General features: G+C 41.9%; 12 protein-coding genes, 2 long non-coding RNA genes, 1 other non-coding gene and 3 pseudogenes across 74 annotated transcripts; 10 read left to right on the top strand and 8 right to left on the bottom strand.

Moving 5' to 3' along the window:
* Nucleotides 1–9,617: 9,617 nt before the first annotated feature.
* Nucleotides 9,618–32,023, bottom strand: DYDC2 (DPY30 domain containing 2). 7 transcript variants are annotated; one of them, XM_054659743.2, is made up of 5 exons: nt 18,730–19,215; nt 17,952–18,052; nt 14,183–14,338; nt 13,700–13,822; nt 9,618–10,087 (listed from the first exon to the last, which is right to left on the bottom strand). In XM_054659743.2, exons 2-5 carry the CDS (start codon nt 17,970–17,972, stop codon nt 9,824–9,826), a joined length of 564 nt encoding a protein of 187 aa, XP_054515718.2. In that variant the 5' UTR covers nt 17,973–18,052; nt 18,730–19,215; the 3' UTR covers nt 9,618–9,823. The 7 variants fall into 7 exon arrangements, with proteins under 7 accessions (XP_054515718.2, XP_003951746.3, XP_016774245.3 ...); XM_003951697.5 differs by lacking the exons at nt 17,952–18,052; nt 18,730–19,215 and adding an exon at nt 31,928–32,021; XM_016918756.4 differs by lacking the exons at nt 17,952–18,052; nt 18,730–19,215 and adding an exon at nt 20,142–20,222.
* Nucleotides 19,540–56,309, top strand: DYDC1 (DPY30 domain containing 1). Of its 13 annotated transcripts, none has more exons than XM_063781935.1 (9): nt 19,954–20,026; nt 22,291–22,388; nt 24,137–24,292; nt 24,745–24,846; nt 34,381–34,473; nt 37,588–37,644; nt 38,168–38,272; nt 42,152–42,225; nt 42,451–43,766. In XM_063781935.1, the coding sequence occupies exons 3-9, from the start codon at nt 24,146–24,148 to the stop codon at nt 42,623–42,625; spliced, it is 753 nt and encodes a 250-aa protein (XP_063638005.1). In that variant the 5' UTR covers nt 19,954–20,026; nt 22,291–22,388; nt 24,137–24,145; the 3' UTR covers nt 42,626–43,766. The 13 variants fall into 13 exon arrangements, with proteins under 13 accessions (XP_003951749.1, XP_054515725.1, XP_063638005.1 ...); XM_063781933.1 differs by having other exon boundaries at nt 19,993–20,388; nt 22,266–22,388; XM_063781938.1 differs by lacking the exon at nt 42,451–43,766 and adding an exon at nt 55,407–56,309 and having other exon boundaries at nt 20,023–20,388.
* On the bottom strand, nt 43,493–53,853 carry LOC129136127 (uncharacterized). Its single transcript, XR_008537441.1, has 3 exons — nt 53,751–53,853; nt 48,440–48,740; nt 43,493–46,229 (listed from the first exon to the last, which is right to left on the bottom strand). It is a non-coding gene; the product is annotated as an uncharacterized LOC129136127 (long non-coding RNA).
* A 25,102-nt stretch (nt 56,310–81,411) lies between the features above and the next one.
* MAT1A (methionine adenosyltransferase 1A) lies at nt 81,412–103,595 on the top strand. Of its 2 annotated transcripts, XM_063781932.1 has the most exons (11): nt 81,412–81,551; nt 82,953–83,061; nt 85,466–85,624; nt 85,708–86,074; nt 89,825–89,902; nt 94,611–94,723; nt 95,087–95,230; nt 98,822–99,040; nt 100,217–100,399; nt 100,763–100,896; nt 101,533–103,595. In XM_063781932.1, exons 4-11 carry the CDS (start codon nt 85,984–85,986, stop codon nt 101,633–101,635), a joined length of 1,065 nt encoding a protein of 354 aa, XP_063638002.1. In that variant the 5' UTR covers nt 81,412–81,551; nt 82,953–83,061; nt 85,466–85,624; nt 85,708–85,983; the 3' UTR covers nt 101,636–103,595. The 2 variants fall into 2 exon arrangements, with proteins under 2 accessions (XP_063638002.1, XP_009457083.1); XM_009458808.5 differs by lacking the exons at nt 81,412–81,551; nt 82,953–83,061 and adding an exon at nt 91,376–91,498 and having other exon boundaries at nt 83,297–85,624.
* An 18,247-nt stretch (nt 103,596–121,842) lies between these two features.
* LOC100615716 (serine-rich adhesin for platelets-like) lies at nt 121,843–124,359 on the bottom strand. The gene is given in 5 exon segments (XM_063780505.1): nt 121,843–122,196; nt 122,198–122,870; nt 123,088–123,191; nt 123,599–123,755; nt 124,355–124,359. Coding segments are annotated over 5 exon segments (1,293 nt in total).
* Nucleotides 124,360–127,105: 2,746 nt separating this feature from the next.
* Nucleotides 127,106–130,829, top strand: LOC742986 (eukaryotic translation initiation factor 5A-1). The gene has a single exon (XM_054659742.2). The coding sequence runs from the start codon at nt 127,621–127,623 to the stop codon at nt 128,083–128,085; it is 465 nt and encodes a 154-aa protein (XP_054515717.2). The 5' UTR covers nt 127,106–127,620; the 3' UTR covers nt 128,086–130,829.
* Nucleotides 130,830–170,784: 39,955 nt separating this feature from the next.
* On the bottom strand, nt 170,785–175,399 carry SFTPA2 (surfactant protein A2). 3 transcript variants are annotated; one of them, XM_009458802.4, is made up of 6 exons: nt 175,300–175,376; nt 174,905–174,934; nt 174,218–174,442; nt 173,791–173,910; nt 172,956–173,033; nt 170,785–172,489 (listed from the first exon to the last, which is right to left on the bottom strand). In XM_009458802.4, the coding sequence occupies exons 3-6, from the start codon at nt 174,417–174,419 to the stop codon at nt 172,113–172,115; spliced, it is 777 nt and encodes a 258-aa protein (XP_009457077.1). In that variant the 5' UTR covers nt 174,420–174,442; nt 174,905–174,934; nt 175,300–175,376; the 3' UTR covers nt 170,785–172,112. The 3 variants fall into 3 exon arrangements, with proteins under 3 accessions (XP_009457077.1, XP_009457079.1, XP_009457080.1); XM_009458804.5 differs by lacking the exon at nt 174,905–174,934 and having other exon boundaries at nt 175,300–175,399; XM_009458805.4 differs by lacking the exon at nt 175,300–175,376 and having other exon boundaries at nt 174,865–174,934.
* A 48,423-nt stretch (nt 175,400–223,822) lies between these two features.
* On the bottom strand, nt 223,823–453,064 carry LOC112204612 (uncharacterized). Of its 30 annotated transcripts, none has more exons than XR_010146957.1 (11): nt 452,925–453,064; nt 441,300–441,403; nt 432,687–432,773; nt 431,126–431,168; nt 392,998–393,051; nt 272,814–272,872; nt 252,708–252,915; nt 251,562–251,660; nt 224,932–225,006; nt 224,697–224,841; nt 223,823–224,463 (listed from the first exon to the last, which is right to left on the bottom strand). It is a non-coding gene; the product is annotated as an uncharacterized LOC112204612 (transcript). The 30 variants fall into 30 exon arrangements; XR_010146954.1 differs by having other exon boundaries at nt 223,823–224,077; XR_010146955.1 differs by lacking the exon at nt 252,708–252,915 and having other exon boundaries at nt 223,823–224,077.
* Nucleotides 231,648–236,207, top strand: SFTPA1 (surfactant protein A1). Of its 6 annotated transcripts, none has more exons than XM_001152394.6 (6): nt 231,712–231,756; nt 232,356–232,415; nt 232,577–232,771; nt 233,078–233,197; nt 233,955–234,032; nt 234,503–236,207. In XM_001152394.6, exons 2-6 carry the CDS (start codon nt 232,394–232,396, stop codon nt 234,877–234,879), a joined length of 792 nt encoding a protein of 263 aa, XP_001152394.2. In that variant the 5' UTR covers nt 231,712–231,756; nt 232,356–232,393; the 3' UTR covers nt 234,880–236,207. The 6 variants fall into 6 exon arrangements, with proteins under 6 accessions (XP_009457074.1, XP_001152660.2, XP_003312705.2 ...); XM_001152530.5 differs by lacking the exon at nt 232,356–232,415 and adding an exon at nt 232,093–232,163 and having other exon boundaries at nt 231,713–231,756; XM_009458799.4 differs by lacking the exon at nt 232,356–232,415 and having other exon boundaries at nt 231,648–231,756; nt 233,078–233,179.
* Nucleotides 273,039–350,781, top strand: LOC744093 (NUT family member 2A). The gene is given in 16 exon segments (XM_063781928.1): nt 273,039–275,115; nt 275,428–276,020; nt 279,640–279,698; nt 286,628–286,731; nt 296,377–296,463; nt 297,977–298,018; nt 326,933–327,210; nt 327,404–327,776; nt 328,289–330,649; nt 330,652–330,789; nt 332,834–333,533; nt 335,491–335,619; nt 336,588–336,727; nt 337,170–337,552; nt 338,038–338,154; nt 338,488–350,781. Coding segments are annotated over 8 exon segments (2,634 nt in total). The 5' UTR covers nt 273,039–275,115; nt 275,428–276,020; nt 279,640–279,698; nt 286,628–286,731; nt 296,377–296,463; nt 297,977–298,018; nt 326,933–327,210; nt 327,404–327,776; nt 328,289–330,408; the 3' UTR covers nt 339,274–350,781.
* Nucleotides 297,982–313,049, top strand: LOC104008226 (BEN domain-containing protein 3-like; annotated as a pseudogene).
* Nucleotides 433,479–441,301, top strand: LOC134807185 (uncharacterized). Its single transcript, XR_010146972.1, has 3 exons — nt 433,479–433,922; nt 436,713–436,810; nt 439,068–441,301. It is a non-coding gene; the product is annotated as an uncharacterized LOC134807185 (long non-coding RNA).
* Nucleotides 453,065–453,111: 47 nt separating the features above from the next.
* Nucleotides 453,112–482,014, top strand: LOC738010 (NUT family member 2D). The gene is given in 12 exon segments (XM_063781929.1): nt 453,112–453,224; nt 455,132–455,190; nt 465,051–465,328; nt 465,522–465,894; nt 466,407–468,762; nt 468,765–468,902; nt 470,944–471,643; nt 473,600–473,728; nt 474,697–474,836; nt 475,279–475,661; nt 476,147–476,263; nt 476,597–482,014. Coding segments are annotated over 8 exon segments (2,418 nt in total). The 5' UTR covers nt 453,112–453,224; nt 455,132–455,190; nt 465,051–465,328; nt 465,522–465,894; nt 466,407–468,737; the 3' UTR covers nt 477,383–482,014.
* A 14,932-nt stretch (nt 482,015–496,946) lies between these two features.
* LOC747824 (procathepsin L-like) lies at nt 496,947–499,671 on the bottom strand. The gene is made up of 5 exons (XM_054660601.2): nt 499,544–499,671; nt 499,115–499,339; nt 498,472–498,634; nt 497,753–497,879; nt 496,947–497,247 (listed from the first exon to the last, which is right to left on the bottom strand). Exons 1-5 carry the CDS (start codon nt 499,664–499,666, stop codon nt 497,148–497,150), a joined length of 738 nt encoding a protein of 245 aa, XP_054516576.2. The 5' UTR covers nt 499,667–499,671; the 3' UTR covers nt 496,947–497,147.
* A 19,042-nt stretch (nt 499,672–518,713) lies between these two features.
* On the bottom strand, nt 518,714–519,933 carry LOC100613580 (geranylgeranyl transferase type-1 subunit beta-like; annotated as a pseudogene).
* Nucleotides 519,934–531,313: 11,380 nt separating this feature from the next.
* On the top strand, nt 531,314–538,619 carry LOC107966512 (ribosome biogenesis protein BMS1 homolog; annotated as a pseudogene).
* A 221-nt stretch (nt 538,620–538,840) lies between these two features.
* MBL1 (mannose binding lectin 1) lies at nt 538,841–562,376 on the top strand. Of its 4 annotated transcripts, XM_063781927.1 has the most exons (5): nt 538,846–539,839; nt 539,918–547,074; nt 547,710–547,826; nt 548,680–548,754; nt 549,505–562,376. In XM_063781927.1, the coding sequence occupies exons 3-5, from the start codon at nt 547,748–547,750 to the stop codon at nt 549,798–549,800; spliced, it is 450 nt and encodes a 149-aa protein (XP_063637997.1). In that variant the 5' UTR covers nt 538,846–539,839; nt 539,918–547,074; nt 547,710–547,747; the 3' UTR covers nt 549,801–562,376. The 4 variants fall into 4 exon arrangements, with proteins under 4 accessions (XP_016774239.1, XP_063637997.1, XP_063637996.1 ...); XM_016918750.4 differs by having other exon boundaries at nt 538,841–547,267; nt 549,427–562,376; XM_063781926.1 differs by having other exon boundaries at nt 538,846–547,074.
* Nucleotides 562,377–564,441: 2,065 nt separating this feature from the next.
* On the bottom strand, nt 564,442–576,066 carry SFTPD (surfactant protein D). Of its 2 annotated transcripts, XM_016918746.3 has the most exons (8): nt 575,768–576,066; nt 573,160–573,361; nt 569,452–569,568; nt 569,077–569,193; nt 568,643–568,759; nt 568,087–568,203; nt 567,393–567,476; nt 564,442–564,919 (listed from the first exon to the last, which is right to left on the bottom strand). In XM_016918746.3, the coding sequence occupies exons 2-8, from the start codon at nt 573,356–573,358 to the stop codon at nt 564,543–564,545; spliced, it is 1,128 nt and encodes a 375-aa protein (XP_016774235.1). In that variant the 5' UTR covers nt 573,359–573,361; nt 575,768–576,066; the 3' UTR covers nt 564,442–564,542. The 2 variants fall into 2 exon arrangements, with proteins under 2 accessions (XP_016774235.1, XP_054515712.1); XM_054659737.2 differs by lacking the exons at nt 573,160–573,361; nt 575,768–576,066 and adding an exon at nt 569,870–571,982.
* Between the last annotated feature and the right edge of the window lie 650 nt (nt 576,067–576,716).

Genomic DNA, 576,716 nt, shown 5'->3' with positions numbered 1-576,716 from the left:
ACTCAATATTATTAAAATATTAATTATTCCCAACTTGAACTATAGATTCAATGCAATCCCAATCAGAATCCCAGAAAGCTATTTTGTAGATATCAACAAATAGATTCTAAAGTTTATATGAAAGGAAAAGACTTCAAATAACCAACACAACACTGAAGAAGAAAAAAGTTGAAGTAGTAATACCACCAATTTCTTTTTTCTTTTTTTTTTTTGTTTTGAGGCAGAGTCTTGCTCTGTAGCCCAGGCTGGAGTGCAGTGGCGTGATCTCAGCTCACTGCAAGCTCCGCCTCCCAGGTTGACGCCATTCTCCTGCCTCAGCCTCCCATAATACCACCAATTTCAAGGATTACATGAAGCTATAGTAATCAAGACAGTGTGGTATTGGTTAAATATATAGGTCACAAAAATATGGTCGATTGATCCTTGACAAATGCACAAAGGCCATTCACTGCAGAAAGGATGATCTTTTCTTTTCTTTCTTTCTTTTTTTTTTTTTTTGAGATGGAGTCTTGCTCTGTCACCCAGGCTGGAGTGCGGTGGCACGATCTCGGCTCACTGCAAACTCCGCCTCCCAGGTTGATGCCATTCTCCTGCCTCAGCCTCCTGAGTAGCTGGGACTACAGGCGCCTGCCACCACGCCCGGCTAATTTTTTGTATTTTTAGTAGAGATGGGGTTTCACGTGTTAACCAGGATGGTCTCGATCTCCTGACCTCATGATCCGCCCGCCTTGGCCTCCCAAAGTACTGGGATTACAGGTGTGAGCCACTGCGCCTGGCCGCCCAATCATCTTTTTAAAAATGAGCTTTAAGGCCTGGCACGAGGGCTCACGCCTATAATCCCAGCACTTTAAGAGGCCTAGGTGGGCAGATCATTTGAGGTCAGGAGTTCGAGACCAGACTGACTAACATGGTGAAACCCTGTCTCTACTAAAAATACAAAAAAAATTAGCTGGGCATGGTGGCGGATGCCTGTAGTCCAAGCTACTCAGGAGGCTGAGGCAGGAGAATCACTTGAACCCGGGAGATGGAGGTTGCAGTGAGCTGAGATCATGCCACTGCACTCCAGCCTGGGCAACAGAGCGAGACTCCATCTCGAAATAAATAAATAAAATAAAATAAAATAAAAATGAGCTATATTTAAAAAAGCATTTCTTTTTGAAGAGCCTTGTCTTCAATACCTTTGTCCAAGGATCTCAGACTTCCGAGAGACCCTCCTGGGATAATTATTTTGTGGCCAATTTCATTCATGAAATCTCTTTCTTTAGCAATTTCTTTATTTACATTTGGAGACAGAGTCTGGCTCTGTTGGGTGTGATCTTGGCTCACTGCAACCTCCGCCTCCTGGGTTCAAGAGATTCTTGTGCCTCAGCCTCCTGAGTAGCTGGGATTACAAGTGTGCGCTAGCATGCCCAGCTAATTTTTTGTATTTTAGTAGAGACAGGGTTTCACCTTGTTGCCCAGGCTGGTCTCCTGAGCTCAGGCAATCTGCCCACCTTGGCTTCTCAAAGTGCCAGGATTATAGGCATGAGCCACCACGCCCAGCCAGCAATTTATTTTTGAGGGAATTTTATAAACACTGATTTTATGCACTGATGGTGACACTTAGGAATATAGAGGAATTTTTCCCTAGCTAACATATCTTATGAAATTGATTTCTATTCTCTAGTAAGAAGTAACTTGGCAAATTAAAAAGAAGCAAACAAAAAGAAACCTTAATTTCTTTTCTTTTTTTTTTTTTTTGAGACAGGGTCTCGCTCTGTCACCCAGGCTGGAGTGCAGTGGTGCAATCTCAGTTCACTGCAGCCTCCACTTCACGGGTTCAAGCCATTCTCTGCCTCAGCCTCCCAAGTAGCTGGAACTACAGGGGCATGCTATCACGCCCAGCTAATTTTTGCATTTTTTTGTAGAGACAGGGTTTCACCACGTTGGCCAGGCTGGTCTCTTGACCTCAAGTGATCCACCTGCCTCAGCCTCCCAAAGTGCTGGATTACAGGTGTAAGCCACCATGACTGGCCAAAGAACTTAATTTCTATTGGCCATTGCTACGGTCCCCTAAAAATTCATATGTTGAAACTAAATCCCCAACGCAATAGTATTAAGAGGTGGGGCCTTTGGGAGGGGATTAGGTTAGGAGGCCTCTGCCCTCATGAATGGGATTAGTGCCCCTATTAAAGAGGTTTGAGGGAGCCTGTTTGCCCCTTTCACCATGTGAGAACACACTGAAGGCACCATCCGTGAGGAAGGCCCTCATCAGACACTGAATCTGCTAGCACCTTGATCTTAGACCTCTCAGTCTCCAGAACTGTGAGACATAAATTTCTGTTTAAAGATTACCCAGTCTAAGGTATTCTGTTATAGTGCTCTGATTGGACTAAGATAGCACTCATTATAAGGTTTTTATCTTGGCCAGGCTCACCCATGGAATTTATGTCTCCTGGAGATAACTTTTGCAAAGTCTCTCTTCAGCTAGTCGCATCCATGTAGTTAGTTTCTTCAAACATATGATCTGAAAGTGTTTCATCCTGGCCCACTGAGGCCTTGGAATATGTCCCTAATGGTGACTTGTTGTTGTTGATTGCAGTCTGGCTGATAATAGCCATGGGTTGCATCACTGGTGGCAATGACTCCTCATCAATTTATCCCTTCCTGGCATTATAGGTGAACTCTTTCTTTTCTGGTGCCTCTTGTGGAACAATTTTTTTTTTTTTTTTGCCTCAACAACCCTTGCCTGTGAACTATATTTCTGCTGATATTTTTGATTGTTTCATTTCACTTTGGATAAACTTATCTACAAGTGAGCCTTTTTTAGACAATGCTACCTCTGCATCCTGTCATTTTATTCCTGGAGATTCTTTTTTGACAGTGGTAACTGAGAAATTTTTTCCTTTCTAATGATACTTTGGAATCAGTATCTTTTTACCATGAGTCTAGAGGACAGCAGACCCAAGAAATCTATGCAGTGCCAGCCCAACTTCTGACCACGGCTCCCAAAGTTCTGTTTTCTGGAAACCTTACTGGAACTCTCTTCCCTCTGTGACCTTTGGACTTGCCTTTTGTTGAAAGACATTGAGTTAGTTTCTTCTTGACAAACGGAACTCAAACATGAAAGCAGAAAGACCCAAAGAGCCTTCCCTTTGCCAATGTGACATGCAGTATGCCTCAGCAGTAAGCCACCCTTGAAGAACTGTCAGCTGAGCACACAGCTGTCTTCATACAAATCACAAATTTTAATCCTTCCAGGAAAATTCATCATCAGTTTTTCTTTGCTGACAAACATCTTCTTATAGACACATTTTTAGTTGATTTAAGCTATTTCATTCTCTCTTATATTCTGAAAATATGTTTGTAATATCATAGCTTTTGTATTTGTTCCCCTAAAGTTGTTCTTTTTAATTCCTTTACTAAAGGTAGAAAGGGGTATTTATTTTTCCCATAGGATATTATTCCATCATTTGAAAATAGATTTGTAATCTGCACAAAAATATAAGAATGATATCACTCAGTACTAATTGGTCAAAAGGACATTTTTACTGGGAGATATATTCTGTCACTGGGAAGAACTTTATAAATTTTATCACTTGTATTGTTATAACAGTGTGTCTAAAGTATCTAATACGAATTTTTGAAATATCTTGTTTGGGGCCATAAATGCTTAGAGAATTGTTAATTCTGGCTGGTAATCGAGACAAATAAAATATGCATGAGTAAGCTTAAATGCTTCTGTATAACAATGGTTATTTGAAAGCTCTGTGAATATTTCATATCATCTAAGAGGCAAGAAAAAGACTGTAATCAACTTGCAGCAAAATGTCCCTGAACAGGGAAAAAAGACTTTCTTTGTTAGATTGTATTAATCAGGACAGCCCAGCAGCCAAGCGTGTGGGCCCGTAACAGGCAGACGTCAGTGCCACCTCCTGGTGTCTGCCCTTGGCCCAGCCATTAATTTCTCTGAACCTTAAGTGTTTTCTCATCCATAACATGGGGATTATGAAAGTGTCCAACTCATGCGGTGCTGTGAGAATGAAATGAGATAATGCAATTAAGCACTTAGCACAGTGCTTGGTACACGTTAAACAGCCAAATATGTCAGTTACCTTTATTGAAAACTAACATAAACTTTTTCTTTTTTTCTGTTGAGAGACAGGGGCTTCCTCTGTTGCCCAGAGTGGAGCAGTGGTGCAGTCATGGCTCACTGCAGCCTCTACCTCCTGGGCTCAAGCCATCATCCCACTTCAGCCTCCTAAGTAGCTGGGACCACAGGTGCATGTCACCATGCCCAGCTAATTTTTAAATTTTTTGTAGAGACAGTTTCGCTATGTTGCCAAGGCTGGTCTTGAACTCCTGGCCTCAAGTGATGCTCTCGCCTTGGCCTCTTGAAGTGTTGGGATTACGGGCGTGAGCCACCTCCTGGCTTAAAATAATACTTTTTAATAATGTATTTCTTTCTTTTTTCTCTTTTTCTTTTCTTTTCTTTCTTTTTTTTTTTTGAGACAGTCTCACTCTGTTGCCCCATCTGGAATGCAGTGGCTGATCTCAGCCCACTGCAACCTCCGCCTCCCGGGTTCAAGCAATTCTTCTGCCTCAGCCTCCTGAGTAGCTGGGACAACAGGTGCGTGCCATCACACCCAGCTAATTTTTGTATTTTTGGTAGAGACAGGGTTTCACCATGTTGGCCAGGCTGGTCTTGAACTCTTGACCTTAGGTGATCTGCCCACCTTGGCCTCCCAAAGTGCTGGGATTACAGGGATGAGCCACCACGCCCAGCTAATGTCTGTCTCTTTTCTAAAGCATTTGTAGAGGAATCAACTTGTGTGGTAAGAAGGAGAATTTTCATAATCCCTTTAGAAAAGTGTGGAACATCTGATGAACATGTGCCCTTTGGGGGAAGATGCATTCCAACCAAGACCCTAGCTCTTTGAGAATGGCCTTGATGTTAAACTCACTTCAAAAGCAGCGGTAATTTGGGGGCTAAATTTACTTGGTTCTTCAATTTGCCCCTAAACAAGTGAAAGCTGGGAGCCATTCTAGACTTCTCCCTCCCCTCACTGTGGATTCTGTGTCTCTAGCACCTCTCAGATCCAGCCCTCCCGCTGCACGCAGCGCCTCCAGGGCAGTTTCTTCACACACATCCTGCTTACCCTGCAGTGGGACTTGCTCCTGCCTCTGTGCCTCTGCACATGCCCTCCTCCCTCTCTGAGACGTTCTCTGTGGTGTGTCACCTGCCTTCTTTTAGGTCATCATCTGTCCCTGCACAGGGCTCGTGTGTGGCCATTGAGCATCTCCCACATGCTCAGCATTGGGTCTTACTTCTCCTGCCCATCACAGCTGCCCTGAAAGGTAGACAGGATTGGTGAAGAGAGTTGCCAACCACAGGAATTAGGAAGTGAGGAAAATAAGACAGTGTCTCTTCAGTTTACCTGGGAGAGCAGGGTAAGCTTGGCCAGAGCTGAGACTCATAATGGCACCTTACCAAGAGAGGGGAGAAAGGCTATACCCTGAGTGAAGGCACTCATCTCCCTTTAGAAAGAATGTGTCCTTCAGAAAGGGGCAGCCCAGGCATTGCCAGTGAACTCTAAGCATTTCCCTGAGGGGATAGGGGAACTGGGCCATTTTTCTTTGCAATTTTCAGTCCCCTGGGAACACTATCCCTCAGTAGAGCTCTGTTGTTACCATCTTGAAATTCTTTATAGGTTCTGTATTTCCACACTGCTTTGGGCCCTACAAATTATGCAGCTGTCCTTCTCAGGACACACAAATGCTTAAAAAATGGTTGCTAACAAAAATGATAGCATATGTCCAATAGAACTAAAAGAAGGGCCGGGCGCAGTGGCTCATGCCTGTAATCTCAGCACTTTGGGAGGCTGAGGCAGGCGGATTATCTGAGGTCAGGAGTTCAAGACCAGCCTGGCCAATATGATGAGCCCTGTCTCTACTAAAAATACAAAAATTAGCCGGGCATGGTGGTGTACACCTGTAATCCCAGCTACTCAGAAGGCCGAGACAGGAGAATCGCTTGAATCCAGGAGGTGAAGGTTGCAGTGAGCCGAGATTGTGCCACAGCACTCCAGCCTGGGTGACAGAGCGAGACTCCATCTCAAAAAAAAGAACTGAAGGAGGTACTAACTAAGAAACTAAGGAATATAAATACTTGGCCTCTGGCTTTTAGTTGAAAGACACTGAGACAGCCACAAGACTCAACCTTTTGATGTCTCTAAGAGGAAACATTCTAAAATCCAGTCTTTACTGAAGGTATGTCTTCCTTTTTTCTTACAGAAGTAATTCATACTCATTGGAAAGATTGAATTATCAGAAAAATTTATAACTGAAAGTCATTGTCTCCCATAATTCCTGCTACTGAGACATCACTATTTTTTTTTTAACTTTTAAGCTCAGGGGCACATGTGCAGGATGTGCAGGTTTGTTACATAGGTAAACATGTGTCATGGGATTTACCATATAGATTATTTCATCACTCATGTATTAAGCCTATTATCCACTAATTATTTTTCGTGATCCTCTCCCTCCTCCCACCCTCCACTCTCCAAAAGGCCCCCGTGTGTGTTGTTCCCCACTATGTGTCCATGTGTTCTCATCATTTAGCTCTCACTTATAAGTGACAACATGTGCTATTTGGTTTTCTGTTCCTGCGTTAGTCTGCTAAGGATAATGGCCCGCAGTTCCATCCACGTCCCTGTAAAGGACATGATCTCATTTTTTTTATGGCTGCATAGTATTCCATGGTGTATATATATCACATTTTCTTTATCCAGTCTATCATTGATGGGTATTTAGGTTGATTCCATGACCTTGCTATTGTGAATAGTGCTGCATTGAACATATGCGTGCATGTGTCTTTATGGTAGAAAAATTTATATTCCTTTTGATATATACCCAGTAATGGGATTGCTGGGTCGAATAGTTTAATATTTCTGTCTTTAGGTCTCTGAGGAATTGCCATACTGTCTTCCACAATGATCAAACTAATTTAAACTCCCGTCAACAGTGTATAAATGTTCCTTTTTCTCCATAACCTCGCCAGCATCTGTTATTTTTTGACTTTTTAATAATAGCCATTTTGACTAGTGTGAGATTGTATCTCACTGTGGTTTATATTTGCATTTCTCTAATGGTCAGTGACAAGCTTTTTTCATATGATTGTTGGCTGCATGTATGTCTTCTTTTGAGAAGTGTCTGTTAACGTCCTTTGTCCACTTTTTAATGGGGTTGAGTTTTTCTTGTAAATTTGTTTAAGTTCCTTATAGATACTGGAGATTAGACCTGATGCATAGTTTGCAAAAATTTTCTCCCATTCTTTAGGTTGTCCGTTTACTCTGTTGATAGTTACTTTTGTTGGAGACAACACTATTAACAGTCTGGTGTTTATTCCCCCAGGAACTTTTCATAGCTTATACTAATACATTATAAATAGTATTTAGTATTAATATTTCTATTATTTTAGAAAATTGGCTACTGCTATGTGTGTTCTGTAACTAGTATTGAGGACAGACTACAGCAGGTCAAGGATGGGTCTAGTTAACAGGCTACTGCGATCACCTAGAGAAAGATGAGTGTGGTTTGGGCATTCAAGTTGTTGAATTCTGACTTTATTTAGATGGAAAGCCAACAAACCAGATGTAGGGTGACAAAAAAAAAGTGCAGTCAAAGGTGACTCCAAGAGTTTTGGCCTGAGCAAGTGGAATTATGGAGAGAAACTGCTTCAGAGAAACTATCAGGGAAAGTCCACTGAGACGAGTTAAGTTTGAGGTGTCCATTGGTCATCCAAGTAGAGACGTCAAGCAGTCAAGTTCAGGGAATTTTGATTAAAGATATAAATCTAAAGTCCTAGTATATAGATGATATTTGAATGAATGTAGATAGAATGTAATTAATAACATTTTTTTCAAACCTTTAAGGTTTACTGCCATTTAAGCTGTTTCAAAATACCTGTCATCATTATCAACACAGTGAAAAGGCAACATTTCATTTGTTCACAGCATGGGAGAAAATATTTGCAAATCATATATTTGATAAGGGATTAACATCTAGAATATATGTAGAACTCCTAAAACTCAACAGCAAAAAAAAAAAATGCAATTAAAAAATGGGCAAAGGACTTGAATAGACATTTTTCCAAAAAAGATATACAAATGGCCAATAAGTACAGACTTAACATCACTCATTATAAGGGAAATGCAAATCAAAACTACAATGAGATACCACCTCACATCCATTAGGATGGTTACTATCAAAACAACAACAACAACAATGACAAAATAACGAGTGTTGGTGAGGATGTGGAGAAATTGGAACCCTGTGCACTGTTGGTGGGAATGTAAAATGGTACAGCTGCTGGAAAAAGAATGGTGGCTTCCCAAAAAATTAAAAACAGAATTACCATATGATCCAGCAATTCTACTTCGGGGCATATACTCAAAAGACCTGAAAGCAGGATCTTGAAGAGATATTTGTAGAGTCATGTTCACAGCAGCATTATTCACAGTCGCTATAATGTGAACATATCCTTTGATGGATGAATGCCCACTGATGGACAATGAAATAAATGGATATGCAAAACGTGGTATAAACATACAACAGAATATTATTCCACCTTAAAAAGGAAGGAAATTCTGATACATGCTACAACATGAATGAACCTGGAGGACATTATGCTAAATGAAATAAGCCAGTCACAAAAAAGACAAACATTGTATGAGTCTATTTATACAACATACTTACAGAGTAATCTAAATCACAGAGACAGAAAGAATGGTGGTTGCCAGGGGCTGGGGAGAGAGAGAAATGGCGAGTTATTTTTTAATGGGTGTAGAGTTTCAGTTTTGCAAGATGAAAGAGTTTTGCAGCTGGATAGTGATGATGGTTGCACAAGAATATGAATCTACTTAATACAACTGATATGTACACTTAAAAATGGTTAAGATGGTACATCTTACATGTATTTTACCAGTTACTAAAATTGAAAAAAAGTATTAAAACATTGATAATATATGTTGAAGAAAAATATCTGCTATCAGTAACATAGGTAGACTCCAGGATATGTGTAAAAAATACTCGGAGAGGCCTGACTGTGAAGTGAAGCAAAAGTTAAGACATGAACACATGAGATGGATGTGTGTTGGGAGGAAAGCTTAGTGTTGGGAGAAAAGTTGAGGCAGGGCTTGGAACATGTCTGGGGTCCAGGATAAAACCCCTTGTGGCCTTTGTAATGTGTCCAGACTTGCTGGCTCCTTGCTTCTAGCACTCCCATTATCTCAAGTAGCCATATGTTTCAAAGAAAATGCTAAACCCTCACAGCTGTAGTTCATTCGCTTGATACACCACTTTCTTTCAACCCCCACATCCTCACCACCTGTTTCTTTGTTTGATCACCAACAAATAGTGTGGGCTTCCAGAGCTTGGGGCCTTCACAGCCTCCATACTAGTATTGGCCCCCTGGTCCCACTTTCTCTCTTGACTTGTCTTTTCTCTTTCCTTTGACTCGGCTGGACTTTGTAGCCCCCATGGCCGGGTGTTGGGTCTGATCACCCCAACAGATGTGTTTTCATTGTGTAGTCTCCAAAACGTTGATAAAACAAGAGGAAAAAGTCACAGCCACTTGGTTACTTATTTTAAATCCTTATTCTGAGTTTATTTTATCCTATAACTAGTTCAAATGTTCACATGATTAAGGGTTTTTCAGAAAAGAAGTAGGCTGGAGAGTCCCTGAACTTGCCTTTTACAGCCCCTTAAATCTTGGTTCTAGCTGGCCATTTTCTTGGCTTCTAGCTTTGAGAGAAGTAAATCAGAAGCATCTACCTTCTGTAACCTAAAAAGGAGATTTGGAGCCAGGAGGCATTTCATGAGCAACTTCATGCTGAAAAGCCTCCTTGTAATTTATTTCTTGTGGCATTGTGAAGTTCTGGTCAATCTGGCCAGCAGACTCTGAAGGAGGAACCTGTTGAGGCATTCCTGGAATCAGACCGGAAGTACCTGGCAGGAATTCCTGCTTCAAGGCCTCCTTCTCAAGGGGGTTTGTGTCCTCCTGCATGAATATGGTCTTCTTCGTGGAAACAGTTTCAGAAGTCAGTTCCTAAATAGAAAACAAAAAAGCCGAAAACTTATTATTAGAGACTAAAGCACACAAGATGTATGGCAAAAACACAGTATTGCTATTTTCATGCCAGAGACTAAGAACCAAACTGAAATAGCCCTGCTTTAACAAAGCATAAAACCAAACCTATAGGATCAAGTTGATTCACCAATAATTTAACTGCCTGCCAGAACAAAACCCATCATCTTTTCATGGAAAACAACACAATCTAGACTCCCTATAAAACGTCCTCTACAATGTCCAGAACACAAGTAATAATTACCAGAAGTAAAAAAGTAGGAAAATGTGAACCATAATCTAGAGGAAAAGTATTCAACAGAAAAAGGCCCCAGAATAGGCTGGGCGTGGTGGCTTATGCCTGTAATCCCAGCACTTTGGGAGGCTGAGGTGGGTGGATCATGAGGTCAGGAGTTTGAGACCAGCCTGGCCAACATGCTGAAACCCCGTCTCTACTAAAAATAAAAAATTTAGCTGGGTGTGGTGGCGGGCGCCTGTAATCCCAGCTACTTGGGAGGCTGAGGCAGGAGAATCACTTGAACCGGGGAGGCAGAGGTTGCAGTGAGCCAAGATCTTGCCACTGCACTCCAGCTTGGGTGACAAAGTGAGACTCCGTCTCAAAAAAAAAAAAAAAAAAAAGAAAGAAAGAAAAAGGTCCCAAAATGACAAAGATGGTGGAATTAACAGACAAGGACAGCTATTATAAATATTTTCAAAAATCCAAGGTAGAAAATGGACATAATGTAAGAGTTAAGATGTATCAGCAGAGAAAATGGAAATTATATTTAAAAAACTAAATAGAAATTCTAGAAATTAAAAGTACAATATCTGAAGTGAAAAAATCCACAGAATCCCCAGATAGGATATAGGGCATTGCAGAAGAAATGGTCAGTAAACATGAAGGTTTATCAGTAGAAATTATCCAAACTGAACCACACAGGAAAAAAACAAACAAGCTTCAGTGACCTATGAGACAATATTGAGCAGTCTAACATCCATGTCCCTGGCTGAGGTAGGAATCCTTGGAGCTTAGGCTCTACTGATCCCCTCCACTTCAATCTTTGCCTGGAAGTTGTACAGGTCCATTCTACAATGAGCCCTGTGGAGCTCATCCTTGTCCACATGGTCTCTGAGACCCTTCTACACTTCAAACTATTGAGTCTATGCAGCAAATATCTATTCATTCTATAAAAATGCATTTCTAAAACATTTGTATAGTTTAGATCTTTATAAACAATAGGTTTCTTCTGACTCAGAAACAAAATTATGGTTTACTTAAAGCTGCATCTGCTTAATGAAGAGACATCAATACCAAGGATAACCTCTGCCTGACTCAAATTCTACCTCCTCTATGGATACTTTTTGGTTCAGATAATTGGGTATGATCCCTACCATACATAGCATTCTGTTTCTGTTCCTCTTTTGATACATCCACTAGATAAGCAGTATTCAATCTGGGGTACTTAAAGACTTGCTAACCTGTATCCAAGTCATGATGTTTTTTTGTTTTTTTTTAAAGCGATCAAGGAAAAAACTGCAAAGCTTTGAGTATATGCATATCAGTTCATCAGGTAAACTAGCAGCCCTGCTGAAATTTCATGCAACCCATCCTGGGCCAGTTTGAAATTGGTTTTCCCAGCATTAGTCACACAAAAGGTGAAGGTGACCAATAGCAAGGAGCAGTTTGTAATCCACCTTGAATCAATCAGAAACCAGAACTTGGAATCTTGTCTTTTTGATACATCTGTGCCTCTTTGTCCTTTATTTAGCCTTGTCAAAGTTTGCTTGGAGAGTAACTCACATCTTAATGTTGTGGCTCTCTCTTGCCAGGTAAACTATAAATTTGCTTCACTTTAGATCACTCTTGGGTTCTCTTTATTTCCTTCTAACATAGGGAATCAATTTCCATAATCATAACCTACACATGAACTCTTTTCTAAAACTGAGAACTTGCACATAGTCTAGACATTGTGCTTGTTGTCATTTCCCATCTTCCCTTACAACTGCCTACATCACACACTTGGCAAAAGAATGACATACCATTTACTTATCTAAATCTTGTTAAAAAATATTGCTGCAGGATGCAAAACCTCAGTGAAACACAAAAAGACAATTCAAAATATTGATGTGAACCAAGAAATTTTCCTTAATAAAGCTACCATAAAACTAGGGTGGAGTTTTGGGAGTCTTCTTTATATATTTCTTATTGCCTTATATATTTCTATTTCTATTAACAGTAAAGCATGGTGTTAGAAATGGATTAGAGGTGCGCAGCAAGGTGATGACAAATTTTGCTGAATGATCCTCACCTCTCCCATCTCCGAACAATTGCTTAAAGAAGGAATTCTTCCTGAGGGAGAGTTCCTTTAGACTATTGTCAAACAATAGAATGAAACTATCTTTTGATTTAATTTGTTTACAAGACATCCAGGCTTAAAAAAGCAAATCTATTCTTTATGAGGACATTGAGTATATTAGTATAAATGTAAATAAGCTTAATATTTTCATGTCTTCAAATTGGCTTGGAAGCTAACAAATGCTGGTGAATTGTAATGGACTGCATTAAAGACTTTAATGCACAGAGTATAGTCATAGCTAAAAAGATGTCATATATCAAACCCAACATTGCAATTGAGACGACTCTCTATCCAGGTATCTACCACTTTGTAGAAAGCATAGAATAGCATAAGGCGTTTTTCAGGAGATTGTGAAAAAAACTGTGGGAGGTAAAAGATAGGCTTGTCAGACTGACGAATGCAGAGTTGTCTTCGGCTATTCCAGCTTAATAACTTACATCTAATATTATAACATCACAGAGGAGGCATCTGAAGTTTCACAGAAAAGTAAATAGAATATAATAAACCAAATACTAAATACTAAGTTAAATATCTGAAGTATGCACTGATAACAACCATATTTGGTTTCTGAAAAATATTGAATACTACTTGAAAAGGGCTCAAAGGATCTTATATGAAAAAATATTTGTTCCAAGTGAATAGATTTTTTAAAAATCAGATTTTTTGGCTGGGCGTGGTGGCTCACGCCTGTAATCCCAGCACTTTGGGAGGCCAAGGTGGGCGGATCACGAGGTCAGGAGATCAAGACCATCCTGATTAACATGGTAAAACCCTGTCTCTACTAAAAAAAAAAAAAAAAAATTAGCCGGGCGTGGTGGCATGTGCCTGTAGTCCCAGATACTCGGGAGGCTGAGACAGGAGAATCACTTGAACCCAGGAGGCAGAGGCTGTAGTGAGACGAGATCGCTCCACTGTGCTCCAGCCTGGGCAACAGAGCGAGACTCCATCTCAAAAAAAAAAAAAAAAAAAAAAAAACAGATTTTTTTAAAACCAGTAACACCAGAGTATTTCCTAAAATCTAAGACAAATTTGTCTTTTAACATCTCCTTTTTTCATTAACAAAGATTGTCAATAACATTGGTTTATATGCAAATATGGGAATACTTGCATATATATTGAAAATCAAGCTAAAGGGACCCTTAATGTGCCTTGGATTGGGACTGGGCTGACTTGTGGCTTTCCTGGAGTCCATCACTGGGATGTGTGTGGCAACCCAAAGCTGAGTCCTTCTCCCTACCTTGTGACACTTTTCACAGTTCTGTTGAATCTGATACTCTTCCTGTTTCAGCATTTCTGTCATTTCCATTTCCTTGAGGCTACTGTCATATTCCTCCTGCAGCTGGATCTTCTTTTCCCTATTCTGGGGTGAGGTGACAGAGTCAAATCAGGTCAGCAACCAGGGAAGCCTTATAAACGGGGCCCCCTCACTGGGGACTGATATGGGCTGTGGGCTCTTTGGGCCTGTTGAGTTTCCTCTTGTAACTAGCTTTAGCCTGCTAGTAGTTACAAACCCTTCAACTCCACAGCTCGTCTGAGTTGAAGCCCCACTCCTCTGAGTTAGCCCCCAGGATCCCCATGCTTCAGGGATATCTGGCTCTAAGAGCAAGTCAAATAAACCAAGAAATTCCCCAGGCCAGCTCCAGAATCCTGCCTTGTGTCTTGGCTTTCAAATTACTCTGGGAAAGCTGGGCTCTCCCTAAGTCCCAGTGCACATACACACCTCTTCTTTTGCTTTTGCTGTTTTCCCGTAATGATAAAGCCAGTGAGCCAGGTATTCTATTGGGTCACTGGGCCGAACCTTCACCACCTCTGCCAGTGCCTGGGCCAGGCAATTTCCAAAGCACCTCTTCAGGTAGTTAGTTTCCATCCTGGCAGCCTGGAAAACATCAAAACAAAGTCACACTATTTTACAAACTTAATCTGATATTAAAAATAGACACATTCTAACCAATTCAGATTTATTTCAGGATAAATATGAGATGCTTCTGGATCACACCCTTCCCAAAAGAACCAACAAACACTTACTTGCTGTTATATTCAGTGGAGGATTGTGCCATGAAACGACCTAGGACCTGGCCTCCTCCTGACAGAGTCCATATTCCTGAAGTTGACACATTTTAATTCCAAAAGAGCCCAGCAAATAATAAAAGCTCAGATCTAGTCTTAACATTTTCTGGAGGCATTTTTCAATTTGTCCCCCTACTTCTCATATTTTAGCTTAAGGAAGGAAAAACAAGTAGACAGATATCCATATCTATCTTATACATATCTATCTTATGGACATAGGAAAAAATATTTCCTAGCTCTCTCCACTGCAAGGGCCTTGAAACCAAAACACTTCAGTAGCAATGAGCACGCTAAGCATATAAACCTTGCTTGTAAATAGCCTTCGTCACTTAAGAGGAATCAGGGCTCCTTGGAGAAATGGCTGATTCCAAGGCTGGGGCAGGACAAGCCTAACGAGCCTGGAACATTTTGTTGTGCCAGAAAGTAAGAAAATTCTAAAAAATACAATCGTTGGGGACAGAGAAGCCAGCTTGAAGGGGCTCCTACTAGTCAAATCTGGGGCAGTTTGACCATTAAAATAGTGACTGTAATGGATTATAACTTACAGAATAAAATAAGAATCCATGAGTCCATATGAGAATATATAAGTAGATTAAGAAGGGAGAAGGCAAAGTTCTTTGTTAAAGTAGAATGCCAACTAATAAATGTGGGGAAAATAATGGAGTTTTAAAAAACTGCCATTTCCTCACCACCATAGTATAACTGAATCAAAGCAGGATCATCAATGAGTCAATGAGTGCTAAACCTGGGTGATCATTTGACAAGGAATAAGATATATGCATAGTCTCAAAGTTTCTTCTCACAAATTAAGTATTAATTCCAAAGGAAATACAGAAATTTTACAGTGGCAAAACCTGGCCAACAAAACCTTAACCAAGTAATCAAAGTAAACATCACCAACAAAGGAACAAAGTGACATCAACTGCCTCCTGATATGATGCACTTCTTATGGTACATAAAACATTTCCATGGATTCCTGCCTAAAATGCAATATTTGAATGTAATTGAAGAAACATCAAATAAATCCAAAGCAACTACCTTGTACTCTTAAAAATGTTGAGGTTATGAAAAAAAAAAAAGAGTAACTGTTATAGATCAAAGGAGATTGAACAGCTATAATAACTACATGTAACACATGATCCTAGATTGGGCCTGGACAAGAAAAAATAATTCAGCTGGGCATGGTGGTGCACGCCTATAAACCCAGCACTTTGGGAGGCTGAGGCAGGAGGATCACTTGAGCTCAGGGGTTTGATACCAGCCTGGGCAACAAGGCAAAACCCTGTCTCCACAAAAAATACAAAAATTAGCCAGGTGTGATGGCACACACCTGCAGTCCCAGCTACTTGGAGGGGTTGGGGGCGGGGCTGAGGTGGGAGGATCACTTGAGCCCAGGAGGTTGTGGCTGCAATGCGTTGAGATCTCACCACTGCACTCCAACCTGGGTGACAGAGCGAGACCCTGTCTAAAAAAAAAAAAGAAAGAAAGAAAGAAAAGAAGAAGAAAGAATTCTATAAAGGGCATTGTTGGGAAAATTGGTTGAACTGAATGTGAAATGTAGATTATGTGACATAATTTATCCAAGTTAAATTTCTTAATTTTGAATAATGGAAATATGAGTAAGAGAATGTCCTTGTTCTAGGGCTGAATAATGGCTCCCAAATGTGTCTATGTCTGAATACCTGGAACCTATGAATATGTCACCTTAAATGGCAAAAGAGACTTTGTAACTGTGATTAAATTAAGGATCTTGAGATAGGGGGATTATCCTGGATTATCTGAGTAGGAACAATGTAATCACAGGTGTCACTATAAGAGGGACACAGTACGGTCAGACAGGGAAGGTGATGACAGAGCCAGGGGAGAAAAAGCGATGTGATTCAGGGCCTTGAGCCAAGGGTATCCTCTAGAAGCTGGAAAAGACAAGAAAATGGATTCTCCCCAGAGCCTCCTGAGGAACCTGCCCTGCTGACACTTTGGTTTTAGCTCTATAAGATTCATTTTGGACTTCTGACCCCAAGACCTGTAAGGGAATTAAAAAAAATTGAGTGGGGTAGTGATGGAGGGTGGGGACAGACGTGGGTGGTGTCTCCTGCCAATCTGTGTGGCCCACTTGAACCAATGCATTTGGATAAACAAACTTCTACACCCCTCTTACTCAAAGCTGGTCTGATGACAGATGACCAGCAGCATTCCATCACCTCCCTCTCAGCCCTCACTTGCTCTTGGCACCTCCTCGGCCTTGGTGCCCACTCTGGCCACGCTTGAGGAGCCCTTCAGCCCGCCGCTGCACTGTGGGAGCCCCTCTGGGCTGGCCAAGGCTGGAGCCGGCTCCCTCTGCTTGCAGGGAGGTGTGGAGGGAGAGGCGCGGGCGGGAAATGGGGCCACGTGTGGCACTCGCAGGCCAGTGCAAATTTCGGGTGGGCGCGGGCTTGGTGGGCCCCGCACTCGGATCAGCCGGCCAGCACTGCAGGCCCCAGGCAGTGAGGAGCTTAGCACCCGGGCCAGCAGCTGCAGAGGGTGCGCTGGGTCCCCCAGCAGTGCCGGCCTGCCAGCACTTTGCTCGAATTCTTGCCGGGCCTCAACTGCCTCCCCATGGGGCAGGGCTCGGGACATGCAGCCGGCCATGCCCGAGCCTCCCCCGCACCGTGGGCTCCTGTGCTGTCGGAGCCTCCCTGATGAGCACCACCCACTGCTCCGTGGTGCCCGGTCCCATCGACCACCCAAGGGCTGAGGAGTGCGGGCACACTAGGTGGGACTGGCAGGCAGCTCCGCCTGCAGCCCCGATGCGGGATCCACTAGGTGAAGCCATTTGGGCTCCTGAGTCTAGTGGAGACTTGGAGAAGCTTTATGTCTAGCTAAGGGATTGTAAATACACCAATCAGCATTCTGTGTCTAGCTCAAGGTTTGTAAATGTACCAATCAGCACCCTGTGTCTAGCTCAAGGTTTGTAAATACACCAATCAGTGCTCTGTGTCTAGCTAATCTAGTGGGGACTTGGAGAACTTTTGTGTCTAGCTCAAGGATTGTAAACACACCAATCATCACCCTGTCAAAATGGACCAATCAGCTCTCTGTAAAACAGAGCAATCAGCTCTCTGTAAAATGAACCAATCAGCAGGATGTGGGTAGGGCCAGATAAGGGAATAAAAGCAGGCTGCCTGAGCCAGCAGCTGCAACCTGCTCTGGGTTCCCTTCCACACTGGAAGCTTTGTTCTTTTGCTCTTTGTAGTAAATCTTGCTGCTGCTCATTCTTTGGGTCTGCACTGCTTTTATGAGCTGTTAACACTCACCGCAAAGGTCTGCAGCTTCACTTCTGAGGCGAGACCAGCAACCCACCAGAAGGAAGAAACTCTGAACCCATCCGAACATCAAAAGGAACGAACTCTGGACACGCCGCCTTTAAGAACTGTAATACTCACCGTGAGGGTCCACGGCTTCATTCTTGAACTCAGTGAGACCAAGAACCCACCAATTCTGGACACATTGGGACTTGTTGAGATGCAGAATCTCAGGTCCCACCCTATCCCACAGATTCAGAACTTGCATGTTAATAAAATCTCCAAGAGACCTGTAGTTACCAATCTACTTTGCCTGGATCACTGTAGAACTGTCCTTCCCCGAAGGCAGAATCACCAACTCTGCATTCTCTGGTCAGTGGGTGGCTGCCACACTGGTTACATGTGGCAAGCCGTATTGGCATACCTCCACCTACTCTAAATTGCCCATTTTCAACAATGATCTGAAGGAAATGTGTTTGCCCAACAGTCACTAAAATATGGTACAAAGACAGTAGAGCCAGCATAGAGCCATAATCTGAGGGCTGGAGGGGAAGGAGTCAAGGGGATGCCTTTTATTTTTTATTTTTAAGAGAGAGCCTTGCTCTGTCACCCAGGCTGGAGTGCAGTGGCGCAATCTCGTCTTACTGCAATCTATGCCTCCTTGGTTCAAGCAATTCCGCTGTCTCAGCCTCCTGAGGAGCTGGGATTACAGGTGTGCGCCACCACACCTGGCTAATTTTTGTATTTTTAGTAGAGATGGGGTTTCTCCATGTTGGCCAGGCTGGTCTTGAATTCCTCACCTCAGGTGATCCGCCCACCTCCGCCTCCCAAAGTGCTAGGATTACAGGCGGTGAGCCACCGCGCCTGGCCAAGGGGATGCCTTTTAAAGCCCACTCAGACCAACTTAGGGTACACTCACCAATGGGGGGAGAGGCTATTTTTCAGTGTTTCCCAGAGCTCCTCTGAGGGTCTGCTTACACAGTTCCTGGCCTTGCACTCAGTAGGCAAGGTAATAAGAATAGGGGTTGTCTTTGTTTACTCTATACCGTCCACGCCTGGCACACTGGGAGCTCAGTAAATATTTCTTGACTTATTCATTGAGAGAGTTCTGCCACCTGCGCTCATGCTTCCCTTTGATTTTTCCGCGCCCAATCTGGCATTTACTATCTCAACTAACATCTATTAAGGCCTCTCTTGCCTGGCACTGCCCCGCCCATAAGCTGAAAGAGAGCACAGGAAAGGCTAGCACATGCACAGACGACTAGGCCAGGGAAGACTGCAAGGGCTTGGGCCTGGTGGAGACTGGACGGCTTCCCAGTGGTGGGGCACCCGAATTGGTTCTGAAAGGAACCAAGCAGAGGTCACCAGCAAGAGCAAAGGTGCAGAGTTGTGAAACTGCCAAGCTATTAGCAGCTTGCAGTGACGGTCTTCCAGGGACTCTGGAAGGTCTTCCACCCTTTTCCGATTGGCTGCCCTTCCTGGTTCCTCCTCAAAGCCCGCCACCTCTTTGTCTCTCCCGGAGCATGCAGGGCTGCCAGTCAGGGTCCCTTGCTCTTTTGTGTGCCCCTACTCCTCCAGGTTTCTGTGTAGCAAGTCTCCTCGGCTCACCCACCCCGCGCGCCTCCACATACGCCTTTCCTCGACCTCTCACGCGCACACCCCCGTCCCGCGTGCCCGCTCCTCTCTGCCTCCCGCCCCGCTCCTACGCGCCCCCTCCTCCCTGGACCCCGCCCCCTGGAGCGCGCCCGCTTCTCTCTGCCGCGCTCCCCTTCTTTCATTCCCTCTCCTCTCTGTCCGTTGCCCCCTAGTGCGCGCTCTCCCTCCTGCACACCGCCTCATCTCTGCCGCAGGCCCGACTCCTGAACGCCCCCTCCTCTCTGGCCCCCTCCCCTGGCGCGCGCCCCCTTCTGCACGACCCCTTCTCTCTGCCGGGCGCCCCGCTCCTGCACGCCCCCTCCTCTCTGCCGCGCCCCCTCTACTCTGCCGCGCCCCCTCTACTCTGCCGCGCCCCCTCTACTCTGCCGCCTGCTCCTACTCCTGCACGCCCTCTCCTCTCTGCTGCGCGTTCCCCCTTCGCTGCCCACCGCGTGCCCTCTGCTCACCTATCCGCGCGCCCCTTCCGCTTTGCGGCGCCTACACTGGCTCCTGAGGCGCGAGCTCTCGTTGCCTGGCAACGGGACGCGGCTTCCGGGTGGCGAGCAGGCGCGTGTGTAGGGGTGAGCGCAACGGAAAGGCCCGAACTGTTTTTGGGATTTGTTCCCCTAGCTTCGTTGGGTCCGGCGGGCAGAGGCGGTTCTGACCGTTGGGCCTTGGGCGTCGAGCAGGACTCACCTGAGGCGGAGAGAGGCCGCTTCGCGCCTGGGGCTCCCGAAAGCGGCCAGCTGTCCTCCTCCTGCTCCCCCTGAGCGGGGAGCGCTGGCTCTCCTGCGGTTTGCGGGAGACCCTTCCAGACTCCCGGGTGGGAAAACCACACTGAGCGCCCCGGGAGGTTGCCAGAGACAATACTGTATCTGGCACCCCTGCCCGGGTGCCCCCGCCCAGTTGGCTGGCTGGCTGGCTAGCTGTCTCCCAGGTGTGGGTAAGGAATCTCCTTCCATCTCTGTGGCACCTTCTTCAGGCTGGAGGCAGCTGTTTCTGTGGGAAAGGGCTTTCTTATGTTGAGCCAAGATGCCTATTGGTGTATGTGAAAAATAACATTGCTTACCACAGGAGAGATGGGTATTATCCTCGTTTCACAGACAGGAACATGCTAAGGGAGTTGGCAGGCCTTGCCTGGGTCCCACTGATATGCCCAGAAATCCGAGACAGAGCCTCCCCTGACCTGGCCCCGCTGGTAGGCCAGAAGTTTTCTCTTTAGGGATAATGGTCCCCTTCCTCCCTTCCCACATTTTATCTTTCTGGAGCAGCAACAGGAGTCTGTGCACCTTTTTTTTTTTTTTTTTTTTTTTTTTTAACTTCACTTCAAATGACTTTGAGATGTCTGTGTAGCGTTTTGGTCTTTCAGGTATATCCTACTGAAGAAATACAGTGAAGATACTGTGTTCCAAAGTCAGTTGTAATAATTCTTTTCTCTGTGTGGTTGAGACACCAATATCAACCTCATTTGGAATTAGGTTCATTTGTGCCAGTTTGTTTTCCGTTTTTAGAGTTTTTATGACTATGTTTACATATACACACATACACATTCCTTTCCCCACTGCTGTTGCTAATACAAAAGATGACAGACCATATACAATTTCAGCACCTCGTTTTCTTTATTCTGTGTCTTAGAGATCACTCTCTAGTTTCTTCATTCTCTTGTACATCTGCATAATAATCCATTGTGTTGCTCTTATTAATCCCCAATTTGATGAACATTTAGATGGTGCTTCAGTGTGACTATTGTAAATAATGCTGCAAATAACTGTGTGCATATGCCATTTCATATTTTTGCAACTATATCTTTGAGATAGGATCCAAGAAGCAAGATTGATGAGTCAAAGGGTGAATGCATATGTGATTTTCTAGATGTTGTCAAATTCTCCTCCATAGGAGTTATACCATTTTGCCCTCCCACCACTGTCATATGGCATATGCACATGGTTATGGCATAAAATTTCAGAGACACTGACATCCTGGGGTTCATCCATAGAATAAAAATTGGGGGTTATGGACGGACCCCAGGATGTCACTGTCTCTGAAATTTTATGCAAAATGCTAGATGCATTTGTCCAGGGACAAGTTTAGACACAGTGGCATTCTATCCCCTGTAATTGCCATGCTCATTCCTATATCAGGGCCTTTCCTCATACCTAGAAGACTCTTCTCTTCTTTGTCGTGTTAATTTTACTGTTTTTTTTTTCAGTAAATGTAAGCTTAGCTCAAATGTCACCCCCAGAGAAGCTTTTTTTTTTTTTACTTTCCTGACTTGATCAGCTACTCCTCTTGTCTGGTCTCATAGTACTTATTTTAACTGCAATTTCATATTTATTGATTTAAATATTTATCTTCCTTTCTCATCTATAAGCTCCATGAAGGCAGAGACTGTTTTTGTTTTAGTTTGCGCTGCTGTAGCAAATTACCAACACTGGGTGGCTTAAAAACAATACACATTTATTTCTCACCATTCTGGAGGCTGAGAAGTCTAAAATCAAGGCATTGGCATTTCTGGTGTCTGGTGAGGACCCTCTGGCTGGTGTGCAGGTGGCTGTCTTCTAGTTTTATTCTCAGATGGCAGAGAGTGAGAGCACGCTCTCCCGTCTCTTTTTATAAGGGCATTAATCCCATGCATGACGGCTCCACACTAATGATCTAATCACTTCCCAAAGGCTCCTAATACCATCACATTGGGAGTTAGGATTTCAACATATGGATTTTTGGGGGACATGGATATTCAATTCACAATAGTTTTGTATTCCCAGTACCTATCATGGTGCCTGACCTATAATAGGTATTCTTTTTTTTTTTTTTTTTGAGACGAAGTTTCACTCTTGTTGCCCAGGCTGGAGTGCAATGGCACAATCTCAGCTCACTGCAACCTCTGCCTCCCGGGTTCAAGTGATTCTCCTGCCTCAGCCTTCCAAGTAGCTGGGATTACAGGTATGTGCCACCACGCCCAGATAATTTTGTATTTTTAGTAGAGACAGCATTTCACCATTATGGCCAGGCTGGTCTCGAACTCCTGACCTCAGGTGGTCCACCCACCTCAGCCTCCCAAAGTGCTAGGATTACAGGTGTGAGCCACTGTGCCCGGCAAATATTCATTATACATTTGTTTAACAATTGATTACATTTCATCAGATTCTCAGGAAAAAAAAAATATATATATATATTTTATATATGAGACAGAGTCTCACTCTGTCGCCCAGGCTGGAGTGCAGTGGCACGATCTTGGCTCACTGCAAGCTCCGCCTCCCAGGTTCACCCCATTCTCCTGCCTCAGCCTCCCAAGTAGCTGGGACTACAGGCACCTGCCACCACGCCCAGCTAATTTGTTTGTATTTTCAGTAGAGACTGGGTTTCACATAGTTTCCAAAAGGGCTCCAAGGAAGTCACTACAACTAACATGGTTTCAAAATCCTGAAGGACTCTCAAGTCCAAGAGTCAGAAAAGAGATATTATCATTATTGATTTCAAGTTTACTTGATGCCAAGTAATGTGGGTCTCATGTAATCCTCACAACATACCTGAAAAATGGGTATCATCATCCCAGTGGGAAGATGAGCAAGCCCAGGCACAGACAGCTAAGTGCACAGTTCAGGATCACACAGCTGGCAGATGAAGGAGATCCGTTAGCCAGGATGGTCTCGATCTCCTGACCTTGTGATCCGCCCGCCTCGGCCTCCCAAAGTGCTGTGATTACAGGCGTGAGCCACTGTGTCCAGCCGATTTCTTAAAATATTAAGGGTAATCTGAGGGTGATCAATTTTTCCAAAGCATCTGAAAGAGATTGGTTGCTCCATTTTTCCTTTTCTGTTTTAAAAACAATCTGGTCGGCCAGGCGCGGTGGCTCACGCCTGTAATCCCAGCACTTTGGGAGGCCGAGGTGGGCGGATCACGAGGTCAGGAGATCGAGACCATCCTAGCTAACACAGTGAAACCCCGTCTCTACTAAAAATACAAAAAAAATTAGCCAGACATGTCCATGGAATTAGAGCCCAGGGTGTGCTGGGGCCAGGAGAGATGATGTCTGGAGGTGAACTTGAAAAGAAAATTGGGGCCAGATTGTGAGGAGCTTCATACGTTATTATTTGGAGGCTGAGTTTTTATTCTTTGGCCTTGGAAATTTATGGATTTTTTTTTTTTTCAAAAGGTGGACTATTGTGATGCTTTGTAAAAACGGCTCTCATGGCTTAGGAGGAACATTTTAGTGTAGTCTTTAGGGTTAGGGTTTTGGAATCAAGAGGTGCGTACAAACCCTGTCTCCTTCATCTGCCAGCTGTGTGATCCTGAACTGTGCACTTACGCTGTCTGTGCCTGGGCTTGCTCATCTTCCCACTGGGATGATGATACCCATTTTTCAGGTATGTTGTGAGGATTACATGAGACCCACATTACTTGGCATCAAGTAAACTTGAAATCAATAATGATAATATCTCTTTTCTGACTCTTGGACTTGAGAGTCCTTCAGGATTTTGAAACCATGTTAGTTGTAGTGACTTCCTTGGAGCCCTTTTGGAAACTATTAGAAGTTTCCTGGGGCCAGCTTGCTTGTGACACCCCCAACGGGAGGTGTCCATGACTGAGGGCAGGGTGTATGTAAGGCTTTGTTCACCTCACTGGACTTTAGTTTTATAGTGACTTTATTGAAAATATCCTGCAGTAATGCAAAAACACTTACTTTTTAGAAGTTAGAAATGGAGTCAATATATCTTCAAAAGCACCTTGGGGCCTGTTTAACTCAAGGTCTTGCAGAAGTGGCAAGAGTTCGCCCAGTGGATCCGATAGAATATTTAGCATTGTGGATTTACAAGTATAAGGAAAATGTGACCATGGAACAACTGGTAAGTAGGAATCTCCTTCTAGGAAATTAGAAGAAAAAAAACTGGTCCAACTTGTCTGCTTTTAAAAAAGTTTAACATTATTATTTTTCTGTTATAAAAATAATGTTTATTATACAAAAACTTGAACAACATGAAAAGCAGGAAGGAGAAAACATTACCCAAAGAAGACTTCTATTTAGATTTTTAGGTAATTCCTTTCATGGGAAGTCTTTTTTCTATAGATTTATAGATTTACGTTTATGTACTTGTGATCATACACAATGTATAACTTTAATATTGTGCTCCTTATTCAGATAAAATATCTTCCCAAATTATTATATCATTTCCAAAGGGATGGGCTATAATTTGCTTAACACTTTCCCTAATTGTCCCTATTAAGTGCTTTCAAGATTGCTTTTACAAATTGCTTTCTCACTAAGAAGTCGTGTGCTGTTGTTTTTAAACAATGCTAGAGACAAAAGGAAATGGCCAAGCTGGAGCGTGAAAGAGAATTAGCTCTGATGGAGCAGGAAATGATGGAGAGGCTCAAAGCAGAGGAGCTCTTACTTCAGCAGGTGAGGCAAGTAGGAGAGTTCAGAGGGGACTGGAATTAACGATGCCAACCTCAGCATGGCACAGCCTAAATGTTGATAAACTTCCCAGCTCCAGTTATTTAGATATGGCTTCCTAATATCTTCATCTTTATGGATGTGTGTGTCTTCTTTGCTGGAGAAGCAGCAGCCATGAGTTTTCCTGAGTACATTCTTGTATACACATATACACATTCCTTTCCACACTGTTGTTGCTGATACAAAAGATGCCATACCTCCAGGTAAGAGGAAAATACAGAGTGTGCTGTCACAGAAGGCAAAGGGAAAGACTGTTTTGGTGAGATCTGAGTGGTCAACCATATCTATTGCTTAATGGAAAAGTGTTCATCAGAGGCCACCGTAATTTGGCGGGAACAGTGTGGATGGAGTGGTGGGGGTGGGTGGACTTAGGCAGGGGAGGTGGAAAATGTAGGCAATGCTTTCAAGGAGATTTTGAGAGCAAGGAGAGATGTTTTTGTGTTTGTTTTGATTTAAGAGCACAGTAGTGGAGGAGTGAGTGGGTGACATTAGGAAATAGAGTGGATGATTCGTAGGGTCAGCTCACCATGGAGATGAGAGGAAATGGGCCTGGATCATAGGTTGGGCAGGGAGAAGGCACTTCTTTGATTATAATCAAGGGAAAGAGGAGAGAATGGTGTTGGTGGAAGCACCTTCTGCGTACAACTGTTTCTGTCTTCTTTATGAAGTAGGCACCATGTTCACTTGCTGAGAACAAGGTTGTAAGGTAGGAGGTGTGGGCAGAGCGGTGAAGTTAGAAATGGCAGCTTTGGAGAATGGAAGAGAGAGTTGAGGGATATAATTTAGCATTACTTGGTAGCAGTTGAAGATCAAGTACTGATAATCGTGCCATTTGGTTTGGTTATGTGATGATGTGATTCTCTTCACTTGGGCCCAGATGTCTGAGTGAAGAAGTGGAGCAGGCAGACCTTTTAATTGAAGCAGGATTGGGGTAGCATGATTAGGGAGCTGAAGATATGGGTAAGGGAATTGTTGAAGGGATGGTCATGGAGTACAAGCTGGAGAGAGGAAAGTTCCAGAATGGCTTCTGGACTGATTTAATTTATAGAGAGCTTCTAAGCTAAATTTAAGCCACTTCTATAGTTCTACCAGATAATACTTAACCCCAGAGTCTTGACTCAAATTTACATATTTAAAAAGGGGAAAGAAGCCTATTATTTGAGTATGTGGATAGAAAGAAAAATATAGACCTGGCAAATAGCTTCTCTGACTAACCTCCTATCCCTGATATTGAGGTAGAAAACTGCAGGCCCCTTAGAAGGATAGGGCTGTTGAAAACTCTACTGCTTCTGAGTCTTCATTTTCAGTCATTGGCTTATTCTTGAGGGGAGGTTAAAAAGTGTTGAGTTGGGTGTCAACTGTCATCCAAACAGGCCAGGTGCTTCCTGCAGCAGCCACAACTGTGGATGAGGAGCCATCCTTCCTCTTACAGCTCCTATAGCTGGTATCTGTTCCTGTCTATCAAAAATAAGAGAATTCCCAGCGGTTCTCCTTCCCCTAGGCAATTACATCGTAAGTGGGAGATACATAACTCTCTTCGGCTCGACTACTTTATCCTACTTATGCATAATTTGGCAATACTAGCAATAACAAGTTTCTCTAGCCATATTATGTTGACCGGTATGAACTAATCCACTGTGCATTGAATCCTAAGTATTGTAGTAGGGCGGAAGAGAAAATAATATTATACAGGAGATGTTATGGCCAGTTAGCGGAGTGGATTGGTGTGCAGAAATAGATAGGAGAGATCGATCAACAGAGAAAGGCTTGAGAGAGTGTGGCTGAGATGAAGAAAAACAGAGAGGCCTCTGGGTGCCTTCTGAGTCATGTAAGCTGGAGGTTGGGAACTCTGGTTATTTCCTTGCTGGTTGCAAAAGCAGTTGTCCTCATAGTCAGTACCACTGACTTGAAATTCCTTGACATTTTAGGCACTCTCCGCAAGCCTAGTTTTTTGTGAACAGGGTAGTATTTTTATTGCCATTTTCTATGTAAGAGCTTAGTTTTGAAGTAAGAGCTTTTTTGTTTTTTATTTGTTTTGAATGGCTTTCAGTGGTTTTGCTCATGTGTGAGGAAGGGGATTAGGTTTTGGAAGTTTCTTGAAAATGTCAAGAAGCTGGTTGTTTTGATCAATCTGATTGTTATTTAACAAATACACTTTGCATTATTGTTGAGAGATTGGAGTTATTTAACTTCCTCTACCAATGTCTGAAAGTTGATTGAAACTGTTTCTGCGTTTCAGCTACCTACCCCATCACTTTTATCTTAGTAGTGATAATATAGTAATACCAAGAAATTACCTTTAAAAGCTTTTGCAAATAAAATATCAAGCACTTTATTATATCTTTACTTGTAAAAATTTATTATTTTAGAATGCATTGTCAGATAGTAGACATTTTATGCTTTACAGGCCAAGAGGCAAATTTGATGATATTATGAAGGCATTATGGCATATTATGTAGGAATAACAGGAGAGAAAATGAATTTTTGCAAATGTTTTATTGATGAAATTCAAATAATAATCACTGAATATAAATTTTTTATTAGACAGGTTTACTATTGAGAATTTAAAAAAGTTTTTAAAAGATAACATTTCACTTGGTTGAAGTTCAGCGTTAGTGTGGTCTATCATCAAAATCTATTTTAAAATATTTATCTACAGGCAGGGCGCGGTGGCTCACGCCTGTAATCCCAGCACTTTGGGAGGCCGAGGCGGGCGGATCACAGGGTCAGGAGATCGAGACCATCCTGGCGAACGCGGTGAAACCCCGTCTCTACTAAAAATACAAAAAATTAGCCGGGTGTGGTGGTGGGCTCCTGTAGTCCCAGCTACTCAGGAGACTGAGGCGGAAGAATGGCGCGAACCCAGGAGGCGGAGCTTGCAGTGAGCTGAGATCGCGCCACTGCAGTCCAGCCTGGGCGACAGAGGGAGACTCCGCCTCAAAAAAAAAAGTTTATCTGCTAATGCTGATCTGTAATGAGGTTTTATGTATTTCATCCTTGAAAATGTCTTTTTACATAGTTACTGTCAAAAGTTGCTATCAGTCTATGTGTGTATAATTTAAATTAAGCATATTCATTCCTTAGAAGGTATTTCTAGAATTTTGTTTTTCTCTTGCTGTTTGCCTTTTAGCATGCATTACTTTGTAGAATAGCCACTTCCAACTGAAGGTTGATGGAAGCTTCTTAATTGCATAGTTAAATGGATTTCAGAATATGAAAATTTCCTTTGCACTTACGTTGAGGCCTTACAAACACTCTGGAATTGTAGTTCGAGGTTGGAAAATACATCCACTGACAATTTGTTTGGGAACGGAGATCTAATATCCTGTTCTAGTTTTGACAGCACTGGAAGTGTATAAAGCAGCTTTACGTTACTTGTGATTCAAACAACATGAGTTGTTGTTGAAGTGAGTTTACTGCAGTGTAAGTTTTACATATGAGTGATGTTTTGCCATGTAATTTTAAAATGAATTAAGAAACATTATCAAGTCTGCAGCCAAAGCTAATTTCCAAAGCCATTTAATGTTTGATAATAGTGGTTGGGAGTATTTCTTCTCATTAAGAAAAATTTAAATCCTGTTTACCAATAACTTACTCGAAAAAGAAACCAAGAAAACAATCTTATTTATAATAGCTTCAAAAAGAATAATATACGTAGGAATAAATGTAACCAAGGAGGTGAAACATCTATACCTTGAAAACTGTAAAACACTAATGCAAAAAATTGAGGAAGACACAAATAAATGGAAAGATATCTTGTGTTCATATATCAGAAGAGTTAGTATTGTTAAAATGTCTATACTACCTAAAGTAATCTGCAGATTCATCTCAATCCCTATCAAAATTCCAATGGCATTCTTCACAGAAACAGAAAAACCCAATTCTAAAATTTGTATGGAAGTACAAAAGACCCTGAATAGCCAAAGCAATCGTAAGAAAGAAAAACGAAGTTGGAACTATCAAATTACTTGATCCAGAATTACATTACAAAGCCATAGTAATTACAACAGTATGGTATTGGCATAAAAACAGACACATAGACCAGTGGAACAGAATAGAGAACCCAGGAATAAGCCCAAGTATATACGGTCAACTAATTTTTGACAAGCCCTGCAAGAAAACACAAAGGGAAAAGGATAGTCTTCAATGAACTGTGTTGGGACAACTGGATATCCACATGCAAAAGAATGAAACTGGATCCTTGTCTTCCACCATACACAAAAATCAGTTCAAAATAGATTAAAGACCTAAATGGAAGACCTGAAACTGTAAAACTCCCGGAAGAAAACATAATGTAGAAAAAGCTCCTTGACATTGGTCTTGGCAATGATTTTTTGGGTATGACACCAAAAGCACAGGCAATAAAAGCAAACCTAAACAAATGGGACTAGGTCAAACTAAAATGCTCTTGCACAGCAAACAATCAGCAAAACAAAAAGGCAGCCTATGGATTGGGAGAAGATATTTGTGAACCATATATCTGATAAGGTCTGATAAGGAGTTAATCTCCAAAATATATAAGGAATGCAAACTCAATAGCAAAAAAAAAAAAAAAAAAAAAAAAAAGGAACCCAATTAAAAAATGGGCAAAGGACCTAAATAGACATTTCTCCAAGGAAGATACAAAAGTGGCCAACAGGTATATTATCAAAAGTGACAAGTAATGTTCAACACCGCTAGTCATCAGGGAAGTGCAAATCAAAACCACTATGAGATACCACCTCGCCCCTATTAGGATGGCTGCTTTTTTTTTTTTTCTTTTTCGGACACAGAGTTTCGCTCTTTCACCCAGGCTGGAGTGAAGTGGCGTGATCTTAGCTCACTCCAACCTCTGCTCCCTGGGTTCAAGCGATTCTCCTGCCTCAGCCTCCTGAGTAGCTGGGATTACAGGCACCCGCCACCATGCCTGGCTAATTTTTTTTTTGTATTTTTAGTAGAGACGGGATTTCGCCATGTTGGCCAGGCTGGTCTTGAACTCCTGACCTCAGGTGATCCACCCACCTCGGCCTCCCAAAGTGTTAGGATTACAGGCATGAGCCACCGTGACCAGCCTAAGATGGCTGTTATCAGAAAGGGAAGAGACATGGCCGGGCGCAGTGGCTCACACCTGTAATCCCAGCACTTCGGGAGGCTGAGGCGGGCAGATCACAAAGTCAGGAGATTGAGACCATCCTAGCTAACATGGTGAAACCCCGTCTCTACTAAAAATACAAAAAATTAGCCGGGCGTGGTGGCGGGCGCCTGTAGTCCCAGCTACTCAGAAGGCTGAGACAGGAGAATGGTGTGAACCCAGGAGGTAGAGCTTGCAGTGAGCTGAGATCGCGCCACTGCACTCCAGCCTGGGTGAGAGAGTGAGACTCCGTCTCAAAAAAGAAAAAAAAAAAAAAAAAAAAAAGAAAGGGAAGAGACACACATTGGTGAGGGTGTGGAGAAAAGTGAACTCTTCTACACTGTTGATGGGAATACAAATTGGCGCAGCCATTATGCAAAATGGTATGGGTGTATTTCAAAAAATTAAAAGCTACCATATGACCCAGTAATTCCTCTTCTCAGTATATATTCAAAGGAAATGAAACCAGCACCTCATAGAGACTACTTGCACTCCCATGTCCATTGCAGCATTATTTACAATAGCCAAGATTTGGAAACAACATAAATGTCTGTCAGTGGATGACTGGATAAAGAAATTGTGAGCTGATCACAGTGGCTCACACCTGTAATCCCAGTAATTTGGGAGGCCGAGGCCTGAGGATCACTTGAGGTCCAGAGTTCGAGACCAGCTTGGGCAACATAGGGAGACCTCATCTCTAGAAAAAATGTATAAATTATCCAGGCATGATGATGATGGCATGCACCTGTGGTCCCAGCTACTCAGGAAGCTGAGGTGGGAGGATTGATTGAGCCCTGGAGGTTGAGGCCGTGCCACTGCACTCCCACCTGGGTGACAGAGCAAGACCCTGTCTTGAAAAAACGTAAGATGTATTTCTCATGTATGTCTTGTATATATATATCTCACATATATGTATCACATATATGTATATATAAAAGAATATTATTCAGCTTTAAGAAAGAAGTAGGTCCTGCCATTTGTGATGACATGGATGAAACTGAAGGACATGATGTTAAGTGAAATAAACCAGACATCAAAAGAAAAATAGCACATGCTGTCTATGTAGAAATCTTAAAAAAAAAAATGTTGAATACATAAAAAGAGAGAATAGAACAGTAGTTACCAAGAGGTGGAGTGGGGGTAGGCCTGGAAGAAGAATGAGCAGATGTAGGTCAAAATGTACAAAATTGCAATTGTGTAGTATGAATAAATGTAGAGATCTAAAGTACAGCATGAGGATGATAGCCAATAAGATTGTATTGTGTACTGGAAAATTTTTAAGAGAGTAGATTTTAGGTGCTCTTACCATACAAAAGTAACTGTCTAAGATGATGGATATTGTAATTGCTTACCTGTGGTAAGCATTCACTATATATATCAAAACATTATATGCATCTTCAATTTACACAATAAAAAGTTAAATCTTGACCCTGAGCTCAAAAATTCATAATATAACTGTTAAGCCATGGAACTGCTGTGTGGTAGGACATCAGGATATATTCAGCTTCTGTTTCTGACAAAAATTCACAGAATTGATGGTCCAGTTTACAAGAGTGAATGAAGGTCACTGTTGACACTGCTGGATCAATAACACATCATAGATTCAAATACTTTCACAGAGTAGCTGCTGTTGAGTAATATGATGAACACTTCCCGGCTTTAAACACTCTATTTTCTCATGAGCTTTGTAAATTTGTTCAGCTCAGCCTTTTTCTATTCCACATGTATTTTTATCACTGTCAGCTATGACACATCTTAGCAGATTTCACTGCAGGTTGTATTGAATCAGTGTTTCTACATGACTTTGAAAATGCTCTTGTCTGTAATTGTTCCATGAAGACTGTATTAGTCCATTTTCAAGCAGCTGATAAAGACATACCCAACACTGGGAAGAAAAAGAGGTTTAATTGGACTTACAGTTCCACATTGCTGGGGAGGTCTCAGAATCATGGTGGGAGGCGAACGGCACTTCTTACATGGTGGCAGCAAGAGAAAATGAGGAAGAAGCAAAAGTGGAAACCCCTGATAAACCCATCAGATCTCGTGAGACTTATTCACTATCTCGAGAATAGCACAGGGAAGACCAGCTCCCATGATTCAGTTAACTCCTTCTGGGTCCCACCCACAACACTTGGGAATTCTGGGAGATACAATTCAAGTTGAGAATTGAATGGGGACATAGCCAAACCATATCAAAGACTATTCATAGAGGTTTGGTTTTTCAGTCACTTCAAACTCAGCATTGACCCTTTCCATAAACAACAACTGAGCAGTGTTGGGAACATCTGTCTGCTTATCAGGAGCCAAGGAAAGCCACTCAGAATCATGTGCCTTGTTATTAGTTGACTACTGATGTTGCTCCCAGTGTCAACTCTGAGCAGCTGCTCTCACCAAAAGGCTAAAATCTTAGACAAGTTTGTTTTTTCCTGGACACATTTTTTTTGGCCACTGAAATAAAACATGTTTTAATTCACTCACCATTGGTAAATATCTTTCCTTGCTTTCATAACAAATGAGCCTCTTGGAACCCTACTTTTGTTGCAGACTTATTTTCATTTTTAATTTTTGTAAATAAATTCTGCTGTGATAATTCTGTTTTTGTTATTTTTATTTTTTTAAGACAGAGTCTCGCTCTGTCACCCAGGCTGGAGTGCAGTGGCGCGATCTCAGCTCACTGCAACCTCTACCTCCCAGATTCAAGCAATTCTCTTGCTTCAGCCTCCCAAGTGGCTGAGACTACAGGCACCTGCTACCATGCCTAATTTTTTTTGGTATTTTTAGTAGAGACAGGGTTTCACCATGTTGGCCAGGCTGGTCTTGAACTCCTGACCTCAGGCCTTCCAAGTGCTGGGATTACAGGTGTGAGCCACCATGCCCAGCCAATTCTGTTTTAAATTTTCTAATTTTTTTTGGCCTTTGTGCTCTGTGAGCTGGGACTATTGTGATGAGTGCTTAGTCTGGTAATGTTGATATTTATTATATTCTTTTGGTACAGTGGCACTGTATAGCAAGAAACATGTTTTGCCATTTAATTTGATGACAAAATAATACACACTCTAGTGTGCCTTAAAAGTGCGACATTCAAAATTCACTATTTTTCTTTTTTTTTCCTCAAAATTTTGTTTAGAGATGGGGGTCTCGCTATGCTGCCCAGGCTGGTCTTGAACTCCTGGCTTCAAGTAATCCTCCTGCCTCACTCCTGAGTAGCTGGGATTACAGGAATAAGCCACCCATCCCTGGCTTTCTTGTTTTGACATAATGGATTTCATTTTTTTAAATGTCACAGTATAGTGATACCATGGCACTCCAAACACTGCTGTTACAATGATGTTACTGCGGTTTGTAGTGTGCTGGGCAGCCAGGCAAAGTGGTGAGTGCACCACATGTGGTCTCTGTTATAACTACTACACTCTGCTATGGCAGCACAAAAGCGCTCGTAGACAATGCGTAAACAAATTAGCATGGCTGTGTTTCAATAAAGCTTTAAGGATGCTGAAATTTACATTTCATACCGTTTTCCTATGTCATGAAATATTATTTCTTTTAAATTTTTTCTATTTAAAAATGTAAAAGCCATTCTTTCTTTGTAAGCTATAAAAAACAGGAGGTGGGTTGGCTTTGGCCCACAGGCTTTATTGCTGAACCCTATTCTAGTGTGACAGACATGCGGAGTTGGGAGCAAATATATTGTTGGTTAGTAATGATTTCAGATGATATTCTTTTTTCTTCTTTTCTTTTCTTTTTTTTTTTTGAGAGGGAGTCTTACTCTGTTGCCTAGGCTGGAATGCAATGGCACAATCTCGGCTCACTACCACCTCCACCTCCCAGGTTCAAGCGATTCTCCTGCCTCAGCCTCCCGAGTAGCTGAGATTACAGGCATGTGCCACCCTGCCCAGCTAATTTTTGTATTTTTAGTAGAGACAGGGTTTCACCATGTTGGCCAGTCTGGTCTCAAACTCCTGACCTCAGATGATCTGCCTACCTTGGCTTCTCAAAGTGCTGGGATTACAGGCATGAGCCATCAGATGATATTCTGAAGAGTTTCTCACCCACTCTTCCACAACCAATGTGTGGCTATTTGAAGACCCATCTATGCTTAAAGAAATTTATCTGGAAAATTGTTGCAATCTCATTTGTTACTTTAAGAAGAAAAGGGAAAATAATTTTGTACAAATTGTGCTTTCTATAATTTGCAATTAAGGAAGATTAAAATCTTTTTTAAAAATTTTATGCTTCAGGAAGCATTTGTAGAAACTAAAGTATTAGTTGGATGTGACCATGTATTGTAAGTTTCTGAAATGAAGGTGGGTATAAACTTAATTATCTTGCAATTAATCTAGCTGTAATATGACATATTTCTGAATATTCAGCAACAGCTGGCATTGCAGCTAGAGTTGGAAATGCAAGAAAAGGAGAGGCAGAGAATACAAGAACTACAGAGAGCTCAAGAACAATTAGACAAGGTAATTTGAAGTTTTATAAATGTCAGTTTTATTTAAAACTCTCTAGAATCTTCAAACTGTTTATTTCAGCTGTTAGCAGAAGGACCATGGGATTTGTAGTCTGAAGACATGCCACATACAAGCTGTGTAAGCTAAACAAGTCTCATAACCTTTTTCAGTCTCAGTTTACCTGTTTCAAAACTAGAGCTAGCAGTATAATACTATTAGCAATGTCTCACTGGTTCCTTTTTTTTTTTTTTTTTTTGAGACAGAGTCTCATTCTTGTTGCCCAGGCTGAAGTGCAATGGCACAATCTCGGCTCACTGCAACCTCGGCCTCCCAGGTTCAAGTGATTCTCCTGCCTCAGCCTCCCGAATAGCTGGAATTACAGGCACGCACCACCACGCCCGGCTGATTTTGTATTTTTGGTAGAGACAGGGTTTCTCCATGTTGGTCAGGTTGGTCTCGAACTCCTGACCTCAGGTGATCCACCCTCCTCGGCCTCCCAAAGTGCTGGGATTACAGGCATGAGCCACCGCCCCTGGCCGTCTCACTGGATTCTTATACAATCAAATACAATCATGTTTGTGAAACTTCTCTGTGAGCAGTAGGGTTCTCTAATAGTGATACCCTCAACATTTTAGTCAGGAGTTAGCTGTTCCTAGTTACAGTAGCTGATGTTGAATATTGAGGGTATTCCAATCTCAGAGGCAGTAGTATATGTCTTTATGTTAATGTATTAACAACAAGAATTTACATTTTAAAATATGTTCATACATGGACTTTCATTAAAATAAACTATGCAGTAATTTTTTCTTTCTTTCTTTCTTTTTTTTTTTTTTTTTTGAGACAGAGTCTCGCTCTGTCACCCAGGCTGGAGTGCAGTGGTGTGATCTCGGCTCACTGCAACCTCCACCTCCCGGGTTCAAGCAGTTCTCGAGCCTCAGCCTCCCGAGTAGCTGGGATTACAGGCACGCACAACCATGCTTGGCTAATTTTTTGTATTTTTAGTAGAGATGGGGTTTTGCCATGTTGTCCAAGCTGACATGATACAATCATGTCAGGTCTCTAGTTTGACCCATATTTCCTGCATCCAAAAGCTATGAGTCATATAGACCAATATTCTAGATGACTGAGTTTATAGCTACTATCTCTTAATCAAATGTTGCTCCCCCTTTTTATTCCATAATTAAAGCTGAAAAAAGAAGCAGGTTTTATAGACAATGTTCATTATGTTTATTGATGCTTAGATGAGAGAATCATTTATTAAAGCAATATTTAAAAAGTGTGAATGGTGAATTAAATCAAAAAGTGAGATTTTTTTTGAAAGGATAAAAGCCCTATACATAGTTTTAAAAAATACAGATGCTGATGCGGTCTTAGTCTGAGTGTAGTGCGAGCACAGGGATATGCCTGTATGCACACATACACAAGCATCCCCTTTCTCTTTAAGATTCACAAAGAAATAATGTTTAAGGTGATGAATATCTCAAATATCCTGTTTTGATCATTACATATTGTATGCTTGTATCAAAATATCACATGTGCATCGTAAATATGTACAGCTATTATATATCAGTAAAAATTAAAAATTAAAGAAATTTTGAAAAAGATTCATGGATCTAAACTGAAAGAGAAAATATAGGAACATATCAAGAAGGCAGTGATCAAAATAAAGGAATTTAAAGTATTTTTAATCAAAGTGACCTGATAGCTACATTAAAGTGCTTCAAAGTCCATAGGAAGGATTGGTCTCTATTTTATGGCTCCAGAGAGCCACACTCATGTTATTTTACTATCTCCAGGCATCATCAGCTTGTGTGACCACTGCCAGAATAACTTTAGTAATTCCTATTTCTATAGGCTTATCATCCCTCACCATAGCATAGGTAGTCCCCTGCAAAGTACCACTCCCTCGCCCATTGCTCAGAGATGAGTCCACTCATGTGCTTTCCCTTGGCCTTCTTATGGCTGCAGACTCACAATGTAAACTATCGTGTGCAAAGGGAAGTTTGCTAGAAGGATTCTGGGTTGAAGGAAGGGTTTAACACATAAACTGTGAAGGACTCTGGTATCACTGGGCCTTTCAGACTATGGGAGCAAGAGAATCAGATGCTACCGGGGCTCTCCCCTCTGCTGCTCCCTGGTTATTAGTTTCGCTCTTTCACTATGGGCTGCTTTGCTGCACATGGGTAGGGAACATGGGCCTTAACGGCTTCTGAGGCTTAGAATGTTGTGGCTTCTACCATCTAACAGGAATGGATGCCTTGTTTTAGTTTTAGTTAAGAAAAGAATCTTGGAGAAGGATTCTGACTGGCTTAGTTTGTGTCAAATATCCATCTCTGTGGCAGGGGAGCATAGTCCTATAAGAATATGGATGTTCCCCATATAGCCTTGTGGATGCTGGATAAGAAGTTACCAGGAAAATGGAGTGGTCTTGGGAAAACAGTGCTGTTTATGTCCCTATCATTAGGGTGACCATATGTATGATCAAGAAATCACTGGTCTTCTAGCAGCCAAAACGAATCAGCTCGGGGTCAGTTAGGCCACCCTGCTGCTTTAGAATGAAAAGGTAGATGGCATAGCAAGGTTTGGCTGACTAGAAGAATGTTTCACATTCAGAAAGAGGCCTCCCTTATTGGGCAGTATATTCCTACTGCAGTGCTCAGAGTATTAAAGAGGGCATTGCTCAGGTCCTGTGGGAGGACTTGTGCATTGGGCCAGATTAGTTCCTGTAGAAGTGTTTACTTCTTTCTCGGTATGTGCAAAACTCTACTTAAGTGTGGTTTTCTCCTTAAAATCTCTTGTTCTAAGGTTCTATTAGAATTTTTATTTTGTCACTTTTTATATTGGCAGATAATTTGGCTTCAGTTTGACTGTTTCAGTCCATTTCATTTTTAAAAAACTTTTATTTAATTATATATAAAACATGGTTGCCTTCTATTAGTATAGAGTATTAAATAAGACTGTGATCTGCAGTTTTGTAATGTGTAATCAGATCATTCTCTTTCAGAGTGACAGCATTTTTGCTTTAAATTGATCATAGCATTGTGTAAAAGTAAAAATGCCAAAAATTAAACATGAAATCAAAATGGAGTATATTCAAAGTATTTTCTTAATTTTTATATATTATAGGAGATGAGAATGAATATGGAAAATCTAGTTAGGAATGAAGATACTCTACATTCAGAGGTGAGAAGAAAAAGTCATTCTATGTTATGTGAAACGAATTGAGTATCTTAGAATGTAAAGCTTAATTTTGATGCATAAGTAGCTAAATTTTTAGCAAGTATATTATCAAAACTGATAGTCCATGTATATTTTCCGGTGATAACAAGTCACAAATAATGTGCTTTGAAGCAAAATCTCACAGTAGGTAAAAATTGGACTTTCACTTTGTGTTTGGATTTTTAAAAACTAGGCTCTCTTGAGATATTGAAGCTATTACCACATAATTACTTACAATTATTTTAAATTTCTGCAGGTATTTTTAAAAAAAGTTTTAGTATTTATTACCAGAATTGTAGCTTTACATTCTAGGATACTCAATTCATTACCAGAATTCTCTTGTCATTAACAGAAATTGGTTAATTCCACTAATTAATAATGTTGAATTTTAATGTTATAAATCAGAAAATTTTAATCAAAATTGAAAGAAAAGTAATGTATTAATTTTGAAATCATTTAAAAGTAAAAATCAATTTTTTGATTGTAGGAAGCAACACTAGACTCAGGCAAAACACTAGCTGAAATCAGCGATCGTTATGGAGCACCTAACTTGAGCAGAGTGGAAGAACTTGATGAACCAATGTTTTCTGATGTCAGTATCAGTGTGTTTTGTAAAAAAACTCGTTTTTGTTTTTGTTTTTGATTTTTTTTTACTTAGGTAAAGCCTAGGGAAAATGAGGCTAGGCCAGGATTGGTTGGCAAATGGGCCTTTTGCTTCAGAGAAAGAAAATCAGTTCCCTGGTTGCGGATTATATTCCTAATTGGCATTCTGCCCTTTTGTGAAGTGTGTCACTGGCTTATCTATATCTCCATATCTGTGACCTCAAAACCTCTTCAAAATATGTTTTAAAATCATTTTGTGAAATATATAATTTTAAATTTGGTGTGGGGGGCACGATTTTTGTTCTCAGTAGCAAACCCTGGAACCAAATTAATGCCTTAATGAGAATGCATGCTTCTCCAGTATGTAAGTACATTTGTTTATTTAAGAAACATGCCACATCTTCCATATGCCAGGCACTGTGCCTGATGCTGTGGTGAATAAGGCAGATGGCTTTGACCTTATGGAGTTTATTGTCAGGGGAGAAACAGACAATTAGATGAGCATTTAATAGTCATGGTTAGTGGGACCACATAATTTATTGTCCAAACCAGTATGCTTTTGAGAATGGGAGCCGGATGAGCAGATGTAAGCCAGGACTGTCCTGGAAGAAGGGTACATTTTGGTCACTTTAATTGGTGTACACTGACAAGGGGGGACAGCCAGCACAGTTGAGGAACCTCAGTCAGGGAAGGAAGCTAATGATTTGCTACTCACTGGTGGCATGGGAGGCTGAGGATAGTGCTCCAGGCAGAAAGCACGGAAGGTGTGAAGACCCAGATAGGAGAGCGTGTAGAGGGAGTGAGGCAGGGAGGGGTGAGAGCTGAGGCCAGGGAGAAAGCAGGGGCCAGACCATGAAAGCACTTGTCATTTCTGTTCAGAGGCTTAGATTTTATCCTGAAGGCAGTGGAGACTCATATGATGAGAGCTACATTTTGCAAAGACCATCTGGTAACAGTGTGGGGAAGAAAATGGAGAAGTAGGTGTCAGGAGACGGCTTAGGAGGTAGTAATCTAGGGGACAAGATGTCGATGGCCTGAAGTAAATGTTGTTTTCAAGAGCTGTTCAGAAAGTGGAGCTGCACAGACTCAGTGCTAATTGTTTAAAGTTTTATTAAAGGTCAGCTATGATTTGGCACTATGCAGGGAGCTAGAAAATGCCAATGAACAAAATGGATTGGGCTTATGCCCTTGGGGGCCGTGGGCCAATGGGGAAGGTTCTTTGAGGGACAGAGTAGGGAGAGACCTGACCTGGGCTGGACAAGTCTTCCTCAGGAGGTGAAGTTCAAGGAATTAGCCTGAGATGAGCCCAGAGGAAAGAGACAACAAAATGCTTTCAAGGGACTGCAGTCATCCAGTATTAATGGCTAACGTCCATGGAGCTAGGAAAATGGTGTGATTTTAAGCTGGAGAGGTGGATAAAGGCAGAGCACACTGGGTCTTGTATGTTGCCTTAGGGATTTTGGACTTAAGTGCAGTAGGAGTTATTGAAAGGACTTAAAGATTCAATCTGTGTTTTTATAAGGTGGAGAGAGGATTGGTATGGAGCAGGAGTGGAAAAAGGGAGACCACTTAGGAAGTTATTGCACTGATCCAGATGTAAGATGACTAGGGTTAGACAGCAGAGATGGAGGGAACTGAGTGGATTTAAGATTGGCTTACAGGATCAGTGTGGGGCAGGGTCAGGATGAAGCCTAAATGTCTTCCTTGGGCTACTGAGTTAAGAGTGTTAACATTTGATGAGTTGATGAACATAAGAGGAAGCAGGTTTTTAAAAAATGATGGCTTCAGTTGCAGAGATGTTGACTCTCAGGTGGCTCTGAGATATGCAGGTGAAAACAGCCAAGAACAGTTGATGTTAGGAAGGGGCCCAGGCCGGAGATATAAATTCAGCAGTCATGGGCATATGTGCTGAATGAAGCAAGGGGATTGAGTAAGGTACCTAGGAGAGAGTGCAGTGTGTGAAGGCCTGGGGGCTCAGGGAGGGACCATTAGCAATTCCAACATTGAAGGGATGGCCACAGGAAGCGGAGCCTACAAGAAGGATGAGAATGCATAGTAAGAGAAGTAGAAGAAAGGATGGAACAATAACTACTTTGAGAACATAATTTATGGTTATATTCAATTTGAGTATCATTTGAAATCATCTGAAACTCCCAAAAAGTTTCATTCATGTAGTCACATAGAAGTTACCTAAAGTTTATTTCTTTGGCTTGTGCCTTTTCACAGTTCTAATTGTATTAAGGCATATTTACTTTTTGTTTTGCTTTTAGATTGCATTAAACATTGATCAAGATTTGTAGGACCAACCAACCTAAGAGCAATAAATGTTTTTGTTTGTTTCAAATTTCAAACCATGAGGTTCCCAATTTGTATTTTTTTCCTTCAAACTTGAACTCTCCTTTTTTTTCCCTCTAAGGACTGCTTATGAATGGGCTTCAAGAGTAGCCTCAAATTATTATTTTGGATCCTTCAGTTCAACTGGTTATTTATACATTTCCATTGGGAAAATAGGAGAGTTTGCTGAAGCAAACAAAAGAGGCAAATGGGAGGTGAGCTGAACTAATATGTGCGTCTATGCAAGAGCAAGACTGCCTGAGAGGACAGTTGCTGGCCGGGTGCAGTGGCTCACACCTGTAATCCAGCGATTTGGGAGGCCAAGGCAGGTGGATCACTTGAGGTCAGGAGTTTGAGACCAGTGTGGCCAACATGGTGAAACCCCGTCTCTACTAAAAATACAAAAGAAAATTAGCCGGGCGTGGTGGTGGGCATCCGTAATCCCAGCTACTTAGGAGGCTGAGGCAGTAGAATCACTGGAACCCAGGAGGCAGAGGTTGCAGTGAGCCAAGATCATACCACTGCACTGCAGCCTGGGTGACAAGAGTGAGACTCTGTCTCAAAAAAAAAAAAAAAAAAAAAGAAAAAAAGAAAAGAAAGTTGCTGGTCTGTGAGAAGTGAGTGAGGTGGCCATTGTGCAGGGCTCAGGAGGGTGTGCAACATGCTCTAGATGTGGTGTCTCCTCCTGGGTGTGAACTGCAGAGCTCTCCCCAGTTTGCTGGGAGCTGATGCTTCATAGAACCACTTAAGCCACACTTATATGATGGTGTTGGGAAGGGGGAAGAAGTGTTTCATCACTGTCCTGGTGGGGGAGTTTCCTCCAGCTTAGCTTGTTCCTCCACAGCCAGGAACAGATATGAGGACTTTCCCTTCCTCACCTTTCTGCCCAGCTGGGCGTCCGGATTCCTGTCTTCCTCTTTGGGGTTTATAAAGTCTAGGGATATTGCAGGATGTGTTCACATAGAGTGAATTGAATGGGATGAAACAAAGGTCTGGGGTGCAAAGAAGTATCATGTCTTCTGGCTCAATCAGTGGGCTCAAATATTGGGGCAACTGTTGGTGAGAAGATCTGACTGAATACAGGCCACACACTCCTGGCCCCTTTGAAGTTTCAGTTCTATCCTTAGACTCTGCGGAGAACCTTACTTCCTTTACAAAATTCTTCCAAGTCTGTGATGTGAGTCCTTTCTATTCTTAAGGACATAGGTGTGAAAACGCAAATACCAAGAGAGGCTCCTTTAAAAAAAAAATTCTATTTTGGCTTATAATGTACTTTTCCTGAGGCAATGAGTACAGAGTGGTCCATTTGCCTAAATGGTGCTGTCGTTTGAATGTGTCCCCCTCCCTTCCCAAATACAACTGTGTTGAGAGGTAAGACCTTTAAGAGGTGATTAGGTCATGAGGGCTCTGCCCTCATACATGGATGAATGCCATTGTCACAGAAGTGGGTTAGTTATGGTAAGAGTGGGCTTGTTATAAAAGTGAGTTCGGCCCCCTCTTGCTCTCTTGCACTTTCTTGTCCTTCCACCTTCAGCCATGGGATGACACAGCAAGAAGGCCCTCACCAGCTGCAGGCCCCTTGACCTGGACCTCCCAACCTCCAAAACTGTAAGAAATAAATGTATTTTCTTTATTACCATTCTGTAATATTCTGTTATAGAAATACAAAATGGACTAAGACAAATAGGAAGAGATAAAAAGATAAATTATAGTTTCATTAAAAATGTTTAATTAAGAATGTTATCCTGTCATACCAGTTATGTACATTTTTGAGGAAAAAACTTCCAGGTACCCTGGAGCGATGTATGATTTCTGTGTGAATTCAATTTCCAGGCACTGTGTCCCCAGCATGGATGACCTGCATTCACATCTACCCAGGCAAGAGTGTCCAAGGGAGACAAGGAGCAGAGTGTACTTCCAGACCCTGACTCAGCCCAAAGGGCACCATCATAGAGGCCTGTGGGTAAAAGACAGGCTCAGAGAACTTTGGGCTCAGCACGGCCTGTGACAGTTTCCAGAGGGTGTGGCTTGGAGGCAGATTTGGCAGCAAAAGTCCCTCTGTGTCAGCTAGTCACAGCATGAAGCACTGTGGTTCTGGAAGGGTATAGTCTTATTAAGTACCCTTAGCCAGAGCTAGGCACAAGAAAGAGGAGCAAGTAAGAGAGGCTCCTGTCCTTGCAGGGAGATGACTCTCAGATAAAGCTGCTACCCTGAGCTGTATCTCAGAGTCTTAGAGGGTCTTGCTGATAGCAGTGGTACTCATTTTAGACTCACCCAGTGGTAGGGATGGAAATGGTTCCTATTTTGACAAGCTTTCTGTTGCTGGATGACATCCTAGGCTCAATTGACCTACTCTAGATTTTACTGATGAACTGGTCTTGAGGAAGGTAAAGATTCCAGAAGAAGGAATGGATAAAAGCATGGGAGATATCAAGCTTGTTAACATAGGTAATTAAGTTTTCTCCTCATGCAAAATAAGACCATTTAAATACATGTGCACCAAACACACATTTTCCTTGAATCTTTTTTAAAATTAATTTTTAATTTTTGTGGGTACAAAGTAGGTGTATGTATTTGTGGGTTACATGAGATGTTTTGATACAGGTATGCAATGCATAATAATCACATCAAGGTAAATGGGATATTCATCACCTCAAGCATTTATCCTTTGTGTTACAAACAATCCAGTTATACTCTTTTAGTTCTTTTAAAATGTATAATTAAATTATTTTTTACTCTACTCACCCTGTTGTGCTATCAAATACTAGGTCTTATTCATTCCTTCTATTTTTTTGTACCCATTAACCATCCCTAGTTTCCCACCCCCTACTATCCCTCCCAGCCTCCAGTAACCATCCATCCTCCTACTCTGTAGTTGCATATGTTTGTTTTCATTTTTAATTCCCACAAATAAGTAAGAACATGTGAACTTTTGTTTTTCTGTGTCTAGCTTATTTCACTTAACATATTGACCTCAGTTCCATCCATGTTGTTGTAAATGACAGAATCTTATTCTTTTTATGGCTGAATAGTACTCCATTGTGTATATGTACCACATTTTCTTCATCCATTCATTTGTTGATGGACATTTAGGTTGCTTCCAAATCTTGGCTATTGTGAATAGTGCTCCAATAAACATGGGAGTGCAGATATCTCTTCAACATACTGATTTCTTTCCTTTTAGGTATATACATAAGGAGTGCGATTGCTGGATTGTATGGTAGCTCTCTTTTTAGTTTTTTTAGGAACATCCAAACTGTTCTCCATAGTGGTTGTACTAATTTACATTCCCACCAAAGGGAATGTAATATGGGGGGTTCCCTTTTCTTCACATTCTCGGTAGCATTTGTTATTGCCTGTCTTTTGGACAAAAGCCATTTTAATTAGGGTGAGATAGCTCATTATAGTTTTGATTTGCATTTCTCTGATGATCAATAATGTTGAACACCTTTTTATATACTTGTTTGCCATTTGTATATCTTCTCTTGAGAAATGACTATTCAGATCTTTGTCCATTTTTTAACTGAATAATTAGTTCTCCTCTAAAGTTGTTTGGGGTCTTTATATATTGTGCTTATTAATCCTTTGTCAAATGGGCAGTTTGAAATATTTTCTCCCATTCTGTGTGTTGTCTCTTCACCTTATTAATTGTTTCCTTTGCTGTGCAGAAGCTTTTTAACTTGATTTGATCCCATTTGTCCATTTTTGTTTTGGTGCCTGTGCTTGTGGGGTATTGCTCAAGAAATCTTTGCCCACTCCAATGTCCTAGAGAGTTTCCCCAATGTTTTCTTTTAGTTGTTTTGTAGTTTGAGGCTTTAGATTTAAGCCTTTAATCCATTTTGATTTGGTTTTTGTATATGGCAAGAAATAGGGGACTAGTTTAATTCTTCTACATATGGATATCCAGTTTCTCCAGCACCATTTATTGAAGAGAATGTATGTATGATCTTGGCACCTTTGTCAAAAGTGAATTCACTGTAGATATATGGATTTATTTATGGGTTCTCTATTTTGTTTCACTGGTCTATGTGTCTGCTTTTATGCCAGTACCATGCCATTTTGGTTACTATAGCTCTGTAGTATAATTTGAAACCAGGTAATGTAATTCCTCCACATTTTATTTTTGCTGGGTCTTTTGTGATTCCATATAAATTTTAAGATTGTTTTTCTATTTCTGTGAAGAATGTCCTTGGTATTTTGATAGGTGTTGCATTGAATCTATAGATTGCTTTGGGTAGTATGGAGATTTTAACAATATTGATTTTTTCAATCCATGAAATTGGAATAGTTTTCCATTTTTTCGTGTCCTCTTCAATTTCTTGCATCAATGTTTTACAGTTTTCATTGTAGAGATCTTCTACTTCTTTGGTTAATTCCTAGGTATTTTATTTGTAGCTATTGTAAATGGCATTACTTTCTTGATTACTTTTTCAGTTTGTTCACTGTTGGCATATAGAAATGCTACTGATTTTTGTATGCTGATTTTGTATTCTGCAAGTCTACTGAATTTATGAGTTCTAATAGTTTTTTTTTTGTCGTCTTTAAGTTTTTCCAAATATAAGATTACATTTTCCCATTCAATTTTGAAGAATAGTTTTACTGGGTATAGCATTATTGATTGTCATTTTTTTCACCATCTTGAATATGTCATCCCACTGCCTTTTGTCCTCCAAGGTTTTTGATAAGGAATTAGCTATTAATTTTATTGAAGATCCCTTGTATGTGATGAGCCACTTTTCTCTTGCTGCTCTGAAAATTCACTCTTTTTGTTCTTATCTTTTGACAGACTAATTATGATTTGTCTCATTGTACATCTCTTTGGGTTTATCCTGCTTGGAGTTAATTAAACTTCTTAGATGTGTAGATTAGTATTTTTCATCAGATTTAGGATATTTAGTTTTCTCAATATTCTTTTTGCTCCTTTCTTTCTCCTACAACTTTGTTATGCATATGTTGGTACACTTGGTGTCCCACTGGTCTCTGATACATTCTTCTGCCAGCTCATATCTGCTGTTGAGTCTCTCTTGTAAAATTTTCATTCCAGCTGTTGTACTTTTCAGTTCTAGATTGTCTACTTGTTTCCTTTTTAGGATTTATGTCTATTAACTTTTTTAAGGAAAACATCATTCATATACTTTCCTTTACTTCTTTAGACATGGTTTCACATTTTTTGCATGTGAGATCTATGGAGATGTGAAGGATTCTGGCAAAACAGAGGAGTAGAGAGGCTGTTAGGAGCCAGATCATGAAGGATCTGGACACCAGCTTCAAAGGTTTGGACTTGAGTTAAGGCATGTTGGGTGGCACTGAAGGCTTTTGATCACGGGATCAAATTGATTTTGTAGGAAGACCCAATCTCAGGAAGTGAATAGATGGGTCAAAGACTTAGAAATAGGTTAAAGAGTCTTTTTGTTTTGTTTTGTTTTGTTTTTTGCCTGAAAAAGGACTTTTGAAGTGGCAGTGCAAATGGAAAGCAACGGTCAAATGCCATGGTCTTATAAAGGATGGATAGTCAGGATTTGGTGACTCAATGAGGAGGCCAAGGAAAGCAATGACTGCTGATGTTTAGGCTTGGAAACATGGTGACTTCAAGAAGAGCAATTTGAGAAGAGCTAGAAGAACAAAGACATATTGAGTAAACAAAAAATGTATGGAGTGGTTGCTCCATACCAGACACTGTGCTTGTCATGGTGAACAAGACAGACATAGTTCCTAAACATATGGCGCATATAGTCCAAAGGAAGCAAGTGAACAAAGTAAATTGCAATGGGGCAGTGAGGGAAATTAAGCAGTGTGCTGAGACAGAGAGCGGTCAGAAGGACTCATTTTAGATTAAGGATGTCAGTAAAAAATGGGAAGTGGCCATATTTGGGACTAAAGCTTCAGTTGTAGACTTACTATTTGATAAAGCAGGCTGATATATGTGTAAAATTATTTCATAGACTGTTGGAAAGGCAGAATGAAACCCAGGAGAAAAGTTGAGAATGGATGCAAAGGTTTGGGAGTTACTGGCAGGGATCTCTGAGGGAGGTTATGTCCATTTGAATTGGGGGTGGGGTGAGGCAGCAACAGGATAAAGAGTAGTTAGTGGGACCAGAGAAGGCTCAAATGGATGGACAGAGGCAGAAGCTCATCCTCACCATCCAGGGTGAGTTTCCAGGAGAATGGCAAATGTTGTGGAGGGAAGGAGATGGGAGTGATGTGTAGAAGGACCTGTAATGGCCTTTGAGGATTTTTCCCTGTTTTTATTAAGGATATGGGGGTGAAATTCAGCTCCGGTGGTTAAGGGTGTGAATTTTGGTAGACAGGAAAGGGGCTGGTGAAGCCACTCTTTGGAGAAGTTTGGTGATGAAGAGAGAGTGACTTGAAGATGTAACAGGGCTGCTGAAGGATTCTCCTTGTAGAGAGAAATGAAGTTTCATTTGTGTTTTGGCAATAGGAAAGTGGCAAGTTGACTGAAGGTGTAGCTCAAAGCATTAGAGCAGGGTTCCAGAAGAATTGGGGGTGGGACAAATCAGAGGAAGACAAGTACTTCATAAATCACCTTTTCCTCCACTCCAGGAGGGGAAAATATAGAGACAGACATTTTGAGGTATGGAGGATGAATACTTGGAAGGAGTTAGGGGTACACTGCAGAATTTGCATTATATACCTCTGAGCCACTTGGTAAAGAAGGAAAGAAAGGCAGAGGTTGGTCAAGTACTTGAGTGAGGATGAATTTTACAATGTCTTCTGGGGCAATGGATGAATAAAGTGATTGATGGACAACTCTGTGAACCCACTTGAAGTTTATCCATTAAAAAATGTACGAATGCCTGCTCTGCCTCAACTTCCTCATTTGTATACTAAGTAAAGTAATAGTGCTGACCTCTTTAGGGTTGTGAGAAGGATTAAATGAGTTAATTCATGGAAAGCTTTTACAACAGTGCCTGGCACTTAGTAAGCACTCAACAAGTAGTTACTACTGCTATTACATGCTAGGTGCTGTGTGAGGTAAATAGAGATCTCATCAGAGTTATTATATTCTCCAGTAGCTCATAACAAACACAGACGTAGAGCAGAGTCAGTGGGTAATGGAGGTGCCCTGGAACTGAGGATTGGGAGACTGTCACGGGACCATAGGGGTTTAGAGTCAGGTAGGAGCAGCCCTGGAGTGCGTGGCTCCCATGCTTACTCTCAGGTAGGTGTCAGTACTGTGGCTGGAGGGAAGGAGGTGGTGACCTTGTTCAAAGCAGGTTCCTGGCCAGGAACTGAGCAGTGGTGGGAGAAGGGGGAGGTCAAGGTAGCAGAGGAGACAGTGAGGGGTACAGCTCATGGGAAAGGATTTTGCAAGGATCTGGTCCAGCCAAGTGGTTGAGGAAGGACTATGGCCCCACCAGGAAGCTTGCCTATAAATTAGAACCAGGGTTGATGCTCATTGTCTAGCTTAGACACATACTGTGAGGACTGGGGCAAGACAGGCGGGGACTGTGTCTCGGTGGGAAGGGGTCAGGCATGAAGTTGGTGAAGAAGAGAGAATAGAGACTAGCATGGAGTACTTACTAATGCCAACAGCTCCCCTGGGAGTTTATAGAGTTGGTATGAGCTTGTGTTTGAAAGTGTAGGGAAATGAAGTCTCAAAGAGTAGCATTCAGCATTGTACCACTAAATGTTGAAACTGGTCCTGTCACCCAGTTATGTTAGAAATATAACTACTGAATACATTTGCAGATTCCAACAGCATTAAAAAGTGCCTATCTCTAAAACAGAGTTTATTTCACTTTTCCTAGAAGCTTTTTTATCCTCTTCACTTTTTTTTTTTTTTTAAGAGATGGGGTCTTACCATGTTGCCCAGGCTGGTCTTGAACTCCTGGGCTCCAGCCGTCCTCCTGAAGTTCTGGTATTACAAATATGATCCATGATACCTGGCCTCCTCTTCACTTCTTTAGTATAATAAAGTGGCTTCATTGTTGTCCAAATGCTCCAATTTATAGTGTGGGAGTCATCCTTAACTCTTCTGTGGTTGCCATGCTTCTAGACCAATACAGTGAGCCTAATACTCACTCCTCTTTCTCTCATGTTCTGAAGCCGCAAGTGATTGGTTTCTTAACTAGTCATTTTCCTGCTGTCACTGTCTTCAGTTCCTTGTCAAAATATAAAAGATCAGCTTAATACATTATTTAGAATCATGTGGGGCCTTCACAGCTACTTTCCACATGAAATGCTTTAAAAGGGGTTATACCGATTGCAATCAATGGCCATCCACTCTTTACCTAGTTTTTCTCATTTCGACACATCTCTTTTAGTTGTCCCCCTTCTGAGCACTTAGCTAGATTCTGAGTGCATAAACTGGTGTGAGAGGTGGTCCCCTACCACTGAGGTGCACGCATCCTGATGGTGAGCAAGGGCATAGGAAAGAAGATGAATAATGATGCAAGGTTCAACAGACCCCTTTGGTAGCTACTGTGATTAACTCTACATAGAGAGAAGTCACATCGAGCTTCATGGAAGTAAGAGGCTAAACCCAACGAAACCCAGCAAAACACAAAGGCACATAACTGATCGTGGGTGGGCAGGAGGAAAAATGTGAGCAGAGAAATAAATAATGCTGGGAATGCCTGTAGGATGCTTGAAGGTTAACTGATTTGTACAGGGATGTCGTGAGGGAGAAGTTCATAAAGTCGATCTGGACTAGTTTTTGAAGCCTATTAAATAGCAGGCTAAGATATTTAGATGGCATCTGCTGACAATGGGAATAGAGATGGGAATTATACAGTGAAAATCCCTTTGGGGAGTGGTGGATGAGAAAGTGGTGTTATGTTACAGAGATGTTTTAAGATGCTTCATTGGTGGTACTTAGGATTTTTTAGGATAAGGTTGCTGTTAAGATAGTCTAGGCTTAAGGTAATGAAGGTGGTACCTAGGTTGTAGCAGTGGAAATTAATTTAGTGAACACTTACAGTGTGCCTACTATGTATCAAGCATTGTACTGGGTTCTCATGGGAAGCATATACGCAAAACATGGTCTCTGCTCGCACATCATTCACAATTTGTAGGACCTCTACAGGAAACAAGTGATGGGTGTGACGCTTTTCATAGGTGGGCTTGGGAGTTGATCGAATGGGGGTGGAGGACAAGCAAGGACAAGGAAGAACCTGAATCTTGAACAATGGTGGGTCCTTGAGCGCTCAGGTCAGGCAGAGGTGCCGGTCTGGCTTCGAGGGACACTTGCCTGGCTGGTGTCTAACATGGTGTAAAGGAGACACTAAGAACTTCCTTCATGGCTCTCACTGAGCCAGGGAGGGGGATGGCAGGGGTGCCACCTGTTTTGGGGACACTAGAATTAACATAATTGATACATATTTCAGGAGGCCATCAGCTGAGCCACAGAAATAACGTATACAAGATAATAATAACCTTGCTCAGGAATAGGGCCGGGCGCGGTGGCTCACGCCTGTAATCCCAGCACTTTGGGAGGCCGAGGCAGGCAGATCACAAGGTCGGGAGATCAAGACTATCTTGGCTAACATGGTGAAACCCCGTCTCTACTAAAAATACAAAAAATTAGCTGGGCGTGGTGGCGGGCACCTGCAGTCCCAGGTACTCGGGAGGCTGAGGCAGGAGAATGGTGTGAACCCAGAAGGCGGAGCTTGCAGTGAGCCGAGATTGTGCCACTGCACTCCAGCCTGGGTGACAGAGCAAGACTCCGTCTCAAAAAAAAAAAAAAAAATATATATATATATATATATATATATTCAGGAATAGAACACTGAAAACAGCAAATAAATGCACAAGCTTTTGAAAATTGAATTAATTTTTGTGAAAGTCAAATTAAACCAACTGTTCTGAGATCAATACTACATTGAATCAAGCTTATTTATAATTGTATATTAAATTGTAACTATTTATGTTACCACTAGATGTCACAAAGATTCAATTTTAAAAGCCTTTTGAGGTAGTCATTTTGAAATATATTTTTCTTAAACAGAAATAAGCCTTTCTAGTATTTGCAAATATAAGGAATAACTTTTAAATTTTTAAATTGTAAAATAGTCCAAATATGCAGAAGAGTACACAGAATAATATAAGCAATGTCTTTTATCCCAATCCAGATTTAACAAATATTACCATTTTACCATATATTGGCGGCTTTTTTAAAAAACAAAATCTTACAGTTGATGTTTTTGTACCCCTCCTTCATGCCATTCCTCTTATTTCTTGCCCACATATAACCATTGTCTTAAAATCAGTGGATGTAATTCCCACTTATACGTATTTGATGTCTTAATACAAATGTATATTTATCCATAAATAAGACAGTTTTTTGGGTGAGATTTTAACTTAATGCTTTTTTCACTCAGCATTATATTTTCAAGATTTATTCCTGCTGATACATTTATATCTACTTCATTTATTTTAACTGCTGTGTAACATAACCATTGCACCAGTTCTTCTATTGGTGGGTGTTTGGAGTGTTTTAAATGCTTTACTTTTATACATATACCTATGTATGTATCTCTGTGTATTTGAGGGAATCCCATTGTTTGCACATTTTCTCTTGACTCGCAAGTGACACTGTACTAGTAAAGAAGGTCTGTCAGACTCTCCTCCTTAAAAAATGTATCAAGGACCACATTCCTAGTACCCTTCTGACACAATCTCCTGTTGGAAGATGGGAGAACTAATGTATGAAGTTTCTCTCTTGGTTCTGAAACTTGAGCATGTACCTAAATCTGCTGGAGGGCTTCTTAAAAGGCACTCCCAGGTGAGTCTTTAAGTGTGGGATAGGCTGGAGAATTTGCATTTCTAACAAGCACCCAGATGCTGCTGCTACTGCTGGTCAGCAATCTCACTTAAGAAAATGCTACTCTTGGCTGGGTATACAAGGCACACTTGTGCGATTCCCGGGGCTCAGGTTGTGGCCATTCTCAAGCTACTAGATATTGCTAGATTGTGTTCCAAAGTGGTCATGTTCGTTTACACTCCTACCCGGAGGACAGAGTTCCTGTTATGTCAAATCCTTTCAGATACTTGGTAATCTTACACGTCAACATTTTTTACCCATGGCGGGAGTGCAATGTGGTAGCTTTTTTGTTGTTTAATTAGCATTTCTCTGATTATTAGTGAGGTTACATATCTTTTTATGTTTATTGGACAATGGATTTGCTCTTCTGGGAATTGCATGTTCATATTATTTGCTAATACTTGCTATTGATTTGTTTATCTTACTGAATATCTTTGCTGGTTATATGTGTTGGGAAATGTCTCAGGTCGTTGGTTGCCTTTTAACTTGGTTTATGGTCTTTATTGTTTGGCAAAAGTAAGGTTTATTTACATGTCTCTTTTTTAATATTTTGTGCTTTTTGATCTTTTGTTTAATAAAGTAATGAACCATTATTAGTTCTGAAAAACTTATGTAGTTTAAGGATTATCTTTAAAAATTATTTCATGTATTTTCGTTTAGATTTTTCAATTAAATTGTCTTCAAGTACAGTCAATAATCAAATTGACAATTTCAAAATCAGGGAAAGCACTCTCTTACCAGTTTTAATGAATAATAAGCATTCTAGCTCATTGCATGTACATTGGTGATATTGCTGAAATGAAATTTTAAGTGCTAAAAACGAGCCTGTCACAGTTTAAACATCTCAACTCACCTACACCCTTGCCATTATTTTTGTTTCTTCAATTTGGGGATTAAACTCTTCAAGGAGAAAGGGAAGCAGCTTTTGAATCAGAGGACTCTAAAGTATAAGTTAGTAGAGGAGAATTTTCCAGGTGGGGGGTGTGCAGTGAGTGACTTCCAGTGTAGCTAAGGCTGATGGTAGTTGGCAGATGGGATTTTATGACTCACAGGAAATGCTTACATGCCCCAGAGTGTCTCCCATGTGGCCGCACTGGCTGGAGGGACACCAACTAGATATTTATTTGTGTCAGTACTATTTTGAAATTCAGTTACCTCTGATGTTATGGTTCATTCATTAAAGAAAGAGAACACCTACTATGTGCCAGTCCTGGTACACAAGATACTTTATTTCAACTTCTTATATAGGATAGATAACAGCTTAAATTTTTACAGGCAAAAATGGAATTTCAGAGAGTTATTTAAGCTTCTGAGATTCTCACAGCAGATCGTTGAGCGAATGGAGATACAAACCCAAATTTTTTTGACTTTAAAACTTTCTCATTATTTTTCAGTAACATTCCATCAGAACCCACTGTGTTCGTAGGCACTTAGCTATTCATACTTTAGTGTAAAGTAGCCAAGCTATTTTACTAAACTATAAAACCAAGCTGGACTGGATATACTAGGGGAATGGATGAGCAGGTGGGCTGGTGCTGAAGGGTTTGAATGTGGCCATAATACCTTCTGAGAGCCTAAAGAACCAGTAGCCAAGGATGGATGGTGTGACAGAGAGGATGGATTTCAGTTGCTCTGTCCTTTTTTATAGGGTATTGCTTCTCATATTGCAATTTCTTATAAATTCCTGGAGCGTTTTCTTAAACTGTAGATTCTAATTTCCGAGCCTAGGGTGGGGCCCCAGAGCCTGCATTCCTAACAAGCTCCCAGGTGATGCTGAGGCTGCTAGTCAAGGAACCACACTGAATAACAAGGGCCTGGGGTATACTCAGAAGAGGAGAGGAGAGGAAACGTGTTTGATCGGCCCTGGGGTTGCTGGAGGAGGTTAGGGCAGAGCAGCAGTTCTAAGGAAGGTAGTAGAGGGCTGCTTTGCGTGGGGAGGTGGGTGGTGGCACAATGCCTCTGGCCCATGCTGCAGGTTCTGAGCCTTTATGATGTCTGATGATTCACTGCACTCAGTACTTCAGTACAAGTGATTCTTGTGAGAGCAGATAATACTGAGCAGTGGAATTAGAGATGTGTGTTTGCTTCATTGTTCAAGGATTCTTTGGGTATAACTTTGGAACAGTCAGTGTTAAGCTTTCTGCAAATGAGGGTGTAAAAGGCTTTTTTCTAAGCTATGGCGCAGAAGGCATTAGAGTAGCTGGCAGCAGATAAATAGGCAGCCACAATTTGTAGGTAATTACTTATCTTGAATTGGTAAAAATTAAAATAACTTTAGTAGGCAGTTCAGCGTAGGAAAAGGGGACTACTTGGAGTCAGAAGGGCTGAGTTTAGGTGTTGTGCCACTTACCAGTTGTAGAAGCCAAAATAAATCACCTAATCTCTTTGGGCCTCAGCTTCCTCCTCTGTTAAATGAGGTCAGCACTCCCCACATCAGAGTCATTGTGACACTCAAATGAGCTGACACCTGTAAGAATGCTTTGTCAACTGCAAGACTCTCCCAGAAAACTGGTCTCAGGGAAAGAGTAGGGATGGAGAGGCTGCCTTCCACATAAAGGTTTTTAAAATCTGCTGTCAAATCCCCAGATGAAATAATTAGGTAGACATTTGAGAATATGAAACACTTGTGACCAAATCGTATGTATTTTCAGAATGAAAGCTTGTGTGAGAGGATCAGTTTGGCCTAAGTTATCTAAGTAATAGTTTCTCCTTTCACTTAAAATACTCAGACTCAAACTGTACTAATCATTTATATCAAAATATTTTTTAGAGCAAATAAGGGAAAGACAAAAATATCAAGAGAAAACTAAAGCCAGAGTACTTCATGGCTGAATTTTCTTTCTGCACAATTTTCCCCTCAAGTGCTCTAACTCCCTATTTCATTGTTTGGGATAGGAATTTGTATAGTGAAGACATTGTATTCTGGGAAAAAGGTGACTTGCTTGTGTCTCTCCCATAGCCTTTGGCTATATTGTGCAACCTTCAGTCAATTATTTAACCCCACGAGGAAAGTGTGGACTGAGAGCCTGTAAATATCCTAGATTTACCACCCAAGGTGTTGAGTTTAGGGTGAGTTGACTTAGAGGGAAGGAGGTGATATTTTAAATTTCTACACATTTAAACATTTCAGATGACACAATCTTCAGTTTTTAAAAATAAAAGGGATTTACACTGACTGGCTATGGCCATTTTGTTTTTATTTCAACAAAATAAGGGCATGATGCTTCCTCTTCACATTTTGGGCGGGGCGGGGCTGGGCTGGGCGGGGCGGGGCGGGGCGGGGCCGGGCGGGGCGGGGCGGGGCGGGGCGGGGCCGGGCGGGGCGGGGCGGGGCGGGGCCGGGCGGGGCCGGGCCGGGCCGGGCCGGGCCGGGCCGGGCTGGGCTACTACATGCTGCCCCCTACAGATTTCATTATTTGGTTCCACAACTGCCTTTTGCTCCTCTTTGAAAATCCTGCTCCTTGATTTTCAATTGTCAGATTGCATGATATTCAACCCAGACCTTTAATGTCTTGACTCTTTTATAATGAAGATTCAAGAAAATAATTTTTAATTTTGAAAATAGAGACTTATTGCTTCTATGACTTAACAATCACTTAGTGTTCTTTGTTTCTTTTCCAGTGGACTTAAGCGCCTTGATAGCAGGAACCATGTTTGGTTTTATGTGCTGTTTGTATCTCTAGAGACTAGAGCAGTATCTGGGACGTAGCAGCTGTTTAAGTGAATAAGTAAAATCAATGAGTTAATGAATGCAAGGGCGAATGAGCCAAGATAAATATTTAATTTTAAAAATTCAGGACAATTTTAGATTTATAGAATTATTGCGAAGATAGTATAGAGAGTTGCTGTGTAACCTAAACCCAGTTTATCCTATTAATATTTTATATTAGTATGATACATTTGTCACAATTAATGAAGCACAATATTCGTATATTATTATTGTCTAAAGTTAATACTTTATTCAGATTTCATCTGTTTTCCCCTAATGTGTTTTTTTCTGTTCCAGAATCCTACATTGAGAAGTTATGCCCCTTCAGGCTCCTCTTGGTTGTGACAATGTTTCAGATTTTTCTTGTTTTGATGAGTTTGATAGTTCTGGGAAGTATTAGTCAGCTATTTTAAAGAATGTTTTTCAGTTGGGATTTGCCTGATTATTTCATCATTATTAAAGTGAGGTGATGTGTTTTTGGGAGGAAGGACACAAAAGTAAACTGCAATTTTCGTCACATAATATCAACAGTACAAACTATCATCAGGATGACTCATCACTGTTGATGTTGGTCACCTTGGTCACTTGGCTGAGGTAATGTTTTGTCAGTTTTCTGCTGTGTTAAGTTACTTTTTTCCTCCTTTCCCATGCTGTGCTTTTTGGAAGAAAGTTACTATGTGCAGCATAGACTTAAGGAGTGGGAGTTATATTCTACTTTTTTTTTTTTTTGAGACTGAGTTTTGCTTTTGTCACCCAGGCTGGAGTGCAATGGTGCAATCTGGGCTCAATGCAACCTCTGCCTCCCAGGTTCAAGTGATTCTCCTGCCTCAGCCTCCCAAGTAGCTGGAATGAAGCACAATATTCATATATTATTATTGTCTAAAGTTAATACTTTATTTAGATTTCATCGGTTTTCCCCTAATGTCTTTTTTTCTGTTCCACCACAAATCCTGACTAATTTTTGTATTTTTAGTAGAGACAGGGTTTCACCATATTGACCAGGCTGGTCTTGAACTCCTGACCTTAGGTGATCCACCCACCTTGGCCTCCCAAAGTATTGGGATTACAGGCGTGAGCCACCACACCCACCTATACTCTAGTAAGGATGAAATATCAAAATAAATAACCTGAAATTCTTCTGCATGGGAGATTGGTCTATTCGTCCAGATTTATTTATGTATTAAATAACTTCTTTATATCAGGATGGATATATCGAGTTTTATTTTATATTTCAGGTTATAAATTCTACTTTATTACTCAAATTATTTCAGCTTTGGTCACTGGGAGCTCTTTTAGCTGGTTCCTATATCACTTTGATATACCCACATCTTTTTCTTTTTTTTAGTTTTTCCTTGCTTTCTTATACTATGAAGATTCTACAGGTTGATCTTGTACATTTTCTACCCCAGTGCTAAGATCAGCTATTTTTCCAAGAGTTTCTTCTTTAATTGGAGAATGATTATAGAAGCCAAGATCTGGTTGCTAGTTGCTACTGAGGTCTGCTGCTTTATTTAACCCTTCTCAGCTGATTTATGTGTCTATACTAACCCATGTGTATATAAATCTATAAATATTTCTCTATGAATCTGTATCTATTTAAGCTAAGCATGAATTCATACTGATGTCTCTCTGAACATTTAATTTTAAAAGTTATATTGAAAACAGCAGACATAAATCCAGCCATATCAATAATTGCATTAAATGTAAATGGGATAAAACACTTCAGCAGAGTTCATCAGACTGGATAAGAAACCAAAATGTAACTATACATTGTCTACAAGAGACATGGAAAAGTGATATCATGTAAATAAAGCCAAAAATATTAAAATCAAAGAGTAACATAATAAAAGTCATCAGGAAGACATATAACAATTATAAACATGTATGTGCTTAACAGAGTCCTAAAATGCATAAACCAAAATGATCAAATTGAAAGGAGGAATATGCAATTCAACAGTGGTTGGGAGACTCTAATACCTGACTGTTAGTAATTTACAGAACAACTAGACATAAACTCAGCAAGGATATAGAACTTGAACAACTCTGTCAACTCACTTGATCTAACTGACATTTATAGACTACTCCACCCGACAATAGTAGTACATATCAAATATTTTCAGGAAAGATCATTTATGCTAGGACATAAAACAAGTCTTAATAAATTAAAAAAATTTGAAATTAAACAAAACGTGTTCTCCAACTACAGTTGAATTGAATTAACACAGAAATAAATGTGGGACCTGAGCAGTGAGCTCTCCTTTGGTTCACTTTATCAGTGGCTTTGGCATACTGTTCAGCATGAGTTCCATGCACTTACAACTTGATGGTGGTGCATTCCTGAGCAATTTCCTCTCTCATTTCTCAGATTCCCCTTTCTTGGTGGGTTTTAGTTCCCCCACTCCACTGTGCACTTTCCATGACTGTGCTGCATCTGAAGCCAAATGGTGGTGGACACACGGACAAAAAAAGCAACAGGGGGTTTGCTCTACTTACTTGGGGACACAGCTGCTCCAGTCATAAAGTTTCTCCTCAGAGTTTCAGGTTCCTGCAGGCCTCCACTAATCATTTTGCTTTTGTGGAACTATCCTGGGGCTGGGGCTTGGGAAAACAGAACAAAGAAAAACAACTACAGGCAGTTTCCCCTTACTGTCTCAAAGAGAGGAATTCCCTTTCCTGCTTCTGAGTTAGAATTAGAGAACTTCTGGAGTTTTCTATATGTGGGCCCTCGTAGCCACTTCTGGGTTTTGTGATTCTGTGAGTACAAACTGGAGATACAAGAAGGAGAAAAAATGTGAACCTTATTGCCATTTCAGTGGTACTTTGAATTCCAGTTTTCTTTCCCTATCTGCCTAATACTGTGTCCGGAATTGGTGGGTTCTTGGTCTCACTGACTTCAAGAATCAAGCCACCGACCCTCGTGGTGAGTGTTACAGTTCTTAAAGTCAGCATGTCCGGAGTTTGTTCCTTCTGATGTTCGGATGTGTTCGGAGTTTCTTCCTTCTGGTGGGTTCATGGTCTCGCTGGCTCAGGAGTGAAGCTGCAGACCTTCGTGGGGAGTGTTACAGCTCTTAAGGCGGCATGTCTGGAGTTGTTTGCTCCTCCCAGTGGGTTCATGGTCTCGCTGGCTTCAGGAGTGAAGCTGCAAACCTTCGCAGTGAGTGTTACAGCTCATAAAAGCAGTGTGGACCCAAAGAGTGAGCAGCAACAAGATTTATTGCAAAGAGCGAAAGAACAAACCTTCCACACCGTAGTAAGGGACCGGGGTTGCCACTGCTTGCCCGGGCAGCCTGCTTTTATTTTCTTATCTGGCCCCACCCACATCCTGCTGATTGGTCCATTTTACAGAGAGCCCATTGGTCTGCTTTACAGAGAGCAGATTGATCCGTTTTGACAGGGTGCTGATTAGTGCGTTTACAATCCCTGAGCTAGACAAAAAAGTTCTCCATGTCCCCACTACATTAGCTAGATACAGAGTGCCGATTGGTGCATTCACAAACCCTGAGCTAGACACAGGGTGCTGATTGGTGTGTTCACAAACCTTGGGCTAGATACAGTGTTGATTGGTGTATTTACAATCCCTTAGCTAGACATAAAGATTCTCCAAGTCCCCACCAGACTCAGGAGCCCAGCTGGCTTCACCCAGTGGATCCCGCACTGGGGCCACAGGTGGAGATGCCTGCCATTCTGCGCCTTGGGACTGCACTCCTCAGCCCTTGGGCAGTTGATGGGACTGGGCGCCCTGGGGCAGGGAGCAGCCCTCGTTGGGGAGGCTCGGGCTGCGCAGGAGCCCACCTGGGGTGGAAACGGGATGGAGGCAGTGGGAGGCTTAGGCATGGTGGGCTGCAGGTCCCAAGCCCTGCCCAGTGGGGAGGCAGCTAAGGCCCAGCGAGAAATCGAGCACAGCAGCTGCTGGCCTAGGTGCTAAGCCCCTCATTGCCCCGGGCTTGCCGGCCTGCCGCTCCGAGTGCAGGGCTGGCGAGCCTATGCCCACCTGGAACTCGCGCTGGCCCGCAAGCACCTCGGGCCCCTGTTCCCGCCTGCGCCCCTCCCTCCACACCTCCCAGCAAGCTGAGGAAGCCGGCTCTGGCCTTGGCCAGCTCAGAAAGGGGATCCCACAGTGCAGCGGTGGGCTGAAGATCTCAAGCGTGGGCAGAGTGGGCGCCAAGGCTGAGGAGGTGCCCAGAGCGAGGAAGGCTGCGAGGGCTGCCAGCACGCTGTCACCTCTCAATACTATTTACTTACCAGAGTACTCAAATAGCTGCTCCATGCAGTCTGTCCAGGTTTTACAGCTGCATTCAGTAGGAGAGACAGGGTGGAGTCTGCCTATGCCATCTTATCTGAAACTGTAACTCTCTATGTTTGTTATTGATTGATTGATTGAGATGGAGTCTCGCTCTGTTTCCCAGGTTGGAGTGTAGTGGCGCCATCTTGGCTCACTGCAACCTCTGCCTCCCAGGTTCCAGTAATTCTCCTGCCTCAGCCTCCTAAATAGCTGGGATTACAGGCGCCTGCCACCACACCCAGCTATTTTTTTGTATTTTTAGTAGAGACAGGATTTCACCATGTTGGCCAGGCTGCTCGCAAACTCCTGACCTCAGGTAATCCGCCCGCCTCAGCCTTCCAAAGTGCTCAGATTACAGGCATGAGCCACTGCGCCTGGCTGTTTAAGTTTTAAATCTAAGTAATACATACAGGGGACTATATCTGTATAGATATGTGGATATGTTTCCTTCAAGAGGAAATAAACTAATATATTAATTATACTTATTTATGAGTGGAAAGATGATAGTGTTTTTCTTTTTTTGTATTTTCTAAATTGTCTCACAGTTACCATACATTATACTAAAAACCCAATACATGTTATTTTTTTAAAAAAGAACTCTAATACAATGAAACAGTTTTAGTAATTGGAAGTCCACAGCACCATTTGGTACAAAAAGTATGAAACATTTGGTTTCTATTTCCATATGAGAACCAGACTTTAAAAGCCCAGAGGAGCTTGAGACGTCCTGTTGCTTTCTAGTTTTGGAAGATTACTTTTGACTCCGCAAACTGATTCACCTCTACTGGATAACGATCCTGAAGCGTGAACCCCTTCTTGTACCCTCTCCCTTTCTTTTTTCTGCTTCTCTTTCAGTGGATGAGGCCTCTAGGTAGCACTGTGGTTACAAAGTCAAACGCAGGCTGGGCCCGGTGGCTCACGCCTGTAATCCTAGCACTTTGGGAGGCCGAGGCAGGCAGATCACGAGGTCAGGAGATCGAGACCATCCTTGCTAGCACAGTGAAACCCCATGGCCCGATCTTGGCTTACTGCAACCTCCGCCTCCCAGGTTCAAGCGATTCTCTTGCCTCAACCTCCCAAGCAGCTGGGACTACAGGTGCTGCCACCACGGCCGGCTAATTTTTTGTATTTTTAGTAGAGATGGGGTTTCACTGTGTTAGCCAGGATGGTCTCAATCTCCTGACCTCATGATCCACCCTGCTTGGCCTCCCAAAGTGCTGGGATTACAGGCGTGAGCCCCACCCCTGCCCCCAGGTGATTTTAAATAGTTTTGATTTGGACCTTAATTACATTAAAATTGACTAATCATTGATATAATTTGGATCAAAAATCTCATGTTGAGAGGCAATACCTAGTGTTGGAGGTGGGGACTGGTGGGAAGTGTTTTGGTCAGGGGGGCAGAACCCTCATGGCTTGGTGCTGTTATCACCATAGTGAGTGAAGTCTCGCGAGATCTGGTGGTTTAAAAGCGTGTGTGGCACTTCCCCCACCTCTTGCTGCAGCTCTCACCGCTTGCTGTCCCTACCCCCGCTGCCTGCTCTGGCTGTGCCTCTGCCATGAGTAAATAAATGCCCCCTGAAGCCTCCCCAGAAGCCAAGTAGGTGCCAGTACCAAGCTTCCTGTGCAGCCTGCAGAACTGTGAGTCAATCAAACCTCTTTTCTTTATAAATTACCCAGCCTCAGGTATTTTTTATAACAATGCAAGGACGGCCTAACACAACCATAATTCTTGTCTCATGATATGTGCTGTTCCTTAGTCCTTTCGTGACTCACTTTATTTTTCCATCTGGAAAAATCTATAATAACAATGTAATAAGCGCTAACTATGGAATAATGGTGATAGAATCTCATGTCCACTACCACCAACATAAATTGATTCTCGACAATAACCTGTATATAACCGTAGCCTCCTTCCTAATCCACCCACCAATGTGCTTCCACCCATGCCATCATCATCCTCAGTCCTGTTTTCATCAGTCTTTTCCTTTCCTTTTTTTAAATTGAGGTAAAATTTACACAAAAACTTAACCATTTTAAAGTGTATGTTTCAGAGTCATTTGGCACATTCACCATGTTGTGCAACCATTCATTACCTCTATTTATTTATTTATTATTACTATTATTGAGACAGACTCTCCCTCTGTCACCCAGGCTGGAGTGTAGTGGCGCAATTTTGGCTCACTGCAACCTCTACCTCACCAGTTTAAGCAATTCTCATGCCTCAGCCTCCCAAGTAGCTGGGATCACAGGTGCGCACCACCATGCCTGGGTAATTTTTGTATTTTTAGTAGAGATGGGGTTTTGCCACATTGGCCAGGCTGGTCTCAAACTCCTGGCTTCAAGTTATCAGCCCACCTCAGCCTTCCAAAGTACTGGAATTACAGACATGAGAGCCATGGCACCGGGCCCATGACCTCTATATAATTCCGTGATATTTTCATCACTCTTCCCCACAAAGAACCCCATATCCATTAAGCAGTCACTCCCATGTCTCCTTCCCCCAGCACCTGGCAACCATTAATCTGATTTTTGTCTCTATGGATTTTCCTGCTCTAAATATTTCAAATAAATGGAATCATATAATGTATGACCTTTTGTGCCTGGTTACTTTTACTGTGCATAATGTTTTTGCGGTTCAAGCGTGCTGTAGCATTTATCAATATTTACTTCTTTTTGTGATTGAGTAATATTCCATTGTATGCATATACCACATTCATTCATTAGTTCATGGATATGTGTGTTGTTTCTACCTTTTGGTCCTTGAGAATAGTGCTGCTATGAACATTCATGTGCAAAGTTTTGTTTGAATACATGTTTTCATTTCTCTTAGGTGTATGCATAGGAGTAAAATTGCTGGGTCATATGGTAATTCTATGTTTATCTTATTGAGGGACTACTAAATTATTTTCCACAGTGCTTGCACCATTTTATATTTCTAGCAATGCATGAAGGTACCAATTTCTCCACATCCTTGCCAATCTTTTTATTTTTAAAAAAAATTATAGCCATCGTTGTGAGTGGGAAGTGATTCTCCTTGTGGTTTTGATTTGCATTTCCCTAATGACTAATGATGTTGAGAATCTTTTCATGTGCTTGTATCTTCCTTGGAGAAAGTCTTATTCAAGCCCTTTGCCCATTCTTGTGTGTGTGTGTGTGTTGGGGGGAGGGGGGCCCTGTGTCTGTGTGCTTGTTTGTTGTTGAAGTATAAGAGAGTTTTTAAAAATACAATCTGGGTACTACACCCTTATCAGATAAATGATTTGAGAATACTTTTCTCCCATTCTGTAGGTTGTCTTTTCACTTTCTTGATCATGTCCTGTGATGCACAGATGTTTTAAATTTTGATGAAGTCTAATTTATCCTTTGATTGGTCTAATTTTTTCTTTGATTTCTTATGATTTTGGTATTATATCTAAGAATTCATTGACAAATGCAAGGTCATAAATATTTACCCCATGTTTTCTTCTAAGAGTTTAATAGTTTTAGCTCTTATGTGGAGATCTTTGATTTGAGTTAATGTTTGTATATGCTGTGAGGTAGGGTTCCAATTTCATTTGGATATCCAGTTGTCTCAGCATTGTTTGTGAAAGAGACTATGCTTTCCCTATTGAATGTTCTTGGCACCCTTGTCAAAAAATCACATCTGTATGAGTTTATTTCTGGAATCTCAATACTGTCTCATTGTGTGTCTGTACGTGTGTGTATGCTTATGGCAATGCCACACTATTTTGATTACCATAGCATTGTAGTACGTTTTTAAATTGGAAAGTGTGAGTTCTCCAACTTTTTCTTCTTCAAGACTTTCTTTGGTGATTTGGGGTCCCTTCAATTTCATGTGACTTTTAGGGATCAGCTTTTTCTTTTCTGCAAAAGAAGCCACTGAGATGTTGCTAGAGATTGCATTGACTCTGTAGATTATTTTTAGAGTATTGACATGTTAACAGTATTAAGTCTACCAATCCATAAGCACTGATGTTCTTCCATCTACTTAGCTTTTCTTTAATTTTATTTAGCAATATTTTTGTAGTTTTCAGTGTGTTAAGTCTTGAACTTTTTGGTTAAATGTATTCCTAAATATTTTATCCTTTTTGATGCTATTATAAATGGCTTCTTAAAATTTTCTTCTCAGAAACACAACTTTTTTTTTTGAGTGTTGATCTTGTGTACTGCAATTTGGCTGAATTAGTTTATTAGCTCTACTAAGTGTGTATGTGTGTATGTATATTCCTTGTAATTTTCTATAAACAAGATCATGTTATCTGCTAATAAAGATAGGTTAACTTCTCCCTTCATTTCTTTTATTCTTCATTTTCTTTTATTTCTAGGTGTCTTTTACTTCTTTTTCTTCTCTAATTGTTCTGGGTGGAACTTCTATTGAAATATTAAATGGAGTATGAAGGTAGACGTCTGTATCTTAGGGGGAAAGCTTTTGGTCTTTCACCACTGAATATAATGTAAGTGGTAGGTTTTTCACAAATGCCTTTCATCATGTTGAGGGATTTCACTTCTGTGCTTAGTTTGTTGCATATTTTTATGATGAATGCTGAATATTAGCAAATATTTTTTCTGTGTCAAAATGAGATGATCATGTGTTTTTTCTTTCATTCTATTAATGTATGACATACTGCATTGATTTTTTTTGTATGTTTAGCCATTGTTGCATTACTGCAAGGATAAGTCCCACTTGGTTATAATATATAATTTACTTTTTTATTATTATACTTTAAGTTCTAGGGTACAGGTGCACAATGTGCAGGTTTGTTACTTATGTATACATGTGCTGTGTTGGTTTGCTGCACCCATTAACTTGTCATTTACATTAGGTATTTCTCCTAATGCTATCCCTCCCCCATTCCCCCACCCCACAACAGGCCCCGGTGTGTGATGTTCCCCACCCTGTGTCCAAGTGTTTCCATTGTTCAATTCCCACCTATGAGTGAGGACATATGGTGTTTGTTTTTCTGTCCTTGTGATAGTTTGCTCAGAATGATGGTTTCCAGCTTCATCCGTGTCCCTACAAAGGACATGAACTCATCCTTTTTTATGGCTGCATAGTATTCCATGGTGTATATGTGCCACGTTTTCTTTTCTTTTCTTTTTTTTTTTTTTTTGAGACAGAGTCTCACTCTGTCACCCAGGCTGGAGTGCAGTGGCCAGATCTTGGCTCACTGCAAGCTCCACCTCACGAACTTACGCCATTCTCCTGCCTCAGCCTCCCAAGTAGCTGGGACTATAGGCGTCCACCACCACGCCCGGCTAATTTTTTGTATTTTTAGTTGAGATGGGGTTTCACCATGTTAGCCAGGATGGTCTCGATCTCTCCTGACCTCGTGATCTGCCCACCTCGGCCTCCCAAAGTGCTGGGATTACAGGCGTGAGCCACCGCGCCCACATTTTCTTAATCCAGTCTATCATTGATGGACATTTGGGTTGGTTCCAAGTCTTTGCTATTGTGAATAATGCTGCAATAAACATACGTGTGCATGTGTCTTTATAGTAGCATGATTTATAATCCTTTGGGTGTATACCCAGTAATGGGATCGCTGGGTCAAATGGTATTTCTAGTTCTAGATCCTTGAGGAATTGCCACACTGTCTTCCACAATAGTTGAACTAGTTTACACTCCTACCAACAGTGTAAAAGTGTTCCTATTTCTCCACATCCTCTCCAGCACCTGTTGTTTCATGACTTTTTAATAAGTGTCATTCTAACTGTGTGAGATGGTGTCTCATTGTGGTTTTGATTTGCATTTCTCTGATGACCAGTGATGATGAGCATTTTTTCATGTGTCTGTAGGCTGCATAAATGTCTTCTTTTGAAAAGTGTCTGTTCATATCCTTTGCCCACTTTTTGTTGGGGTTGTTTGATTTCTTCTTGTAAATTTGTTTAAGTTATTTGTAGATTCTGGATATTAGCCTTTTGTCAGATGAGTAGATTGCAAAACTTTTGTCCCATTCTGTGGGATGCCTGTTCACTCTGATGATAGTTTCTTTTGCTGTGCAGAAGCTCTTTACTTTAATTAGATCCCATTTGTCTATTTTGGCTTTTGTTGCCATTGCTTTTGATGTTTTAGTCATGAAGTCCTTGCCCATGTCTATGTCCTGAATCGTTTTGCCTAGGTTTTCTTCTAGGGCTTTTATGGTTTTAGGTCTAACATTTAAGTCTTTAATCCATCTTGAATTAATTTTTGTGTAAGGTGTAAGGAAGGGATCCAGTTTCAGCTTTCTACCTATGGCTAGCCAGTTTTCCCAGCATCATTTATTAAGTAGGGAATCCTATCCCCATTTCTTGTTTTTGTCAGGTTTGTCAAAGATCAGAGGGTTGTAGATGTGTGGTGTTATTTCTGAGGCCTCTGTTCTGTTCCATTGGTCTATATCTCTGTTTTGGTACCAGTACCATGCTGTTTGGGTTACTGTAGCCTTGTAGTATAGTTTGAAGTCAGGTAGCATGATGCCTCCAGCTTTGTTCTTTTGGCTTAGGATTGTCTTGGCAATGCGGGCTCTTTTTTGGCTCCATATGAACTTTAAAGTAGTTTTTTCCAATTCTGTGAAGAACGTCATTGGTAGTTTGATGGTGATGGCACTGAATCTATAAATTACCTTGGGCAGTATGGCCATTTTCATGATATTGATTTTTCCTGTCCATGAGCATGAAATGTTCTTCCATTTGTTTGTGTCCTCTTTTATTTCATTGAACAGTGGTTTGTAGTTCTCCTTGAAGAGGTCTTTCACATCCTTTGTAAGTTGGATTCCTAGGTATTTTATTATCTTTGTAGCAATTGTGAGTGGGAGTTCACTCATGATTTGGCTCTCTGTTTGTCTGTTATTGGTGTCTAAGAATGCTTGTGATTTTTGTACATTGATTTTGTATGCTTAGACTTTGCTGAAGTTGCTTATCAGCTTAAGGAGATTTTGGGCTGAGACGATGGGGTTTTCTAAATACGCAATCATGTCATCTGCAAACAGGGACAATTTGACTTCCTCTTTTCCTAACTGAATACCCTTTATTTCTTTCTCCTGCCTGATTGCCCTGGCCAGAACTTCCAACGTTATGTTGAATAGGAGTGGTGAGAGAGGGCATCCTTGTCTTGTGCCAGATTTCAAAGGGAATGCTTCCAGTTTTTTCCCATTCAGTATGATATTGGCTGTGGGTTTGTCATAAATAGCTCTTATTATTTTGAGATATGTCCCATCAATACCTAGTTTATTGAAAGTTTTTATTATGAAGGGCTGTTGAATTTTGTTGAAGGCCTTTTCTGCATCTATTGAGATAATTATATGGTTTTTGTCTTTGGTTCTGTTTATGTGATGGATTACATTTATTGATTTGCGTATGTTGAACGAGCCTTGCATCCCAGGGATGAAGCCAACTTGATCTTGGTGGATAAGCTTTTTGATATGCTGCTGGATTCAGTTTGCCAGTATTTTATTGAGGATTTTCATATCGATGTTCATCAGGGATATTGGTCTAAAATTCTCTTTTTTTGTTTGTGTCTCTGCCAGGCTTTGGTCTCAGGATGATGCTGGCCTCATAAAATGAGTTAGGGAGGATTCCTTCTTTTTCTATTGATTGGAATAATTTCAGAAGGAATGGTACCAGCTCCTCTCTGTACCTCTGGTAGAATTTGGCTGTGAATCTGTCTGGTTCTGGACTTTTTTTGGTTGGTAGGCTATTAATTATTGCCTCAATTTTAGAGCCTGTTATTGGTCTATTCAGTGATTCAACTTCTTCCTGGTTTAGTCTTGGGAGGGTGTATGTGTCCAGGAAATTATCCATTTCTTCTAGATTTTCTAGTTTATTTGCATAGAAGTGTTTATAGTATTCTCTGATGGTAGTTTGTATGTCTGTGGAATCGGTGATATCCCATTTATCATTTTTTATTGAGTCTATTTGATTCTTGTCTCTTTCCTTCTTTATTTGTCTTGCTAGCAGTCTATCAATTTTGTTGATCTTTTCAGAAAACCAGCTCCTGGATTCATTGAATTTTTTGAAGGGTTTTTTGTGTCTCTATCTCCTTCAGTTCTTCTCTGATCTTAGTTATTTCTTGCCTTCTGCTAGCTTTTGAATTTGTTTGCTCTTGCTTCTCTAGTTCTTTTAATTGTGACATTAGGGTGTCGATTTTAGATCTTTCCTGCTTTCTCTTGTGGGCATTTAGTGCTATAAATTTCCGTCTACACACTGCTTTAAATGTGTCCCAGAGATTCTGGTACGTTGTGTCTTTGTTCTCATTGGTTTCGAAGAACATCTTTATTTCTGCCTTCATTTCATTATTTACCCAGTAGTCATTCAGGAACAGGTTGTTCAGTTTCCATGTAGATATGCGGTTTTGAGTGAGTTTCTTAATGCTGAGTTCTAATTTGATTGCACTGTGGTCTGAGAGACAGTTTGTTGTGATTTCTGTTCTTTTATATTTGCTGAGGAGTGCTTTACTTCCAACTATGTGGTCAATTTTGGAATAAGTGAGATGTGGTGCTGAGAAGAATGTATATTCTGTTGATTTGGGGTGGAGAGTTCTGTAGATGTCTATTAGGTCTGCTTGGTGCAGAGTTGAGCTCAAATCCTGGATATCTTTGTTAACCTTCTGTCTCATTGATCTGTCTAATATTGACAGTGGGGTGTTAAAGTCTCCCATTATTATTGTGTGGGAGTCTAAGTCTCTTTGTAGGTCTCTAAGGACTTGCTTTATGAATCTGGGTGCTCCTATATTGGGTACCTATATATTTAGGATAGTTAGCTCTTCTTGTTGAATTGATCCCTTTACCATTATGTAATGGCCTTCTTTGTCTCTTTTGATCTTTGTTGGTCTGTTTTATCAGAGACGAGGATTGCAACCCCTGCATTTTTTTTGCTTTCCATTTGCTTTGTAGATCTTCCTCCATCCCTTTGTTTTGAGCCTATATGTGTCTCTGCACGTGAGATGGATCTCCTCAATACAGCACACTGATGGGTCTTGACTCTATCCAATTTGCCAGTCTGTGTCTTTTAATTGGAGAATTTAGCCCATTTACATTTAAGGTTAATATTGTTATGTGTGAATTTGATCCTGTCATTATGATGTTCGCTGGTTATTTTGCCCATTGTTTGATGCAGTTTCTTCCTAGCATTGATGGTCTTTAAATTTGGCATGTTTTTGCAGTGGCTGGTACCGGTTGTTCCTTTCCATGTTTAGTGCTTCCTTCAGGAGCTCTTGTAAGGCAGGCCTGGTGGTGACAAAAATCTCTCAGCATTTGCTTGTGTGTAAAGTATTTTATTTCTCCTGCACTTATGAAGCTTAGTTTGGCTGGATATGCAATTCTGGGTTGAAAATTCTTTTCTTTAAGAATGTTGAATACTGGCCCCCACTCTCTTCTGGCTTGTAGGGTTTCTGCTGAGAGATCTGGTGTTAGTCTGATGGGCTTCCCTTTGTGGGTAACCCGACCTTTCTCTCTGGCTGCCCTTAGCATTTTTTCCTTCATTTCAACCTTGGTGAATCTGACAATTATGTATCTTGGGGTTGCTTTTCTCGAGGAGTATCTTTGTGGTGTTCTCTGTATTCCTGAATTTGAATGTTGGCCTGCCTTGCTGGGTTGGGGAAGTTCTCCTGGATAATATCCTGAAGAGTGTTTTCCAGCTTGGTTCCATTCTCCCCGTCACTTTCAGGTACATCAGTCAAACGTAGATTTGATCTTTTCACATAGTCCCATATTTCTTGAAGGCTTTGTTCATTTCTTTTTACTCTTTTTTCTTTAAACTTCTCTTCTTACTTCATTTCATTAATTTGATCTTCAATCACTGATACCCCTTCTTCCACTTGATCAAATCAACTACTGAAGCTTGTGCATGTGTCACGTTGTTCTCGTGCCGTGGTTTTCAGCTACATCAGGTCATTTAAGGTCTTCTCTACACTGTTTATTTTAGTTAGCCATTCATTTAATCTTTTTTCAAAGTTTTTAGCTTCCTTGCGATGGGTTTGAACATCCTCCTTTAGCTCAAAGAAGTTTATTACCAACTTTCTGAAGCCTACTTCTGTCAACTCATCAAAATCATTCTCTGTCCTGCTTTGTTCCATTGCTGGCAAGGAGCTGCGATCCTTTGGAGAAGAAGGGGCACTCTGTTTATTAGAATTTTCAGCTTTTCTGCTCTGGTTTCTCCCCAACTTTGTGGTTTTATCTACCTTTGGTCTTTGATGATGGTGACCTACAGATGGGGTTTTGGTGTGGATGTCTTTTTTGTTGATGTTGATGCTATTCCTTTCTGTTTGTTAGTTTTCCTTCTAACAGTCAGGTCCCTCAGCTGCAGGTCTGTTGGAGTTTACTGGAGGTCCACTCCGGACCTTGTTTGCCTGGGTATCACCAGTGGAGGCTGCAGAACAGCAAATATTGCTGCCTGATCCTTCCTCTGGAAGCTTTGTCTCAGAGGGACACTTGGCTGTATGAGGTGTCAGTCAGCCGCTACTGGGAGGTGTCTCCAAGTTAGGCTACACAGGGGTCAGGGACCCACTTGAGGAGGCAGTCTGTCCCTTTTCAGACCTCAAACACCATGCTGGGAGAACCACTGCTCTCTTCAGAGCTGTCAGACAGGGACATTTAAGTCTGCAGAAGTTTCTGCTGCCTTTTGTTCAGCTATGCCCTGCCCCCAGAGGTGGAGTCTACAGAGGCAGGTGGTCCTCGTTGAGCTGCGGTGGGCTCCACTCAGTTCAAGCTTCCAGGCTGCTTTGTTTACCTACTCAAACCTCAACAATGGCAGACGCCCCTCCCCCAGGCAGGCTTGCCACCTTGCAGTTCCATCTTGGACTAGCAGTGAGCAAGGCTCTGTGGGCATGGGACCCACTGAGCCAGGTGTGGGATATAATCTCCTGGTGTATCATTTGCTAAGACCATTGGAAAAGTGCAGTGTTTAGAATCATAGTCTCCCGATTTTCCTGGTACAGTCTGTCACAGCTTCCATTGGCTAGGAAAGGGAAATCCCCCCACCCCTTGCACTTCCCAGGTGAGGTGATGCCCCATCCTGCTTTGGCTCGCCCTCCGTGGGCTGCACCCACTTTCCGACCAGTCCCAATGAGATGAACCAGTTACCTCAGTTGGAAATGCAGAAATCACCTGTCTTCTGTCTCGATCATGCTGGGAATTGCAGACCGGAGCTGTTCCTACTCGGCCATCTTGGAACGGACCTCCTACTTTTTTTTTTTTTTTTTTTGAGACAGGGTCTCACCCTGTCACCAAGGCTGGAGTGCAGTGGTGCAGTCATGCCTCACTGAGCCTCAATATCCTGGGCATAAGCGATCCTCTTGTATCAGTCCCCCAAGTAGCTGGGACCACATGTGTGTGCCACCATGCCTGGCTATTTTAAAAATTTTTTGCAGAGACCAGGTCTCGCCATGTTACCCAGGCTGGTCTGAAACTCCTGGGCCTAGGCAATCCTCCTGCCTTGGTCTCCCAAAGTACTAGGATTACATGTATGAGCCACCATGCCTGGCCTATAATTTTCTTAATATGCTTCTGGATTTGATTTGCTAGCATTTTACTGAGGATTTCTGTATTTTTTAACAGGTATATTGATCTATAATCTTTTCTTGTGATGTCTTTGTCTGGCTTTGGTATTAATGTAATGTTGGCCTCATAGAATGAGTTAGGCAGTGTTTTTGTCTCATCTTCTATTTTTTTTAGAAGAGTTTGGGAAAATTTGGTGTTAATTCTTCTTTGAATGTTTGGTAGACTTCACCAATGAAGCCATCTGCAGGCTTTTCTTTGTTATATTTTAATCACTGTTTCAATCTCTTACATTGAAATTTTAATAATTTGTAATTGACTTTTAATGACTAATTCTAGTTCTCCTTGAGTCAATTTTGGTAGTTTATATCTTTCTAGGAATTTGACCATTTCATGTTGGTTATCTTATTGGCATGTAATTGTTCAGATTATTCTTTTTTTTGTTTTGAACAGAGTCTCACTGTATCACCCAGGCTGGAGTGCAGTGGTGCGATCTCAGCTCACTGCAACCTCTGCCTCCTGAGCTCAAGCAATTCTTGTGCCTCAGCCTCCTGGGTAGCTGGGATTACAGGTGCATGCCACCACACCTGGCTAATTTTTGTATTTTTATTATAGATAACATTTTGCCATGTTGGCCAGGCCGGTCTCAAACTTTCTGGCCTCAAGTGATCCACCTGCCTTAGCCTCCCAAAGTGCTGGAATTACAGGTGTGAGCCACCATACCCAACCCATAGTATTCTTTTGTGATTGTTTTTATTTCTGCAAGATCTGTAGTAATGTCCCCAGTTTCATTTCTGATTTTATTTGTTTGAACCTTCTGTCCTTTTTCAATCAGTTCAAAAAAAATTTTAGTTTTATTGATCTTTTTCAAAGAATCACTTTTGGCTTTATTAACTTTTCTATGTTTCATTTACCTCTACTCGTTTTTTTAATTAAAAAAATTTTTTTAAATTTTCTGATCTCAGTCTTTGTCCAGGCCGGAATGCAGTGGCATGATCATGGCTCACTGCAACCTCCACCTCCCAGGCTCAAGCAATCTTCCCACCTCAGCCTCCCAAGTAGCTGGGATTACATATGTGCACCACCTCACCCAGCTCATTTTTTGTATTTTTGTAGAGATGGGGTTCTGCCATGTTGTCCAGGCTGGTCTCAAACTACTGGACTCAAGTTATCCACCCTCTTTGGCCTGCCAAAGTGTTAGTATTTAAGGCATGAGACACCTCCTTCAACCCATTTTCCTCCACTCTTAATCTTTATAATTTAATTCCTTGTGCTAACTTTGGATTTAGCTTGATCTTTTGCTAGCTTCCTAAAGTGTAAAGTTAAGTTATTGATTTGGATCTCTTTTCTTTATTTAATAGAAGCATTTATAGCTATACCTATCCATTTGAGTGCTGCTTTCTCTGCATCCCATAGGTTTTGCTATGTTCTGTTTCCATTTTTATTCATCTCTTAAGTATTTTAAAATTTCCCTTGTAATTTCTTCTTGACCCATTGATTGTTTATGAGTGTGTAGCTTAATTTCCATGTATTTGCTTATTTCACATATTTTGCAACAGTGTTCCTCCTGTTAGTGATTTCTAGCCTCATTCCATTGTGGTAAGAGAAGATACTTTGTATGATTTCAGTCCTTTACAATTTACTGAGACTTGTTTTGTAGCCTGTTGTATGGTATGTCCTGGAGAATGTTCCGTGTGTACTTGTGTATTTCTGCTGTTGGTGGGTAGAGTTTTCTATGTGTTGGTTAGGTTTAGTTTATGTCATCTAAGACCTTTATTTCGATAATATTCTTCTGTGTAATTGTTCTATCCATTATTGAAAATGGGCTATTGAAAATTCCAACTATAATTGTAGAACTCTATATTTCTCCCTTCAATCTTGTCAGTGTTTGCCTGATATAGCTTGGTGCTCTGTCATTAAGTGCATGTATGTTTATAATTGTTATAGCTTTGTGATAGATTTCTCCTTTTATCAATGTATAATGTCCTTCTTTGTCTCTTGTAAAAAAAATTTTTGACATAAATTCTATTGTCTGATATTAGTTTTCCCACCCCAACTGTCTTTAGTTACTATTTGTATGGGATACCTTTTTCTATCATTTCACTTTCAACCTATTTGTGTCTTTGAATCTAATGTCTCTTGTAGAAAGTATATAATTGGATTTTTCAACCCATTCTGCCTTATAATTAGACAGTTTAATCTATCTAAAGTAGTAACCGATGAGGAAGAACCTACTTCTGCCATTTTGCTATTTGCTTTCTGTATGTTGTATGTTTTTATTTCTCTGTTTCTCCATTACTGCCTTTTTGTGATTGAGTTGTCCTACTGTACCATTTTGCTTCCCTTCTTATTTCTTTTTCTGTATATTTTAAAGTTTTTTTCTTAGCGGTTATGCTTCAGATTATAATTAACATCTAAGTTCATAAAATCAAGTTTGAATTAATACTAATATAGTTTCAATAGTGTACAAAGATGATATTCCTTTATTTTAATTTAATTTAATTTTTTTAAGGTGGGGTCTTGCTCTGTCACTCAGGCTGGGGTGCAGTGGTGTGATCATAGCTTACTGTAACCTTGAACTCTTGGGCTCAAGCAATCCTCCCACCTCAGCCTTCTGAGTAGCTGGTACTACAGTCACAGACCATCACACCTGGCTAATTTTTTTCTTTTTAATTTTTAGTAGATATGAGGCCTTGCTCTTTTGCCCTTGCTGGTCTCAAACTCCTGGCCTCAAGTGATCCTCCTGCCTCAGCCTCCCAAAGTGGTGCAATTATAGGCATGAGGCACTGTCTGGCTAAAGATAATACTTCTTTAGAGCTTAATTTCCCTCTTTACTTTGTTATTGTTACAAATTACATCTTTCTACATTATATATTCATTAACATGGATTATCGTTTTATGCATTTGTCTTTTAAATAAAATGAGAAAGAGGGATTACAAATGAAAACTGCAGTGATGATATGTTTAAATTTACTTATGTATTTATATAGGTACTGTGATCTTTTCTTCTTTTTTTTTTTTAATTGAGACAGAGTCTTGCTCTGTCACCCAGGCTGGAATGCAGTGGCGCAATCTCCGTTCACTGCAAGCTCCCCCTCCCAGTTCCATGCCATTCTCCTGCCTTAGCCTCCTGAGTAGCTGGGACTACAGGCATCCGCCACCGAGCCAGGCTAATTTTTTTGGATTTTTAGTAGAGACGGGGCTTCATCGTGTTAGCCAGTATGGTCTTGATCTCCCGACCTCATGATCAGCCCACCTCGGCCTCCCAAACTGCTGGGATTACAGGTATGAGCCACCGCACCCAGCCTCTTTTTTCAAAATTAAAAACCATTTTATTTTTATTTTTTTAAAAAACAAATTAAGTTTACACATAGCTGAATAGAGCATTTCAAAATCTACTGTTTTCTTGATGGATAAAATGCAGACTGTAGACATTCAAACATTCTTGTTATTCTGATACCATGATCTCTGTGAAAAAATGTGCTACATTCATTTTTTAAACTGAGGCCAAGCATTTAGAGAGTTGAATTCACAATTAGTCTATGTCTTACCAGAGGGAAGTTATTTACACTGTTCTGTGATATTTGTGAAGATTTGTTTATTGCTATTAATAGTAATATTTCTAAAACTGTCTCATACTGTGTTTCTGTCTCATACTTTAATGCGGAACAATGATATTCTGAACAGCGAACTCATACATGACTTAAAACACTGCTGTAAGTCAAACAAAAAGAGCACCTTTATTTAGATTTAAGATTTAGATTTTAGATTTAAACATACATGCACTTTATCATATGTTGTACATGTCAATGCTCTTCATCTTTTGTGGGAGAGTTAATGTGTATAATGCCTACCTAATATAGAAGGGCCTCTCATAGGTTGGAGGTAGCAACAATTGACCACATGCTTTTACAAAAACAGTTGGAATAAAGAAATAAGAGTAATTTGAATTTAATTACATTAATATTTTTTCATGTAATCTCAAATACTGTCATTATAAAAAAGTGTACATTGATGGATAGGTATAATCATATTCAATGTCTTTACTTTTTTCAAACATACAACTACCTAATTATTTTGAGTTTGGATTATTCTCTGTAATAACCACTCTGATTTAGAGTAATGTCTCAAAGTGTTATTACTTTAGTTCTTTCTAGGGCGATTCTTCTGATTTTAATTTAGACTTTAATTTTTATTAAATACATTCCTACATTTATTGAGCCTGTAATTTCTTCCTAGCATAAACTCTGATGTTTTCTAGGGTATATATTTTGGATAAAGGTCTTTTCACATTTATTACATTTGTATGGGTTCTCTGCTATGGGAACTCTCTGTCAAGTAAGATTTATGCAACAGCTAAAGGCTTTGATAACTGCTTTATATGTGTAAAAATGTTTTTTAGCATAAATAATGTGGTGTTTTCTAAGGTATATATCTTGAGCAAATATTTTTTTCAAAATCATTACATGTATTAGATTTCTATCTAGAATTGATTTTCTAATGTTGAGTAAGGTGTGAGCACTAGTTTTGGGCATTGGCACATTCTTTATACTTGTGGGGTTTTTATCTGGGGTGAATTATCTGATACTAAGTAAGGTTTGAGTGCCTGTTAAAGGCCTTGCCACATTCTTTCCATTTGAAAAGTTTCTCTCCAGTATGGAGTCTCTAATGTTGAGTAAGTTATGAGCCCCAGTTTAAAGCTTTTCCACATTCTTTACATTTAAAAAGTCTCTCTCCAGTGTGAATTCTCTGATGTTGTATAAAGTGTGCATATTGGTTAAAGGCTTTGTGCATTCTTTACATTTGAAGGGTTTCTCTCCAGTATGGATTTTCTGATGTTGTCTAAGATGTGAGTCCCAGGTAAAAGCTTTGCCACATTATTTACATCTGAATGATTTCTCTCCAGTGTTGATTAACTTATGTCTATTTAGATGTGATGACTGACTAAAGACTATTATACATTTATTACATCTTTGTGAGTTCTCTCCAATGTTAATTATTTGATGTTGAGAAAGTTTTAAGGACTGGCTAGAAGTTTTACCATATTCATTACAGTTGTCAGGCTTTTCTGGAATAGGATACTCTGATGAAAAATAAATTTTGAGGATCAATAAAATACTTTCCCACATTCATTACATTTATAATCATTTTCTAGAAAATGAGTACTCTGATGCTTACTAATTTTTGAGTCATGGTTAAAGTTTTTCTGATTTTCATTACAAAAGATGGACTTCAAAAATTGATGTTGATATTTACTTACAGAAACATATGCTTCTGTAGAAGTAGCCAACATAAACTGAGCCTTCTTCTGTAATACTCTGTTTTTGATCTCCTTTCACAGTTAAAATTTTGTTATGAGTAGTTGTCTAATATTGGCTATGTACATTATAACGTTCTTTTTGCCCTCTACCTTCACCCACACTTTCACAGTTTTTCCATAAGTGTACATTTTTAAGGCCACAGCTCCCATATCTTCCCAGTGTCACTTTTTAGAATGAATCGTCTATGCCTTGCTCAGGTGAAAGGCCTTGGTTGTAATAAGAATACATAGCCAGCCCGGTGCAGTGGCACACACCTGTAATCCCAGCACTTTGGGAGGCCGAGGCGGTGGATCACCTGAGGTCAGGAGTTTGTGACCAACCTGACTAACATGGTGAAGCCCTATCTCTACTAAATACGAAAAAATTAGCCGGGTGTGGTGGCACATGTCTGTAATCCAAGCTACTTGGGGGGCTGATACAGGAGAATCGCTTGTACCTGGGAGGTGAAGGTTGCAGTGAGCTGAGATTGTGCCATTGCGTCCCAGCCTGGGCAACAAGAGCGAAACTGCATCTCAAAAAAAAAAAAAAAAGAATACATAGCCAGGAAGGCCAGGTTTCTATAGTTCTCTAACATCATATCTCTATACAAATTCCACTGGGGAGGGGCCAGGCATTTGCACTCTTTGGAGAGAATTCTATGGCCACGTCTCTGAATATTGAGTCCCATGTCTCAGAGTCAGGGATGTCCTGGAGTCTTAGCTATAAATCTTCCAATAACAGCAGGTCACAGAATGATGGAGGCTGTGGCAGAATCACCTAGGCCTCCCGAAACAGAGGACACATGGCAGTGAAGACCTAACCCCAAGCTCTGGCTGGAGCAAGAGGTGTGATCTTTTAAAAAATATGGCTTAAGTTATGGTATAGTGTCCTTTCATCCTGATGGCCTCTCTATTAACATGCCTTGTAGTGCATGTCTACTGGTGAAAGACTTTCTCAGTTTTTATTTATCTGGGAATATCTTAATTTTTTCTTTATTTTGGGGGGATCATTTTGCCAGATACAGAATTCATACTTGACCGTTTCCCGCCCCCCCGGACTTTAAATATTTTATCTTACTGCCTTCTAGCCTGCATGATTTCTGAAGAAAAATTGGCTGTTAATACTTTTGACTGTAATTGTCCTGTTCTTTGACTGTTACTACTGTTACATGTGATTAGATGCTTCTTTCTTTCTGCTTTCGAGATTTTCTCTTTTCTTTGGCTTTCAGCAATTTTACTATAGTGTGTCTTGATGTGTCTTAAAATTCATCCTTCTTAGATTTTGTTGTTATTCTTATATGTAGAGATTCGTGTCTTTCATCAAATTTGGGAAGCTTTTGGCTATTTCTTCAAAAATTCTTTCTGCTTTCTCCCTCTCCTGTCCCTCTTGGAATCTCATTATGCATGTGTTGGTATAGTTGGTATTGTCCTACTGGTCTCATAGGCTCTGCATATCTATCTTTTTCACTTTTTTTGTTTTTACTCCTCAGATGAAATAATCTTAATTTGCCTGTCTTCAGATAATACTGATACTTTCTTCTGTCTGACCAAATCTGTTGGTGAACACCTCTAATGAAATTGCCTTTCTATTATACTTTTTATCTCCAAAATTTCTATTTGGTTCTTTTTAAAAATAATTTTTAATCACTTTATTAATATTTACTATTTGATGAGACATTGTTCCCTGATTTTCATGAGTTCTTTTCCTATGGGTCCTTTTAGACTTTTAGCATATTTAAGATAGTTCATTTAAAGTCTTCTTTTTTTTTTTTTTGAGACAGGCCCTCCTTCAGCCACCCAGGCTGGAATGCAGTGGCGCCATCTTGACTTATCGCAACTCTGCCTCCTGGGCTGAAGTGATTCTCCTGCCTCAGCCTCCTAAGTAGCTGGGACTACAGGTACGAGCCACCATGCCTGGCTAATTAGGTCTTTTTCTAATATATCCAATGCCTAGGCTTTCTCAGGGAGGCTTCTACTAGTTTATTTTTTCCCCGTGAATGGCCAAACTTTCTTCTTTTTTTTTGTTTTTGCATGTCTCATAACTTTTTGTTGTTAACTGGACATTTTTAACATTATAATGTAGTGACACTGGAAATCAGATTCCCCCTGCCCAAGTATTGCTGTAGCTTATTGTGGGTTATTGATATTTGTTTTGTTATTAGTTTTCTGAACTATTTTTATAAAGTCTGTATGTTATATGTGGTCAATAAAGTCTATGTTCCATTAGCTTAGTGGTCAGCTAGTGTTGGAGTTTCATTAAATGACTTAGGCCAATAAAAGAAAAAGATAGGAGCCACCATATCCTCCTAGTCTTTGCAGGTTGCCTCTGGGTTAGGTTACTCTTTGGTGCTTGACTGTAAGGCCATTTACAATTCTGCCTTAGCCTTGTGAAAGGAAAATAAATCTTGGGGCCCCCAAATCACTAAGCTAAAGGGGAAAGTCAAGCTGGGAACTGCTTAGGGCAAATCTGCCTCCCATTCTATTCAAAGTCACCCCTCTGCTCACTGAGATAAATGCATATTTGATTGCCTCATTTGGAGAAGCTAATCAGAAACTCAAAAGAATGCAACAATTTGTCCCTTATCTACCTACGACCTGGAAGCCCCCTCCCCACTTCGAGTTGTCCCACCTTTCCTGACTGAACCAATGTACATCCAACACATATTGATTGATGTCTCATGTCTCCCTAAAATGTGAAAAAAGAAGCTATGCCCCTACCATCTTGGACACATGTTGTCAAGACCTCCTGAGGCCGTATCATGGGCACACGTCCTCAACCTTGGCAAATTAAATTTCTAAATTAACTGAGACCTGTCTCAGATTTTTGGGGTTCACGGCCTTCACTTCCTATTTGCATAAAACCTGAAAATTCACCAGAGGTGAGTGCTTAAGGTCTTCTCAGGCCTTTTCAGAGCATGTGTCCAACCCTGGGTGTGTGCCTCATCTCCTTGATCCCCCAGCATAGATGGTAGCTTTTAAAATCCCTTATTCCCCTAGGCATCTCCTTTCCCAAGCCCTTCTTCCCTAGGTTTGGTCTGTTTATTGCTTGCCCTGAGTGTCATTCATTGCCCTAGTCTGCTGCAGCCAACACTTTTGCCTTCAAATGCTTTCAGCAAGCCACTACTTGGGAAGTTGCTCCAGTCCCAGGAATGCTCTGAGTTGGGCAAAACAAAGGCAAGCCCTTGCACCAATCCTTCGGGGAGCTACCAGACAGGCCGCTTGAAACCTACAACCACAGTTCTTTGAGAATAAGGTTCATGTTTCTCCTTGTGGCATTAGCAACCTGAACTCAGGGTATGGGTTGCCGTCTTCACAGTCATATTGCTCTGGAGAGTGGGATATGGTAGGCGGGCAATTTAAATACCATAGCACTCTTTTATGGCAATTTAGCAGCTTCTTTCTTTATTGAGCTTTTTGTAAGTTCTTGACTGGATTCCAGAGTTCTACAAAAGTTGATTTAGATAATTTTGCTTTATTCATGGATTTTGTGGAGAAATGGAGTCCTGGAATTCTCCACCATTTTCAGTAACATCACTCCTTTCTTTACCTTTTTGTATCTCATTGCATCTTTATATATTCCTAAAATTTTAAAAATTGTTTTTATCTTTATGAATAGGCTATTACATTGCATATTATTATTTGTCCTTTTTCAAAAGCTGAATAATATATAGCCACAGTTTATCCCTGTCTTTGTATGTGATACTGTGCTTCATGTTTTTCCTGATAAAGGATATTCTGGAGTGGAAGTATTTCGGGGAGATTGATTTGGCCTTCACTATGTAAATATTGTTTGCATGCCTTAATTCAGGGTGAGTTAGCCTAAGGGATGCTCATCTTTCTTCTTTCTGTTTTTTTTTTTTTTTTTTGAGATGGAGTCTCACTCTGTTGCTCAGGCTGGAGTGCAGTGGTGTGATCTCGGATCACCGCAACCTCCGCCTCCCCAGTTCAAGTGATTCTCCTGCCTCAGCCTCCCGAGTAGCGGGGATTATAGGTGCCCGCCACCATGCCTGGCTAATTTTTGTATTTTTAGTGGAGACGAGATTTTACCATGTTGGCCAGGCTAGTCTCGAACTCCTGACCTCAGGTAATCAACCTGCCTTGGCCTCCCAAAGTGTTGGAATTATAGGTGTGAGCCACTGTGCCCAGCTGGGATGCTCATCTTTCTAGGTATGAATCAGCAGGTAGTTTTAAAACTCCTGGTATGTGCAACATGGTGCCAACCCCCAAAGGGTATGTTGGTGTGGGAAGTTGGCCCCAGCTGATGCCTGACTCAAATGTGAGATGATAAGGATGGGTGCAGAGGTGACTATCTGTGAACACAGAAATGGAGGGGAGAATTCCAAGGCACTTTTGAAAAAGAATTAACAGGCTATGGAAACTTGGATATGATGATAGACAATCAGGAATTGAAACCGCCTCCCAGGATTTCAAGCCTCTAAAGTCGGGGGACGAAGTGATTCTACTAAGAAAAACAATACAGTTTTGAAAAATGACAATGCACAGCTGGATTTCATTATATTGCATGAACATCTTAGGGTCTGTTCTTCATTAGGTTATTCCTCAATCAAGGCAAGAGTCTTAACTCTTCTCTCTGATTTTGGAGTCTTCCTTCTCAAATCTAACTTGCACTCTACACTGTCAGAATGAAACCCATTTCACTGCTTTTCTAGAGGACTACTTACTGCTTAGAGTGCCTGGCTTCCCAGCCATTACCTCCCTGCCCAGTTATCTGCTCCCACCCTCCCCAGGTGGGGTTGGGGCAATGTTCTTCTGCACTAACTTCACCAGCTGTGGCTGGGGAAGTTTTCCCTTCCAGACCCTCTCTGTCTTCCTGCTGCCTTTCTAAGTTCTATAATTCCTTTGGGCCCTAGCTTGAGTCCTGCTTTTTGCATTAAGTCTTTCAACATGTCTTTCTTCCTTTTCAGAATAGGAGTTGTATATGGGTGTGTAGGGGTGGAAAGGGGTTATGCTTTCCTTACCCATCATAAGGGTCACAGCTGATGCTCTTATAACAAAAGACAGATTAACAAGGGAAAAGCATAATACATTTATTTTATAAAAGTTCTGTTTGTTATTTTGATATCTAAATGCTTTCATGTATTTGCTTCACTTGTCTATGCAGATATATTTTGCACATAAGCAAAATTAAGATCTTTCTGTAAAATTTATTTTGTAACCTGTTTGTGTTTTCCTTTCTGTTGTTTTTTCAACTTTTATTTTAGATTCAGTGGGTACATGTGGAGATGTATTACTAAGATATATTGCAGTGATGCTGAGGTATGGAGGTGTGAATGATCCCATCACCCAGGTTTAATCAAAGTTTCATGTGACACAGGAGCCTTCAGAAATGAAGATCCAAAGATCCAGGGAAAACTGTCTACTTTTATGCTTAGGTATGAAGAATGGATAGTCCTTGTAGGAATGTGATTGGACAATGGGTTTGACCTAATGGTAATAGACTTAGGTGAGGGGTTAGGACCCAGCAAGGCCTGCCTTTTCATATTCTTCTTGGCCTCTCTGTGCAGCATTCCTTCTTCCCAGGTATGAAGCAGGACCCTCTGGACTGAGGGTCTTCAAGGGAGAAGGGAAGAGTGGTCTTTCTACATCTTATGGCTTGCTCTCAGGGAGAGAAGTTTTAGTTTCTTGACGTACCTTGGGGAGAGGAATTCTGGTTTCTATGACTTGCTTCAGGGAAGAAAGAGAGATGGGAGACAGGAGGAGGGGAGAGAAGGTCAGAGCGACCTTGCTTCTGAGGCCCCTTCAGTCCCCTTCAGTTCAAAGTCCTCAGCATGCCAAGGGGACAGACTTTGTGATATTGTTTTCTGAGCCCAACAAGTGCTTATTTGGAATTTTACCCATTGAAGGTCACATATTGTTGAAATTACCAAAATTTCAAAAATGTACAATCTGAATCAATTTCATCTTTCTTTCATAAGTAACTTATTCATGCTCCAGAGTGGCATCTACAGGAAAAGTTTGTGCTTAAATTAATGAGGCAAAAGAAGTATATCCACTTGAAAATATTTCATTATTTAGCCGTTTAAGTCAGAGGAGCTTCTAGCCAAAGTTTAGAAATGTTTGCACTTAGACAACACCTGCACCCCCCACCTCTGCACCTAGGGTCCTCCCTGTGGCCTCCCCATCAGGCATGGCAGTGCAGAGCCAGCAAAGGGTACCATCTGGCAGGGCCTCCCCACCACCCCTGCGGCCCCGTGGTGCTGCCTAGGGTCAGGTGCCCTCGAAGCTCCATCACTAAACTGCTCAGTGGGACTTACAGGCACTGCTTATTGGAAACAGTCTTCCACTGGATGTTTTATATTCAGAGATTCATCGGGGTAAATCTGACTGAAAGAGAGATTTATTTTGAAAGCCAAGTTTCTCCAGAGGCTTGTCAGTGAAGCTTCAGAGTTCAAGGCTGCTGCATGTCAGTGAGATCAACTGTGTGCCTTTGACACATTGGACTTAGGTAATCAGTCCAGTGTGGAGTTTGGGGCTTGGAGTGGCCATTGGGACAATTCAAGCATAAGAGAGATGGGAACAGGCTGTGCGTAAGGGAGGACTTAATTTGTGTTTATGATGGTAAATTAGGGCCATGAAGTCCTTGTAGGTTCAACTCTCAAAGTAATTACATCTTTGCTAAGATCTGCCAATTCTTTCTGAAGGGGGTAGATTGAAACTACAATTTTAACTCTTGGTTGAATTGCTACTTCTTTTATCAGGTAAAATTCATTGCAAAAGTGAAATCTTTTGGCTAGTTCTGCACTGCCAGAGCCTTCCATTATTATCTTTTTCAGAAACATACTGATGAATAAGGACCTTCACTGCAGCATTACAGTGATGTGAAATAACTGGAGAAGTTGAAAATATTTAACCACTGAGGAATGAATGGTTTAATAATTTACGGTACATCCTTATTGTGGGATACTATTCAAGTATTAAAAAATAAGGCCTGCTGGGTGCAGTGGTTCACGCCTGTAATCCCAGCACTTTGGGAAGCTGAGGCAGGCGGATCACGAGGTCAGGAGTTCGAGACCAGCCTGACCAACATGGTGAAACCCTGTCTCTACTAAAAATACAAAAATTAGCTGAGTGTGGTGGCATGCACCTGTAATCCCAGCTACTCAGGAGGCCGAGGCAGGAGAATCACTTGAACCCGGGAGGCGGAGGTTGCAGTGAGCTGAGATCACGCCATTGCACTCCAGCCTGGGTGACAGAGTGAGACTTCATCCCCCCCCAACAAAAAAACATAAGGCCTATCTGTATTTAGAGATGTGAACAGAGGGCCATGATATATTGTGGGGGGGAAAAAGCGAGATGCAAAATTATATGTGTATATGTGTATATACACATATACATACATATGTATACATACCATAATCTATTTTTGTTCAGAGGAAAATCATATGTATGTAAATAGACTGCTTAATAATATTAGCTGATATTTATTAAATTTGTATTGTGTGCTAGCACTTTGTCCAATACTCATCATACCTAAATGACCTCATTTAGTTCTCAAAATAACACTAGGAGGTAGGTAATTATTTAACCCGCTTTACAGCAGAAGAAACAACAGATTAGAAAGGTTAGGAAGCCTTCTCCATGCTGCATGGGAGGTTACAGGCAAAAGTTGGACCCTAGTCCAGAAGCCTGCACTTCCATCCACCATGCTCCGTGTACTGCTTCTTAACATTTACTTGCTAGAAGAATATAAGGCATCCTAGTATTTAGTTGGGGTCTTAAATGAAACTCATACTTGAGATGAGTTTTTAACGAGGTGCCTCTCAGATCCCTCCCTCACACCCTGAATTGGCATCCAGGCTGCCAAAGCCCCCTGCACACATATCTGTGTAACAGATCGTCTCCCCACCCTGACGCCTTCCACCCCATGGTGCTGTTACTTATGGAATTCAGAAGGCAGCTACTGCTTTGTTTTCTGTCTTCCTGATAACTCTAGAAACCTTGAAGAGTACCTGCTACTTACACATCATCTTGTTCTTAAATCAAATTTGGACCATAATTGTTATCATACAATTTTAACTGCTAAGGTCACCTAGTTCTACAGTTCAAATTAAACATTAGCTCATATTGCCTCTAGGTTTAAAACTAATGTACCCAGAAGAAATTTACTAAGGGCCAGCAATGTTGAAATAGCTTAAGTGCAAACAGAGGAGTCCTGTGTGCTGGCAATGACAAGGCGATGTTGTCTAAAGTCCCTATTTGATTCCTCGTTTGTCCATCCCTTCCCAGTGGCCTTTTCCTCTCTGAACTTTCAACAGTCTTGTGCCTAAGCACTTCAGTTCACTCCTTGTTAAATGCCGTTGATTGGCTATGCATATGTAACATCCCTTACTTTATTCCAGAAGAGGTCACCTTAATACTGCTTTAATTCCCTGAAGAGATGATGTTTGGTCATCAGTTAGCAAAACTCAAGCTTTGGAGCACCAGAATGTGTGCCAGAAAAAATTTTTCCAAATGCTTGTATAATAAACTCAGAGGGGGGTTTGGTCACCAGAATTGTTAGGTGATGCTATTGCTTCCTAACTTTTCCTTCCCACAGTCCAAGCTTTGATGCACAAGGTTATGGTTGATTACTTTTTATTGCGTTCTAGTGGGAACTGGTTTCTCCACCCATCCTCATTTTCTGTGGTCTCAATTCCCCATTGTTCCTTGGGTCTGAGGATGCAGCTGGATCTGAGAGTGTGAGACGCTGTCATTTAGTACATGAACTAAAGATATAATCCTGTTTACTACTTTTTTTGGTCAAAGCAAAAATAATGCAAGAGTTATGTGAACACGATGTTTATTACATGTATAGAACTGAATATGTAGATGTTTATAACCCGGAAGCTTTGGGAAACTGGACTTTGATAATTTCCCTGTAATGAATCCATTTCTCAAAAGCATTTTTTTCTAAAACACACACACACACACACACACACACATTGTTCTCTGTAACCTCCCCAGATAAATACTTTTTAAAGATCTTGCTTGTTAAAATGCCTGCCAGCCTTTTAGAGAAGTTGACAGGTTAGGTGGTTTCTGTTAGCAGAAACACGTGGACTCAAAGCTTTTCCTCTAAAATGAATCTGTTGTGTAACATCACAGCTGGCTCAGAATACAGGTGCGTGCTCCTGCTCTCCCTGAGAAGATAGAATGGGAAGAGACCAATCCAGATGAGACGCAGGGGAGGAGGGGACACCCAACAGCAAAGGCACCGTTGCAATCTTAGCCTAAACCATATCTCTGAGAAAGAGTTTCTTGTTGCCTGCTTGTATCTCTGGGTGACCACAGACCCCTGCTCTCCAAGGTGGGTTGTGAACTCTGGAGCACTACCAAGATTGGCTAAGAGCTGAAGGAGAGTCCCAAAGGAGCTTCAATTCTGCAGAACTATACAGCCTTCTTTACCTTACCTTGACCAGGTGCTTAGAGTTTGGAAAGTCAGGGATAAGAATTGAAATTCCTCCAGGTAAGAAGACCCCCCTCTTAGGAAATGGACTCCTCCAATTTTCTCACATGATTTTTCAGGCACTTTCGCTTTTCCATATATAGGAGTCGCTCAGGAGCAAGCTGTGGCAAGCTGGAGGGAGGGACACATCCCGTGTTCCATCCACTCCCTCCCTTCTCAGCAGTCCTCGCCTGTTCTCACGTGCTCACAGGCAGTTAGGCAGAAGTGATCCCCGTGGCTCTGCCAAAGACAAGCCTGTTGGGTTGAAAGAAGAAGAAGAAGAAGAAGAAGAAGAAGAAGAAAAAAAAAAAAAAACTCAGGCAAAGTCACAGCCTCAAAATTGTTCACTGAAAGAAGCGTGAGTGGAGAAGTGTGAGAAGATGAATGGACCGGTGGATGGCTTGTGTGACCACTCTCTAAGTGAAGGAGTCTTCATGTTCACATCGGAGTCTGTGGGAGAGGGACACCCGGGTAAGTAGGCTGTCTTGGACTGACTGGAAAACGATCATTCCAAGCCTATACTGAGGGAGTCACTTACAAATGGTTTTAATTGACACATAATAATTGTGCATATTTATGGGGTACCGTGTGTTGTTTTGATCCATGAATATAACATTTAATGATCAAATTAGGATAATGGGCATACCCATTGCCACAGACATTGACTACTTCTTTGTGGTGAAAACATTCAAAATTCCCTCTTCTAGCCCTTCAGTCACCCTACTGCGCAATGGAATGCCAGAGCTCATTCCTCCTATCTGACTGTAACTTCGTACCTGTAGGAGTCACTTTTACCAGAGCTCTTCAGAGCAATGTGTGTGAGTTACCAGAAGGGATCTCTAGAGAAACAGCATGGAGTAGTTTCATAAAACAGTCCCTCCTGATGAAGCCGTGCTGTGGCCCACCACCAGCACGCCAGCACAGTGGGTCCAAGACAGGGAGTAGCAGCTGGCTGGCTAAGAGTATGACACATGCAAAATATATGATCAGGTCTTAACTTTTTATATGTATTTTTTTTTTAGGAAAGCTTTAATCTATTATCCATGGCCAATTTAAGTGAACAGGGAATGTTCCTGAAACAAGACCATGGGTGACTAAATTTTGCATGTGAAGCATGTGCAACTTAGGCATGAAAGCCTGCACCCTGGTCACTGCTGGGGTAGACCTCTAGGTGCTGGGGACTCCATAACATTCTCTAAGAGCAGAATAGAAGACCTTCTAAACAGGAAGAAAATTTAGGCATTGATTTTGGTCCCTGAAAAGTAGGTAGACTGTGATGTGCGGAAGTGAGAGAAGCTTCCTTGATGACGGTGAGAACTAGGACCAGGACATTCAGAGCCTCAAGTGTAGGACAGTGGTTCTCAAACTTCAGGGAGCTTCAGAATCCCCCAGAGGGCTTGTCAAGACAACAGAGGGCTGGGCCCCACCCTCCAGAGTTTCTGATTCAGTAGGTCTTGGGAGAGGCTCGAGAATTTGCATTTTTGACAAGTTCCCAGGAGATGCTGATGCTCTGGGGTGAGAACCACTGCTCTTGGAGACCCCTGGGGGATAGATGTACAGACTTCTATAGTTAAGTCCCTCTTCAAAATTCATTCGAGTGTTTGCTAACTTATTGCCAAGTCTGCCTTTTTCCATCTTCCTTGCTCTTGTTCTTCCTCAAAGATATTTATCTTTCCTACCTTGTAACTTGGCTTTGGACACCTCAGTGCACTACTCCTTCCATATACTTTAGCCAGTGGTTTTTGACTGGTGGCAGTTTTGCCCCACAACCCCCAAGAGCATTTTGTACTGTCTGGAGACATTTGCAGTTATCACAACTATAGGAGGTGGGGGTAAGGTGCTACTGCCATGTATTGAGTAGAGGTCAGGCACACTGCTAAGCATCCTACAGTGCACAGGACAGCCTCTCAAGAATTATCTGGCCCAAAATGTTAATAGTGCAGCTGTTGAAAAACCTTGAATTGAATTGAGTTTTTTATGTGACTTAGCTCAGTTCAATGTAAATAGCCTCTTTCATTGTGCATAACTGTATAAAGTATCTAGGTTTACTGTATTTTCAATCTCAGATACATTGCTGATTTCTGACACATTCTGATCAGTTCCATGGCTATGAGCCTCATGTATAGGTTAGGAGAAAGATTCACTCCACCCGGAGGAAGTGGGTTTTTTGGCATGCAGCGGCTAGTGGTCCCAAGAATGGTCCATTGTGCGCAGCAGCAATGTGCTCAGAGGACTGAGAATGAACGTGCCAGCCAATCAGTTGATTGTTTTGTATACTTAATGACAGCCAATCAATTTGTCTAATCATCCCTTGTACTTGCCATTGTAATTGTCCAGGTAAGTCAGTTTCCATGGAGGCTAGGTGACTTTCTGCTTGTCATTCCATTGCTGAATTCCTCTCTGCTAGAAAGATAAAGGTTTTCTTCTCTGGTTTTCCAAAAAAACAACTACTGGCTATCTTAAGCCTACTAAGTGATATTGATAAAAATTTTGAAAGCCAAAACAAAAACAAAAACAATTCAGAAACAACCTCCTTGGGCATTGTCTTGTGTGTGGTGCTATCTGGAAGCCCCTGCTGGACTCCAGCTTTGTTCCTTCTCCTGTTGGATTTCCCTAGGCAGAGTGGGAGCCTGTGAGCTGTGTCTGCACAGGCAGAGACATTCACAATCAATGATCAGTCAGCAAGCTTCTAGGAACTCTGATGGGTAAGCCTAAGGTGGCCAGCATGTATTTATTTTAGGATATTTTATCAGCGAGAGGCCTTCAGTGGTAGAAGTGTGTAGAGGCTAAGGGCTCAGACAAACCTAAAGGTACTACCAGAGTCTGCCACTGGCAGGAGGCTAGATTAAACAAACAAACAAACAAACAAACAAACAAAACACAACCTCAAACATATGTTTAGCAGTAGTTTCTAAAGGAAAGATTAAGGAATTAATGAATATCTTTAATTACAGAATTTAACATCTGCTTTTGAGAGCCAAACTGCTTGATTCTGGATCTGGATTCTTAACAAAAACATATTACTCTATTAAGAGCAGACTGTGGGTATTCTTAACACTGAATGAGCTATAATATATGTAGATAGAGATCACTTTTATTTCTTAATTTGTAGGTATTGACAGTTTGCATAACCCCAAAGCAAGAGTAGATTTTCCTACAAGCACCATTTAGTGCTTTACATTTTAGACCCTGCAGAGTCTTTAAGGCAAATAGTGGAAGAATAAAATCAAATTCCAGCTCATGTTGAACCCTTGTCAGTCCTACCGTAATTGAAGAGGTCAAGCCCAGCTCTAAGGACACCTGGCTTTCGGGAGGCTGAGTGACCATGTGGGAGATCTGAGAGCTGCTTGTGGAAGTATTCTGCAAAACAACAGTGATGTATAGGGGTTATCTTGTAGAATTCTTATGGGTGGAGTCATGTACTTGGGTGTGGTGTTTTATATACGGTGCATTGCATCTTGTGGAACCTGCCATGCAATGCAGCTGTTTGAGCTGTCTGATTTTACCTCTTGGCAAAGAGGTAAAATTGACTTCTTAACTATTTTTAAGTTCATTTTCAGGACTTTTGTAGATGTTAGAATTAAAGGGAACATGATAAGGAATGAGAGACTTTTTATTTAGAAGAATGCGTGTGTGTTTGTTTATGTGTGAGTTGCGTTAGACTCCTAGAAGAGCTGATTTTGACCGGGCGCAGTGGCTAACACCTGTAATCCCAGCACTTTCAGAGGCTGAGGTGGGCGGATCACTTGAGACCAGGAGTTCAAGACCAGCCTGGCCAACATGGTGAAACGCCATCTCTACTGAAAATACAAAACAAATTAGCCAGGCGTGGTAGCACAAGCCTGTAATCCTAGCTACCTGGGAGGCTGAGGTGGGAGGATTGCTTGAACCCGGGAGGTGGAGATTGCAGTGAACCGAGATCGCACCACTGCACTCCAGCCTGGGTGATAGACCGACACTCCATCTCAAAAAAAAAAAAAAGGTATTTCTTTTTTAGGGCATTCTATGACTTTATATAATACGTGTCATCCAAAATTAGGCAGGAATGGAAATAAATAAAAATTTCAAAGTATTTCTAATTTCTTATACTTAAAAAAAGTGTTTTCCCTCTGGTAGATAAGTTGATATGTAAACTGAAAAGTCGATATCTAATTATTTTAATATTTCAATTTGTTATCCCGAATATTTTTGTGATTCTGACCCATATTTGCTCTTGTCCAGATAAGATCTGTGACCAGATCAGTGATGCAGTGCTGGATGCCCATCTCAAGCAAGACCCCAATGCCAAGGTGGCCTGTGGTAAGAAACACCCGATCCCTCCCTGCTGGAGACCTAAGTGGGCTAGACTGAGAAATTAATCATGGGTATAAGACAAACGAGCCATACTCCTCAGTTCCAAAATCCATGTCCTCTGCTCTGCAGTAGATTTCTCAATTATGAGACCTCCCCTGTGTAGTAACAGGGAGGAAAAACATTTCTAACCATGAAACAAATAGATAATTATTTTTAGCAAGAATCTAACGTTAAATGTCATAGCAACCATAAATAGCAGAGGGTTGGACCAGCACATGGCCTTTCTGATGCTTGATCTCATTGGGAACAAGGAGGTCTTTCAAAGTTCTTAGGCGAATCTTCCAGACGGGATGAAAGAGCTTGAAACACAGGTAGCTGCCTAGATGGTTATAAGCTGCATCCTCATTGTAGGAGCCTTTGTTGGCTGCACAGATACCTGGCTTCTTCTCTTGTTTTCTTTCCTAGTTTGTGGTATGATTTAGGTTTTAAAATAATTAGTGTCCCCCATTTAATAGCAACAGGAAGGCAACATCTTCACCAATTGTTTTTCAATAAATCAATGGCTTTCCTAAGAGACATTAATGTTAAACTAAAGTACTGAAGCCCTGGCTCCCATCTCCATAATTTATTGTGTCTGAAGACTCATGTAGGCTGAAGATCTTCACCTTTATTTGTGGGATAAGTTGTTTGGCAGGAAAACCTTTGCCTGGCTTGAAGCCTGTGGCACAGTGGCAGAGTCATGGACTCTGGAGCCTGGAGGGGCCCCAGGGTGATCAGGTCCAGCCTGTTCATTTTAGAGACAGGATCACGGTACCCTCTGCATCAGGGCCTGGCCAAGGCCATGGGGTAGGGTGCCCCAGTGTGAAGACCAGAGCCTTGCTCTCCTTACTGTCATTGTCATGTCCTGTCCACTGCACAGACCCATCCTTCCCTCTCTGGTTGCATCCTCAGCCCTGTATTGAATACTACAGGGACTCATGCCCCTCTGAAGGTAGATTCTACCCTTATATCTTTGTAAATATCTGGAGAGAAGGTTGGCCTGCTTTGATTTTTTTTGGTCCAGATCCCACTCCCTAAAGCCTGCAGTGGAGGTTTAGCAATGTGGGGGATGGGGGGTCACATGTGTGGACTACCTTCTTTATGACAGCTACATACAACCATCATCTCCCTTTAATCCACATAGCAGTCTTATAAATAGCTTTATTAAATAGATGAGGGAACAGAGACTTAGAGGGGTTAAATAAGTTGTCCAGGATCACAGCTTATGACTGACTCTTTCCAAGACAGCATTGGAAGATGCTCAGTGCTTGGTGCTGGGATTTTTTCTTTTTATTGGCGTTTCTATTTTCCTTCTGGAATCCATTCCTCGTAAGGCCCCTCCTGTGTCTTTTCTGTCTGCACTGTGAGAGGTCTGGGAATGTGAGCTTCCCTTTGCTGGCACTTGGCTGCTAACTCTCCTCGCTCCCCACTCCCTTTCAGAGACGGTGTGCAAGACCGGCATGGTGCTGCTGTGTGGTGAGATCACCTCAATGGCCATGGTGGACTACCAGCGGGTGGTGAGGGACACCATCAAGCACATCGGCTACGATGACTCAGCCAAGGGTGAGGGCAGGCCTCCGGGTCTGAAATCCCTGTTGCTCTCTGCTGATAGAGACCCCGGTGCTGAGTCAAACCCGTGCCTTTCAGCCTGATGGGAGTATCAATACTACCAGGAGGAAAACACTCCTACACTTGTCTGTCAGGTTCCAGGGGTCAAAGACTCTGGCATAAGGATAGCCAACAGGCGACTATGCCCAGTGGGCCCAGCACATGCCCATCTGTTGTTGACTGGGCTTGTTTTAGGCCTTGCCTTCTTGGCGCTGCCAAAGGCTTTGGAAGAGAAAAATGCACTGAATAAAGGGGGCTGCCCTCCTTTGGGGACATGCTCCCTGCCAGGCACTGGTGATAGTCTCTTGTGTTGTCTTAATCATTTATGTACTTATGCAGACGAGGAAATGGAGGCCTAGAGGGGTGAACAGTCTGTGTGAGATCACAGGGTAAGCAGCCACTAGGCTGAGGACTCCTGTGCTTCCACTAAACCTACTTGCAATCATAGACATGGAGCAAGATGACTCAGTCCAGAACTGGTGCTGACAGCAGGCGAGGCTGGTCCAGGTTAGCACGAGTGCTACATAGTGTGGGGCCACCACCCAGGGAAGGGGCACAGGCCCTAGCAGAGCTTTGAAGCAGATTCCAACATCTGAGACTGAGTAGGCCAGGCAGCGGCACAGCCTGGAGGGCAGCAAAGGACCCAGAGAGCAGACACCAGGTGCGGAGGGCCTGTATGCGATCACATTCTGCAGGAGCTTCAGGGGCCCTTTGTCCATGCTGGCTTCCTGGGCAGGGCTCTGGCCCCAATACTTAGAGTCTCCACGTTGGTCTCTGGCATTAGATGTTCAGGCAATTCTAATTTTTAAAGAAAAATTCATTTTGGGTCTCTGTTAGCTCTTTCCCTAATTCTCTGAAATCACTGTGAGAGATGTGATGACCTCACGCCATGGCAAAAAGACCCACTTCCAGGTCATCCTGCCTAGCTATACACCTGTAATCAAGACGCACAGAGAGAAGCATGACTTTAAAGGTGTTCATTTCTGCCTGTGTCACATAATGGTTGTTTAGGGTGATGTGTGGCATCCTGTGGGTCAGGGTGCTGGACCCCCGTTTGTAAGTGAGAGAGCCCACTCATGGTATGATGGTGCAGATTTGCAGAGGTTCAGTCCAGCCATGGCCTGGTGCAGCCCAAAGCACTCATGAGCAATTAATATTGGTTGAGTGCATGACAGTGATTTTGAGACTCAGTGGGAAGAGAAGCAGTAAGAACCAGTTAATTCTCCTGGTCGGGACATGAGGGTATTCACAGAGGAAACACATTGTCCCAGAGCTGCAGCTTCCTGAGGCGTTACCACACGGAGCCTGTTCTACCAAAAAAAAGCCAATTTGTTTATGTACATTTAGACCTTATTCAAGTGCAAAACTTGTTCTGCATTAGGCAGGAGGGAAATTTTCCAGGAGGCAATGTTCCCTAGAAAGGGAGAAATGAGCGAGAGCCCAGCCGTGGCTGAGTTGAGCTCAGCTGGCTGAGGTTCCCTGTGCCCAAGCTTGTCCATTTACCTGTGCTCAGTGGACAGGAACAGCCTTAGCAGGGTCTCAGGCCAGTGGCTCCTCGTTGCTCCTGGCTGCGGTGTTGCTGGGCTCATTGTCCTTTCCAAGTCCTGTACCTCCCCTCTTGGTCCCCTAAGTTCTGTTTTTCCAAATTCCTTGGAGCCCTTGCTTGATTTTTGAGCCCTGGGGAGATTCATTATTTAGACAGACAGTGATTAGGTAAACTGAAATGTTCAGTGCAGAACAGGACAGCCTTTGGCAGTTCTTTAAAGACTGTTCATTGATTTGTGCATTCAAAAACATTCATTAGGAAACAGGGGGGTGTAAAGGGCAAAGGTGACCTGATACTCCCAGGGTATATGATGCAACATGAGGTGCCCCGGGGTAAGTTCCTGGCATTATGTCTAATGAACTGCAGGCAGGTCCAGGGACATGCACTGAGAGTGGACGTAGGGTTTGGGCATGTGGGGTGTGAGCTGGAGGTAGAACGTTCTAGGCAGGGACCTAGTGGAGATGGAAAAGTATATCATGCTGATGGCTAAACTTGAGTTCATGTCGGCTCAAGGAGTCCCAGGAGCAAGGGCTGTGTCAGACTGAAAAGCTTCAGTTTTATTCCTTGGCAGTAGAAGCTTGTACAGAAACAGCAGCTTGGATCTGTGTGTTTTCTCTGTAAGCCCTTTCAGGCTGTGTGGGTAGGAGAATAGATGGGAAAGAAGATGGCTGTGGGGGTTTGGAGAGTGAGTGTGTCACTATGCTTGACCTTGTGGTGGGGGCGTCCATGTATTCAGTCCCTTATTCTCACAGTCCCTGTGACTGAGCCCAGCACAGCTGTGAGGAGGTGCGCACGGTCTCGGTGCATAGCAGTTTCCTCATGGGACTCCCAGGGCTGAGCTACTGCGAGTCCAGACTTCCCCAAACCAGTGCCTCGCGTGCTAGGGGTAGCAGGCCTGCACCCTGTGCCTCAGCTTTGTAGATGGGAAAGGGCAGGTGGCTTTTCCATTTGCCCCAGACTCTATGTACCTCTCAGGGTCAGAGGACCCTGGCTTGGGGAGTCTGTCTGGATAGTTCATGTACACTGTATTTGTTCAGTATGTTTAATAGTTGTGTCAGGCATACAGCTGGGCTTCTGAGTGACAGTATCAAAAGGGCTCTTGATTTTCTCCTAGTGCAGTGATGCTCAAACTAGATTCTGGGAGGCACCTGTAGGAGAGCCTAAGGGGCAGGGTATGAGTCAGCCACCGTCCTCAGCCAGAGGAGCCTTGGCATCACCTTGTTTTAATCTGCAGGTCTCTGTAGGATGTGTGTGTGTGTGTTAACCAAGGTCTAATTGAGCACAGTAAAATGCACCACGGGAGAATTTTGGTTGGCCAAAGAGTTCTACATGATAGGGTGGGAAGGTGCAGGGCCTCTCCCATCCTGGGCCTCAGCTGTGGGCCTAGACAGACCCTGGCTAGTTAGGGAACCCCCACGCTGACACCAAATGGCATGTCAGGAACCGAGCCATCCATTGGGAAGTTTGTGGCCCCCTCCTTCTGACCTGTTCCCCACTTAGGCTCACTTTGCTTCCGCCTAGGCTTTGACTTCAAGACTTGCAACGTGCTGGTGGCTTTGGAGCAGCAATCCCCAGATATTGCCCAGTGCGTCCATCTGGACAGAAATGAGGAGGATGTGGGAGCAGGAGATCAGGTAGCTCGGCACTGCATGTGGGAGCTGTGTGTTGAGCTGGCTGGGAAAGTTCATGGACAGTGGGTTAATCACACTGAGGGGTGGACTCTCGTCCTAGCACGATAGCCAGGAGCGAGTTGGGAACCCCAGCTTCACGGACGTGCTGTGGATGGCTGTGGTTGCTGACACTGGGTTTGGGCTTGTCTCCCCCTCCTAGAGTGTTGGGGGTCAGGGACGACGTCCTTCCCCTGCACGTGCCAGTGGAAAGCTCTATGGAGGAGGGACCCAATCAGCGTGGACACACCAGGGAGATTTCAGGCTTGGAGAGAGCCGCGGTCCTCTTGGTCTAGGGTGGGCGCCGCTCAGCCTGCTCTCTCGCCACAGGGTTTGATGTTCGGCTACGCCACCGACGAGACAGAGGAGTGCATGCCCCTCACCATCATCCTTGCTCACAAGCTCAACGCCCGGATGGCGGACCTCAGGCGCTCCGGCCTCCTGCCCTGGCTGCGGCCTGACTCTAAGACTCAGGTGAGCAGCTGAATTACCCCAGGAGAGCCCTAGACAGAAGCTTTAATACCCCCAAATCCTCTTGATTCTTGATTGTGTCATTTTTAAGATCAAAATATTCAATCTGGGCATTCAAAGAATGGTCAGTTTTGAAAATAACTATTTATGTGAAAAATCTTCAGCTAGAGATGCTTCCCACCACATTTTATTATAAAAAATTTCAAAAATACAGAGAAATGAAAAGAATAGTTCTGTTTTTTTTGTTTGCTCATTAGTAAACATTGACTAATGAGTCCCCAAATCCTGCCACAAACATACTTAACTGGCTTCCATATTTTCAGGCCTCTTTGTCCTGAACAGGCTGTCTGTGCTGTGTCTGTGCTGTGTCTGTGTTGTCTGTCTGTGCTGTGTCTGTGCTGTCTGTGCTGTGTCTGTGTTGTCTGTCTGTGCTGTCTGTCTGTGCTGTCTGTCTCATCATGGCCCTTTTTCTCATCTTTGTTTCTCATGAAAAGGCTTTACGTCTGTTGTTTCCAGCTCCAACCCCATGGGCCCTGACCTGTCTTCTCCCTGCAGTGTTGAAATCAACCCAAGGCCTATATTTGAAGGCTGAGGTGATTCAAGTGTTAGTGGAGACGCAGGCCTCCTGGCACCTCACTCCTGTATCCCCTCCCTGCTTAACCCCAATGAGCCCTCTCATGATTCCCAAGTTCCCAGCACTTCATACTGCACAACTTCTCTCCCTGTGTCCATGCTCGTGGACCCCATTGTCACCTTCACATACTCCCACCTGTGGGTTTCTCTGATCACCCTCCAAGCAGATGGGCCCTGAGAGCCTGCCGTGTGCAGCACCCTGCCACCTCCCTCCTGCCCTTCCCCAGTCCTGTTCAGCGCCATCTCTCTCCACCTACCCATATCCCCAGTTTACCCCATCAAGCACCCCTCTCGCTCCAGCTCAGCCTTCCCCAGGGCTGCCATCATCCCAGCCAGGCTAGGATCAGTGGCCTATCCTTCCAAAGGTACTCCCTGCTTGGAAATTCCAGCTAATCCCCTTTAGGCCTCATTTTTAATTCCCTAACATCTATTCAGTGTTTTCTACAACTTTGGGCTTCCTACAAGGGGAAGGGGGAAATCCACTTATTATTCTGGCATTCAGAACCTTTTATGGTCTTCCAACTTTACCTGCCTCTGCCTGCCCCACACCATCTTTGCTTAATCGACATCATTTCACTCATTGTCCCCTTGTTTCTTAGGGCTTTGCTTTACCTGAGCTCCCTCTCTGGTCTTTGCCTCTCCTTCAGTGGCCAGCAAAGTTCTACCTCTTCTGGGATGCCATCCCTGGCCACTAGCAGACAGCGCCAGCGCCTTCTCTTGTCCTGCACTTGGAATCTGGCACCCATGATGTTATAGCTCAGCGTGCTGTGTGTGGCTCCATGTACAACTCCAGCTGTACAGAGATGGAGTTCCTTCTTGTGCAAGTGTCAGGCCATGCACAGGGCAGAGGTTGCATACTGGCTGTACTGGGGCAGGGAAGCGTGCTTATGCCCAAAGGGAACCCTTCCTTGGGACTTCCTGTGTTATCCACGTGACCCCCCAAGGTGGGGATGGGAACCATCAGCATTCCTTGGGTATTCTTGGAGGTTGTGGGTTAGGAGAGCTAAAACATGTAGATAGTGATGGCACCCAAAGAAAGGGGCCCATGATGTCGGCCTGCCTGTCCTGTCCTGGACTGGAATGGTGCTGCGATATAGAAGCAGGGTGAAGATTCACAGAAGGGGAAATCTTAGAACAGGGAGGGGAGGCAGCCAGCGGCTCTGACTGTTTTTTCTCTTCCTTGTGCAAGAGAGAGGAACAGAGGGACCACCTACTGGACCTGCTGAAACAGGTTCATTGTGCTTAGATATGAAATAGAAGGTTTCTAGGTTTAGGGGTCAGCAAGGAAGGGAGGGTGGGATGGGCTCTTTTAGGGGTTCCCTTCCTTTGAAGGATTGTCTCGAAAATGCCAATACGGATACCAGAGTCAGCCTCACTTCCCTGCCACAGGCAGGACCGCGGGCCAGCTCCAGTCTCAGGGGGTGCGGGCTTGCTGTGGGGCTCCAGGAGGCCCCTCGCCAGCTGGCCTGCAAACAGCCTGGCTTGCTCTAGATACTCCCTCCATGAGAGAGGCCCTGGGCCAGGCACAGCTTGTCTAGGTCCCCTGCTCCGCACCCTGTTTTTGAAGTAGTGTCTTCATCCAGCCGGACTGCTGGCTGTGAGCAGGATGGGTCTTTCCACCTGAACAAATCCCTGCTGCTGATAGTGAGGCCTGGGTGGCAGTGTGGATGGCTATTTTTGTACCTAGTCAGAGCTGTGTTTTCCATGGTGTGTTTTTCCCCACATCTTGCTGACATGATGAGATAAGCGCCGTGTTCAGGGCCCTTTGCTCTGCTGCCCTATTCTGCAGTTCTGCAAGGCCACTGTGTGGAGTCTGCCGGGTGGGGGTGGAGTCACCCAGGGGAGCAGTGGAGACGGCCTGAGCACCCTCCCCAGCTGTGCACCTTCTCCTGAGGCTCCATGCAGACTAGACCCAGTCCTAGAGTCTGCCACAGACAGTGCCTCTTTTCCTGGGAGTCCCCTACCCCAGATTCCAGCCCCTTTCCCAGGGCCGTGTGTGTGCACAGCCTGGCATTTGAGGGCTTCTCTCAGCTCACGATGTCTGTGTTCATCGGGCCATCTCATGCAGATCTTACATGGCCAGGACTCTTTCTCCTGCTTCTTCTGGACCTTCCTTGTTGCTCCTTAGACCAGGCAGAACACAGAGTAGGAGTTTGATACAGATCCAGGGTTTGATGGATACCTGAGTAGCCTTGGGGAGGTAGAGAGTTTGCTGCAGGCACAGTCCCAGGGAGCCACTGTTTGCTGCCCCGTGGTTCTGTCCAGGCCCTGGGATGGGAGCAGTCCCATACTCACTGGCCAGTGTCCCTCCCAGGGCCATCTGGCAGAGCTGCACCCCTGCGGGCACCACATGTCCCTAAAATCCTCTGAGCCCTGCTCTTATGGGTCCATGCTGCTTTCGGCAGTATTGGGCCTGTGGCCAGCACAGGGTCTTGAGTGGCATCCAACCTTCTTCTTGGAAGAGCCCTGTCTACCAGCCCATGCAGCTCCAGGTCAGATCCCAGCTCTTCCGACTGTGTGATCTTGACCAAGACATTTACATTTTGGATCCTTGGCTTTCTTATCTGCATCATTGGCAGGAGGAGAGATACCTCCTGGGCTATAGAGGGTCAAGAAAGGGCTTTGGCCAGGGGGACATTTGCTGGCACCTGGAAGCCTCTGAGACAGAAGAGGAGACATGTAGTGGGTCATAAGTTGAGAGGAAACTCAAGTCTCCAAGCAGTGCTAATTGTGGCCCCATGTGGGAATAGCTGGGCCTTACACCCAGTCCTCCCACAGCACCAGGCAATTTTTTGAATGTAAGAATGTGTCAGATTAACTCCCCCAACACCCTTTGAAGACAGGAGGCCCCACTTGGCTCCTGGGAGCCCTGCCCACCTCCTGGGTGCCTGTGTCTGGCCACGATGTGCCGTTCGCTCAGCCTCAGCCTCACAGTATCTCCCCCACCCTTCTGATGGACAGGTGACAGTTCAGTACATGCAGGACAATGGCGCAGTCATCCCTGTGCGCATCCACACCATCGTCATCTCTGTGCAGCACAACGAAGACATCACGCTGGAGGAGATGCGCAGGGCCCTGAAGGAGCAAGTCATCAGGGCCGTGGTGCCGGCCAAGTACCTGGACGAAGACACCGTCTACCACCTGCAGCCCAGTGGGCGGTTTGTCATCGGAGGTCCCCAGGTGCATTCTTGTCTCTGAACGAAGCCCTGGTTTGTCTTTGTTACTGGGGTTGCTTATGTCTCAGAGCAGGAAAACCTCAAGAGATAGCTTGGAGGGGGTCAGCTGACTCTGGCCATGGACTAAATGTAAAGTCGGTGAATTTTGGCCTCTGTACATTTAGTGCACTCTCTGGGGAGGTCTGCTATGTGTCTGACAGTGTGCAAGAAATTGGGGATATGTCCCTAGGATTCCTCCACTTAGCGCCACTGGGCCCTCCCACTCCTGCCATCTCAAGTGACCATCGACCTTACCCACGGCTGCTGCACCTCACCCTGCTCTGGTACACATTCCCCACTGCAGCATTTGCATGTGGACAGCTGTTCCCGGGTGGCTGTTTCCAGATCTTCACCACAGGCTGCCTCTGGCTGTTGTGGGCACCAGGGTGGGGCAGGGTGTTTTAGACAGGGCACCACTGCCCCCTCTCTTGTACTGCAAGTGTGAGGAGGTGGAGGTTGAGGGCACTGCTGTGAGGCTGCTGCCCACTGCCTGGGCCCTCAGCCGTGTGTGCTTTGCCAGAGTTGAGCTCCATCCCGGGTTCCAGTAGCAAGTAGAGTGTAGAAACACAGAGTAGAAGGAGGTAACACTTATTGTTTTTCCTTGCAGGACTTCTCAAAGCCTAGACATACTAGTATGAACTGTGGATCTCTAAAAGGGGGAGTAGAGCAGGCAGACTTCCCCAAATCATTTAACATAGAACTCCCACCCTTTTAAAGACATCCCTATTGACTGGTGTTGCCCAGAGGACACTTGGGAAGTGGGCAGCGTGGCATTTGCTAGGTGGCACCAGCCAGGGTTGTATTTATGACAGTGCAGTTCCTGCCTGCAGTTGGATCTCTCCATTGTGATGGACTCAGTAACAAAGGCATTAGGGAGTGGCTGTGACCCCAGAGAACCCCTGGCCCACCTTCTGCACTTTCTAATGAAGCTTTGGCAGGTTACCTGATTTCAGTATGTCGTCAGTGACTGAGCTGGGAGTGGAGTCCAGAGTTCTGGGCTAAGGGGTCTTAGGAAAATGTCTGTGGGCAGCCCCAGGACATCCTTCCTGAGTTGCAGTTCAGCTGCCATCACAGTACTTCAGCCCCCTCCAGCATCTAGGGGCTGGCTCTGCTTCTTATCTTGATTTTTCTCCCTCTGCAGGGGGATGCGGGTGTCACTGGCCGTAAGATTATTGTAGACACCTATGGCGGCTGGGGGGCTCATGGTGGTGGGGCCTTCTCTGGGAAGGACTACACCAAGGTGGACCGCTCAGCCGCATACGCTGCCCGCTGGGTGGCCAAGTCTCTGGTGAAAGCAGGGCTCTGCCGGAGAGTGCTTGTCCAGGTAAGCCCCCTCCACCCACCACCGTCCTGTTGCAGTGGAGGACCCCTGCCCAGTTCTGCCCCGAGTGAGGGGATGTTGGCCCGGTGGGAAAGCTGCACGCTTTGCCAAAGGTTGTGATTGTGTGATTGTGTTGGGCACTGTGGCCAGGGCTCTGAAAACCCAGGGGAGGGAAAACCAGAATCTTCAGGGAGAGGGGCGTGTAGAAGAACTGCCCTTGGTGAAGATAGCAGGAAAATTGCAGGGGAGCATGTGGGGCAAGAGACATGTGGTCCCCGCTGGTCCCTTCAGAAGAAGGGCAAAGCTTCTGAAAGGGGCAGGGCCCACACAGAGGCTTCAGTCCCTGACGCTGCACCTTGCTGGAAGGTTTCCTATGCCATTGGTGTGGCCGAGCCGCTGTCCATTTCCATCTTCACCTACGGAACCTCTCAGAAGACAGAGCGAGAGCTGCTGGATGTGGTGCATAAGAACTTCGACCTCCGGCCGGGCGTCATTGTCAGGTAAAGTGCCATGCGCTGCTATTACACAGGACCTTGCTCCTTCCTTGCCCAGATGCTCACCTCACCTGAAAGGGAGGCAGAAAGGAGGATGTTTCTGCCTCTCAGAAGTGGGAGGGTCTGTGAGCTCTTGGTACAGCACAGTGCATCCCCAGTGCAGAAAGCCTGGTGGTCAGGTTAAAGGAGGCTGCCCCAGGTTCCCGCTGGCCCAGTCAGCACCAACTCCAGTGGGGCCATCTCTGAGCAGCTGGGAGGCAGGCGGGGATCTTAGGAAAATAATTATTAATATAAGGCCAAATAGCTCAAATGGCTGGGAATCGAGTCAGCAAGTCTATTCCGTTTCTAGAGCTTAGTGGTGTCAACATTGGCCTGGGCCAGGTAAGTGGAGTGGGAGGAGAAAAGCACCGGAAGGCTGGAGTTAGATCCTGGTCCCTGAACCGCTAAGCATCCGTGGGGCTATAAAACGAGACCAGGGTATGGCACAGATAGGATGTGTGTGTGCAACTGCGGTGGGGAGGCGTAGTGCCATGCGAGGAGGGCTATGTTACAGTTCGTTGCTCCCTCCTGTCCTTGAAATGGAGAAAGAAACCCTGCTCCTGTTCCATCTTCCAATGCCCTTCCTTTCTGCTGGACATGCAGGGATTTGGACTTGAAGAAGCCCATCTACCAGAAGACAGCATGCTACGGCCATTTCGGAAGAAGCGAGTTCCCATGGGAGGTTCCCAGGAAGCTTGTATTTTAGAGCCAGGAGGAGCTGGGCCTGGTCTCACCCTGGAGGCACCTGGTGGCCATGCTTCTCTTCCCCAGACGCCTGGCTGCTGATTGCCTTCCCCACCCACCAACCCTCGGGGCAAAGCCAGGTCCCTCTCATTTAGCCTGTCCTGTCATCATCATGGCCGGCTGGAGGCAGGGGCTTCCTGGTGCTGGAGGTTGGATCTTGATGTGAGGATGGGCATGGTGTTCTCCTGCTGCTCCCTCAGACTGGGGCAATGTTAATTTAGTGGAAAAGGCACCCCTGTCAAGAGTGAATTCCCTCCCCCAACAGCTGGACCCTGACCAGCTCCCCCTCCCTCCCCTTGCCTGTGCCAGGTGAGGTCAGCACATCTCAACAGGCCTCAGGGCTCCTTGTGGGCCTGGGCTCCTGGGCCCCCCTTTCACAGGCAGCCAGTGCCCTGAGCCAGGGTCTCCAGAAAGCCCCACCCAGGCCAGGCATGTGGCAGGGGTTAGAGCAGGACTGATGTCTCCTAAGCACCTGTAATGTGCGAGGGACCCAGCTAATAACTGATCTCGTTTTTTCTTCACTGCAACATGATGAGGTAGGACCTTTTATATCCCATTTATAGATGGGGGAAAGCAAAGCACAGAGAGTCTGGATAATCCACAGGGTCCCACAGCCACGTGTTTAGACCTAGATGTATAACTAGGAGCTTTGACTCAGGAGCCTGTGACATACCCCCTCCCCCACCGTTGTCTCATGCCAGTAACAGGCTCAAACAATGACAAAGCAGATTCAGAAATGAGGCCATGGACTCTGTCCTGAAGGCCTGAGGTTACTGGAAATTAGGGGATTAACCCACTAGCTCTTGTTGAGCCGTGGGCAATTGTCTGAAAAGTGAAGACAGAACCACAGGGCTATTTTGTTTGCTTCATGTGTCCCAGAAGATGACTGAGGGTGAGTTGGCTTACCTGGCCCATCAGGGTATGCTGGAGTTTGGGACTGACCAGCAGCTTTAGAATCCCAGCCCCCTGACCACTCAGAGACATGCAGAGATTGGGTTTTTGGACTTCTGGGGTAAGTGGTCTAAGTCCAGTCCAGTCCTATCTGGGCTTCCTGGAGCAGAAGCAGCAACTTCTCCTAGCACAGATGGCCAGCCCCTTAGACAGAAGCCCTCAAGTCTTTCTCTTTCCCTGGTACCTTGTATCCCCTGCAGGCTGAGTGCATTTGGAGGGAGTGAGTGGCCCTTTCGGATCCAGGGAGGCTGGTCCTAAGGCCTCATGTTAAATAGGCGGGGCTTGCCTTCTGGTGTTGGACAAGCTGCTGAGATGTCATGAGGAGATTCTGCCTTTGCCAGGTGACTGTCTGGGGAGCAGGTCTGCTCCCAAGGGGCCTGAGCAGTCCTTGGCCTGCTAAGGTCTTGGAACTTGCCTGCCTTTCCATCCATGGCCAGCAGCACCTGCCCTACCTGCCCCACTTGTCCTTAGCCTGGACCTCTGACAGCAGCATCTCTACCTTCTCCCCAGCTCCCAGGACCACAGGCTCAGGCAGGGGCCTCCATGGGCCCCAGGGGAACATTGAGGGCTTGGCCTCTCTCTAGGGTACATGGTGCTGGTTCAGGCTGGGAGAGGCAGCCCAGGAAGTCTCATCTGGGGAGCAGGCAGCCAGCATCTGGGCCTTGGCCTGGAGCACAAAGACCCTGGCTTTCATTTTCTCTCAGATGAAAGGAAATTAAGGCAACAAAAGAAGCCCGGCTCCTGGTCACCTAGGAAGCCTCAAATTCCTTCCCGTGGAGGGAGGGAGTGGTTTGCAGGTGGCCGAGTTCCTCTAATTTGGCTCATACTCGACATGAAAATTCAGAATTTTATACTTTCCCTACCTTCTAGAGAAATAAGATCTTTTTTGTCAGTTTGTTTGTATGAAACTAAAGCCTTTATTTGTTAATAGTTCCTGCTAAAACAGTGAATAAAAACTCAAGGAGCAACTACCCTATGCTTAGTTGTTCTCTGCAAAACCCCAGAGACATGACACCTGCTCTGTATAGCATTCCCTGGTTGCCCACCCCCACCACCGGGGGAAGTTAGTATCCTCCCCTCGGGGTCACCCCATCCTGTCCACGTGGAGCAGATGTCTCATGGACTAGGTTTTTCTTGTTACTAGCAGCTATGTTAAGCCACACCACTGCCATGTTCATTCCTCACCACATCTCACCAAGGTGGATATTCTTAGGAAGCCCATTTTTACATGCGGGGCCCTGAGGCCCCAAAAAGGGTTAGGACCAAAGGCAGTGGCCACCTCTGGCTCCTCCCTGAGTTCTGTGTGCTCTCCTTATGCATTGCTGCCCTTAGGCTGCCTATGCCTTATCCTGTGCCCTTCCTGCATGGTGTCTGCATGAGGCTGGCATGAGGGCATGCTCAGGCCATGTCTGGAGTATAGATAAGTGACTGAACTTGAACAAAGTGAAGGAGTGGAGGGGCTTGGTCTGTGGAGAGAGGAGCCAAACTTTTAAGTGGATGCACATTTCCCTTCACTCGTGTTCAGTTATGAAGAGAATAAGCAAATGGTTCTTTTTCATTGAAGGTCATCCCTGCCATGGCCCCCGGTGATGTGGTTCTTGGGGTTTGATCAGAGCAGGAGGAAAATGGGTCCTGCATGGTTTCCGGCAAGCAGGCTGTGTGGACAGGACTCAGCTCTGGGGAATGTCCTGGTGCAGCCTGAGGCAAAGCCTGTGTGGCCCCCGTGTCTCACGGGTGGACAAAGCTGATCTGGGGTGCCAGGAAGACCCAGAATGTGGCGGGGAGGGGAGGGGAGGATGAGGCCAAAGGGCCTCACAGTCCTGTTTGAGACAGAACCTATACCCTGAGAAGACACTAGGTGGGCAATACAATGAAACATGACACATTACAGAGAAAAGCACGTTTCTCAAGAATGCATACAAATAGACACACTTAAGAAACACACTGGAATACTTGCCTGGGGTAGGGGGAGGACTCTAGGTATAACATGCAAAATAATTAGTGAAAGCAAGATAGAGAACCACCTTCTGAGCCACAAAGCCAAGTGTCACAGTGTTAGGGAAATGTGGACGGAGCAAAGGAGGTTGGCAGGGAGCGGCCAGTGGAGTTTGAGGAAACTCAGGAGCACAGAGTCCCTGGAAGTCAGGTGAAGACTGTTTCTAGAGCAGGGGAGCCACCAACTATGCAAAATGGTTTTGATGGGTTACATGATGGGAGGCCCAGGACTGTCCAGTGAATTCAGCCACATGGAGGTTGATGATGTGGGAAATGGCAGAGTCACATTTAAACGTAAATATGACCCCAACCCTCACCTCAATCATCCTCCCCTGGGCCATCTCATGACATTCAGAGTGCGTGCTGGGCTGCACTGCCCTGCATGTCTGTGCAGTGCCTGGCCCCTACCCTCATCCTGGACTCTGCTCCCCACTCCCCACATTCCGGACTCCTTGGCTCTTTGGCTTCCCCCAGCAGGCCAAGCTCGTTCCTGCTCAGGGTCTTTGCACCTGTCGTTCTGTCATGGGTGTGGGGTGCGCTGCAGGTTTCAGATGAAATTTCTGTATTTCCAAAAAACCCCTTCCTTGATAGCCTCTCTTTCTACTCCATTCCATTTCTAGTTTCTTTTTCAGTGTTTAACATGATGTTCCTTGGAGCCTTTCACTTGAATCCTTCCCTACCCATTCACTCTCCCTTCCTTCTTCACATAGGGGTCCTCCAAATCCCTGCAGTCTCAGCTGACAAGCCACCCTCCATGATGCTCCCAATCTCCCAGGAAGATGCTCCCAAGCACCTTCCATAAATCACACCCAATGCTGTCTCCATCTGGTACCGGGCTCTCAAAGGTTGTAGTTCTTTAAATGACTAAATATTTTCATTAATTATTAATAATAATGTTATGGCAATAATTCTATTGCTCACACTCTGAAGATGATGTATCAACCCAAATAAGAAAGCTTTTTTCCCCAGCTTCATTAAGGTATAATTGACAAATAAAAATTGTATGTATTCAAGGTATATAATGTGATTTGCTATATGTATATACTGTGTAATAATTTCCACAATCAAAATTATGAACACATCATCACACACAGTTACTCTCAAAGGTTGGAATTCTTTATGGATGTCAATGCTTGTTTATTTATACCTGTTGCCCCCATAGGACTTGGGGCTTTCCAAGGTCATCTGGTCTTGTCTGCTGTCTCATACTTGCCTTCAATGCAGGGCTTGGCACAGAGTAGGTGCTTGGTGTAGCACGGGTCATATCAGAGAATGAATTTGAGGTGTGTCCATCTGTTCTGCCGCCTGAGCTCCCCTTAGCAAAGATATTCCGCAAGATATAAGGATCCTGCTTGCCCTTTGGTAGGTCTTGCCAGGCTCAGCTGCTCAGAGATGTAAATGTCAATCATTCCACAGAGCTGTTTTTTTAAAGCACCTGTTAAGAGCATAGCACTGTGACTATAAGGATTTATACCGTTATGGGTCACAGAGGACTAGAGAGACCAGTATGGGTGAATATAGGAGGGTATTTATTTTAAGGTGTGCACTGGCTCAGTGGATTCACATCCAAAAAGCTGAGCCTTGAACAAAGACTGAGCAGGATTTTTATAGGCAATCTACAGAAGCAAAACAAAGGCAGTTAATCATATAATGACAGGTCCCATAATCTATAGCATAACTGATGACTTGGCATAACTTGTGGCCTTGCATAGCTGGTGGCCTTCTAGCTGCATCAAAAGAAAAAACAAGAACTGGCTAAATACAGATATTTGTCCTTTTTTTTTCTTTTCCTTCACCCTTGCTCCTGAGGTGGGGTGTCTGGAGCCTATTCCTTTGCTTTCAACTTCTCGAACAGCGTTATCTTATAACTGTCCTTGAAGTGAGCTTGCTAGGCAGAGGAAAACTTGTTTGTCTTTTCTTTTTAACCCTTGCCTTGCCACATTCTGGGCCTTGGCTTTTACTTTTCTTGGAGTGAATGAATGCAGTACTTATTATTGTTTTTAAATTTCTGCCTCCATACAATTGATCACTCTGCACTTTAGTTGCTTCAACCCTAGAAGTAACCGTGGCATGCCAATGAGGAAGACATCTCATGTCAGAGGTCCCAGAGAAACGTAATATCCAATGAGGGGCAGACACATAGGAGGTATGAATGGGGCTCAGGAGGTGGGAGCTTGGTCTGAAAAGCATAGGAGGTACTTTGGAGTTGGCAGTGGATGGAGGAATAGGGGATGAGAGGAGAGTCTGGGGAAAATAATTAGCTCAGCAGGGGTTAGCTGGGATGAAAGGCATGGGGTGGGAACTTTAGAATAACTTTATGCCTGTGGCAAATTCCCTAGAGTAAGTATGACTCAGGCACAGTGTAAGAGGCAATGTGACAGACATCTGGTCCCTGGCCTGTGAGGTCTTCTTCCTTCCTACCGTAATGCCTCCATGAGGAACGTTTGGAGAAAGAAGGAACAAGGACTGTGTTCTGAGTTTGGTTCATGTCAGCTCAGATGCAGAACAATGTGGGTAGATGAATAATTAAATGGGGAGAAGAAATCAACCCAAGGGAACAGGAGAGTTTACAACCTCAACAGTGGAGTCCCTATAATACAGGAGGTTTGTCAGACCCTTTCATGTGACTCTTATGGGACAGGATGAAAATCAGAAGCCAAATAATTTGCTGTCTTAGTCTTTTCAGGCTGCTATAACAAAATAACAAACGGGGTGGCCTATAAATAACAGAAATTTGTTTCTCACAGTTTTCGTAGCTGGAAGTTTGAGAGCTGGGTGCCAGCATGTTTGGTTCTGGAGAGGTCCCACTTCTGGGTACAAATGGCCAACTTCTCATTGCATCCTCACACGGCAGAAAGAGGGTGAGAGAGCTGGGGTGCGTGTGATAAGGGCACCAATCCCATTTATGAGGGCCCCGCCTCTGAAAGGTCCCACCTCCTGATATCACATTGGAGGTTAGGATTTCAACATCTGAATTTGGGGGGACACAAACATTGACTCCATAACACTTGCCAAATCTGATTTCTTAAAAATGAAATTCTTGTGCATTAGGAAAAAGCCACAAGTAAGGTAAAAGATAAGTGACAGAGTAGAAAATATTTGAATGGAATGAACCGCTGCTCAATAAGAAAGCAATACAAGCCCCAGTAGGAAATGGAAAAAACTAGATGGATAGGAATAAGTAAATATAATCAAAGAAATGGAGACAGTCAAGAGAAACAAAGGTTGCTCAATTGTACTTGTTTCAAAAAATAAATACTTTAAAAAATGCAACATTGTATCTCCGCAAACAGATGGCGAGAAAAAAAAAAGAAAGGAAAGAAAAGAAATAAATAAAAAGATTTGAAGTCAGTGTGGCGATTCCTCAGGGATCTAGAACTAGAAATACCATTTGACCCAGCCATCCCATTACTGGGAATATACCCAAAGGACTATAAATCATGCTGCTATAAAGACACATGCACACGTATGTTTATTGCAGCACTATTCACGATAGCAAAGACTCGGAACCAACCCAAATGTTCAACAATGACAGACTGGATTAAGAAAATGTGGCACATATACACCATGGAATACTATGCAGCCATAAAAAATGATGAGTTCATGTCCTTTGTAGGGACATGGATGAAGCTGGAAACCATCATTCTCAGCAAACTATCACAAGGACAAAAAACCAAACACCTCATGTTCTCACTCATAGGTGGGAATTGAACAATGAGAACACTTGGACACAGGAAGGGGAACATCACACACCGGGGCCTGTTGCGGGGTGGGCGGGGGATAGCATTAGGAGATATACCTAATGTAAATGACGAGTTAATGGGTGCAGCACACCAACATGGCCCATGTATACATATGTAACAAACCTGCACGTTGTGCACATGGACCCTATAACTTAAAGTATAATAAAAAAATTAAAAAAAAAAGAAAAAGAAAAAGGTTTTTAAAATCCAGGGCTGGCAAAGATATAAGGAAATAGACATCCCCAAACACAGCTGACTGGTATAACTTGGTACAAACTTTCTGGATGAAAATATGGTTCTTCTTGAAATGTAAATGTCATGTCTGCCTAGTTTGACCTTGCGGTCAGAGGTGGCATCATGATAGAGACAATCGCTTTGCTCCCAGGCCTAGGGGACAGAACCCCAGGAGGGCAAGGTCAGCGTGTGCTGAATGGACTGGGGGATGGGGTGGGTGGATCTTAGGGAAGCATCCGTTCTGGGCCACCAAAGCAGGGCTTCTCTCCTGCCCCAGGGTTGAGGTGGCTGCCTCTGGGGTGTTTGCAGAAGTGCCCACAGAAAGGCCCTGGGACACAAGGCCTGGCTGGGAGGAGCCCCCTCCTTCACATGCCAAGACTGCAACTGCGGAGCCAGTCACAACAGCCTAAGAGGACAGGAATTCCTTTCCTCGGAGGCTGTCAGAATCCCAAGTGACCAGGAGGAAACAGGCTCTGGCAGGGGAAGACACTTTGGAGGACCACCCACTCAGAGAGCAGATTGTGTCCGTGGGCAGCATGGGAGCTAAGAGTGGGAGCCGGCTGGATCTCCCTCCACTTCCTCGAGATCTGCCCAGGACACTGCCTGGTTCCCGCTGCTCTGGAGGGACTGTTCCCGGGCTGTGAAGTCCTGGGATCCCGCTGTTCCTTTAGTTCTGAACAGTGTATTCTCCAGCAGGAGGGGCAGCCCTGGACTCCCAGGCTCTGTGCAGGCTTCCCAGAAGCCTCTCTGGGAGGAGTGGGGGCCACTGCCTTCCACTTCCCGTGGCAGCCCCTGGCCCTGGCCTCCTCCAGGGCTCTGCAACCCTCTTCAGGCCCCCTGGCATGGTATCCATGCCCTCCTCGGGAGAGTAAGTGGGGTGGGATGAAGTGGAGGCCTCGACCTGTATAGACAACCCAGGGCTGTTCCATCTTCACCCTTGGGCTAAAAGTAGCCCAGCAGCAGCTTCAGGGTCCCACCTCCCAACCCCCACCAGGCCGACCCCACTCCCACTTCCTGGGCTGCCCCGCCCCTCCCAGCAGGCATGGCCAGCTCTCTCCACCTCTAGCACTGAGCTCTACAAAGCAGCTCTGAACTTAGTTCTCTTCTATGTCTTTGGTTTTCTGTTTGCTCTCATCTTTAATTGTATATTTCTGCTCCTCTCTTAAAAGAAAGAAGCCATTTTTTTTTGTTTTTGGATTTTTGCATCAAAGCCTTCACAGTTTCTAAGATATTTTAATTCGTTTTGATCTCATTTCTGTTTCTCTGCTTTCCTTGTGTTTCTTTTCCATTTTTAACTTTCTGAACTGCATGTTGGTTTTGGTGGCTTTTTGATCCAAAATGGCTTATGGGGGAGTCATAAAATTCCTGTGTGGCTGTTTTTCCTCAATTTTTCACTCATTTCTAGTTTCATTGACACGTTATTAATAGAAAATAATCTCTATTATTTGTACTTTCCAAACACATTTTTGAGATTTTCACTGTAGTCCAAAATGGTGAATTTTAGTGTTATATGATCACCTGATGTTATCAGTGTATAGATTTGCATTTATTTCAATTTGTTAAATATTTAAAATTATATATACATGTATATTTTTAATTATATATTTCAGGCATTTTGTGGACAGGGATTTTAAGCTTTCCTTAGGGAAGCAACTGACAAGAGAGAACAAGAAAGTGTGAATTCTGAGGAAGGGCAAGGGATGGTTTTGGGCCTCATCACTCACTTACTCACTCACTCACTCACCTGTTCCTTCCTTCCGCGGCATTCCTTCCCTCCTTCCACTGAGCACCAAGCCGCCCCAAGCCCGCCCCAGGCCCCTGGGGCCTGCAGTAAGGAGTGCAGTTATTTTGTGTGGACATATGTGCTCCACGCCAGCAGCCGGAGGAAGCCTTCCAGGCAGAGAGAACAGGGAGCGCTCAGGATGGGGAGGGTGCTCTGGGGCCACAGGAGTGGGTTCAGCAGAGGGCAGGGTGGAGGGTGTGATTCTATTGTCGCTGTGCCCCCACGCCTCTCCAGTGATAGTCTGCCCTGTTGCCAGGCACGGGTGTGGTTCTGGGCGGACCGTGGTCAGTGGTCTCAGTGTTTCGGCCCAGCGGGCCATGGTGGCCACAAGAGGCTCTGCAGCAGCCTGGGAAATGGGGGAGGACCTTCAGCCTCGCATGAGCTGCTTTATTGGTGAACCCAGCAGACTCCATGGAGCTTGTGGCAGAAGCAGGTGAGCACAAGTTTTGCTCGGCCTGGATCACCCTGGGAGGTGGTGAGGGTGTCATGGTAGGCATGTGGTGAAAGTTCTCTTGTTTTTGACAGACTTGTTTAACCAGGGGATGAAAGACATTCTGTGCAGAGATCAGGGACGTGCCACTGCAGTCCAGCAGTAGTTCAGTGGAATGTAAAACCCTCACCGAGCTTCACCTCAAGACAGAGGAGGTCAAAGCCCAGGAGTGCCTGCTGCCCTGGATGGGTCCAGCTTGTGATCTGGAGTTACAGAAGGTGACTTGAGGCTCTTGAAGAAAAGCTGGAGGGAACTGTTTCTTATTCTCAAAGCCAGATTCTGTGTCTCGAATGGAAACTCATGATCATTGGTGGAGAGCATGGGAGGCTGAAAGAAACCTCATCATCTCCAGACAAGAGGCACAGTCCTGAGGCAAGGAAAACGGACACAGTGATTCCCTGAGTTTCTGGACATGGATCCTCAAGCAGCTGATAACCCAGATGGAGCGTGATTGGGGGCATTTGCCCTCTGACCTCCAGGCGTGGACGCAGCCTCCTCTGTCACTCCCCTCCCTTTATACCCCACCTCAGCTACCAGCCTTTCCTCTGCCCTCTTCCCCTCCATTCCCAGAGCCTATGTTTCCAGTGAACTCAAATGTGGAGTTCATGGGAAGGAGACATCCTCTTCTGTCCCCTTCTCCAGGAAGCCTGGGTGAACTCCTGAGCCAGCTTCCATGAAGGGCTGCTTTCCTCCTTATCCCCACTCAGGGGCTGGAGCCCCCACCCAGAAAATGGGAAAGAGTTGCTTTCTGGCTTCTCATTGAGCCACCACATGACCCTGCCAGTCCAAATGCCCAATTACCACCAGGCCCTACATAATTTCTCAAATTTTCCCAAATGTATTTTTGAATTATTTATGAGGGGGCTTCAAAAAGTTCATGGAAAATGTGTATTATGAAAAAACCGTGCATGGACTTCAAATTTTTTTTACACCAAAATAAACTCACACTAACTTGTTATAATATTTCTGAATAGGGTCTAGTTTGAGGCACTGAGAAGGATCAGAGATTGGCTTGATAAGAGCACCTACCAGAGCAACATGAATTCTGTGAAAATTGAAGTAAAAACAAACATTAAATTCATGGTGAAGCTTGGGTGAAAGAATGGTGAAGTCATGGATGCTTTACCAAAAGTTTATGGGGACAACATCCCCCCCACCTAAAAAAATCAGCAGTTCACAAATGGAAAACACATTTTAAGAAAGGAAGAGATTTGAGACCAGCCTGGCCAACATGGTGAAACCTCATCTCTTCTAAAAATACAACAATTAGCTGGGTGTGGTGGCGTGCACCTGTAATCCCAGCAACTTGGGAGGCTGAGGTAGGAGAATCACTTGAACCCGTGAAGCAGAGGTTGCAGTGAGCTGAGATCATGTCACTGCACTCCAGTCTGGGTGACAGAGCAAGACTCCATCTCAAAACAAAAAACAAACAAAAAAAAAAACACACAAGATTATGTGGAAGATGAAGTCCACAGCGGTAGACCATCCATATCAATTTGTAAGGAAAAAGATTCATCTTCTTCATGCCATAATTGAAGAGGACGAATGATGAACAGCAGAAAAAGACCCAACACCATGGACAGATCAACTGCAGACAGGAGGGGAGATTTAGATGAAAATTTTAAACAAGTGGGATTAAGATCCTGAAGCATTTCTTCAAAGAATTGTAACAGGAGATGGAACTTGGCTTTCCCAGTACAATGCTGAAGACAAAGCACAATCAGAGCAATGGCTACCAAGAAGCAGAGGTGACCTAGTCACAGCAAAAGCAGACAGGTGAAGAGCAAAGGTCAGGGCAACAATTTTCAGTGATGCTCAAGGCATTTTGCTTGTTGACTTTCTGGAAGGCCAAAGAACAGTGACATATGCTTATTACGAGTGTTTTGAGAGAATCACAGCTTTAGGAGAAAAATGCCCAAGAAAGCTCCACCAGAGAGTTCTCTATCATGACAATGATCCTGCTCATTCCTCTCATCAAACAAGGTCAATTTTGCGAGTTTCAATGGGAAATCACTAGGTATCCACCTTACAGTCCTGATTTGGCTCCTTATGACTTCTTTTTGTTTCCTAATCTTAAGAAATTATTTAAAGGAGACCAGTTTTTCTCCATTTAATAATGTAAAAAAGACTGCCTTGAGATGGTTAAATTCCCAGGATCCTCAGTTCTTTGGAGATGGACAAAATGGACGATATCATCACTTACAAAAGTGTCTTGACCTTGATAGAACTTGAGAGAAATAAAGTTTATATTTTTTATTCTTGTCTTTTAATTTCATTTTCCCACAAACTTTTAAAAGTCCCTTATATTTGTTTTTAATTTAAAAGCCTCTTTTATATGTGCTTTACTTTTCCTCAAATGATACATCAATAGTATTATACATATATGAATAAAATTTGGTAAATAATGGTTATTTAAATTATTCTCATTATAAGTTCTAGAAAACAGAAGGAGTTAATTTTAATTTTATGATGTAGTCCATTATTTCCAAAACTATGCTATTATCTGGGAGCATTTTGACCACCAGAAATATTTGAAATATCAGAACACTTCCTCTCTGCCAATGCTTCTGTGTTGCTCAGTGATAAGACAACAGTGGAGGCTAGTTGTCAGTCTCCATAAATGTAAAAGAATGGCTTGACTGTGCTGACATTCTAAAGGGTAGGTGGCTCCTGGTCTGGGCCCAGCAGGGCTGCTGCCCCCTGGCTGTAAGGGTCCTGGCCAGAGCTGGACTGAGCTTAGCTGTTCAAGGCAATGAGAGGTTGGTACAGGCTGGGATTCCTCCTCACCAGCGCATCTGGCTTACTGGGCCCTCAGATTCTTCATTTGGGGTAAAAAGCCTGCCCCAGTGTCATCACCATCTGTACAATGCGTGTGCTAAAGGCCTCAGGGCAGCCTGGGCGAAGCGCTGGGGTGTGTGCAGCTTGAGGACTAGGGGTTGGGATGCCGTGCTGAGCCAGGATCAAGCATGCCCAGGGATAGATATGCACACCTTATAGGTAAAAAGCAAGGCTGGAGCCTCAGGGTGATATAGTGAGCAGTCCTAGGACCTGAGGTTCAGACCAGGTCCACCTTGCAGTGTGAAAGGCCAGGTGAGCCTGACCAGGCTGGGCCTGGTCCGTAACTGTGGTCATTGTGGACCGAACACACTCTGGCATCTTCAGGGAAACCTGAACAGAGATTCTGGGGTCAGGGGGAACAAGGTTTGAAGCAGGCTCTAGAATCTTCAGGCCATGTGACCTCTGAAAAGCTGTGGAACCTCACTGAGCCCCAGTTTCCCTAGCTGTTACAAGGGAATGAAGATGGACCGTGCCTTGCAGTGAGCTTGGGAGGGATATGGTAGACAGAAAGGGTCTAGCTAGTGCCTAGGACCTAGCAAGTGCTCAGCAATGGATAGTGCTTCACATCAGCCTTCTCCAGGGGCACAGAACTGAGCTGGCCTCTGTGGACAAATGAGGATGAGACAGTTAGAACAGCCCTGAAAAAAGATGAAGACTATTCCTGTCAGACCAGGCCATTGGGAAGCAGGGGAAGTACAGGAGAATTCATGCAGATACAGCCTTGGAGACACAGAGAATTAAAATTATGCCTCCCGTCCTATCTTGGCGCCTGATACAAAGCAGCTCTCCGTGAATGAGGAATGAATGAACAGGGAGAGTGATGTGTGACATTTATTTGCCCATCCTTCAATTGGCTGCAGTTTTTAATTCAGCCAGTAGAGGGCAGAGGTGGCTCGCGCATTCCCTGTGGACAGAGGAGGGGGTTCCAGGGAGTTCTGTGTGTTCCCATGGGGAATAATAAGCCTCAGGGCTCAGGGACCCCCATCCCTCACCAGGAGGCCGTTCAGAGCCCCCGAGAGATCAAGACTCTCCCCGGCTTTCCATCTCTCTGAACAGGGCAGGCCAGTTGAGACAGACACTCTGACCAGGTTTCCGGGGGCCTTGGTGTGCCTGCGCCCCATCTTGTCTCAGGGACTGCTCTGCCTTTCTCCTTTGTTCGGGGCGGGGGGACCTTTTTTGTTTTTTTTTTGAAACAGAGTTTCGCTCTGTTGCCCAGGCTGGAGTTCAGTGACGCAATCTCGGTTCACTGCAACCTCCACCTCCCGGGTTCAAGCAATTCTCCTGTCTCAGCCTCCGAGTAGCTGGGATTACAGGCACCCCCCGCCACCTTGCCTGGCTAATTTTTGTATTTTTAGTGGAGATGGGGTTTCGCCATGTTGTCCAGGCTGATTTCGAACTCCTGACTTCAGGTGATCCGCCCGCCTCGGCCTCCCAAAGTGCTGGGATTACAGGCATGAGCCACTGTGCCCAGCCTTTTGGGGAGTACTTTTCTTAGGCGGAAAGGATAATGCACATGAGTGCTTATCCCATGCCGTTCCTGCAACCAGTGTCTGTCAGCTGGGAGCTAGCTGTTTATGCCTGTTTTACAGATGTAACAACTGAGGCCCATTGCAGGGTCACCGTTATCAATAAGGAGCAGAGCCTAGTTAAGCATGGAGTGAAATTTTGTGTGAATATGCATTCTTTGTATTTCCCCTGCCCCTTGGCTTGGATGCTAATGGCTGGTTACCTTGATGAAGGAAGGAAAAGGGTGGCTGGCTCTTCCTCCGGTGGTAGAGAGAGAGATGGCTGGCATCAGGCTCCACTGACCCAGAAACAGTTTTTTGGGGGGCCAAAATGCTCCTCTTTTTGGGAGAGGGTTGTGGGATTGGATGCCAACCTTTGCATGGCACCTTGAAGAGCCTTTCTGCTTGAGGACACTAGCCCATGTCCCGCCTGTGGCAGAGACTCCCACCTCCCAGGGCGCTGTAATGCTCTGTTTAAGACTGACCTGTCTACCTTGACTACAGTGGACCTGTAGGTGGGTGCAGGCCTCATGACAGATGCAGCAAAGCCACATCAAAGTGTAGATCAGCTCTCTGCTGGCCTCTTGCTTCCTTCCAGCTCAGTAGTGGGTTTCTGCGTTAGTGCACTGCTCCCTTCTCTGGTTCATTTTTTTTTTTTTTTTTTTTTTTTTTTTTGAGATGGAGTCTTGCTCTGTCACCCAAGCTGGAATGCAGTGACACAATCTTGGCTCACTGCAACCTCCGCCTCCTGGATTCAAGTGATTCTCCTGCCTCAGCCTCCTGAGTAGCTGAGATTACAGGCACACACTACCATGCCCAGCTAATTTTTGTATTTTTAGTACAGACAGGATTTTGCCATGTTGGCCAGGCTGGTCTTGAACCCCTGACCTCAGGTGATCCACCTGCCTCAGCCTCCCAGAATGCTAAGATTATAGGTGTGAGCCACCGCGCCTGGCCCCCAGGTTCATATTTATCCCTAACATGTGTCCTTGAGTAGCTGTGTGCTACTGGGCCCTATAGGGAAGAGCCAGCTGGCCCTGTCCTATCTTCCACAGGTCATATGAGCTGAGGCTCTTAATCCTCCTCCTTCTACACTCCTGTTGTTCCTGGGACCAGGATAGATGCCGATAGGGATTTCATACAGATTCCTTGTTTGTCCTGTGGATGTTTGCAGGGCCATGGGCAGACAGAGCCAGGGCAGTGGGCACAGCCCCAAGAAGAGTGATGCTGGGTTACCTGGATGAGGCTTTGTGGTGGGAGCAGACATGGCTAGTGGCCAGTGTCTCCGCTGTGGTCACTTGCCATAGTTGCACTCCAGCAGGCCCAAAGGTCCTTTGTGAAGGTCCCTCCAGGCCTGGCTCCTGTCTCATGGCCTTGAGTAGTGTGGGGTCCACAGCACAGTCCATGACCCTTGGGAATATCCATCCCAAGGGTATATGTATAACACAAAAGATGGCAGCAATAAGCCCAAATATTTCTGTTATCCTTATCAATGTGAACTAATTAAACTCACAAATTAGAAGTAGAAACGGGGTTTCACCATGTTGGCCAGGCTGGTCTCAAACTCCTGACCTCAGGTAATCCACCTGCCTCGGCCTCTCCAAGTGCTGGAATTAAAGGTGTGAGTCACTGTGCCCAGCCAATTTTATTCTTTTAGTTTTCAGATGTTTGGCCAGGTGTCTGAGCACCCTGCATTGAGATGCTTCCTTTGTCCCATTCTCTATTTCTGTATGGATTTCTGTCTACATCTGGACTTGCTCTTCTATTATATTTATCTGTCTGTCCATACATACACATTTACTACACTGTTTTAATAAATGAAACTTCATAACTGAATTGCCTTTAATAAATGGTACCAGCTCCAATACCAATTATAGCAGAAAACATGGTCCCCTGTATTAGGTATTTGAGAGCAAGATGGATGATCTGGGTGCTCGAGCTGAGAGAATTTCTTTCCCTATGCCAGGCCTCCTTTTTACTCTTAGAGGCAGGTACCCCATTTTATAGATACAGAAAGTGAGGTGAGGTCAAGGAAGGTCAGTTCCCAACTGTGCCAGCTCTGAATTTTGCAGGGTTTAGGAGCACCCAACCTCATATGCCTATTTGTGGATGAGAAAACTGGTTCTGGGTGGAGATAGAGACATGTGGAAAAGACAGATCTGATGATGCATTATCACTCAACCACTCACTCATTCACCACTTCACCCCAGCACAGACTGACCGTGTGCTAAGGCCAAGCCCTGCACTGGGGCAGAGAAGGGGCTGCTCCGTCCCCTGGGATCTCACGGTGGGCTGGAGGGAAAGGCGAGGAAGCACTGAGGGACAGGAGGATGTGACTGTGGTGGGAATAGAGGGAGGAACGGGGCTGTGGGCGCCCACAGTGGGGCCTCATGGTCTTAGCCTGGGCCCCCCTTCCAATGCTGAAAGTAGGGCAGGTGCCCAGGACTTTGCAGCAGGAGGACTATTTCGAAAAGTGAATCCAGGGAGCAGAGTGAGGGTCTGGGAAAGTAAAGGAGGAGAAAAAAGCTAAGCGTATACTGTAGAGATGACCACATTGAAGGCAACTGAGGCTTAACCCAGTGTGATCTCTAGGACAGCATCTAGAAAGTGCATCACGGCCAGGCGCGGTGGCTCACGCCTGTAATTCCAGCACCTTGGGAGGCTGAGGCAGGCAGATCACCCGAGGTCAGGAGTCTGAGACCAGCCTGACCAATACGGTGAAACCCCGTCTCTACTAAAAATAGAAAAATTAGCTGGGCATGGTAGCGGGTGCCTGTAATCCCAGCTACTCGGGAGGCTGAGGTAGGAGAATTGCTTGAACCCAGGAGGCAGAGGGGGCAGTGAGCTGAGATCACACCACTGCACTCCACCCTGGGTGACAGAGCGAGACACTGTCTTAAGAAAAAAAAAGAAAGAAAGAAGGAAAGAAAGTGCATCAGACTGTGCATGTCTCTCTCTCAGTGAAAAAGGGAGAAGCATTTAACTCCATGTTCCTGTCTCCATTGGTTGAGGGCTGTCCTGTGGGAACAGGGCAGGAATCCACCCGGGGTATGTGGATCTGGTGACAGCCAGCATGTGTGGACTGTTTGCCAGAGCTGTGGCTGGAATCTGGAGCCAGGTGAGAACAGATGAGGCTGGACAAAGGGTCTCAGCCTGGTTCCCAGGTATGGGACTTGACAGCCACCTAGCTGGCCAGGATGGGAAATGCAGCAGGGACCAGGGCAGCGAGGGAGGCTGCTGGGGTCCCCACCCCACAGAGGAGGCAAACCTGAGACAGGGCAGCCCTTTCCCCTGGAAGTCCCTGCTTCAGGGACAGACCCAGAGGCTCCACACAGCAACCCAGCCACAAGGGAGGCCTGCGTGTCCCCATGTGATGGGCTTTCATGGCGCTGGGCCCCAAGGAGGTCACAGCCTTGGAGTGCAAGAACTCCCCTGGCTCCTGAGTCCCAGGACTACCTGCCTTTGCTGTCCCCTCACCCAGGCCATCTGCCCCCCTCCACCTCCTGCAGGCTCACCCTTTTGTTCCCTGCTTTCTCTTTCTCTGCTTCTCTCTGCCTCCCTCTTTGTCCTTCCTTTCTCTCTGTGACCCTGTCCTCAACAACTCTTTCCCTCCCTCTATTGTGCTGTTTCTCTGTGATTCTCTCCAGCCTCCTCTCCCTGTCTCAGTCCTCTCCATCTCTCTTGTTTCCTGTCTTCATTCCTCTCTTCTCTGTCTTTTTTTCTCTGCCTTTCCCTCCGTGTGTGGATCACTGGCCAGCTCTCTGGACATCTCCCTCCCTCCAGCTCCCTTGGTTCTCACTGTGGGTCCTTCTGTCTTTGTCTCTTCCAGCTTTCCTTTTCTCCCCCTGGGCCCAAATCAACTTCTCTCCATGACTCCATCCTCCCATCTCCATCTCTCTCTCTCTCTCCTCACCCTCCACCTTCTCTCTCTCTCCCTTCTCTCTTTCTCTCACTGTTTCAACCCCTCTCTATCCTCCTTGTCTTTCTCCTTCTCTCTGTCCTTCCCCTCCCTCTCTCATCCCTTCTCTCTCATCTTCTCTCTGCCTGTCTCATCCTCTGACTGAACTCACCCCTGCGTTCTTTACTCCTCTCCAGTCCTGCTCAGTGAGCCTCTCACCACCGACCTCTGCCTATCACACAATTTAAAAATTACAGGAAGATGGTGGGGGGCACAGGACTTATGGAGAAATGTCTACACCCAGCTCAGCTTCCCTTAGAGCCGCCTGGAGTTGGTGCTACCGGGGGCAGCTGGCTCAGTGGGGAATGGGCTCTGACAAACCCTGAGTCTCTGCGAGGCTCCTCACAGGCTCCACAGCCGCTGCTGGGCCCCCTTCTATTCCCTGTCAGAAGTTGGCCACCTCATGGGGATGTATTCCTGTCTATCTGCTCACAAGGCACCACTGGCAGTCACTAGGAGCACAGTGACTCTTTCTAGAATGAATGAGCACAACCTCCACCCATGGCTGGATACAGGATATTCCCCCACCCCAGAAGCCCCCCTCGGACCCTTCCCAGTCAACACTACCCAAAGGGTAACCCTGCTTCTGTGTCCAGCAAGGCAGTATCTGCCTGAGTTTGAATAGTGTATGAGGAGTCACACCTGGTATACCCTGGGGTGTGAACTGGTCCTCCAGGAAGCGGACACCCAGAAAGATAGGACTGCAAATGTTTCTAAAGGGAAACACTGGAAATGAGAGAGAGAGGAGGAAGCACAGGACATGGAGCATCAAATATGGTAGAGACTTTTCCAAGATATCATGGCCCAGGAGACTCTTCAAATTTCAAAATTATCCTGTAAGGTAAAAATATTTTGGTTTATTTCCAGGTGACCTTCTTTTGCCCAATATACATTGTGGCTTCAATGAAATATCTGTGCTCCTGCTGAATACTTCTGTGTGTGGCCATATCTGTGTCTGTATGTCATGGAGAATAATTATCCACAGATCGCAGATACAAATCTCGGAGTTTAACTGTGTATGCATTTTTAGGATCTCTTCATCTCGTAAGGATCTGAATTCTAATCTTGGAGACAGGGGCTTTCCCTTATCTTTTGAAAGAGAAACTGGAAATCCCAGAGCCTGAGCTGCTACACCCTAAGGTTTATTAAATGAACTTCAATGAACACCTTTTGCTGATCTTCTGAGTGGAAATATTTGCATTTAACCAGCGGGAGGGGTGAGGCTCTACCATCTACCAGCTATTTTGCAAGATGCCTTCCTTATGAGCTTGGTCTCCCTGTCCTCACCGTGACCTCATAATCACATCATTCCCAGCTCATTTCTGAGAAAGCTGGGGCTCTGAGCTCTACTGAGAGTTGGTGTCTGGGCTTAGGCAGCAAAGACACAGGGAAGGGGAAGCATTTTGCATGCCAAGGTTGGGAGATGCAAAGCTGAGAGTTGTGGGTGGGAAGGAGAGGGTGCAGGAGATCAGAGGAGGTCACAGCAGCTCAGGATTGGCCTTGAGTTTCCGGCCAGAGTCGGCCTCATTCTGAAGGCCAAGGCCGCAGCTCCACTGAACCAGACTCATCCTCACTGTTAGTCTCCTTAGGCCATGAAAACTCAGGGAGACAGGTTCCCCTGACAGAACCAAGTTAAAATTTTCAGACCTCTAGGCATTCATTCACCCTGATCCAGAGCCTTCACGCACCCAGGGAAAGAATCATCTTCCTACCGATAATGGACTAAAGGCTGTAGGGAAACAAGGAAGTGCTGGGGAGAATTATCTGTGCACACTGTGCTATCTGAGCTCCCACGGCGGCTCTGTGTGGCCCTCACGCAGCCTCCATGCTCCTGCTCACGCTGCTTGCCTGGCTAGGAGCAGCCTTCCAACTCTACCTGAGTTCAATAACCCCCGTGTGACACCTCCCTGCTTCAGCTTTCTCTTCCACAGCCTCCTGTTTACTCCCAGGAGATTCTGTCTCCTCCTTCTGCACCCTGTGTCCCTTCACTTGTGCTTCCATTGGCATGGTCAGAAGTCCTGTGCCCTTCAGTGTGGGTCTCTCTGCTGCAGCACACAGGATGCCCTGCCAGTCAGGGATGGGTCTCATCCCTCACAGAGCTGGCCATATGGCCCAGGTACCACACAAGCCTGCAAAAATTGTATTTCTAGCTTCTATAAATAACCTCTGGCTGGGCACAGTGGCTCACACTTGTAATCTCAGCACTTTGGGAGGCCAAAGTGGGCAGATGGCATGGCTCCAGGAGCTTGAGGCCAGCCTGAGCAACATGGTGAAACATGGTCTCTACAAAAAGTTAAAAAATAAAAATAGCCAAGCATGGTGTTGCACACCTGTAGTCCCAGCTACTCTGGAGGCTGAGGTGGAAGGATCACCTGAGCCCTGGAGACGGAGGTTGCAGTGAGCCAGGAGTGCACCCCTGCACCCCAGCCTTGGTGACAGAGCAAGACTCTGCCCCCACCCCTTAAAATGAAAAAAAACTCTTTCCTCATCTACAGAAGATACCTTCTGCCAAGGTCATGATGAGGAAATAATGCAACTGACTTGTACTCTCAGAAACTTGAGCAAAGTGACCACATCCTCAGCCAGTGCAAAGCCCCGCAGTACAATCTGTAACATTTCTATTCATTCAGAAAGGGAAAGATGAATCCATTTTGCAACTCAGTTCATACTGTTCAGATAAATATACCAAGTAGTACATGTGGAGGTGGTGGTCGAGGTCCTACAGGCAACAATGGGTAGGGGAGCTGGTTGAGGTCCTGGAGGAGTTCAGATAGCAGAGGCCAGGCAAGTGGAGGAGGTGGCAGATGTACTAGAGGAGACCCTGGTGGAGGAGGTGGCTGAAGTCCCAGGGACCACAAGTGGAGATTATTGAAGTAACCGAGGAGATTCATGTGAAGGTGGTTGTTGAGGGGCCAGAGGCCACCCAGGTAGAAGGGGTGGCTGAGGATCCAGAGGTTACTAAGTGGAGATGTAGTCGGAGGTCCCAGAGGCCTCACAGAACAAAAAGGTAAATGATGTCCTAGAGGAAAGGCAGCTATAAAAGATGGATGAGGTCCCGGAGGGAAGACACATGCTGGACGTGGATGAGGTCTGGGAGGACCAAGAGCTGTAGGAGGTGGATGAGGTCCCGGAAGACAGACACATGTAGCATGTTGATGAGGTCCCAGAAGACTTACAGCTGCAGGAGGTGGATGAGGTCCCAGAGGACCAACAGCTGCAGGAGGTGGATGAGGTCCCAGAAGACCTACAGCTGCAGGGCGTGGATGAAGTCCCAGAGGACCAACAGCTGCAGGAGGTGAATGGGGTCCCGGAAGACCAACAGCTGCAAAAGGTGGATGAGGTCCCGGAGGACCGACAGCTGCAGGAGGTGGATGAGGTCAGATGCATGCCGCGGGTCAATGAGGTCATGGAGGACCAACAGGTGCAGCAGGTGATTGAGGTCCTGGAGGATTGACAGCCGCAGGTGGTGGATGAGGTCCGGAAAGACAGGCAGCTGCAGTAGGTGGATGAGGTCCTGGAGGACTGACAGCTGCAGGAGCTGGATAAGGCCCCAGAGAATAATCGAGTGGAGGAGGTGGTTGAGTTTTCAGGGGACTCTCTAGTGCAGGAGGTGGCTGAGTTCCCAGAGGACAGTCGAGTGGAGGTGCTTGAGTTCCCAGAGGACTCTCCAGTGGAGGAGTTTGTTGAGGTCCCAGAAAACCTTCAGATGGAGGGAGTGTTTGAGTTCCCTGACAACACCCGGTAGAGGAGGCGGCTGGCAGCCCATCAATGGTCCTGAAGGGCCAGCCATGAGATCGGGCAAGTAGGGCCATTCTGAGAAAGGATGAGGCTTCCCTGTAGCCACATTGACCTACAAGTCAGGAGGAGAAAATGTTTTGAAATATATGAATATGATGGACAAAAACACCAAAACCAACACAAGCTGCACCTTATGCCTCAGGTGATAGTCCCTTGCACCTTTCCCTCCTCCAGGTTTCAAAATGGCAGCATCAATGCCATAAAGTGTCCCTTCAACTGAGTCCTGCCAACAGCAGGGGAGTGAAGAAAAGTCGTGGGGACAAACTGCTATCCCCACACGCCACTCTGTCTGCAAATGTACGCAGGCTGGGGCCTGTCCCTGGGAAGACAGAGTCATAACCCAGTAATAAAGAAGCATGTTTCTGACACAGGGGTGTCTATGTCTATCCTAATTCCTCCCTCACCATCATCACTGGAGCATGTTCCTTGCATCAGATAAACAGAGAGAAAGAGAAGCATGAAAAGCCCATTGTCCACACATGAGTCACAGCTACTCTTAAGAGAATGGCCTCCAGGCTTTTCATGTGCTGTCTCTGATTCTCAGAAATCTGCAAGGTCAGTGTGACCACCCTGCTCCAAATCTAAGAAAATAGAGGCTCCAGAGGAAGGAGAAATTTCACCTAGCATCACACAGCTTGCAAGAAGCAGAGTGGAAGTCGATTCCAGCTCTGCCTGCAAGACCCTCTCGTCCCCCTTCTGCTTCCCTTCTTGACAAACGGTCTTCCCTAATTTGGAGGTGCCATCCGTGGGCACAAAGAGCTCTGGGGAGATGGGGATTCCTGAAGAGCTGCAGGGGAACTGGGAGAGGGTTTTCTGATGGAATAATCTTACATAGAGATAGCAGTTTGGCACGGTTATCATATTTCTTTAACTTCTAGGTAATACCAAATTTTAAGTGCACTATGACATAAAGAATAATTTTGTCCATGGAAAAATGAGGTGGGAATTCTCAACAACAGAAGTTTTAAAAATATGTTTGATTTCAAGTGTACAAGTCCCATCGTGTGTGATCAGAGGATTCAGCAGCTGTCGAAGACACAGAGGCCACACGAGAACCAGCTTAATTGAGCATCATTTAAGGCCTTCATTGAGAATTGTCCCTGTAGGTAATGAGTGACGTTCACTCTCCACTACCTCACAGCCAGGGCACATTTTCTATTAAAATATGGAAACTCTGACACTTAGAATATTAGATCAAGGGCAACACTGGGTGAGGGTGGGGGCGTTTTTGCTCAACACAGTTAACAACAGAGATGGGACTGTGATGAATTATGGAATTGACTTTGCCAAAGAACATTCAAAATTGCACAAAGCACATATTAATGTTGGATCAATGAGTTTTCACTTCTGGGATTACGGCGGATATTCTGAAGGTTAATCACTTACCTCATAGCAGAAAAGAAAATCACAGCAAAAAAAAAAAAAAAGGAAGCCCCACATATTTTGGAAAGGGGATCCCACACCATCTTGAGTAAAAGGGATCGGTCAGGGTCTACTGGGCCATAAGACCTACCTCAGTGGAGTTCAATGGCATCCTCTCATGTTATTTCTGGAAACAGAACAGTGACAGCCCTGCAGCCCTTGGCCCTTAAGCATTTATGGCTTCTGGAGGTGCCACCAAAGATGACCAGCTGGAAATGGAGAAGCCTGAAAGCTCATGGGGAAGATTTTGCTTTCAAAAAAGTCCAGTTAGAAAAGGCACCACAGAACCCAGAGAGCAGAGGAGAGGCCAGGAGAGGGCGCTGTAGGAAAAGACAAAACTGTCCTGAACTAGGCAGAGGGAAAATGACTCCAGCATTTACCTTTGTCTTCTCTGTTTTCTGGCTATGTCTTCTGATTCTTTAAGAAAAGAAGAAATATTGATCCATGAAGACATAGCCAGAAAATTTCTGCTCTCATCAGCACTTATGGCTCCCATTCTAAAATGTTATTAGTGTTACTTTTCTCAAATAATAATAAAAAAAATAAAGCCTTCCCACTGACTCAAGGTTGGAAGGGGAGCTGACCCATTTGCCTTCTAGGCTCATCCCCTCAGTTAAAAGTAACCAAGACATCAGGGTGGAATGATGTCCACAGTCAGTGGAGGGGCCTGTGCTCTGCTATTCACAGGGGACCAGCCAAGAGTCATTCAGCTGTGGCATGTGAGAAAAACGGTCCTGCCACCCAGCGGGATAACTGTTCTCTTTAGTAAGTGCTTGGAACTGTTTCCAGGAAACATAACAATTACCCAACCCAAGCCCTCATCCCAGAAAGGAGAAGCAGGGGTGTGGATTGTGGAGCAGAAGTTAAGCGGGTGCCTTCCCAGAGAGCTCCTACCTCTCCAGAAAGGGTTCTCTAGCCCTAGCTGTCCCTGGGCTGCCTCCTGACTCATGTGTCTCTCCAGCACTCCCTGCTTTTCCATCATTTCCTGTCTTGAAGACAGTGAAAGAGTTGACTTGTAGAAGAATTAAAACACTGTTTTCTTTACTAGACAGTCAAAGCTTCATCTTAAAACAAAAACATCCTTAAAATTTGTCCATCACAATCACCTACCTGTGCTGCTTGCAGGCAGCCTTCCTCTCTGCCATCTCCCTCTGCAAGGCTCGAGCACAGAGCTGTGGGGAGAAAAATACATCCATGTCCCGACTTGGCCGAAAAGCAAGGGAAAAAAGAACAAACTTACCCAGTTGTTGAGGGCCTTTCTTGCAGCAGAAGGGGCGATCTGAAAAAGCCAACACATGAGAAAATGTATGTTGACAGATTCTAGGGGCAGTGGCATCATCTTGATGAGCGCTTAAGGATCCTGCAACTGCAGGAAGGAAGGCTCCTTACCTCTCATCTGTAGGAGTCCTCTACCCACTGCTGCAGCTCTTGTCTGTCTTGAATCGTTTTTCTATGGTTTAGAATCACTTTCATCAGACACAGCATCATCTTTAGTATGATTTTAAATAATCTGCCATGTTCCTGTTGTCCTCACAATTATACCCTTACACAATCTATCTATACATAGAAAATGTATTTCACATGGCTATAAAAGTACAGTATGATCAAAACTGTTGCTGTAATGCTTCCTCCTCTTTTACTTAATGCCTGCTGGGTTCTGAGTTGACAATTTCCTTACCCATTTTCAGTATGTCCCTAATTCATGCTTCATTGGGCATCTTTTATCATAAAGCTCTGTTCTCCTGGAATTAATATCCTTGCCATGTTTCACAGGGCAGAAACAGCTGAGCTTATAAACAGGCACAGTCCTTTTGAAGGATAGGTTGATCCTACAACAACACACTTTCCTAAGGATGATGACAACTCACATCACCCCTAGAACGGCTGGTATGAACCGAGTTTCCACACAGTCTGGCTGGCATTGCAGTCAGGAGATGTTTGGCTACTTCACATGTTTTGAACACTAGTAAATCTTAAGGTACTTGTGTTCTCTTGTGTGAATTGTCTCTCTCTCTAGGTATCGCTTCTGACCATTTGTTTCCATTTCTGTGTTAACTGGGTCTAAACATTGTACAAAGATTTAAAACAAGACACTCCACCAGCGCTTTCCCAAGAAGCTGGTGTCGGTTTCTGAACCCACTTGCAGATGGGTATTTTTTCTAGAGCCAATTTCATGGTTTCTTCCACCTCTGACAGCCGCCTCTCCTTTTCTTCTCGTTCACGTTCTTTCATTCTCAGCTTCCTGAGTCGAGAAGGGAGAGAAATGCATGCACGTGATCCACTGGCCTGTGTGGGATTCCTTGTGGCATCTGAAGGCGGTGATTCAAAGGTCCCCTGACAACCTTCCCATAAATGAACCAACTGATCCTCACAACTGGAGGGAGAATTAACACCTTCCATGGGACAAAGAAAAAGCACATTCTGGCCTGCTGGCAAGTCACCTGTCGTTTCCAGCTCATCTTCATCGCTCTGTATTCCTACTCTTTAGTAAATATGAACTATTAAAAGCTTCTATGAGATGTGCTATGCGTGCTTCTGGGGTCAGTCTTTTGCCTGACATAGCGAAAGCTCATTTTAGTTCAGTGTGGAAAACCAGACCTCATCAGCTCATCACAACTAAACCCATAAGGACGGAGCAGAGGATCACTCCTCGTCTGACTCCTCCCACAGGGAGACCTGATTCTCTGTCAGAGGCTGATGCCAGAACCCAGACAATCAGCCTCAGAGAGATCCTTCCAGGACATGCTGTCATTAGCCCTGAGGTTCACTACTGCACATGTCCATGATTCAGGACTGGAACTCTTCTCATCGACTTTAAAGATCCTGGTTGAGAGAAAAGGCCAATCTGAGTGCTGGGTGCATCTACTGAATTGGAAATGATCCAATGGCTCTTTAGTTAGGGTGTTATGTCCTGAAAATAGGTGACAACTGCAAACCATCCTCTGGTGTCGAGTGACTTTAACAAGGTTTGTTTCACACAGACTGAGGGCAGAAAAAAGGAAATGGCCTAAAAAGGTGGGTTTGCTGTGTTGTCCTCACACTACTTGATTCATGGTTCTGATTCTAAAAATCTCACTTGATACTTGATTTCATATGAAAGACGTGTAAAATGCCTGGGTAGAGGCGGCGGCGGCGGCGGCGGCGGGCTCGGAGGCAGCGGTTGGGCTCGCGGCGAGCGGACGGGGTCGAGTCAGTGCCGTTTGCGCCAGTTGGAATCGAAGTCTCTTAAAATGGCAGATGATTTGGACTTCGAGACAGGAGATGCAGGGGCCTCAGCCACCTTCCCAATGCAGTGCTCAGCATTACCTAAGAATGGCTTTGTGCTGCTCAAAGGCCGGCCATGTAAGATCGTCGAGATGTCTGCTTCGAAGACTGGCAAGCACGGCCACGCCAAGGTCCATCTGGTTGGTATTGACATCTTTACTGGGAAGAAATATGAAGATATCTGCCCGTCAACTCATAATATGGATGTCCCCAACATCAGAAGGAATGACTTCCAGCTGATTGGCATCCAGGATGGGTACCTATCACTGCTCCAGGACAGCGGGGAGGTAACAGAGGACCTTCGTCTCCCTGAGGGAGACCTTGGCAAGGAGATTGAGCAGAAGTACGACTGTGGAGAAGAGATCCTGATCACGGTGCTGTCTGCCATGACAGAGGAGGCAGCTGTTGCAATCAAGGCCATGGCAAAATAACTGGCTCCCAGGGTGGCAGTGGTGGCAGCAGTGATCCTCCGAACCTGCAGAGGCCCCCTCCCCCAGCCTGGCCTGGCTCTGGCCTGGTCCTAGGCTGGACTCCTCCTACACAATTTGTTTGACGTTTTATTTTGGTTTTCCCCACCCCCTCAATCTGTCGGGGAGCCCCTGCCCTTCACCTAGCGCCCTTGGCCAGGAGCGAGCGAAGCCGTGGCCTTGGTGAAGCTGCCCTCCTCTTCTCCCCTCACACTACAGCCCTGGTGGGGGAGAAGGGGGTGGGTGCTGCTTGTGGTTTAGTCTTTTTTTTTTTTTTTTTAAATTCAATCTGGAATCAGAAAGTGGTGGATTCTGGCAAATGGTCCTTGTGCCCTCACCACTCATCCTTGGTCTGGTCCCCTGTTGCCCATAGCCCTTCACCCTGAGCACCACCCAACAGACTGGGGACCAGCCCCCTCGCCTGCCTGTGTCTCTCCCCAAACCCCTTTAGATGGGGAGGGAAGAGGAGGAGAGGGGAGGGGACCTGCCCCCTCCTCAGGCATCTGGGAGGGCCCTGCCCCCATGGGCTTTACCCTTCCCTGCGGGCTCTCTCCCCGACACATTTGTTAAAATCAAACCTGAATAAAACTACAAGTTTAATATGAAAAAAAGAAAGAAAGAAAGAAAGACGTGTAAAATGCCAAGAACTCTAGGAAACGGGGACAAAAACACTTCAAAGAGAAAGTTCATGCACTTGTTTCTGACCACCCAGGGCACCCTTCAGCACACGCTGTCTGGAGTGGCCTGAAGCAAGGAGTGTCTTGTGAGGTGCAGAGGATGCAATGGGAGCAGGGTCCTGTCCCCACCCTAAAGGAGTTCACAGTTTAACGCAAATGAGAAGCCAGTGAGGACATCACTACTCCTGCTGTGAACTTGGGAACTAGAAACACAAAACCTGAGTCTGGAGGGAAGCTAAGGAAGCATTCTGCTCTGGAGTAGACATGAGTGCATGTGAAGCTTCTGATCTCCCATGAGAGCAATGGGGACATGGGGCAGAATCTCAAACCCATGACTGAAAGCACCAAATTGCTAAAATGGCAATAAAGAGACATGAGGCCAAGATGAAGAAGAAGGAACCCAGGACGAAGGTCAGCCTCACATTTGGAGCTCATTTCCCTCAGTTTCATCACTGAATTTCAGAAGGGACTAACTGAGATGCAAAGAAGCAGAGCGGCTTTTGCACCATGTGGAGGATTAGATGGAAAACAAGTAGACTGAGGGTCTGCTAGTGAAGGTGACCCCTACTGAAGTCCACTGGTTTTGGTTGGGACCCAGAAGAGTCACACGCCAGGAATAGAGGTGGACAGGAAACACCCTGACTTTTGTAGGGACTGAACCTCACTGATAACCTCAATTGCTGATGGTATGGAGGGTGTCTAGGTGTGCTAGGACCCCTGCCCATTCCCCAGAAATAGACTCCCATCTTTTCTGCAGCAAGATAACATGCTAGTAGGCCTCAATTCATTGCTAAATATTTTTAACGAGTGTCTTACATTTAGCCAAAAAGACTAGTCATGTGGCAGGAAAAATACAATGTCATATGACCAAAAGCTAAAAGACTGTGAAAATGAATCCCGAGGTGACCCAAGCATTGAATTTAACAATGCCAGTACCTGGACCTCCGCTTGCCCCTAAAACATTACAATCAAGAATGTAGGAAGGGAAAAGAAACACGAAGATTAATCAAGCAGGAAGGACAAGCTCAGTTTTGCACCCACTGAATTTGCCACAAATATTGTGGAAAATATTCTCAGGGACATTGCAGTTGTCTACTTTGGTTGGCACATGGTTCATACAACAGTGTTTGTGTCAGTGAACATCTTACTCTTCCTCGGCAGTCTTTCTTTGCCCAGAGATTTCGCAATGACTGTTGACCTTCATCATCACCTTTTGGACTTTGGCTTGCACTTCAGCTTCCGTAGATCTCCATGATGTAAAGAAGTATTTTAGGTCCATTTTAATTCCTGCAAAGGATAAAATCCTTCTATTTGTGTGCATATAAGTGGACCTGAGCCCTTGGTTAGGGTGTAGAGAGGAGAAGGGGAGAAACCTGAGGGCCAGAAGCTGTTCTTTCCCTTAAAAGGGCAAACTCATTTCCACACTATGGGGACTCTGACAGATAGCATACCTTCCTGTCTATGGCTATTGGACCTGCAGGCTTTCCCCTGTAAATCCATGTTCTGTCATTGACATTTTGTGACTGTAAGACAGACTTGAGATAAGACATCTAGAAAACAATAATTGAACAATGATGTGAATATATTTCACACAACTGAACTGTACATTTCAACAAGGTTAAGATGGTAATTATCACGTTATACATATTTTACCGCAGGTTAAAATGTTTCACAGGTTGAAAGGAAAGCAACTACCTTCAGTTCTCTGAGTTCAAGAATTTGTAACATTTCACCCCCTGCTCCTTCCTGATCTTCTGTGGAGCATCTTTTTTCCATCCATGCTCTACTCAGAGCCCACTTTCCCTTCCCTGACACCAGCTTCACTGAGGCTGGTTGGAACCTAACACAAAACATTCTCAGTAATGACTGAATTCTCACAAAGAATTCCATATAGACCGCATATGAGTTGAATCTTCTAAGACATGAAATATTTGTTCTCTTCTTGGCTAATATGCAATGCAAATCCTGTTGCAGATGTACGTCATATACCTCTGAAATTCCTGATGTATTCAATGAAATAACATCTTTAAAGTTCTGTGTAGAATGTTTTTTTTTCTGATTTCTTCACATACGATAGAAAAAAAACCCAAAAACACATGTACTAGGATTTCAATAGAAGCAATGGGTGATCTAAAAAGATGAAAGAGCAACCGAATGCGCCCCTCAGCTACCGCTAGATTTTATGGGGAAAGCAGCTGGCCCAGTTTGCAGCTAGGAGAAATGTCAAACACATGAAGAAATGAGAAGCAAAGAAAAACCGTGAGGCATGAACATTTCATGGCACTCACGATGTCCTGGTTTGTGAGATAATGGGATAGAGGAGTAGATAACAAGGAGAAAGATGAGAAGGTGCAAAGTGGTTCAAGTCAAACAGCTCAACTGAACTTTTCTTAATGGAATATTTAAAAAGTGGTACATTAAAAAACTTCCCCCAGTTCACATCAAAAATTCTCTCTTCAGGACTAAGTTGAGTAGAGACTGTTCAATGTGCCTAGATATCTTCAGAACTCATATATTTTCTGTTTTCTATGTATGTTGAAGGGCAGTGCCAAATGATGTATAATTATCTAGGTTGTAAAAATAAAACATACTCCCTCTTCCCTTGAGGATAAAAAAGCATTGTGGTATTAGCACTTTTTTCTTGGATCATTGTTCAGAAGATGTTTAAGCCCCTAGACACCCAAACTTTTACTGTCATGAACAGCAAGAGAAAACGTAGAGCTCGATTTACTCAATGGACAAAAATGCTCAAAAGCCAAATTATGGCACAATTTAGCAGCCACATTCTTAACCAGTACAGACTTTTGACATACCGATCCCTCTCCAGTGGCAACCGAGAACATGTACTTTGAATGATGCCATTTGAAATGACCACTCATTACTCTGCCCAGACACACTTTTCACTGATTCTTCGGAGGGCAGTTCCAAGAGATTCTCTGGGGCTTTCTCTGCATCATGAGACACAGTGCAGTTCTGCCCTTGACCTTCCTGCAGTTTGTCGCCTCTTCCTCATGATCTCAGAGGAACTTTGTCTCAGGCCAGCTGTTTGTTCCTTGGGCTCTTTCATTTCCCCTAAAAATCATTTGCTGCCCTGCCTTCATCTCCATCTCCCTTTTCCCTGAGAAGAGGGTGCTCATTAAGTATCAATCATCTGGCCCTTCTTGCAGTCTCATTTTTTGGCTGGCTCCCATGTTTATGCCTGTTAATAAGGTTCTATGTTTTCCTTCTCCTGTTAAGCTGTCTGTTGTTAGTACATTGCTGCAGTGAACCTTTAGAGAGGAGAGTGGAAGCTTTCCTTCCACCCATACAATAGAACTATAAAGCAGAAAAGTTTAGAAAGAATTTCTTATTTAAGTGCTGAAACTTTATACTTCAGTTTTTTATAAAGAGCAGAGGGCTTTAAAAAAACGTATTTTTGACCAAAAGCTCTGTTGACATTCTATTAAACAAACACAAACCTATTTAATTTTTTAATTAAATAGGTTGAATTAAAAATTTAAAAAAAATTTTAAAATCTGCCATAATTTAAATGGCAGATTTTTCATAATTCTTATGCTAGTAAACCATTTCCTGTTTTTTTAAATAAAACCCAATATTCATAATGAAGTCCGGAACCACAAATTGTTTTAAATAATTTCTTATTTGTGATTACAAGTCCACCTCTAGGGAAAGTTAGTGTACTCACACCAAGGCTAGTTTTGCGGAAGAAAATGGCAAGTTTACAAATTCCCAGGGACACAACAATAATGATAAGCATCCAAGGAATTCCAAAAAAGTCAGGCCCGGGATGAAAATGCCCAGGCAGAAAATTGACGATATGGAATAATACTAGTTGACATAATGAGAAGGCTCAATGACATTTACAATATTTCAGTTACAAAGAATCATCCTTAGAAACCCTTAACCTCCTCCAAGAAGTAACCACACCCCTCAGATATCCCCGGGCAATTCCACTGCTTCAGGAAAGATTGGAAATTTCCAGTCTCATGTTTCTTGCATGGATGGTAGTGTATTTAGGCGTGCAAATGTGGGCTGTCTTTTTTCTTGGTCTGAAGCAGGCATGTCCAGTCTTTTGGCTTCCCTGGGCTATATTAGAAGGAGAATTGTCTTGTGCCACACATAAAATACACTAACAATAACTGATGAGAAAAAAAAATCACAAAAAAATCTCAGAATGTTTGAAGAAAGTTTAGAAATTTGTGTTGGGCTGCATTCAGAAAAGCTGTCCTGGGTTGAATACACTCTGCCACCCATGGGTTGGACAAACTAGGTATAAAGTAATTATCTTTAAAGTCATTTACTTATTTTTTAGATTGAAATGTAATATTGAGTGTATTTGTCATGTATCACATGATAAAGGAATCTCTCTGGATCCCACTTCTCTCTTGAATTACATGAATCTTTGCAATTTAAAGAATATAAGTAAAAAAAATACAATTAAGAGATGACTTCATTCAGAAATAAGTATCAAATTTTAGTGCTTAAAAATAACCAAGGTGGAGGGTGGGTGCAGTGGCTCATGCCTGTAATCTCAGCACTTTGGGAGGCTGAGGCAGGTGGATTACCTGAGGTCAAGAGTTTGTGACCAGCCTGGCCAACATGGAGAAACCCCATCTCTACTAAAACATACAAAAATTCTCTGGGTATGGTGGCAGGTGCCTGTAATCCCAGCTAATTGGGAGGCTGAGGAAGCTGAGGCAGAAGAATCGCTTGAACCCAGGAGGCACAGGTTGTGGTGAGCCAAGACCACCCAGCTGCACTCCAGCCTGGGCAACAAGAGGAAACTCCGTCTCAAAACAATAAATAAATAAATATTTAGAAATTTGTGTTACATTATTTGTAATATATAAAAAAAGAGTCCACACTGTATGATGGAAGAATGAGAAAAATATAAGAAAAAAGTCTTAAAGTTATAGATGAAAATATGACATAAAGATATGTTTATATCTATGCAAAACTGAGAGTGGACAGCTGCTATAATAATAATACCTGGGTTATATTCCAACAAAAATAATCACAAATGGTTGTTTAGCCCAAGTTTCTAAAATCAGTGTTCACTTTGCTGCTGACACAGCGCACGTCATGTCAGATTTTCAAAATCAAAAAGAATTTGCATAACGAAGTCTTTTTGGAATTATGATTAAAACTGTGAGAATTGAATTTAGTTAAAAATACAACACCGGCCAGGCACAGTAGCTCACGCCTGTAATCCCAGCACTTTGGGAGGCCGAGGCGGGAGGATCACGAGGTCAATAGATCGAGACCATCCTGGCCAACATGGTGAAACCCCGTCTGTACTAAAAATACAAAAATTAGCTGAGCATGATGGCATACACCTGTAGTCCCAGCTACTAGGGAGACTGAGGCAGGAGAATCACTTGAACCCGGGAGGTGAAAGTTGCAGTGAGCCGAGATGGCTCCACTGCACTCCAGCCTGGCAACAGAGCGAGACTCCATCCTCCCCACCAAAAAAAAAAAACCCACCAAATAACCAGTAACAAGAGTTCACGTTCATATTTTAGAGCATTGCACCTAAAGCAATCAGTAGCAACCTTGGAAATCTGCATGGAAAACAATATAAATGTTCTGGAATGTTTGGCCACCACCACAAAAGGCACACATACTATTTTACAAGCACTAGATTTACAAGTATTGGGGGAGAAAATAAATTCAAAATGTAATTCAGACCAATCCACACACCAAGACTCAGTTTTGTGCAAATAAAACCTCTTTAGAAAGCAGCCTTTGACCTCTGTAGCACTTTTGTCTTCAGCCTCACAGTGGAGGTGAGTACAGCCTGGGCTCCTGGGAGGGATGCACTGTCCCTGAGGAGCCTCTGTCTGAAAAGGAGTAGGAGCTCTGGGCACAATGGTTAAAGATGTGGATCAAATGTACAAGAAGGATAAAGGCCATCTTGTCATTGACCAGGAACTCATCCCCCATCTTGGGCACTCTTGTCACACCTGACAACTATCTGGTTGTAGGTTATCAGTAGTGGGCTCCTACCTAGATTAGGTCCAATGGGGCCAGTAAAAGCTTCGGTTCTGACAGTCGATAGCCATGAGCAAGGGTGAAAGTAGAAAATGCAATGAGGAAAATGTATCCAAGTCTTCAAAGGTGAGGTAGGGAAAGAGAGTTTAACTGATCTATGAAAATGCAGCCAGGTAAAGGGGAAACAATTCCAACAAAGATTCTCAACACATTTCCTCCTTCATGGCCTCAAAAGAAACAATAGATTCTTTGATTGGAGGCATTCATGTGGGGTGATTCTGCCTGGATGCAGTGGTTGGTCCCCATCACTAGACTTCCAAATCCCTTCCTAAGAATCTGGTGCATGCCAGTCAGAACAAATATTCTCACCTCCATAAAGCACCCTCTCCTGAGTGTAGTGGAGCGGTTTTATAATGTGAGGGTGAAAACTTTCAAAGTAGAAACCTGTCATTTCTTTATATTTGGACAATCATAAGCACTTTAAGACCCTTTCTGGTTTGGGTAAATCAGTGATCTGCACAAGACACACTTTACAAAACCCAGCTTCCTGTCCTTGCTTCTGGGCCGCTCCTTCCTTCTTGAGTTCTCAGGATTCCTCATGGTCAATCCTGGCTGCAAAACATGAGAAACAAATGATGGCAGGAAGGCAGGAAGAACCTCATAGACAAGCAGAGTGGGAGGCTCCACAGCCCCCTCCCAGCAATTCATGTACTAAGCAACAAAACACCAGTAGGATGTAGAAGGTCCGAATAGTAAGCCATTTCCATCACTTCCATGTAGCCATCCGTCCATCATCCTTGTATATTGGGAATAAATGTTGGAGATCCATTCATTTTAAGCACACATGGTACATTTACAAAAATTAACCCTACTTATTTTGTTCATCAAGCAAATCTCAATCATTTCAGAGAAATCAAATCACATAGCATGTTTCTGATCATATAATTATGCTAGAAGTCAATGATAAAAAGCTAACCACAAATTCTCATATGCTTGGAAATTCCAATGCCCTTATAAGTAAGACACAAACATAAGAAATAATCCAAAATGAAACAAGACTGCCTTTGCACTCAATGATAAGATCATAATACGGCAATAAAATGTCTCCATCTGGCCTGGGAATTCCACTTTGTGGCACAAGGTTGTGTGGTCTTAAATCATCCCTAATCCACCTAGACACTTTAACATCTGAAACGGGGTAATGATGTCACTTATCTATGTCATCTTACTGCCTGTGAGCATGGACTTTAAGCTTTGAACCCTAATGAGGGAAAGAAAACCAAGTTGACTCTCATGATTGACCTCCCAGGGATGTCCAAGGAATCTGTGTATTTCAAGAGACAAAGTTCATCAGCTTCTCTCCTGGAGGATTTGGCCACAATACACAGAGGGCTTGGCAGCACCAGGAGTGATGGATGGGGAGTGTCAAGCAGGTGGGCAGGACCCAGGGGCCTGGTGACCAGGAGAGACACCCCAACTGGCCATCAGCTTTGCTGGCCTTGTCCTCAGCTAAACTTCCCAAAGGCCTTCTTCTGCCTGATGACACAGAGTGTGCCCAAACTCACTCAGTCCTCTGGCAGCCTAAAACCACTGCTTTAAATCCCTTCAGCATTTATGATGACACAAGGTTATTGTAAACAGGAAATATTCTATCACCGTTGTAAATGGAAAGCCAATGCCTTTACCATAAATAAAAAGAAACCCTAAGAAACAAGCAAAACAAAACAAAAACAGGGACAACAAAACAATGGAATTAAATTCTATTTGTGTGCTGTCACCTGCATAAAGACCCCCAGATTTGAGTTGTCTTGGTTGTAAAAGGAAAGACCAAGTAAGGGGAGTTGAAGTCAGATTAGCCCGAAAGTGAATAGGAGACCTGTGATGTCCATGAAGTGTTGTGGGGTCACCTTGATTATAGCCCAAGCAGAGAGAGGGAAAGGAAGGAGAAGCGAACAGAGTTTGGGCCCTCAGACAAGGAGAAGTCATTCATGTAACCAGGAAACACCTCCCCAAAGCCAGAGTCAACCTCCCTTGCAGGCGGGCCCCTCATGGTCCCTTGGAGGCTTGGCCAGGGGCCCTTGGCAGGACGAGGCACCTTGGGTGGCCAGCTGTGCAACGCTGGGCTGGATTCCTTCTGTACAACTGGAGTGCTAATGGCTGTGTGCAAAGACTATCAGAAGACAGCAGGAAGTGGTTGAGCAGCTGTGTACGTGAGCATTGTAACCTCCCAGGGGCATCTTTCTTCCCAGAACTGGCACCTTGGGAGGTCCTTGGCCACTAAAGGCAGTGATGATGACAACAGCAGCCCCTCTTGTCACCACTGTGCTAAGCATAGCACTTCGCAGGCATCATCTCCTGAGATCCTGAAGTACTATCACTGTTCCTTTGCACAGATGGGGATGTAGGTTCAGCGTGGTTGGGGGAGGGGGTGTATCCAGGCAGAGAAACAGATCTGGGGGAACTTGATTATCGGAGGGGACATTAGGAGAAGGGGAACCTGGGTCTGGAGACTCCCCAGGAAGATGTGGCCACAGAGATGCTTTGCCCAGGACCCAGCGTTGCCCTGGTCAGTCCTGCTCAGATGAGGTCCAACCAGGTGGCTGTGTTCCCAGCCCAGCACCTCCATCTATGAGTGAGGGTCAGTCACAGCTGTGATGATGGGGATATATCATAGCATGTTCCTCATAGCATTATTGTGACGCAGAGAGTGCCAGCCCACTCAGGCACAGGGCATGGTTCTGGGGGCACATCTGTCTTTCTCTCTTGACCTCTAGATCTACTAAGCACCACGCAACACCCCCACTCTAAGCATACCCAGACAGGGTCCTGGGCCCAACCTTGTGCTCCTGTTCCCAGAGTCACCCAACCCTGGCCTCTCTCTGACATCTCCGGGCCCAGGCACAGCCCTTCTATAGGCCCTGGAAGGGGCACATCCCCAGCCCTGGGTTTGAAACCTGGAAAATACTTTCTTCCAAGAGAGCTCAGGAGGTCCAGGTCATGCCTGGGTCTGTTCTCTCCGCTGGCCCCAGGATTGCCCTCTGGAGTGCCACCTCCGGTTGTACTGTGGGCTGGGGTCTGGGAGTGTGTGCATGTTTGGGTGTGTAAATCTGCACATATTCATCTGTGCATCTGAGTGTCTGTGTCTGTGATTATGTCTCTGTGTAGCTGTCTCAGGGTGGCTCTGTGTTTTTCTCTATCTTTGTATGCATTTGGGTGTCCTTTCTTCCTGAATGAGTGTGTGTTGGTTGTGCAAATCTGTGTTTGTGTTTCTGATTGGGTAATGTGTGTGTCTCTGGCATGTGTGCCCCCGGTGGGAGTGTCTGTGTATACCTGGCTTCTGTATCTTTGTGTATGTGTTGAGGTGTGTGCATGTGAATTTGCTTCTCCTTTGGGTGTCACTGACTGTGTTTGTATTTGTGTGTTTATGTTTCGTGTAGTGTGTGTGTTCTATGTCTGATTCTCTGCCTGTGGGTCTGTGCCAGTGTGTGTGTGTGTGTGTGTGTGTGTATGCGAGCATGTGTGCGCACACGTGGGTGTCCACTGTGTGTAGAGTCAGCCCTGTGGGGCTGTGTCTCATGGTTCTGTGTGTGTATCTGTGTCCTCCTGGTGTGTGTGTTTATGTGCCTGTCCGTGGGCCATACTCCTGAGTGCCCAGGTGAAGCTGGGGCGGTTTTGTGCCTCTGTGTCTCTGTGCTTGCGGTATCTGTTTATCTCCCTGTGAGTTTCTGGGTTTGTGCACCTCGGAAGTTGGCAGTCGCAGAGAGGCCTCTCCAATGCTGACCTCCAGGGGTGGGTGAGAAGGGGACAGCATGTGCTTCTCTCATCCCCAGGCAGGGCCTTTTCTGCCCCTGCTTTTCTGAGCCTCTGGTGGCCCCCTGGTGGTCCCTCTTAGGCCCCAAAGAGGGATGGCATGAAGGGTCAGGTCACAGGACTCCAGGCCAGGGTTGTGAGGAGGACTCTGGGTCGCCGGAGAGAGTTATATTGAAAGAAGGAAGATTGTCTGTCGGGGGAGGATTCTGGGCTGGAGGGAGCCTGGGCCCTGGGAGGGTGAATGAGTGAGGTCCTCTAGGAAGGGCTCGGGGACAGAGCTCCTGGGCCACTCGGAAGGTCTGATGTGTAGGTGACTACAGGGGATAGCTAGGGGCAGGGCTAGAGGAGTGCTGGGTGCCCAGAGGCTGAGGCCCTCACTCACACATGCCAGGTTTAGGCTGGGGCACATGTGCACGTGGGCACTATTGGGGGACACAAAGGACCATTGGGTGGGGGAGGCCGAGGTGGTCTGGCAGGCAAATATAGTCCCCAAGCCAAGGCTGACCACCCAGGACATCTGCCCTGCCCCGGCCTTCCTGGGGCCTCACTCCAGGGCACAGGCAGGTGCCTGGTGCCACATGGGGCACACCTCCTGGACCCCTGTGTCTTGGCCATTGAAGGGTGCTTAGGGCTACCCTGAGAAACTGGTGCCAGGAGGGAGAATCTGGTCTCAAGATATTTCAGGTTGTGGATTAGGGAGAACTACAGAAGGAGGGCATTTAACATAGGTTCATTCCCAGAACAAATGCTCCACACAGGGTATTGTCGAAATTAATATTTTATTACCTGGAACTCCAATCTGTGTACTCACCTGGGAAATTCTAAAGACACAGAGAGGACTTGGAGGAAGCAGAGTAACTGAATGTAACTTAAAATAACAAAAACAGTCCGGGTGCGGTGGCTCACGCCTGAAATCCCAGCATTTTGAAATGCTGAGGCGGGTGGATCACCTGAGGACAGCAGTTCAAGACCAGCCTGGCCAACATGGTGAAACTCTATTTCTACTAAAAATACAAAAATTAGCTGGGTGTGGTGGCGGGCACCTGCAGTCCCAGCTACTCAGGAGGCTGAGATGGGAGAAGGGCTTGAACTCGGGAGGCAGAGGTTGCAGTGAGCCAGGATCACACAACTGCACTCCAGCCTGGGCAACAAGAATGAAGTTCTGTCTCAAAAAAAAAAAAAAAAGAAAAGAAAAGAAAGAAAAAGAAAAGAAAAACATTGGAATTGTGGCACTCCTGATGCTTTTCCAAATCAACCCTGTCAATGTCTCATCATCACCCCGCCCTAGTGGGGAGACTGAAGTGGCCAGGGATTTGCCGAAGGTGCCAGTTGGTTCCGAGTTCACTGCTGATTACATCTGACCAAGCTCCTTTTCTCAAGTTCACCTTGTTTAATCTTTCCGGTGACAGTTTTCGGCAGCTCCGGGACAAACTCCATCTGGTTAAGTATAAGGGAAATCCACAGTGACTTACCAATTCCCTACCCTCCTCCTCTGCCCCTCCACAGTCTCCCACACAGGCTGACACCATATGGTCGCCTTAATGGAATCCACCGAGTGTGTCAGGTTCTCCCCTTGACCCTTTGAAGGTGGATGTAGCCATGTGATGTGACTCAGGACCTGTGAGTGGAAGTGAAGCATGTCACTACAAGACAGAAGAGTTGGGAGCCACTGAGACTGGCCACCCTCTCCTCCATCTCTTAGAGAAGCTGACAGGTGGAGGCTGCTCCTTTTATCCTGTTGGTGGATGAGGGGATGTGAAGCACAAGGCCCAGCAGAGCCATGGTGGACGTGCCGCATGAGCAGGATAAGAACCTTCAGTGTTGTAAATTTCCATTGTCTGGGGCTGTCCACTGAACCTACAGTGATATCTGGCCCATCGTAGCAGGCATGCACCATCTATTTCATGCTCTGTGAAGCAGGCTAGCCTACCCTCAGAACATGAACTTGTTGTCAGACACACATAGGTTTCAGTTTCAGCCCTGCCTCTTAATGACTGCAACCTCGGGCATTTGACTTCGAGTCTCCGAGCCTCAGTTTTGTTTTTGTAAAATGGTTTGCTATGCTATCTCAGGTGGAGGAGAGGATTTAATGAAATAAAAATCCATGTGAAGCATTGAGCCTAGGGGCTGGCACACACAGTGAGTACTCAATCAATGTTAGCCATGTAGCTTCATAATGTGTATTGACTGTCAATACTCAGACACTGCAGCAAAGTATTACAAAGAAGGAAGTGTTAACTTTTTGGCATATGTATCTCTTTGCACTTTATTTTCAAATTGGTAGGATAATACCACGTATACTTTTTCATAGTACGCTTTTTTCTCTTAATATGTGTTGAGATATATGTTAAATATATAAAAAACTGAATCATTATTTTAAATTGCAGGGTTATATTCAATTTTATGAAAACCTTATTTCTCTATTGTTTGACTTTTTGTAGGTTGCACAAGGCATTGAATTAAAATAAACATATCAGAATGCATTGCATTTATAAAGATAAATATCATTCTATTAATTTTTGTTTGTTATATGTATGTATATATATTTTGAGTTGCAAAACAGAACATATTTCTTCCTATGAATCATGTTAGAAAAAGTTTGGAAGCTGCTGATTTGGATTTTTTTTTAATTTTTACATGATTATAAATAATCTTTTAAAAAATATCCTTGGGCACTTGACTGATTTTTGTCTTTAGGTTAACATGGCAGCAATGATTCTTTTGGGTTTCTGACACAAGATAGCAATTTCCATCCAAATAAATCAACTATGCCATCCCATCCCTAAACCAAATTCCTTCTTCTGCAGAAGAAAAAGCCAGTACTGTGACTGCCTAAGCTTTCCCCTGCACAGCCACCCTATGAGACATGGGGCAGGAGCACTGGGAGCTATTCAGGGGCACCAGAGCCCTTCCATCTGCCCTCACTCACCTTCCTTGGGGACTTGCATGAGACTGTCACTGACTTTACATGCTTCTGCAGCTCCTTGGTCAGCTGGTCCTTGTCACGGGACAGAAACTGTGGGGTCAGGACAATCAACACCTTCACGACCTGCAGAACAAGGGCAGAGGCTTATGGTGAGTGTCAATCTATTATATAGCTTAAAAAGTCAATATTGGTGGGGTGCAGTGGCTCACACCTGTAATCCCAGCACTTTGGGAGGCTGAGGTGGGCAGATCACTGGAAGTCAGGAGTTTGAGACCAGCTTGGCTAACATGGTAAAACCCGATCTCTACCAAAAATACAAAAATTGACTGGGTGTGGTGGTGCACACCTGTAGTCCCGGCTACTTGGGAGGCTGAGATGGGAGAATTGCTTGAGCCCAAGAGGCAGAGGTTGCATGAGCTGAGATCATACCATTGCACCCCATCCTGGGCTACAAGAGTGAAACTCTGTCTCAAAAAAATAAAATAAAATAACAAGAAAATATAGAGAATTTCACCAAATACCTGGACTTTATTTTTTAATGATTAAAAAGGATATAGAATTGAGAAAATAACAGAAATTGAAAACCCAATAGATGGATTTATCAGCAAATTAGACAAAACAGAAGAGAGGATTAAAGAAGTGGAAGTTAGGTTAGTAGAAAACACTGAAATTGAAGGTTAGAGAGAGAGAAAAAGATGGGAAATATAGGAAAGTTAACAAGAGACGTGGAACATGTCAGACAGGTCTAACTTGTGAGGAATTAGAGTCCCAGAACCAGAAAGGAAGTGGAACAGTACCTCTATTTAAAGAGAAAATGGGGTTGGGTACAGTGGTTCACACCTGTAATCCCAGCACTTTGGGAGGCCGAGGCGGGCAGATCACTTGAGGTCAGGAGTTTGAGACCAGACTGGACCAGACTGAGACCAGTTTCTACCTCCTCCATAACAGGAGGTAGAGAGCACCTCTACTAAAAATACAAAAATTATCCGGGCATGGTGGTGGGTGCCTGTAGTTCCAGCTACTCTGGAGGCTGAGGCAGGAGAATTGCTTGAACCTGGGAGGCGAATGTTGCAGTGAGCCAAGATTGCACCACTGCACTCCAGTCTGGATGACAGAGTGAGACTCTGTCTCAAAAAACATAAATAGGCTGGGCACAGTGGCTCATGCCTGTAATCCCAGCACTGTGGGAGGCCGAGGCAGGTGGATCACAAGGTCAGGAGATCGAACCCTTCCTGGCTAACACGGGGAAACCCCATCTCTACTATAAATACAAAAAATTAGCTGGGTGTGGTGGCGGGTGCCTGTAGTCCCAGCTATTTGGGAGGCTGAGGCAGGAGAATGGCATGAACCCAGAAGGCAATGTTTGCAGTGAGCCAAGATCACACCACTGCACTCCAGCCTGGGTGACAGAGTGAGACTCCGTCTCAACAACAACAACAACAACAAAAATAAATAAATAAATAAAAATAAAAATAAAAGGAAATTTTAAAAAAGAGAAAATATTCCCCCACAAATCTCAAAATGAATAAAAAACATTAATTCACAGACAGGAATGTCTGCAAATCCTAAGCAGGTGAATAGAAAAAAAGTCGTGATTAAATTGCTAAAAAAAAGATAAAAGGAAACATTCAAAAGAAGCCAGAGAAATATTACTTTCAAAGAAACAACAATAAGTAGGAGAAGGACTTTTCATCAGAAACTACAGAAGCCAGAAACCCATGGAATGACATTTTTCATGTTGAAATGAAAAAAATCTGCCAACATAAAATTCTACCCACTGAAATATACTTCAAAAATAAAAGCGTAGGTTTCTAGAAAATGGCAGCAATGACGATGATGTCACTTTTAAATCTCCCCTCATCATCACATACCAACGGAGTAACTAGATGACAAAACCAAAAACTCATGGACAATACAACACAACTACATGATAAAATCCCAGCAGAAACAAAACAAGACTTCCAGCAAGACTCATCAGGAAAAAAGACATAATGTCCAATTTTGAGAACAAAAAGAAGATATCAATTAAATCCTACAGATATTAAAAATAAAAGAATATTATAAACAACTTCATGTCAATAAACTTGACAGCTAGATGAAACTGACAAATTTCCTCAAAAGACACAAATTACAAAATCCAAATTATCCTATATCTATTAAAGAAATTAAGGCAAAGAGAATCCACAGCTAAGTTATTAGAATGGATAAGAATATTTAGGCCTGGTGCAGTGGCTCATGCCTGTAATCCCAGCACTTTGGGAGTCCGAGGTGGGAGGATTGCTTGAGCTTAGGAGTTCGAGACCAGCCTGGGCAACGTGGTGAAAGACCATCTCAAATTTTTTTTTTTTTAAAAGAATGGATAAGAATATTCAGCAAGAATGTGGGATACAAAGTATAAAAATCATTCGCACTTCTAGCAGCCACAAACAGAAAAGACAAATTTTAAAAAGATACCATTTATGGTTACAATAAAGGATACAAAATGCCTAAAAATAAATTTAACAAAAGATGTGTAAGTGGAAAAAATTATATATCTTTATGAAAGCTATTAAAGAGGCCAGGCATGGTGACTCACGCCTATAATCCCAGCACTTTAGGAGGCTGAGGCAGGTGGATCACCTGAGGTCAGGAATTCGAGTCCAGCGTGGCCAACTTGGGGAAACCCCGTATCTACTAAAAATACAAAAGTAGCTGGGCATGGTGGCATGTGCCTGTAATCTTAGCTACTGGGGAGGCTGAGGCAGGAGAACCTCTTAGAACCCGGAAGGCAGAGGTTGCAGTGAGCCGAGGTCGTGCCATTGCACTTTAGCCTGGGCAACAGAATGCGACTGTGTCTCAAAAACAAAACAAAAACAAAAACAACAAGAACAAGAGAAAAACATTAAAGAAGTCTTAGGCAAAAGAGACGCAGGTCATATTCTAGCTTTTATTTGAAGTTCAGGAGTACATGTGCAGGTTTGTTATATAGGTAAACTCTCGTCATGGGAGTTTGCTGCACAGATTATTTCATCACCCAGGTATTAAGCCCAGTACCCACTAGTTATTTTTTCTGCTCCTCTCCCTCTTCCCACCCTCCATCTTCCCATAGGCCCCAGAGTCTGTTGTTCCCCTCTATGCATCCATGTGTGCTCATTATTTGTCTCTCACTTATACATGAGAACATGTAGTATTTGGTTTTCTGTTCCTGCATTAGTTTGAAAAGGATAGGGCCATATTTATAGATTGGGATATTCAGTCTTTTGAAGATGTCAGTCTCCAAACTGATTTATAGCTACAACATGTACTATAATTCAAACAAATCCTAACAGCTTTTTTTTTTTTTTTTTTTGATACGGAGTCTTGCTCTGTGGCCCAGGATATAATGCAAAGGTGTGATCTCAGCTCACTGCAATCTCCGCCTCCCAGGTTCAAGTGATTCTCCTGTCTCCTGCCTCAGTCTCCCTAGTAGCTGGCAGTACAGGCTTACGCCACCACGCCCAGCTAATTTTCGCATTTTTAGTAGAGACAGGATTTCCCCATTTTGGCCAGGCTGGTCTCAAACTCCTGACCTCAGGTGATCCATCCGCCTCAGCCTCCCAAAGTGCTGGGATTACAGGAGTGAGCCTGTAATGAAATTTGATAATCTATTTTAAATCTTATTTGAAAAAGCCAAAAGCCAAGATACTCTTGAAGAATAAGATGAGGAAGTTACTTTAGCAAACATCTAGCAGATAACTAGGAAGCTACAGTAATTAAGGCAGACTGGTTTACACAATTACACCGTGATAGACAAGTTAAATAATGACACAAAATAAAGAGGCCAGAAACCAACTCTCCTTTACATAGAAATTGGATTCATGACTGAATTGTAACTGCAGATCTGTGAAGAAATGATGGGTTCTTCAATAAGTAGTTCCAGGAAAAATTGTTATCATTATGGGGGAAAAGAGAAACCAGAGCTCTACCTCATACCATAGAAAAAATTTGATTTGGAATACTTAAATGTGAAAAATTAAACTGTAAAAATTTTAGAAGAAAATATCACTTATGAGAATGATTTTTTTTTTTTTTGAGACAGAGTCTCCCTCTGTCACCCAGGCTGGGGTGCAGTGGTGTGATCTCGGCTCACTGCAACCTCCGCCTCCTGGATTCAAGTGATTCTCCTGCCTAGGCCTCCCAAGTAGCTGGGATTACAGGCACCCACCACCACACCTGGCCAATTTTTGTATTTTTAGTGGAGATGGGGTTTCACTATGTTGGCCAGGCTGGTCTTGAACTCCTGACTTCAAGTGATCCACCCAGCTCAGCCTCCCAAAGTGCTGGGATTACAGGCATGAGCCACTGCGCCCAGCCTTCCAAGAATGATTTTTTTAAGCTCAGAAGGTGAAATAAATACAGAAAAATGCTGATGAATACAACTACTATGTTTGTTTGCTAGTGCTACACAACCAATCCTCAAATTTAGCAGCTTAAAGCCATCTGTTAGCTTGTGGATCTGTAGGCCAGAGGCCCAGGCATGGTGTGGCTGAGCTTTCCACTTGGGGTCTTGCCAGCTTCAATCAAGGTGCCAGCAGGGCTGTGTTCTCACCTGGAGCCCTGAGTCCTCTTTCACGCTCACATGCTTGTGACAGGTTCATCTCCCTAAAGTTGTAGGATGGAGGTCTTGGGGTCCTTGTCGGCTATCAGGCAGGACCTGCTCTTAGTTCCTGGAGGGCATCTGCACGTAGCCTCCTCCATCTTCAAAGTCAGCCTTGGCCAGGCACAGTGACTCACTCACCACCTGTAATCCCAGCACTTTGGGAGGCCAAGGCATGTGGATCACTTGAGGTCAGGAGTTTGAGACCAGCCTAGCCAACATGGCGAAACTCTGTCTCTACAAAAAAATACAAAAATTAGCTGGGAGTGGTGGTACATGCCTATAGTCCCAGCTACGCAGGAGGCTGAGGCACGAGAATCACTTGAACCTGGGAGGCAGAGGTTGCAGTGAGTGGAGATTGCACCAGTGCACTCCAGCCTGGGCCACAGAGTGAGACCCTGTCTCAAAAACAAACAAACAAACAAACAAACAAAAAACTAAAAACACCAGCCAGATTTGCTTGCCAAGTTTTTCCTGCAATTTGAAACTCTCTGAAGTTTTCTGTCTCTGGTCCCTAGACCCCAGATTGAAGGGATCATGTGATGAGGTTGGGCCCACCTAGATAATCTCCCTCTTGATTAACTCATATGCAACCAATTAGTAATCCTAGTTACACCTGCAAAATTTCTTTTGCCATATATGCAGCATGATCACAGAAGTGACATCCTGCTATATCCACAGGTTCTGTTCACTCTTCGGGGGGCATCTTAAAAGGGTGAGGGTCGTGAGAATTCTGCCTACCACAGTTGTATTATAATTAAAAACTTCTATTCTTCAAATGACACTATAAGAAGGTAAAAGGGCAAGCTACAGAATGGGATGTAAGATTTACAATACACATAATTGACAAGGGAGTTGTTTCTAGGATATATAATTAATTAATTTATTTAGAGATGATGTCTCACTCTGTCACCCATGCTGGACTGTAGTAGTGCAATCGTAGCTCACTGTGGTTTTGACTTCCTAGGCTCAAGTGATCCTCCAACCTCCTTCCGCCTCCCAAGTAGCGGGGACTACAGGCACATGACACACGCTCAGCTAATTTTTCTATTTTTTGTAGAGACGTGGGTCCCACTATGTTGCCCAGGCTAGTGTCGGACTCCTGGGTTCAAATAATCCTCTCGCCTCAGCCTCCCAAAGTGCTGGGATTACAGGTATGAGCCACTGCGTCTGGCAAAGAATATATATTTTAAATCTTACATATTAATAAGAAAAAAGATAATAGAAAAAGAGACAAATGAAATAAACATATTTTCACACAAAAAAACCTCAAAATATCAACACTTGTATGAATACATGTGTATTTTTTTCTTTATTTTACTTATTTATTTTTTTGAGATGGAGTCTTGCTCTGTGGCCAAGGCTGGAGAGTGCAGTGGCGTGATCTCGACTCACTGCAATCTCCGCTTCCTGGGTTCAAGTGACTCTCTTGCCTCAGCCTCCCGAGTAGCTGAGATTACAGGTGTATGCTACCACACTAAGCTAATTTTTGTATTTTTAGTAGAGACAGGGTTTCACTATGTTGGCCAGGCTGGTCTCAAACTCCTTATCTCAGGTGATCCGCCCATCTTAGCCTCCCAAAGTGTTGGGATTACAGCCGTGAACCACCGCACCCGGCCATGTGTATTTTTAATTGTGGAAAAATTTGGTGTCCAGTGCTTGGTCTTCCCTGCTCTGGGAGGCCCAGGTGACTCTGCCACAGTCTGTGTTACTCTGTGACCTGCAGGTACTGGGAGATCCACAGGGAAGACACTGGGACATCCTAGAAGCTGGGAAATGAAAAGAAGAGTGAAGAATGCAACCACACATGGATGGATGGTCTTTTCCATAACATAATGCCTGCGTCTCAGGCTCCAATTCCAAAGAGAATCATTTACAGTTAATTTCTGTCTCCTGGGTTGATCATTCTCCCTAACCATCACTTGCTGCCCCTCGAAGGAATTGTCTACATTCCCTATCTCCACCTTACCCTGTGAAAAAGGGTATGTCAGCTTCTATACCCCATTGGGAGGTTGGGAAATCACTGACTCTCCCCTGCCCCATACATTAATTCATCTGTATGCCTTTTCTTCTATTAAAAATAAGTGAAAACTCAGTAAGACACCATTTTACCCCACTGTATTAGCAAACCTTTAAAAATCTGACAATTTCAAGTCTTTCCAGTGAATCATAGTGTTACTGGTGGCAAATCCCTAGGGGGCTGCAGCAACCTCAATTCTTGCCTCCTCAGCAGAAAGAATTTGACCAACAGCATAATACGGCAGAATGAGAGACCAAGGCAAGTTTTAGAGCAAAAGTGAAAGTTTATTAAAAAACTAGGCCTGGCTCGGTGGCACATGCCTGTAATCCTAGCACTTTGGGAAGCCGAGGCGAGCAGATCACATGAGGTCAGGAGTTTCAGACCAGTCTGGCCAACATGATGAAACCCCATCTCAACTAAAAATACAAAAAAAAAAAAAAAAAAAATTAGCTGGGCATGGTGGCAGGTACCTGCAATCCCAGCTACTCATGAGGCTGAGGCAGGAGAATCACTTGAACACGGGAGGCAGAGTTCGCAGTGAGCTGAAATCGCGCCGCTGCACTCCAGCCTGGGCAACAGAGCAAGACTCCCTCTCAAAACAACAACAACAAACTTTAGAGTGGGACTAAGAGGAAGTAAAGTACACTTGGAAGAGGGCCAGGGGGCGACTTGAGAGATCAAGTGCACTGTTTGACCTTTGACTTGGGGTTTTATCTGTTGACATAGTTCCAGGGTTGTACATCCCTTCTCCCCTGATTCTTCCCTGGGAGTAGGCTGTCTATGTGTGCAGTGGTCTGCTAGCAGTTGGGCGGTGAGCACGCAGTGTGTTTACTGGAGTTGTGTGCATGCTCACTTGAGGCATTCTTCCCCTACCAGGTGAATGTCCCTAGAAGTTAAACTCCACCATTTTGCCTCTTAGTGTGCATGCTTGAGCCCACTCGCCCAACTCCTGAGATCTTATTGGGAAGCTGCTGATCACCAGTTTCAAGTTTGTTCTATCTATTAGGAGACGGCCTTTCCCTGGTGCAGGCTGCGACCCATTATTAGAGACAGTTTAACAATCGCCTGATGGTTGGTGACATTACTGGTGGGGGGGTGGGAGTTGAGCCCTCTCCTGCCCTGCTCATGCCTGACTAGCTACCTGTAACAATAGGAACTCACATACTTTTGACACAAGTTTAAATTAGTGCAACCTCTTTGGATAACAAATCGTGATGATCTATAAAGTTGGAAATGTACACCCTCTACAATCCAAGAGTTTCATCCCTGGGTATGTAATTGTCAGAAATGCATGCATGGCTGGTTATAGTGGCTTATGCCTGTAATCTCAGAACTTTAGGAGGCTGAGGCGGGAGAATTGCTTGATCCGAGGAGTTCGAAACCAGCCTGGGCAACATGGCAAAATCTTGCCTCTACAAAAAGATATGAAAATTAGTCAGGCATGGTGGTACATGCTTGTAGTCTCAGCTACTCAAGAGGCTGAGAGGGGAGGAGCAATTGAACCCAGAAGGTCAAAGCTGCAAGGAGCTGTGATCATGCCACTGCACCCCTGCCTGGGTGACAGTCTCAGGGTCTTTTGAGACAGACCCTGTCTCAAAAACAAAAAAAAAAAAAAAGAAGAAGAAGAAGAAGAAGAGGAAGAAATGCATGCACGTGGATGTCCAAGCCAGAAAAACAAATAAACCTGGAGACAATGGGAAATAATTTAAATGTCCATCAACAGTAGAATGTTGTAAACAAAATATACAATAATGTGTAAATAAATTATAGAATACTTTAAAGGTAATTACATGGTTCCATTTCTTAAAGTTGGTGGATCCTACAACACAGGTGTTTGTTTCACTCTTCCTTCAAGAAGTCTTTCCAACTCCTCTGTCCCTTCCCTTGACCAGAAGTCAGAGGCGGACAGGCACTTAAAGATCAGGAACTTACCCCTCGGCTTCACAAACAAGGGGACGAGGGAAGGAGACACATGTCAGGACTTCCCTTGAAACCCTCCTCTTTGTCTGCATAGGATGCCCTCCTCTTTTCCTTCTCAGTAACTGTCTGTCAACATCCTCTTCATCTTTTAAGGCCCTTCCTTGGGATCCTTAGAGGGCACCCTGGTCCATCTACCTGTTGAGAAAACTGAAGTTCAGAGAGGTTGAAGGGTGGACTTAAGGCATGCAGTCATTGAGAGGCAGCCTTGGCTCTCTGGAATCTGTGCTCTCTTTATCAGCAACATCCAGTGCTAATTTATGTCTGTACCCATGGCACACTTGAAGACAGTTCCTTATAAACAGGAGGTGCTCAGTAAATGCCACCTCCTCCTTCCGGGTCTTTACTGAGTTTAAACAAGAGCTTTCAATGAAATAAAAGATGATACAAACAAATGGAAGAACATTCCATGCTCACGGGTAGGAAGAATCAATATCATGAAAATGGCCATACTGCCCAAGGTAATTTATAGATTCAATGCCATCCCCATCAAGCTACCAATGACTTTCTTCACAGAATTGGAAAAAACTACTTTAAAGTTCATATGGAACCAAAAAAGAGCCCACATCACCAAGTCAATCCTAAGCCAAAAGAACAAAGCTGGAGGCATCATGCTACCTGACTTCAAACTATACTACAAGGCTACAGTAACCAAAACAGCATGGTACTGGTACCAAAACAGAGATATAGATCAATGGAACAGAACAGAGCCCTCAGAAATAATGCCACATATCTACAACTATTTGATCTTTGACAAACCTGAGAAAAACAAGCAATGGGGAAAGGATTCCCTATTTAATAAATGGTGCTGGGAAAACTGGCTAGCCATATGTAGAAAGCTGAAACTGGATCCCTTCCTTACACCTTATACAAAAATTATTTCAAGATGGATTAAAGACTTAAACGTTAGACCTAAAACCATAAAAACCCTGGAAGAAAACTTAGGCATTACCATTCAGGACATAGACATGGGCAAGGACTTCATGTCTAAAACACCAAAAGCAATGGCAACAAAAGCCAAAATTGACAAATGGGATCTAATTAAACTAAAGAGCTTCTGCACAGCAAAACAAACTACCATCAGAGTGAACAGGCAACCTACAAAATGGGAGAAAATTTTCGCAACCTACTCATCTGACAAAGGACTAATATCCAGAATCTACAATGAACTCAAACAAGTTTACAAGAAAAAACAAACAACCCCATCAAAAAGTGGGCGAAGGACATGAACAGACACTTCTCAAAAGAAGACATTTATGCAGCCAAAAAACACATGAAAAAATGCTCACCATCACTGGCCATCAGAGAAATGCAAATCAAAACCACAATGAGATACCATCACACACCAGTTAGAATGGCGATCATTAAAAAGTCAGGAAACAACAGGTGCTGGAGAGGATGTGGAGAAATAGGGACACTTTTACACTGTTGGTGGGACTGTAAACTAGTTCAACCATTGTGGAAGTCAGTGTGGCGATTCCTCAGGGATCTAGAACTAGAAATACCATTTGACCCAGCCATCCCATTACTGGGTATATACCCAAAGGACTATAAATCATGCTGCTATAAAGACACATGCACACGTATGTTTATTGCGGCACTATTCACAACAGCAAAGACTTGGAACCAACCCAAATGTCCAACAATGATAGACTGGATTAAGAAAATGTGGCACATATACACCATGGAATACTATGGAGCCATAAAAAATGATGAGTTCATGTCCTTTGTAGGGACATGGATGAAATTGGAAATCATCATTCTCAGTAAACTATCACAAGGACAAAAAACCAAACACCGCATGTTCTCACTCATAGGTGGGAATTGAACAATGAGAACACATGGACACAGGAAGGGGAACATCACACTCTGGGGACTGTTGTGGGGTCGGGGGAGGGGGAAGAGATAGCATTAGGAGATATACCTAATGCTAAATGACGAGTTAATGGGTGCAGCACACCAGCATGGCACATGTATACATATGTAACTAACCTGCACAATGTGCACATGTACCCTAAAACTTAAAGTATAATAATAATAAAAAAATAAAATAAAAAATAAGAGCTTTATAAAACTGTTTACTTTGATGCTGCTAACCTAGAAAATGACCGGCAGATGGCAGCATTTGGCTTTCCTAGCTCTCAACTTTGCAATTGCCGGTTTAAGGCGAGAAAAGTTGGTTTTTCTTTTCCATTCTCCGAACTCTGCTTGTTGTCAATGCCTGCCAAATGCCCACTGCTCCCATTGGAAGCCTCATCCTACTACCCCCTTGCTGAAAAAGCATCTTGAGCATCTGCAGAAGCTCCAGTTTGAGACCTGGTGGCAGGAGGGGGTACATGGACATGCAATGAGAATATGAACGCTTTTTTTTTTTTTTTTTTTTTGAGATGGAGTCTCACTCTGTCACCCAGGCTGGAGTAGACTGGCGCAATCTCAGCTCACTGCAACCTCTGCCTCGTGAGTTCAAGCGATTCTTCTGCCTCAGCCTCCTGCTTAGCTGAGATTACAGGCGCCTGCCACTGTGCCTGGCTAATTTTTGTATTTTTAGTAGAGATGAGGTTTTACCATCTTGGCCAGGCTGGTCTTGAACTCCTGACGCTCAGGTGATCTGCCCACCTTGGCCTCCCAAAGTGCTGGGATTACAGGCGTGAGCCACTGCGACTGGCCAAACATGAAAGCTTTTCCTCTCCACAGAGCCCAGTGAAATGCTGATTCTCACCACAGCCCTGGGATACCATGGGCTGCAAAGCCATCTTAGGGCTCTGCTTTTCAGCTGGGGAAACAGACTCCAAAAGGCAAAGTGATGAGCTCAAATTCACAACAAGTTCAGATTTTCTGATTTGCAACTCTGTGCACTTTCCTGCGTTAGTTCTCTAAGGTGAGATCTACCCTGAAGGCATGTTCTGCCTATATGTGTGGAAAGGAGGCCAGAAAGATTTTTAAAAACCAAAATGCTACATGGTAAATAATAAAGGAACAGCAGAGAAAAGAGTGTTGGGGCTCAGAGGAGCAGACTGCACCATTCAGGGCTGGGGTGGGTGAGAAATTACCAAGTCAGAAAAGAGCTGTTGAAAACAGGGGAGCTCTCACCCTTAGAAACAGAAGACGTGCACAAGAAAAGGAGCAATGGTGGAAATTCTAGATCAGGATGGCAAACGTATGGCTTGGGGCTGCTACTCTCTTTCACCCTACCCTGTCACCCGGCCCCCATGTCCATGACAGACATCAGTAATCAATCATGGGATTCTTTCCCCTTGAGCTCAGGGCCTGACCAGAATCCATTGTGCACAGTGTGCCAGGCTTCCTCTACCAACTCGTAGGAGATGTCACCAGAGGAAGCCTGTTGCTCCTCCTCATCCTGCCCTATTGCCTCCCTCGTGGCCACAATTTATTGTGCACTTACTGTGTTGGAGGAGTTGTGCTGAGCTCTTTACACACACCTTCCATTTAATTCACTTACCATATTCTCAGGAGTTAGGCATCCTTCTGGTTTTACACATAAGGAAAATGGGGCACAGAGGTGTTAAAAGCCTCATAATGGCAGAGCCAGGATTCAAATCCAAGCCCACCTGTCTCCAAAGCCCAGCCTGGGAAACTGCTAGATAGGTGGGATAAGCCAGTATGGAAGCAGGCCTGTGGTTTGGGCCTTGTTTAGGCCTGAAGATCAAGACTAACTAGGCTGCAGTGGAGCCTGAGGTCCAGAGAACGGAGGACACTAAAGATGCTTTTGTTTGTTCATTCATTCCTCAACCCACGTTTATTAAGTCCCTGCTACATGCCAGACACCTTGTAGATCCTGGGGGTATAGTGGTCAAACAAGAGAGACAGAACACCCCACCCTCAATCAGGGGAGACTAAGAAATAAGTCAGTCAAATGCATTGTATGTCAGGTGATGTATGTGCTAAGGGGAAAAATGAAGGCTAGAGAGTGGTGGAGAGAGCCACATAGAGCTATATGTGGACTCAGGCCTAGGAGATAAGGGAAGGGATGACTTAGGGGCCTGAGCTTCTTGGAGTGACTGATGCATATCGAGATAAAGGCCCTAAGAAGATGGGTCCTGATGCTCTCAGGGAAAATAACGATGTTGGGGGGTGTCTGTGGTGGGGGAGGAAGGAGGGATTGCCAGGAACACATGGAGTTCCAGGGGCCTTCTTCACTCTGACAATGACAATGTGGCCGAGGGAGGGGGAGTCTTACCCAGAATACTCCTAGCTCCTGGACTCTCTCCTTACTCTGGTAGATGTGGGATGGAGGCAGAAAGTCCCACTCATGTGTCATACATTTTTTGAGAACCTAACGAAATAAATTTCGCCAGGTGCAGTGACTCAAGCCTGTAATCCCAGCACTTTGGGAGGCCGAGGCAGGTGGGTCACCTGAGGTCAGGAGTTTGAGACTAGCCTGGCCAACATGGTGAAACCCCATCTCTACTAAAAATACAAAAATTAGCTGGGCATGGCCTGTAGTTCTAGCTACTCGGGAGCCTGAGGCAAGAGAATTGCTTGACTCTGGGAGGCGGAGGTTTCAGTGAGCCAAGATCACTCCACTGCACTCCAGCCTGGGCAACAGAGTGAGACTCTGTTTCAAAATACAATACAATACAATACAATACAATACAATACAATACAGTACAGTACAGTACAGTACAGTACAGTACAATAAAAGCATGACATGTTAAAAAAAAAAAAAAAAGACCGGGCTTGATGGCTCCTGCCTGTAATCCCAGCACTTTGGGAGGCCGAGGCGGGTGGGTCACCTGAGGTCAGGAGTTCAAGACCAGCCTGACCTACATGGTGAAACCTCATCTCTACTAAAAATACAAAAATTAGCTGGGTGTGGTGGCAGGAGCCTGTAATCCCAGCTACTCAGGAGGCTGAGGTAGGAGAATTGCTTGAACCCAGGAGGCGGAGGTTGCAGTGAGCTGAGATGGTGCCACTGTACTTCAGCCTGGGCGACAAGAGCAAAACTCCATCTCAAAAATAAATAAGAAAAATAAATAAATAAATTTCATTCCTCTGCCCACTGCCAGTATCCAGCCCCGCTGATGAGGCTGGGGTGAGGTGGGGGGTAACTTTTTAGCACCTGGGCCCTTACGTCCAGCAGGGCTGTGAACAGGGACTTTTTGTGCCAGTAACAGTAGAAAATATGGCAACTGGTGTTTGCCACTATCAAAGAGGAACTTGGAGTCTCGTTGAAGGAGCAAAACTGTAACCACCCAAGGGGTTCACCTTGCCTGCTGTCTCGACAGAGCTGATTGATCAAGACAGGGGAATTGCAATAGAAGAAGAGTAATTCACGCAGAGCCGGCTGTGCGGGAGACTGGAGTTTTATTATCACTCAAATCAGTCTCCTCAAGAATTCGGGGAGCAGAATTTTTAAGCATAACTTGGTAGGGGGAAGCCAGTGAGCCAGGAGTGCTGATTGGTCAGGGATGAAATCACAGGGAGTCGAAGCTGTCTTCTTGCGCTTAGTCAGTTCCTGGGTGGGGGCCACAAGATCAGACGAGCCAGTTTATCCATCTGTGTGGCGTCAGCTGATCCAGCAAGTGCAGGGTCTGCAAAATGTCTCAAGCACTGATCTTAGAAGCAGTTTAGGGAGGGTCAGAATCTTGTAGCCTCCAGCTGCATGACTCCTAAACCGTAATTTCTAATCCTGTGGCTAATGTTTGTCTAGTCCCCAGACAAGAAGGAGGTCTGCGTTGGGAAAGGGCTGTCACAGTCTTTGTTTAAACTATAACTACAAACTAAGTTTCTCCCAAAGTTAGTTCAGCCTACGCCCAGGAATGAACAAAGACAGCTTGGAGGTTAGAAACAAGATGGAGCTGGTTAAGTTAGCTCTCTTTCACTGTTTCAGTCACAATTTTGCAAAGGTGGTTTCAAAATGACTATCCATGAGTTTGTAAAATAACCCAGGATGCCTGTTGTTCACAGCACATAGCCTGCTGTGTGACTAAGCTGATAATCAGCTAGACTTTGGGGAGAGAAAAATGCCAAAAGAAAATGGCCTTGCCCTGCTAGAGAGTCTTCAGGTCTCCCTTTGGATGCATGAGCAATATGGAAGGGAATGGAGAAGGAGGACAAAGAAAAGTCACCCTCCATAATTGGGACAGGGTTCGGAACTCTTGCGGCCAATTCTTTCATGCTGCCTGGCCCCACCTGCCCCGGAGACTTCTGGTGCTTAACGGAGGCTTTCTTCTGGCTGCCCTGGAACTGTGAATGGGCCTGCCTTGGATAATTTTCCCTCCAGGCGCTCTCTACCTGGGGTCTGTGAACACCCTCGAAGTAGTATCCACCATGAATTGTATGAATAATTACACATATGTGCACACTCATGAATACATGGACCCATGCATATGTGTTCACGGTGTTCTACAATTGCCCCCATGATATCTATACCAGTTACAACTTATTACTTCTCAGCTCCATATTCACCCACTAATACCTGCTCTGTGATAATGGACAGGATTCCCATGAGCATTTCTCCTGTACACTAAGCATAACGTGAAGCTTTCTCAGCGGAGGGTGCTGAGAGAACAGTGCAGGTGAAAGGAGCTTCTCTTCCTGGGTCTGGCTGGTGTGAGGAGATCCAGTGGTACTCTGCTCCAGTCACGTTCCCAGAAGGTCCCAGGCAACTAGTCTTGTCCTGGCGTGGTGATCACCCTCTTAGTATCCTCCCAACACAGGCACCACGCGATCCATGCCTTCTGTCCACACTGGAGACCCAATCATTCTACATGCTCATACACTCAACCCAGCAGTGTGGCTCGCATGGGCTGTGGAGGTTTGTTTCCTGCTTGTCCAATAATTGCAACCAGCTCTAGACCATGCAACCCAGCAAATCTCTCTGCCATGTAGGGGGCTGCAATGATACCTTCTCCGACAATGTCTTATCTCCAGCCTGGGGAGGGGGCCCCATTCCAAGCTTGTCCTTCTTGGGTACTCTTCTCCACCTGTAGGGAGAGTAGCCCTATAAGGTTCTCTTTACATCATATAGTTGCTCTTTTATCATAGCTGAATAATTCTTTATATTAAACTTCCATTGCATAAACCACTTGTGGTTTCTATCTCTTGATTGGAACCAGTCTGATACAGTACTTGTGGCCCCCAAAATATTGAGATCCACCATACCTAGTCCCAGGTAAAACAAAAATATAAAAACTCTCAGCTCATTGCCTAGAACATGGAACACAATCCATTTAAGTAGCTGTTACTACCATGTGTTGGAGATGGAGGTCAGTTGCCGCATAGGGTTGGCAGCTCTGCAGAATCACCTTAGACATTCCCTCTTGCCTGTTTAGCTTGAGCTGCATTCTCTCTGGTATAGCAGTAAAATAACAAGTGGCTAAAGCTATCACTTATGGAACACACAGTTCATCTCAAGCAGTGGGCCATGAGTTTTGTATGCACTATTTTCCCCATTTTGCAGTTGGAAAAGATGAGGATTAATGAAGTTGGAAACTTGCCGAAGTTTTCACAGTTGACCCTGGAAGAGCTGGAATTTGAACCCAGGTGTATCCAATTCCAAAAAACCGAAGTCTTCACCACCACAATACATGTCTTTGTAGCATTTATTTCTGGGTCAAGCTCTGTGCTAAATGGTTCACAGTGGTTATGTAATGTGTTTCCTGTCACAGCTGTGTTTGTAAGCAGTGTTTTGTTCCTGTTTTATAGATAAAGAGACTAAATGTCTCACCCAAGGCCTCTCAGTTAGTGAGAGGTGGAGGCAGGATTTGAAACTGGTTCCCTGACTCCAGAGCCCACACTGCTAATGTCTATTATACTGCTTCCCTGGCTCACATAATAGAAGTGAATTTTGGGGTGTGAATATACCTACCCCTGGGGACTGTGATGGGTGAAACAATGGAAAGCACATGGCATTTGATTCACATGCAGTTCCTGCTGCTCCCAACAATGCCATCCATGTGTGTTAATAAAGGATACAGAGCTGGTGAGGAGAAGGGTGTAGGTATAGGACCAGGTGTGCCATGTCATCACGCTAACGTACCTAACCCTAACCCCAACCCTAACCCTCAGGGGCAGTGATGGCCTACAGGCACCTGCATTAGGGTGGTTTGGAGGATCCATGTTCATCGCCAACCCTCCTCTAGGGAGAGGGTTCCCTGACACTCAACATCTGGATCTGCCCATGGCAGATCGAGCCACTACGGCATCTTGCCTATACCCCAGGCTCTGATGCCACCTCACCAACTGTGCCAACCCGAGTGATTAGCCCTCTTTGTGTGGGCTCATGGTTGTTCACTGATTTGGCTCTAAGACCCTAGCTGCTGATGGGGAGAGGGATATATGACACATTGTGAGATCCAGAATATTTGCAGGTTGCTAAGAAAAAGCACAACTATTCCAGATACTGAGGACCAAAGAGCATATTCTCCTCTAGGTGTTCATAGAGAGGCTTCATAGGGAAGCCACATCCTCAACAATATCCCTGCAACAGATGGGGATCAGTGTTCAAAACCATGCTTTGTATAATGTGTATCATGTCCCTCAACCAAAGCACAAAGCATTAAAAGTCATTCTTCAAGGAGTCAGTGGGAAGCAGTCAAGCTCACAGGTTCATGGCTCTGGCTAAATTGGTAATAGATTTAAGAATATTTGTCCAGAGGATTGAATACAGCATGCACTCTGCAGGCACTTATCCACGAGTAGCATTTCTCTTAGCCAAGCTTTTGAAAAGTATAGTGTGGCTCTGAGGTTGAGATTCTACTTGGAATGCTGGAACTTTCCATTGCCAATTAAGAGACGAGCCATATACCTTAATAACAAACTGAGCCGTGGCTTGACATAGATCCTCTTATGAAAACTCATGCACCAGAAAGAACATTCCTCTCTTTCCCTGCTGCCGCCAAGCGCCAAGCCCACCTTTGTGTGCTTGCATCCAACTGTGATAAGCCTATGTATGTCAAGTTGGTGAAGGCCCATTGTGCTGAACACCAAATCAACCTAATCAAGGGTGATGACAACAAGAAACTAGGGGAATGGGAAGGCCCCTGTACAATTGACAGAGAGGGGAAACCCTGTAAAGTGGTTGGTTGCAGTTGTGCAGTAGTTAAGGACTATGGAAGGAGTCTCAGGCCAAGGATGTCATCGAACAGTACTTCAAATGCAAGAAATGAAGAACTAAATCTTTGCCTCACACATGGAAAGAAAAGAAAAAAGAAAAAGAGAGAGAGAAAGAAGGAAAGAAAGAAAGAAGAAAGAAAGAAAGAAGAAAGAAAGAAAGAAAGAAAGAGAAAGAAAGAAGAAAGTCAACGTGTTTCTGAAGAGAAGGCCAACCCACATCCCCTCCAAAGTGCATCAAGGGAGTCCCTGCAGGCAGAGCCAAGATTCTCTTCAGGAGGAAATTTGAGAGTTCCCTAACAGGGCAATGAACGGGTAACTGATTCCCTACAATTCCACATCATAAAATGCAACTGCAATAAAAATAGCCCAGAAAAAATGTAAAGCAGGCATGTAACTATATATCTTATTTGGCTACACATACACATAAGCATGTGCACACACACACATACCTGCGGCCCATCTAATTTTGAGCAATAAGCCCTGTTAAAACTGGTTGTGAAATGTACACCCAAAGTAACTAAATGATTTATTGTTTATCATTATTTCCTATAAATCTCCCTAAATTTGGGGGATTTCCATTAAAATGATTATTTCAGATACAGATTTGGTAGCCCTTGTTTCTGGATGTCATTAGATAGCAGTATTCATTGTCTACTAAAACTACTCCTAGTCCATGATACCCACATCAGGTTATTTGCATCTGAGAGAATGCTTGACCTTCTGTGTTCCACTGCAGAGCAGGGTGGCGGGGCCCTACCATATGCAACAACCTGCAGGGCACAGATACTGATCCTTTGGAGCTGATGCTGGTCAGTGGCCTGCACTGTGCCTAACAGTTATGTGGGTCAGTAGGAAAGCAAACTCATGGGCTATCTCAATATGGTTTCAAGTTAAAAATAAAAGGATCCAGGGCACATCTTTGTTTTACCCACTGGAAATTACAAGCAGGATAGTTCATATTTTTCCTTATATATTGTGTCAAAGGCTGGAAGAGGATCAAGAAAAGTCACAAGCCATTTAATATGATTTTTGGCAGGTGTTGTCACAAGATTATATAAATTACAGCAGATGACTGTGTTCTCAGCCTGTGAGCTGTGAATATAGGTCAGGCTTGCAAATTATTAAGCAAAGCCATGCAAATGGACATTGCTTGCACATGCTAGAATAGGACGACTAACTCGTTCTGGTTTGGCAGAGATTTTTCTTATTTTAGTACTTGTCTTAGTCCATTAAGTGTTGCTATAGAAGAATACCTGAGGCTGGGGAATTTATAAAGAAAAGAGGTTTATTTGGCTCACAGTTCTGCAGGCTGGGAAGTTCAAAAAGTATGGTGTCAGCATCTGCTCAGATTCTGGTGGGGGCTTTTTGTGCTATGTCATAACATGGTGGAAAATCTCAATGGTGAGTGGACACGTGGGAAGAGAAAAAACCCAAGGGGCATCCTGGCTTTACAACAACCCATTCCTGCAGGAAAATTCCCGCAAGAACTAAATCCAGTCTCATGAGAGAGCTGGAGTGCACCAAGTCATTCATGAGGGCTCTGTCTCTGTGACCCAAACACCTCCCACCAGGCACACCTCCCAACACTGCCACATTGGGGATCAAAGTTCAACATGAGTTTTGGTGGGTACAAACTCAAACCATAGTAGTACTGACTGTCCCAAATCCTGTGAAACCCCTGGGTCCCTGGCAAACCAGGAAGGTTGGTCACCCTTGCTGGAGGCCTTCCTCCCAGGTGATATCCCTTAGCTGTGTATTCACATTTGGGGGTGAGGCACAAAACACTGACTGCAATGTCTGTGGGGGAGCGGGGCTTGTTGACTGACGGCGCTCACCACAGAGTATCTGAGCATCAGGTCAGCTCCTCATTGAGGAAACCAGCACACATCAGCCACTGGAGGCCCTTTGTCTGGGACGTTCCTTTTCTCCACAAATGAATCCTCCGGACTCTGGCCTGTAGATTGTAAATTAGGTTGCTCACTCTCTGGGGACTGGGGTCCCATCATTCAATATGTAGATTGTGGTTTAATCCTTGTGTTTAAGCTTGACCTTTCCTCCTCCTCCCAAACCTGTGTGGCTCAGACCTCCCATTCTGCAGTTTCTTCAGTTCAATTTATATGACAAATAACTCTCCTTTCTCCCCTGGGTGGAGGGGACCCCTGGCTGAAGAGGGTAGAGAAAGTGGCCTAGGTTTTCCACTTATACCTCTGTTTTCCTGTTTACAGCCTCACACTGTACCTCACCTCTTTAAGTGTGTATCCTTTCTTAGACTCTGGGGGTGAAGTAGGGAGAATCTATTGGCTTCTTCTTATTTTCTCCCTCTGGGGCATCCAAGTGAGAACATGCACCATTCTGCCAAATTACCATTCCTTTGTATACTATCTCCAAAATACGTGTCCAAATTCTTGGTTGCTGTTTTCTCCTCTCCTGTCTCTATTGTCCTTGAAGAATTTTACCTGTGCTCTTCCTCTACTGCCATTTTATTAGGATTTGGGGAGGGAGAGGAAATAAATTTGTGTTGCAAATCAACCATGTTTCATTGGACATCCATTTCTCTAGCAGTCTCTCTTTTGGTAACACCCAGTGGGTGGATGTTGGCACTTCTGGAACTATCTTCCATGTCTATTATCTTTTCTTTTCTTTTCTACTTTCTATTTATTTATCCAAGTCTGCTGTTTTCAGGGAGGATTCCAATCTTTCAGTTCACCAATTATCTCTTCAGCTGCATACATTCCACTCCATAGCTCATCCACTCAGGTGGTTTTATCTGTTTAAACTATGAATATATTTTTTGATTTTTATTCCCATGATCAGTAATACAAAATGAACACATTGTTCACCTCTAACATCCCTAATTGATTCTTTTCCATCCTTTCTTATTTGAGAATATTCATTATACTTACTTCAAAGCACATTACTGGTTGTCTATTTGTTCTGTTTAATCTTCAGATCTGGAGCCAGACAGCTGAGGTTAATCTGTGGCTTCTCATGTTAAGCTATGTGACTTTGGATGAAGTTACTTAATCACGTGAAACTTTAGTTTCTTCATTTGTAAAATGGCAATAAAAATAGTCCTACCTTAAACTCTTATAAGGTAGGACTCTTGTAAGGTATTCATGTGTCTATTGCAAACATAAAATAGTCCCACTTTATGTTTGCAATAGCGCCTGACACATAAATGCTCAGTAAATATTAGCTATGGTTATTATGTTTCCTCAGGTGGAAGTCTCCCTTTCATGGTGGTACTTCTCAAATGATATTTTTTGACAGTGAACTCATCTTTACGCATGAGATTTTCTGCAAGAAATCTGCTGGCCTAGCTTGCTTTGAGGGAGGGCTGGAAATCGCTGGATGAGCTTGTGCTCCATGTTGCTTTCAAGGAGAGTGCAGAACAGGCAGAGGCACTATCAGGTGGACCAGCTGTGCTCTCACAGCTGGTCTTTGGGATGTGGCTACTACTTAACTCTTCCTTGGCTTTACCAGCCATATGGGGCCCTGTCGTGTCTTTCATTCCTAACACAGTTCATACCAGGAGACAGACACTGCTGTCCTGGTCATCTTGTCTGCTGGGGTGGGGTTGAGGGAGATATTCAGGGTCAATTCATCTAGCTCCTTCCACGGGGATACTTGTTTAACCCTCTGTCAGTAGTCCTTTGGTCCTGTCTTGTTCCAGGCATTCACCACCTCTGGGCATGGAATGCCTTGTTGCTGCTCCCACTATTGTAATATATACTGTAGTATATACACACAAGGATACATGTAGTATGTCCTTGGCTGCTGCTCATGAGCTGGGCTGAAGTATCAAATCAGATCCTGTCTGCCTTTGGCTTCTCAGAAACGTGTCAGTGCTTCTGATTCTCTGAACATTTCCGGTTAACTTTCTGAGAACACTGATTTTTTTCCTTCTCTGTCATTTCTGGAGGATGGGCCTGGGTGGAGAGATGGCAGCATGCGCTCAGTCCACTATCGTGAAAAGGGAAGTCAGAAAATGTATAGAAAAGATAAGAAGTAAGCAGAATCTTGGGGAATGAGTAGGAGCAGCCAAAGTGAAAAGAGGAGAAAATGCTGTTGTAGGCTGGGGAGACGACTTGAGCGAAGGTGTACAGACGGGAGACCACAGGGTAGGGCGAGGGGACACAAGCAATGCGATGTTTCAAGAGAGGCAAGACTTGTAAGAGAGAAGCAGGGCATGATAGTCTTATGTATCAGGTTAAGGGGCTTCACTTTATTCTGGAGAGCCTCTAATGGTTTAAGAAAGTGACATAGGCTGGGTGCAGTGGCTCATGCCTATAATCTCAGCACTTTGGGAGGCTGAGGTGGGAGAATCGCTTGAGTCCAGGAGTTCAAGACCAGCCTGGGCAACATACTGAGACTCCATCTCTTAAAAAAAACAAAAAAGGAAAGAAAGAAAGTGACAAAGTCAGATATGCATCTTGTCCACTGTGGAAGTTAGATTTGAGGGGTGTGAGACTAGAACCAAGAAAACCAGTTAGAAAGCTCTTGCAGAAGCCCAGGCTGGAAAATACAAGGGCCTGAAAATTACCACAGCAGTATGTAAGGGATGGAGATAAGGAGTCAGATTCAACAAATATTCAGGAAGCAAAATCTATAGATAAGGAGGATTTTCTAATACTGTTTTCTTTAAATATCATAGAAAGGTACTTCAACCTTCTTCCACTGTGACCATATGCTTCTTTCTTTTCTTTTTAATTGCATTTTTTCCTTAAGTCGGCCATATGCTTTTTAAAAATTTGCAGAAGTAAGCTATTTTGACTGCAGATAGTTAATCCCATTGGTACTAGCATGTAAATTTTTATGACTATAGTCAAAGTTGAAAATATTTCTATCAAGTTTCATATATGAGCTGTAAGATTACTGGGCATTTTAAGTTTTCTGCACAGTGTCTAATCTTAGTACTTCTCAAATTGATAGAAGCATTATCCAGTTTATCATGGATGGTCTTGTTGTAATAGTGGATTGAGTTTAATGTTGTCTTTGTAGATGTTAGTATTTCATATCAAGTTATAAAATTTAATCTTTCTTAGTGTGCACATCTAAAACTTGTGGACTTCATTGGGATAAAATACATCAGACAAGCTAAGATGCAATCAGATACAGTGAGATGCATAAGACATCTCATTTCACACAAAAGCATACTTCTATTTGCAATACTCCTCTAGTTCTGCCTTACTACACAGGAGCTCTAACAAAATACATTTACTGAAATTGCTCAAAAAAGACATATTTATATGTGTGTGTTATAAGTATATATATTGCACTATTGAGTATGTTCTCTACAGGAGAGAACTTCCATTTTAAATAGGCATGGATGTGAACAGGCTTACATGCTTAAAACTCTATACATATGATGGGGGAGAGAGTTTTCCATAGACTAGTTTCTGGCTCCATACTTGTTTCTCCTCCACTGCTGACATATTTCTGAAAACAGGTGCTGGGGAAATGTTTATTATTTAGATATCATCTCCGACCCTGCTGGCTGAATCAGAACAATATTCCTGGAAGCCATTCCTACGATGGAAGACTAGCAGTAATGCAACCACACACAGAAGTGACTGTAAACTACATAAAGCTGTCTCATCCCAAGCCAGATCCTAAAAATGCCTATGACCACTCCAACGTGAGGGGCACGAGGAGGAATGAGATGGAGGGGAAATCAGAGTGGAAAGAGCCAGCCATCTTAACTACAGTCAAGTGCTGCACGAGGACATTTCAGTCAATGACAGACCATATGGGACCATGATGGTCAGGCAGGGGCACATGACAGGCAGGCGGCAGGGGCAGGAAGGACTAGTAGCTCTTCCCTGGCTAGCAGCTGGGGTTCTGCCTCCACCTGCCTCCCCAGGACAGAAGCCAGATGAGCTGGACCATGATGGTCCCTTCAGATTATCATACCATATTTTTCCTGTACCTTTTCTGTGGTTAGGTATGTTTAGATAGACAAGTACTTGCCATTGTGTTACAACTGCCTAGCATATTCTGTACTGTAACACACTGCAATGGCTTGTAGCCTAGAAGCAATAGGCTATACCAGGCAGCCTAGGCATATAGTAGGCTCTACCATCTAGTTCTGTGTAAGTACACCTGATGACATTTGCACAACAACAAAGTCACATAAGGATGCATTTCTCAGAACACATCCCTGTCGTTAAGCAATGCATGACTGCATTTGCACTTAAAATCGCTTACTTTTGCAAAGTCTGTAAAAACATATTACCATGTCAAACATTGTTAAAGCCTCTCCCACCACAGCCTTGTAAGGAGCCCATGCAAGCAAGGGGCCCTGCAGTTTCCTGGTGAATCTGTCTCTACTGACAGCATTTGAAAGATGATTCTGGTAGAGAGAAATCCACTTGCTGTCAGATCTCTAGCTGGAATGGCTTGTCAGAATGTGGTACCCCAGTGGGAGACAGAACCCAGGAAAAAAGGTACTAGTAGGCTGGTATTTATTGATACATCTGTAATTCTAGTACCACCCTCCTATTAAAGAAAATTCAAACAATCCAAAGGAATGCAGGGAAAGAGAAAAAAGAAACAACAAGAAAGCATATTGTACATGATATTCAAAATTTCAATGGTGTGACCTGTTTGCTGACTAGTTAGAATCTCGGAAAAGGTCCTAGAGGGTCTCCCTGTCACAAGCATTGACCAATTTTTGCCAGATCAGAAGAAGGTCAGGGGTGGGGGCACTGTGGGGGTCTCAGGGGAGCGGCTATTTACCAAGAAGGATGGAAGAATTCCAACTTGTAATAATTGATAGGGTTTTACCGATGTGTTCTAGAGCCTGCTGCTGGTTGTGTGGCCACATGGCTGGAGTTAGAGTCCCAGCTCTGGCAGAGGAGGCCTGGGTGAGGTTTGCAGGGGCTGAGTTCCTCTAGCTCAGGCCGTATAAGTAGCACAAATTCAACTTTTTATATTTATATTAATACTTACGATTTTTATATTAACGCTGTCCACTATATAACCAAGTGTTTTCAGTCACAGTTCTTTGAGATGAGTGTTTATTTGAAGCTGGAGCCTTTATTTGCTCATAGTCGCTGTTTCCTAACAAATAATACTCCAGCACCCACCTAACAGGTCCTCTGGAATTAGTAGACTTGAAAGCATCAGTAACACACCACGTGGTTTCAGAAGACCCTACCTACAGTTGGGAATCTGACAGGTGCATGATGTGGACTCCCCACAGGGCTCACAGGTCAAGGAACACGTGCTCCCCACCAGCAGAAGGCAGGTACTGGACTGGTGCATGTGGAGTGGAGCCCTGTTGCCTTGTAGGCATGGGACATTTCAGCATGGGTCAAGTGTTCCCCACACCAGTCCCTCTGCCAGGGCCTCATGTGGATCACCCTAATTTATTGCCTTTTCAGCTCAATGAGGTAGATACTGTTGGCATCTCCTGTTTACAGACTGGAATCTGAGGCTCCAAGAGGCTTAGGGACATGCCCAGTGGCCTGCCCATGCTGGAGTCCCTCTGTCTTCTCCAGAGCCTACCCTTGCCCCCTGCACTGCTGCCCAGTGTCCTTGTCCATGTCAGAGTCTGCTGTCCCCTCCTCACTGTGTGCTTCCCGCCTCTAGGCTGGCACAAGGTAGCTACTTGGGAAATACTGGTGAAAGTTGGAACAAATGAATGAAGGAAGGAATGAAGTCTACATGGTCGAGGAAGTTGGGTGGCACAGGCTCAGGCCATATTTTGGAATAGTCGAGCCTTCTTGAAATCTAATGTCTGCCCCCACTTGACTGTTTCACGCAATTCCTTAAATTGTGACTATAGCAAAAAAAAGAGATGATCAATCCTGAGGTGATGATTTCCCTTAATAGCCCCTTGAGATATGACCCCAAAGGCTCAGCTGGAGCTGCAGGGAGATGCCAACCGCATTGTTCACTGCCAGCCTGTAGGCTCAGAAGGGGGTGTTGGCAGAGAAGGAACCTCCCAGCCCAGGAGTCAGACTTTCCACTGGGAGCAGCCTGGGAAGCTTGCAGTCAGCTGAAAGTTCTCTCCCAACACAGCGTATGTGGCAGGTGCGTTCCCTAACTCCCGCAAGGTGACTTCAGAGCAGCTCATCTGGCTTCTGTCCTGGGGAGGCAGCTGGAGGCGGAACTCCAGCTGCTAGCCAGGGAAAAGCTGCTAGCCCTTCCTGTCCCTGCTGCCTGCCTGTCCTATGCCTCTGCCTGAGCACAGCTTTGTCTGGAGAGCCTAAGCCCTGGCAGGGCTTTGTGCGTGTGGTTCTAAAGGTGTCTGAAGCCCACTTCCCCAGAGAAAGAGACAGACACCATGAGAAGCTCCTCTGCCCAAGGCACCATTCCTGCTTTGACAGATACTCACACTCCAGAAGGCTTGTCGGAGGCATGCCAGCCACATTTGGTCCTTTCCTTTGCTCCGGTCCCTTTGTTTTACCTTGCCATCCTCCCTATTTATTCATGGAAACACCGCTGGAAGCCCCCAGGAGAAGACTCATGCTAGGCTGGGTGGATGCAGGGCAGCTGCAGTAGGTGGAAATGAAGCAAACCCAGAAGATTCCTACCCCAGGCTCCTGGATGTCCTGCTGAGGGGAGGGCCGGAGTGTGTTTGAAATACCAGCCTCATTCGTGCTCATACACAACATGCTTCAGTGGCCCTGCTCACCATACACCATACACCACCCACAGAGCTCAGGAAAGACATCACATTCATTCGTGAGCCCAAAGGCATTGGGGTACAAGCCTGATGGGGTACAAGCTAAATATTGTCACATGCCACTAACCACAGGAAGTGTCTCCTGCCTCACCCAAAGACTCTGCTTGTCCAGGCCCCTACAGGTAGAGTTGCCAGGTAAAATGCAGAGCACCCTGTGGAATGTGAACTTCAGATAAACATTGAATAAATTTTTGGAATAAGCGTGTCCCAAATACTGCATACGACTCACTGAATAAACTACCTGTGTATCTGATATTCAAATTAACTGGGCATCCTATATTTTTCTTTTCTTTTCTTTTCTTTCTTTTTTTTTTTTTTTTTGAGACAGAGTCTTGCACTGTCACCCGAGCTGGAGTGCAGTGGCACCATCTCGGCTCATTGCAACCTCTGCCTCCCAGGTTCAAGTGATTCTCCTTGCCTCAGCCTCCCAAGTAGCTGGGATTATAGGCACCTGCCACCATGCCCCGCTAATTTTTTAAATATTTTTAGTGGAGATAGGGTTTCACTATGTTGGTCAGGCTGGTCTCAAACTCCTGACCTCGTGATCCACCTGCCTTGGCCTCCCAAAGTGCTGGGGTTACAGGCGTGAGCCACTGCACCCGGCCTATATTTTTATTTTCTAAACCCAGCAACCTTAAGATTACTGAGCCATCACCGGTGCAGATAATTGAGGAATAACTAATAGCTATTGTCCATGACTCATTCTTTGGTTCCATAGGCTTCTAACTAAAAAAAAAAAAAAAAATCTTACCTGGACTATTACATAATGACAGCTGTTCAGGGAAGTACCCCAGCATCTACTCTTACAGATCTCAGGCACATCTTTGGTGTATCCACCAGAATGATCTTTCTATGAGAAAAATATGACAAGGTCAGGCCTAAATTCAATATTCCTTTACAGTTTCCTATGTCTCTCATGAAAAACAAAAACAAAAGCTTACTGTGTTCACAAAGGCTTTGTCCCTAGAGCCCTCCACAACCCTCCTGCCTCACAATGGTTCACCGTAGGTTTCATGGCAGATGAGAGAGAGCGAACCAGAGAAGGTCAGTGTGCATTCACATCCCAGGCCCAAGATGGGAGGAGGGAAGGGGTGCCCGGCTCAGTCCCTTCTCCTCCCTCCTTAACTGAGCTCCTGGGGTGGAGCTAAGAAATGAGATGGAAAAAATATAAATGTCATAAAAGGACAGATCAAATTTCCATCCTTCATAAATATAACTATTTACCTATAAAATATAAAAGAATCACTGGCTGGGCAAGGTGGCTTACGCCTGTAATCCCCGCACTTTGGGAGGCCAAGGCAGGAGGATCACTTAAGGTCAGTTCAAGACCAGCCAGGCCAACAGGGTGAAACCCTGTCTCTGCTAAAAATACAAAAATTAGCCAGGCGTGGTGGTGCACACCTGTAATCCCAGCTACTTGGGAGGCTGAGGCAAGAAAATCACTTGAACCTGGGAGGCAGAGGTTCCAGTGAGCCAAGATTGTGCCACTGCACTCCAGCCCAGGCAACAAAGAGAGACTCTGTCTCAAAAATAGAAATAAAAAAAATAAAAGAATCAATTATCTTAGAAGTATTAATATTAGGAAAAAAACAAAAATCCAAAAAGATGGTTGGGTGTAAGATGAATAAAAAATAAATCAAGAGTTTTTCTCATAAACCAGCAATAGTTAATTTAAAATATGATAAAATAGTAACAATAGCAAAGAAATGCATAAAGAAAGTAAAAATAATCCTCACAAGAAATAAGAAGACATAAATGTTCAGAGTCTTATTTACTTATGAAGTTCGGAATACACACGGTCCTGGATTTATGGGGGCTTGACTTACAATTTATAGACTTTACATTGGTCCAAAAGCGATGTGAATTCAGAAGAAGCCACACTTCAGGTACACATACAACCATTCATTCACTTCCAGTACAGTAGCCAATAAATTCCATGAGATAGTCAGCACCCTATTATAAAATAGACCTTGTGTTAGATAATTTTGCCTAACTGCAGGCTAACATAGGGTTCCAGGCATGGTTAAAGTAGTCTAGGCTCAGCTATGATGTTTGGTAGGTTAAATGTATTAAATGCATTTTCCATTAAAGATATCATTTTGCAATGTGTTTATCAGGACCTAACCACATCATAAGTCGAGGAACATTTGTACATGCTTCTCCTTGTTTTTCTCTTAATTTAGGGGAAGGCTCAATAATGTGTGTGCTGGGTCCCAAGCACATGTGGAATGGTGACCAGATTAAAAATTATCATTCAGAAAAGAATCAGAAATTATTCCCCTCATTCTCATCTGATTTTGTGGGTCTTGATCCAGAGCTTGTCTCTGCCCAAGAAAAGCAGTAAATCCACGAGAGAGAGTGTTCGCAGGTGTGAGGGTGGGAGGAGTGGGAGCCTTTCTGGAGGTGGGACACATACGTGGCTGCCTCCTCAAGCAATTGGGGACATTGTCTCAATCCTGCACAGCCCTGGGGTATGGGGCAGTGGTCCCATTTCAAGCCGACATGAGACTAGGATGGCTCTCTGAGGCCTGGAACTGAGCCCTGAGTGCCAACATCACTGCTGGGCTGCAGAAATCATTCAGGTGGCTGCGCAGAGGACGGAAGGCATTATATCCCCACCCACAAATGCACCACATGGATTCAAGATGCCCATGTGTTCTTCCAAATGGTGTCTGTAGCTCCCCAACCTCCAGCAGCATCATAGCGAGGAGAGCAGGTTGCCCCTCCCATCAAACAAAGAAAGCACATCCTGAGATTGAATTTTCCAATCTTGAGGAAAGTGGGGGCTCAGAGCCAGAGTTCATTTCATTTACAAAAACAGAAATGTGATGTTTCTTGGAACCAAAGCTATGGAAACTCATGTGAACACACTAACGATTTATTATGCTTAAATCATCTTTATTCAGCTCAGGGGTGGGGTGGCTGGGAGCATGAACTTCAGGTCCAGGAAGATGGGTTTGGATCCAGCCTTTGCCATTTGCTCTCTGAAATAATACTCAAAACATTCCACTCCTCTAAGCTTCAGTGTCCTTATAAAAAATTGGGTAAACAATACTGGTCCCGTGACATTGTGTAAAGATTGAATAGTACATAATAAACTGTATTAAAAGATCTTGTCAAGGTGTGTGGCACATGGTATGTGCTCGGTCAATAGCCTTTGTGTGTAGTAACGGCTCTGGTAGTAATTTTGCTAGCTGGAGAGATGGTAATAATTGTGACAGCAACAAGTATTTTTATCCCCATTTCACAGATGAAGATATAGGCTCAGGGAAAATAAATAAATATCCCCAATAGTCACCAGGTACTGTGCCCACCCCAAGACACATCCTAAGACCTGGCACACGTTAATTTTAATGATTATCTGGGTGAATGTATTAATAAAAGGGGAAAGTGGAGCTGGTGGCATGGGGGGTGGTATGAATGCCCACCGAGGTCTGAAGTGGGGTGCAGATTTGTTCATCAGCAGAAAGTTACTCGGGTCATGTCTGCAGTGGGGGGCTCTTCCCTAGAGGCCTTGGCCGGCTGCCTCCAGGTCAGGGGGCTGAGTTGGCGTCCAAAGACTCAAAGGAGTGAATCGTACATGTCAGTCACAGGGTTGACTTGGGCACCACCGTGCTGGGGCACCACTGGGCCCTCTGAACACCTGGAGAGCCTGACCAGGCCTGCCACAGAGACCTCAGAGTGCCAGAGAATCTATACTGTGTCCTTAGCTCCACACAGTCAGGGCTTCCCTGAAGTCTGCCTCTCTCTGTCATTATGCTTGGCTGGGACTGCTCATCCTGATGGCACTGGGCAGACAGTGAGCTGCAGAGGCAGAACTGAGGGGACCAGGAGGCAGGCACTCTGTGTGACTTTGGAGGATCCTTCTACCCCAAGGCCTCACTGCTGCCATCTGTAAGTGAAGGAACTGGACCAGATGGGGAATAAGGAGGGCTCCATCTCATGCCAAAGGCCAAGGCTAGGAGTGGCTGCCTGGGGTGCAGTGCTGGGATGGTTTGCAAGGGGAGTGTCAAGGCTGGTCAGTGATTATGGGGAACAGTCAGGGCCCATCAGGGGAATGAAGTGGCTAAGGGTGCCTCCAGCTCTAATAGCCACAAGTGAATTCTGTTGAAAGGGAGTTCTAGCATCTCACAGACCAAGTGGATCCTGGGGATGGAAACTGAAGGCCAGACAGGATCCTCCCTGTCCCATGGCCTAAATGCCTCTCAGAACTCACAGATGGTCAGTCGGGAGTACAGGCAGTTCCTGTCATTCCACTGCCCGTCTGTGTACATCTCCACACACTGCTCTTTTCCCCGACCTGCGGGCTCCCCTCGGTACCAGTTGGTGTAGTTTACAGGGGTCCCGTCTGAGTAGCGGAAGTCTCCAGGGCTGGGACCCTCAGTCAGGCCTACATAGGCATATGTGTTGTACTTCTTCACGAAGCTTGCAATGGCCTCATTTTCCTCTGGATTCCTTGGGACAGCAATGCGGCCGCCTGCTCTGGCACATGCCTCCTGAATGGCATCAAAAGTGACGGACTGCCCATTGCTAGAGAAGACCTTCTCTCCTACTGTCATTATGGAGCCCTGCAGACTGAGGGCTGAGAGCAGAGGAGTCCGGGTCAGGCCACTGACCACTTTGTCTCTAAGCCACCTCCCTCACCTGGGGTCTCTGCTACCAGATTCTCCCCAGTCTCTCCATCTCTGCCTCTCTCTGTGTCTTCTCTTCCTCTTCCAATTGCAGTTTTCTAAATTCACCTTTACACTCTCCTCCATTTATTCATTCATCTAAGTAACAATTACTTATTGCCAGAAATGGTGCAATTTCCTAGGATTCAGTGGAAAGCAAGACAGGCAGAGAACTTGCTTTCTTATGAAATGGGGAGTGAATTGTGTCTGCTTGTCTCCTCTGGGCCATTCAAAGACATCAGAAAAGCAAGCATCATTCCTTTCCCCAACACCTGCATGTGCACGCTTGTTTGTCATCTCTATTCTAGAAGCTGGTGCTGAGAATGAGGGGAATTTGTGGGAAACTCCTACCCTGTGAGGCCCAGGGGGTCCCCTTACCTCCCCTTGTCTGCAGGATTTGATGTCTGAAGTCGTGGAGTGTGGCTTGGAGCTCCTCATCTAGATGAGTCGGAAGCCCTGTGGAGAGTGCCCCACACAGAAGGAGGGGCAGGCCAGTGAAGACTCCCACTTGCTGCCACGCAGGTGTTTTGCCATCTGCAATCCTGGAACTCTGCCCTTTCATTGCTGTTAGGCACTGCCTAGGCCCCAGGCTCAGAGGGTCCATGAGATTCCAGTGTGTCTCCACACCCCGTGGTCCCCTATTCTTTAGTGAAGCCTTGCCCCTGCTGAGACCCCCACCCCTTGTCCTATTTTCTGCTCTGTCCCTCGAGGGGCTCTGTCTGCCCGCCTCTGTGGGGCAAGTCCCTCTCCCGCACCCTCCACCAAGGGCAAGCATGATGCTCTCTGCACTGCCCTGATGGACTTGCTTACCGCTCCGAGCTTCAAAGTTCCCCTCTGTCTGTGGGGCTCCTGATCACACCATCTGCCTGGATGCCTCATCTGCATTCACCCTTCAGACTGCCCCCAGGGCCTCCATCCCAGGATGTGCCTCCCCTGCCTCCCAGTGCTGTCCCTTGTCCCACACCTGACTCAGTGTGTCCCCATCAGCAGTCATGAGGCATGGAGGACTTCCCACACCTGCCCTTCCCTGAATTGTGACCACACTCCCCAGACACCTCAGCTTTCTCCCTCAAGCTTATCCTCTCTTACTTAGGTTGAGCCAAATGCCCTTGGGGAACCTGTAGGGTTTGTCTGATCCCCATCATCCCCGTGTAACTGACTTCAGGGTCGCTGTGCCCATGTTCCCACTGCCTACCTGCCCCACCCTGCTCACCTGGAGGGCCTCTCTCACCAGGCTCCCCCTTCACTCCACGCTCTCCAGGGATACCAGGGGCTCCAGGCAGCCCATTATTCCCAGGAGGACATGGCGTTTCTCCAGGCGGACCCATGGGGCCTGCAGAGAAAAGAGAACATGGATGTGTAGGATCTGTCACCCACAACTGGTTGGAGCTAGTGAGACTCGATGCCCATTATCACCGGGGCTGGCTCAGCTATCACTCCGTGGGCACTATGAGGACAGACTCTCCAGGATGCGCCATCATAAGGGCCCCAGGAACCCACCAGCCCTGCAGACTGAAGTCCCACCCAGCTTACTATAGCCCCCAGCTCACTATGGCCCACAGCCTAGGGGCCTGGACAGATGGGCCTCCTGAAAAGGGGTCTGTGTCCCTCAGCTGAGGGTGGGGTCTGCAGCACAGTACCTGGAGGGCCAGGGTCTCCTTTGAGACCATCTCTCCCGTCCCTGCCTGGCAGGCCGTGGGATCCAGGAGTGCCGGGGATACCAGGGCTTCCAACACAAACGTCCTTCACTCCAGGGCTTCCAACACAAACGTCCTTCACTTCGCACGCAGCACCAGAGGCTGCCATCAAGATGAGGGTGAGGGCCAGAGGGCACAGCCACATGGCTCTGGGTCCAGTTGCTGCTCCTGCAGGAGGGATGGCCATGAGCCCATCTGCCACCTCTGCCAACATCTCCCCCACTGTGCTCTGTCAGGACTCAGGAAGCTGGGCAGAGCCCGAGAGGCAGGGCGGGCGAGACCAGAGTGCTGGGAAGACCCGAAGCACCCGGGAAAATTCCAAGCATCATCTGGCACCTGGCATGGCCTCATGCTTCAGGCCTCCGGCTGGAGGTTTTGAGGTCTCCAGGCTGCTGAGGAGGAGGAAGAGTAAGGAGCTCTGGGGAGCCCAGGGACCTGGGCTCCAGTGCAGTCTCCTTTCTGTCAGTGCCTCACTATGTTACCCTGGGAAACTGGCTTCACCTCTCTGACTTCAGCTGAATCTTCCATCCTCTGCAGAAAACCTGCCCTGTCCCTCCCAGGCTGTTAGGAGGAAGGATGAGGTCACTCACTCACTGACTCACTCCATCTGTCCCTTATATGCCCAGTTACCTTCTTTTCAGGCTCCAACAAATCAGCGACCTGAGAATGAAAAGAGATGAATGGGGCCCACAGCCTGGACCCTTCAAGGTGATCATCGGGGGGTGATGACCCTCTCACAGTCAGTGATGAGGTCTTCCTTCCTCTTGGGGTCTGTTCTCCCACTCCCCCTGCTTAGGCCCTGCTGAGTCCCTGGTAGGGATGGATCTGGCCAAGGAAGCTATCAAAGCATGAGGGTCTTTGCAGGTCATCCATGTTGACCATGCTGTGAAACACCTCCCAGTGGAAAATGGGGAGTTGCCCTCCTTCCCAGCCTGGGCCTTGGTCAGGCCTGTGGCTGCTGGGCTGGTCCTCTCTGCCTGCGATCCTCAAGCTGGAGAACACCCAGGGGTTGGGGCTAAACTCACCCACACACAGAGCCTCCAGCTGCTTGGGTCTCTGCCTCCAAGTTAGAGCATAAAGGTGGACAACAGCATTTATAGCGTGTGGGCTGCCAGGCTTCTTCCCCACCCCTGAGAGCTCTACCACAAAACCTGTTCTCCAAGCAGGAAATAGGCATAGTGTTTACACAGCACATTTCCCTGCAGAACACTCAGGCTGGAGGAATACTTAGGACCCTTGAGGGGAGCACAGAACCTGGTAAAGAAAAATACCAGGTCTGTAAGAAGAGAAATGCCTCACTGGCTAAGGTCACCCACTCTGCACTCAGGGAGCTCCACTGGGTTCCTGGTTTAGTTTCAGACAATGAAGAAGTCACTGCTTCAGCTGAGGTTGGTCAGGTTGATCCAGGCCAACCTGTCTGCCCTATAACCTTGCTCAGCTCTGAGCCCCAGGACCCCCAGCCAGTGTCTCTGGAGCCTGCAGCCGAGTTGGTGGGCACATGGGCAGAGTGGCAGGCAAATATGCTGCACGTTCCACTTCCCTCTGCCCTAGCAGGTTCAGCTGGAGGAGTCAGGGCAGCACCTGGAAGGTCATGGGAGAGCTGCAGTTTCTGTCTTTGGTAGAACATCACTTTGGGTGATGTCTGGCAACCTGCAATGGTGATTATGCTAAGTGTCCCCGTGATATATGAAGCCCTAGTTGTTAGGGTCCTGGTTTGAGCATCTGGATTAGGAGGGAATCTCCAACTGTGGAGGTGGTAATGATGGGAACCAAGACAGGAAAATCTCCCCTGGCTTATTTGGAATTGGTTTGAAAAATCCCAAACCATTGAGGAGTCTGGAGCTCTTCCAGGGAGCGGAAGCTCAGACAACAGACCCCACTCCCAGGAGCAGGAAGCTGGGCAGTGCCAATTTGTAGCATGGAGTCTTTCAGCTGCCCCAGTGCTGTCTGCCACACCATGTGGTGGGTGCTGGGCCAGGTGTGGAATGGGGGAGTCAGGCCAGTGCAGGTTGGGGGCAGGTGGGGCGAAGCTCCAGCAACTTGGCTGTGGGGAGGCAGGGCTGTTTTGCAGGTGATGAGCAGGAACAGAGGCCAACTTGGATGTGCAGGGCCTTGTGGTTGGCAGGGCAGGGCATGGCTTTAGGGGAAAGGCACACCTGAGTTTTGACCCAGAGCTGTCACTTATTAACCAGGTGGCCTTGGTCAGTTTCATTTTTCATTTTATCATTCTGAAACAACATCAAAATTACAGAAAAATTGCCAGTATCGTACGACTTTTTTTTCCCCTGAACCTATGAGAGTAGGTTGTCAACATGAAACCCCAACACCCCAATACTTTAATGTGTTTTTCACGCAAAGGCATTTTTGCATTATAACCGTAATCAAGAAATAAACACGGATACAATAACTCCAAAGAGCCTTCAGGCCCTATGCAAAATGTACACAATGCCCCAAAAGTGTCCTTTATAGCAAAGGATCCGTTTCTGAGCCATGTGCCTTATTCGGTTGTCACGCTTCTCCAGGGTCCTGAAACCCACAAAGTCCCTCTGTCTTCCCCTCACCTTCATGACCTGAACACAGTGTGAAGATCACAGGGGAGTTACTGTGTAAAATACCCCTCACTTTGTTTGTTTGTTTGTTTGTTTGTTTGTTTGTTTGTATTGCCTTACAGTTAGATTCAGGTTCTGTAACTTCGGCAGAAATACCATCGACACCCTGCTGCGCTCTTCTCCCATTCTACCCGGCGGCATGTGACTTTAGTTTGCCCCAAGACTGATGATGTTCGTGTTGATCATTTAATTAAGGTGGTGGGTGTCACAATTTGCCACAGCAAATTTATTCTTTTTCTGGTTTTAATCAGTGACTATGTTGTGGGGACGCACTTTGGGACTATTGTAAATATCCCATCCCTCATCACGCTCTTTGTTGCCCATTGATTGATTTGTAGCAATGTGGACTCGTGAGTGAGGCTTGCCACCGACCGCCAGGGGGAGCCATGCACTCGCCTGCGTGCTGCAAGGGACACTATCCGAGTTTGATGTTGAGACAGGTACAGTTTACCAGCACATGGCACCAGCAAATCTAAATAATGTAGTTAAGAAACACAAGCTTGTCATTCTTAGCACTAAGAATTGCTGCAGTCCCTGCTGAGTTCCGAGTGTCCAAGCCAGGCCACTCTGCCGCGTCCACAGCCTCCTCCCCCTGCTCAGGCCCCATTGCCCTGGCCGGTCCGCTCTCCTTCAGTGCCCTTCTCACTCTCCTAGGGGCTTCAACCCCCATGCTGGGCCACCTCCCTCTGCGGGGACATCCTCTTCACACTGCCAGGCCCTGGGTGCCCACGCGAAGCCACCTCAGAGTCCACAGTCTCACTGCACTCCGAGTCCCACTCCCTGTGGCAGGACCCCCTCCTCACCCAGTGTGACTGAAACCAGGAAGACGACGCTTTTTAAGACTGAAGGGGCACAGAGTGGGAGCCATGCACCGCCCTAAGGACAGCCCACGGGGGTCTCTGCAGATTCGAGACCTCTCTCTCAGTGCTCAAGGGACTTTTTCCTTCCCCTTTCTCCAGCTGCACTGGGTGCTAGCAGTGGGAAGAGGCTTTCTGTGGCTGCTAGAGCTTTCCCGTCGTTTTGGATCATCGCAGCACTCTATGAGGCGTACAGAGAGTAAGTAAATCCCCATTCCATACTTCAGTCAACTGAGGCTGACAGGGGTTACATGGATTGCCAAAATTACCCAGAAATCCTCTTTCCAGCTCAGTCCTCTGCTGGAACCTTCCCAGAGTCAGAGGGATGTGCTTAATCTACCTGTACCTGGAGACAAAGAGATGCATAAATAGATTTACTAATTATGGATATATTTCAAGATCACTTCTACTGTCAGAATCTAAGGGGCAGCTCAGCCACATTAAGGGAATGGAAGTTGACGCTTCTTTTCCTTGATGCAGCCAGCATACTAAGCAATTATGTGTGTATGTATTATAAATATATGTACACACATATATTGTGTGCTGTATATTTACACACATATCTATATTACATTGGCACATCTAATAAATGTCACTGCATTCTTAAAAAGCATAACACAATAAATCTTTCTATGACCTAGAAATGACAATTTTAATTTTCATCAACACAGCCCTCTCACCTCACTACCCTGAGCATTTTGAGTCTTCCAAACCCCAGAGAAACACGTCATGTTTTATTAAGGCTTTGAGGTGAGGGAGACAGTTTTTCCCATTCTGCGCCTTGGAGGAATTGAAACTGGCAGATGGCAGCAACTATCTCCAATGAAATAGGCTCAGGAAAACACACGTGCGCATACACACACACACACACACACACACACACACACACACACACTGACTTTGCATCAATAAGACCATACTGCAGATACTCTTCTACAATAACTGTTTTCTCTTACATACCCCAGCCATATATTCAGATTGACACACAGGGATATAATTGTAACTATAGTCTTTTCTTGGGGTTTGCTTGTTTTTAATTTGGGTGACTTATTCTTTACTCTTCTTAATTTTAAAAAATTTCTTATTTTTAATGGACACATAATTTTATATATACATGGGATATAGTGAGCTATTTTGATACATGTATGCAATAATCAATGATCAAATCAGGGTAAGTTGTATACCCATCACCCCAAAAGTGTATCAATATTTAGTGATAAGAACATTCACAGTCTTCTCTTTTACCTCTTTGAATGTATATAATGAGTTATTGTTCACTATGGTCACCCTCCAGTGCTCTAGAAGGCTAGAACTCATTGCTCTTGTCTAGCTATGATCTTTTATCCATTGACCAAGCTCTCCCCATCCTTCATTCTCCTGGTTTTCCCAGCCTCAGTATGCTCTGTTCTACTGTTTACGTCTGTGAGATTAACTTTATTTTTAGCTTCCACATATGTGTGAGAAGATGCTGTGTTTAACTTTCTCTTCCTGGCTTTATTTCACTTAACATAATGGCTCATCCATGTTGCCACGAATGACAGGATTTCATTCTTTCTTAGGGCCGGACAGTATTTCATTGTGTATAGTTATCGCATTTTCTTTATCCATCCATCCATTGGTAGACACTTAATTTGATTCCACATTTGGCTATTGTGAATAGTACTACAATAAACATGGGAGTGCAGATACTTCTTCAACATACTGAGTTCCTTTCCTTTGAATATATTCCTTTGAATACTGAGTAGTGGAATTGTTAGATCATATGGTCGTTCTATTTTTTGTTTTTTGGAGGAATCTCCCCTCTGTTTTCCATAATAACTGTACTGCTTTACATTTCCACCAACAGTGTATAAGAGTTCACTTTTCTCTGCATCCTTGCCAGTATTTATTAGTTATTGTCTTATTAATAAGAGCCAGTCTACCTGGGGTGAGATATCTCATTGTGGTTTGATTGACATTTTCCTTAGGAGTAGTAGTATTGAGAATTCTTATTTTTATATTATATCTATTATTTTATTTTAGACAGGGTCTTGCTCTGTCACCCAGGACAGAGCGCAGTGACACAATCTCAGCTCACTGCAGCCTTCACCTCCTGGACTCAAGCAATCCTCCCAACTCAGCCTCCTGAGTAGCTGACACCATAGGCATAGACCACCATGCCCGGATAATTTTTTATTTTTGTAAGCATGAAATCTCACTATGTTTCCCAGGCTGGTCTCAAACTCCTGGGCTCAAGCCAACTTCCCACTTCAGCCTCCCAAATTACTGGGATTACAGGCAAGAGCCACCGGGCCTGGCCAAGCATTTTTAATATACTTGTTGGCAATTTATATGTCTTCTTTCAAGACGTGTCTGTTCAGATCATTTGCCCATTTTAAAATTGTATTATTTGGATTTTTTTGCTGTGGACTTGTTTGAGTTCCTTGTGTATACAGGATATTAATTCCTTATTGGATTAATATTTGCAAATATTTTCTCCAATTCTGCAGGTTTTCTCTTCACACTGCTGATTGTTTTCTCTGCAGATGCTGTTTAGTTTGATATAATCCCATTTGTTTATTTTCGCTTTTGTTGCCTGTGCTTTGGAGGTCTTTCATAAAATCTTCACCCAAACCAGTGTCCTGAGGCACTTCTCCTTGTTTATTTCTAGTAGTTTCATAGTTTCGGGACTTACATTTAAGTCTTTAGTCCATTTTGTGTTGATTTTTTGTATGTGTGAGAGATAGGAGTCCAGTTGCATTCTTCTGCATATGAATATCCAGTTTCCCCAGCATCATTTATTGAACAGACTGTTCTTTCCCCCAATGTATGTTCTTGATTCCTTTGTCAAAAATCAGTTGACTATAAATATGCGAATTTATTTCTGTGTTCTCTATTGTGTTCCATTGCTCTATGTGTTTATAACAGCACCATGCTGTTTTGGTTATCATAGATTTGTAGTACATGTTGAAGTCAGGTAGTGTGATGCCTCCAGCTTTTCACTTTTTGCTTAGGGTTGCCTTGACTATTTGGTGTCTTTTTATGGTTCCATACAAATTTTATGATTGTTCATTCTCATTTTGTGAAGAATGTCATTAGTATTTTAATAGGCATGGCATTAAATCTGTAGATCACTTTGGGTAGTATGGTTATTTTAACAATACTGATTCTTCCAATCCATGAACATGAGATGTCTTTTCACTTTTTTGTATCCTCTTCAGTTTTTACTTCAGTGTTTTATAGCTTTCATAGTAGAGATCTTTCACTCCCTGGTTACATTTATTCCTAGGTATTTTATACTTTGTAGCCATTGTAAACGGGATTGACTTCTTGATTTCTTTCTCATGTAGTTCTTCTTGATGTATACAAATGCTGTTGATTTTTGTATGTTGATTTTGTATCCTGCAAATTTACTGGATTCATTTATCAGTTCTAAGAGTGTTTTTGTGAAGTCTTTAGGATTTTGTCTTTTTAAGATCATGTTGTCTGTAAATACGGACAATTTGATTTCTTCCTTTCCTATTTGGATACCCTTTATTTTTTTCCCATGATTAATTACTCTGGCTAGGACTTCCTTAACTATCTTGAATAAGAGTAGTGGGCTGGGCGCAGTGGCTCACGCCTGTAATCCCAGGACTTTGGGAGGCCAAGGTGGGAAGATCACCTGAGGTCAGGAGTTGGAGACCAGCTTGGCCAACATGGTAAAACCCCGTCTCTACTAAAAATACAAAAAAATTAGCCAGGCATGGTGGTGGGTGCCTGTAATCCCAGTACTTGGGAGGGTGAGGCAGGAGAATCACTTGAACATGGGAGGCGGAGGTTGCAGTGAGCCAAGATCACGCCACTGCACCACTGCACTCCAGCCTGGGTAACAGAGCGAGACTCTGTCTCAAAAAAAAAAAAAAAAAAAAAGAGTGGTGAAAGTGGGCAACCTTGTCTTGCTCAAATTATTAGCAGAAAACTTTCAAATTTTCTCCATTCAGTATGATGGTAGCTGTCGATTTTTTTGTATATGGCCTTTATTGTGTTGAGGTACTTGGTTTATACACCTAATTTGTTGAGGGTTTTTATGATGAAGGGATGTTAAATTTTGTCAAATATTTTTTCTGCATCTATTGAGATGATCATATGTTTTCTTCTTCATTCCGTTGATGTAATGTATCACACTTATTGATTTATATATGTTGAACCATCCTTGCATCCCTGAGATGAATCCCACTTGATGATGATTGTATTTTGGATGTGCTGCTGGATTCTGTTTGCTAGTATTTTGTTGAGGATTTTTGTATTTCTGTTCATCAGAGATATTAGCTTGTACTGTTCTTGTTGTTGTTGTGTTTATGTCTGGTTTTGCTGTCAGGATATCAGGATAATGCTGGCCCCATAAAATGAGATTGGAAGAATTTCCTCCTCTTCAATTTTTTGGAATAGCTTGAAAAGAATTGGTGTTTTTTGTTCTTTAAAACTTTGGCAGAATTCAGCAGTGAAGGCATCTAGTCATGGACTTTTCTTTGATGGTAGACGTTTTATTATTGATTCAATATTGTTACTAGTAATTGGTATGTTCGGGTTTTCTATTTCTTCCTGGTTCAGTCTTGGTAGGTTGTATGTGTCCAGGAATTCATCCATTTTCCCTAGATTTTCTCATTTGTTGACATAAGTTGTTTATAATAATGTTTAATGATCGTTTGTATTTCTGTGGTATCAATTGTAAGTCTCCTTTTTTGTTTCTCATTTTTACTTATCTCAGTCTTCTCTCTTTTTTTTTAGTTAGTCTACCTAATGGTTTGTCAATTTTGTTTATCTGTTCAAAATACCAACGTTTCAGCTCAGTATAGTGGCTCATGCCTGTAATCCCAGCACTGAGGCCAAGGCAGGAGGATCACTTGAGGCCAGGAGTTTGAGACCATCCTGGGCAATAAAAAAAATACATCTTTTAAAAAAGAAGAAAAAAAATCTTAGCTGGGTGTGGTGGCACATGCCTGTATTCCCAGGTGCTCAGAAGAATGAGGGTCTCTGGCGCTCATGAGCTGGAGGCTGCAGTGAGCCATGACAGAGGCACTGCACTCCATCCTGGGTGACAGAGTAAGATGCTCTCCCCAGAAAAATACAAAAACAAACAAACAAACAAAAACCTCCCCAACTTTTCATTTTATTGATCTCTAGTCTGTTTGTTGTTTATTTCTGCTCTGATTTTTCAAGTTTCTTTCTACTAATTTTGAGTTCGGCTCTTTTTCTTGCTTTTCTAGTTCTTTAAGGTGCATTATTGTTTTTTTTTTTTGAAATCATCTACTTTTTTGATGTAGGCATGCAATGCTATAAATTTCCCTCTTAGTACTGATTTTGGTATATCTCATAGGTTTTGATATGTTGTGTTTGTATTTTTGTTTCTTTCAAGGAAATTTTTAATTTCCGTCTTAATTTGTTTATTCACCCATTGGTCTTTCAGAAGCATATTGTTTAATTTCTATGTATTTGTTCAGTTTCCAAAGCTCCTCTTGTTATTGCTTTCTTGTTTTATTCCATTGTGGTCATAAAAGGTAATTGAAATGATTGTGATGTTTTAAAATTCATTGAGACTTGCCTTGTGGCCTAATATATGGTCTATCCTGGAGAATGTTCTATGTGCTGATGAAAAGAATGAGTATTCTGTAACTGTCAGATGAAATGTTCTTCAAGTGTCTGTTAGGTCCATTTGTTCTGGAGCACAGATTAAATCCAGTGTTTCTTTGTTGATTTTGTGTCTAAGCGATCTATCAATACTGAGAGTGAATTGTTGAAGTCCCCAACAATTATTGTATTGGAGTCTGCCTCTCCCTTTAGCTCTAATAATATTTGATTTCTATAGCTTGGTTTTCTGGTGTTGGGTGAATGTATCTTTACAATTGTCATATCCTTTTACTAAATCAATCCCTTTGTCATTATATGTGACCTTCCTTGACTTTTCTCACAGCTTTTGATTTAAAGTACATTTTATCTGAAATAAGTATAGTGACTTCTGCTCACTTTTTATTTCTATTTGCATGAATTTTTTTTCATTCATTTACATTCAGTCTATGCATGTTTTTACAAGTCATGTAAGTTTCTTATAAGAAGCATATAGTTTGGTCCCTTTTTAAAATCCATTTAGCCAGTCTATATTTTTTAATTGAGTAATTTAGTCTGTTTACATTCAAGGTTATTGTTGATAAGTGAGGATTACTCTTGTGATTTAAACAGTTGTTTTCTGATTATTTTGTCTCTTCTTTGTTACTTCCTCTCTTATTGTTTATCTTCATAGTTTGTTGGTTTTCTGTAGTGATAAATTTTGATTGCTTTCTCTTTCTCATTTGTATGTTTTCTCTACCAATGAGTTTTATACTTTCACATGTTTTCACGAAGGTAGTTATTTTTCCTTCACTTCCAGGTATAGGAGTCCCTTAAGGATTTTTTATAAGGCTAGTCTAGTAGTGATGAATTTTCTCTAGTTTTGTTTGCCTGGGAAAGTCTTTATTTCTCTTTCATCTCTGAATAATAGCTTTGCTGGGTGTAGTATTCTTTTCTGACAGTTTTTTTTCCCAACACTTTGAAAATTATCTTATTCTCTCCTGACTTCTAGGGTTTATTCTAAGAAACCTGCTGTTAGTCTAATAGGGATTCCCTTATTGTGACTTAACACATGTTTCTTACTGCTTTGACTATGTTTGACTTTTGACAGTTTATTTACAATGAGCTTCAGTGAAAACGTTTTTGGATTGAATCTATCCAAACTCCTGGAAAACATTATGCTTTAGGCTTTGAGGAGAGGCAGCCAGCTTTCCTCATTCTGCCACCTTGGAGGAATTGAAATTCTCAGGTGGCAGCAAATGTCTCCAAAGAAATAGACTCAGAAATTCTCTCTCTCTCTTACTTTGCACCAAAAAGATCATACTGCAGATACTCTTCTACAACTAGTGTTACATACCTCAGACATCCAGACATCTATTCAAATTCTGCAATTAGTGATTTCCCTTACATCCCTCGGGCATCTTTTCAGATGAACACATATAGACCTAATTATAACTATACTCTTTTCTTGGGGGTTGCTTGTTTTTAATTTTGGTAATGTATTCTTCACTATCTTTTTAACTTTTTGGAAAAACTTGTGCACCATAATAAACAAAAAAGATAACAGATAAGTTTACATTTCAGTGAGTTGTTACAAATTAAAACCTATAAAACTACCAACCAGTCAAAAAGTAAACTTTGCCAGCACCACAGAGACCTTCTTGTATGGTCAGTTTCTGTGCCCTCTCTCTTACCTATAGGAACTCATTATTCTAACCTCTGTTGCCATTGATTAGGTTCCCTGTTCTTGAAATTTATATAAAGGACATACTTATACACTAGGGAATTTTGGGGTCTGGCTACTTTGGATCGCCATTGTATGTGTGAGATTGATCTATGTTGTTGCACATGGCAATAGTGTGTTCATTGCTGACCAATATTCTACTAGATGAATATATGACAACTGGTTCTTTACTATGGTGTTGACAGACAGTGATTTTTTCAGTTTCGATTTAGTATGTATAATGCTGACGTGAACATTCTTGTACATAAAGCTGTCAGGTTATGAGGTTTTCATATGTTAAAATATTAAAGTATTAAAGTATATTCTGGATGGGATTCCAAGATGGCTGAATAGGAACAGCTCTGGTCTGCAGCTCCCAGCGTGATTGAGACAGAAGATGGGTGATTTCTGCATTTCCAACTGAGGTAAGTGGTTCATCTCACTGGGACTGGTCAGAAAGTGGGTGCAGCCCATGGACGGTGAGCCAAAGCAGGGCGGGGCATTGCCTCACCTAGGAAGTGCAGGAGGTTGGGGGATTTCCCTTTCCTAGCCAAGGGAAGCCGTGACAGATTGTACTGGGAAAATCGGGAAACTGCCACCTAAACACTGTGCTTTTCCAATGGTCTTAGCAAATGGCACACCAGGAGATTATATCCCACACATGGCTCAGTGGGTCCCATGCCCACGGAGCCTTGCCACTGCTAGTCCCAGATAGAACTGCGAGGCGGCAAGCCTAGCTGGGGGAGGGGCGTCTACCATTGCTGAGGCTTGAGTAGGTAAACAAAGCAGCCAGGAAGCTCGAGCTGGGTGGAGCCTACTGCAGCTCAACAGCCTACCTCTGTAGACTCCGCCTCTGGGGGCATGACACAGCTGAACAAAAGGCAGCAGAAACCTCTGCAGACTTAAACATCCCTGTCTGACAGCTCTGAAGGAGCAGTGGTTCTCTCAATGTGGTGTTTGAGCTCTGAAAATGGACAGACAGCCTCCTCAAGTGGGTCCCTGACCCCCACATAGCCTAACTTGGAGACACCTCCCAGTAGGGGCCAACTGACACCTCATACAGCTGGGTGCCCTCTGAGACGAAGCTTCCAGAGGAAGGATCAGGCAGCAATATTTGCTGTTCTGCAATATTTGCTGTTCACCTCTCCTGGTGAAACCCAGGCAAACAGGGTCTGGAGTGGACCTCCAGCAAACTCCAACAGACCTGCAGCTGAGGGACCTGACTGTTAGAAAGAAAACTAATAAACAGAAAGGAATAGCATCAACATCAATAGAAAGGACATCCACGCCAAAATCCCATCTGTAGGTCACCATCATCAAAGGCCAAAGGTAGATAAAACCACAAAGATGGGGAGAAACCAGAGCAGAAAAGCTGAAAATTCTAAAAACCAGAGTGCCCCTTCTTCTCCAAAGGATTGCAGCTCCTCACCAGCAACAGAACAAAGCAGGACAGAGAATGACTTTGATGAGCTGACAGAAGTAGGCTTCAGAAAGTCGGTAATAACAAACTTCTCCAAGCTAAAGGAGGATGTTCAAACCCATCACAAGGCAGCTAAAAACTTGAAAAAAGATTAGACGAATGGCTAAGTAGAATAAACAGTGTAGAGAAGACCTTAAATAACCTGATGGAGCTGAAAACCACAGCATGAGAACTACGTGATGCATGCACAAGCTTCAGTAGCGGATTCAATCAAGTGGAAGAAAGGGTATCAGTGATTGAAGATCAAATTAATGAAATGAGAAGTTTAGAGAAAAAAGAGTAAAAAGAAATGAACAAAGCCCCCAAGAAATATGGGACTATGTGAAAAGACCAAATCTACATCAGATTAGTGTACATGAAAGTGATGGGGAGAATGGAACCAAGCTGGAAAACACTCTTCAGGATATTATCCAGGAGAACTTCCCCAATGTAGCAAGGCAGGCCAACATTCAAATTCAGGAAATACAGAGAACACCACAAAGATACTCCTTGAGAAAAGCAACCCCAAGACACATGTTTGTCAGATTCACCAAGGTTGAAATGAAGGAAAAAATGTAAAGGGCAGCCAGAGAGAAAGGTCAGGTTACCCACAAAGGGAAGCCCATCAGACTAACAGAGGGTCTCTCGGCAGAAACCCTTCAAGCCAGAAGGGAGTGGGGGCCAATATTCAGCATTCTTAAAGAAAAGAATTTTCAACCCAGAATTTCATATCCAGCCAAACTAAGCTTCATAAGTGTAGGAAAAATAAAGTCCTTTACAGACAAGCAAATGCTGAGAGATTTTGTCACCACGAGGCCTGCCCTAAAAGAGCTCCCAAAGGAAGCACTAAAAATGGAAAGGAACAACCAGTACCAGCCACTGCAAAACATGCCAAACTGTAAAGACCATCGATGCTAGGAAGAAACTGCATCAACTAATGGGCAAAATAACCAGCTAACATCATGGCTAAATGCTCCAGTTAAAAGACACAGACTGGCAATTTGGATAAAGAGTCAAGACCCATCAGTGTGCTGTATTCAGGAGACCCATCTCACATGCAGAGATGCACATAGACTCAAAATAAAGGGATGGAGGAAGATCTACCAAGCAAATGGAAAGCAAACAAAAGAAAAAAGAAAAAAAAAAGCAGGGATTGCAATCCTAGTCTCTGATAAAACAGACTTTAAACCAACAAAGATCAAAAGAGACAAAGAGGGCCATTACATAATGGTGAAGGGATCAATTCAACAAGAAGAGCTAACTATCCTAAATATACATGTACCCAACACAGGAGCACCTAGATTCATAAAGCAAGTCCTGAGATACCTACAAAGAGACTTAGACTCCCACACAATAATAATAATAGGAGACTTTAACACCCCACTGTCAATATTAGACAGATCAATGAGACAGAAGGTTAACAAGGATATCCAGGACTTGAACTCAGTTCTACACCAAGCAGACCTAATAGACATCCACAGAACTCTCCACCCCAAATCAACAGAATATACATTCTTCTCAGCACCACATCACACTTATTCCAAAATTGACCACATAGTTGGAAGTAAAGCACTCCTCAGCAAATGTAAAAGAACAGAAATCACAAGAAACTGTCTCTCAGACCACAGTGCAATCAAATTAGAACTCAGGATTAATAAACTCTCTCAAAACTGCACAACTACATGGAAACTGAACAACCTGCTCCTGAATTACTACTGGGTAAATAACAAAATGAAGGCAGAAATAAAGATGTTCTTTGAAACCAATGAGAACAAAGACACAACGTAGCAGAATCTCTGGGACACATTTAAAGCAGTGTGTAGAGGGAAATTTATAGCACTAAATGCCCACAAGAGAAAGCAGGAAAGATCTAAAATTGACACCCTAACATCACAATTAAAAGAACTAGAGAAGCAAGAGCAAACAAATTCAAAAGCTAGCAGAAGGCAAGAAATAACTAAGATCAGAGCAGAACTGAAGGAGATAGAGACAAAAAAACCCTTCAAAAAATCAATGAATCCAGGAGCTGGTTTTTTGAAAAGAAAAGCAAAATTGATAGACTGCTAACAAGACTAATAAAGAGGAAAAGAGAGAAGAATCAAATAGACGCAATAAAAAATGATGAAGGGGATATCACCACCGATCCCACAGAAATGCAAACTACCATCAGAGAATACTATAAACACCTGTACACAAATCAACTAGAAAATATAGAAGAAATGGATAAATTCCCAGACACATACATCCTCCTAGACTAAACCAGGAAGAAGTTGAATCTCTGAATAGACCAATAACAGGTTCTGAAATTAAGGCAATAATTAATAGCCTACCAACCAAAAAAAGTCCAGGACCAGACGGATTCACAGCTGAATTCTGCCAGAGGTACAAAGAGGAGTTGGTACCATTCCTTCTGAAACTATTTCAATCAATAGAAAAAGAGGGAATCCTCCCTAACTCATTTTATGAGGCCAGCATCATCCTGATACCAAAGCCTGGCAGAGACACAAACGAAAAAAGAGAATTTTAGACCAATATCCCTGAAGAACGTTGATGTGAAAATCCTCAATAAAATACTGGCAAACTGAATCCAGCAGCACATCAAAAAGCTTATCCCCCATGATCAAGTCGGCTTCGTCCCTGGGATGCAAGGCTGGTTCAACATATGCAAATCAATAAACGTAATCCATCACATAAACAGAACCAAAGACAAAAACCACGTGATTATCTCAATAGATGCAGAAAAGGCCTCTGACAAAATTCAACAGCGCTTCATGCTAAAAACTCTCAATAAACTAGGTATTGATGGAATGTATCTCAAAATAATAAGAGCTATTTATGACAAATGCACAGCCAATATCATACTGAATGGGCAAAACCTGGAAGCATTCCCTTTGAAAACTGGCACAAGACAGGGATGCCTCCTCTCACCACTCCTTTCAACATAGTGTTGGAAGTTCTGGCTAGGGCAATCAGGCTAGAGAAAGAAATAAAGGGTATTTAATTAGGAAAAAAGGAAGTCAAATTGTCCCTGTTTGCAGATGACATGATTGTATATTTAGAAAACCCCATCATCTCAGCCCAAAATCTTCCTTAAGCTGATAAGCAACTTCAGCAAAGTCTCAGGATCCAAAATCAATGTGCAAAAATCACATTCTTAAACACCAATCCCAGACAAACAGAGAGCCAAATCATGAGTGAACTCCCATTCACAATTGCTTCAAAGAGAATAAAATACCTAGGAATCCAACTTACAAGGGATGTGAAGGACCTCTTCAAGGAGAACTACAAACCACTGCTCAATGAAATAAAAGAGGACATAAACAAATGGAAGAATATTTCATGCTCATGGATAGGAAGAATCAATATTGTGAAAATGGCCATACTGCCCAAGGTAATTTATAGATTCAAGGCCATCCCCATCAAGCTACCAATGACTTTCTTCACAGAATTGGAAAAAACTACTTTAAGTTCATATGGAACCAAAAAAGGGCCCACGTTCCCAAGAAAATCCTAAGCCAAAAGAACAAAGCTGGAGGCATCACGCTACCTGACTTCAAACTATACTACAAGGCTACAGTAATCAAAACAGCACGGTAATGGTACCAAAACAGAGATATTGATGAATGGAGCATAACAGAGGCCTCAGAAATAACACCACACATCTACAACCATCTGATCTTTGACAAATCTGGCAAAAACAAGAAATGGGGAAAGGATTCCCTATTAATAAATGGTGCTGGGAAAACTGGCTAGCCATATGTAGAAAGCTGAAACTGGATCCCTTCCTTACACCTTATACAAAAAATTAATTCAAGATGGATTAAAGACTTAAATGTTAGACCTGAAACCATAAAAACCCTAGAAGAAATCCTAGGCAATAGCATTCAGGACATAGGCATGGGCAAGGACTTCATGTCTAAAACAGCAAAAGCAATGGCAGCAAAAGCAATGGCAACAAAAGCCAAAACTGACAAATGGGATCTAATTAAACTAAAGAGCTTCTGCACAGCAAAAGAAACTACCATCAGAGTGAACAGGCAACCTACAGAATGGGAGAAAATTTTTGCAATCTACCCATCTGACAAAGGGCTAATATCCAGAATCTACAAAGAACTTAAACAAATTTACAAGACAAAAATCAAACAACCTCATCAACAAGTGGGCAAACGATATGAACAGACACTTTTCAAAAGAAGACATTTATGCAGCCAACAGACACATGAAAAAATGCTCATCCTCAATGGTCATCAGAGAAATGCAAATCAAAACCACAATGAGATACCATCTCACACCAGTTAGAATGGCAATCATTAAAAAGTCAGGAAACAACAGGTGCTGGAGAGGATGTGGAGAAATAGGAATGCTTTTACACCGTTGGTTGGAGTGTAAACTAGTTCATTCATTGTGGAAGACAGAGTGGCGATTCCTCAAGGATCTAGAACTAGAAATACCATTTGACCCAGCAATCCATTACTGAGCATATACCCAAAGGATTATAAATCATGCTACTATAAAGATACATGCACACGTATGTTTATTGCGGCACTATTCACAATAGCAAAGACTTGGAACCAACCCAAATGTCAATCAATGATAGACTGGATTAAGAAAATGTGGCACATATACACCATGGAATACTATGCCGCCATAAAAAAGGATGAGCTCATGTCCTTTGTAACAACATGGATGAAGCTGGAAACCATCATTCTGAGCAAGCTATCACAAGGACAGAAAACCAAACACCACATGTTCTCACTCATAGGTGGGAATCGAACAATGAGAACACATGGACACAGGGCGGGGAACATCACTCACTGGGGCCTGTCATGGGGTGGGGGGATGGGGGAGGGATAACATTAGGAGAAATACCTAATGTAAATGACGAGTTAATGGGTGCAGCAAACCAACATGGCACATGTATACCTATGTAACAAACCTGCATGTTGTGCACATGTACCCTAGAACTTATAGTTTAAAAAAAAGAAAAAATAAAATAAAATAAAATAAATTCTGTCAAACTGTTTTTCAAATTCCAACAATTTCTCCTTCTATCAGCAGTATTTGACATTTCCAGTTGCTGTATATTCTCACCAACATTTGTCCATATTTTAAATTTTAGCCAGTCGTTAATCTACACATCCAAAAAACTCAACAAATTTCAAGTAGGATAAACTCAAAGAAATCCACACCTAGATATATCATAATCAAACTTTTGTTCAAATCTTTTACTTTTGTTGAAAGCAAAAGACAATAAGTAAATCTTAAGAATTCTATATGAGGGAAAGAGCATCAGAGTGGCATACTTGTTTATCCAGTAGCACACAGCCTCCAGGGGCCAGACAGGATGAAAGCAGCAATAAAGGGTTGAGGTCAGAAGGCTCAGTGTTTCCCAGTGATATAGCCCTCTTGCATTAATATTGGTCTCAGGCCTGTAAGGCTGTTTCAAAATTGGAAAATAAATTAATGCAACCCATCACGTCAACATGTGAAATAAGGAAAATCACACGATCATATCAGTAGAGACAGAAAAAGCATTTGACAAAACCCAAAACTCTTAGTAAACTATGAATAGGGTTTACTACTTAATAAAAAATATCTATTAAAAGACCTTCAGCTGATAGTTAATAGTGAGAAACCCAAAATTTTACCACTAAGATTATGAAAAAGGCAAGTTTGTCCTTTACTTACAAGTAGTTTTCAACATGTTTCTGAAAGTCTTAGCTAATGCAATAAGACAAAAAATGGAAGTCAGAGGTATATATATTGGGATGGAAGAGAAAACAATGGCTTTGTTCACACATAACATAATGAGTTGTGTAAAAAAATCTTAAACAACCAAGAAAAAACTGGAATTACTAAACAGTTATGGCAAGGTTACAGGATACAAATTTAATACCAAAAATCACTTTTCTATATGCCAGCAATGAATAAGTAAAATTTGAAATTAAAAACACAATACCATTTACATTACCACCCCCAAAATAAAATACTAGGGCATACATCTAACAAAATATGTATAAGACCTATATAAGGAAAACCACAAAACTCTGATAAAAGGAATCAAAGAAGAGCTCAATAAATGGAGAGATATTCCATGTTCAAAGATAGAACGACTTAATATTGTTAAGATGCCAATTATTTCCAGATTGATTTATAGATTTAATAAAATTTCAAGTTAAATCACAGAAAATTATTTCGGAGGTATTGATAAGCTGATTCTAAAGTGTATGTGGAGAGGCAAAAGACACAGAATAGCCAACACAATATTGAAGAAGAGTAAAGTTGGAGGACTGACACTACCTGACTTCAACACTTACTACACAGGTACAGTTATCGAGATAGTGTAGTATTGGTGAAAATACAGACAAAGAGATCAATGGAACAGAATAAAGAGCCTAGAAATAGAACTGCGTTAATATAGTAAACTGACCTCTGAGAAAGAAGCAAAGGCAACAAAAGAACAATAGTCTTTTCAACAAATGTTGCTACAACTGCACATCTATATGCCAAAAAGAGTCAATCTAGACACAAAACTTACACCTTTCACAAAAATTAACTCAAAATGAATCATAGACCTAAATGTAAAACACAAAACTAGCAAATTCCTAGAAGATAACAGAGAAGATGTAAATGACCTTGGGTTTGGCAATGACTTTTTAGAAGCAACTGTGAGGCATGATCTATGAAAGAAAGAATAGATAAGCTGGACTTTGTTAAAATTAAAAAATGTCTGCTTTGCAAAATATATTTCAAGAGAATGAGAACACAAAACCGAGACTCAGAGAAAATATATTTGCAAAATATATATCTGATAAAGAAGTGTTGTATACAAATAACTCTTACAACTCAACAATAAGGACATGACTCGATTAAAATATGGACCAAAGTCCTTAATAGACAACTTACCAAAGAAGATATACAGATGGCATATAAGCATATGAAAAGATGCTCCATATCATGTGTCATCAGGAAAATGCAAACTGAAATAATGAGATACCCCTATATACTTACTAGAACTGCCAAAATTTGGAGCACTGACAATACCAAATGCTAAGGATGTAGAGCAACAGAAACTCATTCATTGATCATGGGAATGTAATATGGCATAGCCACTTTGGAACACGATTTGGTAGTTTCTCATAAAACTAAACACATTCCTGACATATTATCTAGCAATCACATCCCTTGGTATTTATCCAAAGGAGTTGAAAGCTTATGCCCACCTAAAAACCTGCACATAAATTTTTATAGCAGCTTTATTCACACTTGCCAAAACTTGGCAGCAACCAAGATGTCCTTCAGTAGGTACACGGATAAATAAACCATAGTACATCCAGACAATAGGACGTTATTCAGTGCTAAGGATAAATGAGCTATCCAGCCATAAAAATAAATGGAGGAAAACTTAAATGCATATTATCAAATGAAGGAAGCCAATCTGAACAGACTACATACTGTATTATTCAAACTATGACAGTCAGGAAAAGGCAAAACTGTGAAGATAATAGAAAAGATCTGTGGTTGCCAGGCATTATAGGAGAGTGTGGGGGGAACAGGCAGAGCACAGAAGATTTTTAGTGCAGTGAAACTCTTCCGTGTGATACTATAATGGTGGATACTGGTCATTATACAATGGTCAAACACGTAGAAATGTACAACACCAAGAGTGAACACTAATGTAAACTATGGAAGCTGAGTGATAATGATGTGTCCATGCAAGTTCATCAGTTGTACTAAATGTACTAATCTGGTGGGGGATGTTCATAATGAGGGAGGTTAAGCACATGTAGGGCAGAGGATATATGGAAAATCTCTGCACTTCCCGCTTAATTTTGTCATGAACCTATACCTGCTCTAAAAAATAAAGTCTTTTAAAAATAAATAATTAAATAAATAACAAATAAAATAATATCACTTGTATTTCTATTTACTAGTGATGAACACATGAACAACAAAATAAAAATATGATACCATTTACAATCACTTTAAAAATGAAATATCTAGGTGTAACAACAAAACGGGGCATGTATGCTGAAAACTAGAAAGTGCTGATGCAGGAAATCAAAGATCAAAATAAATGGAGAGACATAATATATTCATGGATTGTAAACAAACTCTGTAAATATGTTAATTTCCTAAAGTTGTTATACAGGTTCAATACAATTGCTATCAAAATCCAAACATGATTGTAGATATTGACAAGATTATTCTAAAAAGTATATGGAAAGGCAAGAGAACTACAATAACTAAAACAATTTTCAAAATAATTAATAAAGTAAGGAATTAATCCACCCAATTTTAAGATTTATTATAGAGCTACAGTAATCCAGAGTGTGTTGTATTGTACAACATGGTGACTACAAGAATGAGAATGTATTGTATTCCTAAAAATTGCTAAGAGACTAGATTTTAAGTATGCTCACCAGAAAAGACTGATGAGTATGTAATACCTGTATTAGTTAGCTCCATTTAGCTATTCTACAATGTAGATATATTTCAAAACAACATGTTGTACAAGATAAATACATACAATTTTTGTCAATTAAAATAAAGAATGCTAAAAACCAAATAAAAATACATTACAGATTTCATACAACCACAAAAATGTATCAAAATTATACAAAAGAATACAAAAAGACCAAAAACCATCCATCCCGTGTTTGGTGTGAAAAACAAACTCTCCTCAACCTCCATATCCCCTGTGTGAAGGTACACTGATGAAGATTGAGGAGTATATGTAATATACAATGAGGAAATACACAATGAGGAAATATGTTACATATTTCCTCATACTCCGAATAGGACACCAGTTTCTATTGAGGAGATTGAGGAGTATAGATTAAACAAAGGAAAGGTGCTGAGAACTGAAACATATGTCCTCATACTCTGAATAGGACACCGGTTTCCCTGAAATCAAGTTCTCTACCTCACTGAGAGACAGTTCCAGTAATCCTTTATTAGGGAGATGGGAAAAAAAGACTGTGTGATATTGGCTGCAGGATGGACACTTATATCACTATGACTGAAGGGAGAACCCAGAAACAGACCCACACAAATATGTCCAACATTTTTAACAAAACAGCAAAAGCAATGCAATGGAGGGAAGATAGCCTTTTCAACAAATGGTACTAAAGTGATTGGACATCCATAGGAATAAAAAGAAAGAAAGGAAGGAAAGGAGGATGAAAAGAAGGAAGGGAGGGAAGGAAGGAGGGAGGAAGGAAGTAAGAAAGGAAGGAAGGAAGGAAGGAGGCCCGGTGTGGTGGCTAGTGCCTGTAATCTTAGCACTTTGGGAGGCCAAGGTGGGTGGATCCCTTGAGGCCAGAAGTTTGAGACCAGCCTGGCCAAGAAAACCCCACCTGTACTACAAAATACAAAAATTAGCCAGGTGTGGTGGTGCATGCCTGTAATCCCAGCTACTTGGGAGGCTGAGGCATGAGAATGACTTCAACCCAGGAGGCAGAGGTTGCAATGAGCTAAGATTGTGTCACTGCACTCCAGCCTGGGTGTGGGCAACAGAGTGAGACTGCCAAAAAAAAAAAAAAAGGAAAGAAGGAAAGAAAGAAAAAAGAAAGAAAGCAAGAAAGAAAGAAAGAAAGAAGAAAGAGAAAAAGAGAGGAAGGGAAAGGAAAGAAAAAAGGAAAAGGAAAGGATAAAGGAAAAGAAAGGAGAAAGAGAGAGAGAAAGGAAGGAAGGAAGGAGAAAGAGAAAGAAAGAAAGAAGAAAGAGAAACAGAAAGGGAAAGGAAAGGAAAGAAACAAGGAAAAGGAAAAGATAAAGGAAAGGAAAGGAAAAGAGAAAGAAAGAAAAAGAAAGAAAGGAAGAAAGAGAAAGAAAGAAGTGAAGGAGGGATGGAGGGAGAAAGAAAGGGAGGGAGACAAGGAGAGAGGGGGATGTCAATCTAAGATTCACATCTTGTACAAAAAATAACTCAAAATGGATGATAGACTTGAATTAAAATGTAAAACTATAAAATTTTAGAAAAAATAGAAGAAATGTTTGCAATCTTGGACTAGGCAAAAAGTCCATATACTTGACACCAAAAGCACAATATATTAAAAGAAGATTGATAAACTGGACTTCACCAAAATGGAAAACCTTTGCTCCGTGAAAGACGCTTTTAAGAAGATGAAGAGACAAGCTGCAGACTGTTAAGAAAATATTTACAGATCACATATCCAATGAAGGGCTAGTATCTAGTATGTATAATGAACTCTCAAAACTTAACAGTCAAAAAAACAGACAATCTAATTAGAAAATGGGCAAAAAATCATTTTTAATTAGTGGAGTATAACATAGTATAAAAATTTTGAATAGACCTTATGTGCAGCCATTGCATTGTTAGTATTTTATAATATTGTGTGGTTTTGGTTCTTGGCGCTGTCTTAATCCCTTCAGGCTGCTATAACAAAATACTGCAAACTGAAGGGCTTAAAAACAACAGAAATGTACTTGTTACAGATCTGGAGGCTGGAAAGTCCAAGAGCAAGACACCAACAGATGTGGTGTCTTGTGAGGGTCTGCTCTGTGATTCATAGGTGGCACCTTCTGGCTGTCCTCACAGGGTGTAAGGACTAACTAACTCTATGAATCTCTTCTGGGGCTCTAAGGACACTAATCCCAATCATTAGCCTAGGCCCTCGTGGCCTAATTACCTCCCCAAATCCCCATCTCCTAATATTATCACCTGGAGAGTTAAGATTTCAACATATTAATTTGCAGGGACAGCAGAGAGTTCCGCTGGGAGCCAAGGAGGGGGCCGAGGAACATGCCTCTTCAGGCGGTAAACTCACAGATGGCCAGGAAGCAGGACGTGCAGGAGATGTCATTCCAGAGCCTGTCCTTCAGGAGAATCATGCGGTCCTCCCCTGAGCCGTGGTCATTTGGCTCATCCTTCTTCCAGTTGCTGTAGGTCAGCCTCCCGCCGGTCAAGTACATGAACTGGCCTTCAGTTGCCTCATCTGTGATGCCCAGGAAGGCAGTGTCTTTGGCCACATCCTGGATGGCCTTATTCTCCTCGGCATTCTTGGGGGCAGCCACTGTGGCCTGGAGCCCAGCACACAGAGCCTTCACTTTGGAGAAAGGCATCCGCTCACCGTTGGTCACGAAAAGCTTCTTCCCAGACGTTTTCCCCAAGGAGAAGGCTTGCACTGAAACCACAAATGGTGAGTGAGGCTGGCTGGGTTTGGAGCCCAGCGCAGGACAGTAGGCAAGCAGTCTGAGTTCCCTGGGAAGCCAGACCTCTGAAAAATCACCCTATGCCCAGCAGTTCAGGCCAGAGCCTGGTCAGGATGTAAGCCTCAGCTGCAGAGCCTGGGAAGGGGCATCCAGACTCCTGCAGACAGCCCAGGCTCCCCTGGGTATCCCACCTTGAAAAAGCATCTGCTAAAACCTGCCCCAGCACAGGTGCATATAGGGAGACGGTCTTGGGCCTCACTGCAGGCTTGGGCACCAGGATAAGGAAGAGGCAGGGACAGACATCAGAGCACAGTAGATGACAAGGAAGGAGCACAGACTTTGGAGACAACAGATCTCCATCCAACCCTTCCCCTGCCACTTCCCGGCTGTGTGACCTGAAATGAGTCACTAACACTTCCTGCACCTCGGTTTCCTCACCTGTCAATAAAGCAAGTTCAACAACCACAACTGAGGTTGCTGAGAGGATTGAATGAAACCATCTTATGGGAAAATGCCACCCAGCACAGGCCCTGGTGTAGGACGAGCGCTCATGAATTAGTTCCCCTCCCACCTCCTCCAAATCTAGAGTGCGCTGAAGAAAAGAGTGAGAGCCAAGAACACATTATGGGCAGAGAGAAAGCTCACGCTTCTTCGTGTGGTCCAGTTCTGATCTCAGGCTCTGTAGCTCTCTCTCTAAGTTGGCCAGCTTAGCCTCAGCAACTGCAACGCAATAGGGAGAAGGTATTTATGGAGAAGACCTTAATTTGGAGAGCGGAGCATTTTGAAAAAAACAAAGTGGCTTACTAAGACGAATGCTTATTCCAGGAAAATAAGAATGCAGAAGAAATAAAAAGGGGAAAATGACTACATTCCTCCTTCCCAGCTATACCTCCGCATCCCTTCACAACCTGGAACTTCAGTCCTGGACCCCCGTCTCCACATACGGCTTGCATATTGTCATGTTGTAAGAATTCATAAGAAAATACTCAACTCATTACTCTTCTTTCTGAAAACTTTTCTTTGTCATTCATTTTCATTTCTCATTCCAGATACACTTTTTAATACCTTTATTGTTTTGACAGGCTGGTAGACAAATATGAATAAGTGGGTTGTCATTGTTCTTTTGTTCTTACGGAATTTGCTCTATTTTACTCTGAACTAAGTTGCTGTGATGTTCTCTGTCAGCCAGGGGTCCTAAGAAGCAGACCATTTTCATGCATTCTTGTGACAATGGACATAAACCCAACCCCTAAAGGGTCTATTTCCTCCCGGGCACCCCGGAGGTGCACACTGGACTGTTTCCGCTGAAGAAAAGCCAGGGCCCATCTGCTAAGGGGCCTGATGAGGGAATGGCCCTACGTGGCTTGAATGTCTGTACCTGGGCACCTATGGGAGTCTCCTCAGGCCCCAGGTAAAGCTGAGAGGGCCGGGGGCACTGGGCCAGGAAGCAGAATTGAGCACCTTCCCACGAGGCAGCAGGAGAAGCAGGAGAAGGGGACCTCCCAGCTGGCCCTCCAGCTCCCCAGGCCCTGGGGCTCCCAGGCCACACATGCTGAGGTATGCCTCTTACCTGAATTGTCCCCATGATCTCCTTTTTGGCTTCTTGGTCCTGGAATTCCAGGAGCCCCTGTGTTTCCTGGGGGCCCCAACTTCCCAGGAGGGCCCTGCAAACCTCTGAGCCCTTGATCTGTTGCAAGACAAAGGGAAGATGACCCAGTGGCTGGCACTCATTTTTTTTCCAAAAAGCTCAATACTCCATTCATGTTCACCCCCGGAACAGCCAGCAAGCTAATGGTGACCCAAAGAAGAAAGATGCCCCATCCTGCATCCTAGGGGAGGGCCTGCACCAAGGCCAGCTCTCTAACCAGGTGGGACACCCCTCTGTAGGGACAACCACACATCCCCAATTCCTGTGTGGAAATATGGGATCCCAGAGAGTCAGCGAGCAGCTTTGTTTTGGAGGCAATGGCATTTTACAGGGATTGTTCTGAGTGTAGCATGGGTCCTGATGAAAGGGGAGCCTCCCCAAGTCTGTACTCAAACCCTCATTTGGAGGAGACACCTGCTGGAGGTGGAGATTCAGAAAGACACAGACCAAACCTGGATCTCCCTTTTCCCCACTGGGTCCGTCTCACCCATCTCTGCCTGGGATGCACTGGGTCTCCAGCACAGCGCTAGGCAGCTCTCTACATTAGTGTCCTCACCCCATCCTGCACTGCTCCCTCCCAGGCATTTGTCTCCACAGCTAAGCACCTCTGAGCCTCCAGAGTCACAGGTTCTTAGAGTAGCTTTCTCCAGATATTTATTTCCAGAAAAAGCATGCATAGATCTTCCACCAGACAAACGCATGCACACACACACACACACACACACACACGTACAGGGACACACACAGATGCATGCGCACATACCTTTGTATCAGTTCAATCGACTACTTCCATTTGTGTTTTGTTTATTGCAGGGCCAGGGTGAGAGACTAAAGACCCCCAGCACTGAGTCACCTCCTTCCTCTCCTCTCATTTAGAACCTTTGCAAATGTCTTGTTTGGGCATCTCACCAGGCCAGGCACAAGGAGAAGGGGTATTTGCAGATGACTTCAATCCACAGCTGAATGTGGGCATTGGCACCTGCTGTTCCCTCTGCCTGGACATGTCCCTGCATCTCTGCATGCTTATTTGTTGTCACTCAGCTTTCAGCTTAAATATTATCTCTGGAGAAAGGTCTTTGCTAACCCGGTAATTTTAAGTAGTCACTCTGTCAGTGAGTTGTAATTCTCTGTTCTAATTTTCTGCCGATTGTTGCTTCCATGTGGGACTGTTTTGTTTATTTGGTTGCATATTGATTGATCACCCACCCCACCCCTGTAGAACGAGAAGCTCATGAGAACAGGGGTCTTGTTCCCCAGCTGTTCTTTCTCCACCAAGAAGAGTGCCTGGAAACAGAGTCAATGCTCAATAAACATTTATGGAACAAATGAATCCTCCAGCAGTGTGGCCTCAAATCAGCCCTCTTCTCTCTGGCTGGAGCTACCATCTGTGCCCCCTTTACCAGTGATCTCACTTTTCTATTCTCAGTTCACCTCTCTGTCCCCAGGGTGCAAACCAGGGCTGGGCACACAGGAGGACTGGGTGCGAGGGAGAGGAAAAAGGCAGAGACCTCAAGCAGACACCAGACCATCTGTGCTCGTCCAGGCCTGAGTTTCCAGAAGCGTCCAGTTCTTGTCGCCAGAGCCTAGTCAAGCTGCCCAGGTCCCGGATACGATCTTTGATGCTTGCCTTCCTCCAAACTCACACCCATTCTTTGAAACACTTCATGTCACCAAACAGCTTGAGAAGTTTGTTTTTCCCAGGTGGGGAGTGGGGTGGGTCACTTCCCTGTGACTCTGCCTTGTGATAGGCATTTTGGCTTCTCAAGGGTCCTCACCCTTGTGTACTCATGTCATCAGGCCCTGTCCAGCGGCCCTCCCGGTTCCCATTCAGGGGGCCTGCCAGGCACCAAGAGGTGCTTCCGTGGTAAAGAAGATTCCTCTCAAGGCTGTGTCTCCTGATGCCATTGACACAATGTTGAAGAGCCCATAGGCCCAGAGGACAAAGGACTTTCAATTCGCTCAGCAAATAGGCAGACCTCTGAGGAAGGTGGGAATGTGAAACTGACAGATTTGCGTTGAACCAGGATGCTAACTGTGCTGCAGAGTTAGAGAAAGGGTGGTTTGAGCGGGAAGAGGGTAGACAGGAGGTAAATACACCTAGGAGCAAAGGAACCTGAGAAAGCCTGGATTCTGGAGGGGATAAGATTATCCCCCAAGGATGTGTACCCATAGGTCTGTCCTCTCATAGACCTGGGGATGAATTTATGTTGCTATTACGACTATTACAGAATTCTGCTATTTATGCCAAGATGAAAAATTATGTTTCCAGTGTCTCAGCGTGGCATGATCTCCCACACTGTGGAGACATAAACGCAGTGGAGAATTACACCCGTAGCCCAGGCACCTCAGTGGTGTCTCAGATGGAGGCCAGGCAGATTTGAGTTCACCATGGGACAATTACCAACTATAGTAGGGGACAAACAGAGTGAGAGCTGATAGATATGACAAGCCTCAGAAATAGCCCTACAAGGAGTGTGGACCCTACATGACAGATAAATTAATATGCACTTCAAAAGAGGGTATAATGAAGGAATGAATGAAAATTATATAATTAAATTAATAAACGAATTAAAAATAACTATAGAGCTAATAAAATAGAATACTGGTTCTTTGTAAGAGACATAAACTTAGCAGATATGGCCATGGTAGTTTGGGTTGTTTCCTCCATGTTGTAAAATTACATCTCAGGCCCTTTGCCATAGGACTTCACAAAGGCTCCCACTGGAGTGTGAGGAGTAAACACTCCAGCCTCTTTGCTGTTTGGTGTGGCCATGTGACCCTGAGCTGAAACGAAGGGAGCAGCAGCTTAACGTGTGCTTACAGGTTTGCTATGGCCTTTGTGTTTCTTTCCCAATCATGGGAAGTATGTATCCCTGGAAAGTGATATGGAACAGTCATGAATTCACCTGAAAGTCTGGAGTCCAGCTGACTGCTGCTGAGTCTAGGCCCACTCAGCTGAAATCAGCCAAAGCTCAACAAACTGGAAGATCCAGAGCAGAAAATAAAACGTTTGCTGTTGTAAGCTCTTGAGAGGGAAATTTACTGTTGTGTTAGCTGACTGATACAATATCAATGATTAATAGAAAAGGTATAAGAAATTAACAAATCAGCCCAGGCACAGTGGTTCACGCCTGTAATCCCAGCACTTTGGGAGGCCGAGGCAGGCAGATCACCTGAGGTCAGGAGTTCAAGACCAGCCTGGCAAACATGGTGAAACCCCATCTCTACTAAAAATACAAAAATTAACTGGACGTGGTGGTGCATGCCTGTAATCCCAGCTACTTGGGAGGCTGAGGCAGGAGAATTGCTTGAATCTGGGAGGCAAAGGTCGCAGTGAGCCGAGATCGTGCCACTGTACTCCAGCCTGGGCTACAGAACGAGACTCCATCTCAAACAAACCAACAAACAACAACAACAACAAACAAATCAGGGGGAAAAGGGATTATTATACTAGTACAGATGGTACTGACATTATAAAATCACACTATGTACAGTTAATTTTATAGCAACATATGGAAAATTGGTAAAATCTATATTATAAGAAAGTTTAGAATTATTTAAGTTGGCTCAAGAATAACTGATATATCAGAGTAATTGATATATCACTAATCATAAAATATAGAAGTGGAAGTCAAAAATTAACAACCATACCTCCATCAACAAAATGGTTTTAAGGTGAGTTGTATCAAATCTTCAGAGAAGAAATTACTACTCTCTTATAGAAATGGCTTGTATCCAAAATACTACTTAGCTGAGATGATTAGCTGAACATGTAATTCAGAATGGATAAGGATTGAAGAAAAGAAGGGAACTTTTAGAAAATCTAATTTATAAGCAGAGAGGCAAAAACACAATTTAAAAAATAACTATGAAAAGTGCTGGGATTACAGGCATGAGCCACTGTGCCTGGGCTGATCTGTTAATTTCTTATACCTTTTCTATTAATCATTGATATCGTATCAGTCAGCTAACACAACAGTAAATTTCCCTCTCAAGTGCTTACAACAGTAAAGTCCAGCCCTGTATTCATGGTTAATAGCAGTCTCTGGAATCTGACTTCCTACATTCATTGGCCCAAGAACTAGCTGCATAATATTTGGCAAATCACTTTAACCTCTATATCCCTTGACATTCTTATTTGTAAATAGGGGAGAATAATAACATCTGTAAAATAGGGTTAATAAGTTTAACTAGTATAGTGCCTGGCCCATAGGATGTGTGATGAGCATATATAGCATCAGACCAAGTAGGGTATATCCAAGGGATGCAAGGATGGCACAACATCAAAAAATAAATCAATGCAAATCACAGTTTAATAAATAACAGGTTTTATTAAGAGCCTAATTCAGATCCATGCAATCTTGAAGCTTGAAGCCTGTTCCCAAAACTAATACATGGTCTGAAAATTCTTCATACATTTTTTTCCCAGACTCCTGTAATGCAAACTTTCTAGGGTTGATTTCAAACACAGTCCAAACAGATGACATTGTCCTCCAGTTTTGTCATTTCACCACTCAGGCCATAGAGTTGTGGCTCAGCTTGAAGCTGTTGCTTCTTGAAGTGAAGGGTGTGCAGTGGCCTGCTCTCTTATTTCTTTGCATGTGCAGGGGGTAGAGAGAATGCTGTTGGTGCCAATGTTGGGCAATATCTGCTCACAAGAGGAACCACATGTCAGTAGGTACACTACTGCCTCTCAGCCCACACTGACTGGTTGTTGGGGACCTTTGTGTGACTGATTACAAATGACAGCTCCTTTCAGCAGCTGGTTCTTCAGGAAAGAGACTCAATGATTGCCTCTAGCTGCATGTCCCTTACTCTCACCATTGCACCAGTACACATTTCAGTCCATAATATCTTGTTGCTGGGATCCCTGAGTTCCAGGAAGCAACTTGCTCATGAGTAGGGTGTGAACCCCAGGCAGCTCCCGTGATACTGGCATTCACACAGCCCCCTAGGAGACTCAGTCCACGGTGCTGCAATCCACATTGCCCCAGAACACTCCTGCTCACAGCTTTGTCCTTCCTCCTCTTCTCCCCATGCTCTATAAAATCAGTCCATCTGCTGGGTCCAAATGTCAGAATTTTACAAGAGGGAATGATTCCCCATCCTTGCCTTATATGACTTAATCAGAGATGTTGAGGTAACCTGAGCATCCCTACTCATAAAAATATTAGGAGGGGCTTAGGACAGTCGCCTTCCATACCCCAAAAGGAGAGGAGGGGAAGGGATGATTTCCACTGTGAGAGCACAAATGTCACCCAAGGTGGGTCAGCAACCTTCACTTCTCCTCTCCAGGCCTCCTTTTACTGACAAGGGAATGGGGATTATTAAACCACTTCTGCTGAACAGCCCACTCCTTGCAGGTTCTGTGGTGGAGTCCCTGGGGCATTTCTCCAAACTTAAATAATGAGGCACTTAGAGCCTCTTAAGCTCAGTGGCATGCTCTGGATGCCAGTACCACTTGCTTGACACTCTCTTGCCTTGATGTTAACAGACTAAGGAAAATGCTGAAACTTCATCTGATAAAGTGCAACACACTTTCATAATGAAAACAATCTTAGCTAACTAGAAAAAAGAGGAAACTTCTTTACCTTGACACAAGGTATTTACTAGACACTTAAAGCAGGCAACATTTTTAATGGTGATATATTGGAAGGGTTCCTATTACACAATCAGGGCCAAATTCACATTATACACAAAGAGTCCATTTTCATTGTGTCTCTTCAAAAGCTATAGAAGTTTCTGTCCCCTATATAAAGATAAAAATTGAGATATTAAAATATAAATGTCATATAGGAACAGAAAAAATTTCCATCACTTGTAAATACAAACAGTATTTATAAAATATAACAGAATTGAAGATGGCCGAATAGGAACAGCTCCGGTCTGTGGCTCCAAGCAAGATCAACGCAGAAGACAGGTGATTTCTGCATTTCCAACTGAGGTACCTGGTTCATCTCATTAGGACTTGTTGGACAGTGGGTACAGCCCACAGAGGGAGAGCTGAAGCAGGGCAGGGCATCGTCTCACCCAGGAAGCGCAAGGGGTTGGGGGATTTCCCTTTCCTAGCCAAGGGACGCCATGACAGACTGTATCTGGAGAAACGGTACACTCCTGACCAAATACTGCGCTATTCCCACAGTCTTAGCAACCAACAGACCAGGAGATACCCTTCTATGACTGGCTCAGTGGGTCCCACGCCCACGGAGCCTTGCTCACGGCTAGCGCAGCAGTCTCAGATGGACCTGCGATGCTGCAGCTGGATGAGGGGAGGGGTGTCTGCCATTACTGAGGCTTGAGTAGCTCACAGTGTAAAGAAAGAGGCCTGGAAAAACAAACTGGGCGGAGCCCACCGCAGCTCAGCAAGGCCTACTGCCTCTGTAGATTCCACCTCTTGGGGGCAGGGCATAGTAGAACAAAAGGCAACAGACAGCTTCTGCAGACTTAAATGTCCCTGTCTGACAGCTCTGAAGAGAGCAGTGGTTTTCTCACCACGGTGTTTGAGCTCCAAGAACAGACAGATTGCCCCCTCAAGTGGGTCCCTGACCCCCATGTAGCCTGGCTGGGAAACACCTCCCAGTAGGGGCCAACAGACACCTCAAACAGGTGGGTGCCCCTCTGAGACAAAGCTTCCAGAGGAAGGATCAGGCAGCAATATTTGCTGTTCTGCAGCCTCTGCTGGTGATACCCAGGCAAACAGGGTCTGGAGTGGACCTCCGGCAAACTCCAACAGACCTGCAGCTGAGGGGTCTGTCTGTTAGAAGGAAAACTAACAAACAGAAAGGAATAGCATCAACATCTACAAAAAGGACATCCACACCAAAACCCATCTGTAGGTCACCAACATCAAAGACCAAAGGCAGATAAAACCACAAAGATGGGGAGAAACCAGAGCAGAAGAGCTGAAAATTCCAAAAAACAGAGTGCCTCTTCTCCTCCAAAGGATCACAGCTCCTCACCAGCAAGGGAACAAAACTGGATGAAGAATGAGTTTGATGAGTTGACAGAAGTACCCTTCAGAAGGTCGGTAATAACAAACTTCTTCGAGTGAAAGGAGCCTGCTCTAACCCATCTCAAGGAAGCTAAAAACCTTGAAAAAAGGTTAGACAAATGGCTAACTAGAATAAACAGTGTAGAGAAGACCTTAAATGACCTGATGGAGCTGAAAACCATGGCACGAGAACTTCTGATGCATGCACAAGCTTCATTAGCCAATTCGATCAAGTGGAAGAAAGGATATCAGTGATTGAAGATGAAATTTATGAAATAAAGTGAGAAGACAAGATTAGAGAAAAAAGAGTGAAAAGAAACGAGCAAAGCCTCCAAGAAATATGGGACTATGTGAAAAGACCAAATACATGTTTGATTAGTGTACTGAAAAGTGACAAGGAGAATGGAACCAAGTTAGAAAACACGCTTCAGGATATTATCTAGGAGAACTTCCCTAACATAGCAAGACAGGCCAACATTCAAATTCAGGAAATACAGAGAACACCACAAAGATACTCCCCGAGAAGAGCAACCCCAAGACACATAACTGTCAGATTCACCAAGTTGAAATGAAGGAAAAAATGTTAAGAGCAGGCAGAGAGAAAGGTCAGGTTACCCACAAAGGGAAGCCCATCAGAATAACAGCAGATCTCTCAGCAGAAACCCTACAAGCCAGAAGAGAGTAGGGGCCAATATTCAACATTCTTAAAGAAAAGAATTTTCTACCCAGAATCTCATATGCAGCCAAACTAAGCTTCATAAGTGAAGGATAAATAAAATCCTTTACAGACAAGCAAATGCTGAGATATTTTGTCACCACCAGGCCTGCCTTACAAGAGCTCCTGAAGGAAGCACTAAACATGGAAAGGAACAACTGGTACCAGCCACTGCAAAAACATGCCAAATGGTAAAGACCATCAATGCTATGAAGAAACTGCATCAATTAATGGGCAAAATAACCAGCTAACATCATAATGACAGGATCAAATTCAAACATAACATATTAACCTTAAATGTAAATGTGCTCAATGCCCCAATTAAAAGACACAGATGGGCAAATTGGATAAAGAGTCAAAACTCATCAATGTGCTGTATTCAGGAAACCCATGTGCAAAGACACACATAGGCTCAAAATAAAAAGATGGAGGAAGATCTACCAAGCAAATGGAAAGCAAAAAAAGCAGGGGTTGCAATCCTAGTCTCTGATAAAACAGACTTTAAACCAACAAAGATCAAAAGAGACAAAGAAGGCCACTACATAATGGTAAAGGGATTGATTCACCAAGAAGAGCTAACTATCCTAAATATATATGCACCCAATACAGGAGCACACAGATTTATAAAGCAATTCCTTAGAGACCCACAAAGAGAGTTAGACTCCCACACAATAATAATGGGAGACCATAACATCTCACTGTCAATATTAGACAGATCAACGAGACAGAAGGTTAAAAAGGATATCCAGGATTTGAACTCACTTCTGGACCAAGCAGACCTAATAGACATCTACAGAACTGTACACCCCAAATTAATAGAACATACATACTTCTCAGCACCACATCACACATATTCTAAAATTGATCACATAAATGGTAGTAAAACACTCCTCAGCAGATGTAAAAGAACAGAAATCACAACAAACTGTCTCTCAGACCACAGTGCAATCAAATTAGAACTCAGGATTAATAAACTCACTCAAAACCGCACAACTATATGGAAACTGAACAACTTGCTCCTGAATGACTACTGGGTACATAATGAAATGAAGGCAGAAATAAAGATGTTCTTTGAAACCAATGAGAACAAAGACACAACGTAGCAGAATCTCTGGGACACATTTAAAGCAGTGTGTAGAGGGAAATTTATAACACTAAATGCCCACAAGAGAAAGCAGGAAAGATCTAAAATTGACACCCTAACATTATGCTGGAGGCATCATGCTACCTGACTTCAAACTATACTACAAGGCTACAGTAACCAAAACAGAGATATAGACCAATGGAACAGAACAGAGCCCTCAGAAATAATGCCACATATCTACAACTATCTGATCTTTGACAAACCTGACAAAAACAAGAAATGGGGAAAGGATTCCCTATTTAATAAATGATGCTGGGAAAACTGGCTAGTCATATGTAGAAAGCTGAAACTGGATCCCTTCCTTACAACTTATACAAAAATTAATTCAAGATGGATTAAAGATTCAAATGTTAGACCTAAAACCATAAAAACCCTAGAAGAAAACCTAGGCATTACCATTCAGGACATAGGCATGGGCAAGGACTTCATGTCTAAAACACCAAAAGCAATGGCAACAAAAGCCAACATTGACAAATGGGATCTAATTAAACTAAAGAGCTTCTGCACAGCAAAACAAACTACCATCAGAGTGAACAGGCAACCTACAAAATGGGAGAAAATTTTTGCAATCTACTCATCTGACAAAGGGCTAATATCCAGAATCTACAATGAACTCAAACAAATTTACAAGAAAAAACAAACAACCCCATCAAAAAGTGGGCAAAGGATATGAACAGACACTTCTCAAAAGAAGACATTTATGCAGCCAAAAGACACATGAAAAAATGCTCATCATCACTGGCCATCAGAGAAATGCAAATCAAAACCACAATGAGATACCATCTCACACCGGTTAGAATGGCGATCATTAAAAAGTCAGGAAACAACAGGTGCTGGAGAGGATGTGGAGAAATAGGAACACTTTTACACTGTTGGTGGGACTGTAAACTAGTTCAACCATTGTGGAAGTCAGTGTGGCAATTCCTCAGGGATCTAGAACTAGAAATACCATTTGACCCAGCCATCCCATTACTGGGTATATACCCAAAGGATTATAAATCATGCTGCTATAAAGACACATGCACACGTATGTTTATAGCAGCACTATTCACAATAGCAAAGACTTGGAACCAACACAAATGTCCAACAATGATAGACTGGATTAAGAAAATGTGGCACATATACACCATGGAATACTATGCAGCCATAAAAAATGATGAGTTCATGTCCTTTGTAGGGACATAGATGAAGCTGGAAACCATCATTCTCAGCCAACTATCACAAGGACAAAAAACCAAACACCGCATGTTCTCACTCATAGGTGGGAATTGAACAATGAGAACACATGGACACAAGAAGGGGAACATCACACACTGGGGCCTGTTGTGGGGTGGGGGGAGGGGGGAGGGATAGCATTAGGAGATATACCTAATGTTAATTGATGAGTTAATGGGTGCAGCACACCAACATGGCACATGTATACATATGTAATAAACCTGCACATTGTGCACATGTACTCTAAAACTTAAAGTATAATAATAAAAAAAAAGAAAATGTGGCACATATACACCATGGAATACTATGCAGCCATAAAAAATGATGAGTTCATGTCCTTTGTGGGGACATGGATGAAGCTGGAAACCATCATTCTCAGCAAACTATCGCAAGGACAAAAAACCAAACACCGCACATTCTCACTCGTAGGTAGGAATTGAACAGTGAGAACACATGGACACAGGAAGGGGAACATCACACACCGGGGCCTGTTGTGGGGTGAGGGGAGTGGGGAGGGATAGCATTAGGAGATATACCTAATGTTAAATGACGAGTTAATGGGTGCAGCACACCAATATGGCATATGTATACATATGTAACAAACCTGCATGTTGTGCACATGTACCCTAAAACTTAAAGCATAATAATAATAAAAAAAAGAACTAGAGAAGCAAGAGCAAACACATTCAAAAGCTAGCAGAAGTCAAGAAACAACTAAGATCAGAGCAGAAGTGAAGGAGATAGAGACACAAAAAACCCTTCAAAAAGTCAATGAATCCAGGAGATGGTTTTTTGAAAAGATCAACAAAATAGATAGACCACTAGCAAGACTAATAAAGAAGAAAAGAGAGAAGAATCAAATAAATGCAATAAAAAATTATAAAAGGGATATCACCACCGATCTCACAGAAATACAAACTACCATCAGAGAATACTATAAACACCTCTACGCAAATAAACTAGAAAATCTAAAAGAAATAGATAAATTCCTGGACACATACACCCTCCCAAGACTAAACCAGTAAGAAGTTGAATCTCTGAATAGACCAATAACAGGCTCTGAAATTGAGGCAATAATTAATAGCCTACCAACCAAAAAAGTCCAGGACCAGATAGATTCACAGCCGAATTCTACCACAGGTACAAAGGGGAGCTGGTACCATTCCTTCTGAAACTATTTCAATCAATAGAAAAAGAAGGAATCCTCCCTAACTCATTTTATGAGGCCAGCATCATCCTGATACCAAAGCCTGGTAGAGACACACACACACAAAAGAGAATTTTAGGCCAATATCCCTGATGAACATTGATGCAAAAATCCTCAATAAAATCCTGGAAAACCAAATCCAGCAGCACATCAAAAAGCTTATCCACTATGATCAAGTCGGCTTCATCCCTGGGATGCAAGGCTGGTTCAACATATGCAAATCAATAAACATAATCCATCACATAAACAGAACCAATGACAAAAATCACATGTTTATCTCAATAGATTCAGAAAAAGCCTTCAACAAAAACAGCCCTTCATGCTAAAAACTCTCAGTAAACTAGGTATTGATGGAATGTATCTCAAAAAGAGTTATTTATGACAAACCCACAGCCAATATCATACTGAATGGGCAAAAACTGGAAGCATTCCCTTTGAAAACTGGCACAAGACAAGCTTGCCCTCTCTCAGTACTCCTATTCAACATAGTGTTGGAAATTCTGGCCAGGGCAATCAGGCAAGAGGAAGAAATAAAGGGTATTCAATTAGGAAAAGACGAAGTCAAATTGTCTCTGTTTGCAGATGACATGATTGCATATTTAGAAAACCCCATTGTCTCAGCCCAAAATCTCCTTAAGCTGATGAGCAACTTCAGCAAAGTCTCAGGATACAAAATCAATGTGCAAAAATCACAAGCATTCCTATACATCAATAATAGAGAGGCAAATCATGAGTGAATTCCCATTCACAATTATTACAAAGAGAACAAAATACCTAGGAATCCAACTTACAAAGGATGTGAAGGACCTCTTCAAGGAGAACTACAAACCACTTCTCAACAAAATAAAAGAGGACACAAACAAATGGAAGAACATTCCATGCTCCTGGATAGGAAGAATCAATATCGTGAAAATGGACACACTGCCCAAAGTAACTTATAGATTCAATGCTATCCCCATCAAGCTACCACTGACTTTCTTCACAGAATTGGAAAAAACTACTTTAAGTTCATATGGAACAAAAAAAGAGCCGGCATTGCCAAGACAATCCTAAGCAAAAAGAACAAAGCTGGAGGCATCATGCTACCAGACTTCAAACTATACTACAAGGCTACAGTAACCACAACAGCATGGTACTGGTACCAAAACAGATAGATAGACCAATGGAACAGAGCAAAGACTGCAGAAATAACACCACACATCTAAAATCATCTGATCTTTGACATGCCTGACAAAAACAAGCAATGGGGAAAGGATTCCCTATTTAATAAATGGTGCTGGGAAAACTGGCTAGCCATATATAGAAAGCCGAAACTGGATCCCTTCCTTATACTATACAAAAATTAACTCAAGATGGATTAAAGGCTTAAATGTGAGACCTAACACCATAAAAACCCTACAAGAAATCCTAGGCAATACCATTCAGGACATAGGCATGGACAAAGACTTCATGACTAAAACACCAAAAGCAATGGCAACAAAAGCCAAAATTGACAAATGGGATCTAATTAAACTAAAAAGCTTCTGCATGGCAAAAGAAGCTATCATCACAGTGAAAAGGCAACCTACAGAATGGGAGAAAATTTTTGCAATCTACCCATCTGACAAAGGGCTAGTATCCAGAATCTACAAAGAACTTAAACAAGTTTACAAGAAAAAAACAAACAACCCCATCAAAAAGTGGGCAAAGGATATAAATGGACACTTCTCAAAAGAAGACATTTATGCAGCCAACAGACATATGCAAAAATGCTCATCATCACTGGTCATCAGAGAAATGCAAGTCAAAACCACAATGAGATACCATCTCATGCCAGTTAGAATGGTGATCATTAAAAAGTTAGGAAACAACAGGTGCTGGAGAGGATGTGGAGAAACAGGAATGCTTTTACACTGTTGATGGGGGTGTAAATTAGTTCAACCATTGTGGAAGACAGTGTGGCGATTCCTCAAGGATCTAGAACTAGAAATACCATTTGACCCAGCAATCCCATTACTGGGCATATACCCAAAGGATTATAAATCATGCTACTATAAAGACACATGCACACGTATGTTTATTGCAGCACTATTCACAATAGCAAAGACTTAGAACCAACCCAAATGTCAATCAATGATAGACTGGATTAAGAAAATGTGGTGCATATGCAACATGGAATGCTATGCAGCCATAAAAAAGGATGAGTTCATTTCCTTTGCAGGGACATGGATGAAGCTGGAAACCATCATTCTGAGCAAACTATCACAAGGACAGAAAACCAAACACCGCATGTTCTCACTCATAGGTGGGAGTTGAACAGTGAGAACACATGGACACAATGTGGGGAACGTCACGCACTGGGGCCGGTTGCGGGGTGGGGGCCTGGTGGAGGGATAGCATTAGGAGAAATACCTAATGTAAATGACGAGTTGAGGGGTGCAGCAAACCAACATGGCACATGTATACCTATGTAACAAACCTGCACGTTGTGCTCCAAGTATAATAAAATATATATACATATAACAGAATCAGTTATATTAGAAGTATTGGGGGAAAATGAGAATCCAAAAGATGGTTGGGTATAAGATCAACAAACAGAAATTAAGAGTTTTTTTTTTTTAACAAATCAGCAATAATTAATTTAAAATCTAATAAAAATAGTAACAGTAGCAAATAAAAGCATAAAGAAAGTAAAAATAATACTAATAAGAAACAAGAAGATATCAATTTTCAGAGGCTTGAAGTATTTGTCTATAAAATTGGGACTATACACGGTCCTGGATTTTTGATGGTTTGACTTACAATTTATCAACTTTACAATGGTTCAAAAGTGATGTGAATTCAGTAGAAGCCACACTTCGAGTACACATACAATTATTCATTCACTTCCAGTACAGTATTCAATAAAGTCCATGAGATAGTCAATACCTTATTATAAAATAGGCCATGTATTAGATGATTTTGCCCAACTGCAGGCTAACGTAGTGTTCTGGGCATGTTTAAGGTAGTTTAAGTTAAGCTATGATTTTTGATAGGTTAGGTGTATTAAATGCATTCCCAACTTATGATATTTTCATCTTACACTGTATTTATCATGATATAACCCTATCATAAGTCAAGGAATATCTGTATATCCTTCTTCTTCTTTTTAAAATAATTTGGGGGAGGCCTTAATAATTTGTGTGCTGCATCCTAAGTGCATGCAGAATGGTGATCAGATTAAAATTTTTCATTCATAAAAGACTGAGAAATTGTTCCCCTTATTCTCATTGGTTTTCTGAGTGTTGATTCAGAGCTTCCTTCCACCCAAGAAAAGCAATAAATGCCAAAGAAGAGTGTTCACAGGCGTTGGGGGTGGAGAAGTGGGAGCCTTTCTGGGACAGTGTTACAGGAGAGAAGTGGGAGGTGGGACACATATGTAGCTGCCTCCTCAAGCAAGTAGGGACATGGTCTCATTCCTGCACAGCCCTGGGGTATGGGAGTGTGGTCCCATTCCATGCTGACCTGAAATTAGGATGACTCACTGAGGCCTGGGACTGAGCCCTGAGTACCACCATCACTGCTGGGCTGCAGAAATCATTCAGGTGGCTGTGTGGACAGAAGGCATGGTATCCCCACCCACAAATGGACCATGTGGATTCATGATGCCCATGTGTTCTTCCAAATGGTGTCTGTAGCTCCCCATTCTCCTGCACCATCTCAGGGAGGAGAGCAGTTGGTCCCTCCCATCAAACAAAGAAAGCACATCTTGAGATTGAATTTTCCAATCTTGAGGAAAGTGGGGGCTCAGAGCCAGGGTTCATTTGATTTACAAAAATACAGAAATGTGATATTTCTTGGAACCAGAACAGAGGAAACACATATGAAAATATTCACGATTTATTACATACATTTAAGTCTTCTTTGTTCAGCTCAGGGGTGGGGTGGCTGGGAGTATGAGCTTCAGATCCAGGAAGATGGGTTTGGATCCAGCCTCTGCCACTTGCTCTCTAGAATAATACTCAAAACATTTCACTCCTCCAAGCTTCAGTGTCCTTATAAAAAATGGGGAAAACAATACTGGTCCCATGACATTGTGTGAAGATTGAATAATATGTAATAAGCTATATTAGAATTGCTTGTCAAGGTGTGTGGCACATGGTATGTGCTCAGTCAATAGCCTCTGTGTGTAGTAACGGCTCTGGTGGTAATTTTGCTAGCTGAGGGTAATGGTAATAATTGTGACAGCAACAAGTATTTTATCCCCATTTTATAGATGAAGACATAGGCTCAGGGAAAAAAATCCCCAAGAGTCACCAGTTAGCTTGCCTACCTCAAGACACATCCTAAGACCTGGCCCACGTTAATTTTAATGATTATCTGGGTGAATAGATTAATGAAAGGGGAAAGTGGAGCCGGTGGTGTGGGGGGTGGTGTGAATGCCCACTGAAGTCTCAAGTAGGGTGCAGATTCGTCCATCAGCAGAAAATTACTTGGATCACGTCTGCAGTGGGGGGCTCTTCCCTAGAGGCATAGGCCAGCTGCCTTCAGGTCAGGGGACTGAGTTGGCATCCAAAGACTCAAAGGAGTGAATCGTACATGTCAGTCACAGGGTTGGCTTGGGCACCACCATTCTGGGGCACCACTGGGCCCTCTGACCACCTGGAGAGCCTGACCAGGCCTGCCACAGAGACCTCAGAGTGCCAGAGAATCTCCACTGTGTCCTTAGCTCCACACAGTCAGGACTTCTCTGAAGTCTGCCTCTCTCCGTCATTATGCTTGGCTGGGACTGCTCATCCTGATGGCACTGGGCTGCAGAGGGAGAGCTAAGGGCACCAGGAAGCAGGCACTCTGTGTGACTTCGGAGGGTCCTTCTACCCCAAGACCTCACTGCTACCATCTGTAAGTGAAGGAACTGGACCAGATAGAGAATAAGGAGGGTTGCATCTCATGCCAAAGGCAAAGGTTAGGAGTGGCTGCCTGGGGTGCAGTGCTGGGAGGGTTTGCAAGGGGAGTGTCAAGGCTGGTCAGGGATTATGAGGAAGAGTCAGGGCCCATCAGGGGAATGAAGTAGCTAAGGGTGCCTCCAGCTCTAATAGCCACAAGTGAATTCTGTTGAAAGGGAGTTTCAGCATCTCACAAACCAAGTGGAGCTTCAGGATGGAGGCTGAAGGCCAGACAGGATCCTCCCTGTCCTGTGGCATAAATTCCTCTCAGAACTCACAGATGATCAGTCAGTACCGCAGGCAGCTCCTGTCATTCCACTGTGTACATCTCCAAGCACTTCTCATTGCCCTGACCTATGAGCTCCCCTGGGCACCAGTTCGTGTAGTCCACAGGGGCCCCAACTAGGTAGCAGAAGTCTCCAGGGCTGGGACCCTTGGCCAGGGCCATGTAGGCATACATGTTGTACTTCTTCAAAAATCTTGCAATGGCCTCGTTTTCCTCTGGACTCCTAGTGACAGCAATGCAGCCGCCTGCTCTGGCACATGCCTCACTAACGGCATCTAAATAGACCAACTGCCTGTTGGTGAAGAAGACCTTCTCTCCCACTGCCAGTATGGAGCCCTGAAGACTGAGGGCTGAGAGCAGAGGAGTCTGGGTCAGGCCTCTGATCACTTTGTCTCTAAGCCACCTCCCTCACCTGGGCTGTCTGCCATCAGGCTCTCTGCAGCCTCTCCATCTCTGCCTCTGTGTCGTTTGTCCCTCCCCCAATCATAGTTTTCCAAATTCTCTTCTAGGCTCTCATCCATTTATTCATTCATCTATTTAACAATTACTTATTGCCAGAAATGGTGCAATTTTCTGGGATTCAATAGAAAGCAAGATTAGGCAGAGACCTTGCTTTCCTAAGTCATTAGGAGTGGATCGTGTATACTTCTGTCATCTCTGGGCCATTCAGAAACATCAGAAAAGGCAACCATCATTCCTTTCCGAAGACCTGAATGTCCACACTCTTCTCTTCATCAAAAGGATATGACAACTGTAAATATATATGCACCCAACAACAGAACACCAAGATAAAAACAAATATTATTAAATGTAAAAGGAGAGACAGACTCCAATACAATAATAATTGGGGACTTCGACAGTTTACTCTCTGCAGTGTTAGATCATTTAGACAGAACATCAACAAAAAAAAGTTGGTTTAAACTGTGTTGCAGACCAAACGGACCTAACAGACATTTGCAGAATATTTCATCTGACAGCTACAGAATACCCATTCTTCTTATCAGCACATGGAACATTCTCCAGGATACATTGTTTTAGGCTACAAAGTAAGAATCAATGAATGAAAATATTAAAATGATATCAAGAACTTTTTTGACCACAATGGAGTAAGAAGGAAATTTAAAAATTTCTCAAAACAAATGAAAATAGAAGCACAACATACCAAAACCTATGGTAGACAACACAAGCAGTGGTAAGAGGGAAATTTATAACATTACATGCCTACATCAGAAAAGTAGAAAGATTTCAGATAAAAACTAAAATGCATCTTAAGGAACTAGAAAAGCAAGAAAAAAGCCAAACCCCAAATTAGTAAAAAGAGAGAAATTTTAAAAGTTGGAGCAGAGGCTGGGCGCTGTGGCTCACACCTGTAATCCCAGCACTTTGGGAGGCCACGGTGAGTGGATCACCTGATGTTGGGAGTTTGAGACCAGCCTGACCAACATGTTGAAACCCTGTCTCTACTAAAAATACAAAATAATTAGCTGGACATGGTGGCGGGCACCTGTAATCCCAGCTACTCCTGAGGCTGAGGCAGGAGAATCGCTTGAACCCGGTAAGCAGAGGTTATGGTGAGCCAAAATCGGACCATTGTACTCCAGTCTGGGCAACACAGTGAGACTCCATCTCAAAAAAAAAAAAAAAAAAAAAGGAGTGGAAATAAACAAAAAGTAGAGTAAAAAAGTAGTACAAAATATCAACAAAATGAAAAGTTGGGGAATTTTTTGTTTGTTTGTTTGAGACAAGATCTTGCACTGTCACCCAGGATGGAGTGCAGTGGCATGATCACGGCTCACTTCAGCCTTCAACTCCTGTGCTCAAGTGACCCTCTTGCTTCAGTCTTCTGAGTAGCTGGTACTACAGGCATGTGTCATCACACAAGGCTAAGATTGTTTTTTAGTTTTTCAAAGACAAGTTTTTGCTGTGTTTCCCAGGCTGGTCTCAAACTCCTGGCCTCAAATGATCCTTCTGCTTCAATCTCAGTGCTGGAATTACATGCATGAGCCACGATGCCCAGCTGAAAAGTTGGGTTTTTGAACAAATAAACATAATTCGCAAACCATTAGCTAGAAAATGTAAGAAAAAAAGAGAGAAGACCTATACAAAAATCAGAAACAAGAAAGGAGACATTATAACTGATACCACAGAAAGACAAAGGATCATTAAAGACTTCTATAAACAACTATATATCAACAAATGGGAAAGCCTAGGGGAAATGGATAAATTTCTGGATTCATACAACCTACTAAGATGAAACCAGGAAGAAATGGAAAGCCTGAACAACTAGAAATGAGTAATGAGGTTTAATCAGTAACAAAAATCTCCCATCAAAGAAAACTCTGGGACTGGAAGGCTTCACTGCTGAATTCTACCAAACTTTTAAAGAAGAAATAACACCAATTATTTTCAAGCTATTTAAGAAAATTGAAGGGGGAGAAATTCTTCCAAACTCATTCCATGGGGCTACCATTATCCTGATACCAAAACCAGACAAAGACACAACGTTACCACAACACCAGGGGTTCAGTCTAAGTCCCGCTGCTTGCCACACTGAAAACCAATCACTGAGACAATGAGCATTGCCAAGGAAAAGGGCTTCAATTGAGTTCTGCTGCCAAAGAGATGGGCGATCAGTCTCAAATCCATCTCCCTGACCTGCTAAAATTAGGTTATATAGCAGTGAAGAAATGTAACCATGTGTGGGATAACAGGAATCAGGGAGGGCTAAAAAAGAGGAGTGGTCAACAGGAAGCAGGTGGTCAGTTAAGCAGTCATGACAGGTAATAAGTCTGACGTCTCGTCCAAATGCAGTGATCTGGTGAGTTTCAACTCCTTAATACTGTCTGGGAGAGCTGATGGTTGTTTTCCCAAGAAAGGAACTCAGATAAGATAAACGTAACTTTTTCAAGTTTTTAAGACTAGGAGGATCAGTTTCTATGCTTATTCAAAGAAACTATAAACATCAACTCTATGAGACAACTGGATAGGTTTTCAGGGTTCAACTTAGGTAAATCAATTAATGTGATACATTTTACATCAACAGAATGAAGGAGAAAACTATGTAATCATCTCAACAGATGCAGAAAAAGCATTTGAAAAAATTTAACATCCTTTATCATAAAAATGCTCAACAAATCAGGTGTAGAAGGAATGTATTTCAAAACAGTTAAGGCCATATATGACAAATGCACAGCTACCATCATACTGAATGGGGAAAATTTTAAAGCTTTTTCTCTAAGACCTTGTACAAGACAAGGATGCCCACTTTCACTACTCTTATTCAAGATAGTATTAGAAATTCAAGCCAGGGCAACCAGTCAAGAGAAAGAAATAAAGAGTATCCAAATTGGAAAGGAGGAAATAAAATTATCCCTGTTTGCAGACAACACAATCTTGTATATAGAAAATTCTAAGTACTCCACCAAAAAACACTTAAATCTAGTAAATGAATTCAGTAAAGTTGCAAAATACAAAATCAACATGCAAAAATCAGTAGCATTTCTATAAATCAATAATGGGCTAGCTGAGAAAGAAATCAAAAAATCAATCCCATTTACAATGGCTACAAAAAGTGAAATATCTAGGAGTAAGTTGAATGAAGGAGTGAAGAATCTCTACTAGGGAAACTATAAAACACTGAAGAAAAAAACTGAAGAGGATACAAAAAGCCAGAAAACACTAAAGAAAAAGAACTGAAGAGGATACAAAAAAATGGAAAGACATCTCATGTTCAGAGCTTGGAAGAATTAATATTGATAAAAATGACCATACTACCCAAAGTGATCTACAGATTCAATGCCATCCCTATTAAAATACCAATGACATTCTTCACAGAACAAGAAAATAATCCTGGACAGGTGTGGTGGCTCACGCCTATAATCCTAGCACTTGGGAGGCTGAGGCAGAAGGATTGCTTGAGGTCAAGAATTCAAGACCAACCTGGCCAACATAGCGAGACCCCATGTGTTGCAGGAAGTCAGGGACCCCGAACGGAGGGACCGGCTGAAGCCATGGCAGAAGAACATAAATTGTGAAGATTTCATGGACATTTATTACTTCCTCAATCAATACTCTTGTGATTTCCTATGCCTGTCTTTACTTTAATCTCTTAATCTCGTCGTCTTTGTAAATTGAGGATGTATGTCCCCTCAGGACCATGTGATGATTGCGTTAACTGCACAAATTGTTTGTAGAGCATGTGTGTTTGAACAATATGAAATCTGGGAACCTTAAGATCAGGGTAACAGCGATTTTCAGGGAACAAGGGAGATAACCTTAAAGTCTGGCTGCCTGTGGGCTGGGCAGGACAGAGCCATATTTCTCTTATTACCGAAAATGGGTAAGATAAATATAACTGAATTATTTCAGTAAGGAATATTAATAATTTACTGCCCTGGGAAAAGAATGCATTCTCGGGGGGCCCTCTAAAATGGCCGCCCTGAGAATGTCTGCCTTATGCAGATGTAGATAGGGATGAAACACGCCCTAGTCTCCTGCAGCACCCCCAGGCTTGCTAGGATTAGGAAATTCCAGCCTGGCGAATTCTAGTCAGACCAGTTCTCTGCTCTTGAACCCTGACAATGCGTGCACAGCGGGACATGGAAGTTCATTAGTGATTCTAGTTTTGCCCTGACCTTCTGCCTTGTGATCTTTTGTTGCCCTTGAAGCATGTGATCTCTGTGACCCGCACCCTACTCCTACACTCCCTCACTTTTGAAAATTGCTAATAAAAACTTGCTGCTTTTACAGCTCAGGGGGCATCACAGAACCTGCCAACATGTGATGTCTCCCCCGGACACCCAGCTTTAAAAATTTCTCTTTTGTACTTTTTCCTTTTATTTCTCAGACTGGCCGACACTTAGGGAAAATAGAAAAGGACTCATGTTGAATTATTGGGGGTGGGTTCCCCCGATACCCACGTTTATTTAAAAAAAAATGAAAAAAAAATCATAAAGTTTGTGTGGAAGTATAAAACACCAAGTAGTCAAAGTAATCCTGAGCAAAAAATGAAAAGTTGAAGGCATCACATTACCTGACTTCATAATGTACTACAAATCTATGATAACCAAAACAGCATAGTACTCGTATAAAAACAGATGCATAGACCAATGGAACAGAATAGAGAACACAGAAATAAATTTACATATTTATAGCCAACTGATTTTTGGCAATGGCACCAATAACATACATTGGGGGAAAGGACAATAAATGTTCAATAAATGGTGCTGGGAAAACTTAATATTCATATGCAGAAGAATGAAACTAGACCCCTATCTCTTATACATTAAAAAAAAACATGAAATGGATTAAAGCCTTAAACATAAGACCCAAAGGTATGAAACTAGTAGGAAAAAGCATAGGAGAAGTGCTTCAGGATATTGGTCTGGATGAAGATTTTATGGAGAGACCTCAAAAGTACTGGGAACAAAAACCAAAAATAAGCCAATATGATTATATCAAACTAAAAAGCTTCTGCACAGAAAAGAAAACAATCAACTGAGTGAAGAGACAGCCTGCAGAGTGGGAGAAATATCCACAAGCTATTCATCCAATAAGGGATTAATATCCTGAATATACAAGGAACTCAAACAATTCCACAGCAAAACATTCAAATAATCCAATTTAAAAATAGGCAAATGATCTGAACAGACACTTCTCAAAAGAAGACATAAAAATGGCCACGTATATAAATGACACTCAATATCTCTATTCCTAAGATAAATGCAAATGAAACCAAAATAAATTATCTCACCCCAGGTAGACTGGCTTTTATCAATAAGACAAAAAAGAATAAATACTGGTGCGGGTGCAGAGAAAAGGGAACTCATACACTGTTGGTGGAAATGGAAAGTACTACAGCCATTATGGAAAGCAAAATGAAGCTTTCTTGAAAACCTAAAACTAGAACTATCATATAATCTAGCAATCCCACTACTGGGTATTCAAAGAAAAGGAACCCAGTATGTTAAAGAGGTATCTACCCTCCTATGTTTATTGCGGAGCTATTCATAATAGCCAAGATATGGAATCAACCTAAGTGTCTATCAGTGAATGAATGGATTTAAAACATGTAGTAACTAAACACAATGGAATACAGTTCATCCATAAGAAAGAATAAAATTCTGCCATTCATAGCAACATGGGTGAGCCATTATGTTAAGTGAAATAAAGCCAGGAAAAGAAAATTAAACACAGCATGTTCTCACTCATTTGTGGATGCTAAGAAAACTTAGTTAATCTCATAGAAGTAAACATAGAACAGTAAGTAAACAGGAGAACAGAATATATTAGAGGCTGGGAAGATTAAGGGGAATGAGAAATGGGAAAGGTGGGGCAATGGGTACAAAATTACAGCTAGATAGGAGAAATGAGTTGTAGCCTTCTTTAGCGCTGTAGGGTGACCATAGCCAACAAAAAAATTATGTATACTTTCAAATAGCTAAAAGAGAGGATTTTGAATGTTATCAACACAAAACAGTAAGTTTTTGAGGTGATGGATATGCTGCTTACCTTGATTTCATCATTGCACATTACATACATGTATCAAAATAGTCCACTGTGCCCATATGTATGTAAAATAATTGTGTCAAAAATAACATTTTTTAAATTAAAAAGATAGTAAAGAATATATTACCAGAAGTAAAAACAAACTCCAAGAAAAGACTATAGTTACAATTATATCCCTATGTGTCAATCTGAAAAGATGGCTGGCATATGTAAGAGAAAACACTAATTGTAGAACAGTATATGCAGTATGATCTTATTGGTGCAAAGTAAGAGAATGTGTGTGTGTGTGTCTGCACGTGTGTGTTCCTGAGCCTATTTCTTTGAAGACAGTTGCTACCACCTGCCAGTTTCAATTCCTCCAAGGTGCAGAATGGGAAAACCTCTCTCCCTCTACTCAAAACCTCAGTAAAGCATGATGTATTTCTCTGGGGTTTGGAAGGTTCAAAATGTTCAGGGCAGAAAGAAGGGTGACAAGGCTGCATTGGCAAAAATGAAAATAAAAACAAGTAATGTGATTTTTAAGGCAAATTGGATGCTATTTCTAGGCAACAGAAATATATTTACAGTGTTATTCTTTTTAAAAATAAAATGGCATTATTAGAGAGGCATCAATGTAATATATATGTATGTAAACATACAGCACACAATATATGTGTGTGTATATATATGTATATAATGCATACACACATATTTGCTTAGTTTACTGGCTGCCTCAGGAAAGAAAAGCCTCAACTTCCATCCCCTTCATGTGGCTGAGCTGTCCCTTAGATTCTGACATTATAAGTGATTTTGAAATATATCCATGATTAGTAAATTAATTTGTGCATTCCCTTGTCTTCATGTACAGGTAGAATAAGCATGTTCCTCTGACTCTGGGAAGGTTCTAGCAGAGGACTGAGCTGGAAAGAAGATTTCTGGGTAATTCTGGCAATCCATGTAACCCCTGTCATCCTCAGTTGACTGAAGTATGGAATGGGGATTTACTCTCTGTACAACTCATAGAGTGCTGTGATGATCCAAAGTGACAGAAAGATCCAGCAGTCACAAACAGCCTCCTCCTACTGCTAGCACCCAGGGCAGCTGGAAAAGGGGGCAGGGGAAGGGTCCCCTGAGCACTAAGAGAGAGGCCTCAAATATGCAGAGAAGCCCATGCACTGTCCTTAGTGCCTGTACATGGCCTCCACTCTGCACCCCTTTGAAACGGGAGAGTCCCCTGATCCCCCTCACAGGATGCATGACAGGGGTGTGGCTCACCTGTTTGGTTGCCCCACTGCTCAAACCCCTAGGGGGAGCATGCAGATGGGCAGGTTCAGAGGCTGGGGTGAGTGCTTTGGGCTCCAGCTCTGCAGTAGAGTCTAGGGATGGGTGCCTGTAATCCTGGTGTTACAAAACTCTTTCAGCTTTGCATACGCAGGTGGCTTGAGTGTTAATCAGCTCAATGGACCCTCTGCCTTATCCTAAGGGCAGAGGGCCTGTGTGACAGCTTTCTGTATCCCAAGCTTTCACCCAGCATCCTGGAAGAATCAGATCACATGTGGGCTTGAAGGATGAGTGCAAGATTTTATTGAGTGGTGGAGGTGGCTCTCAGTAAGATGGATTGGGGGCTGGAAAGGGAAATGGAGTGGGAAGGTGATCTTCCCTTGGAGGCGGGCCATCCAGTAGCTGGTATCTTCTCCGATCGCCCCTGGGCAAACTCCCCTCAGTGTTCAGATGTTCCTCCTCTTCTCTGTCTCTCTGCCACATCGTTCCACTGTCCATCTGCTTGTCTGCTAGTCTGCTGGTCTGCTTCTGGAGCCTGGGGTTCAAGGTTTATATGGTTGCAGGATAAGGGTTGTGGCAGAACAAAAGGCAACTTTTTGGTCATGAAAACAGAAATGTCTTTTCCCATTTAGGGCCACAGGTCTTCAGGCTTGAGGGTGGGGTCTTTGTTGGGGAGTCACCCTTTTTTTACCCAGTGTGTCACTGTCTCCTGTCATTATCATTCCCCTCCTCTGAAAAGGCACATCTAACTGCCTTTAGAATATGGACGATGACCAGTCTTAGCTACTTCCTGCTGACAGGGGAGTTGTTTTGGGGAAAATGTCAGTCAGATTCCTCCCAGACGTCTATCTAAAGGTCCCTGACAAAAGGGAGCCATCATCTGAGGCTCTGATTGCCTGATCATCTTGAGTTTGATAACCTCTAAGTGAGAGAGGAAAAAAAAAGTTTTATAAGGTTAAGTAGGCATGGGTTAAAATTGTGTATTATACAAGGAAAGAATCTAGTGCCAAAGATTACAGAAATAAGAAGTAAAATATACTAATTACCCTGAAAACACTATTGTACCCCGTGGTATAGAACAGAACAAAGGTAAGAACAACAAGCATAGGCAAGACTACAAAGAGGACATACATGAAATGTTAATTAACACTTACCTTTTGTGATTTTTAGTTTGAGTTCCCTGATCTCTTCACAATGGTATTTTGGGTGCTCCTCTAGGTTGAAAGAGGTGACTCTGTTGGCTTCCCAGGCCTTTACTTGAGTATAATGAATCCAAGAGTCTATTCTGGTGACCTTGACCTTCACCACCATAGGAGTGAAAAGAAGTACAGTGCAAGGTCCCTCCCAACCAGGGCATATTGAGGGAGAAAGGTAAGGAAGTACTTTTACCGGTACTAGGTCCCCTGGGTTGAATAGAGGTGGGCCTGGTTCATGGGATTGGGCCTTCAACAGTTGTTTCAGTTCCTGTTGGAAATGGACCAAAGAGGTTATGTGCTTAATTAAAACAAAGCTTTCTTGGTCTAGCAAGAAATCATTCATGAGAAAATGCCATCCATACATAGTCTCAAAGAGACTCAAACCCAGACTTGAAGGAGTGTTTCTGATATATAGCAGGACTATGGAAAGAAGAGTAGTCCAGGGCAGATGAGTCTCCTGAGACAGTTTCTTGAGGTGCCTTTTGATAATATCATTTGTCTTTTCTACCTTTCCTGAGGATTGTGGTCTCCAAACACAATGAAGATGGTACTGTATGCCTAGTGCCTTTGAGACCCCCTGGGTGACAGCTGCCTTGAACGAGGGGCCATTATTGCTCTGGAGGTACTTAGGGAGTCCAAAGTGAGGAATTATCTCATTGATTAGTACTATTATCACCTCAGAGGCTTTCTCTATCTGACATGGAAATGCTTCTACTCAGTTAGTGAAGGTATCTATTCACACTAGGAGGTACTGGATGCCCCTTACCTTTGGCATATGGGTGAAATCCATTTGCCAGTCTTCCCCCAGGTAGCCTTGGAGAAGATACTATTAATTAAGGGGATTGTTTTTAAGGCAGGTCTTGCAAGCATTAACAACCTGTTTAACTGTTTGTATCAGGTTTTTATCTGAGAACAATCTGAGCCAGTCGATAGGTTTTATCTTTACCTAGGTGGAAGGCCTGGAGAAGGCTTTTAAGAACTTTCCATTGGTTGCCAGCTGGTAGATGAAGCATGCCATCCTAAGAGGTGTCCCATTCTATTTCCATAGGAGAGTATTGAGGTTTTATTTCTCTGATGGGGGCCCTCCAAGATCAGTAAGGCTTCAAGTGGGTCAGAGACCTGGGGCCCCCTTGCTGCTGCTAGCTGCTCAGTCTAGCTAGCTGCTCATAAAGCAGGGTGTGAAATAGTTACTCTGAATGATATTGTTGAGAGCACACCTCTCTCCTCAGGCACAAGTGCTCAACTGGCCAAACTAATCACCCTCATGAGAGCACTTGAATTAAGCAAAGGAAAAACAGTTAACATTTATACTGATTCTAAGTATGCTTTCCTAGTTCTCCACACCCATGCCACTATCTGGAAAGACAGGAACTTCCTCACAGCTAATGGGTATCCCATTAAATGCCATCAGGAAATTAATAGACTATTTTGCTCAGTTTTCCTCCCACAGGAAGCGGCTCAGCCCCTAGCTGCTCAGTCTGCCAGCCCGTTTCCCTCAGCTATTTCATCCATCCCTCTTTGGTGGCCTTTACAATGTATTACTGCCACTTCCTGTGCATAAGAATCCCCTCAGTTGCTTGAGTGTTTGGGGAGGAGAAAGGAGGAGATAGGTTTAATCCTTTCTTCGCCCAATGCCCTGGTCCCCTCTGACAAGACCAGGCTTAGGTACTTCACTGAAGTCTGACAGAGCTGAGCTTCCGATTTTGAAACATTATATCCTCTGTTAGCAAGAAAATTAAGAGGAGCCTTACTGCCCTTCTGAGAGATTTCCTCAGTTGGAGTGCAAAAGAGAAGGTCCTCCATGTATTGCAAAACTTTGACCTGAGGATAAAGGAACTTGGAGAGATCTCTCCATAATGCCTGCCCAAACAAGTGGGAGCTGTCTTGCAATCCCTGAGGTAACATTGTCCAGGTTAACAGGGTGGTTTGGTTAGAGGGATCCTCAAATGCAAACAAATACTGGGAGTTGGGGTATAATGGTATGCAGAAGAAGGCATCCTTTAGGTCCAGGAACCATTTAGTTCCCTCAGGTATTTGAGCTAGCAGGGTATACGGATTGGGAATCATTGAGTGTATTGGAACCACAGCCGCATTAACAAGGAGGTGGTTCTGAACTAGCCTCCATTTCTAGTTGGGTTTTTGTACCCCCAATATTGGGGTATTACAAGGGCTATTGCAGGGTTTGAGTGGGCCCTCCATCTTCAAGTTATCAATGATGGCTTCTAGTCCTTTCCTAACCTCTAGTTTCAGGGGATATTGTTTCTGGTTAGGAAAGGAGGTGGGATCCTTAAGATGGACCCAGACTGGTATGGTAGTTGTGGCTCTGACAATCTTCCCTAGAGTTGCCCAAACTTCTGGGTTAATATTGGTCTCTACTAGGATGAGACAAAGAGTTTCCCTAGGGGCCATCAGAATGATGGTCCCCACATGGGCCAGAATATCCCTACCCAACAGAGGAGTTGGGCTTTCAGGCATAATTAAAAAAGCTTTGGTGAACAACCCCAGGTACAGCTAAGGGGTTGGAAAAAATATCGGGTTAAAGACCTTCCTGAGATGTCCCTCACAGTCATGCTAAGAGAGGAGAGGGGGCCTGGATTCAAGAGGAGAACTGAGAGACCAGTCCCAGTGTCCAAAAGGAGGTCCACTTTCCTCTCTTCGATTTCCATGATTACCCAGGGCACCTTGATGATAATGGTGGTCTGGACTACAGGAGCCAGGAGAGGAGCCCTGGGACCTGTCAGTCCTGCTGCTGGACCATTTGGAAGACTGGCTCTGGACCTGGTGACCAGCATGCCCAGGAACAGTCCACCCTCCAGTGGTCCCCACTGCAGATTGGACAGGGTTGAGGTAGCTTCCTCATGCTGTCTGAGCAATTCTTGAAATGCCCTGATTTGCCACATCTGTAGCAATTGACAGGTGCACCCTGGGCATTCTGAGGTTTGTGGGCTTGTCTCCTGGCCATTAAAGTCTCTGTCTCTTTCCTGTATTTCCTCTCTCTCTTGTGCCTACCTATTTCTATTATAAAAAACCAAGGTGGGTACTTTCAGAAGGTTCTCTAAAGTACTCTCTGGTCCCAGAGCCTGTTTTGTAGCTTCCTCCTGATATCAGGGGCTGCCTGAGTAGTAAATTTATGCTTTAGGATTGGTTGTCCCTCAGCTGAATCAGGGGATAGACAGGTGTGCTTTACTAAGGCCTCCCGTGGCCTTTCCAGGAAGGCAGTGGGATTTTCATCAAATCCCTGGTCAATCATGGATGATTTAGCATAATTGAGAGGCTTGGTCCTGGTCTTACATAAGCCCTCCATTATGCACACCTGAAAGTGCCTCCTCTTCCAGGCTTCCATCTTGTCATTGGAATCCTATTTAGGGTAATCCATTGATACTGCTTCTCTCCCAGATGGATAATGTTTGCCCCCTTCCCTGACACTATATGTGATACTAAGCTCATCCCCAAATCTCTCTGCTGCTTGCAGAGCAGGCTGCTTCTCAGTGTCTGTCAAGGTCTGGTTCAAAAGCAACATAATGTCTCTCCAGGAGAGATCAAATATTTGGGTGAAATTCTGGAAAGCCTCTATATATCTGTTGGGGTCATCTGAAAAGTTCCCAAGATCCCCCTTAATTCACTTTAAGTCCTGTAGGGAGGAGGGGAACTGGACCTTACTGGGCCCAAATTCACCAGGCATTGGTTGAAGGGGCAAGAGTGAGGTTGGGGCTTGTCTAGGGTGAGGATTTTTAGGAGGGGGCAAGTGAGAGGCTGAAGTTGAATAGGGAGGTCGAGGTAGACCCAGGGGGAAGAGCTGGAGGGGGCTGGCTTCTCTGCTTGGGGTGCCTCTGGGATTCATATCTTTAGTTTCCTAGGCTTGCCCCTTGCAGTCCTCCCTGAGATGGCAAACAGAAGGGCTGTATCAATCCTACACTGTCAGCAAAGGTCTGGATTGCCTTGCAAGGTATAGAAAACCTGCACATATGGGACCTCAGACCATTTGTCTTCATGTATACAGAAAAGGCCTGACCACCGGATACTATCGAAATGAATGGTTCATTCCTGAGGTCCACCCGGTCCTTCATAATTTGGCCAAACCTTTGTGCAGAGGGCTATGAGGCATTTTTCTTCCAGATTAAGAGGATCAAAGCAGTCCCATTGGTTCTGGATACACTCCAGAGGGGTATAAGCTGGGAGTGGTGAAGAGAGATGGTTGCCTATTCTGAAAGACAGAGAATAGAGGCATGCCTCATTCCCTTCCTTCTTTAGTGAAAACTCAGGGTGTGATGGAGAGAGAAAGCAAGACTGTGGACTCTGAGGTGGCTTGGCATGGGCGCCCAAGGACTGGCAGTGTGAAGAGGATATCCCTGCAGAGGGAAGAAGCCCAACATGGAGGGTGAGGCCCCGAGGAGAACGAGAAAGATACTGAAGGAGAGCGGACTGGACCGGCGGGGGCAGTGGAGCCTAAGCAGGGGGAGGAGGCTGTGGACACAGCTGAGTGGCCTGGTGTGGGCACTCGGAACTCAGCAGGAACTACAGCAATTCTTAGAGCTAAGAGTGACAAATTTGTGTTGGGAGAACCATCTTCTTAATGACATTCTTTAGATTCACTGGTGCCATGTGCTGGCAAACTGTAACTGTTTCAACATCAAACACACGTAGTGCCCCCTGCAGCCCGCAGGTGGGTGCTCGGCACCCCCTGGTGGTCAGTGGTAGGCCTCACGAACGAGTCCACATTGCTACAAATCAATCAATGGGCAACAGAGACAGTGTGATGAGGAATGGGATCTTTACAATAGTCCCAAAGTGCGTCCTCATAACATAGTCACTGATTAAAACCAGAAAAAGAATGTATTTATGGTAGTGAAGCGTGACACCCACCACCTTAATTCAATGATCAACAAGAACATCATCAATCTTGGGGCAAACTAAAGTCACATGCCGCCCGGTAGAATGGGAGAAGAGCGCAGCGGGACGTCTATCGCATTTCTTTTTTTTTTTTTTTTTTTTTTTTTTGAGACGGAGTCTCGCTCAGTCGCCCAGGCTGGAGTGCAGTGGCGCGATCTCGGCTCACTGCAAGCTCCGCCTCCCGGGTTCACGCCATTCTCCTGCCTCAGCCTCCCGAGTAGCTGGGACTACAGGCGCCCGCTACCACGCCCGGCTAATTTTTTGTATTTTTAGTAGAGACGGGGTTTCACCGTGTTAGCCAGGATGGTCTCGATCTCCTGACCTTGTGATCCGCCCGCCTCGGCCTCCCAAAGTGCTGGGATTACAGGCGTGAGCCACCGCGCCCGGCCCCGTCTATCGCATTTCTGCTGAAGTTACAGAACCTGAATCTAATCATGAGCCAATACATTAAAAAAAAAAAAAGTGAGGGGCATTCTACACAGTAACTCTCCTATGATCTTCACACTGTGTTCAGGTCATGAAGGTGAAGGGAAGACAGAGGGCCTTTGTGGGTTTCAGGACCCTGGAGAAGCGTGACAACCGAATACGGCACATGGCTCAGAAATGGATCCTTTGCTATAAAGGACACTATTGGGGCATTGGGTACATTTTGCATAGGGCCTGAAGGCTATTTGGAGTTATTGTATCCATGTTAATTTCTTGATTATGGTTATAATGTGAAAATGCCTTTGCATGAAAAACACATTAAAGTATTGGGGTGTTGGGATTTCATGCTGACAACCTACTTTCATAGGTTCAGGGAAACATATTTGTACCGTGCCTGCAATTCTTCTGTAAATTTGATGTTTCAAGATAATAAAAACAAAAAGGAAACTGAGCCTCAAAATGTTACATAACCTGACTGAGTCCACATGGGTAATAAGTGACAGCTCTGGGTGAAAACTCAGGTGTGCCTTTCCCCTAAAGTCACGCCCTGCCCTGCCAACCACAAGGCCCTGCACATCTGAGTTGGCCTCTGTTCCTGCTCATCACCTGCAAAACAGCCCTGGCTCCCCACAGCCAAGTTGCTGGAGCTGCGCCCCACCTGCCCCCACCCTGCACTGGCCTGACTCCCCCATTCCACACCTGGCCCAGCACCCACCACATGGTGTGGCAGACAGCACTGGGGCAGCTGAAAGACTCCATGCTACAAATTGGCACTGCCCAGCTTCCTGCTTCTGGGAGTGGGGTCCATTGGCTGAGCTTCCACTCCCTGGAAGAGCTCCAGACTCCTCAATGGTTTGGGATTTTTCAAACCAATTCCAAATAAGCCAGGGGAGATTTTCTTGTCTTGGTTCCCATCATTACCACCTCCACAGTTGGAGATTCCCTCCTAATCCAGATGCTCGAACCAGGACCTCAACAACTAGGGCTTCATATATCACTGGGACACTTAGCATAATCACCATTGCAGGTTGCCAGACATCACCCAAAGTGATGTTCTACCAAAGACAGAAACTGCAGCTCTCCCGTGACCTTCCAGGTGCTGCCCTGACTCCTCCAGCTGAACCTGCTAGGGCAGAGGGAAGTGGAACGTGCAGCATATTTGCCGGCCACTCTGCCCATGTGCCCACCAACTCAGCTGCAGGCTCCAGGGACACAGGCTGGTGGGGGGGCCTGGGGCTCACGGCTGAGCCAGGTCGCAGGACAGACAAGTTGGCCTGGATCAACCTGACCAACCTCAGCTGGAGCAGTGAGTTCTTCATTGTCTGAATCTAAACCAGGAACCCAGTGGGGCTTCCTTAGTGCCTGTGTAAGGGCTCTCGGCTTTCACTGCTAAGGAGCTTGCTAGGGGCAGGGTGGGTGACCTCAGCCAAGGGGGGGATTTCTCTTCTTACAGACCTGGAGTTCCTCTTTTGCAGGTTCTGTGCTCCCCTCAAGGGTCCTTTGAGATCCTCCAGCCTGAGTGCTCTTGGGGAAACATGCTGTGTAAACACTATGCCCATTTCCTGCCTGGAGCACAGGTTTTGTGGTAGGGCTCTCAGGGGTGAGGAGGAAGCCTGGCAGCCCCCACATCTATAAATGCTGCGTCTACCTTACCCTCTGACTTGGAGGCAGAGACCCAAGCAGCTGGAGGCTCTGTGTGTGGGTGAGTTTAGCCCCATCCCCTAGGTGTTCTCCAGCTTGAGGATCACAGGCAGAGAGGACCAGCCCAGCAGCCACAGGCCTGACCAAAGCCCAGGCTGGGAAGGAGGGCAACTCCCCATTTTCCACTGGGAGGTGTTTCACAGCACAGTCAACATAGGTGACCTGCAAAGATCCTCATGTTTGTTATTTTCTTTGGCCAGATCCATCCCTACAGGGTTCAGCAGGGCCTACAGGAGGGGCAGTGAGAGAACAGACCCCAAAAAGAAAGGGGACTCCATGACTGACCACCTTGAGAGGGGCCAGGCTGCGGGCCCCGTTCATCTTTTTTCATTCTCAGGTCGCTGATTTCTTGGAGCCTGAAAAGAAAGTAACACAGCAGGGATGTGGACAGATGGTGTGAGTCAGTGAGTGAGTGACCTGACTAATAGCCTGGGAGGGACAGGGCAGGTTTTCTGCAGAGCACGGAAGATTCAGCTGAAGTCAGAGAGGTGAAGCCAGTTTCCCAGGGTAACATAGTGAGGCACTGAAAGAAAGGAGACTGCACTGGAGCCCAGGTCCCTGGGCTCCCCAGAGCTCCTTACTCTTCCTCCTCCTCTGCAGCCTGGAGACCCCACAACCTCCAGCCGGAGGCCTGAAGCATGAGGCCATGCCAGGTGCCAGGTGATGCTGGGAATTTTCCCGGGAGCTTCGGGTCTTCCCAGCACTCTGGTCTCGCCTGCCCTGCCTCTCGGGCTCTGCCCAGCTTCCTGAGTCCTGACAGAGCACAGTGGGGGAGATGTTGGCAGAGGTGGCAGATGGGCTCATGGCCATCCCTCCTGCAGGAGCAGCGACTGGACCCAGAGCCATGTGGCTGTGCCCTCTGGCCCTCACCCTCATCTTGATGGCAGCCTCTGGTGCTGTGTGCGAAGTGAAGGACGTTTGTGTTGGAAGCCCTGGTATCCCCGGCACTCCTGGATCCCACGGCCTGCCAGGCAGGGACGGGAGAGATGGTCTCAAAGGAGACCCTGGCCCTCCAGGTACTGTGCTGCAGACCCCACCCTCAGCTGAGGGACACAGACCCCTTTTCAGGAGGCCCATCTGTCCAGGCCCCTAGGCTGTGGGCCATAGTGAGCTGGGGGCTATAGTAAGCTGGGTGGGACTTCAGTCTGCAGGGCTGGTGGGTTCCTGGGGCCCTTATGATGGCGCATCCTGGAGAGTCTGTCCTCATAGTGCCCACGGAGTGATAGCTGAGCCAGCCCCGGTGATAATGGGCATCGAGTCTCACTAGCTCCAACCAGTTGTGGGTGACAGATCCTACACATCCATGTCTCTTTTCTCTGCAGGCCCCATGGGTCCGCCTGGAGAAATGCCATGTCCTCCTGGAAATGATGGGCTGCCTGGAGCCCCTGGTATCCCTGGAGAGTGTGGAGAGAAGGGGGAGCCTGGTGAGAGGGGCCCTCCAGGTGAGCAGGGTGGGGCAGGTTGGCAGTGGAAACATGGGCACAGCGACCCTGAAGTCAGTTACACGGGGATGATGGGGATCAGACAAACCCTACAGGTTCCCCAAGGGCATTTGGCTCAACCTAAGTAAGAGAGGATAAGCTTGAGGGAGAAAGCTGAGGTGTCTGGGGAGTGTGGTCACAATTCAGGGAAGGGCAGGTGTGGGAAGTCCTCCGTGCCTCATGACCACCGATGGGGACACACTGAGTCAGGTGTGGGACGAGGGACAGCACTGGGAGGCAGGGGAGGCATGTCCTGGGATGGAGGCCCTGGGGCCAGTCTGAAGGGTGAATGCGGACGAGGCATCCAGGCAGATGGTGTGATCAGGAGCCCCACAGACAGAGGGGAACTTTGAAGCTCAGAGCGGTAAGCAAGTCCATCAGGGTAGTGCAGAGAGCATCATGCTTGCCCTTGGTGGAGGGTGCGGGAGAGGGACTTGCCCCACAGAGGCGGGCAGACAGAGCCCCTCGAGGGACAGAGCAGGAAAGAGGACAAGGGGTGGGGATCACAGCAGGGGCAAGGCTTCACTAAAGAATAGGGGACCACAGGGTGTGGAGACACACTGGAATCTCGTGGACCCTCTGAGCCTAGGGTCTGGGTGGTGCCTAGCAGCAATGAATGGGCAGAGTTCCAGGATTGCAGATGGCAAAACGCCTGCGTGGCAGCAAGTGGGAGTCTTCACTGGCCTGCCCCTCCTTCTGTGTGGGGCACTCTCCACAGGGCTTCCAGCTCATCTAGATGAGGAGCTCCAAGCCACACTCCACGACTTCAGACATCAAATCCTGCAGACAAGGGGAGGTAAGGGGACCCCCTGGGCCTCACGGGGTAGGAGTTTCCCACAAATTCCCCTCATTCTCAGCACCAGCTTCTAGAACATAGAGATTACAAATAGGCATGCACAAGCAGGTCTTGGGGAAAGGAATGATGCTTGCTTTTCTGATGTCTTTGAATGGCCCAGAGGAGACAGAAGCAGACACAATTCACTCCCCATTTCATAGGAAAGCAAGTTCTCCACCTGCCTTGCTTTCCACTGAATTCCAGGAAATTGCACCATTTCTGGCAATAAGTAATTGTTACTTAGATGAATGAATAAATGGAGGAGAGTCTAAAAGTGAATTTAGAAAACTGTGATTGGAAGAGGAAGAGAAGACATAGAGAGAGGCAGAGATGGAGAGACTGGGGAGAATCTGGTAGCAGAGACCCCAGGTGAGGGAGGTGGCTTAGAGACAAAGTGGTCAGTGGCCTGACCCGGACTCCTCTGCTCTCAGCCCTCAGTCTGCAGGGCTCCATAATGACAGTAGGAGAGAAGGTCTTCTCCAGCAATGGGCAGTCCGTCACTTTTGATGCCATTCAGGAGGCATGTGCCAGAGCAGGCGGCCGCATTGCTGTCCCAAGGAATCCAGAGGAAAATGAGGCCATTGCAAGCTTCGTGAAGAAGTACAACACATATGCCTATGTAGGCCTGACTGAGGGTCCCAGCCCTGGAGACTTCCGCTACTCAGACGGGACCCCTGTAAACTACACCAACTGGTACCGAGGGGAGCCCGCAGGTCGGGGAAAAGAGCAGTGTGTGGAGATGTACACAGACGGGCAGTGGAATGACAGGAACTGCCTGTACTCCCGACTGACCATCTGTGAGTTCTGAGAGGCATTTAGGCCATGGGACAGGGAGGACACTCTCTTGCCTTCAGCCTCCATCCTGAGGCTCCACTTGGTCTGTGAGATGCTAGAACTCCCTTTCAACAGAATTCACTTGTGGCTATTAGAGCTGGAGGCACCCTTAGCCACTTCATTCCCCTGATGGGCCCTGACTGTTCCCCATAATCACTGACCAGCCTTGACACTCCCCTTGCAAACTCTCCCAGCACTGCACCCCAGGCAGCCACTCCTAGCCTTGGCCTTCGGCATGAGATGGAGCCCTCCTTATTCCCCATCTGGTCCAGTTCCTTCACTTACAGATGGCAGCAGTGAGGTCTTGGGGTAGAAGGACCCTCCAAAGTCACACGAAGTGCCTGCCTCCTGGTCCCCTCAGCTCTCCCTCTGCAACCCAGTGCCATCAGGATGAGCAATCCTGGCCAAGCATAATGACAGAGAGAGGCAGACTTCGGGGAAGCCCTGACTGTGCAGAGCTAAGGACACAGTGGAGATTCTCTGGCACTCTGAGGTGTCGGTGGCAGGCCTGGTCAGGCTCTCCATGAGGTTAGAAGGCCAGGTAGTGTTCCAGCAGGGTGGTGGCCAAGCCAACCCGATGATTGATGTGTACAATTCACTCCTTTGAGTCTTTGAATGGCAACTCAGCCCCCTGACCTGAAGACAGCCAGCCTAGGCCTCTAGGGTGACCTAGAGCCGCCTTCAGATGTGACCCAAGTAACTTTCAACTGATGAACAAATCTGCACCCTACTTCAGATTTCAGTGGGCATTCACATCACCCCCCACACCACTGGCTCTGCTTTCTCCTTTCATTAATCCATTCACCCAGATATTTCATTAAAATTATCACGTGCCAGGTCTTAGGATATGTCGTGGGGTGGGCAAGGTAATCAGTGACAGTTGAAGATTTTTTTTTCCCAGAGCTTATGTCTTCATCTGTGAAATGGGAATAAGATACTCGTTGCTGTCACAGTTATTACCATCCCCCCAGCTACCAAAATTACTACCAGAACTGTTACTATACACAGAGGCTATTGACTGAGCACCTATCATTTGCCAAGCACCTTGACAAGCACTTCTAATACAGCATATTATGTACTATTCAATCTTCACACAATGTCACGGGACCAGTATTGTTTCCTCATTTTTTATAAGGACACTGAAGCTTGGAGGAGTTAAATGTTTTGAGTATTATTCCAGAGAGCAAGTGGCAGAGGCTGGATCCAAACCCATCTTCCTGGACCTGAAGCTTATGCTTCCAGCCACCCCACTCCTGAGCTGAATAAAGATGATTTAAGCTTAATAAATCGTGAATGTGTTCACATGAGTTTCCATAGCTTTGGTTCCAAGAAATATCACATTTCTGTATTTTTGTAAATCAAATGAACTCTGGCTCTGAGCCCCCACTTGCCTGAAGATTGGAAAATTCAATCTCAGATGTGCTTTCTTTGTTTGGTAGGAGGAGCCACCTCCTCTCCTCACTATGATGCTACAGAGGGATGGGGAGCTACAGCCACCATTTGGAAGAACATACGGGCTTCCTGAGTCCACATGGTCCATTTGTGGGTGGGAATACCATGTCTTCTGTCCCCTACTCAGCCACCTGAATGATTTCTGCAGCCCAGCAGTGATGGTGGCACTCAGGGCTCAGTCCCAGGCCTTAGTGAGCCATCCTAGTCTCAGGTCTGCATGGAATGGGACCACACTCTCATGACCCAGGGCTGCGCAGGAATGAGACAATGTCTCCAATTGCTTGAGGAGGCAGCTACATATGTGTCCCACCTCCCACTTCTCCCCCTATAACACCTGTGAACACTCTTCCTCAGTGCATTTATTGCTTTTCTTGGGCGGAAGGAAGCTCAGAAAACCAATGAGAATAAGGGGAAATTTTTCTCAGTCTTTTATGAGTGATAATTTTTAATCTGATCACCATTCCATATGTGCTTAGGACCCAGCACAGAAATTATTGAGCCTTCTTCAAAATTAAGAAAAAAAAACAAGTAGAAGCATGTACAGATGTATCTCAACTTATGATGGGGTGACATCCCAATAAACACATTGCAGGATGAGAATATATTAAGTGGAAAATGCATTTAATACACCTAACCTACCAAACATCATAGCTGAGCCTGGAGTAACTTAAACATGCCCAGAAAACTTATGTTAGCCTGCAGTTGGGCAAAATCATCTAACACAAGGCTGATTTTATAATGAGGTGTTGACTGTCTCATGAAATTTATGGAATGCTGGACTGAAACTGAATGAATAATTCAGTTATATGTGTACTTGAAGTATGGCTTCTACTGGATTTGCATTGCTTTTAAGTCATTGCAAAGTGGAAAAATTGTAAGTCGGACAGTTGTAAATCCAGGACAGTCTATATTCCCAATTATATAGATAAATACTTTAAGCCTCTGAAAATTTGCATCTATTGAGATAATCATGTGGTTTTTGTCTTTAGTTCTGTTTATGTGATGAATCACTTTTATTGATTTGCGTATGTGGAACCAACCTTGCATCCTAGGGATGAAGTTTACTTGATTGTGGTGGATAAGCTTTTTGATGTGTTACTTGATTCGGTTTGCCAGTATTTTGTTAAGGATTTTTGCATCAATGTTCATCAAGAATATTGGCCTGAAGTTTTCTTTTTTGTTGTATCTGCCAGGTTTTGTTATCAAAATGATGCTGGCCTTACAGAATGAGTTAAGGAGGAGTTCCTTCTTTTCAATTTTTTGGAATAGTTTTAGTAGGAATGGTACCAACTCTTCTTTGTACCTCTGGTAGAATTAAGCTGTGACTCCATCTGGTCCTGGGATTTTTTTGGTCGGCAGGCTATTTATTACTGCCTCAACTTCAGAACTCATTATTGGTCTATTCAGGGATTCCATTTCTTCCTGATTCTTTCTTGGGAGGGTGTATATGTCCAGGGCGTATTTATCCATTTCTTCTAGATTTTCTAGTTTATGTGCATAGAGGTGTTTATAGTATTCTCTGATGGTATTTCGTGGGGTCAGTGGTGATATCCCCCTTATCATTTCTGATTGTGTCTATTTGAATCTTCTCTTTTCTTCTTTATCAGTCTAGCTAGTGATCTATCTATTTTATTAATTTTTTCAAAAATCCACCTCCAGGATTTGTTGATATTTTTAAGGTTTTTCGTGTCTCTGTGTCCTTCAATTCTGCTCTGATCTTGGTTATTTCTTTTCTTCTGCTAGCTTTGGGGTTTATTTGCTCTTAGTTCTCTAGTTCTTTTAGTTGTGATATTAGGTTATTAACTTTCTAACTTTTTGATATGGGCATTTAGTGCTATAAATTTCCCTCTTAACATTGCTTTAGCTGTGTCCCAGGGATTCTGGCATGTTGTGTCTTTGTTCTCATAGTTTCAAAGAAGTTCTTGAAGTCTGCCTTAATTTCATTGTTTACCCAAGAGTCATACAAGAGCAGGTTTTTCAATTTCTATGTAGTTGTGTGGTTTTGAGTGAATTTCTTCATCTCGAGTTCTAATTTGATTGCATTATTGTCTGAGAGACTGTTTGTTATTATGTCAGTTCTTTTTCATTTGTTGAGGAGTGTTTTACTTCCAATTATGTGATCAATTTTAGAATAAGTATGATGTGTCAATGAGAAGAATGTATATTCTGTTGTTTTGGGGTGGAGAGTTCTGTAGACATCTAACAGGTCCACTTGATCCAGAGTTGAGTTCAGATCCTGAATAACTTTGTTAATTTTCTGTCTCAATGATCTATCTAATATTGTCAATGGGGTGTTAAAGTCTCCCACTATTATGTGTGGGAGTCTAAGTCTCTTTGAATGTCTCCAAGAACTTGCTTTATGAATCTGAGTGCTCCTGTATTGGGCACATATATATTTAGAAGAGTTATCTCTTCTTGTTGAATTGAACTCCTTAGCACTATGTAAGGCTCTTCTTTGTCTTTTTTTATCTTTGTAGGTTTAAAGTCTGTTTTGTCAGAAACTAGGATTGCAGCCCCTGCTTTTTTCTGTTTTTCATTCACTTGGTAAATTTTCCTCCATCCCTTTATTTTGAGCCTATGTGTGTCTTTGCATATGAAATGGGTCTCTTTAAGACAACATACTGATGGGTCTTAATTCTTTATCCAGCTTGCCATTCTGTGTCTTTTAATTAGGGTCATTTACTCCATTTACATTTAAGAATAGTATTGATATGTGTGGATTTGATCCTGTCATGATGATGCCAGCTGCTTATTTTGCAGACTTGTTTATGTGGTTGCTTCAGTGTCACTGCTCTGTGTACTTTGGTGTGTTTTTGTAGTGGCTGGTAACAGTTTTCCTTTCCATATTTAGTGCTTCCTTCAGGAGCTCTTGCAAAGCAGGCCTGGTCATGATGAATTCACTCAGCATTTTCTTGTCTGAAAAGGATTTTATTTCTCCTTCGCTTATGAAGCTTAGTTTGGCCAGATATGAAATTCTGGGTTGGAAATTCTTTTTTTAAAGGAAGTTGACTGTTGGCCCCCAATCTTTTCTGACCTGTGGTGTTTCCACTAAGAGATTCACAGTTAGTCTGATGGACTTCCCTTGGTAGGTGACCTGGCCTTTGTCTCAGGCTGCCCTTAACATTTTTTCTTTCATTATGACCTTGGAGAATCTGATTATTTTATCTTGGAAATGATCTTCTCATGGAGTATCTTACTGGGGTTCTCTGCATTTCCTTAATTTGAATATTAGCTTGTCTTGCTTGGTTGGGGAATTTCTCCTGGATGATATCCTGAAGTATGTTTTCCAACTTGGTTCCGTTTTCCCCATCACTTTCAGATACCCCAATCAGTGATAGATTCAGTCTCTTTACATAATTCCATATTTCTTGTAGGTTTTGTTCATTTCTTTTCATTCTTTTGTCTCTATTTTTGTCTGCCTGTCTTAATTCAGAAAGCAAGTTTTCCAGTTCTGAGATTCTTTCCTCCACTTGGTCTACTCTGCTATTAATACTTGTAATTGCACTGTGAAGTTCTTGCAGTCTGTTTTTCAGCTCTAACAGGTTGGTTATGTTCCTCTCAAAACTGGCTGTTTTGGCTGTCAGTTTCCATATGATTTTATCAAGATTCTTAGCTTCTTTGCATTGGATTGCAACATGCTCCTTTAGCTCTGTGAAGTTTGTTATTACCCACCTTTTGAGGCCTACTTCTGTCACTCAGACATCTCAGCCTCAGCCCAGTTCTGAGCCCTTGCTGGGAGGTGTTGCAGTCATTTGGAGAAAAAGGAGCACTCTGGCTTTTTGAGTTTTCAGCATTTTTGCATTGATTCTTTCTAATCTTTGTTGGCTTACCTACCTTTGATCTTTGAGGTTACTGACCTTTGGATGGGGTTTTTGTTGTTTTTCTTTGTTGTTGTTGTTGTTTTCCGTCTATTTGTATTTCTTTTAACAGTCTTCCCACCCGTCCATAGGGCTGCTGTGGTTTGCTGGGAGGCTGCTCCAGACCCTAGTTGCCTCAGTTCTTCCCATACCTGGAGATATCACCAGTGAAGATGGTCCCAGGGAGAGATCAGAGCTCTGTCCGTAATATGTGCCAGTGGGAATGGCTGGAAGGCCTGGCTGGGAGGTCCCACTAAGTGAGGAGAAATGGATCAGGTCCCTGCTAAAAGAAGCAGTCTGGCCACCATCTGTCAAAGCAACTACATTGTGCTTCTGCGGGGATTCTTTCTTGTCTGGACTGTGTGGACTTTCCAAAGCCCATAGACTGAAAGGGCTGAGTCAACCCTCCTCCCTGGGGCTCCATTCTGTCTCAGGCAGGCTCCATCCTGTTACTGATGGCAACCTGGAATTCCAAGCCAGTGGGTATTATCTCTCAAGGTACCATGGAAGTGGAGCCCATGGAATGAGGCTGCTCAGGCTCCCTGGATTTTACCCCCTTCCTAGGGGTATGTGTGGACCTCCCACCTTTGTACCTCTGAGTTGCAGACACAGTTGTTGGGGATCCCGGGGCTAGGGCATATAAAACTCCTAAGTCTCTGTGTGTGCATGAGTAGCTGCTCTGCCAAGACTGCACACAGCTCTGTGTGTCAGACCTGGCATGGGCTCATGAGGGGATCTCCTGATCAGTGGGTTACAAAGCTCTGTGGGAGAACAGTGGTTTCCTGGGGTAATACAATCACACACCCCTTCCCTTGGCTGGGGGTGGGGGTTCCCTTAGCTCTGTGTCACTCCTGGGTGGGCCATTGTCCAATCCTGCTTTCCTTCATTGTCTGTGGGTCAAGTTATTTCCCTGAACAGTCCCAATGTGACTATCTGGATATTTCAATTTCAGGTGCTGTGTTCACTCGCCCCTTTCATTCCTCTTTGTGAGTGCTGCGAACCACAGCTGCTTCTAATCGGCCATCTTCTCATTTCTTTTTAGATTTATTTTTACTTACTTTGTGGTTTAATTTTCTGTTGTTACTATACTATTTTATATCCTAAATTAATTATTGCTAGTTTGTAAGAAAAATTTTTGATATATATTATTTGTTGATCTTATACCCTACCATCTTTTTGGAACCTCATTTTCCCCCAATACTTCTAATATAACTGATTTTGTTATATTTTATGTTTCTATTTACAAACAGTAGAAATTTTGTATATCTCTTTTTGCCATTTATATATATTTTTTTAATTTTATTATTATTATACTTTAAGTTTTAGGGTACATGTGCACAACGTGCAGGTTTGTTACATATGTATACATGTGCCATGTTGGTGTGCTGCACCCATTAACTCATCATTTAGCATTAGGTATATCTCCTAATGCTATCCCTCCCCCCTCCCCCCACCCCACAACAGGCCCCAGTGTGTGATGTTCCCCTTCCTGTGTCCATGTGTTCTCATTGTTCAATTCCCACCTATGAGTGAGAACATGCGGTGTTTGGCTTTTGTCCTTGCGATAATTTGCTGAGCATGATGATTCCAGTTTCATCTATGTCCCTACAAAGGACATGAATTCATCATTTTTTATGGCTGCATAGTATTCCATGGTGTGTATGTGCCACATTTTCTTAATCCAGTCTATCGTTGTTGGACATTTAGGTTGGTTCCAAGTTTTTGCTATTGTGAATAGTGCCGCTATAAACATACGTGTGCATGTGTCTTTATAGCAGCATGATTTATAATCCTTTGGGTATATACCCAGTAATGGGATGGCTGGGTCAAATGGTATTTCTAGTTCTAGATCCCAGAGGAATCGCCACACTGACTTCCACAATGGTTGAACTAGTTTACAGTCCCACCAACAGTGTAAAAGTGTTCCTATTTCTCCACATCCTCTCCAGCACCTGTTGTTTCTGACTTTTTAATGATCGCCATTCTAACTGGTGTGAGATGGTATCTCATTGTGGTTTTGATTTGCATTTCTCTGATGGCCAGTGATGATGAGCATTTTTTCATGTGTTTTTTGGCTGCATAAATGTCTTCTTTTGAGAAGTGTCTGTTCATATCCTTTGCCCACTTTTTGATGGGGTTGTTTGGTTTTTTCTCGTAAATTTGTTTAAGTTCTTTGTAGATTCTGGATATTAGCCCTTTGTCAGATGAGTAGGTTGCAAAAATTTTCTCCCATTCTGTAGGTTGCCTGTTCACTCTGATGGTAGTTTCTTTTGCTGTGCAGAAGCTCTTTAGTTTAATTAGATCCCATTTGTCAATGTTGGCTTTTGTTGCCATTGCTTTTGGTGTTTTAGACATGAAGTCCTTGCCCATGCTGTAAATGGGCTAAATGCTCCAATTAAAAGACACAGACTGGCAAATTGGATAAAGAGTCAAGACCCATCAGTGTGCTGTATTCAGTAAACCCATCTCACCTGCAGGGACACACATAGGCTCAAAATAAAGGGATGGAGGAAGATCTACCAAGCAAATGGAAAGCCATTTATATTTTTATATCCCCTTTTTATAGGGGCCGGGAGAACCTATACATTTTTGAAGAGACTCATTGAAATTTTTCATTGAGTCTTTGTGACATAAGTTTATGTCTAGAAAACCCCATAATCCTGGCCCAAAAGCTTCTTCAGCTGACAAACAACTTCAGCAAAGTTTCAAGATACAAAATCAACATAAAAAATCCCTAGCATTCCTATATACACCAACAAAAGACAAGCCAAAAGCGAAATCAGGGATGCGATCCCATTCACAATTGCCACAAAAAGAATAAAATACCTAGCAATACAGCTAACCAGGGAAGTGAAAGATCTCCACAATGAGAATTACAAAACACTGCTCAAATAAATCACAAACAAATGAAAAAACATCCCATGCTCATGGTAGAAAGAATCAATACCATTAAAATAGCCATACTGCCCAAAACGTTTTACAGATTCAATGCTATTCATATCAAACTCCAATGACATTCTTCACAGAACTGTAAAACACTATTTTAAAATTCATATGGAACCAAAAAAGACAATAAAGCTGGAGGCATCACGTTACCCAAACCTCAACCTGTACCACAGGGCTGCAGTAACCAAAACAGCATGGTACTAATACAAAAATAGACCCATAGACCAAGGAAATGGAACAGAGATCCCAGAAATAAGGCTGCACTACTACAACCATCTGATTTTCAATAACGCTAAAACAAAAACAAACCAGCAATGAGGAAAGGACTTCCTATTCAATAAATGGTGCTGGAATAACTGGCCAGTCATATGCAGAAGATTGAAACTGGACCCCTTTTTTATACCATATACAAAAATCAGCTCAAGATGGATTAAAGGCTTAAATGTAAAACCCAAAACTATGAAAACCCTGGAAGACAACCTAGGCAATACCATTCTGGACATCGGAACAGGCAAAGATTTCATGACAAACACACCAAAAGCAATCACAATGAAAGCAAAAATTGACAAAAGGGGATCAAATTAAACTTAAGAGCTTCTGCACAGCAAAAGAAACTATCAACAGAGTAAACAAACAACATACAGAATGGGAGAAAATATTTGCAAGCTATGCATGTGACAAAGGTCTAATATCCAGCATCTATAAAAACTGAAGCAAATTTACAAGAAAAAAATTAAAAACTGGACAAAGAACATGAACAGACACTTTTCAAAAGAAGACATACATGCAGCCAACAAGCTTAAGAAAAAAATCTCAATTTCACCAATTATTAAAAAATACAAATCAAAACCACAATGAGATAACATCTCACACCAGTCAGAATAGCCATTATTAAAAGGTCAAAAAATAACAAATGCTGATGAGGTTGCAGAGAAAAGGAAATGTTTATACACTGTTGGTTAGAGTGCAAATTAGTTCAACCATTGTGAAAAATAATGTGGCAGTTCCTGCGGCCAACAAACATAGAAAAAAAGCTCATCATCACTGGTCATCAGAGAAATGCAAATCAAAACCATAATGATATACCATCTCACACCAGTTAGAATGGTGATCATTAAAAAGTCAGGAAACAACAGATGCTGGAGAGGATGTGGAGAAATAGGAACACTTTTACACTGTTGGTGGGAGTGTAAATTAGTTCAACCATTGTGGAAGACAGTGTGGCAATTCCTCAAGGATTTAGAACCAGAAATGCCATTTGACCCAGCAATCCCATTACTGGGTACACACTAAAATGTACATAAATCATTCTACTATAAAGACACATGCACACATATGTTTATTGCAGCACTGTTCACAATAGCACAGACTTGGAACCGACCCAAATACCCATCAATGATAGACTGGATTAAAAAAATGTGGCACATATGCACCATGGAATACTATGCAGCCATAAAAAAGGATAAGTTCCTGTCCTTTGCAGGGACATGGATGAAGCTTGAAACCATCATTCTCAGCAAACTAACACAAGAACAGAGAACCAAACAATGCACGTTCTCACTCATAAGTGGGAGTTGAATAATGAGAACACATGGACAAAGGGAGGGGAACATTACACACCAGGGCCTGTCAGGGGGTGAGGGCTATGGGAGGGACAGCATCAGGAGAAATACCTAATGTAGATGATGAGTTGATGGGTGCAGCAAACAACCATGGCCCTTGTATACCTATGTAACAAACCTGCACATTCTGCACACGTATCCCAGAACTTAAAGTATAATTTAGAAATATATGCAAAAAACAAATAATTTGCTGAGGAAATTTTTATCTATGTGCATCACAGGATTTTTGCATTATGAGTGAGACTGACCTGTGATATTCCTTTTTTGTATTTTCCTTGTCACATTTTTGTATTGAGATCATTTTGGTCTCAAAAAATAAAAAATTTTTAAATTTTTTTCTATTTTCTTGAGGATTTTGTGTGAGATTAGAACAATTTCTTAAATTATTTGTAAAATTCACTGAGGAAGACATAATTATAGATTGAATTTATAAATCTATGTAGAAAACTATTTAGATTTTTATACATCTTCTTGTGTAAGTTTTGGAATTTATATTTTTCAATGAGTTTATCCATTTCCTATACTTTTTCAAATTTATTGGCATAAAGTTATTTCTATTATCATTTTATGATCTTTCTGTAGGATATGTAGTGTTAGACTCCTCATCATTCCTGATATTGGTTATTGGTGACTAATCTTTTTTCCTCTTTATCAATCTCATCAAAAACTTATCCATTCTTTTGGTCTTTTCTAAGAACAAACTTGTGGGTTTATTTATCCCTTCTGTTGCACTTTATTTTATTTCATTAATTTCTGCTTATTATTATTAGTTCAGATTCAGGAGGTACACGTGCAGGCTTGTTACATAGGTATATTGCATGATGCTGAGGTTGGGGCTCCTAGTGATCCCATCACCCAGGAAATAAACTTAATACTCAATAAGTGGTTCTTCAACCCTTGCATTCCTCCCTCCTTCCCTGCTTTTGGAATCCACAGTGTTTATTGCTCCTGTCTTCGTGTCCATGTGAATACAATGTTTAGCTCCCACTTCTGGGTGAGAACATGCAGTATTTGGTTTTCTATCTCTGCCTTAATTTGCTTAGGATAATGGCCTCCAGCTGCATCCATGTTGCTGCTAATGACATGATTTGGTTATTTTTTATGGCTGCATGCTCTTCATTATTTTCTTCTATTTTCTTAGGGCTTAACTTGCCTTATTTTTCTAACATTTTGAAATGGATATTAGATTAATGACTTTCAGCATTCTTCTTTTCTAAAATATATACTTAAAGGCTATAAATTTTACTCCAAGTGCAGCTCTAGTTGATCTTATATGTTTTGATACTTAATTATTCATGATTATTCAGTTACAATGTTTTCTAATTTCTATTAGAATGGCTTTTTATGGCCTACAGGTTATTTAGAAGCATATTTCTTAATTTTCTTCTTAAATATATAGGGATTTTCAAAGTATCTTTTTATCATTGATATACAGAATAATTGCTCTGTGGTCAGGGAACATTTTTAGAAATTTGTTGAAACTTGCTTTAATATCCCAGCATATGCTCAATTTTTATTAATGTTTCATAAAAATAGTATTTACCCTTGAATTTTGGGGTGCAGTGTTCTCTATATGTCAGGTAATTCAGGTTTTTTAGTGTGTCATCCAATATTTTACCATCTACTGATTTTTACGTCAGCTTGGTCTATCAGTTAATAAGAAAGTTGTATGAAAATCTTCCACAAGATTGTGGATTTTTCTGCTTTTTCTTATAATTCTGTCAATTGTCTCTTTATATGTTTTGAGGCCATATTTGTAAGTACATACATATTTAGAGTTATTGTATCTTTCTGGGAAATCAAACCAGAAATTATGAAGTATTTATTTATGAATTATATTTATGAAGTGTAAAAAAAAAGAATGAAAAATACCATTTGACCCAGCAATCTCATTACTGGGTATATACCCAAAGGAATACAAATCATTCTACCATAAAGATACATGCATGCAAATGTTCACTGCAGCACTACTCACAATAGCAAGGACATGGAATCAACCTAAATGCCCATCAATGACAAAAGAATTTTAAGACTACATATTAGTTTTGAGAACAAGAGAGCTTCAAGCTCCAAGATCTGAGAGATATAAATTTAAGCTCTTAATAAAACCTGCTCTTTATTAAATTAGTGACTTACATTATTTTTTGATGTTGAACCATCTTTGCATTCCTCTGATATACCCTACTTGGTCGGATGCTTGATACACTCATTACACAGACTATGGACCGGGCACTAGTATTAACTCACGTAATCCTCATTAACCTTATTTTATAGATGCTATCATTCTTTCAAATTTACAAGTAAGAATATTGAGGCATATGGAGGTCAAAGTGATTTGCCAAATATTATGCAGTTAATTCATGGGCTAATGAATGTAGGAAATCAGATTCCAGAGACTTCTATTAACCATGAATACATTGCTGGTCTTAATAGCTATTTTTTACATTGTATTTTTGCATCTGTACTTACAGATGGGGTTGGCTGAGAGTTCCTTTCTTTTTTTCTGTCCTTGTGCATTCTGTGTTACATATTTGGCTAATCATTTTAGCTAAGTAGCCGTAGACACAAACCATTTCTGAAGCAGAGAAATTATCTCTTCTCTGAAGATTTGATACAACTCGCCACAAAACCATTTTGTTGATGGAGAAATGGTTGATAATTTTTGACTTCCATTTTAATATTTTATGTGATAAAATAATATATTTATTATTCTAACACTTCTAGGGCCAATGTAAGTAATTATAAACTTTCTTATAATATTATGTATTTTAACTAGTTTTCTAATGTATTGCTATAAAATCTACTGTAGATGGTATAATTTTATAATGTTAGTACTATCTATTTTAGTATAATAATCTCTTTTCTTTCGTGATTTGTTAATTTCTTATACCTTTTCTATTAATCATTGATATTGTATCAGTCAGCTAACACAATAGTAAATCTCCCTCTCAGGGCTTACAACAATAAATGTTTTATTTTCTGCTCTGTATCTTCCAGTTTGTTGAGTTTTGGCTGATTTCAGCTGAGCAAGCCTGGACTCAGCAGCAGTCACCTGGACTCCAGACTTTCAGGTGAATTCATGTCTGTTCCATATCACTTTCCAGGGAAATATACTTCCCATGAGTGGGAAAGAAACACAAAAGCCATATCAAACCTGTAAGCACACGTAAAGCTGTGGCTCCCTTCATCTTAGCTCATGGTCACATGGCCACACCAAACAGCAAAGGGACTGGAGTGTTTACTCCTCACACTCCAGTGGGAGCCTTTGTGAAGTCCTATGGCAAAGGGCCTGAGATGTAATTTTACAACAAGGAGGAAACAACCCAAACTACCACGGCCATATTTGCTAAGTTTATGTCTCTTACAAAGAACCAGTATTCTATTTTATTAGCTCTATAGTATTTTTAATTCTAGCTTATTAATTTAATTATATAATTTTCATTCATTCCTTTATTATACCCTCTTTTGAGGGTATAATTTAATTATAAATATAAATAAATAAATAATTATAAATAAATTATAAATATTAATTTATCTGTCATGTAGGGTCCACACTCCTTGTAGGGCTATTTCTGAGGCTTTTCATTTCTATCAGCTCTCACTCTGCTTGTCCCCTGCTATATTTGGTAATTGTCCCACAGTGAACTCAAATTGCCTGGCCTCCATCTGAGACACCACTGAGGTGCCTGAGCTATAGGTGTGGTTCTCCACTGCGTTTATGTTTCCACAATGCAGGAGATCATGCTGCTCTGAGACACTGGAAACGCAGTTTTTCATCTTGGCATAAATAGCAAAATTCAGTAATAGTCATAAAAGCAGCATAAATTCACCTCCGAGTCTATGAGAGGACAGACCTATGGGTACACATCCTTGGGGGAGAAACTCGTCCCCTCCAGAATCCAGGTTTCTTTGCTCCTAGGTGTATTTACCTCCTGCCTGCCCTCTGCCCACTCAAAACCACCCTTTCTCTAAGTCTGTGGCACAGTTAGGATCCTGGTTTAACGCAAATCTGTCAGTTTCACATTCCCACCTTCCTGGGAGATCTGCCTATTTGCTGTGTGAACTGAAAGTCCTTTGTCTTCTGGGTCTATGGGCCCTTCAATATTGTGTCAATGGCATCAGGAAACCCAGCCCTGAGAGTGATCTTCTTTACCTCGAGGGCCCCTCTTGGTGCCTGGCAGGCGCCCTGAATGGGAACCAGGAGGACCGCTGGATGGGGCCTGATGACATGAGTGCACAGGGTGAGGACACTTGAGAAACCAAAATGTCCATCACAAGGCAGAGTCACAGGGAAGTGACCCACCCCACTCCCCACCTGCGAAAAACAAACCTCTGAAGTTATTTGATGACATGAAGTGTTTCAAAGAATGAGTGTGAGTTTGGAGGAAGGCAAGCATTAAAGGTCACATCCGGGATCTGAACGGCTTGACCAGGCTCTGGTGACAAGAACTGGACACTTCCAGAAATTCAGGCCTGGATGAGCACAGATGGTCTGGTGTCTGCTCGAGGTCTCTGCCTCTCTCTTCATCCTTGTACCCAATCCTCCTCTGTGCCCAGCCCTGGATTGCACCCTGGGAACAGAGATGTGAACTGAGTACAGCTCCTGCCCTAGAAAAGTGAGATCACTGGTAAAGGGGGCACAGATGGTAGCTCCCGTCAGAGAGAAGAGGGCTGATTTGAGGACACGCTGCTGGAGGATTCATTTGTTCCATAAATGTTTATTGAGCATTGACTCTGTTTCCAGGCACTCTTCTCGGTGGAGAAACAAAAGCTAAAGAACAAGACCCCTGTTCTCATGAGCTTCTCGTTCTACAGGGATGGGGGGTGGTTGATGGTCAATCAATATGAAACCAAATAAGCAAAGATACAGGGAGATGTCTGGAGAGAGGGAGAAGCAGGTGCCAACATCCACATTCAGCTTTGGATTGAAGTCAGCTGCAAATACCCCTTCCCCTTGTGCCTGGCCCTGTGAGGTGCCCAAAGAAGACATTTGACAAACATTCTAAATGAGAAAAGAGGAAGGAGGTGACTCAGTGCTAGGGGTATTTAGTCTCTCCATCCCAGTCCTGCAATAAACAAAACACAAATGGAAGTAGTCCGATCAACTGATACAAAGATGTGTACACATGTGCGTGTTTGTGTGCGTGTGTTTGTGTGTGTGTGTGTGTGTGCATGCGTTTGTCTGGTGGAAAATCCATGCATTCTTCTGAAAATAAATATCTGAAGAAAACTACCCTGGGAACCTGTGACTCTGGAAGCTCAGAGGCGCTGAGTCATAGAGATGGATGCCTGAGAGGGGGTAGTAGAGGAGGGGGTTAGGGCACTAATGTAGAGAGCCACCCAGTGCTGTGCTGGAGACCCTGCCAGCAGCCCTGGAGAGCTGCCCAGGACACAGTAGTTCTAAGGATGGTTGATTATTAATCTGGGGTTGAAGGCCAATCCAGTGCTGTCCCTGGTCATCACACTGATTGGATTGGACATCGCTGAGGCACCTGCCAGAGGCCTAGGCTGGAGAGCCAGCTTCCCTGTCACTAACTCCAGGCTCTGAAGAAGCCCTAGTAAGTCATTTCTGGAGGAAAGAGGTGGGGGCCTGGGCCAAGAGACTGGCCTCTTGACTGGATCCTGGTGAGGTCCAGGTAGGGGTTTAGGGGGGTCATCAGGTCCACCTGGGGCCTCTCTTTCTTTCTGGCCCAAGCAACTGGGAACTTCCTGTATCTACTTGGCCATCAGCAAACTAAAGTGTGGTCTTTGCCAAAGTGAAGAATAGAAGTGGCATGTGCACGCTAGTGACAGGTACAAGCCTTGACTGTGGCATCCAATGCCAATTCAGCGCCAACAGGAGAGGTTTAAAAGAGACAAAAATGATAGAAAGAGGAAAGTTGGAGAAGGACATGACCATAAAAGTTTCCTTCCAACTGGGCATCTCTCACTGCATCTTGGAGGAAGGGAAGAGTTAAGGGACTGTGGCTGGGATAGCAAGGGCAGACACAGTGTTGGACGGCAAGAGCCGGGACATTAGGATTCGAGGCTGGAGCAGAGCAGAGGGACAGTCCTGTGGGGTCCCAGCTGCCAAGTGTCCTGGAGGACAGGCCAGCCTGGACAAAGGCTGGAAGGGACTCTGATGGCTGGGTAGGGGCACAGAGCTGGGGGGCATCTGGGCAGCCTCCAGGAGGGGGAGTAGGAGCTGAATCCCTCCAGACTCAGGCTGAGCAGAAATTTCAGAGCCTGGTTGGTGAAACGGCCTCTCAGTGGAAGATCTCAAACCAAGAGAAGTCTCATCTGGACAGGATCAATCACCAAAAAAGGTCCCATTTTGAGGGTCAGAATCCTGCCTCAGGGCACTCTAGGTTCCAATCCTACAGCAAGTGCCTGTCACAAAATAGACATTATGCAAGATGGTCAAGAAGCAGCTGGGGAAACAGGGGCTGCTCTGAGGACAGAGCCCCACCATGTCAATCAGGGAGCTTTATAGGAAATGAGAGTGGATATCATCAACCAAAGGGGACATGTGCCATCTACCTGGGCTCAACGGGGGTTTCCCAATGGATTCTTTGTAAATAGGTGTTGCACATATTTGTTTTTTTTTTTTAAGCTTTCCTTTATAACTTCCAGACCTACTTCTGATGGTGATGAATTTCTTTCAAAACCTAACCCTAGATATGGGGTCAGCTTTAGGCAAAATTAAGAGTTCCTAGCTAACAAAAGTAGCTAATATTTTAATGAAATGTCTTATTATTAAACAAAATGCCCTCACACTGTTAAACTTGTGCTTCTCTCACCTCTTCCTTCTGTCTCTCTTTTTAATACCTTGATGCAGCAGCAATGGATGGTGGGATGCTCTCAAGGCAGTCAGAGTTCCACTTGAGTTCATGTAGCATCTGTTATAACAAGGTTAAAATTACAGAAAGTATACGATTTTATTCCCTTTAGCTGAAGGACAACAAAGGTGGATTTTCATGTTTCCTTGTTAAGTGCTGCTTCAGAGAAAGCACATTTTGGTATCCACTAATCCCAAGTAAAGTGACTTGGTTCCTAATGTTGATTTTGCCATTAGCGTTTGTTAGGTTATTTATTCTTTAAGCCCATCAACCCTTCAGTTAGTCTTCATTCTGCCTATTTGTTGTTGAAATTTAAAAGGCCTCCTAGTAGCTCCAATAGTTATAGTATAATAGAAACAAGCAAATACTCCTTTAAAAAAATTCTATGAGGGTAAAAACACTTGGATTCAAAAGTGAGTTTGAACAATATCTACCAAGTGGTAATTAGATAGACTTTTAAACTAAACATACACCACAAGACTATTGCACACTTCTACTAAGGTCTCAAGGATTATTGAAAAGTAAAAAGAAAAAAATAGTGGGAACTTCTTTTAGTTAAAATGCACATCTTATCAGGATTACCATAATAATAGTAATTGTGACCTTTAGTTTGAATTTCTTTTCTGGGAATATAAAGTCTTAGGGAATTGTGATATAAATCCCAAGGCTAAAATAGGTGTCCACTTCTCATTCTGATTTTTATTTGATAATAGTCTTCCTAAATAGACTATTATAAAATGGAAGGAGCAAGTTGGAAAACTTAACTCTGAAGAGCGGGCATTTCTAATTAGGAAGCTATAGGAGAAAAGGCTTATGACTATCCAAAGCACTTAGGCATCTGATATATTATATGGAATGTCTTTCTCTTTTCCCTTAGTTATCAAAGAGAGAACAAGTTGAATGGTATTAAAACAAGAAAAAATAGTCTTAGTTGGATTAAATAGGACTTCAAGGGGCTCTCTGACAGATACACTCATGAAATTATGACACAACTCTGCAAACTTAATATGTGAAATAAAAAACATGTAGAAGACACAAGATTCTAAGGGAAACTCAAGGATTTTCTAAGATTGTTTTACATAACTGCCTCTTTTTTCCAAACTTTACCTTCTGTATCAACAAGCCATGATATAACAGCATCAAGGGCTAGACAGTCCAATGGCAAGAATGCTGACAAACGTAGTTGTATAAGAATGAATCGCCGGGTGTGGTGGCTCATGCCTGTAATCCCAGCACTTTGGGAGGCCGAGGCAGGTGGATCTTGAGGTCAGGAGATCGAGACCATCCTGGCTAACATGGTGAAACCCCGTCTCTACTAAAAATACAAAAAAAAAAAAAAAAAAAAAAAAAATTAGCCGGGCATCGTGGAGGACATCTGTAGTCCCAGCTACTCGGGAGGCTGAGGCGGGAGAATGGCGTGAACCCAGGAGGCGGAGGTTGCAGTGAGCTGAGATTGTGCACTGCACTCCAGCCTGGGTGACTGAGCAAGACTCCATCTCAAAAAAAAAAAAAAAAAAAAGAATGAGTCATATTTTGAATGACAAATGGTTAATACCTTCTTTCTTGCTTTTTTATATTGGCAATTTTTTCTATGTTTTAGAGGAATTGAGGATTAGAAGGTTATTTATGAGAGTATGACTTGTAAGAGTATAGGCAAATTTAACTCAATTCATTAAATAGTTATTGAATCTGCAAAACATTATGGAGGGTATAGAAAATTGTTACAGTATGAATCTTATCCTCAAGGAGCATAATCTTCTCCCAATATGAAGTTTAAGAGACTACCAAAAAACAATCTTCTTGTTAGAACAGATTATAATGGATTTTGCTCCTAAATCCAATGTAATAATGACACATTTAGAAACTGAGATAAAAATGTGAAATAAGACTTAGAACTTATTTGATATAAAACTTTACTGGGCAAATCTATTGATAGCAGATATTATGTAGAATTTAAATTCCCCTACCTCAACTGGAAAGTAATAAGGCCTCATTATTATCTTATGCTCATGCAATCCAGTGCGTTTTCAGTTAACCCTTGAACAACACAGTGATTAGGGTGCTGACCTCTATGAAGTCAAAAATCACTGTATCACTTTTGACTTTAACTGCTGGTAATATAATAATAGCCTACCGTTGATCAGAAGCCTTTCCAATAACATAAACAATTAATTAACATATGTCATACATGTTATATGTATTATACACTGCATTCTCACAATAAAGTAAGTGAGAGAAAATGTTATTAAGAGAATTATAGGATCTTCACTATTCACTGAGCGGAAATGGATCATCATAAAGGTCTTCAACCGCATCATCTTCATGTTGAGTAGGCTGAGGCACAAGAAGAGGAGGGATTGATCTTGCTGTCTCAGGGATGGCAGAGGCAGAAGAAAATCTATGTATCTGTGAACCCATGCAGTTCAAACCTATATTGTTCAAAGGTAAACTGTATATGGAAATTATAGCGGGGGAATACAATTAAATTAACTAACTTAATATTTAAGTAAATAATTTAGAGACACAAAACCAAGAAGAGGGCAATACACAAATGAATTGTTTAGAGTGTGGGGTGTGTGTGTGTGTGTGTGTGTATGTGTGTGTCCGTGTGTGACAGAGAGGAAGAAAGAAAGAGATTACATGAAAATGGAAATGTGGATCTTTTCATAGTAATAGAGGGGTGAAAATGTCCAAAAATAAATTTGCTAACTCCTGAGTAAACTGAAATGCACATATGAAAGCTTTGTAATTCATCCATGAACTTACAAGCACACATATACATACACTCCCCCACACACACCACACACACATTTATGCACTTGTAGAGACGTAGATAAATAGGCAGATAGATATAGACCACTTCTGTAGTAGTTAAAATCATTACCAATAGTAAAATACGAAAAAATTGTATGGTGAGAATAAGAAGATATTTAATTAAATTAATTATTATTAGAAATATATAGAGAGAAGCAGTAATGAGAGCTTGTCACTAAGAGAATAAAAGTTGCTTCAGTTTCTAAATTTTCAAATCCCAAACCCTATGTTTCCCAGAAGGCTAACCCTTGAGTGCGAAAAAGTGTCATCTTAGAAATGACATACCATCACTACTGGCATATTCTACTGGTCATATAGATGAACCATGGTACACTGAGGGGGGAAACTACACCAGTGCATGAATACCAGGAGGTAATGTTCATTGGGGTCCTTCTTAGAGGCCAGTTACTGTAGACTGCTCTCTGGCTCCAAGTAATGCACACACCTCACTAATTGTATCCTAAGTCTACCAAAGCTTCATCTCATCACAGCATTAGTTTGAAGTCTAGAATCTTGTCGTTTAAATCAGGTCTCGCTGCAAATACAACTCCTTGAGTACAGTTTGTCTTGATTTGAAGTCCTTTGAAACTAAAGAAACAACTTACCTATCTTTCACACATCCATCATAAAATGATGAGACAGGCATAGAATAATCATCATAGGCACTCTGACTTAATAGAAGAAAAAAGGAGACATACAGAAGTCAGCAGTCAATGAGAGTTCTGAAATCTAGCTGGGAAAATGTTAATTTTTTCTTTTATTTTTTTGATGAGGATTTAATCCTACTCCTACCCATTAATGGCTATTTCTTGATTCCACTGTCTGGCCTCAGTTCTATCCTTCAAAATAGCCCTCCTTTTTCATAAAAGTTAGAACATATTTAAGTCGAGTACTTTACTCAGCCTGCTATCTGCTTAAAGAAATTTGGGTGGCCCACTTTAAAATGACTCTGGCTTATTCAGTTTAAATTATCAATATTTTTACATATGTAATTTACCTTCAAATTTTTGTAGATTTACTGTGAATCTTACTGAGATTCACTCATACACAAAGGGTAACTCAGTAACCTTTTCAGAAATATGCTCTTCTCGTTCTTGAACTTTTGTTGAGGAGGCTGTAGAGCAATGCTGCGAGCTTCCTGCAGGTTCTATTGTTCGATTGAGCTACCTGTATATCATATACTTTATATTTTAGAGGACCATTTGTCTAGCTAAATGGCATTCCAAAGCACAACCTTTGATCTTTCTGCAACATATGGAAAATTTTACAGTTATCTTTTTGGCTACAATTTTGGACCATACTTTCCTGGCAGTGCCCTGGATTCTATCTTTGCTTGAAAGCCATTTATTGATTTCAGCATCATTTGCCATCTGGTGAATCTCAGAATTTTCAAAGCCATTACATCCATTATTTTTAGGTTAATATTATTTATTTATTTATAAAAGCAAAGGGAACATATATGCAAAAATAGAACCTTTTGAACTCTACAGAATGTTCTAATCAAAACTAGGTTAACAAGTAATTATTGAACATCACTTTTATGTTATGCAATCTATTCTGTGATGTAAAAAGAGATACAAAGTGCTTACTCCCATAGTGATTGCATTATATTTGCTGTAAACAAATATTAAGTAAATTCATATTTTTTGGATTTTAGCAAGTACATTGAACAAACAAATCGGGGGCAATATGAGTATTGACTGGTAGTCTGTGTTTCAGCTAAGATAGTCAGGGAATGGACATGATGACTGTGTTAGTCAAGGTTATCTAGAGGAACAGAAAAAATGTGTATATATACACATCCATGTATATTCAAAGTAGGCAGCCCTCATCCACTCAAGGACTTTGCTTCCTCTTTTAGGGAAGGGGTTAGTGCATTTTTGGTTGCCACAGGATAGTTGTATCACATCAGGCAGAATTATGACCTTGCTATTTTCTTTAATTGACAATTAAGTATGGTTTTAGGAGATACATGGCTGCCACGTTGACAGAGGATGAACTTATAATAGCTAATTTTATGTGTTGATTTGACTAGGCTATGAGTACCCAGATACGCTGACAAATGTTATTAAGTGTATCTGCAAGGATGTTCTAGATAAGATTAATATTTAAATTCATGGAGTGAGGAAAGCAGATTGTTCTCTAGTGTAGGTAGCCCTTATCCAATCAATTGAAGAGGTGAATAGCACAAATAAAGTTGATTAAGAGAGGACTCCTTTTCAATGTTTCAAATAGAAACATTGTCTTTTCTTGGGTATCGAGCCTGCCAGCTTTTGGACTGAATCTTACTCTACCAGCTCTCCTGGTTCTCATGCCTTTGGACTCAAACTGGAACTACATTTCATCTCTCCTGTGTCTCCAGCTTGCCAACTGCAGATATTGAGGCTTCTCAGCCTCTATAAGGATGGTGTGAGCCAATTTCTTATCATTTCTCTCTTATCATATGTGCCTCTAGATAACGTTGACTAATAGAGTCATCATGTCCATTCCATGACTATCTTAGCTGTATATACTGTTCTCAATATTGAGAGAGAGAGAGAGAGAGAGAAAGAGAGATTACAAGAAATTGGCTCACATTATGGAGGCTGATAAGTCTCAATATCTGCAGTTGGCAAGCTGGAGACACAGAAAAGCTGAAGTTTAGTTCTAATTTGAGTCCAAAGGCATGAGAACCAGGAGACCTGATAGTGTAAGCTTCAGTCCAAAAGCTGGCAAGCTCAGTACCTGAGAAAATCCATGTTTCCATCTGAATTTAAAAGCAAGAAAAGACCAATGGCCCCGCTCAGGTAGCCAGGCAAAAGGAGTCCTCCCTTAATCAACATTTTTGTGCTATTCAGGTCTTCAATTGACTGGATAAGCCCTACCTACTTTAGAGAGAACAATCTGCTTTACTCACTCTATGAATTTAAATATCAATCTCATCTAGAACATCCTTGCAGATACACTCAATAATATTTGTCTCCATATCTGGGCACCTCATGGCCTAGTCAAGCCAACACATAAAACTAGCTATTATAAGTTTATTCCGTGTCAATGTGGCACCTATATGTATCTTTTAAAACCATATTTAATTTTCAAATAAAGACAATAGCAAGGTCATAATTCTGCCTGACAGGATACAACTATTCTGTATACAACCAAAAATTGCACTAATCCCTTCCCAGAAAGAGGAAGCAAAGTCCTTGAGTAATGTTTACTCTTCTTGTTATCCCCTAACTTAAATACTATGATGTAAAATTAGCATTACTTAAATACTAGGAAACAAAGTCAGTACATCTCATATTATATGATAAAGTCATGAAAACAGGAAGCAACTGTCTTGCTACTGAGTCACTAGAGGTAGGTAATAGTGAACTCTGTCACTCTCATTTACACTCCTTCATTCCTGGAGCCATGAATTCTACTATGATAAAAACAGCACCATATATTGAATGCTGATTCAGAGCATATGCAGCCTTCTGGAGAATTTTTCCCAGTTCTGCAAGATATTGCCACCTAGCTGGTGCTGCAGCAGAGTTTTTAATACGCTATTCCACCATTCTATCAATCCAATTGCTTCAGGGTCATGGGCAATATGGTAAGACTATTGGATCATAAGCATGGGCCCATTGCTGACATCTATTGCTAGGAAGTGACTTATTTGATTACACGCAATGGTGTGTGGTACTCTGTGATAGTGTATAAGGCATTCGTAAGTCTCTTATGGTAGTTTGGGAAGAAGCACTGCATGCAGGGAACGCAATCCATATTCAAAGTAAATGTCTATTCCTATAAGAACAAAATGCGGCTACTTCCATGATGAAATTCATCCCATGTAATCAGCCTGCCCCCAGGCAGGCAGCCAATTACTCCAGGGAATGTCACCATATCAGGGGCTCAATGTTGTCCTCTGCTACTAGTAGACTGAGGAATCAAGTCAGGCTTGGTGAGTGGAAGTTCATATTGTTCACTATGTTTTAACATAGGCACACCAGCTGCTGCAGCTGGGACAGGAAGCTCCAGGTGCCAGCGTGAGTGCTAGCTCACTATAAGGCTTTGGCTGGACCAGACACACCACAAGCAGCTTCCACAGCTGTTACAAGGGAACACAGTTGTACCTGGAAGCTTGCAGACTCCAGGAACCATAGGGTCCCATAGCAGGAGTCACAGCTCTGGCCTCAGGAGCTCCCAGGTCTGGGTTCCCATAGAGCCACAGCTCTTTTTTTCTTCTCTCTTCTTGTCATCCACAACATGATGAGCAAGGGGTGTGTTTCACCCTTGTTCGTGTTACAGCATTTTTAACCCTGTCATTTGGCAGGTCCCAAGTTCTTGTCCTACCTCCAGGAATAATGAGGTATACAGACAAGTTGAGGGTGAGCAAAGAGGAGCTATATTGAGTGACAGAATAACTCAGAGTATGTCCTGGAGTGGGCACCTCCATTCTGCAGCTGGGCATCCCAACATCTGCATCTCTCAGAAGAGATGAGGCCCTGGAGTGGGTAGCTCCTCTCTGCAGCTGGTCGTCCCAATGTCTGCTCAGTTCTGGCTGAGCCTGGGGCTTTTATGGGTCTCAGAAAGGAAGAAATGCACACTGATTGGTCCATGAGAGGCCATGGGTGGCCCCAGAAAAGGCATCACAAGTTTACACTCTGGTTCATGGGACTGGCAGCCCAGACCCCAGCCTTCACACCCATCCTGGCCTGAAGGTAGGGCCTCACCAAGTACCCACCCCCTTCTGTGCAGGAGCCCGTCTGCCTCCTGCTGCCATTCATGGCACCCAGGCTATTTGTGCCAAAGGATGCCTGCAGGCCAGTGCCAAGCTGCCCTCAGCATCTCCTCGGCTTCCCTCCCATGCTTGTCAGTGCCCAAAGCCTCGGCAGAGGCCAGAGGCAGCATGGTACTGGTGTATCAGCACTGCCTCAAGCATGTGCACACCTACCAGGCTGTAACAGCACCTGAGCCTACCCACAACCTTGCTCCAAGATCAGAGCAGGTGTCAAGAGTGGTGAGGAGCCAGGCAATGGGAGTAGAAGATACCTCCAAGTCTGTAAGGGCCTGGGTTTTTTTCCTGTGCCCCCAAGAGTGTAGAGATGCCTGACTCTGCAGCCATGGCTTGGGCATCTGTAGTTGCACTTTGAAGGACAGGTCTCCTGCCTGCTCCATGAAATGGGAGGCCCAGGTCTGCAGCCACTACTTGGGCTGCTGCACCTGTTCCCAGGAAGCTCCAGCTCCACCAACTCAGGAGGGGCATGTTTCCCACTTGTCCCCAGCCCCTTGCCATGTTTCACCGCTGTAGCTGATGTGACGGCAGTGGCTGCTCCAGATGGGGTGCTGCTGCCATCATTATAGCAGTAGATTATTAGACTACAGTGTATTTTTACCAGGTAAGGTAAGGTTTTTATGGTTCGCCGAGGACAGTCAAGCCTTTCGTAAACTAGAACCTGAAGACTGATCTTCTGAGAACATCAAAGAAAGACTGTCATTGGCATCCACACTACAGCAAAACTTCAGGACCTTGAACCTTGGGTTCATAATCTCACAACAGAGAAGGCTCCCTTTACACTCTTGGAACTGTACACCCATTAGAAGCCTTAAAGAAAAGCTAACCAGGGAGTTTTCTCCCCGGAAGAAGATGGCATCCTTGATGTGAACAGGTTTTCCCAAGATCACGGATCAAGAGTTCTCTACTATCATGAGACTCTTATCTTTGATTATTTGTCCCTTGCTTATGCTTCTATGAACAATAGAGGTGAAAGGGTTCTCTTGTGTGCACTTATGGGGTATATTTTATTTGTGAAGGATTTTGCAGCCAGCCTTATACATGGATAACGTTATACCTTAATAGACAAAAATGAAGGCCCAATGTAGATGAGAAACTTTAATGGTATGTACGTTGCCTCATAATCAGTCAGAAACAGAACATTGATTTACTCCTTTTAGTCCACATCATGGGCTAAGGAGAACATTGCTGGGAGGCTTTCACTCTTCTAAAAGGGCATCATTTGTTAGGTCCTTTTTCCATAGTTTGGAATAAAAGTGGCAATGATTATAAGTGTATCCCTCATGATAGGCTCTAAAGCAGATTCTACTGTAAAGGCTATGGTTACACAACAAACTTTAAATTCTCTTGTGAAAGTTATGCTAAATAATAGAATTGATCTGGATTAGTTACTAGCTAAACAGAAGTATCTGTACAGCTGCTGGCACTTATGGCCTATGGGGAAAACATCACATATTATAGAGATTTAGTTGTAGGGGATTAATGAAGATACTCCTTAGTTAAGTGAGTAGCCTCTTCATATAGCTCATTCTTTGATCTATTTAATTTTAGGTGGTTTGGTTTATGGGGACCCCGGGTAAGGAGCATACTCCAAACTCTTGGTATTATCCTGATAGTCATAACAATAGTCTTTCTGGTGTGCTATATTCTCTTAAAAGTTTTAAATGTTTGCATGCAGCCATCTCTAGAATGTCAAATGGTCTCTCTTTAACTGGAATGACAAGAGCTGAAAGAAATATGCAGCCATGAGGACACCGTAACTTATGAATGACATGCTGAGACCAGAAACCCAAAATGATGGTAACTGAGAGTGGTGCTAAGGCCCTAAGTTTGGTCACACTCTCACCTAAGTGAGAACATGACCTAAAAAAAAGGGGGATTCTTTTAAACAAAATTATGGGAGGCCATTGTTTTGGACTGAGCTCATGCACTAGGCCCCAATAGACCAAACCAAACAAAACTGGGGTTGCTTGTGCTAAATGTAACATAATCAAACTATGTTTGATTATGGAAAACATACAAACACATAGATTCTACAACAGACCAGGTTTTGTTTTTCTTCTGTAAACAGAATGTTCCAGCATATGGATATACCCTCTACTCAGTCCTTGTTCACATCTTTGCCAAACTCACTGTTCTGCTCTTTCCCAGTAAGTTTCAAGAGCCATGGTAATAGTAACATCAGTAACTAAAGTTTCGGTCAATATCTCAAGATTGAGAAAATGACCCAAAGAGGGAAATTGTTAAATCAAGTTTAGCCTAAAGCTGCCTCCTTACATATTAAAGTTCAACCTAAAGGTTTTTCTGTACATCGTGAACTATAACAAGTGGAGTTGTAAGCCAACTGTAGCCCACACCTGTACCAATCACTGAGTTTGGCCAAATGTAGCTAACAGTTCCAACCATGTTCAAATAAGGCAAAGGCCCAGCTGCAACTAATCCAGTTGTTTCTGTACCTCACTTTCCTTTTGCTGTCCATAAATCTTCTTCCACCACGTGGCTGCGCTACAGTCTTTCTAAATCTGCTGTAATTCTGGGCGCTGCCTGATTCTCCCATCGTTCATTGCTCATACTACTTTAAATTTAATTTGGTTGAAATTTTTCTCTTAATGACAATCATAGAATCAGTGTAACAATCTGTCTTCAAAAGTGGTAAAGTGTGTTACTTCTATAGGAGAAAACAAGACATCTGTAATGATAAGCCAGAATGGTCACTGCAAACAGCAAGATGTATATTTAACTCAGCCTATTCTTGGTGTAAAATATATATATATAAAATTTAAAGTAGTTTGAGCAATGAACGATGGGAGAATCAGGCAGCGCCCAGAATTACAGCAGATTTAGAGAGACTGTAGCGCAGCCACGTGGTGGAAGAAGATTTATGGACAGCAAAAGGAAAGTGAGGTACAGAAACAACTGGATTAGTTGCAGCTGGGCCTTTGCCTTATTTGAACATGGTTGGAACTGTTAGCTACATTTTTATATGTATATTATATATATTTATATATTATATATTTTATATATGATATATAATATATCATATATATATAAAATATATAAATTATATATTATATAATATATATTATATATAATATATTATATATAATTATATATCTATATTTATATATAATATATTATATATTTATATATATTATAGATAGTATATCTTTATATATATCATATATATGATATATATTTATATATCATATATATTTTTATATGATATATATTTATATATCATATATATTTATATATGGAAAACACATTATATATTATATATAATTATATATAGTATATCTTTATATATATCATATATATTTTTATATGATATATATTTATATATTATATATATATTTTTATATATATGGAAAACACATTTTAACCAGGTTCTGCACTCTCTTCTTTATCACTTTTTTACTTAGCTCAGATTTAGAACAACGTGAATAGTTCATGAGCTCAAATGTTCTCCCAAGTTCAGTTAATAACACCAGCTTGAGGTTGCTGTACACACTTAATAAAATGTGCTAATATTTAATACAACTAATATTATTAATAATTACCTCATAGACTCTCCACTCTTTCCCTTTTTCACAATAAGCAAATCTCCTCTTTTTATAAGGCTCAGATTGGAGGGTTTATGCCATATTTATTTTAATACACTGACTTTGTGAAGATATCCTGAGAGTTCTAGAATTTTTTACATCAACATTTTCAGATTGATTTATCATGAATGTTATTCCCTGTCCATCTCTTTTTCATTTGTAACTGTTTATGAGGACTTGTTATGTACCAGATATTTTGCTAGCAACTTTATAAGCAGTAACCCATGTAATCCTCAAAATACTCTATGAGGAATTTTTGTTATTTATTCTCCTTTACAGGCAAGGGAATCTAAATCTCAGGGAAGTTCATTACCTGTTCCAATGTTACAGAGGAGAAAGGTGATGGAACTGGGATTTTAGTTCCATCCAGGCAATCCTACATCAGCTCTCACTTTTAATCTCTTCCCAACTTTGTCTCTCTCTATTTCTTTTCAGATGATAATGATTTCATATGTAGGACTGATTTTGCCTGACTAAGCCAAACTATATTAGCACGTTATTAGGTTAGAATAACTTAATCCCTTTACTTGGAGAAAAAAAAAATCAATTAAACAACTGCATTGATGAGACAGAGGAACTGTTTTAGGCATAATGTAGTCTAGAAGTTTTTCAAGTGTGATCAACAGACCAACAGCATCCACATCATACACAAATGTATTAGAAATGCAAATTCTTGGGTACCATTCCAGCATGAATGAATCAGAAACTAAGGAAACAGCAATCTGTCTTTTAACACATCTTTTAAGTGAATTTTAGATTCCAAAATATATTAACCACTGCCATAATCAAGGGGTCAATAAATTAATGAACATGAGTCAAGCTTAGGCACCTCCTATTTGTTTGCTTTTTAAAATTTTAATATGATATACATACATCATTAAAAAATTTTAAGTGTATAATTCTATGGTAGTAATTACATGCAAAATGTATAAACATCAGAACTATCTATTTCTAAAATTAGCTCATCACTCCAAACAAAAACTATACTCATAAAACGGTAACACCTTTTAACTCTCCCCTCACATCCTAGTAATCACTAACATGTTTTCTATCTCTATGAATTTTCCCATTCTAGATATTTCATATGTTTGGAATCATACAATATTTGTCCTTTTGAGTCTGGCTTATTTCACTTAGAAAATGTTTTTAAGGTTCATTATGCTGTAGTGTGTACCAAAACATCATTCTTTTTTATGGCTGAATAATAATCCTTTGTATTTATGTACAACATTTTGTTCATCTATTCATTGATTAAAGATTCATCTGTTAGGGTTTTTCTACCTTTTGACTATCGTAAAAAATGCTGCAAAAAAAAACCACTGGTGTACAAGTATCTGTTTGAGTTACGCTTAAATTATTTCGGGTATATACCTAGAAGTGGAATTATTCTATGTTTAGCTTTTTGATTAACCTCCAAATTGATTTCCACAGTAAGCACACAATTTGATATTTCCACCACCAATGTACGTGTCTTTAACTTTATCCACATCTTGGCTAACCCTTTTTCCTCCCCCTACTCTCTCTCTCTCTCTCTCTATATATATTTTTAATGTATTTATATATTTATTTATTTTTATTACAGTCATCCTAATAGTTGCGAAGAAGGCCATGAGTGCTGGCTCATACCTGTAATAGCAGTACTTTGGAAGGCTGAGGTGGGCTGATCACCTGAGGTCAGAAGTTCGAGACCAGCCTGGCCAACACAATGAAACCCTGTCTCTACTAAAAATCTGGAAAAAAAAAAAAAATTAGCCTGGCGTTGTGGTATGTGCCTGTAGCCCCAGCTAGTCGGGAGGCTGAGGCAGGAGAATTGCTTGAACCTGGGATTAGGAGGCTGCAGTGAGGTGAGATTGTGCCACTGCACTCCAACCTGGTTGACAGAGTGAGACTCTGTCTCAAAAAAAATATCGTTGCGAAGTAGTGTAATAATATCTCACTGTGATTTTGATTTTTATTTCCTGAATGACTAATGATGTTAACTCTCTTTTTATGTACTTGTTGGCTATTTGTATGTTTTCTTTGAAAATGTCTATACCAGTTCTTTGCCCATTTTTAAAATAGGTTCTTTAGTTTAATTAATTCTTAATAATTTATCTTTATATTGCATTTGCTTTTAGGTTCTTGGTCATGAAATTCTTGCTTAAGCCAATGTCTAGAAGGGTTTTTCCAATGTTATCTTCTAGAATTTTTATGGTCTCAGGTCTTAGATTTAAATCTTTAATCCATCCTGAGTTGATTTTTGTATAAGGTGAGAGATGAGCATCCAGTTTCATTCTCCTACATGTGGCTAGCCAATTATCCCAGCATCATTTGTTGAAAAGGGTGTCCTTTCCCCACTTTATGTTTTTGTTACTTTGTTGAAGATCAGTTGGCTCTAAGTATTTGGATTTATTTCTGGGTTTTCTATTCTGTTCCATTGGTTTATGTGCCTATTTTTATACCAGAGCTTTTGCACTGCAAAAGGAACAGTCAGCAGAGTAAATAGACAACCTGAAGAGCGGGAAAAAATATTCACACTCTATACATCTGAGAAAGGACTAATATCCAGAATCTACAATGAACTCAAACAAATCAACAAGGAAAAAACAAACAATCCCATCAAAAAGTGGACTAAGGACATGAATAGACAATTCTCAAAAGAAGATATACAAATGGCCAACAAACATATGAAAAAATGCTCAACATCACTAATGATCAAGGATGGGTGCATCAAATCTCACAAATCACCACTAAAGAACTTACTCATGTAACCAAACACCACCTGTTCCCCAATAAACTATGGAAATTTAAAAAATAGCTTCTTTGTCTTCTGTTACTGAGTTTTAAAGATTCTTTATATATTTTGGATATTAAATCCTTATGAGATATATGATTTGCAAATTTTTTCCATTCTGTAAGCTATCTCTCACTTTCTTCATAATGTCCTTTGATGAACCGATGTTTTTAATTTTGATAAAGTTCAACTTATCTAGTTTTTTGTTGCTGTGGTAATTTTGGTGTCATATTTAAAAATCCATTGCCAAATCCCAGTTCATATTTATCCCAAGAGTATCATGGTTTTGGCTCTCATATTTGAGTCATCGATTCATTTTGAATAAATTTTTGTATATGTATATGAGTAAATTTTTTACATATGGTGTGAGTTAATTTTTGTATATGGGATGAAGCCTAACCTTAATTTGTCTTTGGAAATTCGGTTGTCCTAACATCATTTGTTGAATATTTTTCTTGACTTGGCAGGCTTGTTAAAAATAAAATTTCCATAAATATATGGTTTATGTCTGGATTCAATTCTATTCCATTTATCTATACACCTATCCTATGCCAATTCCATGCTGTTTTAATTACTGTAGGTTTTTGATAAGTTTTGAAATGGTAGAGTTTGAGTCCTCCAACTTTATCTTTGTTTTTTAGGATTTCCATGTACAGTTCTGGAATTTGAGAATTGGTATTTCTGTTTCAGTAAAATGACTATTGGAATTTTACTAAATATTGTATTGAATCTTTAGACAGCTTTGGTAGTTCTGCTATTTTAGCACTATTAATTTGTCTTCAAATCCATCAACATAGGGTTGCTTTCAATTTGTTTGGGACTTCTTTAATTTCTTTCGGTGATGCTTTGCTCTTTTCAGTGTACAAGTGTTCACATTTTTCATTAAATTTATTCTTAGGTGTTTTGTTCTTTTAGATACTATCATAAATGGAATTTGTTTCCTAATTTTGTTTTTGGATTATTTATTTCTAGCATATAGAGACATGAATGAATCTTGTGTGTTGACCTTGTAATATGCAGTTTTGCTGAATTTTTTATTAGCTCTACTAGCTTTCTGATGGATTTTTTTTTCAGATTTTTTTATATGTAGAATTATGTAATCTGAAAAGAGAAATAATTTATTCCTTTCCAGTTTGGATGCCTCTTATTTGTCTTTCTTGCTAATTGCTCTGCTAGAAGTTGCAATGTTCACTAGTGATTAAAGCAGACATCCTTGTCTTGTTCCTGATGTTAAAGAAAAGTGTTCAGTCTTTTGCCATTGAATACGTTGTTAGCTGCGGGTATTTTTAAAATGTCCTTTATTAGGTTAAGGAAATTCCCTTCTTTATGCTCAGTGACTTTTACCATGAAGGTGTGTTGAATTTTGTCAAATGCTATTTCTGTGTCAATGAATTGATCTCCTTTTTTTCTTCTTCTTCTTCTTTGCTGTATTACATCGGTAATTTCAATGTGCTGCTTTACATTGATTGGTTTTCTTACATTGAACTACCCTTACATTTATAAGATAAATTCTTCTTGGTCATAGGGCATAATCCTGTTTAGGAATTTGGTTTCCTAGTATTTGGTAAAGAGTTTTGCATTTATATGTGTAAAGAATATTCACCTGTAATTGTCTTTACTTGTGGTCTCTTCATCTGTACTTACACTAGGAGAAATGCTTGCCTCATAGAATGAATTAATCAGTAATATCTCCATTTCTGTTTTTGGGAAAGTTTGCCAAGCAATTTTTGCCAGTTCGTCTCTAAATGTATCCTATAAGTTACTATTAAAACCATCTGGTATTCGCGGTAGCTCACGCCTGTAATCCCAGCACGTTGGGAGGCCAAGGCGGGCGGATCACGAGGTCAGGAAATCGAGACCATCCTGGCTAACACGGTGAAACCCCGTCTGTACTAAAAATAAAAAAAATTAGCCAGGCGACGTGGCGGGCGTCTGTAGTCCCAGCTACTGGGGAGGCTGAGGCAGGAGAATGGCTTGAACCCGGGAGGCGGAGCTTGCAGTGAGCCGAAATCACGCCACTGCACTTCAGCCTGGGCGACAGAGCGAGACTCCGTCTCAAAAAAAAAAATAAAAATAAAAAACCATGTGGTAGGTATTATAATTTTCTTGATTGGGTGGTTTTTTTTTTTTTTTTTTTTACTACAACTTGTATTTCTTTACCTGTTATTGCTCTGTTGACATATATATTTTATTTCTTCTTGAGTGAGCTTAGGTAATTTGTGTGTTTCTAGAAAATTCAACAATTTCATCTAGGTTATCTAGTTTATGGCTTAATTTGGTCATATTATTCTCATAATCATTTTTATTTCTATAAGATCAGTAGTAATAGCCCCAGTTTTATTTCTGATTTCAGTTATTTATTATCTCTTTTCTTCTTTATCAGTATAGATTAATTTGTCAATTTTGCCGATTTTTTAATAGAATCAGCTTTTGGTTTTATTATTTCTTTCTCTATAATTCCTGCCCTGTATTTTATTTATTTCCATTTTAATTATTATTATTTCCTCTCTTCTACTTGTGTTTAATTTGCTCTTCTTTTCTGGTTCATAAAAGTCTGAAGTTATGTTATTGATTTGAGATCTTTTGTACATTTTTAAATGTAGGCTATTGCAACTATAAATTTTCATCTGAGCACTGATTTTGCTTCATCTCATAAGTTTAGTATGTTGTGTTGTTATTGCATATCTTCAGATATTTGTAATTTCTCTTCTTTGATCCATTGCTTGAAAAGGCACTCATGGTTTAATTGCCATATATTTGTATATTTTCCAGTTTTTCTCCTGTTGTTGATTTAAAGTTCCATTCCATTGTGTCCCGAGAAGATGCTTTGTATAAGTTTAATGTTTTTAAAATTTATTGAAGAATTCTTTGTTGCCTAACACATGGGCTATCAGAGAGAACATGTATTCTGCTGTTGTTGGGTGGAATGTCCTGTGTATGTCTATTAGGTATAGTTGATTTATATAAACACTATACTTTAATTCCTCTATTTCCTTGTTGCAGATTTTCTATCAAGAATTTGAAGTGGCCCATTGATGTCTCCAACTATTATTGCAGAACTACGTATTCTCTCCCTAAATTTTGCCAATATTTGCTTCGTATATTTTGGGGGGCCCTGTTGTTTAGTGTGTGCATATTTATAATTGTTATATCTTCTTGATAAATTGATCCTTTTATTAGTGTTTAATGCCCTTGTTCCAATTGTAACAGTGGTTAAATTAAAGTCAATTCATGTCATACTAGTAGAGCCACACCACCTCTCTTTTGATTACCATTTGTATGGAATATATTTTTCTGTTTTTCAATTTATTTGTGGCTTGCAACTAAATTGAGTCTCTTATAAAAAATATGTAGTTGTGTGATTTTTAAAATCCATTACACTGACTTTTGCCTCTCAATTGGAAAGTTTACTTCATTTACTTTTACAGAAATTATTGATGAGAATTACTACTGCCATTTTGCTTTTTGTTTTCTATATGGCTTATAATTTTTTGTTCATTTCTTCCCTTAATAGTTTTTTTGTGATTAGTTGATTTTTATAGTAAAATGTTTTAAAAACCTCTGTCATTTTCTTATGTGTGCATTTTAAAAATATTGTCTGTAACTGCCATAAGGATTCTGTTTAATATCTTAAATTTATAATCCTCTATGTTTTAATTAATGCCAACATAATTTCAATAGCATGAAACACTCCATATCTGTGCAGTCCCCTTACCCATTTCATGTTGTTTCACAAATTACATTCATATACATTCTGTGTTGAATAACATAAATTTATAATTATTTTTATAAATTTTTTCAACATGTATAGAAAATAAAAATGGAGTTATAAACTAAAAATAAAATAATGCTAAGTTTTATAATTGCCCATGGACTTACTTTTTCCAGGAAACCTTTATTTCTTCATTCATCTTTAGGTTATTGTCTAGTGTCTTTTCATTTCAACCTGAAAGAATCTCTTTAGCATTTTTCATGGGACACGTCTGTAGGTTATAAACTCCGTCATCTTTTGTTTCTCTGTAAATGTCTTAATTCTTTACTCATTTATCATAGAATGTTTTGCTAGATAAAGAATTCTCAGTAAGCAGTTGTTACTGTTTTTGGTCTTTCTTTCAGGACTAAAACATATTTGTCCACTATCTTCTCACTACCATCATTTATAATGAGAAAATAGCTCTTAATCTTATTGAGAATCCCTTGTACATAATAAATCGATTTTCCCTAGCTACTTGCAAAATTGTCTGTTCGTCTTTAGCTTTCAATAATTTGACAACTGTATATCTCAGTGTGGATCTCTTTATCTTACTTTATGTTTATTCATGTTTCTTGAATTTGTATATTTTTATCTTTCATCAAATATGCAAAGTTTTCAGCCATGATTTCTTCAAATATTTGTCCTGCCTTTTCTGTCTGTTGTCTTTTTCTGGGATTCTCCTTCATACGTTGGTCCCCTTGATGGCATCTCACAAACCCCGTAGATGTCATTTACTTTTCTTTATTTTTTTTTTCTACTTCTAAGACTTGATAGATAGAATAGATAATTTCTATCACCCTGTTGTGAATCTCCTGATTTTGCCTTTTGGCTGATAAAATTTGTGTTGAATTTCTCTATTTAATTTTTTTATTTCAGTTTTTATACTTTAAAGCTCCAGAATTTTTGGCTACTTTTATAGTTTTTCTTTATTGATATTTTTATTTTGTTCACTTATTATTTTTCTGATTTTTCTTCTTTGGTTGTTCAGGTTTTCCTTCAATTATTTAAGCATGTTTAAGATAATTTTTAAAAATAATCTTTTTGCCAGTAATTACAATATCTAGGCATTTTTAGGGATGGTAGTTGTTAATTTATTTTGTTCTATTAAATAAGTCTTATTTCCTGTTTTTTTGTATGCCTTGTGATTTTTTTGTTAAAAAAAATGGACACTTGAATATTACAATGTGATTCTGGAAATCTAATGTTCCTGCTTCTCAGGGTTTGCTCTTTTGTAATTATTGAAGGCTGTAGTAAACTCTTGGTATAATGACTCCTCTCTACTGTTTTTCAGCAAATATATTTGTTGCATATATTGTGAATAAAGTTTTTGTTCTTTAGCTTTTGTTCAGCTAGTGTTTGACAGAGTTTTTTTGAACACCAGGAACTAAAAAAAACAACAACCAACCAAACAACCTCTGTCTTTACTGTTTGGCTCTGTCTGAGTACCTCTTTAAACACTTAGCCAGACTTGCATTAAAGTTAGGGATATGTAGACTAAATAAAGAATATGTGGTACATATATACCATGGAATATTATGTAGCCATAAAAAGGAACAAGATTATGCCATTATTGCCAATTCAATTTGGTTGAGATGAGCTTTAGTATTCAATCCTATTATTCTGAGTGTCAATTAGAGCCAAGAGTGAGCCTACAATGTTATCGATTCTCCTCCAGCTGAGAACAAAGTTCTAGAACGGCCAGCTCATTTTTCTGGTCTTTATTAACCTAGGCAGCCTACACCTGCATTTATATTTAATCATCATAATGAGCTTCTTTTTAAAATAGTATCACAGAGGGGGATCAGAGTGTGTGTTCATTAAATCTCTAATGAAACATTGTATGTAGCATAAATGTATTATTCTGGATTATATTACATCACATCAAAGTACAGAATTTAACAGAATGTATCCCAAAGTCCATATTAGTTTGGCCAGATAGAGAAACAATTTCCTACATCCCTACTAAGAGCAGACTGAGTTGTGGAATTCCCAAACAAAGCTTTCATTGAAATGGATGGGACTTCTAAGATCAGTAGTAGCATTTATATGATGTTATTCTTCAATTGTAAGCCATTAATTTGATTAGTTATCTATTTGCATTTTTACTTGTTATACTGATTTCATTGCAAACTGGAGAAAAAAATAAAGGAAAAACAAGCAAGAAGATTTAACTTTACAAATGTTTCATTTCCACTAATTTCTACTATTTTAAAAAAGAAATGTAAGTTGAAGCAGCATAACTTATGCAAAAAGCATTGGATTCATATTTGGAGTCCTGGATTCTACTCACAACTCTGATAATAATTAGCTGCTGCTGCTTTTTTTTATTTTTATTTTTTATGACGGCATCTCACTCTGTTGCCAGGCTGGAGTAGTACAGTGGCACAATCTCTCCTCACTGCAACTCTGCCTCCCAGGTTCAAGTGATTCTCCTCCCTCAGCCTTCCGAGTAGCTGGGACTACAGGTGCGTGCCACCATGCCCGGCTAATTTTTTATTTTTTTTTTTGTATTTTAGTAGAGATGGGGTTTCGCCATGTTGGCCAGGATGGTCTCGATCTCCTGACCTCATGATCTGCCCGCCTCAGCCTCCCAAAGTGCTGGGATTACAGGTGTGAGCCACCATGCCCTGCCTGATAATTAGCTTCTTAAGCTTGGGCAAGTAATGACCATTGTGTTTCACTTTAAAATTAATGATAAAATTAATCATTTTATCAGTGATACAATTAATCATTTTATCAGCGATAAAATTAATGTGTAAGAAGGTATTGTCCCTGCTTCAGAAAAATATGTGCAGTATGTTATTGTTTTCATTGGGAAAGAATTGGCAAATTCCATAATTTATATTAAGCTCCTCAAATTTTATGTTCCTTATTGTGGGTTCATTCTGTACTTAACCTTGTATTATAAGACTTGCTATTGTGGATGCCAAGGCCCTTGTCCCACTGCGCTTTTACTAAAAATCTAGTTGCAAAAGGCAGATTAGGAGGAAAAAAAGACTTAGACATTCATTTAATGAATACACACGGCAGCCTTCCAAATGCAGACCCTACGATACAGGGGAAATTAACAAAGTATGGACAGCTGTGTAGAAATACTATTGCAAGAAAGGTATATGACCTAATAATGCTAATAGACTGGGTGGGGAAACCCAGCAAGGCCTGTCAGTCCAGATTTTTCTTGACATTTCTAAGCATGTGTTTTTTTCTTCTTCTGGTTATGGGGCAGCAGCATCTTTGGAATGGGGGTCTTAAGATGTTCAGTCAAACGATGTGAGTCAGATAATTTCTTTATGTCCAGTTTTCACACAGATAAGGTGGAGGAAAAATTAGAGTAATATATTTAGGTTTTATGGTAATATATTTAGGTTTTATATATTAGGTTTTATGGTTTACTTTTCCACTACCAGGGCTGTTAACAGTCCCAAGCAAAAGGGCAAAATTTTTTTCTACTTGAGATAAGAAAAATATAGAGTGTGACAGAAGGTATTCTACCAATATAAAAACACTTTACCAGGAAAACTGAGAAGGGGGCTGTTAACCTTCCGGGAAATGTAGGTCTTCAGTGGATTCCTGTTAGAGACATAAAAACGTAGAGAGAAGACTTTCAGTTAAAAGCCTCCTCCCTTCAGCAAAGTATATTCTGATTCCATTATCGTGTTAGGCTCCTATATAGTTATAAGTAATCCCATGCGGTTTTAGAATTCTTAAATATTCACACACATAGTCATCTGAAAATGAATAAATCCATGAATGACTAAACAAAATTTATTCCTACATCATTTTCAATATCCTTAAATTATGCTTACATCCTTAAATCGGTTGCCGCATTCTGAAAGCACAGAGTCTGTAACTCATAAAAAACACCTGTCGGCTGGGCACCGTGGCTCACGCCTGTAATCCCAGCACTTTGGGAGGCCGAGGTGGGCGTATCACCTAAGGTCGGGAGTTTGCGACCAGCCTGACCACCATGGAGAAACCCCGTCTCTAATAAAAACACAAAAAATTAGCCGGGCGCGGTGGTGCATGCCTGTAATCCCAGCTACTTGGGAGGCTGAGGTAGGAGAATCACTTGAACTTGGGAGGCGGAGGTTGCGGTGAGCCAAGATCGTGCCAGCCTGGGCAACAATAGCAAAACTCCGTATCACAAAACAAACAAACAAACAAACAAAAAACCACTAAATAATTCATTTAGTATGGGAGAGTGTGAGGAAGCAGAAAATTAAAAAAAAAAAAAATAGACCAGCAATAATGTCACTTTTTCATGAATTTGTTAGTTCTTTCTGAGCTCCACTTAGTTACTTTCCCATTCTTCCCTGCACACCGTCAACACATAAGGACTCAAATTAAGATGATGTATATGTTTACACTCCAACATTTTTTTTTTTTTTTTTTTGTGAGCATGGGGCCGTATTTTAATACAAGAAAGACATTGCTCTAGAACATGGCTCGCCTTTGCTTCAGGGCCTAGCAGTTTATTTTAGCCATAAGGGTAAGGGAGCAGGTCAGAAATGACTTTTAGTGTAATCCTATCTGTAATTAAAAATAGAAATGCTGTCATAAGATCAAATGTTATCAAAAATCAGTATTTAAAATTAAATTTACGCCCAAATTTCTTTCAAAAAAAATTTGTAATGTTCTTTTTCAGTGAAGCCTTTGCACTGCTAGAGCTGAACAATGTGATCAATCGGCTTGTTGAATAATCCTGCACAGTAGGTATTCCGCTGAAGCCAACTAGCTGGGGGCTCGAGAGCGAAAGACACAGATGGGGCCCTGCCGCCCCTCGAAGAGTCGGATGGGCGCGCCCGTCCCCGGTGCATCAAGAGGCTGGCCCGGCCAGGGGCGAGCGGCTGGCACCGAACCCCGCGCACCTCGCCGCGGGCGGGGCTGGGCCGTAGTCGGCTCGATTTAAGGCTGGTATCCAAGGCTGCGGCCGGTCAGGCGAGGCGAGGCGAGGCGACGTGAGCGAGGGTGCTTAGGGAGAACAGTCGCTGGCAGCTCAATGCTGGGTGGCTAACGCTCGACGGTGCCCGGCAGCAACCCGGCCGACAACCCGACCCGGATCCCGAGCTGCGTCGCGGACAATGCCGCGGGCCCGTCCCTGACTACGACTCCCGACGGGCTCTGCGACTGCGCCGGCCAGTTTGACAGCCGGGCGCCCTACTCGGCTAGCTCTGCTCCCAGCCAGGGACGCTGGCCTTCTCGCGGCTTTCCCCCGATGTCTCTCTTTATTCCAGCTGCCTGAAACTCGGTCCCACGAATGGCAGGCAGCGTCCAAAATTCAACCCCGTAAAGCCAGCACCAGCCAATAAAGCGCACGGATGGAGGCCACGTGACAGCAGTGGGCCGGCCCTCCGGCTGAGCCCTGATCTCTATGGTTTCCGCGGCTCGCTAGAAGGAGTGTGGTCCACTGGAGGACTCCCTACATTCTTCCTCCATTACCTCACTGCCTCCGGTGGCTGCTGGGATACCGGAGGACTCGGGTCCCGGCTCGACTCAGTCTTCCAGCCGCCCGGGGAACACCTCTAGTTCTTCCCGGCCGCCGCCGCCTCCGCCCCGCCGCCTCCGCCCCGCCGCTTCCGCCTCCGCCCCGCCGCTTCCGCCGCCGCCCCGCCGCTTCCGCCTCCGCCCCGCCGCTTCCTCCTCCGCCTGCCGGCCTCCTTCGCCCCGCCCCGTCCGCGCAGCGCGTCCGGCCCGCCCGCAGGCCAGCTTCTCTCGGGAGCCCCCACCCAGGCGCATGGCTCCATGAAGCAAGAGGAGGAGGCAGAGCGCGAGAGGTCCCGTCCGCCCCAGCCGCGTCTGGGCCAGGAGAAAAGGTGGGAAACTCGGGCTGCGCCGCACCCTTCTCCCCGCTGCCGGGCCAGGCCTCCCTCGGTCCGCCGCCGCCTTGCCCGCCGGGCCTGTTCTCGCCGGGGCGGGCGGCGGGGCCGGGAAGAGACCCCGCGGTCCTGGGGCGAGGGTCCGGGGGCAGCGTGGGGGAGGGGTCCCGGGCGGCGGGCGGGGCCTCAGGCCATGTCCCAGCGGAGGGGAGGGGGTCGGGAGGCACTGCCGGGGAGGGGCGGGCGGCGCCGTGCCCCGGGCCGCGAGGCTCGGCTCCCGCTCCTGGTCCTTGTCTGCACTCTCTCCAGGAAGCAGGCTCGCTCGCTGTAATGTTTGGTGGTCTCCGGCGCCGCCTGGCGGCCCCCACCCACCGTCCCGCCGCCCCCTCCCCCGCCCGGCGTCTGGATTGCACCCCCGCGGCTCGGCCCAAGCTGCTCTACCCGTCGCTCCATCGTCTCCCCAACTCCCCAGCGCCCCGGACCCTCTTTCCTCATACCCTCGTTTCTCACCTTTCACCCTGTCCCTCGGCCCGCTTTTCCCGTCCCCGCTCTGTCCTGTCGTTTTCTTAACACTCTTCACACGCGCACTTCCTCCTCCTCCTCCTCTTCTCTTTTTCCCACCCCTACCCTTGGGCCCTCCTTCCTTAACCTCCGCTGGCCCCCCATTCCATGATCCGTCCACCTGACACGCTGGGTTTCATGCCTCTCTTTCCCAGGCTGTGGGTTGTGCCCTTCACTCCTTGCCCTCCTCCATTCCCTGTCCTGATCTGAACTCCTCTCCTTGCCACGCTCCCTCACCCTTATCCCTCTGCACACTCCGAAATTTTTAAAGAAAAAGGAGAGAGAGAAAAAAAAGGAAAAGAAAAGAAACCCAAAAGGGAAAATATAGCTAAGGTGAACTGGTGAGTTTCTACTCAGAATTCTTATTACTGAGTATGATGTATTTTGTTTTCTTAACTTATGTATAATGAAAATGGAAGAGAAGAAGTATAAATCATAGTTCATTTTTATGATTAGTACATAAAAAAAATTTGAGTCTTTCTTGGCATCCATTACTTTATCTTAAAAATACAGAGTATTTACTTTTTGTGTGGCAAAGGAGGCCTAATGGGGAACCTTGACCTTCATCTCAACTTGACAGTAAAAAGGTGCTCCTTCCTTCCCCTTTTGCTTGCCATGTGTCTGAAAAAGACTAGTAGCAAGAATATAGAAAGAACTTTCAAAACTTAAGAGTGAACAAAGTCAAATTAGAAAGTGGGCAAAAGACATGAATATACATTTCACTGAAAAGAATATATGTTTGGAAAATCAGAGCATGAAAAGACGTCAACATCATTAACCATTAGGGAATGAAAAATTAAAACCCCAATGGGATTTCAATATATACCCAATGGAATGGTTACAATAAAAAATAATGACAACACTGAGTGCTAGCAAGGCTGCAAAGAAACTACATAACTGCTGCATGGTTGATGGGAATGTAAAATAACAAAGCCATTCTCTAACAATTTGATACTTTCTTTAAAAAGCAAACAAACAGTTTAACAGGCAATGACTTTATGACTCAGTGATTTCACTCCTGGGCATTTACAGCAGAGTAATTTTTAAAAACCACGTTAATTCAAAAACTTTACACAAATATTCAGAACAGCTTTATTTTTAATAACCCCAAACTGGAAACAACCCAGAAATTTTTGAAGGGGTGAATAAGTTTAAACAAAATGTATTACATTCATGCAATGAAGCACTACTTAGCAACAAAAAGAAACAAGTTATTGATATAGACAACAACTTCCATAAATTTTCAGAGAATTATGCTGAGTAAATAAATCTGACCACAAAAGATTTTATGATGTAGAATTTCCCTTGTAGAACATTACTGAAGTGACAAAATTATGAGAATGGAGGAAAGATTAGTGGTTATCAAAGGTTAAAGATGAGGTGAAAAAGAGGAAAATAGATGTGGCTAGGAAAGAACAACATGAGGGATTCCGTGGTAATGGAAATATTCTGTATGTTGACTATATCAATCTCCACATATTGGTTATGATATTGTACTATACTTTTGCAAGATGTTACCACTGGGAGAACTGAGATAAGGTTACAAGAAATCTCTCTATATTATTTCTTATAACTGTAAGTAAATCTACAATTATATCAAAATTTAAAGGTTATTTTAAAAAGAGAGTTCTTAAATTAATAATTCTTTCTCCCAACCTTAGAAATTAGAAAAGGAAGACTAAACTGAGCACAAAGCAAGAAAAACGAAGAAATAATACAGATTAGAGCAGAAATCAATCAAACAGAAAATAAAACAAAAAACAATAAAGAAATTTAAAGATCCAAAGTTTGAATCTTTGAAAAGATAAACAAAATTGAGAAATACTTCGATGATGAATAATAAAAAAGGCCGGGCATGGTGGCTTACGCCTGTAATCCCAACATTTTGGGAGGCCTAGGCGGGTGGATCACTTGAGGCCAGGAGTTCGTGACTAGCCTGGCCAACGTGGTGAAATCCCATCTCTACTAACAATACAAAAATTAGCCAGGCATGGTGGCGGGTGCTTGTAATCCCAGCTACTCAGGAGGCTGAGGCAGAATTACTTGAACCCAGGAGGCGGAGGTTACAGTGAACCCACATCCTGCCATTGCACTCCAGCCTAGGCGACAGCAGCAAAACTCTGTCTCAAAAAAGAAAAAAAAAAAAAAAGAAAGAAAGAAAAAAGAGATAATGTGTTGATCACCAAAATCAGGAGCAAAGGTTACTACTACCAGTCCTCCCCCATCCCATCCAAATGTATGAATTATAAGGGAAATACTATGAAACACTTTGTGACCACAAATTATACAACTTATATTTAAGGTAGAAAGTCTTAAAAATATATAAATTACCACAGCTGAAATAAAAATGAATAGAAAATCTGAATAAATATGTCAAATTAGCAATTAAAAGTCTTTCATAAGGAAATATACAGGACCACATGACTTCACTGGTAAGTTATTTTGCATATTCAATGAAGAAATGATACACATACTCAGAAAATAGAAAAAGAAACTTCCCAATTCATGTTATAAGGCCTATATTCAAAAGCAAAAATGAAAAAAGAAAGAAAAAGAAATTTTTAAAAAGAAAAAATAGAAATTAAATTACAGATCAATATACCTCACAGATATAGACACAAAAATCTCCAATAAAATATTATCAAACTAAATTCAACCATATATAAAAATGATTGCACTCCATGACTAAGTGAAATTAATCCCAGAAATGCGACTGTTTTTGTATTTTAAATACAAAATGTAATATACTATGTTATAAAATGAACTAAAATGAAATGATTATCTCAATGATGCAGGAAAAGGATTTGACAGAATCTAATGTGAATTAATAAAAAAAATAGAATGGAAATTCTTCAACCTGATAGAGGACATCAACAACAACAACAACCAAAAACACTACATTTTACAGCATAGCTAATGGTGAAAGACTGGATATTTGCCCCTCAAAATTGGTGACGTGCCAAAGATGTCTATAAAGTTTACTCTCCCTAATTCTATCCAATATTGCACTGGAAGTTATAGTCAATACAATGAAGAATACATCAATAAAGCCATCAGGAAATGGAAGTGGCTGGGCTCAATAGCTCAGGCCTGTAATCTCAGTGCCTTGGGAGGCCAAGTCAGGAGGCTTACTTGAGACCAGGAGTTCAGAACCCGCCTGGGCAACAAAGACAGATCCTCTTCTCTATGAATTTATTTATTTTTTTAAATTAGCCAGGCATGGTGGCATTCACCTCTCAGTCCTAGGTACTCAGGACGTTGAGGCAGGAAGGTCACTTGAGCCAGGAGTTCAAGGTTGCAGTGAACTATGATTGCAAGTTACTGCACTCCAGCCTGGTAGATAGAGAAAGACACTCTATCTCTTAAAAAAATTAAGAAAATAATTATATTCACAATACTATACAAATAAACCCTTGGAAATACATTTAGCAAAATACGTGTAAGAATTGTATGCCGAAAACTAATAACCTAAGCAAATGGAAAATCATTCCATGCTCATGGATTGAGAGACCTACTATTGTTTTTCTAGTAATTCTCCCATCATAGATCTATAGATTTAATACTATTGTTACCATACATTAGCCATATTATATGAACATAAATATTTCATTTGTGAGCCTCATATCTAATTATTTGTTATTTACATATAATTATTTTAATATGAGCTCTTTGAAAAGCACTTTAAAAATGGTTCCCTGAGACCTTGGCTTTCAAGTTCTAATTAAACTATTCAATATGAACTAGAAAATTTAGTAAACAAAGTGTCATCTTCTGCCTCATTATCTTTTTATTTGGAAAACTGTGTTAGACTCCAAGGTATTCTCTCCTTACTTCAATGTAACAGAAGTAACCAGTTTAATTGTTCAGAACCTGACATTTATTTAATCATGCCTTCTTAGTGTTCAGGTTTATTGTCTTCGATGACTGGATGCCAATCTGCTTCCTTTTTGACTTTCCTAGGCTCGGATTCATCAGATTCTCTACTTGCGTCATTTGCAATGGAAAGACCCTCCCACAAGGTAGAGGTTATTCATTCTCTCTCTCTCTCTCTCTCTCTCCACCACAATTTTTGCCAAGAGCAAGTCAGGTTTTTGGTCAAGCTAGGTTTTTACTGCATGCTTTCCTTCAACTAAGTGTGAAAGAAATCTATTAAATAATATTTAATTTGGTCTCAAATGTGAACCATACTCTCCAACCTAGTATTTCTACCAAATAACCATGAACTGAAATTTACTTCATAGTTTTGACCTTCATAAATTGTTTGTTTCCCCATTTATCTCCAATTCTTATATGTTTTTAGATTATTGATATCAACTCTGGAGAAAAGAATAAGTCTTACACCCGGCATAACAACAGGTACAATTAAAGAAGTATGTTCCTTAACATGAGAAGAATGTTAACCCATTTCAATCACAAGTATTTGATTTTTCCATGAGTAACACTATGCTATGCATTGTGGAGTTTACAGAAGAGTTGAGATATGATCCTGACTTCGTGGTATATAATTTCATTTGATAGGGCAAGGCATATGTAATACAATAAAGATCTAGATGTTACTGATGTACATGAGAGCCTTGTGGGCTGAGTTCCCTTACAGAAGTGGAGTTTGTGCAATCTTGAAAATGGGTAGCATCTGGATAAGAAAAGAATCAATCAAGTAAGAAAAATGTCCCAAAATTGCTTCCACGATGTCAGAACAGCTTCCTTCAGAAAAAGCTACATAGACATTTAAATGTAAAATTATAGCATCTTACAAACAAATATATAAATACTATTTACTTTTATGTCTGATACATTTAGAGAAAGTATCTAAGTCAATGTTAAAAATTCTATTTCAAATCCTCGCATGCATCTCCTTTCACTAATTAAATAATAGTGAACCGTGTTTTGAAATCATCAGACACTTCAAAATTAGTTTTCTTTTCAAATAATGCAACGTAGTAAAATGTGGACTTGCAAAGTTCTTATTTTACTGTGATTCTTCTATGAAAATAATGTAGAACTATTTAAAATTTTTCCTTAAATTTTCCACAAGTGTAAAGTAGGTAAAACACCACAAACAATATTTGCTGAATTATTACAATGTATTACATGTCTTTTACTTAATATGAGTTGTACACTGAGAACTTTTTTTTTCACAATAATTCTCCGAGATGAAGATAAAGTGGATGAAAACTTGAAGTAAAGATGTATTCACCCTACAAGACTTAATAGTGAGACTGCGCTTAACTCAAGATTGCGTTGGCCAAGGGATTAAAGAGGCAGAGGAGAAACTGCTTCCAATGTTGTTTCCCAATAAATCAATAAAACTTGTCAGGGGTTTTCATCCAAGGAGAGAGTAACACTAACCTCTATCTTCATGTATACATTTTTTTCCAGGCTTTTGGAGCTTGTCAATGATTCCCAAACTTGGCTTTATATTAGACTCACCCAGAGACCCATTAAAATCCCAATGTCACCAGGCATGGTGGCTCACACCTGTAATTCAAGCTACGTGAGAGGTTGAGGCAGAAGGATCTCTCAAGCCCAGGAGTTTGAGGCTGCAATGAGCTATGATCATGCCACTGTACACTAGCCCAGGTGACAGAGTGAGACCCTGTCCCCTTCTCCCCCAAAATCCTGATGTCCAGGTTATCAAATTAGAATTTTTGAAGGTAGGATTGAGGCAGTGCTACTAAAAGCAAAGACAAAAAGAAGCAAGCAAGCAAACCACTTGATTCTAATATGGAACAAAGGTTGAGAATTACCAGATAGAAAAAAAAAACAAATTCATCAATACTGATCGTCTATTACCTTTAAATAACCTAGATCTCAAGAGATCCCAATATACAAAAGCTTTGGCCAGGACCTGAGAATCTATTATAATTAGCATTTTCATTAATCTTAATATCTCACTCATATCATGCACAAAATTCAATGTAAGATGGATCACAGACCTAAATATGAATGCTAAAGCTTCTAGAAGAATACTTTGAGGAACATCATAATGATCTTGGGTGAGATAAATAATGATTTTTTTTCTAGAGCAGAAAATGTATTAAACATAAAATAAAAATTGTGTTAATGTTTTTACTATATTAAACTTATATTCATTTATTCAAAAAAACCTCATTACATATATAAGGAACTCCTACAACAACAGAAAAAAATAACTTAATAAGGGGGGCAAAAAGATTGAATAAATTTTCTTCAAAGACATACAAATAGCCAAAAGGTATATGAAAAGATGTTCAACATCACTAATGATCAGAGAGATACAAATAAAAGCCAAAATATGATATCACTTACCACTCATTAGGAGAGCCATTATGAAACAAAACAAGACATAACAAGTGTTGGCAGTGATGTGGAGAAACTGGAACCCTTGTACGCTCTTGCTGGGGATGTAAATTGGTTCGGCCACTGTGGATTACAGTATGGAGGTTCCTCAAAAAAACTAAAAATAGAACCAATATATGATCCAGCAGTCCTACTCTTGGGCATATGTCCAAAAGAATGGAAATCAGGATGTGGTAGAGTTACCTGCATACCCATGTTCTTTGCAGCGTTACTCACAAAACAACAAAATTTGAAAACTTAAATGTCCATCAGTACATAAATGAATAAAGAAAATGTGGTGTATAAATACAATGGAATATTTTCAGCTTTAAGAAGGAAGGACATTCTGCCATCTGCAAGAACATGGATGAACCTGGAGGATATCATGATAAGCCAGTCACAGAAGGATAAATTCTGCATGATTTCACCTATATGAGCTTTCTAAAATAGTCAAACTCATAGAAATAGAGAATAGAATGGTTAGGGGCAGGAGGAAGAAGGGTTGCTGTTCAACAGGTATAAAGTTTCAGTTGTGTAAGTTGCATAAGTTCTAAAGATTTTCTGTGCAACATCATGCCTATACTTAACAGTGCTATATTGTACATTTAAAACCTTACTAAGAGGACAGATCACAAGTTATGTTTTTACCTCAATGAAAAATGAATAGAAATGTCACAGTTAGATAACACATTTGAAATACATAGACCTGACAAAATATTTCTATGGAAATTAAATAAATCCTACAAATTGTTATGCAGAAGATACATCACTCAATTAGAAGTGAGCAAAAGACTTGAACGGTCAGTTCATAAAAGAAGACAGCCAACTGGGGAATCAGGATAAGAAAATGTGCTGAACATAGTTGGTCATCAGAAAAAATGAAAATAAAAACCTCAGTGAGATGTCATTACGTATCCAAGAGAACTGGTAAAATTAAAATGGCTAAATACCTGGAGACCGATATGGGAGGATAGCTTGAGCCCAGGAGTCCAAGGCTGCAGTGAGCTATGATTGTGCCACTCCACTCCAGCCTGTGTGATAGAGCAAGACGCCATCTCTTAAGAAAAAAAATTGGGGACTGAATATAGCAAGTGTTGAAGAGGTTATGAAGCAAAGAATCTCATACATTTGTGGTGGGAGAGTAAATTTACAGCTATATTTTAAAGAAGTTTGGCAATTTCTTATTAAGTTAACCTGCACACATACGCAGTGACATCGTGATTCAATTTATAGGTATGTACCAAAAATAAATGAGGGTGTGTATTCACACAATAGAGACCGATATAGAATTATTCACAGCAGGTTTTTTTTGTAGGCAAAAACTGGATGTAACATCTATAAAGTGGAGAAGAGATAAATTATGATATTGACTTACAGAGTAATAATACATAGCAATACAAAATAAAATATTGACACATAAACCAGCATAGATAAGTCTCCAAAACATCATGTTGAGTAAAATAGGTCAGACACAAAAGCATAAAATCTATATGATTCCAGACAAATTTGACCAGTGGTTGTTATCGACTGGAATAAAGCAGCACAACATTTTCTGTGGTAGTGAAACTGTTCTTTATCTTGATATAACTGGTGTGAATATGAGTGCAGAAATACATAAAGTTAAGGTACACATCTTAAATTTGTTCATTTTATGAAATATAAATTTAGCGTTGGTAATGCACCTCCAAAATTTTTTATTAAGGCTATAATTAAATTTATATTTTTCTTTATAAAAATGAGTGATGTATCACATTATATTTGAATATTTTTCTAATAGAAGACCTTATGGCTTAAAATTAAGTATTCTGTTTAATACTTACCATAAATTTATAATTTAATAAGTGATTTATAACTGCACAATAACATTACAACAATTTTATGTTTAGGTAAAATTGTCTTTATTTTAAATTTAAGTAGTACAGCAACTTTACATGGCTTACCTAAACCACACAATTATTAAGTGATATAATTGGGACTCTAATCCAGGGCTGTTTCTAAGTAATATGTTCATTTTTCTTCAAGCTGATAACTTGAATACATCTTTTGAAAAAATTTTTTATTAATTTTTTAAATTTAATTAAGATACTTTCAACTTATTAAAGATTATGTGGTTCTTATAACACTAGATGGGTTAAAGTCATACTTTTGACTTCTATTATTTATGTGATTTTATGTGATCTTGGCCATTCAGCCTTTTTTTGGTAAAAAGGGAATGATAATATCTCTCGAGTATTGCAAGATTTAAATGAAATTAAATGCGTTGAAAGCTTCTGTAAGAAACGTACAGAGTGCATAGAAGAATCTCAATTTTTATAAGTTTCTCAATTTTCCCTTTACATTTTCATTCTTATTGTCATCTGTCTCTCACTGATGCTGCTGCTTCTCATGTCGCCCCCTAAGTGCAGACTAGTTCTCACCCTCAGCGCTCTAACCACTGCCTCTAGAAGTAAAATAAGTGTCCTCTTGCAGAATACTTCTACTTCCTTCTCCTCACACCCCTCCAGCTTGGAATCTCATACCATTTGATTATATTGATCACTCTCCCAATGTTTAGTCACTTTCCCTCATTCTTTGAAGTCTTTACAACCTGACTTAACTGCCATTATTTTGATGTCTCATTTAAATTACTTATCTTCTTTGACATTTGACCTCGTCATTTCCAATGTACTTGCTATCTTCAGTATCTAGCTATTCAATCTCATGATCTCACCTCAAACCACGTTATTACTCCTAATTGCAAATTTTTACAACCTAACTTTTAAGTCTCCTGCCTTCTGAACATTAACTTCTATCTTTCTAGTTCATTCCATTTACAACAACTTCAAAAATACTGTGACTCATCCTGGATCTACACTCTCATACAATATACAATACAGTCCTTATACAATTCTCAATCCAGTTTTCTCCACACATCCTTTACTTCTCAGCAAACCCACCTTCAAAACATTTAAATAATTTTTACTACTGCTGTTATCCACCCAGGCCAAGCCAAAATCATGTCTCATCTGAATTTTTATCCCCCTTCCTGCTTCTGCATTAGCCCTCACCTTCAGTCTATTCTCAATACCCAAGCAAGAATATAACATAGTATCATAGAGATCACGCCACTCTGCTCACTCACTTTTAAGGCCTTCTAATTCCACTCTGAGTCATTATTGTACAGATTATATAGCTCTACTCATGCTCCCCACCAGGCACACCTCTTTGATCACAGCCCTGTTGCTCTTCCCCTCATGCCTCTGTTCCAGCTTTGCTGTACCCAACACTTCCTGGTGCTCTTTGGGCAGGCTGGGAATTGTCTCTGTGTTAGCCCATTCGAGCAGCTATAACAAAATACCATAGACTAAGTAGCTTATAAATGACAGAAATTTATTTTTCACAGTTCTGGAAGCTAAGTCCCAGATCAGAGTGCTCACATATTCCATATATGATGAGGCCCTATTTCCTAGTTCATAGACCCATCTTCTTCTTCACAGGGTGGAGTCATCATATGGTGGAAGGGACAAACCAGCCCCCTCAGGCATCCTTTATAAAGGCACCAATCTCCTTCATGAAGGCTCTGTATTCATGACATAATCACCTTCCAAAGACCTTAACTTTTAATAGTATCATACTGTGAATTACATTTCAACAGTAATGGAGGGGGGGGGTTGTCAACCTTCAGACCATAGCACTCTCATATTAGATACTTTGTACGTGGTTTCTCTGACTGAAAACACCTGTCTTCAAATTCCTCCCTGAATTGTTTCCTTATCTCCTGGATTAGTTCCTTCTCATGCTGCTAATAAAAACATATCCTAGACTGGGTAATTTATAAAGGAAAGAGATTTAATTGAGTCACAGTTCTGCACAGCTGGTGAGACCTCAGGAAACTTACAGCCATGGTGGAAGGGGAAGCAACACATCCTTCTTCACGTGGTGGCAGCAAGGAGAAGTGCCAAGCAAAATGGGGGGAAAAACCCTGATAAAACCCTCAGAGAACATGAGAATTCATTGATATCACCAGAACAGCAGCGTGGGGGTAACTGCCCCCATGATTCAATTGTCTCCCACCAGGTCCCTCCCATGATATGTGGGGATTATGGGAACTACCATTCAAGCTTTAGATTTAGTGGGGGACCCAGTCAAACCGTATCACCTTCTTCAAGTCTTTCACTCAAATGCTACTGTCTCCGTCATGCCTTCCTTATTTCCCTACTTAAAATTATATCTCCTCCTCGTGTTCTTTATTTGCTTTGTCTGCTTTACTTTCCTCCATAGCACTTAGCAACACTTAACATATTATATAGTTTAATTATTTATGTTGTTACACATCTCCTTCCAAGAGAATGTAAGCTCCAAAAAGGCATATTTTTCTTTATTTTCTTTTTTTCACTGCTATATCCGCAGTGTCTACAATAGAATGTGGTACAAGGTAGGAGCTTAATGTGAATGAATGAATGTTAGTCGTATTACCTTTTAAATTTACCTTATTTTCTAATTTTCTACATTTTCCACATTCCTTCATCCTTTCCACCTTCCTACATCCTGTGGGATGTGCATACAGAAAGCAGCAACATTAAGGTAAAAAGTTTAACCTTTGGATTAATATTTAAATCTTGAGACTGTTTTGCTTTTCTGTTGCCTTTAGCAAAACCATATTCCTGCTGCTGTCAGTTATGATGCACTGAGAAAACTTCAGAGACCTAAACTTTTTCCAGAGAAGAGAAGCTTTACTGGTGTTCCAGCCCTAAGGTGAGACCAGCTTATGCATCCTGGTTTATATTTTATTTTGTCGCCTTTATTCTCTTTCTCTTTATTTTTCTTTTCTTCTTTCTTACATTGTATTTCTGTTTGGAAAAGACCATGTACAAACAGAGTAATATGTGGATCCATGCCTATCCATCTTAGTATAATCATGTATTCATTGTACTTTGTTGTATACATTTGGTACGTATTCTAAATATGGACATATGCTATGTATCATAATGCACATAACCATTTCTCTATTGATAGACTGTTACAGTATTTTCAATTTCTGATAACAGCAAAAATGATCCTTCAGTTGCTATCATCAATATTTATTTGTACATATCAATGATCATTGTAGAGGATTAAAAACAGAAGAAGAATTTTTAGGGAAACCATGTATAGTTAAAATGTGTATATACTTTTCACATTTTCATAGATAAAGAGCATCCCTATTTTTTTCCCCACTAACAACAAGACAAGATGGCTGGAGAAAAATAAATCACCAAATATCATAAAGATACTTGCATGTTTTATAAGTAATTAATAACTACTTTCTCATAACAGTAAAAACTATTTTGTTTTGTATGAGAGGATTTTTCTCTCTAAGTTTTAAAAAATCATTACGTACAAATATATCACATCAAACCCAAAAGCCACTGCTAGCACACTGGTTCCTGTCTTAATATTAAGTATGAGATAAAAGGCCTTTATCTTCCAGAAAGTTGTTCATAACATGCCAAATATGTGAACACCCAATAGTCAAAGGACATTATGATGTAATTTTGAAAGTTATTAAAATAATTGTTTATCAATTTCATCCTACAAGCACACAATTTAAACCATTCTTTTAAAGTGGATTTTAGAAGATTGGAATAGGAAGTTATAGAAGTCAATCCCTCCACAAAAACTGCCATTAAACTGGAAAAAATAAGAATTAACCTTTTTGGAACTCTGGATCCTAATCCGATAAATAACAACCATTAGTAGACTGCTTGATGCTATTGGCCTTTAGTAAGAAAATGGCTGTATGCACACACCAGATACCATCACTCATTCTTATTCACAAGAGTCAAAAAGTGAAAACAAAGCTGTATGTGTAGATAAACAAAATGTGGCATGTACATACAAGGGAAGATTATTTAGCCATAAAAAGGGAATGATGTTCTGATACATGTTTACAACATGGGTAAACCTTGAAAACATTATGCTAAATAAAATAAGCCAGACACAAAAGGACAAACAGTATATGATTCTACTTATATGAAAGATCATGAATAGTCAAATTCATGCAGAGGGAATGCAGATTGCATGTTGCCAGGGCGTGGAGGCTGAGGCAAGGGGAATGGAGAATTAGTGCTTAATGGTACAGAACTTCTGTTTGATGTGATAGAAAAGTTATGAAAACAGTGTTAATTATACAACATTGTGAATGTATTCAATATCACTGAGTTTTAGAATTGAAAATGATTAAATGGTACCTTTTATGTTATGTATATTTACCACTGGGTAATAAAATTGTATTAATGTAGGCGAGGCAATTTTAACAGTCGTACCACTCTGGAGGAAGATATTGATAATGAAGGAGGCCATGCATGTGGAGGCAGGATATATTACATATATAATATATAACATAGATTATATTATATGTACACATTATGTCAGGGTGTGTGTGTGTGTGTGTGTGTATATATATATTATGTCAGGGTGTGTGTGTGTGTATATATATATATAATATACCCTGCCTCCACATGCTTGTTATATATATATATATAGTGTATATATAGTATATATATAGTATATATACTATATATATAGTGTATATATAGTATATATATAGTATATATACTATATATATAGTGTATATATAGTATATATATAGTATATATACTATATATAGTGTATATATAGTATATATATAGTATATATACTATATATATAGTGTATATATAGTATATATGTAGTATATATACTATATATATAGTGTATATATAGTATATATGTAGTATATATACTATATATAGTGTATATATAGTATATATGTAGTATATATACTATATATATAGTGTATATATAGTATATATGTAGTATATATACTATATATATAGTGTATATATAGTATATATGTAGTATATATACTATATATATAGTGTATATATAGTATATATGTAGTATATATACTATATATATAGTGTATATATAGTATATATGTAGTATATATACTATATATATAGTGTATATATAGTATATATGTAGTATATATACTATATATATAGTGTATATATAGTATATATACTATATATATAGTGTATATATAGTATATAGTATATATACTATATATAGTGTATATATATAGTATATATACTATATATATAGTGTGTATATATATAGTATATATACTATATATATAGTGTATATATAGTATATATATAGTATATATACTATATATAGTGTATATATAGTATATATATAGTATATATACTATATATATACACTATATATATAGTATATATACTATATATAGTGTATATATACACTATATATAGTATATATACTATATATATAGTGTATATATAGTATATATACTATCTATATAGTGTATATATAGTATATATACTATCTATATAGTATATATACAGTATATATACTATATAGATAGTATATATATAGTGTATATATAGTATATGTACTATATATAGTATATATATAGTGTATATATAGTATATATAGTGTATATAGTATATATATAGTGTATATATAGTATATATATAGTATATATACTATATATATAGTATATATAGTGTATATACTGTATATATAGTATATATATAGTGTATATACTGTATATAGTGTATATATAGTATATATAGTGTATATATAGTGTATATATAGTATATATAGTGTATATATAGTGTATATATAGTATATATAGTGTATATATAGTGTATATAGTGTATATAGTATACTATATATATAGTAATATATGGTATATTACCATATATAATATATATTACTACATATATATGGTAAATCTCTATGTCTTCCTCTTAATTTTTCTGTGAAACTGAAACTGCCCTAAAAAATTCAAGTCCTACAAAAATGAAAATGAGTTAAAGTACTCTGTTTTTTTTTTGAAACGGAGTCTCGCTCTGTCGCTCAGGCTGGAGTGCAATGGCGCGATCTCGGCTCACTGCAAGCTCCGCCTCCTGAGTTCACGCCATTCTCCTGCCTCAGCCTCCGGAATAGCTGGGACTACAGGCACCCGCCACCGCGCCCGGCTAATTTTTTTTTTTTTTTAGTAGAGACGCGGTTTCACTGTGTTAGCCAGGATGGTCTCGATCTCCTGACCTCGTGATCCGCTCGTCTCGGCTTCCCAAAGTGCTGAGATTACAGGCGTGCAGGCGTGAGCCACCGTGCCCGGCCGAGTTAAAGTACTTTTTCTGGAACAAAGAAACTTAGCATAAATAGTTAAAATAGTAAGAATTGTAATTAAGGGAAATTTCAGCTCAATATGACTTCAACAGTTTTAAAAATGTATTATTTCACATAAGACCATGGAGAGAGGAATTGGAAGCCCCAGAATTGATTGGGTCACAAATTGAAAATGATATTATCAGTGACCCAGGTTTGAATGTCTCTCCCCACAGCATTGACTTCACTAATGGATGTGACCTGGTTGGCAGCAGCAGCTTGCACAACATGCTTGTTTGCAGTGAGTAGTAGAGAGAAGGTTTTGCTTTCCCAGAAACTCTGAAAAAGGTCATCAAACCTAAATTTCCTTAGCCTTCTTCTTCCATGAGCAAATCACTAGCAGATGATTGCTAGCAAGGTGTTACTATTACAATGAACCCCTAAGTGTCAGAGAAAGAGTTAGTTTGGGGAAATATCCTCTCCACCACAATCTTAGTCATTGAAGTCAATTTAACAATATATTGAAATATTTTTCTTAGAAGTTTAAAGTTCCATTAAAGAGTAGCAATTACAGAAATTATAGGTAGCCTTTAGTTCTACAAGTGACATTTCAAAAGGGAGATGATTCATCAATTTCAAACTTTCCCTGCAAATAATACTGGATGAAAATTAACTTGGCAAACATAATTAATAATCATGGGTTATTAATTACTTCTGCAAGGTGGGTGTGCTGATTTTAAAAGGCTTGAATAAAACATAAATTTCCTTAATTTGATACTGTAAATGGAGTAATTTGGTGATGTAAATGGTAATATGTAAGTGACTTCTGCTTCAGATCTTACAACTTAAAATATTTTTCTAAAATTAGTTTTTGTACCATCTCTCCAGCATGTTCCAGCCTTTATCAGTCAGTCCAGGCTTCTATAACAAAATATCATGGACTGAATTGCTTACACAACAGACATTTCTCACAATTGTAGAAACTGGAAAGGGCAAGATTAAGGTGCTAGCAAATTTGTTTCCTGGTGAGGGTCCTCTTCCCGGCTTGCTGTATCCTCACATAGCAGATAGAGAGAGAAAGAGAGAGAGAGAGAGCACTCTATAGACTCTCTTCCTGTTCTTATAAGGACACTAATTCCATTGATGAGGGCCCTACGCTCATGACTTTGTCTAAACCTAATTAATTCTCAAAGGCCTCACTTCCCAATACTGTCACATTGTGGGGTAGGGCTTTAACATATGAAATTTGAGGGAAAAGGAATGTTCAGTCTAGAACAAAGCCCCATACATTTCAAAAAGCTGTGGGACAGGAGGGAATGGGGATGGTATTCAATGGTACCACATCCAAGCAAGTCTTGTATGGTTAAAACAAATCAATATAATAACATGAAATTTTACACAGAAACCTATCTGATTATAAACTGTATGCTTACCATAGTCAACACTGATGTACATTGTTTTAAAAATACTTAATAGTGTTCTTTGTTTAACCAAATAATAGAGGTATTAACTAGTTTCCTAGTGCTGCCAAAAGAAATTGCTACAAAATTTGTGGCTTAAAATAGTAAAAATAAAAAAAAAAAATTCTCAATTATAGAGGCCAGAAGACCAAAATCAAGGTGGAGGCAGAGCCATACATCCTCTGACGGCTCTAGGGAAGAATGCTTCCTTGCCTCTTCTAGCTTCTGGTGGCTCGTGGCACTCCTTGGCTTGTGACAGCATAACTCTAACCTTTGTCTCTATCTTCACATGACCTTGCTTGTGTTTCTGTGTCCCAAATACTCTAAATTCAGGATGATCTCACCCTGAGATCTTTAACTTTATTATATCTGTAAAGCTCCTATTTCAAAATAAGGTGATATTTACAGGTACTGGAATGGGAGCGGGTCTAGGACTCAGACACACCCTTATGAGAATACTACATGACCCATTACAAGGCACAAAGTAATTACCATAGGCAAACCGCTGATGAGAGCTCACTCCAGTTTGGAATATATTCATGTTTCCATATAAGAGAAAAATTCGTCCCTGGTTCAGTTCATCTTGGCATCAGTACACGGGTGGGATTCAGAGACATGTAGATGTGGAATACCAGATTCCACCAAACTTAAAAAGCTGGCATACTAAGTTGATAAACAATGTAGAGTGTGAAGTTGAGTTGAGAATGCTTATGCCATACAGTTTATGTATCTTATAATAGCCTTAATCACACTTCCAGTAATTTTCCCCATCATTGGGTGCTAAAAAATAAAATTAAAGAATTAGAATAAAAAATATATATACCTCTTTCAGTAGAAGAATGCTGTCAGCACGTTTTGTTATTTTATTCCATTGTATAAAGTCTCGGTAGTGCTGTCTTCATAAATGTATCGAAGGTTTGGTTAAATTATATCAAATTTGTGATTAAATACAAATGTGAATAGTATAAAACATTACAAAGGACAATCTGAATACTATGCTATACCAATTTTACAATTTTACAATGACTTACAGATGCCATAAATATTTACTTTAAGGGAGTAAAATAAGTTATAAAGTCATATTTAAGAACACCTAAATCCTTGAATAAATTTAAAATGGTATTATTATTTACATATGAAGTCAGCTGACTATTGAAAGCTTATTTTTCAATAACAGAAATATATGCATTATCTGAAACACATATTCCAATATTTTCAAGAAACAAAATACTGAATTAAATTATCTGTATTTAAATGTTTATTTTGGTTATAAAGGTCCATGAAAATGCTTAAAATTGGTTTATTTGATCTAAAAAGTTAATATGCAATTTTTATTTTTAATGTATCATTTTTCCCATTTATTCTTTTCTAAATAACACTTTCATCCTAAGTAGATGACTGAAGAAACAAAATGCTGTTTTCTTTATGAACTTGTAATACATTTCACTAATAATTAGGATGCTATTCAAGGTGTTGAAATGTACAATATAACAAATTGCATTTGCAGTTGAATAGTAGCAGAGTAGAAGCCGAAAAAATAAATCATGTATAAAAGTAGCTTAAAACAGATGATAGCAGAGCAAAGAGTTTCCTGCCAACGCCCTCTAAAAATTGGTCCTTTTAGGCTTTTGTGCTGGTATTAGGTTTCAGTTATAGACAAGACATATATCTGACCTTTTCCTTTCCTTTTCTACACCCTGGGGTCAAAGTCTCCTATAAAAGGACATTTGCAGCAAGTATTTTCAGCTGGAGTAGGAGGAAAGGGCAGGAGTAGGAGAGCAGTATGATCACCTCTTGCCAATGCAATTTCACTTGATTTGCAACTGGTGTTTAGTAAAGAATTTTGCTATGCAAAAATAGTGTCTTAATTGGATTATTGTAAGACAAAGTATGCATTTTTCGTGTTGTATTAGTATTTTATTAATAAGGCTAGGGAAACCCACTATACTAAAGTGAATTTGATTCTCCCAGAGAAACTTAAATCCTCAGTGTGACACAACTCAGTCCTTCTACTGCAGCAGCTCTTTTATAAATGCCTCCCAAAGCTCCAAGAAGGAACAAAGAATGTGACCCAGTAAGCTCACACCATGAGTCTATATTGCAGAAACCTTTGTTCAACAAAACTGCAGATGCTCTGTTGAATCCATTGGAGATTGTCCTGATACTAAGGACAAGTATGTAAGTTAATGATTTTATTAATTTTAACATTTTAAAATGTTTTCCTTTGGGGAATTCCAATTTATATATCAATATTCAGGTAATATTTGCTGAAAACACAAACAGAGTCAAAATGATCTGCATTCACATTCTCATTTTCTATTATAACATAGAGACAACTACTTTATTATCTTTTTAGAAACTTTTGCAACTACTTTAGTTTCTTCCTAATTTTATAAATTAATCTATCTCAAAAAACTTTGCCCAAAAGGGTTAGTAATAGCTATCAACTTCAGAAAAACTAAAACTTTAAAGATAACTTTTAGAAGGAAAATGAAATACAGAAATAATATATCTCATTTACACTTAATTAAAAATAATATGAATTGTCACTATTTCCTATGAAAACATCTCATGCCAATTTCTTTTATTAAGCTAGGATTTAAAAGATAATTTAGTTGAAACTGGTAGAATCTTAGTAAAATTATAACAATAAGAAGTTTTTATATTATATATATAATATAGAATAATCACATTTAATTCCACTTGTTAGTCTATTCTGATTCTTTAGCAGGTTGATTCATAATTTGCCAACTTGGGTCAGAAATATTTTCTATTCTTAGCTTTTGCTGTCAGCAGAGATAATAATAATATAGAACCTGAACAACAAAGGATTGTGTATTGTTTCAATTTAATTAAAGTTGATTCCCTGCTTTAAGAGAGACTCACATTTTATATATTTTTTTATTAAAAAGAGAATGTAGATATTTGCTTTTCCAAATTTCCCATAAGATAAGGAAAACATATTTTTTCTTAATTACACCCTTGGTAAGTCACGCTAGCTGCCTGACCTTGGACAAAATTCTTAACCTCTTTGTGTCTCATTTTCAATAACTGTGAATTAAAGATGATTACTGTAGTATATTTCTCAAGGGATTATTTTGGGAATTAAATAAAATAATCCTCTAAAATGCTTAATACAGATTCTGGAACATAATAAGCAGAAAAAATTAATAACATTTTTATTTACTATATTATATGACATACTTTTTCTTTATGATCTTCAGGGGAATTTCTACTCATCTTAAAAACATATATAGATATTGATCTGTGGAGAAATATATCTCTGTTATTTCAAGGTCTGTGGATTACATAATGGTCAACTCTGATTTACTGATTGATTCAAAAAATTTTAAAGCAAAACTAAAAATATTGCAGCTATGTTGGTTTTAACCATTCTAAACTCTGATGAAATTTGCTTTCTGTTTGGTTTGTGACTAGGAAGCTAAACATTATTTATTAGTAATGAAAATTTCTGGTGCCTAAAAAAATTTAAGAGGAAAACCATTAGATTCTATTACAATTAAATCTGTTAAGATTTAATTGCAAATATGTAGATAGTGCAAATATGTCTTAGGGTACAATTTTTGTTCTCATTAAGTTACCCATTTTACATTTTGAGAACACTAATAGATGAAATACTTGTCAAAGAGAAGATCTAAGATGGTTTAAAGAAAATATTAAATGAAATCAAACTTACTTGTCAAGCTCCATAGCACAACTTACAAGTCATAAATCACACTCTGTATGACAGCTACGGGAGGGATCTGGGTAGTAAAACAAAATGATGGATTTTATCTTTCCTGTTTTTGAGTTATTAAGAACTAGTTGAACTATAGAATGACGTGAAAGACTCACATCAGGGATGGGAGGTTATTTGCAGAAACTCTTGTTTTCTTTATCACATTAATGTCAATATTTGACATTTCCATATGACTAATTGTTGAACTAATTTTTGATTTGTTATGCCAACTGTTAATAATCCTCTTTTCATCCAGAAAACAATCACTTTTTGTCTATCTGTAAATTGACATTTGTTATGTTAATTTGTTTTTGCTTATTACAAGGATTACCTTTTATTTACAACAAAGCATTCACAGATTGCCGTGACAGATTTGTCTTCAATCAAATCTCATAAACATTAATTGAATTATTGAAAGAAATTTGTACATTATTGTGTTTTTTCTAAAATAGTAACATCAGCGTGTATATTACGTTAATTTTGTTTACAATTTTTTGCTTCACATTAACTATATTTAACTGATTTTAACAGCCTTAGATAACTCCAAAACATCAATTACTTTACTTGGATTTATTAATTCATTCAAAAATATATATATATAATGAGAATCTATTATTTGCCAGGCACTGGGCTAGGCAAAGGTAAGAGTGAATGGCAAAATCATGTTCTCCCTGTTTTCCTGTAATATATTGTCTGGCTAAAGGCTGTGAAGGAAGAGTATTCGAAGGATATAAGAAAAGGGATCACACAATTAACTGTATGTAGGCTGTTCTTAAGGAAGATTTCTTCTAGAGGTGGTACTTGGCCTTCAGTCAGAAGCATGATTTGATATTTGATGTTAACCAGGTAATTGAGGGGATAAGGTGCTTTCTCAGCAGAAAAGACATAGTAGGCAAAGTCTTTAAGATAAACGCATAGTGAAAGCTCAAAACTAAAAGGAGGATTGGGTGTCTGGACTCCAGAGACAGGAAAAGAGTTTAGAGAGTCTAGCAGAGATAGCAGAGAAGACTTTATCTTTTTTTTTTCTTTTTTTTTCTGTAGCAACCATCTTTCCTGTGAAAAATTCCCTCTCCTAGTACTTTAGTTCTGTGGATCCAAAATTTATAGCATTCTTCTACCACCACAGGGGTGAGTATATAATAAAAAATGTCAGTTATTCGAGTATGTAAGAAACTTGAAAGTCATCACTCCCATCCTTACAACAAGAAAAATGCTGTACAAACAGACTATCAACAACTCATTTTAGATCCATTAGAGGACTGAGGTCACAGAAAAAGTGCTGCCCCCACCCTAAATCCCCACTAAATCAGAGAGATGGGAAAATGCAAAGAATTATAGCCTAGTGGAGCAAAAGCCCAGGAGCCCCCACAGGAGTTAGTAATGGAGTAGAAAACTTTAATATGCAGTTGATTAATTTCTGGAAGCACATTGTGGACAAGCTTGAGAGTTAACTTTGAAAAATATATAACATGATAATACTAATTAAAAGAAAGCTGGATTAATATATTAATTTCCAACAAAAAGACTTCAGAGAAAAAACAATTATAGGGGGATACAAAGGGGTATTACACAGTAACAAAGGATTTAATTTTCCAAGAAAACGTAACAATCCTTAATGTGTTTGCATATAACAGGCTGTCAAAACACATGAGGTGAAAACAGATAGAACTGCAAGAACAGACAGATAAATCCACTATGATAATTGGAGGTGTTAACACCTCTCTATCAATAATAAATAGAACCAGCAGGTGGAAAATCAGTAAGGGCATAGTTCAACTGAATAGCACCAAAATCAGTGAGTCCCAGTCTCTCTTCCTGGAAGTTGATTCTTGAGCAGGGACGTCAGGAGTAGAGTGATGTCCAGGCCATATTTAATAACAAATAAATCAGAGTCTGGACATGATATGTAGGCATTCGTTTCTTTAAAAAAAAATTGCCCCAGGTGACTCCATTGTGAATCTAATGTTGAGAAGAAATATGCGCAGTCATTTTCTTTGAATTCATTCTGCCTGAGATATCTAGAGTTGTTTTGGTTGTTGACATTGTTTTGTTTAGCAATTCATTCATTCAATTTTGTGAATTAACTTTCAAGAAATGCCTTTTCCTTGTTATAAAATTATATGGTTTTATGTTATGATTTTTAAATTGTGATAAAAGTTGCTATCTCAATGTTGGTCAAAGGAAACAAAATTTCAGTTGACAGGAGAAATAAGTTTCAGAGATCTATTGTACATTATGTAATAGATCTATAGTGATTGTATAGTGACTATGGAAATAGTGACTATAGTTAATAACAATAGTATATAATTTAAAATAACTTAAAAATTATTGAGAGTAGATTTTAACTATTCTACGTATTATTTTCTTTGTGATATGTGCATCTTCTGTCATCTTCCATGGGAAATTTGACATTGCAACCTCACCTGAGGCCATCACTTTTTCCTTGATGCTACGAACCATCCTGTCATGTGTTTGTACCATATCAGTAGTGAAACTGACAGTGCTCTGATAGGGGTATACTCTTTTATCCCAATCTATATCCCAATACCCAATAGCCCAGTATTCTTAGAATCCAGTTGTATTCATACTCTCCTGGATCATTTCTGTTCCTTTGTAATATAGTCCCTTTCTTCCCTTATAGGCTATATGACATTGACAGACAAGACACTTTTCAGAAAGACAGGTAAGTCATTTGTTAAAATCTTACTACTGTTGTTTAACAGAAACATATATATGCATGTCTATGTGTGTACTGTATGGAAAAAGTGGAATTAGAGTTTATCTAGAAAAGAAAAAATTACCTCATCTAAGTGCAGAAATGAATAATACTTAAACTATACCATACAATTGTCTCTATCATATTTCCACAGATAAGTCAAAAAATTTTAAAATCTTCTTGTTCATGCATAAATGCAGAAAACAATACCTCTAGTATATGTTTGTGTTGTATTGTACTTTCACAGAACTGTTTGATACTTAATACTATGTTTATTAAGAAAAATCTTTGCAATGGTTATGGAATTAAAATTTCATGTAAAAATGATTATGTAGATCAAGAAAAGTTGCAATTTTCTGGATTCCTGATATTTTAAATAAAAGTAGTTTCCAAAGGTGATTTTTTTATTATTTTAATTTTTAATGGAAATTTTCACAATATAACCATCCTATATAATTTTATTTTTCAGCTATTATTTTTGTCAACTCATTATTTATTAAGAAATAATGACTTTTAGATACTAATTTATAATTCTTATGTTATAATTAAAAATCAGAGTTCATTGAATAAAATATCTGATTTATGACTCCCTAAGTCAACATTAAATTATTTTATTGCTATATCATGTTTTTTGATGGTCATAACTCTAGGTTTATATAGTAATTTCACTCCACTTTCTTTTTTTTTTTTTTTTTTTTTGAGACGGAGTCTCCCTCTGTGGCCCAGGCTGGAGTGCAGTGGCGCGATCTTGGGCTCACTGCAAGCTCCACCTCCTGGGTTCACGCCATTCTCCTGCCTCAGCCTCCTGAGTACCTGGGACTACAAGCGCCCGCCACCGTGCCCGGCTAATTTTTTGTATTTTTAGTAGAGATGGGGTTTCACCGTGTTAGCCAGTATGGTCTCGATCTCCTGACCTTGTGATCCGCCCGCCTCGGCCTCCCAAAGTGCTGGGATTACAGGCGTGAGCCACCGCACCCAGCCAATTTCACTCCACTTTCATTGGGGGGAGATTTGCAGTTAATTCCAATCTGAATAATATCTTTGTAACTAAATTTATCACGAAGCTCAACATGACAATTTAGTATAGTTAATCTCCATTTCGTTTTACTTTTGCACAACTTTTCCAGTGAAGTGATCCTCTGAGATTAGGACTAGTTGAAATCGTAGGGCAAATACATAAATTGTTTAGAAGGAAGCCTTAAGATGCTTTAACTCATGCAATGAATTTGAACATAGAAATGAGAGGAGAAAGCTTGGATAATTTTATAATGAAAGGCTAAGCATGTTTTCCCCTCAAGAGGAAAAATTTAAATTTCAAACTGAATATTACTCAAACATTAATCATTTAACTGTATAGCATGGGACATTTTGGGCATGGCAAATTCTAATGGAGGAGACTGCTAGAAATTCTCAGCCACACAGAAATCTGACTGCTTAATTTTGAAAGCTGCAGAGCTGTTAGAGCTCCAGAGCTGCTTCAATCTTTAAGGGAACTGTGGAAGTAAACCAGGGGTGACATGGATTATCAAATATTGTGGATCAGGTGAGCTCTAAGCTTCTCAATGCAAGGTAATTACCCTGCACTTTCATCTATTTTATAATATTGCCTTTATTTTTTTCCGTGAAGGAGTTAGGTTTGGAAAAACAAGAAAAACATGGTTAAAATTATTTCTCTAGTGAATTGGTTGTGTTTATAAATCTTTAGCTTAGCTTGAGTCCCCCTTTATGAAATGTATAAATCCTTTTGATACATTAACAAACACTTGGAAAATGACTTAACTTATTAAGTTGAATTCTCTAATATAAGGGTTATAAGTGAAGGCTTAATTATTCAGCATTACTGAATTCAATATATCTGCCCTTTCAGTTTGCCTAGGGTGACAAATACATTTCCCATTACAGCTTGCCAATGTAACACAGCCTTATTTCATTTTTGTTGTAAATAGAATCACATTCTAATATGTTTTAGCTGAAAACAGCAAAGTATATATTCAACTACTTCCTAATAGGGAAAATTTAAAAAAAGAGTTATTTCTTTAGCCCAGAGCTTTATTTTCCTTTTACATAACAGAAAGATACTTGGTGTGAAATAAAACCTTCTTACACGTAATGAGACCCCATAGAATTTTAATGAAAGACAATTGAAGACCCATTTTTAAATAAGCCATTGGGAAGAATTAATATAATTAAGAATAGAAAAAACTAGATAAAAATACAAGAACAACCTAGGAACATTTCTATATTTCTTCCTCATTTTCTGGAGTTTTAAAAGATGTTGAAACATTTTGACAGCTATAGAAAATGATCTAGGGACAAATATACTCTCTGTTCCTGACATAAAATGATATGCTTATTGTGTTTCTCATAAAACTCAGCATAAAACTATATACCTAATAGTTATTTAAAAGGAGTTCCTAAAAATAAATATATTCATTATTAATATGTGACATGACTGAGTTACTTTTGAAAAACTACAAATTATTCAACATACTTTAACATAGGATTTAGTATCAATATGGTATCCATTTCTTGATTCTGTTTTTCATAGTGCACTTAAATATATATGTTAATACTTTTGAATAAGTGCATTATGCTATGAAATGTTTTAATGAGAAAAATGAATCTATACAAAGCAACTTCATTTATATTTTGTTCCTGTCATGTTACATTGCTGAAATTTTGTATTATACTAGACATGACTCATTTTTAAATACATAATTGTATATGAAGTTCTCAATGTTAATGTGTGGAGGATACAGAATCAAAACAGAAGAAAAGTTAAAAAATTAAAAGTAAACTATTTTGCATATGAATAAGAATATTACAAATACCATATTTATATACTATGTTTATATATCTTTACACTATGCCAAAAGGTATATATGGCAGATATAGAGAAATAATATCTCTGCATAAACATAAAATCAAGATACATAATATTTTAAAATGTTTTTCATTGAAGTGTAATTGACGTAAACTGAACATATCCAGTGTATTTTTAAAGTTTTGGCATATTGGTACACGAGAAAACGCCATGGCAATCAAGATCATGAACATATTCACTTCCCTAAAGTTATTTTGTGTCTTTAGTAATCGCCTCTTCCCCTCTTCCCTACTCAATCTCCATGCAACTACTAGTCTATTTCTGATACTACAGAATGGTTTACACTTGGTAGAATTTTATGTAAATGGAGTCACACAAAATCTATTCTTTTTTGTCTGTCTTTTGCACTCAACGTAACTACTCTGACTTTCGCCTATGTTGATACTGGTAACAATAGTTCATTCTTTTTTTAATTAATAGATTTTATTTTTAGAACAATTTTAGGTTTATAGTAGAAACTAACAAAGCAGAGAGAATTTCCATACACTTTCTTCTACTCTCCATATTCTTTATGATTAATATCTTGAATTAGTGTGGTACATTCATTATAATTGATGCATCAATATTGACATATTATTATAAATGAAAGTCCATACATTAGTTTTATATTAGGGTTCACTCTTGACATTATACATTTCATGTGTTTGGACAAAGGCATATGTCATGTATCCACTACTACAATATTATAAGAATAGTTTTACTTTCTTAAAAATTTCTGTGCTTGATTTATTCATCCCTTCCCTTGGAGACTACTGGAAATTCTGATCTTTTTACAGTTTTTCCCTTTTTAAGAATGTTGTATCATTGGAATTATACAGTATACAGCCTTTTCAGATTAGCTTCTTTCACTAAGTTGTATGCATTTTAGGTTCTTGCATGTTTTGTATGGTTTGATAGCTTATTTTTTAATCACTGAATATCCCATTTTATAGGTATGCCAGTTTATTGAACCATTACTCACCTGTTGGGGGCATCTGGTAGCTACCAAGTTTTGTTATGAGAAAAGCTATTTAAGGAGTCATGTGACTCATTTGGATAGGAGTGAAGTTTTTTTGACTCATTTGGATAGGAGTGAAATATTTTTGACTCATTTGGATAGGAGTGAAGTTACTGGTCCATGTGGTAAGACTACATTTAACTTTGTAAGAAACTGCAAAGCTATCTTCTAACGTGGCTGTGCCATTTTGCATTCCCACAAGCAACAAATGAGAGTTTCCCTTGCTCTTTATCTTCAACACAATTTAGTGTTTTCAGTGTTCTGGATTTTAGCCATTTTAGTAGGCATGCGGTGGCATCTCGTTCGAATGAGCGATTCTCTAATAATACATGATGTTGAGCATATTTCATTTGCTTATTTGCCATCAATATATTTTCCTCGGTGAAATGTCTGTTCAGATCTCCTGCCCATTTTTTAACTGGATTATTTATCTTTTTTTTTTCTTTTTGAGTTTTAAGAGTTCTGTGGAGTGCTCATACCAGTTCTTTATTGGATACATGTTTTGTAAATATTGTCTCCCAGTCTTGGCTTGTTTTTTAAATATTAACTATGACTTTCTTAGAGCAGAAGTTTTAATTTTTATTAAATTCAACTTATAACATTCTTCTATAGTCTCACCTTTTTATATTTAAATCTATTATCCATTTTTGTACATTGTGTAAACACAGTGTCTAGGTTCTTTTTTTTGGATGTGGATGTCCAATTGTTCCAGCACCGTTTGTTGAAAATATGGTTGTGTGTGTGTGTGTGTGTGTGTGTGTGTGTGTGTGTGTGGTTATATCTCACGTTATGAGTATACCGTGTTTGGTTTATTTATTCACCCATTGATAAACTTTGGGTTGTTTACAGTTTAGTGTTATTATAAATAAGTTTGTCATGGCCACTTGCAAACACATTCTTGTATGTATATATGCTATACTGTTTTCTGCTTAAAGAGCAACAGTAGAATAAGTAGGTAAAATGATGGGGGTCTATTTAACTTTGTAAGAAACAGTCCATTTTTTTTTTCCCAGAGTGGCTGTATCATTTTACTTTCCTACCATCAGTATTTGAGAATTACAGTTGTTCTAAATCATCACCAACACACAAGATGATGAGTATTTTTAATTGTATTTATTCTAGTAGGTGTGGAATGGCATCTCATTTAATTTGTATTTCTCTAATGGCTAAAGATATTGAACATCTTTTGATGTGATTATTTGCTGTCTCTGAATTTCCTCTGGCAAAGTATGTGTTCAAGTATATTCTTTTCCTTATTGTTTATTATTGGTCTGTAATTTTCCTTATAATTGAGTTTACATATTTTGGATACACATTCTTTATCAGATATAATTTGGAAATGTCTATTCCTAGTTTGAGGCATATAGGGTAGAAATATAGAATTTTTTGTTTTTATGAAGTCATATCTATTGTTGTTGTAACTGGTTTTTTTGTTTGTTCTCTAGGTTGTTCTTTTGGGCCACATCTAAGACATCTTTGTCTAGCCAAAAGCCACAAATAATTTCTCATTTTTTGGCTTCTGGAAGATGTACAGTTAAATGTTATATTTGGGACTGTTATCTAATTTGATTAAATTGCACTCTACAATATGATATTTGAATTGATGAAAACTTAGTGAATGTTAGTATTTTTTAAAGTAGCCAAATCTTGCAATTTATATATAATAGAGAAGACTAGAAAATCCCCCATATTTATTTCCTCTTACTTCATACTACTAAAATTTGTATTTAGGCATTTGGTTTCTCAGATAAACATTACATTCCCCAGTATATGGTTCTATCTGGCTTGGTGACGACATGATGAACATTAAGATGTGAGCAGAAGTAATACATACACACTCTTTTTAATGTCTTTAATTGAATGGGATATTGGCCCATTTTTCCTTCCAGTTTATTACACTGAATATTGACATGTTATTTTCCAATATTGAGACAATCAATGACAAGACTTTAAGAGTAACAATGTAAAAATTACAGAAGTTGTCTGAGTTTATCAACAATCCCCTGGATTAGAACCCCCTACCAGTTCTAGGTCATCTAATATATAGACATTGTGTTCAGTAGAAATAAATATATATATTTTTTATTATGCTTTAAGTTCCAGGATACATGTGCACAGCATGCAGGTTTGTTACATTGGTATACACGTGCCATGTTGGTTTGCTGCACCCATTAACTCATCATTTACATTAGGTATTTCTCCTAATGCTATCCCTCCCCCTGCCCCCACCCCCCGACAGGCCCTGGGTTGTGATTTTCCCCACCCTGTGTCCAAGTGTTCTCATTGCTCAATTCCCACCTATGGGAATACATTTTTAAATCATTTTTAAAGGTGTTATTACATTCTGATTGAACATTTTCAGAAAGAATAAATAATTTAATACAAGAAGTGGGCCACTCCATGTAACAAAACAAACCACCCCTACAGCAACAACAACAAAAAACACTAATGAATCTGACTTTAGCTTTGCAACATCGTGACAGACTAGCAAGTTAATGACATTTGTTATGCCATAGAAAATATTTGTTGAATTGCCACTCTAATGACTTTATATCAGCCAACTCATTATCAACACTAGAAAAGATGATTAAAAAATACTTCAGTACGTTCACGTGTTGGCTTGTTAACATTTTTAAGAGTCTATAAGAGAAAAATGCATCCAATCTCGACAAAAATATTTTTCAAGTATCTTGTAGGTACATACAACTAACTACCTTGTGAACAAAAGTCACTATATAATTATATAATTTCTGACACTTAAAAAAGTTTATTGTGCAAAAGAAGATATCTGTTCTAATACCAAATCCACATATAAAATAATTGACTTATTTAAATAATTTAAGATGCTCTTTTATATATTTATATTAAAAACTTTACAGAGAATAAAAAAAGCATTATACAGGCTACTTATGGTTTTTGATGTTTGGATATAGAATACATGTATCAAAGATGGTGGAAATAAATCAAACAATATATTCAATTGGACTTAATTGCATTATTACATGCCAAGTGTCGTATACCATCTGTTTGCACATAACACTTTTTAATTTAGGTAAAATTATTATCATAAAGCTATATGAATTTATTTTATTCCATGTTATTATTTATGTATTGTTAGGAACATTTGCTTAAAAATCATATTTGGACAGTTAGTATCAGATACTTTACATCCTTTGAATCAGTTATTTTATAACAGTATATACTAAACATCATTACTCCTTTTCAAACATAAATAACGCAATACAAATTGGACAAAAAATTCAGGAAAGATCTGGGATCAAAAAGGAGGTATTGAAATATCACATGTACTCCATAATTATATACAAATATTTTGTACCCATAATATTTAAAATACAGAAAATTAAAAGGTACATTTTCCTCAAAGTGCATGCTTCTTTTGCTATGCAAAACTGCAGGATATGGAAAGAAGTGTATTAAAACACTAAATCACTTTATGTGGAAGATAAAAGGGATGGTACCCAATGTACGACTTCATGTAGTGCACTGATACATTCAATACAAATGATGTATTAACTTCAAGATAACATGAGAAAGTTAAATTATCTAACTTATTTCAAACTAGGGGATAGTATGTTCTCATTATTAGAAGCCAGAATTCTGCTTATCCATTTCTATTATTAGAAAAAAACATAATTTTTATTCTTGTCTTAAAAATAGACACCTTGATATAATTCTCTGTAAATGTAGCATGATAGTCTGTTTACAGAGTTTATATCATTCCAAGACTGCACTTCTAAAGTGAGAAAATATTAAAGGATATAAACTCACTCCTCTCTACAAAATTCCTTATTTTTTATGCAATGGCTTTAAAATGTATGGAAGGGGAGTTATGGAAACAATCCATACCTGGAAAGCATTCTATCCATGCCTTTGAAATGGTTATCTAGTACTAGATTCTTAATCAGTGCCTAGCTATGTAATGTGTGTAGCTTAAGATTTTTAAGAAAGAAGGATAAAATGCTCAATATAAATTTAAAAAGCACTTTTATTGGAATATTGAGTCATATATTTGCTTTCTGTAAGTCCTTTTATCTATAAAATAATAGTTGAGAAAGGCAAATAGAATATGTGGAGGAATTAAAAATTCAGTTGTAGGATGGTAAATGAAAACCTAATTTTTCATTCACCACATTAAATGTAAATGGGTATTATACTCAATTTAAGCAGCAAAGTTGCTTTTTTTTTTTTTTTTTTTTTTGAGACAGAGACTCACACTGTCGCCCAGGCTGGAGTACAATGTTGCCATCTCGCTTCACTGCAACCCCTGCCTGCTGGGTTCAAGCCATTCTCCTGCCGCAGCCTCCCATGTAGCTTCATAAGATGTGAAGATTTTTAAATTAAGATGACTCTTGGGATGAACCATCTTGTGTTGGTTAAAGACTTTTACTGACATATTTTTAATAATTTTTTTAACTTTCATTTTCAGGTCAATGGCACATGCGCAGGTTTGTTATGTAGGTAAACTAGTGTCACAGGGATTTGTTGTGCAGATTATTTCACCACCCAGCTATTAAGCCTAGTACCCATTAATTGTTTTTCCTGATCTTCTGCTTCCTCCCACCATCCACCCTCCCAGAGGCCCCAGTGTCTGTTGTTTCCCTCTATGTGTTCATGTGTTCTCATAATTTAGCTCCCATTTGTAAATGAGAACATGCAGTATTTGGTTTTCTGTTCCTGCATTAGTTTGTTAAGGATAAAGACCTCCATCCAGCTCCATCCATGTTCCTGCAAAGGACTTGATCTCACTCTCTTTTATGGCTGCCTAACATTCCATGGTGTATATGAACCACAAAATAAAGATGGTTCTTAACTTTTAAATTAAGATTTTTAAATTAAGATGAATCTTGATTTTTAAATTAGTATGGTTTTAAGATAGTTTTACAGATTAGATAATCTATCTAGAGATAGATAGGGAGAGATATCTATCAATACATATCTCTATCTAGATATAGATGGTTTTCTATATAGACCTATCTATATATGTATACATCTATATATGTCTACACATACCTCTATACACATATATATATTTATATCTACATCTATATTTCTACATGTATATAGGTATGTATATATCTACATGTATATATGTATATATATACATAGGTATCTGTATATATGCATATACATGCCTATCTTTACATGTATATATAGATATATACACATATATATATATATCGGCATGTAGATATTTATGTAGATATACATATATAGATAGCTGCATATATACATTTGTATATAGATATAGACATAGATATAGATATAAATATTAATATATCTATATATGTATATAAATACATATACATATCTGTATCTGTAGAAGATATCTATCTTCTATCTATATATCTTCTATCTATAGAACCATCTTAATTTAAAAACCTTTCATATATGCATATAAAAGGTAATCAAACAAGCCAAATGAAAATTTGTTTAGCTATGTTAATATCAGACAAAAGAGATTTTAAGGCAGAAATTATTACTTGAAAGGAAGATGTATCCATCATCCATATAAAAGAATCAACTATTGAAGAAGTTGTCAAACTTGTGTATGTATATTCACTCACACACAGTTAACACACATTTACAATTTTTATAGAACTAAAAGGAGCAATAGCCGCGTCTTCAATCATAAAGACTTTAATATACCTTTTTCAATAACTGATAGCAAAAAGGATACAAAATATCAATAATAATACAAAAATTTAAAGCAGTAGGATTAAATACTTTGATATAAAAACTGCACCCAAAAATAGCAAAAAACACAATTTATTATAATGTATTTGGAACGTGTTTCAAAATTTACTGTAGCTATCTATAGATATCTCTGTCTATCTAGGTAGATAGATAGGTAGATAGGTAGATAGATAGATAGGTTAGATAGACAGATATAGGCTGTTAGGCCCAAAACAAGAATCAATAAATACCAAAAATTTGAAATCCTTGACAGTGTTTTTTGTACAACGTTATTAAGCTGCAAATCTATAGCAAGACTTTGAAAGTGACCAAATGTTTAGAAATTAAGCATCACATTTCTAAGTTATTCATGGATCAAAAAAGTAATTACAGTGAATATTAAAATATATTTTGAATTTAATAAAAACGAAAGTAAAAATACTGCTTGTTAAAAGATGGGAGGCTTAGGCAAACCTCAGCTTGGAGATAAATGCATATGCTTACATAAATATGTTTAAAAAATTAAAGCTTGAAAATTAATAATCTAATTGTCAATTTCAAAAATTTAAAATGTGATGTCAAATTAAATCCAAAGAATTAGAAAAGAGAAGATACATAAGAAGCATGAGAAAAGGAAACAATCATAAAATAAATGAAATCAGCAAAAGCCAAAGTTACTTTGAAAAGACTGATAAAAATATACCATGATTATGCATGAAATTAAAAAAAAAGAGTATCCACAAATTCTAAATATCATGAATAATAACAAGGAAATCATTATAGATTCTATAGTCATGGGAGAGAAAAAGAGAATGTAATAAGTAACTTTAAGTCAAAAATTTTGAAATAATTTGATGAAATAGATACATTTCTAGAAAATCATTAATAGTGACACAAGAATAAATAGCAAATCCAAATAGCTCTATATCTATTAAAAATAAAATTACAATTAAAGCTTTCCAAATGTAGTGAGTCTAAGTCAAATAAAATATTAAAAATCTGAAATGTTTCCAGGAAGAAACATTGAATTCCTAAAATAAAATGTAACATATCATATGCAATCCCTTTACTGAAAATTGTGAAATTTTACTGAGAGAAATTAAAGATATTCAACAGAAATAAAGGTGTACTGTGTTCCTATGTCATTCCTGGTATTAGAAGAAAGATTCAGTATTTTAAATAAATCTATATTTGTAATACACTGAAAAATCACAATACTGTGATTAGTAATAGCGTAATTTGTCTGCATTATATTTGGTGGCAACTGAAAAACTGACTATAAAATGCAAATAAAAATGCAGTGTATAGATAACTTTGAAGAAAAAATATAATGTGAAGACTTATACTATTAGATATAAAGTTTTTATAAATGTATATTATCACATTATGGAAAAGGTGCAAGTATAGATATTTCAATGAAACAGAATAGAAAGCTCGTAAAGAGAACCACACAGTATATTTAGCTGATTTGTGAAAAAAATAGTGCTTCAGTACAATGAGGAAAAGATTCATTTTCAATAAATTGTGCTGTCTTTCATACATCGGTACAGATAAAAATGAATATTAACATCCAACCTCACAACATACACAAAAATTATTTCATATAGAAGCCAATGTGTAACATAAAACAGTACAGTTTTTAAAAAGTAATACAGAGGACACTTCTATGACCTTAAGATTTAAAAAAAGACTCAAAAAGTAACGATTGAAGGCTAATAAATAAGATAAATAGGTTAATAAATAGTAATAAAATAAAAAATAAGGATTTGTAATCATAAAATAACTCACTGAGAGTGAAAAGGCAAGCAACAGAATGGGAAATGAAATTTGCAAACATAAATACAATAAGAACTCTTGATCAAAAGATACTTTTTAAACTCTACAAATGAATTTTTTGAAAAAAAAAATATGGCCAGGTACAGTGGCTCACGCCATTAATCCCAGCACTTTGGGAGGAACACTTGAGCCTGAGAATTTGAGACTTGTCTGGGCAACACAATGAGAGACCTCTGCCTCTACAAAAAATTTAAAAGATTAGCCAGGCATGGTGGCCGTGGCCTGTAGTCCTAGCTACTCCTAAGTAGCTAGGCTCTTTTGAGTCTGGGAGGTCAAGGATGCAGTGAGCTCTGAGCAACTGCTGCACTCCAGCCTGGGTGACAGAATCATCTCCAAAAAAAATTGATGTAGAAGAACTTGTAAGAAGTGAGAGTGGAGACAGAGGCCAAAGATGCTGCTCTAGGCTGCTTCGTGAATTCCAGGACTTCTGAGAAGCACCCTCTGGACAGCGTCTTTACTGCCCTCCAGGACTCAGCTGGTCAGCAATGGCCAGCCAGACTCCATCCCCAGCGTGGAGAGGAGGTAGCTGATCCCAGAGGCGCACCTAGCAGGCATGTGGAACCCGAGAACAGCTCGCCCTGCCAAGGCAATGGAGAGCAGGCCGGCAAGGCAGGAGCTCGGGCTCTGTGTGGCCAGGCAAGGAGGAGCCCCGCAACCATGCCACCACCCCTTACTACAAGAAGCCTCTGTATGGCATCTCCCACAAGGTCATGGAGAAGAAGAACCCTCCCTCGGGGGACCTGCTAAACATGTATGAGCTCTTCCAGAAGGCAAATTCCAGCAACAGCCCCTCGCTGCTTAGGCTCCTGAATGAGCCATAGAAGTGGGACTGTGGCAGCACTGGGGCAGCCACCAACAGTGACCCTAACATCTACTTCCTGATCCAGGAGATGTTCTACATGCTCAACACCCTCACGTCCAACAGGTCCCAGCTACACAGCAAAGTGGACCTGCTCTCCCTGAAGGTGAACCCCACTGAGATGGTGGCCAAATTCCAGCCGACCCCCACCACCCCATAGCAGCTCACGGGCATGGAGCTTAAGCAGATCTTGGACCAGAGCCTGTCAGGCGGGGTCCTGGCCTGCTGCCCGCTGGTGCAGCTCTTCCCCAAGCTCTTCAGCCACAGTCAACTTCTCCCGAGGCTGCAGTGCCTGCAGCTTTGAGGCCAAGCTTAAGCTGGAGTCACTGCACCTGCAGCTCATCCACAACTACATGGAGGTCTACTACCCCTCGGTGAAGGAGAGGGCTGTGTGACAGGCCGAGTGCTTGCCCCAGCTGAGTAAGTTCTTCAGCCGCTTCTGGGCCCAGCGGGAGATGGAGAACAGCCAGCCCGGTGGCCAGGCTGCCAGCTTGAGGCTGAGCAGTGGACCCCGGCCACTTCCTGGACCACAAAGACGAGGAGGAGGGCCTGTCTCTGGACCGGAGCAGCACCATCGCCTCAGACCACGTGGTGGACATGTAGGCCCTCACTTAGTTCCTGCATGAAGCCTCTTCACCGGCGAGTTTGCCGTCTTCCTCCTCCACTGGCTCTTCCCTGAGCTCTTCCACTACCGCAAGCTGGGAGAGCAGGACAGCTGCTACGGGGACGGCGGCAAGCAGGAGCTTGCCCTGCAGAGGCTGCAGATCATCCGCAACTTCACGGAGGTCTACTTCCCCCACATGCAGGAGGAGGAGGCCTGGCTGCAGCGGTGCGCCCAGTGCATCAACGACAAGCTCCAGGGCCTGGGGCTGGACGCGGGCAGCGAAGGCGAGCCCCCCACGCGACAACTGCTACAACTCCTCCAGCCTGCCCGGTGACATCTCAGTAATCAGGGTGGAAGATAGCTTCAAGGGCGAGCGGTGCCGCTCCAAGAGATCTGACTGGTACCTATCGACTTGGACAAATTGGAGCTCCCCAGCCCAACTTGGAGGTGCGAGGTGCCCGGCGCCGACGGCCTGCTCAGCAACGAGCATCTTCGCAGTATCTACGAGAGCAGCCTGTCCATCGGCAACTTCACCTTGCGCCTGCTGGTGCTCCTGTTCCCCAAGCTCTTCACCCATGACAACCTGCACAAGCAGCACAGCTGCAGCGACTCCCTGGGCAAGAAGCAGCTGGACCCATCCTGCATCAAGCTCCTTCGCCACTAAGTGCACCTGCTCTACCTCCGCACCAAAAACAATTGCGTCTGGACCCTTGAGTTCATGGGCAACCTGCACTGGAACACGAACAGAGGCGCTCCTACCAGCAGCAGTGCAAGGTCCACGTGCTGGCCCCGAGTGTAGAGACATGAGGAGCTATGCAATCAATCCTGAGAGGTTCAGAGAGGAGTTTGAGGGTCCCCCGCTGCCCCCTAGAGGAGCAGCAAGGACTTCTGCAAGATCCCCTTGGATGAGGTGGTGGTCCCTCACCGAGCTTCCCGGTGCGCTCTCCCTACCCGCTGTCCGACAAGGAGGTGCGCGAGATCGTGCAGCAGAGCCTCTCCGTGGGCAACTTTGCCGCGGGGCTCCTCCACCGCCGAGAACCTCCGGCTGCAGTACAACCATTTCCGGGCTTGCAACAAGAAGCAGCTGGACCCTACGCAGCTGCGGCTCATCTGCCACTAGGTGGAAGCCATCTACCCCGTGGAGAAGGTGGAGGAGGTGTGGCACTGCGAATGTATCCCCAGCAACGACGAGCAGTGCCACTGCCCTAACAGGAAAAAATGCGACATCCTCAAGAAAGCCAAGAAAGTGGAGAAGTGAAGGCCCGTGGCCTGCCCAGAGACTCGGGGTCACCAGAGACTGAGCTTAGGAGCATGCCTATGGCATCCACAGACAGGCACCTTATGTCTGTGGGGTGTGGCTTACTACACTTGCACATGTAAACACCCAACCAACCACAAGAAAGAAGACTTGAGTTTGGTCTCTTGTCCTCTAGACTTCTGTCCTGTGTTCCCTGGTGGTGCAGCCTGAGTGTGGGGAGCGCAAGCTGTGAGAGCAGGGACTAGTGGGTAGGGGTCCTCTCTACCTGGTCATGTCCTCCCCAGCCCCTCACAATTTCAAATGCAAACTCAGCAGCTCTCTTGCTCCTCTTCCCATATTTTACAGCTTTCATTTTTATCCAGTTTTTTAAAAATTAAAAATAAACCCTTAAAAAAATCATTGGGCTCTTTGGGGGCCATTTTACTTAGAAAAAAATCTTTTTAAAAGTGCCATCTTCAGGCCAGGCGCAGTGGCTCATGCCTGTAATCCCAGCACTTTGGGAGGCCAAGGCAGGTGGATTACCTGAGGTCAGGAGTTCAGGACCAGCCTGGCCAACCGTGAAACCCCATCTCTACTTAAAAAAAAAAGAAGCAAAAATTAGCCAGGCGTGGTGGTGGGTGCCTGTAATCCCAGCTAGTCGGGAGGCCGACAGGAGAATCACTTGAACTCGGAAGGCAGAGGTTGCAGTGAGCCAACATAGCGCCACTGCGCTCCAGCCTGGGCGACAAGAGCAAAACTCTGTCTCAAAATAAATAATAAATAAATAGATAAGTAAATAAAAGTGCCATGTTTGTGTACAATGCCTAATCATAGCTTCAGGTGGCATGGATACTGATTTTACTGACCTTGTCTTTTACATCTGATTCTGGAAGAGTCAAGAGGCTTGGATGGCAGCAGAGGGGATGGAACAGTGTGAAGTCCTTTGCGACCATGTGCAAGTTTTCCCTTCTGCTCCAGTGCCTCAGAAGGCTTCCATTCAGCTTGGCCTGTCCATCAGGCACGTGGGTAAAATGTTGTGCTCACTGTGTAGAGGAGAACACTCGATGATGATGAAGAATGCAGAAAGCCATGGAAACATGTCCGCAGTGTCTTCATTTGAGCTGTGTCCTTCCACTGTCCCCATTCCCTCTCCACACATGGTTGCTTGTCAGAGATTCTGGGTTCTGGGAGCTGTGTGGTGACTTCCCCAAACCTCAGTGTTAGCTCCTCCAGGCAGCACCACATCCTCGTTCCCCAGGGCGGTCCATGTCTGGGCCCCTCTTGGGGATACCAGGCATTGGAAGGACACAGGTCATCTCAGATGGGGCACCCATGTCCCTTCCCAGGGTCCACTCAGAACTTTCCCCTTGGACCCCCTAGAAAGTCCTGCTGTCCTCCACCTGGCTACCTCTTGGCTTTGGGAGACACATGTCTTCTCTCCCCACTGACTGAGAATGTCAGACTCCTGCCGGCCAGCTGCATGCTTTCCAGGAGCACCAACCAGGAAATTCCCTGACAGGTAAAATATTTAAAAATGACACTTTTACCTACCTGACTTTGGGGGCCAAATGCCTAAGAGGGAAAGGAAACAGTCTAACCAGAGTCCAGGAAAATTAATTGAATCCCATGGGGTAGACATAAAACCCCTGTGGGAATATTACAGGTTCAATAACCTAATGGCTTAGTATTTTGCTACTTTAAAATGCAGAGATAACAGAAACAATCTGAATATTCTTCACATAGCTGGTAAGGACTTCAGTTCCAGTGGCCATATGACATAATTTTGCCTGTACCCAGAGGCATTTTTAAAAATATAATATCAGATTTTAAGCAATGTAAAGTTGCTGATCTAACTTGTAAATTTGCTCGTGTCATTTACAGATTATTTCTGTTGAAACTGCAAACCTGAATTGCTGAAATCTAGAAAGGCACAGGGACTTACTCTGTCACACACAGCTACTCGTGCACACACACACTGCTTACTAAAAGCTGAGGTGAGAGGAAGGGGGCCTACATGAATAACAAGTTCAACTTCTTTGTGCCTGGAAAGAAGGGACTAGCGCAGCCAGGAGACTCACTTTACCTCATCGCTTGGGCCCTTCTCTATGCCTTAGTCTCTCCAGCACATGCACACAGCATGCATACACAGGCTCCCTACCCAAAGACAGCTGTGGCCTTCTCTCCACCTGGCCGCTGGTTGTTGGGGCTGAGGGGTCCCATGAAATTTGTTCTGGTTTCTACGATGTAAACAAGAAGACTCTAAGCCCTGAATTGCCCTGCTTTCTAGAGGGTGAAATGTTGACCCTGCAACTTTAGAAGCACAATTATTAATAACTTTTGAAATTCCCATCTACCCATGTTAGACAAGTTCAACAAGTTCTAGGAATTAAATATGTCTGTTTGTAACCTAGAGCATGCTCAATTTTTGGAAACCATATTTCAGTGATGATTTTCTTAACACCTTTCACGTGTAGGGCTTCTTGCCTCAAAATGTTAGTCCCTTTCTGTGAAGAGAAATGGACACATCCTGGGAACTATTCCTGTCCCTCTGGACTGTCGTCAGGAAACGACTGCAGGTCCTGTGCCCTGTCTATATCATGTCCTCACTTCTCCATCCATACAGGTGGCTCCAGTGGGCATTTTTTTATTTTAAACTTTTTACACGAAGGAATAGAAGTAGAAAATACTGATTTTTTTCAAAATTTAATGTGTTCCATGAAATCTACTGGCAATCCCTTTCTTTCCCCCTGTCTAAATTCTTTGGTTTTTACTTGTTTGTTTGTTTTTTTTTGTCTTGTATCCCAAAGACTAAAAAATTAGCAGACACGTTTTGATGTTGACTGAACTAGTAAGTCACAGTAGGTGGTAGGGTTCATTGGTTTCTCTGTTAGTAAGTTTTTAAAGAATGAAGATAGTTATGAATGTACTGAGTGGCCGTTTAATTGGTAAGGGTCGCTGACCCAAAGACACTAGAGCATGGCCACGTGGTTTCCTGTAGAGACGGCCTCAGTTTCCAACATTTCCCCCAAATGTTTGCTTCTCACCCAATAGAGGGAGGATCTTGAGACTCCCAAGTGGTCGTGAGCTTGCACCCTGCCTCACTGTGTAGACAGACTGTATGGATATATGAAGTGGGGGTGGGGGCCAAGGGGCTATTACTGCTGTTTGGAAATATTTGCCTCTTGTAGATCCAGCCTTAATGGTTTTGTGACATCCTAGTACTAGCAAACCCTGCACAAAGTGGGTATCAGAGTTAATACTGTGAGGAGACAAAGTAGTGAGAATAGTTTTGCTAAAGATAATGAAGTATCACATAATGTCTGCATTTTACCATTGATTTGAGTGCATCCTTAGAAAACCTTAATGTAGTGAAAAACCCAGGACATTTTTGGAAATCGTATGCTCTCTAGCAACTTTGTGTGAATTTTTATACAAACACTGTTTTATGAGTTACATAAAATGTTATAAAAATAGAAAAAAAAGAGGAAATTATCCTATACTCTCCTGGTAGAAGCACAGACCACACACTCACAGCTCTAGAGTGGATGCACAGCCACATTTCCTGAATAAATTCACACTCTTCAGATTACACAAACTCAAACATGCAGATGCTTGAATAACACACCCACGATATACTCACAGATCCAAATACACACATGGCCGTATACTCCCAAATACAAACATACACAAGCCTCCATCTTGAAAACTATAAATATTCTGTCCATATCCTCAGGTTACATACATGTAGTGGTAACACCCAAATACACCCAGCCATCTCTCTGCCTCCAAATTCTTCACACCAAAAATGTACACCTAAATTCTCATCTAGACACCGTGAGCATAAAGTCCTCTACTCTGAATACATACAAATCCAACACACAAAGCATTAAAACATAGAACATTACCTGCCTTTTCAAATGTATGCACACATATTCACAATATCTCACAGTACCGTCAAAATACACAAAACCACCCCCAGCACGCAAATACACACACACCATTCAAATAGGAACACATAACTATCCAGTACCCTCAGAATAAACCCAAAACCCACTATGCTTCTGTAATATACTAAAAACTCACCCATATTCCCCTAAAAACACATTTCTGACACCACTGAATACTTAACCTACCTACATAAATATATATCTTATATAACACATATACATGACACAGAATACAAATACCCAAAACAGATACAAATCTCCAAAATGTGTTAGTATAAAAATATCCCACACCTGCCAATGCCTGCCTTGTCACACACCAGCCTTCACACACCTAAACACACTCCCTCATCAACTCCCCATACTCCTTAGTGAAATATAAACACAGCAATGGAACATGTTCTGAATGTATACACAATGGGGCAGATGTATCACTATGAAGAGTATTCATGGTCCTTCTCTGTGGTGTCTCTGTCTGAGAGATTATACATCCCTAGTCTGTTTAACTCGAGTATGGCCACATGACTTGTTATGGCAAATGAAATGTGAGCAGAAATGCCATGTATGACTCTGAGCAGAAGTCCTTCTAGTCCTGTCCCAAATGAGGCTGCTCCATCCATCTGGATCCAAGACACAGGACCAGTAACTGATCAAAGCCAACCAATGGAGGACACATAACATACATGAGAAACCTACCTTGTTGGAAGTCACTGAGATGCAGAATTATTTTCTTACATCAGATAATCTGAGATATTTTGATGGATGCATACCCCACCCACAAAAACATAAATACCACACTGCACACACACACACATACACGTCCTCTCAAAACTCCCCAAATATGCATCCTCAATCATCTACAGTTAGAAATACACATCTACAACCTTCCATGATCCAAATAAATGCACAGACACACCAACTCCCAATCTCCAAATGCATATATTAGACACTCCAACCTTCTCAGGCCAGCTGCATAAAACCTGCAGAAGCTATGAATTCACACATGCCTCATCCCACCAGAATTCAACACATACTTCACATAACCTTACCCTCCTTCAAATACATATACATGCTCCCTACACATACTCTGAATATCCACATAAACTACCCACAGTCCAGAACACATATAATCCAAAAGAATCCTCACATTATACACAAAACTCCAACTCTACCACAAACATATGTGGTGGTTTTCCTTCCTAATACATATACAGCCCCTCAAACTCCCTAAATTCATACATACAAACTCTAACTTTGTATGCACAAAGACACACTACCCTAAACATACAGACCTCCACCTCCTACAATCCTGAACACACAGACACATGCATTTGTCTTACACCCTCAGACTACAAATGAAGAAATGGATTCAAGCTGAACAGAGGCAGACTGTGGTTGATGCAGGCATCAGCCACCTAGATCCCTCCTCGATGAATGACTTGTTTCACCATTTGCTGGGAATACTGTTGGAAGATAGACTTGGCTCTCAGGCCCTCCCAGGGTTGCTTCAGCTATGGAGAGCACCCGTGCTGAGTTCTCTCCACTTTCTGGGGAAGCTTCATATCCAGTGGCTAATCCAAGCAGGTGTAAAGCGGCTGACTAAGGACAGTTCTATTGAGACATTTTAGTCCAACAGCAGCATATGGGGTCAGGTGAGACTGTTTGGGGGCCTGAGTCATAGTTTAACTTCTCCTTCAATGCAACTATGCTCCCTTTTTTCACTTTTTAAAAAGCAAAACATTATACTCATAAATCCTCAGGGACTGAACTAAGGGCACCCAACCCGGGACCACATTCTTTGATTCCTTCTTTCAATGATTATTTTATTTTTTTTTTATTTTTTTATTTTTTTTGAGACAGAGTCTCGCTCTGTCACCCAGGCTGGAGCACAGTGGCGCAATCTCGGCTCACTGCAAGCTCCGCCTCCTGGGTTCAAGCCATTCCCCTGCCTCAGCCTCCTGAGTAGCTGGGACTACAGGCACCCACCACCACGCCCAGCTACTTTTTTGTATTTTTAGTAGAGACAGGGTTTCACCATGTTAGCCAGGATGGTCTCAGTCTCCTGACCTTGTGATCTGCCCACCTCGGCCCCCCAAAGTGCTGGGATTACAGGCATGAGCCACCACCCCCGGCCCATTCAATGATTATTTATTAAGCATCAACAAATACAATGATGACTACTCTCTTATGGAGACTATACCCCATGGAAGTAAACAGATAATAAATAAATATACTATGAATACAAACACGTACACACAGTTTCCTGGAGATGTTCAGTCAGCAATTAGATTAAGCAACTGAGGCTCTGTAGAGACAAGTGAGGGGCTAAAAATATAGATTTGAGGAAAAATGCAAAGGAGAGAGTACATTCCCTCATATAAAATTGTTTCTCCTGGTGAGGTTTCCTGCAATTTTGGCACGAGGCATGCATTCGTTTTCAGGTCTATCGGTTATTTACTGTGGTAATACTGTAGATCGGCAGATTACTGCAGAATCCAATGGACTGAAGCCATAAGCATTCACATCAGGCCTCTGAGGGTCAGTGATTTGGCTTGGCTCTGCTGGGTGGTCCTTCTGCTCCAGTCTGTTCTGCCGTTCTTTGTTGCCTCCTTGGTACAGACACTGTAATGGGTGCCCCAGAGGATTCTAAGGTGAATAGGTCAGCTCCCTGTGTCTGAGGTTTAAATCCTGTAGGAGCAGAGGTTTCCAGCATTAATTTTGCTACAAGACAGAGGTTGAAGTTGGGGATTTAGGGGCAAGAGCAGGGAGCCCATGCTCCCCTGGGGCCATCAGAAGAGGGGGCTCTGAGTGTGGATGGGAGGGGGCCTATACTAGGGAAATGGGCAGTTATGTTCCGTAGGGACTAGTAATCACATTAGCTAACAGTTATGCCATATGCACCTACAGTACAGCCTTCACTGCTCCAAGCACTTTACGCGTATGAATGCCAATCTTTATAACCCTGTGGAGTTAGCACTATTATCCTCATTTTACAAATAAGTAAGCTGAGGCTCAGAGATGTTAAAATACTTGCCCAAGGTCACAAAGGTCAGGTATACACTGGGGCTTCTGGGATTTGAGCCAGCAGTCTGGCTCCAGAGCCTGTACCCTTGACCTGACCATGGCTGCCCCTTGAGAAACTTCCCTGCCACTGGGGGAGTGCTGAGTGCAGAGAAGACATTTCATACAGGAAGTGACATTTCAGTTACATCTTCTGGCAATGAAGCTCCCCCTAAAATGAGGGGTCCTCATGGGGGAGGATCACCCAACCACAGCCCTTTCCAGTGCCCACTGTCAGCACAGCAGCTGTGTCCTTGCTGGTAGAACACCCCGTCTCCCACCACCTGCTTCCCATGCTGGGCCTGGGCTTGTCCCTCCTGGGATACCTCCAGCTACATTTGCCTCCACCTCTCATTAGGAACCTGGGGTGACTCCCAAGAGAAGGCCCTGGTCTCCTTAAATATCCCAATTCTAACCTGCAGACACCATGGACATATGTATTACTCAAAGGATGGTTGAATAAAGTCTTGATCTGCAAGAAGGACATAGACCACTGAGCCCCAAGCTGACATTCCCCCAGTGTTCCCTACTTACAGCCCCAGGAAATGGGTCTGGGCAAGGAAGGAGAGGCTGGGGACTCTTGTGTGTAGAGGGGCTTCATATGCGCTGACATGCCCCCTCCACCTCTTTGTGCAGTCAAAGCCTGCCTCCCACTCCATTCCCGACCCCCAGCTCTCCCTGCTCTGTTCCTAGTGTCTGCCTGGCTGGCCCATTCTGCCTTCCCTGGTCAGCCCATTCTGCCTTTCCTGGTCTTGCCCGCTGAGTCTCCTTCCTTTGACCCCAGGCTCCTGCAGTGGGCATCAGAACAGCCTCCTTTGAAGGGGCAGTTCCTCAGTGGCCTCACTGTTTCCTTCTGAGTGTTCTCAGACCCACTGCTGTGTCACTATAGGGCACCAGGGCCCAGTGAGGACTGAGATGGGGACATATCCTTTTTCCTGTCAGCTCCTGGGAAACAGAACAGTCAGAGGCTTCTAAGGGGCTGGACAGAGGGGCCACTCAGCACACAGCTGAGGATATCTTCTGTTCATAGAGAGAAGTGGGTGGTGCAGGATACATTTCATGACATACACTCCTCAAAAATATTGAGCCCAGAACAAATGGCTCAGGCCGACCTCAGCGATTCTAGCAATTGCCATTCATGCAACCTGCATGGGAGATTTTCTGTGCTGATTCAAGACCAAGAGACACATATACTTCTCCCCTAAAACTCAGGATCCATGACTACCCATTTCAAAACAAAGAAATCCAAGAAGATCTACCTGGTATACATTACAGTGCATTTTTTTAAGACATATATTATAAAAGCAGACAGAGCTCCATTCTGCCAACAAAACACAATACAACTAGTGCAACATACCCTCATTATGTTAGGGCAGGACATGAGGGGGCAGCAAGAACCACCAGGAATCCATTTGTACCACAGGGAAGTGGCTATTAGAACATTAAAGGAAGTGATGTTGGCACATTTTATTGGCAAGAGGATTCACCACGAGGAAGAAAAGGCCAGAAGGCGACTCCCAGTAAGGAGCAAGGCCCACAAATCCTCGGGTGAGTCTGAGGGAGGAGGTGGTGGCTGTGGGGTCAGCAGGTGGACACCTCCATCACGTGGCTCCCTCTGCTGGGCTTGTGCCCCCATGTGCAATAGAGAAACTAATGGAAGGTTGAGTCACCCAATCAGAAACATGAAGCTGGCCAGGGGTAATGGCTCACACCTGTAATCCCAGCACTTTGGGAGGCTGAGGCAGGTGGATCACCTGAGGTTAGGAGTTCGAGACCAGCCTGGCCAACATGGCAAAACCCCATCTTTACTAAAAATACAAAATTAGCTGGGCTTGGTGGTGCATGCCTGTAATCCCAGCTACTCCCGAGGCTGACGCAGGAGAATGGCTTAGAACCCGGGAGGCGGAGTTTGCAGTGAGCCGAGATCGTGCCACTGCACTCCAGCCTGGGCAACACAGGGAGACTCTGTCTCAAAAAAAAAAAAAAAAAGAAAGAAAAGAAAAGAAAAGAAAAGAAAAGAAACATGAAGCTGAAGCTGAGATGCACTTGCCACTCCAGGGGCATCCTGAGCCTTTGGAAAGAACCCGTCGACAGGGTTCTCAGAAACATCAGAGCCACATTTTCTCAGGGGGGCTTCCCTGTCTCTCCAGAACCCAGCTCCCAGCACCCCTCAGGACAAAGCCTGCCCAGCTCTGCCCGTGTCACTTCACTGACCCCCGCCCCTGCCAGGCTTCTCCCACACCTGCAGGGCCAGCACCCAACATGCTGAGAGAATGGGGACCCAGAACCAGATGAATACATCAGGGGAAACCAAATCCATTCTCTCTTGGGGTCCTGAGCCTCCCAGTGACAGAAGATCCAGGAGATGCGAGTGGGAGGTCGCCCTAACAGGATCTAACATCATGCTCCAGATTGCTGAAGGAACACAGATCGGTGCCTCCTCTCATTGACTCTACCCTCCTCACTCCTTAGCACCAGGCCTGGCTGTACATCCCTGCCAAGGTGCAACTAAGACCTTCACCTGCAGCTCAGGGGTGCCCCAGACAGGAGCACAAGAGGAGGCTCATCCCCACCCACAACCCAGGCCGGAGCGAATCTGGCTGCCCAGGCTCTGTGTCTGGCTTCTGCCCCAGGACCTGAGCCCGTGTAAACTCAGGCTTCCTTGGCCGGCCCTCCCCAGGCCCAGGTTCTAAAGGTGTGCTCCCCACCACTTCCTTGTTGCTCCTCCACTTTGTCCCTAGAATTACAGCCCAGCTCTAGGTGGGACTGTGAAGCTCTGCCCAATGCTTTCCAAGAGAAGTCAGATTCAGGCCCTTGTGCCTGAAGACTCCTTGTGAAGACTAGATGACACCTTCTCCAAGAGCAGCTAAGGAATCACCTTGGCTCCTCAGGCTGAGTATACATTTTCTGTACAGAACTTCAGGAAGAAATGGTCAACATTCATTCCTCACTTCACCAGAGAAAGAAGAAAATGTCACGTGCCTTTGATTCCCTCTTTTTACCAAGACTCCAGTTAGATAAAACTCCTAACACAGAAACCAACACATATTCTCAACACTGGGTACCTGCTGGAGGTCCTGCCTTAGCCCCGAAGCCTCAGGTTTCCATGGGGACAGGTTGGTTGAGAACTGGTGGCCCAGCTCTCAGCCTGACACCCAACAGTATCCCCACCCAGGAGGCAGATGGTAGTGCAGGCACAGGTTCTGCAGGCTTTAATCTCATGGAACGTATGTTAGAGGGTGTCCTCGTCACTCGCCATGCCCCAGAGGAATCAGCAGGGACATCGGGACTGAGAGAAGACATGGCACATCTGACCTCCTGTCCTGGAAACCCCACATCTTTCTGACTGTGCCGATCACACGGACAATATCTAGAAAAGTTCTGCTCTGCACAGTGTTCTGTCTACCAGGCCCACCCATCTGAGGACCCAGATGCTAGGAACACACAGATACTGAAGGAGCAACCACCTGCCTAAGGTGCAGGTACCCCTGCATCCATCTGTAGGAGGAAGAGCAAGAAACTACCATTTATATGGATTCTTTGGCCCTAAGAATGAACCAACTATTTAGGAGTAACACAGTGATGCAGAATGACCAGGGAGGGTCATTCTCAACCATGCTCCCTGGTCATTCTGCATCACTACAATACACATAGAATCCCCAGAATACACACCTATTAAAGCCTCAATATTCTTGCTTCATACAAACATTTGCTTACAGATCCTGAACACACACACCGCCCCCCGCCCCCCCAGTGGTGTGTTGCTAACTGCTTAATAAAATTCTCTCCAGGGGGAAATAGGAAAGCCTAGAATTGTGATGCTTAAGTGGTGTAAATATCTCAGCATGACTAATTTTAAACTACCAACCTAACGCCACTGAACACAGAGATGAGAAGAGATGTGCTGTGCCCAGTGGCTACCCCAAGCCAGTACAAGCCAGCTCCAGCACAGCCACATCCTTTCATAGGAATATGTGTACACAATCTACCTGCACCCTGAGTAGGACCCACAACTCTCACCCCAAATATAAAAACAAAACCAAACGATGTACCTCCAGAACACAACCTCCTCATATATCCTGAACAGACACACACAACTGAGATAGGATAGAGTGGCCATAGCCTCCATTAAAGGAGAACAAACTTGCTAAACACATGAAGAGAACAAACCATCCGACAGTGCACAAGGAGGTCCTGCAGTAAGGAGGTGGAAAAGAAGAAGGGGAAATACCTAAATTCGCACAAGTGCGAAAACCCATGATTAGTGTCCCTGGGTTGACCAGTGCTCACTATAACAGTGAAAAACACACCCTTGGGTAGAGATTTAAGATGTTAATGATTCACCTGATATAGGCACTAGCATGTGCAGCAATAGCGCATGCACGTCCAGAGAACAGTCCAGAGAGTGCTTAACAGTGACACCCCTTCCCACCCCTTCATGAATAGTCATGTAAGGCTCCCATAAAGGAGGTTTCCCCAGTGTCAGTCAATGCTGTCTCACCTTTGAGCAGCCCACTCTGATCGGCTGTCAGAGTGTACATTCACTTTGCAGTAACCTCTCTTGCTTACTTTTACGTTGGACTCACTCTCAAAGTAAGACTTCTTTTGTGCAGCAAAGTCAAGAACCTGAACCAGCCCACCAGCAACACAACTGCTACCTGTACCCTAAATACACAGATGGCCTGCCCAATTATTACTTAAATTTGCAGACAAAACTCTACCTGCCCCAAATGCTCACCTCACTGCTAAAACCATATATGTACATATATACGTGCCCAAATACAAACACGTACAATGAACACAGTACCCGTATATACCCATATATAGTGTGAACCCTGAAAGGGCTGATCATGAGTGGCTAACTGGGCCTAAACTCAAAATGGAGCCAAGCAGCCATTTGCTGACTGCAAGTCTCACACATTTACCCTGCTTCCTGCAAAAACCACGTACTTGTGTTACTTTGGGACTTTCACAGCTGTCTGTTCCTGTTTATGTCACCTGAATCAAGGGGTACCATTTCATCATATGGACTTAAGAAATAGACTGTGACTTGCATCAGCCAATCAGAAATAAACAAGCTTGTATCCCTCATTTGCAGAGTGAACCAGATCGGGAATCTGAGAACGAATTTCTCTGTAAAAGATAATACCTCTCTTTGTTCTTTCAGAGTGTATCTTTGTTTTGCACTGAAGGCTGGGACTCCTTGATTTGCAAACAGCTCAGCGGAATCAAATTTCTATTTTTTTCTTTTGTTTTTTTTTTAAGAAAATCCTTTTCAGTAGATTTGTTAACAGTACATAATGAAAATCCTACAGGCATAGGCTCAAAAAAAAAAAAATCACAAGGTATACAACACTTGTGTCATGCATCACCCAGAAAAAGAATCACATACAATCCCACAGCTCTAAAATACAGGAATCCATGATTCTTGAATCCAAACACAACCTACACAGCCTCTCTGTTTCCAAATACATGCACTGAACCTCCCACATCTCCCAGAATACAAAACACAGAAGCCACATAAACTCAAAATACACACAGAACCACAAACTATTTTTATCAAATACATATAAGTCCACCTCACGAACTCTGAGAACACACATACAAGTGGCAACACCAAATTCTGCGAGTATTACATTTCACAACAGACACATAGGACCACTAAGTCTTAATATACCCAAAACCCCTCATATACACACTCACAAACTACCCATGAATACACACCTCACCCTCCCAGATAAAACCCATACAATACAAAAAAAAAAAACCCACAAAAACACCAATAATACTCTAATATACGCACACAACTTTCATATACCCATGGGCACATACAAACTCACACAAATATCCCCAATCCCTGAGTGTATCAATCCCCCGAAACACTATCCAATCAATATGCTACATCTCCGGAATACAACCTCCTCACCTCATCCCCTAAACATGCCCAAACACATGTACGAACATCCTAGCATTCTCCAAAGAAATACACTTTAAATACTAACAATCCCGTATTCTATAAACAGACTTAGATAATTCATCTATCTGCTGATAAATATACACACAAACCAGTATACACACCCAAGATGCACAGAAATATCTCCAGCATATCATTTATAAATACCCATAAAAACAGTTCCCAATCCCAAATTATCCCAATCTAGTATGAACCAGCTCCCACATTGCCAAGTACTAACCAATAACCATATCACATACCTCTAATACATATAAATTCAACTCTCCCACTCTCCTGTATAAAAAGAGAACCTCATCTCTCTATCAGACACACACATACTAAATTCCCAGAATATATAACCCTAATAACCACTTACTGAAAAACACAAGCTCATAGCTCCACAAAACCTTCATCTAAACTGCCACGCCCTTGAACACACCCACAGACTCTACTCATGTAGTTGTCTACATGCCCTAAATATACCCACGATTAACTAACACGCCACAAATATGCAAATATGCCACCTCATATCCCCAAATACACATACAGTTACACAATACCTGCACATATGTAATCACACTTCCAAATGCTCACACAGAAACAACTCCTCCATCTTCCAAGACACAGAATCATATAAACTCCACCTCATAACTGCACACGTTCATCCTACCAGTCCCCCAGTAGACATGGATCTGCCCTCACACATTGAAATAGCCACACACACCCCCTGAAAATCATGAAAAGAAGCACGCATCACCATGCAACATGCCCTGAGTATACAAATGGTCTTCCTACATTTCCCAAATACATAAACCAAACAGAGCGTACATCCACAAAATACACACAAGCACTTTCTCTGTTATTGCCCATGTGCACAAGATAATTCTTCCAAATCTGCCAAACATTAGACAAATACAAATCGCCAACATTCATCTGAGAAAACACATGGAAAATACATCTTCACAACCCAAATCACAAATATATAACCCCAATTCTTCTGGTATACATATCTTACATCTCATATTCTCCAAATATAAACTCTCACTCCTACACACTCTCACAAAAACAGTTATGACCTTCATTTTTAGGGGGCGGGGAATGGAGTCTCGCTCTGTCGCCCAGGCTGGAGTGCAGTGGCACGATCTGGGCTCATTGCAACCTCCGCCTCTTGGGTTCAAGTGATTCTTCTGCCTCAGCCTCCCGAGTAGCTGGGACTACAGGGATGCACCACCACACCCAGCTAATTTTTGTATTTTTAGTAGAGACGGGGTTTCACCATGTTGGTCAGGCTGGTCTCAAATTCCTGACCTCAGGTGATCCACCTGCCTCGGCCTCCCAAAGTGCTGGGATTATAGGTGTGAGCCACCGTGCCCGGCCCAGTTATGACATTCTTTAATCTGCAGTCTCCACACAGACACCACCAACCCACACATGTGAATACATATTAGATTCTCACCAATTAAATACATATCAAATTCCAAACTAAGAATTCATATAAACATATTTTCACATACACAAAACCACCCGCACAAATCTCACACCCTCCAAAATCCAAAATAAATCTTCCTGACATTCTCAAGTACACACTAACCCAACCACCCAAGATAACACACGTGTGTGCAGTAAATTTTAGATACATGTGTAGCCTACAATTTACAAATAATATACCACTACTTTTTATTTGTAAATCCCACATAAGTAAGCGATTCTCATGGAAGCTTTTCTTGACTTTGGCCACACTCTTGCATCCACAACCAACTTGTGCTACCAAGTGAACAAACTATGACTAAAGGCCTGTTCTTCCACTTTGCAGCTGCTCCTATCAGTGACAAATCAGCGTATTAGAACATGCATGCTGGCTGATCATTCTGATCAAGTCAACAAGCTTCACAACTTACTCAATGAGGTCGTCCGTGAGAACTTCACTGTTTTACGAGGACAGGAGCTACTTCTTTGCTGAACTGCGTCACGGTTTCAACTGCTGAGGTTTTCTTCAAGCTTTTGTATTGTTTGGAATGTGAAAGGCACGGCCGAGACACACTTTGAGGTTCCCACTGCATTGTTACACCTCCCCCCTCACTTCAGGGCCAGGTGAGCAAGGGAAAGGAGCATGGCCTGGGCGTCCCGCAGGGCCCCCGCTAGGAAAGCTATGAACGCTCCCGCCTTGAGCGCAGCCACAGGCCTGCTCTGATCACAATGTGGGGTCGCCCCGCGGACACTGGTGACCAGTGGGAGCATGACCAGGAGGTGATTACCTTCTGATCACCCTTGGCTTTATTTTCAGGTAACACCAAGAAGGACGCCATGAGAGCGAAGGCCGTTGGGTAACCACCTTTTGCTCTCGCGCTGCGCGTCTCCCTGCCATGAACCGCTGCAACCGGCGCTGGGAGCGGTTGAGGGCGGCGGCCAGCCTCGCGCTGGAAGCGGTTGAGGGCGGCGGCCGGCCTCGCGCTGGAACCTCGCCCACCTCAAGGCTCGTGCGGAAGCGCATGGGGCAGGCCAGGAGCCCGCCCTAGGAGGGCCCCGCTGGAGATGTGGAAATGGAGGGACGCGGCACCTGGGCGCTTCCTGGGGCCAGACAACACCCCCTCATTGGAACCTCCATGACCGTGCCTCTGAGAAACCAGCGCGTCCGCAACGATCACTCCTAATTTTCGGTAATACAAACCTGCAGTCCATGCACTTAGGTAACACCCTTGCTGAAAGGTTTACCTTTGGAGGGTTTATCCTAAAGCAAAGTATCCTCGAATTGCATGTCTTGCATTCCCTTTGGATGGCATTGACTTCATTCCTGCTCATGCCTTTCAAAAAATAGTATGCCCTGTTTTCCTACTCAGTCTGGAGGTTCCATTAAAGAGTATTTCTGGCAAAGATTTTTAGACCTGAAAACACACTCCAAAATATACTTTCTTCTGACTCCATTCCCAGAGTTTTTCCTACCGCATTCAAATGATTTCTAGAAATGTTTTTGTTGTAGCCTTGATCAATTTCAGTCGATAAAGCAGCAGATAGTAAGGGAACAATTCCACGCTCCCCACCCCTGACTCTGCAACACAGTGCAGAATTCCAGTTGGCAATAAAAGACTAGTAGAGAAGCAACTCACTGACTTGAGTTTGTAATAGCTTCAGAAAAAACTTTAATCGTCACATCTTTTCTGCTCATTTGCAGGATTCCTATCGTCTGTCTCCACGTGATAACACTGAAGAGCCTTCACGTTGATGCAGGCCCAGGGCCTCAAGTGCAGAGACTGAGAGCTCTGCAGGACACAGCATGGAGCCGCCATTCCTCTACTGGGTGGAAGAGCATGTGTCCTCTGAACAGGGGATCCAAGCCCTGAGATGTTCTTTCTCAGGTGTCAGTGTGGCCCAGGACTTTCTGTGGGGATGCTCAGACAGCAGGGGCCGGAGGACTTTTAGCCACCACCTCCCATGGCCAGTCTTCACAAATTACCTTTGGCTAATTTGACTGTCTCTCCTCCTGGGGTCTAGGACTTCAAACATGTACAGAAGCGATTGCAGAATTAAGACAAGACACTTCCACAATATATTTTTTGTATCACTGGCTCAGAAAAAGACTCATTCAAATCCTGTATCAAAGCCACGTGTGAGAATCTTGAGAAAGCATCAGCTGACTGACTTGACAAGGGAGGAAGCAACCAAAAATTCTGCGCTTCTTCAGTATCCGAGTACGATATTTTGCTTCAACATCCCTCTTAGATGAAGTTATTGATTGAAAATCATTTAAGTTTGCCCCATGGTAAAAGATCAAGTCCTCAGAAAGATCTCCAAAGCGTTTACGGTTTGTTTTGTTTTGGTAAGTTTACCATGATTTTGCTTAAACTGCTCTCCGTTGATCTTCTCAGCTAAGATGGAGGTAGAGTTGCACAGTGGAAGAGGGCTGCATGTAAGAAGGCAGTTCTGTCTCAGAGGACAAAAGGCCTGGGAGCACCCAGACAGACAGTCACTGCATGGAGGTCACTCCCCTCCCAGTGGCCACTGTGGAGACATTTCACAGAAATGCTTGCTGGACCATTCAGGTTCAGAGTTGGGACAAAACCGAGAACTCATGGGGATATTGGACAGCAGTTAGGAAATGACCTTCTCACACAACTGGGGCAGTGGGGGAGAACCCTGGGCTTGAGACTTGCAATCCACCACTTGCCCCTGCCCCTGCCCCTGCCCCTGCAGTGTGGCCGCTGTTACATTTTCCTGCAACTCTGCCTTCTTGAGTCCAAATGTCTTCGAAAGGGGCAGATGCTTCGTAAGTGCCGACAGGGTGTGTTTCAGTGAATGTTTGCAGTGTGCACCGGTCTGGCTGAAGGCCTCTTCCCTTCCCCAACACCCTCCCATCGTGCAAAATTACCCTGCCCAGCAGGGAGTGACTTGTGTGTCTCAGAAGATTTTGTTGCTGTGCTCTGAGTTCTCACTCCTCATCTCCTTTGACCAGTTTATTCTAATACTCCCCTTGTTCACAACACAGAACATGAGTGCTCTTTCCTGTCATTTTGACACTAATAAACAGACAGTGATTCTCAGTGTGGAAATGAGAATGAAGTTTTTTTTAAAGACAGGCTACAATAATTCCCATGCAGAGAACCACATGCGATGACACTGGATTCCAAACAGCAAGAACGTATGGTGAAGATGAGGCCAACAGTGAGCTGAGAGAGGCCAGCCAGGGTGTGTTTCAGTGAAGATGAGAAACAATCAGATAACACCTGTTTCCTCCAGGAAAGAAAATGTGGCCAGGGAAAAGAGATGGGAGGAAGGCTGGTCATTGCCTCTTCCACTGTGCACAGTTTGAATTTGGAGCCAAGAAAAGTATTGCTTGGTTAAATTAAAATCATTCAAAAGATAAAACATAAACATTTAACACCAGCGCAATATGCTGGGAAACAAAATGAAAGGCTTTCTGGTCTCGGTGCTGTAGGTCACATAGCCACTCTTTCCTGGATTGAGGCTTTCCAGCAAAGGGGCTGGGACGTAAGGCTGGCCTGCTGGTGTGGACAGAGATTCCAGCAACATGCATGACCTGGGGGTACAAGGATTGCTTCCTAAACAATGATAAGCACACAGCCACCTAATAGTCTGGATCGGCTGAGACCATCCTGATTTCAAACACCCAGTCCCCTTGCCTTCCTAAGAATCCCTGTGTTTCTCAGACTGAAAATGTGTTTTGAATTTTGTTCACGAAGTGAGGCTGCTGTTGAAATTCGTCAAGACTGGGAAAGAGCCAAAGTGGGAAGGAGCATGGGTTGATTGGCACAAAAGTAGGTCTGCTGATAAAGAATGGAAGTAAAGGGGCCATCAGGTAGAAGCTTTTGCTGTGAGTCAGAAGGACAATTTAAAAGTTGCCTAAAGAGGCACACGCCATCTCTGCTGCTGCCTTCCAGTTGGAAGGGAAACTCAGGTTCTTGCCTAATGGCCGAAGCCCTTCACAGAATGTCCCCCACCCCTAACAGCTGCCCACTGCCCCTCCCCCTCTGCAGAATGTCTGGGGTCCTATGTTCCAGAAACCTGTTTACTTTCAAACTTCCCTGTGTCAGTTGGACTCAGGAGCGTCTGGTGAGCCAGGTCACTCTCTGGGTCTTACCCTTGGCTTTTCTCATTGCGGAAACTGCCAGACAGCGGTGGTCAGTGCCCAGCCTGAGGGGATGGCTTCCAATGGAGGTAAGCCTGTAGGGATAGGGGCATTATCTGAGTCTGCCATGCCTCAACTCCTTAGGAATTCAAATTTGACAATGCCCCGGGGACAGTTGATAGGGCTGATGTTGAGGAGGGAGGGAAGACTGGATGTCCCCAAGGACATCACACGTGGGGATGGCCATGGCACCCTGAGTCTGTGTTTAGGGAGGACGGCCCCTTAGAGGTGGAACAAGATGCCTGGGGGAATACACCGTGTAGGAGAAAGGACAGAGTGGATGGATTGATCCTTTCTAGAAGGAGACAGGTCACGTCATTGTGTGTTTGTAGGGAGTGGTGGGATCATGTTGTGCTGGTGGCCCCGGGAGGATGATAGGCAAGCCTGAACCCTGTGCCATATCTTCAGGCACCTGGAAGGTGCCCTTCCATAGTGTTCAGAGAGATTTGGACTGGAGTTTTCTAGATCTTAGGGAGGAGTGGGGAGAAGTGGTCTCAGCCAGAAAACTGTTGGGTGGGTTGGCTGTGACAGAGCATGTAGTGACAGCCCCTGGGTGGGCGAGGCTGGGGGCTACCGTAACTGCCACAGCCCAGAGCCCCTCAGCTCTCTCCCTAGAGATGGCTTCTCCATCAGTTCAGGTAGCTGTTGGCTTTAACAGGGGTGGGGCAGATGAGGAAGTTCAGGCAACACAGGGCCTGGGTTTCCTGAGTTGTTCTGAATTGTTTGCCCTTCTGTGGAAGCTCAGGTCTTCAGACCCACTTCCTCTTGTCTGCTAGCTCATGGCCTGTCCTCTGCACTTTGTGTTACTGTGGAGATGAAGAATTTGCTCCTATTCCATTTATACTACCTCATGAACGGGGGGCAGGTGTGGATTCTTGCTGGTTCTCAGTGGAAGGTTCTGGAAAGGCTGGTTTCCTTTTCAGTAGAGGAAGGAGAGTAGCGCACGAATAGGAAGATGGTTCTCTTATTATTATTATTCAAGTTAGGATATGTGTCCTGAATGATGAGGTGCATGTGCTGTATCCCTTATTCCCCTTGACTAGAGACTGCATGAGGTCCTATTGAACAGGGATGAGTTCCAGACAACTTTGCCTCACCCGGCCCATGGCCCAAGAACCCCTGGTTTTTGGTTGGTCACTATGTTCAGTTATTGGGAGCTCAAAGGAGAAGGGCCAGGGATGGGCTCCTTGTCCCACTACCTATTGTAACATGACCAGCAGCTGTGAAAATCCCTAGACACCTCCCCTGATAGCCCTGCTGCTCGACATTTGCTGGCTGTGTTCTAATCGTGTGTGGCTTTTGCTGGCTATGCAGTGACACTGTCTCAGGGGACTCCACCACTGCCTCTCAGACCTGCTCCCTGGGAACAGAGCTTCCTGAGTGGCAGCCGGGACCATCGAGTACTGCGGAAAGGGTGGCCTGAATCTGACCCCTATTTAGCACTTGCTGTGGGTGGTGCCAGGACAATCACTTGCATGCTGGGCATGACGAGTTATGGATTATCTTCAGGGTTCCTAGGGCGCTGGCTTGGGAAAGATTTCCATCCAGTGGTTTTGTTTTGTTATGTCTGAGCTGGGAAAGAAAGGGGTTTACAAGAGCGTCAGGAAAAGGAAGATTGAAGAGGAGATGGGGCCATAATATTCGGAAGCTTCTGGCTTCCTGTCGGCCTTCTGAGTGCCGAGCACTGCCCTGGGGTAGGCCCCTCACCTGTTGCTGAGCACGCTGAGGACCACCAAGCCGCTGAGAGACTCATCCCTGACCCATGGCTTGGGAGATGCCTGTGAGGCTGACAGGGTCTGCCAGGGACACCCGAGGGAGACCCTCGGGCAGCGAAGGCTTGGCTGTTACTTCTTGGGAGACAGGGGTCAGGGAGTCTTGGTGACCGGGGCCAGGCTCTCTAGTGGAGCGACTCTCCGTGGAGGAACAGAGCATCCGATGCACACTCAGGGACATTTGCAAGCTGCAGTTTCCCTGTCATACGCCCTTAGCTGTTGGGACTCCCCTCTGATTCCCCAGTGACTAGTGTGGACCTGGAGACCCCAGCTCATTCACCTCTTTCCTTTGTCTCCACAGCATACCCAGTGCTGGGACCGGGCGTGACCGTGAACCCTGGCACCTCCCTGTCTGTGTTCACGGCTCTGCCCTTCACCACACCCGCTCCCGGCCCAGCACACAGGCCGCTCCTTGTGACTGCAGGGGTTCCTCCAGGCGGCCCTCTGGTGCTGTCTACCTTCCCCAGCACACCTCTGGTGACAGAACAGGATGGCTGCGGCCCGAGTGGGGCCGGGGCTTCCAACGTCTTTGTCCAGATGAGGACAGAGGTGGGGCCTGTGAAGGCCGCTCAGGCGCAGACCTTGGTCCTAACTCAGGCCCCCCTCGTCTGGCAGGCTCCGGGCGCCCTCTGCGGAGGTGTTGTGTGTCCACCTCCCCTACTCCTGGCAGCTGCTCCTGTGGTGCCTGTTATGGCTGCCCAGGTGGTTGGGGGCACCCAGGCCTGTGAGGGAGGCTGGTCCCAGGGCCTTCCTCTTCCACCACCACCACCACCGGCTGCCCAGTTGCCCCCCATTGTGTCCCAAGGGAATGCTGGGCCATGGCCACAAGGGGCTCATGGAGAGGGCAGCCTGGCTTCCTCCCAGGCCAAGGCCCCGCCAGATGACTCCTGTAACCCCAGGAGTGTCTATGAGAACTTCCGACTCTGGCAGCACTACAAGCCCCTGGCCCGGAGGCACCTTCCCCAGAGTCCTGACACCGAAGCGCTTTCGTGCTTCCTCATGTGAGTGTCCTCGGGGCATTGGAGCTGGTCCTGCAGCTCACACGTAAAGAGGCTGCTGGATGGACGGGAGGTCACGCTGTTCAGGGGAGCTTGCAGGGCGGTTGTGAGGGTGATGGGCTGCACTATGGGAAGGTACATTTTCAACAATATTAATCTGGCTGCGGCTCAGGACAGACTGTCAGGGGCCTCATCTCAACTGCCCGTCACTGTCCCGTGAGTGCAGCCAATCCTTACTTTCAATAATTTTCACAACAATGTTTACAGAAGACCCAGGTCAGAGGGGGTTCCTGGTGTGACGTGAGCTACGGTTTGGGTTTAGGTCTTTGAGTACACACCCCAGTGCCTCCCCTTTAACCCAGTATTGATGGCCAGGAGCACCTCACATGGGGCCGGGGGGAGGAGCTGCAGGGCCCAGCAGGAACCTGGCACATGCCCGCAGTTCCGCTGAGGTCCAGTTAGCACAGCGGTGGTGGAGCCTGCACAGGGGGATGGTCTTGGGCCCTGCACTGGGGCCGATGCCGGGCAGGTATTTGCATCTTCACCCTCAATCCCTCCTAGAAAAAGGGACAATGATGCTTCATTCAGAGGATGGTGAAGAGATAACCTGAGCTCACATATGACATGCATAGCACAGTGCCTGGCACATGCTATGACACATTACATGACAGCAGTTATGATTACTGTCCCCATTACTATCATTATCAAGACTAGGCCATCTAGGAGAGCACTCCCCAAAGCCACGGGCTCCAGTGATAGCTCTGAGTGCACCATGAGTCCAGCAGCCCAGGGCCATGGACTGTGGTGACTGTGAGGCAGCAACGTCAGCATCTGGGAGAGTTTGTGGTTTCATTCCCAGTCCCTGCCTCTCTCCACCCTGCGGTGCCTCTGTGACCCTGTGTTTCCCGCTGATGAGCAAACGGGAGCCTGAGCACATCCACCGTGCAACACACTGGCCGTTCCCCTAGGGAAGTCCCCTGCCTGGGGTGTAGGTGGAAGGTGGCCCCATTTTCATTCCCAAAAATCTCGCTGTTCCCGCACCCTGGAACTGGTTGCATTCCTCCTTGGAGCGGAGTCCCGGTGCACTGGGGACCCTGATTCTTGGGGTGGAGCTGCCCCAGGCTCACAGGCCTTTGCCATGGCTCCTGTGGGAATGTGTGATCTGGACCTGCTGCTTGCAGTGGCGTGGACACCGCTCTGCTTTGGTTCTGGACGTGTGCTCCTGCTCCTCATGCTCCAGGGCCCTGAGGCTACGTCCCCAGGGGCTGCCTTGCTCCAGAGTCCCCAGGAAGCCGGTTAAATGCTCAGTCTTGGGGCCCTGGAACCTGCACTTTAACCCTCACCCCCAGGTCATTCTGTGTGCACGCTGTCTCAGTCAGCTCAGGCTCTGCCATAACGAATGCCGTAGACTGGGTGCTTTATCAAGACACATTCATGTCTCCCAGTTCCAGAGGCCAGAAGTCCCAGATCAAGGTGACAGCAGATGGGGTGTCTGGTCAGGGCCCTCCTCCTGGCTGGAGAGAGCTGTCTCTGGCTATGTCTCCTCGTGGCTGAGAGCAAGAGCCCTGGCGTCTCCTTCTGCCCTTATCAGGGCTTGGATTCCATGACTGGGACCCACGCTCATGACCTGCTTTAACCCTGATTGCCTCCAAATACTGACACACTGGTGCTGAGGGCTTCAGCACAGGAATGTTGGAGACACACATGTTCCACCCATAGTACTGAGTCCACTTCTCAACACTGAGGACTCGAGGGGCAGTCGGAGAGGCCACTTGGTAGCTTGTGTTGATGTTTGATCTTGGGGGTGTGTCCTGGGGCCTGAGAAGCCCACATGGGGGAGAACAGGACAGGGTCAGATGGCAGGACAGGTGTGGGGAGGACAGGGGCCAGGTGTTGGGAGCAGGTGGGCTTGGGATGAAGGGTGGGCTTATAGACTGAGACTGACTGCACTGGTTTACAGCCCAGTTCTCCGATCCCTGGCCCGGCGGAAGCCCACCATGACCCTGGAGGAGGGACTGTGGCGGGCCATGAGGGAATGGCAGCACACGAGCAACTCTGACCGGATGATCTTCTACGAGATGGCGGAAAAGTGAGTCTGGGGTCCTGGGAGCAGGGCCCGCGTGGCAGGGTGAGAGTGAATGACAGAGGCCCGGTGGCCGTGGTGGCTTCTCAACGTGGAGTATGAGGAGGGTGTGGAGAAACCCAGGACACTCTGGGCCCCTGGCTCCCTCAGGAAGCTGCTCCTGCCACCTAGAGTGTTCTGGGGTCTCTGTCCTGGCCTATTGGGAAGCATCCCCTGCCTGGCCTGGGGCCATCCCTGCCTTGACACTGGAGGTCATGGCAGGAGCAGCCAGCATCACAGCCCAAAGTGGGTCACCTCCAGCTGTGGGGATGGGGAGAAGGGGCGCTAGTGACTATGGACAAGAGTAGGGTGCAGGCTCCTCACAGCAGTGGCCAGAAGTCGGTTTTCTCCCATCCCAGCCTGGCCAGGGAGTTGGGTTGGGGAGATCTGCACCTGGGACACCATGGGACCCATCTCTGGCCTGACTGCCTTTGCTCCTGGGCAGTCCCCTCCATGAAGGCAGACAGATAGCAGCCTCAGGGGAAAGGGACCCTGTCCTCTGAGCTCAGCTTTTGCTTCCTCCTGACCAGGGGTCTCCCAGGCCTCGTGCCCCTGGGTTATCTTTCAGGGGCCCACAGTCCTAGCCTCAGGACTCCTGCATCTGGGCATCATCCCTGATGCCTTCTGCCATAAATCCCACCCCTGGCCAGCTGAAACCTGGAGGAGGGGTCCCCCGAGACCCTCCTGGACCTCGTGGCCCTGAGTTGAGTCAGGAAGCCCCGTTGATGCCATGGGCTCTGCAGGGGCCGGGTGAGGGAGGGTGAGCCCAGAACTCTGGGAGCAGCTTTCTCCTGGGACTAGGGGATGGGACACAGTGAGGGCCTGGACAGCCCACCCGAGGCACTCCCTCCTATCCCTGCCCTCGGCCGCTGCCTGGTCCTGGGGGGAGGGGGCCTGGACCCTCTCAGCACAGCCTGGGCCTCCTTCACCGCCAGGTTCCTGGAGTTTGAGGCTGAGGAGGAGATGCAGATTCAGAAATCGCAATGGATGAAGGGGCCCCAGTGCCTGCCTCCTCCAGCCACACCGAGGCTTGAACCTCGAGGACCCCCGGCCCCTGAGGTGGTCAAGCAACCAGGTATGGCTTCCCACATTCCCACAGGAGCCGTGGCAAAGGCCAAAGGGGCCAAGGGAGGCCACTGTCCCCACACCCCATGCTTCCCTTCGAGAGGGGGATTTGCTCCCTCCAACAGGACAGTTTCCAGGAGCATATGTTCGGTACTGACCTGGTCAAGTTTCCTAGCTACTCTCTCCCCTCGCCTGTCCAAAACTCCACATATGCTCTGCCCAGGAAGCAGGGATGAGCGGGGAGAGTACACGGCATATTGGTGGCTCCAAACTTCCTCCCAAGCGATGCTGTCTCAGATGTGCCCCTCCTGCCTCCTCCGGGGGCGCTGTGGTTCAGGTGGTCCTGACCCAGCTGGGACCCACTTCACATCCCCAAGCCCTGCCCTCCCCTGTGTGGTGCAAGCAGGAGGAGCGGCCCTCACCACGCCCGTCCTCCTCCCTCTCTGCCTCAGTGTACCTTCCCAGCAAGGCCGGCCCCAAGGCCCCGACTGCCTGCCTGCCACCACCCAGGCCCCAGAGGCCAGAGACCAAGGCCCGCCTGCCACCACCCCGGCCCCACCGGCGAGCAGAGACCAAGGCCCGCCTGCCACCACCCAGGCCCCAGAGACCAGCAGAGACCAAGGTCCCTGAGGAGATCCCCCCAGAAGTGGTGCAGGAGTATGTGGACATCATGGAGGAGCTGCTGGGGCCTTCCCTCGGGGCCACGGGGGAGCCCGAGAAACAACGGGAAGAGGGCGAAGTGAAGCAGCCACAGGAAGAGGACTGGACGCCCCCAGACCCGGGCCTCCTGAGCTACATTGACAAGCTGTGTTCCCAGAAAGACTTCGTCACCAAGGTGGGCTGGCCTGGAGTGCTGGGGTCTGCTGGATTCCAGGGGGTGGCACTCCCAGGTCCTTGGAATTAAGCTCTGTTCCTTAGCTACTCAGCAGTGTGTGTATTTCCATGGATTTGAGTGTCTGTGTATGTGATTGTGTGTGTCTGTGTGTTGCTGTGTGTTTGTGTCTGTGGTTTGTTACTGTGTGTCTTTGTGTGTCTGTGTGGGTGTGAGTGTGGAGTGTGTACGTTACCTGTGTCTGTGTCTTTTCCTGTGTCATATGTGGGTCTGTTTGTGTGTCTGTGCGTGGTTTGTGTGTCTCTGTCTGTGTGTGTGTAGCTACCAGGTCTGTGGTCTGTGTCTGTAGCTGGTGGTCACCATGATATGAGACAGCCCCAGGAGGGTGGGGACGGGGCGCTCGCTGCTTTCTGCATCTCCTCCAGGTGTCCTTGGCTCTAGGTTACTCCCTGCCCAGGAAGCTCACGCCTTCTTCCTTCTGTTTCCAGGTGGAGGCCGTCATTCATCCCCGATTCCTGGAAGAATTGCTTTCCCCAGATCCACAGATGGATTTCTTGGCCCTAAGCCAGGACCTGGAGCAGGAGGAAGGACTCACCCTTGCCCAGGTACCCCAGGGGCAGGAGGGACCTGGCACACAAGGCCCACCTGATTGTCTAATCCCCCCCGCTGGGGATGCTCGGCTTCTTGGGGAGCCACTCTGGAGTGGGAAGATGCAGGTTCAGAGGGAGTAGGATGGACAGGAGCCAGGGAGGGGAGTCAGCATGCAAGCTGTGGTGAGGCCCAACGGGAGGCCCGGCAGAGCCACACCCTCTCTCTTTGACATAAAGCCCAGCTGCCTCAGGCTTCCCTACCTGCCGCCTAAGTGCCCTGGTCTCCACCACCCTGGGCCCTGCTCACACCTGGGACAGTGCCAGTAAGTGCCCCCTTTCCTCCCGCAGCTAGTGGAGAAGCGCCTCCTACCCTTGAAGGAGAAACAGCATGCGAGGGCAGCCCCTAGTCATGGCACGGCCCGGTTGGACTCAAGTTCTTCTAAGTTTGCAGCTGGCCAAGGAGCAGAGAGAGACGTCCCTGACCCCCAACAAGGGGTTGGCATGGAAACCTGCCCACTCCAGACGACTGCCCGGGACTCTCAGGGACGAGGCAGAGCACACACTGGCATGGCCAGGTCCAAAGACTCTGTTGTGCTTTTGGGATGTCAGGATTCCCCTGGGCTGAGGGCTGCCCGGCCAACCTCTCCTCCCCAGGACCACAGACCCACCTGCCCTGGCGTGGGTACCAAGGATGCCTTGGATCTCCCTGGAGGGTCTCCTGTCAGGGAGTCACATGGGCTGGCTCAGGGGTCAAGTGAGGAGGAGGAACTCCCCAGCCTGGCCTTCCTCTTGGGTTCCCAGCACAAGCTTCTGCCCTGGTGGCTACCCCAGAGCCCTGTCCCTGCCTCGGGCCTTCTCAGCCCAGAAAAGTGGGGACCCCAGGGAACTCATCAGTCCCCATCTGCTGAGAGAAGAGGCCTCAACCTAGCACCTTCTCCTGCCAACACGGCCAAGAAGCGACCTCTCTTTGGAAGCCTGTCCCCTGCTGAAAAGACACCCCACCCAGGGCCTGGGCTCAGCGTCTCTGGGGAGCAATCCCTGACTTGGGGGCTCGGTGGCCCCTCACAGTCTCAAAAGAGAAAGGGTGACCCCTTGGTCTCCAGGAAGGAGAAGAAGCAGCATTGTAGCCAGTAGGGGCTTCTGAGCAGGCTCTCTGGGGCCGATCCCCAAGGATGGGGCTCTGGCATCCGATGCCCCAAAGCGGTCAAAAGCTTCTTCTCCCCCAGTGCTGATCTTGCTGGGCCTTAGCTTTGGAGGGGAGGGGAGGGAGGGGAGGGAGAGGGTGGCTGAATGGGGAGGGCAGGAAGGGAGGGTCTGGGGGGAAGGGGCTGGGGAGTGGGGGTGGGAAGCAGTGCGTTGGGGGCCTCGTGTGTAAGTGTGAATAAATGTAGTTGTCTTGGAAAATGCTCTTGGGGCTGCTGCCTCTGTCCTCGGTGCTGTGCTGCTCCGTGGAGGGTGTCTGTGAGGGAGGGCAGAGGAACTGGCAGATGCCAGGCTCTGGGAACCCACAGGGGCCGGCCCCACTCTTTCCTCCTGACGTAGGGAGCCCCTTCAGATGCTCCAGGGACTGACAGATGCTGAGGAAGCCCTGATCCCTCCCACCACCCACTCACAAGGCCCTGCCTGCTTTAGGGAGGCTTCTTGAGGCCCCCCATCGTTATCAGCATCCCTGGAAAATCCTGGGATTGGAGAGAGCTGGCTGGCTCTTGTTCTGCTCGGTGGGAGCTGAGGAGAAGGCAGCCGCCTGCAACATGGACATGGGGAGAGGAGGCTGCTCCTGCTTAACCCTCATCAGGAAGAGCGCGGGCACTGGGCTGAGGGGAGACGTTGAGGTGACCATCCACACAGGTGTGTTTGGGATACGATGATGGGTGGGGAGCAGGGGAAGTCCTTCTGCCTGTTTCTGGGCAGGAGAGAGTCTTGTCCAACTAGCTAAAGCAGATGCTCCTTGCTGTGGCCACAGGGACTGGCCTCGGGGCCCTCAAGGTCCTGCATGGAGCCCCCCACAGCTATGATTCCCTTCCCATATGATGACTGAACTCATGTGGAATTGATGTAGACACAGATTTACATTGGTTTCTAAAACAGTTCCCTCCCAACACACCATCACCAATGGGAACAAGCATGTCCAGTCCATCAGGCGCAGGGTGGGTGTTTCTGCTGGTTCCAGGGCCCGGAGGAGCTGGGGCCCAGGCCAAGAGGGGCCGAGGGTCAGCCGCCCTTCTGCCAGGCACAGACCCCAAGGGCAGAGCAGGGGCTGCCTGGGATGTGGCATTGGCTGTCTGGGAAGTGCCCTGGGAGTTGGGGGCTAGGTGTTCGCCAAAGGGAGACTTCCAGAGTCTATGAGTGAGATGAGGACTGCATCAGGAGAGGGACCGAGGCTGGGGAGGACGCTCTGCTCTTTCCCAGGTTGTCCTGTCCTCCCAATCTCTGCTGAACTGCCCTCACTCCATGGGCCAACTTCTGCCCCCCTTACCCCTAACCCACCTCTTAGAATCTCAGATCCCAGCATGGACAGGACCCGGCACCCACCCTGGTTCCCTCCTGGCCAACACCTTCTTCTCCACGGTCTGAGTTCTGATTCCTCCCCCAGGGCGCTTATTGGCTCAGGACCCCTGTGACCGCCAGGGCACTGGTCCCAGCACTGCCTGCGTGCAGAGCTGTGGTCACGGCGCTGGGGGCTGGCCCAGCAGCAGAGGCTGGTGGGGCAAAGCTGTCTGGTACACGGTGGCCTGGCCCCTCGGCCAAGTGACAAAGGGAGCCATGTTTGGGTCCTCTCTGGCCCCATCTGCCCACAGAACACAGCAGTCAGCCTGACAGATGCCCCTCTGCCCCGTCCCTTCTGCTCAATGTGGGCAGTGTCGGAGGCCTGCTGTCTTCTGTGGCCTTTGGGAAGGAGAGTTTATCTTGGCAGGGCTTCCCCAGCTCAGTGCACATCAGGCCCTTGGGGAAAATGTGGGGAGCGAAGAGTCACTGGTGGGTGATGTGGACAGCTCCCGTGACTCCTCTACATTCAGGGCCATCCTCAGGAGATAAGGTAGCACTGCCCCTTTGCAGGGTTTAGGAATGTTAAGTGAGCCATGTTTGAAGGGAACATGGTCCATACTCTGGCGTGTGTGGGTGCCCAGCCAACTTCCTCACCTAAGGGTGAAAGTGACACCTTGGGGCTCCTGCTGGTTACCCCACTGGCCGTTGTCTATCCCACTGTCCCTGTCCTTGTCTTGGCTGAGCCATTCCTAGGAAGCAGAACTTGTGCTTCCTCCACCTCTGTGTCCCACCTGAGCCCTACAATCTGCCCCTAAATGGGCACAGTGGGGCTGACTGGGGGGCTCTGGTAGACTGAACATACATCCCCCGCCCAGTTCCTGTGCTGAAGCCCTAACCCCCAACGTGATGGTATTTGGAAATGGGGCCTTTGGGAGTTATTCAGGGTTAGAAGAGACCATAAGGGTGGGGCCCTAATGATGGGATTAGGGCCCTGGTAAGAAGCAGAGACCCCAGAGCTCTCTCTCTCCCTGACACGAGGACACAGTGAGAAGGCGGCCATCTGCAAGCCAGAGAGAGAGCCCTCACCAGAACCTTGCCCACTGGGATGCTAACCTCGGACTTCCAGCCTCCAGACTGTGACAAATACATTTCTTTTTTTAATATGTGCCACCACCCCCAAGTCTATGGCACTTTGTCCTAGCAGCCCTATGTGACTAGGACAAAGTCCATAATCTCAAGAACTTCCTTCATGACTGGTATCTGGAAACCGTGCATCAGAGCCACGGGAAAGAAAGGCTCGGCCCTTTACAACTGTCAGCACACCTCCACCCCAAGTGCAGTGTATCACACATGAACCAGGAGAGCCTGGGACGCAGTGAGTTGTGCTTCAGTTAATGTAGAGATCTTCACTGAACCGCACATAACCATTGAAGTAACCTGCTGTTTACAGTGTCTATCATGCTCTGCCAAGAGAGTTATTTTACAGTGACAAAACTTCTCTTCTGGTGCCCTGACACATCCTAGGACTTTGATGTTGGTAATTCTTTCCCCCCAGCAAATGTTGGTTCTAAATCCACAGAACTACTTGAGAAACTAGAAGCAAAATTGTAGTAGGTTTAAATTATCAATACTCTTTTTTAATTTTTTTTTTTTTGAGACAGAGTCTCTCGCTCTGTCACCCAGGCTGGAGTGCAGTGGCACGATCTCGGCTCACTGCAAGCTCCACCTCCCGGATTCACGCCATTTTCCTGCCTCAGCCTCCCGAGTAGCTGGGACTACAGGCGCCCACCACCACGCCCGGCTAATTTTTTGTATTTTTTAGTAGAGACGGGGTTTCACCATGTTAGCCATGATGGTCTCGATCTCCTGACCTCTTGATCCGCCCGCCTCGGCCTCCCAAAGTGCTGGGATTACAGGCGTGAGCCGCCGCACCCGGCCTATCAATATTCTTTATATGTTTTGCTATTCCCATTTAAAAGAGGGAAACTGTAGCTATACACTTTCTAGTCATGTTCTTTGGTGATTTTCCTGCACAAACCAACACTGTTGTTCAGAAATATAATTTCCCCTAGAATTACCCTCCATCCAAAACATATTGTTATTCTATCACAGAGATAAATAATGGCTTTCCAAATCCTGGTTAAAAAAACCAAACACTCTCTTCTTCTCTGTATTTTTCCAGAATAGGCATAGATGATGGCAATTGTGTTTTACCATCTTTTTTTTTTTTTTTCTGAGATGTTAGTTTTCTAGGATATGGAAATCTTAGGATTCATAAAAAATGAAACAACTTTTTGAAATGTTAGTTTTCCAAAATTGGACAATCTTTTTGAGCCATTCTATTTTTAGGACTATTGGTTAGCTGACTTTAGAGCCTTTAATGTTTCCTTATTATTTCAAACAATAGAGAACTTTCTTCCCCCCCATGTTTTGAGACAGGGTCTGGCTCTGTCACGCAGGAGGCTGTCTGTAGTGCAGCGGCACAGTCTCAGCTCACTGCAACCTCCGCCTCTTGGGCTCAAGTGATCCTTCCCCCTCAGCCTCCTGAGTAGCTGGGACTGTAGGTGCAGGCCACCACATCTGGCTAATTTTAAACAATAGAGAACTTTCAAAACAAAAGTTCTTTATTAATTCTTCAAGAAATCTGTTTTTTACTTAGTCGATTAATGTCCATTTCATGTTGCCTCAATAGCCCATGTATGAATCACTCTTCTTGCAGATTTTGTTCAGTTTTGTTGTATGTAGACCCATCTTTCTTTGAGTTGGTTTCTTTGAGTTGATTTGTCTGTATTATATATCAGTCAGTATTAAAACCCAAACAATACCTAAGCCAAAAAAGCAATGTAGGCACCTGTGAACTCACACACTTGGTTGCAATTGCTTCAGTAAAAAGGACAGTTTACACTCAAATTGAAGCAACCATTATGTTTCCACAAACAACATTCCTTATTATCCCACCTCACCTTTTCATTCTTCCTATGCTGTCTAATCTGATTTGGTACAAGAGATAAGGCAGGTACTGCTAAATGATAACTTAGATGCAGGGGCCATCATGAAAATATTCATCCCATATCTTACATTAAGCAAACTACTAGCAACTGTTTGTTGAAAAGTATAAATGAATAAATGAAAATAGGACAGATAGGCAGTGTGGGAAGCTAAAATATGGAAGTGTTATTGCTTTGCTTTATGTGGTATAATGATCTGATTTTATCTTCCCAGCTCTCCCAGGAAGTATGCAGAATAATATTTATTTCATATTGTGGGTGTGGCAATCAAGACAGAGAGGCTAGATGCTTTACCTAAAGTCATCCAACAAATATTTGGTAGAACCAGTGCTAGAATGCAATAAATGGAAACAGAGTTTATTTTGGTGTTTCTTTTCCTGATACTTGCCCTATTCCTGACAAATGAATAATGGCTTCAGAAGGTGTCACTTGTTACTAGGGCTAAAAGGATAAATTTTACCTGTAATACCATAGCACTTACTATTAGTTAACGACCCAGTATTTATTCTCTTTTTTTCTTTGGAATGTGTAAATATTTGCCTCCCAGGAAGCTCACTTTATCCTCTCCTCAGGAAAAAATCCTGATTTGGTCTGAACCAATCTTGGTAACTATCTTTCTTGCCAGTTTTGTTTTAGGAATGGGCACACAACTCAGTTCTAGCCAATGAGATATGAGGAGCAGTCTACTGGGGAGTTTCTGGGAAAGTTTGTTTTTCTTGTCCTAATAAACAAACAAATAATAGGGTCACTGGATTGGAGATCCTATTGAGTCAAAGGAATATTGAATTTGACACAGTAAAATAGTCTGGAAGGAAAGGAAATGATATTCAGTAAATGAAATGCTGAAAATTGATATTATGAAGGTGGCGCAGTAGTTGTTATTGATTAAATGAAACAGTTGAGATTAAGAAAGTTTAGCCAGGACAAGTTATATAGCACAAATCATTTCAGGTAAGGAAGTTAAAAAAAAAACCCTGAGAGGCTAGGAAGTCCTGGCTCCAAACGTCTGCTCCTGCTGGACTTGAGCCCCACTAGCTTCTCATCTTCCACTAATCTATGCACCCCTCCTTTCCCACTCCTCAAAAGCCGAGCTCACTCAACAACTTTAATTTTATTCAAATTTATTTACACAGACATTTTGTTTTTAGTAGATGTTATTAGTGATTAGGAAAAATGAAAGAGATTGACATCTTTCAATTGACAGAGATGCCAATAATTTTAAGTATAATTTTTTAAACACTTTGTTCTTAAAATGAGAAAGAAATGCAAGGAAGGGACCACTACCCTGGGCATTAGCATGTCCGAATATGATAACTAAACCTGCTGCAATTATCTTGCAACCAGGGAGGAGCTAGCTTGAAAATAAAGCCAACACAGATGAAAAGCAGAAAGTGGAAAGAACCTAAGTCACTGATGATGCTATTGAGCTGATGAATTAAACCTGGAGTGTATGTTCCATGGGCTTCTGTAAGGAATTAAAATATTTTTACTGTTTAAACCAGTGTTTCATTGTTTTCTGCAGAAATCCTAATTGGCATAAAGAAACTACTGACCGACTAACCCCACTGCAACCTCACCTGACCCCTTAGGATGTCCTTTCATGGTTTTCTTGATTTTGTTGAAGTTATGTATTGAGAATAATGGAAAATCACAGAAGATGATTTTCTGATCCCAACTCCTTAGCTATGACCTTGTGTCTCTAGCTCATGATCATGGTTTATGAAGCATGGGAAGGACTGGGAAAAGTAGAAAGTAGGTAGGGAAGATGAGATGTCTGATGATGGAGGTTATTGGGGTCAGGACAGGTGGGTAGGCAAGGTGAAGTGTGTAAGCTAAGCAGGAAATGCAAATGAAAATCAGAGAGAAGGTACCCCTTCAGAACAGATTCTTAGAAAGCCATTATTAGGAACATATGGGCCACATCTTTGAGAAGAGTTGTGGAATTCACATTACAGTAATGGCATCACTTAGATTCATGCTCTTCTCTCAGGGAGAGAAATCAATATTTATAGGATATGAAAGGGTCTTCATCATGTGTCTCAGTCTGTTTTTATTGCTATAAACAAATACCTGAAGCTGGGTAATATATAAGGAAAAGAGGTTTATTTGGCTCACACAATTCTGCAGGCTGTACAAGAAGCATGGCGCCAGCATCTGCTTCTGTTGAGGGCCTCAGGAAGCCTCCATCGTGGTGGAAGGCAAAGGGGAACCCGTGTGTCACATGATCAGGGAGGAAGAGAGCAAGAGAGGGGAGGAAGGTATCAGATTCTTTTTAACAATAAGATCTCACGGGAAGTAGGAGTGAGAACTTAATCCCATGAAGACAGCACCAAGCCATTCATGAGGGATCTGCCCCCGTAACCAAAACACCTCCCAGTGCGCCCCACCTCCAACATTGGGGATCAAATGTCAGCATGAGATTTGGAGGAGACAAACATTCAAACTTTATCATTGTGCTTGTTTTCTTCAGAAATAGACCAAATTGATATGTTTCATGATGACATTATGATCTAAAAATGAGAGTTTATTTCAGTTTGTCCTGTATACACCCAAGAGGTCCAGGATATTATTCTGTCTGTCTACCACAAGTCCTGCAAACTAGAAGATGGCCTTAACAGTCAATCTAGGGTGGTTCTGCCCAATGACCTTTTGTCTTTCCTCAGTGTCTTCCAAAGCACATAATAATATTCTATCATGAATTATATGAAAGCTGTTTACATGGATTAAACAGTAAATCTGACAAACAGGCTGCTTTTTCATGACTCTAGATATATTTCTTCTTACACATTTTAGACATTTGAGAAAAAAGTCAAATTTCTTAATACTTTATGTTCAATTGAGTTTGAAGCCACAAAGAGGAAGGAAATAATAAGGATTTGAGCAAAAATAAATGAAATAGAGAATAGAAAAACAATAGAATCAATGAAACAAAAAATTAGTTCTTTGAAGAGATCAACAAAGTTAACAAAGCTTTAACTAGATTAAGGAAAAAGAATACTCAACTACTAAAATCAGAAATGAAAGACACTACTACTGATTTATAGGAATAAAAAGGATTGTAAGAGAATTCGTATAACAGCTATATGTCAACAAATTGGATAACCTAGATGAAATAGACAAATTCCTAGAAACATACAAACCAACAAAGTTGACTCAAGAAGAAAGAATAAATCTGAATAGATCTATAAAAAGTAATGATATTCAATTTTGGTTGAATCAGCAACCAAAACTCTCCTAACAAAGAAAAGCCCAGGAACTGATGACTTCGCTGGTGAATTCTACCAAACGTTTAGAAACGAATTAACACTAATCCTTCTCGAACTCCTCCAAAAAATTGAGAAACAGAACCCTTTCTGAGTCATTCTATGCAGCCAACATTACCCTGATACCAAAGCTAGACAGACAATACAAGAAAACTATAGCCAAATGTCCCCTATGAATGCATTATAGATACAAAAATCCCCAACAAAATACTAGGAAATTAAATTCAGCAGCCCTTAAAAGAATTTTACACTATGACCAACTGAGATTTATCCCAGAAATTTAAGAGTGGTTTAACGTATGAAAATCAGTCGATGTAATACACCAAGTAATAGAATGAAGGAGTGAAAAACTCATGATCATCTCAATTGATATAGAAGAACATTTGAGAAAATCCATTCCTCCTTTATGATAGAACTGTTCAACAAACCAGGAATAGAAAGGAACTGTCTCAACATGATAAAGACCATGTATTAAAAACTCACGACTAACATCATTCTCAATGGCGAAAAATTTCAAGCTTTTCCACTAAAATCAGAAGCCATGGATGCCTGTGTTTGCCACTTCTATTCAACATAGTATTGGCAGTTCTAGCCAGACCCATCAGGCAAGAAAAAGAAATAAAATAAATCCAAATTAGAAAGGAAGAAGTAAAACTATCTCTATTTGCAAGTGATATAAGCGTAGAAAGCCCTAAAGAATACCAAAAATAGCCTCTTAAAGCTAATAAACAAATTTAGCAAGGCTTCAGAATACAAAATCAACACACAAAAATCAGTCGTGTTTCTACACACTAGCAGTAAAAAATCTGAAAAGGAAATTAAGAATTTTTTATTTACAGTAGTACCCAAAAGAATAAAATATTTAGAAATCAATTTAACCAGGAAGGCAGAAGACTTGTACACTGAAAACTACAAAGCATTCTGGAAAGAAATTAAAGTAGACTTAAATAAATGGAAAGAGATCCTGTGTTCATAAGTTGGAAGATTTAATATTGTTAAAATGACAACGCTACTCAAAATGATATGTAGAGTCAATGTAATCACGCTATTAAAATCCCAACAGCGCTTTTGGCAGAAATGGAAAAACCTATTCTAAAATTCATATAAAATTTCAAGGAACCCAAAATAGCCAAAATAATCTGAAGAGGAACAAAGTTGTAGGACTCACATTTTCTGATATTAAAATTTACTACATCGCTACAGTAATTGAAATAGCATGGACTTGGCACAGAGATAGACAACATAGACCAATGGAATAGAATCGAGAGGCCAGAACTAACACTCACATCTATGGGTAATTAATTTTCAGCAAGGGTTCCAGGATCACTCAATGGGGAAAAGGACAATCTCTTCAACAAATGGTGTTGGGGAAACTAGATACCCACAAGCAAAAGAATGAAGTTGGACCTATACTTTTACACAATGTACAAAAATTAACTCAAAATGGATCGAAGACCAAAATTTAATGCTATAAAACACTTAAATATTAAATGCTATAAAACTCTTAGAGGAAAACATACTGAAAAATCTTCATGACCTTGGGTTTGACAATGGTTTCTTAAATATAACATCAAAAGTACAAGTGATGAAACAACTGATAAATTGGACTTCATCAAAATTGTGTATCAAGTGACACTATAAAGAGAGTGAAAAGATAACACAAAAAATTGGAGAAAATGTTTGCAAATCATATATCTGACAAAAAACTAATATACTCAGGCATTTCTTTATGGCAATGCAAGAATGGCCTAATAAAATACCCAAAAGAATTGAACGCATAAAGAATCCTACAACTCAACAAATAAAAGATAAATAACTCAATTTTTTAATGGACAAAAGACTTAGACACTTCTCTAAAAAAAAGACATGTAAATGGTCATTAGCAACTCAAAAGATGCTAAAACCACAATGAGATACCACTTTGTACCTACTAGAATGGCTATAATTAGAAGAAAAAATAACTAGTGTTGTTGAACATGTGGAGAAATTGGAAACCTAGTATACTGCTGGTGGGAATGTAAATGGTTTAACTGCTGAGGAAGATAGTTTGGCAATTCCTCAAAACGTAAAACAGAATTATCAAGCAGTAATTCTACTCTTAAGTATATACCGGATATAGTTTGACTGTTTGTTCCTATGCAAATCTCATGTTGAAATGTAATTAATCTCCGGTGTTAGAGTTGGGGCCTGGTGGGAGGTGATTGGATCATGGGAGTGGTTTCTCATGAGTGGCTTCACCATCTCTAGCTGTCATCAAGATTGTGAGTTCTCACAAGATTTGATTGTTTAAAAGTGCGCAGCACCTCCCCACTTCCTCTCTTGCTCTGGCTTTTGCCATGTGACATGCCTGCACCCACTTTGCCTTCCATCATGATTGGAAGCTTCCTGAAGCCTCCCTGGAAGCAGATGCTGCTATGCTTCCTGTACAGACTGCAGAAATGTGAGCCAACTAAACCCTTTTTTCTTTGGCACTTACCCAGTGTCAGGTATTTCTTTATATCAATGCAAGAATGGCCTAATACAATACCCAAAAGAATTGAAGACAACAACTTAAACAGTGACTTGTACACTAATGTTCATAGCAGCATTATTCACAATAGACAAAAGGTAGAAACAACCAAAATGTCTATCAAAAGATAAACGGATAGGCCAGGCACGATGGCTCACGCCTGTAATCCCAGTACTTTGTGAGGCCAAGGTGGGCGGATCACCTGAATTCAGGAGTTCGAGACTAGCTTGGCCAACATGGTAAAACCCTGTCTTTAAAAAACAAACAAACAAAAAGATAAATGGATAAACAAGATGCAGTATATACATACAATTATTATTCAGCCATAGAAAAGAAGAATGGAATACTGATACATGCTATAAGATAGATGAACCTTGAAAACATTATGCTAAGTGAAATAAGCTAGACACAAAAGGATAGTGTATGATACCATTATGTGAAATATTTACAATAGGCAAATTCATAGAGACAGGAGGTAGATTAGAGGTTACCAGAGGTTACCAGGGGCTGGAAGGAGAGGAAAATGGGAGTTTTTGCTGAATAAGCACAGTTTCTATTTGGGGTGATGAAAGGGCTTTGGTAATAGATGGTGGTAACGGTTGCACAACATTGTAAATATAATTAATACCACCAAATTGTACAGTTAAAAATGATTAAAATGGCAAATTGCATATGTCTTTCTCTGTTTGTGTTGCTATAAAGGAATACCCAAGGCTGGGTAATTTATAAAGAAAAGAGGTGTATTTAGCTTATGATTCTGCAGATTGTACAAGAAGCATGGCACTGGCATCCACATCTGGTGAGGGCCTCAGGCTGCTTCCGCTCATGTCAGAAAGGGAAGGCAAGCCAATGTGTGTGGAGATCACATGGTTAGAGAGCAAACAAGAAAGAGGGGGGTAGTGCTAGGCTCTTTTAACAACTAGCTCTTGGCCAGGTGAGGTGGCTCATGCTTGTAATCTCAACACCTTGGGAGGCTGAGGTGGGAGGATCTCTTCAGCCCAAGAGTTCAAGACCAGCCTAAAAAAAAAAAAAATCCCATAAAACCTAGCTCTCACAGGAACTAAGAGACCAAAAACTCACTCACCTGCAACCCAGGGAGAACATTAATCTATTCATGAGGGATCTGCCCCATGAGCCAAATACCTTCCATTAGGCCCCACCTCCAACACTGGGTATCCAATTGCAACATCAGATTTGGAGGGTCAAATACGTGGGCTACATACCCTTGTCTCTAGAAAAAATATATAAAATTTAGATGGGTGCAGTGACACATACCTGTAGTCTCAGCTACTTTGGAGGCTGAGGCAGGAGGATCATTTCAGCCCAAAATTTCGAGGCTACAGTGAGCTATAATCAGGCCACTGTACAACAGCCTGCAAGACAGAATGAGACCCTACCTTTAAAAAAATAAAAATAAAAATAAATTACTTACTTTTAAAAAGACCTTGTATTGCATGTTGGTAAACATAAGTACATTTGTTGGGACTATGAAATAATTCACCCACAGGATCAATGTTACAAATTGTTATTTGCATCTCAATTTAGTTTGTTCAACCCAGAATTCACATTTGCCATAAAACTGTAGTCAATGATTCAATTAAACTACTGATAACCAAAGGGGAAAGCAACATATTGAATCAGAAATAGTTATATCAACTGGTGTCACCAAAGAAAAGCAGGTTTCACTAGTGTTGAGAAAATAGAAAGTTTTCTATTGATTATGGAGAAATTTCAGTTCAGTTTCTAGAAGGTTAAATGCCCCAATTTCTTTTTTTTAAATGACTGTGTTAAACTAAATAATGGCCTCCATTATTTCCATATGCAAATCCTCAGAACCTATCACTGTTACGTTATATGGCAAAAGGGAATTTGCAAATGTGATTAAGTTAAGGATCTTGAAATTGGGAGATTATCCTGGGTTATCTGATGTCCCCAATGTACTCACAAGGATCTTTATAAAAAAGGAAATGTGAGACAAAGGGAGAAAAGGTGATGTGACGAAGTAGAGGTCAGAGTGATGTGGGGGCTAGATCCAAGGAATGTGGGCAGCCTCTAGAAGCTGAGACAGACAGGGAAATGGATTCTCCTCCTAGAGCCTCCAGAAGGAAAGCAGCCTTGCCAACCCATTTGAAACTTCTGATCTCCAGATCTATACAATAATACATCTGTGTTTTTTTTTTATTTTTATTTTTTTAGGGACAGGTCTTGCTCTGTTGCTCAGGCTAGAGTGCAGTGGCATGGTCTGGGCTCACTACAGCCTCAAACTCCCAGGCTCAAATTATCCTCCTGCCTCAGCCTCCTGAGTAGGTGGAGCTACAGACATGTGCCACCACACCTGGCTAATTTTTTAATTTTTTGTAGAGATGGGGTCTCACTATGTTGCCCACCCTGGTCTCCAACTCCTGGGCTCAAGCAATCCTCCTGCCTCAGCCTCCCAAAGTGCTGGGCTTATAAGTGTGAGAGTCACAGTTCCTGGCCAATCTGTGTTATTTTAATGTTTAAGTTTGTCATAATCTGTTACAGCAGCAATAAAAAACTAACAAAATGACTAATTTTACTTCCAAACCCATTGTCTCCCTCCCTTAAAATAATTTTATCACAATAACTATTTTTATATTACAGTCACACACCACATAATGACCTTTTGGTCAATGACAAACTTCATATACAGTGGTAGTTCCTTAAGATTGCAATGGAGCTGAAAAATTTTTATTGCCCAGATATGTTAGAGCTGATCATGGTACAACACATTACTTACATATTTGTGATGATGCTGGTGTAAACGAACCTACTGTGCTGCCAGTCCTATAAAAGTATGGTACATACAATATGTACAGTACATTGTACTTGATAATGATAATAGACGACTGCGTTATTGGTTTATGTACTTGCTATATTATACTTGTCTTATTATTTTAAAGTGTCTTTTTTATACTTAAAAAAAAGTTAACTGCAAAACAGTCCTTCAGGAGGTGTTCCAGATAAGGCATAGTTACCATAGGAGATGGCAGCTCCATGCATGTTACTGCTCCTGAAGACCTTCCAATGGGAGAAGATAAGGAGGTGAAAGACAGTGATATTGAAGACCCTGGCCCTGTGTAGGCCTAGTCTCATGTGTAATGTGTGTTTATGTCTTTTTGTTTTTTGTTTTGTTTTGAGACTAGGCCTCACTATGTTGGCCCACGCTGGAGTGCAGTGGCTGTTCACAGGTGCCATCATATTGCACTGCAGCCTCGAACTCCTGGCCTTGGACAATCCTCCCACCTCAGCCTTCTGAGTAGCTGGGATTATAGGCTTGCACCATAGCACCTGGCTATGTCTTCATTTTTAAACAAAAAAGTTTGAAAGTAAAAAATAAATAAACAAAAATTTTTAAATAGAAGAAAGCTTATAGGCTGTGTGCGGTGGCTCATACCTGTAATCCCAGCAATTAGGGAGGCTGAGGCAGGCAGATCACTTGAGGCTAAGAGTTTGAGACCAGTCTGGCCCACATGGTGAAACTCTGTCTCTATTAAAAATGCAAAAATTAGCCAGGCATGGTGGCACACTCCTGTGTCCTAAGCTGTTTGAGAGGCTGAGGCATGAGAACTGCTTGAACTTGGGAGGCGGAGGTTGCAGTGAGCCAAGATCATGCCACTGCACTCCAGCCTGGACAACAGAGTGAGACTCTGTCTTTAAAAAAAAAAAAGAAAGAAAGAAAATGAAAAAGAAAAAACCTCACTGTAGTCTCCACCTCCTGGGCTCAAGCAATCCTTGCACCTCAGCCTCCTAAGTAGCTGGGACCACAGGCACACACCACCACACCCAGCTAATTTTTGTATATATATATATTTTTTTGGTACAGACAGGGTTTCATCATGTTGCCCAGGCTGGTCTTGAACTCCTGGGCTCAAGAGATCCTCCTGCCTCTGCCTCCCAAATTGCTGGGATTACAGGCATGAGCCACTGTGCCTGGCCTAAGTGTGCCACTTTATATCTTCTATAGTTTACTTTTACTGTACCTTTTCTACATTTAGGTACACAAATACTGACCATTATGTTACAACTGCTTATGGTATTCAGTACAATAATAGGCTGTCCAGGTTTGCAGCCTAGGAACAACAGACAATGCCATATATAGCCTAGATGTGTTGTAGACTATACCATCTATGTTTGTGTAAGTGCACTGTATGATGTTTGCACAACGACGAAATCACCTCATGATGAATTTTTCAGACTATATCCTTGTTAAGTAACGCATGACCTTAATCAGGAATGAGTCAGAGCAGTATTGTAATCTTGATGAAGATGTTGATGTAGATAATACTCCCATTTACAATGCACTTGCCAAATACAAGGCATTGCACTGAAAGCTTTACATACTTTATTTAAAAACATTTTACAACCTTTTAGGTAAGTACCATTAACCACTTTTACAGATCAGAAAACAGGGTCTATGAGGTGAAATAATTTGTCATACAGTGGTGATGTAAATATGCATATAATGAAAGAGAATAGGCAAGTCAGAAGTGATTTTTGTATTTCTTTTAATAGATTAAGGGTACTTACTATCAGCAAAAGAGTGAAAGTCTGACAGAAAAGAGAAAGATGGAAAGAAATGTGGGGATGTGCAATTCCTTATGTTGGTTGGTTCAGCAGAGCTTTGCCATTGTTCAGATGGAGTTTAGGCAAGAAAAAGACGACCAGCCATTGCTGGGTATTTGAACATCAGATGTTCATAAGGCTTAGGTATTCTTAAAAGAAAAATTTATTCTCTTAAAAATTCTGAAAAAAAGTTCTCTGTATTAAAACTTCATAATGAACATTGCCACATTGTATATTAGGCACAGATATTATTTGTTGGAGTTTTTGGTAATTGTTATTTTTGTAACTGGAATATTTAATATATGTTTTATATATATTTATTTTATTTATTTATTTTTTGAGATGGAGTCTCACTCTGTCGCCCAGGCTGCAGTGAAGTGGCGCGATCTTGGCTCACTGCAACCTTTGCCTCCCAGGTTCAAGTGATTCTCCTGCCTCAGCCGCCCGAGTAGCTGGGACTACAGGCACGTGCCACCACGCCCAGCTAATTTTTTGTATTTTTAGTAGAGACGGGGTTTCACTGTGTTAGCCAGGATGGCTTCGATCTCCTGACCTCGTGATCCACCCACCTTGGCCTCCCAAAGTGTTGGGATTACAGGCGTGAGCCACCGCTATATATTTTGCAAACAATAGCAAATCTAGAGGAAATTCTTTGAAGTAAGAAGCAGTGGTACTTAAAACTGGCTACTTGTATTTATCATCTCTGTTTCAGTTTTTTAAGAAATTCAAAATTTTTACAGAGAGTTGATAAAAACATTTGATGATCTGGGGTGCAGATGAAGGATGGCTGGTATTTGAAAAATAAATAAATAAAGGCCTTCCTTGATTCTTAATGTTTAGATTGAAGGCTTCAGTGGAGTTTCTTCCTCAGCCTGAATTCCAGTGATAATGTGTCTGTTCTTGACATGAGCAATAACTGGAGTACTTAGGATTAAACAAAACATTAGATGTGCCGGGCCAGAGGAGGTGAGGAAAGTCTAAAGTGATAAGGTGCTAGTCAGCTCAGAGTGGCTGTTTTAGATAGCGTAATACAGCAGACTAGAAACTTGTCGGAAAGGAAAGGTACCAGGCAGGAGATAAATGTACACCCACCTTAGCTAATGTAAGGAGCGGAAAACTCTATTTTGAATTTTTATCCTAAACATGGAAATAACATCCTTATGAGAAATTGAACACTAAATAGACATATTAAACCAATTTTGCTTATTGAGACATCTGTTCATTCATTTATTCAACAGCTATTTACTGAGTGGATACTTGGTAGTTTTTAGGCCTTAGAATTAACCCAAGACAAACTTGTGAGGTAGGAAGTTGCATTTCAGTCATCTCACTACTTTGCTCTTTCTTGAGACTTCAGCCTTCCCTTTCCTCCCTCAGGTTTTGGAGCTTAGAAATTAATAATATTAAAGCTTCAATGACAAGACTGTTTAAAATAAAAAATGGTTGGGCTGGGCACGGTGGCCCATGCCTGTAATCCCAGCACTTTGGGAGGCTGAGGCGCACAGATCACGAGGTCAGGAGATCGAGACCATCCTGGCTAACACGGTGAAACTCCATCTCTACTAAAAATACAAAAAACTAGCTGGGCGTGGTGGCAGGCACCTGCAGTCCCAGCTACTTGGGAGGCTGAGGCAGGAGAATGGCATGAACCCGGGAGGTGGAGCTTGCAGTGAGCTGAGATGGCGCCACTGCACTCCAGCCTGGGCAACAAAGCGAGACTCCGTCTCAAAAAAAATAAATAAATAAAATAAAAAGTAAAATAAAAAAATAAAAAAAATTGTTGTGTTCAGTGGGAGATAATGTGTTAAGGAAAGAAAGATGTTAAGTTCTACTACTTGTAGATAGGTGGAATTATTGTGTCCTTTGTATTGTTTTTGCTTTCCTGTCATAAGATATTCCTTGGTTTAATACCATAATAAATACATAAAAATACACATAAGAAACTAAACAATAAAAAGAATGTGTTAAATAATTTTTTTTTACCATTTCAGGTTTTTTTTCTTTCTAATTCAGTTAATCAGTCCTGCTTTGCTTGTTTGTCAAGGTTCTTCAACTTGCTTAAAAACTTTTTCAAATTGGTCAAAAATTAATCTTTCAAATTACTACAGGCTTACAAAACTTTTATGCACCATGCAAACATCATGAGATGTAGTATGGGAGGTAAGGAATATTTAACCTCCTTCAAACTTTAAGTATTGGACATTTGGATTGTTTTCCACTTTACCCCATTACCGACAAAATGGAGCAGATATAACTGATTAATATTTTTAACCAAATATTTTGACTTAAGTATCGAATTCCTTTGGGGTCTTGAAGGATATAATATACTATGAAAGAAAAGTAGAAGGTGCTGATGATACAACGAATTAGGAGGACCTATTTTGTCGTGGGAACTTTAGAGAAGACTTTTTGAAGAAGAGTCACATGTCCTACCTCAATCAGTCTACAAGCGCAAGGAAACAACTTAGAGTTTGACAAAGTCATATTTATAGATTCATTGCAGTGAGGGAGATCACACACAGAACTGTGAGGCATCTCACTCACCAAACAAGGACAAGATAATCATTATAGGATTTGGGGGAAGAGTAGAGTTTGGGTGAGATTTAAATGAAACCATTTAAGTGGCTTTTGATGAACTCAAAGCAAATCAGGAGTCAACATCAGGTCTGGGCAGGATCCAGGGTTCTGCTTCCTTGAAAACTAGAAAGTTAAGACAGATATGGATTATTGTGTCCAGAAGCCCTTTTCTTAAGCTCTGTGGCTGGAATGGAAATGGAGGCTGATTCTCTGTGTCAAAGTGTTTTAGAGTCTCCAAGACACTATGATGTTTTATGTTATAATAATATAATTTCAAATGACAAAGTTTCTTTTCTAATAGCATATAATTTTAAAGAACAAAGTTTCTTAGCAAGTAAGAAAACAGTAATCACTCAAAGAATGGGGTTGTTATGAAGCTTTATCGCATGTCTTTGGGATAACTAGTTTCCCGTAAACTTTGCAGCTAGTTTTATCAATGTTTATTAATCCAGCTTGATGAGTGATGGAACAGATTTTTACTTTCTAAGTCCCAGCAAAAGCTTCCCCTAAAAAGAGAGAACCAACCAAGAGACAGGGGAAAATAACTTTCTGAAAAGAACAAAAAAACAAGCATGAAGGTTGTGAGCTGGTTCTGGACACATTTAAGACCCTAAAAACCAATAGGACAATAACACAGGCAACAAATGATTTGAAATGATGGAGAGATAGGGGCAGATCTTTCAGGAAGCTGCTAGCCTTAGTTAGGATTTTGCATTTGATCAAAGAGTAGAGGGAAGTCACTAAAGGATTCTAATCAGGGGAATTACCGAATCTTCATCTTCTAAGATAGAGAATGCATTGTCATAGGCAATAGTGGAAGGTAGATGACCATTTGGAAAGTTGTTGCAAGAGAGGATGATAGTTTATACTAGGGTGGCAGCAGTAAAGAAGGCAGAAATGGAGAGATTCAAGACAAAATTTTAGGTAGAACCAAATGGTCTTAGTGAGAGTTTGAATGTGTAACAGGAGGGAGATGGAGTCAGGGATAATATCCAGGTTCTGGCTTGAATATCCGAGTAGAAGGTGGCATCATTAGGATGTGGAAGACTGGAGGTGAGGCAGGATTGATGGAAAAGAACAAGTACAGCTGTAGACATCTTACATTTGTGCGGCATTTAAGTAAGAATGCCTTGAAAGCATTTGGCTATTTGGATCTCAGGTTGAGAAGAGAGGATTGAGTTGGTGCTAAATATGGAGTCATAAGTATATATTCAAAGCCATGGAAAAAAATGTAACATGAGAAGAGAAAAAGGATCAGGACCAAGTCTAAAGGAACTACCAAATCCAGAGGTGAACAGGAGGACAGGAGCCAGCAAGGAAGCCCAGGCACCATGAAGATGGCTGAATTCACTTATGAAAAGCTTGGTTTGATGCTTTGATGTTAACTCAGTTGTACCTGTCATCAATTTCTTAGAGAATCGAGAGCTGAAACATATTCTGAACTGCCTTCTATTTTTATTCACTGCTTTGTATTATCTGTAGTCATCTAGTTAGACAATTCCTTTCCTGAAATGCCTGTGATGGAAGCCAGGAAGCATTTATTTCTTTGTGAAGCATTTGGAAAATATAAACATGGCCGGGCGCGGTGGCTCATGCCTGTAATCTCAGAACTTTGGGAGGCCGAGGTGGGCGGATCACGAGTTCAGGGGATGGAGGCCATCCTGGCTAACACGGTGAAACCCCGTCTCTACTAAAAAAAATACAAAAAAATTAGCTGGGCATGGTGGTGGGCGCCTGTAGTCCCAGCTACTCGGGAGCCTGAGGCAGGAGAATGGCGTGAACCTGGGAGGCAGAGTTTGCAGTGAGCCGAGATCGCGCCACTGCACTCCAGCCTGTGTGACAGAGCGAGACTCTGTCTCAAAAAAAAAAAAAAAAGAAAAATATAAACATGCAAATGACATCACAGCACTGAACAGATGTTTTAAATTGTATTTATTTATTTATTTATTTAGACGAAGTCTCACTCTGTTGCCCAGGCTGGAGTGCAGTGGCGCAATCTCGGCTCACCGAAACCTCCACCTCCTAGGTTCAAGCGATTCTCCTGCCTCAGCCTCCCGAGTAGCTGGGACTACAGGCACGTGCCACCATGCCCTGCTAATTTTTGTATTTTTAGTAGAGACAGGGTTTCACCATATTGGCCACCGTGTTGGCCAGGCTGGTCTCGAACTCCTGACCTTGTGATCTGCCCACCTTGGCCTCCCAAAGTTCTGGAGGCGTGAGCCACCGCGCCAGGCCATTTTTAATTTTATTTTAAGCCTATGTTCTAACCACATCATTTACCTGCAGGTCCTTGGATACAATATGTACTTTTGAGTCTGAGTCTGTGCTCACGTTGTTCCTTCTGCTTAGAATGGCCTCTCTTTCCCCTTCTCTACCTAATCAAGTCCCACTTAACTTTTAAAACCCAGCTCTAGTGGCATGCTCCTCTCTGAGCCTTTTGTTGTTCTAATAAGGCATAACTAATCACTCCTCCTAAATACACTCACAGTATCCAGCTCATTCCATTAGTACAGATCTTTTCATGTTTTACTTTGCTAAGGTATAGACAAATATTTATCTGTTTCTACCATTGGACTATAAGGTTCTTAAGTGACCATGAGTTATTCAACTTTACGTCCCTCATACAGAGAACAAATCTTGTTGAATTTACTTGCATGTAATTGGAGATGACATGGCAAAGAATAATGTGGATATACCCTGCTCAGCTTCAGATAAACGCTATGACATATGTAAACAAAATATTCAGCTGACTTTTAAACTTTACATCCAATTTTGACTTATATGGGATGTAAACTACATACATGTACATATGCTTCAGACCTTTGAACATGCTGCTTTCTGCTTGGCATATGCCCCTATCTTCTCTCTCCCACAAGTCCACCCATCTCTCAATTTTAGTTTATAGGCTTTTTTTTTTTTTTTTTTTTTTTTTTTTTGAGACAGATTCTTGCTCTGTCGCCCAGACTAGAGTGCAGTGGTACGATCTCGGCTCACTGCAACAACCACCTCCCAGATTCAAACGATTCTCGTGCCTCAGCCTCCCGAATAGTTGGGATTACAAGTGTGTGCCACCACGCCCATCTAATTTTTTCTATTTTTAGTAGAGATGGAGTTTCACTGTGCTGGTCAGGCTGCTCTTGAACTCCTGGGCTCAAGTGATCCACCTGCCTCGGCCTCCCAAAGTAAGCCCGGCCATTTTTTTTTTAAGAGATAATATCTCAGTCTGTGACAGACTGGAGTACAATGGCGCTATCAATTTTAGTTCTAACTAAACTGTCAACAAAATCTTTGACTACCTTCTCTCTCTACCTCAAGATAGCTTGCTCAATTGCAATGTCACCCTGCACTCTCATTTTACAACACACATCATCTTTTAGTTTCTCAGTAAGTGTTGCTTTCTCTCTAAAACTGAAAGCTCCAGGAGGCAGGGACAAAACCTGTAGTTTTTCTTTTCTTTTTTTCTTTTTTCAGCAAAGGGAGGGCTGATTTTTTAACTTTTTGAAAATAGATGAGAGTAAACAATAAAATAATAAAACCTCACATGCCATCGCTCAGCCTCAGTAACCATCAACCCATGGCCAATCCTGTCCCTACTGCAACCCTGCCCATTCCCTACACTCACACATTATTTTGAAGTAAGTCCCAGACAACATATGATTTTATTTGTAAATATTTCAGTCTGTTTCTGAAATGACTCCTTTTTGTAACATAACCACAATGTCATTATTACACCTAAGAATGAATAATACCTCTTTAATATCATCAACTATCCAGGCAGAATTCAGATTTTTAATTATCTCTTTCAGATAATCTTTTTAATGTCTTTTCTTGAATCAGGATACAAACAAGGTTCACACATTGAGATTGGCTGGTAGTCTATTGCCTCTTTTTACCTACCGATTCACCTTCCATTTTTTCTTTTTGTTTCATCATTTATAAATATAAATACTATTTTTTTAATAGCTATGTCTCCAGTTCCTCACCCAGTCTTGGTCATAGCAGGTTTTAGATAAATATTGTATTTGATGAATAAATGAATGAATACAAGTAATGCATAATTGAGAAATCTCAGGAGATACCAAAAGAAATGTAATTTAATAATAATCTTTGATTTCTCTGATCTCATATTTCTTCAATGTTCTCTAAATTTAAAATTTTATTTGATACATAATAAATGCATACTTTTGAGGCAGAAAGTATTATTCTCTGAAACATTTCTAAGAAATTAATTTACCCTGGAATTGTCATAATTAGTTAATTTTAACTACTTCCCCTATATAAAATTGGTGACTTGGGCAGCAAGACAAAAAAGATTTCTATTGTTAAGTAAGACTTATTTTTCTTCCTCAAGAAATCATCACTAGTAAGCATTGCAACCTTTACTTTGCTATTGTTAGATGTGGCAACAACTCGTGCTGGACTCGAGAAAATTGTGCAAGCTTGAATTAAATAATTGCTTCTAAATTTGCTTATAAGGAAGTTTATTGTCTTACCAGGGACTAACACTACAAATATGGAAATGGAGTCAAGCAGTGACTCAATGTAGATAACATAATTGGAAACTGGGAGAAAGAATGTTCATTCAACAATAGAGAAAAACTAAAATAAAAGTTAAACTTTACTTCATCAGTGCTGGGTCCAAATTAATTAATGAAAACAGAAATAAAACTATGCTTCCTAGGATAATATTGACAGTATTTTTAAAAGTTTATTATTTTTTTAAAAGATTATTATATGAAGAGTAAAAGTCTTTCTATCTCTCTAGCCTCCCTTATTCAGATTTTCAGAGGTAAAAGCATTGTTTCTTATATATCCAGGCATTTTCCTATCAGAATGTCCAACATATGTATATTTATATATAGTCATGCACCTCATCATTACATTTAGGTCAATGGCAGGCCACATATATGATAGTGGGTGGTCCCATAAGATTATAATTGAACTGAAAATTTCCTATCATGTAGTGACATGGTAGCTTTCATAACCTGGTAACACAGCATATTGCTCACAGGATTATAGTGATGCGATGCAGACAAACCTACTGCACTGTCAGCTATGTAAAAGTATAGCACATACAATTATGTACAGTACATAATACTTAATAATGATAATAAGTGACTATGTTACTGGTTTATGTATTTACTATACTATACTTTTTATCATTATTCTAGAGTGTACTCCTTCTACTTATTAAAAAAAAGTTAACTGTAAAACAACCCCATGAAGAGTAATATATTCTAGATACACTTCTGTACTTGCCTTTCACACAGTTGATCATGTTGTTCAAATTGTCCAGATTTGGGCATTAGTAGCTCCTTTAAGTTGGCTCCTATGTCTTGTAGACTTGGCCCCCATTATTTTGTGAACATGTCTTTACTTTCTGGCACTTTAAATGGTCTAAGCTCATCTTGCATTCCTCCTGCTCTAGTCTGGACTCAGTCATTTCCCCAAGGAGCTCTGGTTCCTTTCATCGAGAATGGTATTTAGAAACCAAGATCTGGAAACTAGTTGTGCTCATTGCTACTGGGATCTCACTGCATGTATATCCATGAGTTCACACTGATATTCCTGCTCTGATTTCAATCTGGAGTTTGTGCTACTTCACAATTTCTCTATTTTAACTCTTTTATCTGACAGAAAACTGGCTCTCAATATCCACAGTGTATTTCTTAATTACTCAATCCTAGTATATACATAAAGTAGTTTCAGAAATACTAACCCATACCCTATGAAAAACAAATTTACTAAAGTACAATATTTTCATACAGTTCTTTCTGTTTTTAGCCTTCTAGTATATGGTTAAAATAATGTTCTCCAGGTTATGTTAGATAATTCTTTTATTTTTTATCCCATTTAGTATAATTATGTCATTTATTTGTAATACAGTTGGGCTTATTTGTTACTGCTTATATTCCATTTTGGGTCTTCCCTTCCCCAACATCCTGGTTAATTTTAATTATTTATTTTTGGGGGGGGTGAAACATTACCATATTTATAGGAATTAGAGCTATGCATATAGGAATACTCTGAGTGTGTCACATCTCTCTAATCATTTCTACCCATTTTTATTCCCCAATTTTTCCACACTGATCCTACTTCACCTCTGTAGGTGACGAATCTCATTTGTTTCTAGTTTAACTTTCCAGTATGTTTTTCCTCATATATGTGGATATATGTATATTTTCTTATATATACTTCTTTCTTACATGAAGAGTAGTATACTCTAGATATTCTTCTGTACTTTGCTTTCCACATAAAAATATACCTTGGAAATCTCTGAATATGAATCCATAGAGCTCTTCCTCATTTATTTTATAGCTGCATAGTGCTCTCTTGTGTGAATTATTAGAGTTTATTTAAAAACCACTGTTCTATATATATTTAATTTGTTTCTTAAATTTAGCAATTATATATAATCTTACAATGAATAAACTTGTACATATGTTTTTCATATTGTTGGATATGTATCTTCAGGGTAGATTTTATAAGTGAGATTATAGGGCTCCTTATGTAGTTATATTAGGTATTGCCCTTGAGAAGAGTTGTAGCAGTTTGTATTCCTTAACAGCAATGAAAAGAGTGATTATTTTCCTAAGATCTGGCTAACAAAATGTGTTGTCATATTTTAGTTTATTACATTTTATTAGTTAAAATTTTAATTTTTACCCATCTGATAGGTGAGAAATAATAGCTTAGCATTTTTTTAGTCTGCATTTTTGTAGTTATGAATTTGCACTTTACAGGTATATATATATTTTTTTCTTTTTAAAAAATTGTATTTTAAGTTCTGGGGTACATGTGCAGGACATGCAGGTTTATTACGTAGGTAAATGTGTGCCACGGTGGTTTGCTGCACCTACTAACCCGTCACCTAAGTATCAAGCCCTGCATGCATTAGCTATTTATCCTGATGCTCTCCCTCTTCCCAACCCGCTGACAGGCCCGAGTGTGTGTTATTTCCCTCCCTGTGTCCACGTGTTCTCAATGTTCAGCTCACACTTAGGAGTGAGAAACATGAGGTGCTTGGTTTTCTCTTCCTGTGTTAGTTTGCTGAGGATGATGGCTTCCAGCTTCATCTGTGTCCCTGCAAAGGACATGATCTCATTCCTTTTTATGGTTGCGTAATATTCCACGGTGTATATGTACCACATTTTCTTTATCCAGTCTACCATTGATGGACATTTGGGTTGATTCCATGTCCTTGCTCCTGTGAATAGTGCTGCAGTAAACATACACATGCATGTATCTTTATAATAGAATGATTTATATTCCTTTTGGTATACACACAGTAATGGGATTGCTGGGTCAAATGGTATTTCTGGTTCTAGATCCTTGGGGAATCACCACACTGTCTTCTAAAATGGTTGTACTAATTTACATTCCCACCAACAGTGTAAAAGCATTCCTTTTTCTCCACAGCCTTGCCAGCATCTATTGTTTCTTGACTTTGAAAAGTGATTATATGTATATTTACGGATCACTTTTTCAACAGCCTTGTTAAGGTTGTGGAGACAAAAACCACCCCATCTTGGATGCTAATCCACCATGTTGACTTCTGATTAGACCCCGTCCCATGAATAACTTCTGGTTTCTACTTTATTTACTGTCCCTAGTATAAGATCAAAACAACCCTGATGTTATCACACAAATTATAGGCTAGGACACACATAGCATTTTCGCCTGTTCTGGAGGGTTGCCTTTAATCATTTTGCTGGAGCATGTGTACCCTTTCCATACGGTACACAAACCTTGGGTCTGGGAAATAACAGTGTGGAGATCTACCTGTCTTGCAGTCATCCAAGATCACACTTCTGTCCATAAGTTCCTCAATAAATCACCCATTACTGACGAACTGGATTTGTTCACTTCCTTCTTTGGTTTCTGGGCTTCTTCAGCATTTGGGAATAGCTTTGTGTGCACAGCCTTTTCACAGAACAAAGATATGACCTACTTTCTGTTTCTATAGAGTTGTTAAAGCCATTTGTGTGTCTCTGTGTGTGTGTGTGTGTGTGAATTGTCTATTGATGCCCTTTTCCCACTTTTTCTAATGGGTGCTTGGTGCTTGATCTCTTAATTTCTAACAATTATTTACATATTAGGAATATTAGCCCTTTTCCTGTAATATACGTTGAAAGCATGTTTTTAACCTGGTTGTCAGTTGTCTTTTGACTTTGTTTATGATATTTATCATGCAGTTTATTTTTATGTTACTAGATTCATCAGTCGTTTATAAATGGCTTTTAGATTTAGATTTATAACCATTGCCAACTGCTGGCTCCTCCAGAAACCACCAAAATGGTTTACTGATGAACAAAAACCAAGTTTATTGCTCACTGCAGTAAGGAAGATGACTGTCTTCACATAATCTTAGTAGCCTCAGAAAAGGGAGTCAAGGGTGGGATATTTGTAAGGTTTGGGGAGTCTGGTTCTAAGGTATGTCTTTCAATATGAGGTGTGCAGTCCTGACTGGGATAGGGTAAAGTTTGGATTGCTGGATACAGTGAGGCAAGACCTATAAAGCCAGCCTTGAAAGGTAAACAGTCACTTGAAAACCCAGTTGAGTGATCTACTGTTCTGAAAAGAAGGCTGTTTAGCCCGATGAGGCTGTATGAGTACAGATACATAGATCGGAAAGTTTCCAAGACAAAAAAGTAATTTGCAACTTTACTTTCTTAGGCAAGGATTTCTTGGAATAGTAAAGTCATCTTAGTGCAGACAGTTCCTAATCTTTTTATTTTTTATTTTTAGAGACATAGTCTCTCTGCATCCATTAGGTTGGAATTCAGTGTTGTGATCATAACTCACTGAAATCATAAGCTGGAATGCCTGGGCCCAAGTGATCCTTCCACCTCAGCCTCCCAAGTAGCTAGGGCTACAAGCACATGCCACCATGCCTAGCTAATTTTTAATCTTCTTATATAGAGACAGATTCTTGTTATGTTGGCAAGACTGGTTTTCAACTCCTAGTCTCAAGTAATCTTCCTGCCTTGGCCTCCCAAAGTGCTAGGATTACAGGTATGAGCCACCATGCCCAACCAAACAGTTCCTAATCTTTTTAAGCTGTGTGGCTTCAGGTTGCTTTTGTTCTCAACATATCTTCTATAAGATTCCCACCATTGGCTGTGCGTGGAGGCTCACACCTGTAATCCCAGCATTTCGGGAGGCCAAAGCGGGTGGATCACCTGAGGTCAGGAGTTCAAGACCAGCCTGGTCAACATGGTGAAACCCCGTCTCTACTAAAAATACAAAAAATTAGCCAGGCATGGTGGCAGATGCCTGTAATCCCAGCTACTTGGGAGGCTGAGGCGGGAGAACTGCTTGAACCCGGGAGGCAGAGGTTGCAGTGAGCCATAAGCCAAGATCCCACCATTGCACTCAAGCCTGGGTGACAGAGCGAGACTCTGCCTCAAAAAAAAAAAAAAAAAAAAAAAAAAAAAAAATCCTATCATCTCTTTTATCTTCAGGTCATCTTTTTCTATTTTGATGTGTAAATTCTAGTTCTATGTTCTTTTAGTTTTCTGCAAAAGAGTACATGGGGATATATTTATAAATGCATGCATATTCAAAAATTTTCTTCTGCCCTTACATGTAAATGATAATGTGAATTTCATTTAGGATTTTTGAATCATATTTTTGTACAATATTTTCATACAGTTCTTTATGTTGAAGGGGTTCCTGTAGCAGCCTGCATTTTCTTCTGCAGTACTTACCACAATCAGAAGTTACGCTCCATCAAGGCAGTGAGTATCAGGTTTATACACTGCTATATTCCCAATGCCTAGAAAAATGCCTGACATATGATAATACCTCAGTAAACATTTGTCAATAAATAAGTGAATGAGGGGCGGGTGCAGTGGATCACACTTGTAATCGACACTTTGGGAGGCCAAGGCGGGAGGATCGCTTCAACTCAGGAGTTCAAGACCAGCCTGGACAACATAGTGAGATCCCATCTCTACAAAAAATAAAATAATTGGCCATGTGTGGTGGTGCATGACTGTGGTCCCAGCTACTCAGGAGGCTGAAGTGGGAGGACTGTTTGAGCCCAGGAGGTGGAGGCTGCAGTGAGCCATGATTGCACCACTGTACTCCAGCCTGGGTAACAGAGCAAGTCTCTGTCTCAACAAATAGAAAAGAAAAGAAAAGAATAAATGAATGAATTAGAGGTTGTATATGTAATGTATTTCTTCTCCTCTGGACTATAAACTTAACAGAAAGAGGAATCTTCTACATTGTTTGCCTCTTGTGTTTCATAACACAGTATCTGCCTCATAAAGATGTTGCATACATTTTTGTAAGCTAGTATATGTTTGCATAAGTGAAATTCAGTAAAATGCATTCCGGTAAGACTCAAGTAGAAACTAATTATATATTCTTCTTCCTTCCTTTCCTTTTCCTTTTCCTTTTCTTTGTCTTACTCTTTCTGTTACCCAGGCTGGAGTGTGGTGGCCTGATCACAGCTCACTGCAGCCTTGACCCCACTAGGCTCAGGTAATTTTTCCACCTCAGCTTTCTGAGTAGCTGGGACTACAGGCACACACCACCATACCTGGCTAATTTTTATACTTTTTGTACAAAAATACAAGGTTTTGCCATATTGCCCAGTCTGGTCTTGAACTCCTGAGCTCAAGTGATCCACCTGCCTTGGCCTCCAAAAGTGCTAGGACTACAGATGCGAGCCACTGTGCCCAGCCTAATTACATATTCTTATTTCAAGACCTCTTTGAAGATAAACCTTTAGTGCTAAATAATCATTCAGTATCATATCCTCTCAGCTTCTAGGACCAAATATTTGGCTTATCTCAACAACATGTATTCAGAATGCCCAATTCAATCTTGTCTTTGCAGAAAAAATCATTTTCTCTTATACACGATCCCAAAATATGCAAGAAAATATACATATTTTTCTCTTCTCCCCCTTGTTTCATAAACTGGTGTTGAGTTTTTAATTTTTATTGATGGTTTGGAATTTATAATGAAAATGAAAATGCTGATGAGGTCTTTGGCTGTAGTAACAAGAAGTACTACAGATGACTCAGAGAATAAAGCTGCCTCACATTACATTAAAACTCATCTCTTGGAAAATGGTGTAAATGGTTGACTGGAGATGAAGGTAATTTATCAATTTATGTGGTTGAGGCATATTACATGATCTTAACTTTCATAAAATTAAATCTGAATATATAACAATTTGAAATACCTTAATGCTAAGCCTTATCATTTGGCGAAGCCCCTTTTATCAAATTGAAACTCGAAAATTACCTACCATCATTTATCCCAATGGTATAACATGTCAATGGCTTACAATGTATCATTTATTTTCATAATCCTTCATGAAAAATATTACCTAAAGTGTTTACCATAAAAGTGAGTGAAACCTAAGGCAAAGAAAAATAACAAAAATAGAATTAAAGAAAAATGACTCAGAGGATGGAAGACATTGATTTAGGAAGAATGAATGAAGGAGTTATAGGAGCATCCTATGTTAAGTTGTTACATCTTGCTAAAGGCCAAGCTCATTCTGCATATGTGAAGAGTTGATTGCATTATTTACACAGATGTATCCTGGGATTTGAACAAAGTTGTAAGTCAGTATAGAGGAAGTTGGGCATTCCAGGGTTAGCCTATTAGCATCCTCCAGAGTAGAAATATTGGAATGGTCTCATACAGAAGAGATAGAATATACGATAATTCATCATTGATGACTTCCTCTGAATTAGGATATATTTATAATACTGTTTTTAAACCAGATAAAACTAGAGAAAATCTCAAGTAATTAGTCAATTTATTGTATTCCCCATCTTTCTTCTCTGAAACATTCCCTAGGTATACAGTAGTGTAAATATAAATTTCAAAAGAGAGAGGTGCTACAGACCCTCTTTGCAACCTGTATGTGTATCCAATCCTCTTGTCTTCTTCTTCATTCTGTTTCAAGAGGATTACACTTTTAAAATGTCTTTTGAATTCCTGATCGCCTTACCATTCCATTTCCACTGCCTTGTCACCTTTCACAAAGAGTACTGAGGTAGCTTCTTTAAAAAATATGTATAGTTTCAACTTTTATTTTAGAATCAGTGGGTACATGTGCAGGTTTATTACATGGGTATGTTTCATGAAGTTGAGTCCGTTACCCAGGTAGTGAGAAAAATACACAATAGTTGGTTTTTCAACCCTTGCCCCCTTCTTCTCTCCTCCCTCTAGTATTTGCCAGGATCTATTTTTCCCATCTTTATGTCCACGTGTACCCAATGTTTAGCTCCCACTTATAAGTGAGAACATGCAGTATTTGATTTTCCATTTCTGTGTTAATTCACTTAGGATAATGGCCTCCAGTTGCATCCATGTTGCCACAAAGGACATAATGTCATTCTTTTTTATGGCTACATAGTATTCCATGGCATATATGTACCACATTTTCTTTATCCAATCCACCATTGATGGACACCTAGGTTGATTCCACGTTTTTGCTATTGTGAATAGTGCTGTGATTAGCATACAAGTGCATGTCTCTTTTGTGCAAAATTATTTATTTTCCTTTGGGTATATACCCAGTAATGAGATTGCTGGGTCAAATGGTAGTTCTATTTTAAATTCTTTGAGAAATCTCCAAATTGCTTTCCACAGTGGCTGAACTAGTTTACATTCCTACAAACAGTATATAAGTATTCCCTTTTCTCTGCAGCCTTGCCAACATCTGTTATTTTTTGACTTTGTAATAATAGCCATTCTGATTGGTGTGAGATGGCATCTTACTGTGGTTTTGATTTGCATTTCTTTGATGTTGATATAATCACCAAAAACGTAAACATTTAAGTTGCTATTGGTTACATGTTACGTTTTTTGTTGTTTTTATTGTTGTGTAGTTCCTCCTGAGCTGGTTCAGCTCTGTGTCCCCACCCAAGTCTCTCACCTTGAATTGTAATAATCCCCTTGTGTTCTTGGAGGAACCCAGTGGGAGGTAATTGAATCATGGGGAGGGGGTTTCTTCCCATGCTGTTCTCATGATAGTGAGTAAGTCTCATGAGATCTGATGGTTTTATAAAGGGGAGTTCTCCTACACATGCCCTCTTGCCTGCTGCCATGTAAGATGTGGTTTTTGCCTTACACCATGACTGCGAGGCCTCCCCAGCCATGTGGAACTGTGAATCAATTAAACCTCTTTTCTTTACACATTACCCAGTCTCGGGTATGTCTTCATTAGCAACATGGGAACAGATTAATACAGTAAACTGGTACTGGGTAGTGGAGTGCTGCTGTAAAGACATCAGAAAATGTGGAAGCTACTTTGGAACTGGGTAACAGGCAGAGGTTGGAACAGCTTCGAGGACTCAGAAGAAGACAGAAAAGTATGGGAAAGTTTGGAACTTGCTAGAGGCTTGTTGATGGCTTTGACCAAAATGCTGAAGTGATATGGACAATAAAGTACAGGCTGAGGTGGTCTCAGATGGAGATGAGGGGTTTGTTAGGAATTGAAGCAAAGGTGACTCTTGTTATACTTTAGCAAGGAGACTGGTGGCATTTTGCCCCTGCCCTAGAGATTTGTGGAACTTTGAACTTGAGAGAGATGATTTAGGGCATCTGGTGGAAGAAAGTTCTAAGCAGCAAAGCATTCAAGAGGTGACTCGGGTGCTGTTAAAAGCATTCAGTTTTATTTATTCACAAAGATATGGCTTGGAATTGTAAGTTATGTTTAAAAAGAAAGCAGGGCATAAAAGTTTGGAAAATTTGCAGCTTGATGATGTGATAGAAAAGAAAAACTCATTTTCTGAGGAGAAATTCAAGCCAGCTGCAGAAATGTGCATGTAACAAGGAGCCAAATGTTAATACCCAAGACAATGGGGAAAAGTCTCTAGGGCATGTCAGAGACCTTCCTGGAAGCCTCTCCCATCACAGGACTGGAGACCTAGGAGGAAAAAATGGTTTCCTGGGCCAGGTCCAGGGTCCCATTGCTGTGAGGAACCTAGGGACTTGGTGTCCTACATCCTAGCTGCTCCAGCCATGGCTAAAAGGGGCCAAGGTAGAGCTCAGGTTGTGGTTTCAGAGGGTGCAGCTTGGCAGCTTCCACATGGTGTTGAGCCTGTGGGTGCACAGAAGTCAAGAACGAAGGTTTGGAAACCTCTGTCTCAATTTCATTGGATGTATGGAAATGCCTGAATGCCCAAGAAGAAGTTTGCTGTAGGGGCAGGGCCTTCATGGAGAACCTCTGCTATGGCAGTGCAAAAGGGGAATGTGGAGTTGGAGCCTGCACACTGAGTCCCCAATGGGGTGCTGCCTAGTGGAGCTGTGAGAAGAGGGGCACTGTTCTCCAGACCCTAGAATGGTAGATACACTAACAGCTTGCACTGTACACCTAGAAAAGACACTCAATGCCAGCCCATGAAAGCAGCCAGGAGAGGGGCTGTACCCTGCAAAGCCAAAGGGGTGGAGCTGCCCAAGGCTATGGGCGCCCAGTTCTTGCATCAGGATGTGAGACATGGAGTCAAAGAAGATCATTTCAGAGCGTTAAGATTTGGCTGCCCCGCTGGATTTTGGACTTGCATAGGCCCTGTAACCTCCTTGTTTTGGCCAATTTCTCCCATGTGGAATGGGTATATTTATGCAATGCCTATACCCCCATTATATCTAGGATGTAACTAATTTGCTTTTGATTTTACAGACTCATAAGTGGAAGGGATTTGCCTTGTTTCAGATGAAATTTTGGGCTTGGACTTTTGGGTTGATGCTGAAATGAGTTCAGTTTTTTGAGGACTGTTGAAAGCGCATGATTGTGTTTTTGAAATGTGAGGACAGGAGATTTGAGAGGGGCCAGGGGTGGAATGATTGTAGGGAAAAGAAAGAGATATCAGACTGTTCCTGTGTCTATGTAGAAAAGGAAGACATAAGAAACTCATTTTGATCTGTACCCTGAACAATTGTTTTGCCTTGAGATGCTGTTAATCTGTAACTTTAGCCCCAAGCCTGTGCTCACAGAAACATGTGTTGTATGGAATCAAGGTTTAAGGGATCTAGGGCTGTGCAGAATGTGCCTTGTTAACAATATGTTTACAGGCAGTATGCTGGTAAAAGTCATTGCCATTCTCCATTCTCGATTAACCAGGGGCACAATGCACTGCGGAAAGCCTCAGGGGCCTCTGCCCAAGAAAGCCTGGGTATTGTCCAAGGTTTCCCCCAACTGAGGCAGCCTGAGATACGGCCTCGTGGGAAGGGAAAGACCTGACTGTCCCCCAGCCTGACACCCATAAAGGGTCTGTGCTGAGGAAGATTAGTAAAAGAGGAAGGCCTCTTGTGGTTGAGATAAGAGGAAGGCCTCTGTCTCCTGCATGCCCCTGGGAATGGAATGTCTCAGTGTAAAACCCAATCATACATTCATTCTATTCTGAGATAGGAGAAAACCGCCCTGTGGCTGGAGGTGAAATATGCTGGCGGCAATGCTGCTCTGTTACTCTTTACTACACCGAGATGTTTGGGTGGAGAGAAGCATAAATCTGGCCTACATGCACATCCAGGCATAGTACCTTCCCTTGAACTTATTTGTGACACAGTTTCCTTTGCTCACATGTTTTCCTGCTGACCTTCTCCCCACTATCACCCCATTCTCCTGCCACATTCTCCTTGCTGAGATAATGAAAATAGTAATCAATAAATACTGAGGGAACTCAGAGACCGGTGCCGATGCAGGTCCTCTGTATGTGGAGCGCTGGTCTCCTTGGCCCACTGTTCTTTTGCTATACTTTGTCTCTGTGTTTTATTTATTTTCTCAGTCTCCCCATCCCACCTGACGAGAAATACCCACAGCTGTGGAGGGGCTGGCCCCCTTCAGATGATATGGTTTGGCTCTGTATGCCCACCCAAGTCTCACCTTGAATTATAATAATCCCCACGTGGGATCAATTGTGGGACCAGGTGGAGGTAATTGAATCATGAGGGTGTGTTCTTTCCATGCTGTTCTTATGATAGTGAATAAGTCTTACAAGTTCTGATGGTTTTATAAAGGGGAGTTCCCCTACACAGGACCTCTTGCCTACCACCATGTAAGACGTGCCTTTAGCCTTCCACCATGATTGTGAGGCCTCCCCAGCCATGTGGAACTGTGAGTCAATTAAACCTCTTTCCTTTATACATTACCTAGTCTCGGGTATGTCTTCATTAGCAGTGTAAGAACAGACTAATATGCTGCTTCTACAGTTTATTGAATTTAACTTTTAAATCAAGTTGTGATTTTATTGTTGTTGTTGTCTTTGAGTCTTGCCATCCAAATCAAAACTGGGCTAATTTGTTGAAATAATATCTATTGGGTTAAGGAGAGAATTGTTAGATGCAGCCTAAAAGAAAGAATTTAGTGTTCACTGTATCTATCATGAAAGGCTCTATTTGTTTTCTATTATAAAGTAATATGCTGTATTTCATGGCAAAGGCTTTAAATTGAAAACTCCAAGGCTTAAAATTTAAGCCTTGCATTTGGAAATAGACGACTAGCTCTACAGAAGTAGTTTTGTTTTGTTTTTGTTTTTGTTTTTTTTGCAGTGGGGGGCTGGTATTTGGGGGCAGGGAAAGGGGAAAAAGTCCATTTGCTGGTACTGAGTGACTTTGGGCAAGTTACTTGCCCTCTGTAAGCCTCAATTTCCTCATCTATAAAATGGGATAATATTAGCTTTCTTGTAGGATTGTTGGGAGAATTAAATGAGATAAGGAATATTTGTAAAGCAGTTAACATGAAACAGGCCCTCAATAAATGGAAACTAATTTTATTGTTTGTAATAGAAAACAACAATGTGTCAGCTTCTAGTAATAACTTTAAAATATTCTATGCATACTATATAGCAAAGGCAGTTTTACTTATAATCACAGAACATATAACACTAAGTATAGTTCTAATACTTAAGAAGCAAAATAACACCAGGGCAGTAACAAATGCTGGAGAGGAGGTAGAGAAAAGGAAACCCTCATATGTTGTTGATAAGAATGTAAATTAGTACAACCACTATGGAGAAGAGTTTGGAGGTTTCTCATAGAAGTAAAAACAGAGTTACCATATGACCCAACAATCTACTGGGTATATACTCAAAAGAAAGGAAATCAGTATATAGAAAATATATTTGCACTCCCATGTTTGTTGCAGCACTATTCACAACAGTCAAAATTTGGAAGCAACCTAAGTGTCCATTCACAGATGAATGGATAAAGAAAATGTGGCACTTACCTGCAATGGATTACTATTCAGCCGTAAAAAAGAATGAGATCTTGTCATTTGCAATAACATGGATGGAACTGGAGGTCATTATGTTAAATGAAATAAGCCAGGCACAGAAAGACAAACATCACATGTTCTCACTTATTTTTGGATCTAGAAATCAAAACAATTGAAAACATGAAAATAGAGAGTAGAAGGATGGCTACCAGAGGCTGGGTAGTGTAATAGGGGTGGGGTGGGTAGGGAGGTGAGGATGGTTAATGGGTACAAAAAAAGTAGTTGGAAAGAATGAATAAAGCCGAGTATTTGATAGCACAACAGGGTGACTATGGTCAATAATAATTTAATTGTACTTTCTAAAATAACTAAAAGAGTATAATGGGACTCTTTGTGACACAAAGAATAAATGCTTGAGGTGATGAATACTCCATTCTCCGTAATGTGATTATTACATATTGAATACCTGCATCAAAATATTACATGTACCCCATAAATATATACACCTACAATATACCCTCAAAAATTAATTTTTTTTTTTTGAGATGGAGTCTTGCTCTGTCACCCAGGCTGGAGTGCAGTGGCGCGATCGCAACTCACTGTAACCTCCGCCTCCCAAGTTCAAGAGATTCTCCTGCCTCAGCCTTCTGAGTAGCTGAGATTACAGGCACGTGCCACCACACCCAGCTAATTTTTGTATTTTTAGTAGAGATGGGGTTTCATTATGTTAGTCAGGCTGGTCTTGAACTCCTGACCTCGTGATCTGCCCACCTCGGCCTCCCAAAGTGCTGGGATTACAGGCATGAGCCACTGTACCCAGCCAAAAATTTTAAAAAATACCAGGGGACATATCAGCATATCTGAGCCACTCTGACTTTTTATCAGTTTCTGGAAGACACCCATCTCCTTCTTACCTCTAGGCCTGTGTATTTCCATTCCCTTCAGCCTGGAAAGCTCTTATCCAAGCTATTTACATGGCTGGCTTCTTATTCTTTAGTTGTTAGCTTAATGTCAACTCCTTACAGAGACCCTACCTGATTATCTTAGCTCAATTAGGCCGTTCCTTGCTCTAGTCACTATTATAGCATCCTATATATTTCCTTCAGAGAGGTTGTCACAACCTGAATTACCTTATTTTTTTGTTGTTGTTTACTTGCTTACTATCAGTCTCTCCCATTAAGCTCCAATGACATGGTCAAGGACCACATCTATTTGTGGCCCATTGAAGACCCCTTGCTTAACACAGTGTCTGGTACATGTTGAATTGTCAATAAATATTTGTTGAAACAATTGGTTAATAAATACTGTTCCTGAAAGCCTCTCTGCCACTGTCTCTGCAGTAGAACTGCCCTTGCTACCCTCAGACTAATGAAGAAGAAAAGACCCTAAGTACCTTATTTATACCTCCAACAAGCTGCAATCAACCCAAGAAGAGGAGGCCAGTCCGTCTCCCATGGTTCCCACACCCCCAACCCCCACTCATCACCAGAGAGAACCCCTGGCTTGAGCCCACAGCACAGACCCTTCATCCTGGGGTGATTGCACTGAGGTATTGCTGACCTACATCTCTCTGGTGTGGAGCTCCCAGGATACAAGCAAAAGACCCTTGACCACAACCACTACTAAGGTCCTTTCCTCTGTTGCCGCCAAGTTGAGGAAGGAACGTAAACACTGACATTGCCCCAGAGCTGCAGTGGGCAGCCAGGAGTGTCAAACCAGAATCTACAGCCATACAGCTGGCACTCAAGGGGGAGAGGAACCCACACTTTCAGAGCATTGAGAGTGAACACAGCTGTAACTATGAGAAAACATAGAGGAGCCACACAACTGAGCAAGAGTCTACCAGTTGACCAATAAGCCTAAGTGCCACCTACTGGATCACACCCCAAAGCTTCAACACCAAGAATACCTCACTAACATACTCAACTCTGAAACTAGAGACAAGAAGTCAGCTTCAAAAAAAGACCCTGCACAAGGCCTCAGCCTAGTGAAAACAGCCAGAAATCTATTGACTGTACTCAATCTATATGGCAGTTAAAGGAACACCCACACATGGAGATGAGAAAGAACTAACGCAAGAACTCCAAAAATTAAAATGGCCAGAGTGTCATATGTGCTCCAAAGGACCATACAAATTCTCTAACAAGAGTGCTTATCCAGGCTGAGCTGGCTGAAATGACAGAAATAGAATTTAGGATATGTATAGGAATGAAGATCATTGAGATTCAGGAGGACAGCAAAACCCAATCCAAAGAAACTACAAATCACAATAAAGTGATACAGGAGCTGAAAGACAAAATAGCCAGTATAATAAAGAACCTAATGGGTCCGACATAGCTGAATAACACAGTACAAGAATTTCACAATGCAATCACAAGTATTAACAGTAGAATAAACCAAGCTGAGGAAAGAATCTCAGAACTCGAAAACTGGCTTTCTGAAATAAGACAGTCAGACAAAAATAAAGAAAAAAGAATAAAAAGGAATGAACAAAACCTCCAAGAAGTAGGGGATTATGTAAAGAAGCCAAATCTACAAATCACTGGCATGCCTGAAAGGAAGGGGGAGAAAGCAAACAGTTTGGAAAACATATTTCAATATATTGTCCATGAAAACTTCCACAACCTTGCTAGAGAGGACAACAGTCAAATACAGGAAATACAGACAACTCCTGCAAGATTCTACACAGGAAGATCATCCCCAAGACACATAATTGTCAGACTTTCCAAGGTAAAAATGAAAGAAAGAATGTTAAAGGCAGCCAGAAAGAAAACGCAGGTTACCTGCAAAGGAAATCCCATCAGGCTAACAGTGGACCTCTCAGCTGAAACCCTATAAGCCAAAAGAGATTGGGGGCCTATATTCAACATTCTTACAGAAAACAATCTTCAACCAATAATTTTATATGCAGCCAAACTAAGCTTCCCAAGCAAAGGAAAAATAAGATTCTTTTCAGATAAGCAAATGCTGAAGGAATTCTTTACTACCAGACCTGCCTTACAAGAGATCTCAAAAGAAGCACTAAATATAGAAAGAAAAGATCACTACAAGCTAATACAAAAACACACTTAAACACACAGAATAGTGTCACTGTAAAGCAACCACACAAACAAACCAACATAATAATCAGCTAACAACACAATGACAGGATCAAATCCACACATAACAATGGTAACTTTGAATGTAAATGGGCTAAATGCTCAACTTAAAAGGCACAGAATGACAAGATGGATAAAAAAGCAAGTCTCAATGGTATGCTGTCTTTAAGAGACCCATCTCACACATAATGACACCAAAAGGCTCAAAATAAAGGCATGGAGGAAAATCTACCAAGCAAATGGAAAACAGAAAAAAGCTGAGGTTGCAATCTTAATTTCAGACAAAACAAACTTCAAAACAACAAAGATCAAAAAGGACAAAGAAGGGCATTACATAATGGTAAAGGGTACGATTCAACAAGATCCAACTATCCTAAATGTATATGCACCGAACACAGGGGCACCCAGATTCACGAAGCAAGTTCTTAGAGACCTACAAAGAGGCATAGACTCCCACACATTAATAGTAGGAGACTTCAACACTCCACTGACAATATTAGACACATAATTGAGGCAGAAAATTAACAAAGATACTCAGGACCTGAACTCAACATTGGACCAAATGGATCTGATAGACCTCTTCAGAGCTCTCTACTCAAAAACAGCAGAATATACATTCTTCCCATCGCCATATGGCATCTACTCTAAAGGCAACTACATAATTGGATGTAAAACAATCCTCAAAAAATGCAAAATAACTGAAATAATACGAAACACACTCTCTGACCGCAGCACAATAAAAATAGAAATCAAAGACCAAGAAAATCATTCAAAATCAGGCAATGACATGAAAACTAAACATGCTCCAGAATGGCTTTTGGGTAAATAATGAAGTTAAGGCAGAAATCAAGAAGTTCTTTGAATCTAATGAGAACAAAAATACAACATACCAGAATCTCTTGGACATAGCTAAGGCAGTGTTAAAAGGGAAATTCACAGCACGAAATGCCCACATCAAAAAGTTAGAAAGATCTCAAATTAACAACTTAATGTAACAGATGAAGGAATTAGAGAGGGAAGAACAAATCAATCACAAAGCTAGCAGAAAACAAGAAAATAACCAAAATCAGAGCTGAAATGAAGGAATTTGAGACACGAGAAACCATTCAAAAGATCAACAAATCCAGGAGTTGGTTCTTTTAAAAAATTAATAAGATAGATAGGCTACTAGCTAGAATAATAAAGAAGAAAAGAGAGAAGATCCAAATAAACACAACTGGAAATGACGAAGGGAATGTTACCACTGACCCCACAGAAATAAAAATAACCACTAGAAACCACTATGCACACAAACTAGAAAACCTAGAAGAGATGGATAAATTCCTGGACACATACACCCTCCCAAGACTGAACCAGGAAGAAACTGATCCCCTGAATAGACCAATAATGATCTCCAAAAGTAAGTCAGTAATAAATAGCCTACCAACCAAAATAAAGCTCAGGACCTCATGGATTCACAGCTGAATTTTACTATATGTACAAAGAAGAGCTGGTACCATTTCTATAAAAACTATTCCAAAAAACTGGGGAGGAAGGACTCCTCCCTAGCTCATTCTATGAAGCCACCATCATTCTGATACAAAAACTTGGCAGAGACACAACAAAAAAGAAAACATCAGGCCAATATCCTTGATGAACATCAATGCAAAAATCCTCAGCAAAATAATTTCAAACTGAATCCAGCAGCACATCAAAAAGCTAATCCACCATGATCAAATAGACTTCATTCCTGGGATGCAAGATTGGTTCAACATACGCAAATCAATAAATGTGATTCATCACATAAACAGAACTAAAGACAGAAACCACATAATTATCTCAATAGATGCCGAAAACGCTTTAGATAAAATTCAACACCCCTTCATGTTAAAAACTCTCAATAAACTAGGTATTGAAGGAACATACCTCAAAATAATAAGAGCCATGTTTGACAAACCCACAGTCAACATCATACTGAATGGGAAAAGCTGGAAGCATTCCCCTTGAAAACTGGCACAAGACAAGGATGCCGTCTCTCACCACTCCTATTCAACATAGTATTGGAAGTCCTAGACAGAACAGTCAGGCAAGAAATAGAAATAAAGGGCATCCAAATAGGAAGAAAGGAAGTCAAACTATCTCTCTTTGCAGATGACATTATTCTATATCTAGAAAACCTCTTTTTTTTTTTTTTTTTTTGAGACAGAGTGTCACTCTTGTTGCCCATGTTGGAGTGCAGTGGCATGATCTCGGCTCACCACAACCTCCGCCTCCCGGGTTCAAGTGATTCTCCTGCCTCAGCCTCCCAGAGCAGCTGGGATTAGTGGTATACACCACCACGCCTGGCTAATTTTGTATTTTTCAATAGAGACAGGGTTTCTCCATGTTGGTCAGGCTAGTCTCGAACTCCTGACCTCAGGTGATCCACCCACCTCAACCTCCCAAAGTGCTGGGATTACAGGCGTGAGCCACAACACCTGGCCTATATCTAAAAAACCTTATAGTCTTGGCCCAAAATTTCCTTCAGCTGATAAACAACTTCAGCAAAGTTTCAAGATACAAAATCAACGTACAAAAAACACTAGTATTCCTATACACCAACAACAGCCAAGACAAGAGTTAAATCAGAAAGGCAATCCCATTCACAGAAAGAATCAAATATCTAGGAATATAGCTAACTAGGGAGGTGAAAGACCTCTACAATGAGAATTACAAAGCACTGCTCAAAAATATCAGAGAAGACACAAACAAATGGAAAAACATTCCACGCTCATGGATAGAAAAAAATCAGTATTATTAAAATTGTCATACTGCCCAAAGAACTTACAGATTCAATGCTATTCCTACTAAAGTGCCAACAACCTTTTTCATGGAACTAGAAAAATCTATTTTAAAATTTATATAGAACCAAAAAGAGCTCAAATAGTCAAGGCAATCCTAAGCAAAAATAACAAAGCTGGAGGCATCATGTTACCTGACTTCAAACTATACTACAGGGCTACAGTAACCAAAACAGCATGGTAATGGTACAAAACCAGGCACATAGACCAATAGAACAGAATAGAGAGCCCAGAAATAAGGCCACACACCTACAATAATCTGATCTTCAACAAAGCTGGCAAAAACAAGCAATGGGGAAAAGCCTCCCTGTTCAATAAATGGTGCTGGGGTGACTAAGTAGCCACATGCAAAAGATTGAAGCTGGACCCCTTCTTTATACCATTTACAAAAATAAACTCAAGATGGATTAAAGACTTAAATGTAAAACCCAAAACTATAAAAACTCTGGAAGACAACCTAGGCAATACCATCTTGGACATAGAAACAGACAAAGATTTCATGACAAAGACACCAAAAGCAATTGCAAGAAAAGCAAAAATTGACAAGAGGGATCTAATTACTCTTAAGAGCTTCTGCATAGCAAAAGAAATTATCAACAGAGTAAAGAGACAACCTACAGAATGGGAGACAATTTTCAAACTGTGCATCTGACAAAGGTCTAATATCCAGCATCTATAAGAAACTTAATATTACAAGAGAAAAACAACCCCATAGAAAGTGGGCAAAGGACCCCTTAGAAAGTGGGCAAAGAACATAAACAGACACTTTTCAAAAGAAGGCATACATGTGGCCAAGAAGCACATGAACAAAAGCTCAATATTACTGATCATTAGAGAAATGCAAATCAAAACCACTATGAAGATACCATCTCACACCAGTCAGAATGGCTATTACTAAACAGTCAAAAAAAAAAAAAAAAAAAAAAACCAGATGCTGGTGGTGAGGTTACAGAGAAATGAGAACATTTATATGCTGTTGGTAGGAGTGCAAATTAGTTCAACCATTGTGGAAAGCAGTGTGGTGATTCCTCAAAGAGCTAAAAGCAGAACTACCATTTCACCCAGCAATCCCATTACTGGGTATATACCCTGAAGAATATAAATCATTCTACCATAAAGACACATGCATGCAAATGTTCATCTTGGCTTGGTTTCTCATTCTTTTGTTCACTTTTCAGAGTCATTTTCCTACCATTCATTTGTGCATGCAGTGTCTGAATTTCAGATAACAAACTCCTATGTGCTTTCTGGAGGCATTCCATAGCTGCTTGATATTCAACAGCACTATTCACAATAGCAAAGACATAGAATCAACCTAAATGCCCATCAACAACAAACTGGATAAAGAAAATTTGGTACATTTATACCATGGAATACTGTGCAGCCATAAAAAAGAATGAGTTCATGTATTTCGTGGGAACACGGATGGTGCTGGAGGCTATTATCGTTAGCAAACTAACACAGAAACAGAAAACCAAATACCACATGTTCTCACTTATAAGTGGAAGCTAAATGATGAGAACTTACAAATGCGAAGAAGGAAACAACAGACACTGGGGTCTACTTGAGGGTGGAGGGTGGGAGGAGGGAAAGGAGAAGAAAAGATAGCTATTGGGTACTGGGCTTAATGCCTGGGTGATTAAGTAATCTGTACAACAAACCCCCATGACATGAGTTTACCTATGTAACAAACCTTCACATGTACCCCCAAACCCAAAATAACAGTTTTTTAAAAATAATCAATATTGTCCCAGTCCTCCATTTTACAGATATGGAAGTTGTGATTAAAATGTGATTAATGTCACAGAAATATTAGGAAAGCCAAGCTTCTAACAGTCATTCCAGGGTCATTGCCAGGGTGTCAAATCCTATGTCACTGCACAGTATTACTATAACAACAAAGTGTCCCTTTCCTGACTTCCTATTCCCCATTCTTGATCCAGCATCTTTGGGATCCATTTCCAGGCATTTTCTCTGGGGTCCTGCTGGCTTAGGTCAGCCAGATCCTGCAGTGCCTTTGCCATATGATTCTCCCCTCCCTTAACAGACACTGTACTTACCCAGTTGGATTATACTGAAACTTAGTCCTCATACTGTCTGGTATCGGGGAGAGAAGTGGGGGTAGATTCTGAGCAGGACCAACATTGTTTTGTAAGACACTTGACTTACTCGAAGCTTATAGTTTTCAAGCAAGGAGAAGGTCTTCCATCTTCCAGCAAGGGAGTGGGCCACCTCTGTAGGCCCAGATATTCCGGAGAAGCTGGGAGGCCAAGGTCTTTAAGTGTGTCTAATAAGTTTCCCCATTCCAATTCTCATGTTCCCACTTTTTTCCAATCAGGACCCTGATTCTCTTGAAGGAGACTTACACAGGCTGAGAATTAACCTCTGGCGTTCTGCCACTCATAAGTACAGGCTGCACCTGGGCTTCAGTTCAGTTGGCCTTCTGGCTGCCAGTGATGAGGGACTTTTTAAAGGCTTCCATGGAGGCCCTTTGACTCTCACACTTGGGTTTAAATTGGTGGTTAATAGATTTGATCCTGGCATCTATACTTAGTGCATCAATGGTGCTTAGCAATACCCTCCCAATTCAATAATCTTTCAAGTTACTTTTCCACCTGTACTCTCAAATACTAGATACATCACAGAAGTTAATGCATTCGCTTCTACTTATATGCTGTCCTGGTTCACTACAAGTAAAAGTGTTAGCAATTTCACTGCAGGAGCACATCTGAGACTATCTTCAGGGAAGAGATTCTGATGGAACCACTGGTGAGTGAGCAAACTCCAGAATCCCATCCTTAGACTCAGGTGTATATAACTACTACTGCTATCAACTGTCTTAGATTGGGCTCTTGCAGCTGACCCTGAGAATTAGATTCCTGTCCAAGTGATTGCCTGAGGGAGTGCTCTCAGAAGAAATCTGAACAGCGAGGAAGGAAGCAGAGTAGGACAGGAAAAGAAGCTGGGAAAGATATGGGTTTAGCTGAAGTCTAGCCTCAGTCTGACCCCATAGGGAGTTCTGGAGCCTCAGTTCTGTACACCCATATCAATCAGTCATTGGCTGTGAGCTACCCACGGGGGAAGGCTGTTACCTTCCAGGCATTTTCTGAAATTGTTGGCTTGAATGGAATCCTCAGGCAAAGAGTGTGAACTATTAGCAGCCAACACTCTCAGCAGCTAAGGGATGAGTACGCCAGCTCATTGAAGAGATTCTGGACAGGACACCAACAGCATCTTCAGTAAAGATGTACTTCAATGGTAAGAACACTGAACCCAGAAAGAAGGAGTCACATGCAAGAAGAAATGGTGGACCAAGAAATGTATAAACATCTGGCTATATCTGAATAAGCACTCTTATACACAACAATAATGGGGAACAATGGCTAATTTGGAGATGGAGGGTATTTAAAAGGCAGAATTTAAACAATAAACATTAATAAGGAATATGGGGTAATTAGTATTGAAAGTTTCTAAAGCCCTTGTATTTTTGAGGTGAAGGGTAAATATATTAATTAAATTTAGATTTTATTATGTCAAGTTATACTTGTAAAAATTTAATGGAGCTCCCAGATGTAGGGAGTAAATTAAACACATGCATCAAATTTGGTCCTCCCCAAATCCAGTTAATTTGTCAGTGAATTTTTTTAAGTCCTGGGCCATGGGAAAATAAACAATAATAACACAATTTTGGAAAATTGGATGAGTGAGAAAAGACTTAGCAGAACTCCCAAATTAAAGTACTAAACCAGCAGCAGGAAAGCCAAGAAGCAACTTGTTTTACACTAAAGAGCCTTCAAGTGTCAGGAATTGGCAGCATGAGATTCTTCTGGAAGTGTGGTGAAGAGGAGAGACTAAAATGAGAATGATGCGTTGAAAGTTTATTTAAGAAGCAGTCAGATCACTAGATCCTTTCCAATCATGAAAAGGTACACTACCGCTTCTATTTCCCTTCTCTTTCCCAGGAAGCATATTCACAGGAGAGAGAGAACAGGTTTCCTGCTTCGGGATCCCAAGTAGAGTTGAAGTTGGGAGCACTGTACTGAACAAAGCCAGCTTAAGAAAATGCATGCATATTGAATGCCCACCTCTCTCTACCCCACTATCTCGCTTGACCCAGATCCAAAATAGCAGTAGCAGACTTTGACTCTTCTGACAGGAGATTGGAAGAATCTTACCTGATCAGTCCAGGAGGAAAACCTAAATGCAGTAACATCAGGGTTCCCTAACTAAGCTGTCCAGAACTTACCATCTTCACCAAAACAAGAAATTAAACCAATAAAGTGGAAGATCAGGGCAACACACCCAGGACATACACCCAGGTTGGGAAACACATGTAGGAGAGTAAGACAATGAGGCCAGAATGATGGTGAGGGAAAGTCCCAAGATGACAGCTTTATGTCTTATGCATCAGGCATAAAGACCAATAGGCCATCAGAAGAATGAAGCATATTTTGTCAGGAAGATGAAAGCAATGCATCTTAGTATCTTAAGAGAAGATTTAGAGAACTGGTAAATAATTTGGGATTAAATTAGTGATAAGTACATAGAAAACTAAGCAAATGGTAAAACAAGATAATTAGCTCCAGGGCAAGCAAAAAGCTGCTCAGGAAAGAAAAATTTATCATAGTTTCCTACATGGCTCAGCTGTGAACAGTTTGTGCATAGTTATATTAATGTAAATATATTGCTTGATATCAAACACAAACATAATATGACTGTATTGTGAGGGCGTGAAGAGGAAAGAAGGCACATATATGGTGGGAGCAGTCATTTTCTAGAGTGGGAAGTCAATAGATAATACCAAAAACTGGAAAATTGAGAAATATAAGAAATTGAGAAATGAATGTTTTTTAGAGACATGGAAGTAGATACCAACATGACCAGTAAAAGAAATGTAAATGATTGTTTCAGGGGAAGGAAGGAGGGATATAAGGCTCATGAGGAAGTATTTGATATTTTCAACTATGAGTTTTTAAAATTTTTGGTGAAATAAAATCTAAATATAAAAACAAAGATGGAATGGGAATATAATGAAATATTCAACTAAAAATATTTTAATGGCAACTACTGAAAGAATGCAAAGAAAATATATAATTTCCAAACCAGTATGAGGAGAAAAAAGAAAAAGAGAAAAAAATAAAACACTTCAGTAATCCCTTAGAAAACAGGAAAGAAGAATGGAAGAAGCAAAGCAGAAGCTTGGTAATAAAGAAAAGAAAAAAAAAGTAAAAGAGGCTGAGCACAGTGGCTCATGCCTGTAATCCAACACTTTGGGAGGCTGAGGTGGGCAGATCACTTGAGCCTAGGAGTTCAAGACCAGCCTGGACAAGATGGTGAAACCCCGTCTCTACAACAAATACAAAAATTAGCCAGGTGTGGCAGCTCACGTCTGTAGTCCCAGCTACTTGGGAGGCTGGGGTGGGAAGATTGCTTGAGCCTAGGAAGTAAAGGCTGCAGTGAGCTGAGATTGTGCCACTGCACTTCAGCCTGGGCAACAGAGCAAGACCCTGTCTCAAAGAAAGGAAGGAAGGAAGGGAGGAAGGGAGGGAGGAAGGAAGAAAAAGGAAGGGAAGAGGGACGGAAGGACAGAAGAGAGAGAGAGAGAGAGAGAGTGAGATTCAACTAAGGTAACCAGGCAAGCTTTGGAAGGGAAGTGTAAGAAGAAGAAAGGGATTTTAAAGAATGTGTGGATAAATGTGACAGTCTTCAGCCAAACAAACTGATTCCCAGCAGTCAAAGACAAGTACTCAAGCACTGCAGGGCCATGAGGACCTTGAGAAAAAGGAAAGGTGGTAAGGAAATCACTCAGAGTGGGCCCTGGGTGCTGGCCAATAGGTGGTGCTGTCTGTATGGACAGCAATGTTGTCATCCAGAGCAGCAACAAAGTGGAAAGGAAATCCAAAGCTTAATGAGCCATTCACATACAAGAACCTTTGCCAGCTAAGTGTTCATAATTTGAGAATTACATATATTTCAGTATTCATTATATGACTCAAGATTTCAATATTTCAATATTCAATCTATACAACTGATATGGTTTGGCTCTGTGTCCCCACCCAAATCTCATTTCAAATTGTAATCCCCACATGTTAGAGGAAAGGCATGGGGGGAGGTGATTGGATCATGGCGGTGGATTTCTCTCTTGCTGTTCTCAGATAGTGAGTAAGTTCTCAAAAGATCTGATAGTTTTAAGGTGTGGCAATTCCCCCCTGGCTCTTTTACTCTCTCTTGCCACCATGTAAGATGTGTCTTGCTTCTCCTTCACCTTCTGCCATGATTGTAAGTTTCCCCAGCCCTGAAGAACTGTGAGTCAATTAAACCTCTTTTTCTTTATAAATTACCCATTCTCAAGTAGTTCTTTATAGCACTGTGAAAATACAATAACCAACACTTATAACAATACAATAACCAACACTTAACTAGTATTGATATACCCCTATTAAGCAAAAGGATTTCTTGAGTGAAGTAAACCCAATAACCAGTATTTCTTTTCAAAAACATCTATAAAAATACTAGGTTTCTATAAAATTTTCCAGATACCACTTGATAGTCATTCAATTGAACATTGAATATGCTTTGTCTCAATTTCCAACATTCAAGATAAATATTTTTTCTATTTTATTACCTTTTTCATTTTATCATTAAAATTATTATATCATATTTTTTCATTTTTAAAGAGAGAGTATTTCAGTAACTTTATAAATTAAGTAAGTTTTTGCTGGCCAATTTGGAAAACTAAACAACTATTTTAAAAGAGGAAAACGCACACCGGAATCAACAAGTAAAAATTGAATGTCATTTTTATTACTATTTTTACTTATAAGAATTATAGAAATATTTGGTTATTTCAATTCCCTATGTGTATAACTCATCACAATTTGATAAGGAGATAGGTTTAAGTGTATGTGTATATAAAAAGAGACTGAAAGGAAAAAGATAAGTAGTTATCTCTGATTGGTTGTTGGGATTAGCTATATTTTCCAAACACTCTAGAATGAATATGTATTACTTTTGTATTATTAATTGGGTTAGGGATTAAAAAAAAATTAGACCTGTATGTTAAAGTTGAACCAGCATCGTCAGGAAGGATATAAAAATCACCTGCCAAACAATGTCCATTTCAATTTACTTTATGTCCTTTCTAGGACCACTGTGAGCAGTTGTAGGTACCTGTGAGAGTGCTCAATGTAAAAAAAAATTTCTGTTACCCTAAATTGGGTTAATGATAAGTGTCTAAAGGAGATGTATATCTAGCATATAAGACCTTCTAGAGAAATTTAAAGACATCAGGAATGAAGGCTGCAGAGGAGTACTTTGGAAAAAAAGTTTAGTAATGAAAAGCAATATGAATTGTTTCAGAAATACCATGACTTGAAGACATGGGAAGTGTATCAAACAGAAGTTGAGGAAAGACACAAATGAAGTGCCTTGCTTTCAATACGACAGATGTCCAAGACAGAAAAATGTCACCCAGGGCAAGAAAATGACTCAGGCTGGAATAAAGAAACTAGCTGCAGAGAGAATAATTTAATCAGGAAATCGAAGCCAGGTACAGTCGCTCACGCCTGTAATCCCAGTGACTCCAGAGCCTGAGGCAGGAGGACTGCTTGAACCCAGGAGTTTGAGGCTGCAGTGAGCTATGATTGCCACCACTGCACTCCAGCCTGGGCAACAGAGTAAGACCTCATCTCTACCAAAAACAAACAAACAAACAAACAAAACCGATAGGGAACCAAGTGGAAGACTTAGGATCTATTGTCTTCTTTTATCTCAAGCTGGTGGAAATAGCTCTGCATTTAAAGGTAGAAATAAGGATGGAGCAGATGGACAACCCAAAACTAAGAGTCATAACTATAAAATACCTAAATACATATTAATTTTCACCAAGCTAAAGTGAAAAATGAAATGTTCAATACTATCTATGCTGTATTTGTATGTATGGGATATGGTGTGTGGTGGATACTGGGCTGGGCCCTTGAAACTATGAGGCTAATAACACTGAGAAGGGAAGATGGGAGAAAAAGGAGTATGGGAGGTCTTAAAGTCTTGGTAACTTCAGAAATGTGCTAGGATTTGTGGGCAGCAGATATTTCAAAACGTTAAGTAAAGAACACTGGAGTTAAAGGCATGGAGCTTCAGAAAGTTATTAGCACTGATAGCCAACCACGGTGGTGGGTGCCTGTAGTCTCAGTTACTTGGGAGGCTGGGGTGGGAGGATTGCTTGAGCCCAGGAGTTCAAGGCTGCAGTGAGCTATGATCATATCACTGCACTCCAGCCTGGGTGACGGAGACCCCATCTTTAAAACAAAACAAAACAAAACAAACATAAGAAGAAAAGAAAGTTACTGGCACTGAGAGCCAGACAGATGCCCAAAGTAAGAGCCCATTAAGAATTTCCACCATGAGATAACTGGAACAGTAATTTTCACATTAAAAATAGCTTTCTTCCTGCACTTAAAGGGATGGTTCAAGGAAGCAGATTCTAAAGGAGAGGTGAAAAAGAAGACATGCTCTGGATGTTTGGAGATATAGCTATAAGCCAACATCCTTGGCAAGCCCTGTACCACCCCAATGCCACTACTCCCTGTTCCAGTGGGTAGACATGGGTGGGAGCAGCATGAGTGATTACAGTTAGGGGGCTAATATCACCGTCTTTATTTCATCATGTCTCCAACATCCTGAGAAGGACATAGTGGCCACTATCCCTCAACCAAAGAAACTGATGAGTGCAGTAGGAACCTGCTTTGGAGGGTTCACACTGGGACTCATCAATGTGGAAGGTAAAAATCTGAAGATACAATTGAAATCTAGATAGCCTTGAATGGTATGGACAAGGAGACATAAAATCTGCTTACTAAATCAGAATAATAAGATGAAAGGTCAATAATAAGCATAGAAAGGTCAATAATGGAATAATAATAGTAGAGGTCATCCCTAGAAGGTTGAAAACATTTTCAAGTAAATATAAGAAACTCCTTATTGTAAGTAGTAGTGCAGGCTGGAAAAATATACTTATTTAGTTCAAATCATGTGACAGGCACTAGGAATAAAGTTAGTCCCTGCCCTCACAGGGTTCAAGGTCTAAATGGAATAATAGATATGAAATAACTCAACAAGTAAATAGCTCAGCTGTTGGAAATCAAACAAGGAGAAGAAAAGAAAAAGGACATAGTGCTATAAAAGAAAATCTTTATAAAATTCAAAACCATTTAAAATATGTTGCCATTGATTTCCTTATTAATAGGTTTTAATACCTCCATCTTTCTCTAATAGTTTTCAGTTTATTAGAAATAGTATGTGAACTTTTTAGATTAAAAATTTCCAGCATAGATTTATCACTTATTATATCCTTTTATTCCTTGAAATGGGTGATTGTCAGGCAGAAATTTAGGACAAAGGAGCTGGAAAATATTCATGAGACTCAGGAACAAAGCTATTACTCCAACTGTAAGGTTTCATTATAAGCACGTAAATATAGTTCAAAGTTACCACATCTGTAAACTCAAAAATGCTGCTCACTTGGCTGGATCCAATCAATATTTGCTAACCATTATTTTAGTTATTCTTCATATAGACAGACGCTTTGTTTCTTAGAAGAAATCACTGTCCATAACCAAAAAAAAACTTAATTGTGAAATGGTTTTATTTAAAACAGTCTTTTCTGGTTATTGAACATTTCAGATGAATAAATTAATCTTCATGCATATGATAGCTTATCTGAAATAGCTTCCCAATTCTTTAAAATACCAAAGGCATCTTTTCTCAGAATAAGGCATTTTGCCATCACGTGGTTTATTAGCAGAATAGGAAAATTAATCTTATTCTAAGCAAAAGCAGAAATATAATTAGCCAAACCAAGAAAAGTGTGACATTTGCCCATGAACTCTTCATTCAGATAATATATCTATTTTGGGAACTCATGAGACAGAAGCAAGACAAAAATATGAGAAGATATTAGGTTTCTCTAACTATTGTTCAAAATTAGAAAATGGATGTGGCTTTTATGTTGACTCTTTCAATACCTATATGAAAGATAGTTAAAGGATGTATGAAATTAAAAAGCGACATCAGTGATTATTAGTAACTACTTCACAGGAAGCAAACGGGAGTATCATTGTAGTTAGTGGTATGTGAACGACTGATTGTACTGGTTTATCTTCATGCTCTCGCCTCTTCTCTTTAACTCTACGCAGTACATAGTATGGGATTATCTTTACCACATGCCCCTAGAGATTCTGTTTCACTTCACTCAGAACCTAGAAACCACTTGCTCCAAAACTTGAAAAATATTAAGAGCTGATGTCCCCAGACTGCTCCTCAACCTTGAACTCGAACCACTAAGCTCCAGGATAAATTCGTTTAAAATGATCGTGCTTAAATTTTCATGTGGGTCTAAATTTGCTGGGAGAGAAAGTCTTTTGTTTGTATTTTCGCACATTGAGAATATTTACCATGATTATTACACTGAAGAGCCTAACTATTCATTTACCCCATTTTTAAGATGTAGTAAAGACATTTTCCTCTGTGGAGGAAGCTATTGTGCAAGATTTTATCACGTATTGGCGGAAAATTTGAGTGTCTGAATTTTGTTTCACACATGCGTTCAGCTTCGCATGTGTATTTCTGTGTGCATATAGAACACAGAAAAGAGTCTAGATTAGAAGATAATGTACTGACCATGTTCAAAGTGATTATTTCATCACGCAGGTAATAAGCATAGTACTCCGTAGGAAGTTTTTTGATTCTCTCCCTCCTCCCAGCCTCCACCCTCAAGTAGGCCATGGTGTCTCTTTTTCCGCTTTTTGTGTTCATGTGTTCTCATGGTGTATCTCCCACTTATAAGTGAGAGCATGCAGTATCTGGTTTTCTGTTTCTGCATTAGTTTGCTTAGGATAATGGCCTCTAGCTCCATCCATATTGCTGCAAAGGACATGATCTTTTTCTTTTTTATGGCTGCTTAGTATTCTGTGGTGAATATGTACCATATTTTCTTTATTCAGTCTACTACTGATGGGCATATAGGTTGATTCCATGTCTTTGCTATTGTGAATAGTGCTGCAATGAACATACATGTGCATGTGTTTTTATGGCAGGATGATTTACATTCCACTGGGTATATGCCCAATAATGGGATTGCTGGGTTGAACGGTAATTCTATTTTAAGTTTTTCAAGGAATTGCTACACTACTTTTCACAATGGCCGAACTAATTTACATTCCCACCAGCAGTGTATAAGTGTTACAAAAGATTATTTATGAAGACAGAGATTATATGGGAGTATTCTTTTCTTTAGTATGTTCCTCTTTATTTTCTAGATTTTTTTGCAGTGAGCATACCTTACTTCATGATGAGGAAAAAAATTGTTATTTCTCCAAAATGATTGAGCAGTTTGTATGAACACAATACTGCAATAAGTAATTACGGCAATTAAAAAAAAACTTTTTTCTTTTTTGGAGCTTTCAATATTCACAAATAAATTGAGGCTATGTGATAATATTTGTATTGCCTGTTATGTATCAGATACTTCTCCCATTTAATTTCACATACTCTATCTCCTTTAATCCAAATATAGAGAATACGTGTAAATCCACTCCATGTTATTGTAAATAATGTTGACAATGAACATAGAGATGCATATTTTGTAATAGTAAGTTACAAACACAAGGTAAAAATAGGCAGACAGAAAGCTATGCATAAAGACTAAAGGGAAAGCAGTCTAGATAGTGATAATTTTTTTCTACCTACTAAATTTACTAGTAGGAGCATGTATCCTTCCCATAATGGGAGAAAAAATGAACTTTTAATGATTTTTAACATATATGACAGCCATGGAACAATTCTGTGCTAACTTTGGGGTACTTATGTGCAGCATATTGGACATTTAGTGAAAAGAGAGACCACTGTGAGATGATGAAGCTGGAGAAGGCTTCAAGAAGCAATGCAGGGCTCCCTGAGTACTTTAAAGGAAGGGAAAGTTTCTTTAAGAATGTGGAAGGAGGACAAGGAGGACGTTATAGAAAGAAAATAACTTGTACAATAGCAACAAGAACTGGTCCATTTATAAAATAGGAGCTTGCTCAGGTGGTGGCTGTGAGGATTAAGTAAGTTGGTGCACCTGGCATCATGCCTGGATGAAAGGTGCTCAGGAAATATTAGCCATCATGATGATGGTGCTGGTGAGAATGGAGAAGAGGGATGAATTCAAGACACAGTCCAAAGGACTAAATGGTAAACTTGTTCACAGTCTGGTTCCTTGAATAGAAATAAAAGTGCCAAATAGGTCTTCATTGTTTCTCTCCCAAGAGAGCAGAAGGAGAGTGCCCGTGTCAGAAGGGGAACAGGCTGGGGAGCTGGGCAGCAGGGGTAGGTGATGAGACAAGTTTGGGACACTCAGAGTTAAAAGTTTGGGAGGTAAAGGAAGTGTGGCCAGTGAGGCGGAGAACACAGAGGTGGCATCAGAGAAACAAGAGAGGGAAGATTTTTCAGGGATGTCATCAACTCTTCAGCCAGCGGAATGCAGGCGGAGTTGAAGAAGTGGAAAGAGAAGTCCCCCAGTGCTATACTAATTGTGTCACCACTTAAAGCACCCTGCTTTCCCTATTCTTGCATCTAATTGCAGTACGCTACCATGAAACCAGTTCATTCTGTGCTCAATTTGCTGTTCTGCTTAAAGGGACTTAAACTTGATACCTGAAGGCCAATTGCTATGGGCCATTACATTTATTTCCTTCCAGGCATTGTATGTAGATAAGCAATTAAATGAGGGAAAAGAAGTTGAGAGTCATTTATCATGGAGAAAAAGAAAAAAAAAAACATTGAACAAGGCTGTACAAGCAAACCTATTTAGATTGAAGAAAACATAACATTTAATTCTCAGAAACAAATGCAAGCCTCGTTCCAAGTCTTCCTTCCCAAACCTTTGTCATTTAGGGATTGAGAAGCTGAGTTGGGTGAAAGGTTGAATAGAAAACAAAAAGGAAAGCTAGAAACATGCTGAGCTCATGGAGATGCAGCTTCTTCTGTAGCTCCTAAAGCCCAGCTGAGGTATCATCTAATGAGAATTCTCTCTATGCCAGGCACTGCGCTAAGCATTTCACATCATTAACCAATGTGAGTTTTAGGCAACCCCGAAGCAGGCAGTCTATTCATCCCAATTGCAGCTGAGGAAACAGGGTGAGTGAGGCCAAGCAGCTGGCCCAAAGTCCCCTGCCTGGTAAGTGGCACAGCCTGCAGCCCTGCCAGGTGGTCCTGCTAACCAAGCTGGCGCTTTTCTGTCACCATGCCGTATCGCCTCCTGTACTATCAAAATGCACTATCAAATTTACCTCAAAAGAAAATCCTCTGTCTTCTGAGAAGCTCAGGAAGGTCCAACACGTTGCCTGCCAACAAAAAAACATGAAGAGTTAAAAATTAGCTATCGTACATAAATTATTAGCCATTTACATTGTATGTAAATTATGTTTCATTAAACTTTAAAAATTAGAAAAAGATTTTCTTCTGGTAGATTTCCTTAAAAAAGTGTTACCTTTAAGTTTTACACTTAAGTGACCCATGTTATCTGTTTTAATGAATAATTTTCCTAATAGAAAATTATTATGTGGAAAGCTACGACAGTAGCGGGTGGCAATTTAGGATAAAAAGTGATCAAGTGAACTCAGGACAGCGAACTCTTTCTAACTGCACACAAATATAACTGTCTATTCTCTTCCTGGTGGCATCAACTCAAAATTTCAGTGCATTCATTTATTCAGCAAATATTTATAAACCAAATGAACCATATGAAATCGCCATTCTTGTAGGTCAAAAATGGTCATATGTGGGTAATTCCAAATAGTTCAACCTAATATGAAGAACCCTCTGTGTGGTAGAATAGATAATATCATGGGAGCTGGGAATATAGTGTTGCATAAATGGACCAAGGTCCTGCCTTTATCTTGCTACATTCTGGTGGTCTAAGACATAAACAAGCAAAAAGATACATTAACAAAATTATCCCAAATTGTGATAAGAAATAAACAGGATAAAATAATTAATAACTTACTTGAGGTGAATTGAAAGCTACACTGAATAAAGAGATCAGAAAAAGTAAGGTGGATGGAACATCAGAGGAAGATCATTCCAGACAAGGGGAGAGGCAGGTTGAACGTCCATGAAGCAGATTGAAACTCCTTAGCAGGGCCCTGCTGAGTGAGGGGACTTGTTATTAGGGGAGTTCAGAGAAGTAAATGGAAGTGAGTTTTGTAGGGCTTCAAGGACCCTGACAAAGAGTTTGAATTTTATTCTAAGTTAGAAGAAAGTCACTGAAGGCTTTTTGCCTAAAGAGTTGACATGATTCAGTTAATGTATTAAAATATAACTTATGGTGATGGGTACAGTGGCTCAAACCTGTAATCCCTGCTAGTTGGGAGATTGAGGCAGGAGGTTTGATCCCAGGAGTTCAAGGGCAACAGAAGGAGACCTTGTATCTTTTATATCTATATCTATATCCATCTATATCTTATGGGTAAAGGAAATATTCTATATTTTTATCATAGTGGTTACATGACTGAACATATTTGTCAAAAGTCACTGGAATGTATACCTAAATATGTGAATTGCTGCATTTTACTCTATGCAAATTGTACCTCAAAAAACCTAACCAAAAACAAACAAATGAAAAGATAACTCTGAGCTGAAGCCATTAAAAATTATTTATCTGGAAGGTATTGGTACGTCTTGTTTGTTTGTTTCCTTTTGGTGATATCATTTGTTGAACTCTGCCTGCTTAAACTCTGCAAATGTATTTTTTTTGTAAAATTAAAATTATATTTTATGAAAGATAACTCTGGCTACTGAGTGGAGAGGAATTTATAAGACAGCAAGACTAGAGACTGGGAGACCATTTAGGAGACTATGGCAAGAAATGAGACTATGGCAAGAAATAGTCGTGGTGGTGATAGTGGAACTGAGAAATGGGAATAACATTAAAAACATAATTTGGAAGTAGAACTGACAAGACTTACTGATGGGTTGGATGTGGGCAGAGGGGGTAAAGAAAAAGAAATCAAGGATGACTTTTGGGGTGGAGGTGTCCACATGGACAAGGCATGGTTGAAAAGAGGGAACAAACAGTTCAATGAAGGGTTTGTTTTGGACTTTAAAATATTTGAGATGGATATTTATTATTCATCCAAGTGGAGGAGTCAAGAAGGAAGTTGGACACATAGGCCTGCAGTTGAAGGAAGAGATGAGGACTAAATCTGTATGTCATCAGTATACATACGATGTCTTAGTCACTTTGTGCTGCACAATATTACAGACTGGGTAATTTATAAATTATAGACATTTATTTCTCTCAGTTCTAAGGGCTGGGAAGTCCAAGATCAAGGCACCAGCAAGTTTGGTGTCTGATGAGGACCTGGCATCTTCTCACTGTAGCATCTTTACATGGGAGAAAGGAGAAGAACAAAAAGAGCTTAGCTAGTTCCCTCCATCCCTTTTATAAGGTTCTAATTCATTTATACAGGCAGATCCCTCATGACCTAATCACCTCCTAAAGGCCTTGCCTCTTGACAATGCTGCATTGGGGATTGAGTTTCAGTATGAATTTTGAAGGGGACATATACATTCAAACCATTTCACATGGTATTTAAAGCCTTGGGCTGGATTGAGATAGAAGACCAAGGGTAAAGAAGAGGGCCCTATAGCACTACAAATTTGGAAGACTAGTAGGGAAGGAGGATCAGCCAAGCAGGGAGATCCACATTGTCTGTTCCAAGAGGTATATATATTTAACCCTTTGAGTGTTGAATCTGTGAATTAGTCAGTTTGGCTGCCATAACAAAACACCATAGACTGGGTGGCTTAAACAATAGATATTAATTTTTTCACAGCTCTGAAGAGGGAAGAGGAAGATCAGGGTGCCAGCGTGGTTGGCTTCTAGTGAGTGCACTCTGTGCCTTGCAGACAGCTGCCTTCTCACTGCACACTCATGTGGCCTTTCCTCGGTGCTTGCCATAGAGAGAGATCTCTCTCTCTCTCCGTCTTTTTATGAGGCTACAGTCCTATAGAATTAGGGTGCCACCCTTATGACTCCTTTAGCCTTAGTTATCTGCCAAGGACCCTATCTTCAGATACAATCACACTGAGGATTAGGGCTTCAACGTATGAGTTTGCCAGGGGAGGACACAATTCAGTTCATAGTAACCTGCAAGGAGACATATCAGGGGCACATTCTTGTCACACGGCCAAACTTCCATTGCAAAATGACTACATTACAATGGATCTTTATATGAGTGTCTAGCACACTGTTGCAATTATTTGATGAACTATCATTTTGAATTTGTTCAGCTGCACTTGTGGAGGAGGAGGGGTAGGAGATGAAAAAGAAGAAGAAGAAAATCATCGATTATGTACTCACTCTGTATCAAGCACTGTTCTAAGTACTTTTGCATGCATCACTACTTCGTCCAGTTTTTATGATAACCCTTTGAGGTAGATATTTTGTTTTACACATGAGGAAACAGAGGCCCCAAGAAGTTAAATAACTTGCTTAAGATCACAGAGCTAATGAGTGGCAGAACAATTATTCTAGCTCTGATTTTAAGGGATTTACTTAACTTTTACTTGGAATTCATGGAGTCATTGGGCTTTATTTAATAAGTATCTCATCATATTCTAGTTATATCATCTCCTATAAGTGTTCAAAATTTGACAAAATTCAGATCAAAGGTGTTTTGGGGGCATTTTTGTGTCAGAAGCCATGAGGCCATTAAAACTCATGAGGGCTGCTTTAGTTTCCTAGGGCTGCCATAATAAAGTAGCACAAACTAGAAAGCTGTACATCTGAAATCAAGGTGTAAGCAGAGCCGTGTTTCCTCTGAAACCTGTAGGGGAATCCTTCCTCTCCTCTTAGCTTCTGGTGGTTTTATAGCAAGCTTTGACACGTAGTGAAATCTGACACAAATTAAGTACATAAGAAGCTGTTCCTTGGTTTTCAGCTGCATAACTCCAGTCTCTGTCTTCATCATTGCATGGTCTTCTCCTTGTATGTTTCTGTCTTCACATGGCCATCTTCTAATAAGGCCACCAGTCATATTGGATCAGAGGCCTACCCTACTCCAGTATGACCTCATTTTTATTTAACTAATTATATCTGCAATGATCCTATTTCCAAATAAGGTCACATTCTGAGATACTGGGGGTTAGGAAGATATGTTGAAGAGCACGTCTTTTTTTTTGGTGGGGGTTGGGGAGGATACAATTCAACCCAGAATTCCAGACAGGGGCTTTGTGGATAGAGTTTATAATCTTAAGGAAGCACATCCCTTATTTCATCTCCCCTTTTCCCAATCCTAACATCCACAGAAAATTTCCTGCCAGCAGTTCCTTCCTTGGGTTTAAGGATTCCCCAATGCCAGATGTTAAGTCTGCTAGGAAATCTGTAGACCACAGGGAAGAAAATGCAAAAAGAAAATAAAGTCCTCAAATGCAGCTAAAAATTGCTAGCTTCTATTTTTAAAATAAAGCAACGTAATACTTTTTCTTCCAATTTATCTACCTTCAAAAGTCCCAACAAATGTTGTTCGTAGTACTGAAATCTATCATTTCCCTTTATTTTTTCCATTCCTCAAATTGAGCTATTAAGTCAAATGCTAATTACATGAAACATTGTTCTCTGTTAATAAATGTTTTGAGAAGTTCTGCCGCCTCAAATAAACAAATAAAACATTAAGTCAGTGTGGCATTTCAGTTGAATAGGGAAAAACTAGATTACTTAATAAATGGTACAGCAATATTTGGCTAACCATTTGGGGAAAAAATAAAATTAGATGCCTACTTCGCAAATTAAATTTCAGATTTGTTAAAGATTTATATATAATTAAATTAAAGACAGATCCTTAAAATTCAATAAAATTTAAAAAATTGCAAAATAAAATATGTGGCTGTTTAGTGTATTTGGGTATTGGGAAGTCTTTTGACTAGTTATAAACACTAAGATATAATCTACAAAGAGATAAATCAACTTACAAAAAACTTAAAACTTCATGTATATATAGAAAGCAGCACTATAACATGGAAAAAGGAAAGATGCATACAGTATACGACAAACAATATGTTTATATTATGCATATAAAAATACTTACAAATAATTTACAAATTAATGTTCCAATAGAAAAATGAGAAATAATTTTAAAAGGCAATTCACAAAAGAAGAAATACAAATAACCATTAAACATATGAAAAGATGTTTCTTTTTACTTAAAAAACAAATAGGATCTTTCAGGCCTCTTTCAGTTCTAACACACTGTGATTCTGAATACAAAGGTTTCAGTTGGAACATTTTTGCATAGATTTGCCCTTGAACTGATCCTCCAGTGCAAAATACTTTAATTGCTAACATAAAGTTTCATAAAAGCACATCTCATTTATTATAGTTCTAATATGAAAATCTGGATCTCTTTAGAACCAGCTTTATTAGGATCTCTTGGCTGTGTATGTCAGAATCTCAACTCAAACTCTCTTATGAAAAAAATTCAGCAGATGTCTACCACCTCCACACATTCCTACATCCTTAATCTCCCTGTGTTTTAAAACTCTAAATGACTTCTCTTAGAAATATAAAGGCAAAGACACCTCATTCTTCTCTCTTGCTGAGTGGAGAAGAATTAAATTCTCATACTTTTAAGTCGAACAGCTTTAAGTAGAATAGACATGGAGGGCCAGCTAACCTCTCCAGCGACTTCCTAGTAATTTAACTTTTCAGTTCCAGAAGTTTCTAGAAGAAAACCCCATTCCTGGCTTAACTCAGCCTATAACCTGAGCCTCTAGTTGCATCTCACTGAAGCACCATAAGAATAGCAACCATGTGTTTAGAACAGCAACCATACGACAGCAACCATGTGTCATGGCTTATTCTCATCAAGCCTCCAGGTTGTAGGGAGCATCGGTGATTATATTTTTGTTTAACAGCCCTCTCACCCACCCTCCTCTTGGGTTCCTTGGGTAATCACTCCCTCTCTTTCCATGTGGTCCAGGCAAACCTGTCAATCACAACATCTTCACCACCTTCCCCTTGCCAAAGGCTTACAACCCAAGCCAGTCAATCAGAATGTTCCTAGGGTTGGATTAATTGTTGTTAGGAGAAAGGCACTTTTTGCCATGGAGCAGGCAAACTCAGGATGAGAAGGTGGGCTACTGGTGGCCAAAGAAAGTGATTTCTCACAGGAGAAGTTGAGGAAAGAAACAGGGAAGCAGGGCCAGAGATGATGAGGGAGACAGAGAACTCCGTAAACAGGAGTACCGAAGTTTGTTGTAGCCCCGGACTTCCCAGATGTGTAAGACAATAAATTCTCTTTTTGCTTACTAGCTTGAATTGGGTTTCCGTCATTTAAAACCTAATGGCTCCAACTTGTGGGCACTTCTGACTTACAGGGCAGCTCCCACAGACCTCAGTAGCTTTACCAGTCTTCCTTGTCTTGTGAGCTACCATCTTCTACTCTTTTGGGAGTGTGCGTGCATGCTTAGGATTATCAAATGATTTCAATGACAACAAAGAACTGATTGTGGTTTTGTTCTTCCAAAAATTCATCTTTCACTTCCAAAGAAGTGAGATGTATTTTACACACACACACACACACACACGCACACACACACTGCATTTCTGTTGGGTCCACTGATTCATGAATTTACCCTGACACTAAACATTCCTTTCCATTCTAGTTTTCAATACAGAGCCAGTTTCAGCAAGCTTAGAATAGCAGGTTCTTTGCTGAAAAAAATATTTTGTTTCAGGCAAGTTCTGTCAGTTGATGATTGCTATATTACAAATTACCCCCAAGCTTACCAATTTTTTTTTTTTTTGAGACGGAGTCTCGCTCTGTCGCCCAGGCTGGAGCACAGTGGTGTGATCTCGGCTCACTGCAAGCTCCGCCTCCCGGGTTCACACCATTCTCCTGCCTCAGCCTCCCGAGTAGCTGGGACTACAGGTGCCCGCCACCACGCCCAGCTAATTTTTTGTATTTTTAGTAGAGATGGGGTTTCACCATGTTATCCAGGATGGTCTCGATCTCCTGACCTCGTGATCCACCCGCCTTGGCCTCCCAAAGTGCTGGGATTACAGGCGTGAGCCACCGCGCCCAGCCAAGCTTACCAATTTTTTTAAAAAACAAATGTCATCTCACAGTTTCTGTGAGTCAGGAGTCCAGGAGCTTCTTAGCTGGGTGGTTCTACCTCAGAATCTTACAAGACTTCAGTCAAGGTGTTTGCCAGGGCTGTAGTCATCTGCAGCCTCAACTGGGGAAGGATTTGCTTCTGCACTCACTGCCACGGCTGCCAGCAGTCCTCAGTTCCTCACTACGTGGGCCTCTCCACAGGCTGCCTCACAGCATGGCAGCTGGCTTCTCCGAGTGAGGAGTTCAAGAGTGAAAAAGTGAGCACGCACCTCCCAAGACAGAAGCCACAGTCTTTCAATAACCTAATCTCAAAAGTGACATTTCATCCTTTCTGCCAGACCTATCTGAGTCCTTATGTCCAGCCCACACTAAGAAAAGGGGAATGTAGCTCCATCTCTTTGGGAGAGAAGCATCAAATAACTTGTGAATATATCTTTAAAAATCACCATACAAGTGGTGGCGCTCGCTTCCCCAAAGAGAATCTGAGTTCTTTCTAAAATACCAATCCTTTGTTAAAATGAGATGGAGAGTAGATGAGGGAATGCAGCGGCAATAGGGAAGACAACTATTCCAGGCAGAAGAGAAATGCTGTATCATCCACACACATTCCTCAACATACCTACAGCTACCTTTAATGGTTTTAAGTAAGAAAATGGCTGAGGGATTTAAAAATCTTTAATGGGAATTAGAAAGCCCCTAGCAATACAACTCAGTAAACTGGCATTAAGATACAGCCATGCGATTATCGTGGATGGGAAAACAGCAAGATTGTAACAATCTGCAAGCATGTTGATTGATCAGAGTTGCAAAGTACTATCAGCTGGCCGATGGCATACACAAAGTGCAGAGGAGCTCTCAACTCTGTAAGAAGAACAATGCCGGAGGAGTAGAATAGCTATCCTTAGCCCAGGTGCTCACTGCCCCTGTCACGTATGCTCATGCCACACCTGAGATACCGGGAGGGCAGCGTCTTGTCCTATGTCCTCCCATTACTTTCATTCCCAAAGTATTTCTGCCTATAGAGCTCTCCCGGCCTCTAAACTCCTTCCAGCTGTGTCCAACCTTTTCAATGCAAGGACTATTTTGCTTATCTGTGGTGGTGGATATCATGAAAACTATGCATGGACTTTTTTTTTTTTTTTTTTTTTTAGGTCATCAGCTATTGTTAGTGTTAGTGTATTTTATGTGTGGCCCAAGACAATTCTTCTTCCAATGTGGCCCAGTGCAGCCAAAAGGTTGGACACGCCTGCAATACTTAGTAATGTATATCATTCATGTGGTGATAAATATCTTCAGACGAAGAATAATTCTTTTTTCAAAATTTAAAATCACAATTATTTGATGTTTTTCATTTGTGAATGCCTTTTACACGTAGTCCCTACATTTAGGTGCTTTGGATGCACGACTTTTCACTAGACCAGTGGTTCTTAACCTTGGCTGCACATTAGAATCACCTGGAAGTTTCTTTCCATTCCAAGATTCAACACAGAAATTAATAGAATACTGAATCAATTTCAATGAACTAAGAGTGACAATTTTTACTAAAAAATATTTACTTAGCAAGAAGCCAAGATTGATTGTTGTTTTAGAGTCTTTCTACTCGAAGTGTGGCCTATGGACCAACAGCATTCTTATCAGATGATAAGTGAGCTGGGAGCTTGTGAGAAATGCAGAATCCCAGGCCCCACATCCAAATTATAATTTGCATTTTAACAAGATTCCTGGGTGATTCATATGCCCATTAAAATTTGAGAAGCACTCATTTAGACTTTCCCATTACCCTTCTCTTTATCACTTTGAATATTCTCCAACTTCCTATCTAGTGACCACAGAGGGTACTGACAGATTACAGCTTTGAAGCATAACCAGGATCAATAGAATACATTCATTCTTTCATTCCAGAAAAATCTATTTAGAGGTAGGGCCAGTGCCTATGCTTGTGCAGACTGTGCACCACATCTAGGAAGTACTATTCACAATGTAGAAATTTTACATTTGTATTTTATTGCTACACCATTTTCTAGCAGACGGCAGTACAGTGTCTTGCAACAAAATCAATACACATAAGCTTTGGCTGAATGGAAGTTAAGTGCTTGAGGAAGGAATGTCTTTTTTCTATTCAATGGCCTATAGGCTAGATGTCACCTTAATGGGAGCCAGGACCTGGCGACACAGCAGCAAACCAGAAAGGCCAAATTATTAACTATTTCCCATTTAATACAATTTGTTTATTAGTTTTTATGCAAAATTATGGTATGGTAGTTTTTAAAAATTCAATGTATGTGGCATATTTTCCTTCCATTGCATAGGATATAGCCTACAATTTTAATGTTTAATATACAAAACACAGCTTGTGTTTTTTTCCCTTCACAAAGTTTATAACAAATCTTGGAGTGCAATCTGTAATTACAATACATCGTATGCAGGAATTCCAGCCACTTTCGAGCTTTATACTTTATGGTGTAGTTTCCAAGTATACGTTATAGCAGAAGTGAAAGAAAAACTCTATTTTTCTGAATATTCTATAATTCCTGTCATCAAGTGCCTTGGATGTGGACATTAGAGATCAGTCAATATTTGTTTTAAAACAGTATTTTCAACTTCTTTTATATACTTTTTTGTCTCTCTCTCTCTCTCTCTTTTTTTCCCTAATGGAATTCTCTGTCCTGCTTGCAAGTTTTGGTGCAGAGAAGCCAACAAAGATTTATAAATAGGGATGCTCATGACATCATGATTTATGACAGGTAAAAACAGGAAGCATTTTAGATTTCAAACAAAAGGTAGTTGATCAAATATATCACTACACATCCAAGTAACTAAATAGCACATTTATTAAAAACTATGAGTCTAAAGAATAATTAATATCATAGGGAAAACATTTATGTAAAATGTTAAGCAAAAAGTTTTAAGAGGTTAAAAGGAAAAAAAATCAGGGTGCAAAACCACATATATAGTGTAATCTGAATGTCCCTGGCTCCTTGCTACTTAGCTAGTCTACGGACTAGCATCATAGCATCACCAGGAGCTTGTTGGAAATGCAAGATTTTAGGCTCCACCCTAAAACCCACTGAATCGGAATCTTCTGGTGATTCTTAGGCACTCGAAAGTCTGAGAAGTATCACCCAGGCCGTATCAACTTTGGGGAACAGTGGTCAGTTTACTTCTACAATTTGAACCAAAGTTCATTAGCTCATTAGCACCGACCTACCTAATGCAGGACCACAGTCCCCCTCCAAGACACATCCAGTGTCTTAGGCAGGTATCTATAAGTATAAACTCAGGCACTGGGGTGGTGGCCTTACCTGTCCCTCAAAATCCCCAAGGGGGATACAAATGATTATTTGAAAATTATGTCAAAGAAAGGGGGATCTATTTCTTTCGCCCTGGCAATCCCTCATTAAATATGCCTTTTATGTCATCTCTGCCCATTCGTTTTCCTTTCTGCTTCCTCCTATCCCTCACACATGCCTCTCCTCTCTTACCTGAGAATCCTGAGAGAGTCGAGGAGGAAACCTGGTGTTCCAGAGTTAGGAGAAACGACTGTGCCCTCATGTACCATGATGGATACTATCACAGAAAGCAACATGCATGCTCTCCCACCATCCACACTGGGACGTGAGCATCACTATCCCTTTATCATCCCAATGGCCAACCTTGCTGATGTGACCCATTCTGGTCCACTGCTGGTTAAAAACTCCCCTCTGACCACTGCCCACATGGCTGGATCAGTCCACCGTGGACCCAAGATGTGACTCTCACTGCTTTACACTGCCATGTGGGACTCTATAAGGTCACTACTCTCTTGATAGGCATGTGGGATCTGCAGTGTGGGATCCCCCATGCCTACTGAGAAGGAGAAATGGGGGAGGATATAGGTTTAAGTAGAAATTAGACAAGGGATTGGGACTAGAGAACATTTCTCCTGAGAGTTTTCAAGGAAAAAGACTTGCCTGGTTATGTTCAAGCATAAAGTATATAATACAATAGAAAACAGAGTAATAGGTGTTAGGAAACGTAGTGTCTTGTCTTGGTTCTTTGTGTGACCTTGGGAAAGTCATTTTCAGATGCTTATTTTTCCCCTTTTGGAATGCTGGGTAAAAATAATTGCACAGTCCATCTCCCAATTCTGGTTAAGTTCAAATGAGATGATGTTTGGAAATGAGCTTTGAAATCCCTTAGGTGTAGCATTAGCACCAATAATATGCAGCACCATGGTAAGAAAAAAAGACAGTCTGTTCTTTAAATTGGCCTCAGAAAATTTCACACCTGGATATCTGGTGGAACCTGCAAATTGGTGTTGTATATTTTAAAGTCAAGAGTAACCTTGGAGACTGGTCTAGATTGAAAATCAACAGTACATTGGAGAGTGATACACAGCTCCTAGCTGGTAGGGGAAATTGAGGGCATCCAGAGTGAATAAAGTGTTTATTGCGGTGGAGTGAGCAGGGGGGAGTAGCATTATGTTCTAAAAACATTCAATAAAAGAATAGCCACCTTCCGTTTTCTCAAACATCTATGCAGGTGCTTAGATCCCAAATATGGAAGATTTTGCATTTCACAAGATATCTTTCATTCTACATAGATTTGTAGCAAAATAAAAATCATTATACATTTTAATGGCTTTGTTGATTTGGTTAAATTAGCTGAAGGCATTGTTGACTGCACATAAAATCCATTTCTCAAAGTTCTTTAGCTTTTTGACCCTTTCATCAATTATTCTTCAGTTCTGTCATCATTCTTTCCCTCCTCTTTCAATTTTCTATCTAAAATGTTCCAAAATAATTATAAAAGTCAGAGAGGCATGATGAACCTTTTTATTGGAAAGAGATGAACCTTCCAAACTCATTCTCAGCTCATCATCACAGCATTTGGAATATGGAGTAAAAATTCATATTTTGCAAGTGCCTTGGTGCTTAAGCATGCAGAACAGATGTTTCATTTCACAAGTTTTCCCAATTTATTACACATAATATCTCTATTTCTGTGAGACAAACACTGCTTTGGGGAATAGGCCTTTCCATTTCCTCCAGCAAGCTGATGCATGGAAATGGACTGTTGAGTCACCTTCTAGTCACCTCAGGAGAGGAGATTTTCAAATGCTGTTTGTTTATTTTCATGCAAGGTCATCAAGGGGAAATAGTCACAGTCCCATACTCCTTACCAAAGGCTGTCACTTCTGCACATGGCATTTCTCTACCTGAAATGCATTCAATTAAATGCACTCATCCTTGCTAGGCCTGGCTTGATTTCACATCTGTGACGGATTCCTTGATGAACTCGACACCGAGTGGTTTCTTCCAATAGCTAAATAATACCTTATGATGACATTATTTTCATCATTACCATTAGCAACTTAGGAGGGAGAAAGGTGGTGTTGGGCAGGGAAGTCACACTAACCTCACCTTTCCCTGTTGCACTGTAAATTCCGAGGGCAGGGGTGGCTTGCACAGTGCCTTTCATATGATTGGTGTTTTAAAAACATTGCTTGGTTGATTACATAGGATAGTATTGCTGCTTTGGTAGCCTAACTTTGCTCCTACACTACGGCCAGAAGAGAGGGTGAAGAAGAAATAAGAAAATAAAAATCAATCCTAAAGAAAGTGGTAAGGAGCAAAATTGGAGTTATTGGGGAAGCACAAAAACCTGAAGCAGATAACCCTCAGGCGTGAAGGCCTATTTCTCTCCTGGTTTACACACGCACCCACCTCCGTTTCTCTCCTACTTCTCCACCACCCCACCTCAACCAGGAGGCAATTCCCCAACCAACCCTGAATATGTCTTCTAATTTCATATACTCAATAATACCCAAACCATTTAATCTCAGTCACTGCTGGTGGGAGGGGCAATTGACACGACCTTGAAGGGAAAGCAATTTGGCAGCAGATATCAAGAGTTCTAAAAAACATTTATACTCATCTTCTCCATAATTCCATTTCTGAGCTGTATCCTAATTTTTAAAATCTTAAATATGTACAAAGATTTATGCCCCCAGAGTTTCCAATACAGGTTTATTTATACAGAGATAGGAACAGTGCAGCAGTCTAGCATCAGAAGGAGTGGCTAAATTATGGGATGAGTCTCTCACTGGAATTTTTCTAAAGTTATTTTAAATTATGTCTTAAAGGCATTTAAAGCTTATTTTATTTTTAAATGTTTTTAAATTAGCATGCAATAAAATTGACTTTTGTCTACACAGTTCTATGAATTTCAGCACTCACATAGGGTCAGGACCGAGTTTCCTCTCACAAGACTCCTAGCCCCACCTTGAAATCACCGGACGCGCTTCGTTGTCCAGGAGCCTTCACGAAGCGGCGGGACGTCTCTGGAGGTTGGGTGGCCCGGTCAGTCCGCGGCACACAAAGACCTCTAGGGGGCAGTGTTGTCTCACACCACATGCTCCTCTACCGGGCTTTAACACACACCCTTAAACTCTAACCCAGCCAAAGCACTATTGCGTCTGTATTTTCCAAATACTTTACAATGAGTATGCACTACTATTACAATCAGAAAAAAAATATTAGATTACTAATAAGCTATTGAAAGTGGGGGAGATATCAATATAAAAATACCCACTCATGGAAGACATTGCTTAAAATAGAGAACTAGCCTCTGTTCATAGTCTGGTTTCAAAGCCCAAAGTTACGTTTCCTTTTGTTAGATTGCTAGATGATATGGCTCTGGACTTTAATTCTCCATGTTTAAAATAGCATTTCTGTATTTAAAATAGCATTTCAGTAGCACTTTTAAAACTTCTAAAATCATTTCTGTAATACTTTTTTCAGTGAGAAATAGAACAATGCTTCTTCCCTCTCTATTGTAGAGATAGCAAAGCGCTAAAGAGATGAATTTTTGCTAGAACATCTATATATTAATTCAGAATATTCTAATAAGCAAAAGGATATTGCTAACAATTTGTATGCAGCAAGGCATAAGTTTTGGAGTCTTTTCAATTTAGCTATTCCACTTATGCTAGTTCACCCACTCCCTTACTGTGACGGGTTCCCTAGTGATGAATGGGGCATGTAGATTATCAGATGAGTGGACAGGAAGAAGACAGTCTAGAGTGGAAGATAAAGATAACCAACCCATGATGGAATCAACTCAGAAATCAACCCCACCAAGAGAAAACTTTATTCATGCACTGAATATTTATGGAACACCTTTCACTTGCCAAGCACTGTTCCTGGTGCTGGGGATATAGCAGAAAACTGCACGTCAAAATTGCTGCTCTCATAAAGTTCACATTCTGGGACTCTAACCCAGCCAAAGCACTATTGCGTCTGTATTTTCCAAATACTTTACAATGAGTATGCACTACTATTACAATCAGAAAAAAATATTAGATTACTAATAAGCTATTGAAAGTGCTCCCACTGGGTGGGAGACAGCTAGGAAAAAAAAATAAAGAGGAAAAATATCCTCTTGAAAGTTAAAATAGGATAGAGACGGATTGGTGGGGGCTACTTTAGACTGCGGAGTCACGGAGGACCTCTTTGAGGAAGCGGTAATTTAAGATGAGATCAGAATAACATATCCAGCCTTGAGAAGACAAGGGGGTGGAGGGAGTGTTCCAGGGAAAGGAAACACCTTATACAAAGGCTGGAACAAATTGAATGGGTTCAGAAAACAAAAGGAAGGCCCAGAGTGACTGGAGCGTGGCATTTAGGGATGAAGGTGAAGTCAGAAAAGTATGTAAGAGTCTGGTCAAGTAACAGTCTCGTAGGCTAAGGTAAGGAATTTGGGTTTTATTTTACTGCAGTGAGAGATATAGGAGATTTCACACAGAGGCGTGAAATGGTCTGATATAGGTTTCTAAGAACCATTCTGCTGGCCATTAGAAAGTGCAAGTTTGGGAATATGGCGATCACTGAGAAAGCTATGGGACCGTGCATGGTAGATCATGCCTGTAATCTCAGCACTTCGGAAGGCCAAGGCAGGAGGATTGCTTGAGGCCAGGAGTTCAAGACCAGCCTGGGCAACACAGTTAGACCTCATTGCTACAAAAAATAAAAACATAAGCCAAGTGTGGTGGCATGTGCCTGTAGTCCCAGCTACTCAGGAGGTTAAGGCAGGAGGATTGCTTGAGCCCAGGAGTTCAAGACTGCAGTGAGCTATGATTGCACCACTGCACTCCAGCCAGAGCAGCAGAGTGAGACCATGTCTCATATAAAATAAAATAATAAAATTCAAATAATAAAATAAAACAGAAAGCTATCACAATAACTGAGGTCAGGTGTGATGAAGTGTGGACCAGGATTATGGCGGTAGAGATGGAAGGTAGCTCACAGAGTCATGACATCTTTTGGAGAAGGAGCTGTTGGAATTAGCTGTATTATTAGATGTACATGGTTGGGGGGAGATGAATCAAAGCACGATTCCTAGCTTTTTAGTTTGAACAAGTGAAAGGATGGTAGCTCCATTTCCAGAGATGAGAGGACTGAGGAGATCATGATCCGGGGGGAATATTTGGTCTTTAACATGTGAGCCCATTGGACGAGCATTTGGGTAACTTCAGTCTTACTCCTCAGCAGCTGCTGTTGGCAGGGTGTGGTCAGGTAGGCTGGCACTGTGTCTGAGCAAGCCAGCTCTGGTCTGATAACAGAGTTTTATCTGGAAGGGGAAACCCAGGGCTGGGCTTACGATCTAAGGTCAGCAGCCTGTCACACCAAGAAATAAATGTCTGTTAAGGCAATTGGTACATAAGCACTCAGAAAGTGTAGCTTGTCAAAGTGGCTTAATTCCAACTAAGTTGTTATTACTCAGTTGACACCTCTTGGGAGAGTTTTTTGATATTTTCTTTAACTCTTTAGTGTTATACTTTATGTATATTCACATGAATTGAAAACAGGTTCAGTTAAAAGGGTAATTAAAAATATAAAACATTTTTTAAAAAAGAAAACAGGGCCAGGCACGGTGGCTCACGCCTGTAATCCCAGCACTTTGGGAGGCCGAGGTGGGCACATCATGAGGTCAGGAGATCAAGACCATCCTGGCTAACACAGTGAAACCTCGTCTCCACTAAAAATACAAAAAATTAGCTAGGCATGGTGGTGGGTGCCTATAGTTGCAGCTACTCGGGAGGCTGAGGCAGGAGAATGGCATGAACCCAGGAGGAGGAAGGAGCTTGCAGTGAGCCGAGATGGCGCCACTGCACTCCAGCCTGGGCGACAGAGTGAGACACTGTCTCAAAAAAAAAAAAAAAGAAAAGAAAAAAAAAGAAAACAGGTACATGATGTAGACTCTACATTTTAATGTAATGTTTCATTAATTGTAATGAAACATTACAATGTTTCAATATCCTTGAAATTTAAATAAGGGAAGCTTTGGGTTTCCATAAAGAGAACACTTATACTTAAACACAAGAAGGCTGAGACAAAGGTTAAAAAATGGTAAAGCTGTAAAGGGCTGTTAAAAGCATAATGCTGTATTTTTCATCCCCCAAATCTTACAATGTAAAAAAATGGCTTTAGCTTTTGACTCCAAAGCTGGAGATTAATTTTTTAATTTTTAATTTTTGTGGGTACATAGTAGATGTATATATTTATGGGGTACATGTAATATTTTGATACAGGCATGTAATGCATTATAATCACATCAGGGTAAAAGGGGTATCCATCACCTCAAGCATTTATTTTTTGTGTTACAAACAACCCAAGTATACTCTTTTAATTATTTAAAAATGTACAATAAAATTATTTTTGACTATAGTCACTCTGTTGTGCTAGCAAATACATCTTATTCATCCTTTCTAACTATTGTTTGTACTCATCAACCACACCCACGTACCCCCCACTCTTCTCCTACTCTTCCTAGCCTCTGGTAACCATCCTTCTAACTATCTCTATGAGTTCAATTGTTTTAATTTTTAGCTCCCACAAATAAGTGAGAACATGCGACGTTTGTCTGTGTCTGGTTTAGTTCACTTAACATAATGATCTCCAGTTCCATCCATGTTGTTGCAAATGATAGGATCTCATTCTTTTTTATGGCTGAATAGTACTCCACTGTGTATTTACAACCTTTTCTTTGTCCATTTATCTGTTGATGGACACTTAGGTTGCTTCCAAATCTTGGCTATTGTGAATAGTGCTGCAATAAACATGGGAGTGCAAAACTGGAGAATTTTGAAGTAATACATTTACTCCTACAGAGATTCTGAATAATCATAGTTCTTGATTACACCCACCTCCTCTTCATTATTTTAAGTATTTTTGTTAATTACTAAGTTCATCCTTCTAGTAAAAAGGCTGCCACGACTTCGTTTCCTTTGGAGGACTGAGACCTTCCCACCTTAGCAAGAGCTTTCCATGTTGAGGTTTGCAGTGAGAGTCACATTACCCAGAGAACTGAGGGGACTGCAGTTATGCCCTTGCAGATACGGGAACACGCGGGCTGAATTAATGAGCCAGAGCCTTAGACAACACTGCCAAAAAGTCTCAAGTTCCCCCAAGCAAATACCCAGGAAGGATTTGTCTGGATATCACCTTCACCTCCTACTTAGAACAGGGTTGCCCTGCAAGTCTCTCCACCCATCGCAGGAGAAGACCTTGGAGAGTGGCTAGCAGAATTCAGGCAAATTCTTTGTTTCTGCATTCTATTTGAGCAGCCTGGGCACAGGCCAAGGAAAACTCTCTTGCAGAATAGACATTACCTGTGGAGAATGATTTGAGAAACTCTGATCCAGGAATATCCAACACTACAGTGGCCTCCTGGGGTCCCTACTAACCGGTCCCCTATTAATCTCCCTGCCCTGATTTCCTACCATCCTCTCCCTCACTCACTCTGCTCCAGCCACTCTGGCCTTCCTCAAAAACGACAGGCTTCTACCTTGAGGCTTTTACATTTGCCTAGAACACTCTCTAGCTTGCTCTTTTACCTGTGTCATGTCTTGGCTTTCATGCCACTGTTTAAACAAGGCCCACTCTTATTAACCCCAATCAATATTGCAAACTTCCCCTTCACCACTCACCCTCACCACCCTCATTATTCAGCTTTTTAAAAAGGTACCTATTATGTTCTAATACATATCACTGGGGTATGTTTTATATTTATTGTATATTGTCTATCTCCTCCCACTAGAACACAGCTCCACAAAGGGTGAAATGTTTGCCTGTTTCTTGGTTGACTGCTGTTACCCCTGGGCCTGCATCAGCACCTGGCACATAGTAGACTCTCAAGAACAGCTGTTGATTAAATGACTGAATATAGCACATCTGGGAAAACAAAGGCTTGATTTGGTCCTTGTTTTCAACACTAGCTCTCCCTCCCCCAGGACTGGTCCTCTCCTAGCACTGCCAGCCTCTGCCAGTCCTTAGTGGGACATGACCTGCCCTTGCCCACACACCTACTCGATCCTCACTCAGTAGTCAGCATCCATATCCCACTGTGACTGACCCAGGCACACAGTGCCAGCAGCTCGTCCAAATTGGGAACTCTTCAAGTCTCAAAGTCTTTTCTCAGTCTATTACTTGTCCCTGCATTCTCTCTTCTGTCCCCCTCACTGTAGACCTTCAGACACTCACCAATTTCCTGTTCCCTCTCTCAGTCCCTGGGAAGACTGGCAGTGGGGTAGGATGCCAATCTCCCCAGCTGCTCTTCCAGGCTCCCCTGCCAGAGGAGGCCTTTGGTCTGTGATTTTTCTGCCAATTATTAGAAAGAAATAGGCCTGGGATAATAAAAACAACCAAGGAGGAATTAAAAAGGTTATGAAATCTTTTAAAATTCTGTTTTCTCAATTGTATTTTCTCATTTGTACTTCTCGGCTCTTTTTTGAGATGTTTACATAGAATCATCATCTTTCCTTATATACTCCCTTTTGGAGGAAAAAGTATTTTCAGAGTTTCTCAATTATGTCAAATAACAGAAAACATTTATTGAACAATTACTATGTGCTCAGCACCATAATGCATTTCTATGAAAATGAGCTCATTTAATCCTCACAACCTCTCGGTGAAGTGGATGCTGTCAATCTTCCCATTTCATGGAGGAAAACTGAGGCCCAGAGAAGTTATATGACTCCCGAGTTTACACAGCTACCTAGTGGAGGACTCTAAGTTACAATTTATCTAATTTGAGAGTTCAAATTTTCAACTGCTATAAAATATCTCTGATACATGAGAGAAGCTGGAAAGTGAGATCATAACCACCAGAAAAATACTACTTGTTAGTGCCTCAGAAGAACTACCACTGGTGTGAGTAGAATTACAACACTGGCAACCCAAAAGAGATATGCATGTCATGTTGTCTGATTTTGGAGACATTCTTTATTTTCAGTGGCACGTGCCATACATTTATTCATTAAGCAAATGTTTTATTGAGTACCTTTAATGTGACAAAAAGCCTGGCCACTGCAGAAACAGGTGAGCAAAAGCAAACACAGCCCTTGCATTCATATAACATATATTTCTTCTTGAAATCAAGTTCCTGGCACTAGGTATCAATAGACTTGAAAATATGTATAACCAGCTAGGTGCAGTGGCTCACGCTTGTAATCACAGCACTTTGGGAGGCCAAGGCAGGCAGATCTCTTGAGGTCAGGAGTTTGAGAGACCAGCCTGGCCAACATGGTGAAACTGTGTCTCTACTAAAAATACAAAAATTAGCCAGGCGAGGTGGCGTGTGCGTGTAATTCCAGTTACTTGGGAGGCTGAAACATGAGAATTGCTTGAACCAGAAAGGCAGAGGTTTCAGTGAACCAAGATCATGCCACTGCATTCCAGTCTAGGTGACAGAGAGACTCCATCTCAAACAAACAAATGAACAAAAAAAAAAAAACCAAGAAAATATATTTAGCCTATAACCAAGAATCTCATTTCTAGAAATAAAAATAATCTGAAACACAAATTAATTATACATAGAGATATTTATCAGAGCATTATTTGTAATAGCGACAAATTAGAAACAACTCATGTCCAACCAGTCCAACTCAATGATTACCAGTAGGTAAATCATTAGGTAAGTTGTGGTACATCCACATATTGAAATAGTCATTCATAATAATGTTTTCAAAAAGTTTTAATATTATGAACAAATGCTTAAATTATAATGTTAAAAATGAGAAAAATAAGCTATAAAACAATCTGTTTAGTATGCTTTTTGGTACATAAAATAATATATATGACATTATTTGGATATGTTTGAGTAAGCTATATGATATTAACATTTTTATAGGTCAAAAGGATCAAATATCAACAATTTCATAATGGAAAAAAATCTGAAAACAAAAAAGCCAAAATATTAATGGTGATGATTTCTTGGTGGTGGTATCATCAGCAATTTTCACTCTTTTCCTTCTGTTTTTGGCATTTTCCAGTTTTCAACAATGTACATATATTTCTAATAAAAACATTATTGCAAAACAAAAAGAGAACAAATGTTCCTCTTTCAGCTACTTTACTAAATCATAATGCTAAATGCAGTCTGACTGAGTACCTATAATCCATCATGCCAGTAACTGCAGCAAATGTAGCAATGGCCTGTAATTCCATTTTATACATACTGCAATAGATATTCAGCCCAGAACGATATTTCAAGACAGCAGTTTCTGAAGCAGGGAGTTGGTTCAGATAAAATAGATGCCAGACTATCAGTGCTTCATAGCCTTAGAGATAGGTTGCTAGGACCTAACTCATAACATTTCCAAGAAAGCTGCATAAATTTCTTATTGATGATCTCAATTACTTCTAAAGCATTTTTGAGAAAAAATATTTTTAGGACCAAAATAAAAGTAGGTTATAAAGTCCTAGCTCTTGAGGACAATGGGGAGAGAAAGATTTTATATGCTGGAAAGAGGGTATTTTTTTTGATAGATTATCTGAAATAACATATCCTTCATTAGTCAGTGCTAATGAATAGTCACATCTGTTTTCATGGAACAATGGAGAATTACATAATTAATAAAATAGTTTATTCTTTTCAAAATTTAATATAACTGCTCCTTTTACACTTACTTTTAACTCTGTAAGTTATTCTCTTACTCTCTTTATATGTAATATAGGATACACTTGCCCATAATCTCGTAGAATACATGAGAATATACATACACTAAAATGTGTATGTACACATATATATGTATACACACACACACACACACACACTTCACAGTTTAATGAGTGCTTACTATATGCCAAGTACTATGTTGAGACTAGGTATAGACCAGTGAGCAAAACTGACAGGTCTCTTACAGCCCAGTAGCAGAGACAGACAAACATGCAAATATATGCAAAATTATTAATTGTGAGAAATCAAATGAAAGCCAAGAACAGGACGCTGTAAGAAAGAATTCGGCTGAAGGAGAATTAGACTGGAGAGAACTTGGAATCTGAATCAACATAGGATGATGTCTCTAAGGAGAGGACATTTACATAGGAGAATGAGTGGAAGAAAAAGTCTCCTGGGCTTAAGAAAAGAAGGTCCTGACTCAGTGATAAGGAGTTACCAGTATTAAGAGAAGGTCAGTAGGCCCAGTGTTTTCTTGAGCAAGGTAGAGGGTCATCAAATGGTGTTTGGAAGGGAGGCCTGGGCCATGTGACTCAGAAGTCTACAGGTCCTGTGGAGGATTTATCCTAAGTAGAATAGGAATGTGCTAAAGTATTTGAAACAGGGAATGGCATGACTAGAGAAACATTTTTAAAGCATTATTCTACTGAAGTATTCTACTGGGCTCTAATGGTTCTACTATTGTATTGGGTGAAATTCTGTGATGTCTGGTGTTTGCTTTAATAAATATTCCAGATATAAAGAAAGAAAATGTGGGAGTGCCAAGGGAAATGATAACAGATAAAATAAAACTGTCAAAATATTGAAAGTTGCTAAGACTGGGTGATAAGTACATGGGAATTTGTTATACATCTCCTTGTGTTTTGGGGTATGTTTGAAATTTTTTAAAATAAAAAGTTATTTTTCAAAAAGATAAAGAGTGAGCTTTGGCTCTGAGATTACCAGTTCAATTCTGCCACTTACTATTAGGTATGTGATTTTAGAAAAGTGATTTTTCTTCTATAATCTTTAGTTTTCACATGTATGGAATAGTGATAATGACAGTACATACCTCATAGGCCTGTTAAATATATTAATGCAATAATAGCAGAGAGTTTGGCTCATAGTAAAAATCTGGGGAATGTTAACTATTATTTTAGAATTAACTCCAGGCATATTTATTGTGTGTGTATATATATATGTGTGTGTGTGTGTATATACGTGTGTGTGTATGTGCGTATATATATATGTATATATATATGTATATATATGTGTGTGTGTATATATATATGTGTATATATATATAATTTGTTTTGTTCTGTTTTGAGACAGAGTCTCACTCCATCACCCAGGCTGGAGTGCACTGGTGTGATCTCAGCTCACTGCAGCCTCTGCCTCCTGGGTTCAAGCAATTCTCACACCTCAGCCTCCCAAGTAGCTGGAATTACAGGTGCATGCCACCATGCCTGGTTAATTTTTGTATTTTTAGTAGAGATGGGGGTTTCACCAGGCTGGCCTCGAACTCCTGACCCCAAGTGATTCTCCCTCCGATGGCCTCCCAAAGTGCTGGGGTTACAGGCATGAGCTATCATGCTCTGCATATATATATGTATATATATTTAAACCATTCTGGTGTCTATAGGGAAAATGGATGGGAGCAATGAACGGTGATGTAAAAGATCAGTTAAGAGCAATTGGTGAGTTCAGCTGAGTAGCACTGGAGCAATGGGGAAGGAGTGACATCGATTAAGGAGCCGCTGGAAAATGGATGGTGCTGAAAGCCCCGCAAAAAACCAAGATCTCCTGAGATAGTTCCCAGGGGTTCCTGACTCCTCCAACTTTTTTTTTTTTTTTTTTTTTTTTTGCCATGGACTCCTTTGGCAGTGATAAAGCCTATAGGCTCCTTCTCAGAATGATGTTTTAAGATGCATAAAATAAAAGGCATAGGATAACACGGAAAATTATCTTGAAATACAGTTACTAAAATGTTTAAAAAGTAATTTTTGATATAGTAAAAAGTTTTTTAATAATGTATTAAGTAACTAGATCCAGAAGGCTGAAATATTGAGGTGGGGATGAGCATTTATATTTCAAGCTATCTAAGTATAATGTGACATAAAAATATTGATTCTTTGTATTAGTAACTGTCACAGTTCAGTTTCCCCAGAAAGCAGAATCTAAGCTGGAGATTGGCATTTGGGGAGTTTGCTAGGGAACGCTCTTGACATCAACATGAGGGAAGGCAAGGTGGAACTGGTCAGAGAAGGATGACATTGAGCTGTGATGAAGTCTGAGAGGAAGCTTCAGCCAACCTTACAGAAGGTCTGAAGATTATATGACCCTTCAGAAGTGCCCTGAATCAAAGAGGGCCAGGTGTTTATTACCCAGCTGAGGTGGCTCTCTGCAACTGAGGCCATTTCCCTGGGGCTGCCAGCTGAGGGCACTCTGCCAACAGCTTTCATAGTAGCTGGGGTAAGTCCTCATTTCTGAAAGAAGATCTAGGTGTAACATTATAACATCAATCACAGTGACAAATTTATAGGTTCTGCAAGTTCCACTGTGGCTTGCTGCCTACATTCACAGTTGAAGAAAAGACTGAATTTCGGTTAGAGATTAGTGGAAATGAAAATGTAATTTTAAAATCCTATCCAAATTCACAAACCCCACATGGACCCCAGGTTAAGAATACTTGTGAGTGAGAAGGGGGCCCCATATTCAGACATGCTGGTCAGGCTCTGTTGTTTGCTGGAACACAGTAAGCTGTCTTCTGCTGTAGGGAAAAATGAGCAGATTGAACCTAAGCATTAAAATAAAAAAATGAGCAGGGAAAGTGTGTTTTCCAGAGCAAGAATGATGCCCAGGAACAAAGCAAGTCAGACAGGATAGAGTCCACAGTACCAGAGAGAAAGACACAGATTGATGTGCAGCTGCCTGAGTCTACATTTGAATTACAGATTTTAATCCTTCATGAAACCAAACAATACCTCCAGTTCTTGGTGTAGAAACACTCCTATGTCTTTATAATGTTATTTTCTCATGTAAGCTAGTTTAAGTAGGTTTCTGCTGCTTACAAGCTGACGTATCTTGTTGAATACAGAGATACTTTAAAACTCCTCCCTTAATACACACATACACAGAAATTCTTGAAATTTGCAGGAGTTTGGGGTGAGGAGCATCTAGCAAGGAACATGGAGTTGGGAATGGTTGAAGCATTGCTGCTGGGATCTATTAAGGCTCTGAGCTCTCCATGAAAGTATTGGCTTTCTCTTTGATGGCCTTTGCTGTATTGGATAACTCACCTACAAAAATGACTTATTTTTAATGTAGAACTGTGATAAACTTCAACATTTTGATGATTATCGTGCTTTAAAATGAGAATAAAGATAGCTATTATATTTTTTAATCTGACAGAGTAGTGCAGGCAATAATGAAATGGTATTCATCTGAATAGCAATCTTTATTTTTAAAATCCAAAGGCACTCAATAATGTGATCTGTGCACTTTGCTATTATGATGATATATAGCATATAAAATGTTAAGCACGTCTAACATTTAATTCATTTCAATCATACCAGTCTGTCAAGATATAATAAATCAACAAAACCAACAACTCCCTCCCAAACATTACCTAGTGAACTACTCTTAGCTTTTTTATTTAGTCATGAAATTTGAAAATTACCTCTGAATTAGCATAGCTATTCACACATTATTTTTCCCAACAACAAAAGAAATGCCACTGTAACAGTTGCTTAGTACTTTTTAATATGAAATTGATGTTAGTGACAGATTTTCAAGCATGTAATTTGTCTCAACATGTGTGTCCTTTTATTTGTAAAAACTCCCAGGACTGAAGAATGAAGTTTCAAAAAGTTATTTATTGTGTCTCCTGGCAGGGTAGAATCCATGGAAAACAATCAACTAACAGAACTGTGTGATGGTCTATAAGATTTGGAATTATACCATTGTTATAGACGGGAAATAAAAGACATTTCTCCTGTACCAGCTTCTCCTCCCCCACCACCCCTAGTAAGAAGTGGAAAATGAATATACCAAATGAACATACTTGGATTTGATTTTATGATTTGATTTTTATGATGGAACGTCTTGTAAATGGGAGCAGATTCCTAAAAAAATTACAGTGCCAGCCCAGTTCTAAGCACCGCATCCCCAATTACTTTGAAAAGAGGCTCTTGTAAGCCAACTGTGCAGTCACCTCTGATTATAAGGTTTGGAAGGAGTATCTTCCAGGACCTACCCTTAGCCTGATTCAGCAGATGACAATCCATTTCCTTTTAAACTTTTTTTTTGCATCAGAAGATGCAGTAAGTTGTAAGTATTACACAGAATACTTAGGCACAGAAAACACAATAAGTAGTAAGATGTGTCTCTTAAGGGGCTCACAATTAAGTATGAAAAGAGATTATTAGAGAAACAAAGAGTTAAATCTTCTAATGGAGGTGGTGGTAGAAAGGTGTGTTGTAACCAGTCTCTGGTCAAAATGAAACCAATTTTGGCTAGAGGAATCAGGGATCTGGTTATACAGAACCCAAAGGACTTATAGTTGGTGAAAAAAGGAAGCAACAAGTAGAGCAAAGATGGGTTGTCCAACTCCCCTTGATTGCACTCTCTCCAGGGGAGGGAACAATAACCCCTTACTCCTTGAGACCAGTCAACATGTGTTTGCCCTTGAGATAGCTTTCCCTAGTGTCTCTGGGGAGCTAGGAAACAACAGGTTAGGGTCTTTGTAATTCTTGCCTCTGCCAGGGCCTTGGCCAGAGATCTGGGAGGACAACAGACTCTTCCCCTATGTGCTGCTAGAAAACTGGTTGTAATACTGTTTTCTTTTCTTTCTTAATTTTTTTAAGAGACAGGATCTCACTTTGTTGTTCAGGCTGTAGTGCAGTGGGGCAGTTGTGGCCCACTGCAGCCTCGACCCCCTGGGCTCAAGTAATCTTCCTGTCTCAGGCTCCTGAGAACCTAGGACAACAGGTGCTCGCTGCCATGCCTGGCTTTTTTTTTTTTTTTTTAATTTTTGGTAGAGACAGGGTCTCTTTATGTTGCCCAGGCTGGTCTTGAATTCCTGGCCTCAAGTGATCCTTCTACTTCAGCCTTTTAAAGTGCTGGGATTATAGGCATGAGCCACCAAGCCCAGCTGCTTGTAACATTCTTGAAATGTTGACTCCATTGGAGTGACCAGCAGAGCTTGCCATGCCTCCCGATCTGTACTCTTTGCTGTAGTTTAGATATTTGTCCGCTTCAAATCTCATGTTGAAATCTGATCCCCAGTGTTGGAAGTCGGGTTTAGTGGGAGGTGTTTGGATCATAAGGATGGATCCCTCATAAATAGATTAATGCCCTGCCATGGTGAGAGTAGTTAGTGAGTTCTCTATTAGTTTTCCCAAGAGCTGGTTTTTTAAAAGAGCCCGGTGCTTCCCTCTCTCTCTTGCTTCCTCTCTCACCCTGTGATCTCTGCACACACTGGCTCCCCTTCCCCTTTTGCCATGAGTGGAAGCAACCTCCAGCCTTTACCTGATGTAGATACTGGTGCTGATTTTTGTACAGCCTATAGAATTGTGACCTAAACAAACCTCCTTTTCTTTATAAATCACCCAGACTCAGATATTCCTTTATAGTAACACAAACAGATTAAGACACTTCCCACCCAGTTGTCTCTCAGAGCTCATTACGGTTATTCTTCTTACATGTGTTCCACTTTAGCTGCTTGGGTCCCCATGCTTTTCTCAATACACAGGCTGGTGCTCCTTCTTGCCTTTGCATTGTCGTCCCCTCTCCTGGGAACATGCCTCCTTTAGTGACCTGAATGGCTCACCATTTCACCTCCTGTAGGTCTTTGCTTTGGTGTCACCTTCTCAGTGTGGCCTTCCCTGGCCATCCTGTTTGACACTGGCCCTACTTCTTTCCAGAGTTCTATCTTTCCTGCTTGATTTTCCTCTGTTGTACTCATCCCTACCCACATACTTTGTATTCCTCTTTTTAATTTGTTTATTGCCTTTTTTCCTCCTTTAGACCACAAGCTCCATGAGGACAGAAATTTTGCTCTGCTTTATCCCCTGATCTCTCCCCAGCACCTAGCACATTGTACCTGGTGTATAATACATTTTTTTAAGATCTCTCCCCAGTACCTAGCACATTGTACCTGGTGCATAATACAATTTTTTTTTTTTAAGAGACAGGGTCTTGTTCTATCACCCAGGCTAGAGTGCAGTGGCATGATCATAGCTCACTGCAGCCTCAAACTCCTGGGCTCAAGCAATTCTCCTGCCCCAACCTCCTAAGTAGACGGGACCACAAGTGTGTGCCACCATACCTGGCTAATTTTTTTTTTTTTTTTTGAGATGGAGTTTCCGCTCTGTTGCCCAGGCTGCAGTGCAGTGGCATGATCTTGGCTCACTGCAAGCTCCGCCTCCCGGGTTCATGCCATTCTCCTGCCTCAGCCTCCCGAGTAGCTGGGACTACAGGCGCCCACCACCATGCCCGGCTAATTTTTATATTTTTAGTAGAGATGGGGTTTCATCGTGTTATACCTGGCTAATTTTTTAAAACCATCTGTAGATATGGGGTCTTGCCATGTTGCCCAGGCTGGTCTCCTGGCCTCAAGCGATCCTCCTGCCCTGGCCTCCCAAAGTTCTGAAATTATAGGTGTGAGCCACTGGGCTTGCCTACAAATATTTTAAAGAGTTAAATTAAATATATATACATTTCAAAACTTTTCCTTTTTGTAGAATATGTGCCCCAAACGGCCAATATTCGAACTGTTTTCTCACTATTTTTTTGTAGGGTGAGCTTGCTGATAGCCATATGTGCTAGCCAATACTGGATTTTCTGATTTCTTTATTCATTTAAAAATTATCCTTTATGGTGACTTTATTACTGAGCTCTCCTCTTCTGCTTGTGTACTGTGCAGTCTACTATGGGAGGAGTGAGTCCAGTTAAGGTGCCCTTCTTTAAGGGGAGGCCTGCTAAGTGGATCTTCTCTAGATAGTGAGGAGAACTGGTGAGTGAGCAATCTAGACCAGAACATGTATAATAATGGAGGGGTCTTTAGCCCAGAGATTTACAAAGAAGACCAAAGGATTTATCAGTAATTACCCTATCTATGTAATACATGTAGATAAAGATAGATAGGCATGTATATGCATATGTACAGATACCTATGTATATATCTATCTATATACATATATACATGTAGATATATACATACCTATATACATGTAGAAATATAGATGTAGATATAAATATATATATGTGTATAGAGATATGTGTAGACATATATAGATGTATACATATACAGATAGATAGGTCTATATAGAAAACCATCTATCTATATCTAGATAGAGATATGTATTGATAGATATCTCTCCCTATCTATCTCTAGATAGATTATCTAATCTATCTGTAAAACTATCTTAAAACCATACTAATTTAAAAATCAAGATTCATCTTACTTTAAAAATCTTAATTTAAAAGTTAAGAACCATCTTTATTTTGTGGTTCATATACACCATGGAATGTTAGGCAGCCATAAAAGAGAGTGAGATCAAGTCCTTTGCAGGAACATGGATGGAGCTGGATGGAGGTCTTTATCCTTAACAAACTAATGCAGGAACAGAAAACCAAATACTGCATGTTCTCATTTACAAATGGGAGCTAAATTATGAGAACACATGAACACATAGAGGGAAACAACAGACACTGGGGCCTCTGGGAGGGTGGATGGTGGGAGGAAGCAGAAGATCAGGAAAAACAATTAATGGGTACTAGGCTTAATAGCTGGGTGGCGAAATAATCTGCACAACAAATCCCTGTGACACTAGTTTACCTACATAACAAACCTGCGCATGTGCCATTGACCTGAAAATAAAAGTTAAAAAAATTATTAAAAATATGTCAGTAAAAGTCTTTAACCAACACAAGATGGTTCATCCCAAGAGTCATCTTAATTTAAAAATCTTCACATCTTAAGAAGCTACACGGGAGGCTGCGGCAGGAGAATGGCTTGAACCCAGCAGGCAGGGGTTGCAGTGAAGCGAGATGGCAACATTGTACTCCAGCCCGGGTGACAGCGTGAGACTCTGTCTCAAAAAAAAAAAAAAAAAAAAAAAAAAAAGAAGCAACTTTGCTGCTTAAATTGAGTATAATACCCATTTACATTTAATGTGGTGAATGAAAAATTTGGTTTTCATTTACCACCCTACAATTGAATTTTTAATTCCTCCACATATTCTATTTGCCTTTCTCAACTATTATTTTATAGATAAAAGGACTTACAGAAAGCAAATACATGACTCAATATTCCAATAAAAGTGCTTTTTAAATTTATATTGAGCATTTTATCCTTCTTTCTTAAAAATCTTAAGCTACACACATTATATAGCTAGGCACTGATTAAGAATCTAGTACTAGATAACCATTTCAAAGGCATGGATAGAATGCTTTCCAGGTATGGATTGTTTCCATAACTCCCCTTCCATACATTTTAAAGCCATTGCATAAAAAATAAGGAATTTTGTAGAGAGGAGTGAGTTTATATCCTTTAATATTTTCTCACTTTAGAAGTGCAGTCTTGGAATGATATAAACTCTGTAAACAGACTATCATGCTACATTTACAGAGAATTATATCAAGGTGTCTATTTTTAAGACAAGAATAAAAATTATGTTTTTTTCTAATAATAGAAATGGATAAGCAGAATTCTGGCTTCTAATAATGAGAACATACTATCCCCTAGTTTGAAATAAGTTAGATAATTTAACTTTCTCATGTTATCTTGAAGTTAATACATCATTTGTATTGAATGTATCAGTGCACTACATGAAGTCGTACATTGGGTACCATCCCTTTTATCTTCCACATAAAGTGATTTAGTGTTTTAATACACTTCTTTCCATATCCTGCAGTTTTGCATAGCAAAAGAAGCATGCACTTTGAGGAAAATGTACCTTTTAATTTTCTGTATTTTAAATATTATGGGTACAAAATATTTGTATATAATTATGGAGTACATGTGATGTTTCAATACCTCCTTTTTGATCCCAGATCTTTCCTGAATTTTTTGTCCAATTTGTATTGCGTTATTTATGTTTGAAAAGGAGTAATGATGTTTAGTATATACTGTTATAAAATAACTGATTCAAAGGTTGTAAAGTATCTGATACTATGTCCAAATATGATTTTTAAGCAAATGTTCCTAACAATACATAAATAATAACATGGAATAATAAAATAACATGGAATAAAATAAATTCATATAGCTTTATGATTGATAATTTTACCTAAATTAAAAAGTGTTATGTGCAAATAAATGGTATACGACACTTGGCATGTAATAATGCAATTAAGTCCAATTGAATATATTGCTTGATTTATTTCCACCATCTTTGATACATGTATTCTATATCCAAACATCAAAAACCATAAGTAGCCTGTATAATGCTTTTTTTATTCTCTGTAAAGTTTTTAATATAAATATATAAAAGAGCATCTTAAATTATTTAAATAAGTCAATTATTTTATATGTGGATTTGGTATTAGAACAGATATCTTCTTTTGCACAATAAACTTTTTTAAGTGTCAGAAATTATATAATTATATAGTGACTTTTGTTCACAAGGTAGTTAGTTGTACGTACCTACAAGATACTTGAAAAATATTTTTGTCGAGATTGGATGCATTTTTCTCTTATAGACTCTTAAAAATGTTAACAAGCCAACACGTGAACGTACTGAAGTATTTTTTAATCATCTTTTCTAGTGTTGATAATGAGTTGGCTGATATAAAGTCATTAGAGTGGCAATTCAACAAATATTTTCTATGGCATAACAAATGTCATTAACTTGCTAGTCTGTCATGATGTTGCAAAGCTAAAGTCACATTCATTAGTGTTTTTTGTTGTTGTTGCTGTAGTGGTGGTTTGTTTTGTTACATGAAGTGGCCCACTTCTTGTATTACATTATTTATTCTTTCTGAAAATGTTCAATCAGAATGTAATAACACCTTTAAAAATGATTTAAAAATGTATTCCCATAGGTGGGAATTGAGCAATGAGAACACTTGGACACAGGGTGGGGAAAATCACACCCCAGGGCCTGTCGGGGGGTGGGGGGCAGGGGGAGGGATAGCATTAGGAGAAATACCTAATGTAAATGATGAGTTAATGGGTGCAGCAAACCAACATGGCACGTGTATACCAATGTAACAAACCTGCATGTTGTGCACATGTATCCTGGAACTTAAAGTATAATAAAAAATATATATATTTATTTCTACTGAACACAATGTCTATATATTAGATGACCTAGAACTGGTAAGGGGTTCTAATCCAGGGGATTGTTGATAAACTCAGACAACTTCTATAATTTTTACATTGTTACTCTTAAAGTCTTGTCATTGATTGTCTCAATATTGGAAAATAACATGTCAATATTCAGTGTAATAAACTGGAAGAAAAAATGGGCCAATATCCCATTCAATTAAAGACATTAAAAAGAGTGTGTATGTATTACTTCTGCTCACATCTTAATGTTCAACATGTCGTCACCAAGCCAGATAGAACCATATACTGGGGAATGTAATGTTTATCTGAGAAACCAAATGCCTAAATACAAATTTTAGTAGTACGAAGTAAGAGGAAATAAATATGGGGGATTTTCTAGTCTTCTCTATTATATATAAATTGCAAGATTTGGCTAGTTTAAAAAATATTAACATTTACTAATTTTTCATCAATTCAAATATCATATTGTAGAGTGCAATTTAATCAAATTAGATAACAGTCCCAAATATAACATTTAACTGTACATCTTCCAGAAGCCAAAAAATGAGAAATTATTTGTGGCTTTTGGCTAGACAAAGATTTCTTAGATGTGGCCCAAAAGAACAACCTAGAGAACAAACAAAAAAACCAGTTACAACAACAATAGATATGACTTCATAGAAACAAAAAATTCTATATTTCTACCCTATATGCCTCAAACTAGGAATAGACATTTCCAAATTATATCTGATAAAGAATGTGTATCCAAAATATGTAAACTCAATTATAAGGAAAATTACAGACCAACAATAAACAATAAGGAAAAGAATATACTTGAACACATACTTTGCCAGAGGAAATTCAGAGACAGCAAATAATCACATCAAAAGATGTTCAATATCTTTAGCCATTAGAGAAATACAAATTAAATGAGATGCCATTCCACACCTACACATACTTTGCCAGAGGAAATTCAGAGACAGCAAATAATCACATCAAAAGATGTTCAGTATCTTTAGCCATTAGAGAAATACAAATTAAATGAGATGCCATTCCACACCTACTAGAATAAATACAATTAAAAATACTCATCATCTTGTGTGTTGGTGATGATTCAGAACAACTGTAATTCTCAAATACTGATAGTAGGAAAGTAAAATGATACAGCCACTCTGGGAAAAAAAAAATGGACTGTTTCTTACAAAGTTAAATAGACCCCCATCATTTTACCTACTTATTCTACTGTCGCTCTTTAAGCAGAAAACAGTATAGCATATATACATACAAGAATGTGTTTGCAAGTGGCCATGACAAACTTATTTATAATAACACTAAACTGTAAACAACCCAAAGTTTATCAATGGGTGAATAAATAAACACGGTATACTCATAACGTGAGATATAACCACACACACACACACACAAAAACCATATTTTCAACAAACGGTACTGGAACAATTGGACATCCACATCCAAAAAAAAGAATCTAGACACTGTGTTTACACAATGTAATGGATAATAGATTTAAATATAAAAATGTGAGACTATAGAAGAATGTTATAAGTTGAATTTAATAAAAATTAAAACTTCTGCTCTAAGAAAGTCATAGTTAATATTTAAAAAACAAGCCAAGACTGGGAGACAATATTTACAAAGCATGTATCCAATAAAGAACTGGTATGAGCACTCCACAGAACTCTTAAAACTCAAAAAGAAAAAAAAAAGATAAATAATCCAGTTAAAAAATGGGCAGGAGATCTGAACAGACATTTCACCGAGGAAAATATATTGATGGCAAATAAGCAAATGAAATATGCTCAACATCATGTATTATTAGAGAATCGCTCATTCGAACGAGATGCCACCGCATGCCTACTAAAATGGCTAAAATCCAGAACACTGAAAACACTAAATTGTGTTGAAGATAAAGAGCAAGGGAAACTCTCATTTGTTGCTTGTGGGAATGCAAAATGGCACAGCCACGTTAGAAGATAGCTTTGCAGTTTCTTACAAAGTTAAATGTAGTCTTACCACATGGACCAGTAACTTCACTCCTATCCAAATGAGTCAAAAATATTTCACTCCTATCCAAATGAGTCAAAAAAACTTCACTCCTATCCAAATGAGTCACATGACTCCTTAAATAGCTTTTCTCATAACAAAACTTGGTAGCTACCAGATGCCCCCAACAGGTAAGTAATGGTTCAATAAACTGGCATACCTATAAAATGGGATATTCAGTGATTAAAAAATAAGCTATCAAACCATACAAAACATGCAAGAACCTAAAATGCATACAACTTAGTGAAAGAAGCTAATCTGAAAAGGCTGTATACTGTATAATTCCAATGATACAACATTCTTAAAAAGGGAAAAACTGTAAAAAGATCAGAATTTCCAGTAGTCTCCAAGGGAAGGGATGAATAAATCAAGCATAGAAATTTTTAAGAAAGTAAAACTATTCTTATAATATTGTAGTAGTGGTTACATGACATATGCATTTGTCCAAGCGCATGAAATGTATAATGTCAAGAGTGAACCCTAATATAAAACTAATGTATGGACTTTCATTTATAATAATATGTCAATATTGATGCATCAATTATAATGAATGTACCACACTAATTCAAGATATTAATCATAAAGAATATGGAGAGTAGAAGAAAGTGTATGGAAATTCTCTCTGCTTTGTTAGTTTCTACTATAAACCTAAAATTGTTCTAAAAATAAAATCTATTAATTAAAAAAAGAATGAACTATTGCTACCAGTATCAACATAGGCGAAAGTCAGAGTAGTTATGTTGAGTGCAAAAGACAGACAAAAAAGAATAGATTTTGTGTGACTCCATTTACATAAAATTCTACCAAGTGTAAACCATTCTGTAGTATCAGAAATAGACTAGTAGTTGCATGGAGATTGAGTAGGGAAGAGGGGAAGAAGCGATTACTAAAGACACAAAATAACTTTAGGGAAGTGAATATGTTCATGATCTTGATTGCCATGGCGTTTTCTCGTGTACCAATATGCCAAAACTTTAAAAATACACTGGATATGTTCAGTTTACGTCAATTACACTTCAATGAAAAACATTTTAAAATATTATGTATCTTGATTTTATGCTTATGCAGAGATATTATTTCTCTGCATAAAAAAGGTATATATGCATATATGCCAAATATACCTTTTGGCATAGTGTAAAGATATATAAACATAGTATATAAATATGGTATTTGTAATATTCTTATTCATATGCAAAATATAGTTTACTTTTAATTTTTTAACTTTTCTTCTGTTTTGATTCTGTATCCTCCAGACATTAACATTGAGAACTTCATATACAATTACGTATTTAAAAATGAGTCATGTCTAGTATAATACAAAATATCAGCAATGTAACATGACAGGAACAAAATATAAATGAAGTTGCTTTGTATAGATTCATTTTTCTCATTAAAACATTTCATAGCATAATGCACTTATTCAAAAGTATTAACATATATATTTAAGTGCACTATGAAAAACAGAATCAAGAAATGGATACCATATTGATACTAAATCCTATGTTAAAGTATGTTGAATAATTTGTAGTTTTACAAAAGTAACTCAGTCATGTCACATATTAATAATGAATATATTTATTTTTAGGAACTCCTTTTAAATAACTATTAGGTATATAGTTTTATGCTGAGTTTTATGAGAAACACAATAAGCATATCATTTTATGTCAGGAATAGAGAGTATATTTGTCCCTAGGTCATTTTCTATAGCTGTCAAAATGTTTCAACATCTTTTAAAACTCCAGAAAATGAGGAAGAAATATAGAAATGTTCCTAGGTTGTTCTTGTAACTTTATCTGGTTTTTTTCTATTCTTAATTATATTAATTCTTCCCAATGGCTTATTTAAAAACGGGTCTTCAATTGTCTTTCATTAAAATTCTATGGGGTCTCATTACGTGTAAGAAGGTTTTATTTCACACCAAGTATTGTTCTGTTATGTAAAAGGAAAATAAAGCTCTGGGCTAAAGAAATAACCTTTTTTTTAAATTTTCCCTATTGGGAAGTAGTTGAATATATACTTTGCTGTTTTCAGCTAAAACATATTAGAATGTGATTCTATTTACAACAAAAATGAAATAAGGCTGTGTTACATTGGCAAGCTGTAATGGGAAATGTATTTGTCACCCTAGGCAAACTGAAAGGGCAGATATATTGAATTCAGTAATGCTGAATAATTAAGCCTTCACTTATAACCCTTATATTAGAGAATTCAACTTAATAAGTTAAGTCATTTTCCAAGTGTTTGTTAATGTATCAAAAGGATTTATACATTTCACAAAGGGGGACTCAAGCTAAGCTAAAGATTTATAAACACAACCAATTCACTAGAGAAATAATTTTAACCCTGTTTTTCTTGTTTTTCCAAACCTTACTCCTTCATGGAAAAAAATAAAGGCAATATTATAAAATAGATGAAAGTGCAGGGTAATTACCTTGCATTGAGAAGCCTAGAGCTCACCTGATCCACAATATTTGATAATCCATGTCACCCCTGGTTTACTTCCACAGTTCCCTTGAAGATTGAAGAGCTGTCTGAATACCACAGTCTTAGTATACTATGTTTTGTAAGGAAACCTGCCCACTCAAGAATACCTTCTATGAGAGCCAACCCATTCAGCATGTTAGGAAGTTTGCTTCCATGTATGATTCAAGCCCACCTGGTCCAGTGGATTGGACAATGAATGAACGTTTGATTTAGGTGGAAGTTATCCATTTATTGGTTGGAAATCAATAAGCCTCTTTCACTTGAGAATTCTAATTGAGATGAAGGATATAATAATGATGCATACTGGATGCACAAAGCCATATAGCCTCCATGTTATAAAAAATAATATTATTGATCCACAGGCAAGCAATGGAGATACAAAGAGTACGAGAGTAAGAAAATAAATGTTGCCCTGGAGTGACAGAAATTGATAAAAAGCCACTGTGTTGATGTTGGACAGGTTCTTAGTTCTATGTTCAGCCTTTATTTTCTGCCCTTGGATTCTACACTGTACATTTCAAGTTTTTTTACAAAATGGTTTTGACTACAGAAAAAGCAAGTGTGCCATTATGCCATTTTTGACATATTTTGGGAGAAATAAAGTAAAAACTATTTGTTTTTTTTATATTTATTTATTTATTTATTTATTTTTTGAGATGGAATTTCGCTCTTGTTGCCCAGGCTGGAGTGCAATGGCGCAATATTGGCTCACTGCAACCTCCGTCTCCCGAGTTCAAGCGATTCTCCTGCCTCAACCTCTCAAGTAGCTGGGAGTACAGGTGTGTGCCACCACACCCAGCTAATTTTTGTATTTCTAATAGAGGTGGGGTTTCACCCTGTTGGCCAGGCTGGTCTGGAACTCCAGATCTCAGGTGATCCACCCACCTCGGCCTCCCAAAGTGCTTGGATTACAGGCTCCAGCCACCGCACCCAGCCGTAAAAAGCATTAAGAGAGTTTTTCAGAGTAGTTTCTGAGTTACATGTAAAAACAAGATAAAAAAATTTACTAACAGCTCTGCAGCTTTCAAAATTAAGCAGTCAGATTTCTGTGTGGCTGAGAATTTCTAGTACTCTCCTCCATTAGAATTTGCCATGCCCAAAATGTCCCATGCTATACAGTTAAATGATTAATGTTTGAGTAATATTCAGTTTGAAATTTAAATTTTTCCTCTTGAGGGGAAAACATGCTTAGCCTTTCATTATAAAATTATCCAAGCTTTCCTCTCATTTCTATGTTCAAATTCATTGCATGAGTTAAAGCATCTTAAGGCTTCCTTCTAAACAATTTATATATTTGCCCTACGATTTCAACTAGTCCTAATCTCAGAGGATCACTTCACTGGAAAAGTTGTGCAAAAGTAAAACAAAATGGAGATTAACTATACTAAATTGTCATGTTGAGCTTTGTGATAAATTTAGTTACAAAGATATTATTCAGATTGGAATTAACTGCAAATCTCCCCCCAATGAAAGTGGAGTGAAATTGGCCGGGTGCGGTGGCTCACGCCTGTAATCCCAGCACTTTGGGAGGCCGAGGCGGGCGGATCACAAGGTCAGGAGATCGAGACCATACGGGCTAACACGGTGAAACCCCATCTCTACTAAAAATACAAAAAATTAGCTGGGCGTGGTGGCGGGTGCCTGTAGTCCCAGGTACTCGGGAGGCTGAGGCAGGAGAATGGCGTGAACCCAGGAGGCGGAGCTTGCAGTGAGCCCGAGATCGTGCCACTGCACTCCAGCCTGGGCCACAGAGGGAGACCCTGTCTCAAAAAAAAAAAAAAAAAAAAAAAAAAAGAAAGTGGAGTGAAATTACTATATAAACCTAGAGTTATGAACATCAAAAAACATGATATAGCAATAAAATAATTTAATGTTGACTTAGGGAGTCATAAATCAGATATTTTATTCAACGAACTCTGATTTTTAATTATAACATAAGAATTATAAATTAGTATCTAAAAGTCATTGTTTCTTAATAAATAATGAGTTGACAAAAATAATAGTTGAAAAATAAAATTATATAGGATGGTTATAATTGTGAAAATTTCCATTAAAAATTAAAATAATAAAAAAATCGCCTTTGGAAACTACTTTTATTTAAAATATCAGGAATCCAGAAAATTGCAACTTTTCTTGATCTACATAATCATTTTTACATGAAATTTTAATTCCATAACCATTGCAAAGATTTTTCTTAATAAACACAGTATTAAGTATCAAACACCTTCTGTGAAAGTACAATAGAACACAAACATATACTAGAGGTATTGTTTTCTGCATTTATGCATGAACAATAAGATTTAAAAATTTTTTGACTTATCTGTGGAAATATGATAGAGAATTGTATGGTATGGTTTAAGTATTATTCATTTCTGCACTTAGATGAGGTAATTTTTTCTTTTCTAGATAAACTCTAATTCCACTTTTTCCATACAGTACACACATATACATGCATATATATGTTTCTGTTAAACAACAGTAGTGAGATTTTAACAAATGACTTACCTGTCTTTCTGAAAAGTGTCTTGTCTGTTAATGTCATATGAGCCTATAAGGGAAGAAAGGGACTATATTACAAAGGAACAGAAATGATCCAGGAGAGTATGAATACAACTGGATTCTAAGAATACTGGGCTATTGGGTATTGGGATATAGATTGGGATAAAAGAGTATACCCCTATCAGAGCACTGTCAGTTTCACTACTGATATGGTACAAACACATGACAGGATGGTTCGTAGCATCAAGGAAAAAGTGATGGCCTCAGGTGAGGTTGCAATGTCAAATTTCCCATGGAAGATGACAGAAGATGCACATATCACAAAGAAAATAATACGTAGAATAGTTAAAATCTACTCTCAATAATTTTTAAGTTATTTTAAATTATATATTATTGTTATTAACTATAGTCACTATTTCCATAGTCACTACACAATCACTATAGATCTATTACATAATGTACAATAGATCTCTGAAACTTATTTCTCCTGTCAACTGAAATTTTGTTTCCTTTGACCAACATTGAGATAGCAACTTTTATCACAATTTAAAAATCATAACATAAAACCATATAATTTTATAACAAGGAAAAGGCATTTCTTGAAAGTTAATTCACAAAATTGAATGAATGAATTGCTAAACAAAACAATGTCAACAACCAAAACAACTCTAGATATCTCAGGCAGAATGAATTCAAAGAAAACGACTGCGCATATTTCTTCTCAACATTAGATTCACAATGGAATCACCTGGGACAATTTTTTTTTAAAGAAACGAATGCCTACATATCATGTCCAGACTCTGATTTATTTGTTATTAAATATGGCCTGGACATCACTCTACTCCTGACGTCCCTTCCCTGCTCAAGAATCAACTTCCGGGAAGAGAGACTGGGACTCACTGATTTTGGTGCTATGCAGTTGAACTATGCCCTTACTGATTTTCCACCTGCTGGTTCTATTCATTATTGATAGAGAGGTGTTAACACCTCCAATTATCATAGTGGATTTATCTGTCTGTTCTTGCAGTTCTATCTGTTTTCACCTCCTGTGTTTTGACAGCCTGTTACATGCAAACACATTAAGGATTGTTACGTTTTCTTGGAAAATTAAATCCTTTGTTACTATGTAATACCCCTTTGTATCCCCCTATAATTGTTCTTTCTCTGAAGTCTTTTTGTTGGAAATTAATATATTAATCCAGCTTTCTTTTAATTAGTATTATCATGTTATATATTTTTCAAAGTTAACTCTCAAGCTTGTCCACAATGTGCTTCCAGAAATTAATCAACTGCATATTAAAGTTTTCTACTCCATTACTAACTCCTGTGGGGGCTCCTGGGCTTTTGCTCCACTAGGCTATAATTCTTTGCATTTTCCCATCTCTCTGATTTAGTGGGGATTTAGGGTGGGGGCAGCAGTTTTTCTGTGACCTCAGTCCTCTAATGGATCTAAAATGAGTTGTTGATAGTCTGTTTGTACAGCATTTTTCTTGTTGTAAGGATGGGAGTGATGACTTTCAAGTTTCTTACATACTCGAATAACTGACATTTTTTATTATATACTCACCCCTGTGGTGGTAGAAGAATGCTATAAATTTTGGATCCACAGAACTAAAGTACTAGGAGAGGGAATTTTTCACAGGAAAGATGGTTGCTACAGAAAAAAAAAGAAAAAAAAAAAGATAAAGTCTTCTCTGCTATCTCTGCTAGACTCTCTAAACTCTTTTCCTGTCTCTGGAGTCCAGACACCCAAGCCTCCTTTTAGTTTTGAGCTTTCACTATGCTTTTATCTTAAAGACTTTGCCTACTATGTCTTTTCTGCTGAGAAAGCACCTTATCCCCTCAATTACCTGGTTAACATCAAATATCAAATCATGCTTCTGACTGAAGGCCAAGTACCACCTCTAGAAGAAATCTTCCCTAAGAACAGCCTACATACAGTTAATTGTGTGATCCCTTTTCTTATATCCTTTGAATACTCTTCCTTCACATTACTCTTCCTTCACAGCCTTTAGCCAGACAATACATTACAGGAAAACAGGCAGAACATGATTTTGCCACTCACTCTTACCTTTGCCTAGCCCAGTGCCTGGCAAATGATAGATTCTCATTATATATAATATATATATGTGTGTGTGTGTGTGTGTGTATATATATATATATATATATATATATTTGAATGAATTAATAAATCCAAGTAAAGTAATTGATTTTTGGAGTTATCTAAGGCTGTTAAAATCAGTTAAATATAGTTAATGTGAAGCAAAAAACTGTAAACAAAATTAACGTAATATACACGCTGATGTTACTATTTTAGGAAAAAACACAATAATTTACAAATTCCTTTCAATAATTCAATTAATGTTTATGAGATTTGATTGAAGACAAATCTGTCACGGCAATCTGTGAATGCTTTGTTGTAAATAAAAGGTAATCCTTGTAATAAGCAAAAACAAATTAACATAACAAATGTCAATTTACAGATAGACAAAAAGTGATTGTTTTCTGGATGAAAAGAGGATTATTAACAGTTGGCATAACAAATCAAAAATTAGTTCAACAATTAGTCATATGGAAATGTCAAATATTGACATTAATGTGATAAAGAAAACAAGAGTTTCTGCAAATAACCTCCCATCCCTGATGTGAGTCTTTCACGTCATTCTATAGTTCAACTAGTTCTTAATAACTCAAAAACAGGAAAGATAAAATCCATCATTTTGTTTTACTACCCAGATCCCTCCCGTAGCTGTCATACAGAGTGTGATTTATGACTTGTAAGTTGTGCTATGGAGCTTGACAAGTAAGTTTGATTTCATTTAATATTTTCTTTAAACCATCTTAGATCTTCTCTTTGACAAGTATTTCATCTATTAGTGTTCTCAAAATGTAAAATGGGTAACTTAATGAGAACAAAAATTGTACCCTAAGACATATTTGCACTATCTACATATTTGCAATTAAATCTTAACAGATTTAATTGTAATAGAATCTAATGGTTTTCCTCTTAAATTTTTTTAGACACCAGAAATTTTCATTACTAACAAATAATGTTTAGCTTCCTAGTCACAAACCAAACAGAAAGCAAATTTCATCAGAGTTTAGAATGGTTAAAACCAACATAGCTGCAATATTTTTAGTTTTGCTTTAAAATTTTTTGAATCAATCAGTAAATCAGAGTTGACCATTATGTAATCCACAGACCTTGAAATAACAGAGATATATTTCTCCACAGATCAATATCTATATATGTTTTAAAGATAAGTAGAAATTCCCCTGAAGATCATAAAGAAAAAGTATGTCATATAATATAGTTAAAAAAATAGTTATTAATTTTTTCTGCTTATGATGTTCCAGAATCTGTACTAAGCATTTTAGAGGATTATTTTATTTAATTCCCACAATAATCCCTTGAGAAATATACTACAATAATCATCTTTAATTCACAGTTATTGAAAATGAGACACAAAGAGGTTAAGAATTTTGTCCAAGGTCCGGCAGCTAGCGTGACTTAGCAAGGGTGTAATTAAGAAAAAATATGTTTTTCTTATTTATGGCAAATTTGGAAAAGCAAATATCTACATTCTCTTTTTAATAAAAAAAATAAAATATAAAATGTGAGTCTCTCTTAAAGCAGAGAATCAACTTTAATTAAATTGAAACAATACACAATCCTTTGTTGTTCAGGTTCTATATTATTATTATCTCTGCTGACAGCAAAAGCTAAGAATAGAAAATATTTCTGACCCAAGTTGGCAAATTATGAATCAACCTGCTAAAGAATCAGAATAGACTAACAAGTGGAATTTAATATGATTATTCTATATTATATGTATAATATAAAAATTTCTTATTGTTATAATTTTACTAAGATTCTACCAGTTTCAACTAAATTATCTTTTAAATCCAAGCTTAATAAAAGAAATTGGCATGAGATGTTTTCATAGGAAATAGTGACAATTCATATTATTTTTAATTAAGTGCAAATGAGATACATTATTTCTGTATTTCATTTTCCTTCAAAAAGTCATCTTTAAAGTTTTAGTTTTTCTGAAGTTGACAGCTATTACTAAGTCTTTTGGGCCAAGTTTTTTGAGATAGATTAATTTATAAAATTAGGAAGAAACTAAAGTAGTTGCAAAAGTTTCTAAAAAGATAATAAAGTAGTTGTCTCTATGTTATAATAGAAAATGAGAATGTGAATGCAGATCATTTTGACTCTGTTTGTGTTTTCAGCAAATATTACCTGAATATTGATATATAAATTGGAATTCCCCAAAGGAAAACATTTTAAAATGTTAAAATTAATAAAATCATTAACTTACATACTTGTCCTTAGTATCAGGACAATCTCCAGTGGATTCAACAGAGCATCTGCAGTTTTGTTGAACAAAGGTTTCTGCAATATAGACTTATGGTGTGAGCTTACTGGGTCACATTCTTTGTTCCTTCTTGGAGCTTTGGGAGGCTTTTATAAAAGAGCTGCTGCAGTAGAAGGACTGAGTTGTGTCACACTGAGGATTTAAGTTTCTCTGGGAGAATCAAATTCACTTTAGTATAGGGATTTAGTGGGTTTCCCTAGCCTTATTAATAAAATACTAATACGACATGAAAAATGCATACTTTGTCTTACAATAATCCAATTAAGACACTAATTTTGCATAGCAAAATTCTTTACTAAACACCAGTTGCAAATCAAGTGAAATTGCATTGGCAAGAGGTGATCATACTGCTCTCCTACTCCTGCCCTTTCCTCCTACTCCAGCTGAAAATACTTGCTGCAAATGTCCTTTTATAGGAGACTTTGACTCCAGGGTATAGAAAAGGAAAGGAAAGGTCACATATATATATGTCTTGTCTATAACTGAAATCTAATACCAGCACAAAAGCCTAAAAGGACCGATTTTTAGAGGGCGTTGGCAGGAAACTCTTTGCTCTGCTATCATCTGTTTTAAGCTACTTTTATACATGATTTATTTTTTCAGCTTCTACTCTGCTACTATTCAACTGCAAATGCAATTTGTTATATTGTACACTTCAACACCTTGAACAGCATCCTAATTATTATTGAAATGTATTACGAGTTCATAAAGAAAACAGCATTTTGTTTCCTCAGTCATCTACTTAGGATGAAAGTGTTATTTAGAAAAGAATAAATGGGAAAAATGATACATTAAAAATAAAAATTGCATATTAACTTTTTAGATCAAATAAACCAATTTTAAGCATTTTCATGGACCTTTATAACCAAAATAACCATTTAAATACAGATAATTTAATTCAGTATTTTGTTTCTTGAAAATATTGGAATATGTGTTTTAGATAATGCATGTATTTCTGTTATGGAAAAATAAGCTTTCAATAGTCAGCTGACTTCATACATAAATAATAATACCATTTTAAATTTATTCAAGGATTTAGGTGTTCTTAAATATGACTTTATAACTTATTTTACTCCCTTAAAGTAAATATTTATGGCATCTGTAAGTCACTGTAAAATTGTAAAATTGGTATAGCATAGTATTCAGATTGTCCTTTGTAATGTTTTATACTATTCACATTTGTATTTAATCACAAATTTGATACAATTTAGCGAAACCTTCAATACATTTATGAAGAGAGCACTACCGAGACTTCATACAATGGAATAAAATAACAAAACGTGCTGACAGCATTCTTCTACTGAAAGAGGTATATATATTTTTTATTCTAATTCTTTAATTTTATTTTTTAGCACCCAATGATGGGGAAAATTACTGGAAGTGTGATTAAGGCTATTATAAGATACATAAACTGTATGGCATAAGCATTCTCAACTCAACTTCACACTCTACATCGTTTTATCAACTTAGTATGCCAGCTTTTTAAGTTTGGTGGAATCTGGTATTCCACACCTACATGTCTCTGAATCCCACCCGTGTACTGATGCCAAGATGAACTGAACCAGGGACGAATTTTTCTCTTATATGGAAACATGAATATATTCCAAACTGGAGTGAGCTCTCATCAGTGGTTTGCCTATGGTAATTACTTTGTGCCTTGTAATGGGTCATGTAGTATCCTCATAAGGGTGCGTCTGAGTCCTAGACCCTCTCCCATTCCAGTACCTGTAAATATCACCTTATTTTGAAATAGGAGCTTTACAGATATAATAAAGATCTCAGGGTGAGATCATCCTGAATTTAGAGTGAGTCATGGGTATTTGGGACACAGAAACACAAGCAAGGTCATGTGAAGATAGAGACAAAGGTTAGAGTTATGCTGTCACAAGCCAAGGAGTGCCAGGAGCCAACAGAATCTAGAAGAGGCAAGGAAGCATTCTTCCCTAGAGCCGTCAGAGGATGTATGGCTCTGCCTCCACCTTGATTTTGGTCTTCTGGCCTCTATAATTGAGATTTTTTTTCCTTTTTTTACTATTTTAAGCCACAAATTTTGTAGCAATTTCTTTTGGCAGCACTAGGAAACTAGTTAATACCTCTATCATTTGGTTAAACAAAGAACACTATTAAGTATTTTTAAAACAATGTACATCAGTGTTGACTATGGTAAGCATACAGTTTATAATCAGATAGGTTTCTGTGTAAAATTTCATGTTATTATATTGATTTGTTTTAACCATACAAGACTTGCTTGGATGTGGTACCATTGAATACCATCCCCATTCCCTCCTGTCCCACAGCTTTTTGAAATGTATGGGGCTTTGTTCTAGACTGAACATTCCTTTTCCCTCAAATTTCATATGTTAAAGCCCTACCCCACAATGTGACAGTATTGGGAAGTGAGGCCTTTGAGAATTAATTAGGTTTAGACAAAGTCATGAGCATAGGGCCCTCATCAATGGAATTAGTGTCCTTATAAGAACAGGAAGAGAGTCTATAGAGTGCTCTCTCTCTCTCTCTTTCTCTCTCTATCTGCTATGTGAGGATACAGCAAGCCGGGAAGAGGACCCTCACCAGGAAACAAATTTGCTAGCACATTAATCTTGCCCTTTCCAGTTTCTACAATTGTGAGAAATGTCTGTTGTGTAAGCAATTCAGTCCATGATATTTTGTTATAGAAGCCTGGACTGACTGATAAAGGCTGGAACATGCTGGAGAGATGATACAAAAATTAATTTTAGACAAATATTTTAAGTTGTAAGATCTGAAGCAAAAATCCCTTACATATTACCATTTACATCACCAAATTACTCCATTTACAGTATAAATTAAGGAAATTTATGTTTTATTCAAGCCTTTTAAAATCAGCACACCCACCTTGCAGAAGTAATTAATAACCCATGATTATTAATTATGTTTTCCAAGTTAATTTTCATCCAGTATTACTTGCAGGGAAAGTTTGAAATTGATGAATCATCTCCCTTTTGAGATGTCACTTGTAGAACTAAAGGCTACCTATAATTTCTGTAATTGTTTCTCTTTAATGGAACTTTAAACTTCTAAGAAAAATATTTCAATATATTGTTAAATTGACTTAAATGACTAAGATTGTGGTGGAGAGGATATTTCCCCAAACTAACTCTTTCTCTGACACTTAGGGGTTCATTGTAATAGTAACACCTTGCTAGCAATCATCTGCTAGTGATTTGCTCATGGAAGAAGAAGGCTAAGGAAATTTAGGTTTGATGACCTTTTTCAGAGTTTCTGGGAAAGCAAAACCTTCTCTTTATTACTCACTGCAAACAAGCATGTTGTGCAAGCTACTGCTGCCAACCAGGTCACATCCATTAGTGAAGTCAATGCTGTGGGGAGAGACATTCAACCCTGGGTCACTAATAGTATCATTTTCAATTTCTGACCCAGTGAATTCTGGGGCTTCCAATTCCTCTCTCCATGGTCTTATGTGAAATAATACATTTTTTAAACTGTTGAAGTCATATTGAGCTGAAATTTCCCTTAATTACAACTCTTAATATTTTAACTATTTATGCTAAGTTTCTTTGTTCCAGAAAAAGTACTTCAACTCGGCCGGGCGCGGTGGCTCACGCCTGCAAGCCTGTAATCTCAGCACTTTGGGAAGCCGAGACGAGCGGATCACGAGATCAGGAGATCGAGACCATCCTGGCTAACACGGTGAAACCGCGTCTCTACTAAAAAAAAAAAAAAAAATTAGCCGGGCGCGGTGGCGGGTGCCTGTAGTCCCAGCTACTCCGGAGGCTGAGGCAGGAGAATGGCGTGAACCCAGGAGGCGGAGCTTGCAGTGAGCCGAGATCGCGCCATTGCACTCCAGCCTGAGCGACAGAGCGAGACTCCGTTTCAAAAAAAAAAAAAAAGTACTTTAACTCATTTTCATTTTTGTAGGACTTGAATTTTTTAGGGCAGTTTCAGTTTCACAGAAAAATTAAGAGGAAGACATAGAGATTTACCATATATATGTAGTAATATATATTATATATGGTAATATACCATATATTACTATATATATATATGTATAAAACAAGCATGTGGAGGCAGGGTATATTTTATATATATATACACACACACACCCTGACATAATATATATATATACACACACACACACACCCTGACATAATGTGTATATATAATCTATGTTATATATTATATTATATATGTAATATATCCTGCCTCCACATGCATGGCCTCCTTCATAATCAATATCTTCCTCCAGAGTGGTACGACTGTTAAAATTGCCTCGCCTACATTAATACAATTTTATTACCCAGTGGTAAATATACATAACATAAAAGGTACCATTTAATCATTTTCAATTCTAAAACTCAGTGATATTGAATACATTCACAATGTTGTATAATTAACACTGTTTTCATAACTTTTCTATCACATCAAACAGAAGTTCTGTACCATTAAGCACTAATTCTCCATTCCCCTTGCCCCAGCCTCCACGCCCTGGCAACATGCAATCTGCATTCCCTCTGCATGAATTTGACTATTCATGATCTTTCATATAAGTAGAATCATATACTGTTTGTCCTTTTGTGTCTGGCTTATTTTATTTAGCATAATGTTTTCAAGGTTTACCCATGTTGTAAACATGTATCAGAACATCATTCCCTTTTTATGGCTAAATAATCTTCCCTTGTATGTACATGCCACATTTTGTTTATCTACACATACAGCTTTGTTTTCACTTTTTGACTCTTGTGAATAAGAATGAGTGATGGTATCTGGTGTGTGCATACAGCCATTTTCTTACTAAAGGCCAATAGCATCAAGCAGTCTACTAATGGTTGTTATTTATCGGATTAGGATCCAGAGTTCCAAAAAGGTTAATTCTTATTTTTTCCAGTTTAATGGCAGTTTTTGTGGAGGGATTGACTTCTATAATTTCCTATTCCAATCTTCTAAAATCCACTTTAAAAGAATGGTTTAAATTGTGTGCTTGTAGGATGAAATTGATAAACAATTATTTTAATAACTTTCAAAATTACATCATAATGTCCTTTGACTATTGGGTGTTCACATATTTGGCATGTTATGAACAACTTTCTGGAAGATAAAGGCCTTTTATCTCATACTTAATATTAAGACAGGAACCAGTGTGCTAGCAATGGCTTTTGGGTTTGATGTGATATATTTGTATGTAATGATTTTTTAAAACTTAGAGAGAAAAATCCTCTCATACAAAACAAAATAGTTTTTACTGTTATGAGAAAGTAGTTATTAATTACTTATAAAACATGCAAGTATCTTTATGATATTTGGTGATTTATTTTTCTCCAGCCATCTTGTCTTGTTGTTAGTGGGGAAAAAAATAGGGATGCTCTTTATCTATGAAAATGTGAAAAGTATATACACATTTTAACTATACATGGTTTCCCTAAAAATTCTTCTTCTGTTTTTAATCCTCTAAAATGATCATTGATATGTACAAATAAATACTGATGATAGCAACTGAAGGATCATTTTTGCTGTTATCAGAAATTGAAAATACTGTAACAGTCTATCAATAGAGAAATGGTTATGTGCATTATGATACATAGCATATGTCCATATTTAGAATACGTACCAAATGTATACAACAAAGTACAATGAATACATGATTATACTAAGATGGATAGGCATGGATCCACATTACTCTGTTTGTACATGGTCTTTTCCAAACAGAAATACAATGTAAGAAAGAAGAAAAGAAAAATAAAGAGAAAGAGAATAAAGGCGACAAAATAAAATATAAACCAGGATGCATAAGCTGGTCTCACCTTAGGGCTGGAACACCAGTAAAGCTTCTCTTCTCTGGAAAAAGTTTAGGTCTCCGAAGTTTTCTCAGTGCATCATAACTGACAGCAGCAGGAATATGGTTTTGCTAAAGGCAACAGAAAAGCAAAACAGTCTCAAGATTTAAATATTAATCCAAAGGTTAAACTTTTTACCTTAATGTTGCTGCTTTCTGTATGCACATCCCACAGGATGTAGGAAGGTGGAAAGGATGAAGGAATGTGGAAAATGTAGAAAATTAGAAAATAAGGTAAATTTAAAAGGTAATACGACTAACATTCATTCATTCACATTAAGCTCCTACCTTGTACCACATTCTATTGTAGACACTGCGGATATAGCAGTGAAAAAAAGAAAATAAAGAAAAATATGCCTTTTTGGAGCTTACATTCTCTTGGAAGGAGATGTGTAACAACATAAATAATTAAACTATATAATATGTTAAGTGTTGCTAAGTGCTATGGAGGAAAGTAAAGCAGACAAAGCAAATAAAGAACACGAGGAGGAGATATAATTTTAAGTAGGGAAATAAGGAAGGCATGACGGAGACAGTAGCATTTGAGTGAAAGACTTGAAGAAGGTGATACGGTTTGACTGGGTCCCCCACTAAATCTAAAGCTTGAATGGTAGTTCCCATAATCCCCACATATCATGGGAGGGACCTGGTGGGAGACAATTGAATCATGGGGGCAGTTACCCCCACGCTGCTGTTCTGGTGATATCAATGAATTCTCATGTTCTCTGAGGGTTTTATCAGGGTTTTTCCCCCCATTTTGCTTGGCACTTCTCCTTGCTGCCACCACGTGAAGAAGGATGTGTTGCTTCCCCTTCCACCATGGCTGTAAGTTTCCTGAGGTCTCACCAGCTGTGCAGAACTGTGACTCAATTAAATCTCTTTCCTTTATAAATTACCCAGTCTAGGATATGTTTTTATTAGCAGCATGAGAAGGAACTAATCCAGGAGATAAGGAAACAATTCAGGGAGGAATTTGAAGACAGGTGTTTTCAGTCAGAGAAACCACGTACAAAGTATCTAATATGAGAGTGCTATGGTCTGAAGGTTGACAACCCCCCCCTCCATTACTGTTGAAATGTAATTCACAGTATGATACTATTAAAAGTTAAGGTCTTTGGAAGGTGATTATGTCATGAATACAGAGCCTTCATGAAGGAGATTGGTGCCTTTATAAAGGATGCCTGAGGGGGCTGGTTTGTCCCTTCCACCATATGATGACTCCACCCTGTGAAGAAGAAGATAGGTCTATGAACTAGGAAATAGGGCCTCATCATATATGGAATATGTGAGCACTGTGATCTGGGACTTAGCTTCCAGAACTGTGAAAAATAAATTTCTGTCATTTATAAGCTACTTAGTCTATGGTATTTTGTTATAGCTGCTCGAATGGGCTAACACAGAGACAATTCCCAGCCTGCCCAAAGAGCACCAGGAAGTGTTGGGTACAGCAAAGCTGGAACAGAGGCATGAGGGGAAGAGCAACAGGGCTGTGATCAAAGAGGTGTGCCTGGTGGGGAGCATGAGTAGAGCTATATAATCTGTACAATAATGACTCAGAGTGGAATTAGAAGGCCTTAAAACTGAGTGAGCAGAGTGGCATGATCTCTATGATACTATGTTATATTCTTGCTTGGGTATTGAGAATAGACTGAAGGTGAGGGCTAATGCAGAAGCAGGAAGGGGGATAAAAATTCAGATGAGACATGATTTTGGCTTGGCCTGGGTGGATAACAGCAGTAGTAAAAATTATTTAAATGTTTTGAAGGTGGGTTTGCTGAGAAGTAAAGGATGTGTGGAGAAAACTGGATTGAGAATTGTATAAGGACTGTATTGTATATTGTATGAGAGTGTAGATCCAGGATGAGTCACAGTATTTTTGAAGTTGTAGTAAATGGAATGAACTAGAAAGATAGAAGTTAATGTTCAGAAGGCAGGAGACTTAAAAGCTAGATTGTAAAAATTTGCAATTAGGAGTAATAACGTGGTTTGAGCTGAGATCATGAGATTGAATAGCTAGATACTGAAGATAGCAAGTACATTGGAAATGACGAGGTCAAATGTCAAAGAAGATAAGTAATTTAAATGAGACATCAAAATAATGGCAGTTAAGTCAGGTTGTAAAGACTTCAAAGAATGAGGGAAAGTGACTAAACATTGGGAGAGTGATCAATATAATCAAATGGTATGAGATTCCAAGCTGGAGGGGTGTGAGGAGAAGGAAGTAGAAGTATTCTGCAAGAGGACACTTATTTTACTTCTAGAGGCAGTGGTTAGAGCGCTGAGGGTGAGAACTAGTCTGCACTTAGGGGGCGACATGAGAAGCAGCAGCATCAGTGAGAGACAGATGACAATAAGAATGAAAATGTAAAGGGAAAATTGAGAAACTTATAAAAATTGAGATTCTTCTATGCACTCTGTACGTTTCTTACAGAAGCTTTCAACGCATTTAATTTCATTTAAATCTTGCAATACTCGAGAGATATTATCATTCCCTTTTTACCAAAAAAAGGCTGAATGGCCAAGATCACATAAAATCACATAAATAATAGAAGTCAAAAGTATGACTTTAACCCATCTAGTGTTATAAGAACCACATAATCTTTAATAAGTTGAAAGTATCTTAATTAAATTTAAAAAATTAATAAAAAATTTTTTCAAAAGATGTATTCAAGTTATCAGCTTGAAGAAAAATGAACATATTACTTAGAAACAGCCCTGGATTAGAGTCCCAATTATATCACTTAATAATTGTGTGGTTTAGGTAAGCCATGTAAAGTTGCTGTACTACTTAAATTTAAAATAAAGACAATTTTACCTAAACATAAAATTGTTGTAATATTATTGTGCAGTTATAAATCACTTATTAAATTATAAATTTATGGTAAGTATTAAACAGAATACTTAATTTTAAGCCATAAGGTCTTCTATTAGAAAAATATTCAAATATAATGTGATACATCACTCATTTTTATAAAGAAAAATATAAATTTAATTATAGCCTTAATAAAAAATTTTGGAGGTGCATTACCAAGGCTAAATTTGTATTTCATAAAATGAACAAATTTAAGATGTGTACCTTAACTTTATGTATTTCTGCACTCATATTCACACCAGTCATATCAAGATAAAGAACAGTTTCACTACCACAGAAAATGTTGTGCTGCTTTATTCCAGTCGATAACAACCACTGGTCAAATTTGTCTGGAATCATATAGATCTTATGCTTTTGTGTCTGACCTATTTTACTCAACATGATGTTTTGGAGATTTATCTATGCTGGTTTATGTGTCAATATTTTATTTTGTATTGCTATGTATTATTACTCTGTAAGTCAATATCATAATTTATCTCTTCTCCACTTTATAGATGTTACATCCAGTTTTTGCCTACAAAAAAAACCTGCTGTGAATAATTTTATATCGGTCTCTATTGTGTGAATACACACCCTCATTTATTTTTGGTACATACCTATAAATTGAATCACGATGTCATTGGGTATGTGTGCAGGTTAACTTTATAAGAAATTGCCAAACTTCTTTAAAATATAGCTGTAAATTTACTCTCCCACCACAAATGTATGAGATTTTCTTTGCTTCATAACCTCTTCAACACTTGCTATATTCAGTCCCCAAATTTTTTTTCTTAAGAGATGGAGTCTTGCTCTATCACACAGGCTGGAGTGGAGTGGCACAATCATAGCTCACTGCAGCCTTGGACTCCTGGGCTCAAGCTATCCTCCCATATCGGTCTCCAGGTATTTAGCCATTTTAATTTTACCAGTTCTCTTGGATACGTAATGACATCTCACTGAGGTTTTTATTTTCATTTTTTCTGATGACCAACTATGTTCAGCACATTTTCTTATCCTGATTCCCCAGTTGGCTGTCTTCTTTTATGAACTGACCGTTCAAGTCTTTTGCTCACTTCTAATTGAGTGATGTATCTTCTGCATAACAATTTGTAGGATTTATTTAATTTCCATAGAAATATTTTGTCAGGTCTATGTATTTCAAATGTGTTATCTAACTGTGACATTTCTATTCATTTTTCATTGAGGTAAAAACATAACTTGTGATCTGTCCTCTTAGTAAGGTTTTAAATGTACAATATAGCACTGTTAAGTATAGGCATGATGTTGCACAGAAAATCTTTAGAACTTATGCAACTTACACAACTGAAACTTTATACCTGTTGAACAGCAACCCTTCTTCCTCCTGCCCCTAACCATTCTATTCTCTATTTCTATGAGTTTGACTATTTTAGAAAGCTCATATATGTGAAATCATGCAGAATTTATCCTTCTGTGACTGGCTTATCATGATATCCTCCAGGTTCATCCATGTTCTTGCAGATGGCAGAATGTCCTTCCTTCTTAAAGCTGAAAATATTCCATTGTATTTATACACCACATTTTCTTTATTCATTTATGTGCTGATGGACATTCAAGTTTTCAAATTTTGTTGTTTTGTGAGTAATGCTGCAAAGAACATGGGTATGCAGGTAACTCTACCACATCCTGATTTCCATTCTTTTGGACATATGCCCAAGAGTAGGACTGCTGGATCATATATTGGTTCTATTTTTAGTTTTTTTGAGGAACCTCCATATTGTAATCCACAGTGGCCGAACCAACTTACATCCCCAGCAAGAGCGTACAAGGGTTCCAGTTTCTCCACATCACTGCCAACACTTGTTATGTCTTGTTTTGTTTCATAATGGCTCTCCTAATGAGTGGTAAGTGATATCATATTTTGGCTTTTATTTGTATCTCTCTGATCATTAGTGATGTTGAACATCTTTTCATATACCTTTTGGCTATTTGTATGTCTTTGAAGAAAATTTATTCAATCTTTTTGCCCCCCAAGTTTTTTTTTTCTGTTGTTGTAGGAGTTCCTTATATATGTAATGAGGTTTTTTTGAATAAATGAATATAAGTTTAATATAGTAAAAACATTAACACTATTTTTATTTTATGTTTAATACATTTTCTGCTCTAGAAAAAAAAATCATTATTTATCTCACCCAAGATCATTATGATGTTCCTCAAAGTATTCTTCTAGAAGCTTTAGCATTCATATTTAGGTCTGTGATCCATCTTACATTGAATTTTGTGCATGATATGAGTGAGATATTAAGATTAATGAAAATGCTAATTATAATAGATTCTCAGGTCCTAGCCAAAGCTTTTGTATATTGGGATCTCTTGAGATCTAGGTTATTTAAAGGTAATAGACGATCAGTATTGATGAATTTGTTTTCTTTTTCTATCTGGTGATTCTCAACCTTTGTTCCATATTAGAATCAAGTGGTTTGCTTGCTTGCTTCTTTTTGTCTTTGCTTTTAGTAGCACTGCCTCAATCCTACCTTCAAAAATTCTAATTTGATAACCTGGACATCAGGGTTTTGGGGGAGAAGGGGACAGGGTCTCACTCTGTCACCTGGGCTAGTGTACAGTGGCATGATCATAGCTCATTGCAGCCTCAAACTCCTGGGCTTGAGGGATCCTTCTGCCTCAACCTCTCACGTAGCTTGAATTACAGGTGTGAGCCACCATGCCTGGTGACATTGGGATTTTAATGGGTCTCTGGGTGAGTCTAATATAAAGCCAAGTTTGGGAATCATTGACAAGCTCCAAAAGCCTGGAAAAAATGTATACATGAAGATAGAGGTTAGTGTTACTCTCTCCTTGGATGAAAACCCCTGACAAGTTTTATTGATTTATTGGGAAACAACATTGGAAGCAGTTTCTCCTCTGCCTCTTTAATCCCTTGGCCAACGCAATCTTGAGTTAAGCGCAGTCTCACTATTAAGTCTTGTAGGGTGAATACATCTTTACTTCAAGTTTTCATCCACTTTATCTTCATCTCGGAGAATTATTGTGAAAAAAAAGTTCTCAGTGTATAACTCATATTAAGTAAAAGACATGTAATACATTGTAATAATTCAGCAAATATTGCTTGTGGTGTTTTACCTACTTTACACTTGTGGAAAATTTAAGGAAAAATTTTAAATAGTTCTACATTATTTTCATAGAAGAATCACAGTAAAATAAGAACTTTGCAAGTCCACATTTTACTACGTTGCATTATTTGAAAAGAAAACTAATTTTGAAGTGTCTGATGATTTCAAAACACGGTTCACTATTATTTAATTAGTGAAAGGAGATGCATGCGAGGATTTGAAATAGAATTTTTAACATTGACTTAGATACTTTCTCTAAATGTATTAGACATAAAAGTAAATGGTATTTATATATTTGTTTGTAAGATGCTATAATTTTAAATTTAAATGTCTATGTAGCTTTTCCTGAAGGAAGCTGTTCTGACATTGTGGAAGCAATTTTGGGACATTTCTCTTACTTGATTGATTCTTTTCTTATCCAGATGCTACCCATTTTCAAGATTGCACAAACTCCACTTCTATAAGGGAACTCAGCCCACAAGGCTCTCATGTACATCAGTAACATCTAGATCTTTATTGTATTACATATGCCTTGCCCTATCAAATGAAATTATATACCACGAAGTCAGGATCATATCTCAACTCTTCTGTAAACTCCACAATGCATAGCATAGTGTTACTCATGGAAAAATCAAATACTTGTGATTGAAATGGGTTAACATTCTTCTCATGTTAAGGAACATACTTCTTTAATTGTACCTGTTGTTATGCCGGGTGTAAGACTTATTCTTTTCTCCAGAGTTGATATCAATAATTTAAAAACATATAAGAATTGGAGATAAATGGGGAACCAAACAATTTATGAAGGTCAAAACTATGAAGTAAATTTCAGTTCATGGTTATTTGGTAGAAATACTAGGTTGGAGAGTATGGTTCACATTTGAGACCAAATTAAATATTATTTAATAGATTTCTTTCACACTTAGTTGAAGGAAAGCATGCAGTAAAAACCTAGCTTGACCAAAAACCTGACTTGCTCTTGGCAAAAATTGTGGTGGGGAGAGAGAGAGAGAGAGAGAGAGAGAGAGAATGAATAACCTCTACCCTGTGGGAGGGTCTTTCCATTGCAAATGACGCAAGTAGAGAATCTGATGAATCCGAGCCTAGGAAAGTCAAAAAGGAAGCAGATTGGCATCCAGTCATTGAAGACAATAAACCTGAACACTAAGAAGGCATGATTAAATAAATGTCAGGTTCTGAACAATTAAACTGGTTACTTCTGTTACATTGAAGTAAGGAGAGAATACCTTGGAGTCTAACACAGTTTTCCAAATAAAAAGATAATGAGGCAGAAGATGACACTTTGTTTACTAAATTTTCTAGTTCATATTGAATAGTTTAATTAGAACTTGAAAACCAAGGTCTCAGGGAACCATTTTTAAAGTGCTTTTCAAAGAGCTCATATTAAAATAATTATATGTAAATAACAAATAATTAGATATGAGGCTCACAAATGAAATATTTATGTTCATATAATATGGCTAATGTAAGGTAACAATAGTATTAAATCTATAGATCTATGATGGGAGAATTACTAGAAAAACAATAGTAGGTCTCTCAATCCATGAGCATGGAATGATTTTCCATTTGCTTAGGTTATTAGTTTTCAGCATACAATTCTTACACGTATTTTGCTAAATGTATTTCCAAGGGTTTATTTGTATAGTATTGTGAATATAATTATTTTCTTAATTTTTTTAAGAGAGAGAGTGTCTTTCTCTATCTACCAGGCTGGAGTGCAGTAACTTGCAATCATAGTTCACTGCAACCTTGAACTCCTGGCTCAAGTGACCTTCCTGCCTCAACGTCCTGAGTACCTAGGACTGAGAGGTGAATGCCACCATGCCTGGCTAATTTAAAAAAATAAATAAATTCATAGAGAAGAGGATCTGTCTTTGTTGCCCAGGCTGGTTCTGAACTCCTGGCCTCAAGTAAGCCTCCTGACTTGGCCTCCCAAGGCACTGGGATTACAGGCCTGAGCTATTGAGCCCAGCCACTTCCATTTCCTGATGGCTTTATTGATGTATTCTTCATTGTATTGACTGTAACTTCCAGTGCAATATTGGATAGAATTAGGGAGAGTAAATTTTATAGACATCTTTGGCACGTCACCAATTTTGAGGGGCAAATATCCAGTCTTTCACCATTAGCTATGCTGTAAAATGTAGTGTTTTTGGTTGTTGTTGTTGTTGATGTCCTCTATCAGGTTGAAGAATTTCCATTCTATTTTTTTTATTAATTCACATTAGATTCTGTCAAATCCTTTTCCTGCATCATTGAGATAATCATTTCATTTTAGTTCATTTTATAACATAGTATATTACATTACATTTTGTATTTAAAATACAAAAACAGTCTTGCATTTCTGGGATTAATTTCACTTAGTCATGGAGTGCAATCATTTTTATATATGGTTGAATTTAGTTTGATAATATTTTATTGGAGATTTTTGTGTCTATATCTGTGAGGTATATTGATCTGTAATTTAATTTCTATTTTTTCTTTTTAAAAATTTCTTTTTCTTTCTTTTTTCATTTTTGCTTTTGAATATAGGCCTTATAACATGAATTGGGAAGTTTCTTTTTCTATTTTCTGAGTATGTGTATCATTTCTTCATTGAATATGCAAAATAACTTACCAGTGAAGTCATGTGGTCCTGTATATTTCCTTATGAAAGACTTTTAATTGCTAATTTGACATATTTATTCAGATTTTCTATTCATTTTTATTTCAGCTGTGGTAATTTATATATTTTTAAGACTTTCTACCTTAAATATAAGTTGTATAATTTGTGGTCACAAAGTGTTTCATAGTATTTCCCTTATAATTCATATATTTGGATGGGATGGGGGAGGATTGGTAGTAGTAACCTTTGCTCCTGATTTTGGTGATCAACACATTATCTCTTTTTTCTTTCTTTTTTTTTTTTTTTTCTTTTTTGAGACAGAGTTTTGCTGCTGTCGCCTAGGCTGGAGTGCAATGGCAGGATGTGGGTTCACTGTAACCTCCGCCTCCTGGGTTCAAGTAATTCTGCCTCAGCCTCCTGAGTAGCTGGGATTACAAGCACCCGCCACCATGCCTGGCTAATTTTTGTATTGTTAGTAGAGATGGGGTTTCACCACGTTGGCCAGGCTAGTCACGAACTCCTGGCCTCAAGTGATCCACCCGCCTAGGCCTCCCAAAATGTTGGGATTACAGGCGTAAGCCACCATGCCCGGCCTTTTTTATTATTCATCATCGAAGTATTTCTCAATTTTGTTTATCTTTTCAAAGATTCAAACTTTGGATCTTTAAATTTCTTTATTGTTTTTTGTTTTATTTTCTGTTTGATTGATTTCTGCTCTAATCTGTATTATTTCTTTGTTTTTCTTGCTTTGTGCTCAGTTTAGTCTTCCTTTTCTAATTTCTAAGGTTGGGAGAAAGAATTATTAATTTAAGAACTCTCTTTTTAAAATAACCTTTAAATTTTGATATAATTGTAGATTTACTTACAGTTATAAGAAATAATATAGAGAGATTTCTTGTAACCTTATCTCAGTTCTCCCAGTGGTAACATCTTGCAAAAGTATAGTACAATATCATAACCAATATGTGGAGATTGATATAGTCAACATACAGAATATTTCCATTACCACGGAATCCCTCATGTTGTTCTTTCCTAGCCACATCTATTTTCCTCTTTTTCACCTCATCTTTAACCCTTGATAACCACTAATCTTTCCTCCATTCTCATAATTTTGTCACTTCAGTAATGTTCTACAAGGGAAATTCTACATCATATAATCTTTTGTGGTCAGATTTATTTACTCAGCATAATTCTCTGAAAATTTATGGAAGTTGTTGTCTATATCAATAACTTGTTTCTTTTTGTTGCTAAGTAGTGCTTCATTGCATGAATGTAATACATTTTGTTTAAACTTATTCACCCCTTCAAAAATTTCTGGGTTGTTTCCAGTTTGGGGTTATTAAAAATAAAGCTGTTCTGAATATTTGTGTAAAGTTTTTGAATTAACGTGGTTTTTAAAAATTACTCTGCTGTAAATGCCCAGGAGTGAAATCACTGAGTCATAAAGTCATTGCCTGTTAAACTGTTAGTTTGCTTTTTAAAGAAAGTATCAAATTGTTAGAGAATGGCTTGGTTATTTTACATTCCCATCAACCATGCAGCAGTTATGTAGTTTCTTTGCAGCCTTGCTAGCACTCAGTGTTGTCATTATTTTTTATTGTAACTATTCCATTGGGTATATATTGAAATCCCATTGGGGTTTTAATTTTTCATTCCCTAATGGTTAATGATGTTGACGTCTTTTCATGCTCTGATTTTCCAAACATATATTCTTTTCAGTGAAATGTATATTCATGTCTTTTGCCCACTTTCTAATTTGACTTTGTTCACTCTTAAGTTTTGAAAGTTCTTTCTATATTCTTGCTACTAGTCTTTTTCAGACACATGGCAAGCAAAAGGGGAAGGAAGGAGCACCTTTTTACTGTCAAGTTGAGATGAAGGTCAAGGTTCCCCATTAGGCCTCCTTTGCCACACAAAAAGTAAATACTCTGTGTTTTTAAGATAAAGTAATGGATGCCAAGAAAGACTCAAATTTTTTTATGTACTAATCATAAAAATGAACTATGATTTATAATTCTTCTCTTCCATTTTCATTATACATAAGTTAAGAAAACAAAATACATCATACTCAATAATAAGAATTCTGAGTAGAAACTCACCAGTTCACCTTAGCTATATTTTCCCTTTTGGGTTTCTTTTCTTTTCCTTTTTTTTCTCTCTCTCCTTTTTCTTTAAAAATTTTGGAGTGTGCAGAGGGATAAGGGTGAGGGAGCGTGGCAAGGAGAGGAGTTCAGATCAGGACAGGGAATGGAGGAGGGCAAGGAGTGAAGGGCACAACCCACAGCCTGGGAAAGAGAGGCATGAAACCCAGCGTGTCAGGTGGACGGATCATGGAATGGGGGGCCAGCGGAGGTTAAGGAAGGAGGGCCCAAGGGTAGGGGTGGGAAAAAGAGAAGAGGAGGAGGAAGTGCGCCTGTGAAGAGTGTTAAGAAAACGACAGGACAGAGCGGGGACGGGAAAAGCGGGCCGAGGGACAGGGTGAAAGGTGAGAAACGAGGGTATGAGGAAAGAGGGTCCGGGGCGCTGGGGAGTTGGGGAGACGATGGAGCGACAGGTAGAGCAGCTTGGGCCGAGCCGCGGGGGTGCAATCCAGACGCCGGGCGGGGGAGGGGGCGGCGGGGCGGCGGGACGGTGGGTAGGGGCCACCAGGCGGCGCCGGAGACCACCAAACATTACAGCGAGCGAGCCTGCTTCCTGGAGAGAGTGCAGACAAGGACCAGGAGCGGGAGCCGAGCCTCGCGGCCCGGGGCACGGCGCCGCCCGCCCCTCCCCGGCAGTGCCTCCCGACCCCCTCCCCTCCGCTGGGACATGGCCTGAGGCCCCGCCCGCCGCCCGGAACCCCTCCCCCACGCTGCCCCCGGACCCTCGCCCCAGGACCGCGGGGTCTCTTCCCGGCCCCGCCGCCCGCCCCGGCGAGAACAGGCCCGGCGGGCAAGGCGGCGGCGGACCGAGGGAGGCCTGGCCCGGCAGCGGAGAGAAGGGTGCGGCGCAGCCCGAGTTTCCCACCTTTTCTCCTGGCCCAGACGCGGCTGGGGCGGACGGGACCTCTCGCGCTCTGCCTCCTCCTCTTGCTTCATGGAGCCATGAGCCTGGGTGGGGGCTCCCGAGAGAAGCTGGCCTGCGGGCGGGCCGGACGCGCTGCGCGGACGGGGCGGGGCGAAGGAGGCCGGCCGGCGGAGGAGGAAGCGGCGGGGCGGAGGCGGCGGCGGCCGGGAAGAACTAGAGGTATTCCCCGGGCGGCTGGAAGACTGAGTCGAGCCGGGACCCGAGTCCTCCGGTATCCCAGCAGCCACCGGAGGCAGTGAGGTAATGGAGGAAGAATGTAGGGAGTCCACCAGTGGACCACACTCCTTCTAGCGAGCCGCGGAAACCATAGAGATCAGGGCTCAGCCGGAGGGCCGGCCCACTGCTGTCACGTGGCCTCCATCCGTGCGCTTTATTGGCTGGTGCTGGCTTTACGGGGTTGAATTTTGGACGCTGCCTGCCATTCGTGGGACCGAGTTTCAGGCAGCTGGAATAAAGAGAGACATCGGGGGAAAGCCGCGAGAAGGCCAGCGTCCCTGGCTGGGAGCTGAGCTAGCCGAGTAGGGCGCCCGGCTGTCAAACTGGCCGGCGCAGTGCACGCTGGGCCGCCCCGGAGCAGTCGCAGAGCCCGTCGGGAGTCGTAGTCCGGGACGGGCCCGCGGCATGGTCCGCGACGCAGCTCGGGATCCGGGTCGGGTTGTCGGCCGGGTTGCCGGCCGGGTTGCTGCCGGGCACCGTCGAGCGTTAGCCACCCAGCATTGAGCTGCCAGCGGCTGTTCTCCCTAAGCACCCTCGCTCACGTCGCCTCGCCTCGCTTCGCCTGACCGGCCGCAGCCTTGGATACCAGCCTTAAATCGAGCCGACTACGGCCCAGCCCCGCCCGCGGCGAGGTGCGCGGGGTTCGGTGCCAGCCGCTCGCCCCTGGCCGGGCCAGCCTCTTGATGCACCGGGGACGGGCGCGCCCATCCGACTCTTTGAGGGGCGGCAGGGCCATCTGTGTCTTTCGCTCTCGAGCCCCCAGCTAGTTCGCTTCAGCGGAATACCTACTGTGCAGGATTATTCAACAAGCCGATTGATCACATTGTTCAGCTCTAGCAGTGCAAAGGCTTCACTGAAAAAGAACATTACAAATTTTTTTTGAAAGAAATTTGGGGGTAAATTTAATTTTAAATACTGATTTTTGATAACATTTGATCTTATGACAGCATTTCTATTTTTAATTACAGATAGGATTACACTAAAAGTCATTTCTGACCTGCTCCCTTACCCTTATGGCTAAAATAAACTGCTAGGCCCTGAAGCGAAGGCGAGCCATGTTCTAGAGCAATGTCTTTCTTGTATTAAAATACGGCCCCATGCTCACAAAAAAAAAAAAAAAAATGTTGGAGTGTAAACATATACATCATCTTAATTTGAGTCCTTATGTGTTGACGGTGTGCAGGGAAGAATGGGAAAGTAACTGTAAGTGGAGCTCAGAAAGAACTAACAAATTCATGAAAAAGTGATATTATTGCTGGTCTATTTTTTTTTTTAATTTTCTGCTTCCTCACACTCTCCCATACTAAATGAATTATTTAGTGGTTTTTTTTTTTTTTTTTTTTTTTTTTTTTTTTTGTGATACGGAGTTTTGCTATTGTTGCCCAGGCTGGCACGATCTTGGCTCACCGCAACCTCCGCCTCCCAAGTTCAAGTGATTCTCCTACCTCAGCCTCCCAAGTAGCTGGGATTACAGGCATGCATCACCGCGCCCGGCTAATTTTTTGTGTTTTTATTAGAGACGGGGTTTCTCCGTGGTGGTCAGGCTGGTCGCAAACTCCCGACCTTAGGTGATACACCCACCTCGGCCTCCCAAAGTGCTGGGATTACAGGCGTGAGCCACCGTGCCCGGCCGACAGGTGTTTTTTATGAGTTACAGACTATGTGCTTTCAGAATGAGGCAACCAATTTAAGGATGTAAGCATAATTTAAGGATATTGAAAATGATGTAGGAATAAATTTTGTTTAGTCATTCATGGATTTATTCATTTTCAGATGACTATGTGTGTGAATATTTAAGAATTCTAAAACCGCATGGGATTACTTATAACTATATAGGAGCCTAACACGATAATGGAATCAGAATATACTTTGCTGAAGGGAGGAGGCTTTTAACTGAAAGTCTTCTCTCTACGTTTTTATGTCTCTAACAGGAATCCACTGAAGACCTACATTTCCCGGAAGGTTAACAGCCCCCTTCTCAGTTTTCCTGGTAAAGTGTTTTTATATTGGTAGAATACCTTCTGTCACACTCTATATTTTTCTTATCTCAAGTAGAAAAAATTTTTGCCCTTTTGCTTGGGACTGTTAACAGCCCTGGTAGTGGAAAAGTAGAAGGAAATGATTCTGTGAATTTTCTGTTATATAAATTTTAGCCAGTTGAGGACTTTTGAATGAGGGGCCATACAGCCAAGGATTTAGGATTTCAGCTCAGAAAAGAAAACTACATAGGTGTTTAATCGTGTCCTAGCCACTTATTAGCTGGGTAACTTTGAGCAAGTTTTATACATATCCTTCCCATGAGTTTTTCATTTCTAATACTGGCTGTGTAATACAGTATGTTTCATAGACTTGCTGTAATAATCGATGGAGTGTATCTAATAGTGTTTATTTTACTGTAACTGGGCCACAGTTAGGAAGTACTCAATTAAAATTAGCCGTCATTATTCCTAGTATTAATATGGTGATGAACAGCTAAAGAGCATTTAAATAATTATCATTAATATGGATAAATTTTGACCATACCTGAATAAATATTTATAATATAACTGTTGAGAGTATACAAGTTTAATATTTTAGGGAAATACAATGTCAAATTCTATCAAGCTCTATTCTCAAACTAAAACAATAGCAGTTTGCTTTCAGATATTTTGAATATTATTGTGACATTTCCCCCTTCTACCTTTCTGGGACCTTGGATACAGGAACCATGTAAGGGTAAATCGTCTAGGTCTTCGTTGTGGGACAGGGGTGATATACTACAGTTCCACAGGGGCTGAGCCGGGTTTCAAGGGTGAGATAGAGAGCTGATGGTAAAAATAACAATGAGAGCAAAGGCCAAAATGTATGGAGTATTTATTATGTGTCAGACATTTTTCACTAAGCATTCTAGTACAATATTTCTTCAGATCTATGAAGATCTTAATCTTAAGTAGTAAATGGTTTTATTATAACCACTATACAAAATAGAAACACTAACATAAAAAGGTTAAATAATCTGTTTAAATTATCTTGGATTATCAACCCAATTAGCTGTGTCCTCAGAACAGAAGCTGGTAGCACTACACTGAACTATACCACACTTGCAAGCCTTCAGAGGAAAATTCCCTAAGAGAAAATGGTATCTATGACTCAATATTTCTTCCCATACCTTCAGTGACTTACGGTATTTATTTACTAAATGCCAAAGCAGATAGTCCAATAGGAAATATGTAGCTAAATGGCCTGCGAAGAGAAGGGAATGTCAAATAACAGGCAAAATAGAATCTGACACCCTAGGTCTCAGCAAGTGTTTTGAATGGACAATAAAGAAAGTGACTAGAATGTAACCTCTGAAAAAATGTTGTGAAGCACCAATGGCCTTGAAAAAATCTAGGGAGCTGATGTAAAGGACATCCACTTCATAATGACAATTGTTGAACAAATTACTTGTTGGAGATGGAGTTGCAGACAAAGCAAATATTTACCACTGCTTTAAAATACGTTTATTGTACTCAGGAGAAGAGTCTGGAACTGTGGTTTCAGAATGAGCTTATCCAACAGTAAGAAGGGGACTGGGGCATACCTTTTAAAATAATAATGATATATTTATAATCATCCTAGTGTGATTTATTTACCTTTTAGTAAATCAAGTTCTCAGAAAACTAAAGTAAAAAAATCTTAACATTACATATGCAGGACTTAATCTGAATAATCATAAATTTTCATAAACTTAATTTACATACCACACCATAGTAGCTGTGATATAGTAAATTAATAAGTTTTTTGTACTATGGTGTAGCTCTTTCATCCTAAGAATAAAAAAGATTCTATTATGTCAAAAGACATGTATCTGGATGGTTAAAAAAATCCAATCATACATAACTGAAGAAAATGTAGGTATTTTAGTGGAATAAGAATGTGATATATGAAAACAGAAAAATAAATATCTTCAATGTTACTTAAAGAAACAGAATTAACAAAGATGTATCATGGAAGAGAGGATAGTTCTGTAAAAACACGTAAAATAGCTTTCAAAGATGAAAATTTTACATATGTAAAAGCATTTGTTAATGAAAGTAATAATAATTCCATTCATGCATTTGTTCATGTATAACCAATAACTTACTTGTGATGCCATAGAAAAAATTCAAGCATCAAACTGAAAAGCAGATTTTAATAGGTAAGAAACTAGTGGCCTTTAAGCTGACAATATATTTGTTTGAATAAAAAATATTATTATTTTAAAAAAATCAAATTAGCAAAATACAAAAAAAAGAACATTTCACATGAACATCTTAATTTTTGGTATGTGTTTAAATATCAGGACCTTTACTCATATTCTTCATAAACAGAGTCATAAGTCTTAGTAGATGCTGCCATGTGTAGGCGGGTTGTCTTCTCTAATTATCCTCAGTCCCCACCATTCCATAGTGTCCCCAGTAGAGATATTACTGGCATTTTTCATTTATTGCCATAATTTAGCTGTTGTTTTTCACAGTCAGCTTGCTTGCTTTATTTTAATATTTATATACCACGTAGGCATCTCAGTGTTTCACTCTTGCTATGAGACAGCCATAGATCTCTTTTGACCTAGAGTTTTTTATTCTCTTTGTTTTTCAAAATTATTTTCCCTAAAAGAATGGAACCTATGAGCCTCCAAATAGTGCATTTAAACTCAATCACCTCTAGAAAACAATGCTAAACTATTCAGAAAGAATGAAGAGAATAAGTGAATTCTCCAAACCCAGAGCTAATGAGTGCCAGCTCTGAAAATGAAGTCCTTGATTCTTGACATCTGGCCTAGTGTGCCTAGGAAGTATAATCAGTTACTCTGACTCAGTCATTTTAATAATTGAAGTAAACTACTTAACAGTTAAACATTATATACTTAAAATACTTAAATTAGCTTAGATATAATCGAAGAATTTCACTTTTTAACTCCAAATAATGAAGTGTTTGGTTGTAGGGTATTAGATCTTTCATGGAAGAAAGTAGTCCCGTAAGTCTAAGTACAAATTTCAAATGTAAAATAAAACTGATCAAGCCAGAGACCAGGTTTGGCAAAAAGTATCATTTGATATGACTTGTAAAATGTCAATTATTGTGAACAATTTTAAAAAGACCTCATCAGACCATATTGCATGTTCTCGTAAAGGGGAAAAGAAGTATATAACAGCATGTACTGAATACTTTATACCCATTATACATCGGGCTTTTTAGATTCATTCTACCATTTAATTTTTATGGACATGCTGGGGATACGGTATTGTTATCATCCTTATTCTTTAGTGAGAACTGAGATTTACAAAAGAATAAGTAAATTTTCCAAAATTAATTACTGATAATCTGTACACAGACCATTTCTAAATTCATGAGATAATTGCTGTTTTAGTTACTTTGGGCTGTTAAAACAAATTACCGTAGACTGGGTGACTTAATCAGAAAACGCGTGTTCTCACAGTTCTGGAGGCTGGAAAATTTAAGATAAAGGTGCTTGCACATCCAGTGACTGATGAGGGCCTGTTTCTTTGTTTGCACATGGCCATTTTCTCATTGTATACTGACATGGCAGAGACTGAGAGAAAGAGATTACCTCTTTGATGTCTCTTCCTATAAGAGTATTAATCTCATTCACCAACTAATTACTTCCCAAGGGCCCACCACTGAATACTATCACAATGGGGACTAGGGTTTCACCATATGAATTTTGAAGGCACATAGACATTCAGTTTTAGCAACTGCTAACAATATTACTCTTACACAACCATTTTTCTCACTTAAATATTTTCAATCAGTTATTTAATAAATGGAAGCAGTGGGATTACCTTGGTATGACCATAAGAATTTATCTGGGAGATGTCTATGTGTGTGTGCATGTGTGTGTGTATGTTTATCGTGGGGAAGAAGTTTGTGAGTAGAAGCAGTGGATTGAGAATCTGGATAATAAGAAAATATTCTATTGATCCTGGTGATTTGAATGTACGATAGGAGCTGGTTGTCAACTGATTTAATCAGTGGGTATTTCAGTATGAGGCATAGTTGGTGACTGAGCTTTCATATGGTAATCTGAGGTGAATATTGACATAGAATTAGAATTATAACTCACATAAATTCACACAAAAACATTTTTACATTGCCTACTGATTTTTATACATATAACCAAGAAATAAAGTATATGGTGGCCACCTTTCTCCAGGGATTTATAGGGTAATTAGATGAACTCTTCCAATAATTATAAAAATAAGAGCTGAAATAACAAGTGCATATTCTGAATTACAAAAATCATTCAAAGTAACAAAAAGCTTATATCTTTGATCCCAATAACCTATTTTAATTTTCTTTTTAAAATTAAAGTGTTAGAGGCAAAAAAAAAAAGCCATAACTAAACCAAGTACAGATAAAGGAAATAAGAATGAGGAACAGTGTATGTGTGTGTGTATGTGTGTGTGTATGTGTGGGCATGCCTATAGGTATAGTTGTGTGTGAATTTAAGTGAACACACTTACTAATTGAATAAAATACAGTAAGTGTTTGTATATGTATCTGCATGTTTGTGTCGTATTTTGTGTTATTCAGCTTTTACAGAATATTCAAATAGAAAACCAAATAAGATTGTCACCTATATTGCATAAATAACCAGAGAAAAGTCACTTAAGTGGCCATAAAAGAAATGTTGAACATAAATGCAGAGAATTCTATTTAGAGTAAGAATGCCCACATGTATTACAGTCCCCAAAAAGCAATTAAGCAGAAGAAATTGCTTTCAGAGCTTGGAAAGATTTAAAGCGTTACCATTAAAGTTTGAGTTAGATGTTACTCCATGAAGAGAATATATCCTTAAACACTGCTGCCCTGTGCATCAGAACATACTCACTCCGATATTGGACCTGTTGCTGGTTAGAAATGTCTTGACAAATGGGATCTAATTAAACTAAAGAGCTTCTGCACAGCAAAAGAAACTACCGTCAGAGTGAACAGGCAACCTACAGAACGGGAAAAAAATTTTGCAATCTGTCCATCTGACAAAGGACTAATATCCAGAGTTTACAAAGAATTTAAACAAATTCACAAGAGAAAAACAACCCCATCAAAAAGTGGGTGAAGGAAATGAACAGACACTTTTCAAAAGAAGGCATTTATGTGGCCAAAAACGTGTGAAAAAAAGCTCATCATTACAGAAATGGTCATTACAGAAATGCAAATCAAAACCACAATGAGATACCATCTCAGGCCAGTTAGAATGGCAATCATTAAAAACTCAGGAAACAACAGGTGCTGGAGAGGATGTGGAGAAATAGGAACACTTTTACACTGTTGGTGGGAGTGTAAATTAGTTCAGCCATTGTGGAAGACAGTGTGGTGATTCCTCAAGGATCTAGAACTAGAAATACCATTTGACCCAGTAATCCCATTACTGGGTATATACCCAAAGGATTATAAATCATTCTTCTATAAAGACATATGCACATGTATGTTTATTGCAGCACTATTCACAATAGCAAAGACTTGGAACCAACCCAAATGCCCATTAATGATAGACTAGATAAAGAAAATGTGGCACACATACACCGCGGAATACTATGCAGCCATAAAAAAGAATGAGTTCATGTTCTTTGCAGGGATGTGAATGAAGCTGGAAACCATCATTATCAGCAAACTAACACAGGAACAGAAAACCAAACACCACATGTTCTCACTCAGAAGTGGGAGTTGAACAATGACATGTGGGCACATGGAGGGAAACATCACACACTGGGGCCTGTTGCGGGGTGGGGGGCAAGGGGAGGGATAGCATTAAGAGAAATACGTAATGCAGATGACAGGTTGATGGGCAGCAAACCATCATGGCACATGTATACCTATGTAACAAGCCTGCATCTTCTACACATGTATAACTTAAGTATCATAAAAAGAAAGAAATGTTTTCATTAATAATATTTCTCACCTTTTCTAGATATAAATTTAATTCACAGTTGGGCAGGACAAGGTGCCTCACACCTATAATCCGAGCACTTTGGGAGCCCGAGGCAGGCGGATCACCTGAGGTTAGGAGTTCAAGACCAGCCTGGGCAACATGGTGAAACCCCGTCTCTACTAAAAATACAAAAATTACTACTCAGGAGGCTGAGGTAGGAGAGTCGCTTGAACCTGGGAGACAGAGGTTTCAGTGAGCCCAGATCGCGCCACCATACTCCAGCCTGGGCAACAGAGCGATGCTCCATCTTAAAAAAAAAAAAAAAAATCAAAATAAAATACAATAAAAAATAAAAATAAAATTTAATTCACAGTTGTAACCAGCCTAAATTAAAAATATTTCTTAAGAAAAAGATTGAGACTTTATGTTTTAGATAGTTGTGTTTTTATGACAGAATACCTACACACACACACACACACACACAAACACACAAACTAAAGAACTTTTTCTGTTATATATCAAATCATACTTTTGTTAGTGTGTTTAATTTTATTTTATCTTTCTCTCTGTATGTTTCTCTCTCTCATCAATTTATCTATTATCTGTCTCTTAATCAATCCATCCATTCATCCTTCCATTCAATCTATTACTTTTAATATTTTTAAATAAACTGCCTTGTTGCTGTGATTTGTATTAATGTAGACTGGCAGAGCCTGAAATGACAGAAAGACTTTTATTTGCATGGAATCTCCTGGAATCAGCTAATAATTCACTATGGACTCTATTTACTCGGTTAATAACTGTGCAGAAATGTCATTACCTGAAGAGCACAAATCTGGGGACAGACAGAATTTTAATCATGGGCTCTGTCATGACTGATTGGTGATTTTGGTTGCTTAAATAATCCGGACTCTAGTCTCCTCAATTATAAAACAGGGAATAATAATGGACTTAACTTTATTATATGTTAAGCAACATAAATTGCTTTGGGTATTCAAAGAAGATAATTAATTGCCATGGATTAGGAATCTGAAATAGAAGCTTGAATTCCCAGGAGTGAAACAAATTTAGCAATATTTGCATGACTATTGGAGAACCAGGCCACTTAACAGATATACGTATGCCCCTCTGACTACCTCCTAGATATTTTCTGCCACGTCAGCAGTAGGCAAAGGACCAGTTGGCTTAGTGTCTATATTGTTTACATGTGGCAGCTCAAACAATGTGATATGAATATGAACTAAGGAGGGAGACACTTCACACTTAACATCTGTTCTTCAGTTTCCCCAACAGGATGCCTCCAAATGTGAAAGGAAACTCATCAATAACAAGCTGAGAAATGAGTCTAAACAACTGACATTTTGGAATAACATATTTGACATTTGTGAGGTCCACTGGTTGTGGCTTAATCAAGAAAGCCATCAGATATCCACAGTACCCATCTTTTAGGCATACATATCTAAAAAACACATCCATTTGTCTTATTTTAAATCCATATTTTAACGTTCAAAATATTATTTCATGGATATTTTGCCACACGATTATGCTAGTTTTTACTATTTTCTCCCCTAGTATGTAAAAGTACAAGAGAATACAAATTCCTTGGCAAGTCAGTTATTTAGTCATTTCAAATTTTGATATTTCCAGAAGTCATAAGAGGATTCTTCTCTCACAGATGTGATTATAAAACACACTTGACTTACCAACTTTTAGACTTCTGTTTTCTACAAATTAGCTCTCTTGCGCAAGTGGAGAAATAGCATATGTATTTGGTACTAAGTTTCCCTCATAATTGTCAGAACCTCACTATTTATTGTTTTGTAGAAACTGGGCTTTAAAAAAAATCAGACCATATGATAATTTTGATATTAATACTCTTCTGAAAGACTAAGTGAATGAACTAGTCATCTATATTCACTGATTAAAAACAAAATAAGACAAACTTATTCCATAGTATAGTACTTTGGGTTTGTCTAAAAAAAAATTCGTTTACAAATACTATTTCTGAGGGACAATAGCATTTCTCTAGGATACATCTATGTACATGCAACTGAAGAAAATAGCTTTTAAATTTACTTTATCTCTTATAGTAGTTTTATAGCTACATAAGAGTATTGTAATGCAAAAGGTACATCATAAAAACTGCTTTGTTATATGTTGTGTGCGTTTGTATTTGTGTATTTACATATCGACAGCGTACTCACTATTGTTCAGTAGCATATTTTATGATGAATGATGAAACCAGTACAAATTACATGTGAATTTGACTTATGAACTCTTCACATCCACTACCTCATAAACACTACAAGCTAGAGAATGTAGGGACTTGAATCCACAAACCACAGATGTCAAGATTAATCTATTACGTTTTGAGTACTTGAAACTGCCTGTACAATTGAATTTATAGCTGTTTTTTAAAAAAGAAAATAGAACTGAGAAGTGCTACAGCAATCATACTTTGTGATTTAAAAGAAAATAAATACTATTAGTTCATGCCCAGAAAAACAAAAACAAAAACAAAAAACTATGGGAACTTTATTACCCTTATCTATACTCTCCCACCTGCAAGAAAAAATGCCTCTCTTCACAATGAATAACACTAGATAGAGGAAATATTTCTGCTTAGTTTTAGAAGGAAGAGGAAAAAAATTGTGAAACATTCATCTGTAAATAAGAATCTGAAGGAAAAGGCAATGTGGAGGAGGATAGGGCATGACTTCACTGCTGGGAGGGAGTTGTAGCCTGGCAGGCTCACAGCGACTTTTTCATAGTCAGAGCCACCTACCCAAAAGTAGAAACCAAAGCAAGTATAAATCAGAAAAATAATCCTCAGTATATTACATTTAATGTCAAAACATACTTTGTAGAATATGTGAACTGCAATCTTATTTTGAGAGCTAATCTAGAATTATGATTATATTTGGAAGCCTGATTCTGTTTGCCTCATTTGGTCCATTTGGTTGTACATTAAGGCTTGAACATAAGGTTTGTGATATAAAGCTGTCTTTAAATAGGCTCCATGACATTTAAAGTTATCTGCTGGGAAATAATCAACTTTTTCAAATTCATAATAGCCTTGCTTTGGGGAAATTAGTTTTGATTTGATGAGCAAATGGATCACTAAGGATCACTGAGGTGGGGAGTAGTGATGGGAAGCAGTCATAGAAACCACTAGTTAACACATGTCACGGCTAATAATATCAGGTATTTTGATGCTAGTGTCAATGAGATCCAGCATGCCAGTTAATTTCAAAGAAAATAAACAACAACAAACACTTTGATTGTGTTATACAACCTGCAGTCATTATTTTCTATTAGCTGTTATCTACCTGTCTGTTTATCCATTGATTGATTCATCAGTGTGTGTATGTGTGTGTGTGCATTTCAGAATGGAATGAGTGATGAAAATTATATTCTTTCATGCATAGATATTTGTAGAGGGCCTGCTGTGTGCCAGATATTAAGCAATTGCAATTGAGTAAAATAGTATTTAAAAACTACTCACAGCCTTCAAGGAGCACAGCGTCTAACTAGGGAACTCAAACAAGTAAATAGGCAATTACAGTGTAGGATAGTTCTGGGGATCAGAAAACAAAACCCCCAAATGAAAGCCTCAGCAGCAGCCTCAGAAACAAACGTTTTTCTCTGACCTTCTCCAGTTCTCTTGTCTCTCAGTTCTATTCTCCCATAAGGCTGGCCATGGAAACTAGAGTCTCTCTTCCACAACAGTGGGTCATAGTAGACAGACCCCTAGAACCCCTTTTCTCCAAAGCCAGCCATAAAACCTATGGCTTTACTGCATTTTTTGTTTATTATGGCTTTATTTGTAAATTCCACATAAGTAAGCGATTCTCATGGAAGCTTTTCTTGACTTTGGCCACACTCTTGCATCCACAACCAACTTGTGCTACCAAGTGAACAAACTATGACTAAAGGCCTGTTCTTCCACTTTGCAGCTGCTCCTATCAGTGACAAATCAGCGTATTAGAACATGCATGCTGACTGATCATTCTGATCAAGTCAACAAGCTTCACAACTTACTCAATGAGGTCGTCCGTGAGAACTTCACTGTTTTACGAGGACAGGAGCTACTTCTTTGCTGAACTGCATCACGGTTTCAACTGCTGAGGTTTTCTTCAAGCTTTTGCATTGTTTGGAATGTGAAAGGCACGGCCGAGACACACTTTGAGGTTCCCACTGCATTGTTACACCTCCCCCCTCACTTCAGGGCCAGGTGAGCAAGGGAAAGGAGCGCGGCCTGGGCGTCCCGCAGGGCCCCCGCTAGGAAAGCTATGAACGCTCCCGCCTTGAGCGCAGCCACAGGCCTGCTCTGATCACAATGTGGGGTCGCCCCGCGGACACTGGTGACCAGTGGGAGCATGACCAGGAGGTGATTACCTTCTGATCACCCTTGGCTTTATTTTCAGGTAACACCAAGAAGGACGCCATGAGAGCGAAGGCCGTTGGGTAACCGCCTTTTGCTCTCGCGCTGCGCGTCTCCCTGCCATGAACTGCTGCAACCGGCGCTGGGAGCGGTTGAGGGCGGCAGCCGGCCTCGCGCTGGAAGCGGTTGAGGGCGGCGGCCGGCCTCGCGCTGGAACCTCGCCCACCTCAAGGCTCCTGCGGCGGCGCACGGGGCAGGCCAGGAGCCTGCCCTAGGAGGGCCCCGCTGGAGATGTGGAAATGGAGGGACGCGGCACCTGGGCGCTTCCTGGGGCCAGACAACGCCCCCTCATTGGAACCTCCATGACCGTGCCTCTGAGAAACCAGCGCGTCCGCAACGATCACTCCTAATTTTCGGTAATACAAACCTGCAGTCCATGCACTTAGGTAACACCCTTGCTGAAAGGTTTACCTTTGGAGGGTTTATCCTAAAGCAAAGTATCCTCGAATTGCATGTCTTGCATTCCCTTTGGATGGCATTGATTTCATTCCTGCTCATGCCTTTCAAAAAATAGTATGCCCTGTTTTCCTACTCAGTCTGGAGGTTCCATTAAAGAGTATTTCTGGCAAAGATTTTTAGACCTGAAAACACACTCCAAAATATACTTTCTTCTGACTCCATTCCCAGAGTTTTTCCTACCACATTCAAATGATTTCTAGAAATGTTTTTGTTGTAGCCTTGATCAATTTCAGTCGATAAAGCAGCAGATAGTAAGGGAACAATTCCACGCTCCCCACCCCTGACTCTGCAACACAGTGCAGAATTCCAGTTGGCAATAAAAAACTAGTAGAGAAGCAACTCACTGACTTGAGTTTGTAATAGCTTCAGAAAAAACTTTAATCGTCACATCTTTTCTGCTCATTTGCAGGATTCCTATCGTCTGTCTCCACATGATAACACTGAAGAGCCTTCACGTTGATGCAGGCCCAGGGCCTCAAGTGCAGAGACTGAGAGCTCTGCAGGACACAGCATGGAGCCGCCATTCCTCTACTGGGTGGAAGAGCCTGTGTCCTCTGAACAGGGGATCCAAGCCCTGAGGTGTTCTTTCTCAGCTGTCAGTGTGGCCCAGGACTTTCTGTGGGGATGCTCAGACAGCAGGGGCCGGAGGACTTTTAGCCACCACCGCCCATGGCCAGTCTTCACAAATTACCTTTGGCTAATTTGACTGTCTCTCCTCCTGGGGTCTAGGACTTCAAACATGTACAGAAGCGATTGCAGAATTAAGACAAGACACTTCCACAATATATTTTTTGTATCACTGGCTCAGAAAAAGACTCATTCAAATCCTGTATCAAAGCCACGTGTGAGAATCTTGAGAAAGCATCAGCTGACTGACTTGACAAGGGAGGAAGCAACCAAAAATTCTGCGCTTCTTCAGTATCCGAGTATGATATTTTGCTTCAACATCCCTCTTAGATGAAGTTATTGATTGAAAATCATTTAAGTTTGCCCCATGGTAAAAGATCAAGTCCTCAGAAAGATCTCCAAAGCGTTTACGGTTTGTTTTGTTTTGGTAAGTTTACCATGATTTTGCTTAAACTGCTCTCCGTTGATCTTCTCAGCTAAGATGGAGGTAGAGTTGCACAGTGGAAGAGGGGTGCATGTAAGAAGGCAGTTCTGTCTCAGAGGACAAAAGGCCTGGGAGCACCCAGACAGACAGTCACTGCATGGAGGTCACTCCCCTCCCAGTGGCCACTGTGGAGACATTTCACAGAAATGCTTGCTGGACCATTCAGGTTCAGAGTTGGGACAAAACCGAGAACTCATGGGGATATTGGACAGCAGTTAGGAAATGACCTTCTCACACAACTGGGGCAGTGGGGGAGAACCCTGGGCTTGAGACTTGCAATCCACCACTTGCCCCTGCCCCTGCCCCTGCCCCTGCAGTGTGGCCGCTGTTACATTTTCCTGCAACTCTGCCTTCTTGAGTCCAAATGTCTTCGAAAGGGGCAGATGCTTCGTAAGTGCCGACAGGGTGTGTTTCAGTGAATGTTTGCAGTGTGCACCGGTCTGGCTGAAGGCCTCTTCCCTTCCCCAACACCCTCCCATCGTGCAAAATTACCCTGCCCAGCAGGGAGTGACTTGTGTGTCTCAGAAGATTTTGTTGCTGTGCTCTGAGTTCTCACTCCTCATCTCCTTTGACCAGTTTATTCTAATACTCCCCTTGTTCACAACACAGAACATGAGTGCTCTTTCCTGTCATTTTGACACTAATAAACAGTGATTCTCAGTGTGGAAATGAGAATGAAGTTTTTTTTAAAGACAGGCTACAATAATTCCCATGCAGAGAACCACATGCGATGACACTGGATTCCAAACAGCAAGAACATATGGTGAAGATGAGGCCAACAGTGAGCTGAGAGAGGCCAGCCAGGGTGTGTTTCAGTGAAGATGAGAAACAATCAGATAACACCTGTTTCCTCCAGGAAAGAAAATGTGGCCAGGGAAAAGAGATGGGAGGAAGGCTGGTCATTGCCTCTTCCACTGTGCACAGTTTGAATTTGGAGCCAAGAAAAGTATTGCTTGGTTAAATTAAAATCATTCAAAAGATAAAACATAAACATTTAACACCAGCACAATATGCTGGGAAACAAAATGAAAGGCTTTCTGGTCTCGGTGCTGTAGGTCACATAGCCACTCTTTCCTGGATTGAGGCTTTCCAGCAAAGGGGCTGGGACGTAAGGCTGGCCTGCTGGTGTGGACAGAGATTCCAGCAACATGCATGACCTGGGGGTACAAGGATTGCTTCCTAAACAATGATAAGCACACAGCCACCTAATAGTCTGGATCGGCTGAGACCATCCTGATTTCAAACACCCAGTCCCCTTGCCTTCCTAAGAACCCCTGTGTTTCTCAGACTGAAAATGTGTTTTGAATTTTGTTCACGAAGTGAGGCTGCTGTTGAAATTCGTCAAGACTGGGAAAGAGCCAAAGTGGGAAGGAGCATGGGTTGATTGGCACAAAAGTAGGTCTGCTGATAAAGAATGGAAGTAAAGGGGCCATCAGGTAGAAGCTTTTGCTGTGAGTCAGAAGGACAATTTAAAAGTTGCCTAAAGAGGCACACACCATCTCTGCTGCTGCCTTCCAGTTGGAAGGGAAACTCAAGTTCTTGCCTAATGGCCGAAGCCCTTCACAGAATGTCCACCACCCCTAACAGCTGCCCACTGCCCCTCCCCCTCTGCAGAATGTCTGGGGTCCTATGTTCCAGAAACCTGTTTACTTTCAAACTTCCTGTGTCAGTTGGACTCAGGAGCGTCTGGTGAGCCAGGTCACTCTCTGGGTCTTACCCTTGGCTTTTCTCATTGCGGAAACTGCCAGACAGCGGTGGTCAGTGCCCAGCCTGAGGGGATGGCTTCCAATGGAGGTAAGCCTGTAGGGATAGGGGCATTATCTGAGTCTGCCATGCCTCAACTCCTTAGGAATTCAAATTTGACACTGCCCTGGGGACAGTTGATAGGGCTGATGTTGAGGGAGGGAAGACTGGATGTCCCCAAGGACATCACACGTGGGGATGGCCATGGCACCCTGAGTCTGTGTTTAGGGAGGACGGCCCCTTAGAGGTGGAACAAGATGCCTGGGGGAATACACCGTGTAGGAGAAAGGACAGAGTGGATGGATTGATCCTTTCTAGAAGGAGACAGGTCACGTCATTGTGTGTTTGTAGGGAGTGGTGGGATCATGTTGTGCTGGTGGCCCCGGGAGGATGATAGGCAAGCCTGAACCCTGTGCCATATCTTCAGGCACCTGGAAGGTGCCCTTCCATAGTGTTCAGAGAGATTTGGACTGGAGTTTTCTAGATCTTAGGGAGGAGTGGGGAGAAGTGGTCTCAGCCAGAAAACTGTTGGGTGGGTTGGCTGTGACAGAGCATGTAGTGACAGCCCCTGGGTGGGCGAGGCTGGGGGCTACCGTAACTGCCACAGCCCAGAGCCCCTCAGCTCTCTCCCTAGAGATGGCTTCTCCATCAGTTCAGGTAGCTGTTGGCTTTAACAGGGGTGGGGCAGATGAGGAAGTTCAGGCAACACAGGGCCTGGGTTTCCTGAGTTGTTCTGAATTGTTTGCCCTTCTGTGGAAGCTCAGGTCTTCAGACCCACTTCCTCTTGTCTGCTAGCTCATGGCCTGTCCTCTGCACTTTGTGTTACTGTGGAGATGAAGAATTTGCTCCTATTCCATTTATACTACCTCATGAACGGGGGGCAGGTGTGGATTCTTGCTGGTTCTCAGTGGAAGGTTCTGGAAAGGCTGGTTTCCTTTTCAGTAGAGGAAGGAGAGTAGCGCACGAATAGGAAGATGGTTCTCTTATTATTATTATTCAAGTTAGGATATGTGTCCTGAATGATGAGGTGCATGTGCTGTATCCCTTATTCCCCTTGACTAGAGACTGCATGAGGTCCTATTGAACAGGGATGAGTTCCAGACAACTTTGCCTCACCCGGCCCATGGCCCAAGAACCCCTGGTTTTTGGTTGGTCACTATGTTCAGTTATTGGGAGCTCAAAGGAGAAGGGCCAGGGATGGGCTCCTTGTCCCACTACCTATTGTAACATGACCAGCAGCTGTGAAAATCCCTAGACACCTCCCCTGATAGCCCTGCTGCTCGACATTTGCTGGCTGTGTTCTAATCGTGTGTGGCTTTTGCTGGCTATGCAGTGACACTGTCTCAGGGGACTCCACCACTGCCTCTCAGACCTGCTCCCTGGGAACAGAGCTTCCTGAGTGGCAGCCGGGACCATCGAGTACTGCGGAAAGGGTGGCCTGAATCTGACCCCTATTTAGCACTTGCTGTGGGTGGTGCCAGGACAATCACTTGCATGCTGGGCATGACGAGTTATGGATTATCTTCAGGGTTCCTAGGGCGCTGGCTTGGGAAAGATTTCCATCCAGTGGTTTTGTTTTGTTATGTCTGAGCTGGGAAAGAAAGGGGTTTACAAGAGCGTCAGGAAAAGGAAGATTGAAGAGGAGATGGGGCCATAATATTCGGAAGCTTCTGGCTTCCTGTCGGCCTTCTGAGTGCCGAGCACTGCCCTGGGGTAGGCCCCTCACCTGTTGCTGAGCACGCTGAGGACCACCAAGCCGCTGAGAGACTCATCCCTGACCCATGGCTTGGGAGATGCCTGTGAGGCTGACAGGGTCTGCCAGGGACACCCGAGGGAGACCCTCGGGCAGCGAAGGCTTGGCTGTTACTTCTTGGGAGACAGGGGTCAGGGAGTCTTGGTGACCGGGGCCAGGCTTTCTAGTGGAGCGACTCTCCGTGGAGGAACAGAGCATCCGATGCACACTCAGGGACATTTGCAAGCTGCAGTTTCCCTGTCATACGCCCTTAGCTGTTGGGACTCCCCTCTGATTCCCCAGTGACTAGTGTGGACCTGGAGACCCCAGCTCATTCACCTCTTTCCTTTGTCTCCACAGCATACCCAGTGCTGGGACCGGGCGTGACCGTGAACCCTGGCACCTCCCTGTCTGTGTTCACGGCTCTGCCCTTCACCACACCCGCTCCCGGCCCAGCACACGGGCCGCTCCTTGTGACTGCAGGGGTTCCTCCAGGCGGCCCTCTGGTGCTGTCTACCTTCCCCAGCACACCTCTGGTGACAGAACAGGATGGCTGCGGCCCGAGTGGGGCCGGGGCTTCCAACGTCTTTGTCCAGATGAGGACAGAGGTGGGGCCTGTGAAGGCCGCTCAGGCGCAGACCTTGGTCCTAACTCAGGCCCCCCTCGTCTGGCAGGCTCCGGGCGGCCTCTGCGGAGGTGTTGTGTGTCCACCTCCCCTACTCCTGGCAGCTGCTCCTGTGGTGCCTGTTATGGCTGCCCAGGTGGTTGGGGGCACCCAGGCCTGTGAGGGAGGCTGGTCCCAGGGCCTTCCTCTTCCACCACCACCACCACCGGCTGCCCAGTTGCCCCCCATTGTGTCCCAAGGGAATGCTGGGCCATGGCCACAAGGGGCTCATGGAGAGGGCAGCCTGGCTTCCTCCCAGGCCAAGGCCCCGCCAGATGACTCCTGTAACCCCAGGAGTGTCTATGAGAACTTCCGACTCTGGCAGCACTACAAGCCCCTGGCCCGGAGGCACCTTCCCCAGAGTCCTGACACCGAAGCGCTTTTGTGCTTCCTCATGTGAGTGTCCTCGGGGCATTGGAGCTGGTCCTGCAGCTCACACGTAAAGAGGCTGCTGGATGGACGGGAGGTCACGCTGTTCAGGGGAGCTTGAAGGGCGGTTGTGAGGGTGATGGGCTGCACTATGGGAAGGTACATTTTCAACAATATTAATCTGGCTGCGGCTCAGGACAGACTGTCAGGGGCCTCATCTCAACTGCCCGTCACTGTCCCGTGAGTGCAGCCAATCCTTACTTTCAATAATTTTCACAACAATGTTTACAGAAGACCCAGGTCAGAGGGGGTTCCTGGTGTGACGTGAGCTACGGTTTGGGTTTAGGTCTTTGAGTACACACCCCAGTGCCTCCCCTTTAACCCAGTATTGATGGCCAGGAGCACCTCACATGGGGCCGGGGGAGGAGCTGCAGGGCCCAGCAGGAACCTGGCACATGCCCGCAGTTCCGCTGAGGTCCAGTTAGCACAGCGGTGGTGGAGCCTGCACAGGGGGATGGTCTTGGGCCCTGCACTGGGGCCGATGCCGGGCAGGTATTTGCATCTTCACCCTCAATCCCTCCTAGAAAAAGGGACAATGATGCTTCATTCAGAGGATGGTGAAGAGATAACCTGAGCTCACATATGACATGCATAGCACAGTGCCTGGCACATGCTATGACACATTACATGACAGCAGTTATGATTACTGTCCCCATTACTATCATTATCAAGACTAGGCCATCTAGGAGAGCACTCCCCAAAGCCACGGGCTCCAGTGATAGCTCTGAGTGCACCATGAGTCCAGCAGCCCAGGGCCATGGACTGTGGTGACTGTGAGGCAGCAACGTCAGCATCTGGGAGAGTTTGTGGTTTCATTCCCAGTCCCTGCCTCTCTCCACCCTGCGGTGCCTCTGTGACCCTGTGTTTCCCGCTGATGAGCAAACGGGAGCCTGAGCACATCCACCGTGCAACACACTGGCCGTTCCCCTAGGGAAGTCCCCTGCCTGGGGTGTAGGTGGAAGGTGGCCCCATTTTCATTCCCAAAAATCTCGCTGTTCCCGCACCCTGGAACTGGTTGCATTCCTCCTTGGAGCGGAGTCCCGGTGCACTGGGGACCCTGATTCTTGGGGTGGAGCTGCCCCAGGCTCACAGGCCTTTGCCATGGCTCCTGTGGGAATGTGTGATCTGGACCTGCTGCTTGCAGTGGCGTGGACACCGCTCTGCTTTGGTTCTGGACGTGTGCTCCTGCTCCTCATGCTCCAGGGCCCTGAGGCTACGTCCCCAGGGGCTGCCTTGCTCCAGAGTCCCCAGGAAGCCGGTTAAATGCTCAGTCTTGGGGCCCTGGAACCTGCACTTTAACCCTCACCCCCAGGTCATTCTGTGTGCACGCTGTCTCAGTCAGCTCAGGCTCTGCCATAACGAATGCCGTAGACTGGGTGCTTTATCAAGACACATTCATGTCTCCCAGTTCCAGAGGCCAGAAGTCCCAGATCAAGGTGACAGCAGATGGGGTGTCTGGTCAGGGCCCTCCTCCTGGCTGGAGAGAGCTGTCTCTGGCTATGTCTCCTCGTGGCTGAGAGCAAGAGCCCTGGCGTCTCCTTCTGCCCTTATCAGGGCTTGGATTCCATGACTGGGACCCACGCTCATGACCTGCTTTAACCCTGATTGCCTCCAAATACTGACACACTGGTGCTGAGGGCTTCAGCACAGGAATGTTGGAGACACACATGTTCCACCCATAGTACTGAGTCCACTTCTCAACACTGAGGACTCGAGGGGCAGTCGGAGAGGCCACTTGGTAGCTTGTGTTGATGTTTGATCTTGGGGGTGTGTCCTGGGGCCTGAGAAGCCCACATGGGGGAGAACAGGACAGGGTCAGATGGCAGGACAGGTGTGGGGAGGACAGGGGCCAGGTGTTGGGAGCAGGTGGGCTTGGGATGAAGGGTGGGCTTATAGACTGAGACTGACTGCACTGGTTTACAGCCCAGTTCTCCGATCCCTGGCCCGGCGGAAGCCCACCATGACCCTGGAGGAGGGACTGTGGCGGGCCATGAGGGAATGGCAGCACACGAGCAACTCTGACCGGATGATCTTCTACGAGATGGCGGAAAAGTGAGTCTGGGGTCCTGGGAGCAGGGCCCGCGTGGCAGGGTGAGAGTGAATGACAGAGGCCCGGTGGCCGTGGTGGCTTCTCAACGTGGAGTATGAGGAGGGTGTGGAGAAACCCAGGACACTCTGGGCCCCTGGCTCCCTCAGGAAGCTGCTCCTGCCACCTAGAGTGTTCTGGGGTCTCTGTCCTGGCCTATTGGGAAGCATCCCCTGCCTGGCCTGGGGCCATCCCTGCCTTGACACTGGAGGTCATGGCAGGAGCAGCCAGCATCACAGCCCAAAGTGGGTCACCTCCAGCTGTGGGGATGGGGAGAAGGGGCGCTAGTGACTATGGACAAGAGTAGGGTGCAGGCTCCTCACAGCAGTGGCCAGAAGTCGGTTTTCTCCCATCCCAGCCTGGCCAGGGAGTTGGGTTGGGGAGATCTGCACCTGGGACACCATGGGACCCATCTCTGGCCTGACTGCCTTTGCTCCTGGGCAGTCCCCTCCATGAAGGCAGACAGATAGCAGCCTCAGGGGAAAGGGACCCTGTCCTCTGAGCTCAGCTTTTGCTTCCTCCTGACCAGGGGTCTCCCAGGCCTCATGCCCCTGGGTTATCTTTCAGGGGCCCACAGTCCTAGCCTCAGGACTCCTGCATCTGGGCATCATCCCTGATGCCTTCTGCCATAAATCCCACCCCTGGCCAGCTGAAACCTGGAGGAGGGGTCCCCCGAGACCCTCCTGGACCTCGTGGCCCTGAGTTGAGTCAGGAAGCCCCGTTGATGCCATGGGCTCTGCAGGGGCCGGGTGAGGGAGGGTGAGCCCAGAACTCTGGGAGCAGCTTTCTCCTGGGACTAGGGGATGGGACACAGTGAGGGCCTGGACAGCCCACCCGAGGCACTCCCTCCTATCCCTGCCCTCGGCCGCTGCCTGGTCCTGGGGGGAGGGGGCCTGGACCCTCTCAGCACAGCCTGGGCCTCCTTCACCGCCAGGTTCCTGGAGTTTGAGGCTGAGGAGGAGATGCAGATTCAGAAATCGCAATGGATGAAGGGGCCCCAGTGCCTGCCTCCTCCAGCCACACCGAGGCTTGAACCTCGAGGACCCCCGGCCCCTGAGGTGGTCAAGCAACCAGGTATGGCTTCCCACATTCCCACAGGAGCCGTGGCAAAGGCCAAAGGGGCCAAGGGAGGCCACTGTCCCCACACCCCATGCTTCCCTTCGAGAGGGGGATTTGCTCCCTCCAACAGGACAGTTTCCAGGAGCATATGTTCGGTACTGACCTGGTCAAGTTTCCTAGCTACTCTCTCCCCTCGCCTGTCCAAAACTCCACATATGCTCTGCCCAGGAAGCAGGGATGAGCGGGGAGAGTACACGGCATATTGGTGGCTCCAAACTTCCTCCCAAGCGATGCTGTCTCAGATGTGCCCCTCCTGCCTCCTCCGGGGGCGCTGTGGTTCAGGTGGTCCTGACCCAGCTGGGACCCACTTCACATCCCCAAGCCCTGCCCTCCCCTGTGTGGTGCAAGCAGGAGGAGCGGCCCTCACCACGCCCGTCCTCCTCCCTCTCTGCCTCAGTGTACCTTCCCAGCAAGGCCGGCCCCAAGGCCCCGACTGCCTGCCTGCCACCACCCGGGCCCCAGAGGCCAGAGACCAAGGCCCGCCTGCCACCACCCCGGCCCCACCGGCGAGCAGAGACCAAGGCCCGCCTGCCACCACCCAGGCCCCAGAGACCAGCAGAGACCAAGGTCCCTGAGGAGATCCCCCCAGAAGTGGTGCAGGAGTATGTGGACATCATGGAGGAGCTGCTGGGGCCTTCCCTCGGGGCCACGGGGGAGCCCGAGAAACAACGGGAAGAGGGCGAAGTGAAGCAGCCACAGGAAGAGGACTGGACGCCCCCAGACCCGGGCCTCCTGAGCTACATTGACAAGCTGTGTTCCCAGAAAGACTTCGTCACCAAGGTGGGCTGGCCTGGAGTGCTGGGGTCTGCTGGATTCCAGGGGGTGGCACTCCCAGGTCCTTGGAATTAAGCTCTGTTCCTTAGCTACTCAGCAGTGTGTGTATTTCCATGGATTTGAGTGTCTGTGTATGTGATTGTGTGTGTCTGTGTGTTGCTGTGTGTTTGTGTCTGTGGTTTGTTACTGTGTGTCTTTGTGTGTCTGTGTGGGTGTGAGTGTGGAGTGTGTACGTTACCTGTGTCTGTGTCTTTTCCTGTGTCATATGTGGGTCTGTTTGTGTGTCTGTGCGTGGTTTGTGTGTCTCTGTCTGTGTGTGTGTAGCTACCAGGTCTGTGGTCTGTGTCTGTAGCTGGTGGTCACCATGATATGAGACAGCCCCAGGAGGGTGGGGACGGGGCGCTCGCTGCTTTCTGCATCTCCTCCAGGTGTCCTTGGCTCTAGGTTACTCCCTGCCCAGGAAGCTCACGCCTTCTTCCTTCTGTTTCCAGGTGGAGGCCGTCATTCATCCCCGATTCCTGGAAGAATTGCTTTCCCCAGATCCACAGATGGATTTCTTGGCCCTAAGCCAGGACCTGGAGCAGGAGGAAGGACTCACCCTTGCCCAGGTACCCCAGGGGCAGGAGGGACCTGGCACACAAGGCCCACCTGATTGTCTAATCCCCCCCGCTGGGGATGCTCGGCTTCTTGGGGAGCCACTCTGGAGTGGGAAGATGCAGGTTCAGAGGGAGTAGGATGGACAGGAGCCAGGGAGGGGAGTCAGCATGCAAGCTGTGGTGAGGCCCAACGGGAGGCCCGGCAGAGCCACACCCTCTCTCTTTGACATAAAGCCCAGCTGCCTCAGGCTTCCCTACCTGCCGCCTAAGTGCCCTGGTCTCCACCACCCTGGGCCCTGCTCACACCTGGGACAGTGCCAGTAAGTGCCCCCTTTCCTCCCGCAGCTAGTGGAGAAGCGCCTCCTACCCTTGAAGGAGAAACAGCATGCGAGGGCAGCCCCTAGTCATGGCACGGCCCGGTTGGACTCAAGTTCTTCTAAGTTTGCAGCTGGCCAAGGAGCAGAGAGAGACGTCCCTGACCCCCAACAAGGGGTTGGCATGGAAACCTGCCCACCCCAGACGACTGCCCGGGACTCTCAGGGACGAGGCAGAGCACACACTGGCATGGCCAGGTCCAAAGACTCTGTTGTGCTTTTGGGATGTCAGGATTCCCCTGGGCTGAGGGCTGCCCGGCCAACCTCTCCTCCCCAGGACCACAGACCCACCTGCCCTGGCGTGGGTACCAAGGATGCCTTGGATCTCCCTGGAGGGTCTCCTGTCAGGGAGTCACATGGGCTGGCTCGGGGGTCAAGTGAGGAGGAAGAACTCCCCAGCCTGGCCTTCCTCTTGGGTTCCCAGCACAAGCTTCTGCCCTGGTGGCTACCCCAGAGCCCTGTCCCTGCCTCGGGCCTTCTCAGCCCAGAAAAGTGGGGACCCCAGGGAACTCATCAGTCCCCATCTGCTGGGAGAAGAGGCCTCAACCTAGCACCTTCTCCTGCCAACACGGCCAAGAAGCGACCTCTCTTTGGAAGCCTGTCCCCTGCTGAAAAGACACCCCACCCAGGGCCTGGGCTCAGGGTCTCTGGGGAGCAATCCCTGACTTGGGGGCTCGGTGGCCCCTCACAGTCTCAAAAGAGAAAGGGTGACCCCTTGGTCTCCAGGAAGGAGAAGAAGCAGCATTGTAGCCAGTAGGGGCTTCTGAGCAGGCTCTCTGGGGCCGATCCCCAAGGATGGGGCTCTGGCATCCGATGCCCCAAAGCGGTCAAAAGCTTCTTCTCCCCCAGTGCTGATCTTGCTGGGCCTTAGCTTTGGAGGGGAGGGGAGGGAGGGGAGGGAGAGGGTGGCTGAATGGGGAGGGCAGGAAGGGAGGGTCTGGGGGGAAGGGGCTGGGGAGTGGGGGTGGGAAGCAGTGCGTTGGGGGCCTCGTGTGTAAGTGTGAATAAATGTAGTTGTCTTGGAAAATGCTCTTGGGGCTGCTGCCTCTGTCCTCGGTGCTGTGCTGCTCCGTGGAGGGTGTCTGTGAGGGAGGGCAGAGGAACTGGCAGATGCCAGGCTCTGGGAACCCACAGGGGCCGGCCCCACTCTTTCCTCCTGACGTAGGGAGCCCCTTCAGATGCTCCAGGGACTGACAGATGCTGAGGAAGCCCTGATCCCTCCCACCACCCACTCACAAGGCCCTGCCTGCTTTAGGGAGGCTTCTTGAGGCCCCCCATCGTTATCAGCATCCCTGGAAAATCCTGGGATTGGAGAGAGCTGGCTGGCTCTTGTTCTGCTCGGTGGGAGCTGAGGAGAAGGCAGCCACCTGCAACATGGACATGGGGAGAGGAGGCTGCTCCTGCTTAACCCTCATCAGGAAGAGCGCGGGCACTGGGCTGAGGGGAGACGTTGAGGTGACCATCCACACAGGTGTGTTTGGGATACGATGATGGGTGGGGAGCAGGGGAAGTCCTTCTGCCTGTTTCTGGGCAGGAGAGAGTCTTGTCCAACTAGCTAAAGCAGATGCTCCTTGCTGTGGCCACAGGGACTGGCCTCGGGGCCCTCAAGGTCCTGCATGGAGCCCCCCACAGTTATGATTCCCTTCCCATATGATGACTGAACTCATGTGGAATTGATGTAGACACAGATTTACATTGGTTTCTAAAACAGTTCCCTCCCAACACACCATCACCAATGGGAACAAGCATGTCCAGTCCATCAGGCGCAGGGTGGGTGTTTCTGCTGGTTCCAGGGCCCGGAGGAGCTGGGGCCCAGGCCAAGAGGGGCTGAGGGTCAGCCGCCCTTCTGCCAGGCACAGACCCCAAGGGCAGAGCAGGGGCTGCCTGGGATGTGGCATTGGCTGTCTGGGAAGTGCCCTGGGAGTTGGGGGCTAGGTGTTCGCCAAAGGGAGACTTCCAGAGTCTATGAGTGAGATGAGGACTGCATCAGGAGAGGGACCGAGGCTGGGGAGGACGCTCTGCTCTTTCCCAGGTTGTCCTGTCCTCCCAATCTCTGCTGAACTGCCCTCACCCCATGGGCCAACTTCTGCCCCCCTTATCCCTAACCCACCTCTTAGAATCTCAGATCCCAGCATGGACAGGATCTGGCACCCACCCTGGTTCCCTCCTGGCCAACACCTTCTTCTCCACGGTCTGAGTTCTGATTCCTCCCCCAGGGCGCTTATTGGCTCAGGACCCCTGTGACTGCCAGGGCACTGGTCCCAGCACTGCCTGCGTGCAGAGCTGTGGTCACGGCGCTGGGGGCTGGCCCAGCAGCAGAGGCTGGTGGGGCAAAGCTGTCTGGTACACGGTGGCCTGGCCCCTCGGCCAAGTGACAAAGGGAGCCATGTTTGGGTCCTCTCTGGCCCCATCTGCCCACAGAACACAGCAGTCAGCCTGACAGATGCCCCTCTGCCCCGTCCCTTCTGCTCGATGTGGGCAGTGTCGGAGGCCTGCTGTCTTCTGTGGCCTTTGGGAAGGAGAGTTTATCTTGGCAGGGCTTCCCCAGCTCAGTGCACATCAGGCCCTCGGGGAAAATGTGGGGAGCGAAGAGTCACTGGTGGGTGATGTGGGCAGCTCCCGTGACTCCTCTACATTCAGGGCCATCCTCAGGAGATAAGGTAGCACTGCCCCTTTGCAGGGTTTAGGAATGTTAAGTGAGCCGTGTTTGAAGGGAGCATGGTCCATACTCTGGCGTGTGTGGGTGCCCAGCCAACTTCCTCACCTAAGGGTGAAAGTGACACCTTGGGGCTCCTGCTGGTTACCCCACTGGCCGTTGTCTATCCCACTGTCCCTGTCCTTGTCTTGGCTGAGCCATTCCTAGGAAGCAGAACTTGTGCTTCCTCCACCTCTGTGTCCCACCTGAGCCCTACAATCTGCCCCTAAATGGGCACAGTGGGGCTGACTGGGGGGCTCTGGTAGACTGAACATACATCCCCCGCCCAGTTCCTGTGCTGAAGCCCTAACCCCCAACGTGATGGTATTTGGAAATGGGGCCTTTGGGAGTTATTCAGGGTTAGAAGAGACCATGAGGGTGGGGCCCTAATGATGGGATTAGGGCCCTGGTAAGAAGCAGAGACCCCAGAGCTCTCTCTCTCCCTGACACGAGGACACAGTGAGAAGGCGGCCATCTGCAAGCCAGAGAGAGAGCCCTCACCAGAACCTTGCCCACTGGGATGCTAACCTTGGACTTCCAGCCTCCAGACTGTGACAAATACATTTCTTTTTTTAATATGTGCCACCACCCCCAAGTCTATGGCACTTTGTCCTAGCAGCCCTATGTGACTAGGACAAAGTCCATAATCTCAAGAACTTCCTTCATGACTGGTATCTGGAAACCGTGCATCAGAGCCATGGGAAAGAAAGGCTCGGCCCTTTACAACTGTCAGCACACCTCCACCCCAAGTCCAGTGTATCACACATGAACCAGGAGAGCCTGGGACACAGTGAAAAGGAATCTGCAAATACCCATGATGTGATCGCATCCACACTTGGGGAAGCCATGCAGCTTGCTCACAGCAGGTGCTGGAGGTGTGCTGAGGCTCTTGGTCGGCTTGGCCTCCCTGCTCACACACCCAGGTCACTCTCTGGGAACCAGTGCGGCTGGGGTGGCCCCTGGCAGGTTTGCCTCCAGAGACCCCTCCCTTCACCATTGGATGACAGGTCCCCGAAGAAGCCATCGCCTCGTGGGAAACTCCATCTGACAACGTGAGCAAGGCTTGCCCCCGTTAGTGAACATGCTGTGCTTTCTGACAGCTATGAGGATGGACTTGATCCAGGTGGCTGCCCTTTTGTAGCTCACTTGATTCTAACTTCAGCGTTGCATGATGCCCTATGAATGGAATATACAATGTGTGTCTTTCACATCTGTCTTCTTTCACTTAGAATAATATTTCCAATGTCATCTACATTTTTAGTATGTATCATTACATCAAACCTTTTTGTTGCTGAATAATATTCCATTAATGGATATACTAAAATTTATCCATTTATCAGTTAAGAACGTTTGGGTTTTTTTCACTTTTTGGCTATTGTGAATAACACTTCTAAGAACATTTGTGTACAAGGTTTCCTGGGGATGTATGTTTCCATTTCTCATGGCTACATACCTAAGAATGAAATTGATGGGCCATATGGAAACTCTATGTTTAACCATTTCAGAAGGTGCCAGACTGTTTCCAGTGTACATGAACCATTTTATATACCCACTAGCTGTGTGAGGGTCCCAGCGTCTCTCCATATTCGAGCCAACATTTATTATCAACTCTCTTTTTGATAAAGTCATCCTAGTGGTTCTGAAGTTGCATCTCATCGTAGTTTGCATTTGTGTTTCCCTGATGTTGAACCTCTTTCATGTACCTATTCACCACTTGTATATCTTCTTTGGAGCAATGTGTACTCAACATTTAGTAATTTTTAATTGGTTTGTGTTTTGTCATTGAGTTATAAGAATTCTTTATATATTCCAGATAAAAATGCTTTACAAGATATAATTTGCAGAAATATTCTCCCATTCTATGGGTTGTCCTTTACTTTCTTGATGGTACTCTTTGAAGCACAAAAGTTTTTACTTTGGATGAAGTCCAATTTATCTATTTTTTCTTTTGTTACTTGTGGTTTTGATGTCATGTTTAAGAAACCGTTAACTAGTCTTAGGTCATGAAATTTATTCCTATGCTTTTTCCTTTTTTAAAAACCATCTTAAACATTTTAAATTGTACAATTTAGTAATGTTATGTATATTCACATCATTGTGAAATTTAGATCTTTAGAAATTTTTTATCTTTCACAACTGAAATTTTGTACACATTAAATACTAATTTCCCCCCTACTCCCACCCCCGGCCCTTGGCAACCACTACTTTATGTTTCTGTGATTTTGACTACCTTAAATACTTCATATGAAGGGAAAGTATTTGTCCTTTTGTGATTGGCTTATTTCACTTAGCATAATGTTCTTGAGATTGATCCATGTTCTAGCATGTGACATGATTTCCTTCTTTCCGTAGGCTGCTTAGTCTTCCATTGTATGTATATACCATATTTTATCCTTTCATCCACCAATGGATATTTGGATTGCATCTCTTGGCTACTGTGAATAATGCTGTAATAGGGATTGTATGGAATTTGTAAATTGTTTTAGGTAATATGGACATTTTAACAATATTAAGTCTTCAAATCCACATACATGGAGATGTCTTTTCATTTATTTATATACTCTTTGGTTTCTTGTAGCATTGTTGTTTTGTAATTTTTAGTGTCCAAGTTGTTTGCCTCCTTGGTTAAGTTTATTTCTAAGTATTTTGTTCTTTTTCATGCTATTATAAATAAAATTGTGGGTTTTTTGTTTTTGTTTGTTTGTTTGTTTGTTTATTTGTTTGTTTTTGTAGTAGAGACAGGATTTCACTACGTTGGCCAGGCTGGTCTCAAACACCTGGACTCAAGTGATCCGCCTGCCTCAGCCTCCCAACATGTTGGGATTACAAGTGTAAGCTGCCGCACCTGGTCTGAAATTTTCTTCTTAATTTCCTTTCCATATTGGTCATTGCTAATGTATGGAACTGCAATGGATTTTTGTGTGTTAATTTGCATTTTGTAACTTTGCGGAAATCATTTATTAGTTCTTACAGGTTTTTGGTGGAATTTTTAGGGTTTTCTACATATAAAACCATATAATCTGTAAATAGAAATAATTTTGCTTCTTCCTTTCCAACTGGAATGCCTTTTATATATCTTTTCCTTGTCTAATTGCTCTGGCCCAGTACTACGTTGAATAGAAGTGGCAAGAGTGGGCATCCTTGACTTTCTCCTGTACTTTGAGGAATAGCTTTGTCTTCCACTAGTAAACATAATGTTAGTTGTGGGCATTTCATGTAAGGCCTTTATTATGTGGTAGTATTTTCCTTTTATTCCTAGTTTGTTGAGTGTTTTTAATCATGAAATGGTGTTGAATTTTGTTGAATGCTTTGTCTGAATCATGTGGTTTCTGTCTTTCATTATATTAATGTGGTGTATGACTTGATTGATTTTTGTATCTTCACTCATCCTTGCATTCCAAGTATAAATCCAACTTGGTCATGATGTATAATCTTTTTTTTCTTTGAGATGGAGTCTCACTCTGTCACCCAGGCTGCAGTGCAGTGGCGCAATCTCGGCTCACTGCAACCTCTGCCTCCCAGGTTCAAGTGATTCTCCTGCCTCAGCCTCCTGAGTAACTGGGATTACAGGCACCTGCCACCACGCCTGGCTAATTTTTGTATTTTTAGTAGAGATGGGGTTTCACCATCTTGGCTAGGCTGGTTTTGAATTCCTGACCTCGTGGCTCTGACATGGCAACTTTGCTGACCAGTACAGGGTGTTCTTGTCCAGGAGTCCATGGACCCTCAAGCAATCTAGCAAAATTTGGAGTAGGTGATGGGCTTGGAAATTTCAGTGAAGATTTGGGAGTGTCCTAACCCCAGCTATTTAAGAGCCTCTGCTTTAGATGGTGTGAGGGACCCAAAAACCACATTCTATATAGCTGTCCTGGGCATGCTTGGTCTTCCCGCAATGAATTTTCTGTAGTGTGGTCTCAGAGCTCACTTCACTCCACCCTGAGACTCTTGTACAGTGAAGTGCAAGGATGTGGCCAGGCCAATTGTCAGCAGTCAGCTCCTGGCCTGCCTAACTCAATATAGAGCATGCGTCCACCGTGTGCTACTCTGCTGCCCAGAGTCATCAGGCTCATGAGCCAGATACAAATGCTGAGTCTGGGGCCTGTGTGCCCTAGAGGCCCTTTCCTGTCAGTTGGCTCAGGGAGCATCACAAAGGGCACTCTTCTCCTCAGTCTCTCTCACATCTCTCTGGCAGACAGGTGGTCATGATCATCAGTGCTGTGGGGCCCTATTATTCCAGAGCAAATGCTGGAGCCAGACTTACCCTGTGGAAATGCACGAGGATGTGGGCTGTGGTGATGGGCACCCTTAGTCAGGCACCAGCTGTCCCGCGTTCCTGGCTTCCACCTCTGGGGCAGCTCCCCGACATTCTCTGAAGTCTGTCCGCTTCATTTTCTGTTACATTTGCCCTTGTCATGGGGAGCAGTGGGCTTTGGCCTGTTTACCTAAGCCCTCATGTGTGTGCTGCAGCCTGGCTTGGGACACATTTGGTCTCCATGTGAAGACCGAGATTGCAACTTTCTGTGCTTGGAGCCCAAAAGGACAGGTGGGGCCTGAGGGACGGGTGCCCCCATCCCAGGACAAGGAACTTCCCCCAGGAGAGCTGCTCATGGCCCCCTTTAACTCCCAACTCCCATGGAGGGGCTGACAGGGGCTCCCTGCAAGCTGAGGCTCTGAGCACAGGGACACCTGGGGCCCCACATACCAGCCCCATGAGAAATAGGGCCAAAGAGCCTCATTCCCCCTGTGAGTGGCTGGTCATCCACACTTCAGGGCCTCATCCTGCGCTGATCTGCACCTGACATGCTGAGTCTTCCTTGGGCTTCATCCCCTGGAGTCGTCCCCTATTCCTGGCTCCCATGCTGGTGGCCCTGCCTTCTCCCCCAGACACCAAAGGACTCTCCAGGCCATACCTCAGTGACAGCAGCTTTGCCATCTCACTGGCCTCAATCCCAGAAAAACTTCAAGAGAGCAAGGCCCAGGATTTTAAAAGGGCTAAGACTAATGTTACAGAAAATGGACTGTGAGATAAGGAATTTTCACAAGTATTCTCCAATTTATGCAGAGAATGAAACAGAAATTGTGGAATTCAAAGTTGCAAAAAACAACACTAAGAAATAGTGGTTTAAGCGGATGATGCTTTCACGGATTCAGGGAAATGTCTGCTATCCACAGAGTGTGCAGAGGAAGTGCCTGGTCCTGGTGGGTAGCATGGCTGTGGCTCATCCAAGAGAATGAGACAGGGCTGGGCAAGCCTTATATGTGGAATTCACCAGAGTGAAGCTTGGCCAGTGATGCAAGGGAAGGACCACGATGCTGAAGGTGTTGACTACCAATTTTTGCCACCATCAACCCTGATTCAAAGCATTTGCTGAAGAACCAGAGCAGACTGACAGTGAGATTTTGGGCCCCCGGGCCAGTCATCCCTACAAAATGAAATATTTCTCTAAGAACAGGACAAGGAGTCACCATTTTCCCAAACCACAGACCATATCTTAATAGAACAACTTTTTAAGAAGTTTTTATTTTATTTTAAAGTTCCAGGATACATGTGCAGAATGTACAGTTTCATTACATAGGTATACATGGGCCATGGTGGTTTGTTGCACCTATCAACCCATCGTCTAGGTTTTAAGCCCTGCCTGCATTAGGTATTTGTCCTAATGCTCTCCCTCCCCTTGACCCTGACCCCCTGACCCCCTGACAGGCCCCGGTGTGTGATGTTCCCCTCCCTGTGTCTATGTCTTCTCATTGAATAGAACAACTTTTAAAAATGTGCAGCTGGAGCAGCCTTGAAGGGAATTGGTAAGCATTGAGTGGAGAGTGATGTGTTTCAGGGAGGATTTGGACTGTCTGGCTTGCAGGTGACCCTCTTGTCCCACAGAGGCAGTCTGCCAGTAACTCATCAGGAAGCCCAGGTAGTCTTCCTCAGGCACTTCCATCATTCCTGGGATGGCAGAGATAAAAAGGGACTGGAAGAGATGGGGGCAGAGAACAGCCCTCACTGACAGCACAGAGCCTCACCTCTCCACACAGTCTCTGTCTCCTCTCCTCCTCTGCCCACACAGTGACTCCCAGCCGCTAAGATTCCTGCTTTCAGCAATGCCCCTGATAGCACACCAAATATCTGAGGAGTTCTCAAACACCAACTCTTCACTGCCCATTAGCACAATGAAGAAATTGAGGAAAATGTATACGTCCCTGAATGTTGCTAATGGTCTTAGGGCAAACTGCTACTTATTCTGCATTATGTACTTCTTAGTTAATTGGTGTTAGGATGTCATTTTTAATGAAATGATGTTAATAGTGTTTGTAAAATGAACGATGTGCAACCCCATGAAAAACTCTGTGCTTTTTGAAGGAGTAAAGGAAGCAAGGAGGAGTGATAAAAATTTTGATTGTTGAAGTGGCATGGGGGCAGGTTGAACTTGTCCAAGACTGCTTCCCTGCAGGCCAGCCTCCTTAAATGCTTCATGAATGCTCTCCATCACTGGGCGTAAGGTCATCAAGGCTGAGTTCCAGTAGAAGAGACATTCTAGAGGTCTAGAATGTCTTATACAAACACACTTAGAGACACCTGTTCTAGTAGTCCACCATTGCCTCCACTCCTTAGGTCTTGAAGCGAAATCATATTCATTCATTCTACAAGTATCTACTCAAGATGTGATATTTGTCAGGTGAGTGATGAGCACAATGGTTGATAGGCAGAGACAAACAATAATAAAAAAATGAGTAATAAAGGGTAATGAAGGCTGGGCGTGGTGGCTCATGCTTGTAATCCCAGCACTTTGGGAGGCGGAGGCAGGTGGATCACCTGAGGTCAGGAGTTCGGGACCAGTCTGGCCAACATGGTGAAACCCTGTCTTTACTAAACATACAAAAATTAGCCGGGTGTGGTGGCCTCTGCTGAGCTCTCTTTTGTGTTTTAATGTAAGGTTAAGGAGCTCCTGGGCCTTTGGGGATTCTCAGCCAAACCAGGTCCCATCATCATGGCTTTCTCCCCTCTCTGCACGGGCGGACAGATAATCTGCTGCTGCACACAGGACACACAGAGCTCACCCCTGCTCACTCAGGCTCACCTCCTAGGATGCCTCCTAGGCAGGCAGAAGTCGAGGCTGGCTAGCCACACTCACATTCTGGGACCAGGGACCTGCACCTGCCCTTGCTACACTCAACTGTCTCTCGGGCTGTCACCACTGCCCTCAGAAGAGCTCACACTGCTGGGGAGCCCAACTGTTTCTCAGGCTTTTGCCAAGAGGTGGCAAGAGAGTTTCCCCTACTTACCTGCCCACTGGGAACAAAACTTTATTTACTTTTTATTGAGGTAAAACAGATTTAACAGAAACTACCATTTTCATCATTTTTGAGTACAGGGTTTATTGGCGTTAAGTTTATTCACATTGTTTTCTCACCATCACCGCCAATTCATCTCAAGAACTTTCTCATCATCCCAGTATCAGACTCTGAACCCATTAAACACCCAGCTCCCTGCTCCCCTTTTTCCAAGTCCCTTAATTTGAAGTGCAATGAGGAGACTATTTTTGAAATTAGAATATTCACTTTTTGTTGACTTTCTCCATGAAAACCTTCCCTTGATTTAGTCAGAAGTCCCCACACCCTGGTTTCTGGGACAGATTCCTCCCAGGCCTCAGGAGACTGTGCCCCATCTGCTGATGATGCCATAATGGGACCCCAACAGGAAAACCAGGATATCTAATGTGCAAGGGCAGGGTTTTCAGGGGAGAGGAGGGGGTTTCCCGAGAATTCTGGAAGCATGTCTGGAACTAGAGCCTTGTGTGGGAAGTGCGGCATTTTTCTATCAGTGAAGCACTGATAGAAAAAATGGGGAGACACCTTCTGAGGGGGCATCACAGGCAGGGGAGAGGAGAGGCAGACAAGCACTGGCTGCACTTATACTCAGGCCACTGAGCAGCGGAAACAGTCCAGAGTGTGTGGTGCCACTTTCCCATTGGGATGTTGTGCCTTTTCTTACCAATTTTTGAGAACTTTTGGAATATTATGGATAATATTAAGGATAATAATCCCTTTCCCAGTTCCAGGCTGCTCCCTGTGGCCAGAGAAGGCAGCCTTGAAGGTGTTGGGTAAAGACCACCTGCCCAGCTCTCCAGGCTTGCTAATGCGGGGGAAGGAGATGCAGCCCAAGGATCCTGAAGCTCTTGCATCAAGTAGCTATACTCCACCCAGAGCTGCCGGCCACGGGTCCAGCGAAAGAAAACTGTCAGGACCACCACTGCTGCTGCCACCAACCCCTCCCCGGCAATAGAGGTGGAATAGAGATGACCTGCCCCCACCTGCTAAGCTTCCCTGCCTATCTCCTGAGGGATTCCTGGGCAACATGGATAAGAAGAACACCAGTAGAACATCAGAATCCAGGAGACTAAAACAGCTGCTTGGGAAGATAAAGAAGACATGGCAGGGCAGGCATGGTGGCTCACACCCGTAATCCGAGCACTTTGGGAAGCTGAGGCGGGCAGATCACGAGGTCGAGAGATCGAGACCATCCTGGCCAACACGGTGAAACCCCCGTCTTTACTGAAAATACAAAAATTAGCCGGGCATGGTGTCTCGTGCCTGTAGTCGCAGCTACTCAAGAGGCTGAGGCAGGACAATGGTTTGAACTCGGGAGGTGGAGGTTGCAGTGAGTGAAGATTGCACCACTGCACTCCAGCCTGGCGACAGAACGAGATTCCGCCTCGAAAAAGAAGAAGACATGGGAAACTGCAGTGCCACCCAGCCTGCCCCTGCTGTCTCCACACCTGCTGAGACTCCCTGCCCGGGCCACCTACACTTCACAGATCCCAGCTCCTCCTCCTACCTCTGACTTGGCCCACATGGCTGCTGGGCCCCTCACCCTGCCTGTCCCTCCACCTTCGCCCACACCAAGAATTGAATAAAAATTGATATCCATAATTCCTAACTCTCCCCTGGGTCTTCCTGCTGACCTTGCCCCCATTTTGGGGGTTCCACCTAATGAGAAAGGAGGCTGCCCTCATTCAGCTGCAGCTTCAGCACCTCTGACCTCTCAGCTGTGCCCCATACCTCCTAGCCCTGCATCTTTCTCCTTCCAGCTTCCCTTCAGAAGGGAGCCTCCTACACCCATATGTGTGTTTTCCTCTCCTCCTCTTTCCTCCCCAACTCCTCTTCCAGCACCTTCCACGGGGATCCCTGCTATCACTCATCAGCAGATGAATTCCACAGCAGCCATTTCCACCATCACAGCAAGGGCATATGCCTACCTGACCTTGCAGCCTCCTTGAGCCCTCAGCTCTTTGCTATGGACATGACTTCCACTACTAACGCTGTGGTTTTCAAATCTTCACCAAGCTCCAGAGTGAGCACCCTCTTAATTTCCCAAATTCAGTGCACAGTAGAGGCACCCTGGAAAGACATCGGCTTACGTCTGCCTGGCTACATTCATATTCTCCAGGCCCACCCCTCAGCCCACACTTGGGGCCCCCTGATGGGCAGCAATGAAAAGCCTCTGTCCCCATTGCCCCTGTTTTTCCAAGCCGTCCCATCGGGGCTCCTCCAGGCACCTCCAGTTTATGGAGCAGCGCCTCTGCAACATCCTCCTCCAGAACAGATTGTGCGATGGGGGATGGCACCACAACTGCCGCAACTGAACACAATTCGGGTCCCCATTCAGAAAGAGCGCCCAAGGCCCACCTGGTACACACAGGTGGTATGATGGGGAACAAATAAGAAGCAAGTCTCCCTCCACATATGGTCCCCATGAATGGACATTGCTCCTGGAGGAAGGGACTCAGTCCATTGAAGTTAAATTTAAGCTGCTCTCTCCTTATAAAAGCCAGAGGCCCCAAACCTCAAAGTGTGTGTGTGTGTGTGTGTGTGTGTGTGTGTGTGTGTGTGTTGGAGGAGGATGTGGGGCTGATGAGCCCAATCAGAACCACAGTGTATTTGAGGCACTCCCCTGTGGACAGAAGAAGAAGCCAGCATGTGTCATCATCAGCTGTGCCCTCCCCGGCTTGACTGTTCATCTGGCTGACCAAAGCCCCCAGCCAGGTCTCTATTCTTTGAACTGGCAGGATGCCCATTGCTATTTCCAGGTACCCCTCTTCCCCTTGCCTGTTTACTTTGATGGGCTCTTCTCTCTCCTGATTGTAAATTAAAACCTTATTCTTGTTGCTCTGCCTCTGCTCATGTGTCTATATATTTTATAATATATATCTTACATATTTTAATTTTTAATTAAATATTATATATATTAATTATATGTAACCTTAAAACTAGATATAAAGAATGTAGGCATATAGATACCTTGCAACCATAAAACCTAAAGAAACTTGCAGATCAACAAATGCAGAGACCTCATAAAATTCAAATGACAATATTAATATAATGGAACAAAGGCAGAACAGTCACTCCCCTCTGCTGTGAGGAAGTGGCACCCCCTGTCCACATGCAGACTCTCCTGAGACCCGCCTGTTGGCGGTGTGCTTTGCAGTAACTGGCTGCTTCCACCACTTGTCCCTATGTAAGTTACACAGAGGCTTCCTTTGCACATCCTGTAATGAAGCCTTTTGGCCTTCACTTGGTGAGAACACAATATTTCATATTAACTCCCTGTGCATTCTTTTTTTTCTTTAATATTTCTCTATAACAAAGAAAATGTCATGCCCTGGCACCAAAGAAATGTTAAATAGATAAAAATATGGAACCTCTCTGTTAAGTCGATCATCCAAATGAACCAAAATATGTTGATCTTGATCGGTCACTCCACATCTCCAGCAATATGACCCTGTAGGCACCTGATCTCCTCCATTAACATTTTATTTACAAAATCAGGCTTCAGGCCAAAGCTGGCTATGGTTTGCTGACCCCTGTTCTAGTAGAAGAGACATTCAACTACTAATTACACAAATAACAACAACTAAGTGCTATCAAGTAAAAGTACCCAATGCTTAAAACCCTCTAAGAGTAGAGATTGAACCTATGCAGGTAGATCAGATTGCCCTGAGGGAGTGGGTCTTAGATTAAACGTAGTTAATTAGTCAGGTGAGGGCAAGACTACTCCAGATGGAGGGAACCACCTGGGGAAAGGGTTGGGGCAGAAGACAGCCTGGCAAACCCAGTTTGAAAGAGGCTTATGGAGCGGGAGCAGGAAGAGTGAGGGCCAGCGCCTGTGAGCTCAGGCTGAAAACAGCAGGGAGGCCAGCCCCTGTGAGGTCCTGTGGGTCTTGTGAGGGAATTAGGTCTCTATTTAAATACAGAGACTGCGGCACAAGACAAGATGGAGTTGGAAGCCTCCTCTGTTCACCTCCAGACCCACCTTCTGTATCCTCTTTGTGTTCATTGTGGTTCTAGGCTTGCCCAGTGTCTTTACAAGTTTTCCTCCATGCAATTCCAAAATCTTCCAACAAAACAAAAAGGAAAGGAAATTTTGTCTGCACCTAGGCTATCCTATAGTGGAGGACCTAGAGGACTGGAGAGAGCTGTGTTCCTGATTCTCCTTTCCTCTCTGATGCCCCCTTATATGGAGTCTTAGCAAAGCTTTCTCTGTCCTTGATGTCAAAGGAGCCTTCAGAATATCGCCTGGACTCCTCCTCCTGTGTTACCATGCCTTCTGGGTCTCGCCCGGCCCGCCTCTGCACTCTGTCCTCACTGCCTCACTTCCACGCTCCCCTTGGGGACACTTGCACAGCTTGCTGCCCTGTGAATGCTCCATGTCCCCTTTTCAGTTCCACGTTATTCCTCTGCTGGAAGAGCATGTGCCTCGCCCGGCCCCTTTGTCTGGACACCTTCTTTTCTTTAAGAATCCACCCAGGAATGGCTCCTGATGCTTCCAGGTCTGCAGGAAGCCATCCCCGGCCCCTTCCTCATCCAGCCTGAGCGCTGTGCTCCCCTGCAGTGTCCACACAGTTCCCGGTATGAAAGACTGACATCCCAAACTACTGTTCACGTCAGCCTGCTGCACCGCACCTTGAGCTGGTGAGCTCTATGACAGCAAAGGGCTTATGTGAAGGGCGTTTGGCACTTTCCACGTGAAGTTTAACCCATTTACCTTGTTAATTCCATTTGTTCCCACCTCTTAGGTACCTGCATATTTCTATCCTTCAGATTTCCTAGCACTGGGCCTTATAGCAGCATTTCTTAAAATGGGGTCCCCAGTCCAATAGCATCAGCATCACATGGGAATTTGCTGGAAATGCAACTTCTGGAGTCCTCCTTGGACCCCTGGGATCTAAAACTCTGGGGTTAGGTGCAGCGATCTGTGCTTTCATAACCCCTCCAGCTGACACTGAGGCCGGCTAACGTTTGAGAACCACGGCCTCCCAGGAAGTCACTGCTCATGAAATTGTTGATTCCCTGAGGACAGTAACTGGTTATTTTCAATCTGAAAAAGAAAAAGAGTAACTGAGGAAATGACAAAGAAAATTTTTACTTTAGAAAAAGAATTTTCCAACTTGATATTTCAAATACGTGACTTCCAAAGAAGGCCTAGCTTTGTACATTTAAAAACAAGGTTGATTCTGCCTGGCTCAGTCTACTCCACGTGTGGTTTTGCTGAAGGGCAGGTGTTTGGAAGAGATAACCTTACCAGGTGCTCTCCACTGCTCAGATTCTCTGCTTCTAGGATATTCTATGTAGCATAAAATAAATATAAGCTAGAGAGGAGGGCATGGTTGCTAGGGGAGTAAAAAGATGGTTTCTGTTTTGCAGGATGAAAGTATTCATGGATGGATGGTGGTGTTGGTTGCATAAAAATGTGAATGCATTTAATGCCACCAATCTGTGCAGTTCAAGATGGTTAAAATGATCAATTTTATGTTATTTATGTTTTACCACATTTTGAAAATAAAAATAAAAAGATAAAGCTGGCACCTAAAAATGTCCAGGTAACAATAAATCTGGCAGAGTGAAGTACAGGACTACCCATTGTATTTAGAGCAGCCCAGCAAAGCAGAGGCCCCTAGAGAAATGCGGGATAAGAAAAGTGAAAGATTGTTATTTCCAAAATAACCACCTACGAAGTACAAAGTGGTCTTCCTAATGGGAAGAAGTAATTGTTCCTTGGCTCATTTTCTTTTTTTTCCTTTTTTTTTTTTTTTAAGTTTTCAGTGTTTTTGTTCAGTTTGAATTCATATGTGGGAGGATGTCATAGTGTTTGCAGGCCTTTGGATTCTTGAGAACTTAATCAGGCCAAGCTGTTCATGAGGAGTGGGGTGCTCAAATTCATTCTTCCAACAAGGGGCTGTTGGGTACCACTATGGTGCCAGCCCTGTGCTGGCCACAGGTATGAAATGCCCAGTGAGGGCCACATCCTGGCTCACCTACCAGGCCACGGGCTGAGCTCCACAGTTGCCTGAGAAATTTGCTTTCAGGGGTAATTTGTAGAGATTGTAGCTGAGCTTTGGGTGACAACCTGAGGTGCTGTCAGACTTTATCATCACAACCAAAAGTCACATGCTGATGAGAGGCTCCAAACAACACCTGGAGCCCATGCCCCAGCAACTTCCAGATGTTGAGTTGGGACAGGGAACAGGCTTGTCTGCTCCAAATGAATGCCCTGGCCAGAAAGAGTAAACCAGGGAGGCACTCTTGAAAGAGCGTGTTAAGGAGCAGTGAGCCCCCTTCCACCTCCACCAGGAAACGTCCCCAGGACAGACAGCTGCCGACCTCTTTCTGGAAGCGCTGGGCCTCAGAAGATTGCTGGTTCCTGCCTACTTGCTCCCAAGGCATATTCTTGATCAGAAAGGAGGGAAGAAGTGCGTAGGCATGGGGAGGAGGGGCAGGGAAGAAGTCACAGGAATGCCCATAGCAGAGGTCTGTGGAGATGCTGGGCTATCCCTGGTGGCAACACTCTTGGGGCTGGCGCTGGGTGAGGATGGCCTCCAAAGCACCCTGTGCTGTGACTCCAGCCCCCAGGATCCTCCTCAGGGCACAGAGAAGGAGCTCAGGTGAGCTCTGGGTGGATGATACCGTCTTTTTCCATTGAAATCACAGAATTTTACAACTAAAGAGAACTTCCAGATGATTTGAGTCAACCGCACTCTTTTGGGGGCTGGAAGCAGAGATGAAAAGATTTAGACAAAATTACACAGTTCAATGATTAACAATTCAGACTAAGTGTCAGGCCATCTGACCACAACTGAGGCCCCCCGATACTACTCTACTAAGTGTATTATACTGTGGTGTGTATGTAGATGTGTGTGCACATGTGTGTGAATGTGTGTCAGGACTACATGTATATACATGTGTATTGTGTAAGGGTGTGAGTATGTGTGTATTTGGGCATCTGTACATAAGTGTATGTGTATAGGTGTGTTGTGTGCATACATGCTCATATGTGTAATGAGTTAGTGTGCATGTACCTATGTGTGTATTGAGCATGTGTGTAATTCTATGTGTTTGTGGGTGCACATATATGTGTATTTGCGTGTGCTTAGTGAGCACTTCGCTGGCCATAATGGCTTGTTTTTCTGGCCAAGAGACTTGATTCTCCCTGATTCAGCCGTGAGTGTGCATTTCCCAGGGTCAGGGTGACTAACCAGGACATCCAGAGAACTTTCTTCTTCTCTGCCCCACCCATCCTGCCTACTCCATTCTCGGGTGTCAGAGGCTGAGGCTCTGGCCCCAGTGTGAGCCCCACAGGAGGTCTTCAGAGCCCTCAGGTTGCCTCAAAGCCAGCCTCCATGAGCATCTTTCTGTTTTCCAAGAGGGTGAGCCAGGGCTGCTCCTGTCAATGACAAGATGCTGGGACCTGGATTCACGTGCAAGGAGAAACCAGGCACTGGGGGCTGAGCATCCAGCTGCTGCTGGGCTGGGAGTCAGCAACCTCTGTGCTTCCAGGGCTCACCCTCCCTGGCAATGGGTGGTGCCCCTTGGCTTTGCGGAAATTTGAGGCAATGAAAGTTTTTATTTCCTCTGGCTGTATTTTCTAGACATATTTTAATGTAGCTATAATCTTACAAAATGTTGAATTTTTTGTCCTGCTTTTAAAAAGATTTTAATTAGGTTAGATTATAACCAAGGCGGGTGGATCACCTGAGGTTGGGAGTTCAAGACCAGCCTGACCAACATGGAAAAACCCCATCTCTACTAAAAATACAAAATTAGCTGGGCATGGTGGCACATGCCTGTAATCCCAGTTACTCGGGAGGCTGAGGCAGGAGAATCATTTGAACCCAGAAGGCAGAGGTTGCAGTGAGCTGAGATCGTGCCATTGCACACCAGCCTGGGCAACAAGAGCCAAACCTCATCTCAAAAAAAGTAAATAAATAAATAAAAATGACTAATAAATACTTACTGAAAGTATAAGTATAAAAAACTTTAATTATGTTAATTATGAGATTTTAAAACTGTATTACTGGAGAAAAGAGACCAAATCTCCTCATAATACTTTTTTTGTTAATTTATTTAATAATAAAGATGAACATAAACACCTGTGCAATTCAGTGTTTAAAGTTTGCCAAGGTATATGTATATATTTTTCCCAACGTTGATGCTGTGAGAAGCCCAAGCCATGGAGAGGCCCCAGGCAGGTGCTGTGGTCAACAGCCCAAGCTAAATGCCCAGCCAACACCAGCATCTGCAACCAGCCCTGTGCGTGAGGCTTTGCAGATGTCTAGTCTCGTCAAGCCCTGCAGATGTCTAGTCCCGTCAAGCCCTACAGATGTCTCCAGCACAGATAGAGCCTACAGATGTCTCCCCGTGAAACCACACAGCCAAGTCCAGGTGGAAAATGTGAAAGATGTTTCTAGCAAGCCACTGAGTTTCTGGGTGGTTTGTTTTACAGTAATAGAGGAGAACCAGAACGGTCTGTTCCTGCACTCTCCAGTGGTCCCCTATGTTCAAACACTCTGCTTAGCAAGCTTCATCACCCAACACCTGGACCTAATCACTCTGCAGGGTCTCTCACTGCAGTCATTTCTCAGGGTTACTGACATGCTAGTCTCTGCTAAGATGCTCACCTCTTCACCTTCCCTTAGTGACTGGCTGCTCTGGTTGATATTGTCTTTCCCTTCCCCCCGGAAACCCTCCCTCATTACCTCCCTTTCCCTAACAGTTCCAGCTCCTTGAGGTCAGGACGTGTCTCTTCCACCACGGTGATAACCTGCATATGTTGGGTGCTGCATAAATTCTAACTGTATCAAATCTAGGACCCAACCTGCACAGTTAAGGGTTTTACCTTGGGAATCTTCCCAATCTTCTTGCTAACATGGGCTACTTTTATTATAAAATTTCACAGTTGCCATTTTTGTCATTTTATGTCGAAAAGATGGTTTTAGCAACGACTAGGGAAGGGCACGTAAGAGTCCAGCATGGCACATGATCCAGTTCAGATGAACTTAAATGGAGCCTGCTGGAGGCTTTGTGGGATGAGACCCCATTGTCCTCCTAGTTTTCTTCCTGAAAGATTATGGAGTCTATTCACTAAACACTTCTAACTATCTTTTATATTTTTTTTCAGTGGGAACATGAGACTTTTGAAAAAACACAGGTGATGAAACTATGTGCTCTTTTAGCCAATACAATGTGGGAAGTTTTTCTGTTGGTTAAAATAATTCAGGTGCTTACAGGTAGCTTGGTGTGAATGTGGCCACAGACTCAAAGTTTGGGTCCTCTTATCTGTCTTCCACCTTCCAAGGCCAGCATACCATTCCTGAAGCCCAGCCTCACACCCTGGAGTTTATCCCTCATCCCTTGACGACCCAAAGACAAACAGCCTTGCCAACGCACTAGTGCCTTGTCTCACCTCAACTGCAAAGTGGCCATGGGGTCTTCGCCAGCAGCTGGGGAAGATGCTCCAGAAACTGGCCCTGATAGCTTTGCCCTGTAACTTGGCTGGGTTACAAACATTGTGGGTGAGATAAACATGATCTCTAAGGCTCTTTTTCAGTATTGAAATTACATGTATGTCTGATCACTTTAAAGAAAAATGTGAATTTTTTCTTTATTAAAACAATTTTCCTTTGTCCTTATAGATTGTTTGTCATATTTTGCTTCAATCAAGAGTTGGGTCAGACACAACCACTGGGCAGCTGACATGAGATCTGCACATTTGTTACTAGAAGAGCCAGAAGGCCACCCACTGTTCCTCCTAGTGAACCACTGGTAGAGCAGGTATGGCTTAGAGCCCAGTTTCATGCTTGACTACTGATATGGTTTGGCTGTGTTCCACCCAAATCTCATCTTGAATTTTAACTCCCACAATTCCCACATGTTGTGGGAGGAACCTGATGGGAGGTAATTGAATCATGGGGGCAGGTCTTTCCCATGCTGTTCTCATAATAGTGAATAAGTCTCACGAGATCTGATGGTTTTATAAGGGGAAACCCCTTTCGCTTGACTCTCATTTTCTTCTCTTTTCTGCTGCCATGTGAGACATGCCTTTCACCTTCTGTCATGATTGTGAGGCCTCCCCAACCACGTGGAACTGTGAGTCCATTAAATCTCTTTCTTTTATAAATAGCCCAGTCTTGGGTATGTCTTTATCAGCAGCGTGAAAACAGACTAATACAACTACACAAAAAAGTCAGTGCATCAAAACAGAAAGAAGCCCCACCAGTACATTTGAAATTACAGTTTATTTAAACAGGTAAAATTGTATATATCCTTTTAGAATGAAAATACAAAGTAAGTGAATCAATAATACAAACATGTTTATAGCAGTAATTAAAATACAGGTAACATTTACCAGTGTGAAAATATCAGAATTCCACTCACACTTGGATCTTCAATGATTGAAGTGTGCATTCCACACAGCAGGGGCTGGTAGATTGAAGATAAATTCCTCCTTTGGATGTGCCATCCTCAGTCAAGTTCTTCCTCATCACCATCCATCAGCTCACACAGTGGGGTAGCTGGCTGCTGTGGCAATTCCACAGTTGTTCCTCCGGTCTTTGGCCATCTTTATGTAGCCATCCATGCCCCAGTTTTTACCCCAGCTGAAAGGAGAGCAGGTTTTCCATTTCAGAGGAAGGATAAAGCACACTGGGTTATTAACTTAAACAGTGTGCCAGAAGCCACAGTGTGCCAGAAGCCACAGGCTTAACATAAAGAATCAGGAGATGCTGATGTTCCTGTTCATCCCTTGTAAATTCTTGAGTCAAAACCTGCATATCGCTTCAATCCCAGACCCAAAACTGTGACCTTTCACAGAACTGCAAAATCAGAAAAAGAAAAAGGATAGGATGTCTTTCCAGCCAATATACTTCAGAATTAAGAAAATGTTCAGAATTTAGACATGCAATGGGACAAATACCATATTAATATCCCCAGCATGCTTGTGACAGTATCTTGACGTTACAATCAATCATTAATATTCTGTGTTCTGCCTAAGGGGGAAAAGGACTTCTGGGATTTCAGAAATGTGATTAAGGGCTTGTGGTATGTAAATACTGATTGCAAAAAAGGATTCCCCTTTGAATTTCAACTATAAGTCTTTCTGGCAATTTATAACTGTTCTTCACCAGCCAATATTTATTGTTATCTGAGTCTGCTCCTTCATAGCTGTAGCCAACCACCAGCATAGCATGATCCAGGCCTTCAGGGTCACAGCGTGGCTCAAAATAAATTCCTGAGAGAATAAAATGAAGGCTGGGTGAGAAGTTCCCAAGGACACCTGACAGTAACCCACCCTGTCACCCACAGGGAGGGAGTTATCTCTAAAATCAGTGAAATGACACACAGTCCAGATTGGGCTTAACAAGATCTATTGTTATCAAGGCTAGGGAATTAGGCTCTCATCCACAACTAGCAGAAATAGAAATTAGCATAAGTCCCTCATAAAAAAACTTTCCTACAGGCATAAAAGACCACTCATTTTAAGCTTGTAATTCTACTCTAGAATATCAATCTTAAAAATAGCACAGAACACCAAAATCCTTGACTCAAAAGGCTCTTTTCAGATTTAATCACAGAAGTAAAAATCTTTGGAAAAATTATAAGAATACAACAATTAGACAACATTTAAGTAAATTAAACTATACTATAAATAATATAGCTATTTATAAAAAGTTATGAAGTACAGGTATTCATGGAGATACGCTCAATGTAATATCAAATAGAAGCATTGCGTATGATTATTGCGTGTACAGAGTCCATCATGCTGGTGTGTCATGGTGGTTTACTTTTTTTCTGCAATAATTTCTATGAAGAAAGATGCTTACCTTTTTTATAGAACTGGAAGGAGACATGGCTTGCACCAACAGCAACAGAGATGGGCCCCACAGTTGCCTCTGCCTTCGCCAGGTCCTTCTCCCATGAAGGGATGTCCACAAAGCCAGTGTCATTAGCAGCAGAATACTTGGGATTGTACCTACAGGTTTTAACCTTTTAAAGGTGAAGAGGGAGGCGACTTGATTACTACCATCCTTCTCCTGGGGAATGTGAGTCAGAACCACAACACTCAGCAGTTTGCAGCATAGAATTTCCAAGTCAACACTGTTGCAAATCATCCAAGGAAGTGAAATGTTATTATTAATAGTTAATTTGAAACTGAAAATTAGCTCAGTTCTCTTCAGCGAGACCCCTAGGTTTACTTTCCGTAAGACATTTTTCACAATGGAGACATCTGTATTATATGTAGAATGGTTTGTATATTCTCCATGTCACATAGAAGCAAGAACAGCTGCATGTTAACCATGTAATCACAGAACTGTGCAAAGGCTATAATTTATAATGACAACACTGTCACTTTGCAGATAGAGATTCCACCATCTAAAACGTGAATTCTGAAAAGTGTCTGTTATCTCTGAAAGTGTCCCAGTAAAACCAAGCAGGAATGGCAGCAAGAAAAGGAGCTCCATTTACCTTTCCTTCATATGGATAGGATGCCTCAGAGTCCAGGCCTCCGTTCTCCTGAACATACCGGAAGGGATTATCCATGAAGCCACCATTGTAGCCCTCATTGCCTTGAGGCCCAGAGCAGTCTACCAGATTCTGTTCATTCAGCGAGATAAGTTTGCCTGTTTTCCAGAACATCTGCCCTTCCAGAGCACCAGTTGCACTGAAAGCCCAACAAGAGCCACAATGACCCTGAAAAGAGAATAAAAAAGCTGATATCCACACACACACACACACACAGCAAGACTTTTAACAACATGAGTATTTAGCTCATGTAGCTAAATACTCCTTTAAAAAGTGAACTGCATGTTGCTGCACAGTCTACCATAGCACAAATGTCAATTGCTTCTTGGCTTTCCTGGGGTGATGGGAGGTCTGAACCTAACACAGTCTCACCTGATCCTTCACAGGAGTCACGTAGCCTTTCTCTCTCCAGTCCACAGATGTGGAGATCTCAAGAAGCAGGCGTTCCTGGAACTGTTTCCCCTTCCTGTGCTTCTGGTATTGAAAACCATTCATCACTTGCCTGAATTCTTAATTGGTCTTCAAAGAAAAGTAAATAAAATGTTAAGAAGCAAGAGATTAATTTGGTAAAGAACTGAGGAGGGGAAGCACAGAGCTGGGCAGCCCACAGCATACTTACCATGTTTCCAAAGGCGTTCATGGCCATTGTGAAGCTGTGTTTCCCTTGGCTGTATTCCTGATTGTGCTGCTCAATCCTTCTCTCACACTGCTCTCCTCCATCCTTCTCCATTCTAAAGGCAAACATGTAACTGATGCTCTTCATTTCTTTTTTTTTTTTTGAGACGGAGTCTCGCTCTGTCGCCCAGGCTTGAGTGCAGTGGCACGATCTCAGCTCACTGCAAGCTCTGCCTCCCGGGTTCATGCCATTCTCCTGCCTCAGTCTCCCGAGTAGCTGGAACTACAGGCGCCTGCCACCATGCTAACTTTTTGTATTTTTTTTTAGTAGAGACAGGGTTTCACCGTGTTAGCCAGGATGGTCTCAATCTCCTGACTTTGTGATCCGCCTGCCTCGGCCTCCCAAAGTGCTGGTATTACAGGCGTGAGCCACCGTGCCCCGCCGATGCTATTTATTTCTAATTAAAACCCAACATATGCTAACCAAGTGAATCTTCAGACAGAGATGTAAGAGTAACCATGGCCAGGGAAGGCTTGACACTTCTAGGAGATGTTCTCCAAGCTGAGACACAACAAGGGTGTATGCCCATATTGTGCTCATAATCAGTGCTATTAAGTTATTGCGTTAGGTTATTGGTAGGAGCCAGCCTCTAGAAGCCACTCTCTGGCCATATGATCCCAATAGCAATGCCCATTTCTCTGGGATTCCCCTGGACAGTTTCAGATGCCACCAACCATGCCATATAATCTCTTGTGCTTTGCCTTCCGCTTGGTCCATTGTGCGTCTAAACTGTGGTCACGTGTTAGAGCAGCTGAGGCAATTCCCAGGCAAAAGGCAGCCAGGAGGAGTGAAGGATTCATGTTTCAAAAATCTAGGAAGGGAAAAGAAATGAGGATCTGATTAGACCGATCCTAAAAAGCCATTTTACTACACCCTGAGAAACTAGGGCCACCATGGTAGAATAAAAATATTTAAATTATTCTTCCAAACATTTACCTAAGGACTGTGGAAGAGGCCAAGGATGTGGCTGGAGAAAAATAGGGCAAGTGGAGGTATTGGATGGACCCACCAAAATGAAAAGCAGCCTGTCCAGAGCTGTAGGAGTTGAAACAGTTTTATGGGATGATGATGACAGGCTATGGAAAGGACAGGAAGGTACCTGATGGGCGAGAAGCTTAAGGCAACAACTAGGAAACTAGGAAACCGTTGGCCCAGGTTTTGTACCAATTGTGCTGAGGTCATCCAGGCAAAACCTCAAGAATGAAGACATCTAATTTCAAGAAGGGACAAAGGGATTCCCCAATAATTGGGAAGTCACGTCACACCTTGTTCTTGGCTAATACACAGCAGAAGGTGAAGTATGTTTTCCAAATGCCCCTTGTAATGAAACAGTTCCTGAATGTCTTCCCAGGACAAACTGGGAAGGAGAGCACCTATCTACCGCCGTTCCCGCAGTCCTGCAGTCTTGCAGGTGGGCCAGTCCTGCCAACACTCCAACTCCCCGCACAGAGCATAAACTGAATCAGGTGGCCGAACCACCGGAAGCCAGAGTCCCCAGTGTCCGCGCCCACACAGGGGTAGGCAGCTTCCCAGGCTTTGGGCTGGGGACCCAGGCCAGGTCCCCTGGCTCTTGCTCCCGCCCTCCGCTCATGCTCACTGTGGCCCCAGGACGTGGGCGATGTTGCAGGGAGCAAGGGGCGCCTCTGCCTGATTTGCCGGGGTCGAGCCTCCCTGTCCCACCCCACCAGCCCTGGGAATACTGCGGCCTGGCACTCCCGAAAATCCCTCACTCACAGAGCTGAAGGACTTGCTGGGTCCCTGGTGGCCCCTGTTCAATCTTAGCCCACTGGGGTCTCAGCTGCTGTAGCCACAGGTGGACAGGCACAGTGGGCAGGTGCTGGGTCCAGTAGTCTCCTGTCGCCTAAGGCCGCCCGAAAGCAGCTAATTGACCTCTAAAGCCCCTAGACCCCCTTGCCCCCTTGCCGCCCAGGCAGGCCCGCCCCCACCGCTTGCCCGCTCTGCGATTGGCTGCGCCAGCCGCTGGGCGGGGCCTTCCGGCGTGCTGACTCCTGGCATGTGGAGCAGCTCAGTCCCCTTGCCTCAGTGGAACCGGGGGAGGGGAGCTGGGGGCTATGAAGAGAAGGGTCGGAGGCCTCCCTGGAGGGTTCGGATCAACTAAGTACCCTATTTAATGCCCTGGGCGGGTGGTTTATGAAAAGAAATTTACCGGAGTCCTGTGTGCATTTTCAGCCTAACCCTGCTTTTCCCTTAGGCCTAGAATGTTTGATTAAAATCTCCTGCAGGCAGAGAGCCAGAGGACTCTAATCCAGTGGTTCCTGTTTAGTCCACAGCAAAGGTGCGGCCGGTTGGAAGAACGCACAGCCTGCAAGCAGAAGCCTTATCTCCCAATTAAGGTTGTAGAAGAATCTGGGCGTGTTGCTGGTGGCTCATGCCTGTAATCCCAGCACTTTGGGAGGCTGAGGCAGGCAGATCACTTGAGCCCAGTAATTCGAGAACAGCGTGGGCACCCTGGCGAAACCCCTTCTCTACTAAAAATACAAAAATCAGCCGAGTGTGGTGGCCAGCGCCTGTGGTCCCAGCTAGTCGGGAGGCTGAGGCACCAGCATCGCCCAGCCCGGAAGGTTGAGGCTATAGTGAGCCGAGATCGCACCACTGCACTCCAGCCTGGGCGAGAGGAGAACCTGTCTCAAATACAAAAAAACAGCAGACAAAAAAACAACTGGTAGGAAAACTCACCCTCAAAACACATGATGAGATGGTCGAGACCAGACCCTAGGAGGGTGGGGACTGGCTGGGTGGGTATCCAGAGACCATGGGCGTTTCATAATGCATTGTTTCCAGTCTCCTCCACTCAGCGACTCTTCTTCCCCTGAAGTCTTGCATTAAGTAAGTGAATGAATCAGTCATCAAGTTAATGAAGCTCTGACTTTGTACTTGTTGTCCTTTGCTTGGTACAGTTGGGCACTGCCTTAGAAACAATCTCCAGGTAATTTTCCCAACTGCTTTTGTGAGGCCCAGTTTTCCATTTTAAAATCTAAGATTACCTCAGTAATCTTGCTTTTACAGCAAATGGGCATGGAGCCTGACAGATATATTTAAACTAAGTTATGGACAAGCTGCCTGGTGCATTAGGTAGCATAGGAGCTAACCTTGTGGGACATCTCCCCATATTTGTAATATTCACCCGTACATCTGTAATCAATAAATACTTGTTTGGAGGCCATAGAAACTCTTCCTGAGATCTGACCTGTGTCTTCTGCTATCTGCCTGATTTCTCGCCACAGAACAGGAAAACACTGTGTAGGAGATATTGTGAATAGAAATATGAATATAGGCCGGGCGTGGTGGCTCACACCTGTAATCTCAGCACTTTGGGAGGCCAAGGCGGGTGGATCACCTGAGGTCAGGAGTTTGAGACCAGCCTGGCCAACATGGCGAAACCCCATCTCTAATATAATGTTTTTCTTTGTACAAATATGTTTCTTTCCATGGATTAAGCTAAGAAGTATTGTCCCTCTGAAATCAATATAAGAAATATTATCAGTGACATTTCTGTCTTTCTTTTGTGCACAAAGAAAAAAAGAGTTTTATTAACTTAAGGACAACTAAACTCTCTTACCTAACTCCTCAAATGTCACCATTAAAAAGGAATTTGAGATACAAACTAGATATAGTTGCATCTGACTTGTAGGTCATAGGAAATGAAAGGTCAATGGAAGCATAATCTTTGAGGGAGAAGAATGCAAGGGAGAAAATGGAAAAGGTATTCATTTAATATTTATTTGCTGATTTTTATATGATATGGTTCCAGAAATGACAAATAACGTGGGGAATTGAAAGACACAAAACTTTAAAATATATATTATGGATATATCAAAGCATGATAGAGAAGGGGAATCTCTAAGTTTATCTAGGACCTTTATCCATAATTCTACCAAAGAAGCATATCTTAATTCATCGACTTTCACCTTGTCCCTCCTAAACTCCTATTACTTCTCTATTATTTAAATAAGACTTTGTATAATTAACTTCCTCAAACTATAAAAATATTTATTAGATAAACATATGTATTAGTTAGACAAGTAAAACAAGATAAACTTAGGTTCTGACATTCTGATTGAAATGCAACACCTAAATGCAGTACATGATACAAAACAGGCACCCAATAAGAGAAGTCATGGTCAATCATCACTATCATCATCATCATCACCATCATTATTTGCTAGATATTAATTTAGTTGCAAAGACTAATATGACATGGTCTCTCTCCTCAAATGGAGAGAATAAAGTAGCCAGTGTTTGCCATGTTGAAGGCAATGAGAAACATATTGCCATAGAAATGTGAAAAGCTAAACAATGTCATCTCATTCAGATTTTTCTCAAATTCATTTCTATCAGTCTTCTTCGTAGAAATCTGAATGAGATGACATCTGGAAAAGCTGAAGCTGAAAAAAAAAACAAAGTATGCCAGGAAAGGCACATGAATAAGGAAAGGAATTATAGAGGAAGGAAAAGGATTTTCAAAACTATAAGGGTATTTAAAACTGCAGTCTGTACAGGAGACTCAAGACAGCTCAGGACTGTGCTAATGCAGATCACTTTACATGTGGCATGACATGTGTTTGCAGAACTAACAGGGACAAGGTCAAGGAAGGTGGGATATGCCATGTAAGGCACTTGGGTTTCATGTATATGTGATGGTAAAGCACAGAGGGATTTGAAGGAATATTTTACCCCATTCAAAACCTAAAACTGAAGCAAAAGGAGAATTTGATGTAAGAGTCAGATTCCAATTATTTGGGATATGCAGGTGTCCTTCACTTCTTCATGCATATTTTCCAGTTTTTCAAAATGGTCCTTTAGTCTCCCTCATTTCTTAATTATTTTGTAATGCTGCTTAGTTTCTCTGACATCCTGAGAATATGAACTACACAGAATATGATCCCAGCCTTGAACTATGTTCCTAAATATGTTTTGATTTGTTTCAATGTTAGCAAGTTTACTTTCTCAAATAGATTGTAATCTCTCTGAGGGTGACATCATTTTGCAGGTAAATCAATGGACAACAGAGCTCACTGGGGCCTCAGAACTCTTGTAGTCCTGTTCATTTATTTCATAGCAAACCAGGGAAAAGAGGCTTAAATGACTATCTAGGTGTGCAAAAGCAGCTTATTGCAAAGCAAGAAGACTTCTTGTCAAATCCTCTGGACTGTGTAATTTGCATTCTCTCTATGCCCTCATGCTGTTATGCCCTTCAGACTTGCATATAATCACATTCATATTTAACTCTTTGGTTAAGTTCTTTTTATTAATAGACATTTTAATAGAAAAAATTTAGATTTACAGAAAAATAGGGGAGATTGTACAGAAAATCCCCATATGACCCCGGCATACAGGTTCACCTATTAGTAGCATTTTTCCATTAGCATGGCATATTTGTTAAAATTAGATAATAAATACTGATGCATTATTATGAACTGAAATCCATAGTTTATTCATATTTCCTTAGTTTTTATGTAATGTCTTCCACCTATACCATGGTGGCATCCAGGACACTATGTTACATTTAGTTGTCATAACTCTTTGGGCTTCTCATGGCTATGACAATTTCTTAGACTTTGTTTTTGATGACCTTGATAGTATTGAGGCATGCTAGTCAGATATTATAGAATACATACCCTGTGTTGGGATTTGTTGGTGTTTTTCCTATTGATAAGACTAGTGTTTGGGGGAGGTATATTACAGAGGGAATTTGCTATTTTCCTTACATTTTATCAATGGTACATACTACCAATATAATTTATGACTTTTTAATTTTTTTTTAATTTATGACTATTAATGTTGACCTTGATCTCCTGGATGAAATAGCGCTTGTCAGATTACTCCACTGTGATGTCACTGTTCTTCCCGCTTCCCATACTACACTCTTTGGGAAGAAGTTTCTTACACCAATGCACACTTAAGAAGTGGGAGGAGTTATGCTTTCCCTCCTTTAGTGTGGACTAAGTAATTTAATTGGAATTCTTCTAAATGGGAGGTTTTTCCTCTACTCCCTCATTAATTAATTTATCTAAACACATATTTATATTAGCATGGACTCACATATTCTGTTTTATACTTTGGTTTAATCATTCCTGATGACTAATAGGTTCAGTTTTAATTTCATCATTAAAATTAATGGAGGAGTTGGCTGGGCGCTTTGGCTCATGCCTGTAATCCCGGCGCTTTGGGAAACCAAGGCAGGCGGATCACGAGGTCAGGAGATCGAGACCATCCTGGCCAACGTGGTGAAACCTCGTCTCTACTAAAAATACAAAAAAAAAAAAAAATTAGCCGGGCGTGGTGGCGGGCACCTGTAGTCCCAGCTACTCAGAAGGCTGAGGCAGGAGAATCGCTTGAACCAGGGAGGCGGAGGTCGTAGTGAGCCGAGATTGCGCCGCTCGCTGTACTCCAGCTTGGGCGACAAAGCGAGACTCCGTCTCAAAAAAAAAAAAAAAAAAAAAAAAAAAAATTAATGGAAGAGTTTTCTCCAGTCCTCTTTAATATTTAAAATATTTTTTCAATATTCTATATTTATATTCAATATTCTAAAATATTTTTGAATTCATAATAAATTTTGAGCCAAACAGTTACGTATTTTGCAAAAGCCTGAAAAGATGTCTGCAGATTAGAGAACATGAAGATGTTGTCGTGTATTCTGTTTAAGTAACAACCCTACTAAGTCTATAATGTTAAAATATAGCATTTATGGTTGCAGAAGGTAGTAAATATGATTGTGTATTCAGCGGGAAGATTGTATTAAGAACAAAAAAATGTGTAGTGGATAGATTTTTTTTTTTTTGAGGCAGAGTCTCGCTCTGTCGCCCAGGCTGGAGTGCAGCGGCGCGATCTCGGCTCACTGCAAGCTCCGCCTCCCGGGTTCACGCCATTCTCCCGCCTCAGCCTCCCGAGTAGCTGGGACTGCAGGCGACTGCCACCATGCCCGGCTAATTTATTTGTATTTTTAGTATAGACGGAGTTTCACCGTGTTAGCCAGAATGGTCTTGATCTCCTGACCTCCTGATCCGCCCACCTCGGCCTCCCAAAGTGCTGGGATAAATCTTTTTTTATAATCCTAAAGTTAACTAATTTATATCAATTTAACACATATTATTGATCCAGCAAATAATCATTACTCAGTGTAGTCCCTGTCTTTGAAGAGCTCCTAAGTACATAGAGACCTAAAACAAAAACAATTTTTACAGTGTGGTAAGCACTGCAATAGAAAAATACTCAAAATCTGTGTTAAAAATATTTAACTCCTTTAATCTGGGTACACTATATATTAAAAAGATGAAAGTTTACATATGTTCAAAAATGATTTTAATCAAAGCAAACGAGATTTGTTATTATTGCTTTTATATTTTGTTTCCTCTCACTAGGACACAGCATATTTCAGATATTTTATCATTGGTTGTTCAAAAATCAATGAATGGATGGATTAATGGATGTCAGTTCATACCATGTATTTCAGCTACAGTTAAAAATCTCAGGTTAGAATCTAAAAGGAAATTATCTGAAGAGCACTCTAAGCATTTATGTAATATTTATCTGATTTTTTAATCTAACTTACTTGGTCTGATTGTTTACTATTTTTAAAAAAATTCTTAATGATCACTTAATTAAAGTGTTATCTATTAATTCTTCTAACTTTCACACACAAGAAGATCTAATCTTTGTAGTTCTCATTACAATAAAAAAACTACATGAGGATATAATAGTGTAGCATAATTTTTAACTTTGATTACAACCATGTATGTAAATAATACAGGATAAATTGTGAGAACAAGGGGATCTAAGGTAATTTATAATTTCATCTTGTGTAAATGATCAGATAATAGCTGAGAGAGGCTCCTACTTCACAAAATTGATTGTTACAGATAACACAGCAGGATAACTTATTACATGTATGTGATTTTAAATGTTCAAAAAACTTTTCATATTTTAACCAAAGTAGCACAAAAAACAAAGAAATTGATCTGCAGTCATATTTAATAAAAGTGCATACACAAAACTTTAAATAGGGTATAAAATAATATAAGCCATCATGCCCGATGAAATCAGAATTCTATCTTTTTAAACATAAAATGGAGCATGTCTTGTTATTTGTACTTTCTGATGCACCACTGCAGGCCACATATAGGCTTATATCTTCTATCTATTGTGAAATCACCTTAAAAAATATCAAGGTTATATCATCCAAATTACTTTAAGGCATGACATAATGGATTATTTCCCTGTGTGATTATGGGATTAACTTCAGCTGGATGTTTAAGTCAGATTTTTTGATATTCCAATAATATGTGTGCTACCTGATTTCTATTAACTTGAATCAAATATATTGTATAGTGTTGAAATTATTACCTGGAAGATCAAACAATTTCCAATTTTACTATTAAATGAGAAAAGCTTCCTGCTTAAAACAAATATTGATCCAAGACCCCTCTCTCATATGGCTAGTACAGAGACCCAGTAGGCACTGGAATAAGTGTACAAAACTGAGGGTGGATACACCAGGGATGAAATAGACAGGAGTAGCCAGACCTGCCAGATTCATGGGGTAAGTTCCAAAATGGAGATCAAATAATATTGTTGTTGCTTTATGAATAGTAATTATTGTCATAACCAACTTAATGCTGTGAGTTAATATGTGCTGATAACTTGTTATATACAAGGTACCTATTTTTAGTGAGAAATTTTAAGGTGATGTGATGGATGCCTCATGCTCATTATCTGTATTTTCCCCAAACTATAATGAATTTGAATATTTGAATTTTTATGGCTCTTCATAACTAGCTTTGAATCTTTTCAGCTTTCTGAACTTTAAATTGTAAATTTTATTAAAAATCAAGACAATAAATTCAACCCATTCTTGATTCAAAAAAACCTATTTGCCAAAATTTTAAACATAGTATAAAAATTCTATAAACATATACATATGCTTCTCAAAACAATAAATAAATAAAATGCTCTTTTATTTTTATCATAACAGGACCTAGGCTTTGGATAAAATGACTGCTGAGATGTAAGTTCCATCAGATTGCGACAGAGAGGTGTTTAAATTAGAAGTCTTTCAATTCAAAATGATGCACATTGATACTATATAGTATATGCAAGTTGACATTTTCTTTTTTCTTTGAAATTATGTAATTTTTTCTTACTGTACCAAATATCACATTATTGAGGTATAATTAATAGGGACTATGAGGAAGTTGTAGATATTATTCAATTTTTAAAATAAAAATGGCAAAATAAATGATAGAGTAGTTCTAATCTGGCCTGATTCAAAATATTTTTTTTTCAGTTCTGCCAGAGGAAAAACTATGTTTCTGGTCTTGAAGCTCCCATATATACATATATATATATATATATATATATATATATATACTCACACACACACACAGAGACATCATTTTTTTTCTTCTTATGAATTTCAATTTAACTTGAATTTTAACGTATTATCTCTGTATGCAACTGCAACAACAACAAACAACTAAAGAGGAAGAGTGATTCTTACAAAGCAATTCTTACCAAATTAATCAGTTCTTATTAAGTAAAGTCCTATATATTAATGCACTGAGCAAATAAGCTCAAGTATATTCCTGAAATACAGCCCCTAAAATAGCCCTCAAAGTAAGGTCAAGATCTGGGCCAAGGCACTTTCAAGAGGATTCTCTTGTAATTTATAATTGATGCTTAGTAAGATATAGAAAATTTAAGTTTAATAAAAAGAATAAATTGTTCATTGAGTGGTTGAAGAATTCTCAAAGAAAGGAAGCTCAGAATAAACCCTTCCTTACCATATAGAACAGAAGTACTTATCACATTTATGACAGTAATTCCTTGGAGAAAATTCTTTAGAATCTGATGTTTTAAGGTGATTTATTACGTATGGAAATATTGTTAAAACGAATACATAAATGGAATGAATAAGATAACAAAACTTGAAGATTGGTTATAGCATTTTAAAATATGATTGCCATTTTATTTAACATTTCAAGATTTTTAAAGAAAATATTTTTAAAGTACTTATTATAGACAGTGTGATATTTCAGTGAAAGCTGAATGAGTTTGTTTTTAGGCAATGTTGAGAAAATACTACTCTGCAAAAGGCTTGATAAGCTATCACTGTATTGGAAATGTTTATCCAATTTCTACTTACTTACATAAATCACAGCAAGTTGCAATGTTTGTTTAGTAATATGAAAAATAAAACTACAATAGTAGATTAATGTATAAGAAAAATTATATGAGCTCTACCTTTGAAAAAATATTTCAACTAGGCTATCAATTTATATTTTAATTTAATTTCATTAATAATGAACATTATGCAGAGTTATTGAAATTATTTTAAATTTATCATATAATTCCCCCAAATATTTAATACATTGTCTTAAAACTTACACAAATTGCTTTACCTGTTCTATGGGGAAAATGCAGAATTATATTCAATTGTTGAGGAAAGAATAGATTCTACTGGTAAAAATTTTTTCTCATATCATTCAAAGTGATTTATATTCTGTGCAATCAACAATACAAAATGCATATATTGGAAACTCAATCTTCAGTGCTCTCATTTACTCTTGATTCAACAAGATATGTATGTCCCTAAAGTCAATAGCAAAAAATTATTTTGGGAGAGTTATTTGTAATATATTTGATTGATGATAAGCACAAAAAGAACAGAAAGGAAAAGATCAACAGATTAATGATAGAATAGATCACTGAGTGTTCATTCTTGATTTTGCTTTCATATTTTTGTAATTGTTACAAAGCATATCACTATTAGGGAGGTTTCTAAATCCCCAAGATCAAACATACCCATTGATGAGCTTAATTGTAGCCTCCCCAAAGATAGCCAAACCTTTAATTTCCACAACCTATGAATAAGTAACTTTACATGGCAATAGGAATTTTTCAAATATAGTTCAGGCTACAAACTTCAAGATAGGGAGACTATTCTGTATTATCCTGGCTTCCTCAATCTAATCACGTGAGGCCTTAGATGCAGAGAAATTTCTCTGACTGGAAGCAAGAGAGAAGCAGCAGAAGGAAAAGTCAGATTCCAAATGTCAAGAGGATTTAACCATGCTGGCTCTGAGATGTAGGAGGACATGTGCCGGACCAGAGAGGAGTCTTTAAGGAGGAAGGGCAATCCCAATGACAGCCAGGAAGGAAATAGCAGTCTCAGCTCTCCAACAGAAATCTGAATTCTGCCAGCAATCTGAATGAGATTGAAAGCAGTTACTTCCCAGAGCCTTCTTGTAAGTGCCCTGCTGACCAACAGCTAAATTTAATCCTTTGAAACCCAAAGAAGAGAAATTCGCAAATCCAGCTCCAACATCTGACCTAAAGAGCTGTGATATAATAAGGTGTTGCTTTAAGCCGCTAGGCTTTTTGTAACATATTTTAGCAGCAATATAAATCTAATACAAGCATGAATAAGTTCTGGAGTTGTACAGAGTGGTGGTTATAGTTAAAAAAATGTATACTTGAAAATTGCTGAGAGTAGTGTTAAATAATCTCACCACAAAAAAAAGTATGTGAAGTGATGAATATGTTAATTAGCTTGATTGTGGTAATAATTTCACAATGCATGCATATATCAAAACATAACACTGTATGCTGCAAATATATACAATATTTACTTGTCACCCATACATTAATAAAACTGAAAAAAAGAAAAAATACTGAATCTAACACAAGCAGCATCTATCTTTATTAACTTATATTTATTAACTTATTATTGTTACTCTTCCTAAAAGTTTCATTCAAATAATTTATATAGATACACACACACACACACACACACACACACATATGTATATATGTATACTTTAGGCTATTTTATTTGTATAACAATAGCTAGGAAAAAGAACATTAAGTCATTGAGCAAACAAAATAAATTTTCAAATTCAAAATTTCTAAATAAAATCTTCTTACTGAACAATATCTTGTCAGCTTATTCAGTACTATGCTGGCAAATATTTGATTATGTGTATGATAATTTGTATAATTTTTAGTTATGTCTAATTTTTTAAAAATTGATATCTAAATATCCATGTCATCTTAATATAAAACTTAAAAAAAAGACTCTTGATTATATGGTGTTGCTTCATTAATTTCTTTATTTCCCTGGAGAAAAGCAGGTAGTACACTTATTCTAAGTCTCTCTTTTCCATTTCTTCCAAGTTCATTGAAAGCTTTTTCATATAAAATTTTCTCTATCATCAGTAATGGTACTAAGAGTAGCTAATTGATTATTTAAGCTTACCATGCATTAAGCAATGTATTAAGTGCTTTACATTTAAGACTCTTAATAATGCCATGAAAGAAATACTATATTTTCTCTATATTTTCGATAAAAATCATGAGACCCAGTGATAAGTTGCCCACGTTAACCTATCTGATAAGTGGAACTGCCTGATTCTCTGAACCACAAGTTATTTAAGTCTGTGCTTTTAAGCACTATTCTGTCCTGCTTTCCAACTAGCTAATGTGGGCTTGGGCCCTGGTGATTTTTCTATCTACTAAATAATAAAAAAGTAAATTCAAATATTTTACTCCAACACTAACTAGAAAGCAGTATATGCTAAATAGTTCTTGTTTAGATTTGTTATTTCATTTTTAAAATTATATATTTCCAAATGTTTCTGGTTTTGTATACATTCTTTATAAAATGTTTACTCTTTTATTCAAAACCATCTTTATTCAGCATCTCCTGTGTTGTAGATATTGGTCTAAGTCTGAACAGAAACAGCATATGCAAAAAAAAAAAAAAAAATAGCCCGCATGGAATAGGTATTCAATTCTAGGTCTAGTGTGAAGTGATAAGCAAAGAAATTAAGCAAAATATATAGTAGATCATATGATAATCGAACAGATAAGGAAAAGCAGAGCAGATAAATAAAGTGTGATGAATAAGGGTGTTACTTAAAATGGTGAAGTGAGATAAGACTTCACTAGTGAGGTGACATTTGAGCAGAGACTTGAAGAACGTCAGGGATTGAGCCACATGGGTTTCTAGAATAAGACCTTTCCAGGAAAGGGGAAGAATAAATGCAAAATTCATGAAGCAGGAGTGTACATAGCATGTTTGCAAAAACATCATAAAGACAGCATAGTTGGATCAGAGTGAATTAGGGATAGATACATATACTATTAGGTCATAAAGCTTGTGGGGACCAAATCTGTTGATCTGAGTGAGATAGAGTGATGCGATATGGCTGGTGTTGACATAATTACTAGAATACTATGTTCTAAACAAACTCTATGATGTTAAAGGTAGAAGGATTTCTATTTAAAAAGCTTATCAAAAAACAAGGTTACTACAAGTCACAGCTTGAGCTAGGGTGGTAAAGGTGAAAGTTATGAGATGTGGTATGATAATGCAATTAATGAGAGATTCATTGAAAAAAGAGAGTCAAAGAGGATATCAACGTGGATTAGATATAGCAAAAGAGAGAATAAGAGATATCAAGGATGACTCAAGGGGTTTTAGTTTTAGCAATTTGAAGAATGGGTATTACACTTGAGTCAAGTGGGAAAGATGACAGAAGGAGCTGTTTTGAAAAAGAATATGAGGAGTTTGATTTTGAACATTATAATTGAGACTTGTATTGGACATCCATATAGAAAGGTGGGGTAGATAATTGGATATATTAGTATGGAATTCAAGGGAGATGTTCAGACTGGTAGGTTTATATTATAAATGAGATTTCAGATCATAGGACTAGATTTTTTTTAGTAAACACTTTTATTGAGCCATAATTATACACACAGAAAAGTGCACAAATCATAAATTTACAGCTTGATAAATATTCATAAGGTGAATGCATCTATGTAACCAGCACCTAGATCATGAAACATAACACTACCAGCACCACACAGTCCCTTTGTACCCTCTTTCAGTCCTACTGAGTTAAAGCCAGTTGAAAAATAATGTATACTATAGGGTTCCACTCATATAAAATTCAAAAACAGACAAAACTAATTGATGGTGATTTTGATAATGCTTACCTTTGGGAAGACAGGTAGTGACTGAAAGGGGGTGCTGATTTCTGACACCATACATAAATGCTATCTGTTTTGAAATTCACCAAAATGGAATCAAAGTATGCACTTGTGTCTGGTGAAGCCTACTGATATTTGTATGTAAATTGTATTTAATAGCTACTTTACTAAATTCTTTTATTGTTTAGTTTTTCAACAAGTTCATTTGGGCTTTCTAGATACATATTCATATCTGCAAATAGTTTTACCTCTTCCTTTCCAATTCACGTCTTTATTTTGTCTAACTTCATTGGCTAAAACTCTCAACACATTGTTAAGTAGCAGAGGAGTTAGTGGGCATGTCTTGTTCCTGACTTCAGCTGGAAAGTCTCTTTTGATTTGAAATTTAAGATGCTGGCTTTTAGGTAGAGGTACAATGTTAATGGATTATTCATTGATTTCTACTTAGTATATTTAACATAAGTGATTGCTCAATTCTATCATGTGTTTTCTGCAAAGATGAAGATTTTTTTAACTGAATATGATGAATATGAACAGATTATCTAGTATTGAATTACCCTTGCATTCTTATAATAAGCCCAACTTAGTCATGATTACCTTTTGAAAGTGCTGTTGGATTGTTTGCTAATATATCATTAAAACTTTTTATTAATATTCATGAGATTGCTCTATAATTTTCTTTTTGGTACAATCTTTGTCAGGTTTTTAAATCAATGCTATTACATTCACTTTAAATAATGAATTTAGGAGTTTCTTTTTTTTTGGCACTTTGAGGTTCAATATTATTTTCTTAGTCTCTGGAATTGCTTAAGCAAGAACAGGATTATTTAATCTTAAAAGGTTTGGTAGAAATCCCCTTGAAACAATCTGGGCTTGATGCTTCTTTTGGTAGGGGGTGCTTTTAAGTATTTGTTTCTTCTATGGTAATTGGTTTGTTGTGACTTTCTTTATCTACCTAGCGTAAATTATGGCAATTTGTATTTTTCTCAAAATAGTTTTCGAATTTATTGTGTAAAATTGCTCAAAGTAGTCAATTTAAACAAATTTCCTGTTTTACTATTTCCCCCTTGTCATTTAAATTTTTGTATTTGTGCTTCCTCCTTTTTTTCTTAAATAGGTTAGCTGGTAGTTTATCTCACTCAACTCCCCGCACTACCTATCACCAACTTGGATGTATTGCCTCTCTTGTTTTGGTTTTCTACTAGTAATTATTTTTTGCTTTTATCTTTATTCATTCCTTCCTTCTGCTTTATTTTGCTTTTTACTCCAAGTGTTTGGTACTTGGTTAATTTTCACCTTTTCCTACTTTTACTGATAATTGTACTAATTACTATAAATTTCCTGTCATATTTGCATTTTACTTTTTTGCAAATATTAGGTTTTTATCTGTCTTGTGGTCATTTCTGGTGTGCTTTCATTGTCTGTAAGGATGTTGATCTATTTATTCTCTTATTTCTTTTTTTTTTTTCAGTTTTTAAAGCCTCAGCTTTCTTTTTTTTATTATTATTATACTTTAAGTTTTAGGGTACATGTGGACAATGTGCAGGTTAGTTACATATGTATACATGTGCCATGCTGGTGTGCTGCACCCATTAACTCGTCAACTTTGAATGGAGTTGGACTGTAATCCTGGCTCAGTTACTCTTTTTTCCCCTTAACTGAAATGAGTTTTTCTGTACTTTTAGGAGGGAGGAGTGGATCTAGGATGACTTCACAGCCTTAGAGGTCCCATTTTCACAGTGATTTGAAAGAATATATATATATATATAATGAAAATACATATATATAATGTCTCTGTATCTTGACCTTTCTTCCCAATACTTATCTAGATCTTCTTTCTTTTGTCCTATTTTACCCATCCTGCCCATTTGGATTCTAATTCTAGAAGTTTGTCCTCAGTGCTGGGCTTTGTCTCATAAGCTTCAAGAGGTACACAGTGTAAAACCCAAACTGCTCTAATGCGATCATCAGACCTTATCATATTGCTTTAACATTCATCTGCAAATGGGATTCTGTAGTTACTTCCCAGTTTCAGTGCCTGTTCTTAGATTGGCCTGCCACACTTTGTAGTGAGAAACTGTGGGCAGTGTTGTCGTTCTCCAGTTTGCAAAGCTGTCAGAAACCAGCTGCCTTCCTTCTACTTCCTTCCACAGATGCTGAAACTATGTGGGTCAGTGGTTTGTCCTCACTTAGTTGTATTTTGAAGTTCATGGAGATACCTTGTCATCTAGCGTTGTAATAGTGTCTGTGGCTATCCTAGTTGCTCTGTATTTTTATGGGGAGATTAGAAAACAACACTGTTGTCACCGTTTTCCCTGAGGTTAAACTGTTAAGACCTCTTTCTGTTGTAGAAGAGAGGTTTTAATTACAAAAATAATTTTATGATCATTATAAAGAAACTATAATTTGAAATTTGCTGTATTCCAGGTACTATCCTAAGTGCTTTATCTGTATTATCTCATTTAATCCTAAACCCTGTCAGTTAGGTTTTACCTATTTTCCTTATTTTATCAATGGGAGAGTTAGGGTCCAAGATCTTGCTGCTGAACTGGCAAATCTGGGATTTAAACCCAGGTCATCTGATTCCAGAGCACCTCCTCATTAACTGTCTCTCAAAAATGATCAGGTCCAACAGTTTTCAAATTATATACCACTGTCAGCAAGACTTCTATATGAATTTAGATTAAATACAAATAACTATTTAAAGATCTAATAACATATATATTATAGATCAAATCTAAAAACACTGAAATGATAAACAGGTTAAATTATGCCACATGATCTGATTAATCTTATTTGTATGCAGATGCTCAAAACAAAGCTCCTCCTCCTACCTTCTAAAAAAAAATACCACAAAATTAGGGGGCGGGAAGGAGACGAGTAGGGAGTAGGAAATAGAGCTTTTTGAGATTTTGGACTTCATATTTCCCATTATTATATCACTCCTGCTAAGGAATAAAGTATATATGTGAAATATTGCTTATAATTTATTTAATCGGTAAATATTTTTCTTGTAAATAACTACGTAGAAAAGTTAGAAATAGTTTCTCCACAGTTCACACTGGCCTGCTATTTTCTGGTCAATTAAGTTGCTGTGGAATGTGAACATTTACTAGTCCATAAAGTTTCACAAGAAAGTCTCCCACAAGTATATCAATTAGAAGCTTACTAAAATTTATAATCTTATGGTATTAAATTATAAGGAGTTAGAAAATATTTAGCCTTATGAAATACTTTTAGATTGTAATTTTTCTCTAACTTACATTTATGAATACAGTCACTGTTACTACCTTTATTACCTTCTAACCTTTCTTGGTGATATAGAAAAAACAATTTGGGCTTTTTATATAGTCCTAAAGCCATTATGTATATGCTACTTCAGCTTCCAATGTCTAAGAGATGACTTAGTTTGAGATATGGATGTCTTAATCTGCCATGATTTAAATAGTAGCAACTGGAATAACCCACAGAAGTATAACATCTGTTATTAGGCTTATTTTTTCCCCCACCATCAGAAGATTTATTTTATTTCTAATTAAAAAACATACAGTTGACTTTGGCAAACTCAGGTTTAAAACTAAGCATGCCAATAATAAATGAATCATTTCTCCAAGTATATAGTGTTTCCCTTGGGAAGGACTGTTATTTTACAACACTTTTTTCTCTAATTTAGAAAAAAAGATAACATTTAAAATATTACAATGCCTAAACAGTGATACCAGTGATCTAGTTTTTATACTGATGTTTGTATTTCAAGGTTTATTATCACCAAGACTAACTTAAACCCAACTCCTTTAGTGAAGAGATTTCTTTCCCTATTTCAGTACTAGACTCATAGTTCTGAATGTCACTGAGCAAGTAATGGATATGAGTTATTGATTAATTACGAATGAAGAGTTTTTATACTATCTCCTTTATAATTAGCTAGTTCATAGACTTAAGAAAACAAAACGATGAACAAAAACAAAACCCTGGTTCTTACCCTCTAAATGCTTACATTTCCCTCTCACTTACCAGAAAATATGAGAATAAAAATGACCATGTATAGAGTTGCACCACTGAATCTATTTGAATGGTTCTGTTTTTGTATTTTTTTACTTATTTAATTTGAAAAAAATTAGAAAAGTATTAGTTTGAAATTAGAGCAGCTAACACACTGGGGGCAACAAATTAAAAAATTCAAATGGCTAAAAATAAAAACACGAAGTATCTTTCCTTCTAGATAGAAAAGATTGTTTTCTTTCTAGAAAGCCAAAAATAAGGCAACTAATGATTTGAGAATAAAATCAAACATAACTGGTATTCACCACAGCAATGTCTAAATAAATGACCCACATAGCACAAAACTTCCTCATTCACAATCACATATAGTTAAGTTGCTTTTCCCTCAGTTACATAATAGTTGTCTTCAAACAATCTCCTTTTAGAAAACTATCACATTAGTTAAACCTATCTATTCTAACTATGAAGTTATTAATTTCATTTATATAGGCCACACAGGTTTAATTGGCACACTTTACTTAAAAATAAGACAAAATAAGTCACTCTGCTTTAAAAAAAATTATGCTCATCTGTTTTCAAAGAATAATCCCAGATACTTAATTCATTAAAGCAAATTTTCTACCATCAGCAGTGAGCTTTTTAAATGATTACTAACTGTTCACCTGAAGATTATCAATGCTATATGAAGTGTAAATTTGTTTTGCAGATTTGTGTCCATTTTATAACAAGATACAATTTGCACTGAAGAGTTTTTAAAAAGATAACCTACACACATACACTTAATTTGCCTCAAACAACTTCTTTGAAATACAGTATAAACATTTAAGAACCATGACAAAGTTGTGGTTCAAACTTCAACAAAGATTTTCTTGAAACCCAGTACAAAGATTACTGGCTGAAGACCATACCCCAAAGTGACATCAGCAGGAGATTTGATTGTAAGACTCTACCTTTTAAAAAAAGAGCACACTTGGTTATACATGGCTTTTAAACTTGAGCTACAGTTATGCTACAAATCCCCCCACCCTCCCAATCTAAAGTCAGTCATGTAGAGATATGTACATTCTCTGAGCATTGTTTAAGAGTCCTTGGTTTTCCAGCTTTGATGGAGATCTAGAAGGCGTTCAGAAGTCTGTGTGCTTACATTCAGAGCAAGATGAACTTACAAATTCCACTTGCCTCCATTAGTGACAGGCCACAGATCCCAAAGTATGCATGCAAAGCACCTGGATTACTGGCCACTTGGCAAATCCCCCTACAAGGCGATCTTGAGTTGATAAGATGTAATTTCTATTTTTCTCAAAGTTAGTGTATTGGAAAATTTTTAGAAGCTTTAGAGTTGCTCCCACCCAAAAAGAATAACCGGTGTCTACAGGCTTATTAGGTCTTCCACGATAACTATTTTGTTGCCTCATACACCACCTCTTTATCCTGTTCAATTCTTTTTCTGAAAAAACTTCTTCTAGTTTACCCATCAGACATAGTGAGGCAATGGCACAAAAAGTAGATCCTCCATGAGATTCAAGTCCAGCTCCCTGTGCCAGTCCATTGTCATAGGACATACTTCTTCTAATATAGGAGATGGCTTTTTTCATATCCATGCCTGACCGGTTGTTGAGCATATAGCAAATACAGGAAGTACAGTACAAAAATCGCATGTCATTTTCACTGCCTTCAGGTACTGCACAAAAACTCCCATCTTCCAGCTGAAGGGCTCTCAAGCCTGCTAAGCAAGCTTCTTTATTTACTCGGCTTAAGTCGTCTCCAAGAATAAGTAAGCATGAAAGGCCAGTGTAGGTCATTGCAATATGGCCACTATCATAAGGATGAGCTGTTCCAGGAGCCTTTGATGGATTGAACAGAATACCCAGGTATGAAGAGCCTCGGAAACCACAGCGATTTAGATTTGATCTGTCTTCTGTGGGAAAGACCTGCTTGTCTCGAGTGAAGAACAGCGCTCCGGCAAAACCTCGAGGCAGCGCTGGAAAAATCGCACGTGCAGATCCCGCAAGAAATCCAGCCGCTCTCCCTCACCGCTCCCTACTAGCCTCTCCTCCTCAGTGGCCGCCATGCTGCTCCGGAAGCGACGTCGGCCTCGACCTAGATGATGTTATTAAGAGATGGAGTGAGTTTAGATAGAGAAAAAATGTACACCTGAGTCCTGAACCCTTTTTACCCCAAGGTTTAGAGATTAGACAGGATGAAGTACCTGCAAAGGAGATTAAGAAACTAGGTAGAAGGAAAACCTGGAGAGTGTTGTCAACTGAAAATACAATGAGGATATTTTTGTCAATAAGGAGAGAGTCATCAACTGTATGAAATGCTGCTGCTACTTGGGAGGCTGAGGTGGAAGGACCATTTGAATCCAGGAGGTTGAAGCTACAGTGAGCCACTGCCCTCCAGCCTGAGTGACAGAGCAAGATCTTGTCTCCAAAAAGAAACAAAAATGTTGCTGATAATTCAAGCAACATGAGTATGGAAAATTGACCATTGGATTTAGTGATTTGGTCATTGACAGTGTGGTTTCAGGAATGTGGTAGTGATAAGACACTGATTAGATAGGGTTCAAGTGTGAATAAGAGCATAGAAATATAAAAAAGAGTAGATTTGGGAGGCCGAGGCGGGCAGATCGCGAGGTCAGGAGATGGAGACTATCCTGGCTAACACGGTGAAACCCCATCTCTACTAAAAATACAAAAAATTAGCCGGGCGTGGTCACGGGCGCCTGTAGGCCCAGCTACTTGGGAGGCTGAGGCAGGAGAATGGCGTGAACCCGGGAGGCTGAGCTTGCAGTGAGCCGAAATCGCGCCACTGCACTCCAGCCTGGGCAACAGAGCCAGACTCCGTCTCAAAAAAAAAAAAAAAGTATAGAGAACTTTAAAAAGTGTTATCAATGGGGCCAGGCGCTGTGGCTTACGCATGTAATCCCAGCACTTTGGGAGACCGAGGCGGGTGGATCACTAGGTCAGGAGTTCAAGACCAGCCTGGCCAAGATGGTGAAACCCTGTCTCTACTAAAAATACAAAAAAAAAAAAAGCCGGGTGTGGTGGTGGGCGCCTGTAATCCCAGCTACCCAGCTACTCAGGAGGCTGAGGCAGAAAATTGCTTGAACCCAGGAGGCAGAGGTTGCAGTGAGCCGAGATCACGCCACTGCACTCCAGCCTGGGCAACAGAGCAAGACTCCCTCTCAAAAAAAAAAAGTTATAAATGAGTTGTAATAGGTGCTATAAGTCCTATGAGGTTCCACAGCATGAAACATATGAGACAGTATGCTAATGAGTATGATAGAGTAAAGGGGGTACATTTTATAATCCTGAGGAAGGAACACTTGTGGGAGTAATATCCTTGAACAGACTAAAGTGAAGTTAATTCTAGAGTCATCAGGAATAATATCACATAACAATAATAAAACACCAAAAGTCCTCTATTACTTCTTTCCAATTTTTTGTCAACTGTAAATTTAAGAGAAAATATTGATTGATCCTATCCTGAATTTGAGTAAATACAGTTTTTTGTTTTTCTTAATAAAATATGATTTATAATTTTTCCAGAAGACAAACGACTTTAACTTCTGACCCAGTCTATTTGTAGTGTATAAAAAGCTGTATCACTATGTGATACATTTAGAGAAAGGAACTCCTTTTTTTTCTTGATTAGTAATTTTTTTTCTTGTATCAATTGTGTTCACCTGGGGAATATAAATTTATATTTAACTCTTATGCCTGACAAGATGCTGACATTAGTAATGATATATAAATTAACTAATAGTAAGTTTTAAATGGTAATTAAGCCTTGATATAATTTAAAGCAGAAACATCAAGTCAAAAACAAATTCAATTTAGTATACTCTTAAACTCTTTAATGTAAAAGTGTAAGACTTTTCACAAAATGCAATGCTGTGAAAATGAAGCTTTTTTCAATTTTATTTCACTAGTTTATCTCTTTCTTTCTCTGTTTTCATCATTTCTCCCCTGCAGTTGTTTTATGCCACTCTCTCTTTCATGAATTGTGTTTTGCACGATTTTTCTGGCAATGGAAATTTAAACATCTTACTCATTTTTATTGTCCTATTTTAATTGTTGCTGTATTTTTTTCTTATTCCAGATATATTGCATGATTAAATTTCTCAACTAGAAGATATACAACTATAGACTATATTTCACACAAAGACACTGCACATCCTATTACGGAGGAAAAGTGATGATTCTTGGTGTTACCATTTAGACAACAGAGCACAGAGTATTTAGGGAAAGTTATGAATCCTAACATTAAAGAGCAGAATGTTCTTGCCATGTGAAGCATGAAAAGTAATGTGAACATAACCTTCTCTTCTTGTCTATGAAATTGTGTTTCCAATGGCAAAGCTTTCTCAATATCATTACCCTCTGGGGGTTATGCCATGTCCTAAAGTAAAGAGTCTGTACTTTGAAGTCAGCATGGCTTTGGATGACTTTCTTAATAGATCTGAACTTCCAATTTCTCATCAATAAATTATTATCTTTCTCATTGGTTTTAACAGTGATTATACAGGCTGATATATATAAAGTACTTTGCATAAAGAATGGCACATTGTAGAAGGTCATTAGGTATTTTTTTCACTGTAATACAGGTAATAATTTTGATGTTTTAAAATGTGTTTACTCATTCAATAAATCTATTGGGTGCTTACTATGTCCAAACAAATTTCTGAGTACCAGGGTGAGAGTAGTTTAAAAAATAAAAGACAGAAGTTTTTGCTGTCCTGGAGCTAATATTCTAGTTTTTATCTTGACATCATTTTGAATTTTCCTTTCGTTTCCATTTGTGATTGGTCTCTCTAAACTTTTTTCATCTTTTAAGATCTTTTGCACTAAACAGGTTGAGAATTATAGCACATGTAAGTTATTCCATTTTCCCATTAAATGTCAGCATTTAAGATTTTGATACATACTATTTTTTGGTAAAAATGTATTTAGCTCAACAAAGTAAAATAAGTATGGCTATAGCAATTATTTGCCATATAAGGTATAATGGCAGCATAAAAATGTTCATGCATGTGGTCTATGTGAAATTTTGTCTAAGAGAGTTGAAATCAGTCTAGATTCTTAAAGCAGTGGAGAAAAACAGATTTCTATTTATTTTCTCCCCAACTTGTGGGTAGATAATTTCTTTTAAAGTATCAACCTCAAACAAACATTATATGACATAGCTTTTTGCCTGTTGGATCTTTTTATAATTTGAGTTTATGCTTATTTTCTCATTCATAGTGAGGATACAGAAATATTTTTATGATATGCCTAAGTGAAAAGATTTGCCTCTAACTTTTTTTCTAATGAAAAATAAGCAAGACTTACAAAAAAAATCTTCTTCTTACCAGGCTCTTTGAGGGCAAAGGTTGCTTCTCATCTCATTTATTTTGCCTTACGCATTGCCCTTTCTCACTTGAATTGCTTGCATGGAACTATTCATTGTCTTCACTTCCCTGACATATACTCAGAAGGCATCTTCATTTGGGACCATTTTGAATTGATCCTCCATGCTTACCTCTTACTCAGAGCATATTTTTAGCTTGGTCTATCCTTTTTTTTTTTTTTTTTTTTTTTTTTTTTTTTTTTTTGAGATGGAGTCTTGCTCTGTCTCTCAGGCTGGAGTGCAGTGGCAAGACCTCGGCTCACTGCAAGCTCTGCCTCCTGGGTTCACGCCATTCTCCTGCCTCAGCCTCCCGAGTAGCTGGGACTACAGGTGCCCACCACCACGCCCGGCTAATTTATTGTATTTTTTAGTACAGATGGGGTTTCACCCTGTTAGCCAGGGTGGTCTCGATCTCATGACCTTGTGATCCGCCTGCCTCGGCCTCCCAAAGTGCTGGGATTACAAGCGTGAGCCACTGCGCCCAGCCTTTCCTTGGTCTATCCTATCCACACATGTTCCAACAGATGAGGTCATGAGGTTTACCCTAAGCTACATGACCTGCTCGGCTTAATAGTTCTCTAATAGTCATCATTGAAATTGCATGTAAACTGGGTTGTCACAAAGAGGTATTTTATGCAGCAATCAAAATTTGGTAATACATCATAATACTTAATACATTTGAGCATTCTTGGACTTAAAATCTTTATTTTTTATTTTTTTACTCCAGGCTACACTTTCTGCCCTAAACACAATGAGTCTGGCACACCTTTGCATAACAGTGGCTGGTAGGAGTCACATTTCTCTAGGTTTTGTAACAGATTCTGAAGGGAAATAGATGAAAAAAGCATGCCAGTGAATTTAATATACTGACAGGCTCATGTCTTCTCTTACTATTTACTGTGTTCTTGTACTTTGAATTAGCAAATCTTAAAATTTCTGTATCTGATATGGCAAGCTCATTCAGGGAACCAATTTTTGATCAGTTTGCGCCTGGAATAAAGCTAGACATGAGAGATAACAAAGTTTAAGATGCTTAGAGACCACTGAAAAAATATGTATTTATTTTTCTTTGCCTTACTTTCTACTCCAGTTTGCTTTCATCATTATATGGTGAGCCCGGGACAAGAAAACCTTGGTAAAAGTTCTTTTTCTTCTTCAGGATGATAAAAAAATCTCTTTTTACTTTTAAAAGTTAGATCTAATACATTATATTTGCATGTTAATAGGCTATCATAAGTTCCCCTAGGAAATTTGCAGATTTCTCATGAAACCTAGAAAAAGGCTAAATATTTTGTACTCATAATTTTTTCTTGTTCTATTTGTTAATCTATTCATGTATTTACTTTTTATGGATATGCAAGAGTTGTACATATTTATATAGTACATGTCTTATGTATCTATAACAAGTAAATGTGATATTTTGATACATGCATACCATGTGTAAAAATCAAATCACCGTATTTAGGTTATCCATCACCACAAAGGTTTATTATTTATTTGTTTTAGGAACATTTCAAATATTCTCTTTTGGCTATTTTGACATATACAATAAATTAGTAACTAGTCACCTTACAGTGCTATTGAACTCTAGAACTTATTTCTTCTACCTAATTGTATGTTTGGTCCCATTAACCAAATAAGCCCCGCACAGTTCCATGATTACTCTCCAGAGCTATTTTCTCCAGTTAGCAATATAAGTACATGCAGTTGAGAAAGGGTATTTTCAAAGTGGTATTAGATTCTACCCTTATTGAAATTTGAAACTTCCTAACATCTGTATTCTTAGTGTCTCGTGGAATCTGAGCTACAAATTGTGAAATGTATTCTGGCTTTGTACACATATATGGCATCTCACTGTTTACCACCTGTTGTAGTGCACCAATATTGTAAAGGTTTGCTGGCAAAGCCCTGCGTTTCTTTTTCCCTGGTATTACCCTTTGTGTTTATCTGTACCAACCACCTGGCACTCTCCTGCTTTCACAAAAAAACAGGGTGGGTCCATCCTCAAAATAAGCCTCCCTGTTACCCAGAAGACAGATGAAATAGTGTCCTCTCACAGATGGTCTGTGATGTATACCTTATCTGAATATCTAATCATGACAAGTAGTCAGGGATTAACTACAATTTGCCAGAATCAACTTAACTTGTGACACAAACTTATGCTTTAACAGCAAAAAAGTATAAAAAGATTATTTCAAGATGACAAAAGCTTTGGCAACTATACCTTGTATAAAATATGTGTTTCACAATTGTATTTCATTTTATTGCCCCATGTGTAAACAGTTCAAATGTGTGAATGCAATTAGGAAATATTTCTTTCATAATAAAAACAGTGTTTTATGATTGCACTTTAAAAAATGCTAGTTAAAATGTTTAAGCATTTCATAAATGCTCAATTTAAAATAAACATTTTAATCCTTTGGAATGATGAGGTTACAATGCTTAAGCATTTCATAAGTGTTTACTCTAAAAGGAATATTTTAACCATTTAAGATGGTTTCACAAAAAATATTTTGGGGTTTTAAAATACTTTTTCAAACAAGACAAACATAAAGTTATAGCTAAAATCTCAACAGTATGGTGTTTGATTTGAGAGACTGAAGGTATTTTTTTCATTTGGTTTTACTGAATGATTCATCAGCTATGCCGTAAAACTTAGAAATATCAACTCTTGGGCTCATAAGAACATTTATTATCTTCATTGTCACTAGTTATTACTTGAGATATTGCAATCTAACTTTTTCTTCAAAAGAATGTGTTTTTCTAAACATATTCAACCCAGCCTAGATAAAATTCGTGCATTTTTTTTTGTAAAGTACAACTTGTTCTGCTAATATCTCCAGCAAATTTTTTCTTGAAGTTAATTTATATGTAAATACTTTTACAACATGAATTTCACCCTAATTGACATTTCTTATAAGACAAGAAAATGCATAAATTTTCCTTAACTTTTACTAGCATCTATTCCCCAGAATACTCCAATTACTTATGAATAATATTTCAGTTCTGTATTAAAAATTTCTCTGTAAAGCTTGCACTTTGATTATAGACATAGGTTGGTTTGACTGACCAGAATGCTTCCTTCATTATTTTGATAAAATAATGGTAGTTTTTCTTTGGAGAATTACCCCTTACCTGTTTTGTTTTGTTTTGTTTTTGAGACAGAGTCTTGCTATGTCACTCAGGCTGGAGTGCAGTGGCACGATCTCGGCTCACTGCAACCTCCACCTCCCAGGTTCAAGCTATTCTCCTGTCTCAGCCTCCTGAGTAGCTTGGATTACAGATGTGTGCCACCACGCCTGGCTAATTTTTGTATTTTGGGTAGAGACGGAGTTTCGCCCATGTTGGCCAGGTGGGTCTCAAACTCCTGATCTCAAATGATCCACCTGTCTCGGCCCCTGAAAGTGCTGGAATTACAGGCATAAGCCACTGCGCCCAGCCACTTCCCTGTTCTTAATCCATTGGTTTCAAAACCTGACAGCCTAGCTTCAGAGTTGAGCATATTACCTAGGTCATTCTGTTTCTTGACATCTATGACTAATTAATATGTCATAAACATGACCCAAACTACACAAAATTAGTATCAGTTTTAAAATTTTGACTGGAAATGCCTGAAATAAATTATTTTGGGGGGGCAAGGTTCAGGCAGAAAGGCAAGGAGTGTAGAATTTTAGAGTTTGTTGTGGTCATATTTACCAACATTAGATGTGAGATTTTATTATTCAGAATGCTTTGATGTATCAAAACCTCAAAATGCTGCAAATGAGAAATCAAAACATTCATGGATTGAATATATACCTTGATTTTGTGGCTCCAATTTACTAAAAAAGCAGTCTGGCCAGTCCAGGAAATATGTCATTTCTCACTATTCCCAGCACATCAAGTTTTTCCTCACATTAAGGTAATGTTTCAGCATGTGCTTATTTTGTTTTTGAATATAATGGTGCATGGCTGTTTGGGCTCTCAGAATTTTTTAAGCCATTAATTTTATCTCAGGTCTTTTTTGCATTCCACACCTTCCTGCATACTAACTATGTGTGTAAATTTCTCTTAAAATCACATAAATTTTCACTTAAAATCGTTACCAGTCCAAATCAATTCATTCTTCCTCATGATATATATTCCTTTTCTATTACCTCAGAAATAAGTTAATAAAATACTTTACTGTTATCATTTATTTCTGATTTTAAAGTAATGATACAATAGATTTAGATCCTCATTTTAGCCATCATTTTATCATGATCATGTACCACTGAACTTAAAAGTTGGAAAAAAAGCAATCTAAATTTCCTCTGAGTTCCAATCCCATGTAATTTATAAAATTTTGGAAGAACACAGGTAGGTACTCAGAGTAATCAACTTAGCTTTGGAAGAAGAATTTAATTTTTTATTATCTGCCACAACCATAGCCTGGTGAATTGATTTAAATCATTGAGCTATAATTGCTTTTTGAAGATTTTTTATTTTTCCCCTTCTTGTGAAGTAGTAATTAACAAAATGTAAAAATCTAAATTCAATATATAATTTCATGTTGTAAAATAAAGGTTACACATGAAATATAGTTAATGGTCAAATAAATTCTTTGTTAAGATTGGGGACCTTTGCAATTTGTGAGAAACATTCACACACACACAAAGTCTGTAAACAAAGATAAAATGTTTTTGCTGAATAATGTAATTGTCATTTCCTTCTCCCTTATTGAAAGAGAGTTGTCTGTTTACCTGGATTGTTGCTTAAATCTGCCACAAATTTGTTACTCAAAACCTTATTTATTATATTATAGCAAATAGGGTAATAATTACTGTCAGAGAAGGGGACATACTTTTTGTAACTCTTTACATTTTTCTTAAAATACAAATTCTGTTATATAAATTTTGATTTTGAATCTTTTAATTATCTTTTCACTACCTCCCACACATCCTCTAAGTTTTCTTTGTCTTTTTCAACTTCAGTATACAGATTTCAGCAATACTGTAATTTTTTACTGAGTACTTAACATATATAAGAAAAAGATACTTTACAATTTCCACATGCTGTAATGAAATATGTTGAGCTTAGTTTATGTTAACTGCATCTAGTTCTTGTTTGATTTCTTCTTTTTTCCTCTAAAGTTATATTTTATCTTGCAAGTTGTGTATGTGTATTAGTTATGTATTTTTTTAACAAATTATCCAAAATCTTAGTGGATAAAGCAGCAAACATTTATAATCTCACAGTTTCCATGAGTCAGAAATTCAGAGAATGCTTAGCTGCATTGTCTGTGTCTGAGTATCTCACAAGGCTAAAATCAAGGTGTCAGTTGGGCTATCATTATCCCAAGGTTCAACCAGTGATGAGTCCACTTTTATAGTGACTCAAGTAGCTGTTGGTGGGACTCAGTTCCTCTATGGCTATTCTTAATTGGTGGTTGGCAAGAGGCCTACTTCACTGTTTTACCACATGGATGTTACCCATAAAGCATCTCACAACATGGAAGCAGCTTCGACAGGGCTAATAAATAAAAAGGCAAAAAAGAATGTGCAAGAAAAAAGTCAAAGGCTTTTGTCATCTAGACTTGGAAGTGATTAAGCTCAAGTGTGATTTATCTCAAGCCAACTATCAAGCTGAAAGGACAGGATATGAATGTTAAGAAAAGGGGATCACTGAAAGCCATTTAGGAAACTGCCTACAAATTACGTGGATATGGATGTCTTATGAAAATAAAATTCCTTGTCTTAGAGTGGTGTCTTTTTACTTTCTTTTTCTTTTTTTCTACATCTAATATTTTAGAACCCAAAACATGGGGATAAAGACAAATTTTAGCATCTTATCCTTAATATTTAAGAGCACAGCATATGTCATGTTGAGGATGCTACTATGCCTTTACATTATGTTGGAACGTGTATATTCATCTCTGGCTCTCTTTTTTTCTCTCAAGTGATGGTGATTTATAATGTCTAGAATAAAGTATACTTAGAAACCAAATTAAAACTGTATTTTATCGTATTCGTGTAAGCTTACTAAAGTATTACTAAATACTCCTGTTTGCATCTTCATCATCTCCAAACTTTTTTCTCCTACTATGGCATCTTTTCATATCTGCATGAACCAAATGTGGCTTTTGAAATAGGAAATTTTGGATGGAATGATAATCCACTATGAAGGAGTCATATAGTTAATGTAAGGAGAAGGGCTGACTTACAAGACCTAAATATATTTTGAAATTCTTCAACACTACTATACCTTCTCCTTAATGTACCCAGAACATATGTCTCAGATTTCAATAGTCCTTGGAGACACATTTTCCTCAAATACCTGAATAAAAAGACAAACCTACAGTCTTACTTTATTATATATAAGAACTTAATAATTTACCAGGTATTCAAAGATACCCAGGAACATTTATCTTCTTCAAAATATTTCCTGATTTTCACTTGCCATTCCATTTCCCATCTGGATCCAGATCAGAACCTTTACCTACTTTTCTGCAGGTTACTCACTCCTGGCTTTCTTCGTGCTTGTGTGGCTCTCTTTTAAACACTTCACACTGAGTTGTGAACACCTATCCCTTCTTTTTTCAAAAGGTCTTTTTTCCCTTCTTTTTTCAGGAGGCAAGGAAGGGGGAGGCAGTAGGAAGGACTGAACAGAGAGGAAGACGTGCAAAATACTCATTTGGAACAATGGGAGATTGAATAGACCGGACAAAGAATGATTAAAGTGAGGACTGCTGGCATGGCCCTGTTTTCCTCCAGCCATGTTTAGTTGCATCGTTGTGGCATGGAATAGATGGAGAGCTGGGTTTATCCAGGGCTCCCATCTTACTAAGCAGATAGGAGGTGACAGGGAGGTGGGTGAGTTGAGGAGGTGTGCAAGGGACCAATGAGAATGGTTGGCCATGGAGTTTAAGCTGGCTCACTAGAGAGGGAAAAGTCATAAAGGAAGGAAGAAACAGTGAACAGGTAGTAAGATCTTGATTGGAGGTGCTGGTAAGGTTGCAGGAGTTTTGTTTCAGGGCAGTACAGGGAGTAACCTGGATAGCTAGGAGGTGGTGGTCAGAGTGGGCTACTGTGGGGTTTGCAGTCCTTGGACCTGACAAGGTCTAAGGTCTGATCATGGAGGGAGGGGGAAGCTGAGGTAGGGCAGAGGACAGGAGTGGGCTTCATGAGATCAAAAGGATGTTAGAAAGATTATCTACCCAGATACTGACATCTCCATGAAGTAAGAGGCCTAGTGTGAAGAAGTTACAACATCTTAAGCTCTTCAGGGATAAGGGAATCATGTGCCACGTGGGTAGCCTCCCCAGTCTAGCACCCAGTATATAGCCTATGCAGAATGAATACCTGAGGGCTGCTGGGGGCGAAAACAAGGTCCCTATGACAGGACCTGAAGCCTGGGGGTCTCGGTGACAGGAGTGGGCCTAGTTTTTAGGTGTAGAATTGAGCCTTGCGTGCACTGGTGGGATCTTATTGAAAGGAACCCCTCCAAGACTAGAGGAAGATGCATCCTGACAATGTAGGCTCTGTAGGCGTCCCAAGTACCTGGGCTGGGGGTTAGATGAACTCCAAGGCATTTCCTCAGGTGGCAATGGGAGGATCCCTGGGAAGGCAAAGCTGTGCAGGAAGAAAATGGCAAGATGCTACATTCCCTCAGGGAAAGCCCCTTTCCCGGGAGCAGGGAAGGCGAGGTAGTTTAGGCTGGGTCAGTTTGTCCCTGCCCTCAGAGTCTGTTGGTCCTGGAAAAAGAAGGCCTTATTTTATTTATTTATTTTTCTTTGAGACAGTGTCTTGCTCTGTCGCCCAGGCTGGAGTGCAGTGGCTCGATCTCAGCTCACTGCAACCTCCGCCTCCAAGGCTCAAGCGATCGTTCTGCCTTAGCCTCCAGAGTAGCTGGGACCACAGGGACCACAGGCGCCCGCCAGGACGCGGGCTTGCTTGCTTTTATTTATTTATTTATTTATTTATTTATTTATTTATTTATTGAGAGAGAGCCGTAGCCTCCCTATGTTGCCCAGGCTGGTCTTGAACTCCTGGGCTCAAGCGATCCTCCCGCCTCGGCCTCCCAAAGGGATGGGATTACAGGCATGAGCCACCGCTTCCGGCCAAAAGAGGGCTTTAGGGCACCCCCAGAACGCGAGATCTCCCTCATCTGTCATCTTTAAAGAGGAGGAAGTGGACTCCCAGTCCAGCCATAGTCCATTCGTCCCGGGCACGGTCACTCCGGGGTGGCCAGGACCAAATGCGCCTCCTTCTGGCTTTTGCACCGCACCAACTAATCCGCGACAGGCCGCACAGCTGCTCTGGCCTTCGGGGAGGACTCCTGGAGCGCGGTGTACACTGCTCCGGAGTCCCTCCGCAGGAGTTGAGGCAGCGAGTTCCGAGGGCGGGGTGGGGCGGAATCCGGAGGCACGCGGACCCGGTGGAACGCACTGCGCAGACGGCGCCGGCGCCTGCACTCAGCTGTTGACGAGTCTTTCTTCCAGCTCTACCCTGAAAGTCCTCCAGGCACCGGTCTTTTTTTTCTGCCTTTTGTTTCCCTCCCGGCGAGTCGGCGCGACAGTGAATTTCCGTTTCCCGCGGTGTCCAAGCGGACCTGAGGAGTTGCAGTTGTGAGCAGGTTCGGTGGTGCCGCGGGCTGGGGTAGGCGGCGGTGGGGTCCCTGGCTCTGGGGCACTGGGAAGATGGCGAGTCGTGCGCGTGGGAAGGTCCTCCGGCTCATTCTTTGCTCCCCAGGAGCAGCATATTTCGCATCTGCCAGAGGTGTGCCCGGGGGTCGTTGGGAGTGGGACGGGGTGAATCCCTGCAGAGAGCCCGGACGGGGAGGGAAGGTGTCGGGGAGACGTGGTTTCCTGGCGACGTGGTCCCGGCAGGCGACTTAGACCTGAGCCGAATGTGTTGACCCCAAATTGTGCTTTTCCCACCAAGAAGAAAAGGGAGAGAAACATTAGGACAAGTTCGGAACTAAAATATAGTAGAGAAGCAACATAATCTCTGAAATCACACAGCTATTCGGTTTCAAAGAGTTCCTAGTGCCCAGCTCTCCTAACTCCCGGCTGGTGTTCCTTGACATTATGGTGATATATAAAGACTTTCTATTTCCGCTCGTGTGTGTGTCTGTGGGAAGCCTCTGACTCACCTCTGTGCCCCAGTAGCACCCTGTGCAGCCTTGCAATGTAGCCCTTATTGCATGGCACGAAAGATACTAGTTTGGATTCTCTGCAAGTCAGATCATAGGTATATCCATTTACTGGCACAGTGGCTAGCACATCATAGACAGACACAAACATTTATTAAACGGAATTAATACAGGACCTTAATTGAATGAAGTGGCACCCTGCCCCGCTGTTTTTCAATCAAGCTGTCAGATTTTATGCAGCCCGATATTCTAAAAAAAAAACTCACTAATTCAGTGATTACCAATTTATTGGCCACAGATTCCCAGGTACCTCAGAAATCACTGGAAGGGTCTCTGTAAGTCCATAGGGTCTCCAGGCATCATTTAGAACCAGTCATATCTCACACATGCAGATATTGCTATTTTTCAAATGTGTGTAGATGAGTTGTAATTTAGGAGTTTTGCAGAGTCAACAGGTACTAAAAGTAATACTGTGATCATGTTGGAAGTTCATAAAAGCATTTTAAATTTTTTATTAAAATTTAAGTTTTGGTTTAAGTTAGGAAACCACTTCATTACATTAGTCCAGTCAATATCTAGGTCTGAGCTGTCTAGTATGGTAGCCTCATGTGACTATTTAGAGTTGGAATGAAATTAATTAAAAATTCATTTTTTTCAGTTTCTCTAAGTACATTTTCAGTAACCACATGTGGCTAATGGCTAAATGGCGGAAAAGTACAGATACAGAATATTTCTATCCTTGCAGAAATAGATACTGATGATGTTGACACTTAAGACGAATAAAAAGTAACTTAATCATAAAGTGTAATCTTAGCAGAAGTAACTCATCTGATTTATAGCATAACAGAGATAAATGAAATTGGGGAGGGTTAAGCAGTTTCTACCCTTGTTCAGTGAACAAATACATCATGTCTTCATAAAGAAATAAATGAAATTTAATGTTTTTCCCTGGGTATTGCCTGGATTGTAAAATGCTTCTCCCACCTCCTTACCCCAACCTTCTTCCTTGTAGGTTAGAGTTACTTGTTATTGGTAAATAGCCACTATGGAGACTAAGGACCAGAAGAAACAAAGAAAGAAAAACAGTGGACCCAAAGATGAAAAGAAAAAGAAGCGGCATCTGCAGGATCTCCAGCTAGGAGACGAAGAAGATGCCCAGAAGAGAAATCCCAAAGCTTTTGCAGTTCAGTCTGCTGTGTGGATGGCTCGATCCTTTCACAGGTATGTTTAGCTACAGTCTGATGCTTCTTTCATTGATTCTTTTTAAATAGTAGGAGCCTCTCACAGGTCACATTTGGATTCACAAGTCTAGTCCAGCTCCAAAGGACATGGAGATGCATGCTGTGTGGCTTTTACTAAAACGTGAGAAGACTTCCCATAGAAGCTGCCTTGCCTCCAGCATCTGCACACTGGTTGGTGTTTCTTGCCCAAGATACAAGAATTTATAGAATTTGATTCTTCCTAAACTTTAAACTGTTTCTATGGTGATAAGTGTGCTTTTTCCCACTGAATATGTTTTACAAAGTTGTAATATAAAATACAAAAATTACAATATTTAATACTAACATAGCTTTATTGAGTGAGTCCTTATGATATTCTTAGCAGTGTACTTTAAACATTATTCAACTAAATCCTTCCAGCAGCCTTACCAGAGTAGGAATCATTCTTGCCCTCTTTTTATGGACAAGAAAACTGAGGTCAAGAAAACAAGTTACCTCCAATCGTATAACCAGCAAGTAGGAGAGCCAAATTTAACTCCAGAGCCTCTGCTCTCATCTGTTATGATGCACTGCCTCAGTATTTACCTTTTGGTTTTTAAAAAATTATTAAAATCACTCATAAAACAGTCAGATTTAAGGAGTGTTTAATTTTCAACTCTCTATACTATTGAAGTTATCTTGTTACATCTTTATTGAACAGCAGTTATTTGGATGGGGCTCAAAAGTTAACAAGTTAATTGACAAGTTAATTATATTTATATATTGTCTGTTATACTCTATGAAATATACGAAAGTACTCATATCTATAAGTATATTTTAAAAGTCTACTTTTACTCTATTTTGAAAGTGAGTTTACTTTTTTGTTTGTTTGTTTTTTTTAAATGAATAGGACTCAGGATTTGAAGACAAAAAAGCATCGTATTCCAGTGGTTGATCGAACTCCATTAGAGCCCCCACCAATAGTGGTAGTGGTGACGGGGCCTCCAAAGTTGGAAAGAGCACTTTGATATAATGCCTCATTCAGAACTTCATTGGCAGAAGTTGACTGAGATCAGAGGCCCTGTGATGATCGTTTCAGGTAGGGGATGCCACCACAGACATAGAGTTGGCATGGCTGTTGTCATCTGAGGGACATGCGTGTGTTTGTTGTTTTCTTCAGTGGAACATGTTAAATTTTGTCATATCATGTTACTTCTCTTATACTTTTACTAAGTTAGCTATAACTTCAGAAAAGGGTAAGTTCCCAGAGATAAGGATGTGATACATATCTTATCCTGACTGCTGTATGGCTTTGCCAAGCATGTTCCTTGGAAGGGCGTAGCAGGCCTAGTCACTGTGAACATATCATTTAACAAATAGCATGTACCTCCTATGTGCCAGGTGCACATGCTTGCCCTTACGAAGCCACATGCTGGTGGAAGTGCGCGTTTTCTCTTTTTCCTGTGAGAATTTGCCTGCTTTGGGAGATGGCGACCTTTCCAAGTGTGAGGGAAGATGAAACAAACTTCCAGTGGTAGAATGGCAATGTACACTCTGAAATCTCTTGTTATTGCAATAATATAGTTGGATTGAGGCTTTTCTTTATCTTTGGAGCATCCATATTTTCTTTTCCTTTTTTTTTTTTTGAGGCAGAGGCTTGCTTTTTTTGATTTTTGTACACATGGCACCTCTCTTCTTTTTTTTTTTTTTTTTTTTTTTTGAGATGGAGTCTCACTCTGTCACCCAGGCTGGAGCGCAGTGGCATGATCTCGGCGGCTCACTGCAAGCTCTGCCTCCCAGGTTGACACCATTCTCCTGCCTCAGCCTCCCAAGTAGCTGGGACTACAGGCGCCTGCCACCACGCCTGGCTAATTTTTTATATTTTTAGTAAAGACGGGCTTTCACCATGTTAGCCAGGATGGTCTTGATCTCCTGACCTCGTGATCCACCTGCCTCAGCCTCCCAAAGTGCTGGGATTACAGGCGTGAGCCACCACACCCGGCTGGATGTTGGTTTTTATCAAAAGCCTTTTCTGCATCTATTGAGATAATAATGTGGTTTTTGTCTTTAGTTCTCTTTATGTGACAAATCACATTTATTGATTTCTGTATGTTGAACCAACCTTGCATCCCAGGGATAAAGCCTACTTAACTGTGATGGATAAGCTTTTTGATGTGCTGCTGGATTCAGTTGCTGAGTTTTGTTGAGAATTTTTTCATCAATGTTCATCAAGGATATTCGCCTGAAGTTTCCTTTTTTTATTGTGTCTCTGCCAGGTTTTGGTATCAGAATGATTCTGGCCTCCCATAATGAGGTATGAAGGAGAAGGAGTCCCTCCTCCTCAATTTTTTGGAATAGTTTCAGCAGGAATGGTACTAGCTCTTCTTTGTTCATCTGGTAGAATTCAGCTGTGAATCTGTCTGGTCTTGGGCTTTTATTTTTTTTAATTTTTTTTATTTTTTGGTAGGCTATTTGTTACTGATTCAGTTTCAGAGCTCATTCACTATTGGCCTCTTCAGGGATTCAAAATTTCTTCCTGGCTCAGTCTTGGGAGGGTGTATGTGTTCAGGAATTTATCCATTTCTTCTAGATTTTCTTGTGTGTGGATAGAGGTATTCATAATATTCTCTGATGGTTATTTGTATTTCTTTGGAGTCAGTGGTAATATCTCCTCCATTGTTTCTGATTGTGTTATATATGGATTTTCTCTCTTATTAGTCTAGCTGGCAGTGTTTCTATTTTATTGATTTTTTTGCAAAAAGCCAACTCCTGGATTCATTGATCTTTTGAATACTTTTGTGTTTCAATCTCCTTCAGTTCAGCTCTGATTTTGGTTATTTACTGTCTTCTGCTGGCTTTGGGGCTGGTTTTTTGTTGGTTCTTTTGTTATTTTAGTTGTGATGTTAGGTTGTTAAATTGAAATATTTCTAACTTTTTGTTGTGGGTATTTAGTGCTGTAAATTTCCATCTTAACACCGCCTTGGTTGTGTCCCAGAGATTCTGGTATGTTGTATCTTTTTTCTCATTCGTTTCAAAGAACTTCTTAATTTTGGCCTTAAGTTCATTATTTACCTAAAAGTCATTTAGCAGCAGGTTATTCTATTTTGAATTGAACGTTTATGAAATGCTTAAACATTTTAACTAGCCTTTTTTAAAGTGCAATGAGAACTATTAACAAAGAGATAATAGATACATGAAATGATGCTTATCAATTTACCTAACTTTGCATTTTTCTGTCACTACTATTTTGTGGGAGTCTAAGTCTCTTTGAAGGTCTCTAAGAACTTGCTTTATGAATCTGGGTTCTCCTGTTTTGGATGCATAAATATTAATATTTAGAATAGTGAAGTTTTCTTGTTCAATTCAACACTTTATCATTATGTAATGCCCTTCTTTGTGGGCCAGTCCCAGAGAAAGCCTGTTATATTTCACTCAATTTTCTTGGAAACCTCTCTTGTTTAAAGTGTATTGGGACCCAGGTGCTATGAGATATATTCTTATTCCCCACCTCCAAAATATGTAAATTATTGATACTGTTAAAAGAAAAACTTTAGACAAATTTAAGAGAGTTTACTTGAGAAAAGAAAAAAAATGATTTGCAAATCAGCCCTTAGAATCAAAGAAATTTCAGAGAGACTTTGGCACTGTCACATGGTCAAATATCTATGGGAAAAAAATGTAATGTGCAGAAACCGAAACTGAGGTACAGAAATAGCTGGATTGGTTACAGCTCAGCATTTGCCTTATTTAAACAAGGTTTAACCAGTTGGCCGCCTATGAGTGGTTAAAGTATAGCTACTGGGATTGGCTGAGACTAAGCTGTTGTTACGGGGACACATACTACTAAACTTAGACTTTTAGTTTGTTTACCTGCTAAGTATGTGAGTATGGAGATTTTTCAGGCTAGATTTTAGTTTTATTTAGTAATACATTATGGGATCTGAAGGACACTTTTGTAAAGGTTGAAACAAACATATTTTATGCACATTTCCATTTCCGACAAAAGAAAAATGCTCCTTTAGCTCTGCTAAGTGTGACAGTTTCTAAATTAAAAGAACATTATTTACATCTGAATTGTTAATTCTAATATTAATTTCAAGTATTAGTAATATAATCATTTTTCACTAAGCCTTCCCTTTTATGCCCGTTTACACTTTCAAATCTAATTATATTCCATTTTCATTTTAAAGGTCAAGCCCCAACTGTTTCATGGTGTGCCTTCTTTCTAATTAAGTATTTGAGACCAATGGGAGTCAGGCTGGAACTGTATCATGTCAATTTTCACAAGCTGACATTCACAGTAAAAGCAGTTCTTGATTATTTCCCTAACACCTTTGATGTTAAGGGAAAAAAAAGCAACAACACTGAGCTGTGTATATTCCCTCCTCATGCTCCTGGGTGAGAAATCATAGTTAGTAGCTGCTGATCTTGGAAATCAGAGTTTCGGCTACATTGCTAGCAATAACCTAAATCAATACAGAATAACAACACAAGCCAGTATGTGGTAAGTCATGAAAAATAGATCCGTAGTGATATCAATTGAAAATGATACAGAAAAACCATATTATCTAGAAAGAAAAATACAATTTTATAACACTCTTGGTCCTGAATAGTTTTAACTATGGTACACAAAGCAAGCAAGCAGCAAATTACAGATAAAGATGACTGTTACTTTCTTTCTACTGTTAACACCCTCCGGTAATAGATTGTAACAGAATGACTATTTGGAGGGTTAAGCATTGGGAGATGTCCCTAATTACATAGCATGTTTGGTAACATCATCACATTTTAATTTGCATAGTTTTGCTGTTTTTGAAACTGCATTTATGAGATTTTGGGGAACAGGGTTAAATGGTGACAGAATAGTGTCCTTTGTGAGTATGTGAAATGGAATAATTGGGATAAATAAATAGGGTTTATGTTTCATCTTCACTTCATCTCCAAGAAGTGAAGCATTATTTGTACCATTCCTTACATTTTATATATTTTAGGAATTTATAAGGTTCTTGTTTAAAGTAGGGTAGTAATTGGAACATGTTTAATATGAGCAATTTTGACCAACTCTCTTATTTTTACATATATTTTATATATATATATATATATATATATATAAAACGTTGTGAGAATTATGTAGACATTTAAGACTTCTTTTTTCAGGCTTTGATACTGATTTCTGAAATAAATATGCTCCATAAAAATTCTTGCAATTTTTAATAGTTATGGACTTTCAAATCAGTTCCCAAATACTTAGTATTCTCACTATACTTTTTTAGAAAGTATATATATATATATATATATATATATATAAAGAGAAAATCATTACAACTGTGAAGTATTTTATTTCCCTCTGTTGAGATTTTGAGAGCTGTTGTAGCCTTTCAGAGCTTAGATGAGCTACCTGAGGAATTATTTGCAAAGGGATTGCAATCCTAATTTCAGACAAAACAAACTTTACAAACCAACAAAGATCAAAAAAACAAATAAGAAACCGTATACTCAAGTGATGGAAATGGAATATCTCAATTTATCAAATCTTGTAGAACTTTTCATAAGAAAAATATATTTTCTTTAGAAATACGTACTTGGGACCAAATTGTATCACTTAATATTATTTAATATTTTAACTATGAGATTTTTCTGGACTTGACTTTAATCCTTAGTGTATCATTGATTACTAATTCTTGCTACAGTATGATGAGGGCAATAACATGTTTGAAAATTTAACCTTAAACTTTTGCTAATTCTAGTGGTAGCAAAATATTTATATACCCCTAAATAAATTTTGAGGAATCAAAGGATTGATACATAAGTGAATACATATAAAATGTTGATTGCAAACAAAAGAAAGATGATTGTCTGAGAGAATATAATTTGTCAGGGCATTTTATTTGCAGGACGTAATAAAACTGGACAATAATATCTATCTCGTATGGTCCTTGTGAGTATTAGATATATTAATCTTATAAAGCACATGAAAGAATGCTTAGCACATAGTATTTGCTATATGAGTGTTATTTATTATCAATAGTATTCTTAAGTATCTAGATTTAGAGCTACCCTGAGGCTCTACTGAATACAGTATGTAAGAAATTTCTCATTGTAACTTTCTCTTTTCTGTTTTGCACACATTTCTTGTGGGATTACTTGAAGAAATATTCTCAGTATTGTTCCACATCAAGATGGCCACTAGTAGCACTGAGCTTATATCTTACTAGCTAAGCTACTTTTTCAGAAAATGAACATTGTTTTCCTCAATAATTTCAACAAAATTTCTAGGTAAGTTTCTCAATACACTAGGTTGGATCATGAGCATATTACAAAATAAACCATATGGTTAATCTTTATTTTGGACAGGTTGAGACATATTATGACCACTGCCCATGATGATTAGGTCCATTGCTCTCACATGGTGTGAACTAGAAGTGAAAGAGAGGTAGACATTCAAAAAAGATTGAAATGCTGCTACAGAAGAAAAAGAAAATACTGAGGTCTCTGTAATCACAGATATTTATGTTATAAGAAATCAATACAGATTAAAAATTAGGTAAGAAAATTGATTTACTAATAATCTTGATCTTTAGCCACATTTCTCTGAAATAAATTTGCTCTAATGCTGTGACGGGGATCAGCAAGCTACGTTTTCCAAGTTCCTTCAAGTGGGATCCTGCTAGGTTCTGCTATTGGGAGGTACTAGAGAAACATAGGCAAAAGAATGGAAGAATAGGTCTCCTTTCCCTGTTTGTTTGCTGTCCTTGCCGATATTCTCCCAAGAACATCCCCTTGCCCTAGGAGCAGTAATTGTTTCAGTTTACCAATTTTTTCAGAGCCCCAGAAAGTGCCTCTTCAGAGGTAACAGCAGCAGTTGGAACATATCTCTCCCTCAGAGGTCTAGCCTCAGCTCAGGAAGGCTTTTACTCTGAGTTAACAAATTTTAATAACTCCAGTCTCTTCCCTTTATTCATCTAAGCTTCTGAGGAGGTCCGTATGTGGCCAGGAGATGGTGGTGATAGCTGCATCTTGCAGTCATTTTCTTTGCTTTCCACAATGTTGTTACTTTTTTCTCCGATTTCTTATGTGGTCAATTTTTTAATATTAACTCATAGTCATAGTGTAGTATTCATACTTTATGTGAAATGAAATGTATTTTATAATGTAGCCATGGCCTACCAATAGCATATTTTCTTTTAGATTTGGTGATATATATTTTGCTTCAGTGACTTTATATCCTTATTTGTTGCCCAAATTAGTTTTTTGTATACAAAACATCCAGTATTACCCTGGTGCCATCATTTCTTCTGTTATCCATTGTCCTGTGATTTCTCCTGGAAAGTGAATTGTTTATCCGTCCATTTCACTCTGTGAAGTCATACAGGTCTATCTATATAGAACTCCTGTGCTCCAATTTATTCCCTGTGTGAAACTGGGCAATGCATTAATCTGGGAATATGTTTCTTCATATGCAAATCAGAGATAACACTTACCTCACAACATTGTTTAGAGCATTAAAAGAAATATAATATGATATCATTCACACAGAATTTCCCTGGGTGTGAATTGAACAATGTCAATTTTTCTCCCATTTAATGTGAAAACTAACTATATAAATAAACAAAAAAAAGTATAAAAGAAGAAAAAATCAATAAAAATTATCAAATATATACATATTAAAATATTATCGAGTCTTATACAAATTGAGTTTTTCAAAAATAATAATGATTGTAACTTTTATATTGCAGTTAATGCAAGAAGCATTATGAAGGAGAATCACACGTCTAGAGCAAAGTGATGTTAATAGTGTTTATGTTTGAGCCAGATGGAACTCCTCATAGGAGCACACAGTGCTCACCTCCTCCCAACTTTGCATTCAAAGAAATCATATTCGTAAGCCAAAATTGGTCGTAGAGGAAATATTCAACACCACTAAATTAAGCAAACTAAAAATACAGCAGTTTTTCTCAGTGAACTGGTTGTTAAATACATACTAAATCACCACTAGGTGGTATAGGCCCTCATAAATCGCAAAATAAAAATGGGACTGCTTAGTTTCTATTTTGTTACTTTCTTTATTTCTGAAGAGAATGAGCTCAAATTTTAACAGCAGAGAAAAAAATATAGTTATGAGAGAATCAGACTTTCAAGTATGTGGGGCTATTTTAAGGAAGGACATAGATGTTCTAAATTTATCCTAGCCAAGAAAAAAAATGTGCTTGGTTGGCTACAAATGAAAATCAATAAAATCCTCCCATAGGATTATTGATCAGTCTAAACCAAGTGTCAATTTTTTTTTTGTAAAGGGACATATTGTAAAAATCTTGGTCTTTATTGGCCTGTTTCTGTCTCAACTAACAAACTCTGCTGCATTAGTGTAAAAGTAACCATAGGCAAAGAATGTAAATGTAAATGAATAAATATAATTGTGTTCTAATAAATTTTTATTTGTATATCAAAATTTAAATTTTAGCATGTCATGATAAGTTATTCTTTGGGTTTTTTTCAATGAGTAAAAAATGTATAATCTACATTTAGTTTGCTTGCTCTACTAAGTGAGGTGGGGGCCAGATTCAGCTTGAGGAGGGTGGCTAGCTAACTCTTAGTGTAAACAATATATATTATTTAGTATTCCTTTGAAGTGATCAACTTGGTTATAATCATGGTAAGCTGGCAAGTGAGTTGTAAGATAAGGACTATGTTACTTAAGTTCTCCAGAGAAACAGAACCATAAATGAGATAGATAACTAAGATAGATGTAGACATAGAGGTAGAGATGGAGATAGAGATAGATGAGATAAAGATACAGATGATAGAGATAGATATAGATGACACAGAGATACATATACTGATACAGATGAGATAGATAGAGATAGAGACAGAGATAGCTAGAAGAAGATAATTCTTGGGAGGAATTGGCTCACAAGGATGTCGAGGCTGAGAAGTTCCACAGTCTCCTGCCTGCACGATGGAGGCCCAGGAAAGTTAGTGAAATAGTTCAACCTAAGCCCAAAAGTCTGAGAACCAGGTGTTCCAATATCGGAGGACAATAGAAGATGGATGTCCCAGCTCAAGAAGACAGATTAAATTCACCCTTCCTCTGCCTTTTTGTTTTATTTGGGCTCTGAATAGATTGAAGGATGCCCATAGATATTAGTGAGGATGATCTTCTTCACCCAGTCTACCTATTCAAATACTAATTTCTCTGGAAACACAGACACACTCAGAAATAATGTTTCATCAGCCATGTGGGCAACCCTTAGCCCAGTAAAACTGACACATGAAATTACTCATCACAGGGAGGTCTGGGACAATTCACGTCTTTGTTAATTTAAATAGACACATGAAGAAATTATTTTTCCTCTATCTTTTTTCCTTCTTCTTTCTCTTTCTTTCTTTCTCTCTTTCTCTTTCTTTTTGTTTTTAACTAAAGGACATTTTGTAAGCACATGAAACCAGGGAATTGCAGTAGCCATATGGCTACTATGAGATGAGAAAAAGGAACGTTTTTGCATCCTGCAGATCTGCCCCAACTATGGTCTTTGTGTTAACTGAGACGACAAATACGTTACTATCTAAGCTTCCTTTAGTAACGTCTTCCACTACCTTTATGTTAAAACATTTTAAAAGATAAAATTAAAAATATAAAATGTTGTCCTTTTAGAGTGGAATAAAGTTGGCTTCCATAAGCTCCGATGTGAATTTTACACTGATTCTGGCCAAATTTTTCAGATAATTTTAGAAAATTGCCTAAAAATACTCTGTAAATCTAGTGTTAATTATTAGACATTATTTTTTTCAAATGTTATTAATATTATAGTGTTAGATGAAGAAAGTATAATCACTAGGGATGAGTTTAATTTCCTTAAGAAAGACAGATATCAGGATCCTCTAATAATACATTAAAGGCTCACTAAAGTCAGAGGTATGTATTTGGTAATGTACCTCACTATATTCTTGTGGACAAGAAGGAGCAATATGGATTAGGTAATGGAATAATTTGGTAAATTATTTAATGGTTAATAGTTACATATTACTAACAAATAAAATGGTTTTAACCTGACAAATTCATTTTTGTTTATATTCTGGTAACATTTTCATCAGTGTTTTAGACATGTTCATCTGTCAAACACATGAAAAGTGAAACAACTCTGAGGATTAGCTAATAGGTTGAATGATAAAATAAAAACCTATATGGATGTCTGTATATTATAATTATGAAACAGCTTTTAGTCATTAAAACTAAATAGGAAAGACCCTTAAATATTACATGTTTAACAATAAACCACACACACATAATGACAATGCTAGGATGAGAGACATATGTTTTAAAAAGCAAGATTTTACTACAACAAGCAGTGTTTAGCTAGCTAGGCTGTAAACCAAGGGTTGGCAAAGTATGGCCTGCAAGCCATATCCAGCCAATAGACTGGTTTTGTAAATAAAGTTTTATTGCAGCATGGACACAATCATTCATTTGTGTATTGTCTATAAATGCTTTCTCACTGCAACAGCAGAGTTGAATAGTTGTACAGAGATTATATGGCCCACAAAACCTAAAATCTTAGCCTCTTTCCCTTTACAGTAAAGGTTTATTAATCCTGCCTAAAAACAATTTAGCACAGTAATTTGGCTACAAGGAAAATAATGATTTTCTCTTATACATTTAATGTCTGGACAAGGTTAATGAGAGCTATGTTTTTCTCCAGGTAGAGTATCCTGGACGTGCAGTTTAAAAAAAAAAAAAGCATCACATTTTGAGAGTCTGTCATTTGAAGGCATGGTCTAGTCTAATCATGGTTTATCTCAAATGTAAGTTCAGAAATTGTGGATGTTACAGCAAGACATAATTTGACTCTAAATCAGCAAGTACTTTCAAATATTCAGAACTATCTGGAAGTGAAAACAGCTTCCTCTGTAGACAGACAGCAAGTTTCTTATCCCAGAGCCTTGTAGATAGACCATCTGTGCAGGTTATAATCAGGAGATTCACAAATGTGATAATGATGACATAGTCACATTGACAATGAGGCTTTTAGTCATACAGATTAAATATATACTCTATTGTGCAAACCTCCTAGTAATTGAGAATAAACTTAATCTTGGGCTACAAGTAGATACAAAGTATTCTCAGTTAGATTTTACATGTATACATTTTGAAACTATTAATTTTTAAAAAATAAAGCAACGACTTTAAAAAAAAATTTTATTTATTTATTATTTATTTATTTATTTATTTTTATGGAGTCTCACTCTGTCGCCCAAGTTGGAGTGCAGTGGCGTGATCTTGGCTCACTGCAACCTCTGCCTCCCAGGTTCAAGTGATTCTCCTGCCTCAGCCTCCCGGGTAGCTGGGACCACAGGCATGTGCCACCATGCCCGGCTGATTTTTGTATTTTTAGTAGAGACAGGGTTTCACCATGTTGGCCAGGCAGGTCTTGAACTCCTGACCTCAGGTGATCTGCATGCCTCAGCCTCCCAAAGAGCTGGGATTACAGGCGTGAGCCACTGCACCCAGCCAATTTTCCCATTTTTGACACACTAATTCTAAAGTAAACTTTCCCCTTCATTACTTGAAGATTTATTTCAGGTGTTTTTCAGTTCCTCCTAATTTCAGCTCCTCAGTTCAAATTTGGCTCACATTAATGATGGTTATCTGTTCTTGACACATAGAAAATACAAATATAGGACTTTTACTGAATTCTATTTTTTAAAAAGTTCTAAGGAAAAAGCTATTACATCCACATATATGTGTAAAATGTAACATGGACCTAAGAACTACTGTGAATAAATAGCTTGACTTTTAATACAAGAGAGTATATTGAATTTAAAGCTAAGAATCTGGGAATTCTGGAGTACCGTCTGCTAGAAACATTATTATGTCAAAAATAACAAAAAGGGTTATTTGACATGATTTGCTGATCAGTAAGCCCACCGAGGGAAGCCCTCCCAGGTTTATGTGAGAAGTAGTCAGTTTTTTACTGGTGCAGAAGAAATGCTTTTTATTGCTCCAAGGATGGCACTGAGCCCCACAAAGCAACCACTGGGGAATATCAGGTTAATAGCATGAATCTGTGGTTATAAAACAAGCACACTGTTTTAAAAACATATTTAAAGTAATTCATGAGTTGGATGTTTCCTGATAGGTATACTTTTCAGTTTAGGCATTTAAAAAAAAGTCTGCAGTGTACCTTTATTTTCACTTTTACTTTGGTGTTTTGATGTCTATAGAAATGAGCAGTTTCTCTACTTCTTTCCCAGAAATTAATCTCCAATGCTGACGTGAGCACAAAGACCTTATGTACTGCGCTGGGAAATATGTTGTGTTTTAAGAATAAAAATTTTCATTAGAGTTAGTCCATGCATCACAGATATTATCCTTCCTGACAAGAGGAACACTAAAGCACAGACACTGTGTTGGGCTGTAGTTCTCAATGGAAAAATTAAGCTTTTCAAAATGTTAGTCACTGCCATGCTAGATGTTTCTTTAAGTCATTTTTACTACCTGTTTTGATAGATTCTAAGAATCAGTCTTACATTGTATTTTTCTATGGCTTACTGTTAAAATCTTATTCATAAAAATAACTATCATGCATGGAAATAGTATATACCAAAATCATAAACCAGAAAGTAATTTATATTTAACCCTCATAACAGTACTTCAAAGTAGAAATTATCTCATATTGTAGAGGAAACACAGGCTCAGATAGGATATAAATTGCCCATATCACAAAATTAGTAAGTGATGGAGCTAGAATACAAACAAGATCTGCCTATTTACACAAATCAATAATTTTTCCTCTATAACATGTTGTCATTACATGCCTTTGGTTTTCAAGTGAAATGCACTCAACTTCACATTTTAAAATATGCCACAAATGTACCCATAAAGTAAGTGAACATGACTATTGAGTGGGACCACAATTAAAAAGTTTGCCTTGGGACCTTTGAAACAAAGACGGTATACTGACCCTTGGGGAACTGAGTTACATGCCCAAGTCCAGCCAAGAGATGGAACTTGTGGGACCTCAGGTCTCCTGCTCCAGTCTAAGTCCAGCTCTTTCCTTCCATAGGAAAGGAAGAAGAAGGAAACCATGGCTCCTTTGGCACTTTAGAAAGAAATCCGAGCAATCCAGGGGCCAAAGCTCACACAGGCAATGAGTTCTCTTCACCATTGTCTGGACCACTGTACCCAGGGCTCATGGATAATCCTCAAGCCCTGTGGGCTGTCAAGTAGGACGTGCTTAACTGCTAAGACTTGTGCTAACAGGAGCTCTGGGACCTCAGGGAGAATGGGCTCGCGTTCATCTTGCACCTGCCTTTGTTTTAGCACTGATCTAACTCTCACATTTTTTACCCACCCGTCTCCCTAGTAGCCTGAAAGTCATTCAGAGCCAGGGGTTGTGATGGTCCCCTCTGTGTCCACTGTCCCCAGCGCAGGGTCCAGCACACCACAGTGGGTAGCAAATGCTATTTAAATGAGATGGGATGAAATTCCCTTCCTTCACTTTCTTCACCTCAAGGTAAGGACCATGTTCCTGTTTCCGTCATTCCCTGTCCTTCTCCTGTCTGTGGTTACAGCTTCCTGCTCCAAAACAAAAGCCTATGCGGATACCCAGAAGACCTGCTCCATGATTACCTGTGGCATCCCCGTCACCAATGGCACCCCAGGCAGAGATAGGCGAGATAGACCCAAGGGGGAAAAGGGAGAGCCAGGTCTGGGACAGGTTTCTGTGGCTTCCTAAATCTCCACCTCCAGCAAGTGTTCAAGCAAATCTGTGCTTGAGCCTGCCACACGAGGGTTAAAGCACAGACTTGGGGAGGCTCCCCTTTCATCAGGACCCATGCTACACTCAGAACAACCCCTGTAAAATGCCATTGCCTCCAAAACAAAGATGTTTGCAGACTCTCTGGGATCCCATATTTCCACACAGGAACTGGGGGTGTGTGGTTGTCCCTTCAGAGGGGTGTCCTGCCTGGTTGGGGAGCTGGCCTTGGTGCAGGCCCTCCACCAGGTTGCAGGAGAGTCTTTCTTCTTTGGGTCAGATCACTGGCTCATTGGCTGTTCCGGAGGTGAACATGAATGGAGCATTGAGCTTTTGGGGAAAAAAAAAAAGAGTGACAGCCACTGGGTCATCTTCCCTTTGTCTTGCAACAGGTCAAGGGCTCAGAGGTTTGCAGGGCCCTCCTGGGAAGATGGGGCCCCCAGGAAATACAGGGGCTTCTGGAATTCCAGGACCTAGGGGCCAAAAAAGAGATCATGGGGACAATTCAGGTAAGGGGCACACGTCAGCATGTGTGGCCTGGGGGTCCCGGGCCTGGGGAGCTGAAGGGCCAGCTGGGAGGTCCCCTTTTCCTTCTTCTCCTGCTGCCTCATGGGAAGATGCCCAACTCTGCATCCAGGCCCAGTGCCCCCGGCCCTCTCAGCTTTACTTGGGGCCTGAGGAGACTCCCATAGGTGCCCAGGTGCAGACGTTCAAGCCATGTAGGGCCATTCCCTCATCAGGCCCCTTAGCAGATGGGCCCCGGCTTTTCTTCAGTGGAAACAGTTCAGTGTGCACCTCCGGGGTGCCAGGGAAGAAATAAGGCCCTTTAGGGGGTTAGGTTTACGTCCATTGTCACAAGAGTGGCACGAAAATGTTCTGCCTCTTAGGACCCCTGGCTGATGGGGAACATCACAGCAACTTAGTTCAGAGTAAAATAGAGCAAAATTCAGTAAGAACAAAACAATAATGACAATCCACTTATTCATATTTGTCTACCAGCCTGTCAAAACAATAAAGGTATTTAAAAGTGTATCTGGAATGAGAAATGAGAAAGAATTACAAAGAAAAATTTTCAAAAAGGAGGGTAATGAGTTGAGTATTTTCTTATGAATTCTTACAACATGACAATATGCAAGACTTATGTGGAGACGGGGGTCCAGGACTGAAGTTCCAGGTTGTGAAGGGATGCGGAGGTATAGCTGGGAAGGAGGAATGTAGTCATTTTCCCCTTTTTATTTCTTCTGCATTCTTATTTTCCTGGAATAAGCATTCGTCTTAGTAAGCCACTTTGTTTTTTTCAAAATGCTCCGCTCTCCAAATTAAGGTCTTCTCCATAAATACCTTCTCCCTATTGCTTTGCAGTTGCTGAGGCTAAGCTGGCCAACTTAGAGAGAGAGCTACAGAGCCTGAGATCAGAACTGGACCACACGAAGAAGCGTGAGCTTTCTCTCTGCCCATAATGTGTTCTTGGCTCTCACTCTTTTCTTCAGCGCACTCTAGATTTGGAGGAGGTGGGAGGGGAACTAATTCATGAGCGCTCGTCCTACACCAGGGCCTGTGCTGGGTGGCATTTTCCCATAAGATGGTTTCATTCAATCCTCTCAGCAACCTCAGTTGTGGTTGTTGAACTTGCTTTATTGACAGGTGAGGAAACTGAGGTGCAGGAAGTGTTAGTGACTCATTTCAGGTCACACAGCCGGGAAGTGGCAGGGGAAGGGTTGGATGGAGATCTGTTGTCCCCAAAGTCTGTGCTCCTTCCTTGTCATCTACTGTGCTCTGATGTCTGTCCCTGCCTCTTCCTTATCCTGGTGCCCAAGCCTGCAGTGAGGCCCAAGACCGTCTCCCTATATGCACCTGTGCTGGGGCAGGTTTTAGCAGATGCTTTTTCAAGGTGGGATACCCAGGGGAGTCTGGGCTGTCTGCAGGAGTCTGGATGCCCCTTCCCAGGCTCTGCAGCTGAGGCTTACTTCCTGACCAGGCTCTGGCCTGAACTGCTGGGCATAGGGTGATTTTTCAGAGGTCTGGCTTCCCAGGGAACTCAGACTGCTTGCCTACTGTCCTGCGCTGGGCTCCAAACCCAGCCAGCCTCACTCACCATTTGTGGTTTCGTGCAAGCCTTCTCCTTGGGGAAAATGTCTGGGAAGAAGCTTTTCGTGACCAATGGTGAGTGGATGCCTTTCTCCAAAGTGAAGGCTGTGTGTGCTGGGCTCCAGGCCACAGTGGCTGCCCCCAAGAATGCCGAGGAAAATAAGGCCATCCAGGATGTGGCCAAAGACACTGCCTTCCTGGGCATCACAGATGAGGCAACTGAAGGCCAGTTCATGTACTTGACGGGCGGGAGGCTGACCTACAGCAACTGGAAGAAGGATGAGCCAAATGACCACGGCTCAGGGGAGGACTGCGTTATTCTCCTGAACAACGGGCTCTGGAATGACATCTCCTGCGCCTCCTCCTTCATTGCCGTCTGTGAGTTTCCTGCCTGAAGAGGCACGTTCCTCAGCCCCCTCCTTGGCTCCCTGCTGAACTCTCTGCTGGATCAGGGAGAGAATTCAGTGTTGGAAGAGAATTCAATGTTGGTTTTCTTCTGCCCTGTGTTGAGTCCTTCCTTCATGTGGATGGGAGGAAAATGAAGGGGATATATTTGATTGTGGGGTGAGAACAGAAGAAGAGGCTGGCTGTCAGGCACAAGGGTTCTGGTTCAGAAATGGCAAAGGACACCACCATCCCACTAGGAGCACAGCGCTGGGTCGGAGTCTACACTGGAAAGGGCCACGTCTGACCCTCTCATTTCATGGTGAAGACACTGAAGCCCACCAGAAGGAACCAGTGGGGCCACACCTGGGTCAGAGTAGGCTGTAGATCCCAGCCACTGAGAGATCTTATTCCTTTTCTCCATGAGTTGCCACTACTGAATGCCTAAACTCCTTCCATGGTGAGCCCAGACCTCTCTAGGACACAGGTATTGTTTCTAGTTGTTCATGAGCTGCGCCAGACAACCTCTCACTACCTGACTGTAACACTTGGCAATATCCTACGTGGGCAACAGTTGTTAGTCCTAGGAATCCTCTCATCCTGCCCATGTAGCTGTGGCCACCCTTTAGTCACTAGGGTGACCTTAAGGCCAAAGAACAGCTTTTCCTCCTGCATCATTTTAGGATGCTGACTCGATATTGAGGTGTGTCAGCTGCGTGTGAGGAGGCAAATTGTCATGCAGGGTGTACCCTTCTCCGCAGGCCTCGTGAGTCTCGTGAGTCTCAGCCCCAACCCCTACTCCAGTCCCCCACCTGCCCAGCAGCCCCTCCTTTCCCTGTAACACCCTCTTCCCATTATAGTTCAGTGGGCCCATTATCAGTACAGACAAGCGGAAAATTACCCCAAAGGTGAGCTTCATACCCTATGGGTTAAATTATGCGGGCCCAGCTGGCCAACAAATGCCATCCACTTTCGGAGCAGGCTTCTGATGCCATTGGGACCCACAGTTCTGCTCATGACCATGGCTGTTTTTCAGCTATCTCAGGGTGGGTGGCTCTGAGATGACATAGAGCCCGTGCAGCAAACTAAGGGAAGGGAATGGATTCCAGCACCTGCCGTATGCCATTCACACAATGAGATGGGAAAATATTTCATAAAAAGGCTAAGGGCCACTTTAACTCTGTGAAAAGCTTTAGTTAATCTTGGTTTTCTATTTTACTTCTCTTTGTATCTGAACTACCAGGAAAATCACCACATGGTTGGAAAGTGCTTGATGAATATTTGTCAAATGGATGCATCAAAAAATTACACAGGGACGCATGGGTGGGATCCCAGGGAGTGAATACCAAGCATGCTTTCTCTCAGTTGTCCTTCTTCTGTAGGACTATCCGGGCAGGGCTGGGACGTGCCAAGGGCATTGGGACCATCAGGGTGAGGGTGGCAGGACCTGTGTCCTTGGCCTCTGGCCTACATAGACAGCCATATCACTGAATTTTCAATTCCAAAAACCCCTTCTAAAGGTGCCAAAATTGGGGTCAATGAGAGGAGTATTTTCGTGATGCACAGCAAAATAATTAACTGCTTCCAATACAATCCACACTGCTTACCGAGGGAACAGGACACTGGTTAAGCTTTAGAAGCACATATGAAGCCATAGTGTATGGCAAATAGAGAAAGGAAGGACCAGAAACTTTTTAGAGGGAGAAAAGACACACATATACGGTGACCCAGAACAAAAGAATGACCAGAACCAAGCATGAATGTTACACCAAGCATGAATGTTACACCAAGCGTGAATGTTACACCTGAATGTTCTCACAGCCTAGATGAAAATGAGAAAACTGGCCGGTGATGGTTACATCGTCCTTCCTATGTTATGCTAAGGAGGGTTGTCGTGGTCAGTGCTGAGATGAATGCCTCCTTTTCCACACTGTGCATAAAGGACAATATCTTCAGCCATGAAACTGTAGAACATGCAGTTATGTACTTTACATAGGGGTGAAGTACATAACTGGTTGTTATGGTTTTCCAGCATGCAATGATTGCCCCTCAGTCAGGGAAATGCAAAAAATCTTGCAGGGCAAGCTCCAATTCTTCCATCCCCCTTTCAGACTGCTTCTCTTAGTTCCTTCTATGGGACTCTTTTCCTCCTATCTCTCTCAATGACTACAGCCTCATGTTCCTGCTCTAAGAGCTTTTTATGCCACCAATGCCCTGTACTCCTTCTCCCCAGTTCATAAGCCTCCTTCCCTGCCCCCTGGCACTTTGAGGTTCCTTGCTAATTCTCTCTTCTCTCGGCTCACCTGGCAGGGCATGAAGGCTCCTATTTCTATTTGATGGTAAGGAAGATTGCCATGGTCAGTGCTTCTGGATGGGTCGGGCTTTGTTCTCTCCCTGATCCAGCACCTAACCATCTCTTTTGAGCTCCTCTCTCTAAATGTATCTGCTGCCACACTGTTCTTCCTTTAGTCTGGAATTGAGACAGATTGCCTCTCTGTATTCATTTCTCAGTTCTTATCTGCAAGCAATGAGAGCCTGGTGTGTGTTAGCTGGGGAGAAGGTGGAGTTAATCTGAAGATATAGGATTCTCTTTCTGCAAGAAAGATGCCAAGAAAAACAGCTTTTAAAAAAGATACAGGATTCTCATGAAAGTCCAAAGATTGAAACTTCAGTTCATCCAGGCCTTCCAGGACCTGGGACAAGAGGAAAATTTTGGATTTAAGATGACCCTCCAAACAGTCTCCCTCCCTCCTACCCATCCTTCCTTCCTCCTTCCCTTTCTTCCTTCCTCCCTCCCTCCTTCCTTTCCTTCCTTTCTTCCTTTCTCCCTCCCTTCCTCCCTTCCTTTCTTACTCCCTTCCTCCCTTCCCGACTTCTCTCCTTCCCTTCTCTCTCCCTCTTTCTCTGTCTGAACGGCTGAGGACAGGCAGCTTCCTTTATTAAGGAACAGACAATGATTGACATCTCTTGCACAGGGAACCCAGTGAAGCCACACACTCCACGGACAGGCCTGAGGGGCCCCAGGCAGCTCATTCCCCTGAGACTGCAGGAGTGGGGATGACTGTGAGCAACCTCTTGAGCCCTGCTGTTTGTTCAAATGGAGGAGATGTCTCTGCCATTCATTTCTCACGTTGGCTTTTGGACCGCAGAGCTGAAAGACATCTCCTAGCTGCAGTCTTCCTTTGCTGCCTCTTGCATGGAGTAAGAACCTGAAGGCCATGCTCAGAGCATTCCTGGAAGGGAAGCTAGTGTTCAGAACTCTGTGCAGCCTGGGCTCTGGCTCTGGGCCATGCCCAGGGGAGAAGGTGGCCTCGGTCTCTGTGCACTATGTTAGGGCTGAAGGAGAGATGGCTTGGTGGGTGGGAAGTTCAGATTTTGGGAGCAGGAGACAGGGGTTTCAGGTTAGCTCCCTGACTAATGTACTCAGTGGCATGTCGGTTTCCTGGGCCTCCATTTCCCTATCTATAAATAGGTCACTAAAGACATCTTTCTTCTAAAACTTAATGAATCAATTGTCACACACAAGTCCAGAGTGTAGGAGCCAATTCAGGAGCAAAGTGGCAGGATCTGAGTTTTTGTGTGTGTGTTATTTTGTAGAGATAAGGTTTCACCATGTTGTCCAGGCTGGTCTCGAACTCCCGAGCCCGGGAGATCCCCCCACCTAGGCCTCCCAAAGTGGCGAGATTACAGGTATGAGCTACTGTGCCTGGCCCTGTTTTCAGTTTTTGTTTCCTGGCAATTCTGTCCAAAGTAATTGTGGGCTAAATATTTATCAGCTGCTTCTGAATTCTACAGAAGACAGTCTGGGTAAATTAGAATGACAAATATACCTTGGCCTCAAGGTGGGAACTTCGGATTTAAATTATGTCTGCAGAAGTAGAGACACAGCAAGTATAATCACAATTTGCCTCCTGTGTCTGAATGAAAACAGCTACCAAAGCCTGTGACACTCGAGGCTCAGGCTCCTGCCTGGGTCTGAATCCTGGAATTGTAGGGCCTTGTGCCTGCAGGACACTGTTTCCTCGGAGTCCTACAGCTCTGCTGCTTCACTTTATCCATGTCCAAGCCAGAAGATGGGGAATGGGGTACCAGCTGAGGGCCCAGTGTTCATATCTTTCAAATCTTCTTCCTGCTGGTGCCAGCCAGCCTCCCTTCTCTGTGGCTGTCAGAGGGGGACCAGTGCCAGGGGTCACAGTCAGTCCCTGGACTTGCCCTCTGTGTCACAGCAGAGCCTCTGACCTGGAAGGCTGTTTGCTTGTCATTATGTAACTGGTCTGTGCTTTTGAGCCTGCCAAAGCTCAGGGTTTTTCCATTCTGAAAAGGGATTGGATGCTATCAGTGGGCCTGGGCTGGAGATGCTGGGAAGTAGATTTTATAAAACGATGTTGTCCTGGTAACCCTGAGTGGCTGATGGGCTGCTGGGAAGAGGGGAGGAGATCAGGGCAGTGGGCCATCTGGGAAAGGGTGCTTACAACCCTGGTGGCCACTGTGTGAGGAGTAGACAGTGTCCCCAACTATGAACCTGTGGTTTGTCCAGCAAACACAGGTGTATGTTTCAAAAAAGCTGGGGGCAAGCAGCCATTCATTAACCAAGCAAATGCCTTGGGTGAGGCTAGCCATTGCCAACCCACAGCCCAGCCTGCCCTGCCCTGGCTTATGCTTGTGCCACCTTGTACCTCTCTTCTGAGTAGTGACCAGCAGAATTGACTGGAATGCTTGACAAAATCATAGGCTCTTGGCCTCATTCTGGACCCAGTGAGTGAAAACCTCAGAAATCTGTCATCTTCACGGGTTCCTCAGGTGAACCGGATGTTTGGCCAGTTTTGAAACCACTGCCCCAAGAAATACAGACACCACAGTGGCTTTCTGCCTGCCTCTCACCATACAGGGCAGCCCTGGAGCCTGGAAGCCAGCATTTTCCCATTCCTTACAGGCCCCTCATGAGGTGAAGGGAGTGCTGCTTAACTGTATAGTGTCAGACCCCAAATAATCTCCCTCAACGGACCAGCGCCCCGCTAGTGAAAACCAACTGCAGACCTAAACCTTCCCTATTTCCAGGGTTTCACTGCTTCCTGTGACTTTAGGGAGGAGGTCTGCGGTTGAGACAGCTCTGAGGAGCTTCAGAGCACGTGAGGCACTGGATGCGTGAGACCTTGAGGGGGAAATTGTGTGCACATGGGCTTGGGGCTGTTTGTGTGTATTGTTGTACATGTGTGAGTGTGTGTTGAGTGCTTGTATGGAAACCAACAATCCAGTATGGAAACCAGAACCCAGTGCTTGATGTTCTCAGCATCCTGCCACTGGGGGGCTCAGCCCCTACCTCCCCAGCCTGTCTCCAGGTTTACCTCTGCATACTCCCCACTGAAGAACATTGGCTTGGGCTGACCCCGGAGACTCTGGGTGAGGAGTTGAGGTGCTTGGTCATGGACAAAAGGTCCTCCGTAAGGGGTCCTTAGCTGTGTTCTAGGACACCGGGGGGTCCACAGAGATTGAGCACTAATATGATCCTCTTTCCCTGCCAGGTCTTGGATTGTATGTCACCATTTCCCCCACCACCCGAGTCCCTACCTGACCACTGAAGCTAAGGTTGCTCCAACCCCAGTCACCATTACAACACTCCATTTTATTTTCTTCTAAGAATTATGGTTATCTGATATCATCTTGGCTATCTGCTTAAGTTATGTCAGTGTTGCAAAGTCATTAAGAATAAGGAATCTAGCTGGGGTCAGTGGCTCACGCCTGTAACCCCAGCACTTTGGGAGGCCGAAGCGGGCAGATCATCTGAGCTCAGGAGTTCGAGACCAGCCTGGGCAACACAGCCAAACCCCACCTCTAAAAATACAAAAAATTAGGCGGGCATGGTGGCGCATGACTGTAATCCCACCTACTCAGGAGGCTGAGGCAGGAGGATTATTTGAGCCCAGGAAGCGGAGGTTGCAGTGAGCAGAGATCGTGCCACTGTGCCCCAGTCAGGGCAATGGAGTGAGACTCTGTCTCAAAAAAATAAAATAAAATAAAATAAAAATAAAAATAAAAAGAGTAAGGATTCTGGAGTCAGACTGCCTGGATTCAAATCCTGGTTCTACCAGTTTGCACCTGTGTGACCTGGGCAAGTCACATAATACACTCTCTGTGTGTTAGTTCCCTTCTTGGTAAAATTGGGATCATGACAGTGTCCACCTCAGAGGGTTGTTGAAGGAATAGATGAACTGATATAAGCAAGGCAATTAGGACAGCACTGGCCTGCAATAAATGCCATGCAAACATTAGTCCCTGCTGTTGTTATTAGTACAAGACCATATCACTCACTTCTGCAGTCCCACTGCCTTGAAAAGGGCTGGGAACCACATACACACTCAATCAATAACTGTTGAATGAATAAGTAAATGAATAATAAATGAATGAATCTGAGTCCTCCACCAAGATGTGTGACCCAATTCCCTTCTCTGGAGCTTAACTCAGCTCTAAGCTGGATCCAAGAGAGAAACAGCAAAACTCATTTTGGAATATGGTTACGGACACAGCCTCCTTTCTCTGATAATTGAGCATCCCTGGCCCCGGCAGCAGTGGCCATGTGCAGCTGGTGCTGTGGCCTCGTGCTGCCCCCTGCTGGTTGCCTCCAAGACAAGGCCAGCAAACCCAGAGAGACTCAAGCCCAGCCAGGTGAGTGGTGGGATCACATGAGCACCTTGTCTGCAACTTCAGATGCTCCCGCTTTCCTCCTCTCGACGATTGTCCTGGTTGCTTTGCTCACTGGGGTTGTGCCCCCACCCTGCAGGGCCAGGGCCAGACGCACGCTCCTACTGCGTGACCGCAGGTCTTCAGCATGCTGGATCCCGACAGCCCTCAGTGCACAGCAAGCCCCGGGGACTGGCGGGATGCTCTGCTCCTTGTCTGTACATCTGTCTGTCTCCTTTCCAAGCCTAGAATGTGATCTCTTTAGGGCAGGACCCACAGGCCACCCCCACACTCTCCTTGCCTGCCCCTCCACAGGTCTCTGTGTCCGAGGCAATTTCAGAATCCCCTCAAGACAGGACTTTGCTGCTGCTCTTGCCCGAGCCCTGTCGGGGCTGGATTTGTGGGCTCCTCTCTGGGTTCCCTTTGCGGACTTTTTGGGTATCTCTCTCAAATGCAGTCACTTTTTTCTTTCCTCAGCATCAGCAGGGAAAGAATCTGGACTTTTCTCTGAATCAGGTTCTTTTGGAGAACACTACTAAGTATATGCTTGTGATTTTCGTGTGATGACCTTGCGTCATTTCAAAAGGACAAAGGGGTTCAGGCTGGGAACCTGTAACTCAGGACAGTTTAGGGACTCTGCCTGGGACCCATCAGGCCACCAGCAGAGGGTCCGGTGCACAGATGGATGGTGGGGATCTCCTAGGGGATCTCAAATGGAAATGACATTGTTGTTCCGCCAGCTTCAACACTGTCCTTGTTTCTTGTTCTTGGGCTTCCTGGGAAGCCAGCTGGTGGAAGCACAGGATTCTTGCAGAAGTCCCAGAAGGTGCCTTCACTGGGTGCATGATGAAGCTGGGGGCAACCCCCTTGTTGGGTACCCTGTGGACCTGCAGGGCAGTGCCCTCTTAAGCCAAGGATGACAAACATTAGCACGCATACTTACCCTCTCCTCCCCCATATCTGTGCCAGATGCAACTAATCAACGATCTCCTACACAGCCTGGAAAAGATCCTGAAAGCTATTTAACCCCACAGTCATTACCAAGGGATGTGAGATGGTGTGGGGAAAAAGACTCATTGTCCAGCCCTACAGCCCTGCCCAGAGCTCCTGATGTGTCCAGCTTCCTATCCCCATGAGACTCTATGACCTTGACAATTACAGAAGTACCACCAGAAGCCATATGCCGAGTTGCATGTGGGACCCTTTTCCCCAGTGAGAGCATCCTCTGGAGACCTCACCTTGCCCAGCAGTGCTGACCCTTTCCTGTGCTGTCTGCAAGCAGTTCCTGGGTGGTCATCTCTCCTACACTGATGGGATCTGGTTCCCAAGCACCCCAAGGGCAGGAATCAGAAAAGGTCATGAACATTTTGGATTCACTATGTGAAAAGGGTCTGGGGAGTCCAGAGGTAGAAGCTCCCAACCATGGCTGAGATGGAGGGGAAGGTGATGAGACATGGTTTAACATCACACTCACTGTTATATGGTCGTGCTTGCCTAATGCACCAAGATTATGAGCTAAATTCCACATCAGATAAAAAGCAGTGCCGCTTTCCTCCTCAGCCAGGGAGCTATAAACCACCTGGAGCTTCAGGGCAGGGAGTGTAGAATCTGACCCCAGGCCACAGAGCAAAAGCAAGGGAAGGATGGGGAGGGATGCCAAATTCCCTGAGTTCTTGCTGCTTTCAGTTCTGATCAATGCCTAAAAGGAAGTGAATATGTTATCTCAAAATTATTTTTATCTTTTTCGTATCTCTGCTCCTTTCTTATGGCTACTACATATGTTGGCTTTTTTTTCTTATACAGATTTATCAACATGTATTTGTCTAATTCAACTCTTAAAAAGTCTAGTTTCTGAGATAATTTGTCATATCTATTATTGCTTTTTGTCGTTGTCAACACAGGGTCTTGCTCTGTCTTCCATGCTGAAGTGCGGTGTCACAATCATGGCTCACTGCAGCCTCGACTTCCTGGGCTCAAGTGATCCTCCTGCCTCAGCCTCACAAGTATCTGGGACTTCAGGTGCACGCCACCACACCTGGTTAATATTTATTTATTTATTATAGAGACAGGATCTCCGTATGTTGTCCAGGCTGGTCTTTAACTCCTGACCTCAAGTGATCCTCCCCAATCAGCCTCCCAAAGTGCTGGGATTACAGGTATGAGCCACCATGCCCAACTTATTTCTATTATTGTTATTTGTTTTATATTTCATTAATTTCACTTTTATATTTATTTGTTTTGTCCTTTTTTTGTTGTTTTAAAAATTTGTTTTAAAAAGATGAACACTTAGTTCAACTATTTTCAGTCCATGTTTTTTATTTTTAAATTTTTAATAATGAAAGCAAAGTTACTTATTTCCTCTGAGTATAGCTGTAACTCTATCTCATAGATTTTGGGATACATATTACTGTTTCATTAAGGTTTAAAAATTACTACTAAGATTATGCATTTTTCACGTATCAGTACTATTGGCCATTAGTATTTCTTCCTTTATGAATTTCCTCTTCTCATTCTTATGCCATTTTCCTATTTAGATATTCATTATTTTTTTATTGATTTATCTGTTGTGTACATTGCAAATACATAACCACTTTTCTTTTACATTGTGTTTTACTTTTCAGTAGAAAAGTTTTACGTATTTCTTATGTAGTCAGATATATCAATATTATCACTTTGGGTTCCCTTGTCTGATAACATTCTTAGATAGCTCTTTTTCCTTCCAAGACCACATAAATTGTTACTTATATTTTCTTCTAATTTTAATTTGTATATGTAATAAAATAATCTGATTTTACACTTCCTCTAAATGTTTATTTAACCCAGAATGATTCATTGGTAAGTCATTGTTTTCCTGTGATTTTGGCATTCTCTCTTTATCATGCATATAGAACACATACGTGTATATATACATACTTGAGCCCATTTTTAGCCTTTCTGTTCTTTTTCATTGTTCTGTCTATTTCTGTGTCATTAATATACAACTTCAATTATGCTAGTTTTATAAAACCCTCTAACATAGATGGGTCAAGTTCATTCTAATTATCCTATTTTAAGCAATTTTCCTAACCCTTGAGAGTCATTCTTTCATAAGAGCTTTAGAATCACTTCATGAAGTCCTCACACCTTCCTCCACTCCCTCTTTTCTTTCCTGTGAACATTGTATAGGGGTACAGTAAGTGTCTAGGTTCTCTGTGGGATCCCCATCCCTCTCATCCTCTCTCTGTTCTCTCAGGCCGTCTCTCTAGCTGGGGGCCAAGCATCCCCTTCCTGCCCTGATCCTTCCCTCTGGTCACAGAATGCGTTTGCTTGGCCTGAAGTTGCCATCAGAACTTTCAGCCCTGGCCTGGCCCCAGGCACTTATGCTTCAAATGAAGTATTAAGGGAATTAAAAAATAAATATGTACAAGGGCTGGCAATGAGGCCACTCTGCAATTTCCTCAGATCAAAGGGCCTAGAGACATCTTAAAAACACTTTATTCAACCCTACAAACAGGACTTACATAAGGACCATTCTGCTCAGGCAGGGTGCTGCTAAGTCCCTCTCTGTGGCTCAAAGGTGTTTCAGCCAGGTAGTCTGAGATTGCCTACAGACTCTTAAGTAAATAGAGGGCAAACATGTTAATATTCAAATGTATCCAGGAAGGATGGGTGCTGCAGTAACAACCCCCAAATATCACTCAGAGTACAAGTCCATTGCCTAGATCCAGGCAGTTGCTTTCCATGCATTTGCTCAAGGGCAGTTGCTTTCCATGCATCTGCTCAGGTTCCAGAATGTTTGATTGTACAACAACTTTATTATTATTATTATTATTATTATTATTATTGAGACAGGGTCTCACTCTGTCGCCTAGGCTGGAGTGCAGTGGCGCAATCTCTGCCCACTGCAACCTCCACCTCACGGGTTCAAGTGATTCTCCCTTCTCAGCTTCCCAAGTAGCTGGGATTACAGGCACGTGCCAGCACTCCCAACTAATTTTTGTATTTTTAGGAGAGACAGGGTTTTGCCCATATTGGTCAGGCTGGTCTTGAACTCCTGACCTCAAAGTGATCCACCCGCCTCGGCCTCCCAAAGTGCTGGGATTATAGATGTGAGCCACCGCACCTGGCCTTGTACAAGAACTTTATATCTACCAATCTGTCTACAATCACAGAAGACATGGCAGCAGACGAGAGGGCATTTTAGAAATGTATACCCACTCTTTTCTGCTTCTCCCCAGGAGTGACCCACATCACAGGTTCATGCCTGCCTTCAAAAGTCCTCTCAGTGAAAGATTGGCGAGAAACAGTAAAACCTACCATAAGATGCCAGGCCTGCTGTTAGCCATAGAGAGGCCTAATAGTCACAGGCAATTAGAGTGGACAGTAATGAAGACTGCTTTGATCTCTGAGTGGCTTGGTAATTGCACAAAGAGAGGTCTCTTCTCTATTCTCATGGTTAAAACTCTTATCATCCATCCATTCATTCTAAATCCACTTGTTGAGCACCGCTATTGTCCATTGCCAGAACAATCCTGCAGCTTACTCATCTTGTTATGTTAGAGAAGTGCAGGATCACGAGGGCATGACTAGCCATGTCAATCTTTGTATCCAATGCCTGGATAAATATTTGACATACAGATTAAGACTGCATTTCTCTAATAGATAACTAGTTTCTTTGCTCTAGGTAGGTAACTTGAAAATGTCAAGCACATCATTAAACTTGAATTTTAAGGTGAACATCTGGAAAGGAAGAGTGGTTGAGAATGCCCTGAACTTATGCCACTCAAGTTTCAGTGATGTGTATCGAGGGGATTCAGAACATAGACAGGATCCTAGAAAAGCAAATGTCAGAGGACTCCACATCAGCTGCTCATTATGGAATGTGGACTGGGTTGGTGACAGAAGGTTGAAAACCAGGATGAGACTTGAGAGTATACTTTTTAACTGAACAGGGGTTTCTCTATGAAACTGCTGTGAAAGTCCCCACTTCAGACATGGATGGGTCCCAGCCTGCTCTCATGGTGTCCATGGTGAGAGTCACAACATCACCTGAGAGTGCAAATCACTTGACACACAGGCTACTAAACAAGGGACCCTGACTGCTACAGTTAAGGTGGGGCAGACACTGAGATCTGTGTTGACCTTGGCCCATGTGTGTTAGTGCAGGGGAGACCTCTGTGCTCAGGAACTGGTTAGGACCTGAATTTCTGAAATAACTGCTTCAGTCCCCTATTCCAATCAGCCTGTGCCTACAGATCTCAAATGGCCCTCCCTGCTTGTTCTCTGTGCTGGAGAGCAAACCAGACCCCTGTGGCCCATGGCACTGATGGATCTGAAGCTTCTTCTTGGGGTTTGAAGTATCCACATTCCAGGCCTTCAACATCATAGGAGATTTTTTTCTCTCCACACACTTCAACTACGCTGACTTTTCCCTTAGCAAGAAGTAGGTTTGGCTTAAGTATTGGGGTAGGTAGTGGTCACTTTCAGGGGGTCTTCCCAGACCATCATGATCTTGCATCTATCCCAGTGGCCATATTGTACCACGCGGACCCACTCCCCAAGTTTAGTTGATTGGACCAGAGGTGGGCATCTGAGACAGAAAGACTCATTTCCACAGGAGTTTCCAATTGATCCCATTGGAGAGTTTCTGATTTCTGTGCAGCCGTCTTTAGGACACATGATTCTTAATGCTTGGGTAGTCAAGAGACCAGGAAGCAGAGGAAGCTGGTGTGCAAAAAAGGGAAAGATGCAAAGATGCACAGGGAGAAGCAGAAGCCAGGGAGAGAGCTTGCCATTACCTGAGTCCCCCTAGTCCTTTTTAAGCCCATTTGGAACCCTTTATTCAGAGAAAAAAACACTTCTCTTGGTTTATGCTACATCCAAGTGTTTTCTCTTACTTGTAATAAAAAAGCCATTCTGAGCTCCCTCAATGAATGTGTTTCGGTGTGGTCTCTGAGTAGTTTGCTTATTATTATGTAACTGACTTATATTTCAGAAGCTGCCACAAATTTGGGGATTTTTTTTTTCAGTAACTGGAGAATGATCTTAGCAGAAAACCTGGGCTGCATGCTGTCTTGAAGTGTGGCTTTTGTTTTATAGACATGCTGTCCTATATATGAAATGTACTTGTAGGAGTGTCGGGAAGAGGGATGGGACTGGGGGGGTCCCATCCAGAAAGAGAAGTCTCCCTGGTTTGTGTAAACTAAGGAGAGAGTGGCTGATTTTCTATCAGGAAAGAGGTTGTTTGCCCCCCCTCTTTTTTTTTTTTTTGAGATGGAGTCTTGCTCTTTCACCCAGGCCAGAGTGCAGTGGCGCAATCTCAGCTCACTGCAAGTTCCGCCTCCCAGGTTCACACCATTCTCCTGCCTCAGCCTCCCGAGTAGCTGGGACTACAGGCGCCCACCACCGCGCCCAGCTAATTTTTTGTATTTTTAGTAGAGACGGGGTTTCACCGTGTTAACTAGGATGGTCTCTATCTCCTGACAGCATGATCCGCCCGCCTCGGCCTCCCAAAGTTCTGGGATTACAGGCATGAGCCACCACGCCCGGCCTTGTTTGCCCCTTTTATGGGGCCATGGTTCATCCAGGTGTCACTGACATCTTTTGAACACAGGTGTCATTTAAATCATTATGTGCAATAATATGTCAAATCAACTAAATATGCATGATCTTTGGCCTATATATTTACAGCCTAAATGTATAGGCTTTAGGGTCAAAATGACCTTGCTAATGACCCAGCTGTAACACTGACACCCCCTTTTGTCCCTGCACAGTTTCATCCCTCTCTGTGCCTTGGTTTTCATATTTGGAAAATGAGGAGGAGGATTTAACTAGATTATCTCTAAGGTTGAATGGGGAAAGAACATTCCTGGAATCACCAGGCAAGAAGAGGATTGGAGGTAAATCGGAGCTTGGCCAGAGACCCTTTGTTCCAAAGTTCCCTAAGATTTCAGACAGCTTTAGGATTGTGCAGCTGGTACTCCTCCCATGAGTCAAGAGGCAGTCATGTTGGCAGTGATGGAGAGAGATCCTGGGCAGTGCAGGGGTGAGGAAGGGCCTACTGAGTGCAGGGCCATGTGGCCTGGCTGGGGAGGCAGACATTCTCTGCCAGGTCACCCTGCCATGCTGTGCAGCTTCCTGGGCTCAGACCTTGAAATAAGAGGCAGCCATGGAGGCTGGGAGCCTCCTTTTATCCCTGGGCTCCAGCCAGAACTGGCTAGAGGAATCCGGGGTTCAGGAAGAGGTGCTGAATAGGGATACATCTGCAGGGGAGCCACCAGCCTCCAGAAGGAATTTGAATGAGGGGACAGGATGAGCTCATCTCTGGAGTGAGTGTAAGAAGAGAAGACAGCTGAGAACTGAGACTTTGGCACTGCACCATTAAATGGTCAAGGAGAGAAAGAGGGACAAGCTAAAAAGACTAATAAGGGGCCAGGGGCGGTGGTCTACACCTGTAATCCCAGCACTTTGGGAGGCCAAGGCAGGCAGATCACTTGAGCCCAGGAGTTCGAGACCAGCCTGAGAAACATGGCAAAACATCATCTCTACCAAAAATACAAAAAATTAGCCGGGCGTGGTGTCTCATGCCTGTGGTCTCAGCTACTTGGGAGGCAGAGGTTGCGGTGAGCCCAGATCGCACCACTGCACTCCAATATTGGTGACAGAGTGAGACCCAGTCTCAAAAAAAAAAAAAAAGAGACCAGGCAAGAGTGGTATCTGTGAAGCTGGGAGGAGGAAGTGCTTGAAAGAGGAGGGAGAGATCCGCAGGGTCAAATGCAGCTGATGGTTTGAGAAAAGGGCCTGAAAAGGAGTCTTTGGGTTTAGGGACAGGAGGGTCATTGGAGACCCACTTTATCCCTTATAGGGAAAGTAGGCTGGCCCCTTCTTCCCCTGAAAGGAGTTTTAGTGTGAAGGAAGCCTCACATTTCACTCTGTGGTGTCCTGCAGCAGCTGTAACTTTTGGCCACATTCTGTAGAGAAGTCCTTCCCGGCACAGATGGTCACCTTTTTATTAGGATATTGGCAGCATGAGGGTCTAAGCCTTGACTTCTGGCCAAACTCCTGGGCCAAGCGCTGCCCCACCCACCCCAGTTGGCTCAGAACTCGCAGACCACAAGACGCTTTTCTCCACAAGCCTTGTCATTCCACTTGCCATTGGTGAAGATCTCCACACAGTCCTCTGACCCGCCATCATCGTTGGGCTCCCCTGGGGCCCAGTTGGAATAGACCAGGGACTCTCCTGTGGGGTAGGTGAACTTGCCCTCTGTCTTGGAGTCAGTCATGCTCAGGAAAGCAGCCTCGTTCTTAGCTACGACTAGCTGTTGCAAGGCGGCATTCTCAGCGGCAGAGCGTGGAGAGGCCAACTGCCCACCAGCCTGTGTGCACACCAGCTGTGCCTCCGTAAATGGTTTGACGAAGCCTGCTGTCTTGAAAATCTTCTCCCCGACACTTTGGCCATTTGGGAAGAGCTCAACTAGGAGAAGAAGAGAGTCAGGTTGGGGTTGTGGCATCACCTGGCCAAAGCTCAGGGGCTCTGAGACCTCTGTGCTCCAACCTGAGCCTCTCAGACCTCCCAAACAGGCACCACATCAGGATGCCAGAGAGAATGCAAGAGAGATTGTTCCAGAACAGCCCCCGTCCCATGACCTACCCTGTGAGGTGACACCATGATTCCCCACTTACAGATGAGAGCACTGGAGTTTAGAGAAGCTAAGAGGCTCAAAGTCACACAAGCAGCAAACGTGCAGTTAGGAATTCAACCTCGCTCAGTCTGACACCAAAGCTCAGACATGCTCTATTTTGGCACATGCTATATACTAGAATTGATTTCTCAATTACTAGGTAGAAATGAACAATTTTTCCCAAGTTGATCACAGTGTAGACCAGGCCAGTTTCTGAGAGTACAGAAAACACCTGCAGTTAGCCCACTGTCACCCTGTACAACAGTAGGGGATGTGGGGTTGTCAGAGAGGGTCTGTGCTGTGTGATGGGGTGATGAAAGGGGAGAGACAGGAAGAGGAGAGGACATCTGAAAGCTGTCAGATGCTAATCTCTGCTCTGCGTCTGGCCTCATGTCGGCCTCTTAGTATGCACATGGATGATGTCCTAGCCAGTCAGCCTGCCTGGGAGGTGCTGAGGGAGTGGAGGAGAGCATCTGAAGGGCATGTGTGAGTGAGGCGCAGGGGAGTGGTGTTAGTGCTGGAGACAGCCCTGGGTGGGAACTGGAAGACCAGGCATTCAGATCCACGTTGCGTGGGCAAGGGAAAGTCACTTCCCTTTTCAGGGTTTCCATTTCCTCATCTCTAAAATGAGGGCTCACTTCACAAAAGCTGTTGCGTGGGCAAGGGAAAGTCACTTCCCTTTTCAGGGTTTCCATTTCCTCATCTCTAAAATGAGGGCTCACTTCACAAAAGCATTGCCTGTGTGACATGTCAAGTATCTCTTTTTAGTCTGTCTTTGTGGCTCTTGGGCCCATGCATGGAAATCTTCTGCAAAGGACACTGGAAGATCCAGAGAAGGCTGTGCCCCTGGCTTTGTTGGGCTGCTCAGAATGCAGGCTGCACCCTGACTCATCGTCCTTAAGATTCTCCATGGGCTCAGGGTGGCACCCAGAGCAGCCCTGAACAAAGTCAGCATAAGAGTTCATGTACCATTACTAAGTTTATGTGCCATGCACATATGTGGGCATGCCTTTGAATATATGTGCATCTACCCAAAGGTACGTGGGAGTATGTAAGGTTCATCTGGATGTGTGTGCATATTTGTGTGTGCTATATAGACAACATATGAGCTCATGTATGTAGATGGAGGTGGAGTGAGTGATGGTGTTTAAGTGCACACACATGCGGTGGGTGCATATGGACATGTTCCTCTGTGTGTTTCTGTCACTGTGCCTCTGAGTGAATTAGAGCATGTGCAGAAAGAGATATATACCAAATGCTTGAAACTCTCATTTCAGAGCTTGGGTACTTAGAAGCCAAACCTGTGTTGCACCCAGTCAGCCCTTTTATGCTCTACTACTTCAGAAAACTTTAATCTTTTATTTTTTGGCTCAATGAGATGCGCCTGAACTCAAAGCTGATATCAGGAAAGGCGGAGGAGAGTAGGGGCAGTTGGGCACTGATGTGGAGATTCAAAAAGGCACCAGGCCCTCAGCTGTGTGTCCCTGGAGGCCTCTGACTCTTCAGGATTCCAGGGTTAGGGCAAAGTCTCTGCTTTAAAATACCTCCAGAGCTGCAGGTAGAGCCCAGCAGTGGCTGGAGCCCAGAAGCAGCCTGCCCCCTATTTGAACCAAGAGCACGTCTAAGGTGAGATATCTGATGGCCACATACCAAGGTCAGGCCCCCACCTGCCTTGTACCCCCAGAGCAGAACCCCAGTCCTAGTTCCCAGAACAGTATCTGGTTTCTGGGCTGCCTTGGGATGTGCAGCAGCATCACTGGGGACTCCATACCTGGCCCCTCTGAGGTAAGAAATGCGGCCCGTGTTGGGTAGCCCCTTATCTATCAGAGGGACCAGCACAAAGTAGGCAGGAGAGAGGCTCTACTGAATTGCACTGGACTCAGGACAACAGTTTGTCTCAGGGCACAGGTGGCATTGAGGTTGGTGGGTAGTTCAGGAGCCTGATGGCCTTAACTATGCTACTGCCAGCCTGGTGAGCTGGTGATAGGGGCCACATCCTCCTCCTTTGCCCCCTTGGATCTACTTTGAGCTCCAGGAGCAGGTGGCTGCCCTCTTCTAGCCCCATCCCAGCCTGAGCCCTACCCCCTGCCACAGTCCCAGGTCCAGCCCTACACAGGTCCCAGCTCATTCCCATCCTAGACCGAGGGCAGGCTCTGCCTCAGGCCCAGCCAAAGGTCTAGCCCCAGCCAAAGGCCAAACCAAGGTCGAGATCTAGTGTGGGGCCCAATGCCAGTGCTGGGTCCAGGTTCAGATCCAGGAACTCACCTTTCTTATACTGAGAGAAAGCAGCCTGGAGGTGCTGTACTTGTCCCTGTAAGGCCTCAACCTGCTGCCTCAGAGAAGCAACATCTGGAGGGGAGAAAATGGCCAAGTAAAGACTTGTCCAGAGAGCGAAGGAAGAGCTCAGAGTCTGGGCCCCAAAGGAAGGGTGTCTAGTTTCGGGCACATATTGTGGAGCTGACCCACAGCAAGCCCACATCTACTGACACAGCTGGCCTCTGCTGTGTAAGGATGTCTTATGGTTCTGCTATGAACAAATTGCTGCCTGTACTTCACTGACACTGAACCAGATGACATTGTGACTTTAAAGTCTTGGAATATAATGGCATCTCCATTGGGTGGGTGGGGGGGGTTGCTGGGCAGGAATACACACTCATGTGTTTCCTATCCACTGGGTTTTTAATGCCCAAAACTGTCCTATGAATTGGGAAGGCAGTTGTAGTTTTCCCGATAGTCAGATGGAGAAGCTGCCCAGGTTGCTTTCCCATGACTACTAAGTGGCTAAGACCAGAGCCCCGTGCTCCTGCCTTCCAGCCTGTCCGCCTTTCCTGAGTTCCACCCACCAGCTGCCATTAATGGGGCACACATCCCAGAGCCCCTCCTGTGGCATGAGGAGGGCTTCCTCTCTGCCCACCCATGCCCCAGCGGGGCTTCCCTGGGCCAGGAGCTGCTACCTTACCTGGAAGCCCACTTTCTCCCTTTGCTCCTTTGTCTCCAGGAATGCCTTTGTCCCCCTTCAATCCCGGGGGTCCCCTGGCACCTGGACTTCCCTGGGGACCCATGGCTCCAGCAGACCCTGGGGTAAAAGAAGAACTGGGTGAGCTATGTACTCATTTTATTTTTTTTGTTTTTAGCATTTTTACCTTCCCATACATGGACTAACTATCCTTATTGCCCAGAAATAGACAGATGGTCCCCAGTACCCAGCCATGCAGCTCCCTGTACACTGACTGTCCCTGTCACCCAGCAATCAACCCCGCTGTGGAAAACTGCCCCGCCACCCAACAACTAACCTTCCCTGTATACAGACTTCTCCATTGCTTGCGCCCCACTCTCCCTAGATAGGAACAGTCCCCAGAGCCCCCTCATGCACCCTTCTTGGATACAGATTCTCTCCATGTTCCAGCGATACCACCTCTGCCTTTGTGGGTGGTGGAGGGGGTGTAGGCATTGACAGCTCCAAGCAGGCACAGGAGAACTGGACCCAGCCCAGCCCAGCTCTTTCCACTGCTCACCTGCTGCCCCTGCGTTTCCAGGGACTCCACGCTCACCAGGGACACCTCGCTCTCCCTTAGGGCCTGCGAGGCCTCTTGCCCCTGCCGAGCCCTGCATGCCTGGGGCACCTACTTCTCCTGAAGAAGGAACACACAGGAACAAACACAGCTAAGAGTGCATTCAGCGGGTGTGGTTTTGTTAGCAATGGAGCTTTTTGCCCGCAACTTTAGGGTCAGAGAGAGAAGTGGGGAGACTCTCCTTGCTTTCTGGGGCTCCTCTGTGGAGGGTGAGAGGAAAATATTGCAGTTGTGGGGATTGGGAGGGTGCATGGCAAGCCTTTGCAGCATCAAGGGTCTGGGCTCTCCCTGGCACTCTGAGCACGCCTCAGGTCATATCATGGACCCTTGTCCTTCCTCCTTTCCCTTCTCAGACTGGCCACAGACCAGCCACCTACCTTTGGGCCCAGCTTCTCCTTTTGGGCCTGGCTTGCCCTGAGGTCCTGTGTTCCCCTGCTTCCCCAGGGGACCTTCTCTTCCAGCTGGACCAGGTACACCGGGAGGTCCTGGAGGTCCTGAGCAAAAGCACCAGCCCGGTCAGTAACAATGAATCCTCTTGGCAGGAGGAGTGTGTAGTAAGGTGAGGGTAATAACAGAGGTAAGGGAGGCACCATTGTTGTCCTCCCAACAGCAGGTCCCATCTTTCCTGAAATGACCCAGTGCCACCTTCAGACAACCTTCTTCCTGGGATGGGCTCTGTGTGTGCCCACTGGCATATCCTTGCAGCTGCACCACCACCTGGAAACACCTGAAGTCGACACCCAGTTGCTCACCACTTGGCCCAGTGTCTCCCTTTGGTCCAGGTTCTCCAACAGAGCCATTGTCCCCTTTGGGCCCAACTGGGCCAGCTTGTCCAGGCATCCCTGCTTGCCCTGCAGCTCCTGGCAAACCTGTAGCAGCAGAAGAAATGGACAAAGACCTGGCCCTAGACCCAGAAAGGGCCAGCCTCCTGCAGGATCAGCCCCTAGCATTCCTTCAGGATTCTGCAGAGCATGAGACTTCCACTGTCACACACCCGGGCCCAGTGGTGATCCAGGAAATGGGTATCAACATCCCCATTTTATAGATGAGGAAGAAGCCTTCCAGAGCTGGAGGCGGATTAAAGCCAAGACCTGCCTGACCTTCTATGCGGTGCTCCTTCCCCTACCCCAAGGCCACTGTATTGATGGCAGGCAATTTGTCAGCTCTTACCTGTGATCATGGACTTCTTGCGTTCCATATATATATATATCAGGGAAGCCAACCAGAAATGGCACCAGACAGGTGGTGCTAACTTGTTCATTCAGTTATTGGTCGATTTGCTCATTTATTTGTTCACTAAGAGCCATCTACGCAGCATCTACTTTATACCTAGCACTAGGCAAGATGCAAATCTGAGCTTAGCCTCAGGTCCTGCTCAGCAGGGGGTTCATAATACACTGTGAGACAAGGGAGAGGAAGGACAATGCATGAAGTGTCCCTCATCTCATCCGAGCGTCCCCACCCCAGCACTCACACACTCAGAGCTTTCTTCTTCAAAGAGAAAGTGGGATTTTAAGAGCAAGGAGAATCGAGGGAGATTTGCAGAGAGGAGGTGACATTTCAGGCTTGGAAGCCATGCTCCCGTGGCAGAGGAGGCCAGGCCTCCGTGGGGGGTGAGCATGTGGTTGTGGGTAAATTTGCTGGATGGGTGGAAGAATCTGTGCTGGCGTATCCCAGCAGCACCACCACCTGGAAACATCTGAATTCCATGCCCAGTGGAATTCCGTGCCCTGGGTCCGGCCACTGGTTACAGTCCTTATTAGGGATGAAATGGAAGCACAGAGGGTTATAGGATGTGCCCCACCTCTGACACCCAACAGCACATTTTCCTCAAGGCAGGATGCCCTGACCCCAGGTGGAGCCTTGCTTGGGCTTCACCCAGGCCAAGTCAGCAGCAGGAAGATGGACCAAGAGAAAAATGTCACTCTCCAGAAGGGAGTGTTAGAGCCCACTTGTTCTTGGTACACAAACTATGGAGGCCATGAGAGTACCAGGGTGGAGGAGGGGCACCTCCCCAAATGCTGCACCCATGCCTTTCAAAACACTCACTGTGTATCGTAGTGTACCCAGAGACCTAGACCTGCACCCGAGTGCCACCTGAAGTGGAGCTTTATGGCCCAGCCTTTTGCCTGTTTTGACCCCTAAAACTCCTCCACCCCTTCCAGCTTCCATTCGCTCATTCCATAAATATCTCTGGAGCCTCTAATACATGCCAGGCACTGTCCTAAATACTGGGGATAAACAGCCCTTCTCTGGGGAGCTTCAACTCTATCTCATAGAAACAGATAATAAAACATTAAAAATGTACAACATATGATATGTTAGATATAATGCCACAGGGAAAAGTAAAGCATAGGGTGTGTTGGGGGTAGGGTCTGTTTTTGGTAGGGTGGTCGGAGAGTGCCTCAATGAGAAGGTGATCCAGGAGTAAAGTCCTGAAGGAGGTGAAGTATGAGCTGCAGGGACAGCTATGAGAAGAGCAAATGGCAAGCCCCTAAAGAGGGAGGAGGCTGAGTGTGACCGGGGGCCAGAAAGAAGCTATGTGGTTGGAGCTGAATAGGGGTGGCAGCACCAAATTCAGAGGAGCAGCAGGGGTACAGGGGTACAGGGTGGTCCTGCTGGGACTCATGGGCTGCTGTAAGGTGTGTGATTTGTCCAAGGGAGATGAGCATCCCTGGAGGGACTCCCCCACGGAATATTGCTGAGCAGGAATGCTGAAGGTGCTGAGGAATAAGGAATTGTTCCCCCCAAAGGCAGGATCTGGGTCATATTTACCCTCCATGATGTCGGGGATGTCACCAGAGTGACTCAAGCTTCACCCTCCACCCCTGCTCAAAGATCTCTTCTTTCAAGCCCCAATTTTCCTCGTAGCAGATTCTGGGAACCACATGCTTCCAACTCTGCAGGGGTGGTTGTCACAAGCACAGACTTTGGCCCACAGAGACCTATTCTGGGTAGATTCTGAGGATGCTGAGGATTCTGAGGGAACCCAGCCCTCAGACCTGTAACAGTGGAGTGACTGGAGAGACTGCGATTGAGAAGCCAGAGTGGAGCCTCATCCTGCAGCCCCACTGTGTTCTGTCCTGTGTCCAAGTACTGAACCAAAGCCAGGCCTGGAATGTGCATGGGTTGAGGCACATATGTGGGGAAGGGAGGCCTTGACCATGCTTCAGGCAGCAAGCTCCCAGGGCCATTGTGGGAAAGATCCCTGAGATTCAAATCCGGGGCCCCACTGGAGGCCAGACTGAGTTGGGAATCTCTGAGAAAGAGCTGCCAAGATGAACCCCACCCCAATTCTGGGATCCCCCCTGGACAGCCCTCCCCAAGCCCCATCCCATTCACGTTGGGAGCCACTTTCTGTCTGTAAGGGATAGGCAGATGCTTACTTGCCCCTTACCCCACAAAGCCTGGGGATATTGCTTCGTCTTTCCAGAAAGTTAAAGACTGTATCTGATCCCTTTGAAGCCCTGCCCAATGTCATAGAGGTCCCTCAGTTCATGCTGCTGGCTGATGGAATTCTCCTTTCTTGCCAGTAAGACCTAGATCTTTCCCTACAAGCGGGGAGCAGTATTCCCAGGGACAATTCCCTTACTCATCAGTACCTCTGCTAAGCTCAAGATAATTCACCTATTAGGTACAGCAGAAAATGCAACTTTATCCCAAAGACTCAAGAAAAAATAAAGCCTTTGGCTCAATTATTCATCACTGGGTGGTAGATATCATTCCCATTACCAGATAAAAAAACAGACTCAGTGACACTGAGGGGCTCTCCCAGTGTGGAGATGGAGCCAGCAGTAAAGCCCAGGCCAGTCTGATGCAGAGTCTTCGTCCTTTCCACCTCCAGAATGGTTGCTACTTAGCCTCTCTGCATCATCATTTTCTTACCTGTCGAAGGAGATTAATATGTCCCCTGTAAGACTCTTGGGAGGATTAAATGAACTACTCAAGTGAATGCCCAAGCACAAGGGTGGACAAAGAAATGTGAGTGCCTTTTCTCTCCGTGTAATGTATTAAGAGCAAATCCTCTTGATTAGGCTTGAGAATGGAGCCATGGAACCCCATTTTTCCCACCCTTCATGCAGTAGTGTTTAATTAAATATTTAAAATATTTAATGCCCTGCACAGGCATCATTTAATTGGAATGAACAACTGCTAACTGCTGGCACAGGGCTCTAGAAGGCCCCAGATATCAGTAATTTACCACTGTTTGCTTGCTCTTGGGATAGGAAGGATCCGGGGATCTTAGAGGAGGAGCTAGGGCAGTTGGGTGCTGGAGGAGGCACATGGGGGCTCAGCACAGCCACTTGTTTGCCAGCTGGTGGAGCAGTGTGGAACTTGCCTTCTTGGGGGGAAGAAACACGTCTCCACACTTCCATAACAAAGTACCCAGAGTTGCTGGGCTAGTTACAGTTCCAATGACCATTCCTCCCCAGCAGGATAAGCCCAGGGCCCCACCCTACCTGGGTCCCCCTTCTCGCCCCGAGGGCCCTCTCTCCCATCCCGTCCATCGCGACCAGGCAGGCCACTCTCCACTGAGCTACACATGACCAGGGTGCAAGCACTGGGCGTTGTTCTGTGGGAGTAGGTCTTCATTTCTGCTTCCAGGTAGCCCAGGGGCTGTGTGAGCAGGACCAGTGCAGAGAGGAGGAAGAGCAGCATGGCCTGGAGAGGTGAACAGAAAGAGAAAAGACATGCTTATGCTTCGTGGACATGGTTTAGGGCTTGGCTCAGCTTCTAGAGGTGACAAGAAGCCCCCATTCCCTCCTTCTGTCCTCTGCTATGGGGCCTAGAGCAGCAGGAATCCAAAAGCAGTTTAAGGACAAGGAGGGCACAAGGTCTGGATGGAGAGCATGAGTTACCCAGCTGGAACTCTGACATAGGTTGACAGCAGCATCCCCCATTCCCAGGTACTCATGTCTTCCCTTCTTGTGCCTTCCCTTGGGCACTAAGTTTGGCACAGTGGCTAGGATGTAGCATTCCTCACTGGGGCCATCTGTCACATCAAGAAGGGTTCATTGAGTGCCTCTGGGCAGGACACCCCCCCCCCCCCACTCCCTAGACCATCTCCCTGTCTGTACCACTGAGGCAACTGGCTTAGCTCAGACAAGGCAAGCCTGTTTCTTCTCTCTTGCTGCCTTGCATGGACTAGCACTGGTGCTGATAGTGCTGGTCTGAAAATGCAGCCAGAGTCCTGAGTGCTTAGTGATGTCCTTCCTGAGCACAGGCTGGGAGTGTGGTGCACATTTGCCTGGCGATTTGCCATTCCTCGAGCAGGTGCTGTCTCTAGAGAAAAGTCCCAGAGGGAACCCAGGTGAAAGTTTTCAGAGACACTAAACTAGCAGTAGGAGAAATCCTGAGACACCTAGAGTTCTTCTAAGACCTGAGAGGGTTTGGAAAAGAAGTATGTGGAGTCTGGGCATGGTCGCTCATGCCTGTAACCCCAGCACTTTGGGAGGCCGAGGCGGGCAGATCACTTGAAGTCAGGAGTTCGAGACCAGCCTGGCCAACATGACAAAACCCCATCTCTACTAAAAGTATAAAAAATTAGCCGGATGTGGTGGTGCGTGCTGTAATCCCAGCTACTCGGGAGGCTGAGGCAGGAGAATCTCTTGAACCCGGGAGGTGGAGGGTGCAGTGAGCCGAGATCGTGCCACTGCACTCCAGCCTGGGCAAGAGAGTGAGACTCCATCTCAGAAAAAAAAAGAAGTCTTATATGGAAAGAGGACATGCCAGGTAGGCTCAGTCAGGCAGAAAGCTAGTGTTGTGGGTAAGCAAGAGCAACTACCCAACAGGGCACCCATTTACTATCTAAGATGGTCAGGAACTGAGATCAGGATAAGAGCAGGACCTGGGACATTACCTGTTTTGGGTATCTTTTCTCTCAATGAGAAACCGTAAAGTTATGAGAGTGAAAAGAGCTGATCAGATTCGCAGAGGCTAGGAACAAAGCCAGAGGGACTTGTGCAAAGAAAGGGGTCACCAGGCCAACTGGGGTGGTGGCAAGTGGGGGGCTTCCTGCCCAGAGGAGTGCCTTCTTCTTTGACTGCTGGTGATTCTGGGCTGTGGATGACCCCTATTTCTCACTAGCCTCTTTCAATTTTGAAATCACCACTTCCTTGGGTATCCTGGTAGTCTCTAGAAACACCTGGGTGAGCTCACTGCCAGCAGTGGCTACCTTGTTACACCTGTTCTGGCAGAGGCTCAATCATGAGCAGCAAGGGCCAGACCCAGGCCAGAGCAAGGGCATTGTTCTGTGCCCTGCAGCTCCCTCACCCCTCAGGCCCTGTGTCTGATTCTGGGGAAGAATGAAAGGCAATAGGCATTCTGTCTACAGGCTCAAGATGGCACAGAAGGCACCAGCAGCCACTGTGGCTTGAAGGACACTTGGAGAGGGCAGACCCGGGTTTTCAGGCCCAGGATTCAGATGAGGCATCTTAGCTGGGGCAGCAGATGGAGTGGGCAGAGTTGTGGTCCCCCTCAACCCCTGCAGTGCCCAGTTTATGCTAAGCTTTCAGAGTACAATTTCATTGAAAAGGCCATCTCCTCTGAACATGGATTGGAAAATCAGAGACCTACTCCAGTAAGTATATTTTTTAAAGTAAAGACCTGAAGCTATGAGAAAAACAGGCTTTCCCTGCTTTTCCACAGGCTGTTGGCACCAGGATGGGTTTAGAACCCCAGCCTGTGAGTGCCTGGGTTTGTCTCTCTTCCACTGTCCTTTCTGAAGAAATCAGTGCAGAAAAGAGCCTAGAGATAAATTAGCATTGCATTTTTCCACCTGAAGCTTCCACACTGTGGCATCCCAGGTCTAGATAGTGTCACACCCACTCTTCCACCCTGTGCACCCCCAGCTCAGAAAGCAAATCCTCCCCTGGGCTGAGGCCACTGAATAAGGGGCAGAAGAGCACCATAAGACCTCCTGTGCTCCCCACCTCCTGCGCCCATGCCTCCTAGACCAGAACAGCTACACAGACCCTCCACACCAATAGGTTGAATTGCCCAGGTCGGCAGAGGGATATTTACAGGATGTGGAGAAAATAAAAAGAAGGCAAGAACAGAGACACTTACAGTTTTCTTCTTGTTAGACCCCAGGAGCTCCAAGCAAACTAGCCTTTGCTTGGCAGGCACTCACTATTTATGCCTGCCCTGTACCCTTAGCTGCCCAGCCCCAAAAACTCCCTTCAAGAAGTGGGGCAATTTTCTTCTTTATTGACTCACTCACTCTTATCCCCACCTGCGTTCTGGAAACCTGCCACTGATATTCACAATACTATGCACATCCATCACTATAGTTTGCAGAACACTATCAGGCCTTGAACTCATCTGCACCTTTCTCACTGCAGCTCTGTGAATTAAGTGGCATCATCAGTGTCTGTATTTTATAGATGTCTAGAAATCAGGAGTCCAGAGACCAGCAGGTTGCACAATGACCTACAGCGATTGCAAAAGGAACTCACAACTGCAGATCTTAAGAGCCAAGACCTGCTGTGTCCACTTCTCCTCTTCCTTTGTCTCAACAGCACTGCCCAGATATTGGGAAAGAGCTGAGAGCTGCTTGGAATACCTGGGCAGGGGTGGGGCAGGTAGAGTGGCTGCAGAGGCAGCAGCATGTGGGGGCAGCAGCTAGGGAGCTGCCACCTGGAAAGAGTTGCTCTTTTGCATGCTGCTCTAGGCCTCAGAGAGCCCCTGCCTCGCTTGTCTTTTGTGGGATGGATTTCCCTTAGCAGACCTCTGCCTTGCCTTGTTCAGGCTTGTTCTCCCTGCCATCTTAGCTGGTGTTTGTCTTGTGCACTGTTCTCGTAACTAGTTAGGACCCCTGAGCTGATGCTACTTTTATCCAATCTTTTAGTCTGTATGTATTTTTTTTTTTTTGAGACAGTCTCACTCTGTCACCCAGGCTAGAGTGCCATAAGGCATTTATAGCTCACTGCAGCCTCAAACTCCTGGGCTCAAGTGATTGTCCTGCCTCAGCCTCTTTACAGGTGAGCATGATCACACCTGGCTAATTTTTCTTTTT

Source organism: Pan troglodytes, chromosome 8, assembly GCF_028858775.2.
Source record: "Pan troglodytes isolate AG18354 chromosome 8, NHGRI_mPanTro3-v2.0_pri, whole genome shotgun sequence".
In the NCBI taxonomy this organism is placed as follows: Eukaryota; Metazoa; Chordata; class Mammalia; order Primates; family Hominidae; genus Pan; species Pan troglodytes.
Note: the sequence above shows the minus strand (reverse complement) of the source record. Positions and strands in the feature narration are given on the sequence as shown.

What these genes read in the sequence shown, in the direction of transcription:
- DYDC1 (XM_063781936.1), top strand. Translation starts at nt 24,146, where the DNA reads ATGGAGTCAATATATCTTCAAAAGCACCTTGGGGCCTGTTTAACTCAA. An exon ending in ATGTGACCATGGAACAACTG is followed by an intron (nt 24,293 to 24,744) that starts GTAAGTAGGAAT and finishes AAACAATGCTAG; the next exon opens with AGACAAAAGGAAATGGCCAA. An exon ending in CTCAAGAACAATTAGACAAG is followed by an intron (nt 34,474 to 37,587) that starts GTAATTTGAAGT and finishes TATATATTATAG; the next exon opens with GAGATGAGAATGAATATGGA.
- DYDC2 (XM_003951697.5), bottom strand. Translation starts at nt 31,960, where the DNA reads ATGATTCTGAGACCTCCCCAGCAATGTGGAACT. An exon ending in CTCCCCAGCAATGTGGAACT is followed by an intron (nt 14,339 to 31,927) that starts GTAAGTCCAATT and finishes GATGTTTTCCAG; the next exon opens with GCTGCCAGGATGGAAACTAA. An exon ending in CAGCAAAAGCAAAAGAAGAG is followed by an intron (nt 13,823 to 14,182) that starts GTGTGTATGTGC and finishes ACCTCACCCCAG; the next exon opens with AATAGGGAAAAGAAGATCCA.
- MAT1A (XM_009458808.5), top strand. Translation starts at nt 85,984, where the DNA reads ATGAATGGACCGGTGGATGGCTTGTGTGACCACTCTCTAAGTGAAGGA. An exon ending in CAATGCCAAGGTGGCCTGTG is followed by an intron (nt 89,903 to 91,375) that starts GTAAGAAACACC and finishes ACTCCCTTTCAG; the next exon opens with AGACGGTGTGCAAGACCGGC. An exon ending in ATGTGGGAGCAGGAGATCAG is followed by an intron (nt 94,724 to 95,086) that starts GTAGCTCGGCAC and finishes CTCTCGCCACAG; the next exon opens with GGTTTGATGTTCGGCTACGC.
- LOC742986 (XM_054659742.2), top strand. Translation starts at nt 127,621, where the DNA reads ATGGCAGATGATTTGGACTTCGAGACAGGAGATGCAGGGGCCTCAGCC.
- SFTPA2 (XM_009458804.5), bottom strand. Translation starts at nt 174,419, where the DNA reads ATGTGGCTGTGCCCTCTGGCCCTCACCCTCATCTTGATGGCAGCCTCT. An exon ending in AGGAGACCCTGGCCCTCCAG is followed by an intron (nt 173,911 to 174,217) that starts GTACTGTGCTGC and finishes TTTTCTCTGCAG; the next exon opens with GCCCCATGGGTCCGCCTGGA. An exon ending in TGGTGAGAGAGGCCCTCCAG is followed by an intron (nt 173,034 to 173,790) that starts GTGAGCAGGGTG and finishes CACTCTCCACAG; the next exon opens with GGCTTCCGACTCATCTAGAT.
- SFTPA1 (XM_001152660.6), top strand. Translation starts at nt 231,690, where the DNA reads ATGCTGCGTCTACCTTACCCTCTGACTTGGAGGCAGAGACCCAAGCAG. An exon ending in GCTGGAGGCTCTGTGTGTGG is followed by an intron (nt 231,757 to 232,576) that starts GTGAGTTTAGCC and finishes TCCCTCCTGCAG; the next exon opens with GAGCAGCGACTGGACCCAGA. An exon ending in AGGAGACCCTGGCCCTCCAG is followed by an intron (nt 232,772 to 233,077) that starts GTACTGTGCTGC and finishes TTTTCTCTGCAG; the next exon opens with GCCCCATGGGTCCGCCTGGA.
- LOC747824 (XM_054660601.2), bottom strand. Translation starts at nt 499,666, where the DNA reads ATGAATGGTTTTCAATACCAGAAGCACAGGAAGGGGAAACAGTTCCAG. An exon ending in CCTATCCATATGAAGGAAAG is followed by an intron (nt 498,635 to 499,114) that starts GTAAATGGAGCT and finishes CACCTTTAAAAG; the next exon opens with GTTAAAACCTGTAGGTACAA. An exon ending in CTTCCAGTTCTATAAAAAAG is followed by an intron (nt 497,880 to 498,471) that starts GTAAGCATCTTT and finishes TTATTCTCTCAG; the next exon opens with GAATTTATTTTGAGCCACGC.
- MBL1 (XM_016918750.4), top strand. Translation starts at nt 547,030, where the DNA reads ATGAGATGGGATGAAATTCCCTTCCTTCACTTTCTTCACCTCAAGGTA. An exon ending in GGGGGAAAAGGGAGAGCCAG is followed by an intron (nt 547,268 to 547,709) that starts GTCTGGGACAGG and finishes GTCTTGCAACAG; the next exon opens with GTCAAGGGCTCAGAGGTTTG. An exon ending in ACTGGACCACACGAAGAAGC is followed by an intron (nt 548,755 to 549,426) that starts GTGAGCTTTCTC and finishes TTTGTGGTTTCG; the next exon opens with TGCAAGCCTTCTCCTTGGGG.
- SFTPD (XM_016918746.3), bottom strand. Translation starts at nt 573,358, where the DNA reads ATGCTGCTCTTCCTCCTCTCTGCACTGGTCCTGCTCACACAGCCCCTG. An exon ending in AGGAGAAGCTGGGCCCAAAG is followed by an intron (nt 568,760 to 569,076) that starts GTAGGTGGCTGG and finishes TTCCTTCTTCAG; the next exon opens with GAGAAGTAGGTGCCCCAGGC. An exon ending in TTTCTCTCAGTATAAGAAAG is followed by an intron (nt 564,920 to 567,392) that starts GTGAGTTCCTGG and finishes TTCTTCTCCTAG; the next exon opens with TTGAGCTCTTCCCAAATGGC.